The sequence below is a fragment of the Cydia pomonella genome, chromosome 18 (assembly GCF_033807575.1).
Source record: "Cydia pomonella isolate Wapato2018A chromosome 18, ilCydPomo1, whole genome shotgun sequence".
NCBI lineage: Eukaryota > Metazoa > Arthropoda > Insecta > Lepidoptera > Tortricidae > Cydia > Cydia pomonella.
In genome coordinates this window covers 14,106,498-14,683,213 of record NC_084720.1, presented here as the reverse complement: position 1 = coordinate 14,683,213, position 576,716 = coordinate 14,106,498, and the positions used below count along the sequence as shown (strand labels likewise).

The 576,716-nt window shown below is 38.0% G+C and overlaps 22 protein-coding genes, 1 long non-coding RNA gene and 1 other non-coding gene across 36 annotated transcripts in view; 12 read left to right on the top strand and 12 right to left on the bottom strand.

Moving 5' to 3' along the window:
* Positions 1 to 1,252, bottom strand: part of LOC133527874 (uncharacterized protein K02A2.6-like) — a 4,673-nt gene extending 3,421 nt beyond the window's left edge. For both annotated transcript variants that reach the window (XM_061865067.1, XM_061865068.1), the window contains exon 1: positions 1 to 1,252. This exon is cut by the window's left edge and continues 153 nt beyond it. Coding sequence is in view for 1 of the 2 variants with exons in the window: in XM_061865068.1 (XP_061721052.1) it covers positions 1 to 927 (927 nt within the window). In the remaining variant the exon portion in view is untranslated.
* Positions 1,253 to 13,697: 12,445 nt separating this feature from the next.
* Positions 13,698 to 16,469, top strand: LOC133527905 (uncharacterized). Its single transcript, XM_061865100.1, has one exon. The coding sequence runs from the start codon at positions 13,698 to 13,700 to the stop codon at positions 16,467 to 16,469; it is 2,772 nt and encodes a 923-aa protein (XP_061721084.1).
* A 16,215-nt stretch (positions 16,470 to 32,684) lies between these two features.
* Positions 32,685 to 32,757, top strand: Trnaa-agc (transfer RNA alanine (anticodon AGC)). Its single transcript has one exon. It is a non-coding gene; the product is annotated as a tRNA-Ala (tRNA).
* A 63,788-nt stretch (positions 32,758 to 96,545) lies between these two features.
* On the top strand, positions 96,546 to 97,391 carry LOC133527904 (uncharacterized). The gene has a single exon (XM_061865099.1). It carries the CDS (start codon positions 96,546 to 96,548, stop codon positions 97,389 to 97,391), a length of 846 nt encoding a protein of 281 aa, XP_061721083.1.
* A 26,052-nt stretch (positions 97,392 to 123,443) lies between these two features.
* On the bottom strand, positions 123,444 to 127,083 carry LOC133527568 (uncharacterized). The gene is made up of 2 exons (XM_061864625.1): positions 126,794 to 127,083; positions 123,444 to 125,947 (listed from the first exon to the last, which is right to left on the bottom strand). Exons 1-2 carry the CDS (start codon positions 126,939 to 126,941, stop codon positions 125,415 to 125,417), a joined length of 681 nt encoding a protein of 226 aa, XP_061720609.1. The 5' UTR covers positions 126,942 to 127,083; the 3' UTR covers positions 123,444 to 125,414.
* LOC133527581 (uncharacterized) lies at positions 126,211 to 127,169 on the top strand. The gene is made up of 2 exons (XR_009800898.1): positions 126,211 to 126,683; positions 127,020 to 127,169. It is a non-coding gene; the product is annotated as an uncharacterized LOC133527581 (long non-coding RNA).
* A 2,845-nt stretch (positions 127,170 to 130,014) lies between these two features.
* LOC133527903 (protein artichoke-like) lies at positions 130,015 to 134,021 on the bottom strand. Its single transcript, XM_061865097.1, is given in 3 exon segments — positions 130,015 to 130,155; positions 130,158 to 132,136; positions 133,897 to 134,021. Coding segments are annotated over 3 exon segments (2,124 nt in total). The 5' UTR covers positions 133,901 to 134,021.
* A 4,125-nt stretch (positions 134,022 to 138,146) lies between these two features.
* On the bottom strand, positions 138,147 to 158,993 carry LOC133527543 (transitional endoplasmic reticulum ATPase TER94). The gene is made up of 16 exons (XM_061864597.1): positions 158,833 to 158,993; positions 158,446 to 158,551; positions 154,280 to 154,533; positions 153,875 to 154,067; positions 151,744 to 151,954; positions 151,087 to 151,299; positions 149,937 to 150,130; positions 149,078 to 149,242; positions 147,575 to 147,782; positions 146,756 to 146,883; positions 145,376 to 145,541; positions 144,372 to 144,541; positions 143,383 to 143,514; positions 142,618 to 142,772; positions 138,948 to 140,999; positions 138,147 to 138,632 (listed from the first exon to the last, which is right to left on the bottom strand). The coding sequence occupies exons 1-15, from the start codon at positions 158,847 to 158,849 to the stop codon at positions 140,900 to 140,902; spliced, it is 2,412 nt and encodes an 803-aa protein (XP_061720581.1). The 5' UTR covers positions 158,850 to 158,993; the 3' UTR covers positions 138,147 to 138,632; positions 138,948 to 140,899.
* A 243-nt stretch (positions 158,994 to 159,236) lies between these two features.
* Positions 159,237 to 166,475, top strand: LOC133527549 (uncharacterized). Of its 5 annotated transcripts, none has more exons than XM_061864605.1 (8): positions 159,237 to 159,392; positions 159,608 to 159,787; positions 161,361 to 161,443; positions 162,409 to 162,498; positions 162,602 to 163,067; positions 163,487 to 163,623; positions 165,239 to 165,382; positions 166,250 to 166,475. In XM_061864605.1, exons 1-8 carry the CDS (start codon positions 159,299 to 159,301, stop codon positions 166,304 to 166,306), a joined length of 1,251 nt encoding a protein of 416 aa, XP_061720589.1. In that variant the 5' UTR covers positions 159,237 to 159,298; the 3' UTR covers positions 166,307 to 166,475. The 5 variants fall into 5 exon arrangements, with proteins under 5 accessions (XP_061720589.1, XP_061720588.1, XP_061720587.1 ...); XM_061864604.1 differs by having other exon boundaries at positions 161,361 to 161,578; positions 163,490 to 163,623; XM_061864603.1 differs by having other exon boundaries at positions 161,361 to 161,578.
* A 407-nt stretch (positions 166,476 to 166,882) lies between these two features.
* On the bottom strand, positions 166,883 to 169,727 carry LOC133527544 (uncharacterized). Its single transcript, XM_061864598.1, has one exon. The coding sequence runs from the start codon at positions 169,144 to 169,146 to the stop codon at positions 166,957 to 166,959; it is 2,190 nt and encodes a 729-aa protein (XP_061720582.1). The 5' UTR covers positions 169,147 to 169,727; the 3' UTR covers positions 166,883 to 166,956.
* Positions 169,728 to 169,849: 122 nt separating this feature from the next.
* On the bottom strand, positions 169,850 to 182,073 carry LOC133527551 (uncharacterized). The gene is made up of 6 exons (XM_061864608.1): positions 181,707 to 182,073; positions 181,309 to 181,438; positions 180,732 to 181,018; positions 172,231 to 172,406; positions 171,372 to 171,504; positions 169,850 to 170,447 (listed from the first exon to the last, which is right to left on the bottom strand). Exons 1-6 carry the CDS (start codon positions 181,827 to 181,829, stop codon positions 169,920 to 169,922), a joined length of 1,377 nt encoding a protein of 458 aa, XP_061720592.1. The 5' UTR covers positions 181,830 to 182,073; the 3' UTR covers positions 169,850 to 169,919.
* A 3,414-nt stretch (positions 182,074 to 185,487) lies between these two features.
* Positions 185,488 to 191,762, top strand: LOC133527570 (ninjurin-2). 5 transcript variants are annotated; one of them, XM_061864631.1, is made up of 3 exons: positions 185,488 to 185,675; positions 188,300 to 188,476; positions 189,753 to 190,319. In XM_061864631.1, exons 1-3 carry the CDS (start codon positions 185,640 to 185,642, stop codon positions 189,987 to 189,989), a joined length of 450 nt encoding a protein of 149 aa, XP_061720615.1. In that variant the 5' UTR covers positions 185,488 to 185,639; the 3' UTR covers positions 189,990 to 190,319. The 5 variants fall into 5 exon arrangements, with proteins under 5 accessions (XP_061720615.1, XP_061720612.1, XP_061720611.1 ...); XM_061864628.1 differs by lacking the exon at positions 185,488 to 185,675 and adding an exon at positions 185,682 to 187,854 and having other exon boundaries at positions 190,175 to 190,864; XM_061864627.1 differs by lacking the exon at positions 185,488 to 185,675 and adding an exon at positions 185,682 to 187,854.
* A 213-nt stretch (positions 191,763 to 191,975) lies between these two features.
* LOC133527566 (dihydropteridine reductase) lies at positions 191,976 to 193,195 on the top strand. Its single transcript, XM_061864624.1, has one exon. The coding sequence runs from the start codon at positions 192,230 to 192,232 to the stop codon at positions 192,932 to 192,934; it is 705 nt and encodes a 234-aa protein (XP_061720608.1). The 5' UTR covers positions 191,976 to 192,229; the 3' UTR covers positions 192,935 to 193,195.
* Positions 193,196 to 198,319: 5,124 nt separating this feature from the next.
* LOC133527559 (arp2/3 complex-activating protein rickA-like) lies at positions 198,320 to 266,736 on the bottom strand. Its single transcript, XM_061864615.1, has 7 exons — positions 266,591 to 266,736; positions 243,041 to 243,476; positions 216,594 to 216,797; positions 215,649 to 215,820; positions 214,514 to 214,612; positions 204,014 to 204,112; positions 198,320 to 200,738 (listed from the first exon to the last, which is right to left on the bottom strand). The coding sequence occupies exons 2-7, from the start codon at positions 243,243 to 243,245 to the stop codon at positions 200,540 to 200,542; spliced, it is 978 nt and encodes a 325-aa protein (XP_061720599.1). The 5' UTR covers positions 243,246 to 243,476; positions 266,591 to 266,736; the 3' UTR covers positions 198,320 to 200,539.
* An 18,483-nt stretch (positions 266,737 to 285,219) lies between these two features.
* Positions 285,220 to 296,311, bottom strand: LOC133527684 (uncharacterized oxidoreductase YjmC-like). 2 transcript variants are annotated; one of them, XM_061864802.1, is made up of 9 exons: positions 296,234 to 296,311; positions 292,869 to 293,026; positions 291,734 to 291,922; positions 291,019 to 291,134; positions 290,377 to 290,475; positions 289,894 to 289,980; positions 289,019 to 289,127; positions 287,620 to 287,777; positions 285,220 to 286,732 (listed from the first exon to the last, which is right to left on the bottom strand). In XM_061864802.1, the coding sequence occupies exons 2-9, from the start codon at positions 293,017 to 293,019 to the stop codon at positions 286,574 to 286,576; spliced, it is 1,068 nt and encodes a 355-aa protein (XP_061720786.1). In that variant the 5' UTR covers positions 293,020 to 293,026; positions 296,234 to 296,311; the 3' UTR covers positions 285,220 to 286,573. The 2 variants fall into 2 exon arrangements, with proteins under 2 accessions (XP_061720786.1, XP_061720787.1); XM_061864803.1 differs by lacking the exon at positions 296,234 to 296,311 and adding an exon at positions 296,124 to 296,198.
* A 2,181-nt stretch (positions 296,312 to 298,492) lies between these two features.
* Positions 298,493 to 311,739, top strand: LOC133527417 (uncharacterized oxidoreductase YjmC-like). Its single transcript, XM_061864418.1, has 9 exons — positions 298,493 to 298,635; positions 301,898 to 302,061; positions 302,822 to 303,010; positions 307,153 to 307,268; positions 307,899 to 307,997; positions 308,452 to 308,538; positions 308,874 to 308,982; positions 309,864 to 310,024; positions 311,347 to 311,739. Exons 1-9 carry the CDS (start codon positions 298,508 to 298,510, stop codon positions 311,503 to 311,505), a joined length of 1,212 nt encoding a protein of 403 aa, XP_061720402.1. The 5' UTR covers positions 298,493 to 298,507; the 3' UTR covers positions 311,506 to 311,739.
* Positions 311,740 to 317,688: 5,949 nt separating this feature from the next.
* LOC133527546 (probable beta-hexosaminidase fdl) lies at positions 317,689 to 490,409 on the top strand. The gene is made up of 5 exons (XM_061864600.1): positions 317,689 to 318,258; positions 361,514 to 361,555; positions 381,565 to 381,599; positions 481,923 to 482,109; positions 482,612 to 490,409. Exons 4-5 carry the CDS (start codon positions 481,937 to 481,939, stop codon positions 484,353 to 484,355), a joined length of 1,917 nt encoding a protein of 638 aa, XP_061720584.1. The 5' UTR covers positions 317,689 to 318,258; positions 361,514 to 361,555; positions 381,565 to 381,599; positions 481,923 to 481,936; the 3' UTR covers positions 484,356 to 490,409.
* LOC133527571 (uncharacterized) lies at positions 374,564 to 443,759 on the bottom strand. Its single transcript, XM_061864632.1, has 5 exons — positions 443,601 to 443,759; positions 438,301 to 438,655; positions 424,835 to 424,967; positions 379,477 to 379,560; positions 374,564 to 379,327 (listed from the first exon to the last, which is right to left on the bottom strand). Exons 2-5 carry the CDS (start codon positions 438,420 to 438,422, stop codon positions 379,229 to 379,231), a joined length of 438 nt encoding a protein of 145 aa, XP_061720616.1. The 5' UTR covers positions 438,423 to 438,655; positions 443,601 to 443,759; the 3' UTR covers positions 374,564 to 379,228.
* A 339-nt stretch (positions 490,410 to 490,748) lies between the features above and the next one.
* LOC133527538 (repetitive organellar protein-like) lies at positions 490,749 to 509,363 on the bottom strand. Its single transcript, XM_061864586.1, has 16 exons — positions 508,917 to 509,363; positions 508,245 to 508,638; positions 504,987 to 505,154; positions 504,081 to 504,295; positions 503,527 to 503,752; positions 503,096 to 503,193; positions 499,601 to 503,015; positions 497,778 to 499,466; positions 497,258 to 497,422; positions 495,512 to 496,683; positions 494,996 to 495,247; positions 493,983 to 494,079; positions 492,841 to 493,049; positions 492,027 to 492,143; positions 491,711 to 491,821; positions 490,749 to 490,917 (listed from the first exon to the last, which is right to left on the bottom strand). The coding sequence occupies exons 1-16, from the start codon at positions 508,950 to 508,952 to the stop codon at positions 490,870 to 490,872; spliced, it is 8,412 nt and encodes a 2,803-aa protein (XP_061720570.1). The 5' UTR covers positions 508,953 to 509,363; the 3' UTR covers positions 490,749 to 490,869.
* Positions 509,364 to 510,014: 651 nt separating this feature from the next.
* On the bottom strand, positions 510,015 to 511,348 carry LOC133527573 (bis(5'-nucleosyl)-tetraphosphatase [asymmetrical]). Its single transcript, XM_061864633.1, has 3 exons — positions 511,215 to 511,348; positions 510,376 to 510,461; positions 510,015 to 510,273 (listed from the first exon to the last, which is right to left on the bottom strand). Exons 1-3 carry the CDS (start codon positions 511,324 to 511,326, stop codon positions 510,046 to 510,048), a joined length of 426 nt encoding a protein of 141 aa, XP_061720617.1. The 5' UTR covers positions 511,327 to 511,348; the 3' UTR covers positions 510,015 to 510,045.
* A 219-nt stretch (positions 511,349 to 511,567) lies between these two features.
* Positions 511,568 to 543,797, top strand: LOC133527539 (uncharacterized). Of its 2 annotated transcripts, XM_061864588.1 has the most exons (22): positions 511,568 to 511,856; positions 512,135 to 512,264; positions 513,409 to 513,521; positions 515,061 to 515,232; positions 515,430 to 515,552; positions 517,205 to 517,460; positions 519,362 to 519,525; positions 521,789 to 521,973; positions 527,375 to 527,522; positions 528,656 to 528,787; positions 529,879 to 530,015; positions 531,200 to 531,226; positions 534,553 to 534,717; positions 535,373 to 535,592; positions 537,039 to 537,182; positions 538,256 to 539,006; positions 539,829 to 540,109; positions 540,722 to 540,894; positions 541,590 to 541,735; positions 541,853 to 542,069; positions 542,529 to 542,613; positions 543,381 to 543,797. In XM_061864588.1, exons 1-22 carry the CDS (start codon positions 511,759 to 511,761, stop codon positions 543,735 to 543,737), a joined length of 4,224 nt encoding a protein of 1,407 aa, XP_061720572.1. In that variant the 5' UTR covers positions 511,568 to 511,758; the 3' UTR covers positions 543,738 to 543,797. The 2 variants fall into 2 exon arrangements, with proteins under 2 accessions (XP_061720572.1, XP_061720571.1); XM_061864587.1 differs by having other exon boundaries at positions 541,590 to 542,069.
* Positions 543,798 to 544,393: 596 nt separating this feature from the next.
* LOC133527575 (centromere protein X-like) lies at positions 544,394 to 548,144 on the top strand. Its single transcript, XM_061864635.1, has 3 exons — positions 544,394 to 544,586; positions 544,946 to 545,140; positions 545,510 to 548,144. The coding sequence occupies exons 1-3, from the start codon at positions 544,503 to 544,505 to the stop codon at positions 545,525 to 545,527; spliced, it is 297 nt and encodes a 98-aa protein (XP_061720619.1). The 5' UTR covers positions 544,394 to 544,502; the 3' UTR covers positions 545,528 to 548,144.
* A 3,002-nt stretch (positions 548,145 to 551,146) lies between these two features.
* On the bottom strand, positions 551,147 to 557,285 carry LOC133527555 (phosphorylated adapter RNA export protein). The gene is made up of 6 exons (XM_061864612.1): positions 557,119 to 557,285; positions 556,631 to 556,885; positions 555,622 to 555,970; positions 554,291 to 554,382; positions 553,767 to 553,953; positions 551,147 to 552,486 (listed from the first exon to the last, which is right to left on the bottom strand). Exons 1-6 carry the CDS (start codon positions 557,179 to 557,181, stop codon positions 552,263 to 552,265), a joined length of 1,170 nt encoding a protein of 389 aa, XP_061720596.1. The 5' UTR covers positions 557,182 to 557,285; the 3' UTR covers positions 551,147 to 552,262.
* A 241-nt stretch (positions 557,286 to 557,526) lies between these two features.
* Positions 557,527 to 570,800, top strand: LOC133527556 (pentatricopeptide repeat-containing protein 2, mitochondrial-like). Of its 2 annotated transcripts, XR_009800893.1 has the most exons (10): positions 557,527 to 557,723; positions 557,842 to 558,061; positions 559,783 to 559,885; positions 560,660 to 560,854; positions 562,199 to 562,295; positions 562,664 to 562,752; positions 564,826 to 564,939; positions 565,137 to 565,247; positions 567,848 to 569,827; positions 570,410 to 570,800. XR_009800893.1 is itself a non-coding variant. In XM_061864613.1 (9 exons), exons 1-9 carry the CDS (start codon positions 557,633 to 557,635, stop codon positions 567,971 to 567,973), a joined length of 1,146 nt encoding a protein of 381 aa, XP_061720597.1. In that variant the 5' UTR covers positions 557,527 to 557,632; the 3' UTR covers positions 567,974 to 570,800. The 2 variants fall into 2 exon arrangements, 1 of the variants encoding a protein (XP_061720597.1); XM_061864613.1 differs by having other exon boundaries at positions 567,848 to 570,800.
* The last annotated feature ends 5,916 nt before the right edge of the window (positions 570,801 to 576,716 follow it).

Below are 576,716 nucleotides of genomic sequence, written 5' to 3'. Positions count from 1 at the left end.
TTCCGAGCAAAACTTTGTCTTCAGTGTACAATCATTTTTAATGTGGTTATCTTTCCCGCAGCAGAAACACTTACTTTTCATGTTATTAGTATTATTCTTCTTTGGGGGTGCACACCTCTGTCTTGGTGTTCTGGAATTCGGTTTGACATATGAAATATTACTTGTTTCTTCTTCGCCATTAGCTTGCTTATATGCAGACTCCACTGTTTTTGCTAGGTTTATAAGATCTTCTAATTTTGCCTGTGCACTTTGTTTCATCAGTTCAAATTTAATTAGTTTAGAGAACACTCCATCAACAAGTTTTTCTTTAATCTGGTCTTCTTCGTCTTTGAAATGGCATTTGCGAGATAATTTTCGGAGATTTAACACATACTCTTCTATTGTCTCAGTAGGTAGTTGGTTGCGTCGTCTAAACTCGGCTCTGTCTAACAATGGTGTCTTAGTTAGTGTATATTTATCTCGTAGTTTGTCGCATAACTCCTTGTAAGTTAATGTTATTGGTTTTTTTGTCTTACACAGAATTTGTAATGTTTCAAATACATTTGGGGTTAGTTTAGTAATAAGCAATGCCACTTGTTTATCTTCTGGTACATCATTTAAGAGTATTAAAGATTCTAACTGTTGCTCGAAGACCTCCCAGTTGTCTCCGTTAAATGGTTTTATTTCGTAGTTTGTCATGATATTGTGTTTTAAAATTTTTGGTTGGCTTTGCCCTTTATTTTGGTAGTAATCACTTAACAACTTCCGTAACGCGTCGACAGTTGGATTTTGCGGGCACTGTAAACCTTCTTCATTTACTATTTTTATTAAAATGTCTTTTCCACACCGGTAAATATAACTTCTTTTTCCTTGTTTTACCAACGATATTAAGACATCCGCGTCTTCTATCAATTTATTTTCTTTATCACCCGCCTTGACATCTGTCATTACGTTTCATTTCACGTTTGGCCGGTCCCTGAATGTGAGTAATAACGACTTATTAAGGTACCTTGTATTTTGTAGATAACCTCACAGTGAGTTTGCAGCCGCCATTACCATCACATATATTTAAGTAAATAATTTCTTACTTCTGATCGCTTTTGTTCTTGTGGTTAATTTATTTGCTTCGCCGTGCTGTCCGAATGTCCTCGTCGCCACTATTATATCTTGGATTAAAACTACTTAATTTTGTAGATTTATTTTATTGGAACTCAACAATACACAGACACGACACACCGCAGAGAGCCATTCCATTTCACGCATACTACAATTACCAAGCACATATTAACTCGTCGACAATATAAAATAAAAACTGAATGTTACTTTTCCGCCTACTAATAATGAGAATCATATTTATCTCTTTCATTTTGCTTAATAAGCTATAAAATATTAATATAAATATTAAAGGAGAATGGGTAAGTTGTCTTATCGGTGTATACAGTTAAGACATATCTGGAGAAGAAATTTAAATCAGTTTGAGGAGTATAGCCTACAGTTTAATTAATTGCTTCTGTTCTAGGCCACACTCGGTATATTTACAAGTAACATAAATCACAGTCATCCTACCCAATCATCCCAGTTAACTTTACTTCTGTGTGACCTTATTTTAGCTATAAATGTGCTGACACTAATCCAGCTAACAAGAAGCCGCAATCCGTTTGGTTAACTTTGCTCCGTAGCCTCGCTCAACACTTTCCGACCTTGGCTGTTATTACTGTGGCTCAATAAATTCAAACGAGGCAAACGGTCAAGATAGCCGGTTTAACTAGGCACTTTTGGCCCAATATGAACTTAGTCTTATATTTAACATTATATATGTGTAGTCCCTCGTTTCGCTTTTTGAATGTTTATCTCTTTTTTGTATAATATGCCTATGTCTGTTTTTTCCCCAATAAATAAAATAAAATAAAAAGTGAACTCTTAGATTACCTACGCATTGAGTTTTTAAGGTTAATATGCCCAGGCTGTTTTTTCAAGATCCATCTGTCTGTAGAATTCCACAGGCATTTTACTCTAAAAATATTAGTTTTATTTTATTGATATTAATAAGGCCCACGAGAAGTGGAATCTTGAGCGTTGCGAGGGCTTCAAGGCACGAGTATATAGTATATGTTTGAGAGCAGGAAAAAATTATGAGCACGTGTTTTGTTATATAGGCTGAAACTCATTTTTCCCAAAAAAAAATCGATTTTATAATATCTTATCGCTATCGCGAAAAACTTTAGTTTTGAACATAAATGGTTCATATTGTTGAGTTTGGACTTAAGAGACATAAAAAGCATAGAAGGTAGGATTTTTTCTTATGGGTAAGTTTTCCCTTTCACGAAAAAATTATGTTCCGATTATTTGACATGAAATAGAATTTAGAATATTCTAAGTGAAACAGAGGGACTAATTAGGCCATTAAAAACCTGAGGGTTCAGGTAGGAAAAGTGGCTATTCTCACAAAAGCTGGCCACAAGCTCCTTTGCCATGACTGACTGCACCGCCCAGTAGGCGATTGACTCATCATATCCCTACGCCTTTTAATTAAGATAAATATGGTCCATATGTGATTTTATTGGGTAAAGTTAAAGATAGTTTATTATTCCTTTCCCACCTCTACCCGAAATAATTTTAATCCCTCCTAAATTGTAGGATTTACTTTACATTGGATATTTCATACCGTTAGTTACTAACGATATTGATAACCAAATTAGCTTGAACCCGAAATGGTTCAACAATTAAAGTCCGTGACTGTACTAGTGCTCGAGTCAAATATCGTGGTATTTCGGAATATCGTTTCAAAATAAGAATGTCGTTTTAAATTAAGAGTACAACTACTATTACATGGGGCTAGATGTCGGAAGGAAGGAGCCTAAGCGATATCTTACCGAACAAATCATTCTGCCGTTTTTTGCGGGGGGAAACGTGCACACAGTCACACTTCTCACTCACTACATACAAAATCCAATCTGTAATGACGACACAATTACATAGAAAACGACACACGTCAAAGACAAATCTTGCACACCTCGATCTCTTTTTGTGTACGGAACGGACGAATCACAACATGCACCGCCATAGGTACAGTATGCTTTGGCAGAGGGCATACGGATGAGTATGAATGCCATGCGTTGCTCGAAGGGCTAGATTAGTGTAATCTTCAATAATAAGAGGTCCCAGGTGTACTGATTCGCCTAAGATCTCTCTGCACTCGGTATGAATTGGGAATAAAAACACGGCCGTCTGACGAAATGAGAGACCCATGTCACCAGAACTTAATTCTGCGTTGCAAACCAGCATAACCTAAACTCTCGCTCCTTTCTTTTCACATTAACAGTGAAGCAAAATAGGTGTCAATATCGGTTACCACAGGGTTCAAAGTTATTTAGGTAATGGGGTAGCATTTCCTGGTGACGCTTTATTAAAGCTGAATGCATGTGGTGAGTAATTTGTAATATGATATCGCCTTTGATAGGGTTAGTTAGCAAGTTGTTTAATTAAGGTAGTGGGTTTGATGTATGTTAAGCTATTACTCTTGTATACTGCATTAGATTTTGAAGACTATTTTACAGGATCGAGAGGAGACGAGATCGGAATAATTGTTATCAAGGTTTAGAAGGACGATCGTAATATTTAATTTGACCAGTTTATTCAGTGCGGCTTTTAGGTTTTCGGTGTTGTTTCTTTCTACTGTCTATGAGACGCAACTATTAAGACGACCATTATATCAAAAACATTTATAATTCCGTAATTAAAAATATGTTATCACACATGGTCGTAAAAAGTTTTGTTACATTTAGGCGATGCGGTCCGAATCCTAAATTTCGACCTAGGGCTTAATGTATATTTTATTTTCATCACACTGGCTAGGCGATGCAATCCGAAAATCCTAAATTTCGATCTAGGGCTTTAGATAATGTACGTACGAAATTAGGAAGAATTTTTATTTGTTTCCTTTTGTTCTCCTCGCAAGTCTGATGAAAAGCATTGTTTGTGTCACGGCCGGTACTAGAATTAAGAACTCGTCTTAATTAAGCCCTCGGCTTCGGCTTCGGGCTTCAATTCACACTTACTCGTAAAGTCTTGCTTACCGCGCTTAATACATACTATACTGCTCATCTATAATTTCCCAAAATAACACTCAGACAGCACGACAATTTCACCTTACAATACATTGAATGCAGTAAATCAGGTCACTGACCCCTTCGTAAAGAGGTAACTTTTATCCGCATAATGAGTGAATTGTTCTCCAAGCGGGCTGCTTAGCGTATTCATGAGACGGGGTTGCCATCGTTTGCTCTCGCGGCAGTTGACATGTAATGGCGGATTTAATAGGCTTGACATTTTATTTTTCTAGGCGTATGTGCATTGATTTGAGCTTCTAAAACAAGTTTGTTGCAAGTTGTATTATGGTTTTGTAAGGTTTGGAGTCAAATGTTTTTCACCACACCAGCTATTCGGAAAAGAGCTTTTACTTCTCTGCTAGGAAGGATCAAAGTGGCACTTTTCTTCCCTGCTAAGAGGTATCAAAGTAACACTTTTCTAGGACATTTTTTTTTGTTTTGCATTTTTTTTAGTTTAAATAATATTTTCCTCATAGATGATGTGAAAATCAGTATGTATCACATGGTAACAAAATTATTTCCATTTTAGGTGTTAATACTTAAATCTCTCACTACAGTCAGGATTATATATTTGAGTCCCTTGCTACGCTCGAAATTTAATTATAGAAACCTTCCCTTCGTTCAGGATTCAATGCACACCGTCGCACTAAATACGAGTATGTCATTTTGCTCCCTTGTTGCACAATCTACTAATGTCGTTTTCAAATGACAGCGTAACTTTGATCGTATCTCGGCGGTTGTGTCGTTTGACTTTTAAGTCTTAACACATTCACCGCTGAGCTACAGTTATAGCGCTACGTCGTAGCCAATAACATAGGTTTCCCAGTATGTAGAGGAAATGCTTCGTAAGCAAAACGACAACGCTTCGTGATTAGCGCTGAATAGGCGCTGAATAATATCAGATCTTACCTACAAACCCTAAAAACCAACAGGAACTCACTAATAATAACAACTAAGTAGCAAACGCGCTGGAGCGTGCGGGTTGGGTGTCGGGACGTTAAAACCAGTTTTATGTCCGGGAAACTTTTTACCGGATCCCTATAAACTACGATCGCTAGTACCGTGAAAGGGGTATTTTTAGGGTCTGTAGAAACAATTTATTGGAATACAAGTTACTTTTAAGATTTTCTCATATGCAGTTTTTATAGAAAATAACTCGTGTCCCAAGCTCAATACAAGTTGGCTACAAATTACTTTCATATTTTTTTCCTTTTTTTCATACTACGTCGGCGGCAAACCAGCATACAGTCCGCAATGTCCGCATAATGGTAAGCTGTCTCCGTAGCCTATGGACGCCTGCAACTCCAGAGATGTTACAGTATGCGCGTTACCGACCCTAACACTCCGCACCCATGTTGAGCTCTGGCAACCTTACTCACCGGCGGGAACACAAGACTATGAGTAGGGTCTAGTGTTAATTGGCTGCGGTTTTCTGTCCTTATAGGAGAGCTGGGCTCTGCTCTAATTTTAATAAATATATTTTTGTTTATTTATCAAGATTTGACGAGAATATTTTCAAGATAATATGTGTTGTTATAGTTAAATCATTGTGATGGTTGTGTTACTTGAAAAAGAGTGATTTAAAAAATGCACTAAGGATTAGTTTAGGGTTCTTCCTTCAGTTAGCCACACATACCGATCTACCAAACACGTTATCCCATTGTCAGTTGGTACTTGAGTCGGATCACGTGCGTTCCCCTGGGCGAGCGCGAGCACATCCCTGCCTCCGGCGGATATCAGTTACCATGGCAACCAAGCGATTTAGGTTACTATGGTTGCCAGTAGGTATAGTGCTAGTTCACTGCGAAAATTATTCACTTATTATAAGTATGAAATATTAAGTTTGAATATTTTGTATCTAGATACAAGGACAATAAAAGGCAAATAATGAGCATTTTATGAAATAAAAAAACAAGAAAAACTTCCATCATACATCTTATCTTCTTCTTATCTTCTGATTACCGGGGGCCCTTGCGGATACACTTCGACCCATAGGGATCTTTTGTGTAGTTGCCCCCTAAGGAAAGACCCATTAGCTACTCAAGAGCCTTTTTGACCATTTCCATGTGTCGGATGATGGAGCTTATGGGTAGCCTTTTGAATTCCTTTGGTTCCAGATAGCCTGCTCCAAAGTCTTTCATTCTTTGTCTGGCGAGGGCGTGACATTCACACATTAGGTGTGTTACTGTCTCTTCCTCTTCACCACACATTCGACAATCGGTGTTGTCAGAGTGTCCCATCCTGGCCAAAACCCCTTTGACCCCATAATGGCCCGTAAACACCCCTGTTATAATTTGGAGTTGTCTCCTGCTAAGTTTCCATAGCTTTTTGCTCCAACCGGAGTCTACTTCTTGTATGAAGAGCTTTGAGTGCTTTAGACCCGTCAGACTGTCCCATTCTTTTTGGTGTCTCGTCCTAGTGTGGTCTTTAATAGCCGTTATAATGGTTCCCTGTGAGAGCCCCACGAATGGTTCCGGACCTATGTGGTTACTTGCGGATCCGGCTCTGGCAAGTTCATCTGCATTTTCATTGCCTATGAATCCCTCGTGCCCTGGAATCCATACCAGTTACACTCTATTTTGTCTTCCAAGCTCGTTCAGAGCTTGGACACCATTGTACACCAGTCTAGAGTCCACTCTGGGCGCCCTGAGCGCCTTGAGTGCAGCCTGACTGTCACTGAGTATATAGATATTCTTCCCTTGGGTTTGCCTAACTATATTCTCATGCACACAGGCAATTATAGCGTACGTCTCGGCTTGGAAGACAGTAGCGTAATTACCCATGCTTATGCTACAACTAAAGTCATTTGCATAAATGCCTGCCCCCGTACCAGATACTGTCTTGGACCCGTCTGTGTACCATATGATGTCGTTTTCATCCGAATTTGGTGCTTGAAGACCTTCGGTCCATTCAGCCCTTGTTGGAACTTTAACTTCAAAATTCTTACGGAACACAAACTTGGGTTGCATCTTATCGCAGCCCATATTCGTTATCCTTTCCATGAAATTGTCACATTCCATGTTTGTGTGTTTAGTCTTTGGCTTGCTATCGCTCCATAGGCCGGTTAGAGCCAGCCTGTGTAGCGATTTCCGCGCCTCAGATTGTATCACCAGATGTAGCGGCGGGAGGTCTAGCAGTACCTCCATCGCCGCTGTTGGCGTTGTTCTAAACGCCCCGGTAATAGCCATGCATGCTGTTCTCTGTATTTTCATAAGGTTCTCCCTGCATGTGCTCTTTAGTGTCCTTGTCCACCATGCCAGGCATCCGTACAAAATGATAGGTCTTACCATCATGGTATAGATCCATCTTAGTACCTTTGGGTTTAAACCCCATGTTTTCCCATATGCCGTTCTACACATTCCAAACACTCTCAGCGCCTTGGTTGTGGTAAGTTCGACATGCTTCCTCCAGTTCAGTTCTTTATCTAGTGTTACACCTAGATATTTCACTTCATCGGACATTTCCAGTACCCTTCCATAAAGCTTCAGTTGCTCCATGCCATTGAGGGTCTTTTTCCTGGTAAACGGTATTACCACTGTTTTGCCTGGGTTGATAGAGAGTTGATGGCTGTTGCACCATCTCTCCACTTGCTTCAGTGCCGTATTCATGATTCCTGATACTGTTCCCGGGAATTTCCCGTTTACAAGAATCACTAAATCATCTGCATACCCTACCGTGTATGTTGGGCCTTTGTTAAGTTCTTCCACCAGTGAGTTCACTACCAGACTCCAGAGAGTCGGTGACAGAACTCCACCTTGTGGGCAGCCCTTCGTGGCCGTTGCTAATATTTCGTCTCCCATAAGGGAAGATTTCATTAGTCGGCTATTTAGCATGTTACCGATCCATCTGCAGATTGTCGGTTCTATGCCGTGTTTAGATGCTGCGGTATTGATTGCCTGATACGTGGTGCGGTCAAAAGCCCCCTCCACGTCTAGAAAACTGGCCAAGCATAGTTCCTTATTTTCTATTGCCTGTTCCGCTTTGGCTGTCACCAGGTGTAGTGCTGTTTCAGTTGATTTACCTGGCTGATACGCACACTGCAATTGGTGTAGTGGATGTCTCTTAAGAGGACCATCCCTTATGTGTCTGTCTACCAGTTTCTCCAGTGTTTTAAGGAAAAATGATGACAGACTTATCGGCCTGTACGATTTGGCTTCTGTGTAATCTGCCTTGCCTGGTTTAGGCAAGTATGTCACTTTTACCATCCTCCAGACACGTGGCACGTGTCCAAAGGCTATGCACGCTCTGTACAGTCTACCTAAGTGTGGTATTAGTACATTGGCACCTTCTTGTAGTAGTATGGGGTAGATTCCATCTGGCCCCGGGGCTTTGTATGGCTGAAATGTTGATAGTGCCCATTGTATCTTATTGTGATCTACTACTTTTTTAGACGTGTCCCAGTTGTACCTGGTTGTGCTACTGGATTGTTCCATTGCACTGATTGCTACATCGTCCGTTACGCCCTGATGTATTATCGAGCCTGGGAAGTGTGTTGTACACATAACTTTAAGGGTCTCTAACCCCGTTTCAGTCATTCCTCCGTCCCCTCTTCTAATGGAAGTAAGCGGAACTGACTTTGTCGTGGCTAGTGCTTTTGTAAGTCTCATACCTTCCGGTATGGACCTGATTTGATCGCAATGGTTCATCCATGCTTTTCTTTTTGCTTTCCTCACAGCTTTGCTGTATTCTGTGAGTTTTAGCGCGTAATGTTCAAAGTCATTAGTCCTTTTAGCATCGTTGAAGACTGCCCTGGTTTCCTTCCGGAGTTTTGCGATCTCCGGGTTCCACCAAGGCACCCTCTTCGCCAGAATTTTCTTTTCCGGGCAGTTGTTAGACCAGGCTGTATAGACAGCTTGTACTATTTTGTCTGCTTCAAATTCTATGTCAATGATAGAGTTTAGCTTACCTTTCGGCTCTCCTAGTTCCACCTTCAAGTCGCTTTTAAAAGCTAACCAGTCGGTGTTCCTGGGATTCCGTTTACGTATAGTTCCTAATTGAGTTTTAGTCTTATACCTAAAGCATATGTATCTGTGGTCTGATAAAGAGATTTCCCCAGAGACATACCATGAACTAATCTTATTGCTCGCGTTGTTGGACGCTAGCGTTATATCAATAACCTCACCCCGTCTAGCATTAACGAATGTTGGTTCATTGCCTTTATTTAATAATTGTAAGGAAGAGCTTACCAGAAAATCCAGTACCTTCTCCCCTCTTCTGTTGACGTCCGAGCTTCCCCAGATGACATGATGCGCGTTCGCGTCGCAGCCAATGATCAGGTCGGTGTTCGCTTGGCTGCCGTAGTCAGCAAGATCCCGTAGCTGCCCAGTGATCGGATCCGCTGCCTCGTAGGGAAGGTAGGCTGATGAGATGATTAGTGCCTTACCCCCCCCCTTGTTTTGGATCTTGACCGTAGTCAGATCCCTGGAACAGAAAGCATGTAGAAGCATAGCATCAATGCCATTTTTAACATAAATACATGTCCTCATATTACTCTCAGGACAAACATAAAGCAATGTCCCGCCAGTACCGTTTAAGCCTCTTATCTCGCCTTTGTAGATATATGGTTCTTGAATAAGGGCAATATCAAACTTGTCGCTTTTTAACTGCCTAGCCAGAAGGGCGGTGGCTGCTTTATTGTGTTGAAGATTTATTTGTACACACCTTAGACCCTCCATTTCGGCGTTTTACTGTTTGGTGGTGCTGAGATCAGCAGCCACCTCCTGGACCGTGTCGTCGAAGGACATGGGTGACATGGTGCCCTCCAGGTAGAGTTCCGCTAGGCCACGCAAATCCTCTGAGCCCGCCATCGATGAGATCGGTGACGACTCTCGAGCCATGCGCGGTCCGGCATAGTCCTCCCCGAATTGCACCATGCTCCCCGCCTCCTCCAACTGGCCCCCAGCCTCCTCCACAGGTGCGCCACTGGTTAGCAGCGCCTCCTGTTCCGGGCCCCCCCCTGTCGCCACAGCTACCGTAGCCTCTTGGGCTACCTCCCCCCCCTCCCTTGCTTCCCCGCAAGGCTCGACCTCAGCCCCCCCAAGCCCCTGCTCCCTCCCTTCTTCCAGGAGCTTGAAGTGGCTGGTGTCGAGCCCCGAGTGCAGAACATAGTCGGCCTCCTTGATGACGGTGGCCGACACCCGGTCCATCAGTACGATACGCCTGGTGGTCGGCCCCGACCCCACGGTGTCGACTATTTTCCACTCACTTGTGCGCAGTCCGGGGTGTTTCTTCTGCAACACTCTGAGGGCCCTCGCGATGTCCTGACTGCCATCGATCATCGTTCTCCAGGCCATCTTGACCGGTTTCGGCAGATCCTTGGCACTCACGACCTTCAGGCGCAGCCCGGCAATCTCCCCACCTCCGATTACCGTGCTGAGCCATGCCGCGGCATCCCTCCCCTTGCAGGTCACGTGGAGCGCGCCCCCCACGAGGTTGCCTAGCGTGATGTCGGGCATGGGTTCGGCGGCCTCATCAAGAAATAGGAGCAGGGCTCCTATGATGGCCGGCATATGCTCCTGCACCACCTTTACGGCTGGAAAGGCCACTGGGACGATGGCCATCTTCTCGCTCGCTGCAACTTCCGCGAACGACCCCCCCACCCTCGTTCTTTTGGAGTCACCAGCGAGCAGAGACGAGTCGCCACTGGCCCCCAGCGGCCTTTTATTCTGTAGCCTTCCCGCCCCACTTGTGGAGGGTCCGGCTACCGGTTGTGCGTCCACCTTTGCTCGCGCCTTCGCACGCCTCTTCTGCCTCCTGGACATAGCGGCTCCTCCACCCGACTGCATGCCCACGCCCGTAGGCATGGCCGTGCCGTCAAAGGCGCCCGGAGCATTGCCAGCAGGATTTGGAAGCGGTGCTCCCGCTCGCTTCTCGCAGTAGGCCATTGTTCCGCTGCCTACTCCTCCGGCACCTGCGCTAGTCGGTCCCCCTAGGGGAACTTGCTGAACGCATCCGCTTTTCAACCCTTGGGGAAAAGGTCGGGTGGTACCTTTGGAGTGGCCTGCTCCACCATGGCCCCTGGCTTTCGCGCCGTGCGCGTCCTCCGTCCTTGCGGACCTCCACACTCTGTCGCCACCTGCTCTCGCGTTCCTGTCAGGGACAGGCCCACTACCAGCTGGTGCGGCAGCCTTTGCGCTAAGCGCCTTTGCCTCATCCCGTACGGGTCCGGCTTTTCCTCCTGCTTCCGTCGTTTTAGGTAGATTGTTCTCCATAAAACCTCCATTGAAATTTTCAGCAGACTGGCTCCCCACCCTCCCTGGAGCCTCATATTTGGGATGCTTTGACACATCAGGGATACCAGGCTGCTATAGCATCCCAGAGTGCGTTGCCCATGAATCCGCACGGTGCCAAAACCATAGTCAGCTCCACAGCCGACACAGGAATCGTGCTCCGCCGATTACAGACCCCTACACCCCAGGACACTCGCCATGCGGCCATCTGACTGGACACAACAGCCGATTGATCTTGACTGGCTAAGACAAGACCTCCCGTGTGAGATGAATCTAGAGCCAAAGGAACTTCGTCTAACGGGGATAACGACTACAGACCCCCGCTTCGAAAAACCTGCTCCCAGGACCTCCTTCTCCACCCGTACGGGTCCCCGCGCACGGCACAAACACGCGGGTGGCATTCTACCGCTAATCATCCTTCTTTGTGGATGAGAAGCCCGCTGCGACATGCCACGTCATCGCTTACGGCTGATTATACGGGATATGGATCATTATTTGGGGCGCCTCCAACCTTCCCGCCACTGTAGGCTCGCCTCCGTTAAAGAAGACGCTCCTACAGTGGCTTCTCAGTATTGGCACGCAAATAAAGACCCATCTGAGGGATAGGGATAGGTTGGGATTACATGGAGGGTATTCTTTACACTGGTTCACCTACCTGGCCCAGTTGTAGATGGAGTCATGCGGATGACAACACCTACCTCCGAGCCCGATGTTCGATCCGTTGTAAAGCTTACCCCAAGGTGGCCCAACTGGTTGTTTCCGTTCTGCCTGTTTCTACGGTAGAACCAGGCAGTTAACAGGCAGTAACCTCGGGAAGGAGCACAACCAGTTTTGCCTCGAGGTTCTCCGCAACTTGTGCTCCCCCCGAGACCGTTCACCATGCTAACTACCGGACAGGTAGCTACCATAGAGACAGACCCATCGCAAGCAGCGACCGGTCGCAAATTATTCCTTGCACATGGACCCACCTCCGCCCAAAATATAGAACATACATAAAGAAGTAACGTGTCTGCTAGAATTTACTTTCAATAATTGATTGCCTAGGGTCATATAAAATTGGTTTTAAACGGTTTGTTCGCGTTTACTTATGACGTCGTTTTTAGAGGTAGTAGAAGTACTCACTGCATAAAGGAAACAATACCTTGTAAGCAAAATTTTTGTCGCGTTTAAAGCTCCTAATAACTTGATATTGACGAAATAGACCCACTGGACTGTAGCTATTATTTTAAAAGAATGAAGGAAACTTTTGATGTACCGTAAAACCACCCAACTATAGTCCAAAGCTCCCAACTATGGTCCACAAATAAACTAATTTTTTCTCGATCAGGTGTGTATTTTACTATATTTTTGTAGTTCTAAGACAAAGTATGTTTATAAATGGAAGGTAAAACTAGGAGTAAACCACAAGGAACATTGGTATAGATACTTAATTTCCTTTTGAACTTGTGGACCATAGTTGCAGTATTGGACTATAGTTGGGTGGTTTTACGGTATCTTAAAGTTCGAATCAGGCCATACGGCTCATAAAAAATCACTACCAAAATATTATTTAACGTCACAAGTAAAGCTCAGTCCTCAGAGACGAGCACCGCAGAAGTTAGTACTGCTTTAGTATATTTAATTACGTACTTTGAGAGATTCTTGTATCATCTCATAGTGTGCCTCTCGAGAATCGCCGTTATGAAGTTGAAACTTATTTTATTGGATATACGTTTGGCCTCATGAGAGAACTGAATTTTGTCGGGCAATGTAGATCATTTCTCTGAGACTAGTTCACTTAACATTTATCATCATTTTTAGGGTTTCGTCGTCACCTTGAGCCAACCAAAATAAGTTGGCAGTGGTAGAACGGTAAAATAAAACTCCATGATTTTTTTAGGCTACCTCCCATACATTTTTTTTTTTATGGTTTGACCCAGTAGTGTGGAGTATCGTTGGATTAGTCTTTCAAAACGAATAAGGGTCTCCATAAAACATTTTTGGATAAAGTCAAATATTTTCGGAAACAGCTGCTCCGAAAGATAACAATATGCCGCCCCCCACCAAAAAAATAGGGTCAAAAAAAATATGAAAAAATCGTGAAACAAAAGCTTAGTACTTTCAAAGAAAATTATAGCGAACATGATCGGTCCAGTCATTTTTGAGTTATTGCAAAAAAATCTTCTCTTCTTAGTAAAATGAAGTCCAAAACGCTGCGAAGGTACTCCTTTATGCTCGTAACTACCACTTGCATTCTCTACCAGTCAACCAAAATCAAAGGCAAAACAGAAAAGCGTCAAGTTGGGTGTAGTGAGAAATAAACAAAAAACCGTAACTTTTGAGCGAAGTAAAATTTCTAAATAAATAGGTACCATAGTATTGCCGCCCTGCCATCGAGGGGATGGTCCTCATAGCGGAGATCAAACACCGTCAGTATGGAAGTGCACTGTTCGTTAGACCAGGATTAAACATTAGATCTGTATATAAAACTAGTACGAACAACATCGAGATCATCACTGCAGAGCTTAACAATTGCACTATCACATCAGTGTACAAACCACCCAACGAAAAATTTCAGTTCGACAAAACCCTGAACTTTGACTCTCAGCCTACAAGGTTTGTGGTGGGAGATTTCAATAGCCATAGTGAGAGCTGGGATTATAGGGCTGCAGATGAAAATGGAGACCTAGTGGAGGAATGGGCCGACTCGTATGGAATTTCACTGATCCATGACCCTAAGTTGCCATCATCTTTCAACAGCGGCAGATGGAAGAGAGGCTATAACCCCGACCTCATATTCACCAGCGAAAGCGTCTCGAAACAATGTAGAAAGTCAGTATGTGAAGTCATCCCTAAAACTCAACACCGCCCTATAGTATGCAGGACGTACGAAGCAGTTCGACCACGCATAGTTCCATTCAGGAGAAGATACAACTTTGCAAAAGCTAATTGGGAATGCTACTCGAAAGAGCTAGATAACCTTGTGTCACACCTTCCGCCTACTGCCGATAGTTACGAGGAGTTCATTGGATTGGTGAAGTTGGCGTCAAGACGACATATACCACGCGGCTGTAAAACCCAGTATATCCCGGGAATGTCTGACAGCCTCAAAGAACATGCCAATGCGTACTATAACGCATATGCGGTCGATCCGTTTTCCCAGGAAACTATCCTCCAAGGTAATAAATTCATGGATGAGATATCGGAAACCCAAAGGCAAAAATGGAACGAACTAGTGGAAAGTGTCGACATGACCCACAATAGCAAGAAAGCGTGGAACTTTATAAACAAGCTTAGCAGTGACAATAAAAATCACACTTACTTAGCTAACATAACAGCCTACCAGATAGCCCACCAACTTCTACTTAACGGAAAAACGACAGATAAGTGCAAACCACTAAAACTCGCCCGATACTCGCCTGGAAAAGAAAGAAACCATCTAAGAGATCTCTTCTCGATCTCGGAATTAGATGCAAGTATCCAAAAGCTTAAAGCAGGGAAAGCCGCCGGGATTGATGATATAAGAGTGGAACAAATAAAACACTTCGGGCGTGCAACTAAAATGTGGCTACTGAAACTGTTCAATGCTTGTGTGGAGACTACATCTTTCCCGAAGATATGGAGGAAATCCCATGTGAGTGCAATTCTTAAACCTGGTAAAGACCCCGCCGACGTGAAAAGTTACAGACCGATCTCACTTCTTTGCCATACTTTCAAACTCTTTGAACGCCTCATACTTGAACGCATGACAAGAACCCTGGAGGATGCGTTCATAGACCAGCAGGCAGGTTTCAGGGCAGGTAAATCCTGTACTTCGCAAGTCCTCAACCTGACACAGTATATTGAGGACGGGTTCGAGGGGGGAATGGTGACAGGTGCAGTCTTCGTCGACCTCACGGCTGCATATGATACAATAAACCACAGGAGACTAGTATCTAAACTATATCAAATTACAAAAGATTATAAACTCACGCAGGTTATATCTGAACTACTCTCCAACAGGAGGTTCTATGTATCGTTCCAAGGGAAAAAAAGTAGGTGGAGGTCCCTTAAAAATGGTCTTCCCCAGGGTAGCGTGCTGGCACCAGCACTTTTCAATATCTATACGAACGACCAACCGATCTTAGATAACCTACAACATTTCCTCTTTGCCGATGACCTTGCACTCACATCGCAAGAAAAATCCTTCGAGGCAGTGGAGAATCGTCTTGTGGAAGGTTTGGCGAGCTTGTCACTGTATTATAAAGAAAATCAGCTTAAACCGAACCCATCTAAAACACAGGTTTGTGCCTTCCACCTAAGAAACAGCCAGGCCACCAGACAGCTGAATATCGTTTGGGAAGACAGACGGCTAGAACACACTGCCGCCCTTAAATACCTAGGGGTGACGCTGGACCGGTCACTGACCTACAAAGCTCACTGCCTCAACACCAAACAGAAAGTGGCGGCGAGGAACAACATCTTGCGTCGTATCACCGGTACCACATGGGGGGCAACCCCACATACCCTACGCACAACGGCTCTCGCTCTCAGCTTCTCCGCTGCAGAATATGCATGCCCAGTCTGGAAAAATTCTTCACACGCTGCCCAGGTTGACATAGCCCTCAACGAGTCCTGCCGCCTAGTAACCGGTTGTCTAAAACCTACTAAACGTGACCATCTATACCAACTGAGTGGAATTGCACCGCCGGACATACGCAGAGACGTAGCCGGGGCTGTTGAGCGCGGAAAACAACTGCGCGACCTGCGTCACCCCCTGCACAACCACAAACCAGTTACTGCAAGGCTTAAGTCCCGGAAGAGCTTCGTTACAAATTCAGCTCTTCAGCACCAAACTCCCCAGGAGGCTCGCCTAAAATCATGGAACTCACAACTCAACGACACGTCGTTACGCATACCAGCTGCGGAACTCCTGCCTCCAGGGGGAAAGGAAAACTGGGCAGTATGGAAAGCCCTTAACCGACTTCGAACGGGTGTTGGTCGGTCAAAAGATAATCTTCTGAGATGGGGTATTGGCCGACAAGGTGATATTTTCTGCGAGTGTGGAGTCCTCCAAACAACAAAGCACATGATCGAATGTTCCCTGTGCTCAACGATGTGCACTGAGGAAGATCTCCTGAGGGCTACACCCAGAGGGCTAGAAGTGGCAAAGCATTGGAAGACAAGAATTTAATTTAAAAAGTTTGATACCTTTACACGAATAAGAAGAAGAAGACCATAGTATGTTTCACTTTCCTAGCTAACAACGGGTGTAGCCAAGCGTAGCTTACCCGTAAGTCCGTTAGACGATACCACGGAAGCAAAGAACTATAGATCCATCACGTGCTTGCCCACACTCTACAAGCTTCTTACATTTTGAGAGCAAAAATCAACGCGCACATTGTCGTTAACATCATTTTGGCCTCTGCTCATAAACATGATCATTGACAGCAAACGGAGGGGTGGGGGGGATACCCTCTGCCACTTGGACTCGTTACAAGAAGGCCCATGTTTCGAGGCGGGGATAACCGCCCTTGCTCGCAGGACCTTATAAGGATTTAGCGAGAAATATTTCAGGGTGACAGTTTGTGGCTCTGCCTAGCTTTGAATTCCCTCAGCACCCTGCTCAAGCATTCAGGGTTAGGTTTTCGGCTTCCGAGAGAGTGTACTTACTGTACATGGACGCTATTAAAATCCACAGAAATTTTCAGTAACGCCATCTAAATGGAGTTTGGTGTCGATAAGTATGCGGTCATGCATGTACCTACAGCGGGCGAAAACCACAAAGTCATAAAATATTAAATTTAAGATTAATTTCCGTATCTAGTTTGGCGCTAAGCTAGATGTTATTTTCAATACGTAATTTATCAACGCCTATATTAGTTTCATTTAGTAAGTATTTGTTGGCATAGTAATATTTAAATGTTTAAATTGGATTTCATTCCAAACCTTTTATTAAAAATCTACCGCACAACTACCTCAAACTCAGTCTGACAATGAGTAAGACACTGTTTGCAGTCTTTACCTACACATAAAATCTGCCAACGTCGGTCTGCCAACGCGTGCTTTTGTTGAAGCTTCATAAGAAAGCGAAATATGTCGAGTGATCGAGTAATACGTAAGTGACCCATTTTAATATATTGAATACCTATACAAAAACATGTTACTTAATATACTCGTAGATATTAAGAAAAAAAGGTAATCAAAAGTTTTGAATGAAAACATTAACCCATAAAATAAACAATTTATCTTGTAAACAGCCCAGTTAACGGGATGCTCAAGAAAAATCGATTAAAACGTATTATAAAACCGCTTTCTGAGTAATTATGCAGACTTTTTATCTCAACGACGATAGTGCAGCGCGCCTTAATTGCGAAGGCATACATACCAGCTTCCGAGATTTGTAAGCTATCGTGATCTTTAGTTTTAACCTTTTACACGATTTACACTTTATTGAGTGTGTAATTCATCAAATTCCCCCTACATTAAACAAGTTCTGGAAACAAGTTACAATACAGTAAAAACCATCTATTAAAAAAAATCTAAGTGCTCTAAATATTTTTTTTGCATTAGAAAGAACTCCGCAGAAGCAAGCGTGCAGTTTTAACACTTTTAACCAGGCTCTTTAAGAATGGCTCACGCTAGACCGGGCCGGGGCCGGGCCGGAGCTTCCGGCTCTGGTTCATTCCCATCTCTGGCCACTTCTTTCTTATATGACATCTATTTCAGTTTATAGCACATACCAAATTTTTGAAAATGACAAGAAATGCTCAAGATATTTAGATACTCGTACAACAACATTTTTTCATGCTGTTCCCGCAATTTTTATTCATTTTTTATTATATACTTTTCCTAGGAAGATATTATAAGATCTGTATATTTATTTAATTCACAAATAGCTCACAGGCAGGCTATTGGCGTTAATGGAGCCAGACTTTCATAAAAGTAGCCATTACTTCCAATTTAGTCTTCCGTCAAACAATATTAACATCTCACGACAAAAATAGGATGTTATTTCGTTAAAGTCTAAAGAGACAATGACTATTTTTCTTCCGGGGGAGAGCTCTCATTCAATAATAAGCAGATCGTTTTTATACTTTATTGTAACGAAATAAAGTCTATTATTGGTTAGTGAAGTTTTTTGCTGTTAGTATGGTACAGTTGGCCTCAAATGTATCCATACATATCGTGTTTTTGTGGAAGTTATGTGGGTTTAATATAGTACAGCATTTAAAAAAATAAATAAACTGTGATCACTCCAATCTGACCTGATCGAAAGCAAGCAAGGTTAGTATTACTTAATAGTCTAATTAAAAAAAATATATATAGTTTGGTTTGGTATTATACTCCGCGAGCATAAATACCACTAAATTGCAGATGTCTTAAACAGAATAATAGTTAAACTAGAATATTGTAAAGGAATCGTACAGCAGGGAAATTTCACAAAAAGGGCTACTTTGTCGGGGGCGTGGTGCATGATATGGCAACTTGCAGAAATATGTATTGCATACCTGTCGTTCAGTTTAAAGCTGTTACTAAACGTTATCATGCCACAGAAGCCGATATTCTTCTATGCATTATTAGCAGTGTTAATAGTCACGTATCCGACACTTAGGATCGAACTGATCGAATCGATTGCTGTTCAGTTGCTTAGTAATAAAAAAGCGGCCAAGTGCGAGTCGGACTCGCCCATGAAGGGTTCCGTACCATTTATGACGTATAAAAAAAAAGTACTTACTAGATCCCGTTCAACATTTTACCACTTTGGACACACATTTTACCACTTTGGTAGTGTTTCTCGCGCAAACTATTCAGTTTAGAAAAAAATTATATTAGAAACCTAAATATCATTTTTCAAGACCTATCTATAGATACCCCACACGTATGGGTTTGATGAAAAAAAAAAATATATTTTTATTTTATGACTTATTAAAAAAACTTCTTACTAAATCTCGTTCAAACCAATTTTCGGTGGAAGTTTGCATCGTAATGTAAATCATATATATTTTTTAGATTTTTCATTCTTATTCATTTTAGAAGTTACAGGGGGGGGGACACACTTTTTTTCACTTTGGAAGGTTCTCTCGCGCAAACTATTCAGTTTAGAAAAAAATGATATTAGAAACCTCAATATCATTTTTGAAGACCTATCCATAGATACCCCACACATATGGGTTTGAAGAAGAAAAAATTTTTTTTTTAATTTCATGACATATTAAAAAAAAACTACTTACTAGATCTCGTTCAAACCAATTTTCGGTGGAAGTTTACATGGCAATGTATATCATATATTTTTTTAGATTTTTCATTCTGTTATTTTAGAAGTTACGGGGGGGGGGACACACATTTTACCACTTTGGAAGTGTCTCTCGCGCAAACTATTCATTTTAGAAAAAAATGATATTAGAAACCTCGATATCATTTTTGAAGACATATCCATAGATATCCCACACGTATAGGTTTGATGAAAAAAGATTTTTTGAGTTTCAGTTCTAAGTATGGGGAACCCCCAAAATTTATTGTTTTTTTTTTTATATTTTTGTGTGAAAATCTTAATGCGGTTCATAGAATACATCCACTTACTAAGTTTGAACAGAACAGCTCTTATAGTTTCGGAAAAAAGTGGCTGTGACAGAATCGGACAGACAGACGGACATGACGAATCTATAAGGGTTCCGTTTTTTGCCATTTGGCTACGGAACCCTAAAAAGCTCATTGCAACGAATCTAAATTCAAATTCTCGACCGTTTGAAACAAGTCTGAAAATAATGGAGTACCACAGCTTTCTAAGCCAACCGTACTATTTAAAAAGCTCAAAACAACCAAAATTCATTCCCCATCAAGATCCCTGAATATCTCTAACCACTTCCTTAAAATAACAGAACACGAAAACGACTCAGCAATTTACATTTCCAGGCCTTTTACCTCCCTTTCTTGAAATATGAATTTGCGTGGCGTTCGGCTGAATGGGCAAATTTTCTTCTCACTTTGGCCTTTGTTGCTTGAAATATATTTTTTAAATGGCAACATTGGGCCCGGTGGCATTTACGACGGTTTAACGTAGCCCCAATATTTTGACGACTCCTCTAAATGCGGGTATTATGAGTGGTGATTGTGAGTAAGACGTGGTTTTGCTATAATTTAAAGCGATATTGAGTTGTAACTGAAGTAAACAGAGTATGTAAGTAAGTATAGTGCTTACAGCTTACATAGTCTTTGGTACGTGTATCTTCAAATCCCATACGATATTGACAAGGGGCGTAGCCAAGATTAGAGAAAGGAATCTCGATGTCGCGAGATCTCGAAACTGCGTGATCTCAAGCAAATTTTCAAGATTCAATCTCGTTGGCAGAAAATATCGACTTTTGCAATCTTGGTCGCGATCTCGAACTATTTTTGAGTGTCTCTGAATTTTGTTTTTGAGTAATATCTTAGGAAGTGCTACCTACCGTAAGTGATGATGGCGTTCAGCACACTGGATCGGATACAGTGTCCTAAACGCCGATTGGACCCGGGTATGTCCTTAAACTACGTCCAAAAGAGAGGTATGGGCAATGTGAATGTCATCTCGCCTTGTGTGGTAGGGCACAGCACAGCAGATGTCATTCCAGATCTAGAGCAGAGCCCAACTGGGGAAGTACCTCCACCTTACAGAAAACCGCAGCCAAATAACACTTGACCCCCTATAGTGTTGTGTTCCTGCCGGTGAGTAAGGTTGCCAGAGCTCAACGAGGGGGGTGGGGTTAGGGTCGGCAACGCGCATGTAACTCCTCTGGAGTTGCAGGTGTACATAGGCTACGGAGACTGCTTACCATCAGGCAGGCCGTATGCTTGTTTGCCACCGACATAGTATAAAAAAAAAGAGCGCTTTGGCGTGCTATCTGCGAAATAATCGGGCAGACTTAGCGTACCTACCCGCAATTATTTATTTGTATGTTTTATTTTTTTATTTTTTATTTTTATTTATTAAGGTCTACCAACAGTTATTACATCCAATACGTTTACATAACTCAAAAAAAAAGAAACATTCAGTGATGCATAACTAATTATAGGTAAACACAGCATGCAAAAGAAAAAACAATTTCTTACTTAACATAAAGTGAAAGTTACAGGTTAAATAACAAAAATAAATTAAACTTGTTTATACTATGGATTCATATTCAATAATTTTCGGAACCTGAGCAATGAGTCAGAATGAATATCGCAGCAGTGGCTAAGTTTATTGTATAATCTACATAGTCGTGGAATGGGTGAATTAGCGCCTAAGACGGTTTTCCTAAATACCGGAGACAAAAGGTCTATTGTGTTCCTAGGATATCTATATGGGACTCTAAATCTAATTTTGCGCAAAAGTTGTGGACAATCTATATAATTATTTAAAAGTTTATATAAAAATTGAAGATCAAGCATGTCTCTTCGTTTATCAAGATTATTAATTTGGAAGTGTTGTAATCTTACTGAATAAGATGTATATTTGCTAGCTAATGGTGTGCGACTAGATATATGCCAAAGAAATCGTTTCTGAATTCTCTCTATCCTGAGGCAATGAGTTGAATAATGAGGCCGCCATACCGTGCTACAATATTCCAAGATATTACGCACGAAACAGTTATAAAGAAGGATTTTGGTTTTTACTGTTCGAAAATGTTTACCGGTTCTTATAATAAAGCCTAGCATTTTAGAAGACTTCTTAATAATAGCATCGATGTGCGGTACAAAGGTCATCTTTTTGTCAAATATAACTCCCAGGTCTTTGATATGATCAACTTCGTTAAGATGTTCCCCAGCGATGTGGTAGGATGAATCTATATGGTTATAATTTCTAGTAAATTTTATATGTAAACATTTTTTGATGTTCAACTGCATGGCGTTGTCAACGCACCATTGATTCACTCTGTTAAGGTCACTTTGCAACAGATCCACGTCTCCAGGTGTGGTTATTCGCCTAGCAAACTTTAAATCGTCGGCATATAAAAACGGACAAGAATTCACAAAACAATTTTGTATATCGTTTATAAAGATATTAAATAGGATAGGACCAACGTGAGATCCCTGCGGAACTCCTGAACTAATGTCATGCACCTCAGAACGATGTCCATTAACTACAACATAGAAAGCTCTTTTATCCAAATATGATTTAAGCCAGGAGAGAAGAGATCCTGAGTATCCCAACGTGACAAGTTTATGATAAAGTACAGAATGAGAAACGCGATCAAAGGCTTTGCTGAAATCCGTGTATATTACGTCTAATTGCGTGTGATCATCAATGGCCTCCACGACATGTTCGGTAAAAGATATCAAATTAGTACTTGTGGACCTAGCTCTGGTAAACCCGTGCTGGTGATCAGTTATGACTTGCCTAAAATGTAACTCAATGAATGGACATACCAGAGATTCAAAAACTTTTGCAAAAGTTGACAAGATCGAAATTGGTCGGTAATTGGAAACTAGAGTATTATCATCGGATTTATAAATTGGAACCACTTTGGCAAGCTTCCACTCTGTCGGAAATTGGCCAGAATGTAAAGATTGATTATAAATAATCTGTAAAGGCTTTACTAAGCTAGATGCGCATTTGACAATAAAGAGTGGGGGTATCCCATCCGGTCCAGACCCTTTATGGATGTCCAACATTTTTAACTTTTTAAGTATGGAATCACTGTCAATCAATATGGATCCTAAGAACTGTCCAGGATTCGAGTCAGTTACTTCACATGGTATGTCCTCAGTCTGGCAATAAACCGATGAAAACTGCGCAGCAAATAAATTACAAATCTGTGGTCCATTAGATGCAATAGTGATTCCATTTGTCATCGAAGCTGGATATGACCCTGAGCCACCACGTCTATTCTTGACAAAAGACCAAAAATGTTTAGAGTTAACCAACAATTGTTCTTCAAGCTTATCAATATATGAATTGTAACAGTGCACTTTCAATTTGTCAAATCTTTTCTTTAATATGCTGAGGGATATTTCATCTAGAGGATTCTTATACTTTTTATAACGAATCCTGATTTTGTTTTTTTCCTTGAGAATTCTAATCAAGTCTTTAGTAAACCATGTGGGATATTTTTTCTTACGCGATTTATCTACCAAAGGTACAAATAGTATAATTGCTGTTTTAATAACGTCATAGAATTCGCGTACCACTTCGTTTATATCTGATTCATTACTAAGTATTTCATTCCAGTCCTGTGTATCTAAATATTTAATAATATTATCGTAATCGGCTTTATAAAAATTTGGAACAAGATTGTTTTTACGAGGATTGACATAGCTCTTCTGTTTGAACTCCAGTTGGATAATAATGGGTGGATGATAGGGGTCAATTTTACTTAGGATATCTTCAGCTGGAATGACGTCACAGTCAGAAATGGTCGTGAACACTAAGTCTAGAATTTTATTTTGGTTATTGGAAACATGATTATGTTGCTTGAAGTTGTTAAGGTAAGAAAAGTCTATTAATAACTGACCCATGGCTGAGGTTCCGTTAACTTGCGTTATATTACCTTTAGAATAAATTTCAGACCAGTTTATACAACTTAAATTGAAATCACCAATAATACACAACGGATAATTACAATGTTCAAGTTGTTTATTAAAGTTATCAATAAAGTGTTCCAACATTGATCTCTTAACTGGTGACTGTAAATATAAGGCGCAGAAAGCTATAGTACGGCAAGCTGCCCCCCCTGGTAAGTCTAAAGTTATCCACAAATCTTCACAACCACTTTCCCACTTGTTGACGCGTTTAGAGGTGTATTTTTTTAAAACGTCTATTAAAACACCGCCACCTTCTTTCCCATGGCGAAAATGTGCCGACTCCCTATCTCTTCTATAAACTAAATATCTGTCATCGAATAATTCGCTACTAAACACTCCTTCATGTAACCAAGTTTCTGTTAGTACAATTATATCATAATAACAACTACACACATTTCTATAAAATGACTTGGTCTTTGTTTTAAGACCACGTGTGTTTTGATAATAAATTTTTAATGGTGTGAATGTTATAAGATAATAAAAAACAAAGACATGCAAAATTGTAAAACTTAATCTAAAAACTTAAAACAATTTTTAATTTAAATTATTTAAGGATTGAGTGTCCCGTATCAACTTATAGTCCGAATTATCATCCTTTCTCATGTAGATGCGTCCGTAGCGGGTCCAAACATGTTTGTAGTGCAGGTCCTTTGCCTTAAGTCTGACTGCGGCGTGAAGTGTTTTATTTTCATTAGACAGGTGTTCGGTTACATATATTGGCGTTTTCTCTGTAAATCCAATGTGTGCGCTATTCAGTTTGTCATTAGAGTGAGATTTATTGAATTTAATGACGTCCGCCAAGAATTGATCACGAACAGTTTGAGCGTTGAACTGCACTATGATGTTGCGTGGCCGCGGGTTGTTTGGGTTTTTTTTAGCGGTGCGTGTAAAATGTACTATATTTTCGTTTTTTATTTTGCCACTGATCACCGCATTAATGTTAAGCACCAGCTCTTTCAGATTTTCGGTTTTTTTTTTCTGGGACACATTGTATTTCGATATTACAGGCGAGAGCCTGTTGCTCCAAATCGTTTACTTTAAATTTAAGATCTCGCACTGTATTTTTTAATGCGTCATTATCTTTTTTAATACATGCCAAGTTTTCCTTCATTGCGCTGTGGTCCCTAGTTATATCCTCGAATTGCCGGTTCATGAAGTCCATTGAGTCTTTCACGCCTTGTATATCTTCCTTAATGGGACGTAGTTCGCTGGAGATGAATTCCTTCAATTGATTGCTAATTTGCATAAGAAATTTCGACATTTGGGCATTCAGGACGTCTTCGACGACAACCCGGATGTCGTCCTTGGACACTGTATCCCTGGTGCATGCCGGGGGGGAGTCCGTAGCAACTCGTTTGTTTCCTCTGGTAAGAGAGTTCTGACGCACTACGGAGTTATCTTTCCTGCCCTTCCTGCCTTTGTTACAGGTACAGGTGGAGCACGACCAGTCAGCAGGAAGATTTAGCTTTGCCGTGTCCTGATTCAAGGCCGAGGCCAAGCAGGCCAAGTGATAGGCCTGGTCGCACGTTGAGCAGTTAGCAACGTCCTCGTCTGCATTCATATTCTCGCAGCAAACTATCTTAGAGCCTAACATAATGTTTTTTTTAAAGAATAATTGCATAAAATTATAAAATAACAACAGTTTTTGGCGTATATTCCGAGGGTAAACACGACAATCAGTTCACAATATAAGCACTTTAAAACAACAATACACTCGGCGTTCGATAGTCTCCCTCGCGCGAATAATGTCGGAAGCGCCGCAGGATTTGAATACACTTACGCGTTCGTGACAACAACTCCAATAAACTCGAGTTTTCTTCTGTAATTATTCACTTTAATTACTAAATAGTTATTAGCACACATAATAGTTCACTTGATAAACAAGATTATACACAATTCAGGTTCCATAAATCAATATTTCTCATTAAAAACCAAATAATTTGTCCGGGATAATAATAAACGTCCGTGCGCACCGTCGCGTGTCGAGTTTTATCATTTTTTATGAGTTATAGTTGCTAATAGTGCGTTTAATTCATGTGTAGTTTTACTTAATTCTAATTTTAACTGTTATATAAATTCAATCAATTTTGTACAACAAAATATAGCTCAAACTCCACATCGGCGCGAAACACCATCATTTACCGGTACAAAGGCCACCATAAATTGGCGCTGTGACCCGTTTGAAAATGACACGCTGCCTTCATTTAGGCAAGTGCTACGCCGAAATTTCGAATACGAATCAGGGCATCCACGGATATATAGGTAACTTAGTGAGTACATTATGTAGACTACCGATGTGCCGTCAAAATATATCCATAGTTGCAATATTTATGCCATCAAAAATCATAACTTGTAAAAAAAACAAGTCTCGCAACTCAGTAGGGCTAAGATGGTCGGCTCTTTATCATTTGTTACCATGCCTGTCACGTTCTGACAAGTATGTAAGTGCGAAGGTGACGGGCATAGTGACAATCGATAAAAATAGAACCATGCTGCCACTGCAGTTCTTCTACCGTAAAAAGTTGTGAGATTTATTCAGTCCCTACATAAGGGACTTCTGTCTTAAGTTATTACGTAAATAGCTGACGTAACGACATGTTATAGTGACCATATCAATATAAAAAAATAATGTATTCAATAAATAGATTGATTTGGCGGTTCCAGGGCAAACTACCGAATCCGACACAAGACCAGACGATTCAACGGAGCGACGCCGTTTCGTCGCCTAAATTGTGTTTAGTTTTAAGTTCATAAAATGCATTAATATTATATGATAGTCTGGAAGCCTGATCTATGAACCTTGTTGCCTGATTTAAATTTAAAATAAATAAATAAAATGATCATGTCATGCGTCAACTGTTTACATATATATCTGTGAGAGAACAGCATGTTTGCGGGCTTTGAAGACATGCCCACGTGCACACAGTATGCAGAGGCAGTATGTACCTACTATGCACACCGCTAGTACCGATAACGATACAAGCAAAACTAGAGGATATTTGAATTTTGAACGAACGAAGTCGGTGTGTATGATACGCATTTGAACTCAAATCTTGATTGGATACTCTAAGTGTAAGGCCTGAGTGGACACTCGAGTTGGGCGTGCAGCGGGGCGGGGCGTGCGGCGTGCATGTTCAGCAAATTCAAACGTATAGGAGCGGCCTTAGTGCACGCTGCTCACATCACTTATGATCCCGACGCCACGCTGCACGCCCCGCCTAACGCTCCGCTTCAAGCGTCTACTCAGGCCTTACACTAAGTCGCACCAATATTATCAACACGATTTGTTATTAGTAAAAAAATACTACTAAGATGTATTCATATTTTTATTGATAAAGGTAATGATAAAACGTACGTCAATGTTAGGTACATAAAATTGGATTACATTTAACTAAATGTAAATTACATAATAATGATTAAATTATTAATTATTCATGATAAGTAACATAATAGGTATATTATCCATATTTTACAGCAAATCACACGTAGTTTAATTTTGTTACAGTGTAGTGTTGTTTTTGTTACTTACATACAAGTAGTAGCTTTGTTCTATGAAAATTATAAACAACACATATTTATTTAAACAATCTGTTGTAATATTTTCCGTTTAATGCGCTGGTCATAAACCCAAAAAATATTAACGTAAGCTTATTTCAACTTTATTATATCGAACAAAAAAACTTACAATGTCATAATTATTCACTACATCTATACAAACTTCGCTGTAACATGGTTTAATAGGTTTTTTGTAAGAATAGCGGGGGTGGGCTGAAAGCGCAGCTCAATCCTCAATAGATGTAAGCGCCAATGGCAAACATGGCGCTTATGCCATTGGGTTTTAAAGGTATTGTATTGTTAGAACGTGTCACGGAGTTCCGTGGGAAACACAGGCTGTGTGATTGATCGAGCACTGCTATAAGTAAACTATACTAATGTAAAACTGGGAACTAACCCGAATTGAATTTTTACCGGAAAAGGGTGTAGTTTTCATGGTGCATGACTAGACCATGAGGGTTAGAAACAAGAATATACATTTATAATCTACTTAAGTAATCTCATTCTTAATAAGGACAACAGAATATACTTATAATAAAGAAGAGGAATGCTCCAGGGGTGGAAGTGTTAAAGGGCATAACGCCGCGAGTAACTTCGGAGAAAGCGCAGCACACCTCTCGACAGCGGATGAGTGAGCCACTCACGCCGGTGTTGTCCCTGGTCATCTAGCGAGTGACCAGGTCTCTTTCCATTTCTATACAATAGCTCCCAATGCCTGCTGAAACCGTTTTATGGATATCTATTTATGTAACCAAGAATGGATTCCAGTAGGCGTTCTACATGACATCAAGGCTCTCCAAACGGCCTCTACGTGTTGGATCTATATCCCCGCACATGCCTTTATAAATGACCGAGCTTAAAAACTCGAGAGTTTGTAAAATAAAGGAAAAATAGGAAAATTCACAGCTTTGGACAAGACTCGAACTTGTGAACTTTTGGAACACCGGTCCAATCGCTTTTGGTTTATTTTTGTTTTTTCAGCTTTAACAAATTTTAGCAGCTTAGTTACTTAAATAATTATTGTAGAGTCTGTCTAGGACTTATTTTTTGGTACCCGTCTATAAACAAATTACTTGTAGATACTAAAACCTAACTTTTTATCACTTAATAGTGATCTAAATGGTGAAATAAATAAAATAAGTACCTACATACGTACACTAGTACCAACATTACTACTCAAAGTTGTTTGACAAATCCAACTGGGTCATATATTATTGTTTTCTTTAACTGTAGTTAAAAACAAAGACATAGTATAATAGTCCACGAAAGTTCACAATCGAGCGCAATCATTGTCTTTAGTTCCCCAGCAACACTTTAAACTTAGAACACAGCCAATATTGTGGAAGAATGATATTGTTAAAGGTATGTAGTAACATACACCGTATCAGTATTCTCGTCACTTGGCACATTATGATTGCACGCCACGTGCCGGCTCTAGGGATTTGCAGCTAATCTTTTCTAGGAAAGTACTAACTGCAGCGTATCCTATCACGTTCCTAGTAGGTAACAGCTACGTAAAGTCAGCAGTTATGTAGAAATTTTAGAACAAAAAATCCATCTTTAAACTCTAATTTTACATTGAGAGATCGCTGGCCCAAAAATATGATGAAACATTGTTATTCATATTGTTGATCACATGTTAAATATGTTACGTGAATGTATCTTAACCAAAGGTGAATATTTTGTAAATAATACCTTTTATTTCAATTAACTGAAATTAACGTTTATTGCAAACCCGTGGCTCATACAACGATTGTTGTTTTTTTTTTGGTCTCATTTATTTTATAAGCCATACATCATACCGGCTTACGATTATAGTTATTTTTTAAAGACATTTGATAAAATAAGAAGAGCTTAGGAGTGGGACAAGTGTGTAGGTACACATGAGCATACTCGAAGAATAGCCTATGCTCAGCATTGGGCTTAAAAGGCTAATAAGATGATGAAGTAAGACATAATATAATCCAAATATTGTCAACGTATTTTTTGGCCTGTACTATTGGCGAACAATAAAGAATATTTGTGAATTCCAGGTATCCAAGGACATATATTCCGCAATAATCCACAAGAATCGATATTTATTCAAATACTACCGTTTTATTTAATACTCGATATCAAGAAAAATATGCCATGAATGTCTAAATACACAAACTCGGTAAATGCCTATGAGGCTATGTAAAAATATCAAGCGTTCTTAATTGTCATTATACTAACGTTACATACGAACATGGAGAACCGTGAAGGAACAGAGATATGAAAGGAATTTAATAAACCGCTTTATTGGTTACATTTTTAAACCCGAGTTATTCCGCTGTTAACAAAATGAGGTCTTCCATTTTATTCACCGAGTTTTATATAAAATTATTTATTCCAGTGTTATAAGAACATTTTTCTTTTAATTGTAAACTAAATAAAGCTGTTTGAGCTTAATTCTCGCGCCATAACAATCAGCCACACGTTTAAACTACAGCATTAAATATGAACAAAGCAACACTGGGAGACTTTCATAATACAATGGTGTGTAATCTTGTAGGTGCACATGTTTAGGCGCATGGAGTTTATGTACCAGTATAATATGGCCTTATGATTCGATAAAAAATAGCGTAAAACCACCCAACTGTCGTCCAAAAACCAAGGATTGGAACCGGATTTTAAAAAATACCGCTAAATACCGGATTATTTCGGTTTTACTCCGAACTTGATCGTTATCTATTGTGACGTCCCTTTAAAGTTCATTACTAATGCCCGTGGAATCCAGGAAGTTCTATATTCTTTGGGCCATAATGATCTGTACCTCATAGGATTGCAGTACATGCCGCCCTAAGTAGGTACTTTTTGACATTAGTGGTCCACAGGAACAGAGAATGTGCATTGCTTTCTCCTCGGACTCCTGCTAGAACCTGCATGTCGCATCTTGTTTCTTTCCAATTTGCAACATGTTCAACGTTATTCACAAAAGTTATTCAATCAAGTTATGAATCGATGAAATTACTATATATTTTTTGGCAATCATATTACATACATATAATCTAGAAAAGCGAGACGATTTTTCAAAAACTCTGCTGGCTAGACCCGTTGCACCATAGTAATGGCGGTCGACTTCAGCGTCGAGCATGCGTGCTTGAAGCATGCGTTCCGTAGACTGATGTGCCGTCATTTCCAAAATTACGAAAATTTCCCCTTAGAAACATTTCGGAAACTTCTCGTATTTTTATGCCTATGAAGCCGATGGTCCTGGGTTCGAATCCCGGGAAGGATATTTGTTTGAGGATCTTTGTTCTTGAGTCCTAGTGTTTTCTAAGTATTTAAGTATTTATTATTATTTATTTATTTTAAACTTTATTGCACAATAAAAATAAGTACAAATGGCGGACTTAATGGCTCAAGGCATTCTCTACCAGTCAACCATAGGGCAAGACAGAAATTCTCGAATGTGGGTGCAGTGAGAAAAATAATTCAAAAGAAATGACAACTATAAAAGTAATTTTAAAAAACTATTTACAATGTTACACAAATTATATTAGGCACTACATAATATATATAGACATAATGCTATATAAATACCAACCCTTATTGCGACCCTCGCTCTGGTTCTTTCCTGGTCCAGCAGATATCACTGGCCATTCAGCGAGGCAATGCCGCCAGTATTTTTGGCACTTTTGGTCCGGGTGAAAATCAGAGTGGGGGGTAGGTTTCTATTTGTTTATTGCTTTTTGTTATATAGATACTAGGTAGGCCGTTGACTCTAAATCTTATGTATTGAAGTATTTTCGATCACATTGTAATTCGCTTTGGACAACACGATCGAAGTGTCTTTTATGCGTTTTGTCTATAGCTACAAATCTTACAATTGTGGTTTTAATAATTTAAGTAACATCTTGCTACTTCTTTGAATATTTTATTTTATGAATATTATTGTGAATTTATTAAGTGTATTATGATTTAATTAATAAATGATTATCTTAAATACCAACATATATATAAATATAACATAAAATATCAATATACAACATATAATATATAATAACAATATATTATAAAAACTATGCATATGCGCGGAGGAGGACTAACTTACTTGTGTAGCACTCAGCAGGTGCTTGTGAAGCATACGTTATATTTATATTTATATTTATTTATATTTATTTATTAAATACAATGTAAGTTTACAGTGTCAGACCAATTCACTTACATGCTAGGAAAACATAAATTATCAAGAATAATAAATTAATAAAGCTGAATCAAAGACATACCAAAATATAAAAATCATGCGCATAAAAATGTCAAAACTAATTAAAATTGTCATTTTACTTACACTCTAAGAAAACAAGAAAATAAATAAAAATCAAAATCAGGAATATGGTAAAACAATATAAATAAAATAAATTAAATTAAATACGTTATGTTGCTTGGGGCTTGTCTAGTTGTCAGGGAAAGTGCATTCCAGAGACGGATAGCTTGAACAGTAAAGGAAGACGAGATATAACCACTATGGTGAGGAAGTACTGCAAGTTCAAGGGACCGGGAGGAACGAAGTTCACAACCCGGACGGGTAACGAAGTTAAATTTAGACCTAAGGTACTTAGGAGCGGAAGGTTCGAATAAGATAGAAAAAAGAGTGCATAGAATTCTAAGGGACCTGCGCTTGCGTACAGGAAGTCATTTAAGTATTTGTATATTACTTATATAAATATATCGTCTGAATATCCATAATACAAGCCTTCTTGCCTTACCGTGGGACTTAGTCAATTTGTATAAGAATGTCCCTATAGTATTTATTTATTATTTTGTATGTTATGTATAAAATCGAGTTTTCGTTTCCAAAATGAAAGTTTCCTATATTTTCTGTGACATTTTCGCGACATCTCTGAGAAATTCCAATGGGCCGCAAGCGCTCGTTGAGCGATTAGAACAACATCGCTGTTTAGAACGGCCTCGTTACGCAAAATGGCGACGACAATGTCTTTAACTTTTATTTTTTCGCTCTAAAAACGCAGGCTTTAATAATTAGGGCGCCTGAAGAGATGCTGGGGCCTGAAGAGACGTTTATTTTATAATAAATAATATTGGGTAAGGTCTTGGTAAATCAGGTGGCCTAGCGGACTGGCCTACTGGACTAGCGATCCAGTCGTCGTGGGTTCAAGTCCCAGCCAAGACTGATACGAATTAATTTAGTATAGGATAGCGTAGCGTTACTTTGAATTTACTGAACGTTACTCCGGTAGCCGTTTAAGAAGTATAAAACTCTTACGGTATATGTCGCTTGGGCTGCCCTAAGGAATATATGGTGGAAATATTCACTCTGTTGGATAAGGTTTTGGTAGCTCAGGTGGCAGAGCACTGGACTAGCGATCCAGTCGTCGTGGGTTCAAGTCCCACCCAAGACTGATACGAATTAATTTAGTATAGGATAGCGTAGCGTTACTTTGAATTTACTGAACGATACTCCGGTTGCCATTTAAGAAGTATAAAACTCTTACGGTATATGTCGCTTGGGCTGCCCTAAGGAATATATGGTGGAAATATTCACTCTGTTGGATAAGGTTTTGGTAGCTCAGATGGCAGAGCACTGGGGTAGCGATCCAGTGGTCGTGGGTTCAGGTCACACCCAAGACAGTGAATTTTTCCACTTTTAACTTGTTTCTAAGCTTAATAGCATTATTCGCAAACGTGTCTGCTTGATACATACTTACTTTATTTAATACATAATATAGATAATAGAAAAATAATTGTAGAAAACAATTATTTTAGTTCCGCGTGTAAATTTTATAATTTATTAGGGCTGCTCCCATAAAATGTTAATAATAAGCCGACGCCGTAGAAATCTTCACACTCTTTCTCTTTTATTAAATGTTCGATTTACATCTTCTCTTTATCTGTCTGAAAATTTTAAATTTCTGGCCGAAGGCCAATAGAAGGTGATAACCGGCTGCGCTCGAGCGCGAATTTATCACTTGCCATACCCCCCACCCCCCAACCTCCACATAACAATCGTGGATACGGCGAATCTTTCGCCATGCGTGCAGTCAAACTGTAGAATGAGCTGCCTATTCCGCTCAGACAAGCACAATCGGTTGCGTCGCTCAAGGTTAGGTTGAAGAAGCGGTGGTTATCTGAATGCTGAATAATAAAATTTTCCTTTCCTAGTGTTCCTAGTGTATAATTACTAATTATTTTCCACTTTTTTCATCCTTTTTTTAGCTTAATTTCCCTATTACTTTTTTGTGTAATATATGTATGTTTATCCTATAAATTTTGCATGTATTTATATCCTCTACTTTTTGGTACCTTGTTGTACATGTCGCTGCATTTATCACCCTCTTCTCACTCTTTCCTCTCATCTACTCAAAGGTTAACTGGAAGATCCCTTAAAGGGATAAGTTTGCCTTTGTACTTATCTTTTCCTAATTTTATGTTACTTTTATTATGTGTTTTTGTACAATGAAGAGTTTCCTACTACTACTAAAAGGCAAGTAAAAATAATACCTACGTATTTAATAGGCTATCGATGTTATTGTATCTTAAATATAAATGCAACTGTTTTGTTTGTACATATTTATTTAAGATTTTAATTATGTTCATTTGTTGTAGTTAATCAAATATTTTACTTTTTATTATATAAGTATCCAGTATAATGTTGTACTTAGTGAGTTAATCACCTCAACAAATAGGTATTGCAAATCATTCGTTTAGGTATACGTACATAATTCTACTTAATAAATATTAGTTCAAATATTAACGCGCGTTTTACTATTGCGTCGAAACTATCAGTGTGCGCGTCAACTATATTTGCTGAGGCGCACACTGATAGTTTCGACGCAATAGTTAGAAAGCGGTGTGCGTCATTACTAAACCGTCTTCGCAGTAGCCCAAACAGTATTCTAAGCGTGCTGGCGCAGCGCTGGGACTCGCCTTTGTTCGCGCGCTGGGTACGGCTGCACGCGCCGCCGCTCGCCGCACCGCGCCGCTTTTAATTAATGTTGATTATTTTTTTTATTTTTGTTTGTTGTTATAGGTGTCACTAACATAGATTTATAAGTTTTGCTGTGCTATGTACTAACACTAATATGGATTGTATTATTCGAATTAAAAATATTGAATTGAATTGAATTGAATTGAATTAAAACATTTCCCACTGAAATATAGCCACAGTTCTAAGAGTTTCAGTATATTTGCTATTTATTTGATTTTACAACGAGGAGCGTATTCAGAAACATAAAAATGATTACAATTTCATTTAAAGGGTATTTCTTTCGCAAACAATTTTCCTTGTATATTATGACTTATGATGTCTACATTGACTTTTATAAGTCATTACACACTATTACTACTTATAGATACATCAATATGTGCGCATCTATCTACTTTCGAATATTCGTTTGCGCTTAATTGATAGAAAAACTTTGTTTTATACAGATATCATGCAAGAGGCGTTATTTTGGTGTAACATTGATAAAAAATATAACGGAGGCCTTACCTACGCGAAATCGCCTTTCATACAAACGTACAAAATTTCCTCTCTAGACATTAACAGTATTGAAAATATTTTGTCAGAATTTGTTGTATATCAGCTATGCCCGTACGTAATTTATTTAGGAATGTTTACTTATTATAATAGTTAGGAGCATTGAAAAATTTGTATACAATCCGTTTTTCGCTCCTTTACAATAATTAAAATTCGAAAATAGTCAAACGTAGCGGCATAGCTATGGTTAATATACAACAAATTATACAAAATTATTTTCCATTATGTCAATATCGAGAGAGGAAAATGGGGACTACGTTTGTATGGAAAAGCGGCCGTCCCCTTTCCTCTTAACCTTTGGTATGCTTGGGAGCAGATATGATGACCGTTCTGGCCTAGTGGGTAGTGACCCTGCCTATGAAACCGATGGTCCCGGGTTCAAATCCTGGTAAGGGCATTTATTTGTGTGATGAGCACGGATATTTGTTCCTGAGTCTTGGGTGTTTTCTATGTATTTAAGTATTTATATACTATATATATCGTTGTCTGAGTACCCACAACACAAGCCTTCTTGAGCTTACTGTGGGACTTAGTCAATTTGTGTAATAATGTTCTATGATATTTATTTATATTATTATTATTATTTGGAGCCTGTCGTGTCCCACTGCTGGGCAAAGGGCTCCCCCCAATCTCTCCACTGATCTTTGTCCAGTGCTGTGTCTGGCCACTCCTTCAAGAAGGAGTCCAGTTCATCCCGCCATCGCCGGTGAGGTCTGCCAGATCTCCGATTCGAGTTTTCGGGCTCCCAGTCTGTAGTGGTTTTGCCCGACAACTCATTCGGCATTCGACAGACGTGACCAGCCCAATCCCATTTTAGCTTGGCCGCTTTCCGAGCTAGATCGACGGTTTGTGTCTTGGAGCGCAGCGTGGTGTTTTTTACGTGGTGTTTTTCGTGTAGCATGAAGTTGCTATTTAAATGGCAAATTTTTGACAGGAGCATACAAAAGGTTAATACCACTCCACTCATAAGGCTGACTAAAGTATTTCGTGTCTGAATAAACGCCAGAAAATGTCTCCAATTTCACCGTAGCGACTGGAGGCCTGGAATAAATTATGAAGGCCGATCTTACGGAGTAATGAGCCTTTGATTCATTGAGACGACACAAAATAGGTATCTATTTAATATTCAGGATACTCTTTGCCATGCTATGTAAAATCAAATAAGATTCTGTAAATGTTTTTACTTAAAACAGACGTGTTTTAATGACTAATCTTTTTGAGTTTCTATGTCTACGGTTTTTGCAAGTTCTATGGAGTCAGACCAAGATAAGTTGGCAGTGTTTTTGACGGTGTTATTTTAAACGTCAAACTTCTATGAAATTATGACGTTTACTTAACACTTGCACAGGCTGGGCTGTCAAAATTGCTGCCAACTTAGCTTGCTCCTAGCCAAAATGTCTTTACTTAAAGTTTCTTATAGATCGTGTCATTAACCCTTTTCCAGGCATAGTACGATTTATCGACCACATAGGCGCCAATAGAATTTCAACTTAAACATTTCGATTTAAGGATCAAATTAGATTTTAGTTTCGGGGAATGTGACTTGTCTTCAAATGAATCATCAAAGCTGGATTTATTGGAATATATTAGAATTTTTTGGGAAAACCTTGTAGATTGGTGTGAAAAGGGTTAACGAGGACGCGTGCCTTGGTTCGTATTATGATGACATTAAAGGTTAGATATTACAAAGGCCATAGTCGGGTTTCCATATTAAGTCGGCATTCAAGAAAAAACTTCAAAAAATAATAAGTCAAAAACTGTGACTGGGATGTTGATACTTAGCATAAATATCCTTCACCATAAGAGGTACTCACAAAAACCCCTGAGTCAAATTGATTTAAGGGCCGACTTACTACGGAAACCCGACTATGGCCTTTGCGCGTCATCGTGAATGACACGATCTATTTTTGACCTAATAAAGTCCATAAAGTTTTGTATTCATTTGATGTGAAACGACACTTAATTTAAACAATAATGGACGGCCACTAGAGCTCGGAAATCGTAAACAACCAAGTATCTTTCCAAAGATCGAAGTATAATATTTATTGCCGGGTACTGAATTTATCTACATACTTAATTACACCCTCAATAAGGAAAATATCAGGGCAAATTCTATTAGGAATGCATCAACAGACCATCAATTTTTACTCAATCACGTCTCCATTAATTTAAAACAATCGGTAAACCTATTACAAACGTCCTTCCGTAATAGCTCTTAGCACTCGACGCTCGACGGCGCGTCTTATTTAATTAAAGAATAATATACATTAGAATAAATTTTAACAGCCTATGAGCCAGGTTGGTAGATTAGAAGTTGAGATAGGACTTTCCATTGTCAGACATGGAAACTTTAAATTTTGTGATTATAATGTCTCTCGGCACACACAAAAAAGAATCACATTATTTTACAATATTCTAACATTTTTTAAAACGACTGACGCTTGTCCTGTTCTTATTATTTGTTATTATATACGTATCTAGTATGTTTATAACCTGACTGCAGACAGAAAGATGGACGGACAAAGTAACATGATAGTTGGTAATAGAATATGTTCCGATTGTGACAATTGTACTTTATTTGTTATATTGTGCAATAAAGTTTAAATAAATAAATACATGAAAAAATAAGTCACACTTCTTAGTCACGCGAATCAGCGTGGCAATGCGGCGAGCGTGATGGGCACCTTTGTACATGGAAGGGCACTGGCCTAGTTTTCTGACAAGTTTTTTTGTGGCTCTGTTTGGTGTAGTTTTAATATAATTTAGTTTAATAGTTCATTTTAATGTAATTTTGTTGATAAGGTATAAAAAAATATTATAATAACTTTTCCATGTAGGTAACTGAAAATATACTAAGTTCCAATATGGTTACCGACCTATTAGTAACCCGAAATATAGTAACACTTCTACGTTTTACTCTTCGTTGGAAATTATTTAGCTAGCGCAATTTGCACTCTCGCCCTCCGTTTTTGCGGGACGTGACGTAATGAATTTTGTTAATATTAGATTTTTTCTAATGGATAGCTCCATTCCGAACCTTGGGGTTGTTCTAAAAATAGCCAATGAAACAGTTCACCTTTTACCAAACATGATGACTAAGTATTTCTTTTAAAATATGCTATTTTTATTGTGAAATTGTTGATAATAACAGCGTCTGCTGGCGGCTGGAATCGCAAGGATCGCAAAGCTTTCCTTCCTTCTTAAGAAAGGATTTTTGAAATGCGACCCCTAAGGACACCCTTGGGGTTTAATTTTTTTAACATCTACGCAAACGATGACGCAGGTGGAAACTAGTCATAAACATAATTTTAAATATGATTATAAACTAGAGTTTTAGGTTAAAACTATTTTAGAATTCAGTGCTAGTTATAACTTATTTAAATTCCTAGTTTTCACAAAGTTGCTGTGACGGAGAAAAGTTGTGGCTCGCTCGGAGGCGTTGTTTTGAAACTTAATAATTTAGGCAAATGACTATTTCTAGCAAAATACGAGGTTTAATTTAATGTTATACTATCTTGGAAGTAAGTACTGACATAAACAACCGACTTGTTTTATTCTAATGACAGCTGATAGCGATGACTGATGACTCGGCAACTATTGACCACTGGCCCGAATAAGTTGCAAGTGATGGCAAATCAGGTTTTAGGTTACTTTCCGTTCATGTGATAGATATGTATCTAGCCGAGTAGGTAGGTATTAATGTAAAGAAAACACACGCGTTTCGATCGTTTAATACTGTCTGTGTGGGCGGCAGCAACACGCACGCCATCGAACGGTGCATACATGCATACACAGCATCATGTCATCTTGGATATGGTATCAAGGCATTCAATTTGATGTCCTGAACACAAATATATGAGATGACAAGCGTGAAAATGGTGGGGGTAGTTACTATGACGTCCTAAGTTTTTACTTTTAAACACACCATGTGGGGTACCAAATGAAAGGACTTTTGTGAGTAGATTACAAATATATAACATACTGTAACATTTTCACTACTAGGTCTAACAAATTATTAGAAAATGTTGAAAAATTTCACAATCCAGAGATGAATTTGAACTGCTCTAAATTGAAAATGGGTTAAAAGTAAAACCGGCGCCCGCCATTTTCAGTATTTTTATTTAAAATTTAGTTGTATCAAAATAATTCAACTTAAATTGCAACTGTGAGAGTGTAATTAGTTGTTGTGATAATTTTTTGGAATATAAGTCATCGCTGAACGTACTGAATTAACAATGGCATTCAAGTTCAAGTGAAAATTCTTAACTGTAAGGTCTGTAAGTGTAATACTAGCGTAACCAATATTTGTTTTATTGTGATTTATTCGCAAATGTATTAAAAAACGTCGTTCAATGTACAAGTGCAAGTGTCATTATTTACTTGTCCTGTGTGTTATGGAAGGTAAGGAATGAAATCTCCATGTACCAAAAAGTGTCCGTCAAAAAGCCTTAAATAAGTGGCGCCACAATACATAGAATATTTGAAAAAAAAAACAAACCATAGACAGCGCACTTTACTCCATCAATAACGCCTAGGTTCGTAGCTACTCTAGCGCTACTCTGGAGAGTTTTGGAACTATTATTTATAGCTGACAGCTGGACACTTTTACAACAGTTCTGCCTATGGAGATTGCATTTCTTGCCTCTACCTTCCATACTGTGTGTCCCTTGCATTGACATTTATTGTTACGGTAGATGAATCTTATCCAAAGCGATGAATTATTCGAAAAATTATTTAACAACCGCAAAAATATACAACAGACTTTTTTAATAACATCGTTCTCCGCCAAAATAAACATCTTTTTCCTCAGTTAATCAAAAAGCAACGACACGTTCCTACCAAATTAATTCTAATGAATAAATGGATATTTTAATGGCTGACTCCTAACAAAAAGCTGCCGTATTCGCAAAACATAGTATCACCTGACATTTCGTTTCTAGTATAATTAGAACTCGATAAATAAATAAGGCATTAGGGGTTAAAGCGATGTCGTTTATTATTTTATTTTATTTTTATTATTGTATAAGAGGCAAAAGAACAGATGAATAGATTTTGTTTGAAGAAACGTCACTTTTGACACTGACATATCCGATCCATATCGTATCTAATATTTATCTAACCTAATATTTGACATACAGCTCGGCTTTAGAGAATTTATAACTGAAAAAGTTACTGCCTTGGGTAAGACTTCAACTCACGGTCTCTGAATCAATACTCCAGCGTTCTGCCAACTGAGCCACCAAGACCTTATACAGAGCCAGCAAATTTTCCCACCATATGGGTCTAGGGACCCTAGCGACATCTACCGTAAGAACGTTACACTTAAATGCTATGCTTCTGGCTATGGATGAGGTCTTGGTGGCTCAGTTAGCGAGTGCTGGAGTATTGATCCAAAGGCCGTGAGTTCAAGTCTCACCCAAGGCAGTAATTTTTCCACTTTTAAATTTATTCTAAGCTTATCCTTTTGAACGCCACGCCTATCTCACGCGGCGCGTAATCGTGAACCTTATCGGTACGCATGAAGGTTGATATTGGGCTGTAGCCGCGCGCGTCATATGACGTCTTTGACGGTCAAAGGGTTAATAGCATCATTCGCAGACGTTTCTGCTTGTTTAAAATTAATTAAGAAAACGTCGGTAGTATTTCACGTGCAAGTCCTAGAGTCCTAAAGAGCCTGGACCGTCGCAAACCATTCACATTGTGAATAAGCACCTGCACTCCCCAAGGTGCGATTTCAGAGCACAACAGCATTAATGAGAATAATGTTAACGTCCTTATTGCCTTGACGGAAGAGCTGTTTTTGCTTTTCGCGAATGTGATGTGGTTTTTGGTTTTGAATACATAATTGCAGGTGAGTGTTTTGTTTTATTTCTCAGTGTTTTTCTCATAACGGCGACATTATGACTTTTTACATGGGTCCATTTGGGTTTTAAATCGTCGTCATACAATGTGACAGTTTGACATATTTTCAGTTTTATTTACATATTTGTTTTGTGTAATTTTCATTGTTACAGTGATGATGAAATATATTGAATGCTATACAAAATCTAGTTAAATAGATAGAAAATGAGTAATTTATCTCAATAAATTGGACACAAAAAAATAAATGAACTGAAAGTTTCAAGATTTAATTTTTTAATACTTCCAAAATAGAAAAAATGGTACCATTCGATTCCAACAAATCAATTCTATAACAACTACATTATAAACGCAATATTCCACCGCCAAAATAGCAATTTTCTTGTTTTCCATACTTCACCGTGTCACTGACGTGATCGTGACGTCACAATCAGGTACCGTTTAGTAAAGGGCATTTCTTGCGAACATCAAACTTTGATTATCGTTTCTGAATTTTTTATTGCTTTAATGCAATGGGACTCATATAGACATTCGATCCTCAAAATAAAACGGTTTTTACTTTTTTTTTTGTTTGTTGGTAAAAACTAGCCCTGTCAAATCTTTTATAATTTCAAGATTTTCTACACAGTAAAGAACTTGGCACCCATATAGATCTTAATTCTTTTGTCAGCGAGTCAACAACGACACATTTTAATAATGAACTTGGCTCTTATTTCACATTTATGTTTTTGTTGGGATGTGCGCTTGCATTATCGCCCTGCAATCTCTATAATTGACTAAGTTCCAGATAAAATAGTAAGGTATTTTCTTTGATATCAGTATTTTTGTAAAATGTATTTCTACGACATACTAAAAACACATAATAATATCGTCCGACACCAAAAAAAATGTTAAAAATGCGTCGGAACGCCTAATAGGTGTCTCGGGGGCCCACAGAGCGGGCTCCTTCTTTGCTCAGAGGTTGAGTCTGGCGGTGCAAAGAGGTAACGCCGTCAGCGTTTTAGGGTCTATGCCGGAAGCAAGGGATTTGGGGGAGGTATTTTATATTTAGTGGTAGTCGTATTTTTAGTTTAGTTACTTAGGTTTTAAGGTTTAGTTCTAAGTTATTAAATTTATCTTAATTTTGTTTATGCATTTTATGTACTTTTGGTAAATAAAACTTGTCGTTTGTCGATGCAGATTATTTTCTTTTTTGTACTTTCTATGTAAAGTCATGTTAATTTTATTTGATTTGCAATTTAATTTATTTCGTTTACATATAAAGTACAGAATGGTAATGTTTAATTTGTGTAGTTTATTACAGGCCAGAGCCTGACGAGCGGGGCTTAGTTCCCTACTTATTTGGGATCGCGGGGAGGAACAACGATACTTTAAGGTGCGCTGCCGATCGTACTTTTATTTATTTATTTTAACTTTATTGCACAAAACAATCCAATAAAGACAATTGACAAAAGGGCCATTGTACTTATGTTGTACATTGACACTTTTTCATAATTTCTGTTTTGTGATAGAGAAAGAGGCTTAAAATAATCCCAATAGTTCTGTTTAGTAAATAAATACTGTAAATATTCTTAATCACAATAACTTAGTGGTCCTTGATTGTCTTCCGATTTGTATGAAAATAAGGCATTTACCGCTGCATTACCATCTGTTTATATTTTGGTCACCATATTCCTATTATTTGGTTCAGGTACAATTTGGGAATACAATTGTTTACACGAAATCTATCATACTTTTTTCTGGCAATAGATTAATAGTCATGAAAAAGTAGAATAACCCTAATACGTGACAACACGGTAAAGATTGCAGTGTACATGAACTAACATATATATTATATTAACATAGGTACTAATACATATTATACATATATGAGATGATACTGGACAAGTTTTTCGTTTAGCAGATGATTACGGAGCATCAGCTTAAAGTCTTATTGAGGGAGTGCATTTTAAACTCACTAACCACACCACATACCATTGCGTACCACATTTTGAGAGGTTTTGAGAGGTGTGTTAAGAGGAAAGAGGACGGCCTATTCTCCATACAAAGAAGTCCCCATTTTCCTCTCTGGATATTGACATTTTGGAAAATATTTTTCCATTATTTGATGTATATTAACAATAGCTATACTCATACGTCTGACTTTTTTCCATTTTTGTATTTTTATAAAAATTAGGAGCGAAAACAGATTTCATACAAAATTTTAAATGCTTCTAACTCTTACAATAATCAGAAATTCGATAAAAATCTAACGTATGGGCATAGCTGTGGTTGATATGCAACAAATTATGTGAAAATATTTCCAATAAAGTTAATATCTAAAGAGTAACATGAGGACTACGTTTGTATGAAAAGGTGATTGTACGCGGGTCCTCTACTTTCGTCTTAAAAACTTGCAATCGGCAACACACCTTAACCGAGTAATTAAGTCGGCTTCGTTGTGTATTCCCCGGTGCGCGGACTGTTCACTTAATAGCCAATTTTTGGACAACAGAAATATTTCCAAGAAAAATCCAATTTCCAAAGAGCCCTTTAAATTCTAGGCCTATTAAGTTTAAAAAGGTCAGCTGGTGAATGAATTGTTTTTTTTTTTTTACAACATGTAGATTTGTAACTAGGAGTTTTTGGGATTCAGGTGTACTAAGTGGTTTTGCATATTTATTCTAAGCATTCAAAAGCTATAATGTTACATTTTAGATCATGAATCATTTCACAAGTTGTCATTTTATTAGGTTAATTACTTGAATATCAAAAAATAATTTACCTATTTCTACAATGGCTACCTAATTCCTTTTCACTTCTTCTTCTTCTTCCTCGCGTTGTCCCGGCATTTGCCACGGCTCATGGGAGCCTGGGGTCCGCTTGACAACTAAATCCCAAGATTTGGCGTAGGCACTAGTTTTTGCGAAAGCGACTGCCATCTGACCTTCCAACCCAGAGGGTAAACTAGGCCTTGTTGGGATTAGTCCGGTTTCCTCACGATGTTTTCCTTCACCGAAAAGCGACTGGTAAATATCAAATGCACTAATTCCTTTTCACTGACACTAAAAATAATAAAATAACTGTTAGTAACCGAACATTAACATTTTTCGTGCCTTTTCAAAGTGATGTAAATGGCTGGCAAGACATCCAATGATACGTGGTGATCTTAAAATTAAATAACTTACTATACCATACTTAGTTACTAGTTTGGCGCAATGACCCTAAATGAGTCTTGGTCTTCAACACAAGAGCACGCCATTTTTCCCGGTCCTGCGCGGATTCACGGCATTTTTCACTGACGCCGAACTCACGGATATCTGCCTCCAGTCTATCGGCCCACGATACTTAGGATAACCTGCAGGACGGCGTCCAGTCGGACGACCCAAATATGCCCTCTTTACAGCACGATCTTCACCCATTCATTCGAGGTGGCCCAGTCAACGGAGAAGACGTGCTTTGGTCTCACCTACTTATTATATTACATAGTATTATATAGAACATGAGTTCTTCGATTTCAACATTTTTCCGAATCCTCCAACTGCCATCGTCTCTTTTAACGGGTCCCTGAATCTTTTTTAACACCTTACGTTCTGTAATAATATCGTTGTGTAATTAGTATCCGTATTCAAGACATCTTACGTTGTAGTGCTGCGCTCATAAAGTGTTGGTGTCCAAGGTGCTCAGTGACAGACTAACCTACGGATCTATAAAACCGTGATCCACCCCATACTGATGTATGGATGTGAGGCTTGAACGCTAACACTCAAAGAGGAGAACAGCCTTCTACCTAGTCAGAAATAAATAATATATCTTAATATTTGTTGTCGAAATCGAAATATATGTTAGCCAATCAAAACTTTTAGTAGCGTTTCTTCTATATTCCCTCGCCTTCGCTTTATATAAAAAATGTTCTTCAAACGCCCTCTTAAAATATTCACTAAGTTTTCAGACAAAGCAAATACAGTGCGTTATAATATACTAGTCGTTGGCATAAGAAATACAAACTCTCCAAAAGTAAATTATAAGTATCCAAAGTTACTGTATTGACATTTCATTCCAAACTTTCAAGTTTCAAACTTCTTGTACAAGCTAGTCTATTGAAACCGAAATTACCCAGAAATTATACCAAAACGCGACCTTTTTGATATGAATTTTAAAAACTTTTTATTTGGCACAGTTTGTTTTCGCTTCAAATGGATTTTAGATCTTAAGATTAGTTAAACAAAGCCGAGTGTTGTTTGTGAAACCTTAAAGCTATAAGCTTAACTTAAAACGTTGTAAACGCCATAGAGGAACGAAAGAAGTTAAGTCCTTTTCTGAGAGGACTAAGGAAATAACCGGTGATATGCCGTCAGCCATGCTTCGGGCGATTTTTTTTCTTTTAAATGATGATGTAAAGTTATGAATTTATGCTAGTCCCTCGACGTCGTAGCAATTTTCCTGTTCAAGTGTTTGCGCGGCGCAGGGAGGCTTTCAGGGTTTTAGAGATCCGTAGGAACGGTAAACAACGGGAATATTAAAAGGTTCATTGCTTTTACGATAGGCAAGATGTTTTTTTGTGAAATTCATATAACTGGATGGGTATGATTCAACCCTGAAACGAATTTAAATTCTAAAAAATAAACGATTCAAGCATCGTAGCTTCTGTATACTCCTAAAAAATCTGTACAACATAAAAGATGAACACATGATTTTATAGGTTGGTGTCACTTTTCAATAGGTACTAACATCTCATTGTAATAATATAAAGGGGCTAGACAGAATTCACTACCTTTACTAACGACCTATGTACTTATGTTTTTTATTTTTGCGAATTTTTATTAACGTTATTTTTTTTGTTATTTTTATTTACGAGTATATACTACCTTTTTTTAAAGATTTTTAAATACCAAATTTATTTTTGAGGATATTTTATTTGGATGAGATCATCAAAATATTTTTAAATCAACAGTGGTAGCAATAACTTGACGATACCACGGAGTTTCGAAAAGTATTCGATTTAGTAGATTAAAGTTCGGGTTTCGAATATCACTGAGTGGAACACATTTCTTCGTCGTATTCAATAATACGTTTTGAGATATAAATCGTTAATCATTACCAGCTCGTTCCGAATAAGTGCTTGTAAATTATAAATAAAAATGTCTACGGAACCATCTGGCAACAAAAACTCCCGCTTGCCTGGTTTCCATTCGGCTTTTCGACGTGACGTTAAATTCAAAAATATTGTTAACGTCGCCATATTTCTGGACCGTTGTCTCCTCAGATAGTGTTTGCCTTATATCGGACTTATTTTGCCTTATATTGGACTTACTTTGCCTTATATTGGATTTATTTTGTCCAGTGACGGTTAGTGGCTGCTTCTATTTGTTGAAACTCGAAGTATTATCACCGGACTATGGGATTTTTACGATTTTAGACGTTGTAGTGCAGAGGCACTCAAAAATCCGTTGACACATTTTAATGTTTATAATATTTAAAAACTTTTGTGTTTGTGTATCAAAGCTAAAGGAAAATATGTATAAAATATTTTTATTTAAGTATATCACTGTAAGCTCTCTTAACACCAGCCCAGTGGGTCGGCCCAGATACCGCTGGAGCGACAGTGTACAGGCGGATCTGTGCCAACTCAAAGCCGACAACTGGCAGGAAGTGGCACAGGATCGGGACAGATGGCATTCTCTCGTTTTGGAGGCCAAGACCCTCTTTGGATCACTGCGCCACAATAGTTAGTTAGTTAGTTATATCACTGTAAGTGGCGCATACATACAGTATATATCTTTTGCTGTTTACGCCGAGAAATATCAATAAAATAGCTAGAGTCTATTCGGAAAGAGAAGAGTCCTGGAATGTATTGGGTCCCATACACCCATAGACTAATAATAAATATCATCATCATCATCATCATATTATGCTTTTATCGCCCACTGCTGAGCATAGGCCTCTCTTCCAGTACGCCACTTATCCCGGTCCCGAGCCAATCTCATCCAGAAGTGACCCGCAGTCTTCCGAATGTCGTCCACCCAACGAGCCAACGGACGCCAGGCACTCCTTTCGTCTGAAAGCGGCCACCATTCCGTTAGCAATTTGGCCCACCTGCCATCACTCTGCCTGGCAACATGTCCCACCCAGCTCCATTTTAATTTTCACTTTAATAAATACATATTTTGGATTTTATAAATTATCAGTCCCAATTCACTTCATACTCCTACCAAACTTTTTATTAGTCTCGATATTCGATTTTTTTTTCTTATATTGCATGTAAGTGTTTTAACACTGGCAACATCGATAGGTATTAATCAAAAGCCATCGTGCGCCGAATTTTGCAAACGTAAGAGTCAATGACCTTGTAACAATATTTTTACCTGAAATCTAACAATTACTTGTATTAATCTCGTTTCTTAATTCGAATTACTGTTTTCTTCTGATTTTACGAATAACGCAGTTCTAATTGGCCATATTTAGCCCATACATATAACTATAGACAACGCATTGTATAAATGTCACAAGAAAGAAGCCGCGACATTTTTGACCAATTTAGACATATCACCGATCACCGCACACTAAATCGATTTATTTTAATTTGAAAAATTATTTGAATGATATCTTGAATAAAAATAAAACCACCAATTAATTGTTGTGAATATTTTCTCCTGAGACTCATACCGAGAACTAACTTGACTTAACATTTTAATGGAATTTAAACCGCAGTTTTCTTAAAACACCTAACATTTGCATGTCCAATGATAACTTTCACTTGGCCAAGCGAAATTAAATCTTACACCAATGTCATAAAAACGGTGACATGCGCAAGACTTGCTCACTTTTTCTGTACATAGTTCGTGATCTCAGCAACGGCTGGTATTCCGATACCTTTCCAAAGCCAATATCAATATTGCAACACTTTTAAAATGTGGACTTAATGACTCTCGAATTAAGGTTCCTTTTAAAAAAATATATTTAGTTAGATACGAATTTGTGTAAGTAGGTAAGCACACTAGTTGCGCAAGAAATATAAAACTGTTAAGTTATGAATTTAATTAGTGAATTCCCTGGGCATTTTGTTAGCCCTGGTTACTGCTTGGAATTTTTCGTGTGTAGCTCTTTTAAAATATGCTCAGATTTGTATATTTAACAATTCGCAATATCGGTAACTTATTATTTTGAAAGTCTGAATAAGTATTTTATCAATTATATGACCCTACTATACGATTGTAGTGTTTTATTGAGTGGGCTCGGAGAACTAGGTATGGTGCTATTTGGAACTAGGTTGAAGTGAAAACTTCTTTAGCGGCGCTGTGCACTTTTTGTGATGGGGAAAAAATGTTAAACTCGCGACAAGTCACGTGACCGACAGATTGAAAATTCGTAAGACGGACACGTGACCTGATCTAAAAACTGTTACAATGTCATTGAAGCCAGTAGAGTAGAGTCGTTGAAATTATGGATGGAAGATGATTTTTCTGAGATAAACTTTTTAATATTAAATAATTTTAATAGTTCTGAGGTGTTAAGGCGCAGGGTAGGGCAAGGCATTCTCCAGACAAACCTTGTGCAAGTTTTTTTCGTTAGTTTTGACACTATAGCATTTCATTTCATTTTTGGCATGTATATGTATATTGGATATACGCTGAACTTGATGTAGAAATTTGTCTTTATTAAAAAAAAATACAAAAACACCTAAAAAAAATACTACATCAAGCCCTAGCTAACAGAAAAATAAGCATATTTACCAAAAATAATAACTGTAGCGCAAACTTAAACGAAGAAAAACGCGCACAACGTTTGTATGGAAAGAGCTTGCCCTACCCTTCGCCTTAAGTTTTTAATATAATATAGGTAAATTATCATGTTTTTTATAGTGCAATAAATTAATATTTAATTTTACCACATAAATTATAGTAAGTACTTTTATACTGAAAATTAAAGCAATTCTTGCAAAATTATTCCCTAACCATTCCAAAATATCAAAAATGCACAACGTTAATACTCGGCATTCCCGGAGTACAACCCGTTGTTTTATTTTACATGTTCATGTCATCATTTGACGGTCTTTCCACCGCGGTACTACCAGCTGACAGTTTTTTTAATACATAATAGCATCTAAACTATCATCTGACAAAGAATAAATCGAGACGCGATGACTGACGATATATGCTCCTGGCCTACAGTTTAGAACCTCTAGGCTACACGGCCACGGCGGTACCCGTCCCGATTTCTCGAGATAAGCAATCTTTAAAAGACTAGGTGTCTTTTACTAACTCTACTCTAAGGGCAAGCAGTGCCCTTAGAATTAGTCCGCCACTGGAGCACGTAGTCACTTTTTCCTTAGAGTTTGACTTATATGTAGGTATACTTATTTAGCGGACCCTGGCGCTAGGCCGCGAAAACCTTAGGTTCAAGAAGATATGACATATACTTATTTCAGTTTATAATTTGTGACTTACTTACTTAAAAAACAAAATAAAAAATATCTCTTTTGGAAATATAGGATGTGACAAAATAGTGGGGATTCGTTTAAGGTTTAATTCGGTATCGAGTGGGGAATAGAAGAAACATTTTTTTTACGCAAGAAACTTTCGGCTTTTGTATGGAGGGTTGGCCGACTTGGACTACCTGCCCCACAGAAATAAAAAAAAATATGCGTTAGAAATGTTGTTTCTTTTGCTAATCAGAACACGATATCGAATATGACCTTAAACAAATCCCCACTATTTTTGTTACATCTTGAATATCATTTGTAAAAAACCCCAAAAAGGTTGATTGTTCCAGTTACGCAATCGACAATATTTAGTATCAATAAAGAGTGAACATTCAAGTTGAATCCCATAAACCCACAAAAAATCCTTCTACCCTACCCTCTTAATAAAACAAAAGGGTAGGTGACGAAGAAAATTAACAATATTACTCATACAATTAAACCCAACCCTTATAATACTTACGTCTGCTCGCCGAGACCTCGATTTGCGGTCGCAGTAAATATAAAATTTTAATAAATATCGACTTGACAATTATTTTCATACGGCGAACAATAATCGTAACACAAATTTTTATTAAAAGCCATATCTTTCGGGCCAGACGCCGCGTTTCAGATGTGCAAGTTATAAGCGAAAACTCCAGAAAATCAGGCCCTAAAATTCAAACGATCTTTAAAAACCATACATAATATATAAATGCGCCACTCTCATCACAGGACAATTTTATGGATACTAGCTAGTATAAAACTCCAACTACTGGGCACCAAATCTTAAGGGAAACTCCAAACAGCTTGACTAGGAATATTGATTTAAACCGCTTTATTTCACTTTTAGAGACTTGATTTATTATTCAAAGACACTTGATTAAACTTATTAATATACTTTATTGTTTATCTTAAATTGACTTATTTTATAATTACAATAGATAGAATTAACAGCCTATGTTTATTCCGTAAGCAAGTTAGTTCATTGAAAGATCAAGACCGAATGCCCGAGTTTCATTCATTCCCTGCCATCAACCGTTTCCAATATGGTGGGAAAACAGAGCCCCGTGATTGATGGACGGCATCGCGTGATATCGATGACGCCAACTAATCGTTGAGCGACTTTTAAAATATCAACCAATCACTTTAAATCGATGTTATACGACTGTAAACCAGATATATTATGTTATGAAACTTAGGAACCGAGTCAATGGTGGATATAAACTCTAAAGTCAAAGACAATTCACTAAAACTTAAAACTCGATACGTGCAAAGTTGTAATATTAGGACTCGGGAGTCAACCATATTTAATCCTAAATTAAATGAAAAACGCTAAAACTTACCACTTGCCCCACACCCTCTCAGTATATACCTGCAAAGTTTTAATGTTATGACTGAGTCAATGGTGGTCATATTTGGTCTATATTGCTTACCTTTTCCCCAACAATGTAATTAGGTTGTACACTTGTACCCGTTCTACTTTCGCCAAAAAACCTAATTGGCCGGAAATCCCGTGCAGCCCGAGTTTCGTTTCAACCCGGTTCAATTATTAAGTTTTTGTTTTTTGAAGGCTCCGCTGCAGCATAGATTGGTTTTAGCTGTTATATTTTTACGTCTTTTTTAGGGTTCTGTACCAAAAAGGTACAAAAGGAACCCGTATGGTGCAACTCTGTCCGTCCTTCTGTCTGTCACATCGCTAAATATCTCGAGAACCACTTAAGTTATCGATTCGAAATTTAGAATAGTTATGAACAACGCTAACCCAGACACATTGAAAGTATTTTTTGTATTAACTATGGAAAATGCCCAATATGAAGAGGGGGCAAAATTTCTAAGTCTATTGACCAGGTTAAGTGGGGCATCATTTGAAAGAACTTAAATTGTACATTACAATAGTTATTTGTACAAGAAGAGAGCAAAGTTTGATATTTCTTCGAGGCCTTATGTTGAATCCCGTGCAAGCGAAAGATTCTACGAGTATAATAGATGTGAGCAAAATGTGATTCCTCACTGTTTTAAGCAGCAAATTACCCTTATTCCAGCTGCTGACATGAAAAACATGTTTATTTTATTTTTCATAGTGGAAAAAAATGATTTATCAAGGAGGATGTGAACAAAAAGAAACCACCGAAGAGAAATTACGAATTTTTTACATAATAGGTATCTATAAATTTTACCGGAAAAATATAATTAGTGAATAAAGAAATCTTTTTTAAATTAAAAGAGCAATTGTTGAAATCGATTCACATGATACAGAATTAGTTAATCATCATACATCGCGTAAATTAGTTAGTCAATTGGTGATAGATGGCGCTGTAGGTACACAATTTTTTTTGTTATACTTAGTATAGGTACTTCTTATCAAAATTCTTTCGGTATAATTCAAAGTTTGTACGGAACCCTCGGTGCCCAAGTAAAACGAACTCGCACTTGACCGGTTTTTTTATTTAGTTTGACCCTTGTTTGGCGGCTTACTCATGTAAAGTTTCAGTAAAAATAAATACCGGGAAATTGCTTACATAAAACTCGTAAGTTTTCAAACTCAATGACACATAAAAACTCCTGCAGTATCCTGGTGGAATAAGGAAAAATAGCGGTCGAAGAAAATCGTGGTTTCGTAATACCTGAGAATGAACCGAGATTCAAAGTGTAGCCGTCAGCTCTTTGGCGTCGCCAAGGGCAAACAAAAATATCCGGAACTAACTGCTAACCTTTCTGCGTTCTATGTATGTATATATGTATTTATCTTTTTATGTAGTACCCATAGTACAAGCTTTGCTTAGGTCGATCTGTTTAAGATTGCCGCCAAACATTTATTATTATTACAAAATTATACACTCTAGAATATAAGAACAATCCAATCCAATTACAAGAATGTGCCGCCAATATAATGATATAATAACCGGAGCTCATTGCGGTAGGGGCATTGATATTTTTAACCCCCACATTGCTAGGTTTAAGAAATGCTTGGTTGACATCCTTTTCTCCTCCTCTTTCATTGACCGATGACATCAGCTTTGACTCTAAGTTTGTCTCTCTCTCTCTTTATAAAACATGTTACTCTTTTATACGGTAATGTTTAGATACTTTTTTTAATCGGATATTTACAATAACAATATACATAATGGATATATACAGATGATTACTATAACTAGCCTACATCTAAAATAGGCTCTTGAGGCATTGTACCGAGGATGCTGGCGGCATTTCCTCGTTGTATCGCAATACTGATACGTTGTGCGAGGAAGCCGCCAGCTCTTCGGTCACCAGTTACGACAACCAGACGTTTCGCGATTTCTCCAAAAAACTTGTGCGCGCTGGGACCCCAAGGACCTAGAGTTTCAACGCCAAACCTAGATACTTAGTTATTTATTCTCTGATAATTTTCACTGTAGCTCGCTATAATATGGTATTACTTTAATTTGTAACATTTGCGCTTGCTTGTGGAGCATGCTGTGTACGCTTGTTTTGGATCGTGTGCTAGTTTTTAAGCCATGATATGCAATTGTATGTTTCTCATGATATTGTACGATATCTGTATTTAATAAAGTAAAATAAATAAATAAATTATTATTTATTATTTCAACCTTCACTAGTTGAATAGGCTAGGCACCTATAGAAGAAGAAGAAAAATTTCAGTTTCTCATAAAAGAGACACTGAATGACAAAAGAAAACTCTTGTTAAACTCAACACGATATAGATCGTTCTAAGTCATACAGTGATATTAAGGCGAAAGTCCCACGAAGGCAGTACCTATTGCTCATATCGTTTAAAGAAAAAATCCTGAAAATCTTGCATAATGTGAACGTAACAACTGGTAACGTACGTTCCGCGTGAAAACAGCGCCCGAAGGGGGTCAGAAATCTTTGGCTAAGTAAGAATGATCGCCCTCCGCAGAACGATGCCGCGTTCAGGCCTTCAGACTAAAAGGCGAACATAGCGAACTTAACGCTAGAATTTTAACACGCCATGGATTTGGGGCTTGAAGAATTGGGAAAGATTATATCTCGATTAGTATCAGGCACGTAGGCCCTGAAATAGTGTCGCGTCAAGCTTACATAATGGCAATAATGGACGTACTACGTCATGTTTAGTCAAATAAAATGTCAGTACCGGTCCTGTCAACGACTAATTTACGAGCAGTGAAATTTTACTTCCTTGCACTTCTAGTTGTGAGTGAGGAAACTAAACAAATCCCAAACCTTAGTCAACAGCAAGTAATCACCTCTGGATTGGAAGGTCAGACGATATTCGCTTTCCTAAAAACTATTGGTTGTGTCAATTTTTGGGTTGCCGATCGGACAACGCTAGGCGGATGTCATTTGTCGTCAAGCTCACCATACTTATTAACCTATCGAATGAGCTAATGCTTTTACGGATACTGGAAAGCGATATGTAAACATACTACATACCTATACGAGGCCTGGACGTTAGTGAGATGACGATATGAGTTGTGCTGGTGTCCGACTTTATTACCTGCATGTAAATGAGTTTCATATGATTATCCACCTGGTTTCTTGAGCTTAATAGTCGCCTCCAAACCTCTCCTTATAGCGACCCCTTTCCTCACACAAAGTTTACTTTAAGTTCATATTAGCCTCACTGGATCACTGTTCACTCTGAGTACTGATAACGTTGGTCACAATCTACAAGAGACACATCATTATTCTATTAACACCATAAGAACGTCCTTGACTTGATCTAAAAGCAAATATCACTCCGCCGTAGATTTGTTCCACACAACCTCCTTTTTCCTACTGTCGTTCTCATCTACCCTCTCAACTTCAGCCAAAAAACTTTTAACTTAAACGTGACTACTAGCGCCATCTACTCCATGAAGTTAGCAAATATTAGCCGGTTCGCAATACGTTCGCGACATAATTATCAAAACAAGGCCTCATGTCCTTAAGCTCTGTCGAGTCCTGCTTCTATGTGTTATAGATAACGCAAGCTTTGAAATGGCGCTTTATAGGACTTATATTCTAATATAAGGTAGAAAAAGGTAATAAGTACGAGTATATAACTACTTTTGAAGAAGCTCAACTTGAATATCTACACTAAGTGTCTTCAACGCTTCACGACCTAAGCCGTTCTGCACATACACATGTCAACCAAGGGCAGCATTTGCACAGTGCGTTCGGACATTTACGAGTATAAAAAAGTTCGGTTTTGTGACGAGAGAAAGTTGTAAAGGTCGCCGTTGTCGGGTACGACATTGAGGACCATAAAAAAACACGGAACACGGGACCAGAATTTCAACAAACTGCGGGTTGCCTTTAACTCCATCCTCTCCTGTATGTCCGGAACATAATTGTCATAAAAATCATAATAGTACTTAGTAGGTACGAAACTATCGCTGCTTTCACTGAAACACGTCCTACAATTTTCATAGATAAAATAATACAACATTTTACTCTGTTAACCACAACTACAGGGTTTGCAAGCTACTTGACCAAGCACAAGCACTCGACTCGCCCACTCGAAGACACTTACTCACCGGCAAGTAAAGAGTGCATTAAAATGTAAAAGGTTTCTCTGATATAATATTTAAAATCTCACTGGCGCCGGTTTTTACATGAAACATTAATTTTAGTGTCCGACCGAAATTTCGGTTTCGGTTTCGGTTTCGGCCAGTTTCGGCCAAAAAATCAAGTTTCGGCCCGAGTTTCGGTTTCGGCCAAAAACGGCCGAACCCTTCGGCCGCGCCGAAACTTACAACATCGTATCTTCGGGTCGCGCTCGGCTAACGTCGGGTCGCGCTCGGCTAACGTCGGGCGCGCTCGGCACGGCTGGCAATATGGCGTCGCTCGCCTGACTCCGCCGGGAACTACCTAAATCAGTGCGCTTTGCTCGTGTAGACGTGTCAATACGTGTTGTGTTTGTTCCGCCAATAATGGTAAGTAGTTTGATCAAGTATTTTAGTTTGTTTTTGTTGTGAATTCGTCATGTCATAGTTAATATTTAACGCTTTATTTTAATAGTTTGCTAACCTATTGACGAATATATTTAATTTTAAAGGTGTAAGTGTCAAGGTCCGTATCCGCATTGGGCTAGCGTGGGGACTATAGCCCAAGCCCTCTTGCACATGAGAGGAGGCCTGTGCCCAACAGTGGGACGTATATTGGCTGAATTATTATTATTATTTGTATGTCTTTCCATATCTCGGGACCACGGGGTCCCGGACCTTTGGGAGGCATGCGTGGGGCCGAAGCCAACAGCGCAGAGGCCCTTTTAGACAAATTTGATGTTATGTAATACACCAGCTAGAACCCATTCACGGGTACAAATAGATACCCGTAAATCGGTCCCAGCTGGTGTAGGGGCTATTGTAAATAAAGTGGATAAGAGGGCCGGTGTTGAACTTTGGCTGGTCAAAAGATTGGGCTATTGTAAAGAGGTCCGGACACCTGCCATAACAATGCTTAAACACGTTATCGAGGCAGGTGGTGACTTGCCGCTGACTAGATGGGCCCCTGAAACTGCCGTCGTAAAGACGACCAGGAGCAACACCGGTGTGAGCGGCTCAGGGGTGTCGAGAGGTGTGCGCCGCTTTCTACCCAGTGGCTGATAACAGCCACTGTGCCAACTCGCGTCTTATGCATCTTTCACTTCCACCCCCGGAGCATATAGCTCTAACGATTCCCCTCTGGACGGCCAATGAAGGCAAGCCAGAGCTGAGAGTCCTGCGGGTCCCCTTGGGGTCCACTCTGACCGACAAAGACACGCCGGAGACGGAGACCCTGACCGACTCTCGGGAACACTCGGGTCCTTGGGGTCGTTACTCCCCAACAGCTCGCCACAAGCTGCCCTGCGGGCTTATTATTATTATTATTAAGTGCCAAGGTTAAGTACCTGCTTCATTAAAGTTTAAAATTCATCTTAGTTGCGTGTACTATTAATGTAATAATAATAACGATTGTAGGAAGTAGAAACCTGTATATGTCGCCCCCTTACCCCTTATAGGTCGGCGAGATATTAATTTTAGAAAAAAACGGGCATACTAACATTTTTTCGACTTTTTAAGGACTTTTTTTTTATAAAAGGTTCGGTTTCGGTTTCGGTTTCGGCCGAAACTACAATGAAACCGAACCTTCGGTTTCGGTTTCGGTTTCGGCAAAAAAACATGTTTCGGTCGGTCACTAATTAATTTATCCAGCGCTGAGTGGGCAGTGGTTTCATTCTAAATGGCTAGGCTAGAATAGGGAAAATGTATGTAAAGTTATAATATGTGTGCCGAATTTTAAATTAAATCAAAAGGCTAATTTTACTGCTAGCCGCTGCAAAGCTATACATAATTCCAAACTATGTGATGGTCGCGTTTTTTCGTTTAAGAGGGAATGAAAAACCAGAAAATTAGAAAGAAACAAAATATATGGCGCAGCGAGTGACGACGAAAGAAATGGCAATTGTGCGGGTTTTATCTTTATCTCAATTACTCTGGATAGCTATATTAGGTACCGTAAAATGGGGTGAGTAGGGATTATGAGGGCAGTTTGGTTATGAATGGGGTGAGGAGGGATGACAAAGGGGTGAGTTGGTTTTTACAGGCTACTGCTACGTAAATTATATATTCTAATAACAAATCAATAGCTATTATAATGTTCATAATTCCAAAGTGTCGATCCAACCATTTTCAAAACTGATCTTAGTAGGAAATCCCTCACCCCTAATACAGGGAGAGCTGGGATTTCCTACTATTTCGTATTTATCTTTAAAGTTATGAAATGGAACTACACAAAATCATAAAAAAAATCAAATCCTTTTGCCTCATCTACAAATAAAGTTTTATCGAGGTATGTCAGTTTTGTCCCTACTCATCCCATTTTACGGTACTTCTGTTTAAAAAAAGCCTGCCCTCTGGCCGGAAAGCGTCTACTTTAGGCCCGCTGCGACAATAAAGTTGCGCTTTCCAGCTCCATCGAGCAGAAAAATAGTATACACACCTCGGTCACTAAATAAGAAATCAATTTCTTACTTTACTGCCCTAGTATGTAATTTACTACTGCTAGTCAGATTCCTCGTCTATATCACTAGCTCTTTTATACTAAAATTATACTGATATGGTAAACAACTAATATACAACTAAATTAGACATGTTTTCGTGTTTTTTTCTATCGAGACAAATTTGACATTTTAATGCTTTGGTTAGAGTGTGCCCTTGCAAAATAGTATAGTTTCCGTGTGAATTTGTAAATTCTGATATTGATACTACGTGATAATCCATACAAAATGAGAAAACTTTTTTCCACTTGTAAATATTTTCTTTTCTTCATATTTTTAACTATGTTATTAACACAATGAAAAACTAGGTTTATAGGTTTTCCTTTTTTTTTTCAAAATTTGCAATACAAGTTTTTTTTAAAGCGTCTTATAAAACTAGAATATATTATGCTGAAGCGATCGACATCAAAATCAAAGTGATTTTTTAAGATTTTAGTGGAAAACGTTTTCTTCCGAAATGGAATTTCATATAAGAGTACCGTTATTTCGCTAGGATCGCAAAGCTATTCTTCCCTGTTGCCCGAATAAATATCAGCTGTAGCCGTTTAGTATCATCATCATATCTGCTGGAATTCGTTCACTATTGGCCACAGGACTCGCTAAAGTATGTCTACAATAGTTATGCTCTGTCCTAACACGATAAGTGGCGTACATGCAGAAGCATATGCTCCGTAACGGGCGAAAGGAGGCTAAAATTATGACTATGCGAAAAGTGGAAGGTGACATTTACTATGTCATGGGCTATAAAAACACCGTTAAATGGTGCAGCATTCATATTAAAATGCCTTTAGAAGCAAACTCGTTAATACTCCCAATTCCACCTTCCTACCTACATTATTCTTTCGTACAAACACCGGATCACGGAATTGAGGAAAACTGCGAGTTACCGACTTTATCTCAGGAAACGACTGGAAGAAAGGAAAATAATTGTTCAAAAGTACACAAAGTTACAGCTATATACTTAGCTATATTAGGAACTTTGTTGCTTATATAAGGAAACGTAGAAAGTTGGTTAAATGATTTGAAGTTGAATACTTGGTTGTTTCTTTGACCTCGAAGGGCTGTTACTTTTTTTGTTGAGATACGGAATAATTAAAGAGATGACGTACTTGGGTGGACATTTCTCGTGTTAAAAAAAGGTACAAAAGGAACACTTATAGTGCAACTCTGCCTGTCCGTCCGTCCGTCTGTCACATTGGTAAATATCTCGAGAAATACTTAAGCTACTTATCGATTTGAAATTTGGAATAGTTATGAACAACGCTAACCCTGACACATTGAAAGTGTTATTTTTTCTTTTATTTTTACTAAATGCCCAAGAGGGGGTAAAGTATAGTTATTATTAGGTCAAGTGGGATATCGTTACTAAATGCTATGAAATTGAACATTCCGAAACAAGTTGGACCCGGGTACGTCCTTAAACTACGTCCACAAGAGAGGTATGGGCATTGTGAATGCCATCTCGCTCTGTGTGGTAGGGCACAGCACAGCGGATGTCATCCCAGATCTAGAGCAGAGCCCAAAGGTGGAGGTACTTCCCCAGTTGTTTACGTAGTTTAAGGACATACTCGGGTCCCACAACACCAAACATAAACATTAACGGGGGGGGGTTTCACAAAAAATAAAAATAATTCGGCTTTCCATTGTGATTTTCGTTACAATAACAGTCACCTTCACTAGTCCAAAGACCCTCAGACTTTTAATCAAAACGTAAAGCATACTTATCCCTAATTTTCCTTCTCAGTCATACATTTGCAATCCATTAGATATTTAGTCGCAGAAATATTTAAGTAAAATGGCTTTCAAGGAGGCTGATGCTATTTTGACAATTTGATAGAGTTAGACTAAGTTGCCAGCGATTTTGATAGCTCAGCCTGTGCAAGTGTTAAGTAAATGTCATAATTTCGTAGAAGGTTGACGATACCAACGGTATGAAAGATCCAGTGTAAAGTTAGCCCTAAATACCCAGACACAAACTACGAAAAATAGTAGGATTCATTATAGGACGTAACGCACTAAACAAACACCTACATAATATGGGTAAAATGGACAGCCCCATGTGCAGAGCGTGCATGGAAGAAGAGGAAACAGCGAAACATATTCTCCTAGACTGTAAACTGTAAGCAGGTAAAAAGTATACAGGAACAAATACCTAGGGACTCCGTGCACACTAAGGAGGCAGTTAGCAACCTGAATACACTGCTAGGCTTTGTAGAGGAGCTGGGGTGGCTAGAGTAGTGCTAGCTCGTTTTCACGCAAAATAGGCACAATGGTTGTCGATTTGCGGAAAATGCCCAGCATAACTAAGGTGCATTTCTGAGCTCTGTTCAGAGTTCTATGGTTATTCTAGTCCCTTGATCCAAAATAATATGAAAACCGTATCAAATTGTTAAAACAGAAACGGCCTCAAGGTAATTTATATTGCAAGTTGCAACTTACAAGAGGTCTTTGAACGTCTACTGGAGTTATGAAGATATAATTCTCAGAAAATGTTGTATTTCAATGACAGTTTATCATTTTCAATTAGTATACAACCTTGAATCTTAGTCCTTAGTTAATGTTGTATTTTATAAACTACATTTGCAACATTGAAAGTGTCAGGTACTCTTTAATTGGAAAGGGAACAATGTCACGTGACCGCTTCTCCATACATAAAATAAATGTAGTCCCAATTTTTCTCTCTGGATATTAACATCACTTATAGATCCTGTCATTCACGACGACGCGTGCCTTGACTAGTCATGTCACGTTATTAAAGGTTAGAATTGACAAATCTGCGCGTCATCGTGGATGACACGAACTACTTATACTTAAGTACTTAATGGTGAAGCTACTCAAAATAATTCTGGCCGCCGACACGCCAATTGTCTCGATCCTGTGCAATCTCCCAGCAGTTATCGGCTTGGAAATGTACGTCCGCTTCAACAGTATCGCCCCAGCGATACCTGCGGACGTCCCTTGGCCTCCTTCCTTCCGAGCGGCTCCATTATCAGTGTTTTTGCGGAGTCTTAACTTCTCTCCTCACAGGGCTCAGGCCTTTCTGCCACCAGAAGCTTATTTTCTTCTTTTAGTGTTATTAACCAAGTCTCGCATCCTTACATGAGTATCGGCCGTATGACCGGCTTAAATATGGGTATTTTGTGTTCTTCTTACTCAGGAACTTGGACACTAACACTTTACTTAGGGCGGCACTACATCGCAAGACGTCCTGGATCTGGATACGGATCTCAAATTATTAAAATTACTTAAAAACATATTATTACGTAACTTGATGTATATTGACCACACCTAAGCCCCTTCGTTTAATTTTATATTAATTATAATTTATGAGCTTTAAAAATATATATGGAATCAAAATTTGCATTAAATTCCTTTGCCACACTTATGGATAAAATGGAACTCTCTCATCAGTTTTTGAAAATTAAAGGGAACGGTTAAGAGCTGGTGGTGAAACATATTACATGAGTTAATCATTCTTTCTATAGTTGTCCTTTTAATACAATACAATACTCTTTATTGCACACCTCACATAGTCTACAATAAATGTACAGAAACAAACAAAGACAATATTTTATATGTGTATTAGCTATGTTTACTTTTCACCTGTCTTGAGTTTCCTTATAAAAAAATACAGAACCCAGATAACCCAGTCAACAAGGGTTGTTGGCAAGCGCAAATTTAATTATACCTGCTTTCAATGTTTTTAGATTTATGCAGCACTCAAATCATATATTCACTGAATATTACATGAGATTTGTTCCCATGAATTGACTTAATCTTGTTTATTTTTTGGAAAAACATAGTAGACTCCTGGGGATAGATGTACGAGCGTTTGAGGACCTATTCATCTTTTGATGTTTGAGACCTAAATGACTATTCTGATTTAATAAATTGATATAACTTTGATCTTGTTTAGATATAACCTAGACTAGACGATCGTCTTGGTGATTAGAGGGCATCTCTTGATTTCTCATTGACTTTTATTGCACCAATCAGTGTGAGCAATCTTGAAGTCATATCAAAACAAGATCAAAGCTGTACCTAACTAATTGTTAAATCAAAATTGGCTTCCATTTTTGACCAATCACCGTTACGAATGACCTGAATTTGAACTCATATTATACGTAGTCCCTCTCTAACTTATCGGTTCAAGCGAGATGCACTATCAATTGCATTAATATTAGTTAATTTGTAAACCTCGAATGTCGCTTCTTAACGCTGAAAATCTGGAAAGCTGTTTAGAATAATTCAGCTATGAATTTTAAAACATTTCCATTAATTTGACATAACTTGCATTTCACCTTATTCGCAACAATATGCACGGAATGCAATAAGCACGGGAGAGATTAACGGAGGGTAATATAAATAATAAATAAATATTATAGGACATTATCACACAAATTGACTAAGTCCCACAGTAAGCTCAATAAGGCTTGTGTTGAGGGTACTTAGACAACGATATATATAATATATAAATATTTATAAATACTTAAATACATAGAAAACACCCATGACTCAGGAACAAATATCCATGCTCATCACACGATCTGCCCTTACCAGGATTTGAACCCGGGACCATCAGCTTCGTAGGCAGGGCAATATCTAATATTAGATAAGACAAGTATCAATTCAAAATAAGATTTGAAAAGTTTGTAGCCGTTTCTTTGTCCTTGAGAGCGAATACGACTGCAACAAAAAAACAAAACGTGCCTTCATTTTTTTTTTATTCAATAATAGCGTTAATGCAAAAATTAAAGAACTTGATGTCATAGGGCAAAATACGGCCCGCGGGCCATCTTCAGCCTGCGATAGGATATTATCCGGCCCGTCGCCGGTCCTTCGAAATAATTTGTATTTGACCCACGAAATAATAAAAATGCATTTTTGCTGCAATTCTGGCAGTCTGAAATGTCTTAAACTTTCTGGCCCACCATGAAAAAATTTTGCCCACAACTCTCATAGGGCATTGTTTTTCTCCACAGTTCATCCGATATCCGATATCGGATCTGACAATGTCAAAACGCTCTTACGCGTGATGTTTGAAAAGTTGTTTGGAATAAAAATTCAGCTCTGCTCTCAGAAACCTAGATTTATGTGAAGTCTGAAGATAAAAGCAAAGATAACAACGACGTTTAGAAACGAAACTAAACGTAGGAATAAAAAAGATATAACAAAACGAAACTGCAACGTAAGCCCGAAAAATTCCACGATTTTTTTACTGTTTTCGTTTGTTGCTTTTTCTATCAGCCAGTTCTAACATTGTTCAAGACCTAAATTAATAAATTAAATACGACAAAACGAAGCGTAATGGCCAATTTAGTGTATACACTATGCTGTTATACTTCATTCCAGATAACAAATACTTCAGAAAATCACAAAATCAAAGATTTCATTTTTTGTGAATTTGTAGAGGAAGATCACAGTAAACAACTTCGATTTCGATACAAAGTGAACGAATACAAAAGCAAATTGTAAACAGTTACTATTGCTGTAGTTACAATTGGGACGATTTCATTGTTTGTTTTGGCTTCTCTATAGTATTTATTAGGATTGTTGCCGTAACAGCAATTTGATCATGAATTTGATTGATTGATGAGCATCGTCCACGTTATCGCGTTCCATTTGTGCAGTTCAATACTGTAATTAACACGTAAGGCTGTCCTCAAACAGGAAGCGTATTTTAGTAAGAACACTAAGAATCAACAAGTTAGAACTTGTATTAATCAAGAGCATTTTTTCACAATTAACATAAGAAAAAAAAATTGCCGACCCTTATTAAATGCAAGGTGAAATGTAGCGTTTTAACGCATCAACCTGATCCAACATCTGATGAACAAAATTCTGAATAGTAGCCGTCATACATAGACAAAAAGATAACATATATACTTCGAAAAACGACAGTCGGATAAAATAATAAATAAAAAAGCGGCCAAGTGCGAGTCGGACTCGCGCATAAAGGGTTCCGTACCATTTGAGACGTATTAAAAAAAAATCTACTTGCTAGATCTTGTTCAACATTTTACCACTTTGGAAGTGTCTCTCGCGCAAACTATTCAGTTTAGAAAAAATATATATTAGGAACCTAAATATCATTTTTGAAGACCTATCCATAGATACCCCATACCATACCCCACACGTATGGGTTTGATGAAAAAAAAATTTTTTAATTTTATGACGGATTAAAAAAAACTGCTCACTAGATCTCGTTCAAACCAATTTTCGGTGGAAGTTTGCATGGTAATGTATATCATATATTTTTTTTAGATTTTTCATTCTGTTATTTTAGAAGTTCCAGGGGGGGGGGGGGGGCACACATTTTTTCACTTTAGAAGTGTCTCTCGCGCAAACTATTCATTTTAGAAAAAAATGATATTAAAAACCTCAATATCATTTTTGAAGACCTATCCATAGATACCCCACACGTATGGGTTTGATGAAAAAAGATTTTTTGAGTTTCAGTTCTAAGTATGGGGAACCCCCAAAATTTATTGTTTTTTTTTTCTATTTTTGTGTGAACATCTTAATGCGGTTCATAGAATACATCCACTTACTAAGTTTGAACAGTATAAGCTCTTATAGTTTCGGAAAAAAGTGGCTGTGACAGAATCGGACAGACAGACGGACATGACGAATCTATAAGGGTTCCGTTTTTTGCCATTTGGCTACGGAACCCTAAAAAGGCAAATTCTGATACATCACTTTCAGACCGAAGCTTGTTTTCCATCAAATTTATAACGCAATATCATCGATATGAAAACCTTTTGTCCAAAAACTGTGTCAATGTGCGGGCAACATTTTAACATAAGTCATCAAGTGACCCTTCTCCCCAACAGCCTATTGTGTGCCAACATAATTAACTATGTCCGCCTTTGTCTCACGGACAGACGGACAAATGATAAATTGGTTAAAAAAATGTAGGTAACAAAAATACATGCCTTTTTGCAGATGGTTTGGGAAATAATTATCTTTTTCCGGCGTTTCGCTGAAAGCGTAGGCTTTTTGATAAATAGTTCTGTGGATCTAATAACTTTATTTAGTTAAAGGAAAGGCAGACTAAATAATGTTTTTGGCTTTATTCACTTTTTCACAGGATTTTTTTTTTGAGTTTTTTGTGAGACATTTGATGATTTGACCATGCCTTAAATTTTATTTGATTTACAGTCGTTACTCATGCATTTGACTGAATCGCATATTTGTAAGTAAAAGTACTTGTCGTTTGGTCATGGTAAAACTGTAAACAAGTATATAAGTAAGAAAATATTAATAGTACAAATATAACAGGTAGTTTTGTCATTATTAATTTGGTCTGAAAAACGTATACGCGTATGATTACGAATTCGCGTACTCCTAGGACCCCTTCACTTAGGTTTTTATTTTATCATAGGTAAATGAAAACCTGAAAATCCCAAGGACTGTTCACCATATACACAAAAACTAAATCAAAACTATGATAGTTGCATCCAGCTCCCCCAAACCCTCGTCCCGCGCGATTAATACCCGTTTCAGTTAACAACGGTAAAATTGATTTATGTGAAATTTAGCAAAGACGCAAACATTTTTTCCCTAAGAAAATCTAAGGGGTAGAAATAGGTCGGCGAAAATTTTGTACAGGCGGCATAGCACGGTCGTATTTTTATCACCAGTCACCATGCCTCACACGTTCTAACAGGTATGTAAGTGCGATAGTGACGGGTATAGTAACAAGTGATAAAAATGCAACCATACTGCCACCGCGGGATGACTACCTGCAGAAAAAAAGTGTAGGGAAATCAGTTTAGCAGTTGTCTTTCTATGCGAAAAAAGTCGCGGTGAAAGGTTTAAAAATAAAAAAACATAGAACTTGAAGTAGCAAGTATCATAAAAAAAGTATTATGGTCTTGATAAAATCGTAATGCACTAATCACATAAAATATGCGAGCATAACCATAATTTTACTCCGTCAAATTAAAAAAAATGTTTTACGGTCGCTTGCAGTATTAAAATTAATGTTACCTACGTACGTAAATTATGGGGGGATTTTACTGCTAATGGGTTAATAGCAATTAAATTTAGATACTATCATTTTACAAAAAAAAACTCTACAAAATGTTATTTTTTTTAGCAATGATACGTCACGTTTGTTAAAATTATGAATAATATGACGTAATAAAAAAAATGTCATCATATTTTTGGGCCTACCCGTAGAACCTAGCTTACCATCACCCCCGTAAAATAAACAGTAGGGACTAGTATACCGTAGGAGTAGGTAAAATCAATGCGCTTTTATAAGAAAATATCTATACATTTTATTAAAAAATATAAAAACTCAAAAATGCGCGTTTTCCCAGAGATAAGACCTAGCTAGATCGATCTTTAGCAAATTTCATCGAAATCGTTAGAGCCGTTTCCAAGATCCCGGAAATATATTAATATGTATAAAAATAAATAAATACATATATAAGAATTGCTCGTTTAAAGGTATAAGATAAGATATTAGATATCTGTTTACGGTGTCATATTTGGGCAAATGGTCAAAGTTTTAGTGAAAAATCTTATAAACAAGCTAAAATAAACGTTTTGCATTACGAGAAATTACTAGTATAACTTCCCGTAATGCGAAACGTCCAATTACGATTTTAATCCCACCATAAACGAATTCAATTTGAGACAATCCTTTAGTTGATCCCTCCTTCAATCAAAATATCTATCCAAAGGTTCCGCGAAACGACACCATAAAATACTCCCATACCATTGTGTAATGCATAGAGTAACGAACCTTTGCGATAGAGGTGACATTCTTTACAAACTAAAATACAGTCTGTATTTTTGATACGACCGCATAGTCAAAAGGTAGTTAGTTTAGGCTATAATGAACAGACTTTCTTAGGTTTTATAAAAAATGGTCTATTTTTATTTTCTCGCGTAAAATAATTCAGCAAGCAATGTATCACTACTTTGTTTTAACTCAACACGACGCATTTAATGACGCGACGTCTTTTAGAATTGTTTCTAAAAAAAGTCTTTTAGAATTGTTTTACAGCACTAAAACCTACGTCTACTTTAAGTTTTCACTTATATCGAAAATACACACAACTACAACAACACTTAACACACACAACACTATATGGCAACTGCATCAACCTTAGTGCTTATGGAATATGTGTGCGTTCATACCGACAAGTTAATGCAAAATTAGCGTAGTCAGAGGCGAATGAAAATTTTCAAGGATAATTAAAATTTTTGATCAGAAGGTCAGTAAGTTTGTTTTTTTTTTGACAACCTTATATTCTAAATGTATGTACATGTTTCTTTCACGTATTTACATGTTTTTTTATTTTCATTTTAGATTGCCCAAAGCAATATTCTACTCTGAGCTTTCTTGTGGAAAGCGGAAGCGGCTAGTACCTACGACATAAAGATGTTCACAAACGCCACCGCGTCGCTAGCGGTATACCGACTGACTGCTGGAAGAACATTACAAAGATTGGAATGGTGTTCATGAGAAAGTAGATCGATTTGAGCAACAGCATCTGGAAGACCAAGATCCAAGATGCGAAGCATCATATCCGCAAGACACGACCTAAGCCCTCCTACAAGTACACCCGCAACCCGACTACACAACTCCATGGCGCACCGTGTGACCGCATCTTCAATACAAAGTTTGGTTTTGTGCGCCTTAGGGCATTTCATAATCAGGGTAAGAATTATTGATGAAGTATTCATGAGAAAGTAGATCGATTTGAACAGCAGCATCTGGAAGACCAAGATGCTAAGCATCATATCCGCTAGACGCGACCTAAGCCCTCCTACAAGTACACCCGTAACCCGACTGCACAACTCCATTGCGCATTGTGTGACCGCATCTTCAAGACAAAGTTTGGTTTTGCGCGCCTTAGGGCATTTCATAATCCAGATAAGAATTGTTGATGAAGTAGCCATTGCCGGATATGGCAAGGAAGATGACATGTTTCTATACATTTCACTCAACTGTGTTTTACTTCAGAAACTTACTGCCTCGCACAGCTAAACTGTGGAAATTCTGGACCAATATAATCTTCAATCCTCCAAGAAAAAGCCTACTCCCATCTTAAATGCCGCCAACTGTGTCCATGGGTGATGGTAATAGCTTACCATCAGGCAATTCGTCTACTCGTTTGCCTTTTATATCGTATGAAAATACAAAAAGGCTATTGTATTTAGGCTGACATCGACATACATCGCACTTGCTCTATGGTTTAAGAGGAAATACCAGCTAAGCCCCTACTCAGATGAATTAATTAATTAGGAGAATTTTACGTAAATATCTCTGTCGCGATGACGAGGGCGGCTTCTAAAACTAGTGCGATAAGGACAACTGCAGCTTAGGCGAAAACTCCTGTGTAATAATCTCAGAAATCGACGTTTCGTCCTCGACATTTTCCTTCTCCAACACTAAACCAATCGGAACGGAATGAGAAAGAAATTATCTGTGTCGAACGGTTTTGATTTTTGCGTTTATTGATGCGAATTTTGTATGCTAGGCAGACGCCGACGCAGTAAAAACGGCCAAATAAACGCGCCGCAAACAGACGCGGCGCGTTTATTTGGCCGTTTTTACTGGTAATGTTAAATACATATAAAATAAATATTCATCTAGGGCCAAAATCCAGAGAGGAAAATGTCGAGAACGTTTGTATGGAAAAATGACCACAAATGTTTCCTCTTAATAGGTACGTACATACTTCCCTTGGTTGCAGGTATATATATTTTATTACATTTTAATCTGCCTTCATTGTACGGAAGTATTTTTTAGTGCTCAGTGAGGGTAAACCTGTTTTTATTACTGAGATAAGAGTCATTGACGGGGTCCGATAAGTTTAAATGCTCTGGGCAAGCTTTGAGAGGTAATTTTCGGGTTATAATACTTATAATCGTGGTTGTGATGTCGATAGCAGTATGTTTTTAATTTTGGTTTTAAATTATATGTTAAATCTAAATTTGAGCTGTATATTCAGCAAAATTAGAAATAATTGGTATATACTTATTCAGGTTGGTACAAAAATATGTCAGTGTTTTATTTACTGCGACATATTGTTAACACGTTTTTTTAGTTAAATAATTGTACTTAATTTTAAATCTTAAACGACGTAACAAAAAAAATTATGTAAGGTAGAACTTATTTAAAAAAAAATTTTTTTCGTAATTTTAGGTCATGCTGTATATGTAAAATAGAGCTAGTTCCATTAGTGCGTGTTCATTACAAGTCGAAAGCTGAAAGAAAACTTTTAACGAGCTCTAAAAATTTGTGACCTAATTATTTTAAGCAAAACTTAGATAATAGGAGGAGCTAGATAATTCCAATTATCCCCGTTCATTTGTCCCAAAAGTAGGACAAGAGATCAAATTATTATTCGGGAATTCAATATACGAGTAAAGTTTGTTTAATAAAAGAACTAAATGAAGAATTAAATGTCATATCAAGTACTGTTATAACGGTTAAAGACGTTCGCTGTTGTAAGACCATGATTGTAGATATTAAGATGTTAAGTTAAAATAAAGTTGAAATTAGGAAAAATGTTTGGTTGCTTCACTTCAACACGATGATAATCGTTCCATTAACATTTACCGAGTGTGTATGATTGGTCCTGCTCACCTTTCATGAATTACCATGTATAGCTTCTTTGAAAGTACCGCACGGCACCTACTGTATGTTATTTTGTTTTTTTTTTTAATTCCATATGAATTTAAATTGTATTTTTTTTATGTAATGCATGTTTGTTATACATATAATGTTTTGAAAAGATGTGTCCCGCCGAGTTTCTTGCCGGTCCCATTTTGGGACACCCTCCTACAATTTAGGAGGGATTTAAATCTTCTCGGGTCAGAGGCGTTTGGTTAGAGCCGGCGTAGTTTTATTTGACTGTCATAAGCGCATTGTAATATACCTACTTGGAAAATAAAAACTTTATCCTTGATAACAAAAACCTTACAATGATATTCGGAGTTACATGATAACAATTTAAAAAATAAACGCAACAGCACCATAGTAACAACCAAATTATATTTCGTAACGAAATAAAACATTGTTATTTCACAAAAAAAAACATTATTTCGTTTGGAACACAGTCAGCTTAAGCCAGCTTAACATTCAATCGAGATCCCAGTTAACGGATTTATTTTAAGCCAATTAACGGTTTTTTACGTCCCCTAATACCCAGACAAACTGAATGATTAAACGTTTGATGCATTTTCTGTCGGTACCCTTACACTCGGTCGGTCGGTCTTCGGTCTTCGGTCGGTAAACTTGTTAATTAATTCACTAAGTACTCGTATCTTGAACTCGATTCGGATTTGAAAAATTGTTACGGTTTATAACTGATTAAAAAAAACATTTATTGCAAACTACATGGCTCATAATCAGTTTTAAAATGTATTATTTCTAAATAATTTACAATAAATATAAAACTTAAAATGAATACTAAAATAAATAAATCAATAATAAAAAAAACCACCGCCGCGAACATCCCCGAGTAGCGAGGCAGCCCCATCACTGCTCGAAACGCATTTTTAATAGGACCGTGGCGATCGTCTTGATGATGCCACAGCATCTCACGCACGACGTTCACTTCATTTCGCATGCACACATCACGTGAGTGATATTCAAGTTCGCATCAAAATATGATAAAAACCGTAACAAATTATTAAATCAGAATTGGACTCTTATCTATAAAACTCCCGTGAGACTAGAACTAGAAATTATTGAAAATAATGTCATAAAGTAATTGAATGGCGCAGTCGTCTAAGGATTCTTCGGTACAGCCATCGTGATATTCGTGATAGAGTATAATTATAGTCTACCTATTTCTTTAGGTAGTTAAGACAAAAGAGGCGTCGATTCTCCATACAAACGTAGTTCCCATTTTCTTCTCTGAATATTGATATTTTGGAAAATATTTTTAGATAATTTGATGTAAAAACCAACCGTAACCATAACCATAGCTATTATTATAAAAATTAGGAGTGAAATACAGATTTCATAAAAAAAAATTCAATGCTTCTAATTCCTATAACAACTAAAAATTCGAATACAATCGAACTTAGGGGCATAGCTGTGGATGATATACAACAAATTGTGTCAAAATATTTTCAATAATGTTAATATCCAGAGAGGAAAATGAGGACTACGTTTGTATGAAAAGGATTTCGCACGAGTCCTCCACATTCGTCTAAAATAAATGTAAACAATGTGTTTTACATTTTCCTGTACTTAAAACACTTATCAGTTATACAATATGCAAATTGTAACTGTCCACACAGGGCAAAATATCAAATATACTGTTACAGGCTTGCTCGACTGCTCAAGGAGTGTACGGAAGAGTGAGATAAACGTATGAATAAGGATTTGATTATTGTTATAAAATTGCAAATATTGCGATGAACGTGACTCGGATGCCGAAACCTGAGGGCCTACCGCGAAACACGTTTGACGTGTTGCATGTCTGTCGAACTTGTAAATTCGTACGTAAGTGTGACAGGGAGGCAACACGTAAAACATGGTTCGCGGTAGGCCCTCTGATGTTTGATGTTGATCTTTAATTAATTCCTTTGACTCTCAGTCATAAATATAAATATAAAAAAGTAAAATATTAAATAAAAATACCAGTATTGAGGTTTGAAAGGTTTGTTATAATATATCTAAGAACTACAATGTATATGAGGTAAACAATTGTTAATTTTGTCTATCAAGTCCTAAAGGAGCCCACTGATTAACATTCCGCCGAACGGTATCGGCCTGCCAGTTATTCGGAAGTGATAGATTTCTTTCATTGGATTTGCAACACCTACTAACATTGTCTAAATGTATCGAATTCCGCTACCTAAGGTTGTCTGGAAGAGATCGCTTTTTAGCGTTAAACCGCCTTTTGCTTACCTCTACTTCTGATCCTGTTTTCTCTCTGTAATGTTTTTATTGAGGTGTGCAATAAAGAGTATTTGTATTGTATTGTATTGAACCCGGCGAAAGTCAAATTAAACATAGACTAAACTGTACCTTCAGCATGAATGGCTAACAGCAGTTAGGCTTCGAACAGCTTTTGTATTTTAAACCTTAAACCCTACAGAAAAGAGTTCAAACGACTAATACATCATAAATTAAAATCTCGCTGAAAAACATGATTACAGTTAAAAATGGCATTGCCCATCTTTACGTAACACATTTTTCAATTCTGTACCTTAGCGTTCTCACAATAGAGTCCAATTGCTGAAGTAACGTGACGGACGCATCTTTTGACGCATCCGGCGCCGGATAAAGAAGGCAATCAGCCGGCCCGCGATCCGATCCGGCGGTAACGAGCCCGGCTTATTGCTTAGCGATACTAACGACCTTAGCGCTGCACTGCTGGCAGGCGTATTTTGATTTAATCACAAGTTATGAATTAAATCTGGATTAGTTACGGATCTGGGGGCCGATTTTCTCATTTCACGCGCTCGATTTTGTGACTCGCAAATATGTGGAAAACGGCGTAATGCTATATTAAATAATAAAATCGTTTAATTCAGACAAAGTTGATCCATAGCTTGTTAGTTACAGAGTATCTTAATAATGTTAGTTGTACAATATAAAAAATAAGAATAAAATAATAGAAAAAAAACTAGATATATAACACGATATAATAATATGTTTTCAATTGATCGGGGCTATGTTTGAAATACGAGCTATAGAAATTGGGACTGGTATTTAATTAACCACTCGTTTTGAATTCCATTAGTAGAATTGAAATGCCTAGGGAGAACACGACATCGAGAGATCTAAATTAAAAAATCGGCCCCCTGGTCTGTCTACAAGTGGCAAAAGTGACGTTTTTGGTTAAAGAAATGTTGCTTTTGACACTGACAGATCAGATCCATAACTAACCAAATATTCAATATTCTCAATGGCCAACATCTTCGAGCAACACCGGGAAGGGAGACGGCATTCATATTATTCCCCTCTGCCAAAGCATAGGTACAACTGTGCCCATGACGGTGCATGTTGTGACTCGTCCATATACAAAAAGAGATCGAGGTGTGCAAGATTTGTCTTTGACGTGTGTCATTTTCTATGTATTTGTGTCGTCATTACAGATTAGATTTTGTATGTAGTGAGTGAGAAGTGCAACTGTGTGCACGTTTCCCCCCGCAAAAAATGGCAGAATGATTTGTTCGGTATGATATCGCTTAGGCTCCTCCCTTCCGACCTGTCGGAAGCCGGTATTGCTCGAAGGCCAACATAGTGTTCGTCACCGTCAGTAGTGTGTCGTCATCATCGCTAGTATCGCTAATTTCAGTGTCATCATCATCATATCAGCCTTTTATCGCCCACTGCTGAGCATAGGCCTCTCTTCTAGTACGCCACTTATCCCGGTCCCGAGCCAATCTCATCCAGAAAGTGACCCGCAGTCTTCCGAACCTTGGTCTTGCACCTTGGTGCGACGTCAGATCTCGACATTCCTCACTCGGTCTTGAAGTTTGATGCCGAGCATGGCGCGCTCCATGGCTCTCCATGCTCGGCATCAAACTTCAAGACCGAGTGAGGTAATTTCAGTGTAGTTAATGTGTGTGGTTGTCAGTAATTTCAACTTTTTTGGTTTGTTTCTTCATTTAAATTTTAGTATAGTTGTAGTTATGCATGATCTACAACACTTGGTAAACTTGTATGTAAACATACCTTTTAGTTTAAGTCCGTTTACTTTAAGTATGTTTTAGTGAGAGCGTTTAAGGAGGTAAGTGTTCATCTCAATAATATATGTACCTGACAATGTAAACTATTATCTTGTCGCATACCTCTGCTGTTTCCCCTATGAATAAAATAAAATCCTGATCTTTAGCTGTTATTAAAATCAGAATACGTCTGTGGGAATCGAAGCGATGCTTGTAGCTGAACATGAGAATTTTCTGTTTTTCGACGATAACGTTTAATTGTTCTAACACAAATCTACATAGGCTACGGAGACTGCTTACCATCAGGCGGGCCGTAGGCATGTTTGCCACCGACGTAGTATAAAAAAATCTATGAAATTTAGTAACGAATCTTGGAAAACTGTTCAGGACTCCTTCCGAAATTTTAATTCATAATGTTTGGTTAGGTTTAGGTTATTGTATTTATTTGTTTATTTTATTGTAGCCTAACCTATTTTTATTCCTTTGTTTTATATAATTTTTATTTCATTTCTTTAATTTTTTTAGGATACATGTATTTAAATCACTTAACTGAGTGAATCAGTCGTTTTCAAAAGGAAACATCCTTTCAATACGCCACCTTGTTTAACGTTAAGTGATTTTAGTTCAATTAACTGGGTAAAAATTATTTTCGTCGTCTTGTTTTTTTACCCCCAATTAGTTTTTAATTTTTCTCAAGTAAAATATTATCTGCAGCTAAGACATGCAATAGACGACTTTTATTATTTATTTGATAGACGCCACCAATACAAACGTGACAGAATGGTCAGTGGGTCAGAAGAACAACACAACGAAATGAATTTTGACCCAATTCTCAGCCTAAGCATGAAATTTAATGCCGGCATTTAATGAGTAGCCTAGGCGTCTAATAAGCTGGCTAACATTTAACCAGATGGCTGCGACATCGACAACGACTTCTACTGCTATTATATAGTAATATTGTATAATTCCGTCAATAAACGCTTATTACCTAGCAACCTAAAGAGGATCATTGATCATGTAACCACACATTTGACTATTTATACGATCCCACACACAATCGGAATTAAATTCATTAACAGCGAAACCTATAACGATCGTATTTAACCGGGTACAGTCAGCATCAATAGTAGCGGAACAAACAACGCACCAAAAGTATTCCAGGGTGGCAAATACTTTTGGTGCGCAGTATACGCTTAGGTAATCACCTAAGCGTATACTGCGTGTATTTTTTATATAATCACAAAACGAGACATACGTTTTAGTGGTATAAAAATGATTCTGAATTAACCGTTAACGTGTTAACCACAACAGCATATTTAATTTTTGTTTTTTTTTTCTGAGCGTACATCGTGATCACTTGTGACACTTGTCGCGGCATTAATGCGAGGTTTTGAGTTAAAGTAGTGATACTGGTACATTGTTTGCTGAATTATTTTATATGGAAAACTAAAAGTCGTAATTTTTTTATAAAACCCATAAAAATGTGTCAAAGCCTAAACTAGGTACCATTTGATTAGTTGGTCGTATCAAAAATACACGCTGTGTACCTTTACAGTTTCCGTTCAAAGTTATCTTCACTATCTAAGTCAAACAATCAATCAATATTTATTTGCATATAATTATTATATAATCCAAGCAAATACAATTTTTATCGAACAAGTATTCTACATATAGGGTTTTTTTTGTTGAGAGGGTAGAGTATACGACGAGATCGTCCATACAAAAAGAGAAAACGTTTTTCCACTTCTAAATATTTTCCATTTTCCATATTTTTTGGTATGTTATTGACACAATGAAAAACTAGGTTTATAAGTTTTCCTTTTTTTTTCAAACCTTGCAAAACAAAAGAAAAATTAAAGCGAAATCTATAAACCTAGAATATATTATGCTGAGGCGATCGACATCAGAATCAAAGTGATTTGTTAAGATTTATTTAGAAGAAAACGTTCTCTCCCGAAATGGATTTCATAGAAAAATTACCGTTACTATTCTCCCTATATTTATTATTCTAGCTATTAAGATACTTTTGACTCGTTGTCTGATTCGCTACGTTTGACTGTACAATGAATTAATTATTGAACGCTATTGTTGGAATTACAATGTGACTCGTTAGCGTCACGCGAGGGAGGTTAGAGAGGTGTGTCTCTCTTCATTCTATACAAAATAAAGACACGAAAAAACGAAGGTCGTGAGTTCAAACCTCCTTGTTGGCGCTGAAAAGTTGAATCTGGATACAAAACTCAAATAGCAAAAAAAAAAACAAAAATCTATCGTGTGTTGTTACTAGTACAGTTCAGGCTTTGAACTTGTGGTAGTAATGAGTGAGTTGGAATGGAAGAGGGGAAAACTGCAGCGTTCGGGCATTCTCGGCTCCATTCGGCTTAGCTTTTTTTTAGCTACTAGCAATTATTAGGGTTGGCAAAACTTGACGTTCCTTTGCGTTTACAACCACAGATAAGATGACTATAAGAATAACTTGAATTTTGACAACCCTAAATAGCCGAAAGGGATAGTGCTATACACGGTGCGCGAGGAAACGGAAAGATTTTAAACAGTATATTCCGGATCGTATTTAAAGAAAAAAAAAGTCATATAAACTTTTTTAAATTCGCCTTTATAGTTTCAGAGTTAATACCAATTTTAAAGAAATGGTTTTTTAATTATGTTTCAGTGCATAACGCCGTTTTTGATGGCGATGTCGCCACTTTGGGACCTAGTCTAGACGACCTTATTGATAGATACATTAGGTACCGAAGTGATAAGGAACACTTTGAATAGACTAGTTTTTAAGGAAAAAAATGTACCAATTCGTATTAATCCATAAATTCTCCAAGAACATGTACTTACTTTATTATGTACAAAACATACAAAATGTAAAAAAAAAAAAAAAAAAAAAAAAACAATTTTTTTGACGGAATTGATGTAAATTTGTATACGATTTTTTCCTTCTTATGACCTCAGGAATACGTGGTAAAAAAATATTTATTTCCTCGCGAGCACCTTGTATATTACAAAGCGACAACATGATTCATCCCTGAGGGGCTACCGCGAACCACGTTCGACGTGTTGCCTCCCTGTCACACTTACGTAAGAATTTACGAGTGCGACAGAGAGGCAACACGTCGAACGTGGTTCGCGGTAGGCCCTCTGAATCGCTGTCGAACTTCGGTTTTGTAGGAAGTTTCTTTTCCGTACGGTAGTACTATTATTTTATTCTGTGGTTTTGGCTTCAACGATAAACAAATATCCTTTAATGAAGTATTTTAACTTTAGATATTTCATAATAACATCATTTTATAAAAAAAAAAAAAAAAAGCATGTGCTACTATCAATAAATAAGCGTGAACTGTGTCCCCATAATAATTAAAGAGTATTTATTTTATTTTATTACAAGGAGATAAAACAGATGGATACAAGAGAAGAACAATACAGACACTGTATATACGTAACTAGCACAATATAGGTTATGATGTTTCCTTAAACATACCTCACTGAGAACATAACTGTACCCCTAGTGTAAATAAATTCGATTTTGAAACGTGACGTACGCGTTTGCGTTTAGTCTCATTTTGTATTGGATTTAGAAAGAGCGCGCCAAGCGGGACGTTTTGGAAACTCAAAATCCTATACAAAATGAGACTTAACGCAAACGCATTCGTCACGTTATGATGTCGATAAAATTTACACTAGGGATACAGGTATAAGAATATAAACATGCAAAAACTGACATAACTATTTCAACTACAAAATCTATATGCATTTACATTTATTCATAATAATAATGGTATATAATTATTTTTACTACTTATTTTTTTTATTTTGTACAATTTTGGGACAGCAGCATTGAATGAGGCACGGGAGCATGATAATAAATCTACATTAGAGAGTAACTTGTTGACGGTCGCAAATTCTGTGTATATGGCCGCGTTTGCCTGCTCTTAATTTGTATCCCAATATGGCAAATTTTAGCAACATCTATATCAGCGTCATGTTATTTAAAACATGCTCGTCTAATTAAGGGTAAATTTCCCTTTGATCGCTTAGAACAATGCATCACATCCCACCTTGCCGGCTAATTAGGTATTAATCCTTAAATATTCCTTATAAGGATACCCCACGTCACATATTCATCTTTGCCACGTAAAATTAAACCTTATTTCTTAAGTACAAAGTTCAGAATTGAAACGTCGCGTGTACAGTCGCCAATTCGCCATCACATCACATATCGAAGCGGCCGATGTGCTAAAAAAGATCTGAACACACACTAACGCCTTGGCAATAGAGGCTTGTTCAGATATTTGTGAGAACCTTGGCCGCCCCGATATATCTGATCGCGACTGTATCATCCACGTCAAATTTATGTATCCAATTTTGCACCTTACCCCATTGTAATAAGGCGAGATATGCATATATGTGACTTTACAGTGTACTTAACTGTCAGCTTCAGGTAACCGCGCGGCACTTATTAGCTAAAACTGTGACGAGTTGTAACTTGGTAATAGGAGGAGCGATTAGCGGAGAATCTTTTCGTTATTAAAAAATCTAAGGAAAACTTAAGGGTGGGCTTCTGAGGGATTATTATTAAGAAGGCAGTAAATAAATATTTATGTCGATTGGCAGCAAATGGCATATGATATTTAACTAATTAGGATGATTTTTTTCTACGATATTGCATAGTTGTAAACCGTTTTTCCGCCTAAGTGATTTTTCTCTAGTTAAGCATTGCAATCTATGCTTAAAGTTAATTAGGTAATTAAAGCTTACCCCCTGTACCTAATGTATTCATATAAAGAGTTACGAAAAAATCGTTTACAAGAAAAAAAACTAAAATAACCTATCTTTGACACCCGTCCCCAATTTCGCCTTATATTTTTTATATTATGAAAATTACACGTAACCTTATTCCAAATCCTAAATGTTGAATACGCCAATGAATCCCAAAATACAATTTATAGCGGAATTATGTCTTAAATAGTATTCAATCATTCACCTTAGCGAAGTTATGTACTAAAGGCGAATTTAAACTTACGGGGTTTGATAATCGTGATCGCTTTTCGAGCCACTAACACCAGACTCTTAAGTCTTAACCAGTGCGTCTCATCAGCTTGAATAGTCTACCGACTACCGACTGTCAGATCATAAGGCCTACCGCGAATACTAAACTTCGCAAACGGTGGGCATCTGTCTCTGTCACTCTAATTATGCTTTAATTGGTGAAAAAGAGAAAGATGCCCGTAATTTCCGAACTTCGGTGTTCGTGGTAGGCCCTCAGTAAGTGGCTCTTAAGTCCTAATCCGTAAGAGCTCTTTTCGAACGACTTAAAGAAAAAGCGTCTTTGAATAGTTTGAATACAGCATAATCAACGTGCGATAGTTAGAGCAAAAGAATTGAAATGTTAAGACATTGATTTACATTTTCGCTTCTACGTCTTCTTTTAAACTTTTAACATTTTAAAATATCAAGGAGGTCGGAACTGATTTCAAAAAACTGTGGAGCTAAATTGTGGAATTAACTCGTGGCATTACCATACAGATATGACCTTAAAGAAAGGAGCGTACTCCTATCTTAAAGGCCGGCAATTTTTTTAATACTATGTCGGTGGCAAACAAGCATACAGTGGCGGTGCATATATTAAAGCACTTGTAACGCCTATGGTGTTACAGATGTCCATTTGCGACGGTAATAGGGGTATTACTTCAATGTTCTGCCGCCAGAGTGCAGCACTAACACATATTGTAAACCATATTGTAACTTATACATACATAATAAATAATAATAATAATAAATATTAGAGTACATTATTACACAAATCGACTAAGTCCCACAGTAAGCTCAATAAGGCTTGTGGTGAGGGTACTTAGGTACTTAGACAACGATATATATAATATATAAATATTTATAAATACTTAAATACATAGAAAACACCCATGACTCAGGAACAAATATCCATGCCCATCACACGAATAAATGCCCTTACCAGGATTTGAACCCGGGACCATCAGCTTCGTAGGCAGGATCACTACCCACTAGGCCAAACCGGTCATCAAAATACAATGCTAGGCCAAACCGGTCGTCAAAATACAATGCTAGGCCAAACCGGTCGTCAACATACAATGCTAGGCCAAACCGGTCGTCAAAATACAATGCTAGGCCAAACCGGTCGTCAAAATACAATGCTTTAAACAGTTTTTTGATAAATTTTCACTATGCCATTGATGCATCAACGCTGCTCTCTTACTAGTAAGCTCTCTAGGTAGAGTAGGTTCCGGTAGGCAGCAAAACGAGAAAACAGAAAATTTCATTGTTTGCCTCTATCGCTCTAAGCAATGCAAGAGTAATAAAGAGGCAGATAACGAAATTTCTATTTTTGTGTTCCGCGGGTGCCTCAATGTGTGCTAGTTGCGCTAGTATATGGATAGTGATAAAAGGAATATTACGAAGAATTTTGCGTAATATTCCCTATTTCGTACTATCAGGCAAGTCGTCCGCTCATTTGCGTCCTATAGCTATCAGAAAAAAACGTTTCGTATGGTTTTGATCTTCTTTTGATTCGACAAGATTGATTTTGACCTTAAGCTCGTATAACAAAGACCGTAAGAAATTTTTCAATTAAGATCGGTCAAAAAGGTCAAAAAGCTGATCTTAAATTAATTAATTATTAATTGTTCATGCATCTATCTATAAATCTAAGTGTAGGTGCTGTTGTAGTAAACACCCCTATGATGGGACTGGCACCAGTAATGGGATGGTATAGACAGGTCTAAAAGTTCTCAAAGTTTTAATCATGTGTCGAGAGATGGCAGTAAATTTACGTGGCTACAAAGTTTTCTTTGACAATTCAATACACCTATAATTAGTTACTGATTTGAAAAAAAAAGCGTTTTCAATTGAAAAAAAACATGTCAAGATTGTTTTCCTTATTTCTAATGCTAAAATAAGGAACTATAAATACTGCTGCATCTTTTTATATTTCACCATAAATTGCGTTTTCAGTACTGAGCCCTTAATCTCAACACAAAAGGCTTAAGCAACTGGGTCAAGCGATGCTTAATAATTTATTATTTCGTTTCCTTTGTCTTATTACAGTACAATGGCCGAGTAGCTACTAAGCAATTTATGGAATACTCGTTTAAGTGGAAGATAAAGAGTTGTGTTTGAGAGAGATTTGAGAGATAAGGAAACGTACATTCGACATGTTAAATAACGGATTTCTAATTTTCGACATGACCATAGATTATAAATAATAGTTGACATTGCCATTGTATGGACCATGTAACATTTGAGTTATTCAGTTTAACAAAAATATGCCAAATCAGCAAAGTGTTGGAAATATGGGTAGCTTATTGAAACTCCACCTTAGGACAGAAAACCGCAGCCAAATAACACTAGACCCTACTCATAGTGTTGTGTTCCTACCGGTGAGAGAGGTCGGCAACGCGCAAGTAACACCTCGGGAGTTGCAGACGTCCATAGGCTACGGAGACTGCTTACCATCAGGCGGGCCGTATGCTTGTTTTCCACCGACGTAAAAACTCTCTGAAACTGTTCTTTTCAAACTGGTTTGTCAATAAAACAGACAGTTATCACACGCACGCCGCTCCGGTGTGTGAGCGAAACAGCTCTATACACCTGTATAGCGATGTCCTATTCGCACACAGAAGCGGCGCGGCACGTCGGTGCGGATTCACATTCAATAAAGGCCGATTATAGTCACTGACAAAAGCTTTGATAATATTTTTGACCGCATCCAACGAAGAGCGACTCGAATTGTCGGCTGCCAGGCAGTATTTTCAGTACCCCTAGTGTAAATTTATTCGATAGTGTGACGAGACGCACGCGTTTGCGTTAAGTCTCATATTGTATGGGATTTAGAAACAGCGCGCCAAGCGGGACGTTTTGGAAACTCAAAATCCCAAATCAGGTTCAGATCGGCTTGGCTCCTTGGCGCTGCGTATCAATGTAGCCTCGCTCTGTCTTTTTTATCGCATGTATAACGGGGAGTGCTCCGAGGAATTGTTCGGATCAATCCCTGTCGTTTTTTTTCGCCATCGCTCTATTCGCGATTACATTTCCATTTTCACCACTTAGATGGTTGGCAGTCCTCAACTGTGCATTGCTCTAGAACTTCCTGCCTCGCACAGCTTAACAATCGCCTAGGGTATATCAGGACCGATACGACCTTCAAGAAAACAGTGTACCTGCTCTCATCTTAAAGGCAAGCGACGCACTTGCAACCCCTCTGGTGTTGCAGGCGTCCATGAGCGATGATAATTGCTTGCCATCAGGCGATTCGTCTGTTTTTTGCAAGGCAAGACTGAAATCTTCAATTCAAGCCTCATCTCCAATCTATCGTCCTAAAACTTCTGAACAAAAAAAAACAAGAAGATGATCTTATAGAGTGATGTTTTGGTGAGACCGTTACCCTATAATAGGTATCATAAAAAACAACGCAACTTTGATATAAGTATTGCATTGTCATGTTACGCCATTTTCAAAGTCGAATACTGCACAAGGAAAATTGTATTTTCCGATATATCTAGCTTATCTTAAATATATGATAAATCCGTGCTCTATCGTCAATAAGAGGCGTGCTGCAATAGAGGGTCGTGTAAGCCGGATTATTTTGATATTATATTAAGGCAATCGATCCACAAGAGAACAAAGATCGTTGACACGGTCCAGAAAGTTGGCCAGGCTTAAGTGTTATCAGTGCCACGAATGCGGCGACGCCGAAGACACGGCGCAACACACGCTGGCGGTATGCCCGGCATCGTGGCCGTAGTGGGAGGAGACCTTTCCTTGCCAGCGGTGGTGAAAGCCATGCTAGGTGAGGAGAGGCGATGGGAAGCTGCGAGGACGTGATGGCGCAGAAGGAGGCGGCGGAGCGCGACAGGGAGGAAGATCCGGCCTCTCAGCCAATGCGCCGCAAGCGCGTGGGGCGGCGGCGGTTGGCATACGACCGCCGATTACCCCCATAAGGGTACCATGTGGGCGGCAGGCCGTCTGCCGCCTACACAAGGGTCCCTGCGCCGGCGGGCGCGACGTATGATCGACGCGCCCACTGAGGTGAAGGGGTGATCTATTCCCCACTAGTCGAGTTGGAGCCCGGACGTCCGCTGGCGAGGTTGCGGAAGAGTACTTCGGCGTTCCTGGGACTTCGCCCTGTAGCACGGAGTCGGCAACAGGGGTTTTAGTGGGTAAACAATGGATCTCATGAGCCTATATGGGAGTCCCACATAACCATCCCAGGCTGGTCTCCGAAACGCTTTTCCACTCTTATAAAAAAGGCGTAAGTGTTATGGGGCAGTTTTCTACCTAGAACCGAAGGCCGTTGGGGCAGGGGCGATCTCTATCAGAGCAATTTCCATACGAATTCTCTCGTAGAACAGAAAAAAGTTCAATACCTTATGGATTCTACGATGAACTGACGTTCACGCGATGTAGGATATTCGCCGGTCGTAACGGCGCCATCTACCAGGATATTGGGTAAACCAATACGTTAAGCGCTTTATACAACCATTAACAGTAAATTTTAATGTTCCGAATAGACAGCAAATTTTACTGTTGTGAGTAGCTAAAATGTAGTAGCTATTCTTTTATTATTATCGTTTTTTAAATACATGGAAATTTCCAAACAGTTAACGTTACGTTACGTTTGTATTTGATTGTTTTTCAAATATTTGTTGATATTGTATAAAGCAGTTAATCATAATGAAAATCATTTTACTGTGTGCTCGATAGATCATATTTTTTTCAGTGATAAAGAGTTGTAGTATTTATTAATCTAAACGTACCTATGAAAGATGGTGTTCAGCGCCCTTATGAGGCCTTCTTACAGAATAATTATTCCATCTTGAATTTTGTATATTTCGTATATTTTAGGAGTCTAAGAATAAAAAATCCCAAATTGCAGCTCGAAATATCCCTGTGACAAAGACCATTTCTGACCGCTAGACTACGCCTATATATAAATTCGTTGATTTAATATTCATATTATTCAATCTAAAAGCAATGACTTCGTTGCCAATATTACCTATCTATTTTCAATTTTAAATATATCAAATTAGCTACCGATTTATTTACAACTGATAGTGCTCAGTTCCTGGAGTATATTTAAGTATTGTTGAGATTTAAAATTGCCGCATACGATTACATACTGTAAATTAGTTACCAAATTGGTCGCTAGATGTCTCTTTTTAAAATTCAAACTAGATAACGATGTCTTTTCCTTAAGAGCAATTCCTAGCTGAGCAACTTTTCAAATCTCGAATTTTTGAAGCTATGTTTCTGTCGCGCTGCGGTGGGCGGGAGCCGGAGCTATCTAAGTGTGAGTGCGCGCACACAGACGCGAGACTCGTGCGCTCGCTCATTGCGCGCCATTCCGTCGACATCGCCCGCGAGCCGGACGGAATTTATTCTGCGCTGCCCGACGCAAGTTGTTTTTGTTGTTACCACGTAATATTGTTTTTCATTTTTATATTATACTGTATCTATTACACCCTAATACTAAACACCCTATCACCTGTACTAAATGTATTTTACACCTATTATGACGAAATAATAAATGATTGATTGATATTAATTACCATATAGGTAAAAACTGCAAAAAAGAATGATGTCTCAGCTTCGGTTGTCGTCGTACAGTCAAGTGCAAAAATATGTATCGAAAGAATCGTCTCATAAATATGGTACTACGCTCTTATTACACTGGAATAAGATGCTATGGGACATATTTTTGAGTAAGATGTGTACACCCATATTTTTACACTTGACTGTACCTATCCGTATCAGTAAGTTGGGAGTGATCATGGTGTGTTGTGAAATTTTGTAAGTAGGTATAAATATACCTATGGTTAAACTACAATCTATTTAACTTGTAGTACGATGGGGCCAAACTTGGGCCGCCTTATTGAAGAACGTATCGCAATGACAATCTGGGTAAAGTATGTTGGGATAATGCCGGACAATTTTGGGACCAATAGAGAGAACTCGTGAAAAAGTTGCTTCTAATGGAAAGAGAATAAGGTATCACAAAGAAATAGGTCCGGTGTCTACCCTTTTGTATCCGATCTTAACCCTGATACAATAATTGGTAAAATTGTGGCTCTCAAACTTTGATACCTATGTCATAAGGCAATTTGATAAGTAAACAATGTGCTAAGAAACCTCTTATTGTAAGGTTTACCCGAAGTAATAAAAAAAACCCACTAAAATAATAGATACGTTGCGAAGTTTTGACAATTTAAGATTTCGTGAACTATACAGGTTTAGGGAAAGTGTAAATGTATTGTTTATTGAATGGAATGTGCTGGAAGATATTAAGTACTTAAGTAGGAGGGACAAAAATCAAAATAAAAAATAATCGTGCCCAGTCATTTTTAATGAAGGTCGCCAAAAAAATAAGAATCAAACTTAGAAATCAAAAAGACTAAGTAGTTCTTTAAAAAGGTCAAGGTCACTGAGAGCCCATCTTGAAGTATGGAAAATAATTAAAATTGCGATTTTGTTGGTTTAATTTTACAATAGTTGATTTACAATCTTTTTTTTTTGATAAAATGTAAGGATCGTATGTAAAGAGTAAAGTAAATATATCGGAAAAGAGAGCCCTCTTGAAGCATTTTAAGGAAACTAATTTCGAAGCCCTATCTCTATTTTGTATCCGAATGTATGTAAATGTATGTATGCGTGCACATCTACATATGCATCCGTATGTGTAGGTACTTTATTGCGAAAAATTGCTCATTTGCTATCTATTTTACTCGATTTTGTTATAAATTTCAACATGTATCATCATCCCTATACAATATAAATACTCTTTATTGCACACCTCAATAAAAGAAAACAATACAAAAGAAAACATACACATAAGCACAGGTAAACAACATGCGGTCTTATCGCTGAAAGGCAACCTTTGGGTTGCGGAAATTAAAAAAATTACATTGTCAGTAACCGTCGCGCTGGTAGTGGTACTGGATAAAAATAATGGTACGAAAGTGTGATCAAGAAAACAATAAATGTGATAATTAAGGTCAGTAGGTAAATTGAAGAAAATTTAAAGTTTGATAATCACTGCTGTTTTTTAAATAGGTAAAGATCTGATTGTTTCTGGTCCGATCTTTCAAATTACAAAAACAAACACAGTTTCATCACAATACGCAAAATAAATTACAGAGCGAAGATCGGATAGAAGGAAGAATTCGCAAACAACAACATTAAAAAATAAAGCCAAATTAGGGGGAAATGAATGTCCTACGTTCTTCACCCGCATCCGGTATTTACCCAACATACCTTAATCGTTGAACCGCCGCATTTCAAAATGGCCCTTATTTTGATATCGGCTAGCCGTAATGTAATACGGCGGATTATACAATACGACTGCGATACTTATATATAAATCCCCTCGTCAATGTAATTTCATTAAATTTGCTATCTAGTGGCAAACATCAAAGTCTTTTACTTGTGACGCACAAGTGTGAGCAATGTAAAATACTATATTTCTAAAAAAAATTACCTACTACGTAATAAAAGAAAATGTGATTATTAAATTATAATACGAAAGGTGGTCAAATCGCAAAATGCTGTCGTTTTATTTAAAATAATGAAATAATTAGACCAGTTCCGAAAGTACCGGGAAATCCCGGTTCTTTAAAACAGTACCGGTTCTGCAATCCCTAATAAGGATGTTATGCCCATCACTATTCCTTCTGTGTACGTATATTTAGAAACTGTCTCCGCCTCCAATTCGTGCGATAAGGACAACTGCAGCTCGGACCGAAATTCACTTGCAAAAAACTCAAAAATCGAGGTGTCGCTCTCGACTGTTTCCTCCTCCAAAACGCAACTAATCATTATGAAATTTTGGAAATTGCAAGAGGAAGAAATAATCTATGCCGCTATGATTTGATTTTTTGGAAATTTTTTGTCATATTTGTATACTGTGCCTTTTTTTACAGCCAATTCAATTTAGCCGTTTTTGCGATTTTCGAGGCGCTGTATCTTTCTTCAAAATAAAATAATCCAAAAAAGCAAAACATAGCGGCACAGATATTGATGATATTGATCTTATTTGAAAAAATCACTGCTCTAGGTTAAAAATCCAGGGAGGAATCAGTCGAGAGCGTTTGTATGGAAAAATCGCAACTAGGAATTCCTCTTAAACAATCGAGTCAAACAGTTTCCATGGTCAAGTCAGTAACCAAAAACGAAGTGAATGAATGTACCAAAGTAACCAATGGCATTGCATTTTGCGGTTATTCCGAATTGGTATTATAATATTATCTATTCTGAATTGTTATTACAATAACATTGCTTATCTGTCAAGTCAGTTCTCAAGTTTGCAGACGATCTCTTGTTTGGTATTAAAGTTGGATTAAGGTGACGCTAACCTACAATGACATTTAATGTCGGTCCCTTTAATAAGAAATTTAGGATTTTTTTCACACAAATTATGACTTTAATATTATGTATTTATCTTGTGTAAGCGTTGGTGACCTGTAGTTAGTGGGTATGACGTCCGACTTTCAATCCGGAGGTAGCGGGTTCAAATTCTGGCTCGTACCAATGAGTTTTTCGGAAACTTGTAAACGGAATATCATTTGATATTCACCACTAGCTACGAGTATTCGGCGAAGGAAAACATCGTGAGGAAACCTGCGTACATCCACGAAGAAATTCAAATAAATGTGTGACGTCCCCAACCCGCATTGGGCCAGCGTGGAGACCATGTAGCCCAAGCCCTCTCGAACATAAAACTGTGCCCATCAGTGGGACGTATTATTATTTATCTTACATATACACGCTTTCGCACGTTATGAATATAGGGAAGTAAGGAAAGAGGAGTATGAAACAGCATTATCAAGTTCAAAACGTGTCACCTATTGCAGGTTTAAATATTTACTCAAAAAAATATTTCATGCAGTCGCTTAGTATGACCAAATTAAGTGTGATGAAAATACCTTTTCACCACATCAGTTCGTAAAGACTCTCTTTATTCGTCAAAAACGGATGATAAAGACGCATTTTATACATAAGTGTGACAAAGTAATTAGATGCAAATTTTGAGTAGTTTCCTCTTGAATGTTAGCTATTGGTAATTACTTGTAAGTGATGATATTGAAGGATAAATATTTAATAACTTTATTTTGGAATATTTCGCATTCTCGAGTATCAATTTTAAGGGATAAGTTCACATTTAATGTAAGTATTTAATTTACTCTGTAACTGTGTTTCTCGTGTTTTTATTTCTATGTACAGTCAAGTAATTAAATATCAGCACGGATAAAGTACCAAAAAAATTTATCCAGGACCTTATTGCGAATACATTAAGGTAGTGTGTACATGTTTTTGGCGCGTTGTTCGGGTCCATAATTAATACCTTGACTGTACAATAAAGTATATACATACAATTTTTTCCCCAACACAGCAACTTTTTCCCTTATAAAACAAATAACTTTAAACTTTTTTACTATTAAAATGTCCAAAAGATAGAATGGCATGCTTGTATTCATAACCCGCGAACTATGAGTCGATGACGTCACACGAAAAGCAATTTTGGCGGCGACACGACACAGTGCAAGTCACGATGCTGATGATTAGCCATATCGAAGGCATCTCCGAAAACCAGCGTAGGAATATAAAATAATTTAAATATACATAACAGTCGCGTTTTACACTGTGGGCTAGAATAACCCGACAGATATTGACCACGCATTTCTGGTTGGAGCAAAAAATATTAAGTATACGACTTTTTGTTAAATTCCCTTTAAGTTGGTTATGGGAACTATAAGTATATTATGTGATGAATATATAGAGAAGCTGGAGTTCAGCTAACCCGATGAAAAGGTGGATCGATTGCGGTTTCAATTGGTTCGTGTACGTAGTATTTTTTTTTTTTATACTACGTCGGTGGCAAACAAGCATACGGCCCGCCTGATAGTAAGCAGTCTCCGTAGCCTATGTACGCCTGCAACTCCAGAGGAGTTACATGCGCGTTGCCGACCCAAACCCCCCTTGCCCTCGTTGAGCTCTGGCAAGTGGCAACCTTACTCACCGACAGGAACACAACACTATAAGTAGGGTCTAGTGTTATTTGGCTGCGGTTTTCTGTAAGGTGGAGGTACTTCCCCAGTTGGGCTCTGCTCTAGATCTGGAATGACAAACACTGGCTGTGCCCTACGACACAAAGCGAGATGATATTCACAATGCCCATACCTCTCTTTTGGACGTAGTTTAAGGACGTACCCGGGTCCAAAAAATTTATAAAAAAACGGTCCGATTTTGCGATTTTGGTATTAAGAAAAGGTAGATATTTCCTAAGAGGGTCGTATGGATATATCCGAGTTTGAAGTTAAGCCACAAAAGGAAGGAAAAAATTATAAGCTAACGAATGGCAGATGTGCAGAGGTATGGAAAACTGTGGGACCAGTCAGCCAAGAGTTAGAATAGAGGTTGAAAATGCCGATCGAAACTTAAATATGGAAATAGTCACCGATGGAAATACTTACGTGACTTCTCATAGCATTTGTCATCCAACATTTTTTTTCTTTTGGAGTTTGTCAATGTACAGTCACGCTCCGTGATTATTGAGCTATTTCGGATTCTAGCTACATTAGACATTCCATAGCGCAAGTATTGGACAACCAATTTAACTAAGACCCTAAATCGCATAACAATAACGAAGTGTGACGGTACGTTGTCATCTTATTGTTCCCTGTAATTATAAACTAGAAGTCACGTTGAAATAAATGCGAAATGAACTCGCCTAACTTTGCATAAACGAATTAATTAAAATTAAAAACACCTACGCAATAAATTCCTAATTCTTATTAAAAATACCATAACACTCTCGTCGGAACGCCGTTGTTAAAAGTAACGCACGGAGCGTATCAAATTGTTATTTAATTATTTCGGAGAATATTATGCTTGAGAACCAACCAATTCCAGTTGATCCTCCGCACCCCCTTTATTGGTAAAACAATTGTAGAAATCGGGGAAAACGAGAGCACTTTCACAGATCTGTTTAAATTGGTGTATGTTGTTAACCGACCAGTGAACTCTGACCTACCGCGCCCTTCTCCTTACGTAATATAAAACGGGAAAAGAGGAGTAACGAGAGTTTTTGAGAGGTCTTCTTATTCTGGCGGAGTGTTGTGTTTCCTTTTTACATTTCCGCGGCTCGGTGTTTAGATGGTGTAATGGGTGATAGAACTTCACGATGGGCGCATTTACACCGAAAGGGATTGTTGTAAATTAAGTATAATTTATGTTAATTTGTATTGAGTCGTTGTTTGTTGTTTATACGGATGCCGTGCCGTCAGACTGATTTTTGTTTGGAAATCAGCTTCTTGCATTTATATACTGTAAAATAATATCAATATTTCAAATACCCACGGGTTTTGTATTTAACCTACCTGTACCTAAATTCAAAGTGCCTTAGCTATTCTTTTCTTCTTCAACTGTTTTTTTGAATAACCCTCCCTTCATTTGTTCCTAGAGCACGCAACCCCTTTAATGTTTTCTTGATTTACATTTATATTACCTTTACGGTTTACATTTGACTCTAAAGATTTGTCAACACAGTATGTAAATCCTCTTAAGAAGATAATGGTCGACCGTTTCTTCATACAAACGTGTACAACAAATTGTGTAAAAGTATTTTCCACAATGTTAATATCCAGATAGGAAATAGGGGCTTATATTTGTATGGAGAAGCGTTTGTAAACGGTCATCCACTTTCCTCTTAAGCCTATTGGCTAAGTGCGATGTGCGTGATGGTGAAGGATGTGGAACGCACGGTGTGACAAAAATATGAACTTGTATGGAACGACATCTTCATATTAAAGTGATATTCGGATGTCAACTGCAGCTGCATTACTGTTGTGACATTACTGCGGCGGGATTTACGCCAACTCTGTTTTTGATCAAATGAATCACGGACTGAACTTCATACTTAATCACGGTAGTAATGCGTCGATGAACGTCACTCACTTTGTCAAGGAAATTGACATATACATCGGCAAAATCAACGCCGCAGCAGCAATATTGCAACAGTAATGCAACTGTAGTTGACATCAGAATGTGACCTTTATTATACAGGTGTCGACAGTCAGATTCAGATAACTACGTTGACGTCACAGGCATGTGCAGAATTAATAAAAAAACGAGTATAGACAAGCCGTATATGCGAACACTGGATCTTCAAGTGCACATTGATTTAAACCACCACTTCCCATCATGCATGATGGTATCATGTAAGTCATGGTTCAAGTAACATCTTCCTACAAATTAACTAAAATAAAAATAAAAAACTTGAGCGCAACTATAAAAGATCTGATGACCTTGAAACCTGTCTAAGAATCATCGCTAGAAAACCTGATTTCTAATTTAAAAAACGCATCTAATTCGGACCACACTTTTACGGCCCGGCCACGACTTCTCACGGCGGCGGCAGCGGCGGACGGCGGCCATAGGTGGGAACGAAAGGTCGCATCGCTGTGTCTCGCTCCAACCTATGGTCGCCGCTCGCCGCTGCCGCCGCCACGCGATGTCGTGGCCGTGCCGTTAAGAGCTACCTATACAGTGCCACAGCACAGACAGACACGCAGTCAAACAGGGACACACGCAGACATAAATAGACTTCTAAGTTGTAACACCCCTCTTTCTGCGTCAGGGATACAATTATGGCGTTATTCATAAACACGCTACAAACCTCAATTACCTATCAATCATATGTCTTAATCTGTCAATTTGACTATTGAGTTGTAAGAAAGGGATAAAAAATAAATTAACTAGAGTAGAGAGAGTGTGCGGGAATAGAAGAGTCGTTGAATATAAGGAAACCAATACATACTATGACTATGACTCTTCTTTTTCCGCCACACAGACTAATTGAGGCTTGGATGTTTTATGAATAAGAGGGTAAAACTAGGGTTTGCACGACGGATTTAAAATTATGGGGAGATCGGATCCAGATTTCATGCATTTCGGATTCAGATTGCAAACCCTAGGTAAAACTCACATCGGTGTGATAGGCGCCCACTTCATAGGGTGTTGGCATTAGATATTTGAAATGCCACTCATTAGACGTCTTTGTATTCACTACTGTGTAATTTAATCCACCCTGTATTGTTTGTGGCATCTGACGTGGAATACGAGAACAATGTTTTAGTTGGAGATATTGTTGGCTGGTAAAGGCATCAAAATAGTTTTAATTACACTTAAGTACGTATAACATGAAAATGAATAGTAGAGTGGTTTTCGGAATTTTTGGTAGAGATCAAGTACTTTTAGAATGCGCAATTGCACACCCCTCCCAAGAGTACATATGGCATTTCATGAGATGACTATTAATGAAAAACAGAGGCTGGAAAATAAAGGATTTTCCAGCCTCTGTTTTTGCCAGTAGGCATTACTCTGGCACACCCACTTTGTCAGTAGAAAAACGCGGCAAATTTAAAAACGTAGGTGCAAAAGGGAGGCCCCTTAAAAATTTTTGATTTCGCGTCTTTTTCTACTGACAAAGTGGGTGTGTCTAAATATATATGTTACGTTACGGGTAATATTAGAAAGTTAATTAAACTCAGGTTTACCCTGATATAACTAGTATTACCCAAGCCTTTTCGTTTGGGTAAAGTTCGAAAATTTAAACAACATTAATCTGTATTTGGCAGTTACCCGGACACATCTAGGTCTACTCAACACTCGCTGGGTAACAAGGCTCGGAACCGGTTTTTTCTTCATACAAAAAATACCGGTATTATTACGTTCTTTTTCGTTCTTTGGTTTATTATTTCATTTTTAATGGGTTTATCTATTAATGCGAAGTTGTTACCTAAATACGTGATCCAGTCCTACGTAAACAGTATAAAATAATTAAAAATATTGGGCTATTTCGGGATTTAAAAATAAACCGGTTCCGAGCCCTGCTGGGTAAGTTAGGTGTTGCATCATCACTTCTGACATTATGGGTTAACGCCGAATACAAATTAAAGTGGATTAAATTTTCGGGCTTTACCCAAAAGGCTTGGGTAATACTATTTATACCAGAGTAAACTTAAGTTTAATAACCTTCTAACATTACCCGCAACATATATACAAATACGTATATAGTGCTTTTCTCAGATAAATATGCGGAAATGTTGGATAAAGTTTCGTACCCACGCTTTAGAGGAAGTCTGCACTGTGGATTTAGATAATGGTTGTGTTTTAGTACTTCTGTTTTCATTTTATGAATTATTCCGTCGATTTTAATCTAAATCTATATTCCAATAATAGCCCGGTGTGGCGCGTGGACGCGTCAGCCTGGGACAGGTCAGGTGAAATGGCGGAGATGTCCCGTCAGTATAGAGCCGCCGCCAGTGATATAGTCTGTCCGTTTTTCTAAGATAAAGTATGCCATAGTAAATGTATGGCGAACTTGATCTTAGTAATCGGACAGGCTGTACAAATAATTGTAGCAGTTATCTTGGTGCTATCTCTTATTTTACGAACAAGGAAACTGCTCTGTCCCGCTCAGTAAAAAGTGTCCCAATAGAGGATATTTTGTGGTGTTGGTGTTGATGACTTTATTTACAACTACACAAGTTGTGAATCTTGTGTGCCGTTGTTCTGATAACATATATGTTTAATTAATGTGGAGTAGATTGTTTATATTATCTCATTACACCACAGATGTACGAGTAATAACCCCTTCAGGTATTTTCCAATATTAGGTAATTACCAATAATAGTTATCAAGTAATTCGTGCCGTCAGCCAGTGACGGGAGAAATGGCGGAAATGTCCGCGGCGCGCCGCCACCCGATACGCTACAAATAATTCAGGCTGGATTTATAAATATATACGGTATCGCTACGGATCAAACGAATACTTATAGAGGTACCCCATTACTACTATGTATGTTCAGCGATAATGTTTCGGAGAAATTACCAGTGTATTCTTGCTTAACCGTGCTCGGTTACTTAAAAAGTTATGAAAATACATTGAACAAAATGATATTAGGATGGTGCTCATGTACTCGTCCCGTCACGCTCTGGGATTGTTGAGCCATTTAGGTTCCTAGCTAAATTGGTTGTCAATACTTACGTTAAGGAATGTCCAATTTAGCTAATATAGCAATGGTATTAAATTCACGGAGCTAAGTCGTATTATAAAACCGGCACAGGGAACCGGTATTTTGCGCCATGAGTTGTTGTTTTGACAACAAACCATAAATGCGGATCGTGAATCTCGTGACCTAAACGCATAAACGTCGTAAGCGCTGTAAAATTCATGGAATTTTACGGCGCTTACAACGTTTTGGTCGCGTGATACAGGTTGCGATTGTGACAATTTCATTGTTTGGTATGGCTTCTTTATAGTAATATTAATAACTCAATGATCTAAGTACATTAACTGTGTCAAAATTAACCAAACTTCATAAAAGAAACATATTATTACAAAATTCCTCTTTCGACGTCAAAATAGCTATATGTATGAAAACATAAAGTAAAAGTAAAAACATCTTGGATCAAACCAGTGCCATCAAAGTTTAAAAACCAAGTAAGTGAATCTAACTCCTAAGGACAACCAACAGTACTTAACCTTAACTAAGTAAAGAAAAACCGTCCTAATTTGTAAATATCATCGATGTTCTTAAGGGGGAAAAATAGCATTTTAAATGTATCGAAATAACGTTAATTTTTCTATGAAATTCTATTTCGGGAGAAAACGATTTACCTATTCCACGAGTGTGTAATAACCACATTTCGTTTTGAAGCTTACCCTTCACCTGCCGATATGCAGTCGGGATTCCGCACTGCAATTACAGGGCCCTTATTCGACATGCTAAAAGTGACGTTTCGTGTTGATTTCCATTTGATGTGAGAAATATTGTGACTTGTCGAATTGCTATTATCACCACCTGTCAGTGAACAATATCCACACTAGAGGCGGGGCGTTGTACCGGAATAGTTTTTGGAACAGGTTATTTGTAATAGACTACTTTTAGCTTGTCGAGTATTTAAAAGTACGGACTTTGATTTCTGAAATAAAACAAATATGAAACTTTTATCACCTCGTACCTCCATTCTTACCGTTACTTTAGGTAAAATAAAATTTTGTTAACAGATGGTCGTCTGGGTGTCTGTTGTATCTAAAAATAATGTAATAATATATAACAAAAATATGACAATAGATTCATAGCCTTCACTCAAAACGTCACCATATTTCCGACCCTTACCGAAATAATAAGTCGATATTTGTATAAATAATCCTTATTTGTAAGACGCCTAAGCACGGCAAATACGTAAACTGCCTATTGGGGGTCATACTCGTAAAACTGGTATTTTAGACGTACTTTTGGTACGAGTAACAGAGACGTACTTTTGGTACGCAGTCCCAGCTCTAGTCAGGATTCTAGTTGTCAAATATAAGCGTGTCGAATACGTATTAGTTAACTGTCAAATGAAATTAGATCAACGGTAGACTTTTTTGTCGATGGGTATGGCTGCCATGTTTGGATTTATGACATTTAAAAGGGGATCCTAAGGCAGAGAGTAGTTTTACCTGTACGATTTTGATTCTTCTACTGGACGCAAGATGGAGTTAGCTGCCAAATTCCGATCAGGCTGACGCAACTAGGAAGAAAAAAGTTTTGTATGGAATTTGTTTCGCAAATCATTGCCAACGAAGAAAAAGAAAACGTCAGTGCTATTTATTCTGTCAAGTTTACATCAAGTCTACTGTCAGCCTAATTGCTTTGTTTGTTTTGAAGGCTTCAATATTTTGTTCGGGTATTTCGTGTAATTTCTTTATTGTTTAGTGCAAAAATCGAAAATAGTCAACCGTGATCAGAGTAAAGAGCGAGTTTGTTACAATGCCAGCGAGAAAACGGTTTACTAAGTGTGAAATATGTGGCAAGCGAGCCACTCGAGAAAATCACGAAAAAAGGGATTTTATGGCGAAATTTCCCTTGGATGAAGACTGGTAAGTATTGCTTTAGATACTTTTGACCTTATTTTGGGTCAGCAGGCTATAAACACATCGAAAATTAGATATTTTACATTATTTTTCGTTGTGAACTAGGGATGTACTATAACTATCGATAACTGTAGTTTTATTTGTATATCAGTGTAAATAATTAAATTAAATATGTGAAATTTCCTTAGAACTAGCATGCAATATGACCATAATTAATTCGTCGAAGCTTAATAATGCATAAATTATCTATCACTTATGCATTAATGGTCATTAGTTAACATATTTTTTTTATCTAGTGATTATTTAATATATTAACCTAAAATGTAAGAAAATTAATCTCTGTTTTTATGATAAATAAAGAAATATTATAGGACATTATTACACAAACTGACTTAGTACTAAAGTTTGAATGGCATGTGTTGTGGGTACTTAGACAACGATATATATATATATATATATATACCCACAACACATGCCATTCATACTTTAGTACTAAGTCAGTTTGTGCAATAATGTATATATATATATGTACATAGACCTAATTTATAAGTATTTATAAATACATAGAAAATACCCATGTCTCAGGAACAAATATTCATGCTCATCACACTAATAAATGCCCGTTCCAGGATTTGAACCTGGGACCATCGGCTTCATAGGCAGGGTCGCTGCCAACAAGGCCAGACCCGTTCTCATGATTAACAGACATATAAATACATAAAAAGTTAAAGCATTGATAAAGGGTTGTTGATAACTGGATGCCGAAAAACATGATTTATAGATGCATATTAGCGCGAAATAATCAGTTGATCATCTCATTAGCAAACACATGGAATATAAACTGTAGATAAAGTCATGTTTTTCCAAGGCTGTATGTTTTCAGATGCAGGCAGTGGGCCAAATTTGTTGGAAACGAAGACCTGTGTGGGCGTTAAGCCGAATGTTTTATGTATTTCTTAATGATTTTATGTTTATACTCTTTTATATACATTTAGCAATTTTATGTTTTTACAATTTTACAGTCAAATTAATTTTCCAAATTATTTATATCAAATCATTTTTATGTTGTATCCAATGAATTAATTAATTAGCCTAATTAAGTCAGATACCTAATAGCTATTTATAGTCATTTTAATTGTTAATTATTATATCACGTATTTTACCTTTTAACCTATTTACATAAACTGATTTAACTTATTACAATTAATTAATTTATACAAACGATGAACTATGTACAATTAAATCAAAGATCAAATGTTAATGTTACATATTTTGTATGTTGAAGCGGACAAACAAATCCCTTCTTATTAGTAGATAATTTTAACAGCGAGCGCGCGCAACGACTGCATAACTGGGCTCACGGCCGACCGGTTCTCAGCCGGCCGCCCCTGCGCCCGCGCAGTGCTCCGCGAGCCACGCTCGACAGTCCATCAGCCGCCTTGACGCGAAGTGCATGTCGCTGCGCCGCGCAATTGCACTGCAATCACGTTTCCGTGCATTTATCTCGCGCTTTATAGTTTTTAAGTGCCTATCGCTTGCTATTTCTCCTTCTGTATACTACGTAGTCGGATCTATTGCTTACGCATGTGTGTGCTCAAGATTAAAGCTGCAAAACTCATCTAGCTTGTTTGCTTTCTACACCCAGAGCTAGTACCTATCTCAAGTAAGTGAATAAAGTGGTGAAGTACTGCGTTACTACGCATCCCACATTGGTGACCCCCTGTTAAACACCTCAGAATGGCAAGCGGTAGTGGCACTGAACCGGACAAAGAGGTACCGTTACAAAATGGCGCCGAGCAGTTAACGGCCGAATCATTTCGGGTTGGCGTCAAGGTGCCACCGTTTTATCCTGACAAACCTGCGCTATGGTTTGCGCAGCTGGAAGGGCAATTTCGTTTATCTCGAGTAACGACCGACGAGACAAAATTTTATTATGCCATGGCGCAGCTTGAACCTCAATATGCGGCGGAGGTCGAAGATATCATTACATCACCGCCGGAGGAGGACAAATATGGAAAGCTGAAGACGGAGCTGATTAAGCGGCTTTCTGCGTCGCGCGAGAGGAAGGTTCAGCAGGTCCTGAATCTTGAAGAGCTAGGAGACAGGAAACCTTCACAGTTTCTTCGACACCTTCAGCACCTGGCAGGACCTGGACTTCCTGAGGACTTCCTACGTTCCATCTGGGTCAACCGGCTACCACAACGGACGCAGGATATTGTCGCGTCGCAACTAAAATCATCCCTGGAGGACTTGGCGGAGCTCGCCGATCGCCTTCATGACGTTGTCGCGCCCGCCCCGCAGGTGGCAGCAGCAGCGCTACCCTCCACGTCGTCGGAACCCCTGATGCTGCAGATTGCGGAACTGAGCAGGCGGATGCAGGCGCTGGATGCTAAGGTCGGTCGAATGTCCCGGCCCAGAGGAAGGTCATCGAGTCACACCAGGCAGCGTTCAGCGTCCAAGAGGTCCAACTCCAACTACCGGAAGTTCCCTACCTGCTGGTACCATCACAAGTTTGGGGAGCAGGCTAAGAGATGCATCAAGCCTTGTGATTACCAGTCGGGAAATGCATCGGGCAGTCGGTGATGGCGGCGAGCGGCTGCCCTAGCAAAGGTCGCTTATTCATCGTGGACTCTAGGTCAAAGATCACATTCCTCGTGGACACAGGTAGTGATTTGTGTGTTTTTCCGCGTAATTTATTAAAAGAACGCAGACAGCCGACGAACTACAATTTGTGCGCCGCTAACGGCACAGTGATAAACACGTACGGTTACGTGCATCTAGTGCTTAGTATAGGTTTGCGCCGCGACTTTGTCTGGCGATTTGTTGTTGCGGATGTAACAAGGGCGATAATAGGTGTTGACTTTTTAATTCATTACAATCTTATTGTCAATTGCAGGGAACATCGACTCATGGATGGCAATACACTACTTTCGACCGCGGGTTTGCCTGCCCGGCCGTCTGACGACATTGCCTCAATCAAAGTTGTAACTGGTGAGTCTGTTTACCACACTATACTACGTGAATTTCCCGACATCACACGCCCATCTGGCATACACCGCATAATTAAACACAGTACACTACACCATATCCGGACTACACCTGGACCCCCAGTTTTCAGTGCACCTCGTAGGTTGGCTCCTGACAAACTGAAAATCGCCAAGGAGGAGTTCTCTTCTATGCTCGCTAGTGGCATAGCCAGACCCTCCGAGTCCCCTTGGGCTTCTCCACTACACTTGGCCCCTAAAAAGGACAATGGTTGGAGACCCTGCGGCGATTATAGGATGCTGAATGCGCGAACTGTACCTGATAGGTATCCTATTCGCCATATCCAGGATTTTACACAAAGCATCACAGGCTGCCGCGTGTTTTCAACCATTGACCTTGTTAAGGCCTATAACCAGATTCCCGTCAACCCTGAAGACATCCCGAAGACCGCCATAACAACGCCGTTCGGTCTTTTCGAATTTCCGTTCATGACGTTCGGGCTTCGAAATGCCGGGCAGACGTTCCAGCGCTTCGTGGATGAGATGTTGCGGGGACTTGACTTTTGTTACAGCTATCTGGACGACTTCTTAGTCTTCTCGAAGGATGAGAAGACCCATGAAGCCCATCTTCGTCAGCTGTTCACCCGGTTGCAGGAGTATGGCATGGTCATTAACACTGCCAAGTGCGTCTTCGGTGCTGCAGAGGTGACATTCTTAGGTTACCGTATCTCTGCTGAGGGCACCAAGCCCCTCCCTGCCAAGGTCGACGCAATCAAGGACTTCCCTGCACCGAAGAACGTGCGAGAGCTCAGGCGTTTTCTGGGTATGTTGAACTTTTATCGCAGGTTCGTACCCAGTGCTGCTCAGAGTCAGGCTCCTCTGAACGCTCTTTTAGCGGGTTCGGTAAAGGCTTCGCACCCGGTCCACTTTACATCAACAGAGCACGAGGCGTTCGATCGCTGTAAGCAGGACTTGAGCCAGGCTGCTCTTTTGGCTCATCCAGATGCACAGGCGAAGCTCTGCATAGTTACAGATGCATCAGATGTGGCTATGGGCGCGGTTTTACAACAGTTCAACGAGGAGAAGGGCTGGGAGCCGCTAGCATTCTTCTCGCGTAAGCTGAGTCCTGCCCAGCAGAAATACTCGCCGTACGATCGCGAACTCCTTGCGATTTATGAGGCGATCAAGTATTTCCGGCACATGGTCGAAGCCCGCGACTTCACCATCTACACAGACCATAAGCCGTTATGTTTTGCGTTCCATTCTCGTAAGGAGAATTGCTCGCCCAGGCAATTCCGTCACCTGGACTTCATATCGCAGTTCAGCACAGACATCAGGCACATCTCGGGTAAGGACAATGTCGTAGCTGACACTCTCTCTAGGGTCGAGGAGATCACGCCACCAGTAGACGTGAACAGGCTGGCTGCAGCCCAAGGCAACGACCCGGAGTTGGAGCAGCTGCTGAGCGGTGATAACTCGTTACGCCTCGCTAAGGTCCAAGTACCTGGGACAAGTGCTGAGCTGTACTGCGATGAAAGTGGGAGTCCCACAACTGCTAGACCGTACGTTCCAGCAGAATTAAGGCGTCAGGTCTTCGAAAGCCTCCATTCGTTTAGCCATCCAGGTGCGAATGCATCTGCGAAGCTCGTGGCTGACAGGTATGTTTGGCCTGGGGTCAGGAGAGATTGTCGAGAATGGACTCGGAACTGTTTGGCTTGCCAGCGTTCGAAGGTCACTCGACACGTCTCCACACCACTGTCATCATTTGACGTTCCCAAAGGCAGGTTTCTGAACATTCATATCGACCTGATCGGACCGCTTCCACTTTGTCAGGGTTTCAAGTACTGCCTCACCGCCATTGACCGATTTACGCGGTGGCCTGAAGCAATCCCAATACAGGACATGACCGCCGATACCGTTGCACATGCTCTGCTGCATGGCTGGATAGCTCGCTTCGGATGCCCGGTGGATATTGTGACTGACAGAGGTCGACAATTCGAGTCTGCACTTTTTAAGAAGCTGTCCGAGCTGGCAGGGTTTGTACATAAGCGTACCACTGCTTACCACGCTAAGTGTAATGGTATGGTGGAACGGTTCCATCGCCAGCTCAAGGCCGCCATTACGTGTCACGCCGGCACCACCTGGGTTGAATCACTCCCACTGGTGTTATTAGGCGTAAGGAACGCCTTCAAGGAAGACCTCCAAGCCTCTTCTGCGGAGCTCGTCTACGGACAGCCCTTACGTATGCCTGGTGAATTTTTCAACCCAGGGGCTGACCCATTTCCTGATGTGACGGACTACTTGTCTCGGCTTCGCACGTTTACGAAGAACTTGCACCCGACACCAGCTTCCCGTCACGTAAGTCAGCGTCGTACATTCATTTTCAACGACCTAGCAACGTCTTCGCATGTATTTCTGAGAGACGATACTCTTTGCAAGTCGTTGAAGCCAGCTTACACGGGTCCCTATAAGGTCCTTCAGAGAGGTCCAAAAGTGTTCACTCTACTCATTAATGGTAAGTCTGTGACAGTATCTGTAGACCGGATAAAGCCAGCCTACATACTTCACGACACACATACCAATCATACAACACATAAAACACAAACACATAACAACTCCCACAATACAACCACCACTGGTTCAACTTTGAATGGGGAAAATGTCGTCAAACGTACACGTTCAGGACGTGTAGTTCATTTTCCTGACTATTATCGCCCTTAGCCGGTCTCTGGAGGGGGGTGATGTGGGCGTTAAGCCGAATGTTTTATGTATTTCTTAATGATTTTATGTTTATACTCTTTTATATACATTTAGCAATTTTATGTTTTTACAATTTTACAGTCAAATTAATTTTCCAAATTATTTATATCAAATCATTTTTATGTTGTATCCAATGAATTAATTAATTAGCCTAATTAAGTCAGATACCTAATAGCTATTTATAGTCATTTTAATTGTTAATTATTATATCACGTATTTTACCTTTTAACCTATTTACATAAACTGATTTAACTTATTACAATTAATTAATTTATACAAACGATGAACTATGTACAATTAAATCAAAGATCAAATGTTAATGTTACATATTTTGTATGTTGAAGCGGACAAACAAATCCCTTCTTATTAGTAGATAATTTTAACAGCGAGCGCGCGCAACGACTGCATAACTGGGCTCACGGCCGACCGGTTCTCAGCCGGCCGCCCCTGCGCCCGCGCAGTGCTCCGCGAGCCACGCTCGACAGTCCATCAGCCGCCTTGACGCGAAGTGCATGTCGCTGCGCCGCGCAATTGCACTGCAATCACGTTTCCGTGCATTTATCTCGCGCTTTATAGTTTTTAAGTGCCTATCGCTTGCTATTTCTCCTTCTGTATACTACGTAGTCGGATCTATTGCTTACGCATGTGTGTGCTCAAGATTAAAGCTGCAAAACTCATCTAGCTTGTTTGCTTTCTACACCCAGAGCTAGTACCTATCTCAAGTAAGTGAATAAAGTGGTGAAGTACTGCGTTACTACGCATCCCACACCTGATACATCTTCCCATAGAAAAGTTACATTTATTCAAACATGTATGTGCACATCATTATGAAAATCAAGCATTTAATAAAATAAAAAAACACGACTTAAAAACTGTATTAAAATAATTCGGGTCCACATTAAGCCCGACCAGATAGTAGTCCAATTAAGAACTATCCACTTTATAACATGCAACTTAAATGTGGACTCGATGCTAACCTGATTTCGAGTACAAAATTTGTAGACAGGAGCCTATGTTTCAACCCTCCCCATTTTATCGATATCGATAAGAATCGTAAGCGTGTAGCGTACTACACTATTTAAATCGCTTATGTTGCTACTATGGTTCTTTGACAGTTCTTTGTCGTACATTTTGGTAATGATTTGCGAAACAAACTGATTCCACTCGCTAGTATGGAAACGTAGTGATTATATGCTCTTTGACAATGACATGCAGTTGCGTCGATGTAGATCTATCATAAAAACGTACATGTGACGCATGTGACAATTGTCCAGGATGAAAGAAATATCTTGACAATTAACATAAAGCAATACAATACCACAAAATGTCAACAAGAAAACAGATTTATTATAAAAATACAAATTATATACAAAGCTTCATTTTAAAACCAATGGTCGTGGGTTCTAACCCCGGCTCTTAACAATGTGCATCTTGTATAATGTACCGATTGCTTTTCAGTAAAGTAAAATATATTATCATGAGGAAGATGGAGTAGCCCCAATAAGGTATATTTTCCCCTCGGGGTTAGAAGGTCAGATAGTAATGAGACAGGGAGATATAGTGAAGAATGCGGATAAACAAGCATTTATTGTGTTGTTAGGCTAGTTCTTTTTTTCAAAATTTAAAAACGAACGCAACAGCATGCTCAAAGCCCCCTGTGAGTCAGAATCTGTTAAATTCAGGCTTAAGACGAAACAGGAGCTGAGCCCGTACACAAATTTGAGATTTTTAGGTAAAAGGTAAAAAATATCGCCGTCGCGCTGACGAGTGTGGCCCCCGTACCTAGGTACGGAGTACTAGAGACTATCCCTTGTGTGTGTACCAACAAACCAAATTTTAGACAAATATGATACGTCTTCTTCTTCTTTGTCGTTGTACTCTTTGCAGAGCGTCGTGGTCAACTGCTGATATCAGGCGCAGATGTTGCTTGCCGTACGATTTCTCGCCATTTTTTGCGGTTGGGGGCCATTCTGGCAAATGCGTTCAGGGGACCCTTCATGGCAGATTTGATTTGGTCAGTCCATCGCATAGGTGGCCTTTTGCGCGGTCTTTTTCCGTTTGCTCTACCCTGCACCACTAGACGCTCTATGGAGTCGTTGTTCCTCCCCGAGACGTGACCGAAAAAACTGAGTATGCGGGTCTTTACGAGAGTCGAAAGGCGCTGCTTGATACGGAGTTCTTTAAGGATGGAGACATTAGTCCGAAACTCGGTCCAGGATATCCCCAGCATTTTCCTCCAGCACCATATTTCTAGGGCGTCTATCGTCTTCTCCTCTGTCTTTCGGATAGTCCAGGTCTCCGCAGCGTATAAGAATATAGGAAAAACGAGGGCCCGTACAAGCCGAACCTTCGTGGTGTTTGTGACGTTTCGGTGATACGTAGCCTATACGTAAAAACTAGCCAAGACAAATCCTTTATAATTTCAGGATTTTCTACACAGCACAGAACATGGCACCCATATAGATCTCAATTCCGTTGTCGGCGAGTCAACAACGACACATATTCTTAATATTGAACTTAATTGGCTCTCATTTCACATTTATGTTTTAAATTAATTATAGGCATAGACATACCATATCCTATTGTAAGTACAAAGTTTCAGAGCAATCTAGCAAGTCATTTTAAAATGAGAGCGTAACTACATTTGTATGGAGAACCGAATTTGCTGCGGACGCACAATGTAGCATAATCGGATTAGGACCAACCTCGAAATCTCTGTAACAGTCTTGAAATTTATTATGTATATAAATTAAAGGCCCCGTTTTCATGCCCAAACCATTTAACATTTGGGGACCTCGAGGAATCCGAACCATCTTGGAAAATGTGTACCATCAACACAACAGTCAACATTAAAACTTATTAAATTCTACACAAAAAAGTCCTCGATATCTTTGCAGAACAATACATCTTGTTATAGAGAATACTTGCTGAATCTAAGTTTAACGCTTATACACTTCCAGAGGACATTCTCTTAAAAAAGGAAACTCGGAGGAATATGAATTCTATTTTTAACTATACATCTGTACGTGGTCTACCCCAATATTAACATTTTACTCTACTGTGACTAAACCAGAAAGAAGGGTGGTAAGGGTTATGATGATTCAGTACACCCAGTAGCTAGGTATTAGGATACTAGACGGATTTTTTTAAATGACGTATCGTTAGATTCCTCTTGCCATTCACAACCTACTTTTACTTGTTCTATTAAAGAAAAATCAATACAGCCACCTTGAGAGGACTCCGAATATTAAATCATATTTTTTCTTCTAGCGCCTAAACTATTGAGCGGAGTACAGTAAAACAGACATCAGTAGATCCACAGTTAGTATACAAGTGCTATGCAATACAAAGTTACTAAAATTAACGGAAGAAAAAGGTTTAGGGCTAAATAATACGTCATTTAAAAAATCCGTCCTGTATCCTAAGCTACAGGGTGTCCTGAATCCTCAGTACTTATACCCATAACCCTACTTTCTGGTTAAGTTGCAGTCAAGTAAAATATTGATATTGGGGTAGATTATGTACAAATGTATAGTTAAAAGTGGAATTTTTATTCTTCCAAGTTTCCTATTAAGAGAATATCCCATGAAAGGGTATAAGGGCTAAATCTGGGTTTAGCAAGTATTTTTTAAAGCAAGATCATTTTTTTTCGCAAAGATGTCTAAATCTATTTTATGTAGAATTTTATAAGCTTGAATGTTGCCTTACACGATTATTGAATAAAGAACGTAGATTTAGAGTAAAACGCGAATTTCTCCTGGATGGTCCACATTTTCCAAGATGGCTGCGGTTCCTCGAGGTCCCCAAATGTCAAATGGTGTGGGCATGAAAAAGGGGCCTTTAAGGGGCGTATATACATACCAAATTTCATGACTGTTCAGACATTTCGAGTTTGGTCCTAATCCGACTGTGCTAATGCCACTATGTACGTAAACTGTAACTGTACTGCGGACTCAACCTTCACGTTATAATTTTTTAAGAATTAACGTTGACATAGTAACGAAAATAATAAACACGTCAATTGAAGTAAACAATATTATTATATGCAAGAAAATTTTGCAAAATAGGTACATTAATGATTAATATGTAAAACACCATTAATTATTGAATTATAATTATGATTTTGTGTTAAAAAATATGAGACCAATTATACAGCCCGATTACACGGGCTACATATTAAAAATGATTATCATGGAAACAGTAAATATACACAGGTGAACAAAGTTATAGTAAAATAGGTGCATAATTTCAGAGCTTGCCTGGCCCACCTGTACCACCTACCATGACCACGGCCGTCTCCTACTATTATTTTTTTCTAATACCTATGGCCTTACTAGCGAATAGTATTCCATGTTCTTGATCCAGAATTTAAACCCTTAACTACATATTTGTGGCACTTGGGGTTGAATTTGAAACTCTAGGGCACTAGCGTGGCTCTATGAGAGCGCCTTATATAGGCTTCTGGTGACCAGAGGATCAGCATTGTTAACCAGCGCGGAAATGCACCCAGCCTTCTGGGCACCCTACCGAGCGACCAGAATATAGGGCAAATATTTTATGTATAAGTTTTTGACTTAAGTGTTTTTATCATGTTTTATATTTAAACTTACAGATGTCGAACTACCAGCAAAGTTTTTGAAGAGGTGTAGTTTTTATATTTCCTGGTACCAAACTGATACAGGAAATTGGAACATCAGTAAATAATCTACACCGAAGACAATGAAATATAGTCACATAATACTTTAATGTTTTATTTTATTAAAGAAATCGGTAAAAAAATGTGTTAACTGAAAAAGATAAATTTTATTTTATTTGTAGTTGAATAACAAAATATGTATTTAATCTCCTTTTAACATAGGAATTCTCTTTGTGTAGGTACATATAAATAATAGGTACTTAGGTCTTGGTAAGTAATATAGACAGTACAGTAGGTCTTATCTTAATAATTTGAGATCTCATACATGCGTTCCGATATATCTGATGGCGACTGTACATACAATGGGGTCGCGAATACGAGTACAAAGAGCATTAAAATAGTTGTTGATAGACCAAGTGAGCGAGCTACTATGGTACCTATCTTTATATCAATTTTATGCATTATGTAATAGCGCAATACAGAACAATTTTTTGACAAATGTAGTATTATTTTTATAGTAATAAAGGTTATTCATGAACCATCTCGTAATTTAAAAAAAAACGGACTTTATCTCTAAATCATATGCCTTATATTTACAGATGTGTTAGGTTACAACTTGGTTCGTGAATGTGGTTTAGATTTAGAAGCAACTTGAGACTGGGTGCGGAATAAATTGCATCAATTTTTTTTACAATTTTGAGCGTTTATAGGAGAATATGTGGAGCGAGCATTATTCGACGTGTAGGTGTGGGTTCAACAAAAAGATCGCATGTCAATAGTTCTTTATTGTCGTTAAAATTCAATTAGTAATCACCTTTATCGACCATCAACTGTGTGGTCACTTTTTAATTGATTGACGTTGTCAGGTACAGTTTCACTACTCGCCGCCGGATTGTTCATAGCGCATTACTTATCCTATCGAATACAAGATGTCGCTGATTCCTGTAAACTTATGTTAAAAAAAAAAGACGCTTTACTCTATGCCATATATTGTAGGAAAGGAAGGGTATTCCCTGTCGTACGTCAAAAAATCCAAGATGGTGCCCAAGCCCATGGACAATAAAGTCTAGCAATAAAATCAACACTTGTCAAAATTTGACATTAGCAATCCACAGTCAGGTGACAATCAAATCAAACCGAACCACTTCGAGTTCAGAGCCATTTCAAACTATATAGTAGTAATAAACAAAGTTGATTTTTATTTGATTATTTTTTCTATGAATGAGTTTTGATTGTTCCAAATGATAATATCCACAGTTGATAGAATCAACACTTGATACAATCAACATGCGATAGAATCAAGTGTTGATTTGATGTGGACGTGAAATTTGACAGTTGTGCATCTCGAATAAGGCCCCAGGACTGCCTCCAGGGACCTATTCTCTTTAACAATACCCCGCGCAACTAAAGAGACGTAACTAAGTAGACTGTGTTCGTCGTTTGTGCCCTTTTGTCGCGGAGCGGTGACTTTAACAATACCCCGCGCAACTAAAGAGACGTAACTAAGTAGACTGTGTTCGTCGTTTGTGCCCTTTTGTCGCGGAGCGGTGACTTTAACAATACCCCGCGTAACAAAAAAGAAGTAACTAGGTGGACAGTTGGCGTCGCCTACGCCCTTTTGTGGCCAAACGGTGAACGATGCCCATTTTTTCCTCTCAACGTTTCACAACCTGGGGTCAACCGCTTGGTATTTGTCAGTGCGTTTAACTAGCAGGGCTAAATGGTATCACTCGACTTAAAAAAATGAATTGCTGTAGACTAACGCGACGAATCAACTGTTTTTTTCTTAATACTTATGTATATATTTGTGTTTATTCAAGTTCACGTTATGCCCACTAGTTACTACCACTAAAATATTGTAAACAGAGGGCCGATTTTTGACTTTCAACTGCTTGATTTTGTGTTTTACATTCAATACTATCTCCACTACTAGGCATTTAAATTCTACTAACAGAATCGAAAATTAATTAGATACCCAATTTCTATCGCTAGTATTTCGCCGTTTTCCCCAGATTTTCGAATGACGAAATCGAGCGCTCGAAATTCAAAAGTCGGCACCCTAGTCTAAACAGAACAAACATCTTTAAATAACTATCGGTACAAATATGAAATAATCCAACACAAATCAATTTAACAAGCCACGATAGCAAAACTATTAAGAGCTATTTTTAAACAGAAGACACCCATAGTTTACTAAATTACCTGCTGACACGCGCTGGTGACTTGGTGGAAAGTAACTCATCATATTTTACTGGATAAATAAATTAGAATATAAAATAGAAATTGATCCTTCTTCTTTCACTGATATGTGTTAAATATCAAAAAGTGGCATCGTTTCGAGCAATGGCGCCACAAACTTTAGCCGATGCCCGGTAAGATGACCCACTTTTTGATATATAACAAAATTTAAGAGGCTGTCAATACCTAAAGCGCGCACACTGTCTATTTGTATCGGAGCAAGGGAATAATAAGAAAAATATTTAAATAAAAAAAGTGGATTATTAGTGTAATATTTAACTTGACCACGGTTTAGATATAAATGTTTTGAAATTGTGATTTTAATTGCAGACCCATAAGTCAAAACAATAAAGACATAAAACCGTTTAATTGTGATTTTAAGACCAATCTTTGCTATTATTTTCTATCGAGCCGATTTCGTTCAATCGTGTATCGAGTACGACCACGGTCTTTGAAATATAATTAATATGAACATATATTTTTCTTACTTGACTAAAACAAATTGTCTTTCTTAAAAAACTGTTTAAGTAACATCAATTTCAAGGACATTGGGTGTTGACAGTCTCTTAACAAATATGAGTGAAAGAATAAGGATCAAAGCCAAATGGCGTTCTAAAAGTTTTAATCATGGGTCGAAAGATGGCAGTAAATTTACCGTGGCTACAAAATTTTCTTTGACAATCCAACTCTATTTCAAATTCTCTTTGATAAATACTGATATGGCCGACATTATGTTTTTTCCATTTAAAATCAAAAAATAGCTGTCACAATTTGTTCAGTTCAGATCGAAATTTGTATATTAGGCTTCATTTTTTAATTATGATGGGTTAAAGTAAGGTCACAATTTTGTATAAAGTAGACCCGAGAAAATTCTGGGTCATTATTTGCAGGTAACTACCTACCTAAGTTTAACAATACACAACAAATTCCAAATCCGCAAACAGCCAAAGGTCCCGCTGAGCAAACGCACAAGTATTTACCTCCGGCCTTGTTTCAACTGCTGAGCTTCGGAAAATGAGTTTTGCCGAGTAACCGAGCGGAACCGAGGGTTAGCGAGCCAGCGGCATATTTTTAATACTGTTTATCACATGCGCGCTGTCTGTACAGTACCATCCTTTTAACCGATAAGAATCACATAGCCAGCAATACTCAACCTTTTTTTATCAGGGCCAAAAAGACGGTTCTGTCTTGTAGCCCCGGGCCGCAAGATGAATTTGCTTAAGGGGCCCACTGATTACCAGTTCGCTGGACGATATCGGCCTGTCAGTTATTCGCGGTTGTCAGCTTTTGCGACAGGCCGATATCGTCGAACTGGTAATCAGTGCGGCCCTTTAAAGGTGACTTTAGGATAAGAAGGTTATAGAACGTGTCATTCACGAAGACGCGTGCCTTGATTCGTAATGTCATGTTGGACCCGGGTACGTCCTTAAACTACGTCCAAAAGAGAGGTTTGGGCACTGTGAATGTCAACTCGCTTCGTGTGGTAGGGCACAGCCAACACGATCACCACGCGGGCCATCTGTAAAAGCCCGGCGGGGTGCATCACTAAGGATGGTATTCCACTTGTCCAATTCCTTTTTCCAATGTGCATTGCGTCTCACTCCCTCATTAAGCAAAATTTGAGATGCAAATACACATTGGACCAAGAAATTGTATAGGTAGGATACCATCCTAAGCTAAGAACAGTTTTGAATGATTCACGGTTAGTATCAGGAGCTCGACAACAAGACAAATCATGGACCATATCCCGTCGATTGAAGTCATCCTAAGCTAAGTTTAGCTAACAACATTGTACCGACTTGAATATAACAAAGTGAGGGTCTGTCATTATATACGTCATATTTTCATAGAAATTTGATATTAATAATGACATGACCACACTTTATCATTGTAAATACCATGCAGAGCTAAGTTGGCCCCTAATATCTAACTGCTACATGGTGATGAGTTTTAAGAATTTTCAAACATTCCAGGCAACGAATTTGTTTACCATGATGGCAACACTTACGCAAGGTAGTTATAAATTATAAGTAATTCATACTTAGGGAATCTATGACAGGTAGTCTATATAAGAGCCATAACCCTTCAGTCCTCAGTCGAGTAATTAGGATCAACGAGCGACAAATGTAATTTCGGCTCTAAAAGCGAAAATGAAATACGAAATTCGAGTAAAACTGATTTACGGAGTCTTGTTAGTGGGGACCGATTGTGTCGGGTGACCACGCGTTTGGTAACTGGCCAGAACTATTCCGGACGGCCTAACCAAGTGAAAATCGTTTATAACCTCAATAGTGAGTATTACTGCAATATTCTGCCGCCAGAGTGCAGCACTAGCACATATTGCAAATCATAGAGTAACTTATACATACTGTGCCTTAAACAGGTTTTTGAGAAGTTTTCACTACCTATGATATGACATTGATGCAGGTGGCGGTTTGTTTACCGAGAGCCTACCGCGAAACTCGAAAATGGTAATTGCGTTATCTGCCTCTCTATTGCTTGGGTATGCAAGTTTACGAAATTCCGATTTTTGTGTTTCGCGGTAGGCCCTAAGTATGTGATAGTAGCGATCTCTACGTAGAGTTTTGAGTAATTTTCCTTATTGAACGATAAAAATGGTCACGTGACTATACGCTCACGGCAGTCAATGCCGGTTCCTTGCGATACATTTTTACCTTTCAGTTTTGCCGAGAAACAATTGTCATTTTGGCGATCTTCATCTGTATATAGTATATATACTACTCGAAGATTGCGCAGCATTAAATGATAATAATATTAATAAATTCATTTATTTCGACCAACTTAGGATCATATTACATTTAAATTATTATATTAAAACCTAAAATTAAAGTTTAACTTAAACTAAATTACATTAAATCAAATACACTCATATTTTAACCTAATCTAGAGAGGCTTGGACACCAGTACGTGAATCATATGGCAGTGATTCTTCTGACCCTTCTGACAGATCTTAGTATATAGATTAACTTGTTCGGGTTTCCTCTCCCCCCATCTCACTTTGTCAGCCATCGGTTTGACGTTACGGTTACACATATTTACTTTCTCTATATCTAGGTTACATTGTATAAACAGAGGAAAATGATCCGACCACAGTACATCATATTGTATATTAATATTAGTTATACTCTTAGCAGCGTGCTTTGTAGTTAATATGTGATCCAACCACCTTTTAGACCTATTTGCCTCACTAATAAAACTATACGTTCCCGAGTTTAATCTTAATAAGTCGATATCCGCACACGTCCAGTCCTGCTGCAATTATGAGGTGGCCTTTTGCCTATATCTAATACATTTGTGTTGTGTACCTTTACCTTACGTCGGTTTATTTTCTTACAATATAATTTCTATACTGTAATCGCCTGTATAAACGCTAGTCAACTTATGCTGTAATTTCATGAGATTTAGACTTATGGTAAGAGTTAACTTGGTCCGACTCTATGTACCTTTGTAGGTGCATGACAAAGTGTATCATCCATATCATCACGGTTTAAAGTTTATGTTGCATAATTAAATTCCCCATTCTCTCTTGTAATTTCTTGTTCACATTCTATTTTTGAATAACTCTAATTCTGTTTTTGTAGGCTATTATTTACGTGACCGTCCCTACATCAAGCCGTCAGCTTGGTTATCCTACAAGAGTCCACTTTTTATCATTTCTCGGCGAGAAAAAAATGACTCTCATCATTTATTTCGCTGAAATCAAAGTGATATCCGATTAAGTCGGGTGCTCTTTCGTCTCTATTTTCCGGTGCTGTTTCACTTTTCTTATATTATTGGAGAGAAATAAGACATTTGGAACACGAACTTTATTATTGACCTTTTCCTTATGTTTCATTGTGATTCTGTAGTAATAACGACGCATTGTTACTAAGTAGAAAAGAGAAATATAGCTTCTATAAGAATACGGTAGTTCTATGTTATTATATTATTTTCTACTCGTCGAATGTAATGCTTGAATTAAGATTTCGTTTACCAAACTATAATTGCGAACATTTCATGTATATGGGCTCCCAACTCGACTATAAAATTTATTTTGATACGCTGTGCTGTAGTCAACGATAAAAAAAATTGACGAATCTCGTGCCGCCGCGCTCCCATAGAACGGGGGGCGGGCTCGCGCGTTTGACTTTTTGTCTTCTTAGAGTCTTAGATACTTACCAATTTTCATTGCTAATGACTCGTAGAAAAAGTATTGTATACAATAGTGAAATAATCAAGCGTCTCAATCTCATACCTCACTTCGATACTCGACTGAATAGCTCTCTATCATATCACGACTGTATAAAATAAAGACTGTATCGTTTGGCTTATTATAGGCATTTGGATCTTTATTTTAGATTAAACCAGGGATAGACTAGACGACAAATGTCCCACGACACGTGTCGCCAGCGACGTCTGGTGATGTGGCGCGACGTTGCCAGAGAGCCTACCGCGAACTGCGTGCGTGTTGCCTCTCTGTCGCACTTGTGAATTCATAAGTAAGTGTGACAGGGAGGCAACACGTCGAACGTGGTTCGCGGTAGGCCTTCAGACTTCGTATCGTATGTAAGGCGCGCAATGTTGTATCGCCTAGTCTATCCCTGGCTCCAGATTTAGGGTATGGTCAAAATGTCTTGAAATCTGCCATTTTATCTCTAATGTTAGTGATAGGACACTCAAAAACAATATGGTCTATTTACACCACAGAGTTGCACAATTTCCAATACTGTCCTGATTCGGTTTTTAAAGACACCAAACCCTTCGAGGCTCCTCAAACTATACGGCACGGGTCCCAGCAATAAGCCCAAATAAGTCCAAGAATATGACGGATACACTTGTGGTCTCAAGTCGTAATACTGCGGAGGAGTTTTCACACCTTATACTCTGTATCTTTAGGTATTTAAATAAAAGTAAACAAAATTTACCCTCAAATTAGGGTAGACTCCTCAGTTGAGGGTAGACGAAAACATTATCCATTCAGATTTATTGGTTGGTTAAGGTTTTATTTAAATACCTAAAGATACGGAGTCTAGGTTATTGAGACCCTCGAGCTTATAGTAAGTTTCTGAATCATTTTGTTCAGAATCCCTAGTGTAAATTTATTCGATAGCGTGACGTGACGTACGCGTTTGCGTTAAGTCTCATTTTGTATGGGATTTAGAAACGGCGCGCCTAGCGGGACGTTTTGGAAACACAAAATTCCATACAAAATGAGAGTTAACGCAAACGCGTACGTCACGTTTCGCAGTCGAATAAACTTACACTAGGGGTACAGAGCTTATCCAAGATGACAATCGTAGGTACATCGAGCTGCGAAAAGTCACGTTGCTATTTCTATACATTATTTAAGGTTTGATTTCTGTTTTCCTGGCTAGGTCCCAGAGTCTAGTGTTTTACCTAAGCAGGTATTCCTTGAAGTCGGGGTGTTTCCGAGATATTCAGGAAATTGGGTAAGAATAAGAAGTTAAAGTTCACAATCACGTTTTGCATCCTGGGGGTCTAGTCAAGATGCCAATCGTTCCCGCTCCGACAACGAAACGCTTTCTGTCACTCTAACACTCTTACATATAAGTGCGATAGAGAGACGGATAGAGTTTCGTTGTCTTAGCACAAACGCTTGGCATCTTGGCCAAGCACCCTGTTCCCTTTAATCCCTACCAGAAACTGTGCCTGTTGAAGTTTGAAGTTTATTAAAGTATTACACCATGGTAGTAGTATATGATATCAAAGAGAATTTGAAATAGAGGTGAATTGTCAAAAAAAACTTTATTTTTACTGCCATCTTTCGACACATGATTAAAACTTTTATCAAGAATAGGGATCAAAGTCAAATGGCGTTCTAAAAGTTTAAATGTGCCCAAAGATGGCATTAAATTTACTGCGGCTACAAAATTTTCTTTAACAATCCATCTACATTTTAAATTCTCTTTGATGCTATTGACTTAATTTCGAATTTTGGAGCAAATTCTCGAGCAAAGTACGCACTGAAGTAAAGACAATTTACGGCACCCATCTTAGTTTTATCGTAAGCGCTAAGACAACCTACATGTAGTTAGTTATCTAATATCAAGCCCCAAGTGAAAATGCCCTATTTCCATACACACAACTAACATACAAAGTAACTAGTAGGCATGAGTGTTTCCACGGCTGTATTCAAATGAGAAGTTTTCGTTTGGCTCGCATTACTTGCAGAGTTCCCTAAAGTCGGTTTATTGCTTGGCCCAAGGAAGCGGAACAGCTAGTATTTCGCGAACTTCGACAGTTCTTAGAGCAGTAGCAATAAGCGGTTATTATGGCTTTATCATTATACGCTACAATAGCAGTACGGATACAGTGGCGGATTAGCCACGTGGCAAAAGTGGCAAATCTCACGGTCCCCGCGCGTTTGGGGGCCCCGCGCACCAACGCATTGTGACCGTAAATAGTATAGATATTACTACAGAGGCTGAGGAGTAATGGGTTGCCGGCCGAGCGTAGCGAGTCGTATGAAAGCCTACACTGAGCATGGTCCGACATGCCGATTTTTATGTTATTGATGTATAAGATTCGAGTAGGTACACAAGTGATGCTTAATGCTTAAATAATTTATTACTTAAACTTATTTACTTGTATGTTATGAAAAAAACAGTACAGTATATGCCTCGGCGGGAATAACAATTCGTGGATTCGTTTCACTGTTGGACTCAGTTTCTTTTCGTCCGACAAAATTAAAGCAATGTAAAGCTATAAAGGGCCCTTGATAGAATTTGCCACAGGCCCCGCGCTGGCTTAATCCGGTACTATACGGCGACCTGGCCTAATTTACGGGCGAGCAGTACATGCTTGCACCTCATATTATATTTATACAAATCCTTTACGGGATGACGGTATAACTAGAAAATAAATCTCATTATTTTTGTTAAATATTTTTTGATTAGTATTTTTAAGTACCTAGTCTTATATTTAATATGAATTAGATGATATGTTGTCACTTAATCAGTATCAAAGCAGCCATGTGAACACTCACAAAAAAGTTATACAATTTGTACAGCGACAGACGCTAATCCCACCAGATGAACCTTAACAATGGGGTCTAAGATAAAGCTTTTTTTTATTTATTTATTAAAGTTCTATACATTAAATTAATCGCAGAGTTTCTTATTTCTTAACTGCTAAGCCAAAGATAGCTTGTTTACAGCTTAGGTACTGGTTCGGTAATAGCCTACGCGCTGGCCACATTCTAGGCGACAACCACAACCATAGGTTAGAGCGAGACACAGCGATCGGACCTTCCGCTCCCACCTATGGTTGTTGCCTTAGCCTAAGCCAGTCGCGCAATGTCGTAGCCAGGCCGTTTCAGGTACATAGGGCCTACCGCGAACACCGAAGTTCGCAAATTGCGGAGATCTTTCTATTTTACTTCGATTAAGGCGTAATTAAAGTGACAGAGAAAGATGCCCGCAATTTACGAACTACGGTGTTCGCAGTAGACCCTCAGAAACAGTTTGTAACATCTTATCCCTTGCACCAAGCTCCAAGCTAAAGTCGAAAATTGTTCGGTAAAAGCTCGCTCCAAAGGAGCTTTTCCTTTGCCGTTAGCTCACTGAACTTAATCCTTGCCTGAAATTTATTCCCAGCTCAATTAGCGAACTTCCTGAAAACGAAAGAAAACTAATGTTTTGTTCTTAATTTTGAACTGAACTTTATGCATCAAAGTTAATTGCTCCAATTAAGAACTTAGTTGTGCATTTTATAATGAAGTACTCTTTGTTTTTCTCGATTTTATATACTTATATGGTTGTTTAAGCAAGATGGATTGACTGATGTTAGCGCTTAAGAAACTATAAGTAGTTACCGTAATGAAGAATCTGGCAACCAGTCTACGAAGCCCCGAGCAATTTGGGATAACAAACAAATGTAAACCTATCTTGTACCTTTTGTAAGAGTGAACGGCAGTGAGAAATTATAATCATGGGGGTCTTAAATAATGTTGTCCAGGTATTGGTGTCACTTGATTTAAAGTTTTTTTTTTTATTAACTCTATTTATAGAACAGCCCAACACATTTTGGATTTTTTTATTCCATACATTAGCTTTTTTTAAACCCTTTTTTTATTTAGCCTGTAAAAGTGTGCCACTGGGCAAAGGCCTCCCCTCTTTCTCGCCATTTGGTCCTACCCAATGCACACTCCCGCCACTCTTTATACAAAATGCATCAAGGGTTTTAAAACCTATTCTAAATAATTTTCAGCAATGAGTTTTTTTTCTGTAATCTCCGTATATCTAAATTGGGTTTTGAATCATTTTTTGACCATTAAGTAGGTAGGTACAGTCGGCATCAAAAGTAGCGGATGAAACAACGCGCCAAAAGTACTTATCTTATATTCCGTATAACTTTTCCCAATGTAGATAATTTTCTAAAATTCGCGTTCAAAAATATATCTTTTACAGTCTTTGTTGTTCTATATTAAAGAAATCACTTTTTGTTACGCTGTTACAAAATGGTAGATACTTATGAAGCGTTATTTGATCCGCTACTTTTGATGCTGATTGTACCTATTGCATTAGTCTTTTGCAAGTTTTGATGGGCCTCTCCACTAAATTTCTTGTCCTTAGGGACGCTTGCTACGAGGAATAAGAATAAGAATAAGAATAATATTCATTTCAAGAATTTGGCATTACAAGACCAGCAGTACATTGATCCCCACACTAGGCTCAGCCTGTCACGTGGGAATCTCAGAGAAGTATCGAAATGGTGCGGTTCTCATTTTAACAGAATACATTATTGTTAAAGCTAAATTAAATAAGATTTTTTTAATTATATGACTAACTATCAAACTAAGCACAAAAACAGTTAAAAAGGTCTCAGTAAGTTGTATGTAAGTGAAAGTGTTTATGTGAGGGTATGTGTGTATATATGTGAGTATGTATGTATGAATATGTGGAATTTCGTACATTGACCCGCCTGTTGCTATCTCTATTCTACGCGCATAATTATATTGCTGTCCCGCTCGCACAGTGACATTGATTCCCGGCTCCCGCGGCTATAACCGCTATAACCGCGAAAATCGAAGTTCGTCAATTGCGGGCATTTTAATATGTCATTCTCTCTAATTACGTCTTATTGAGAGTAAAGAAGAAAGATTCCAGCAATTTGGGAATTTTAGTTTTCGCGGTAGGCCCCCGGGCGGGTCAGTGTAAGAAATTCTTAATGCTAAGCGTCCTTTCTTTAGCCAGGCAAATGATTTAACCTGTCATAACCATGCGTGATATTAGAAAAATAACAAAAGTAACAGATGCAGCTGAAGTCACATGTAGGCTGAAATAGAGATGGGCGGGCCATATAGTACGAACAACCGACAACAGATGGAGTAAGAAAATTTTACATTGGCACCCACGTGAAGATAAGTAAGCAGCCCATCGCTCGAAGGCTTTTTTTTCGGTGCTCTCACCTTCGGCGAGTTGATGTAATTATGTAAATGAGAAATAAATGCTATAATATAGTATTATTATAACCATGCGTACGATCGTACGGAACACTTGTCACCAGACTCGTCCAGACTTGGCCAATTTTTTCTACCTAATTTCGCCGCAAGCACACGAAGCAAAGTCGATGGGTAATGATTTTGCAGCATGTTCAGATCTTTTTAAGCACCTTGGCAACTTCTATATATCTGATGGCGGCTGTACACTTGGACTCCGAGGTTACTTTATTTAGTTACATTACAAAACCAGAGTGCAGAAACACAACTCAATAGTACGAAATGTGTTCTTGTGTTAACTTCTGCTTTAGTCGAAGTTCTGGACAAAGTAAAGGGAAAAGTTACGCGTCCGTGCGAGTTAGTTACAATGCTGTTAGGTGTTTGAGATCCGGACTTTAAATAGGTTATGGCCAACGTCGCAAATATTTTACAACATGGGAGAGGAAAAATGTACGGTTGAGTTCACAAACATGATTAAGTACAAGCCAACGTTCTAAAATGGTATTTTTTCTACTCGTCGACTGTAATGAATTGAATTAAGATTTCGTATACCAAACTGTAATTGGGTACTTTTCATGTATGGGCTCCCAACTCAACTATAATATTCATTTCGAAACGGTTTAGTCGACTATAATGAAATGGGCCAATCACAGCTCGCCGTGGTCAAGAGAAAGAAACAAAACGATAGTTCAAATTAATTATTAATTTTAGGTTGTATAACTTGTATAGTAGAAACAATTGCTTCATAAGTCATAAACGCACATGTGACACCCTTAATATAGCAACATCCATAGACTACGAAAACCGCTCACCATTGCTTGTTAGTCTCCATATCCATTCTCCATCTCCATATCCACCAAAATCGAGAAAAAACTGTCTAAAAATTGAATTTAGCAAGGAGCAAGTACCAGGGCCTCATGAGTTACGAGAAGGTGTCGTTGACCACCCCGCCCGGTCCCGGCGGCCGGGGCGCGTACTAGTATGAAGGTATCGCGGCTGCTCGCGTATCTAAAATAGCTGTATACTTTTGGCTTGTATACCGGTATGATTTTATTAGTCTAAAGTATTATTTTTATTTCTCGTTAAAAATGTATACAATAGTGATATAATCATAATAGTATTTTATACAATCGTGATATAATAGAGAGCTTTTCAGTCGAGTAACGTGTTTTGGCAACGAAGCTTGCTGAGTCTACGCGATCTGATTAAATATTGTTTTTTAAATTATTTCATTAAGAAATTAGCAATTGTACCTATAGAATTGTACTTAGAGGTCATTTAATTGATTATGCCAAATTTTAGTAATAAAAAATGTTGATTTTGAAATTAAAAAAAAAGACGATTTGTCCCGTATTTTAGCCTCAAATCCCGTATTTTCAATGCAGTTTTCCCGTAAAACCGGAAATTAGATCTGTTCACCCTAGTTGTAGAACCAAAACAGACGCATTTGAGTCCCTCCAGCTGATGTCATAGACCAGGGAGCATTTAAACTTGTAGGTTCCTAGAAGCCAAAAATTTGGGTAAGTAATATTTTCATATTTTTGCGCCATCTATATACTGAAATCGTAATTACATTGAAGCGAACTTCGGAACGTCCTGTCCTATTAACATCACTCTCTCTAGTTACTTCCCGCTTTCAGAGATGGCGATAAGACTCGCTTTTTCCGCAAACAGATTTGGGTGTTGTGATATTTTTTTTTGTCAGATTGCAATAAAATTCGGTGGATAGTGGATACATAGCGTTCCTATTACGTACAGCCGCCATCAGATATATCAAAGCGGCTAAGGTGCTCACAAATATCTGAACACGCAACACTAGAGTGCGTGTTCAGATATTTTTGAGCATCTAGGCCGCTCCGATATATCTGACGGCGACTGTACAATATAAGCGCAATTTCACCGTATGTCAAAAAATCCCTAATTACGAAAACGTATGGTATTTTTATACCTCAACCGCGGCTCATCGGAATATTAGTTTTTTTTTTCAGAACAAGCTTAGATTTCGTATTTATTCCGCCCAGAATGAGCCAACCCAGCCAAATGCATCTAAATGTAACAAAAATAAATTTAGAACAAAACAAAAATTGTCTAATTAACCTTTACAGTACATATGGGGCTACTTTATAGCACTAGTGCGAGAAGTAGCATATTACGTTACTGTGTCGAACATTTAAGAGCCCTTAATCCTTGGAGCGTTCTCCGATTTCACGAAATAACGCTCGATAGATGGCGTTGGCGCTCGGTACGCGAGCGCCGGCAACGCGACGCGCGTTTCAATGCAGACTAGAATAATCTTGATAGTTTTCAATATAATTTCAAGGAACATTAATTTTAGTGTCATATGATATCATATGGGCACTCTTTATTTTATTGTATATGCACAGTAGTTTTTTTTTATGTACACTACTACTAAGTGTACAGACTACAGAGTGTACTATAACCCTTGCTCTTTATTCTGTCTCTTTCACACCAATGGAAAATGAAGAAGTTAGTAAATGACTGCAGGTATAAATAAAGTATATTAGTGCGATAGAGAGACAGATAGCGTTTCGTTGTCGTATCGTAAACGATTGGCATGTTGGCCACACACTTGCTTGGTGCCTAGGCAAAATACCAATCGTTTGCGTATATTAGTGCGATAGAGAGAGAGTAGTGTTTCGTTGTCGTATCGTAAACGATTGGCATGTTGGCTACGCACCCATGATACCTAGCCAAGAAGCCAATCGATTGCGCATATTAGTACGATAGAGAGACAGATAGTGTTTCCTTGTCATATCGTAAATGTTTGGCATGTTGGCTACGCACCCATGCTGCCCAGCCAAGATGCCAATCGTTTGTGCATATTAGTACGAGAGAGAGACAGATAGTGTTTCGTTGTCGTATCGATTGGCATGGTCGATTGGCATACGGTACTAAACTAACTAAAAAGTAGGTATTCTGTGTAAATATTGTTGTAATAGTTAACTGTAGGAATATATGTTTTATGATTTAAATAATATCCTATGTTATGTTGTTATGTTGTGTAAATAATTAGCGTAAGAAATTGCTTTGCATGCCCTTAATGTTGGCGAGATGTGTGTACCTTATTACCTTGTGTAAAACCTTACAACACCTTATGTAACCATGTCTCTGGCAAAATAAATAATTTCATTTCAATTTCATTTCATTTCATGGTGGCTACGCACCCATGCTGCCTAGTCAAGATGCCAATCGTTTGCGCACATTAGTGCTATAGAGTTTCAGTGTTATTTGAAATCACGTAAGGGTTTGTATTATTATTTTTGACTCGAATGAAGTACATCCAGGTTCTTATGATGGAGTCAGGAGTTGGTCACCAGAACTCCTAATCTACTCATTATAATTCCATCGTGCTTGGGCTCAAAAGATTTGCCCTGACGAACACCATCGATCTAGATGAGGTCCAGGGTCTCATGACGGAGTCAGGAGTTGGTCACCAGAACTCCCCAGAACTCCTAATCTACTCATTATAATTCCATCGTATTTGGGCTCAAAAGATTTTCCCTGACGAGTCCCATCGATCTAAATGAAATCCAGGGTCTCATGATGGAGTCAGGAGTTGGTCACCAGAACTCCTAATCTACTCATTATAATTCCATCGTGTTTGGGCTCAAAAGATTTGCCCTGACGAGTACCATCGATCTAGATGAAGTCCAGGGTCTCATGATGGAGTCAGGAGTTGGTTACCATAATTCCTAATCTACTCATCATAACTCCATCGTGTTTGGGCTCAATAGATTTGCCCTCACGAGCACCATCAATCTAGATGATGTTCAGGGTCTCATGATGAAGTCAGGAGTTGGTCACTAGAACTCCTAATCTACTCATTATAATTCCATCGTGTTTGGGCTCAAAAGATTTGTCCTGACGAGTACCATCGATCTAGATGAAGTCCAGGGTCTCATGATGGAGTCAGGAGTTGGTCACCAGAACTCGTAATCTATTTATCATAACTCCATCGTGTTTGGGCTCAATAGATTTACCCCGACAAGCAGGGCTCGTCAGGGCAACTCTATTGAGCCCAAACACGATGGAGTTATGATGAGTAGATTAGGAGTTCTGGTGACCAGCTCCTGACTCCATCATGAGACCCTGGACCTCATCTAGATTGATGGTGCTCGTCAGGGCAACTCTATTGAGCCCAAACACGATGAGGATATGATGAGTAGTTTAGGAGTTCTGATGACCAACTCCTGACTCCATCATGAGACCCTGGACCTCATCTAGATCGATGGTGTTCATCAGGGCAAATCTATTGAGCCCAAACACGATGGAGTTATGATGAGTAGATTAGGAATTCTGGTGACCAACTCCTGACTCCATCATGAGACCCTGAACCTCATTTAGATCGATGGTGCTGGTCAGGGCAAATCTAATGAGCCCAAAAACGATGGAGTTATGATGAGTAGATTAGGAGTTCTGGTGACCAGCTCCTGACTCCATCATGAGACCCTGGACCTCATCTAGATTGACGGTGCTCGTCAGGGCAACTCTATTGAGCCCAAACACGATGGAGTTACGATGAGTAGATTAGGAGTTCTGGTGCCCAGCTCCTGACTCCATCATGAGACCCTGGACCTCATCTAGATTGATGGTGCTCGTCAGGGCAACTCTATTGAGCCCAAACACGATGGAGTTATGATGAGTAGAGTAGGAGTTCTGGTAACCAACTCCTGACTCCATCATGAGACCCTGGACCTCATCTAGATCGATGGTGTTCGTCAGGGCAAATCTTTTGAACCCAAACACGATGGGATTATAATTAGTAGATTAGGAGTTCTGGTGACCAACTCCTGACTCCATCATGAGAACTTGGACTTCATCCGGGTCAAAAATAATAACGCAAACCCTAACGTAATTTCAAGTGAAAATGCGTTTTTCAGAAAATCGCAGCCAAATAACACTAGACCTTACTCATAGTGTTGTGTTCCTGCCGGTGAGTAAGGTTGCCAGAGCTCAACGAGAGGCGGGAGGGGGTTAGGGTCGGCAACGCGCATGTAACTCCTCTGGAGTTGCAGGCGTACATATGCCCGTGGTGAATGTCATCATCGATCCCAGTGCGCCCTCATTAACGGCAAAGAGGGTGAAACGCCGGAGTGGGTTTAGTGGGTAGGGCTAAATTCTCCCCCCCTCTTCCCTGGAGAGGGGAAAGGAGTGGCGAGTCCCACACACCGTGCGTAAATGCATTCCCACTCCGTCAACAAAAAAAAAAAAAAAAAAAAGGCGTACATATGCGGGCCGTATGCTTGTTTGCCACCGACGTAGTATAAAAAAAAAGTAACACTGAAAATCCATCAATAAGCGAGTCTGTTGTTAGGCATACAATGAACTTATATTAAGATTTTCTAATCGCAGTATATAGCACTTCTCGGAACTCCGTAGCTGATTACGAACTCAACGAATGCCTGACAATCGAGCACAGGTCCGTCCTCTAAGCGCGCTCCGCGCGGACTGAGAGCGGGGCGTCGCTGCTGCGTGATTTATACGTGTTTTAAAAAAATATAAATTTACGGCAATGTAGGTCCCATAGTTACGATTTTTTTTTTATAGGTTAACATAAAGTTATAGTTTGCTATAATATTATTTTTAAAGCAAAATATGCGTACAAATTGCGGAAATAAAATATAATAAAACCCTGTTTTCGCCAAAAAAATGAAGAAAACTCGGAAGGTATTTTATCAGTTTTTTCAAATGAATCTTCGATTGTTAATCATTCCAGCCCCTCGTACGAGATATGTTGAATCAAATTGTAGTCATTCATGTACCAAATGATTCTTGTTTATAGCAAAATTGAGAACCGAAACGCCACATCTCACTGCAAAATTTGGAAAAGACTCCCAAAAAACCTCATTAAAAAAGAGGTTTAAAAGAGAAAATGAAAATTAGAACTGTTGGAGCCCCTAGTTTAGGAAACGATTATTTAAGTACGTTATCAGTTTTTTAATAAATACTAATAGTTACGTCGTAATCTTGAATGAAAAAGGAAGCATTTTACAAAATACGCTCGTCTGTAGGAATAAGGACTCTTAAAGGGCCATATGTACTGTAAAATGTTGTACGATACATGTGCGAATAGGTAATTCGCAACTCGTGTCGATTTAAAACACTCCCTTCGGTCGTGTTTTAATTTATCGCCACTCGTTTCGAATTTCCTATTTTTCGCACTTGTATCGTAATGTACTATTTCGACACCGTGTTAAACTAAAGCTGTCACTCGCCGAAGTGTCAAAACTGAAATTGAACTTTATGCATATGCACGTATAGGTCTATGTTGCTCTGTGATCTGAGACGGATTAATCCGTCTCCGGCGCTGGACCTACTTGGTCATTATCAAAGAATATAATACTCACTAGTCATTATAGTCAAAAAGATTAATCAAAAAGTTATATTTATTGCTAAATAACTTTTTCAAAACTTTCTATTTTTAGGGCGTAAGTCTCGTAAATATCCCGTATGATGGGCTTACAAAGATTAAGACGTTTTACACTGCAACATTGTAACACCTTCATAACTTATAAAGACGATAAAAAACACAAATCTTTTTTTGTATATTTCGTCTATTTTATTCAAACATTTTTGTACATTATCAGGCGGAGATTTATGCTAGTATAGGTATATCCATACCAACTGTTAGCAAAATGTTCAAATAACGCTTACAGCGTTGTCAAATAATATAAATAATACATTTACCTGCCAAGCAGATTTCAGTTCTAGCGACCGACCATACGAAAAACTGGCAATCAAAGAAGGGTAGGCAAATTGGCATATGTAACCAATAAGGGCAAGCGGTACGTCACCGGGTAGGTTATTCTAAGTTGTACCACTTTTACTATGGCTGGTAGTCCCAAATATTTGTGTGAAAAAAGTTATCGCCGCAAAAAGTAGTGTTAGTTGAAACGTGACTATAGTACCTACTTATAGTTTTTTTTTCGATACTGTACCTGTGTCGCAGATCATGAAGGTTTTGTTATTGTGAATGATGTTGTGTCACGATATTTTAGTTTTTATTCGTTTTCTTACATTTATTTTTGTCATATTTTTTTTAACAGGGATGTGTCAAGTCTCGCCATAGAAAAAAAATAGAGTATAAAAAAAACCTCTCCGATGGTAGGTCACTTATTCTTATTGCTTCATAGGCCAGTGTCCATACAAATATGCCAATCCTCCTTTGAATCAATGGTATAAGAAAACAGAATTGAAATTCTTTCGTTTTAAAATCGAACGTTACAATACAAGGGCGACTCTGTTCCATTTAGTAATGATTCAAATTTAATTGCAGGTAATTTAGGAGGGCGCTAGAGGTTAATGCAAGTGTAACACTTCATCGCCATCATATCAACCGAAAGACGTTCGACACAGGCGTCAACGAGGATCTCGACAGCGATCGGTCGTACGCTGCCTTCATCCAACGGTTTCCTGCCATCTTGACCAGATCATTAAGCGCCTTATTGGGTGGCTTCTTTGACTGCGTCCTCCAATTCTCACCCACAAGTGCAACCACTCATTAAAGCAAGGACGCTAAGCACGAAGAATTTCTATCTGTTCCTATCTCTATCGCACCTGCGTTATTACATTGCTGTCCCACTCACACAGTGCCATTGGCCGCCGGTATCATCGGCGGGATAGCAATATTATGCACGTGCGATAGAAGTAGGAACAAGCCAATGTCCGTCCTTACTTTACTGTCATTACACTATGTGCTCCAGCGACTATTCTTCAAGCAATATCGACATCCTAGGTGCATGTAACGTTCATAAAATACTTATTCTATTTTACAGTAATTGCAGAAGGAAAATATTATGAATAAATGTCATTTTCTCAAACTTGCTATGAAATGATGACGTGACTTACGTCAAATTAGGTCCGGAAATACTACATATCAGTTGCGATGAGTGAAGATGATATATTATGTAAAGGAATTTCATACTGCCTTACACACCTAGCCTAGGACTGTAAAGCAACCTTCTTTTGTTTTTTAACGTCAAATTGTGACACAACGTCTTGGCATTCAAGCATCAACAAATATAGGTACGGTACGGTGATTTGTTGTGCATATTCGTTGCTAAGCAACGGCGGTGGCGCATCGCGCAGGCGCGCGGACTTACGCGCGTAAGGCACCGCTGGTAGAGTGGCGAGCCGAGTAGGTCGCCACTAAACAAATTGACTACATTTTTTTTTGTTTTACTTGCAAGTTTGAGAAAAGCACTATACAAATCTCGGCGAGAAAAGCCTCAGCCGTCTATATCTAGTTGGCCTGCAACCCTACGTTTCCCGGCCTCTATAGTAATGTACTATTACACGACACGGCATCTTGTCGCTTAGTGACCGATGGTGACCGTAACTTGAAGTAGCTGAAGGTGAAGTCGCATCTCCGAGGCCCTTTTCTCCCAAAGCATCTAATAAAAAGGGTTGGCACCGGAGCGAGGCAGTGGCCAAAAGGCTCCTTAACCCACGCCTAGCTACGCCACTGTTACCGCTTCATTGTTGCACAAATTACTTGTTAAATACATTCACTTGCGCTCGTTTTCCATTTGCTTCAACTCAGCGTTGCCAACCATCGTAGCTATTTGCATTCGCAACATAACTTGATCACGTCTGGGTAGTTTCTTCGCAATTTTCGCCATTGATGCAAAAAAATGGTCCGTCTCATCAAAACTCTCCAAATTAGTATCTTTATTCGGCGTTTCTGTACTTGCTTTCGGCTCAGCGTTTTCCCTTTCTTCTGTTTCTTTATAATAACTGTCATCTTCTAGGTCGACAATGTCATGCTTTTCTGGTTTTACTTCAACAATATCGTCTTCGTCATCATCAAGGTCATCATAATTTTCATAGCTGACCTCGCTTGACGGAGGTTCGGTGACGCTCTGATCAGTACTACTGTCATTGTTGTAATAGTCACCACGATATTCATCCAAGAATGTGAGTAGCTTCGCTCTTTTTAAGCCATTTTTGACGACATCACTACATCTTTTTGGCGCAGGTTTTCCTCTCCGTCTAACGTAGTGTCCTCTCACGTAGCCCCACCTTCTGCAGCAGTCTTCGTCTGTAAAATAAATAAATAAAATCAAAATGTTTTTTGCTTCGACTGGCTATCCTTTATTCAGTTCAGTAAATTCAAGGAGTTTTGACCGAAGGGTGTCAAGTTTCGGCGGTTCCACGGCCGACTCCCTGACACTGCAGGGTTTCGTAATATATCGCAACCATAATGTGATTTGTAGTGTTTAGTTTTAAAATATATTGTTATAAATGTTATAATATGTATGTTCGTTTTAAGGTATATATTGGGCCACTAGCTGCCTGAAATTCATTTCATTTCATAAAAGTCGCTTTGAGGTTCCTGATATGTTTACTTAATATTTTTAAATAATAAGTATATTTTTTACTATATAGTTTTTGAAAGCAATTTATTTACGATTTATTTTAAATATTTTGTTCACCAAGACTTAACGTACACGTACAGTTTTTAATTACTTAATCAAATAACACGGCGGAGTATTGAAAATTCTTTTTATACTCTGGCAAACCCTTTGTCAGTAGAAAAAGGCACGACTTTCAAATTTTCTATGGGAACAACCATTCGCGCTTAAATTTTTAAATTTGCCTTCTTTTTCTAATGACGGAAATGGTTTGCCAAACGACTAACTATGCATATTACATGTACGGTTAAAATTAATAACAGCGCCATCTTTTAAAACACGGCGATACTACTACTATAACTGCCTAGTTACACTCCACTCATACCTATCGGTCACTGATCTGAACGCCTAATCCTACCTATGGTAACTAACGAAAGTGGTAACCTAATTTATTTTCAATTGAAATCATATTTATGCTATATCTCAGCAATATCCAAATAGGTTGAGAAATTTAAATGGTTACGAAAACGTACCTGTTTTGTCCAGAATACTCCCAATTCTTTTCCACACGTCACTTTTCAACGTTACATTTCTGTAGTCGCTGCTTTTAGGATTGTAAAACATATCATATTTTTTAACTAAATTAATGAGTTTAATGTCACTTTCAATTGTCCACGACATGTCACTTAATTTCGTGTTATCATTTAACAACCTTGATTTTAACTTTAGCTTTACATTCCCGTTTGTTTGTTGTTAAAGCGAGAATCCAAAATGGCGGGCAGCGGCTGGAACGAATGCGCGCGCTCCCCGCCATCACGCCGCGTGACGTCACAAGCTTCTGTCAGCTGAGTTGCAAAGCAAAAAAGAAACAGTTTGTTTTATTGTAATCAAAATCATGCCTTTTTACAAGCTTTTATTTAACTTGCCCGGTAACCTGTAGCCCAGTCATTTTACGAACCGGTAGTATGGCGCATTGAAAATAATTTATTAACATGGGCATATTCCCACTGTCCTAGTGGAGTGTAGCATATTTGCTACACTCGCTGAATGATTAAGACGGCACGCGACTCGCATATCGCAGTTAAAGCCTGACCAGTTTTTCATTGGTTGGAACTAAATTTTTCACACTAAACTGAACTGTCACCCTATACATGCGAATAACAGCGGCCGGCCTGTTGACAATGATCATATATTTCTGATCATGCTATACATTGAGGACTACCTATTCAGGGCTATAACCGCGAAAATCGAAGTTCGTCAATTGCGGGCATTTTTCTCTGTCAGCCTAATTACGTCTTAGTGGGAGTAAAAGAGAAAGATCCCCGCAATTTGCGAATTTCGGTTTTCGCGGTAGGGCTCCAGGTTACAACCTGGGATATTACGGAGCTCCGTTTCCGTTAAGTCGGAACTTCCGTTTGGTATTACACATCCGTATAGACCGTTTTACTGTTCACTTTTTCTACAACAGTCCCAATGCCTGCTGCGACCGGTTTATGGGTGTCTATTGTTGCGCCTGTGAACGGGTTCCAGCAGGCGTTCTACATGACATTAAAGCTCTCTAAGGGGCCTTTACATGTTGGATGTTTGTTTACAAATCAAAAGACCGGGATTTATAGGCCCGTGAAATCCAGGGAGATAAATATATTCATATTATAAAATGCCTAACCTAAGACCCAAGATAAATAAATATTATAGGACATTATTACACAAATTGACTAAGCCCTACAGTAAGCTCAAGAAGGCTTGTGTTATGGGTACCCAGACAACGATGTAAACAATAAATAAATACTTAAATACATAGTAAACTAAACACCCAAGACTCAGGAACAAATATCCATGCTCATCACACAAGTACCTTACCGGCATTTGGACATTTTGAACTCAAAACCATCGGCTAGCTTCATATATAGGCAGGGTCTCCCACTAGGCCAAAACGGTTCGGCCGATTCTGGATCCGGTTCCGTTTTCGGTTCTGTTTTCGGTTCCGATCCTGTTTCTGGTTCCGATAAACTAAATTGAAAACATCTGGTTCCGTTTTCGGTTCCGATAAAACCACATCCGTTACATCCGGTTACAACCAATTCGGCCGACCGTTCAAATACCGCAATTTGATGAAAGTCGCATGCGAGTTCTCGCACGATCCAAATGAGCCCATAGCGAGACTACTGTAAGTAAACTGAAAAAACTGTAAGTTGAATATAATATTAGAGTGGCTAACTTTACACAAACTTGGCAGTAAGGGTGCATGGATATCCCGACAATTAATTAAATACAATTTAATAATTAATAAGCTCGGTAGGTAATTGTCGTGTCGTAGCACTTAGCATGAAAACTTAGCGTGAACTCTAAAATGGCGTAAAGTTTGTCATACTACATAAATACTTTGTTTTTTGCCACCAAAAACGGTGTTACACGATAAGATCGATCGATTTTCCATCGAGATACAAACAAATACCTTCTTATATAGGTAATGAAAAATAAAACATATTTTATTGGTATGTAAACATTATAATTTAAGTTTTCTCTTAAAGTACTTACCTAACATTCACATTAAAAATATTATTAATAATATATAAAAAATAATATCTACAACTCACAACTTATATTTTAAAATTATTCCATTTCCATCACATTGGATATTGGTTGTCTGCTGTGCGACAAATGGTTACTATACGCATGTTTATTTCGCAACTTAAAGAAAACGAATATCAGACTTATAACTAGTAGACCAAGGAGTACAGCAAGGCACGTTGCTATGAAATATAATGCAGACCTCAGATCATTCGAGCCTCTATCACTAGCGGTATGAGCTTCAAATTTATTATTTACAACGTTATTCGATTTCCAATCGTCGAACATATTTTTAATGTCATTTTTCATAGATTGTTTTTCTTTCGATAACATTGAAATAATTATTTTCTCTATTTCATCATTGCTTACAGGCGACCTATCAGTTTGAGAATTGATTGCTATAACATTACGAATCTTTATATATTCTTGTATATTTTCTAAAGCCCTGTTAGTGCTATTGTTGATGTTCATTAGTTTTTCAAGGAAAACATTATTTTTGGTTTCACTTTTGTTAAATACTTCTAAAAAATTTTCGATTGAAGTTGACACCTTTTGGAGACCGATTGACTCTAGATCAATTTTAGAATCGTTACGGTTCAAAAACCTTTCCACTGTGACCCGAAATTCCTCCAAAGAACTGGACAACATTGCTGCAAGAGCAGTCTCGTTACTGTTGTCATGAACAAAGTCGTTAAATTTAGTCTTACTTTTACAAGTTATGCCATCAACATTCTCTTTATCATATATTTCATTTTTCGCTTTAACGGACAGTGTTTTCGGAACATCGGTATTCTTTTTCCATTCGGTTAAGCTACTGCAAGGTACAGGGTTACCTCCTATGTAAAGGTCTCTAATATTTGCTTTACTAAACTCTACAAAATCTACATCGTCTATTAGATTATTGTCAACATAAACTATTCGCACAAGAGGTGTGTTGTGAAATATGCTTACACTAAAACTATGCAATGTATTACTTGACAAGTCAAGAGTGTTTAAATTCGCTAGACCATCAAATACACCAAACTTTAGCGAAGATAGGAAGTTATTGCTTAAATTGAGAATGCTCAGGTCTTCATTATCACTGAAAGACCCTGGTTGGATACTAGAAAGCTTATTATTACTGAGATCGATCCATGCAAGTTGGCGTAACTTTTGGAACGATGTCTTGTCAACTGCCCTAATCTTATTTGAAGCCAGATTCAACCGTTCGAGAGAGATAATCTGGTACACTTGGACTGCACTGATATCTGATATTTCGCAAAAAGATAAATCGAGGTTTGTTATTGTAGTATTCGCTATATTCTCGAAACTAAATCTTGTTGTTACGTGATCAAGTAGGACGACAGAGAGTGACTTCAGATTCGAAAATATTGTAGAATTAAACACTACGTCTTTATTGGCAGAAATGTCAAGCTTCAGAAGATTATTTAAATCGCGAAAAGCTTCATTCTCGATGTTAATGAGATTATTACCCTTTAAACTTAATGAACTTAAATTAGTTAGCCCTGAAAACGTTTGATGGGTCACATATTGAAGTTTATTGTATTGTAATTGTAAATCATTCACAAGTTTTATATTTGTGTTATTTATAGAAAATGATTCTATTTGGTTGTAAGATAGATCCAAAATTTCAATAAATCCAGTACCATTAAATGCATTAACATCTAGTACTCTTATCTTACTATGTGTAGAATTAAACGTTTTTAAGGACTCCATTCCATTGAATGCGTTGTTTTGAATCGTGTTTATTTTGGAATTAGTAAAATCGAGTTCTGTAGTTAAAGCTAGCCCGCTGAACATGTGTGGCGGAATAACATCAACAAGAGGATTATTATTTAAATTCAACGACTCGAGGTCCTTCAAATTTTGAAAAGAAAGTATTTCAATATCTTCAATTGCGTTATTAGAAAGATCAACAATTTTTAACGAAGTTAGAGATTGGAACATAGCCTTAGTGATTTTCTTAATTTTATTATTATTGATATAGAAATGGGAAAGATTATTTAGATTAGAAGTATCAAATTCTATGTCTTGTAATTGGTTATAAGAGAGGTCTAGTTCTGTCAATAATTCAAGTTTAGAAAAGGTTGTTTTATGGATTGTGGATATGGAATTTCTACTAAAATTTAAAGATTGAAATTGCCCCTCAAACAATTCCGGACCTAGCTCAGTAACATTAGCACAACTCAAATCTAGTTTGTCGTCACAAATGCCTTGAAAGGTATTTTTGTTCAAAGAACCCGCTATAGGATTATTATGGACTTTAAAATCCTCAATACGCTTTCCTTCAAATGCTCCTGGTTCTATTTTAGAAATTCTATTTGATGATATGTCTAATGATTGTAAGTTAGTGTTATGCTGAAGTATAGGCTTTGTGATTATAATAATTGTGTTATTGCTCAAGTCCAACTCCTTTAATTCAACTAAATGGTCAAACGATGTATCTCCAATACTAATTATACTGTTTGAACTTATATTAAGTTTTTCCAGTTTGGACATTTTGTCAAAATTATTTTCCTCTATTGATGTCAAATAGTTGTGATCTAAAACCAATTCTTTCATAAATTCGAATCTTGCAAAAACGACACCCAATCTAGTTATTTCGTTATCTGAAACGTATAACTTTTGAAGTTGTGTTATGCCTTCAAAAGTAAGTATATCGAAACTTTTGATATAATTGTGAGATAGATCTAAATTAAGTAAATCTGGATACTGTCTGAAGTAATTGTTGGGGATGGATGAAATAGCATTGTAGCTCAAATCGATTACCTGTACCGCGCTGAATCCGGCGCCGGGCGATCTCTCGCCGACTTCTAAATCTGCTATATGATTACAGGACATGTTAAGCAATTTTAGACTGTTAATTTTTGTGAAAGCTTCTAATTTCAAGGATTCTATTGTATTACTAGAGAGATCAATCTCTGTTGCCTTGCGTACGTTATAAATAGCTGATGGGACAGAGTTCATTTTTCCGTTGGTAATCGACAAAGTCAGTATATGGTCTCTGAGTTCATTGACGACGCCGTATGCGTCAAATGAATCTGTCCCATCGATATTTTCTGCTTTAACGTATAGACTGTAGTCGTCATCGGTTCTAACTCTTCGGTAACCGTTGTAGTAGTCGTAGGTCTCATGGCGTCTGCAGGACCAATCTCTTACGTAGGCGATAGCGGAGCCAAAGTCATCGGTACAAGTTAATTCGCCTTCACAAGGTTGCCGTCCCAAGTTGCGCAGCTCGCAAACACCATCCACTTGACTTAGTGCGGCAAATAATGTCAGCAAAATTATCCTTTGGGTATTATAACCTGAAATTAAAATGATTAGGTACAGTTATAGTTCAATTATCTAAATTTTAGTAAAAATAGATTTGACAATTTCGACGAAACTAAGAGATAAGTATGGCTTTTTCATATCCTGATAGCAACTGATAGTTTATATTTTTAAACTGACGCGTAGGACTCTTATCATTTATTATGCCAAAGAATTAACCGTTCTTTGTTTATAGTGTATAGTTTAAACGAGTTTGTATATTTTTCCTGAACAGAAGGGAACATCTGTACCCCTAGTGTAAATTTATTCGATAGCGAAACGTGACGTACGCGTTTGCGTTAAGTCTCATTTTGTATGGGATTTGGAGTTTCCAAAACGTCCCGTTTGGCGCGCTGTTTCTAAATCCCATACAATATGATACTTAACGCAAACGCGTACGTTACGTTTCGTTATCGAATAAATTTACACTAGGGGCTCTGTTATAAGATATCTGGTAAACTAAGTGTACACAAGTAGTCTGGAATGTGACTACCTATAAGTAGGTACATATCTAACTATCCAAGAGGGGCCACAAGGTTTGCCGAATTATCAATGTCAAAGTTCGAGTTATAGTGAAGACGTCTTGGAATATTTATTTTAAATTGTTCTTATTATGTTTGTAAAAAACGAATAAAGTTAAAATATTGAGACAAGTATTCGTTTTCATCACAATCCGTAAATTGTACAATAAATCCGTTCAAAACTAAATGCTTACAGTAAAAAAGTGAAAAAAAAGCGGCCAAGTGCGAGTCGGACTCGCCCATGAAGGGTTCCGTACCATTTATGACGTATTAAAAAAACTACTTACTAGATCTGGTTCAAACCAATTTTCGGTGGAAGTTTGCATGGTAATGTATATCATATATTTTTTTTAGATCTTTCATTCTGTTATTTTAGAAGTTACAGGGGGGGGGGGGGACACATTTTTTCACTTTGGAAGTGTCTCTCGCGCAAACTATTCAGTTTAGAAAAAAATGATATTAGAAACCTAAATATCATTTTTGAAGACCTATCCCTAGATACCCCACACGTATGGGTTTGATGAAAAAAGATTTTTTGAGCTTCAGTTCTAATTATGGGGAACCCCCAAAATTTATTGTTTTTTATTTCTATTTTTGTGTAAACATCTTAATGCGGTTCATAGAATACATCTACTTACCAAGTTTGAACAGTATAGCTCTTATAGTTTCGGAAAAAAGTGGCTGTGACATAATCGGACAGACAGACGGACATGACGAATCTATAAAGGGTTTTTTGCCATTTGGCTACGGAACCCTAAAAAGGTACCTACTTTGAAAGTAAAATGCTCCAGTACAGAAACGTATCAGTTTCTGCACCTTTCATAGAACAAAAACATCCCATTTTCAGAAAATGAGAAATCTAAAATATCTTTTTAAAATTAAGTTATGTATGACTATATTTTGTGACATTTTTAGTATTAAATTTGATCTATGAATTATATTCATTAGTATTATATATGGAATAATATTTACAACATCAATAAATTGCTCTGATAATTAGATTAAGATAATTATATGTAATACTGTCTTACTATTCATAAGTGCTTGTTGCTAGGCCTACATGAATAAAGTATATTTGAATTGAATTGAAGTAGTTAGTTTATTTTCTTAGCGGGCAGTCTCGAACGAGTCGAATTTGATTTTTTTGAGCCGTAAAACAAATTCGGAAAAAGGCCACTTCTCGATATTTCCCTAAACTTCATATGATATCTTACATAAAAGAAAAGAAAGCTTACCCATGTTCACAGCTCCTCATAGGGCAGTTTAACGTCCACAGAACTTTTATCACTTATTTCTATTCACAAATGCTTTGAATTAAATGTGTCGCGGCCGACGGGTCAGCAAACACTGATGGGTGTTGTCTTTATTCGAACGTTTACAATATCCCTCTGTTATCACTTATCATGTAGGTACTTAGTCACAGGAACTCGTGACGGACAAGTAAGGACCCATTTAAATGAAATTAAAATAATACCTACAGTTATCTTTTTTTTCTTTATTCATAAACGACCATTTGTCGGTACCAATGGCGCGTCAAGAATATATTCGTGTTATACCGTAGCAGTTTGGCAAGCTGGCAGGAATCGAGTTCTATGGACACTCTGACGCTGGTCGCATCCCAAACGTTATTAAACATTAAGTTTATGGCAAAAAAAAAAATTTTGTACCTACAAGGTTTTATCGCTGACTATACTTTTCTTTCCTCAGATAATTCTAAAAACCCCAAACAAAATTATGTTTGTGTTAAAACTAATTCGTTTGCGTTGTTTTATAACAGAGTTCCCATACCCACCTCCTGTCTCCGTCATCAAATCAGCTCAATACCATCATAATATTGCAATGTCATCCGATTTACACATGTATGCAAAATTTAAGCTCAATCAGAAATCGGGAAGTGGGTTAAATTTAGCTTCCAAGATTCGGCCCACACTAACATACATACTAACAGGGCAAGTTAAATGAAAGCTTGTACAATAGATGCTAATTACAGGGACTAGGGTAGTTTATTTCTACCTGACCTGTTACTACCACGCTAACAATTTGTCACCTGATATTGACAATTCACCGTACATTGCTGGTCCAATAAGTAAACATTGACGCTGCGACACTGTTACTTAGCGACCCAGAAATGTACACGAAATTGTCAGTTGTCAATTAATTCAATTATCAAGTTCGTGAAATAGGCGCCTGGCTGTAATAAATGTAGTGACTTATTAGAGTACTGCAATGAAAAGTAATTAAAAATACATGCATAATAATCACGGCTAAACTACATAACCGATTTTGATGAAATTTGGCATGTACAAAGCTGAGAAGCAGTTATACATTAAAAGTTTTTTTTAACGAGGAAAAATAACTGAATTAGTAGAACTAGAATAGAATGAGGTATTCATTTTTACGGGGTTTCCCCACTAGCTACCACTAAGTTGTTACCAGTGGTAAAAGGTGGAAAAAAAAATCCCAGTAGTTACCACTGGTAACAACTTGGTGGTAACTAGTAGGAATAACCCATACGCAACTGCGAGTTGAAAGTATGTTTTACGAGGTATGTCCTTAGAACGCTTCAAATAGGCATGAACTCAATAAGACTTAAATAAATAACCTTATCAATAATGAACAATAATTCTTTAAGTCAAATATTTTCATAATTTGTTAATTACCCTGACATTAAGGGAAGTAGGAACAATGAATAATGATTAATGCACGTCATTGTTAGGAAACCAGTGGAAAACATGCTCAGACACTGTTTTTGTTTTCGGTGATCACTTGATCAGTCAGTCAATAGCTCATTTGACTAATGATATATCGAGGATGCTTGCCTTACTCGTATGGGTCTTGTTATTAAGCTAACCTGATTTGACAAATCCGGGCGTCATCGTGGATGACCGAACTAGAATGACCGTAGCTCTCGCAATGGTGAAAATGCCAAAACAGGCGCCAGGTCTTATATTTTATAACCTACATATATAATAGTATGACTTTTAAATGTTTGTATGAAGAGGAATCCCTTGATGTGTTTTATTTTTCTTTGGTTGCAACACTCAATAAGGATATAACCCGTTTATATGTGTATTATTATTCTACCGTTAGGTATTATTATCTTATCAAATGTGGCTATGTTTTATTTTAGCATCACAAAGAACTTCCCGAGTCAAAGTATCTACGAGGTATTCACGTAGTTTTTTAGGGTTCCGTAGTCAACTAGGAACCCTTTAGTTTCGCCATGTCCGTCTGTCTGTCTGTCCGAGGCTTTGCTCCATGGTCGTTAGTGCTAGAAAGCTGAAATTTGGCATGGATATATAAATCAATAAAGCCGACAAAGTCGTACAATAAAATCTAAAAATTTAATTTTTTTTAGGGTGCCTCCCCTACACGTAAAGTGGGGGTGAACATTTTTTGCTTGAACCCTACAGTGTGGGATATCGTTGGAAAGGTCTTTCAAAACTAATAGGGGTCTTCAACAAACATTTCTTGATAAAGTGTGTCCCCCCCCCCTCTAACTTTTGAACCATAGGTCCAAAAAATATGAAAAAAATCTTGGAAGTAGAGCTTAAGAAAGACATTAAATGAAAACTATAGCGGATATGATCAGTTTAGCTGTTTTTGAGTTATCGCAAAAAGTTTCCCCTTCATAGTAAAAAGACGTACACCCACAGTTCATCCCTTGGTTAACAATCTACCATACTTTAAGCTCCAGTTTAGCTTATTGTGACGGAAGAGTAACTATGGAACCCTACTCTGAGCATGGCCCGACATGCTCTTGGCCGGTTTTATTTAATGACATTCTGCTGTAAAGTTCTAAAAATCACAATCTAATTTTACTAAAAAGAGAATATTAAATAATTTAGTCTGACCAAGCTTGGCGTTATTGTAAACCAACGTCAAACTTTTATAAAAATATGACGTTTAACCCTTTGAACGCTTTATATCATAAACACAGACATCACTCAAACGCCAAGCTCCCGGGCGCAAGGGAGCTAATAAAAACTTTACTCGAAAGTGTGAAGGTTACTTTGACAGCTTCCGCCATATACCTATAGGTGTCCTTGGCGTTGTGGGCACGACTAGTAACGACGCCTTTAGGTGTTCTTGGCGTTCAAAACGTTAAAATAACACTTACACAGTCTGGGCTATCAGAATCGCTGCCGAGTCGAGTTAGCTTGGTCTTACTGTATACAATTGTCATGTTTTTTTTTACGAAGGTGATTTTTGACTGTGGTTGATTTTCCTTGGTGGCATCGCTGCAGGCCTTCCCTTCGTGCATTCTACAGTGTAGCCCAAAAATACGTACGTAAAGAATTTTTAGTAATAATTTTTCTTACTTATACCCGTCACACACGGAGCGATATGTAAGATGCCTGGCTATATATTATTATAATTTTGTAACTCATATCATAATCATGTTACGTTTACAATTTAATAAAGTTCTCAGTCTAAAAGTATGTTTATATTTGCATATTTGATCATGTACGATCTAGCTTACATTATGCACTCCCAGCACTTTCACGGCGTCACTCAAAACTACTTGTCAGAAACGTAGGGCGTCTCTGTGTAATAATAAAAGAAAAAACTGCTTTGTAGATTATCATTTTTAATAGAAATATAAATAAATTAACAAAATGGGCGTTTTTTTACTAGTGTGTTGTGTCTTTATTACGGGATTTTTGTGGCTATAGTATACTTTTACACGGACTTTTTGGAAAGTCATACAGGTGAATTAGATACCTATCTCTCCGCATATGTCTGTAGTCTGTAACTACACAAAATACTAAGTATGAGAATAAAAGTAACCACGATAGCTACAATAGCCCTAGGTCATCTTAGAGTGTAATTACGTGGACGCAATGCTATTCTGGGAGCGAAGGGAAAACAGAATGTGCCAGCTGCATATCCTCCCGTGCAGATAGTAAGACTATCGAGGGAAAGGGTAATTTCGGAAACTATGTAGGCCATAGGCTTGCAACCTGTCACTGTTTATAATAACTTAGCTAAAAATAAATGTGGTGTTGAGATAAAACTATTGCACCTTCGATGCTAATAACGCGTATTACAAGCATATATTTCCGAAAATGTTTGATTCATACCTTTTGGATTTCAGATCTGTCATAGGCCGTATATAGGGTTATTTAATTTTGCGAGGAATGCATAATGTAAGCTGTATCGACATTTTGATTAGTAGTACAAATTTCACCCAGTTTATTACGCCATTAGATATCCAAATTGTTTTTTAGGAATGAAAGAAAAAAATCATGCATTTAAGGGTTAAAACTACATTAATTTATCTGACACAAACCGTATTATCTTCAAAATATTCTCATTTCGCTTTGGTACCAAACTTTGAAACTAGGCAAATTCCAGAAGTTTAAAAAATATGATCAGGTATAGTGTTAAAATCTTTCGGGTTCCTCGTGCATATATAGCATGTATATAATAGGCATGGCGTTCAAAGGGTTTTGTTTTAATTATAAAACAATAAAGCACAATATTGGTCTATAAAAATCTTTTATTAAAAAATCACTGCGATATTGTGTAATAGTCGCCTACGCACAGGATCTGCCATACAGTTAACAATTATAATTATACTATATCATTATGATCTTAACGGCTCCGCGAGCCTACATTATTCAAATTACAACTAAACACAAGCGAATCCGAACACAAAGAAATGCTATCAATCGATCGACAAAATAAATACACTTATACCCAATCGGGAATACATATTGGAATTTAATATAGACATTATAGACATTTCCGCAACCCGGGATCCGCTACACCCGTACGGACGTGGTTCACCGATAATCTTAAGTATAAGTCAGTCCTGGAACTGGAGCGCGGGCGGAGCCGGCCTCGTCTCGCTGTGTGTATGTGTGTGTGTGTGTGTGCTGCCGGCCTGGTACGTGTGGGACGCGCCCCGCGCGTGTTTGTTAAGACGCCCCGGGTACTGCAGTCGAAGTCCGAAAAAGGTCGAAACCTGTCAAAAATATTTAAATATAGTACATTATTGCAGAGGCCGGGAAAGGGCTATTCGTAGGATGAGAGGACTAGAAGACGAATCCACGAATAGCTGTTCCTGCCGAGGCATACAATACAAGTAGGAGGAAAAATAATCATGGTGGCTTAGCTGTAGAGGTCGTCGTCCTGCCCCTCCTCCTGGAAGGTGGGCTGGTCGGGTACCGTACACTCACAGACTGTAGTGAGCCGGGGCAGCCGCTGGTGGCTTAGCTGTAGAGGTCGTCGTCCTGCCCCTCCTCCTGGAAGGTGGGCTGGTCGGGTACCGTACACTCACCGACTGTAGTGAGCCGGGGCAGCCGCTGGTGGCTTAGCTGTAGAGGTCGTCGTCCTGCCCCTCCTCCTGGAAGGTGGGCTGGTCGGGTACCGTACACTCACCGACTGTAGTGAGCCGGGGCAGCCGCTGGTGGCTTAGCTGTAGAGGTCGTCGTCCTGCCCCTCCTCCTGGAAGGTGGGCTGGTCGGGTACCGTACACTCACCGACTGTAGTGAGCCGGGGCAGCCGCTGGTGGCTTAGCTGTAGAGGTCGTCGTCCTGCCCCTCCTCCTGGAAGGTGGGCTGGTCGGGTACCGTACACTCACCGACTGTAGTGAGGCGGGGCAGCCGCTGGTGGCTTAGCTGTAGAGGTCGTCGTCCTGCCCCTCCTCCTGGAAGGTGGGCTGGTCGGGTACCGTACACTCACCGACTGTAGTGAGGCGGGGCAGCCGCTGGTGGCTTAGCTGTAGAGGTCGTCGTCCTGCCCCTCCTCCTGGAAGGTGGGCTGGTCGGGTACCGTACACTCACCGACTGTAGTGAGCCGGGGCAGCCGCTGGTGGCTTAGCTGTAGAGGTCGTCGTCCTGCCCCTCCTCCTGGAAGGTGGGCTGGTCGGGTACCGTACACTCACCGACTGTAGTGAGCCGGGGCAGCCGCTGGTGGCTTAGCTGTAGAGGTCGTCGTCCTGCCCCTCCTCCTGGAAGGTGGGCTGGTCGGGTACCGTACACTCACCGACTGTAGTGAGCCGGGGCAGCCGCTGGTGGCTTAGCTGTAGAGGTCGTCGTCCTGCCCCTCCTCCTGGAAGGTGGGCTGGTCGGGTACCGTACACTCACCGACTGTAGTGAGCCGGGGCAGCCGCTGGTGGCTTAGCTGTAGAGGTCGTCGTCCTGCCCCTCCTCCTGGAAGGTGGGCTGGTCGGGTACCGTACACTCACCGACTGTAGTGAGCCGGGGCAGCCGCTGGTGGCTTAGCTGTAGAGGTCGTCGTCCTGCCCCTCCTCCTGGAAGGTGGGCTGGTCGGGTACCGTACACTCACCGACTGTAGTGAGGCGGGGCAGCCGCTGGTGGCTTAGCTGTAGAGGTCGTCGTCCTGCCCCTCCTCCTGGAAGGTGGGCTGGTCGGGTACCGTACACTCACCGACTGTAGTGAGCCGGGGCAGCCGCTGGTGGCTTAGCTGTAGAGGTCGTCGTCCTGCCCCTCCTCCTGGAAGGTGGGCTGGTCGGGTACCGTACACTCACCGACTGTAGTGAGCCGGGGCAGCCGCTGGTGGCTTAGCTGTAGAGGTCGTCGTCCTGCCCCTCCTCCTGGAAGGTGGGCTGGTCGGGTACCGTACACTCACCGACTGTAGTGAGGCGGGGCAGCCGCTGGTGGCTTAGCTGTAGAGGTCGTCGTCCTGCCCCTCCTCCTGGAAGGTGGGCTGGTCGGGTACCGTACACTCACCGACTGTAGTGAGGCGGGGCAGCCGCTGGTGGCTTAGCTGTAGAGGTCGTCGTCCTGCCCCTCCTCCTGGAAGGTGGGCTGGTCGGGTACCGTACACTCACCGACTGTAGTGAGGCGGGGCAGCCGCTGGTGGCTTAGCTGTAGAGGTCGTCGTCCTGCCCCTCCTCCTGGAAGGTGGGCTGGTCGGGTACCGTACACTCACCGACTGTAGTGAGCCGGGGCAGCCGCTGGTGGCTTAGCTGTAGAGGTCGTCGTCCTGCCCCTCCTCCTGGAAGGTGGGCTGGTCGGGTACCGTACACTCACCGACTGTAGTGAGCCGGGGCAGCCGCTGGTGGCTTAGCTGTAGAGGTCGTCGTCCTGCCCCTCCTCCTGGAAGGTGGGCTGGTCGGGTACCGTACACTCACCGACTGTAGTGAGGCGGGGCAGCCGCTGGTGGCTTAGCTGTAGAGGTCGTCGTCCTGCCCCTCCTCCTGGAAGGTGGGCTGGTCGGGTACCGTACACTCACCGACTGTAGTGAGGCGGGGCAGCCGCTGGTGGCTTAGCTGTAGAGGTCGTCGTCCTGCCCCTCCTCCTGGAAGGTGGGCTGGTCGCCGCCCGACGTGCCCGTGCCGCCGCCGGCGCCGGCGCTGGTCGGGAACCTGCACCCACACAACACAACACAACATTAACCACCACTCTTATACTCGTACCGGACTCTCCGCGCTAATCGGGCTGCCAAACTGTATACAGTATCTATGGACGACCCCTAACTGGCGAGTTAATGAACAATAGTATGAGCGTTGCTAAGTGGCGCGGTCGCGTGCACACACCCAAGTGCAGCTGCCCTAGAACTGCTCTCGCCCACGCCTAATAGACGCGGAGCTTTGGTGATGATCCACGTTCATGAACACTTAGGGGCATTTCACGCCAAACGGACAGCGAAAAAAATGTCAGGTCATAGAATTTGGTCATATTTGGAACTACTCAATGTCCTAAAATTATGTATATTTTTATTCGGCACCGTTTCCGGTTTATAAGCATTTAAAAAATGGACAAAATCGGAGAAGTGCATTTTTCAAAAGCTGTTGTTGCTAATATTGAATAAACTGAAAAATAAGTTTAATATTGATTTTTATACGATATTAATTGCTCATTCTCGCAGTCATAATAATTTTTATTTTTTTCGATTTTTTTCATACAAAAAACCGGACATAAAAATTTCAAGTCGAACTTATATAAAGTTCGATATTTTTGTTTTTTTATTTTATTTTTACTTTAAATGTAGCTTGTAGTTCATAAAAAATGAAAGTTTGAGAATGGGATCTGCATTCGTTTTGGAGATACATGAAGTAAAGTGCAAACGTGCCGGTCCGAGGTCGTACTGGCGATTCCTTAGTAACCCAGTAAAATAAAGGTTTTCATCTAGGAAATGGCAAATAATAAGCTGGAAGCTCGTATAACTACACCTTCGTTATGGTGATCTCTAAGTTACGTTAAAAGCCACAGAAAACCTCGTGTTCGCGCCGAAAGTTATTCAAGGTCAAAGATCACAAAAATTGGTTTATCACGACTATCAATCTTTCCATCGCTCCAATGATGATTACATATAAATGAAGATCGTAGAGCATACAATTTATGACAAGTTCCGTTTAAATCCAATAAAATATACACCTTATTCCGATTTCAGTAAACATTGACAATTTTTGCTTTCGTCAATTTGCATACTGTTTTATACATTAGCGATAATTTCATAATTAGTAAATTAAAGCACACAAGTATTTCGCGCTTATTAACTCTTTTCCAGGCCGCACCAATCTACATAGTTTTCCTAAAAAATCCAAATATATTCCAATTAATCCAGCTTTGATGAATTGATGATTCATTTCAAGACACGTAACATTTCCTGAAAGAGTAATCTAATTTGATCCTTAAATCGGAATGCTGAAGTTGAAATTCTAATGGCGCGTATGTGGGCGTATGCCTGGAAAAGAGTTAATAACTTATTTCAAATTTTATTTTTTACATATCCACATAGAACTTCAGATATCCGTATTTTGAATTAAAAACCTTTTTATTTTCTACATCAGTTCAAAATACGATTTGAACACGTACAATCAGCGGCAGCAATATTAGCTAAGCGGACCAGATGTTATATCGTCGTAACAGCAGTCATATTCAAATCATTTTGAACACCTCGCCTGCTTAGATATTTCTGCTGCTAAATGTACTCATTCGTGGAGATTTAAAGATAAGTGTAGAATAAGAAAGCATGATCACCGGAAGTTGGTCCCGAAGCCGCGGGACTGCTGCAGCGTCTGCGCGAACAGCTCGTACTTGCGGATGTCGTTGTCGGACACGGAGCGGCGCGCGAACTTCATCGCCTCCTCGAAGTGCGCGCGCGAGATCTCCGGCACCGGGTCCTCCTCGTCCATCTGCAAGACCAGTTTTTTTATACGTCGGGGGCAAACAAACATACGGCCCGTTTGTTTGTAAGCAGTCTTCTATGCACGCCTGCTACTCCAGAGGAGTTCCATGCGCGTTGCCGACCCTAACACTCCGCACCCTTAATGAGATCTGCCAACTTTACCAGTAGGAACACAACACTATGAGTAGGGTCTAGTGTTATTTGGCTAAGCTAAAATTAACAAATTAATATATGCTTGTTAGCCGTTGTCTGTAGTTTGGTATAGAGTTGAGCTCGAATTTCGCCCGACACAGATAATTCTCATTTTTCTTCTATCAAATATGTTACAAACTTCGGAAGTAAAACACTATCTTGAAACGGCTATGCCACTCTATTGCTTGTACTTATTCTGTAGCGTCAGCTAAGAGGCAATAGTAATCCAGTTTTTAGAAGCAATGTATGTACTACATAACCGATTATATATAGAGGTTTGTAACTACCATAAAAATACATGTTTGATGAATTTAAAGAGAATGATTCAAGGAATAGCCCAGAAAAACATGATTTCAAAAGTGCCATTAATCATTGGACTCAGTAGCTGGCAGAAAGCTGTCATATGCGGTAATGCTGGTACTGACGTCCATGCCGGCCTGCTGCTGCTGGCGGGCGCGCTCGCGCGTGATCTCGGTCTCGATGGCCTGCCGGATGGCCAGCTTGCACGCGCGCTGGCAGATCTCCGTCAGGTCCGCGCCGCTGAAGCCTTGCGTCACCTGTAACACATATATTACTACTTTATGTGACTGCTCTAACCCAAATTGCAGCCAACATTGGGGCATCGTTGCTCTTTTGGCGGAACTCGCGGATATATGGCGGCGTCGCCAAAATATTTTTATCGCTAATTTTAAACAATTCTTGCTATAGTTACTTTAAAAAACAACAAAACAAACTCATTTTATACTTTAAACTAATTAAAAAAGATAAACTGTACGTCAAATGGCGGTAAATGAAAACTCACGTATGTCACGCATTCGTAGTTCTTTTTTATTCAGAGACAAACTAGAGTCACCCCCGACTATTTGCGTATCTTTAGATACAAACTAACATGCGAGATTTGTCAGAATTGTATGCAATTTACATTTCACGTCGAACAAAAAGGCACCCCAACTGATATTACAATAGAGAGCGAAACGTATTGCTTTTTTCAGAGATATTCGAAATTTGAACGTCATTACCAAATCGATTTTGATGTAGTAATGAAGCAATTACAACATTTTTACAGATAAGAAACTTGTTGTAACAAAACAGTTTAGATCTTAATGTTGGTCTTTACGAATTTTTAAGGCACCATAGAAGGTTTATAATATGTGTGTAGATAAACATGTTAACCAACCTCTTGTTTCAGTTTTCAAGACGGCTAAGCCCCAGTAGTTCGTCGAGGAAGTTTAACGAAGGATATTTGCGTGAACTATTGAACGTAGCAATGGACTTGCTCCCTACAACTACTGGCAAGTGAACTAATTTTTCAACTTTATCAGGCTAAAATACCAGTAACTGGGGCGTAATGTGAGTTTGCAATTATGGCGTTTCTACTGTTAAGGTTCTACGTTTTAGGTTACATCATACACACCTTGGCGATGTAGAGCAGGTCCACGTCCCTGGCGATGGGCGACTTGCGCAGGTTGGCGCGCAGGATGGCCTCGCGCGACTTCTCGTCCGGCAGAGGGATGTAGATGAGCTGGTCCAGGCGGCCCGGCCGCAGGATAGCCGGGTCGATGATGTCGGGACGATTCGTCGCGCCTGAAACAGATCGTATATGTTAATAATTTGAATCAGACATCTCCTTTCACACCAGCAACATTCCCATAGTCTGTAATAGATTCACAAACGAACAAGCCGCTGTGCTACCGACTGTTTCAGAGCCATAGTTTCTGACTTGTATTTTAATGTTGCTTTTAGAAAGCAGCCAATGAAATTTACGTCATATTTTCTTACCATTTATGGCATCATAAAGAATGCACTATCCGCCTCAGGCCTATATTTTTAATTCAAGTCAAATATGCATAGAAGACAGATCAACAATTTTGCAATTGGGTCACTGCTTCGGTAGTCAAGCAGGCTATAAAATTAAATACGCGCCACTAGCTAATTTTGCATTTGTAAGTTAATGGTTCTCGTTCATAAAGTTTTATATGGACATATTTTTACTTTACTGATATGTTACTTTTAAGTTCACTTATTGTAAAATAAGTAACTTGGCATAATTAAACATGTAGTAAAACTAACTTTAAGAAAACATTAAAATTGTAAATTAGCTAGTTACTTACACATACATAATTAGTTAAGAATAGAAAAATAGCATTTTAAAATTATATTATAGGTTATTTTTATTTTTAGCGCTGAATATAACTTTGTATGAAAGAGCGAATACCTCCTAGAGGATTCGGCACCTATGACTGTAAACATTTGTTAAAAATAAATAATTAAGATTTTTTTTTAATAAATTGGGTATGCACTTTTGCAGTTAATAGTGCCTATTTGGATACTGGTAAAGTTTGCAAAAATGGCGACGCCAATGAAAGGGCTTAAATATTTGCTAGGATAATATCGGCTAAAAGAATGAGTGGAACTGACCGATGATGAAGACGTTCTTCTTGGCGCCCATGCCGTCCATCTCGGTGAGGATCTGGTTGATGACGCGGTCGGCGGCGCCGCCGGCGTCCGACACGGAGCCGCCGCGCGACTTGGCGATGGAGTCCAGCTCGTCGAAGAACAGCACGCACGGCGACGCCGAGCGGGCCTGCGGACAGCGGACACGGGCGGGGCCGTCACAACAACCGTACAGAAATAACTAAGCATGGAGTGCTCACCCATTCATCACTTTTCTTACCAAAACGCTTATATTTTCGTAGTCGACATCTAGCGTCAAGTAGCGGCTTTATCAGTACTGGTACTTGACAATAGATGACGTGTAATATGAATTATTATGAATATACGAATTAGAATATGGATGTCGCGACGAACGAAAAGTCAAATCAATCAATCAAATATTTATTGATAAAAAACTAATGCTCAACAATTTTTAGTTATATTTTATAACCGCATTAACCGGAACTCTATTTTCAACCCTTGAATCACTCAACTCAGTCGCGACACTCGTTACATCTAGTGAATAGTGAAATGCCGTGGAATGATCCAAATTACAGCATAAATTTAAAACAAAAATGATGCATAATTGTTCATTAAACATTACATACACAATTTTATAGAATAGAATAAGAATAAGAAACTATTTATTGCCACACAAAATACAATGTTTAACTTAAAAAAAAAATAATAGGCATGCGCGGCAAAAGGAACGGACTCAGCATACGCTGCGTCAGCCATTTTATTACAAATTGACTGCGCAGCGCTGATTTTCAGTCCGTCCCCTTCACTGAACCACATTGATATGACATGCGGGTTAATGGATTTTTTGTTTTATTACCAGAGATAGCTTGTGTATACAATTGTAGTACGAAAAAATAAAGAAATTTTTATTACAAGTGAATATTTAATATTTTAATTTGGTATTTACTTGATATTGACAACTGGTTACATTTATAACTCAAGTATTTTACTGAATAGGAAAGATTTTATTCAAACTTGTAATTAAAAATATAACATCCTACACACTTACTGTTGCACACTCTTTGCAGCATCAGGTTTATTTTTCTTATTTGTGTATTATAAATTCAAATTCAAATTGACTTAAAAAGTATTTGTCATTCGGATTACTTCAGGTTACTTTTTTATACTGATTTGGTTGTGTCGTTGATGTGATTTTCTATTTATTGTAAATATTTATTAAAACAATAGCAAAGGTATATTCCTCCCTTTTATTCATACAGTCCACCATACCATACCATCTTTTTTACTTACACAGATCTTTATGGCACGATAAAAATAGAATCAACTTTACACACCTACAGATCTCCTAAAATTAACATAACTAGATACATTTCATGAACTTACCTTGTCAAAGATATCTCGCACATTGGCCTCAGATTCACCGAACCACATAGTGAGCAGCTCTGGGCCTTTCACTGAGATGAAGTTCGCCTGGCATTCATTAGCAATTGCCTTGGCCAGCAAGGTTTTACCTGTAAATACATGATATTACGTATCCAATATATGAACATTTTATAACACCCCAACCAATCTAACTTAATTGCATCTACGAATGCTTGGCATCAAGACTTAATACACTCCCAAATTCCGAAGAAGTCAAGGTGGAAGTAGTCTATTGTTTATGTATGCTCTTATCTTTTTTTATGTATGTTCCCCATTTCGTCGAAGATGAGTTGACTGTTGTCAAACACAGGTGGACTTATGTGGAAAATTATTCTCGTCTAAATGACTATTTATGATATACTTAATTGTCATCAAAGATATGATAATGGGACCTTAGAGAAATCGAGATAACTCTTAGAATGTTACACGAACATTTATAATGACTTAGGTATTTTTACAGTAAACCATGCATTGGCTTTCAGGAACAGGTTGCTGGAATTGCTACTGAAGACCATAAGTGTTAATAATACATTGTTGCTCAGGGATTAAAAGGCATTTTCGCATTAGAGGCGAGTCCTGACGATCCTTGCAAAATTCAAAAATGTATTCTGCAAGTAGGCCTCAAGGGCTTTTTTACAAGTCAATACAACATTTATAGTAACATCATATAGTGACATGAAAAATACATAACATTTATAAATATTGCAAAAGTTCCGAGTCAGAATACGGCTGTTTCCTTCCACCAAGGCATAGATATATAGTTTGTTAAGATAGACTTACCGCAGCCGGGCGGGCCGTAGAACAGCACGCCGCGACTGGGCTGCATGCCGAACTTGAGGAACTTGTCGGGGTGCTCCACGGGGTACTGCACCAGCTCCTGCAGCTCGCGCTTGACGGACTGCAGGCCGCCGATGTCGGTCCACGTCACGTTGGGCACCTCCACCACGGTCTCGCGCAGCGCCGACGGGGACGACTTCGTCATCGCGTACTGCGGACCACTCGATATATCAAAAGGACGGCCCGGAACCCCTACGTATACCCTCTACTACCAAAACTTCATAAACGTCTGCTAAAGTTAACGAGCCGCTAATAATCGTATGTCCCTTTCCGACGTATTGGTAGGATGGAAAGGGACAAACGATTATTAGCAGCTTGTTAACTTTAGTAGAAGTTTATGAATAAGGGGGTAAGTGAATAGAAGAGGTTTTCGCGGTAGTCGCCCAGTACACCAGAGAGCCACTTACGCATTGTCGACCTTTGAAAAACCTGAAGAGTCAATTCTAAAAGGAACCCATAGGAATAATTTCGGGATATTTTATCAATGTTCAGCAGGATCGAGAAGAAAATGAAAACTATCTGCACGTTTTTACTGTAAAAAATTGTATCACTTGCCATAACTTAGTGAACTTTAATAGTGTGAAAGTGACTGATAACATACGAGTCCGCAGCAGGTTCAGACAAATTTCACCTTCCCATACAAACGAGTTTCGCTCTCATTTTAAAACTACGTGGGACTGTAATCAAACTTTGCACATACGGTATATCTATGTCTACAATTATTTTATATAGCTCCAGTTTATAAAACAAACGGAATAGAGCAAAAACAAGTTTTCTATCAAAAACTTAAATTTGCTTTATTTTTTAAACTATGGTATCTGAAGCTACATAGACTAATTACAAGCGTATCTATACCTTGCTCTATTGTTATTGTAAGTACAAAGTTTCAGAGCAATCTAATTTTAAAATGAGAGCGTAACTACGTTTGTATATAGAACCGATCTTGGTGTGAACTCTTAATTAGTAGCAAAAAGTGTCTCTAGTACTATGAGTATTTTCGATTACAAAAAAAAGACTAATTATTGGATGATAAGATGGTAGATGGATAAGATGATAGCCATTATTCTATTTTCTTTACTTTTTCATTTTCTCGTAATGTGAACTCACCCGGAACCCGCTGGTGGCCTAGCGGTAAGAGCGTGCGACTTGCAAACCGGAGGTGGCGGGTTCAAACCCAGCTCGTACCAATGAGTTTTTCGGAACTTATGTACGAAATATCATTTGATATTTACCAGTCGCTTTTCGGTGAAGGAAAACATAGTGAGGAACCCGAACTAATCCCAACCAGGCCTAGTTTACCCCCTGGGATGGATGGTCAGATGACAATCGCTTTCGTAAAAACTAGTGCCTACGCCAAATCTTGGGATTAGTTGTCAAGCGGATCCCAGGCTCCCACGAGTCGTGGCAAAATGCCGGGACAACGCGAGGAAGAAGAAGTGAACTCACCCGGAAGTTATCCATGCTGACGGCCAGCGAGTTGAGCACCTCGGCGTCGATCTGGTCGTCCTCGAGGTCGATGAGGTCCATCTTCTCGCGGATCTGCTGCAGCGCCGCTTCCGAGCACAGAGACGCCAGGTCAGCGCCGACGTGGCCGTGGGATTCGGCGGCGATCTGTCACAAAACAGGACGAGTTAATGCAAAAAGTAATATTAGAAATTAACCATTTGACCGCCAAAGATGTCAATCGACGCGGGCGGCTACAACACAATATCAACCTTGGTACATTCAGACAAAGTTCACGATGTTAAACTACACAAAAAACCACAACACAGAACGACATTGAAATTAATAGTTTACACACAATATTTGACCTCAAGGAACTAAATGTAAAAACTTCTTAGTTTAAGAGGTCCATTTGTTAGTTTTACTCCGACTTAACCTTGATTAATGATTATCTAAAGATTCTAGAAGAAAATACATGTAACAGTAAGTAAGTAGTAAGTTCCATCTCCAAGATTTTGTGAACCATGGCAAGCATCCAAAAGTCCCAAACCTAGATATCAGAAGGGAAAAGAAGTAAGTTTTTGATGTGAGTAGGTAGTGTTATCAGTGAAAAGGATTTTACTCTGTCTAAAGCAGTGGTGGGCAAAGTACGGCCCGCGGGCCAGCTCCGGCCCGCGAAAGGGTTTTATCCGGCCCGACGAAGGTGGTTCGAAATAATTTGTATATGGCCCGAGAAGTAATAAAAATATATTATTGCTGCAATTTTGGCCCTCCTCTGAAATTTAATAAAGTTTCTGGCCCCCCATGAAAAAAGTTTGCCCACCACTGGTCTAAAGCTTCCTGTGTTTAAATTGTGTTCTACCTGTTCTAGATCCACGTCATCTCCCAGCTTCATGTTCTTGGTGTGGATGCGCAGGATCTCGAGGCGGCCGGTGGCGTCGGGGATGCCGATGTCGATCTCGCGGTCGAAGCGGCCGAAGCGGCGCAGCGCCGCGTCGATCGAGTTCGGCCGGTTGGTGGCGGCCATTACGATCACGTGCGACGATTTCTTCATGCCTGGGTGAAGAGAACATCTTAGATGAGATTATAAAGGAGCATAATTGGGTACTTGACACATGTTGAATATTATAGCAAAATTTTGTTAAATGGACAGAAAATGAGACATCCATTATAAAAAAGTGGAATTTAAAAAATTATATTGAGATTATAAAAAAATACAAGGCTCCGAAGTCTCAAAAAAATAAAAAAATTTGTTTCAAAAATAGAAAAGAAAATGGTACCATTCGATTCCTTACATTTTATTGAAAAATAAATTGTAAAACAACTATACACATAAACGCAATATTTCAGGGACAAAATGGCAATTTCCCTGATCTTCCATACATTTAGGACAGACTTATATGATGTGACGTCACATGACCTTATCATTTTGTTAGAGGCGTTTCAATCGTCGAATGCGAGCGTCAGATTTTAACTCTCATTTCTGATATTTGTGATGCTTAAATGCCACGAGTCCCATATAGACATTTGATCCTCAGGAAAATCAAGACCGTTTGACATTATTTACAAAAAACAGTCAAGTAGCCAATTTCGAACTTTAGCTTTTTTCTTAACATTAAACATTCTTTAATTTCGTATTTAAACTAGTTTAACGGCAACGGCTTATTTCTGATAATCTTGAAAAACAAACTTTAATATTACCAAAGACAGTTCCTTTCACCCAATAAGTTCATCATTAAAAACTCAACCTGACTCCTTGATTTCGTTATCATTTATATCGCTCCGTGCATGACTTTAGCGCCGCCCTAGTTGGCAGCTGCTAAATAGTATGAAGATGTCGTCCCACGAAAGTTCATATTATCACCACCTTGTGCGTTGGCGTCGCTTGAATTTCTCCCACCACCAACTTAGCACATAGCCACCTTGAATGTCTTCAGATGTTACCAATATTGTCTTGGGTAGATACATAAGTAGGGAAAGACTGCTTTAGAAGTTGGTTGTAAACCACTTACCGTCCATAAGCGTGAGCAGCTGGCTCACGATCCTGCGTTCCACCTCTCCGTGAGTCTTCTCTCTCTTCGGCGCGATGGCGTCCAACTCGTCAATGAAGATGATGGCAGGCGAATTCTTGTCAGCCTCTTCGAAGGCTTTGCGCAGGTTGGATTCAGACTCGCCGGCAAGCTTCGACATGATTTCGGGACCGTTGATTAGGAAGAAGAAAGCACCTGGAGAGGAAAATTTGATTTTAGAATAAAATACTAAACAGTACTTTATCCTAATAAACAAGAACATATATTCATACACTATTAGATATAGATATAGATTAGTCAGCCGCAATCTCTGAACATAAATAACAACCCTTTCCATACACAATATCGCATAGCAATGAGGGGTTGACAAGCAGCTGAATTCACGGGTTGTCTGACGACATTCTTCACATAGGTATAGTTTTAGAAAATGGAACTGATTTAACTTATTTACGATGGTTTAGTTTGGCAGATATTTAGGGTTCACAAAGGTTTGCAACGCATAAGTGGCTCCTCCGATGTTGCTTGTGTCCATGGGCGGCAATAACTGCTTCCCATCAGGCGGCTCGTCTGCTCGTTTGCTGCCTACTGCATAAAAAAAACGGAGAAAATAAGACGCGTGACCAGTGTAATAGTACTCACCAGTCTCGTTGGCCACAGCGCGGGCGATGAGCGTCTTCCCGGTACCAGGCGGGCCGTACATGAGGATGCCTCGCGGGGGCTTGACGCCGATGGCCTTGAACAGCGAGGGGTGGCGCAGGGGCAGCTCCACCATCTCCTTGATCTGCGCCAGCTGCTTGCGGCAGCCGCCGATGTCGTCGTAGCCGACAGCGTTGAGGGCTTCCTCTTCCTCCTGTCAATTGAAACGTTTATAAATAAATGCCTAGTGGTACACAAATAAACTTAAAGACAATCGGGAGGGCCTCAAAGGAGTCGCTCCATTCACAGATATATACTCTCAGTAAAGTAAAAACAATACCTACTCATAAATGACAGCCCGGCAAGCCAGTTTATCAGTAGAAAAGGTGTAAAAATCAAAATTTAAATTAGACATTTATCTTCCGCGCCTACAATATTCATTATTTGGCGTATTTTTCTACTGGCAAAGTTGTTTGATTTTCCATTAATGGTTTCTTTTTCTTTTAGCACCTTAACCGTTTATAACATAACATAATTCAACGTAAAAGGGATGGGAAGCTATGCTATATTAATTTAATTCCCAGAAATAAACATTGTAGACTCAATAAACTTACGCAATTCTCCAACGTAAAAGGGATGGGAAGCTATGCTATATTAATTTAATTCCCAGAAATAAACATTGTAGACTCAATAAACTTACGCAATTCTCCGAAGTATTAACTTGCGACATTTCGAATCTGAGTGACTGGCACTTGGTGGGCCAAGATTTTTTTTATTTAAAGCAATTCATGAGATTCATCTGCTTAAAAAAAGATATGAAACTTCCACATAGTAACCAACTTCAAATCATTGATAAAAATAATGGAATAAAATTGTATAACATTTGGCTTTTTCTTATGGCATAATTCATAAATGTTTGTCAAATCTAACGTGCTGTTGAACATTATTTGTCCCTATCCGTAATTTTTTAGTTTTTTGAACCCAGTCCACATCTTTTCAAATTAATAACTGTCTCTAAAACCAAACCAAAATTAAATAAACAGTAAATGAGACAGTATAAAGGAATCTTTTATGATGGCCCATCAGATGCAAATACAATTTTAAACAACGACCTCAATGGCTATTATCGACCGCAGAAATATAGGTCGTGATATTTAAGGCACTATTCCCTGTATCAGAAATAGAATACCTACAGAACAGGTCTATGTGTTAACAGCCAAGTTTAGTTCGCAACCTGATGGTTTCATGGCTTTCTTGCGAATAATCAAATCGCCGTGACCGCAATAAAAGCTGCGGTAGATTGTCGTGTAAACGCTAGTTGATTGTTACCGAGTAACAGTTAGTTATTTTTACATGCAGCGGCAATTACTTTATACGCGTTTCGGACTAACTGGAACAATAGCTTGACTGTTAAAAGATTACTTATCCGTTCACTATAGAGCTTGTTACATGGATGGCAGGCATGATGCCGCTGGGCCTTGTGATCGAAGCCGACGTCGGGCCCGATGACTCTTGCGAGGGTCGTTTTCCGTTTCACGAAATGTAAGAACATTGTTAACAATATTTGGTATTTTTGCACTTGAACTATTTTTTTTACACAAACGGAAAACGACCCTTGCAAGATCTTTGGGCCCGACCTCGGAACCGACGTCACCTTCGATCGCAAGGCCCGGCGGGTGTCTGTGAACCTAGCATATCAAGTGTTAGCATCTCAAGTTTTCTTGAGAGTTCTAGTAGCATCCCTAATAGTTCTATAGTTCTCAGGATGGATGTAAGAAGCCCTTATATACTTTATATAGTGATGCATTCAAAATAAAATAAAAAAAACTTTCGTAAATATTTAGGTTTAATGATATTGCACATAATAATCATCAAATTAACGGCAATATTCATCTGTGACTTGACCCAATTGAAGTTTGCGCTACAATGTTGTCTCAATGGAACTTATTTTTGGCTAAATCTTCAAATAATTCTACCTACGCGAAAACGCGGTGTTTACAAGACATGTTCTATACCTGACCTTTGGACAGATGCCGCACAGTCGAATAAACAGACGGGAACAGACGTAAAAAAAAACAAAATCATTCATTGGTTTATTCTATGCATAGAGTAAGAAGTAGATGCCAGCACTTACCTCGCGTTTGATAGGCTCGCCCTCGCAATGTATGACGGTATCTGAAGCCACGATGCAATATGGCGACGGGTCCGTCTCCACGACCTTGAACTCCACGGCGCGCATACCGCCGCGAACCATGAACGTGTCGTCGCGATGGATGGGGCGGTACGCCTCCATAAAGTAGGGCTTCAGGTAGACTTCGAAGAGATTTCTGGGGGAGAGGTTATGGTGAGTATCATTTTTTTTTTGTTACAACTGTTACAAGAAAGCCATGAAAGAAGTCATGCAGCTTTCCGATGCAGTCCGCTCAGTGATCACTCTAACCAACTAAGCTATACTCGACCCTTGGTGAATTCATTATCTAAAATGCGAGAATATGACACACATTCAGAAATTCATATATAGATTGTGTGTAAAACTCACCCAGTCAGTCCCTCGACGGAGTCATCAATAGGCAGTATATGCACCCGCTTGCCGTACTTGACAGACGGGCATGGTGCAATAGACACCACATCTGACAACCTCACACGGAGATTGTTCCGGACCACGCGGTTCATGCGAATCTTCTCATCGGGACAGTTCTCGTCCGACAACACAATACAGACGGTCTCCTTGCGCCGCTTGCCTTTAAGGAGCACGGTGTCACCACGGAACAGTTGGAGCTGTTCCATTTTAGCCTGCCAAGCAATAATATTATTAATTATTATAAGCCCTTAAGGGCTTATTGCACGCCGCGTTTTTTATTCCACGAGGCAGTTCGTCTGTATCACTAAAAACGCGCACTGCAGGCGCGTTAGCAACGAGTCTGTATCGCTACAAACGCGCACTGCAGGTGCGTTAGCAAGGAGTCTGTATCGCTACAAACGCTCACTGCAGGCGCGTTAGCAACGAGTCTGTATCGCTAATACAAACGCGCACTGCAGGCGCGTTAGCAACGAGTCTATACCGCTACAAACGCATGTTGCAGGCGCGTCGGCATCAGAAAAGTCTACAAGCTGCGTCTGACTTGCGTGCGAATTGCGTGCATAGTCCCTAAAGCGGTCGGAGACGAGACTACGACCAATGTGACCTTGCTAGTTTTCGACCATGTAGTAATAGCCCCGACCAAGGTCAGGGTGGGATTGGACCGTCGGGATCTAAATTGGTCACCGTGAATGGGTTACAAGTTTCCAGTTTAGCATGTTCCTTTCCAAATAGCAAAGCAATAAAAATATTGCTTTGATGATAAAAATCATTTGACGTGTATGGTGTTAGTGCCCTGCTTATCGCAAATGCAGTACTTGCATGAAAAAAATCGTTTATGACCTTGTTAAAGGATAACAAGATAAACAATTGCACGAGTTTTCCAATGTGGTTTATGCATTTGCGATAAGCAAGGCAGAATAGTAGTTGACATACTAGCAAAGTTTATCTAGGTTGTTCAATAGGTTGTTGATATCAGGGTCAATCAACTTTTGTAATTGTCATCTAGTAGAAGATAGAGAGAGAAATGAGACGCCCACTGATTACCAGTTCGCCGGACGATATCGGCCTGTCAGTTATTCGCGATTTTCAGCTTTTGCGAATAACTGGCAAGCCGATATCGTCCGGCAAACTGGTAATCAGTGGGCCCCTAAGTGCTTTGCTCCTCTTGAACATTATACTTTTAAGAGTAACTCAAGAGACTATATAATTTTGCGCCTATTATTACTGCCTCTTATTATTATTTTCTTATTTATTTTGCAACTGTTTGCTTACTTTATTCCAATTTTAATTTTAAAAGAAAGGGCCAATGTTAAATTGAAATAGATGTCATATAGGAAAGAAAAAGTGACCAAGGCCTCCAGTACCCTGGGCTGGCATAAAAAACTAGCGTCTTCTGCATTTGCGCTAGACACCATGACCCGGTGGTCATAAAGGCACGCGGCCTAGTGACCCAAGACACGGTATAGGTTGAATATTCTTGAGTATAGCAAATATCTTGGTCTTTTGGTGCCCTTTGGCTTTGGTGTCTTCTATCAGAATCAACTCAGGTGATTCTGGGATAACAAGAGATTTTCATAATAAAAATAATTTGATTTATTTCTTAGTAATAATTTTCGTATATATTTGTAATTACAAATAATGACCTACTTTTTTATGTAGTATTGTTGGCCGGGAAAACGCTAGGTTGAAGAAGAAGAAGACCTACTTTTTAATGTCAAATACCTATAATATAGGTCCTATATGCTGTGCAATGCAGAGTCTCTTGATAACAATAATATAACGTTTAATCGTGTATAAACAATTACACACTTCTTCATAATAGCTTTGTGTTCTAAAACTACATTGTAATATAGGAATGTATAGTGCAACAGTTAGTTACATGGATATAGATAAAAATCTAAAGATCTTCATGAATGTGTTCATATCAGCAAAAAAATTAGGGCAAACATAAATAAAAAATGTCTATTACAGCAATTTGTCAATTAAATGACTGCTAATGAGGTTTGTAACTTCGGCCCCTGAATTTTAAGAATCCTTATTCTTACTTTTACCTGTTGCACAAAATACTAAATTGATATTTAGTCAGTACATGTTTTGTTAGTTGTTAAAATGACATGCTTAAATTATATAGAACTTGGCATGAACATTTACGTAACATATGTCTACATTGGCACGAAATAAGTAATAGTACTACCATACAGAAAATAAACTTCTTTCAAAACTGTAATTTAATAGCGATTCAGGGACGAATCATGCTGTCCCTTTCTTACGTACGGTACTATCCCTTTCGGCTATGTAGGGTTGTCAAAATTCAAGTCATTATCTTATCTGTGGTCGTCCAAGGGACGTCAAGTTGTGCCAACCCTGATAATTCTCCAAGCAATGCTGAGCCCTAAGAAATGTTATACAACGAAAACAGAGTGAGCAGAAGTTTAGTATATAAACTTGGAATGAAGTATGCTAGGAGTAAGAAAAGCTGATCGGATAAGGAACCAGGTGATAAGAAGTAGAACCAAGGTGCACGACATTGTAACAAAAATTAAAAGGCAGAAATGGAAGTGGTCAGGTCATACTAGCAGAGGCATGGACAAATGGAGTAAAAAGGTGATCCAGTGGTACCCAAGAGGCTGTAAAAGAAAAAGAGGAAGGCAGTTCAAACAATGGGATGACGACATCAGGCCTATTGCGGGTGCCACATGGAGCAGGGTTGCCAGAGACAGGAACAAATGGAGAAGACTGGCCTATGCCGACTGGCAAGCGGGCACCCAAAACATTTAATAACACATCAGTGAAGAAGCAAGTAAAGCGTTGTGTCATGTCGTGGCACCCAAACAAGAGGCTATAATAAAAAAATTTAAACTTCCACACTCTCAAATTTCTTTGTATTACAATTTCTAGCAACAAAAACTACCAGACACAATTATTTACTTCAATGTTCACATCAAATTTCATGTTAATTCAGAATATTGTTTTAAAATGAGAGTGCAACTTCAATTGTATTGGTGGTGACAGACTGACAGACACATAAGTGATCCTATATTTTTCCCCTAAAAACCATTTGATACAGCTAATTGTGTAATAATTTGCAAGATTGCACAATTTCTTTTGGTTTTTGCTCATGTTATTGTTATGATGTGTTGTCATTTGTTATAAAAGAATAATTATAGTAAACTCGGGAAGAAACAATTACGCCTTCATTGGAGTAAAAGAGATGAGTTCCCCGCATTTTGCGAATTTCGGTTTTCGCAGTAGTCCCTCAATTGACCAAACTGATCTGAACATAACAATGGATACGAGTTTAAATTTTATTGGACAATTTACACTTTGCTTAAGTCAGACCAAGCTAAGTTGACTGCAATTTCGATAATAATTTTGTCAATGTTTGTCATTTAAAATAGCACTTGCACTATCTGGACTGTCAAAATCGCTGCCAACTTATCTAGGTCTGGCGCTATTTCTGCTGCTGGCTGTACTCTCCAAAATGGGTATGCAATTATTCTAAATAGTAGGCACAAAACATTTCAGTTTTTTTTTCTTTACTAAATATAGTTACTTTAGTTGTAAAACATAGTTCAGCCATCAGCAGCAGTAGCAGTATGGGTACTGCTGATGGCCAAAAAATGTCTAAACCAGTACTTACTTAATTTGAATTGAGTTTTTTGCTATTCAGTGTCTGATTAGAATTTCATCTTGCAAAGTACTTCCTCCACTCCCAAGTGGACTAAGGAAGTAGCAAAAAACTCAATTCAAATTAAGCAAGTACTATTTAGACATTTTCGTTATAGCAACACTCTCAAAGTGGTATGACAGGTAGAAATTTGATAATATTCGACTACTTAGTAAAACTTGGAGATGTGAATGTTTTAAAAATTGTTAGTTCTCAAGTACTGGACATGAAAACAGAGAAAAGAGTTCAGGATGATCATTTATTTGCTCATGGTAACAATTATTAAATGCTACTTTTAATTGACACATATACATCTTAAACCACCAATATTATTCAGGCATCCCATTGGAGACAAATTTATATAGGGTTAGAATTCTTGATTCGTCACTAGACTTTAGGACTAGGAGAATGAATATGATGATGCCTCAAAAACAAAATGGAGACAAAGGAAACTTACCTGTGAGAGGGAGACGACAGAGTTATCATCGCTGGTAGATTCTTCGACAATCAGGCGGTTTGGTCTGTCCTTGCGGCGCAGGATCGCAGTCGACAGATCATCCGGGCTGCAGATAACAACGCCAAGTCAACCCACCGAAAATATAACCCCCACACGGCACAAACATCACCCGAAAATTTGATATTTTTCGCATCAAAACACAAATTTACTACTAGAAATACGATAACACGATGATGAAATTGCAAAATTTGATGCTATGATTTGGTTTTTCATTCAAGTAGACATGATGACAAGCCAATTTTCGAACATCGGTTTCTAGTAGAATCCCGTGGATTTACACAAAAACTACAACGGTATCATGAATTTTAATTATTATTATACACTTACCTCCTATTGTCTGCCATTATTATCACAAATTAAAATTACAATTAGAAAATTTACGAATTATTGGAGACGCCGAAAGATTGAGCTGTGTAATCTCCCCTACTCACTAACGTACGTGACGTTGCCGTATTTCATTTGTTCGTCGATCAGGACAGAATTGCCAGTTTAAAAAAAATGTTGTCTATGAAAGCATGTGCGGCTTCTATACGCTGTTTGGACTACAAAATAACCCTTGATATAAAATAATATTAAAATATTTCATAAATAATATCATAAGTAGCTGAGGAACACACAGCTACTTTTATTTGTAAATCATACATTTATTGTACTTTATTCGTTTAACACGAAACAAATAAAGATACGGCAGTATGGTTTATGGCTCAAGCCAACATGTACAAAAAAATAACAAATGTCATTTCACTTTCTTCAATGATTATGGAGTGTGGAATTAAAAGGAGTGACATCTCTTATGGTAGAACTGTTGCAACTTCAATGTTTTGAATTTGAATCATGGAAACTTGGAATTGGAAACTTACTTGTTACTTGTGAAGTTAACTTTAGACGTAAGAAATTAAATTATTTTAACAAGATTTTTGATGAGGATGGCATTAGATCAGAATTAAAGTCATATATATTCCTCTCATCTCAATTTCACATAACCAGCATTTTGATGTTCTTTGTTTAATTTAAGTACCCTCTTTTTGTCATTTATCAGAACAGATGTTATGTTTGGATCCCGTGGTGTCTTCAAAGTAATTTTGTTATTTTCCACTTTTAGAGAAGATCAGAAAGATGAGACATGAAGAAGAAGTTGTTATATATAATGAACTGACTATACTGGACTACCTTAACGAGGATTGCTGGCGCGCGGTACTGGACTATGTGCCTGTCAAGGACATCATATGCTCCGAGCGAGTCAGTAGCCACTGGCAGAGAATTGTGCTGCTGTATTTGTCACGTAAGAAAAAGATAGGTGTATGGAGGAAACGAGGAAAGAATACCTATCTTCCTATGCCTCCTAAAGCATATTCGGTTTGATAAAATTTTAATCATATTGGATTTTAAGGTTCATTTTGGATTTTTCATTTGTATGGCTTGAAGTTATTACAATCTTACCCCAATGAAACTATTATAAATTTTCTAGCTAGATGAAGACTAACAAATTGATGATTTAGGTACTCGTACCCTTCCACAAATTGGCTTTATGATAATTCTTCATTAATAGTTTCAGCAGGGGCGTAGCTACCGCCGTATCTGCCGTATCAATTATACGGGACCCCCGGGCCACGGGGGCCCCCAACGTTCGTTTTTGTGAGAAATCTTTACCCTTCCTAAGGGCCCCGAAACAAATTTTTATACGGGGCCCCGCCAAGGCACGCTACGCCACTGAGTTTCAGTCCATCAGGTTTATTTTTAGGATCAAATGTATATTAAGGGCCCATTGCTTTAAAGCAATACAAGTCAGAACCTCACTCGCGAAACATTTCTAACAAAACGATAAGCGAAGAACCCATCTAAGTATGGAAAACAAGAAAAAAAAATCAACATGCGTCATCAATCATCATCCCTATTGTTTGGTTAACTCACCTCGTACTCTTTGGCAACCCCACTCGCAATTTAAAATATTAAAACCGAACCGCCATGTAAAAAACAAATTTTTACCTCTTATTAGATATGGGGTTTAGGCTAATGAGTTTGGGGATGCCGTTAAATAGTATCTCCCCAGCAACCTCAATAATTATTTTTATACAGATATTTTTTAGTAAATAAGTAAGTACTAGTAACTCAAATGAGGTTTTTCAAGTTGTACCTATAAGTTTTCTTATGTTTCATTAGTTCTTTTGTAGTAATACTAAAAAATGTATAATTGTTGATGCAATAAAGAATATTTACTTACTGATGCGCATCTATAATTTTTATATATATGTATATGTATGTTATGTACATCATTAAAAAATAATACGCCAAATTGATGTTCATACCATATTTAAGGATGATTTAAGGCATACACTTCTAATTAAAATGCAGTCCATTTATGCAAGAGCCAATTTAAAGGAGAGTGGGCATATTGGCCTATTTGTTCAAAAAGGGCAAGCGGTACGTCACCGGATAGGTTATTCTAAGTTGTAACACTTTTACTATGGCAGTTAGTCGTCCCAAATCTTTGTGTGAAAAAAAAATTATCCCCGCAAAAAGTAGTGTGTGGAAACGTGACTATATTATAGTTCTTTTTCGATAGTTCGATACTAAGTTCCTGTGTCGCAGATAATGAAGGTTTTTTTACTGTCGATTTTTTGTGCACGATATTTTAGTTTTTTATCCGTTTTCTTAATTTTTTTTAAACAGGGATTTATAAGTCACGCCATACAAAAAATTGAGTATATAGAAAAACCTCTCCGGTGGTATCTCGCTTATTTTTATTGGTTCATAGGCCAGTATCCATTCAAATCTGCCCATCCTCCTTTACTTGGTACTCTATACCCTTTTTGATCCGGTCCATCCTGTTCTTATTTTTTTTTTATCTTTTACAGATATGCGTTTTCTTATAACATATAAAGATCACTATCAATGCCTCGGTGTCCCGATGGAAATTCCAAATGTCACTTCTTTTGAGGTGGATATAGATGACTGGCCGTCATTTCTTAGCTGGACTAACAAACTTGGTTCTTCGGTTGTAGGCATTCATTGCACTTGTTTGGAAACTTTGAAAACCATCGGTCTAAATTGTCCAAAATTAGAAGGTTTGGGGGTATGAGCAAATTTTATTTTATTCAGTGTGAAGAATTCATTCACACAAGACGTGTGCTTAAACTGTCCAACTTAGTTTATTAATTCGTGGTCCACTCAATACATTTAAGATTTTGTGGGCAATTCTAAGAAAAATACACCCATTGTTTCGGTACTCCGGCATTCCGGCAATAGTCAGATTTAAATTTATTTTATTAATGTTACATGCTCTTTTCGGAACAGTTTATTTTATATTTTTTAACATTGACAAGTGCATTACAATATAATTTTTCTACTCGTCGACTGTAATGGTTGAATTAAGATTTCGTTATACCAATATAATTGCATACTTTTCATGTATGGGCTCCCAACTCAACTTTAAAATTTCTTTCAATACGCTGTAGTCAACTATAAAAAAAATTGACCAATCACGTGCCACCGCGCCGTCATAGAACGGGGGACGGGCGGGCAGGGGCTCGCGCGTTTATGTCGGTTGTACTACATATTTTCTACTTAGATAGGTACTTACCAATGTCATTACTTATTTAGTTTTTATAGTAAAAACATATTGTTTTTGATGACTCGTAGAAAAAGTATTGTATACAATTAATATAATCAAGCTTTTCAATCTCGTACCTCACTTAGACATTAGACAAGCTTCGTTGCCTACACACGGTACTCCATTGAAAAGCTCTCTATTATATCACAATTGTATAAAATACTTATTGGTTTTATGTAATATTACATTATTCTTTTAATTTCTTGCATGGCTGGCATTCATTACTAATTTGTACAAATAGGTTAATCTGATTATAATATGCATGTTAAAGTATAATTCTGTTTTACTTCCAGTTATTTTACCCTTTAACAGAAAAACTTTTACAAGACGATGAGATCAAAAACTTCAAATTCCTGCGAAAGCTTGGTCTCACATTTATTGATGTAAGTAATTTTTGCAAATTATTATTAGTACCTATAAGACAAAATTATATGAGAATACTTGACTACTACTTTATATTAAAATTAAATGTCTACTCATTTACAGATGTCGGACCAATGTCTAAACCAATTCATAAACTGCACTGTGTTAGAGGAACTCTTCATATGTAATAATGAAAAAATGACTGGTGAATGCTTAAATAATATGCGATTGAGCAACATAAAATCCCTTATACTTGACTATTGCCCCGAACTTAAGTTACGTCACCTGGTGTCGGCCGTTGACCACTTCAATAAGCTGACGAAACTTGTACTCGCCGATCCTACCACTGAAATACATGATAATGCTAATATTTTGGTGGATAAGTTGCCTAATTTGGAATACTTGCACTATGTACAGAGGGATGAAGATCTAGATTTTGCATACCATTCCATCGGCCATTTTTTTAAGTCGGTCTGTGGTCTAGGGAGGTTGAAGCATCTTTATGTGCATGGATTTATAAATGACTATGACTTAGATACTATAACGCGATGCTGTAAGGAGCTCCATTCATTGGAGTTAGAAGAATGTGGTGAGTATTTTTTTTTTTTCAATTTCTATATCTTTTTTTTCCCTGGTAATGTATGTTGGTGGGTACCTTTTGGAATACTAGGTATTCATACAGATTGTAATATAGATACAATTACCTATGTACCTACAGAAACGTAATAGGATTTGCGAATTGCGAAAAAAACATTTTAGAAAGCTGTCTTCAGTTAGATTAATAATTTATTTGGGATTGCTGGAGAGACGAGAAACAAATAAAAAAGCATTGTTCTGCATCACATGTGTGTGGAAATATGATACATTGCAGTCTGAATTACAAAATTGCAATATATTCAAATTCCTGTTTTTCTTTTTTGGAATTCTATGAAGCTATTTTGAGTTTTGGAAACCTAAGCTGGCATCTATAAAAACCTCTGACAGTTGCGTTCCCCATTGTTTGTACAGTAGATGTTACACCAAACGGCCTATGGAGCGCCTGCCAGAATGCCGGGGAGCGCCTGACCACACTCAGCCTGGACGGTTGTGACGAGCTGACAGATGATGCCATCGTAGCCTGTATCCGTTCATGTCCTAACCTCACGGTAATTGAATTGAAATAATTTAATTTACGGTTTTTTTTAAATTGGTCGTCATGGTCATGGCATGTTCACTTTCTAGTTGCAACTTTGTTACATAACAAGTTACTTATCCAAAGTATTCAATCTGCTTACACATAATCGGGGGCACGAGACAGATAAATTTGGGATTGCTGATGAGTTATGAGCATCTGTGAGCTCAGCAACCCCAGCAATTTTCGCTATTCATCTGACAAACGATTTAAGAGGATAGGGGACGATCGATTCTCCATACAAACGTAGTCCTCATAATATATTCAATAATGTTAATATCCAGGAAGCGCCGGTGGCCTAGCGCGGTAAGAGCATGCGACTTGCAATCCGGAGGTCGCGGGTTCAAATCCCGGCTCGTACCAATGAATTTTTCGAAACTTAATGTACGAAATATCATTTGATATTTACCAGTCGCTTTTCGGTGAAGGAAAACATCGTGAGGAAACCGGACTAATCCCAACAAGGCTAGTTTACCCTCTGGTTGGAAGGTCAGATGGCATTAGCTTTCGTAAAAACTAGTACCTACGCCAAATCTTGGGATTAGTTGTCAAGCGGACCCCAGGCTCCCATGAGCCGTGGCAAGATACCGGGATAACGCGAGGAAGAAGAAGTTAATATCCAGGGAGGAAAATGGGGAATACGTTTCTACGGAAAACCGGTTCATACGAGGGGGTCGTCCCCTTTCGTCTTAAGGGCCATTAAAGAATAAGTATTACATATGTACCTACTTAACTTCATTTCAACTGGGGCTCCAGTAGCTTTTTAGCGTCGAGCTGAACTTTGTATCAACATGAAAAAATACCCCAATAAATTTGAAGATAAATTAGTTTGGGGTTTCTCAACTTTTTTTCGTCCAGCCCACTTGGAAAAAAACAATTTCTATGGACCCCCTTTCAATATGAATTTATCATCACTAGAGTCAGACCCAGCTAAGAGAGCAGCGATTTTGATAGCAGGCTGTGGAAGTGTTATTTTAAACGTCAAACTTCTATGAAATTATGCACGTTTAATTAACACTTGCACTGTCTGGGCCATCAAAATCGCTGCCAGCTTAGCTTGGTCTGACTCAAGTGAAGCTTCTGCGACCGCTTAATGCTATTTGGTATTGGGCCAATTACATCCACACTTCCCGATATCGGGCCCGAAGTCAGTCCCGATGACGGGCCTGATAATTGCTTTCCGTTTCACGGAATATTAGCACATCCTTAACAATATTTGAAATGCTAAAAATACTTTGTCACTAATTGCCAAAATGTTCGATATTTTTGCATATGAACCATTTTTTTATATTACAAATATTGTTAACTATGTGCTTATATTTTGTGAAACGGAAAAATACTCTTGCTAGAGTTGCTGGGGCCCGACGTCGGGCCTGATAAAGTATGGATGTAATTAGCACTTATGCCTTACCGCCCTATAAACGGCATGCTCTACTACAGCTACATGTATGATATCTTAACATATATGTAGAGAAACTTCACCACTTATAGCTTAGGTTATAAATAATTCTAGTTCGAAACTCAACCTAATCTTCGTCAAAAAGCTTGTCATGTGAAAAGTTAGCCTAATCAACGTATTGCATTTGCAGTCGCTCAGCGTGCGTAACATCAGGGCGCTAACGCTGAAAGTAATCTCGCGCGCAGAAGCCGCACGGCGCGAGGTACACGCACCGATGCTACTCCGTATCTTTGTACACGGCACCAAGCTGTACACTTTGAACTTCCCTGACAGGGTAAGATAGACTCACATACCATATAGTAATAGTTGCACAATTATAATTTATAATAGTGGGGTAAAACATGGGTAAAACTGGACCTTTCGGGCGCTCTCGATCGGCTCAGCGTTGCTACGAGCAATTGTTAGGGTTGGCAAAGCTTGACGTCCCTTTGCGTGCACAACCACAAATAAAACTTGACTAAGATAATGACTTGAAACTTGATAACCCTAAATAGCCAAATGGGATAGTGCCACCAGGGATCGGAACCGGTTTTTTGGAAAAACTCTGAAATAAACATATATTTCGGTTTATTCTATACTCCAAATATAGGACTCGGTTGTGTTTTTAGATAACAACTTCGTATTATTAGATTGCCCAATTAGGAATGAAATAATTAACAAAGAACGAAAAAATACCGTTTTCGTTCCCATACAAAAAATACCGGTTTCCGATCCCTGAGTGCCACACATTAGAAAGGTACAACATGATTCGTCCCTGATCCGCTGTCAAACTTCGGTATTGTAGGAAGTTTCATATCTGTAGGGCAGTACTATTATCTATTCTGTGGTCTGGCCAACTAATTTTGATAGTAGAAAAAGGCGGCCAATTAGAAAATGTAGGCACGCGACCCGAGCGAGCTAAGCCAAATATAAATTAGCACTAAAGATCACAGAGCAAAGCCTCGGACAGAAAGATACAATGACATGGCGAAGGGACATGGGGTCGGGACTATAAGGGTTCCTAGTTGACTACGGAACCCTAAAAAAGGATTGTTGGATTGGTCTTAACCACCGTACGAAATTACTCTAGCTGTAAAACATTTAAATAAAATACCAACTATAACAATGTTATTAATTAATTTACACAATGTTCTCTGCGCAGGTGGCGTCCGAAAAAGAGATAATAATTGATCACAGTTTACGGGAGAAGTGGTGGTGAAATAATCAAGACACAAACATGTTCAAAAAGAGCTACTGTTATATATCTTATTTTGTATTACAATCTACACACATATATGTATATGTATCATGCTTATAAAAAAACTTTACCTTCTTTCACATATTTATAATATAAATATACTCGTATTTATTAATCTAATAGTTTTTGAACCTGCAGTTTTATTTCACGATAAATACGTATATGTATCATCATATAAATATGTATATGTATCATGCTTATAAAAAAACTTTACCTTCTTTCACATATTTATAATATAAATATACTCGTATTTATTAATCTAATAGTTTTTGAACCTGCAGTTTTATTTCACGATAAATACTTGCCATATCTCCAAGTATATAAAATCGTCAATAATTCAAAATGCTATAAATTAAAGATTTCAAAAAGTAAAAATAGGCCCGTTCATATAACGCCGAGCGTACATACATGTGCAACTGCACCAACGAACCGGCCCACTTCGTAGTGCTCGTCTTTATGAAGTAATATATAAGTCAGTGACTTAGGCGCGTAAAGTTAATACGCAAAGCATTGATGAATTATTTGGAATTCAGTAACTTTCGAAACATGTAATAATCTTTTATTAGATAAATTCAAAACATTTAACGATCGGAAATATAACGTCTTCTCACCTAATCTTGCGACCAAGAACATGTTGGTTTTTTAAAGATTTCTTCTAGTTGCGGCGCGCCTTCTAGCAAATTCCTAAGTGAAAAGGCGCGCGCTGCAGCGAAGATCTGAGGATCCTTATTAGTGTCCGACACAGAACCATCTACCACGGCAAACCGATCTTTCGCCTTACCCTGTGGACTATTCAATATCTCATGGAAAAGCTTATCTAATTCTTCGTCCGAAAAACAAGTGCACAACTTATCGAATTCTTGATCAGAGTATTGTGTACCCACGTTTTTAGTTTTGGATGGGACTTTGGCGAGAGGAGGTGGTGGTTTGCGTTTGCCCTGAGCCTTCCGAACCAGCCTTTTCAGAGTATCGAGGTCGCAAGGCTCGTAGTTGGGCAGGTCAGGTGCATCATAAGGGGACGTAATCCTCATATATGCAGGTAAGTGCTCCTGCAAGTGATGTTTGGCTAGTTTTGCGCATTCACACCTCTTCGGCTTTACGAAGTCCATGTAGCTTTCCCATTTAGGTTCCCGTTCATGTTTTAGTTCCACTTCCCTCGATTTTATCTTGTTACCAGATGGTATAGAATGTATGGAAGGAGTTTTTTTGATAACGTTCTCCGGCTTTGGACTTCTTATTTTAATTGGACTACAGAAACAGTAGGGTAGTCTGCATACGCAACATGCAGTCGGGACTCCTTTCACATTGGGTCGTTCTTTTTGTAAGATTTGCATGAGCGAGCTCTCTAATTGTAACGCTCGCAAATGAGTCAAAGACGTGTATCTAACGGGCACGTCGTAGGTGTAATCGTGATCATCAACAAAATCCGCGTCGTCGCCACGTTCACCTTCCACGAAATCCTTTATTTTAGATGTGAACAGGTTGAAATTGTCGCAAGCGGCGTATATGCATCGTTTATTGATGATTACTACTGGAAACTGCTCAGCGCTCGCCGTGCAATGGACAGGGCAGAGGTCCTTATCAATTTTCGGCTTATATCCTTTCTCGCAGCAGAGATAAAAAGGGTGCGGTCGAGCCACGGGAGTCCATAACTTTTCCATTTCCTCTTCAAACAAACTCTCTGCGCTGGGATTTTGCATGACCTCTTCTAATTGAATCATCATCAGCTTTTCAATATTAATGAAGAACTCTGCATATTCTGGGAGTGAGTTAAGACAGTAAGACACAAAAATTTGAAACTTCTTTACGGTGTGACAAACTTTTTTTTGCCAAATCCTGTCGAATTCTCGTACCTTTTTTTCTTTTGCAGCAGCCAGTGCAATTTTTACATCTTTCATCACTATGTTATCGTCGAGACGTTTGACCTTTTTCTCATGTTTATGTTTGGCACTTTCCATTTCTTTCGCGCACTCCTCTCTTTCCTTGAGTGCAACGTATACTTGACACGCCAAATTCTGACATTCAAGTAGATGTCTCAACTTTTCTATAGCAACGTGTTTCTCAACATTAATATCGTGGATGCGTTTCCAAGTGTCATCATTCGCTTTATTTATCTTTTTTAAAAACTGATCTTTCAGTTCTGACTTTTTCTTTTCAAGTTTTTTAGCGTATCTATCGTAAAGCATAGTCGCCTGTTGTTTCAGAAGACTTTCATAATGCGCTTGCATTTTTTCAAACGCAGCTTCTCGAGTTCTTTTGATTTCTGCTTCAGCCGCTTGGAAAAGCAGTGATTCAATTTTGTTTATGGAAGTGGAATACAGCATAGTGAACTCATGGAACGCCTGTTGAATCATGGCGGTGTTCTTCTTCTCCGCATCTTTGGCTTCATCTTGCCATTGATCTTCGCAGGCTGATTTAATTCTCACTTTCCACTGTTCATCGCTTTTCTCTAAAGCTCGCTTTTTCTCTTTTTCCATGTTTTGGAAATGCTCTTCGTGCATGCGTTCGGCGTAGCCGTCTATGCCAATGTAGCTAAGTTTGGAGAGGTGTTCTTTCCGTATAGGCTTGAGAACATGTCGACTTTTTAAGATCTCATGTGGTGGCATGTACCAGTTTGCTCCACCGCCCTTCATAACTGGTTCTAAGCCGGCAAGAACCTTCAACTTTGGAGTCATTGACTTGAAGTAAACGTTTGCCAAAGGCTCTCCCATCTTTTTCTTTATCTGTGACTGCGTGGGCACCTGCGGCTCTCTTTCGAAGAAGCATTTTCGATAATAGTAGTTCTCGTCGAATTTAAACATTTATAAAATATTGGATAAATAAATAAAATACGTTATTAAAATGACTTATTGATTTGACATTGACACATCAATCTTTCATGTCTTTACGATGTTTACACAAAACTAGAAAATAAAACAATAAATTTTGGGGGTTCCCCATACAAACATACATTAGTATGCGGTTCATAGAATACATCTACTTACCAAGTTTGAACAGTATAGCTCTTATAGTTTCGGAAAAGTGGCGGTGACATAATCGGACAGACAGACTGACATGACGAATCTATAAGGGTTCCGTTTTTTGCCATTTGGCTACGGAACCCTAAAAAGGACATAAGTGAGTAGGTAACAACAGGCGGACTTATCGCTAAAAAGCGATCTCTTCCAGACAACCTTCAGATAGCGATTCAGTGGCTAGAAATGATTAATTATGTATATAATTTTGTTTCTGTTGGGAGAAAAAAATGCCCGATGATGTCCAATATTATTCATAGTCGTCGCCATTATTTTTGTTTCCAAAAATTCATATTGCTGTTTATTCTTATGTTAAAATATAAGGCCAGCCCTTACTCTATGGGCCAGCCTATAAATGAAACAATTTTGGGGTTTCCTTTTTTTAAGCAGAAAAGTTTTACTGGTCTGTCATTCTGCCCTTCACCGATGAACAACAGATTACGATATGGTCGATATGTAAACAGTAATCCTGATAAGCGAAACAACAAAGTCTAAAAGTCAAAAATAAATTTATTCATTAAAAAATTATAAATACACTTAACAATAATCAGTTCGGGTTACTACGTGACTTCACCAACGGCCATCTCCTGAAGCAAACTCATGACGTGGCAGAACCTCTCCTTGATTTCCGTATAAGATCTATGGGGAAGGGACTCCTGTATCCTTCCGAATACCTGTTCTGATCCCGCTTCGCCTTTTAATACTTGCAACATAGTCTTATCTTCATCCCTAGTCCAGTTACTTTTAGTTTCTTTTTTAATTTCAGTCGCTGTGACTTCGATCTTCGCGATTTTCGGCTTGGGGGCCTCTGTGATTACAGTCTTGTCTTTTTTCTCTCTTTTTAACACTTCCTTCTCTTTTTTCTTTACATTCTTTTTCGGGCTTTTAAGTACTTCTTTTTTCGTGTTGTCGTTGACGTCTTTGATGTTCTTGGTGGGTGATTTGGGGGTTTTCTTTTTCTTCTGGGGTTTTGGTTTGGGGTTAGGTTCGTCGGATCGCACCCGATAGGGTTCCTTGCTGTAGGGGTAGGTGACGCAGGCTGCTCGGAGCATCCTGCCGTGTTGGAGGAACACCCGACCGTGGAGGTACTGGAAATAATATACCATTTTATTATGCTTTTCTTCTCTATGAATGCCACTCATTCAGAATTTCAAAACATCTGCAGGACATAGCCAATGTAGAAATTTTATGAATGAGTCCTAAAACGATTTTTTTCCAACTGTCAACTAAATTTTTATACACAATCAGACAATAATAAATCTGACGACCACTTTTGAATATTGACTCTTTAATTAGGACTTGTGGTATATGCTCTATATTGTCGGCTCTACACACTCGTCGCGAGCCCCTTGCCGAAAGTCTCGGCAAAAAACAGAACCCATCGGAGGAGGGCGAGGCGAGGGAACAGTATGTACACACTCGTTCTCAACCTGCCTCGGGGTTTCTCGACGTGTGTACAGCCGACATATATAAGAATCATAGTGTGGAGGAATAATAGAGACATAAGCAAGTATTTCTTTGCCTTGTACCTATATCTCTAGGTTCTCTAGAAGTGCGGTTGTGTGTTGTTCTACCGAAAACCCGTTCAAAAACCTCAACCTCACATCAAAAACATTTACCTATGGGTCAAAATCATAATAGCGGTTAGGAGAAAAACTTGAGTAGTGTAGAACAGTCAAGCAGGTTATTTCCGAATGGTCTGTTATACGAATCTGAACTATTTTGATAAGGCGGTATAATTTTTTTTTTAACGGGCTTGTTGCTTCTTACTCGGAACGAAAGCTGTCCTTTCGGTAGCCAAACAATGCATGAAAGAGATAATGGCTTTGTTTAACAAATTTGGGTCTCTAAGTCACTAAGATGTATTAAAGTCATTTAAACCAAGTATCGAAGTCCCTCCATATTATTTACGTCTCTACCTAAACCTACCGCCACGCCATTGGATTCAACTCCTTCTCAATTTGAGATCCAGCACTGTACACAAATATCTATTATAGTAGGTAAATATTTACCACAGTGTCAAGCCCCTTGCTGTCATCGGGCTGCCTCCGATTGTACTTCTCCTCGGGAAACGTCCACACGTCGTAACCCTTGTCGTCGGTGAGGAAGCTCTCGTGCAACGTGTCCACGCCGGTTTCGTATAAACTGCAACAAAGAATGCTCACATTAGAGCGTTTTCACAATGTCTGATCCGTTGAAGCGTGTTGCACTAGTGTTCTTCCTTACTTCATGCTAGTTTGAAAGAGAACTCTTGGAAAGTGCTTACCAAGTTGGCGGTAAACATGCAGACAGCCCATTTGACAAGCCGTTACTGAAGCCTATAGACGCTAAAAACGCAAGGGGTGTTACGTATTTTACCTTGATTCCGGGTACTCTGTCTTAGGGAGGATAGAAGTCACGTAATTACTATAAAGGGGCCCACTGATTACCAGATCAATTCCGAATAACTGACAGGCCGCCATCATCCGGTGAACTGGTAATCAGCGGGCCCCTTTACACTAACCTATCCAGTGGTCGTTCGTCGGGTAACAGCAACTTGAACATAGCGGCGAGCTTCGAATCCGCTCGCAAGTTCGGCGACACACGGGTATTCAGCTCGGCGCCGGCGCCTCCGACGAGCGCGCTGGTAATGGCGAGAACCTTGCGGAGCACCGTCGTTTGAGGGACAGAGACGACTGGAAAGAGAACATACCTGTCAGGTGGTCGTTCATCGGGAAACAGCGACTTGAACATGGCAGCGAGCTTCGGGTGCGCGCGCAAGTGCGGCGTCACGCGGGTCTTCAGCTCGGCGCCGGCGCCGCCGACGAGTGCGTTCGAAATGGCGCGGAGAACCTTGCGGAGCACCGTCGGTTGGCGAGAAAGAGAACATACCTGTCAGGTGGTCGTTCGTCAGGGAACAGCGACTTGAACATGGCGGCGAGCTTCGGGTGCGCGCGTAAGTGTGGCGTCACGCGGGTCTTCAGTTCGGCGCCGGCGCCGCCGACGAGCGCGCTCGAAATGGCGCGGAGAACCTTGCGGAGCACCGTCGGTTTTCGGGACAGAGACGTCTGGAAAGAAAGAGACAGCATTCGTTTTTATAGTGCATCCATATTTTATGTAGGTGTACTTAGGTACAAACATCTTATTGTTCTGTAAAGCATTAAGGTGCATTTTATACTGGCACCATGTCACTAAGCCGGGGTTAAGCGGTTAACCCGTTAACCCTGCAGTGTCAAATTGCACTGGTAACCGAGGTAACTCCAGGTTTAACCGGTTAAATCTGGGTTAGTGGGATGGTGCAAGTGGCGCTAATAGCATTATTTTTCAAACATGAAATCCCTCAAAATGCGATCCCAGAAAAATGTGTTGCGATCACCTTCTCTGTAGTTTATAGACGGAGACAGTCAGAAAAATATTGCGCAAAAGTAACGAAAACATAGTGCACACGAAATGATTGCTCCGATAAAACAGGATGTCCACTGAGTTATCTAATGCACACCAACATTAACTTTCAACAGTAACAGACGACCAATGCAGAATACATATAATATAATGTATAGCTACCATACTAGGTATAGCTAGATGACATTATTGCATCTATTTTTATACCATCTACACTTCAGCGGTATTCGCATTGGGTGCTCCGAGCGTGACATCGCTATATACATGTCGCTGTCTCGCTTACACACCAGAGCAACGGATCCGCATCGCGTGATAACCGCGTAACCTATTCTAAATTCTTGCCTCCCACAATTAGTTTAGTGATTTTAAGTAGAAAATGGAAATGTCTATGCGGGTTTTCAATACCGGAATCCCGCGATCGCGTTTAGGGCATTTTTTAATACCGGTATTGTTATATGTAATACCGGGATTCCGGTAATTTTAAAAATGTACAGTACAAAGCCTATATATATATAACCACCAACCAAAATGTGCATAACTGGATATGTTTCATACTCTTTCTGAAACTTTGGTTCTAGTTACAGACATAGTCTGATTATAAGCAACGGCATTAGGGCTTCTAAATACCGGACGTCTCGGAATACCGGTATTAATACCGACACTCTCTTCATCAATCCCGGGATCCCGTAATGAATACGAATGTAGATTTTTATAAAAAAACTAGGAATGAAAAGGCCAAATATTACATAAAAAGTCCTAAGTCCTAATAGTTTTAAAGAGGATAATCAAACAATATCGCTATTTGTACGGTTGGCGATAATTTTATCCTACTTTTTAGTGTGTGAGACAATATGAATAGAAGGAGTCCTGGTCCTGATTGTGTCTCCGTATTTAAACAACTCTCTGTAACTCTTCATAAATTTAATTTTAACTCCACCTAAACATACTCTTCTCTTGTTTTTATTCAATTGTTTCCTAGACTCATAGATAACAGAGTAGAAAATAACCTAAAGAGTTTCAGTGTATATAACGTAGTGACAGTCACCAGTCACTTAATTAGGTATTATGTACCAGCTACGGATTTTCAGTTCAACGGAATAACTTATTTAATGTATCTTTAGTACATCACTTACATGTTTATTCTATTAGGTGGTACAAAGCGTGGCAAAGGGTTGGTCTCGGACTGTCTAGAACACAAAATAACTAGTGTAATATTTTGCCTATATCCCTTTTAGTCTACATCGCAAACGGTCTAGAACACAGAATGAATACAATTATTTAGACCTTTATTTATCTACTACTATCTACGGCAAAATATTACACGAGTAATTTTGCGTTCTAGACGGTCCGAGACCAAAGGGTGGCAAAGAAATATCCAGAATAATACAATGCCTTTGCTCGATAAAATTCAAGTTTTGATAAAACAAAAAACGTTGACCGGACTTATTTTATGGATCTAGTTAAATTTTTAAGTAAAATGTTACGGAAAATGCTAATTTGCGGATTGGTACAGTACATAGCGGCCGTTCAAGATTTATGATGCATAATATGTTTTGTCACGCGATCACATAGGTATGTCTTAAAGCTTCAAATGTTTCATAGCTTCAATTTTAGCAAAAATGGTTAAAATACGTAGTCATATTTTACATAAAAAGAAGCTATCGCTTATCTTACATCTTACAGGGAATTTTAAACTCTGTTAATACATTTCCTTGCTCTTTCCCACTGTTTGCCGTATCTGCCAATAATTAAAGAACGAACTATGTACATATCACTACAGAAATATTCGGTGTCAGATATTTATCTCACGCCGATCACCACATACTCAGATATGCATATCAATAATTATTAAATGAGAGTAAGATGCTAGTTTGATGCGATTGGCGTGTAGTGGGCCCCTTAGTGTAGCCGATTAATTTTTAATGTATATAGTATAGATGGTTTGTACTGTACATTTCGCATGTTTTAAAAATTACCGGAATTCCGGTATTACATTTAAGAATACCGGTATTGTGTGTTGACCTAAACACCCAATATCCAAGAATATCAAAGTGACTGTTCTGTGCAGTTGCTCAATCATCATGTATATTTATGCTTCTATATACTTCCTGTATATAAAAGCATAAAAATATCGATGCGATCGGAAAAATCTGAAAAAAAAAACCCTTAATATGGAGGGATATAACTGTTATAAGCTTATAAGGTCGTTATAATTTGAAAGAAACCATATTACCACTGATTATTGGTGGATCTTATTTCTTTGCAATAAGGCTTACAAATAGTCAGCAGTGTGTGCATATAATAAAACAATAGAACAAAAGCACATGTTTATAATTAGATTTATTAGTAGAATGTGATTCGCTCAGCATACAAATAAATATTCTGTACCAACATACACAAACAAACCGATGCAATGGAACATTTGGTGCAAAATGGTAAAAGGTGAGCAGTGAAATAAAAATTTTAAACTAAAGCAGTGATATCATGCTTTAATTTAACCGTTTGACCGCCAAAGGCGTCAACTAACGCGCGATGCTACAGCCCAATTTCAACCTTCCTGCATTCTGACAAGGTTTGACGCGCCGCGCACGAGAGACGTAGCGTTCAAAGGGTTAAATAGAAAATTCGGTCATTTCCATCAACGAAATATGTCATAGTGAATAATTTCAATAATGTGGGTGGCAATGTAATAAATATTAGGGTGGAATGTTTAAAGCAGGTCAAATCAAGTTGGGCTAAAATTTTACAGTTATGCACATTTTGAGAGCAGAATTTAAAAGGCACTTAAATTATTCATGTTATAGGCGGGTCCACACAGAGGCAATTGCCTCGTGCATATGCTCTGTGTGGAACTGTCTATTGATATAAAGAAAACTTTAAGCATATCGTCATTTTAAGATGTATCTTGCCATGCTCACTTAAATACTTCAACAGCCTCCAAGCCCAGTAGGTAGTGACCCTGCCTATGAAGCAGGTCAGGGATCGAATCCTGGTAAGGGCATTTATTTGTGTGTTTATCACAGATATTTGTTCCTGAGTTATGGATGTTTTCTATGTATTTAAGTGGTTTTCAATATATTTCTATTATATGTTGTTGTCTCTATTAAAGGTTGACTGGTAGAGAATGCCTTATGGCATTAAGTCCGCCTTTTGTACTATAAGGTTTTCTTTTGTGCAATAAAGATTAAATAAATATATAAATATGTATATATATATCGTTGTCTAAGAACCGACAACACAAGCCTTATTGAGCTTACTGTGGGACTAGGTCGATTTGTGTAAGATTGTCTTCTGATACTTATTAATTATTTATTATTAATTTATCATTTATTTGTTATTAATTTATTATTTATGTAATATTTATTTATTTATTATTTAATGCAGTTTAAGCTTCTTCCTTGCGTTGTTCCGGCACTTTCTGCTTGGCAACTAAAGTCCGACCGAGATCTCGGTCTCGGTCTCGGCATTCTCGGCCGAAAATCGAGCTGAGATCTCGGTCTCGGCTCTCGGCCAAAATGGGCCGAGATTCCTGCCGAGACCGAGACTAGGCAAGGCAATGAGTTATCATTGGTGAATTTGAATTTTCCGCGCACGAGCGCCGGGATCTAAGTCACCCGTTGGTTGCATCGCCCGGTTGGTGTGACGTTTTTTGTGATTTTGATTGGTTTTGTATCCACATTTTAAGCCAATTACTTATCAAATACTATAACTCTGTATCTTTAGGTATTTAAATAAAAGTAAACAAACAATTTGTAAATTTTCGGGTAGTTATAACATTTATTGGTTAGCACCATAAATACAAAACCGCCTAGATCTGTCACTAAACGACCTGACTTTAACCTACATTATTTGATCATGTAATGTTTCCATCTACCCTAAACTGGCTTAAGGAGCCATTTGAGGGTAGATTTTGTTTACTTTTATTTAAATACCTAAAGATACAGAGTATAAGTGTTGGGATCAGATAGGCGTGGTTGCAAGTAATGACTTGTTCATTTAATTTGGGTCTTTTCGTTTGGGGTTGTTGTTATTGATGATTAAATGAGTGTATATTGTGCTCGGGATGTAACTTAGTTTAACTTGTTGTGAGTGGAAGATGACACTGGATATTTTGATACTAAATGTATCTGTGTAAGGGTCTCCCCAAACTACTCGACGCCGTTTCGGCAAATCGCGTACGGAAAAAGCTTTATGTCAACGCAATAAGAGCGAATAAGTCGTAAATCGGCTCGGCCCACGCGAAACGACGTCTTTCGACGGGAAAACGGCGTTTTGCCGTAAAGCTGTTCGCATTCGTACGACGCTGTTTGCAGCCTACCGCACACGTTCGCATTCATAAATCTCCTTATACCGCCGTACGGTGCCGGAAAGAGTTGAACGGCTCCGATCACGGCCGAGTACCTACGATAAGGACCGGTCAGAGCTGGCGGAAGCCGATCAGCGTCTTCGACGGCCGAACATAGCTGACGACGGCCGAACAGAGCCAATGACGGCCATAATAATCGTAAAACATTTTTGGATCGAGTCTCAAACGAGGATATCGTAAATTAAATTCACCTTCACTTAATCTATATTGCCACAAAGAATTAACCCACGGTCGCCTCCGCTTTTTCTGGTGTAGGTGCTTTTCTCTTCCAACAAGTAGGCTACGATAAAAATGCTGGTAAGCCTTTTTTTCCATGCCCGTCTACGTAAAATATCCATCATCACAGGTTATTATATAATATGTAACAATTACCAAGGAAAATAATCTTACAGGTCTGTTCAATTTCAAACTCAGGTTGTTACTAACAACCAGTCTCCAAAAATGAGATTTACGATTGCCGATCACCCGCTGTCCTACATCTGTTCGTCGGACTCAACGGCTGTACGTGTGCTGTCTGACGTCCCGACGGCAGGACGGAGCACGGGAGAGCCGACCGTCGCTTTACAACTGTTGCGATAGCAAGTCGCAGGCGATCGGGCGTCTCTACGGCCGCAAGGAGGATGAGACTGCTAAACGCAGGTGTCCAACCGCGGAGACGGTCGATCGGCTAAATGCGAATAGTGTGGTGTAAAACACTCGGCGAAAGCCGACTCCGCGTCGACTGGTTTGGGGAGACCCTTAACGGGAAAAAACAAAGCAGTAGGTAAGTACAAAACGACACCTGTGTCGGATTTTTTGGGTTACAATATATACTTAACTCTTTATTTAGATTATTATTATTGTACCTCTTTTTATGCTCATCCGTACTGAAAAAACCAGCCAAGTGCGTGTCGGATCACGCATAATGGAAGGTTCCGTAACTTCACACAATACAAAAAAGTCGTACAAGCAAAAGGGCGTATGTTAGTGGCTCTTTCATCGCTTTAATAAGATCAGTTTTTTTATAACTCTTAAATGGCTTAACCGACCATATTCTAAATAATTTTCCTGAAAAAATATTTTCTTATTAAGCTTTATTATTTAGATATTTTGAAAATGGTTTTGCTCTCCCGGTTCAAAAGTTAGAGGAGATCACACTATTGGAGCAAATATTTCCAAAAATATTGACTTAACAAAAAAAACCTTTTTAGTAATCTTTATATGTATATTTTTATAGACCTAGATATCTAATGATGAGCCACATGAATTATTTTTAACTTTTAATTATATTTGTATGGACTATATATTTGAAAATATATTTTTCATTTTTTTTTCTAAACTAAGAAGCAACTTACATAATACATTTACACCTACGTTCCAAATTTGGTTATAAAATATATCTTATAGTTTATGAGTAAAATGGCTGTGACATACGCACAGACCGACAGACATAAGGATATGACTAAACTATAATTTCAGGTTCCATTTTTGCCATTTTGGCTACGGAACCCTAAAAATACTATTTAATAGCGCTACGAATTGATTACCTATGATAACTTTTTGCTGATAAATCGTCGAATTTCGATTATAAAAACATTTTTAGTGCAAAATTCGTCTTTTCTTTCTATTTTATAAATGTTTGTTTTCGGCCGAGAATCCCATTGAATCTCGGTCTCGGTCTCGGTCTCGGCCAAGACAAAAAAAGCGTTCTCGGTCGGACTTTATTGGCAACTAGTCCCTAGAATAGGTGTAGGCTCTAGCTTTTACGCAAGCGACTGCCATCTGACCTTCTAACCCAGAGGGTAAACTTGACGTTTTGGGATTAGCCCGGTTTCCTCACAATGTTTTTCCTTCACCAAAAAGCGACTGGTAAATAAAGTATTTAAATAAACAAGGAAAACAAGATAATCAGGGCAATATAGAGTTGATTTCTGTTTGCTGATTACCTAACCAGTTATATATATTAAAAAATCAAAAAGGATCATGTTATGCTACTGAGGTCATATCATATGCCATCTCTTTCACTCTTGGTCAGTCTTAACAAGGGTAAAAATAATGGTTGCTGTTAACCACAAAACAAATATGTAATATGAACAAAGTGCAGTTAATGACATGCCTAACATTCCCTTTATGGTTTGTTATTACTAGGAATGGTTGTGTCACTTTACTCACTTTCATTTGGCATATTGAGGAAAGAGATGCAACATGCAAGTTTGGGCTAATTCCATGAAAAATTTATAGAAGTCACAATGTCAAGATATTTGGGGATAAAAAAAAACTTAATGACAGAGATAAATGAGTCATGAGCACTTACATTTGCATCCTGAATAGAACTTACTCAGGATCACTTATTGTTCATGAATTGCCATTGCCATGTTAAAATAGTACATTACGATACAAGTGCGAAAAATAGGAAATTCGAAACGAGTGGCGATAAATTAAAACACGACCGAAGGGAGTGTTTTAAATCGACACGAGTTATGCTACTGAGGTCATTTCATATGCCATCTCTTTCACTCTTGGTCAGTCTTAACAAGGGTAAAAATAATGGTTGCTGTTAACCACAAAACAAATATGTAATATGAACAAAGTGCAGTTAATGTCATGCCTAACATTCCCTTTATGGTTTGTTATTACTAGGAATGGTTGTGTCACTTTACTCACTTTCATTTGGCATATTGAGGAAAGAGATGCAACATGCAAGTTTGGGCTAATTCCATGAAAAATTTATAGAAGTCACAATGTCAAGATATTTGGGGATAAAAAAAAACTTAATGACAGAGATAAATGAGTCATGAGCACTTACATTTGCATCCTGAATAGAACTTACTCAGGATCACTTATTGTTCATGAATTGCCATTGCCATGTTAAAATAGTACATTACGATACAAGTGCGAAAAATAGGAAATTCGAAACGAGTGGCGATAAATTAAAACACGACCGAAGGGAGTGTTTTAAATCGACACGAGTTGCGAATTACCTATTCGCACATGTATCGTACAACGTTTTACAGTACATATGGCCCTTTAAATGTTCGACACAGTAGCATAATATGCTACTTCTCGCACTAGTGCTATAAAGTAGCCCCATATGTACTGTAATAGTACATTACGATACAAGTGCGAAAAATAGGAAATTCGAAACGAGTGGCGATATATTGAAACACGACCGAAGGGAGTGTTTTAAATCGACACGAGTTGCGAATAAACTATTCGCACATGTATCGTGATGTACTATTTTAACATGGCAATGGCAATTCATGAACAATAAGTGATCCTGAGTAAGTGCTATTCAGTTGTATCATACAACGTTTTACAGTACATATGGCCCTTTAAATGTTCGACACAGTAACTTAATATGCTAATTTTCACACTAGTGCGGTAAAGTAGCACCATGTGTACTGTAGATTTACAATTATGCACCTACTAATATTTCCACTGTATTATGGCAAAAAAAAAATTACATAGACAGAATTCAAAGGAGAAATCATGCTTGGCTCTAATATGTCTAACACAGTCAACAGTGAGCTATGGTTGTAGCACTACATCATAGTCAAATAACATAGGTTTTCCAGTATGTAGAGGAAATGTTTTGTTGAGGCATGTCATGATTAGCGCTGAATGGGTTAAGTGATACTATACTTACTTGTAACAACTCTATAAAATTTGTCATCTTCATCAACATTAAATGGTCGGAGAATCTTCCCACTTGCGCTGCTTGACCCGGCTTCAAAAACAATAAGAAGTCCTCTACAAAATCCTTATGCTCTACACCAAATAACTGCTCTATCTTCCTATATAACTCTACTGGAGTCTCCTTGGCAGGGTCGAAAGATTTCAATAGACTTTGGAACTGTACAAACTTATTGGTAGGCACCGACTGGTTCGAAGAAAACCTTGATTGTACTTTTGTGTAATAGGATCTAACTAATGCTGAAATAATACAAAACATGTTAGAAATACATTTTAAAAAATCTGATTATTTCGTTTCTGTGCACATATACATTGTTTTTTAATTTGTTATATTACAAATACATTTAAAAAAAACCAGTGTGTATAGACACCAACCACACTATGAGTATTATGTTACCAAGTTTTGTTTACCTATAAAAATAATGTCTGTTGCCAACTCTTGTGACCTACTTTAATGACACATTTCTTCATCCCTACATTCTTACAGTGTTAAAGCAAAAATATGAGCATAGGAATGCTAAAATATTTACCTGCATCTAATGCATTGGCCTCTGTTCCCTCAAGAGCCTTAGCTGGATTTTTGTTTTTACCCTGATTATCATTTTTGATTTCATTCTGCACAGGCAATGAAGGATTTTGATCAGCTTTTTGAGGAGGTGGCTGAAATATACAAAAAATCCTGAGTTAAACACTGAAATTCATAGACTTTTGTAATGTCATCTTCAGGCTTTAGTGTTTACCAACTTTGTGTGTTATAGATAATAATATAAGGCTGAATATAATACATTCCAGTATAGTTAATATATCTGTAAGGGACCTATTTACACAAGTAAACTTTTAATAAACGTTATTTAATGAGAATGCAACATATACGAATAATACCATGAATACGCAATAGTTCACATGAACGCCTTAATACCTGACTCACCTCTGGGTTTATAGCAATTTTAGGAGCAAAATTCTGAGTGGAAGAACTAGTACTCGGCACAATTTTATTACCAAAAGCATCCTGGCTATCTCTCGTAAACAAAATTGGCATAGAAGGCAGCATCTAGAAAAATATATGGGCTCGTCCCGCTAAAACAATGTTAATGATGGCGAATTCCACTTGGCGATTTAGCTTGTTTCCTTCATTATTTGAGACACAAAACACAAACACTTAAAAAGCGAAACACAGAGCTACACAACGAAGTTAAAATTACGCATGATTAGCGCCGAAAACATAGTAGTTTTGATTTATATTTTTCCAAACAACACGAGAACGAATGGAAACATTTTTTGACAGATCACACTGACGAGTCGACGAGGACGCGCTGTTGTCTACGTTTCATTTTAGCAAGGTTTTGAAATTAATTTAATTGTTATTTACCATGTGGAACATCTGATAAATTCTATACAGAAATAAAGATTATTAAGTAGATTTTTTGTACACATATGTTAGAAAACACAACTCTGTTATAATAAAGTGAAATAAAATAGGGAAATGTATGAGAAACTTCGCGCGAGTTTTTAAAAGTTAAACATACGAATTTTATTGATCCTGTGAAAAACGAGATTAAATAAAATTTATGTAATTTAATTATTCACTCACTTGCTTTTAGTAGCTGTAGTAACGAGAAAATACAAATCAACTCACCTACTCTTAATTTTAACATAAATATACTTTTAAAAGTTTTTTCCTGTTTTCGTCAGCTGATGCTTTATATGTAATAGTTTCTCTTTTGTATTTCATAATTAACAACTAACACAGACATAATTATACATAATATATACAGTTAATTTTATTCTAAATATTACACTGCCTTTAAGTTATCGGTGTGCCTACTTAAGTAATTACTAATTACGTACTTATTCCATTAATTTTAATCCACGGTCGTAAGTAACACTTGGTCATGGTGATGGTGTTTTCATCGAGTCTATTTATTTAGTTATCAAATTCCACGTTACATTCGTGTAGTAAAGTTCCTGATAATTGTTTTTTTTTTTTTTTAAGCATTACTTCACACACAAGTAAGTCAAGTCACTTACTTGTGTTGGTTGGGTTGGTTTAGTTTACAACTCGCACGCTGCGCTGGATTGCACTGTTCAAGTGTTAATTGTAGTGGAATTCATGAATCGCGCTATCAAGATTTTTCTTCTCAATGTTACCATTACCAAGTACATGATAGATGGCGCTGTCCCTTAAACTGCAGTTCATGAAAAGCGTTACCATATGTTTTCTGGCATAATGAGTTCGATTTAAATAAAAAATATACTCCGGCAGTGGCATAGCAACCTTGTCCGTAGAAAAAGGCGACAAATTAAACAAATGTAAACGCGAAGACTTGACTTTCCATAAAAAAAATGAATTTCGTGCCTTTTTCTACTGACAAGTGGTTGTTTCATACTTACGTATTTTTCATCGCAAGTTGCCAGATCTCATAGCGGGGTCTATATGTATTGAAACGCATAACTTTGTTTTGACTATTTTCACTACGCATAACAACGTTTGGCATAACTATTGATCCAAATAAATTGATTATACGCCTAAGCTTAAGACTTATGCACCTAAGTTTGTTTCATCTAAGAGTTGTCCATCCTACGGGTTAAATGTTATAATTGTTTAATGTCGAATCTTTCTATATGCATAATCATAGATGCTAAAGCGCATAGCCTAAATTTTAATATGCTAAAACTTATCATACTAATGTGTACGTACGTTACTATATGTAAGTACTTTTCTGGCAGCAGTTCAGTTCTGTAAGAGTCGCAGTTCTTACCTAACCTAACCCACATTTCTGGTGGCAGCTCGTCTCTGTGAGGGCCGCAGTTCTAACCTAGCCTAACCCACTTTGTAGCAGTTCGTCTTTGTGAGGCTCGCAGGTCTAATCTAACTGAACTCACTTTTCTGGTTGATTGGTTCTGTAAGGGTCACAGTTCTAACCTAACCCACTTCTTAATAAGCAGTTCGGTTCTGTAAAGGTCAGTTTTAACCTAACCTAACCCACTTTTTTGGTATAAGCTCGGTTTTGTGATGGTCGTAGTTCTACCATAACCTAACAAACTTCTGGTAGCAATTCGGTTTTGTAAGGGTCGCAGTTCTAACCAAACTTAACCCGTTTTTCTAGTAGCAGTTCATTTCTGTGAGGATCGCACTTCTAACCTAACCTTATCCACTTTTCTGGTAGCACTTCGTTTCTATGAGGGTTGAGGTATAGTTCTATGTTATAATGTTAGAATTTTCAAAATTAATTAGTAGAAACACCTGTTCTACGTGTTCAATATTATGAACTTTGATGTTAGGAAAATCCGACTTTACATACGGCCAAAGAATAAGTAGTATGGGAATAATATACTTATTAGGGAAACAGATTTTTAGGCGAATCAAAATTATTAGTGTAATGGCTTTTATGCGAAGTAGCGTTATGCCAATCATGTTATGCCATAAATAAATAAATAAATAAATAAATATTATAGGACATTATTACACAAATTGACTAAGTCCCACAGTAAGCTCAATAAGGCTTGTGTTGAGGGTACTTAGACAACGATATATATAATATATAAATATTTATAAATACTTAAATACATAGAAAACACCCATGACTCAGGAACAAATATCCATGCTCATCACACGAATAAATGCCCTTACCAGGATTTGAACCCGGGACCATCGGCTTCGTAGGCAGGGTCACTACCCACTAGGCCAGACCGGTCGTCAAATGCCATGTGTATACATATATGAAAATCAATTTTATGAAAAAGAGGGCACCGCTCAAGGCGGAATTAATTATAATAAAGAAGATTCTACATTTGAATTCGTTGAAGAAATAAAATAAAATAATAACAAAAAAATATATATATAATGTGCAATGTACGGAATTCGTGCTAGAATCAAACCAAGCTAAGTTGGCAGCGATTTTAATAGCACAGACTATGCAAGTGTTGTTTATACGTCATTATTTCATAGACGTTTGACGTTTAAAATAACACTTTCACAGTCTGTGGTATTAAAATCGCTGCCAGCTTAACTTGGTCTGATTCTAGCCATGTTGACGCGTCTCCTATAAAAGTTAGCTTACTTTTTTTTATACTACGTCGGTGGCAAACAAGCATACGGCCTGCCTGATGGTAGCCTATGTACGCCGGCAACTCCAGAGGAGTTACATGCGCGTTGCCGACCCTAACCCCCTCCCACCCTCGTTGAGCTCTGGCAACCTTACTCACCGCCCACCTTACTTTGCCCACCAGCTAATTTAAAGTTTTTTCATTTCATTTTCCCGCTTGATATTCTTTGCTAACGCCTCGAAGCTTGGGTCCCAATCTCTTTTCGGATCAAATGGACCTGTCAATACTGTAAATTCCAGTGATTTGTCGACCGTGTGGCTTAGTGGGTAGTGACCCTGCTTATGAAGCCGATGGTCCCAGGTAAGGGCATTATTTGTGTGATGAATTTTCTATGTATATGAGTATGTATATACATAACGTATGTATACCGTCCCCTAGTACCCATAGTAGAAGCTTTGCTTAGTTTGGGTCTAGGCTCTAGGTTGATCTGTGTAAGATTGTCCCTAAAAATATACGTTAAATTCAAAGTACTTTATATTTGTAAGTAAACACGACCTCGGCGAGTCGCCTGACACTGACATTTACCAATAGCTATCGCCCAACTATAGCCCTCGTAAATCAGACCAACTATATCGCAGAAGAATTATTGTTTGTCCCCGTTGTCTGGATACCGAATCGATTTTACACCATCGCAAGCTTCGGCTTTATACTTCTGCTATGCTAAGGTTCTAAAAATAAAAATAAAAGCGAATAACGTTCGAATATTCTATTTTCAAATGTTTAAAAGTTAACAGGAGTTTAGGGGACTCTTAAAATGGCTTCGATTTTGCCCGCTGGACTGCGTAATGGGGTAAGTTTTCGTCTATCAAGGAACTAATACTATCTTTTTTAGACACGAGTCAAATTTCATGGTAGTCTAATTGTTGAAGGCTTAGTTCTTGTTCAGTGAATTTAAAATTTCGTCACTCACGATTTGTTTCATACGTCGATCGGTACAATCTTCATCAAAAATTATGTCACAGATGCTGGCTCTTGGGATACGCACGCACGCATATTAGAAATTAGAATACGCACTTTAACCTGAGAATAGAGTCTGTTTTCACCTATGTGAGTTGTAATCTCCTTCTTCGTTCCTAACTCCGAAATAGTGAATATGTCTTAACATCATCTTGTTGTTCTTAGCTTTTGAACATTTACAAATTTCAACCTAGACAATAGGTACTCGTGCGCATTCTTGTCCGTAAATACTTACTAGTTACGTATAAAGCCATCGCGCCCATCGCTATCCATAACCTATCTAAAAATATTTATTACTTTTTTAATACCTACATTACCTACATATTTGATTATTAATCAAATTGAAAATTAACAAATTACGCAGTATGGATAATCAGGAAATCCCACGTTTGTTTTAAAATCAAAACTTACTGAATCCGGTCGACAACCATTAGATAATCAAAGTGATAATATAACCCAATTTACTCGCTTATATTATAGTTTGGCAAACCGTTTTCGTCCGTTGCAGTATAAAAAGGAGGCAAATGAAAAAAAATAGGCGCGAGGTGGTGCTCCCATAGTAGATTTGAATTTCGCGCGTTTTTCTACTGACAAAAGTGACTAATCACATGCCATTTTTTGCAACGACTGTAGAAGCCTTTTCGCTACCAACATCAAAAATTTAATCAAGGTCTGCCCAGACGGGGACAACTTTCGCCCAATCTGATTAAATTGCCTGATAACCAGGAGGTGGTGTGGAGCGAAAATGAAATTTACTCGCCGATCTCACTTGATTCGATTTTAGGTTTTTTGACTGATCAAATGGAGATGCGGACGCATGAATGACAATTTTCAAAGCTAGCATGCGCGCTTAGGGGCAATTTTTGTAAATTTGAGCGCGCGAAACTCACCAAAAGTCTAAAATTGGTGATTGACACAGTTATGTGTAGGTAGGTACCTGTGGAGTCACTGTGAACGCTAGATGAGATTGACGCCAATTTTTTTTCCTAATCAAATGGGTCGATTGGATCATTACGTCTGGACTGGCCTTTAGGGAGAAAACATAGTTTGGCAAACCAAATTGTCAGTAGGAAAAGGCGTGTAGCACATGATGAACATGCCTTTTTAGAGAAATTTGTTTTCCATTTAAAAAAGAGTATTGGTCTTGAATTAAATTTTCGCGTCAAAAGCATTGACACGGCTATACTAGTTTCTCCTAGGTACTACTACTTTAAAACATTAGCATACCTACATGTAGCATACATATTTTAATTACCTTGGATATGGAATACGCCATCTGAAATTCTTTAAAGATTGCATTCAAAATTCTGCAATTTAATAAAAAAAAAAGAATTATATTGGCGGATGTTTAAAAAAATGATTGTAACTTTATAAAAGAAAACTATAGTTTCTAAACTTAGTGTGTAATATTTTATTGTATAGCGTGTTTATGTAATAGTTATAGGCTACAACAGTTCCCAGGAAAACATAAATACCTATTTAGCAATATGCATATAAGTTGATATCTTAATCGGTTGAATAGTCTGTCCTCATATTCTATTTTTATTGAAAACGTACCTAAGCGATATGTCTACTTGAGATAAATGAACATATTTGGTCGGGATCGTTCCATATACGTAAGTACGTACTTACGTCTTTAATTAGCTCAGGTTGGTAGATTACACAATGGTTGATTCATCATACCTACGCTCAATATAACACGCTGGTAATTATTTAAAATTCGGTTTCACTACCGCGCTCGAAGGCTTAACTTAAAGGAAATAACGAATTTCCTTCGCTCGGCGAAAAACAATGCCTCAATCAGAACTTAGTGGCCGTCGGAACGTATCCAAGTATCGGTGAATAGTTTGAACAATTGAACATTTATAATTCGAATTCGTGTTTTTAAATTTTTGAAAATGGAACGCAATAAGGATAATACCGATGCTCCGTGCGAACGTGGCGTGGATGTGGACATAGACGAAATGGTAACAAAGGAACAGGATGCGTCTACTGGAGTTCTCAGTGCACAAGTAATTTGAGTAATTCTTTTTGTTACAGTAAGTAGAGAATTATCTTAAGCCATACGATAAATAAATATGACGTGCGTTATGTACAAACTTGTAATGTAAAAGGTTTGGGATTGCTAGCATTTAAGCAGACCATTGTTTTATAACTTCTTTTCTATCCAAAACCTTTTATCAGTTTTATAATTCAAAAAGCTTTTATCTCACTATCATAGTCATTCGCACTTACTCCTACACCCAAGTCGAAATGCCATTGTAACCCTTGTCATAAAGAAATAAGAAGTAAGCATAGAATATTAATAGTAATTCTGATAGTCGATGCTAGTTGTCGACTAAGAAAATACGAGTAACAAGCGTTTTGGTACCAAAACTGATGTACGGAGTAAGCACTCAACATTTTCTTCTTATTAATTCTCTATGCCCTGTTTTATAAAGGAAATACTTTACCCAGGTAAAAGGCCTCGACGCTAACCGCTATGCCACCAAGAAGACCGTGGCACAGGGCATGCTGGACATCGCGCTGCTCACTTCCAATGCGTCGCAGTTGAAGTACGTGCTCCAAGTTGGCCCTAAGCACGAGTTCTACACGTTGCTTGTCGTTCTCATCTCTGTTTCTATAGTGCTGCAGGTAAGCATGTCTGCATAAAGTATGGTTTCCCTAAGGGAGATAAATTTACTAGTATCTTTTTAACAGATAATCAGGTGTAAGTAAATCCTCTCCTCAACTCCAACGCATCTCTGGTGCTGTATGACCTTAGGAGCCGTGATGTGACACGAATGCTACATAACGTATGTGCCTAATACGACTCCTAGAATGTAATACCCTGGAAAGCTCACTCTCCAATGTTAATCGACGCTATACTTGTATTGCGACACAATAACATCCTATTTTTCGACGATAACTTTTAATTGTGTTGGCAAGAATCCTAGGGAGCGATATCATTCCTAACATCTCGGTATCCATCTCAACTCAAGTATGACGTTGATCCACTGAGCAGCGGCGACCACATGTAACATGAATATAACCCTTAGGTATTTTAGTTATTTTATTGAGGTACGATATGGGAGGTATTTGGATTGCACTATCTTAGCTGCATTAAAAAAAATCTGCAGGTAAGAATTCACACATAGATAAGTAAACAAAATCTACTTTACAGGGTAGCATAAGTAAGTACTATACTATCAGATTTTTTAAGGTCCTGCGTATACCTAATGAAAATTGTTCCACCGGCATTGTTGATTTTGAACTGTAGGTAGCAATGGGGCTGGTGCTGCTCTCTCTAAACTTGCTCCGTGACTGTCGTTTCCACGAGCCTCGGCACCGCGTCTCAGCCCAGCGCGTCAACTACGCCACCACCGCCTCCGCTTTTGTGATCACCGTGCTCAATGTGCTTGTGTCGGCCTTTGACTCTTCGCTCGCAAGATACTTGGAGATAGATTATGTAGTTAACTAGGTTGTTACGCAATGCCACATGTTTGCATCGCGTACATAACGAGAAGTCGTACAGCAACCTTTATGAGTTTTACAAACATAATATCTATTGGGAAAAAAATAATGTGTATAAAACTGTTTCTTTCCATTTAAAATTTCAGGGCAAAACTCTGTTCTCCAGACCGTTAATTGCCGACCGAACGTCTCTCGCTATAGATAAAGCATCATGCAGGCACTAGTAATACCTATCCAGTCCTAGACAGCATTTTTTAAATAGTTTGTGTAGCTTAATTCAACGCTGTCTGTATATTTAAACTATTCAAACTATTATATCAAGGTCAGTTTTGATTATAAATTAGGTAGAAAATCAACGGCGAAAATCGATTTCTTTGTAGATGTAGAGCGGAAAATTTACTTATATCTCAGATAGTTACGATAAAAATAAGTTGAACTAGCTAAATGTTTGTTTTAGCTGCTGGTTGGTTTGCTCTTCGTCGTCATCGGCGGCTTGGACCTGAATGATGACGACGACCAACCCTCGGCGGTGATCCTCAATGACGTCATAGTCATTTTTATATTCGTCATTTCGGTGGTCAATATTGTCATTTCGGCGTTTGGTTTAGAATACTCAAACAGCCCTTTGATTTTAGAACGCCTTAATTATATTAATAATGAATATTTAAGGAAAGGAAATGGCACTGTTTCTTGAAAGTTTCCAGTACTTAGTAAATATATTATGTTAATTATGAGTAAGGCCGCAGTTATAGTATTAATCCATAGGGGCTCAAATGTATTTAAGAGATAGGTAATAAGTACTTAGGTAACCTGGAAAAAATACTTACATTTCGTTTATTATATTTCTAGATTTTTCATGAAAATGTTTACTCTATGCAGGCGAGCGCGGGAGTTATGGCAATAATCATATCATTCATGGACAATGAGGGAAGCCACAGAGAGAAGAAGATCGCTGATTGGCTGTATCACGGTTCGGTGGGACTCATGACATGCTCAGTCTTCTGTGACGTAATCAAAATGACGTTCGGCCTTGACCCCGCGCTCTCCACGCAAGATTTCTATGGAAATAGGACAACGAGCATCGTTGATAAGTTCTTGAACATGAAAGCGTAGTATATGCAAAGTGCCAATGCCACTTAATAAATGTAGAAGTTGTAGACTAATTTAGTCGTATTGGTAGAATTGGGTCATATTCATATTAAATGGTCACATTAGTATCGATATGTTTATTTTAGTTGGGGAAACCCTTTTTTTTTTCTTTTAATGATCACTTGTTTGGTCTGCCTATATTCGTATAACTCGGAAACATACACTTTGGCAGTAGAAAAAGGCGCAAAATTCAAATTTTTAATGGGAAGTCATATCTCTTCTCGTTTAATTTTTTTAAATTTTCTACCTTTTTCTCCTTACAAAGTCGGTATACCAGAGTTATATTATTTTACATTTGTTTTTTCTATTTTTCAACTGTTGTTTTCGAGCAAATTTTTATATTTTGTTTTTTTTTTTGTTTTTTTTTAGGTTGTGTCAGCTATCGTGGCGGTAGTTCTTAGCCTTATTTTCAACATAAACCGCGAACATCACCTGCGCAAGGCCAATGCTCTGAACGACACCAGTTTATTATTTAAAATTATAGGAATAACTGTTAATGTAATTATAAGCGTATTCTTTTCAATGGAAATGGACAGCATATTAAAATATAACTCAAGTAACATCACATGTGCAGAATGTTAGAAAATCAGTTTTTTTTGCCTTATTATTAATTATATTTTGTTAATTCTCTCTTCTTCTGCCTCGCGCCTGTGCCCGCTCTGTGTGGACCCGCCTATTAAGTGTAATCATAAGATAATGTAAAGTTAGATTACTCATTCTTAATTTGTCTCATGAGAATGTTTATATTTTATAGCCGGTCAAACAACTTTGTCAGCAGAAAAGGGCGCGAACTTTAAATTTTCTATGCAAAGATAATCCTTCGCGCCTACATCTTTTAAATTTGCCACTTTTTTCTATGAAATTATGACGTTTACTTAACACTTGCATAGGTTAGGCTATCAAAATTGCTGCCAACTTGGTTTGACTGTAAGGATTCAGGTTCATTCATTTACATTAATGTTTAAACTATAAATTATGCATAAAAGCATTATATGAGTACATTTAAAACCTGCACTGTGATATTTTAAGAATTAAAACTCAAGATTTTTAATAATACTCATAACTTGAAATAATAAAAACTTCGTTTGATATTGTTGCTTTTATTTCTACTCTATAATTTCTAGCGCCTAAAATTTTGACACTTCCGCCTATTTTTTCAACAGAACCAATAGTAGCCTAACAAGTAACTTTTCTACCAATCATAATTGAGAATTATACGGATATATTAATACTGCCAACCGCAAGATGATTTCCATATCCGCCCGTTCCGTTTTACGCAGTTTCACAACTAGATGGATGTAGACTTCTTATATTTACCACGAACCATAACGATAAAAAACCATGAACGAAATATCGAAAAAACACAAAAATCCGTACAAAATCAGAGAAACAAGCGAGCAGAGCGAGATGGAGACGTCACATGTTGAGTTGAGTTGACTGTTGACGTGTGACGTCATTTGTTTGTCAGTGTTAGGGAGGCTGGTTTTCTTCTGTCAAATGAAGTAAACTAGATTAACTAGAAGAGCTCGCAACAAGTGAAAATCAATACCTAACTTAAAAGTTAAAATTCAGTAGAAATACAGGTTGCATGATAACTTAATATCTTCCCACAATACTACAGCGATAATAATTATCGAACTGCCCTTCGTAGCGCTCCGCTCATTCGTGCCGTTGCGTTCGGTAAAAAAGTGAGAGGCGAGGTTACCGCAACACAGATAACGAGGTTGCATTCTCGCAAATAACTAATTAGTTGTCCCCGGGCTCCAGTCGCGGTAACACGTCGTAATGGTCAGCGGAAGGATCGTTGTTTACGGCGGCAGAGGCGCGCTCGGCGCGGCGTGCGTGAACCACTTTAAATCTGCAAACTGGTGGGTCGCCAATGTCGATTTGAACCCGAACGAGACTGCTGACGTGAACATTACTGTTCCTAAGGACGCTTCGTGGGTGCAGCAGGAGGAACACGTGGTGACCGAGCTTGCGGCCGCGCTGCAAGGTCAGAAAGTGAATGCGGTTATTTGTGTAGCCGGCGGCTGGGCTGGCGGCAACGCTGCTAAAGAGCTGAGCAAGCAAGCGGACTTGATGTGGCGTCAGTCAGTATGGAGCTCAAGCATTGCTGCTACTCTCGCTGCCAAGTACCTGGCCCCGGGTGGTTTACTTGCCCTTACCGGAGCTAAAGCAGCATTAGATGCTACTCCTGGCATGATTGGCTACGGCATGGCTAAGGCTGCTGTTCATCAGCTCACAAAATCCCTTGGAGCCAAAGATTCAGGTTTACCTGAGAATTCTTTAGCCGTTGCAATCATGCCTATAACACTGGACACCGAGATGAACAGGAAATGGATGCCAAAAGCGGATCATAGCACATGGACCCCGTTGTCATATGTGGCTCAACTGTTTGATAAATGGATTAAGGGAGAAGACAGGCCGCAGAGTGGCAGCTTGGTTGCTCTCGTCACCAAAGCTAATGTTACTGAATTAGTTGTAGAATAATATGTTAGCTCAATGAGATTATGATTAAAACTTATGGAGTCCAGATAAAGTTTAAATGTCTTGCCGTACATAGTATGTGAGGTATTTGTTGCATTTTATTTTTGATGCTATTTAAAATATATTTGAATGTTGTGATTTGTGATGTATACAAAGTAATATTAATATCAGACAATAAGGGGAACAATCTCAATAAGTATCAAATAATGTAACTAATGTGTAGATGAAATATTTATGCATGTATTAAAATAATGTTACAAAATACATTTTTTTTCATTTCCTTTACATTTTGAAGAGAGAAACTATTGGAATAAAATTCTAAATGACTACAAAACCTTGGAATGTTACAAAAAAAAAACCGTTTGAGACTATATTGGCTAATTCATACGAATTATTAAACCTCATTTTCAATAGTTTGATCCAACAACCGGTCTGGCCTTGTGGGTAGTGATCCTACCTATCATACCTATGAAGCCAATGGTCCTGGGTTTGCTCCCAGTAAGGGCAGATGGAGTCATGGGTGTTTTCTATGTATTTAAGTATTTATAAATATTTATATATTATATATATCGTTGTCTAAGTACCCTCAACACAAGCCTTATTGAGCTTACTGTGGGACTTAGTCAATTTGTGTAATAATGTCGTATAATATTTATTTATTATTTATTTATTTATATTAGATAGCTTCTAGAGCCTAAATACACTATTTTCTCTTTACAAGAAATTTTAATCAATATGCAAATTCCGTTTACTGTTTATACTTATGGCATTAGTCTAGGGTAGTGCCATAAGTGTGGGGACTCTGACCGGGACATTTAAAGAAAATCCCGAAATGTGTTGACACTGTTGACGTAAATTCGTAAAACGTGAACGGACAAGTGTCAGCTTACGTCGTTCTATCCACGTACGATTAGCCTAGCTAGTTAGTCGCGTTTATTGTAGGTATATTACTGTTTACCGAGTCCAGCCCTCTATTAAATAACTATCTTATACCTTTAAACGAGCAATTCTTGTATATATATATTTCCGGGATCTCGGAAACGGCTCTAACGATTTTGCTGAAATTTGGTATATGAGGGTTTTTGGGGGTAAACAATCGATCTAGATTAGTCTTATGTTTGGGAAAACGCGTTTTCGAGTTTTCATGCGTTTTTCTTTCGACGCAAAATATGGTCGCTAATTTCGTGTTGCCGGTCACTGTCCGTCTGGTCCAGCGGGTTAAGACGCGGACGGCAAGAAACATCCAGTGTTAAGTAGTAAAAGATTGTCACCTATACACCACCATATTACAATAAATAGTTATAACCGAGCAAAGCTCGGTCGCCCAGGTACTGATTTTTAAACCGGGACAATTCGCTTATCGGCCGGGACGCCGGGACACCATGCTTCAAACCGGGACATGTCCCTGCGTACCGGGACGTATGGCAACCCTACATTAGTCATCAAAAAGTAACAAATATTCTATGGTTACATATTACAAGCATTCTTACTAATTGTATTATCAAAACCTGTGTTGAGTTACGTTTGACTATACGATACATGTAACGATAAAGAGGTCATTGTGGTCTTCACAACATTACAAGTAACAATGATTATAACATTTATAATTTTAACTAAGAAATAATTAAAAGTTTACAAATTGTTGTGATAAAACTTGGGACAAATTCGTACGTAATAGTACCTACGTTTGTCTTCCGTCTCATTTACAATTTGATAATAATAAATACACTAGTACGATTTCCAATAGTACTTAATAGCGTTTTATATTATGTACAGTCAAAGAATTTAATTTCCTACCCATTTCGTACCTTGTCATAGTGACAATAGTATGAGGTCTCTAGCGAGTTTCATGTTGTTTGTCACTGTGACAAGGTACGAAATGGGTAGGAAATTAAATTCCTTGACCGTACATACCTATACATTTTAACTATAAAATTGCGATCCACAAAAGTGTTTGTGTCATTTGTTTGCATTACAATCTATTTCACCATTCAAAACTCAGGTTTTATAATTAATGAGCTTACTCGCAATGACCATCCGATAAAAAAAATGTGATACCTAGTATACCTATTGGTTGAGGTAAACAACGATATGAAATTTTATTGTTTACGTTTCATTTAACTCTTATCTTATTTACGGTTGTAGGCGCATTTGTCCCGATGAGAGCACCTGACTTAAATAAAATCGGATTTTTAGACTGCGTCACCGGTAGAGGAATTTCGCTTTATATTAGTACTAACTTTATGAGGATGACAATAAATGAGGCAGTTCTGTGAACTATGCTTACGCAAAGTTTCCGTTCGGTAAAAACATTCGATCGGTAATTCCCCGCCAGCGTTATGAAGGTATATTTCCTCCTAATCAAAAGATGCAGATACCGATGTATCTACCTCTACATTTGACAGACCTACGTATCTTTAAGTATGATACGTTTCCATGTTCCATGCTTGTCATGGTAGGTACGGCAAAAATTCCTGTAGGGCACGTAGAGGTGGGTAAGGGTGTTCGAATGAAACCAGAAATTTTTTGCGCAACCCGTGTCGAACCGAAGGTTTGGTTTTTCTCTAGTTTTGGCCGAAACATAACTTTTGCCAAAACTTGCCAAAACCGAAATTTTCTCGACTCTTCTTACGATAACCGTCAAACTCCTCACAATAACCAAATTTCTTGTCATTGACATCTGAGGGCCTACCGCGAACCACGTTCGACGTGTTGCCTCCCTGTCACACTTAAGTACGAATATACAAGTGCGACAGAGAGGCAACACGTCGAACGTGATTCGCGGTAGGCCCTCTGGATTCTAGGTATAAGTACTGCAGTAAGTATACTAAACTTATTGTTGAAATAAACACTGGAAAAAAGAGGAATGAAGGTTCAACCAATGCAGTACCACAACAATACTATGAAATTCCACCCTATCTCATATTTTCTTGTAATTTACAGTATTTATGTCCTTTTTACGAAAAATGAATTACGTACGTGATATTTAACGAGACCGAGGTCTTCCTCTCTCCTACGTAAGATTGGGTGAGATTTGCCTCGACCCCATCCCCTTCCTTAATAAGTAAATACCTTTACGTAAATAATGGACGCCCCCTAATTGAACTTACAGTACAAATATAAATAGCACTTTAGTCCTAATATTTCCAATAAACAACACGCAATAGACCCGCATTCGAAGAAGACATCGATTAACTTAGGTAGATCACTTAGGTTTAACTTGTCATTATCTACTTAGTACACCTGCAAGTCTAATAATGATTGCAAAATTCCTAATAAGTCTACCTATGTAATCAATGGATTCGCAGTATTTTACCTAGTGATGGCTGAACGTTGATTACATTTACAATTGAGCCTTAGCCATTACAAATTGAACTGTAAAACGTAACGGACGAACCGTAAACGTTACGGTTCAATTTGTAATGGTTAATGGTCACGTTCGGCCAACACTTCTTCTTCTTCTTCCTCCCGTTGTCCCGGCATTTTGCCACGGCTCATGGGAGCCTGGGGTCCACTTGACAACTAATCCCAAGGTTTGGCGTAGGCACTAGTTTTTACGAAAGCGACTGCCATCTGACCTTCCAACCCAGAGGGTAAACTAGGCCTTGCTGGGATTTGTTCCGGTTTCCTCACGATGTTTTCCTTCACCGAAAAGCGACTGGTAAATATCAAATGATATTTCGTACATAAGTTCCGAAAAACTCATTGGTACAAGCCGGGGTTTGAACCCGCGACCTCCGGATTGCAAGTAGCACGCTCTCAGCGCTAGGCCACCTAAGAGCGACCAAAACTAATTGTACCTAAATAGATTGATAGACCATATGAGTAGTAAGCAGAAAGCTAGGAAAGTAATATAAGTACTACCAAAGATTCGTTGTAAATCTAAGAAAGTTAGAAAAAATCGTACCCCCGACTTTGACAGCTGAAGAAGATGGCGCTGTACGGTGCATGAACGTGTTTTTTGGTAACCTTTCGACAAATAAAGTGACTGAAGATCCGAGAATGTAGAGAGCCATACAACTCAATCTACATTAGCTGTAAAGTTCGAATGCACGATGTCGATCACACACCAAATACAATTAACGAATATTTGCGACGGTACCTAAGAATCAGACTATGCTAAAGTTAGCAGCGATTTAAAAAGCACAGACTGTGCAAGTGTTATTATACGTCATCAATCATTATTTCATAGAAGTTGAAATATTACTTTCACAGTCTCTGGGGGCTTACCGCGAAAATCGAAATTCGCAAATTGCGGGGATCTTTCTCTTTTACTCTTACTAAGACGTAATTAGAGTGATGGAGAAAAATACCCGCAATTGACGAACTTCGATTTTCCCGTTAGGAGCCCTGCTATTAAAATCACTTGCCAACTTAGTTTGTTCTGACTACTTAGCTACTTATAGCACCTACGCATAAAATTTTGGCCATGATTCTATCATGAAACTCATTGTCTATAATCATATTACATTTTTATTTGATGTCGTAACTATAAGTAACCGAGGCACTTTCTCTTTAGCCCGGTTTTTGAAAGTTACACGAGTCGAAAATTGTCGCAGCAATAAACTTTTTACCGCCGTGCAATGGTCTACATCTACCTTCGAGCAACACGTGTTTTAAGCCGGTGTTGCTCGAAGAAATCTACAGTCAAAAGATTTAATTTGTGACCCATTTCGTACCTTGTCACAGTGACAAACAACATGAAAGTCGCTAGAGTTTGTCATGGGCTGTTCGTATCAGATTGTGTTGGAATGATATTTTTCTATTTTAATTTAGTATTTGGGTTACCAATTGAAAGTTTTTAAATAAATACGTTCAATTCGTAATTTCGTACTGCTTTAGTCACAAACAACTAGATTACTCAATTAATTTTTAATAAGCAGAAACGTACCTATGCGAACGATGCTATTAAGCTTGAAATAAATTTAAAAGTGAAAAAAATCATGGCAGTAATTTTTCCACTTTTAAGTTTATTCTAAACTAGATTACTCAACAAAAATATTGATTGAAGTAGCATGTTTCACAATAGCCAGCTAAAAGGCGAAATTGAAAAGTAAAATTCTAAATTGAGCTGAGGTTATGGATAAAAATGTTTCATTGACACTAGTTTGCCATTTATTGTTTGAATACATAAATTATAGATGTGTATCTTACCTTACCTCAGCACCTGTTTCAAGTTACTTCGGTATCAAGAATGGACTGGATTGATGCATAAACAATGTTTTTAGTAGGTAGGTATAGGTACACTATGGTTTTCACTATTTTTCGCACTTGTATCGTAAATAAATATTATATAAGTATATATTTTTAAACACAATCCGGTATTGTTTATGAATAAATACTACGTACCTATTACTAAAATCACCGACTTAAAAAAAACAACAGCAATTTTATAAAAGTATTTAATTGAGTCACTGTCCGACTATAATTATAATACAAAAATATAAATCTAAGAACATATTACAAAATCTTAACTCAATCACATCAAATGACGGCAGGCAAATAAGATATACTTATTAAAAAATGCTCCAATCATATTGTGTGTTACGATTTCACAATATAGTTCGTGTCATCCACGATGACACGCAAATTTGTCAAATCTAACCTTTAATATCATGACATTACAAGTTAAGGCGCGTCTTCGTGAATGACATGATCTATACTCATACGTTCATGTACAAAAAATTAATGCTCCTGTGCAAAAGAAACAGGCAAATGTTCTGTAATGTCGTTCTGACACGGCGAAAAATTAAATATTTAAATTAGAAGGCCCAAGGGGTTAACTGCCATCCATGGCCGTTAATGCCGTTATCAACGAAAACATCTACAAAGGTATAATAAGGGATAACCCTTTGCCTTAGGGCAAAATAAGCTTAAACAACTTGCTTAGTCTAAAGTCTAAACTATGTCGAACTAAACATAAATAATTTAACAATTACAATGAGAATGTGAACATGGTAGAACATGTTTCAAACTTAAAATTAAATTGAGTTGACTATGTCATAAAGGTTTTGTTCCAATACTTCCAATAACAATTCGCAGAATGTGATGTCATGGAATTTGTAGAAAACAGCCTTTAAGATGCAGTTATACTGACGATGGTGTAACTTGCTATAAAGGTGGGGATATCCTTGTTTATTTATCTCTTATTATTTGTGTGGTTATAAATGCTAGCATATACCTGTCTTCATCACATAAAAATATTCTCAGCGGGGCTTTTTTGGATTGGGTTACTTTCAGTGGCGTAGCGTGCCTTGGCGGGGCCCCGTATAAAAATTTGTTTGGGGGCCCTTAGGAAGGGTAAAGATTTCTCACAAAAACGCACGTTGGGGGCCCCCGTGGCCCGGGGGCCCCGTATAATTGATACGGCAGATACGGCGGTAGCTACGCCCCTGGTTACTTTCCTGTCAGACTTATATTCCACCCGTGTAACTGCGCCTTAACGGCAGATATTCAAGGAATAAGTATCAATGTAAAACAATCATCGATGATTTTGCAAATAAATACATTAAAAATTACTTTGAGTAGAAAACGTACATTAAATTTTTATATAGGGAATCGGTGGTTATTACATTATTTTGCGAAAAAGTACGTGCAAACGAAATTGCGTGCAATTGTCTTCATGTGATACAAACTTTAGAAACTAAATTACGAAATATTAAAATTGACAAAGACAAAGGTCTAAAAAAAACTAAAACCACCATTTGACCATTCTCTTGCAGCTAAACTAATCAGATTTTCAATACGTGGAGAAATTAAGACGTTTAAGGGCAAGAGTTTGAACGCGTAAAAGTTTGTATCTATAGACCATTTCACGCACGTTTTCGAAGTATTGAGCAAATTGTGAACCACTGGCACCATCTTCTTAACCAAGAGTGACCGGCAACGCAATACAAGTCAGTGCAGCACTGAAAATACTTTAATATCTTTATACCACGTCGTGGCTAACAACTAAACAAGCGTACGGCCCGCCTGATGGTATGCGGTCACCGTAGCCTATGGATGCCTGCAACTTCAGGGTTAACCATTAGGCCCAAAGTTTAACTATATTTCAACAAATAGTATGTACGAAACCCATTGAAACGCGAATATTAAAATGCTGATAATAAAATGGTCCTGACAAAAGTCGTTAGCTTGACGACTTTTGACTTCCAAAGTGATCATTTACTTAACAAACCCTAACTAATGCATGTAAGTTTCCTTGTTAAGGGTCCGTGGTTTCGCCATGTCCGTCTGTCTGTCTGTCCGTCCGCGGCTTTGATCCTGGCCCTGGATAAACCCTTATTCCGGTGGTATGGTGTTCACTGAAGAATCTAAATCTTAAGAATATTCAAGTCACCATCTTGAAATCAGAAACATCCTACTCATTACGAGTAGATAGCTAGATCTATTTTTAGAACATGTGAATGAAATTACAAATAGGTACCTATTTAAGGGTACATACATTTATTCGAAAATTCAGGCTGCGAAAAGATCTGATTATGTTCAAAAATTACCTACCTACCTGATGGACATTACCTCGTCCTAAAAATAGGATGTTAGGTATACACATCGTTTCAACACTACACTGACAAATTTTCTCAGCGCGTCACCGGTCGAACGATCCCTTTACCGGCCTACAACCGCCCTCACAGTATTCCTCAAGATATCCGTGACCAACTCCGTCGTCCTGATGATCTTGTAGCCGATCTGGTCGATGAGAGTGATGGCTGTCGTGTAGGGCGGCATGATGTCCTTGGTAGGTCGGAGGTTGAAGCGTGTAGGGATGACGTCGGACGCTGCGCCAGCCCAGTACGTTTGCGTCGGTCTGAAATTGAATTGGGAATGTTTTAGTGCTGGAAGTTTATTAAACAAGCATGGATAATATACTATGTAGACCATGCAGGGCGTAGAGAGCGTTTATTCCTGACAAAATAAAAGAGGAAAACGACAAGTAACAAAACATAACATATAAGCCACGAAATGGTACCGACTCAGCATGGCGCTAGCCTGGCTTGTTCCAACGTAATTCTAGCTAAACAAGTCTTATAAGATTTCTTTGTCCAGGAATTTTGCCTAGAAAATTTTTTATTGAAAAGAACTCCGCAGAAGTAAGAATGAGGTTCTAAATCGAACAAAAATAAAATAGTGAGTAATAATTTAATCAGTTTACGTGAGAATTGAGATCATTTTATTATCAATTATACCGGATATAGTAGGTAAGTACCTAATAAATATTGTCATGCTGACTTTTTTTGGACTTCTTTATAATGGTTTAAAAAAAAACCGGACAATATCGGACTTGCCCACCGAGGGTTCCGTACTTTTTAGAATTTGTTGTAATAGCAGCAACATCTGTGAAAATTTCAACTGCGTGTGACAGACGGACAGACAGATGGACAGACGGACGGACAGCCGAGTATTAGTAATAGGGTCCCATTTTACCATTTGGGTACGGAACCCTAAAAACGGGCTACGCTTACTTAGGTGAATTTGACAATAATCAGCAAAAATGAGTAGGTATTAAAATAGATTGTTTAGGTAATTTAGGCTATTCACAGTTTACGTGACTTTTGAAGATGGTTTTTCCACAAATTATAAAATTAAATAGGTTATTTCATCATCCCGTTGGTGTCATTTATGTTTCATAGATAATCTGTTTTAAATTATCCTGTCCTATTTCCTTCTAAACCTGTATAAGACAAAACAAATAAACCGGTCGTTTTACTCGCGCACCGAGGGTTCTGTACAAATTTTAAATTTTCTCGTGTAACTATAAAGGCGAAAGAATTTTGATCAGAACTATACCTATACTAAGTATAGTGTACAGTGCCATCTATCGGCAAATTGTCTAACAAAATTGCGCGATGCAATGCATGTATGTTGGTCTTTCAAGAATAATAATCTATCATGTGAACCGATTTCAAAAACTATTCTTTTATTTGAAAAAAGGTGACAGAAAGATATGGAAGGAAAAGACATGCTGCGCCGACCCCAAATGAATGGGATAAGGTCAAGCGAATGATGAGTTACAATGTAATTCATAAATACATAAATTAAATAATGGTTTAACCCAAAAGAGAAGACGATGCTCGACAAAAAAGGTAGGTATTTATCAAGTGTAATATTTTCCTTATCGTACTTAAATCTTTGGATAGGGGCAATAATAAAAAAACTTGATGAACAGTTTACAAATTGCAATAATAAAATATATTGGACAGTTATAAAAATTCCAGGGGGTCTGTTTGACTCGATAAACAAAGTGACTAGGTGATTTCGCATGCCTACTTTATTACCTACTATCTACTTATCTAAGTTGTGATATCAATGGCGAACTCTTATTTTTGCCGCATCGCCACCTACTGTCCCTTTCGTGACTCTAATAGACCCCCTGATAACTGTCAGATTATTGGCTACCTTCATGCGGATGGGGATATGCATACCTTATGCGAAAATGATGCGAATGGCATACGGTAACTGCCATCCATTTTATATGGTGCATTACAACTGAATTTTTAGTTGTAAGTAAATCTATGTCACAGTTTATAATAACATCTAAAATACTACTGGAGAATACAAAATGCACTTTTTAAGTTTAAATGTACTTTTATTCACTTTTAAATTAATTATTAATTTACAAAGGTGACCGCGGGTAGTGTCGTTGGTTCGGATCGAGAAAGAAGAGAGAGTTGCCACATGCAAATTACACAACTACAAAATATGTTGCTATGTAAAAGATAACTTAAGCTAAGTTTACACGCTATATGTTTTGTATTAAACAACTACTTGTTTTACTATAAAACCGAAATAATTCATGAAAATTACATACATAAATAGTCGCGCGTTTATGTTTTTTCTATGGGAGCGCGGTGGCACGAGATTGCTCATTTTTTTACAGTTGACGGGAGCCCATACATGAAAAGTACGCAATTAGGTATAGTTTGCTATACGAAACCATAATTCAACTATTACCGTTGACGAGTAGAAAAAACTTATAAGTAGGTATACACATGGTGGCAGTTCAGTGAAGTATGAAAAATTTAGTTCCAATGAAATTCCGCAATCAGGCTTCAAGTGCTAGTGTTGTAGTGCCTAGGTTGTTGACTTATAAATTATAAATCTGAAACGATTACTTCACAGCTTACAATCGCATGCCTATTATCCTTGCATACACCATACCGTCATTACATTCGACGTTTAAAAGATGTTCACACAAGAACCTTAATGCATTGTGATAAGACAAAAAATTGGTAAGCAAATATATTTTAAACAGCAAAGGACTCTACTGGACGACATTATAATTGCCATGGAGTTGCCATGTATCATGCATACATAAGTATGGAAACAAGTTCTCACGGCTCCTCGGTTGATATGATACCTTTTCAAAGGTAAGCCTGTATTTACTGCAATGTTACTTTGTTGGCGAAAACTGTGTTGAGTTGCATCAGGTTTCGCGCATGTGCAATAGTGTTATCAAATAGACGTAAAGAAATGTTTACTAGTTTACTTGGGTGCGATTTGTGCTTTACCCGAAGAATATGTTGTGTCATGAGCGCGATTCCGCGAATAAGACGCGAATGTATTCTACGGACGTATTCTATAAAATAATTAAATAACCCGTTTTAAGATGTGAATATACTTGTTTCCTAACATTAGATAAAATTAAGCTAGGTGTTGCTACTTAGAATATAACAGACAATCACACACGATATCTTGTGTAGATTTCAGTCCCAAGTTCAGCAAAAAATAATGATTTCGGAGATGTCCAAACTCAAGAGAACTGTACTAACAGCACAGAAACATGCTTAATTAACTAACTGGTCATTGCAATAAAATTTATATTTACTGTATGCCCGATGGGGGTGTACCATCGTCCATACTGTTGATCGATGATTGGTCAAGAGTATTGTTGCTGGCCAGAGCAGACCGGCTGCGGATGCGGGTGTCGGCTACGAACAAACACGTCATGCAAGCGGTGTGGCGCCCCTCATAAGGATCTGTATATTACAACGTGCATGTCTACCGCATCTATCTATGTGCATCTGTCTATGTGCATCCGCTGTGCACAGGACATAATAAATAATAATTGACAGTGTCAGTTACCTGGTGGTGTAGACCGGGCGCACGGTGGTCGGACGAGTGGTCGGCGCCGGCGCCGGCGCTGGTTGTCCATTCACCGTCAGCTCGCCGTCATCGCCGAACCTGGAATGATGGGAAACACATTTTAGGTAGGTATTCTATTGGTATAGCTATAGACCTGCCTGAATGAAAACAGGTTTACGAACTGGTGTCAGAACGGCGCACACACAGTTAAACCGCCTTTAAACGTCTAATTTATGAATAGTACACCCAATAAAAATAAAACTAAAAATAATATGAATAAGACGATTATGGTTTCATACAACTGTAAATCGATAAAAAGATCAGTGGACTATGTGCGAGAACTATGCAAAGAATCGGATATCGTGGCCTGTCAAGAAACTTGGCTTCTCCCGCACGACCTTGACTTCGTGCACAGCATAGACCCGGACTTCGCGTGTACAGCTACATCATCTGTCGACACGTCGCTCGGTGTGTTGCGGGGCCGGCCATATGGCGGGCTAGCTATATTGTGGAGGAAGTCTAGGTTTCCCAATGTTTCTGTTATTAAGTGTGGAAGTGATAGAATTAATGCTATTCGTATCGTGCTAGGAACGCGTTCAATACTAGTTTTAAATATTTACATGCCTACAGACCATCCGGACCATCTGGAGGAGTTTACTAGTTGTCTCGCGGCCGCAAGCTCAATAATAGAGGAGAGTGATATACAAGTGGCTTTCATACTAGGCGATTTTAACGCACATCCAAGTGCAAACTTTGGTCGGGAGCTCTTTAGTTTCTGCGCGGATGAAAAGTGGTTATGTGCGGATATTGAAAAACTCGGTATAGACTCTGGTTCGTTTACATTCATCAGTGAGGCTAATAATGCCCAAAGATGGCTAGATCACTGCGTCGCTACACAAGCTGCTTGGGACACTATCACGGACGTGAACGTCATTAACGATATATCGTGGTCGGACCACTTTCCGTTACGCGTTGTATGCGATCTGGACCGAGCTCAAGGACAATACGCCGCTAGATGTGATGCCGGGCGGACCGGAGTGCGCTGGGGGATAAGGAATGACCAGCAAATCAGAGACTATCTCTCATTCTGTGATAAATCATTGTCTCAAATAAATGATAGTTTTAAGTGTAATTATTGCGATAACGCACTCGACTGTGATACTTTAAGTACCTGTAGATTTTTAAATGACCACTTTGTTTATATTAATAGTTTGTATTTTAATATTGTATCAATTTTAACAATGGGAGCTAAGAAAACGAAATGTGCTCGTTCAACTAAGAAAAATATTAAAAAAAACGTACCAGGATGGAATTTCCATGTTAAAGAAAGTCATAGTGTTTTTAGACTACATTTTAATTGTTGGCTTGCCGCTGGTAAGCCGTCCACAGGCCAATTGTTTGAAAACATGTGCTCTAGTCGTAGACTATTCAAAAACAAATTAAGATGGTGCCAGAAAAATGAAGAAAAAGTTAAATTAGATATTTTAGCCGCGTCAAGAAATAATAAGAACTTTACTAAATTTTGGAATGAAATTAAGAAGCACAGTTTTAAACCTCAGTTACCAGAAAGCGTGGACGGCGCCCAGCAACAGGCGCAGATAGCCGATATCTTTAGCCAGAGGTTCAAAGTTTCACCAAGACCTGTGCCAGAGTGTGTGCTTAGGAATGCGCGCAATGAAACCGTCACTGCTCAACCACAGCACCCTATTCGTTTCTCTGCTGCAGAAATCGCGAAGGTGGTTAAAAGCATGAAGCGTGGAAAATCGCCAGGCCATGATGACCTTAGCCTTGAGCACATACTCTTTTCAGGTGACGTCATCTATGGGAAACTCTGTGCCTTATTTAACTTATGTTTGCGGTACTCTTATCTTCCCGCTGATATGATACGTACCATTGTCGTCCCGATTGTCAAGAACCGTACAGGGGATTTGTCATCATCGGCTAACTACAGACCAATCTCCCTTGGAACCGTAGTGGGCAAGATATTTGAGCGGTTACTGCAGCCCAGATTGCTTCAGACGTTAAGAATAGACGACGCGCAATTTGGTTTCCGTCCCGGTCTCTCGACCGATTCCGCTATAGTAAGCCTGAAACATGCTGTGGACCATTACGTGAGTAATAATACATCGGTCTACGCATGCTTTCTCGACCTTAGCCGTGCGTTTGACCTTGTGAATTATGAAATTCTGTGGGGTAAAATGCGCGGCGCGGGTGTACCTGAAGACCTGGTACGCGTCTTCGAGTACTGGTACGGAAACCAATTCAACTGTGTGAAATGGGGCGACGCGACATCTAATAGTTACATATTAGAATGCGGGGTACGCCAGGGTGGACTTACTTCTCCGGACCTCTTCAACCTTTACGTCAATGACTTGATGGGGAGGCTGAGGGGCACTGGGATCGGTTGTCACGTGGGTGACGTCTGTGTAAACAGTCTCAGCTACGCTGACGACATGGTGCTGCTCAGCCCCTCCATCAAGGGTCTGAGAAAGCTGGTATCAGTCTGTGAAAATTATGTATGTTCTCACGGGCTGATTTACAACGTAGCTAAGACAGAACTGATGGTTTTTAGGGCTGGAAGGGGTCCGGATAACATACCGGAAGTCAAACTGAATGGAGAGAATTTGCGTATTGTGCAACGGTTCAAATATCTTGGCCATATAATGACGGATGACATGAGAGACGACAGTGACATGGAACGAGAGAGAAGGGCTCTGGCTGTCCGTGGCAACATGATAGCCCGCAGGTTTGCCAGGTGTAGCAGGGGGGTCAAATGTACATTATTTAATGCATATTGTCTCTCCTTCTACACTTGTCAGCTGTGGGTTAGGTACAGCAGGAAATCGTACAGCGCCATCCGTGTGCAGTATAATAATATATTCCGGACACTGATGGGGCTGCCGCGTTCCTGCAGTGCCTCCACCATGTTCGCAGAAGCCAGAATCCCTGACTTCTTCGCGGTGGTACGCGCGCGCATTGCTTCCTTCTGGGAGGGGATGCGCCGCTCGCAAAACACCATCCTCATGTCGGTGTATCGCAACATTACCTGTAATATGTTTAGGCACTGGCTTTCCGTGCACCAAAACGGGAACAAAAAATAGCGTGATACTATTTTAAATGTTCAACTTTTAGTTTATTTTATTATTAAGTATTCTTTTGGCATTGTAATTTGTAAATTTGTAAATGTATTCTGATATGGGTGTACAACTGTACGTGTTGCCTGAAATAAAACTTTATTTATTTTATTTTTATTTATTTTTTATCTTGTTCCGGACATTATTTTAGGATAAGATGGTTGACACTGGATCACTCCATTTCAGAATGCCCATACATAATTTATTCAAGATTTATTACATTATGCTTCAAAATCAAAATTTCTAACCGTTAAGTGACAGTAACGTCTTGAATAAAAAAAATGGAATTGACTCACTCTGCAACAGGTGGTAGTCTACAGTAAATCAACCTGTAGCCTACAGTAGTCTGTAGCCTATCAAAGATGAAAATAGACTATTTTAAATACATTGGTTACCCTGCAATAAATAGGCTTTAGGTTAGGAGCAGTTTTACAACAACCAACAACAAAGATTACTGTGGATTACAGATAAATACGAGCAAATTACACTAGTAAATTGGCAATTTGAACAATTGTTTTTTGGTGACATTGCTTTCGAGTTAGGATGAAGGTAACACTCACGGAACTCTGCAGGCGAGGTTATTCGTTTAATTTTAATGCGTTTTTAATGCTTATGATACTTTTTTTAAGGACTACATGAGTGTGTTCTTTAACAAAGGACCTATAGAGGTTTTTTGCGCGTTTGTGGAGAACCCTTTCCATAAATATTGTAGGCATAATATTTTTTTGTCAGACTCTTCTTCTTTCTCGCGTTGTACCGGCATTTTGCCACGGCTCATGGGAGCCTAGAGTCCGCTTAGCAAGAATTCCCTAGAATTGGCGAAGGCTCTAGTTTTTACAAAAGCGACTGTCATTTGACCTTTCAACCCAGAGGTTAGACTAGGCCTTATTGGGATTAGTACGGTTTCTTCACGATGTTTTCCTTCACCGAAAAGCGACTGGTAAATATCAAATGCTATTTCGTACATAAGTTCCGAAGAACTCATTGGTATGAGCCGGAGTTTGAACCCGCAACCTGAAACTATTGAAAGCCGCACGCTCTTACCGCTAGGCCACCAGCGCCTATCCTATAAGTATTATATTATATTTTTTAATCAGAAAAGATAATACAAATTAGGAATTTTGTTTTGAAGGTAGAAACGGTTTAAAATAATTCTATCGTAATTAGGTACATTACAAAAAACAACCGCCATAAGAATGTTCACCACTGCTTGTCACCAACCTCTTTACGAGTTTATTCTCAGGTAATTAACGTCATTGTACTCATAAATATGTAGCTTCACTGTGGGAAAGCTAAATGAGCTCAATTACTTGACTATGCCTACATCCTTATCTTAAGAGTCCGCAGCAAGCTCGGTTCTCCATACAAACGTAGTTACGCTCTCATTTTTAAACGACTAGTTAGATTGCTCTGAAACTTTGAACTTACACGTACACACTTATGTATATCTATGCTTAATATATATATTATGTAGCCTCTGATACTATAGTTAAAAAAATACAGCGTATTTAAGGTTTTCATACAAAACTTGTCTAATTTGTTTTATAAGCTTGAGCTATAAAAACTAATTACAGGCATAGATACGGGTATACCTCACGTCATTGTATGTGCAAAGTATCATTACAATCCAAGACGTAGTTTAAAAATGAGAACGAAACTCGTTTGTATGGGAAGGTGAAAATCGGCCAAGCTTGCTGCGGACTCTTAAAGATTAATTAGGTAAGATTAGCTCGCCATTGTTTGTTTTTTGAATTGTTCTAATGCCTTATGACTCAAAATCATTATTGTTGTTCTGCAGAAGTGTCGCTAATGAGAGTTTTTTACGGGCATGTTATTATCTCTTCTTGTGAGTAAGAAATTTTGTATTCTGAAATCTCCATTTAATTTAGAAAATTTTGAATAAAAAAGTTAATATAGGTACTATAGGTAGTCTTAAGTTCAAGCTGACGCTCTATAGTCTAAATGAAGACGAAAAAGGACGGAACACGTGACCGCTTTTCCATACAAAAGTAGTCCCCATTTAAATCTCATTTTTTTTACTTATTTTTTAATAGCCCCTCTCGCTTTCCAATCCTCCCTGTGCTGAGCAAGGTCCCGCCAATCCCGCTGAAACGTATCCAAGTCGTCCAGCCATCTCTTCGTCGGTCTGCCTCTGCCACGACTATTTTGGGGATGCCAGCTGGTGGCTATTTTGGCCCATCTGTCATCATTCATCCGGCAGACATGTCCAGCCCAGTCCCACTTTAGCCTGGCAGTCTTCATCCCAACATCGACTACATGGGTTTTGGAGCGAAGCTCTGTGTTCCTCACCCTGTCAGATCTTTGGATACCCAGGATACTCCGCTCCATTGCCCTTTGGCAAACCTTGAGCCGTGATTTTTGCGCCTCAGTTAATGACCAGGTTTGGGCACCATAGGTGAGGATGGGTAAGATGCATATGTCGACGAGCTAAAATAGGTGTTTATAAAAAAGGTCGTGCCACGCACTATTAGGATCGATCAATCATCACTGGCAGGACTAGTATAGCCAATAAGCCTGACATCGTGCTGATAGACGGATCCGAGCGTCGGACTGTTCTCGTCGATGTCACCATCCCCCATGACGAGAATCTCGTGAAAGCCGAGAAGGATAAGTCCAGCAAGTACCTAGACTTGGCTCACGAGATAACCGCTATGTGAGATATTGATTCGATGATCATTGTCCCGATAGTCTTTTCAGCGAACGGTGTCATAGCAAAGAGTCTCGACCAACACCTGTAGAGACTGGCTGGGTGGTTGGATCAAGGGTCAGATGCAGAAGGTGGTAATCCTGGACACGGCGCGTACAGTATACGGCGGTTCCTTAATCTGCGACCCTGATCACCAGCAGCTTGGATGCTGCCTCGGTGCTGGCGGCTAGGTTAGGTTTTTATAATGTGTTTATATATTTTGTATTGTTTGTATGTGTTGTTAATTTGTTATATTTTATATGCTGTAAAAACCCTAATCCAATATGGAGAATGAATAAAGAGATATAATCGAAAAAAGTCAAAGGGTTAATATGGTTAATATTCAATAAATTGTGTAAAAATATTTTGTATAACGTCGATATCTAGGGCGGAAAATTGCGGGATAATGCTCATCCACTATCCTCTTTAGACTCTGGGTAAAAAAATGCAATAAAGGGTCTGTATGTGCGTCCTGTCATGAGAAATATGGATGACAATTAAGCGCTCTTTGAGAGTAGAGTGAGTCAGGCAAATTATTTCAACGGTCAACACTTTACACCGGGTCTCTTTTAGTGAGTTCAATTTAGGCACTGGGGGCCTACCGCGAAAACCCAAAATTCGCTAATTGCGGGGATCTTTCTCTATTACTCTCACGAAGTCGTAATTAGAGTGAAAAATGCCCGCTATTGACGAACTTCGATATTCGCGGTAGGCCCCCTGGATTCGATCCGCACGTCGACGTGCGAGCAGTATGTCGCTATAATACGCGCATAGCGTTGCCTCGCTCAAACAACTAGGCGCCATAGACAACGATTACTTTTTTTAAAAGGCTTTGCGCTCCTGGCGCATTCAACCACACGACAAAGATTACTTATCTGTGGGCCGAATACAGTCATAAAAACAGCGATCTTATGATTATGTCGTTATAAATTTTAAAGCATCGTAAGTCGTAATTGTTCGCCTTTCAAATTGGCCAAAACGCTGGCCAAAACTATTAAAATTTAACGCAACTTAATAATTTCGACAAACTATTCTAGAAAAACAGAAACAAATATAGCAATTAAAAATTTCCCGTAGCGAAAAACAAGTTTGGATCTATTATAATTAGATTTTTACCTAATACATATTTACATAACCATAACCCGTTTAAATCCAAACGGGTTTGGCCTAGGCATATTTTTTTATTTTATAACATAAGTACCATTTTTATAAATCTACGCTGATATATATATACGGAATGGCTTTTTTAACCTTTTCGCCGCCATTGACTTGATATAAAGCCAGTACATTTCGTGCCCCACACGCCACGATTTCATGTCAAGTCGTGGTTTTGGTCTGGTTAGTATACGGGCAATTTTTGACATGACGTTGATGACACTACTACATTTAATTGACGTGGCGGCGAAAACGTTAAACGGGGCACTGGGGCTAGCTTCTGCTGTTACACGAAAATGGTATTAGGAGACCTTCTGTATATTTTTAATTAATAATGAATTATTTAATAATTTTAAATGTCAAAAGTGAAAACTGTGTCGCTGCCTGTAGGTACCTTTTGCTGCAAAATGAAACAAAACAAACAAAAATAAATATTTTAATTCACTCAAATATATTTTTAATATGACGTCATATGGCAAAGGCTCTCTTTCCAGTTTGCACTGTACTCGTTGTTCATCGGTTATTAAGTCATTAAATTATGAAAAGAGCGCGTAACAACAAAGTATTCGCGTGTCTAAATTCCGGTCAAGTCGTAAACACGTGTTTTCACGAATAGTAATTAGATACACTCGTATATGTGATTCGTGTAATTGTGTCTAATGACCTAACTATGCTGCAAGGAACCTAAACTGGCTTCTAATGATTAGTAATGATTAAAACGACTTTGACACACTATTTTTTTGTCAAGTGTCACTTTAAAAGACTTAGTACGAACAAATGAAGTAAAACCATTGCGTAAACAATGATATCCATTAAATCTTCCACATTCTTCGACATAATCTCGTATTACATTAAGACTGCATTCTTTCCTATGCCAGTACTAGTTTTATAATGCAATCCAGATAATATATTATTTAAACTTACGTAATTTTCGCGTCTGCTATAAGTACGGCGCATGATCATTTAAGGGGACTAACTTTGATAGCCATGATATTTGGATTAAAATCACTCGTTATTTTTCATTTCTCAAACGAAATCAAAATACATTGAATTGTAGTTTAAAGCTGACGCGGTGGTGTACCTTTCTCTCGCGTTATTAGGGAACTACTTACTTAGATATAGATATAAATAAATAAATAAAATAAATAAATATTATAGGACATTATTACACAAATTGACAAAGTCCCACAGTAAGCTCAATAAGGCTTGTGTTGAGGGTACTTAGACAACGATATATATATATATATATATATATATATATAGAATATATAAATATTTATAAATACTTAAATACATAGAAAACACCCATGACTCAGGAATGCTCATCACACGAATAAATGCCCTTACTAGGATTTGAACCCGGGACCATCAGCTTCGTAGGCAGGGTCACTGCCCACTAGGCCAAACCGGTCGACAATGATGATTATGATTATTATTTCATGAAATCAAAATAACATATCTCGCACTCGTGTTATTAGGGAACTCACATTGATGGCCACGATTATTATTTGAATTAAAATCACTCGTTATTTTCAATTTTCGAACTAAATCAAAATAACATCCATTTGATTGTAGTTTAAAACTGAAGCAGGAGTGTACCTTGGTCTCGCGTTATCGCTCCAGTCAAGGAGAAAAACTACGCACTGAACCAATTGCATACGCACTACTAACAATAAGTCAGAAAAGGACCTGAAACTAAAACTGTCATATTATAGGTGCTGGAGAGTAGGTACAATTTTACTAGTCTCGAGAATAACACATAAATTTGGGAATTTGCGCAGTAAAGTATCACTTTAGTTATCATATCAATAGTTTGGCCAAAACGAGTCGCCGTGATAAACCGGTTCAAAGGTTCTGCATAACAAATTACGATGAACTTGACTCAAGCGAACTTCATTACTACGAGTAATCAGTTGAGTTTGTTTTTTCTAATTTTATGGTGATTTATGATTGAAGGTATCAATTAATATTGTCAGATATTTGTGGAGATGTGAAAAATTCCACTGTGAGACTCGTTGACATTTTGTTTGATATTTTTAAAGCTTTTGGCGGATTTTTGTCATATCCAAAATGTAACGCACATGCAAGCTAATAAATGCAAACCGTACTAGAAGATGCACGATATTCTCATTGAGAGCGTACGCACCATCGCCAATCTTGACGTTATGGGCACGACAGCTTACGATACTTTTAAAGGTATTCACGCGACGGGATGGGGTCACGGTACTTCAGTGGCTTTTGCTTAAGCCCCTTAGCTCTCCCTAAATCAACTACTGCGATCTTTTCACTGCGTTCTTGGTGTTTAAGGGACACAGCGGTAATACTCAGAGAAACAATACTTTATGCGACTACGCTAGATAATGGCTTCTTAAACTTCAGTGGGTTATTTATTCAATGGACTGTCAAAGCAGGGCTATAAAAACTATATCAGTCTCCGGTTTTGAAGCCGCGCAACTGAAGCACTTGACCAACACGTGGACAGTTATGACGCCTTATCTAATTTTATAGCCCTCGTTATCCTCAATTTACTGATTTAATTAATACCTTAGGTAGGCACCTACTGACGTATAATGTATAATGGAAAAATAACCTAATTCTATCTTAATAAATAATAAATAAATAAATAAAATAAATATTATAGGACATTATTACACAAATTGACTAAGTCCCACAGTAAGCTCAATAAGGCTTGTGTTGAGGGTACTTAGACAACAATATATATAATATATAAATATTTATAAATACTTAAATACATAGAAAACACCCATGACTCAGGAACAAATATCTATGCTCATCACACGAATAAATGCCCTTACCAGGATTTGAACCCGGGACCATCGGCTTCGTAGGCAGGGTCACTGTCCACTAGGCCAAACTGGTCGTCAAATCTTCTATCCAGTTATGCTAGCGCTGTTCTCCAATAGTCTTAAGTATATAACACTGCTAGACAAAGACCTCATCCAAAAAACTCTGCAACGATCGGCTCAACTCGGTAAGATTCTCCCTTCCATCAATTCTCTGCTATACTTATTACCTCTTAATCTAATCATTGGTCTTAATGGTCCTTTTGGAGCCTTAGGTCCTATAAACTTCCTGATGCAGTCTAACCGGTTGTGGCAAAAGAATGGGCTCCAGCGAGTTAAGCCGTGACACAGTATAGGCCGCTGTTCGAATATTATTTAATTGTGATGCGACATTACTGTCGACTGCATTAATGCCTCAAATGTCAAAACTACGGGTGACATCGATTTTGACAGTAATGTCGCTCTGCAATTCTGCTGCAGTCATTCTGGCAGCATAATTTTCGAATTTAATATCAATTTATCAATAACATTATTATAATTTTGTCGGTTCATTACTGAAGCAGTATTGCAGCGCGACATTACTACTAACTTCATGCTGCCGCAAATGTCAATCAATATTGCTGCCTGAATTTTTGAACCTTAGCAGTGATAACCTAGTAATTTGTTTGGGAGTTTCTGTGATGGCGAGATATATACTAACCTATTCAGTATGACTGGCCGTGGCGAAGTGGAGATGGGCGGCTGCGAGCTAGAAGGTGCTGCAGGCGGCAGCGTCGGCGGAGGCAGTGGTGTTGAAGGCCTGGCGAAGGATATTCTCATTAGGTCTATAGAAATACACGTTTTGTACTACATTAGAGACTTCCTGATCTGGCTGTTTGCTAATAACGGCGCATTTGCCAAGTCTGAACTCATTCATTTTTCGTCTTTAGGCTTGCACAATTCTATAGAAGTAATGGGAAGGATGTGGGGAAGATTTGTTTTGACAGATGCTTAGAACTCGGTTCGGCATTTGATATTACTCGTATTTAGCAACATTCTAGCCTCTAAATAGAGTCCCTTTCTAACAAACACAAATGTCAAAATAGCAGACAAGGACCAACGATTATCAACGGTTTGTTCGACTAGACAGACATTTATGAATAACGCCATAGTCTCCAGCTAATGATGTCCTAAAATCACTTTTAATATTTACTAAAGTCCGTTTTTAGGGTTCCGTAGCCAAATGGCAAAAAACGGAACCCTTATAGATTCGTCATGACCGTCTGTCTATCCGTTTATGTCACAGCTTACTTTTTTCCGAAACTATAAGAGCTATACTATTCAAACTTGGTAAGTAGATGTATTCTATGAACCGTATTAAAAATTTTACCCAAAAATAGAAAAAAAAACAATAATTTTCGGGGGTTCCCCATACTTTAAACTGAAATTCAAAAAATATTTTTTCATCAAACCCATACGTGTGGGGTATCTATGGATAGGTCTTCAAAAATGATATTGAGGTTTCTAATATCATTTTTTTCTAAACTGAATAGTTTGCGCGAGAGACACTTCCAAAGTGGTAAAATGTGACCCCCCCCCTGTAACTTCTAAAATAAGAGAATGATAAACCTAAAAATATATATGATATACCATGCAAACTTCCACCGAAAATTGGTTTGAACGAGACCTATTAAGTAGTTTTTTCTAATGCTAAAAAACGAACTTTAGTAATACTCCATTGAGAAAACATGCTCACCTATCCTATATGCGCAAATTTTCAAAGGCGCGTGTGAAGTCCAAAAAGTCCAAACCTATGCACACAAGGTTGGTAATGTGAAAATGATATGTTAACGTACCGATTCAGTATGACAGGTCGTGGAGGCGTGGAGGTCGTCTGTGAGTTTGGTATCACGTTGAGTGGCGGCAATGTTGGTGGAGGTGGTGGTGAGAATGGTCGTCTGGTGGTCTGCGTCGGTGGTGGTGGCGGTGGTGGCGTCGGCAGCGGCGATGAGCCAGGGATCTCGTTGCCTGAGGATTTTAATAATCATTATCCATTATGACTTCAATTTGTCCCTCACAGGTCATCATGCATTGCATGCATCATAAATTTAAACCGCCTATTCTGATCTGATTTAAGTACGTGGCCCATTTACAATCTCGAACTTCGATGAAGTAATGTTTTGAGTATTCACCATGGATTCAAAACAATCCTATCACACACTCACACAAAAAACTATGTATCTTATGTTGTAATAGTCATTTGTCACGTATTAATGATGGGTCTACAATACAGGCCTAAACATGGATAATCAATTATGCCATTACTGTATAAGTAAGCAATATTGGGTAAGTTCGTATATTGTGAACCGAGTGACCTTGAGTTAATGAATTAGGCTCTCGTACGAACATTCATACATTCATACATTCCTTAATACAAGATATGTAATACTGCCAGCTTAATACAAGTACAATAGTACACACCCCGGCCAGTGAATAAGAAACCCTCACATCAGATCACGTTTGTCACTTCGTGTAGCACAGCGGGCTTTCTGGCCGGAGAACAGAAAAAATAACTTCAGTATTTGCAATGCTTGTGGCTCATACGTACGCCGTACAGTCAGCAAAATGGTGTTTAGTATTCAGAAAATATGTATCAATAAGGTGTTTATAATATGGGCCATTACAATTTTAAATAAATGTTACTGTTTCATTCAAGAAAATACCTTGAAAAGTCCTTCTTCTGCAAAACTACAAGGTACTCGGAATCAGTCGATTTACAGTCACATCTAACAAATACTTACTGTTAGGGATATAATTGAAGTGGTCCCTAGTGAGCACCTCCTCGAAGTATCTAGTGAAGTCTCCGGTGGGGTCCCATCGTGAAGCTAGCTTCTGCCATTCCTCAGGATATTCGGCCTTCACTCGCTTGATCACTTTCACTGCTGTTTGCTTCTGGTTTTCCGTGCACCGGACACATTTCGTTCGAAGCGCTTCTGGGAGTATTTCTGGAGACAAAATAGAAGTTAATAAAATGAAGAAAGAAGAGTTATTTCTTAAAATTTTGAAATATTGTACGACGGAGCGCCGCCGGCTGTGTCAAAACTGTTTGTAACCATAATTTATTTTTACAATAAATGTATATATTTATTTGGTTTCAAACTTCGGTTGTGTTCGTACGTCCATCCCTAAGTGTCAGGTTTTTTTAAAGTATCTACTGCTATAACAGTAGCAAACATCCTTTATAAATTCAAACAATCGTTATCATTGAACAGTTATGACCTAGTCAAGTCGAGCTGAGTCCTTGCTATGATCTAAGTCTTTACTTGATCATGCAAACCGCGTCAGAAATTCTTCCTTAATCAACTTAATTCCTCAGCTAACCGCCCCCAAGCAACGGAATAACTCAACACAATATAATTATTCATTTATGTATTATAATGAATAATGTTTTCGACAAGGTTTAATGTTTAAGTAGAAGGATTCGGTTGAGTATAACCCGTTTGGTCTACAGAATGCGAATACTGTTAAGATTGTTAGTAGAAGTGTTTAATGTTTATCTCGTTTTGAGTAGAAATACTCATAATTAATGTAAATATAACAAGTTTCGTGGTATGCTTTTGTGTTATCGTATCCACCATATTGTTTTAAGCCTTACTTTAAATATTTTCAATTAACATTCATTTATTTAGGTCATGTGCGGTATTGCCTGCCAATGTTAGCCGAGACGTTAATGCAAGACCATTAACCATTACGAATTGAACCGTAAACTGTAACCGTCAGTTACGGTTTACGGTTACGGGTTACCGTAAACCGTAACTGACGGTTACAGTTTACGGTTCAATTTGAAATGGTCAGTGGTCTTGCATTAACGTTTCGGCCAACACTACTGCCTGTCTAGATATCTACTAGTGTCAAATGACATCCAAAATTAAATTACCCAATCATTTACAGTCAATATTAAAAATTTACAGTACACTGTTGTATTCAAAACCTAAAATATTTTTAAGTTCTTGAGTATTTAGACACACGCAGATGAACAATTAAATCTCATATAACTCGTATACCTAACAAACTGCACGTAGTAATTAAAACAAATGAGATGATGAAATAATATACTAAAGATGCTTATCATAACTTAGTGTTGCGACCAGAGATTAATTTGCGAGCGTACTCCCGTAATTTATGATCATCTAGTAATTTATAATTGTCATATTACTCTGAATAAACTATTCACTAATAGGCCAATTCTGTTTTAAAAAAATGATATGGTTTTTAGTTTTTATCTTATATAAACTTTGCACTTCACAGCATCACAGCGTGCAGCGAGTGTGCGATCAGCGTGAGCTCCTGACGTTGATTGAAATTCAATTAGGAGTCGTCTCATAAGGCACTTATTGGTGCTTGCGTGATGACTGATGACACGACTCAAGTCGAATAAGAAAATACCAAATCCTTACCAAATTGTTATAGCAGAATCGGCCGTCTAGTTATGTAAGGGCTCGTTGTTGGTCACGGTTACCATACGTGTGTCATGATGTTTTTTTTGTTAATGATTAATTTGTTACAATAGTCAAAGGTCAGGATGGGGCAAGACCACGTGGGTTCAATACATAACAGTAGCAATGACTAATCGCCTCATGACAGAATGATATTCGGACCGTAAGCTTTGCATCATAGGTAACGGAGTCGGAATCACTTTTTTGTAGCTTTTAAGTTTTTTTTTTGTTGGTTGATATATCGTCAACAAGTTGATGAGTTTTTGTTCACTATACTTCATTTGTTTATTTTTTATAATCCGAGCATTTTTTATTTGTTATATGGCTTCGTTGTTTGCAAACCACATGTCTAAATCATCAAATAAAGAGAACATTATCGACTGATTTCTGAAAGGTAGACTATCAAATTGACTGTTTTTGCACACGACCAATATACCAAAACCAGTGTGTTGTTGATTGTTGATCTGTTTTTTTTTTGTATTCATCACAGTTAATTCTGTCTCTAGATCAGAGTTTTTATAAATACATTACTAAGTGTTTTTTATTGTTTTATTTTTATCAATCAATTCACAAATAAGCTTATAGTCTAGACCAAGGCGCTTAAAGGTAAAGTTATTACACATATTACATATTATACATATTATGTTTCTTTGTTTCATTACATTCAGAATAATGTGACACGACTCGTCCTTAACAATTAGTTATAGTAATACTTATATAATTGAACACAACTTACAATACTTTTAATTGGATAATTGTAAGTATTGTACGTAATATAAGTTGTTTATAAAAGAGTACCACTGCATCTTATAATAGAGATGATGCGTTGTAAATAAGTAGGTAATCGGTGTTTTATATTCCATGCTCGTATGTGCTCACACGGCAACGCATGTGGAACATTTCCGAGTGCGCGCGTGCTACGTGCGCACTGATTCAGTTGTTTACATCCATGCTAACACTAAATGGTATTGTTGCCCAAATGCCCACCGCTTACAATACTTTTCATTTCGGTTCGTTTTGGATCATACGTTGACGTTTTTCACATAAAAGTGACTTACAATTGTTTTTTTTACTTGCGGAGTTGATAAAATGACTGCCAGTGATATCAAAATAAACTTGGAAGATCTTGTCTTTAGGAGCAGTGATGTTAGGAATATTCATACAATATTATGCAACTGTTGTATTTTTTTCATGCTGATTTCTAGGCAAAGTTCTCCAAACTAATATTCACTTTGATTTTATTTATCATTTTAGGTGTTTGCTGCTGTCTTTAAAAAAATATTGTGTGCAACGTTACAAAATTACTTAGGTATTAAAATTCTCGGCCCTGTGTCTTTCGTTTTGTAACTTCGGCCCTTCGATTTTAAGAACCCTTATTATGTACCTGTTGCACAAAATACCACAAGTCTCTCTCTTTGATATTTGTAACGGAATACACAATTTCACAGAAAAAACTATGTATTGAAAAGTTTTAGCAAGTATTTTAATAATAGATGCTGTTTACGTAAGTTTCATTCACCATGAAATGGACACTTGACACGCAACGCAGTATACTTATTGTGAATTGCAGAAATGCCTATAATAAAATCGCACTATGCTTTTAAATTACATGTAGGTATTGTTACAAAAACAATTGACAATTAATAAATTCTTCAATCGCTATCTAATCAAGTAAACGTGGAAACAAGTGATTGTGTGAATGTCCATTGTTTGTGTCTATGTCCGTAAGTAACTTAACCATAGATAATAGAAAAAAAACTACTGAATTGTGGCCAAGCGCCCATTTGACATGACAGTGGTTGATATCGTATAAATGAGAGTGTTAAAATTGCAAGAAATCGATGAAATCATGCATACTCATTAAATATGACAAACAAACATCATGGAAGTAGGTACATCAGAAGTGTGTTACAAATTATAAAAATAGGTACCTATTAGAAATTCTCTACTAATGAGTAATGACATAAAAATAACCTTAACAGCACAACTTATTGAACACAAAACCCTATCATGGAATGCATTGTCACATCAATACTGTGGTTACAATAGGTATATGCACGTCGTAGAAAACCGCAAATAGATATTTATTTGTATTTCGTCAGATAAGGTCTCGGGAATAGACCGCAAGTTGTTGAGTATTCACCACGCGTCCTATAATTGTAATTCTTCAAATTATGACTGTATTTGTTGTTTTTATTTTTATTCTATATTATCTATGGCTTTCTAGCCTAGTCAGTAGTGACCCTGGTTACGAAGCAGGAGGTCCCGGTTTCAAATCCTGGTATGGGCATAATTTATCTGTGCCATCTGTGTGTTTATCATCATATATTATTGTTCTTTACAATAGCCTCGACCATTCTGCCAAGAGTGAACGACTGAGGTGAAAAATTTAAATGCTGCATTGGACTGTAGCGAAGAATATTGAAAATAGTCTGTCAAGCCATTTTCGTCAGTAAAAAAGCAGTAAATTTAAAAAAATGTAGACAAGAAGGGGTATCGTCTCATATAAAATTTGAATTTCGAGTCTTTTTCTACTGACAAAGTTGTTAGACCCGCTATAACTGCGATGAAGTAGATGCCCCTCTTACTTCTTCTTCTTTAAGTGGCGTCTCCATCCCGGAGGTTGGCGACCTAATGTCTATATGCCATTCTATCTGAAGTCATGCGAATTAGTTTCTCTGTACTGCCCACGTCCAACCAGTCTCTTATGTTCCTTGTCCATGATATTCTCCTTCTCCCACGTCCTCGTTTCCCTTCAATCTTCCCTTCAATAATTAGTTTTAATAAGTCATATTTTGAGTTTCTATATATATGTCCGAAATATGTAGCTTTCCTTTCTTTAATAGTTGTTACGATGCCCCTCTTAGCAAATGTAAATTCTTACAGGTGTCTTCACGAAACAAGAGCTTTTGTATGACCATCATATGAACTTTCGATGTCAGAACCAACAGAATCAGAAGTCACATTACACAATTAGTCTAGAGTAAGCTATGGTTTGCCCACGTTATGATAATGGTCCTGACTCCTGACGCACGTTATTTTGTCAATCTCTTCCGCGTAGCACAATCTTTGTCTCTCAAAAGAAGCTTACCTTGCGAACTGCCAATTCATTGCATTGCATTCAGCTTGCATCTCTGAGCCAGTCGTATAACTAGACCTAGAGATACCTAACAACTGCGTTATACTGAAGAAGTCTCATCATTGTGAATATTTTAGCATATAAATACATGTTGTAATATAATTAACACCCAAAATAAGCTATCCAGGTGTGGTTGATCGAAAATAAACCGTGATATATGAAGACGAAGTCATCACTAAAATTAACTAAAATGTTAATTATGGACTATATTATTTCTTTATCTATGCACATAATAAACAATAAAAACATAATAATAGTAAGAACTTAAATCTAACGCTGACGTAAATGCGGAATTGATTTATTTAAAATGTCCACCTGTTTTACATTTTTAGAGCTCATCTTATTGTTTATTATAACATGTTCAATAACAAATTCTAGAATTTTCCAACATTACACATACCATATGTTACATATAATAAATACGGCCACATTGATATGATGATAATTCGTGAGAGGATAAATTGAATTAATTTAACTTTGTAAATTTGACTATCTCGGTGTGGAAAAAGGCGCAAAATTCAAATTTTCTTTGGGAAGTTCAGCCTTTGCGCCTCCATTTGGAAAAAAAATCGCCTTTCTCTGCTGACGGTAATGACGTACCTAAACCTATAGCACTCGTATGTTGCAAATGCCTTTTTAGGGTTCCGTAGTCAACTAGGAACCCTTATAGTTTCGCCATGTCCGTCTGTCTGTCTGTCTGTCTGTCCGAGGCTTTGCTCCGTGGTCGTTAGTGCTAGGAGGCTGAAATTTGGCATGGATATATAAATCAATAAAGCCGACAAAGTCATACAATAAAATCTAAAAATTTAATTTTTTTTAAGGTACCTCCCCTACACGTAAAGTGGGGGTCAACTTTTTTTTTTGCTTCAACCCTACAGTGTGGGGTATCGTTGGAAAGGTCTTTCAAAACTAATGGGGGTCTTCAACAAACATTTTTTGATAAAGTGAATATATTCGGAGATAATCGCTCCGAAAGAAAAAAAAATGTGTCCCCCCCTCTAACTTTTGAACCATAGGTCCAAAAAATATGAAAAAAATCGTGGAAGTAGAGCTTAAGAAAGACATTAAATGAAAACTATAGCGGATATGATCAGTTTAGCTGTTTTTGAGTTATCGCAAAAAGTTTCCCCTTCATAGTAAAAAGACGTACACCCACAGTTCATCCCTTGGTTAACAATCTACCATACATTAAGCTCCAGTTTAGCTTATTGTGACGGAAGAGTAACTACGGAACCCTACTCTGAGCATGGCCCGACATGCTCTTGGCCGGTTTTTATTTACTTTTGATTGGAATCGTATTTATATTATCCAAGGTCACACTCAACACAACAAACAACACACAACAGGTGTATCAACACTGTACATTATTATAAAAATCGTAATCGTAAAATCGAATTAATAGAATATAATTAAAACAACGCCTGAGAACAAACCGAGAACCGTATTGTAAAGGTCGTAAAAAAGGCGTCGACCACAGACTATGAAAATTAGAAAAACATTTCTTACGAAAGAGGCAGCATAACTTCCGGGCATTTTTATAACTAGCTGGTTTGAAGACTTTGAAGAAGCCACAACAATATAAAACTGCCAACTTAACAGTGATCTGTCACCGCTCCTATTTCATTACACTTGGGTTTAAAATTGCTTGGTATATAGTAGAAATAGTTTTGTGGTCAGGTAGTTAAAACATTTAAAATACCTCAGTGACCACAGAAGAATAAAATAAACAAAGTGTCGTGTTTACTAGACCACGACGAGGTTGTTTAGTTGTAAGAAAATGTTTTCTTTAAAGATAAAGATAGTTTATTTTTCAAGTAGGCATATTACAATGCGCTAATGAACGTCAAATAAAGCTACGCCGGCTCTTACCCTACAACACTGCCCGAGAAGATTTAATACCTCTTGAATTTAAGGGTTTTAATTTTCCTTTGAAACTTTTGACAGGGCTTCTGAACTTTGGTCATTGTACAAAGCTGAATATATTTTTTCAAAGGCTCGACGATAAAAACATGCAGAAAAAACCTAACGTTTAGAGTAAAATTAGGTATTAAATCTTCTGGATCCTGGAAATACTTTAGTTTTTAAAGATTAATACTAACATTAAATCTTACCATTCTTTCCATTGCGTTGTGTTACGCTATGTGACTTCCTCAATTATTATGTTTTATTGATGTTTAATATGCTTTTATCTCTAATAACGTAATAATATATGGAAACAGAAGTACGTCCGGATTTTTATAGCACGTCAGTAAACAAGCATACGGTCCTTCTGATGGTAGAAGTTTAGCGTAGACTGGTTTCTATCTTAATTTTATATTAAAGGAAAAAATGGAAAAAGTTACGCTTCCGGCAGGACTTGAACCCGCAACCTCCTTATTTTTTCCTTTAATATACAATTTGGAGTATCGCTCGCAGACGTGTCTGCTTGTTAATAAATTACTTTGGTTTCTATCTTATTTTGTGGGGCTCAATTGACTGTTAATATACTGAAATAAATGTCACTGATTGTTGTTTTTTCCCATCTCTCTATTTTTCACTCCTCCTACTTAAGGTGCAGTAAGTTCGTGTTCTTTTCTCACTCTCACTGAGTGTACGCGCGAGCGAGATAGAACTGCGTGCCTCATGCTCATATTTTTTGCATTTTAAAAATAAAAAAGTTATCGCTGAGCTTCCCTCAAGCATAATATTGCTCACTTTAAGAAATGGTTTTCATATGGTTAGTTTTTGTGCAAAATTTATTATAATATTTTAAGGGGCTCCCTGCGGTTTTCATCGAATTATTTCAAGTTTTGAGACGTTACTCTTACATTTGCACTACAGATAGAAATATAAGACAAACGGCTATCGGTTCTTCAATCTTTTATCTCAATTCTTGTCTGCCTTTTGAAAGATATTTTTTCGTAACTTGATTGCTGTGAAGGATCTTACATATAAGAAATCTACATATTTGGGTTGGTCTTTGACGTCTCTAGAAACTGGTCAGATATTTTTGTTTTAAACTAATTAACACAAAGGTTATGGCCAGAAAACCAGTTTTATGGCCTAAAATTGTTCAAATTTGATGCCAAATATCTCGAAGACAATGAACTTTGAGGTAAATAAGCAATTTAATTTGTGTAAATTAAATTAAATATATAAAAAAAATTGTAGCAGTTTTTTGACACCAATACTCTTGTATAATAAAATATTTCCAAAAAGCTTTAGGGATGTACGGGGCTGTTATTATATAAAATGGTCTAGAAACAATTAATTTGTGCTGCTCGATTCTTAGCTTTCACAAGTAAAATTGCACCTATGTACCTAAACTAATTCTACGGATTCCACTTACGAGTTTTTAGTCACTTGCTCGCTATGTAGTTGCTCTTAGTAAACGCTTCAAAATACGGTGTTAGCGCAGTCTGTGGATAAGTGTGAACGTTCCTATATCACGGCGGCCTCAAGATCCGTGTCACACAACGGCGCACGCGCCCAAGGAATGCGATCGGCGAAATCGCAAATACGAGATCCGAGTACATTGTGTGCTAATTGGTTGGAAACCACTGATATTTCGGTTTTGGATATTAAGAAAGCTATTTGGTATGGAGTTGCAAATTATTGTTAGTGGAAATCTGGGTGAAAAAACTATCTACTTTTTAATCTGTATGATGAAAGTCTTATTGACAGAAAATTCTATCCAAATCGTAAATGTATAAGAAGAAAAGGCGCTTTGACCACGTACGTAACTAACAAGAAATCGAAACAAATATCATTATAAAAGTGAGGAAGAAAGTGATATGTGAGGTAGCTCATTGGGGCCATTTTGAACACAGACATAGAGGAACCTATTTTATTTGTAACTATGGCAAACATAAGTGTCATGTCATATTATGTTTCTAGCGTGTTTTATTTATGCCTTTTATTTAACCGTGTTTATTTAACGTATGGTTGTATATGTAATTAGAAAAATACAGGCATCATTAGGTATTGGACTGCGATTTGCAGGGGCATTCCAATATTCAAAATGCAATTTTGATTTTAAAGGATTGTTTTTCGTATTGTCAAAGGGTGGTAGCCTCAATTGAGGAGACGCGATGCAAAATTCTGAAAAAATCAATTGTTTTCTGCTGAAAATAATTCGTAAGACAGACAAGTATTGCATCCATTCTGTAATGAATAAATGTTCGATACAAAAGAAATAGATTCCCGGATTTAGTAAGCACCAGTGATCAAAAATATGTATCTATCTAAACTAGTTGTTATCTATCTGTCACGAATTAATAGGAACGGCGATAGAGAGACAGATAACAAAATCTCGATTTTCGTTTTTCGCGGTACGCTTTCTGGTCTTCTTTACAATTTTTTTGAAGCGAAGTTCCTTATCAGACAGTACGGACTTGGCGGAAGGGGGCTAGGCGAAAAAAAGTGTAAGTTCTTTCTGTGACAAATCATTAAGATTGAGAACGAATGAAAATGAGGAAGAAAATAATGGACTCGGACACGAAAACGAACAATATGAGCATGAACTTCAAAATGAACATGAAACTGATTTCCACATATGATATGTGAAAAGTAGTATGTGTCACATGGTAGCACAATTATTTCCACCTTGGGTTTTAACACTTGAATTCCGTCACGAGTTTCCGTCACGACCCTTTCTTAACTTCGTTCCAACGACACTTACCCATTTTTTTACTATTATCTCCTATTGAGACTTGTGACATAATCGGATAGGAATTGGATTTAGGAACTGTGACTAATACTTCCGAGTGTATTCAATATGTGAGGCAACGGCAACTGGTTCTGCCAGTTGCACAATACACCATATACCGTATAGTACTGATCCGTTACGCATAATAGCCGTAACAGGCATTGGAAATCTCATTCTATTTTTTACTGTATTCTCACGCAATAAGTTCCAATTTCTAATGGCTGTTATATGCGGGATGGGGTATGTGTATGCGTTAATCAGTGACAAATAGATTTTTATCATTTGATCGCAATTTGTCGTGTGTGTAGTGTAGTAGTAGATGTTTCTTGTGGTAGTTGACACTGATATGATTATTATAATTTCTTTGTATCTGGATACTGATAAAATCTTATAACATTGTAATGTAACAAATCAATGTCTTGAACTGTATGCTCTTCATCGGCGGTGGCGTTGAAGTGGGGGCTGCTTATGGCCGCCAGTCTTCTCTCCGCACCTCCCGTGATGAAGTCCCATTTCCCATAAAGTTTTAAGACTTTTAAGTCATAATGTATTGTTTGTCCGCATTTTCGTTAGCCATAATTTGGTTTTTCTCAGAAACGCGTAACTTTTCAGGATTTCCATAAAACAAACCTAACCTAACCTAACCTATCTATAGAATAATCTAAAGAAATTCCTGAAAAGTTTACGGTTTAAGAGTTTTGACTAATGATAATATGACTATCATTACATTATGACTTTCAATAATTATGCGAAAGAAAGGGATCCTCGAGTGACTTTACAGTATAATTAAGGCCAGACTGGGCACATACCTATTGATAAACTTACTTTGCTAAGAGCCACTTGTCGCTGGAATATAGGCAGAAAGAATCATACTGTCTTTTTCTTACGCAGTGGCTTACGTGAGCGAATAATTCGCGATGCGACGCGACGCGGCGCGGCACTGCGCGGGGCGGCGGCCCAACGGCATTCCGAGATTGCCCACGTAGAACACTTCCATAGGTATCAAAGGATTGAATTCACCCACGCCGCGCCGCACCGCGCCGCGCCGTTTCGCGTTTCACGTAAGCCTTACACTGTATAGTATTAATTAACGCCTTAAAACAACGAATACGTTACTGACAAATGATTTAAAAAGGCCTTACAGGTAAATAGATTCTAACTTCAATTTCTTAAATTTATGGCAAATTCAATATTTATGGCAAAAACAGAATTAGGTATATGTCGTGATCCTGATATCACATTCTTCGTAACTTAGCTTGACTAAAGTGTATTTAGACTAGATACTTTAGAGTATAAAATAAACGTGACAGTACATATGGTCCTACTTTTCCGCACTAGTGCGATAATTAGGACATTACGTAACATGTCGAAAATTTAAAGGGCCATATGTACTGTAAAATGTTGTACGGTACATGTGCGAATAGGCAATTCGCAAACTCGTGTCGATTTAAAACACTCCCTTCGGTCGTGTTTTAATTTATCCCCACTCGTTTCGAATTTCCTATTTTTCGCCCTTGTATCGTAATGTACTATTTCATTATTATATATATGGATTAATAATGCTTTTAGATAAAAAAAATACATAGTTTCTTGTTACTGAACAATGCTTATTTAAACAATACAAGTAACACCTTTCTCGAGTTTCATGTGACCAGAATCACCAGAAGATGCCAGAAGTTACGCGGAAATCGTGATAACTCGTATGTAACTATGAATTAACTGTTGATTCCGTAACCTTTTGAGAACTACCAATTAGTTACCTAATACCATGACAGACGGATTGTCACGTGTGATGCATCATTTACATAGACTACCTACCACAGACGCCTCACTATGAAGCCGTTATGAAGAGGAAGAATCGCAATATCTCACACAAATAAACTCTTCGAATATTATGTAAGCATACAATAAAATGTGTAAGACCGTCTTACACATTTTATTGTATGCTTACACTCGTTTGCGAGTTTCTTATAGACGTCATAAAGTTAGGATAATCAAAACCTATTACGCTCCATCCTTACAAGTGAGATACATTTTTTCAGTACTTGAGACACGAATAAGAATAACGCGGTATGTGTAACTTTTATTGTATTGTCCACAGAAGTGACCTTTTTCTGAAATTTGTGACCCAGTTATCTTATACTAGAGGATTGTAATTAAATTATTTAAATGAAAATGTTTTAACTTGTGTTATTTTAAGTAGAAACTCCTATATATATAAATTAAAAACTGAAATAAATGTCATATATGAAAGAAAACGTGATCAAGGCCTTCAGTCCTCAGGGCTGGAATCGAACCAGTGTACTCTGCAATCGCGGCCGAACTTATGTACGATATACTCGTATCGTTTAATATTTACCAGTCGCTTTTCGCCGAAGAAAATCATCGTAAAGACACCGGAATTATTCCAATAAGGTCTAGTTTCCAGTCTGGGTTGGAAGGTCAGATGGCAGACGCTTTCGTAAAAAAAACTAGTGCTTACCTACGCCAATTCTTGGGATTAGTTGCCAAGCGGACCCCAGGCTCCCATGAGCCGTAACAAAAAGGTGGGGCAAAACGACGAAGATCATGATGAAATAATTTGATGTTTAACCACTTATTATTAAAAAGTAGGAAACTATGTTGTAGATTCTTGTGTATGGTTACATGGACATTATGGACAACAATTTTAATTGGCTGATTCTCCATTAGAATAATGATGTCATGTTCGTCATGGCATCGCATTAGTTTTATAGCTTTGAATAATAAGGTCTTGTTTTGATCGTAGATAATTCACTTCTTAATTGTTAGGCTCAGACCAAGACAAATCTGCAACTATTTTGATAGCACGCGCAGTACAGGTGTTATTTACCTATACGTCATAATTTCATAGAAGCTTGGCGTTTAAAATAACACTTGCACTGCGTGTGCTCAAATCGTTGCAGACTTGTCTTGGTCTGACTCTATCGTGTTGTTTGGCTGTGTTACTTTTCTTTGCTTAAATAGGCCCTTTATCAGGCTGACAGTTCAAAATTGACATTCGAATGTCAGTCTTATATGTACAGTCAGATGCAGAGAGAGGTGACCCCCCTGCACCGTTGTCACCGTATGTGGGAGATATATCTCCCTCAGCCTGACAAAGGGTTATGGAAACAGAGTAGAAGAGGACAATGTATGTTGCCAGCAAGCAAATAGGTGTAGGTGGTAATCGGGAATGCACCTATTTTGAATGACCACTGTTATAAGTACCTACTATCAATCACGAAGTGAATTGTTTGCACGAGGAGCGTATACGGCATCTATTTAGGCATAGATCTGTGATTTTCATCATTGCAAAATGATTGTCATGAACTTGTAAATGTTTCTATTTAAGCACCTATTATTATTTTTGATTCTGTTTTCTAAGGTTTATATGATTGTACCTAAATGACACGCATTTTAATTAAGCGCGCACTGATAGGTATAGTAATTTATACTATTTATATTATAAGGTACCATAACTATATTGCCATTTTTAACACACGATGGCCCAGGCCTGAACCAGCGAGATGACCATGTGATGGTTGAGAGCACGCACTATGGAATGGGCCACGTGTTGATGCGTACGCAACCTTTGAGGGCTCCGCTATACGATGGCCCAGCGTAGGCCAGTCCTAGGCACGCATTTATGCGTTAGAGGGAGCAAATAATATTGCTATCTCATTTCACCGCTGCGCCCCTTGGACTGGCCTACGCTGGGCCATCGTGTAGAGGAGTCATGATGTGTGGACGAAAAACCGACATCGTGGCCATCCCATCGCCATCCCGCCGCGCCATAAGACATCTGACACCACTGCCCTATCTACACGCTGGCCCATCTTAGCGGGCCAGTAAGATGGCCCGTCGTGTAGAGGAGCCCGTCTTTTAATTAATTGTTATAAAACGGTTTTTGATATGATATGGATGTAGGTATATGGCTCTTTACAGCTGACGGAATCTATAACAATTTCATAACAAGAAACTAAAATCTTAATTGGGCTCCTTATCTAAGACTCATTCATTGGTAACTACATTTATAAATATATAAATTAGTACCTACTGGTCTAATGAAATACAATATTGATGCTAGCCCTGTGGTACTTGACCTGGTAAGATAGCATAATAATATACCCGCTACATTCCCTTAGGGGCTGTCAAGGTTCAATGTCCTTGAAATGGATGTTACTTTACTTAAGCAGTATTTTAAGAAAACTATTTGTTTTAGTAAAGCAATTTTTTTTAAATATTTATTATATTTCAATGACCGTGGCCGCGAGCATACATGATTGAACGAAATCGGGTCGATAGAAAATAATTGCAAAGATTGGTCTTAAAATCACCATTAAACGGTTCTGTCTTTATTTTTTTGACTTATGAGTCTGCAATTTTAATAAAATCACAATTTCAATGATCCAAATATTTTTAAATACCCAGTTTTCTTATTATTCCTTATTCCCAGTAACATGCAACAGTGCTATCTTATTTACTCCGATACAAATAGACAGTGTGCGCGTTTTAGATATTGAATTGAGAGCCTTTTAAGAGTCACACGTACCCGCTCTCCCACAAAGCCGCTCCCGAACAATCGATAAATAAATTAATATTATAGGACATTATTACAAAAATTGACTAATCCCACAGTAAGCTCAACAAGGCTTGTGTCGATGATACGCTCTCATTTTGAAATAGCATGCTTAAATTACATGACTTTGGCATGAACTACTTATATAACATATCAATGTCTGGTTCTAGTTTTTGTTGTTAAAAAATGTTATAGAGTCAGACCAAACTAATTTGGCAGCGATTTTGACAGCCCAGCCTGTGCAAGTGTTAAGTAAACATGAATCTTGGATTGGGCATGAGAGTGGTGGGCGAAATTGACAGAACGGGATAGTTTTATATATCTTACAGTAGGAGTAGCAGAGAAAGCTCTATTTTTGTTTGGCCTTGTTGTGTCTCACATTTTTTAATTTGTCACTGTAAATTTAGTATGGTTTATGGTGGATAACAAATAACCCGACTAAATCACGTAGGTTGTTTTTGGTATATTGTCAGGAATTTTAAAACGTGTTTTTAATGTTGTCGCATTGCGTATATCATTTCCTCACGGGGGCGGGGCTATAAGATCGTACCATCTATGTAAGTAAACGTCATAAATAATGCTTGTGCACTGTCTGGGCTGTCAAAGTCGCTGCCAACTTATCTTGGTCTGACCCTACAAAGACAAAGTGAGTAGAAGTTATGTATGTAAAATTTCTACTCTTTAATTTCTTTATATTAGGTACAATTACTAGCAACAAAAATATAGTACCATAACTATACCTATCTCTGTTACCTAAATATTCATGTTATTTCAGAATGTTGTTTTAAACGTACTTTTGTGAACATCTGTTATTGGCTTATGTTTTCTGTTCACTGCGCTATGTATTACTTTTTGTATTGTTGTTGGTGCCCAAAAAAAAAACAACTGAGAGCGTATCTTTGATTGTATGGCGGCGGCTAAGTTCTTATGACTCTTAAGCAATAAGTAATTGATCCAACAAGTAGGTTATTAATTGCAAAAAAGTACTCACAGTAGGCTAAACCGCTACTCATTGCTTTTAAAAACGGTACGCACCTTAAATGGCTGATAATGATAATACTCTTTACTAACCATAAATTGACTTTATGGCTTGGCAATAAGGTATATAAAGTGTCAATTAAATGTGAATAGTTACAGTAACAGCTGTATCGAGCTTCGAGCTCCGTTATAATGCCACTGAGGAGTCGTGTGAATAAGGTCCTCGTAACTGTCAAGGTAAGCGGTAAGGTATAGGCACGGTATAGGTAACTAACTTCTGTCTGCGACTTCGTTGGCGTAAAATGATTGTAGTATAAGCACATGACGTGTCGTGATGAGTGGTCGTAGTGCACACGTCATGCGATATTTAGAAATAAACAATACATTTAATTAAAAATACAATAGAAGATCAAGGCTACGACTCGATAAGAGATATTATAATTATACTAGTCTAAATAACGTTAACCGCTAACTTCATTTGGCATTTGTCAGTTAGGTACCTATCCCAAGTATATTATTAGATTTCTTTGTAAATGTCACACGATTCGCTGTATAGTATAAAACCCTGTTTTTTCTAAAATCGTTCAGTATGTTGCCGACTTACGTTGTGTTACTACCCTAACGCCTCACATTTCATGGCGACCCTGCCAGTCGTACTGCTTCTCAGCACTCCTGGTTTTGACCGGTTCCGTGCCAACTAGACCACACCGCGTTCCACGTACCAACGACTTTGTCAATTAACGCAAAAACGGTGCCGGAAACAGTGCGAAAACAACGCAGACTCTTCACTGATTTACATAATATATGTTTATCGCAATAAACTATGTCATTCATTCATTCATTCATAACCTCAACAGTTATGGGAGGACGGAGGACGCACATCTTTAGCCCAGTTCAGACCTCAACCACCCCAATGATGATGATGACTAATAAAAACTATCCTATGTCCTTCCCCGGGCCTCAAACTATCTCCATACCAAATATCATCTAAATCGGTTCAGCAATTTAAGCGTGAAGCGGTAAAAGACAGACAGAGTTTACTTGTGCAGTTGTCAATCTTCAATCTTAGTCGTTTACTTCAATCAAAAAGTAATTATTACTATATGACGTTTCGATCGCATCTGTCATTATTTTACTTTTCGATTGACGTTAATGGTCGACGATTGTCTCTTTAGCTACATCGCACACTGGTCCCACTGGTCGAGAAAAGTAACACTCGATAGAAATTTTGTTAAAAAAAATACTCCTTGCAATTAAAAAAAAAGTGAATTAGCGGTAAAAAAATGGTGTTAGGCTTCGTTTCTGAGAAATAAAGTTGAAGTTTTTTTTTATCCATACATTTTAATTTTCATTATTTTTTGTACCGCTAAAAGTATTTTTTTAATTGCATAGAACATTAATAAGTTGCTTTTCCACAGAACCAAACTTACTTGTTATAAAAGAATCATCGATATTAAATTATGGTTAATTTATATCTTAATAACAGACTGCATCTCTTTGCTTAGTGATTGCAAAATCCTTGACTACAACGATCAATTAGTGCAGTGCTAATTATATTGTCTAGGTAGAATTTTCTTTCGTTTTGCTAGACGGTAATTTCAGGCAGATTTAATCATAGTTACTATATTCTTCCTAGACTGTTAGTTATAATACGACCATGAGAACTAAGTTATTTCATTTTCCTTCACATCTTAGTGGTTAATGCAGCCCAGGCGCTTAAGGCACTTAAATCGAGCAATTTACGAATACACCAGTTTTTATTTTTGGGTCCCAATCCCAACTCGAAGTTGAAACTGTTTTTTTTTGGGGCTATGTATACTCTTAAAGATATTATAATAATAATAATAAAAATCTTTATTGCACACTACATAAAAAACAGATACATTATACTACATTATATTATATTTACTGCTACTAAAAGATTACAAGCCAAGATTTCAACCAACGATCATTCATTTAAAAGTCAGTCGTCATCCAAGCAGCAATACATCAAACTCCTTTTACAATTAGGTATTCAGATCTTTTGAATAAATTATTCATAGTTTAATATTATATAATGCCGTGTAATTACATTCACACCCAGATGTATTTAGCCTTAACTGTATAAATTAGCTGTCTAAGGCTAGCCTAGTTAATAAATGTCAGGCATTCAATAGTCTGATCCGAGCCTTGACCAATTGGAACCGCTTTTGCTCTGACGCGAGTAGAGTTGTGAATGAATGTAACTGATGGTATGTTTAATGTAAACTGACATTTTAGAGTAATGCCCGAACATTTCTAAACTAGGGGAAATGTTTTAGATCACTGTCTTGATTGCAATGTTCTGTATCCGAAATAGCTAGATTTAAAAGATTCGTCGTAGTCTCTAGATATGAGAAAGACTAAAATATTTTTAGATCAGCCGGTTTTATCATTATCTTGAACATCATTACATAGTATAAAACAGAGTTGCTTTCCGCTGTCTGTCCTTGTCTGCTTAGATCTTTAAAAGTACCCAACGGATTTTGATGCATTTTTTTAGTAGATAGAGTAATTCAAGAGGAAGGTTTATATGTATAATATATACCTACTTATATACTTTTTTATAAAACAGACTTGTTTTTAGAACTTTTCAAAATATAACTCTATAAAAGCCATTAGGTAAGTAATTTTTTCAAAATCTCCTGCACCTAGTTCCGGCCTAAACAAGGAGGCACTGGGCGACTGTAAGGTAGGCAACCATAATTGATAAACAAACTATTGATTTCTGTTACAATCCTGAAAATTTGCATGTATAGTACCTACACCTTACAATTTACCCGAATTGACGCGGGTTCAGGGGCTAAGGAAGCGCGAGGTATCGGAGAGTTCGGGAGTAGGTATATAGAGTAAGCGTGGATATATTTCGCTATCTCGAACTTTATTCGCGAACCGAGGGTCTACCGCGAAAATTTAAACTTCTGCATCTCCATCCCTCGAATCGTATATTATTTTATATTTTTGCGGTAAGCCTTCTGTTAGTATATATGCGATAAATTAACCGGACATGTGGAAAGTGACGGACACTCCCACATCCCTAGCTGATGACTTTGGATCGGACATGCTGCGACTAAACAGTTTCGTCACGTAATTAGTGACATCCCTGACGACATGACTGATAATTATTCCGTTTATTGAAGCAAGCAATAACCCTAATGTGTTGTAATTATTTTGGCATTATGAGTCCACAGCGAGCTCGGCCGAATTTCAAGTTCCCATACAAACGGAATTTCGTTCTCTTAATTGTAACTCCCAGGGGTCTAAATCAGCCAGCTAAAAAAAGATGCTTCAAATTCATAAATTTTTTATTATTATTCTGAGCTCCCTAAACGAGCTGCTCTGTTGATCAATATTGAACGGGGTTCTTTTAAATTAGAAAAATATAAAAAAATGCGTAAAGTTTGCTACTTTTTGTGTTATGGACATGGATAAACGCTTTATTCTCCATGTCATGGCTTTACGAAAAAACTAAGCTAAGCTAATTTTATGATAACGGGTTTCCTTGATTATCATCCTATTGTTACGGAATACATCATTTTTCTTTAAATTTTCAGTATAAATCCGCCTATCCGGCCTGACGGATGACTGGCTAACACGATCGCGTTTTCAATTTTTTATTCTATTATAAATCCGCTTAAAGCGTTAAATTAATTCTTGCATCAACTGAGTTTTGTCTGATCTGACGGATAGCTGGCTCGCATGATCGCGTTTATATCGGACATAACGTTTTTAGTTTATCATTAATATAATTTTATTTATATTATAAATCCATCTAAAGTTTTAAATTATTTCTTGTATCTACTGAGCTTTGTCTGACCTGACGAATGGCTGGCTCGCATGATCGCGTGTAGGTACATCAGACATAACGTTTTTAGTTTATCATTCTATTTTAATTCCTCTTAAAGTTTTTGAGTGAATTCTTACAGCAACTGAGTCTTTCCGACCCGACAGATGACTGGCTTGCACGATCGCATATATGTCGGACATAACGTTTTATATAGTCTTACTAACAAGAATGCAAATTGTAATACATACATACTATACAGTTATACAACTGGGACTTATACTTTATGTCGGATATAAACGCGATTGCGCTAGAAAAAAAGACATAGAACCGTTTAATGGTGATTTTAAGATCAATCTTTGCAATTATTTTCTATCGAGCCGATTTTGTTCAATCATGTATCGAGTACGGCCACGGTCTTTGAAACATAATGAATATTTAACATATATTTTTTGCTTTACCAAAACAAATAGTTTTTCTAAAAAAACAGTAACATCAATTTCAAGGTCATTGGGTGATGACAGCCTCTTAAGTTCTCTACAAATACCTATGGTATATTTAGGTATGGTATGTATGTTCATACCGATATTATGTTACCACATGGATAACTTCCGCGAGTACAATGCACATGCCACGTGTACTGGCGGAAGATGCAGCCAGTCCTTAGAAAAACACAGTGCACAGGAAGTAATACTTACGAAGCTTATACAGCCTTTGACCTTGGAGCTTTGAACGTAGAGATCAGTGTTGTCACATACAATTTTGCCGAAGTAGTAGAACAGGGTGCAAAAATAGGTAGAAATGGGTGGTTTTAAAATGAAAAACAGGTAGATGTACCACTCAATAGCAAGTACATTTTTATGATTAAAAATGTGTATAAATTTTTTCAAATTATTTATTAGTCATTAATATTGTGATGTTAGTACACGTGTTTATTAAAGAAATCGAAACAAAAATGAGGATTTCCATTGTTTGTAGGTAATGAATCTGCTTGTATAATCTGTTTCTTTGGCAAGTTTTCATTACATCGAATCTAAATTCGGTAGAAATTAAGTAATGTTCCGTCACATGTATTGAGAATTACTTACAATTGTACCATTTTGAAAAATAGGTAGATTTCAGGCCAAGGGAGGTAGATAGGTAGAACGCAGGCAAAATAGGTAGATCTACCCAAAAGTTGGTAGATGTGACAACACTGGTAGAGATCTTCTTTACTAATTCATTTAAACCATTTAACCGCATACAAAAGAGATTTTGTATTCGTGTTTATATTTACGTTTCTCGTTTCTAGAAACGAAAGCCGCCAGACTCCCATGGCTCGGGCACGTAGTCCGGATGGGTGAGGATCGTGCAGTCTGGAGGGCTTACTCTGGAGTTCCAAATGACCGAAGACCATCTGGACGCCCTAGGTACCGCTGGAGAAATGAAGTGCAAAAAGACCTTAGCGAACTTAGCGCCGTCGACTGGACGGAAACGGTTTTGGACAGAGAAGCAAGGTTTTTGGTGTCGGAGGCCAAGATCCACTTCGGGTCGCTGCGCCACAGCAGTAAGTAAGTTTATATTTACGAAAAGATTTTGGTTTGATTTTGTTTTTTTTTCTTTTAATATATTAAATATGTTATTATTATTGTAAGCCAAAATAACATTAGTCTTCAACGTCAATCTTAAACTTAATATTTATTCTCAAATATTCAACGAAATGTTTTATTATGCAAGAGCGTAAGTTGATAGTTATCTCAAGATTACATGAATATTGAATATCGACGTAGTAATTATTGTAATCTACCGTATAAATAGTAATTATGAGCAAGCTCGGTCTTATTAAGTGGTTAAAATGTAATGTAATATTATGTTATAGGTACCTATCTTACCTATATAAGTAGTATTATACTTAACATAAACGCAGCATAAGGGATGACTCACGTTAGACCGGCCCGGCCCCGGGCCGGGGCGTCCGACACTTTGTTTTCTATAGAAAACATCACCGATCACCCGTCATAGAAAACGAAGTGTCAGACGTCCCGGCCCGGGGCCGGGCCGGTCTAACGTGAGTCATTCTTAAATCCCTACAAGAACATATGTTGTATCTGAAGTAAGCAAAGTATCTAACAATATTCCTAGGTCTACATCTTAGGTAAGTAATTGATTAGTATAAAAATACATCTTAAGTGATTATACTAATGTATAACAAAGTTAAACGTATAAGTGTATTTAGTTGTATATATGTGTATATATTTGTTGTATGTCATATGCCATTGAATGTATATTGTAGGGTAAAATAAATACCTTTTCTATTTTTTATTCCGCCACTTTGTACAGTACGGATGTCTACCATCTCCAATTCTCCCTCAATTGCTCAAAGGTTAATTGGAAGAGATCCCTTAAAGGGATAAGTTCGCCTTTGTACAAATGATAAGTGTTTTATTTCCTGTTTTGTTTTAATTTCTGTACAATTAAGAAAAAAAAATGACATTGAGAAAGTACCTTATAATCGAAGGCAGTTCGATATTGTTGATAAAATGTAAGGCGGACAGATGTCACTAGCGTCGACGTTTGGCAGATCAAATCTATTGTATGGCCATTTAAATGTTAAGCATAATGCTATGCGGTATCTATTCTAAAACCTTGTCATTTGGTGCCATTGAGTATTCATTTGAAATTTAATAGGTATAACTGTATTTGCATGATAGCCTCTCCTACAAAAATAGATAAAATACAGAGGCATTTATTTTGCACAAATACCTAAAGAAAATTAAATAAAAGAATAATTTCTTATCATATCTTGTACCTCAGAAAGAACAAAATTCGAAGAACAATATAATACGAGTATAGCGATATATACCCTACCTAAATATAACTTTTAAGTACCTATATCAAAAATAATAAATAAATCATCCATAACAATACACAAACAATAAAAAAAGAATCAAGTCAAAACAAATGGTTATGTAAGTTTCATTCAAGGTGTTTCCACTTCTCGTGCTCGTACAATTGACATTTAAGTCGCGTGTAAGCGGCATAAAATTGCTTATTATGCTCTAGAGCATAAAGTAAAATCATCTGTTATCACCATTATTAACTTAGCAATAAAGTCTAAAATCTGCCATTGAAACTGCTAGTTCTGCCGACGCGCCCCCGACCGGCGCGCTCCCGAGTCCTGACCCGAGTACGATTTTCTTTAGTCTTGAAAAAATACGGTAAAATAACCTAAAATATTGGTAATTTTTGTATATTTAACTCACAATCGAAGTGAAGAGTACAGTATACAAATAAATATAAATACCCCATATTATCCTCGACTCACTTTATCAGTCGCTTCATGCCCTAGTTGTAAAATTTATTATAGAACTGAATTTGTAACGCTCTGCTTTTTGCTCCGTCTGTTTTGTTTTGAGCGCGTACGCGCGAACTCGTGCTCGGGTCTAGTTCAAATTCAAATAGCATGGTTTTAAATACCACTTATTTTTCCAGTAACATTTAATTTTACTTTATATCCAGTTTGTAGCCATTTATAAAAAAAAATCACTTTATACTTAATTTGGGAATTTTTATGATATTTCTACTTAGAAATCTCTTTCGATCCTAACAGGAGAAAAGTGTCCCAATATTTTTATACATTTTGCGATCTACACATTGCGTTACCGCCATACAAAGCTTATATGAAAAATTTGAACGGAATGGAAATAAAAATCGTGACACAGTTTTTTCTTCCATAAGAATTGAAAGTGTTTGTGATTCTGCGAAGAAATGACATCAACACTCCCGAATAAAAAATAAGTGTAGTGTACTTTAAGGTGTAGTAGGTTCAGCCAATAGAGTATTTGATAAATCGTAGAGCCTCTTTAGATCAGTTTTCTAGTAACTTCATTAATTCGACACCAGATTTCTTTAGTTTTGCTCGATAGAAAAAAATCACGAAAAAGGGCTAAAACGCAGGTGCAAATTTGTAATAATTTTTTCACAAAGTTAAAGATATAGAAATTGCTTTCATATATGCGCAATTTTATGTTTGATCGAACTCATCGATTACTTTTTTTGTTAAAACTTACAAAAAAAAATTTAAACATATCCGCGATCTTGGGCACGCACAGCCGTCTCGCTCACGCTTAGGCTTAGTGAGAGTGAGAGAAAAATCTGAACCCACGGGGCCATAAGAAAACTGCAAATAGGTATTGCAAATAAGTAATTAATATAACTGACTTAGCGAATTTAGTAGGTAACATACATAACATACTTGCTGAACCCAGAGTTGAACTTTAGACTACGTAAAACGCAATCAAGCCGTTTTCGTATAAGTACAAACTCAGTACTTAGATAATATATAGGTAGGTATAGTAAACACCCCTATAATGGAACAGGCACCAATAATGGGATGGTATAGACAAATCCTGTAAAACAAGCATTTACCATCAGTTTTTAAACGCTGACAACATTTTACCATAAACAAGAGTCAAAGAGCTGCTTAAGTTTAAATTTTCATTGACATTTGTTAGTTTGAAAATTAATGACGCCATACATCGCATGACTGGAGCGAAAAACCATAGTTTTAATTAGTTAATAATATTGAAACCAATTGCAGTAGCATTCATTGAATACATAGAAAACATAGAGGAATTGGACATTCAACTTTTAAAGCATAAAGCGGTAGAAATTTTACAGATGTCGGTGAAATATCAAAAATCCTCAAAATTTTCTATTAAATGTCCCATGATTGGTGCCGTTAACATGAATAAGTGGGGAATTAAGTATTGTAGTTATTTAATGTGTTATTTTCGAATAACTATGTTCTATGATATGTTTTTAAATGCATGCTAATTTATTTAAACGTGATTCTTAATACGACCGTTGGCTGAGTGCTTTTATAATTTACCTAACCTTGAAATATCGATAAGGCGTTTTTCTCATTAAAAGCGATTCCGTGTTTTGTAGTTAACAACAATAGCCTGTGCTTTGTCAAATTATGGAAGGTAGAGTTAAGGAACGCAATCTCCATTGGCAGAATTTATGCAAAAGTGTCCAGTGGTCAGCTATAAATAATAGTTCCTAATCTCTCCAGAGTAGCGCTAGAGTAGCTAAGAACTTAGGCGTTATTGACGGAGTGAAGTGCGCTGTCTATGCTTTGATTTTTTTTTTCCAAGTATTCTTGGTATTGTAGCGCTACATATTTAAGGTTTTTTGATGACACTTTTTGGTATATGGAGATTCCATTCCTTATCTCCACCTTCCGTATGTCAAATGATAAAAAGGATGAATTTGGGTGGATCAACTTTTAGAACATTGGTTTCGTGTTCCTAGACTGTCTAGCAAAGAAAAATCGATTTTTCAAAAAGGGACACATCATTTTTGTATGGGGGCAAACTTTTTTCTTCTGCGTTAACGGTAACAAAATGTAACTTTTATCTGACCAAGTTATTCATTTTAAAGAGTTAGTTAATTACTTACGGATCTAATAATACCCGTGTAAACAAAAAAGTAAAAAAATCAACAAAGTTTTTGATAAATAAATTTGCTTTGCTAGGGAGTCTAGGGACACGAAATTTGTGTTCTATAAGTTTCTTGAGTGAATCAATTTGCCTCTATAACTTGGCTATAACTGCAAATATAGAAGTTCGCAAATTGTGGGCATCTTCCTCCGTCACTCTAATTACTTCTTCATTGGAGTAAAAGAGAAAAATCCCCGCAATTTGAGAATTTTGGTTTTCGCGGTATTCCCTGTTCCATGTCTTCATAAGGCTAGGTATATACAAAAAAAACTATGAATAAGTTTAATGGTGTATAATAAGTCGCAGGGAGCTTATAAAATTTGATTATTTCATGAAATGATATTTAAGATTATTGATTAGAATAGGTTTGATTATTTCATGATGTGGCGTACTGATTATTCGACAAATTTAAGGTTTCGCCACCATATACATAATTCGATTCCCGATCGTGGCAAAGTTTTCTTAACACCTAAGAACAATATCAGTTACCGTCTTAATTTGAATACAATATCAGCATCGATGAAGGTATCTATCGGATTGAGAAAATTAATTAATTGGGGTACTAAATAACGATTATACTTAATGGTGTCAAGAGAGAAAATTACATTAATGTGTTTTTTATCAGCATAATGAAAATCGAGGAACAAATTCACAGAAAATTATTGATTGGAAAATTTACGAAATAATACAAAAACAAAATTTATTTGGTAACAAGAAAGTGCAGGTCGTGAGGACTTTAACTGTATTTAATATTGGGCTTTTTTGGTAGGACTCTTAGGGCAGTACTGCCCTGGAGGATACTTAGGTAGGGTCTTACGTGAGCGAATAACTCGCGAAGCGGCGCGGCGCGGCGCTGGTGCATTCAATCCTTTGATACCTATGGAAGTGTCCTACGTGGGTGATCTCCGAATGCTGTCGCGAGTCATCGCTCACGTAAGCCGCTGCGTTAGGGTCTAGGATAAGTCAAAGTCATTGGGCCAGAAATAAATTTTCAGTAAAAAGTAGAAATACAATACAAACCTACATACATACATATAGTACTTAGAATAAGTCATAATTATAAATACTTATAAATAGTTCATAAGATAAGATCGGGTACACAAAAACTGTAAGTGAGTGCAACATTCGCCGATAAACGAAACGAAACGAAATTTAATGTAAATGTATATTGTACCAACTTTTTTGATAAATAAATTTAAAAAGAAAAATGACGAATGACCACTTGACCACTCTGTCTAGTAGAACTAACGATAAAGTTCTGGATCATCATTTCATCAAGCATCGTTATCACCAGCTTCTTGTAGATCATGGACCAGTCCCACAAGAAAATTTTACCCCAAATAAAGTTTTTAATGATCGTTTTTTACCCACGTGGTTCGGCCATGTTTTCAAAACAGCTAGTGACATATTATAAATTAATTTTTAGTTAAGTGTTTCTTAACAACAAAACAGGAAACATAAAGCGACAGGAAATATACGCATTCAAATTCTTCTCAGTAATTAAAACTCTAGTATCAATATCGATTAGCGACTATTTTCATAGTAATAACAATTAAAAAGTAATCTGTCTGGTAACTGGGCTATCCCCAATGGCTCACAAGTTAAACAAAACTGAGCACTTGAATCGTAATGTGTGTTTATTACGATTTAACTTTGTACTTTAGTTTTTGCATAAACGAATAGCTAATGATCGTGTTCGTACGTGAGTTTGTGTTTTTACTGATAAGATCTGTGTACATCATCAACATTAAGTATTTTAACGATTACACGGTGTCAAAGGACGATGTTTGTAACTAATTAGTACTTAATAAAATAATAGCCTGTGTAATATGTCAAAAAACTTGTAATTTTGGGTAATTTAGATAATTCGAGATTGTTAAATATTTACATGTTTTAAAATTATTGTTTATATTTTTATTTTAAAATTAAGTTCTACTTACAATTTTTTTATCATAATAGTTATTTATTATAACTTTAGCTAAATATGTCCACCAACTTACCCTTCAATGTACTGGAAAGCTGAAAGAAATTGCAATCGATCCATTTAATCGTTATGCATGCTGCACATATCGGCTATGACTTACTTTTCAGCGCCTTGCCTTCAGGCGTGCACGGTTTCGTATTGATTAGACAGTCCACGTAGTTCCTCACTAATCTCTTGTTCTCCAAAATAGCATCCACACTCAAATAGTCATATCTCTTATCGTACTTCGGCAAGTCCCTCAAACTGTTTATGTCCTGGGCCGCCACGAACGACACACACGCAAACACGAAAAGCACTGCCCGCATTTTGAAAAACGCCTTACACTTAAATTAAAAATGGAACGCATACCACGCGCAAATGCACTTCGATAAAAAAAAAGAAAATTTGAAAATGGAATCGCGCCCGTTCGACGGAACGCAATAGCCGTCCGCGCGTCGACACCGCGAGTCACTTGAGTTGTGTTGTAATGCGTGCGACGCGCGGTTATAAGTAAACTTGAGGTTGGCCGGTCAACGCTTTCTTCCGCTGCAACTGATCTGAAACAAGATTCAAGGGTAAATGAAGGGAAGTTTTGACGAGGAAGTGTTACAAGATAGCGGCATGTTTACATGGATATGTAAACAAGTTTCCAAATAGCCAAAACTGGTGCCTTTTTTTTAATTGCCAAATACCTACGTAATTACTAAACCATAAATAAGAACAAATATCACATTTTGTACCTACATAACGTTTCTGTTCATTGTGTACTTGTATTTCATTTTAGATTCACTTTTGTCATCAATTAAATATTAGGTAAAAATAATGAAGATAAATTTTCCAGCAGCAGACGTAATGAAAAACACGTCACCTTTTTTCTCATATTATAAGATCATTTATTTATTTGTACACACATACAATACAAAAGATAAATATTATTTTTCACTTCTCTATAAAAATTTAATGTAACTTTATAGACACGAAAAGTTCGCGCCTTTATTATACTTCGTTTTTTTATTGTCGTTCTATGGATAGCTCCCACCCGCAACTTCTGCGTGAATGTCGTTAAAAACATTCAACTCCAGTTTCATCCCATTGAGAGAAAAACTTAAAAAACCCTTTCTTAGTGGAGTTTGATAACGTTTGAAGAACTTTATAGTTATATAATATCAACTGTTGGACTAAAATGTTAACGGAATGGTGGCCGCTTTCAGATGAAAGAAGCCCCTGGCGTCCGTTGACTCGTTGGGTGGACGACATTCGGAAGATTGCGGGTCACTTCTGGATGCGATTAGCTCAGGACCGGGACAAGTGGCGTACTGGAACAGAGGCCTATGCTCAGCAGTGGGCGATAAAGGGCTGATATGATAATGATGATGATGAATATCAATAATCTCTAATAATATCAGTTATGTTTTAAATGTAACTGAACTGGGATTTCCTGTATTTCAGGCGAAAAATACAGCAATTGCAAAAGCCTTTTTTTATACTACGTCGGTGGCAAACAAGCATACGGCCTGCCTGATGGTAAGCAGTATCCGTAGCCTATGTACGCCTGCAACTCCAGAGGAGTTACATGCGCGTTGCCGACCCTAACCCCCTCCCACCCTCGTTGAGCTATCGTTATTTCAAATAGTCACTTATAAACAGATAAATAAGGAAACAACTATTTTTTTTTTATACTACGTTGGTGGCAAACAAGCATACGGCCCGCCTGATGGTAAGCAGTCACCGTAGCCTATGTACGCCTGCAACTCCAGAGGAGTTACATGCACGTTACCGACCCTAAACCCGCCCCCCCCCCTAGTTGAGCTCTGGCAACCTATTAAAAAACATACGACTGCAAAGAAAGATCGCAAGGAGTAATTAGTTCACTGATCTAGTTATGTGTTATATTTACTTTACTTATCTAATATAGACGATTCTACCAAGCATAATTGTATGAACGTTGCGTTGGCTTAAATATTACAATAGCCCCTTCGGTCACCATCTATCACATGCAAAATTTCAAGTTCAATTTCGGTTCTAGTTCTAAACAGTGACACAGAATAAATAATAGTACTGCCGTACAGAAATGACACTTTATACAATGTGTTTGTACACGTATAGTGGAGCCGTTAACCACGTATAGTACGATGAATTTCATCGACAAATCCCCCCTCATACCCTATGTTTTTTTTTTCAACCATTTTTAAAATACAAACACATTGTATAAAATCGAAGTTTCACAGTGATTTAGGGACGAATCATGTTATCCCTTTCTAATGCTTTATCCCTTTCAGTTATTTAGGGTTGTCAAAATTAATGTTATTATCTTATCTATGGTAGTGCACGCAAAGGAACGTCACGTTTTGCCATCCCTAATAATTGCTTGTAGCAATGCTGAGCCGAGAGCGCCCGAAAGGTCCAGTGTCAGTAGTGGCACCCCAGTGGCAGAAACAAAATATCTACCAAAATAAACGCTAAGGTGAAACAGCTAAATATTATTTCTATCAGTGAGGTGAACTAAAAAAAACAGAATCTAACCTAATACGGCCATAATTCGGTTTTATAGGAGCTTTGACACGTATGACCTAAGGTTTTTGTTTAACTTTTTATATAGCCACAAGTAATCATCATTTAGTTACAAAGGTTTGAAATAAATTGCCCAAATAAATAAAAACAAGACGTCAATTTTACACGACTTTACTAATCGTTAAACTCACTTTAGAAACTTTGCAGAGTGGCCCAAAAATACGTTAACAAAGAATGTTTTTGCACATATTTAACAAAAAAAATCAAAGATAATTCAATAAAAAAAAGAATTAAGTATCTTCAAAATATCCTTCTTAAGCTTTGATACTAAAACACAAACGTTTGTGAACAACAAAGCATTTGCAAAAGATGATACACAAATATGAGTATAGCGGCACCCGCGCCTCTGTGCTGCATCTTATTCTTTGAACGTCGAGGCGGTGCAGCGAGACAATTTTTTTACGTACAATCTTTATGAGAGAGGTAAGATAGCGCAGCGCTCAACTCCGTCCAGACGATTAAGGGTATTGGGCCTACCTAGCGTCTTAAGTATCAACATTATGCAGTAGTACCAATGCTTTGCCAAAGTATTTTTTGCGACCCTGTATGAAGTTTTTTTTTTATATTATCAAAAAATTTGTCCGAGAGTATTTATAATTTATTACAAGCTTTTATTTAACTTGCCCTGTTAGTATACAAGTTTGGTAGTAAGTGTGGGACAAATCTTGGAAGCTAAAAACCCACTTCCCGTTTTCCGATTGAGCTGAATATTTGCATACATATGTAAGTTGAGTGACAATGCAATATTATGGTATTATCGAGCTGATTTGATGGAGACGAGGTGGCCATAGCCCAAAGGAACTCTGTGATTAAACAACGCAACTACTTGTGTTTGGGGGTTTTAGAATTGTCTTGATGAGTATTAGTTGCTTGTGGTAAGAAAAGTACAATCAGCGACAAAAGTTTGTACCAAAAATGTTTTTCTTTTTTTGCCAAAAACTTATTTATACAGGGTGACCTTAGCCATTGGACAAACTCTGAAATCCCACGTAGGGCTACTTCTCAGGGATGCTCTGACGATAATATTTTTTTAATTAGAACAAAAGATAAAAAAAAAAAAATTTCGAACAAAAGTTATTTGCAATAATCGACAACAAAAAGAAACACACTGTGTTAATCTTTGGCAGTGTTTTTGACAATTTGTTCGAAATATTTGATAATGATCACATTTTTCAAAAGTCAGAAGCTTATTAGTGTCATAAATAAAAAAGATGATGAAAAAGTTCGAAGGTTCCATACTATTCTTTGAGGATATTGCCTTAGGAGCTACTAACACATACAGGCTGCTCCAAAGTAAAAAATGGTAATTTGCTAATTTCTTCGAAACCGCTACACCGGTTGTTATGAATTATGATACTTTGTACAATTGTTCTAAATACCCTAATGCATATGTACATTTCGGTTTTGTCCAATGGCTAGGGACACACTGTATATTTCTTTGGCTTTTACATACACAGCGACAAACGACATAAATACGACAATCACATTACACCTATGTACACATACGCGTCTAGACTAGGCTAGGCTGTTCTATGAATTATAACTTTCTATCTCCTTACTACTTTTACTTGTGATAGGTATGCAGATTCCTGTCCGTCTAGGTCCGGTATATTTTCTTATACAACGTGTAATTTTGATATAACCGCAAACTATGTAAAACTAGACGTAGGTTTTAGTGCTGTATAACAATTATATAAGGTTTTTTAATTTCGTCTTAATTTAGAACTTAGAACATTAATTTTTATAATTTTTCGGCAATGTATTGAGTACACCACGGTCACTTGTGCCAGTTGAGACGTTTCGTCATCAACACATTGAGTGCCGGGAACCCGCTCGGCGGGCGCTCTGTTCGTAGTCGCTTTCCTCTACAAAGCGGAAAAACGCTAGAATCTGCTACGCGTGTAGTGCTACGAAAACGTTGGCAGTGAATGCGTCCAATGCGAAGTTTTGAGTTAGAACCTTTGTTCTACATTGTTTAGTGATACATTGCTCGCTGAATTATTTTATATGGAAAAATAAAAGGCGTTCATTTTTTACAAAACCTTATGAAAGCCTAAACTAAAAATGCAAGCTGTATAAACATTTCAAAAGAAATTCAATTTTACGATCTTATGGGTATCCGTTATCAGAAGACATAGTAAATATGTGGAAGTCAAAGTGACTTAAGTATGTCATATTGTTTTATACACAAATTTGCTGCTTATTGTTAAAAGAATACATTCTAAAATGGCATATACATTTTAAAGTGCACTTAGGACATTACTGCTCTCAAAATTGTATTCATGTTCTGGGATGGGGTCAATGACCTGAATTCTTCGAATGTTATTGAACTTCAAAAAATGTCCTGGGGCTTACGTGTTTTTGATCACATATGTAAACAAAAACGAGTATATGTTACGCTTTATATGAATTCTTAGGGGCAATTTACTGAGCAATAAAATGCGTGTCCGATGGCAAATAAGGCTCTGCTAACCTGACTATAAAGGAATTGATATATCGAGCTCAAGAGGCTTAAGATTTTTTTCCCGTTTCGACTAAGGACAAAATACTCGAGATTTCTCGAGGCGAGAATTATCAGATGATTTGCTCTGTTTATATTTGAAATTTTCTGACTATACAGTCCCTATCTGATAAAATCTTACGACAACTATACATACTTATGGACGTTAGAGTGTTTCTTCGCTTCTATCAGATGAAAAGCAGAAACTCATAACTTCATAAGTAGGGTCAAGGCAGAAACAGTGGCTTAGGTTGAGTGAGCCACTGTACGCGGCTTTTTTTCTACCGAGCCAATCTTCCCTCCTTGACGCTAACTCTTTATCTTATTTACCTACAAGTTTTACGTTTACAAGTTTTTTATTTAGTTAGGTACCTACTTAACGTGCATTTTTAAGCAGGTAATGTATGTAGATTCGGGGTCGGCGTGTTAAACACACAACAGAACAATATGGCTACTCTTACTTGCCCACTCGTGCTTGTTTATTTACATTTGCATACAAAGCTTTTTACGACTATTTAGCCCATCCATGCGAATCCTTTCTTTAGAAAGTTACCCTACTAGTCATGAGAAGAAATTTGCAGTAATAAAACTCTCTACCAGGATCGTAATATTTGAAATTAAACGGAGAATATAGCGACCATTTTATTCACACTTATTTATTTTTCATCACACTTGCTCGCAAACGGTGTTATTGTATGCCAGTATACTGAGATGGAATGAGCTATATTATGCCCACGGACGTAGTAGATTTTTTTATTTAATACGCCCATGGCCATGTTTTTTTCAAGTAGGTACGAGCTTTTCTTTCATAATACTGTCATTTTTTTTTGTGGAATATGTTTGTAAACATTTCATTTGATTAATTTATTAGCCGTTTAAAATATTTTTAACATTATTCAATCGTGGCTGAATTCCGAATAGGTCTGTGCCTTCGATGCCCAACCTGTCAAAAAGACAATATGGCGGACGAATGTTTGAAATATTTAAGAATTATTTCGCTTACAATTTAGTTTTTTCCTCACAAGTGTGATGAAAATCATGGTGTGTAGCACGGGTGGTACAAGAATTACGAACTCGTGTTATTTTTTGTTTACCGCTGTTAATACACAATGTAGTTACTATTTGACCCACTTAAAAAGGAGAGGAAGACATACATATCCTTTTGTGCATTCGGAGCGATTATCTCCGATAATACTTAAAAACAAAAAATGGTTGTTGAAGACCCATATTCATTTTGAAAGACCTATATAAAAGCACCCCACCCGCCATTGGAACTTTAGGTATGGTATAGGTACCCTATTTTTATACAAACTTTTTCGATTTTACCATTTTGTCGCCGTGGTGAATGATTTATATAGTTACCCATGCCAAATTGCAGCTTTCTAGCACTCACGGTGAGCTAGTCAGACAGACGGACATGGCGAAACTATAAAACCATCCATACATTGCGCTCGGTTAAATGTATGAACTTGAACGGCCTTGAGTTGCCGCTCGCCGCGCCGCAAGCCGGTGACTTGCGACCATGCGTCTCAAAAATTGCAATTTTGTAATGATCCGTCGATTGAGGATGTGCAGTCAGTCGTGGCGTTAATGGCAGGATCAATGGTGGTTGCGTGTTAAGAGCTAATTAATGTCCTCCTCCTATTTAGGGTAATCCTACCTTCCTACCTAGATAGGCAATGTTCTTCGAGTGATATATTTTTGAAGCCTTTGGCCCTCAGCACACGAATCGTAAGCGTAAGCGTATCGTAAAAACGTTACGAGTACGAGACCCGTAGAGTTCTGGGCACCAAGCGTCGCGTAAGCGTAATCGTTTTATAAATGAAATCTAATTAGTTGATATCATGTCATCGCTGGCGTCAGATGTCTTCTCATCAGATGAAGATTTGTTAATGTTTGATTATGTCGGAAGTTTTATTTTTTACGCATGCATTACGCTACGCCTGTCTTAATGACCACAGAAATCTAATACGCTACGCTGCGACGACGCTTGGCTTCGTGTGTGGACTTGTTTGAAGTTGTCCTGCCCGTAGCGCTCCCGTTCTGCGCGCGTATTACGAAACGGTTACACGTCTCTTACGTTTATGCTTTGTGTGTTGAGGGTCTTAGTCTACTTGTAGTAGAGCCGTGAGGGATATGTATTTATTATGTAGAATTGTATAAGTTTAAAGAAATAATTTAAAAAAGAATTAATTTTGATGAATTCTACTATTAAAGACTAAAGGGACAAATGATTTTCATAAGTAGGTATAAAAATAAATACGTTTTTTTTAATCAATCATACTACGTTTAGAGGTTTCTAGAGTCAGACCAAGCTACGTTGGCAGCGATTGTAATATACTGTGCAAGTGTTAAGCAAATGTCATAATTTAATAGATGTTTGACGTTTAAAATAACACTTACGCTGGCTGGGCTATCAAAATCGCTGTCAACTTATCTTGGTCTGTCTTTAATTACACAATCTCAATCTGACTGCTTTTCGACATTAATTATTAATAATATGTCATCGTCTTTTCATCGTAACTCTTTGTTAATTACAGAATAATCTTAAATTAATTTGTTTATTAAGTATTTATATCCAGTTGTTAAATACCTACTTGATGCCTAGACAGTAAACAAACTTAATAGCTCTAAAAATACGTTAATCAGACTGGGGACAAAGATTTGCAAAAAACGTCATAAATAAAAGGTGTGCCCAGACTATAATGGTTCGAGATCCTAATTTGTTGAATACGCGAGAGAGGTCACGTATCTATGTAATGCGCAACAGGAAAGATCTAGAAAATCAGTGAGTTGATACCTATAGAATTTTTTCTAATGGTATAGGAGGCAAACGAGTAAATAAACCACCTAATGGTAAGCGATTATCGTCGCCCTTGGACATCCGCAGCATAAGAGAGCTTCTAAGTGTGTTTTGAAGGTTGGAAGGTCGCATCGGTCTGAGAATACCGGAGCAATAACCTGTGCAAGGCAAGAAGTTTCTGGAGAAACACACAGTTGAGGACTGTCAACCATCTAAGTGGTAAGGATGGAAATGTTATCACGTAGAACGATGGTGGACAGAAGCGGCAGGGATTAATCCTAACAATTCCTCGGAGCATTCCCCGTTATACATGCGATAGAAAATGCAGAGCGAGGCTACATCATTACGCAGTGTCAAAGACTCAAGCCTATCTGAAAAATGCTGGCAGCCGAAAATTTGAGTCGCTCTCCGTTGGATGCGGTCCAGGGGATAAAGCTGGTACTGGCGTGCCCCTGCCCACAGATGAGGACAGTATTCCATATATGGGCAACCCTGCGTCTTATAAAGCTGTAGGCGGTGGGCCGGTGTGAAATACTGTCTCGATCTGTTGAGCACACCGAGCTTTTTAAAGGCTAATTTGACAATGCCCTCTAAATGGCCCTCGCCCAGGTAAACACGCAAACCTGTGTTTTTGTAGGGTTAAAACGGACTAAATTAAGTCGACCCCATTCAGAGACTTCTTTTAGGGAAGTGTCAATTTCAGACACAAGTTTGTTTTGTACCTCAATTACGTTTTAGGTGTAGGGGGCACCACGCGTACCATCATCAACACAGTGAACGCCGATGATTTGCAGCATGTCATTGATATACAGAACAGGTAAGCAAAACAGGAAGATCCGGAAGACGGACCTGTAGTAGCTAGGGAAAATGATATTTTGATCAAAATATACAATATTTTATACCCTGAAACCTGAAATTAGTGTTTAATTAGTATAGTTCGTGACATCCACGATGACGCGTAGATTTGTTAAATCTAACCTTTAATAACATAATAATACGAGTCAAGGCACGCGTTTTTGTGAATGACACGATCTAAATATAAATGTTGTTTATTTTGAGCCATAAACATTTCACATTTAAATGTATGTATTTAAATGCAAATAACATACCAAGATTTTAAATCGAAAACCTGCTTTAAGAATTTTACACATCGAATGGCGCCAAGCTTCTGATTGTTGTAAGATATCTTTTCCTTTAAAGTCAATGATCTTAGTAAAATTATATTACTGATATACATATATTTTTAAATTTTGATCTAAATTCTAATCTCTATAGTTATTTTTCTACATGAGACAGTCACGAAAGATATTATAATACGAGAAGTAGGTCGTATTGAGTGGTACCAAATCCTACTAGTAAGTGTCTAGACATTTTAGTTGTACGTTTCGTATAAAGAGAACTAACTATGTAACTATAGCATTGACACTATAGTTAATGTTTTTAGCATTAGAAAAAAGGCAAGAGATTTTGACGTGTCTATTTATTAAAAAAAACACTTTGGAAAAAAGTCACAGCAAATATGTAACAATTACATAGGTATATATCATTTATGATTATTTCCTTTTTTTGCTTTCATAAGTTATATAAACTACTTTTCAAAAAGCGTTTTCGATAATTTTCATTAAAAACACTTCAAAATTGGTTACTTACCTTTTTTCTAATGCTACAAAAAACGAACTATACCTATTGACCTACGACACGAGTTCAATGATATTAAAAAAAAAATATTATTATAGGGCATTATTACACAAATTGACTAACTCCCACAGTAAGCTCAATAAGACTTGTGTTGAGGGTACATAGACAACGACATACACTCGTACATATAATATATAAATATTTATAAATACTTAAATACATAGAAAACACCCATGACTCAGGAACAAATATCCATGCTCATCACACGAATAAATGCCCTTACCAGGATTTGAAACCGGGACCATCGGCTTCATAGGCAGGGTCACTGTCACTACCCACAAGGCCAGACCGGTCGTCATATAATGCCATTATAACTCCAGATAGGTTATGGGCATTCCAAAGCTGAAGCACTTACCTTGTACAAGTTGTCTTTAGTCGCGCCTAGAAAAGCAAAAAATATGCATATGCTAATGCGCTCCCGCACACCGAAAGAGGAAGATACAAGCTTATGTTTAACAACGAGTAAGTATGACAAAGTATAGTATGGTATGCGAAATTAATATATAAAATAAGATTCATTCGTAGGTCGCAATTTAAAACTACTTACTGTATTTAAGTTTCTGAGGGGTGGAGGTATTATTCCAGCATTTCGTTGCTGCATATTTGAAGCTACCTCGAAATGCAGTAGTACGGTGACGTGGTAATACCAATTCGTTATAAACCGATCCGATGCCATACAAGCTCGACCTAAATATGGAAGAATATAGAAATAAATATGAAAGTATTGTTTGTACTCTGTATGTATGAGTTTAGGTAACCTATCTATAGTTTCATAATATCATTCCACGAGTTGTGTTTTTACAAAAAATAATTGTATGGTGGTAGCTTCTATACCTACTCAATTCAATATCCACAACTAAATTAATTAAATACCTACAGATTGGTAAGTTTATGTTAGTGTCTCATCGGTTTCATGTTTATTTACAGTTTAAGATAAAATCAACCTTCTCGAATGTTTGATCTCATAAAGTCCACTAAGGTTTATTTTAAGGAAACCAGTTCGATCTGCGCACAATAAAAAACATATAATGATCGTAGGACATATTATACTAGCTATACTTAACTGTAACAATATTACGGAAATAAAAAAGAACAGGTTTTAAAGTGATATTTTGTGCATATGGATTTGTGATTGTGGTTCAATAAATATGGGACAAACCTACTTACATTAATCGATCTTCCCCAGAATAAGCTCAATGAGGCTTGTATGTAGGCACACGACAATATACACCGTGGTCCCTTAAAACCTGACAGATTTGATAGGTGTATTCTTGACCGCATTTAGAGACTAAAATGTCATACAAACTTTTCTGAAATCGGTCTTGTTTAAGCGCCATGTAAATTTATGTTCCTTATGATCTCAGGAATACGTGGTTATAATCTGTCGGGTTGTATGGGCCCACCGTGTATATCCACTTTCGACAACTATACAAACCAAGTAGCGTATTGAGTTTAACTGTTAAAGTAGTGACGTTTTCTTTTAAAAATGTTTATTTTTTTTTTTTTTTTATACTACGTCGGTGGCAAACAAGCATACGGCCTACCTGATGGTAAGCAGTCTCCGCAGCCTATGTACACCTGCAACTCCAGAGGAGTTACATGCGCGTTGCCGACCCTAACCCCACCCCCCTCGTTGAGTTTAATTTGATTAATTTAATAGCTGCTTCAAATATTTTTACATAATTTTCAATCGTCGCTGAATGCCGAATAGGTCTATAAGTGTCTCGAATAGGTCTGTGCCTTCGATGCTTAAATTGTCAAGAAATGACCAAATGGCGGACGAATGTTTGATATGTCACCATATTTAAGAATATTTCGCTAAAAATTTAGTTTCTTCTTCGCAAATGTCATGAAAAACATTGTGTGTAACTCCGCGGGTAAGAATATTGGCTGTCGGGAATTACCACCCGTCGTTGTAATTCCCGACAGCCAATATTCGTATTCGTATCGTTGCACTATTGTGATAAAGTAAGTAATTGTCAACCCTGTTTGATAATTAATTGCATCATTTATTACTGGGTTACAACTACTAGGTTAACTAGGTTACCTAAACTCATACATAAGTACAAACAATAATTCCATATTTATTTGTTTCTACCTTCCATACTCTAAAACTTTAGCCACCTTCAGACTTATAACTAGGAAATGCTTATCTGAAACCCGACTGACATCAAAAAGGCCAAATAAAAACAAAATCAACGAAGTATAACAAAATCTCAGCAGATACCTAGCGGAGGCAAACAGCTTTCGATTACCTACGTCTCAAAAACCTGCTCCAAACTCGATCTCTGTTTTTCCCTTTTAGTTATTTTACGTTTCTTGCGGAAAACTAAATTACTTTAAATGTGTTAAGCGATGAATTCGGCTTAGAAGGAAGTGCAAAAAATCTAATTGTTACTGGATTTTCCCACATGATCGATTGTCAAGTTATCAAGCAAATTGCAGCAGGTTTTGGTAAATACTCCATGCTTGCGTCATTTTAGGATTTTGTTAAGTACTAGGCAAGTTAAATAGTGTTTACTAAGTAAGCGAATAAGGGCCACTTTAGCGTACCAGGGCCAACTAACTCTTATACCGTACAGTTTAACCCTGTATAAACGGTTAACTGTCTCTGGAACTTTACTTACTTAACTTCTTGTCTAGTTATGTAGTCAAGTAATGTAACGAAAAAAAAAAACAAAAAAAAACTTTTTTTTTTAAGCGTAACCTATATAGACTACGCTGAAGCGATCGACATCAAAATCAAAGTGATTTGTTAAGATTTAAGGGAAGCTTCGGGCGGCGAAGGAGATAAATTTGTAGACTCCGACTACACTAACTTTGCAAAAACTTGGCAGTAAGAATGCATATCCATGTATTGAATTGAATTGAATTGAATTGTTTATTGCATATCACAAACCAGTTATAAAGGTGGTACATATTATGTAGTAGTTCCATACTTGTAGCACTTAGGCGTAGTACAACTTTAATTGTAAAACTTGTAAAAGGGGAGTGATCCATCCAGCCGGCGTCTGCTATCTACATTTACAGACATATTTTTCTCGCTCTCACATTGGTCGCTGACAATCATATAATTATGTAAGGCAATTATTACGATAATAAATGTTACCTAAGTATATACATGTTATTTGATGACCTGTCTGGCCTAGAGGGTAGTACCCCTGCCTATGAAGCCGATGGTCCCGGGTTCGAATCCCGGTAAGGGCATTTATTTGTATGATGAGCGCGGATATTTGTCCCCGAGTCATGGGTGTTTTCTATGTATATAAGAATTTATTTATGATAAGTATGTACATCGTCGCCTATTACCCATAGTACAAGCATTGCTTAGTTTGGGGTTGGGGCAAGGACTTGGCTCGGTCGATCTGTGTAGAGATTGCCCCCAAATATTTATTTATTTATTCGGCTACTATTACTTAGGTACGGTCACGTCTGAAAATATCGATCCAAAAAAAGTGCATAAAATATGTATACACGACTTAATTGCCCATATAGCCATATACATATTAAGGTAGTGAATACATATTTTTGGCACATTTTTCGTATAGATATTTTCAGACGTGACTGTACATTTAAGAAAGGAACAAGAAGACTGACAGTGCTTACAATATGATTCCTTCAACATTCAGCGCCATCTATTGAACGGAACTTTAATTGGTCTCAGAGGTCTAAGGACTGAGCAACATAGATGAAACTGAGCAGTTGCGCACTGCTTCATAATAACTCAACTCAGGTCGAAGATGATTTTTAGGGTTCCGTACCCAAAGGGTCAAACGGGACCCTATTACTGAGACTCCGCTGTCCGTCCGTCCGTCCGTCTGTCGTCACCAGGCTGTATATCTCATGAACCGTGATAGTTAGCCAGTTGAAATTTCTACAGATTATGTACTTCTGTTGCCACTATAACAACAAATACTAAAAAAACAGAATAAAATAAATATTTCTTTCCAATCTCGAGGTTCTCATGCAATCACCGAAGTTAAGCAACGTCGGGCGGAGTCAATACCTGGATGGGTGACCGTTTTTATAGATAATGGTACGGAACCCTTCCTGTGCACTTGGCCGATTTTTGTATAGACGTGGTCAATCTTCAAAATAATTATAATGATATTTTACAGGTTGTGTTTTATTGCAAAAATATTCAAATTGCGTTGTTTAATATTTACCTATCAACCTACCCAACCTACTTCTTCTATTAATCCACTTGTTCTCATACAGTTGAAGTTCATTGAACCTGTTACACGTACTTATGAGTATCTACCAGCTAAGTCCACTTAAGTACACACTTAAACCAGTATTATGATAAGAAGTGTAATGTAGTGTATTAGTGTAATTTGCGAAATCAGAATAATTGTCTATGATTCACTTCTAATAGCCCTAAGTCCCATATAACCGGTTTCTTATGGAAACTACGAGTTCTTTTTTCGAATTTTATATTCGTACGATAGTTCAATTTTTTATATTCATACTTGTTTTATTTAAATGCCTCAAGGACAAGTTAAAAAAAGTTAAGTTCTGTTGAATAACTTCCATATTCGTTTGTAAAATAAAAACATGACATCAATTCGACGCGCCAGATTTCGTCCTTATTGGGACTGAGCGCAAGTTTAAATATGTCAAAAACGACAAAAAATACAATGCAAGAGTGATTAGAGTCGGACCAACTTAAATGCACAGACTATGCAAAAACAAAGTGTGAAGTGTCATCATGTCCCCTGGCTCGTATGTGTACTTTTTATAACAAGACAATGACGTATATAGACATTGATGACAATGATGTATATAGACATTTTTCATTTAAATTATAACAGATTTAAAAATAGCATACATATATTATGTTTATAGTGATACTGCCATACTTTGTGCGGTGCGGTGTATTCAAATGTCAAAATGAAGTTTAGTTTCGATGGTTGTTTGGTACCAACACGTATTTGGATATGCCATTTTTTCATTGTTTTAGTTAGTTAAGAAATCTAGACTGATAAATTGTTACACAAATTGACTAAGTTCCACGGTAGGCCAAGAAGGCTTTTGTTGTGGGTACTCAGACAACGATATATATAATATACAAATACTTAAATACATAGAAAACATCCATGACTCAGGAACAAATATCTGTGCTCATCACACAAATAAAAGCGCTTACTGGGATTCGAACCCAGGACCATCGGCTTTATAGGCGGACCAGACCGGCCGTCAAAAACTCATCACAAAAGAAATCATCATCATTACTTTAAGTTAATATTCCACGGGCTGTCTCGTAATACTAATAACGCATTTGGTATATCTGATATAAAAGTGGCATGCCAAAATCTGACAGCGAGAGGGAGATTCCAGTCCTCGAGAACCCACCACCATGGTGCGAGGCCCTAGGCAGAGCTACAGGAGGGTTGAATTCGGAAATGACAATGGTTAATTGTTTAGTAACGAACCGAAAGGCCGAAGGGCGATATGCAGGACAGCAGAGCTCAGACACGTACAAAAGGTGACGGATCACAATAATGAGCTTCAAGGCCCTAGGTAGCCGAAGAGCGCGCTCTACGTCAGGCCTAAAGCCCGAAATGTGCAGCCCAACGACAATTGCCGATTTACTGCACAGCCATGATAGGATGACTAAAAAAAACTGCAAACGGCTGAAGGCGCAATACGTCCAAGCGACTTGCTTGGATTCGTGCTGGAACTTTTTTTAAAGGCGTTTAAAGCCTATTTCTGGGAATATTTTTAACTATTTCTCACAGAAAAAGATACTCCTATATCTGAAAATCTTCAGAAAATTCACGTTTGTATGGGACAAAGGTAGATAACTTCATGGAATGCTCCATTTTCTACTAATATTATAAACTGATTTAATAGGATATATGGATGTAAGGTTGATTATAAATAAATTATAATTATATTATAAATATTATAGGACATTATTACACAAATTGATCAAGTCCCACAGCAAACTCAATAAGGCTTGTGTTGAGGGTACTTAGACAACGATATATATATAATATAAATATTTATAAAGACTTAAATACATAGAAAACACCCATGACTCAGGAACAAATATCCATTTATTCGTGTGATGAACATCACACGAATAAATGCCCTTACCAGGATTTGAACCCGGGACCATCAGCTTCGTAGGCAGGGTCACTACCCACTAGGCCAAACGGGTCGTCATTGGATCGTTTATTACACTTCAACTCAACGAACAGACAAATTATGATGTATCAAAATGAACGAAGCTTCCCAAATAGTATTTTTTAACTTAATTCCACTTTCCAATTTCTCTATTATGAAGTTATTTTATCACTAATCTATTTGACCACAGGCCACCGACCGATGGTGTTATATCGGTGGCGGTGATGCAATTATCTGAGCTCCTGCCGTTATCTAATAACCACAGTTCCTAGAACGCCTTATTATTTAAAACTTTCCCTCGATTCGCATAATCGTGTAAAAAGTCTTTATTTGCATAAGTTGAATGGTGGAACAAAGATCGCTGGTAACGTGCGATTATAAACCGAAGGTTGCGGTTCGTACCGTCGTACGTGTATCCCGGTTGTATATGACCCACGCGTTTGTAATGATAAAATTGGCTATATAAATTACCTAAACAAAAAAAACGTGAACTAGTTTGCGCGCCGCATTCGAGTAAGTCCAGAGGGCCAACCGCGAAAATCGATTTTTATTATCTGCTTCTCTAATCCCTCTATCACTCTAAACACACATGTTCGAGCGATAGAGAGGCAGATAACGAAATTTCGGTTTTCGCTGTAGACCCTCAGCACACTGTTTTGGGGGACGAGGACGCCAGTTCTGATTTTATAATTTGATAAGGTTTTAATCTTGTTTTGATACGACCCTGATAGTAGCTGAACTATTTATTTAATCGGATTCGCCCGTGTTTATACGGCTTTAAACCCTTAGCTAAATAGTAAAAATATAAGACATACTTAATAACATAGGACCTACCACCAACCAAATAAATAGGACCACAATGCTGGGTAGCCAAAATATAAGGCGCTAACTACTTTACATTCAAACAATTAAATAGAAATGAAGAAAATGTTCATATATTTTTTATTGTTTTTGTTTACCGAACAAAAAAATGTGCATATAACTGACAAGATGTTTTACCACTTTCAGCTGTCATGTCAACAATTATTTTATTATGTTAGGCGGGTTGCTATTATCAACGTGAAGTGGCTATTTAAGTGTTACTAGGTAAAAGAGGTTCTAGAATCTGTTCAATGAAGTCTAATTTACTTATTTCATCAACAGGATGTTTTTACGTAGCTAATTTATTTCCCAATTTTATTAAAAAAAAAAAAAACATAAAACCTATAGGTAATGTTTCATACTTAAATATACTCCAGGAGTGGCTTCATGGTTCCATTTTTATCGCATGTCACTATGCCCGTCACTTTCGCACTTACATACTTGTTAGAACGTGACAGGCATGGTGACAAATGATAAAGAGCCGACCATATTAGCCCTACAGGAGCCGAGTACTATCACTACTCTCAGCTGTAAAAATATTGGTAGCTAATTTATATATGAAACAGCACTGATTTTGGAGTTAGCCTCATTGTAAAAGTTGCGTAAAAGTATAGTCAGCGTCAAGCATAGTAGCGTATGAAACAACGCACCAAAAGTCTCTCAACACAATAATTACGCTCTAACTATCCCCCCCTCACCCCCCTATTACTTATCATTTAATACTTTTCTAATTAAATATAATTCTACAGTTATTGTCTAAAATTATTTGCTTTGCTCTGCATATAGAGCATGTCTAATCCGTTACTTTTCATGCTGACTGTACCTAGGACCTACATTGACCTCACAAGACCTGTATGTAAAACCTGAAATACCATTTAGGCTTCCTATCTTAAACTTAATCAAATCCTGTTAGGTCACATCATAAGAACATGGCATTTAGGCTTAGCTCGTTCGCCTTGGCTGTGGCAAATCTCCAGCAACGGGCTCGAAACCAGATTCCGTGATTTGCCTCTTCGAGCTGGAATATGTCATTATTAAAATTAACGATACACGTTTTGGACGTAATGTTCAGAATAAATTTATGATTATATGGCTGTTTGTTTTTTGCGTAGTTTAGGTGTATAATACAATAAGCAGCAGAAGTCGCTTAGTCGAAGTATCCAAAATAATCTGAACAAAACGTAATTGTCTAGATACCTTCTGTAGATGCTCTAAAGGCATGAATTAAAAGAGTGAGTGTAGTGTTATAACAACGATGCAACAAATTTAGACGAAGTACTCGGTACATTTTTGTCTTCGAAAACGGACCATATGACTGGTACATGTTACTGATAGTTATCCCTTCTCCATTAAATATATCCTGCCCGCAACTTTGAATATCACCCAACACACAAATTCAGATTAGTCAATAAAAGATTTGATAGGGAGCGTGCATGAACTGTAGGAGGCAGCACAGGAGCCGTCAGATTTTTGGCGCGAGGCGTAAATGTGATGTTTTTTGTTCCGATGTAGCCCACAAGATGGCAGAACCTACTATGCACAAGAAAACACGTGACGTGTACATGTGCATGTTTATGGTTCCGATTCAGGCCACAAGATGGCAGACCCTCCAACGCGCACGGTCCCTATTGGCTAAAGTAAATTCTTGCCCGGCGTTTCAATATTTGACGTTATCAAGATGCGCGCCGTATCTACAGATGTGACTGTAGAACGGTCGCATTTTTATCACTTGACACTATGCTTGTCACGTTCTAATAGGTATGTAAGTGCGAAAGTGACAGGCACAACCAAGTGATAAAAATGTGACCGTGCTACAGTCGCTAAGTCGCTCGCGGCGCAATACACGTGGGGTCATTTTTGAGCTATATCTGCATGGCAGTTGGCACACTGCGTCCGAATCACACGTGCTAGCAGGACGTCGATATAAATACACGCATAGCGTTGTCTCGCTCAAGCTTCGTACCGATGTGCGATACGGACACAGTATGCCATGCCACCTAGTCAAACTTCTATAGTTATTTTCGTTGGTGCGTGCGCGGGGACTATATGCCAATCCATCTTTTGCACGAAAGGAGGCCTGTGTTTAGCAGTGGGACATAGGTATTACCTTCATAGGCTAAATTAATTTTATTAAAAAATACGTAATGGTAGGGATCCCTTTGCCGCGAGTCCGAATCTTATTTGGCCGGTTTTTTGAAGTCCGTCACAATGTCAACAACATAAACTATATCCACTATCTTACGCCACTGCACTTCCTCTCATTGAACTCGAGCCAGTTTCCTCCAACTGACATTATTTTGTACATTTGCTTGCATTGTGCAACTTTATGCCATCCGACCTTGACCTTGATTCATAATTTAGCTTGAATGTCGTGAATTACTGATTTAAAGGAAATAAGACTAAAATGAATTTATAGGTACACAATACGATTTAGATTTACAGGATAACTCATAAATACGTTGACAATAGTATATTGTTAACCAAGGGATGAAAAGCACTCATTTCTGTCGAGGTAGTTTGAAGGCCTCAATCGCAACTTGAAATGTAGAATGCTTTAGTGCATATCACTTTCTGCACACTTCATAGAACAACAATTACCCAATTTTACAGCATGAGACATGAATAAATGTTTATTGGTGCATATTGATGATAAATAAATAAATAAATGAATTAATTAATATAATAAATAAATATTATAGGACATTAGTACACAAATTGACTTAGTCCCACAGTAAGCTCAATAAAGCTTGTGTTGAGGGTATTTAGACAATGATATATATTATATACAAATACTTAAATACATAGAAGACACCCATGACTCAGGAACCAATATGCGTGCTCAACATACGAATAAATGCTCTTACCAGGATTTGGACCCGGGACCATCGGCATAGGCATCTCTAACTCTCTACCCACTAGGTAAGACAGGTCGTTAAAATGTGAATTTTAACAAATATTTACATTTATCTATTTAAAGCTAAAGGAGAATACTATGTAGATTATTTTGTTCTATTTAAATTGCATTTTATTAAAGTCGTAAGTAAAAAAAATATCCAAAAACATTGTTGTTAACACGTTCACTGCGTTACGGGGGTTTTTAAGCCCCGTACGGTATCGTCACTTACTGCGGGGCAGAAAACTACCGTCTACCCGCAGGTGCGGAACCTGTAACTTCGGTATTTTTACGCCTACAATAGACACAAAACACAAATATATCTTTATAATTGAGTTTTAAAATCTAATCAGATGGCATTTAAAAAATGAACGGGGTCTTATGAGCCCCGTACCAACCACAAAGCAAAAATTACCTTCTAATGCGGTACGGGGTCCAAAAAACCCGTATCGTGATTCATTCCCCCGTACGGAGTGTTTACGCTTAGTGCCTCTAGTGCAGTCATTAGTGCAATACGCTATTATCGGTATCGGTAATTATTAATTCAGTGCAACAAGTTCGAGTGCAATGAAGCGATCACGACGCATGTTAGAATTGTCGTATTCCAAAAACTATGAAGAAATACCCACATCGACATCAAGATCACCCCGGAGACAGTCAACATCGTCGCCTTTGTTTCGCAAGATTTTTCAGCGACAAAATAGCCATAATTACGAAAATGTTGTCACTAGCCCCAGTACAGGGCAAAAGCTTCTTAAGATTGTTTTTTTTTTTTTATTATTATTATTATTTTAGTGTGTTATAACGTTTCTAAAGTTACTTAAGAATGTTGTTTTAGTTTTTATTTTATTTTTAGTGTTTATTTACATAACAAAAGTTCAAAAATATATTTCTTTTAAATATCGTTTGTTATCTTTCACATCACTATTAATTTATCGACACTAATACGGCGTATGCGTTACGGGGTTCGATAAACCCCCTATTTTCTTCAACTCTAGTGCGACATGGGGTTAAAGCAACCCCGTATTTTTCTTTTTTCAATAACTTGATAAGTTTTCATCAGATCCAGATACGGGGGCAGAGTAACATAGCAGCATTCATAATCTTCATGCCAATTCAATTGGCAAAAAAAAATGTTACAATAAATATGTTTTGGGGACTTTAGAACATCCTAAATGAAGGTAGGTGTACGGGGCATATTGAAACCCGTAACGCATCATAGTGAAACCCTCTACGGGGTATATTAGGCCTCGTAACGCACTGAAATTCAGGGCATGGTTTCGGATTGCCGCAGCGAACGTGTTAACGGGTTTTTGAGAATTTTAGGCGACCCAGTACTTATAGGGGGTTAGGAGAAGACAGGAAATGTGACATAATGTGACAATGGGAGGGGGCAGTCACAAACTAGTACCCCTAGTGTAAATTTACTCGATGGCGTAACGTGACAGGATCGTCACGCTTATCTGGGACCCCCCCCCCCCCCCCCCTTCGATTCCGTTACGTAACAAGTGCTTTGTAAAAATCTTTAGTTTAATATTCAGAAAAGAAATACAAATCACAAACAACTGCGGCACTTGCAGCACGGCGCTGACTGTTTAATAGTATCTGTGTCTGTCTGTCATTGTCGCGTCGTGCGCTCGATCAAAGAGCATATAATCACTACGTTTTAAGAGACGGGACTTCCATACTAGCGAGTGGAATCCCTTTGTTTCGCAAATCATTACCAAAATGTACGACAAAGAACTGCCAAGGAACCATAGTACCAACATAAGCAATTTAAATAGTGTAGTACGCTACACGCTTGCGTTTCTTATCGATATCGATAAAATGGGGAGGGTTGAAATATAGACTCTTGTCTACAAATTTTGTACTCGAAATCAAGTTAGGATCGAGTCCACATTTAAGTTGTATGTTATATAGTGGATAGTTCTATGAGTGGACTAATACGTGGTCGAGCTTAATGTGGACTCTATTTTTTTTTAGAACACCTTGTTGTTCTTCACCACTAGGAAGGATCAAAGTAGCACTTTTTTCCCCTACTAGGAGGGATCACTTTTTTTCCTCTTTTTGCATACTTCTTAGGTTAAATTATTTAATTTAATTACCATTAATTAAATTTATTATTTATTTATTTATTTGTACCATAATAATTTCCTCATAGGTGATGTGAAAAGCAGTATGTAAATTTATCACGTGGTAGCAAAAATATTTCCACCTTAAGGTGGTATTCCACCTATCCAATTTCTTGGTCCAATGTCATTGCGTCTCACTCTATCATTAATCAAAATGTGAGACGGCGTAGGCGTTAACACTTGAATCCCTCACGACGCTAGGATTCTATTTTAGAATACCTCGTTACACTCAGAATGTAATTATAAAATCCTTCACTATTTTTTTTCTTAATTTTTTTTATTAAAAGCACTATTTTCAAAATGATCTGCAGATACATGTTTCAATAAATGTAACTTTTCTATGGGAAGATGTATCAGGTCTTCGTTCCCAACAAATTTAACCCACTGCCTGCATCTGAAAACATACATTGCCTTGCCTTGGTTATGGACAGTTTATATTCCAAGTGTTTGCAACTGATTATTTAGCGCTAATATGCATCTATAAATCATGTTTTTGTGGCATCCAACAACCCTTTATCAATGCTCTAACTTTTTATGTATTTATATGTCTGTTAATCATGAGAACCGGTCATTGTCCTACTGGGCAGTAACCCTGCCTATGAAGCCGATGGTCCCAGGTTCAAATCCTGGTACGGGCATTTATTTATGTGATGACCATGCATATTTGTTCCTGAGTCATGTGTGTATATATCGTTGTCTAAGTACCCACAACACATGTCTTATTGAGCTTCCTATGGGATTAAGTCAATTTGTGTAATAATGTCGTATAATATTTTTTATTGATCACAAAAAGAGAGATTAATTTACTTACATTTCAGATTAATATATTAAATAATTACTAGATTAAAAAAAATATGTTAAATAATGACCATTAATGCATAGATGATAGATAATTTTCCACTGAAAATCTTCGACGAATTAATTTTGTGTCATATTGCATGCAAGTTCTCAGGAAATTTCACATATTTTATTTAATTACTTAGACTGATATACAAATAAACATACAATTATCGATATTTTTAGTACATCCCTAGTTCACAACTAAAAATAATATAAAATATCAAATTTTCGATGTGTTTAAAGCCTGCTGCACCAAAATAAGGCCAAAAGTATCTAAAGCAATACGTGCCGGTCTTTATCCAAGGGAAATTTCGCCATAAAATCCCTTTTTTCGTGATTTTCTCGAGTGGCTCGCTTGCCACATATTTCACACTTAGTAAACCGTTTTCTCGGTGGCATTGTAACAAACTCGTTCTTTACTCTGATTACGGTTCACTATTTTCGATATTTTCACTAAATAATAAAGAAATTGCACGAAATACCCGAACAAAACATTGAAGCCTTCATAACAAACAAAACAATTAGGCTGACAGTTGACTTGATGTAAACTTGACAGAATAAATAGCACTGACGTTTTATTTTTCTTCGTTGGCAAAGATTTGCGAAACAAGTTCCATACAAAACTTATTTTGTTCCTAGTTGCGTCAGCCTGCGCTCGATGCTGCCAATATTTTCTCAGAGAAATACCGCAAATTAGGGATGTAAAAAACATTTTTTTTTTTATGTATTATTATAAAATCGTGCGTGACGTAACGCAAACCTTGCCCCCTCCCCAACGTAACAGGACCGTAACGATTGGCCTAACCCCCCCCCCCTCCCCTCCCTCCAATTTGCGTTACGTAATTTGTGGACGCCCCCTTATTTGCATAAGATACCGTGCGAACTTTGTTGCCACAATTTCAACCTCAAGTTAACAATCACCTGACCTGCGACCCGTCTTTAGTGTCTCCAACGAATATTAATGACATTATATAAAGACTTTCTCGCCTTCATCCAATCATGTGACAAGCGGACAGTTCTTCCCACAATCAGAAGCAATGAAAACGGTAGAAGCGATTTAGTGCGTAAACCTTATTTCAATGATATACCTAAGGTTCAATTGTCAAATAAATGTTAGTACCATAATGGTTGCAGTGCATATTATGGCGATCAGCGTCGGCAATTGCAAGTGCGTATGGTATGGACACTCCTTAAGGCTGTAGAAGCCGGTGCAACAAATGGCATGCGATTTCAGAAATACTCACCACCATTCCTTCTGAATGCATCCATAAGTGCAATTTTTCGCAAAATTGACATAGATATGAATTATTAGGCATAGTTTTTAAAGATAAATTCACTTATCACTCATTGATCCGTCCATCCGAGGATGCGGATTCCGAGAAACTGCTCTCTAACGACTTTTAATTGTTTACTAATGACAGGTAAAGTGTCATGCGATCATTCAGCCTATCGTTGGACTTCGCTTGGAAACAATAGCGGGCAGAAAGTAGTTAAAAATAACCTCGTCCATTGAGTACTAAAGAAAATTGTAATTACCAATAAAATGGGACTGGGCCGGCCACGTCTACCACATGCTTCCGGAGAGGTGAGCTTAGCATAGCCACCAAGTGGATGCCGGTAGAGGAACGTAGACGGGGCAGGCCCAAACGAAGATGGCGGGATGACCTGGACAGCTTCCTGAACAACTGGCCGGAGGAAACACCAAATCGGGAGTCGAGGAAATCAAGGGGAGAAACCTTTGCCCAGCAGTGGGACACTCAAACAGGCTAACTTTTTTTTCCATTATATCACACGAAAATGTTCACAAGTAAGCTTATTAATTATTGTTCTATTAATCATATAGGTAATTTTATTACCTATAGCTTATAGCTTTATTATTATTTAATGTAAAATTAAATGCCTTAGCTGGCCTTAGCTGGAATGCTGTAAAATTGTATTTCAATAAATATCAATAATTATACTATAGTTACCCACTACTACTATACCTACACAGCGAAAGTGGATTCCTACACATTGCAGTTGGACGGCGCCAGCGCCAAGGACCTTTCTCTTGGAGAAATCCGGCTCGTTTTGAATGACTGCCAACTAAAGGTCTAATCACGCTTACAGTTCTTGCGTTGCGAGCTCTAAAAATGTATTAAGAGGGGGCAGAATCTTGCGCCGAAACTATGAGAATGTGGTCCTTGAAATTTCTGAGGCAATTTTGTAGCTATACACGATTAGGTCCCCATAAAGTAAATAATAACTTTGTTAGTATGTTATGTAAAAAATACATAATATTTTAGCCTCTGTGGACTGAAAATATGACATCTTTCGGATTGAGAGTAATGCCAAAATCTTCCTGATTAGCACCTATTTACTTGGTGTGCGTAGGATAGATAATATTAGGTGGCAACTTTAACCTCTTATTTACAAACACAGTTACGTATGTTTAATACTTGTATAAGTACAACCTACAGAGTATTCACAAGGTGGAATTAAATGTTTTAACTCTCCAAGCAGTCGGCGTAGACATAATTATGAAGATACTCTGATCATTTTGAGTTAATACTTATTATAAAGAAACGTACGAATCTTTGTCATGATAGTCATTAAAAAAATTAAAATAATATTGAATAATAAGTAGTTAAAAGTAAAATAATACCTAAGCAGTAAAACAGAATACATTGAGAATTTCAGATTAACAATGATCAATATTTCGAGGTAAAACCATGATAGGTTTTACCTCGCGAAATATCGCGGGTAGCCCACTTGAACCTAGTTAAGGTAAATCGATGTTGCCATATACGAGTATTTCGGGTGATTACAAATATATGAAAAAGGCGATTTAGTATCAAAACGTTAAAGTTCATGTTCGGAAATTTTTGAGCACCTTGACCGATCCAATAAATCTGATGGCTACTGCTACTGCACTAAGAAGCAATTTCCAAGAAATGTGGACCTGCTGCTGCATACAGCTCATTCATATTCATTCGTAAATTATCTCGTATTAACTACACATTTGCCTCGCGTCACTCGCGTGCTAATTGTAGGCACACCATTGTAGGTAAACACTTTTATTTAGCTTGGCCCCGTATATCCAAACTACGGTAACTTAAGTGAATTCACAATTGGCTTAAGCGCTTATTGGTGATTAAGTCATTTATGCCAACTATCGCATTTTGGAGAAAATCCAAAAACTGTATTGACAAAAAATTATATTTAATCTGGTCACAAAATTTCACGATAATCAGTTAAGAGGAAAGGGGACTGCCGCTTCTCCATACAAACGTAGTCCCCATTTTCCTCTCTGAATATTGACATTATTGGATTTTTACATAATTTGATGCATATTAACCAGCCTATGCCCCTACATTTGAAATTTTAGATTTTTTTATTAATGTAAAAATTAGGAGCGAAAAATGTACAGATTTCATACAAATTTTTAAATGCTCTAAATTCTTATAATAATTAAAAGCTGTGGTTGGTATACAACAAATCATCTTCTTCCTCACCTCATGGGAGCCTGGGGTTCGTTTGACAACTAACCCCCAGAACTGGCGTAGACACTAGTTTTTTCGAAAGCGACTGCCATCTGACCTTCCAACCCAGTGGGTAAACTAGGCCTTATTGGGATTAATCCGGTTTCCTCACGATGTTTTCCTTCATCGAAAAGCGACTGGTAAATATTAATGGTATTTCGTACATAAGTTCCTAAAAACTCATTGGTACGAGACGGGGTTTGAAACTGAACCCGCAACCTCCGGATTGAAAGTCGCACGCTCTTACCGCTAAGCTACCAGCGCTTCATATACAACAAATATTGTCAATAATATTCATATTCAGAGAGGAAAATAACGACTACGTTTGTATGAAAAGACGATTTCGCACGGGTCCTCCACTTTCTTCTCAAGAATAGACCTGTAGAACATCCGGACATACGAAAGCAAAATGCCGGAGTTAAACCGGACCCCTTCGCTAACGCTTCGGTCAATGATACTGACCTGTCAGTGTCAAAAGTGACGTTTTTGGTTGAAGAATTGTCACTTCGACACTGACAGATCAGTATCATATCGGAAACAGATCGAATAACTACAATTCTTTGAAATATTGTTTGAAATACAAACATTTACCAATCTAGTGAAATAAAAAAACCATTTAAATCGCAAAATATTAGACTATTGACATAGGTCTTAGTTGAATTCCATCGGAATCAGGATCATTTATTTTGCTAGAACATTACACACACACACACACACACACAGATGGTACAATTTGTCATGTCAGTAGATAGGTTACATGAATGCATGTTCTGCCTCACTTGGCATGCAACACTAGATAATACATTTATTTTATTTTTTATACTACGTCGGTGGCAAACAAGCATACGGCCTGCCTGATGGTAAGCAGTCTCCGTAGCCTATATACACCTGCAACTCCAGAGGAGTTACATGCGCGTTGCCGACCCTAACCCCACCCCCCTCGTTGAGCTCTGGCAACCTTACTCACCGGCAGGAACACAACACTATGAGTAGGGTCAAGTGTTATTTGGCTGCGGTTTTCTGTAAGGTACATACATTTAGCCTAAGTTGAAGCCATGTTTAAAACACTGTTTAATGTTTGGGATATTTTTGTTAGTACTCGTACAGTCGCCAACAGATATATCGGAGCTGCCAAGGTGCTCATGAATATCTGAACATCACGCACTCTAGCACCGCTATGCACTATGGCCGCTCCGATATAACTGATGGCGACCAGTGTTGGCCGAACGTTGATTAGAATTGAAAATGTTGATTCTAAATAACGTTTGGCCAACACTGATGGCGACTGTACTCACTTTAGTCGAGATTTGTCTGTGACACAGATATACGTAAATACCTAATGAATGTGGAAAACTAACACCACAGGCTTCTTAGAAAATCGATAAATACAGTGTCTGTGTCAAATAATCAAATACTAATGGAGTGGTCCATTAAATCAGAAAAATAAAGAAAATATGTATCTTTTTGAAATATATTATCTCGGTCATGAGAATATCATAATACTCATAATCGTTAATATGCCACAAATTCCTTTTACATAACTAATAGATTTGCTGTGAATTTTCCTTGTATTTCCGAGTCAAGAAATTTATTTATTGTAAGAATCTTCGCTAGCACGAATTGGTCATTAACCAGAAGGAGAATGAGTTGGTGTATCTTATGATTATACTGTACAATACAAAGTATTTTGTTTTTCAGCCCTTACACTTTGCAAATAAACCAATAGCATTGCGTCGGCTAAGAATACGTTTATGCCATATCAATTTTTGAGCAAAATCGTTTTTTTACGGTTCCTAAAATAACACAAAATATGCTATGCTTAGTTAACATTGTTAACGTTATACTACATGGCTACTTGGTGAAAGCCTGACCAATAATATATGATCACCCACCATATTGCGGAATTTCATAAGAACTAAATTTTTCATATAATCTGAACTGTCATCCTATATCCTACAGCGACAGCGCCCTCTTCACAATGATCATATATTTCTGGTCGGGCTTTACATATATGTATACCTCTTAAAGAAGATGTAAATGTGCGCCCGGCGTGCCATTGCCAGTGTGTGCGTGTCATTATAGGTATTTATTTAAAAAAAAACACACATAAAATATGCATGATAGATATCCCGCTTAGTATTAAATTTGCCAAAAGCTTACTTTTAACCCTTAAAGGATGACTCACGCTACACAGTGCCAGGACCGGGCCGGGGCGGACCGGAGCGAGCCGTCACACGGACTTTCAGGAGCGCCACCGTCGCCGGACCGTTCCGGGGCCGGGGCGACCGGGCCATCATCTCTATATTATAGTATCTCTATGCGTTGACACTATCGTTGAGTCTCCGAGCGCGAGACAGGCCGGGCCGGGCTGTCCGAGCTCACCGAGCCGTCCAAATAACGGACTGTTCATGACAAATGTCACAAATGTCAATCATATTGAAAAAATTGGTTCGATGGGAAGCAAGTCGATATAGAAATAAATAATAAAATCAAAATATTGGCCCTGGCTGCCATAATAGCTGATGAAGAGAATACTGCATACTCTGGGCAATTGTGCATTTGGACATTTCGCGGACACTTTCGGAAAAAGGAGAATTACACAACATTATGTGAAGAGCTTTATTTCCACATGACCCGAGACTCTTTCGAAGCCACCGTGTTCTCTGCTTAAGGTAATGGAAATACAATGCGTGTATATTGTCTCAAATAATCATGTGCCGTAGCATATTAAACTATTAAAAGGAAAAGGGATGACCGGTTCTCCATACAAACATAGTCCCCATTTTCCTCTCTGGATATTGATATTCCCTTCGTTCTACATCCAATTTTGTAATAGTACATTACGATACAAGTGCGAAAAATAGGAAATTCGAAACAAGTGGCGATAAATTAAAACACGACCGAAGGGAGTGTTTTAAATCGACACGAGTTGCGAATTACTTATTCGCACATGTATCGTACAACGTTTTACAGTACATGGCTCTTTAAATGTTCGACACAGTAACGTAATATGCTAATTTTCGCACTAGTGCGGTAAAGTAGCAACATATGTACTGTAAAAATATTATCCGTAATGGGAACTACGTTTGTATGGAAAAGCGGTCTCGTTTTGAGGTAGGTAACTAGGCAGATTACTTAGAGATTGACTCATCACAAGCTGCCCTAAGTGCTTCTTAGCGAGTAGACAGGCCTATTGTTTTTCAGTATTATTTTCTTCTATTGAGGTGTGCATTTGTGTTGTATTGCAAAAATATATCCGTTGGGGTTCAGTGATACCCGATAGATATTAACCCTGAATCACAAATGATCATTTTGCTTAATGCCGCGTTTTTGCATTATTTTCTCCATTCAATCCTATCATAGACTTGTTCCGTTTCAGGAATGCATGAAAAACTTAAGTTTAAAAGAGAAGATATTTAAAATGGCTGTAGGAATACCACAACATTTTAAAGTATCGATATAAGATAATCATCTACAAACATTCAGCTACAGAGAAATACGCGTACACCACTAAGAATGTCGGTGGTGCGCTCTCAAAGTAAAAAAAATAACTGTTAAGTTCGGTACACTAAGATAGAATTGTCTAACAAGTACAAAAAATAAACTACTTACTGGCTTACTTACTTCTTGCGAAAAAGGAATTTTTGATCTATAGTACGAGTGGGTTAGGTAGTTGAAATTTACAGTGTGCATTTTATGGTTCCGTAGGCAAAATGGCAAAAACCCTTACAGTTTCGTCATGTCTATCTGTCTGTCTATCTGTCTATCCGTATGTCACAGCTATTTTACTCAAAAACTATAAGATAACCAAAAGGAAAAGTGGAAAGTAGGTATTTTTTATACTACGTTGGTGGCCGGCCTGATGGTAAGCTACTACTTAGTTTAGAAGTTCAAATGTATAAAAATATATTTTTTAGGCACGCCATACATGTAACTAAAAGTGAAAAGGTTATTCAAGTAAAAGAGTATTCAATTTAAGATTTTTTTTTAAGTAAGTGAGATGGCAAAGGAGTCTTGCGTAGCCCGTCATGCTAGCCCGAAATGATATGAACGCTCTGACGTCGGGCTACAGCGGCGGCCTCATATTGAGAAAGTCGGGCGTAGCCCTTGTGCTATGCGTGCTCTAAGGCCGAGGGCCCCCTCATAACAAAAGAATCGGGGGTAGCCTTACGTACCTAAGTAGCTTCCTCATACTAAAAAGTCGTGCAGAAGAAGATAACAATATAATTTTTTCAATATGTCAATTCCAGATTTCCTGTGTTTCTTAAATGTATAGTAACATGGCAGCAGTTTTCATCTTTAGGGTTCCGTACCCAAACGGGACCCTATTACTAAGACTCCGCTGTCCGTCCGTCCGTCCGTCCGTCCGTCTGTCACCAGGCTGTATCTCATGAACCGTGATAGACAGTTGAAATTTCCAAAGATGACGTATTTCTGTTGCCACTATAACAACATAGTATTGTGTTCCTGCCGGTGAGTAAGGTTGCCAGAGCTCAACGAGGGGAAGGAGGGTTGTTAGGCTCGGCAACGCGCATATAATTCCTCTGGAGTTGCAGGCGTACATAGGCTATGGAGACTGCTTACCATCAGGTGGGCCGTATGCTTGTTTGCCACCAACGTAGTATATAAAAAACCAAATACTAAAAAGTACGGAATCACGTTGGGCGAGTCCGACTCGCCCTTGTCCGGTTTTTGTATTTATTCGTAAGCTTGCATTAATTGCCATGGCACTTTAGGCTTAGCTTGCAAGTACAGTCGAGGAAATTGATTCTTTAGCAGTTAACGTGTCACGTTACAATGGACAGCTCTTACCATAAGTATGTACAGCCAAATTTACTTGAACCGCAAGTTGCTAAAGAATCAATTTCCGCCACCGTACTAATAGGATTTTCTTTGCTAATAGGTCTAATAAATAATATGTTGCGGACTCTTTTCTTAAACCTTTTTACTTGTATACTTTTTCCGACATTTGACGCTGTCATGTTATTCAAATAGTAAAATAAATCTGACAAGAGAGAAAATAGTGATCTTATTTACAGAAAGATACTTAATGTATGAAAAAATAAGCAAAAATAAGAATGAATGTTTTGTGAGTGTGAAACAATTTTATTTTCTTTGACAAATAGAGCACTGCATTGCATTAACGATTATTATTATTTCAATTTGTATGTCTTTCCCATCACGGAACAATGGTATTCCGGACCTTTGAGAAGCGTGCGCCGAGCCCTAACCTAACGTAGAGGCCCTTTTGACACGTTCATGAAATATAAGATGTACACCGAGCTGATGCTGCCCTTGCCCATGTCATAGGACGCACGCAGAGGCAGGCCCGACAGGGTGTAAGGACTATTGAGAGTTGTTGGAATCTAAAATAAACTAGGTTATTGTGTGAAAGCTATGGGCTAAACACTGAGCTATGGGATAAAAAACCAGACGCCTGCCTAATAAAACGGTATACAATTTTATTTCCGGCAGACGACACAAAAAGCGACATCTGGGATGGCTCAAGAGTAACACTGGTGTGAGCGGCTCAGGGGTATCGAGAGGCGTGCACCGCTTTCAACCCAGTGGCTGTAACAGCCACTGTGCCAACTCGCGTCTTGCACTTCCACCCTTGGAACTTATAGCTCTAACGACTCCACCCTGGCCGGCCGGCCAAGGCAACCCAGAAGCAGATAATCCTGTAACACCCACCCTCCTTCGAATGACAGAACTCCCTAGGAACACTCGGGTACGTGAGATCGTTACTCCCCAACTGCATGCCACAAGCTGCCCGAAGTTGACTGATCGCACTGGTAAAATCAGCGGGCCATAGATTTATTAGTTTGCAGTTCCTAAAAGCCACTGCTGAAAGGATGTGTAGCTGTCATATACAAAAACAATGGATAGACAGTCTCAAAGGGTATGTCTTATGATAAATAGTTTCATGCCGCAGTAAAATAATGTGATTTGTAGTATTTAGTTTTAAAATATATTTTTATAATGTGTATGCTAATCTTAAGGTATTCATCTATGGGCCGCTAGTTGCCTGAAATAAATTATGATAGATAGACGGATAGATGGGGTGTTCTAAGAGAAAGTCGCTTTGAAAATGCTTTTGTCTTGTATGGCAGCTTCCTCAATCAACTGCGTAAAGCTCGAGAAAATACTGCCAAAAGGCTAGGCTAGATAATAAGTTTTAATAAAAGAAACATGTCTTTATGGGACCCATAACATTGAAGCAATACAAAAGTTAGAAATGAGAGTCAAATCTGACAATCGTTATCTACGCACGAAACGCCCCTTATTAAATGGTACTTGATCGTGACGTCATGATTAAGTTTAATGCGTTTTATTTGCATTGCATTTACAAAAAGAGGAGCTTTCAAGTTTCGAGGATTATGTTTTTAAAATACGTGTATATTACGTAGGTTTGTTTGTATTGATTTTTTGATTCTAGAAATAATAGTTGTATAACCTTAATATGTATGTAGGTAAGTACTAAGTACATAAAAGGTACCGAAATAGGTCAGAAGAGCAGTAAATTCAATATTACTATACAGTATATCCAAAAAGAGCGCTATGATAAGTAAAAGTTCCTTTTTAGGGTTCAGTACCCAAAGGGTAAAACGGGAGCCTATTACTAAGACTCCGCTGTCAGTACGTCTATCCGTCTGTCACCAGGCTGTATCTCGTAAACCGTGATAGTTAGTTGATATTTTCACAGATGATGTATTACTGTTGCCGCAATAACAACAAATACTAAAAACTACGGTACCCTAGATGGGCGAGTCCGGCTCGCATTTGTCTGGTATTATTTAAATATAGGAGGCAAATGAGCAGAGCCCATGAACAGAGGTTGTATCATAGGATAAGTAGATATGTACAAAGAAATGGCACTATGTTAAGTAGATTTTTTTTTTTTTAATATAGGAGGCAAACGAGCAGAGCCCACGAACAGAGCTCGTATCAGAAGATTTATAGAGATGCACAAAGGAATGGCGTTATGTTAAGTAGAAGTATTTTTTTTAATATAGGAGGCAAACGAGCAGAACCCATGAACAGAGCTCATATCATAAGATTTGTAGAGATGTACAAAGGAATGGCGTTATGTTAAGTAGAAGTATTTTTTTAAATACAGGAGGCAAACGAGCAGAGCCCATGAACAGAGGTCGTATCTTAAGATTTGTAGATATGTACATAGAAATGGCGCTATGTTAAGTAGAAGTATTTTTTTAAATATAGGAGGCAAATGAGCAGAGCCCATGAACAGAGGTTGTATCATAGGATAAGTAGATATGTACAAAGAAATGGCACTATGTTAAGTAGAATTTATTTTTTTTAATATAGGAGGCAAACGAGCAGAGCCCACGAACAGAGCTCGTATCAGAAGATTTATAGAGATGTACAAAAGAATGGCGTTATGTTAAGTAGAAGTATTTTTTTTAATATAGGAGGCAAACGAGCAGAACACATGAACAGAGCTCATATCATAAGATTTGTAGAGATGTACAAAGGAATGGCGTTATGTTAAGTAGAAGTATTTTTTTAAATACAGGCGGCAAACGAGCAGAGCCCATGAACAGAGGTTGTATCATAAGATTTGTAGATATGTACATAGAAATGGCGCTATGTTAAGTAGAAGTATTTTTTAAATATAGGAGGCAAATGAGCAGAGCCCATGAACAGAGGTTGTATCATAGGATAAGTAGATATGTACAAAGAAATGGCACTATGTTAAGTAGAATTATTTTTTTTTAAATAGGAGGCAAACGAGCAGAGCCCACGAACAGAGCTCGTATCAGAAGATTTATAGAGATGCACAAAGGAATGGCGTTATGTTAAGTAGAAGTATTTTTTTTAATATAGGAGGCAAACGAGCAGAACCCATGAACAGAGCTCATATCATAAGATTTGTAGAGATGTACAAAGGAATGGCGTTATGTTAAGTAGAAGTATTTTTTTAATATAGGAGGCAAACGAGCAGAACCCATGAACAGAGCTCATATCATAAGATTTGTAGAGATGTACAAAGGAATGACGTTATGTTAAGTAGAAGTATTTTTTTAAATACAGGAGGCAAACGAGCAGAGCCCATGAACAGAGGTCGTATCATAAGATTTGTAGATATGTACATAGAAATGGCGCTATGTTAAGTAGAAGTATTTTTTTAAATATAGGAGGCAAATGAGCAGAGCCCATGAACAGAGGTTGTATCATAGGATAAGTAGATATGTACAAAGAAATGGCACTATGTTAAGTAGAATTTATTTTTTTTAATATAGGAGGCAAACGAGCAGAGCCCACGAACAGAGCTCGTATCAGAAGATTTATAGAGATGTACAAAAGAATGGCGTTATGTTAAGTAGAAGTATTTTTTTTAATATAGGAGGCAAACGAGCAGAACCCATGAACAGAGCTCATATCATAAGATTTGTAGAGATGTACAAAGGAATGGCGTTATGTTAAGTAGAAGTATTTTTTTAAATACAGGAGGCAAACGAGCAGAGCCCATGAACAGAGGTTGTATCATAAGATTTGTAGATATGTACATAGAAATGGCGCTATGTTAAGTAGAAGTATTTTTTAAATATAGGAGGCAAATGAGCAGAGCCCATGAACAGAGGTTGTATCATAGGATAAGTAGATATGTACAAAGAAATGGCACTATGTGAAGTAGATTTTTTTTTTTAATATAGGAGGCAAACGAGCAGAGCACACGAACAGAGCTCGTATCAGAAGATTTATAGAGATGTACAAAGGAATGGCGTTATGTTAAGTAGAAGTATTTTTTTTTAATATAGGAGGCAAACGATCAGAACCCATGAACAGAGCTCATATCATAAGATTTGTAGATATGTACAAAGGAATGGCGTTATGTTAAGTAGAAGTATTTTTTTAAATACAGGAGGCAAACGAGCAGAGCCCATGAACAGAGGTCGTATCTTAAGATTTGTAGATATGTACATAGAAATGGCGCTATGTTAAGTAGAAGTATTTTTTTAAATATAGGAGACATAAGATCAGAGCCCATGAACTGAGCTCGTATCAGAAGATTTATAGAGATGTACAAAGGAATGGCGTTATGTTAAGTCGAAGTATTTTTTTTAAATATAGGAGGCAAACGAGCAGAACCCATGAACAGAGCTCATATCATAAGATTTGTAGAGATGTACAAAGGAATGTATGACCTATTATTCACCTCGTAAATTATTTGCAGGTGACTAAATAAACACCCTGTATATATTTGTTGTTGTATCAACAAATCAAGCATTTACATTAAAAAAGTGAGTGACATTTAATTAAGTGGAACTGCTGATGAAGACCAGACGGAACACCTCAACTACGCGTATTTCACGTTTGGCGATATCTTCTTCGTTGAGATTGTTCTGCAAGTTATTATTTAAGCTTCATTTTAGTCAAGATCTATTTCTGATAATGGATCCCAGGAATAATGGATGAAACTCTTCCAATATTTTACATATAGTATCTTTTTATATTTGCATTTAAACAGTGCTATTTGGTGAAACGTGTTCATGAAGATTAGAATATAATTTCTCCTTGACAAGTATTTTACGAGTTAGGGCTTAGGTATATTATATGAGCTTACCTATGGGCTATTGTTTTTCATTCAATAGTTTACATATGTGAAAGAGAAAGTATAACAATATGCTTGTTAGACTAAAATAGCTTTAGTTTTGTTAATTTCAAAAACTTAGTAGGTGATAATTATAACATAGGTATAGAATCTTCAAAAATAAAACAGTAGATACAAAGCCGGTGTTATTGGCCCGTCTTTATATATAGAAAATCGATGGCATGATTCCTAGGAAGAGATCTTCGTATGTGTTATAGTTTCAAACTTTCCCATACTGAACGATCTAAATAGGCCACCATGTATACCCTACGGAACATTTTATTTCGTTGGAAGAATTTAGGGTGTAGGGGAGAAACTACCCAATTATGAGCTACTTACTGAAAACTATCATTAATAGACAATTGTAAGGATATTTAACATTGCCAAAATAAGGTTAAAGGTGCCCTCTAGTAGTACTTAGTCGATATTGTGATACAATGAATGGTATTATAAACATTTTTCTTTTTTCATATACTATGGACATTCCTCGATGGCACCAAGCTGCAACCGGAAAGCGATGATCACACGGCAAATAAAATCGTGAAGACTGTAGCAGCCACGTCTAAGGAGGATGAATGTATCCACATTCAATATTTTTTATTTATTTTTTGTTTGATATGTAAAAATGCACGTCAATAAGGTGGCAAACTATTATTAACAGAGGCCGGAATTATTGTGGCATTCTTGAACTGTCATAGAGAGTTCTCATTTATCGACTTCGGGTACACATATATCGATACAACGTAGAACACAAAATATTAAAAAGTTATAAAGTTAATGGATATTTGACTGTAAAAGAAGTAACTGCTTTTTTGCATTTCTTTTTACTTATTAAAAAATAGCTCTATAGTTAGGGAGTACAAGTCCAGTAAGGGTTGCTAGATAGCATCTCTCCAGCAACTCTTACTGAGTTTCAACATAATTACTTATATTTTCAAGAAATGAGAGGGGTAAAAAATTATAACTAACCATATTATTCTCAAAATGTTGGATTGTTTTAAGCATGACATCAGTGGAATACATTTTGAGCGCTGGGATTCGGTGGTTAACAGTCATAGTCGGTCTTTCGCATGTATTGCCGTTATTCTTTAAAAACGGATGGGAAAGTTACTTACATTTTATTCACAAGAAATGCAAAGTAATTTAATCTTTAATTTATCACCTAGGAATGTAAAATTAACGACGACGACGACTTGTGATGATTTTGAAGTATATTTTTTGGCGTTGGTGTGGTAATTATACATTAATTCATAACGAGTTCCATTATTCACAACCAGTGGCAGTAAATTAAAACACGATCGAAAGGAGTGTTTTAAATCGAAACGAGTTGCCAATTATCTATTCGCACATATACAACGTTTTACAGTACATATGGCACTTTAAATTTTCGACATAGGCGCGTAAAGTGCTAATTAAAGTAGTACCATATGTACTATAAAAAATGTTGTGTTTCAGTCGTTAGAAAAAATTGTTTAACCCTTTACCAGGCCAAGGGATATATTCCACCCACATCTTATATCGGTTACCGTAGTCAGGTTTTAACTCCAAACCACCTACAAAATATTTTGTCAATCCCTGAAAATATTATTTTATGATCTTCATTCAGAACACGCTTCTAAATTGCGTAATATATCTTCGGCAGCCGTTTAAATTCACTTGAACGCTAATTTCAGTAAACTACGGAGAAATTCGAACACTTTCCATAATTTCTAGGAAACAGAAGTACATAGGTCGAACAATTTTTTGATATTTTGTAGATTTTGAGTGTTGAAAGCTAATGTAATCGTAAACATTGCTAAATATTCATGCATTATTGTGTATGACCAGAATTAGGATGTGGGTTGACATTATCCCATGGCCTTATTAGAGTTTAACTGTGTGGGAGCTATTTTTCCCATGGCCCGGTAAATTGTCTTGTCATGTCATAAAAACTCACGTAAGTAAGTAGTGATTGATATAATGTTTCGTAGGAGATTTAGAGTTAAACCTTGACTATTATAACCGATATAAGATGTGGGTGGAATATATCCCTTGGCCTGATCAAGAATATAATAAGACAAAATCTAGTATGACAGTTCATTACTTAGACAGGCGATGGGATAACCGTAACCCACATTTTTATTTCTGGTTTAAAGGAAGATCTCCGACTTTCATAAATACATTTTTTACAAGGCGTTCAATACGGTTGCAACAACATATAAAGTACGTATTAAGACACGCTGGTTCTTCGGGGCCTGGTAAAGGGTTAACCCTCGTGTCTTCAAACCCCCGAAACGCTCAAGATTTCCACTTCTCTAAAATACATAACTGTTTTAGCCAAAAATATTAACTGTTGAACTATATTGAAGGCCCGGTTCACATTGAGTGGCTGCACCACTGTGCACATACCAAGTTTATTCTAATTGTAACTTTTTTGACCACATTATTTTCAATATTTCTCGATTTTTAGCGAGGTAAAATTTTTTTGATGTCATGTACCAAATAATACAAAAAAGGTACTAAAACTGGGAGTAAGCGTCAGGATGTCAGGACCATGATAGCTATTTGCATGACACTTACGATACTACAATACAGTAAGGGCTATAACCGCGAACCACTTCATTAGTTCATCTATTCGCCTCTCTATCACTGCGCGATCTTTCTTTGTGCGAAAGAGAGGCACATAGGCTTCCCCTTCCCCCTGACGAAATTATGCGTTCCACGTCTTAATCATTAATTTAAGAACAATAAAACATACGAAGAGTATTATTGTATTATTTCAGTAGTTACAGTAATAATAGGCATAAAATAGGGAATATTACGCAAAATTCTGCGTAGAGGGCGTTACTAACGCACACGGGGCCTACCGCGAAATGGAAAATCTAAATTGTGGTTTCTACCTCCATCATTCTTGCATATTCGATAGACAGAGAGGCAGATAGGTAACGAAATTTCGTTTCGCGTTAGACCATCTGTAACCAAAACGCCTTGATGCATCAATGCCATAGTGAAAACTTGTCAAAAAACTGTTTAAGGCATAGTATGCATAAGTTACTCTCAGGTTTATAATACATGCTAGTGCTGCTCTCTACAGCCTGAAAAAATGTATGGCCTATCTATTTCAGGAGAATGCATCGTACGCGAGCAGTTAGCAATAATATCGCCAACGACAGATTGCAAATGAAATATAGGCACCTTTATGAGTAATTCAATAACTGCACTGAAATATGATGTTCGTACTCTCTGCAGGCAGATATACAGAAGATCAGTTGGACTCTAAATTAAGTAAAAGAAATAGTTTCCCGTAATCTACAAATTTATTAACGAGATATTTCATTATATATAACTTCGTACGAAATGAAAAGTAATACGTGGGAATATGAGAAAAAATTAGTATATTTATATTAATTTATAACCTACATGCTCATTAATGAATAATTTTTACAAGCAGTAACATTACTAGATATCTCATTTAATATAATCCGACTAAATTACATTTCCGCAACACCTCCGTATTTCACAAAATAAATCAAGACATTATGCAACTTATATAATTTTGACGTATATATCCGAGTCGCCCGTGTTGCGACCGTTGCGACTTTCATGTAGTAACACCTAACATGGAAAAGTAAATAATAAAGACTGAATCTTCACGGATACCGCGTTGTTCGGGAAATATATATAGGTCAAATAAATACTTAACTAAGTCGCTTGTAATAAACCTTGCGTAGATAGATAGATAGATAGATGTATAAATAGAATACTCTTTATTGGAACACCTCAGTAAAAAGATACAAAAGAAAATAAAAAACAAACAATTGATTAAATGTAGAGGCAGACAACAGGCGGCTACGTAACGACTTATATATACTTATAGTACGTTATTCTTTTGTTATATAATTTATTTCATTGTCAATAATATGATAATCCGACAATATTTACGAAACGGCAGTATTTAGTTCTTAAAGCTCTGCTTCTTCTGAACATTTTTTTATTCCACTTCATTTACTATTAAAATTGGTAACAAATTCTTAGGCAACTTGTCTGGCGCTATCAACTATCTCAAGTAAAATGTGGAGCCAGCGTGACTAAAATAAATATAAGTACTATTTTTTTATTGCTTTCCACAAAACCGGCAATATGTAGAATTGTGTAGCTTTATTTACAGAAATTTGGTTTCATATAGAGATTGGCAGTCATTGTTAATTAACTTCTCTCTGCGCCGAGTAAAATATAACCCGACCAAGTAATGTATTGGCTATACCATCCATATTTAACAAACAAATTTATGACGTTTTGTAACCTTCTTATTTTGGCAAATATATACCGACACATCCAAGCATGCACATTGCGAAGGTGGTATTCTGGTTTTTCATCTTGGTCCAATGTGTATTTGCGTCTGACATTTTGCTTAATGAGAGAGTGAGACGCAATGCACATTGGACAAAGATCTTAGACTAGTGGAATATCACCCGAAAGGAAGAATTGAGTCACCGGGTGGCCCGGAGGCTCCGGGAAGTCCGATTTTCGCTCATAGCATGACCGGCTAGTCTCCGGTCCGAGCCCGCACCGGGCCACTACAGAGCTCCGGTGATGACGTAATGCTTTCCATAGAAAACGAAGCGCCGGAAGCTCCGGCCCGGCCCTGCCCCTGTGTAGCGTGAGTCAACCTTTAATCAATTCACCTTCGGTGGTGATATAAGCGATAAGTTCAACGCCGCACGAGCATGTGCTTATTCCAATTGCTTCACATGCAGAGTCGAAGGCTCAAGTAAAATAAAATAAAATATGTTTGTGCGCCATATATTTCTCATAGTGTTGTGTTCCTGCCGGTGAGGAAAGTTACCAGAGATCAACGAAGGTGCGGAGTGTTAGGTTCTGCATCGCGCATGTAACTCCTCTGGAGTTGCAAGCGTCCATAGGCTACGGAGTTTGCTTACCATCAGGCGGGCCGTATGCTTGTTTGCCACCGACGTAGTATAAACAGTTAAAATAACTATGAGAAAAAATAAAAATAAATCTACTATGGGAAAAATTGTGACTAAACTATGTCAGTCTCAAACAATCGCAATTGGTTGGGAGTCATATTGTTCTAAACTAGCGACATTACACTACATGGCTACTTGTTTACATATGTATACTTCTTAGAGAAAAGGCGAATGTGTGTCCGGCGTGCCGAATGTGTGATGTGAATGTGAATGACACCATTGTAGGTATTTTTTCCAAGAAACACACATAAAATATGGGATCCCTTTGTTTGACATAATTATTGAAAGTCATAATGTAATGTTAGTCATATTATCATTAGTCATAACTCTGAAACCGTTAACTTTTCAGGAATTTCCTTAGATTATCCTATAGATAGGTTAGGTTAGGTTAGGTTTGTTTTATGGCAATCCTGAAAAGTTACGCGTTTCTGAGAAAAACCAAATTATGACTAACGAAAATGCGGACAAACAATACATTATGACTTAAAACTTTATGGGAAACAATAGAGACCCATAAAATATACGTGACAAACTCGCTTAGTATTAAATTTTCCAAAATCTTACTTTTAACCCTTTAAACAGTTCACCTTGTGCTCATTCCAATTGCTTCACATGCTCAGGAGAGTCGCAGGCTCAAGTAAAATATAATAAAATAAGCCCCGATTGCTATTTTGCAGTGATTTTGATGGTTGAAGGAATGTAACTTTTGACATTGACAAATTCGTATCATTCACACTTTATTGCACATAAACAGGTTAACATAAAACAGACAAAACAAAACAAAAAACGTTATGTACATAAAAAGACGAAGTTATCCCTAAAAGGGATCTCTTCTAGCTAACCTTTGAGAAAATCCGAAAGGATCAAACAATAACATCTTATAAGCATTGTTCGAATTGGGCCGCTTGTCTTTCGACAAAGGAAAAGGACTAACTCGCCCCCCCCCCCCCCCCCGCCCCCAAACACTATGACGGCACGTAAAATACTTTTCATTTCTCATGCTCTGTAGTTGTTGCAGAAAATGACACGTTTCTGCTCTAGAGCACTATACTTTCCTAGTACGTTTTTTTTTTTACGATAAGCAATTATAATTTTGGTTTTAATGGATTTGTGATACAATTTCCATTCTGATAATTAACTCCCCATTCCATAAAAAACTATATTTTACCTAAATTGTTAATTGAAAGTATCCTCAAGAAATAGTACTGAAGTTTATACTTAGCCGTGTTTTTTAAATGCACATTTATTTTACTTTCCTCGTATTCGAAATGAAAAGTAACTTAACTCGGGGCAAAGGCACCATTTCATCCCAACAATCTACTATTGTTCACTTCACATCTTTGCTCAAAGGCCCTAGTGCACCCCTGCTCGGCAAGCCGCGGCTCAAAATTTACACTAGACAATGGCTGATTCTTTGCTGCCTTTGATTCTTTTTCTAAAAAATTTCGCCGACCCCTGAGGGTAAAAAATTAAAGCGATCTCCGATGAAAAATAGGTGATAAAATGGGTCTAGAGGTCACGTATACACTGAATCGACCAAGAGCTCGACTCTCTTGTGTTCGTGGAATGGAACACAGTCGCTCAGAATGCGTTGGCGACCGGTTCCGCTGCTCAGTCTATATTTCACGATATTTATGCGCTAAAATTGCCATAAACTCAGTCTTTGCATCAGTATCTACGTGCAACTTTGCACATTCATGAATTAAAGGCACTATTTATTAAAAATATAGCGCCTTAGGCGAGAAGCGCTCTCTACAGGATGTTTAACATTTTTGTTTATAATACAGGAGGCAAACGAGCAGACGGATCACCTGATGGTAAGCGATTACCACCGCCCATGGACACCTGCAACACCAGAGGGGTTGTAAGTGTGTTGCCGGCATTTAAGATGGGAGTACGCTCTTTTCTTGAAGGTTTGAAGGTCGTATCGGTCCGGAAATACCGCAGGCGACAGTTCATTCCACAGTTTAGCTGTGCGAGGCAGGAAGTTTCTGGAGAAACGCACAGTTGAAGACTTCCAACTATCTCAGTGGTGAGGATGGAAATGTGTTCGATTCCCACCGAACGGGCGGAGTCAGCGCGCTTTTCACATTTGTACGGCCGCAGGCCGGTTGGCTCCACGCGGACGCGATCGGCTCTGGACGGACGCCATCGCTTCTGTCATCCATACCTACATAATTTATAAGCACATTGACAATGCGCTCAGGTGCGGCTCGAGCTCCAGCCGGTCGGTGGGAATCGTTTATTAAGGTGCAATATTTCCAGAAAACGGGGTTTAAAAAAGTCACAATATGACTGCCTTAAATTTAATTAGCAATTTTGACTATCCTGAGGCCTTTCTCGAGGGTCTAAATCGATTCGAATTCTGAGCTTTTGACTTCCGCTCGATTGAAGAAAAATACAAAAATAGGCCTAAAGAGCACTTTAGAAATTTTAAACAAATTTTGCACAAAAGCTAAAATTATGAATATTGCCAGTATATAACTATATCTTAGGATAGTTCGAGATATTCCTAAGTCTGTTTAGTATCAATGTCACCTATAAACGAAGATCTAGTTATTCATTCGATAATAAATACAGCACTTAAGGCAATTTAATATCAGCATTTGATCCTGTAAAGTGACCACTGAAGTGAAGATTTTATAAGTTTAAGTACTTATAGTTACTTTGAAAGATGTGTAATTTCTATAATGTTATAATATACAAGGTCTTAACTTGTAGACAGTTTAATAAAAAAAACAAATGAACGATATTATTTATAGCGTAGGTATAATTGTAGCGCCTAAATATATGAAACAAGCAAACGGCCCTATTCGAACTTTAAGATACGTCAAATATTAGGTCTAGCTACTACGGATCGCATGTCAGTGTCAAAAGTCAACTTTTTGTATGAAAAAATGACCACTAATGTTTTCTCTAAAATCATAATAAAACTGTGGAGCTCTTCGGTGGCTAGTGGCTACTAGTGGGCCCCTCGGGATGGATTCATATTTATGATTTGTTTCGACAAGTTTAATTCCTTTGGGACGTTAAGAACAGGCAATAAGATGTGTTTTTTATCACAATAAAACGACTGTAACTAATTGTATACCTAATACAATAAAAAACAATGAGGTTAATTAATTACAAAGTCTGTATAGGTTTAACGCCTAGCCGTTTTGCGAGAGACGCGCAGCTCTCGATCTGTTTGGATTCATAGACAATCGTGCCTCTTTTCTTCGTTTGATCCAAATTAGAACGCTCCTTGTCTCCGGGAGCCAGTACTGGTAGTGAAGGATCAACCTAGAAAAAATAATTTTATAACATAAGGCCCGACAAATTGCTTAAAAATACCTAGGTACTAAAAGATAAATAGTCTAAAACGAGTTGCCATGTTAGTTGACCTAATTTTTTGAGTGACGTGTAAAAAACTGCAAAATTGAAAGGCAATGAATCTATACGGGCAAATACATATAGTACATACCAGATACCAGGTTTTTTTATAATAGTAGAAGGCAAGCAATTACCATCGCCCTGGACACCTGCAACACCAGGGAGGTTGCAAGTGCATTGCCGGCACGTGATACGTTCTTTTATTGAAGATTTGAAGGTCGTATCGGTCCGGAAAAACCGCGGGCTACAGTCATTTCACAGTTTGTGCGAGGTAGAAAGTTTCTGGAGAAAAGCACAAGGAGCATCCATTCGCTATGTGTGAGCTTCAAGGGGGGGAGGGGGTCAAGCCGAATTTCACCAAGTCTCACGTGGGGCAAATACCACGTAATTTTTATCAGACCAAATATAGTGTAAAAAAGAGAATCAGATTAATTTAAAGTAAATCATGTTTCTAGACTAAAATATGCCAAAATTTGTGCCCGTAAGGCCCCGTCTTACGAAGTAATATAAGTCAATAGTACAGACAGCATTAAAAATAGCGGATCAGACTAATCAGGCAAATGTCTCTACCATTCTCTAATAACTTGACAAAAATAGATGTGTCTCACTATGTGGAATAATTAGACTGTTACAGATACATTACTGAACGTAAACTATAGAGATATTTATACTATTTCAGAGTAGCAAATACTTTTGGCGCTTTGTGTCATCCGCTATTGATGCCGACTGTACCTACACTTTAAATACTTAAAAATAAAAAAATAAAGTTTTTCTTTATTAAAAGGAATGAACGTTACCGGTGGCAAATTTCTCCAGTGACTCAGACAGTCCGCGAGGCGGTCTCCGAAGCCGGGAGCGAAAGACCCCGGGTCTACGGCCACGAACATCTGCCCCAAATTAGGCGGGTCTGCAGGGTTGGTGCCACCCCATGGGCGTTCGTGGCTCGCCAGGGCTCCTGAAATATTTTAAGACAACGTTTGAAACTTATCTATAATGACTCATCGCTAGGAATAGTATACTTACTGTTAACCAAGGGATGAAAGGTATTCATGTGTGTCGAGATAGTTAGGCGCTCAACGCAGTGAGAGCATCAATAGTCCGAGAACGAAATTATGCTTTTAACCCAGTTAAACACTAATTTTCATTTCGAATACGAGGAAAGCGTAGCGTAGAAAATAAAAAAAGACCAGCAAATTTCACGTTTCAAATTTTTTTTATAAGGTTATATAAAATATTTAGTTAACAGGATTTAGTGTGAGAGTGTGCAGGAGTTACAACCTAAACTTAGAAATATTATTTTAAACATTCACATTGAAAAAATAAAACGGGAAATGTAATTATTAAAATAGTTGCATTTTATATAGAACAGGAAGGCAAACATTTTGAGCATTTAATCAACTAATTTGTTGTAAATAGCAGTTGATTGTACTGATATCATTTTACTTAATGTCAAAATTCATGCTTAGAAGACATAAATTCTTACGGTTGAGGGTATGGAAGGTAGAGGCAAGGAACAGAAACTCCTTAGGCAGAATTGTTGCAAAAGTGTCCAGCTGTCAGCTATAAATAATAGTTCCAAATCTCTCCAGAGTAGCGCTAGTGTAGCTAAGAACCGAGGCGTTATTGACGGAGTAAAGTGCGCTGTCTAGGATTAGATTTTTTTCTCAAGTATTCTAGGTATTGTAGCGCCACCTATTTATGGTTTTTTGGCGGACACTTTTTGGTATATAGAGATTTTGTTCCTTGCCTCTACCTTCCATAGTTGAGGATTTCGATCAGTACAGTAAAATTGCAGGTGTATTGTTGCCACATTTATAGGGTTCAGATAGGTGATTATTTAAAACTCTTTGAATGCAGGTCGTAATGTTTTTAAATTAAAAATGAAGTCTTCTTTCAGTATATTTTCCTATCTACAGTATTTAAAGCAATTCCCCTCCATGTGGTACGCCGTAGGACGCCCTGTATAGTGTATGAATATTCATAAGATGACTGCTAAGTAGGTATTAGTTGTTTTATGATCCTATAGACAATAGATATGTAGACTTCAACGCCACAGCCCCCCACGCCGCGCCTCAAATTAAGTTGATCAACTTAATTTGAAGCGCGGCGTGGGGGGCTGTGGCTTAATTTAGATATAACTGTCAGTCATTTAATTGACAGATTGAAGTGCTGGAGTAAAAACCAAATATATAATACCTGAAAGTGAGCTGCAGAATACCTCATTCATGGCACTGAGGCAGTATCCTTTGTATCCACTGGTCTCCTCCACGCCACCTAGTGGATATAGGCGGCCTGATTCAAAACCCTGAAAAATCACAGTATAGCTTCATGAGTCGGCTTAGCATAGAAGCGCCGCTCTCAAGGCAGACAGGTCGACGGGTAATCTATCTCGCGCTCGAGATAAAGTTGCGTCGCTGCTGTGCTATTTCAGCCTGATAGGCGTATAATACACGCAGTTATCGCGTGACAGTGATAAGATAAATCGTCCATTGTTTTTTTTTTGTGGTATAAAAAAATACGCGACTAAAGTTTAATTTTGCCCACAGATAGCGTGGGCATTGTTTTTAATACCAATGCACTTCGCAGATAGCTAGAACATACTACATGCTACCAACACGATTTGAAGAAGAAGAAGAAGAAAATTTTATTTAAAAACGCTTAATTCAAACTGAAACTACTAATTTTATGGTATAATTAACCGTTACTGATTGTTTCGGCAAAATGCTACCTACTAGCTAGATCAGCTCGAAGACCTACAAAAATAGCGAATATTACGCGAAATTCCGCGTAGGGGGCGCCACTACCACAATCCATCACAATCTGAGGGTCTACCGTGAAACAAGAAAATCGATATGTCGTTATCTAACCTCTCTATCACTCTTGCATATTCGAGCGATGAAGGTAACTAAATTTCGATTTTCGCGTTTCCCGGTAGGCTCTTTGTAAACAAACCGCCTTGATGCATCAATGTCATATTTTATTATTTGTAAAAACATATCACCCTATTATAATACCCCCTATTAAATTATTTTTTTTCTTGTTATTAAGGGAAAATAATGTGTATGACTTACCACATTAGGATCGTGTGTCATTTTCCCGTTCTGATCCATTGCCCAGCCGTCAGGCAACGGTTTTCCTTCGTGTATCTTCATTTCTACCTGAAAATTGGATGATGCAAAATTTTTGAGAAAATAATTCTACTGTAGACAGTACCTACACGGGACAGTCACATACCTATAGTACATATATTCGTGTTGTAAAATTCTATTACCTACCACTTACAAAATACTACTAACTATACATTCAGAAAATAATTCAAATTCATAAATTCTCATCATTCGAGTTACTCGCAAATATATATGTCGTTATCTCCAATTATTTACCCAACACACCTTACATAGAAACGTAGGTACCTACAACTACAACCCGTACTTCCTCAGTACAATCTTAACCCTTCCGAACTCAGTACACGCCTGTGTGTCACACTCTTCCACTTCTTTAGCTCAAATATGCACGTAGCTCGTACTCGGACTAAATATAAAATTCCAAACTACCTTGCCCATGGCAACAGCTGTTGTAGACAAGTCAACAAGTATGGAGTCCCCACCGCTGGCCGACGCTGCCATCGCTATTGGGTTTGTGCCGAGAGCGCCCTGGAATTACGAACAAGTTAGGTATATCATTTTCTCCGTCAGAGCCTGGCAAAGGTGTGGTAAAGACGACAATAAAATACCATCCCCTCATTTATTAAACTTAGCAAACCTCTTAAATTTTGTCACCTTTTGAAAAACCCAAACGTCAAATTGTTGGATAGATATGATGGTCTAGGTCCGGGTCGCGGCATCTGAGACTTTATTTTCTATAGAAAGCATCACCTGATCACCGATCAGCCATCATAGCAAACGAATTGTCGGATGCCCCGACCCGGGCCGTTCTAACATGAGTCATCCTTTATTACCCCCTGTTCAAATCTAAAGTACTCCTAAAGAACCTTGACTGAGCCCTATAAAGTTACTTCATTCTTATAGGCATCTGAGTTTAGTGAGGTCTTTGATGGTCGAAAGCCTCCAAAATGGTTACGTAGAGTACATCCAAAGTTCCTTGCAGATTCGTCTCTTATCCTTCTTGCAAGCTCATCAGTATTAACATCAGTCTGAAAAATACTTTTTATAATAATTATGAGAATTTCGACATACGTCTTTCGCCCTCGTAGGCACTAGGAGAGGAGACGAGTTGGTGAAAGCCATACCAATCAAGCCTTCCTTCTCTGCTCTTTGAGCCCACCAACCAGCCATACCGAAGTGGGTAGATCCTGAAATGCCAAATGAAAGAATATCCAGATTGCTTAGATGATTATCAATAAGGGATCAAAGTATTCCCAGTTTATGCTGTAAAATGTTAGAAGCGTAATTTGTTTATTTAGTACAATTCCCACTGAATGGGCGGAGTGGGACCGCATTTCACGTTCGTATGGCCGCAAGCCGGTGGGCTCCTCACGGACGGTTCCGTGTGGACTCTATCGCTTCTGCCATACATTATGCGCTCCGGCGGTCGGTGGGAATCGTACTTTACTGCTACCTCGTTGTACAACCGTACTCCTGTTTCTCTCGTCCATGAGAAGAGGCCTGTGCCCAAAGAGATTCCCTGAGTTCGTAAATTGAAACTATATAAAATAAAACTGCCTCCTAGTTAACAGAATCTACATATACCTACGTAAAAAAATCTTCGTCGAATTGTTTCCTAAATCTCACATTTAAAAGAATAAAAACACAGCCTTACGTATAGGTAACGTTAATGTCATATCTATATCCTCTTTGTTGTCTACTACCCACAATACACGTCTTATTGACCTTTCTGTAGGACTGTTGATATTTAAAAGAAAATGACATATAATATTTATTTATTATTTACCTTTAGTAGCTACCCATCCTATTCCAGTTTCCTTAGCCTTCTTGATAGCCAGGTCCATGCTGAAGTTGCCAACAATAGCTCCGAGTGCATTGCCACCGTCCACCCACGCTGTGGAACCATTTTCTTTTAGAACTACTGGCTTCCCTTTTGGGTTAATAGCTCCGGACTTTAGATCGTCGATGTAGAATTCTGGAAGATATTAATTATAAAAGGTAAGGCTTTTCGTCATTGTAGCTTATTCTTGCTAATTATCTAGTGTTATTTGCAGAGAAAATTAATTTTGAGGTGCCATGGGCAGTTTTATAACGCCTGAACTGTTTGAAAGAAAGTTTCACTTGATATTTACCTTTGCAGATTACACTGACTGAAAAACGAGAGAAATCAACTATGGCAGCTTCGGTAAAATTTAAGAACTGATGACATTGTCCGATGACTCTCAGGGAATTCATCACATTGAGCCCGGCAGCATGCTCCTTAGCCTTAGCCTTAACACTGCTTCCAGTATCTGAAGCATGAACGCCGACTTACCTATGCAGCCCATGATGGTAATGACCCCTGAATGCTTGCTCGCCTTCATCTTCAGCGTTCTTCTAACTTGGAGAAAATTTCTCATGGTCTTTTAATCTAACCTCAAACATAATTACTTCCCTACCAAGCTACAAGTACAAGATCATGGCTTTAAGGGGAAAGGAGCCTTCTCCATACAAACACAGTCCCCATTTTCCTCTCTGGAAATTGATATTGTGGAAAATATTTTTACATAATTTAATGTATATTAACCATACCATATAGATATGCTAAGAGAGTTTGACTTTTTTCTATTTTTTGATTATTATAATTTGAAGCGGAAAACAGATTTCATACAAGTTCTTAATGCTCCTAACTCTTATAATAATTAAATATTCGAAAAAAAACATACGTAGAGGCATAGCTGTGGTTGATATACAACAAATTGTGTCAAAATATTTTCAATAATGTGAATATCCAGAGAGGAAAATGACGAATACATTTTTATGAAAATGCGATTTCGCACGGGTCCGCCACTTTCGTCATAATACCTCATGGTGTCCACTTGTAAAAGTAAAGCTGCATGCTTCCTTGTCTTCCACGCACACAGGTATAATTAATGGCTTACCAAGTCTATTCAGTCCATGGCTGTAATGTCCCGTAAAGTCCGCCTGTAGCAACAAAGCTGTATGCTCCCTTGCCTCGTTCTCCAGCACTCCCGTAGCTTGGAAGCACTCTCGCATAAACCTTGATACCTCCTCGATGCGTACCTCGGGCATGATTGTGCTGAAATCGGAGAAAATTAAGGTTATATACAAGTCGGTGATCTAAGTAGCGGTTACTATAAAGATAGAGGATGTTTGAGAATGATCTCACCTTCCATTGTATGTATTTCGAATTTAAGACAAATTGAAAATTTTATCCCATCAAAAACAATACTTGTCAAAAAAACCAAGTCTCGCAACTCAGTTGTTCTGCGGTAAAAAGTTGTGAGATCCATGTAATACCAAGTCGGTTATTAATTTATTCAGTCTCTACTTAAGCGACTTTCTGTCTTAATACGTCCAGTCTCTAAGACCACGATCGTGGTCCATAACAATTGAAAATCAATTGTGTCTGGAATCTCCGTACTCGAAGCATTAAGTTGTTACGTAATAATTAACAGCATCTTATAGTGACGCATATCAATATTAAAATTCTTTAATGTTTTATATAAATATATTGAGACTTGGCCATCGCACTAAATAATTGAATTTACATGTGTTTTCAGGCGATTGAATTTACACGTGTTTTCAGGCGATGGCCAAGTCTCAATATATTTATATAAAACATTAAAGAATTTTAATATTGATATGCGTTACTATAAGATGCTGTTAATTATTACGTAACAACTTAATGCTTCGAGTACGGAGATTCCAGACACAATTGATTTTCAATTGTTATGGACCACGATCGTGGTCTTAGAGACTGGACGTATTAAGACAGAAAGTCGCTTAAGTAGAGACTGAATAAATTAATAACCGACTTGGTATTTACATGGATCTCACAACTTTTTACCGCAGAACAACTGAGTTGCGAGACTTGGTTTTTTTGACAAGTATTGTTTTTGATGGGATCTCATTTCTTTTTGTATTTTGTAGACAGTTCTACTTTTTTCCTTTTCGGTACCTTCTACTTATTGTATATATATGTATATCTACCAGCAACGAATTTTCTTAAAGCCCTCTCTCTGACTTATGAACTTTTTTTCATGACGGGAATACCCATTTTTTGCTCGATTTGGCAGGGGCACTACCATGCGCCTATATTTATATGGGACTAGCTTAAACCCGCGGCTTCGCACGCAATAATAATAACTGCCGTAAAACATAAATAAAACATCGTTACGAATAAAGCCAATATTGAAAAATTTAACTGAAGACTTGGCTGTATGGGCTTAATTTTTTTTGCGGTCTTTTCTAGATTTTTTAGTTTTTCCTTGATTCATACACCAAACACTACTTATATTCCAAATTTGAAGCTTCTAGGTCTGCTAGAAGTGCCTTAGAATTTTGATGATCGGTGAGTCAGTGAGTGACAAAATTAAGAAATTTGACCCGTTATAATTCTTAAAATACTGGTTCAAATTGAATGAAATTTGAAATATACCGTGTCTTTACAATGCCTGCATGGTTACTGAAAATTTCAGTCTTCTAGTTTTATCCACAACGAAGTTACAGGGGGTCGAAAATGGTCTGAATTGCTTCGAGAAAAGGATGGTACGGCCGTGATGCTTTTTTGCTCGACTTGGTGGGGGCACTGCCGTGCCCCCAGATTCAAAAAGTAAAGTTTATGGGCACCAGACGACATATATCACATATTACAGTTGTTTGCTATTGCACACTACTGTAATCAGTCAATAAGAAAATTAAAATTAGGGGAATACTATAACTTTAGATCCATTATATTGGATCTTTTGTAATTATTCTGCATTACATTATATTATTTCTAAATTATGAACATGAAATGTAACGGCATGAAATGTACGGGTCCTGATTATGAGGATATGGGAGCTGAGATTTAAATATTTTAGATGAATATGTCCGTCTTGCTAACGGTAGCGGCTCCTAAAACTACTACGATAAGGACAACGCCAGATTCGGCGACAAATCCTGCGTAAAATTCTCAAAAAACAATGTTTCGTACTCGAGCGTTTCCTCCTCCAAAACTTAACCAAATGTAACAAAATTTTGGTTTGTTTTTAGGCTAATTGATGTCGATGCTAAGGCCGTTTTGCGAATATTTGAAGTGCACTAGCGCTTTAAGAAACAAAAATATAAAAAAAAGTAAAACAGTCCAACACAGATATTAATAATAAGAATCTGTGTTGAGAAAATCATTGCTCTGGCTTCAAAAACCATGGACGAAACAGTCGAGTAATACGTTCGTATGGAGAAATAACCACTCTTGTTGCCTTTAACTTAAATAATATTCAAAGTAAAAAAAATTGGGCAAAACCGGTTTTTTTACTATCATCTTCATATTTACAAAGTACTTATTTCAAATGTTGTACTAGTTTAGTTTTAGTAGCAAATTAGCGTTTTCATAATAAAATCGCCCTGTCGTAAGGAAGTATCGTATTCTTACCACGATAATCTCCCTTTGCACTGTGGGTTGGGAATTCGATACTAGAGGAAAGGAAAGTAGGTAGACAGTATGTCATAATTAATTTAATCATGTCAGTTTCTACACTTCGTTACATTGAAATAGTTTTTTCACCTCAGCAGCTTGAACAAGCCTACTTTCATCACTCCAGGGGGCAGGGAGTGAGACAAAGTAGCTTTTTAATTTAGTGAAGGCCATGAATACAGGAATAAAAACTTTACTTGATGTTGAATTTTTTTAACCTTTAATATGTTCTCACTATTGAGGTGAAAAGTTGTATTTATCACACGAGAGTAAAGTTATTGTACATCTCGTGTTTTTGAGTCCCTCGCAAGAAAAACTAACTTTCCTCTCTTGTTGCACAAATAACTATTTTTCACTACATCAACGAAACGAAAATGCTAAATATGAAATACCCAAAAAAAAAAACAAATCAAATCCAAATGAACGTAATAAATAAATATCTTTCAAAATCATCATTTAAAAGTCAATTCTACCAGTTAACATAAGGAAACAAATCAATATTTGCATCAGATTACTTTACCCTACATGTGGATAAAATGCAACTTTCTCATTTGTTTTTGAACAATCAAGAGGGCCTTTATCTTTTGGTGTGGTGGAAATAAATTAATCCAGCGAATAAGAGTACAGCCAGTCATTAATAAGCGGTGTAACTGCTAAAACATGAAATAAACAGTTACTTTTGTAGAAGAATAAACCTATACAAATAAATACCTACTCGTATATGAGGTAGTATAATTTGTTATTATGCGACGTCAGTTTATTCACTTTGTGGCTAGACTAGGCACATATACGTTTATTTAGTTATCACAATAATTTAGTACTTACATGTACACTGTTGGTCTTATTGTGATCGTGACGCTACTAACTTAAATATTATGAAATGCCTGTCTCTACATCTTTAATCGTAGTTTATAAATACATATAATATAATATACGTACTTAACATTATCTTGATGTAGTTAACTGTAAACTAATGGTATTTGTACAGTTGGGGACAATTGCAAGTATACGATATCTAAAAAATACCAAATTTTAATGATAGCTAACGCTGATGGTTTTTTCAAGCCGAGACATTTCGATTTCGATTTCAAGTTTCGATTGTAAATCATTTTTCGTGATACATCCGCATGATTCGCTTCTCGCCAAAATTACGTTTGTAGTATTAGGAAATGCTTTTTCATAAGTGCCAAGATTTAAAAAAAAATCAGTTCTACCTAGATTTAAAAAAAATTACGGCTGATATGTATTTGCTATCAGACATTCACTTTTAATACCTTTAAGTATCTTTTTTAGGGTTCCGTAGCCAAATGGCATAAAACGGAACCCTTATAGTTTCGCCATGTCCGTCTGTCTGTCTGTCTGTCTGTCTGTCCGAGGCTTTGCTCCGTGGTCGTTAGTGCTAGAAAGCTGAAATTTGGCATGGATATATAAATCAATAAAGTCGACAAAGTCGTACAATAAAATCTAAAAATTTAATTTTTTTAGGGTACCTCCCCTACACGTAAAGTGGGGGTGAACATTTTTTTTTGCTTCAACCCTACAGTGTGGGATATCGTTGGAAAGGTCTTTCAAAACTAATAGGGGTTTTCAACAAACATTTCTTGATAAAGTGAATATATTCGGAGATAATTGCTCCGAAAGAAAAAAAAATGTGTCCCCCCCCCTCTAACTTTTGAACCATAAGTTCAAAAAATATTAAAAAAATCTTGGCAGTAGAGCTTAAGAAAGACATTAAATGAAAACTATAGCGGATATGATCAGTTTACCTGTTTTTGAGTTATCGCAAAAAGTTTCCCCTTCATAGTAAAAAGACTTACTTTAATTAGGTACTGATTATGCAAATTTGCCTATTTGTTTTACTCGGGTGAAAGGTACCGTTTCATCATACTTTAAGCTCCAGTTTAGCTTATTGTGACGGAAGAGTAACTACGGAACCCTACACTGAGCGTGGCCCGACATGCTCTTGGCCGGTTTTTTTATTGATAAGCATTATAAGATTAACAGATGATTGAATCTTGAGACATATTATACTATTTAAGAAGTCAACGCAGACGCATTGACTATACCTACTTTGAAATTTAGAATAACCTTGACAGCATATTAAGTGAGACCAAGTACCTATATCGTCTCCGTTGGCTGGGCCACCTCGAAAGAATGGGTGGAGATCGTGCTGTAAAGAGGGCATGTTTGAGCCGACCGACTGGACGCCGTCCTGTAGGTCATCCTGCTGCTGTCATGCAATTAAGGGCCACTTGCACCATCCAGATTTGTCGGACTGATTAACGTCAATCTGCAGCGTGGTATGAAACTTCCAATACAATAAAATTTAGCGAACTCTTTAACGGTGACAGACGGTTTGGTGCAAACGACCCTAGGTAATTTCATTACAAAACAAATTAATAGCTTGGGTAGTACCTACTTAAATTTGTCACCTTGTTTCAACATTATATACCTACGATAAATCACGCTAAGAATAAAACATTAAGATACGAGTATATATTTAATAATATAACAAACAATAACAATCCATGTGTTATCTGTTAACGGCTATTAAACAATACATGTAGCAAATAATGTACACATAATATACGTCATATTTTTTGCGGGTTTATTTAAACATTATTATACAAACATGAAAATACAAATGGCGGAATTAATGCCATTATCTACTAGTTTACCATGGGCTAAACCGAAGGATTTAGTTGGTGCAGGGTCAAACAGAATAAATTAGTCAATGCATATTAGACCTATAGATGATTAAGAAATGTACCTATTTCATAAAGGGGAAAAAAAGGAATTCGTGATTTTTTTAAATGCAAAGTAAAAGTTTACGGCAAGAGGTGGCGTGGAAAGTAAAAAAAAAACTGTCTTGTTTCATAAATTACTGAACTAAGCTAGAGTTACTACAAAAATCAATAGCCGGTCACCTGGCTAAGTTTCTTTAATTTAGTGTAATTTCGATTGATATCATTAAGGCTTAATTTATTGTAACTTTTCCATACAAAGACAAAGCCTAACTAAGTTGGAGATCATACCAGACCGTACCAGACTGGTGGACTGATATGAATGCCCTTTGAGTATATCCATACTATATCATATATGATGTTAATATCATTCACATTCACTTCACTCATTCATCAGTTAGCAGCGCATCGTCGAACGGACCGCTCGCGTCATTTGTTATTGCATAAGTTTATTTGTTTTGACGCAGCTGTCAACCGAGTTAGGTGAGTTTTTGAATCGGTTTAAACTGTAAATTAATCTGTTATGTATACTGTTGTAATAAGGTGCGTTTTCGTGTGTCGTTCTATAATTAATGCACCAAGCCAAGGTGACATTTGTATGCGTATTGGTTTTGTTGTCATAACAAATTTTGTTTTAACCTATTCGCGAAGTTTATTTTAACTGTTTGCCCTATTGATAAAATATATTGTGTTTGATGTTTTAATTTTGAATAACAAATTATTTACCTACGATACAAAAACGTGATCTTCGTATCTCCAATGAGTCTAATCTTATGAGATAAGGAAAACTGTAGATTACTTACTCAAATGATAGAATCTGGTTTAACTCTAACTAACCTCTCAACTTAGGAGGTCCCATTAAAAAAGCGACATTTTATTATGACATAAAGCGTATTACCTATCCCCCTAAAACCCCCACATTCTATTTTGAACTTTTATTGAATAACAAAGAGTTCGTAATTCAAAAACAAAACAACTGCTTCTGGGTCTTAGCAGGCTATCACAGATTTCAGACCCAAAAGGTTTTTTTTGTGAAGATTAAACAATAAATCACATATTAGTCATTCGCTAGAACTATTCATTCTGTTAGTATACCTACAAATATAGTCGGTGTCCTATTTCGATATACTTGGAGCTTAGGAATAAGTAGTAGGTATTCAGTGCCTATATTGTAATGTTAGCACAAATAACCAATGTAAACATACCTAAACAATGCAATGCGTCAACAATGCCAGTTTTCTCCTACATCTATTTTGCTAGTTTTCTCTATATAAATGGGCTTTTTCTTCCCTGCTAGGAGGGATCAAAGTGTCACTTTTATGTTCTAGGACATTTTATTGCCAGTAGGTATAAAATATTAAAACAATGAAATCAATATAGTCATAATCGATTACAATTTCTTGATAATCGATTACGTGCATAGTATTTTTCTAACTTAAATAATATTTGGTCATAATTGTAAAAGCGTACTTATTTAAAATCTATTAATTGCTTATTTTAAATAAGTAAATTAATAAAATCGTGTAAAATTATATATGTTTTAGTAAAAAAAGTAATAATATAATTGTAATAACTTCATTATTATTTTGACATTATAGGTCTCCTCAAACGCGGGCATACTTGTCTATGAAAGTAAAAAAAAAGTTAATATTTAAAAAGTTTTGTACAAATATTTCAATAAAGTAAAAATACGGTTTTGTATTCTGTATTTTGTGAATACTTAGGTTAAATCAAATTAAATCAAAGCGTTACGTTATAATAATGAATATAAGTGACATCAGTCTTCATAGTGCACTTCCGAAGCTTTTGGTTCAAAGGGTAAGAGCTAATTAGTTACCAGAAAAATCTACAAAAATAATACACTTGATTTTAATTTTATCATTTTAGGTGTTTGCTGTTGTCTTAGAAAATATATTACATTCCACGGTACATACGAGCTATACTTTTAATTTGTTAGTAGGTAGGTACCTAATGTAGTGATGCTTAAAATAAATAATGTTGCTAATATATGTAATTTCGTCATAGGGGATGTGAAAAACAACATATGTCACATGGTATCAAAATTCCTACCTTGAATAGAATAGAAGACACGAATATTTTTTTTTATTCATACCAATTTTTTGTATAGCCTAGGTACAGTCAACCAATTTGAATTCTAGGCTACTATAGAACCTTGTCGCTTTAACTACTCTATACATGACATGCATCACTCAATAAGCGCTGTCGTCGAAGTCATTATGACATGGTTCTATAGTGGCCTAGTAATCAAATTGGTTGACCGTACATTATATAAGTGCACATGTATGTATTTAACAATTATAAATCATATATAACAATCATAAGTAATATATAAGCAAAGGGTTAGATAATACATAGGTAGGGTAGAAAAGGGGTTTCAATCGATGTGTGGAAGGGCGGCACCGTCGTCGAACCCAAGCCACCTGGCAGTGGACTTAAACCGGTGGCGTGTGCCTCGGATACACATGCTGGTGGCACGTATAACAGCGATACTGATCCTGCATCTCAGCCAGAATAGAAGAAGCCTTTAATCAAAAACGCATAATTTAAATTTGGCCTTGGGCGTTAACATTTGAATTCCTTACTACGCTCAGGTTTTTGGATTCAATTCAATTTATTTTCAGAACACGTGTACGTTCCATAGCATAGTTAGTATCAAAATACTTTTAAGCTACTGTTCGTATTCAGGATTCCTTTGCTTCATTTAGGATTCAATGTACACTCACGCAGTAAATGTATCATTTTGCTCCCTTGTCACAATCCTATTCCTTATTATGTTGTTCCTAGGATCTAACGCCCCCTTTTCATTGCTCTTGATTGGATTACGTCATTATCAATTACTAAACGAGTCACATGTACAGCACATTAAACTTATATGTACCTAAATAGTATTAAACTCTTTTGAATCTAACCACACAAATCAATAGAAGTGGTATCCTACAAAACAGGCGGTGTTATACGATTGTCGACTTTGTAAGTAGTTAAGTTAAAGTAAAGTAGTAGAAGGTAAATATTAGGATGGCATGAATGACAAACAATGTATTCAGTTAGGTTTTGGACTAAGTTACCTAATCGATGTCGCGGTTGGATACAACATTCAGTAGGCGTTTCGCGGGTTTGTTTCTAGGTCTGAGAAAGTTTGTGCAGTGTAACCGAACGCGAGCGTGTATATTTTATTTTATTTAGTTTTATTCAATGACCAAAGCAAAATCCAAAAATGCACTAGGAGAAACCTACGTTTTCATACAAAAAAACACTGGACGAAACCGACATTTTCATCCAAAGTGTACAAAGAGCATCCATAACAAACATCCTCCAATAACATATACCTACTACTTAGCATAACTTGTCAAAATTCACGCGACTTTATATATACATCAAGCTCGATTTGATATATGGAATCGCCAATCCAGTAAAACGTGCCAGATGTTTTGAGCGCAAACGGGGGTTCAATTAGCTTCGGAATCTTCGGATCTCGTGCGCGAATTAACGAATTAACCTCTAGGCAGAGTAGGCAACTGCTTAGAGCTCCAGCATCGGCTAGGGATCCCACGCGGCACAATAAGATTGATATATTTCATAGCCGATGGACATGCGAAAAGGAGGGTGTCTGATTGCATTACCTTAGGACCCCGACATGGTTCATCCGGCCCTACCTACTGTTAGTTCAACGAGGTAAAATAGAGGTAGTACAAATATTTTACTAATGGACGTTCCATTCTTTCAGAATATTCTCAACCATGGGTAAAGTAGCAACAGCAGATGCCATGCGGTTCATGACAGAGTGTCTGAAAGCGGTAGGGACAGCAGCAAAGGCAGCGGAACAACAAGCAGAGCTACTGTTGCAGGCAGACCGGCTAGGACACCCTAGCCATGGCATGAACAGACTTGGTAAGAAAGAATCTCCTCAACATTCAGAATGGCTGAAAGCAGTAGGTATTGTAGCTAAGGTGGCAGAACAACAAGCAGAATTTCTGCTGTAGACAAAGCGGTTTGCAAACCCCAGCCATCAGCCATGGCATGAACAAACATACTAGGTAAGATAAAGAGTGACTGAAAGCGGTAGGGATGGCTAAGGCGATGAAACAGCAAGCAATAGACCAACTGCTGCATCACCTCAGTTGCTTCCGGCTTGGACATCGTAGCCATGGTACACACACGACATGACACGGTTATAATCTTTTTATGGTGAAATGCTAAGATTTTTGGTATTTTCGAGACAGTTTCTTCGTAAAATCCTTTAAACGTTTAGTATATACATACAACTATAATGTAGGTGCATATGATTAGTGCCATCATAGCTACACGAAATCAAAAAGCGCTGGAAATTGTATTTTATCTGTTTCATTTTCAAACGCAGTTTAAAACATTAGCTACAAATATAAATAATGAAGTACGTTTTGTAGAAACATTCAATTAAATACCTACTTGCATTCAATTTGAAGGCGTTAATTCAATTCCATTGAATTCACATTCTTATCAGTAAAAATAAGTCACTTGCATTACATATTAAAGGCTGATTTTTGCAGACACTTGTCAATAAGGAAAATTTTAAAATAAGGTAGATATTTTTCCAGATAAGTATATTATTAAATCAACATGTTTTTATTTGATGTTTTCCTGTTGTAAATGCACGCATTGACCTTTCCAGAATTCTACATCAACGACATTCTAAGCGGTGCCTGCAAGCCAAACAACCAGCCAAAAGTGTTGAAAGAGAACGCTTCCACGGCCCTGGTAGACGCTGACAATACTCTTGGTGCGGTCGCTAGCCATTTTGCGATGGACATTGCTATTAAGAAAGCAAAGGAGACTGGAGTTGGTTGGGTTACTGTTAAAGGTAAGAACAAAAAAACTACTCCTCACTCCAATCATCACTTGACCAGAGGGCCTTCAGTGACGGCCTTGGCTATAGCGATAGGTCCGTAGGTTTCAATTTATTTCATTTCAAATAGATACAAACTATTTTCGGTACAAATATCTGGCGGCCCTGCCCATAGATGCGCTTAAGTCTGTTCTAGAGCATGGTTTTTGAGAGATTCGCTATTTCGAGATACCTCTCCAAGAAATCAATAACCGGCCAAGAGCATGTCGGGCCACGCTCAGTGTAGGGTTCCGTAGTTACTCTTCCGTCACAATAAGCTAAACTGGAGCTTAAAGTATAGTAAATTGTTAACCAAGGGATGAAACGGTACCTTTCACCCGAGTTAAACAAATAGGTAAATTTGCATAATCAGTACCTAATTAAAGTAAGTCTTTTTACTATGAAGGGAAAACTTTTTGCGATAACTCAAAAACAGCTAAACTGATCATGTCCGCTATAGTTTTCATTTAATGTCTTTCTTAAGCTCTACTTCCACGATTTTTTTCATATTTTTTGGACCTATGGTTCAAAAGTTAGAGGGGGGGACACATTTTTTTTTTCTTTCGGAGCGATTATCTCCGAATATATTCACTTTATCAAAAAATGTTTCTTCAAAACCCCTATTAGTTTTGAAAGACCTTTCCAATGATACCCCACACTCTAGGGTTGAAGCAAAAAAAAAAATTCACCCCCACTCTACGTGTGGGGGAGGTAAGGTGACTGTGGGCAAGACCGGCATACTTTATTTATTTTTTACTTTGGAGTATTCTAGCTCCGTTAATTATTCACTTACGTGACCGCTTGTAATCACATACGATGAAGAATTTCATGAATAATAGTTAAGCTATAGTGACAGATCATTTTAATCATAAATTAAGCAAAAACAATAGTATTTTTAAAAATTCGGCGAGCAGACGGACTTCCCATGTAGTTTAAGGTAAGTCCGTCTAGTAACGATATCAGCCATACTATGGGTGCTTATGTGTTCGTATTCGAATCCTTACAAAGAATGAAACAAGACAATGAAAAGTGTACTCTAAACTTGTTAATATAGGGTTTAGATTCGAAATAAACACAATTTTTCTTATTAAAAGGTAAAGGCATATATTACGAAAATGGGGTGGTAAACCTTTTTTGGAAAATAATTATACGTACTTATTTTTTGAACTTCTCAAATAAAATACCAATAGTCATTTTAAATTTACTCGTTTTTAGGGTTCCGTAGCCAAATGGCAAAAAACGGAACCCTTATAGATTCGTCATGTCCGTCTGTCTGTCCGATTCTGTCACAGCCACTTTTTTCCGAAACTATAAGAGCTGTACTGTTCAAACTTGGTAAGTAGATGTATTCTATGAACCGCATTAGGATGTTTACACAAAAATAGAAAAAAAACAATAAATTTTGGGGGTTCCCCATACTTAGAACTGAAACTCAAAAAATCTTTTTTCATCAAACCCATACGTGTGGGGTATCTATGGATAGGTCTTCAAAAATGATATTGAGGTTTCTAATATCATTTTTTTCTAAAATGAATAGTTTGCGCGAGAGACACTTCCAAAGTGGTAAAATGTGTGTCCCCCCCCCCCGTAACTTCTAAAATAACAGAATGAAAAATCTAAAAAAAATATATGATATACATTGCCATGTAAACTTCCACCGAAAATTGGTTTGAACGAGATCTAGTAAGTAGTTTTTTTTTAATACGTCATGAAATTAAAAAAAAAAAAAAAATTTTCATCATACCCATACGTGTGGGGTATCTATGGATAGGTCTTCAAAAATGATATTAATGTTTCTAATATCATTTTTTTCTAAACTGAATAGTTTGCGCGAGAGAACCTTCCAAAGTGAAAAAAAGTGTGTCCCCCCCCCAGTAACTTCTAAAATAACAGAATGAAAAATCTAAAAAAAATATATGATATACATTGCCATGTAAACTTCCACCGAAAATTGGTTTGAACGAGATCTAGTAAGTAGTTTTTTTTTTAATACGTCATGAAATTAAAAAAAAAAAAATTTTTTCATCATACCCATACGTGTGGGGTATCTATGGATAGGTCTTCAAAAATGATATTAATGTTTCTAATATCATTTTTTTCTAAACTGAATAGTTTGCGCGAGAGAACCTTCCAAAGTGAAAAAAAGTGTGTCCCCCCCCCTGTAACTTCTAAAATAACAGAATGAAAAATCTAAAAAAAATATATGATATACATTACCATGCAAACTTCCACCGAAAATTGTTTTGAACGAGATCTAGTGAGTAGTTTTTTTTTTAATACGTCATAAAATTTAAAAAAAAATTTTTTCATCAAACATATACGTGTAAGGTATGTATGGATAGGTCTTCAAAAATGATATTTAGGTTCCTAATATCATTTTTTTCTAAACTGAATAGTTTGCGCGAGAGACACTTCCAAAGTGGTAAAATGTGTGTCCAAAGTGGTAAAATGTTGAACAAGATCTAGTAAGAAGATTTTTTTTTAATACGTCTTAAATTGTACGGAACCCTTCATGCGCGAGTCCGACTCGCACTTGGCCGCTTTTTTTTAAATTTACGGAGATCAAAGAGGGTTACATAAATAAACTCATAGTAGTAGCAATTTTAAACTACGAACACCGTTTAAGTTTAAATCAAATAGTGATTGGCAAATCAAACTCCATAACACAAGTAGGTACCCTACATACGCAAATTTTCAGGATAAGTAAGGCGAAGAACCCACGTCACATAGCGGCGTGGCACGCGCGGTACAGCGTTGGCGTGGCGCGTAACCGTGTATCACGGTGTAGGCAAAACGCCTAAACCACGATAAGTACAATAAATGTTCCGAAATAAAAAATACGTACGGACTGATATGGCTGCAATGATTTTAATCTTCAAAACTGTCAAGAAAATATGACTACAGCCGTATTCTAAAATTCAAGAAGAGTAAAAAGGGTAATAATATGTGTCATAGGTATAATAATATAACATATGAAGGCGATGTTCATGGGTTCGAATCCCGGTAGGGGTATTTGCTTGTATAATCTACACAGATATTTGTTCCTCCAGTCATGTTTGTTTTTGATGTATTTATCTATATAAGTTTGTATATGTCGTCGCCTACCACCAATAGTAAAAGCTAAGCTATGCTTAGTTTGCGAACAATATTTAATTATTTATTTGTATTTTCTTATTTGTATTTTCGGTTACATAGTGCTGAGGATGAAGAACACATTTCTTTAGTAGGTAGTTTCGAGATTAAAATTGTTAATAAACACAAAACACAAACACCATGCGCAATGTCGTAAAAATGCGTATCTGTAGTAACCTTATAAAATCTTAATAAATAATATTGAAGCCATTTAACAGTTGGTAACCTCTGACTCAAGGAAAGTCCGGCATATGACGGACTTGCCTGGTGCATAGTAGACGGACTTTCCAACTTAGCAAAATTTTAATGTGATGAATGATGGAACGTATAATTACCAAACTAAGCCAATATCTGATAATTTAAACACATAATAAAGATTACCGGGTCTTATATTACTTACGTAGTCAATTTCTGGTGCAAAATCTTGTCACAAACTATTTTTAACAATTTTATTTGCAGAGACTGTCGCACTATCACTTCGAGTTCCATACACGTAATGACTTGTTTACGCGGATTGCTCTGAAGTTCGTTGTCACAGCGCCATCTGTTTTAGAGTGAGGGAACTAGGGCGAAAAACTGACTTATAAACTTGACGCCAAAGCGGCAAACGCTTTCTAATTCAAAAGTTATAATGTGTTGACGGACTTGCCTTATAGACGGTCTTGCCCACAGTGACATTACCCTAAAAAAAAATTTTTTTATATTTTATTGTACGACTTTGTCGTTTTTATTGATTTATATATCCATGCCGAATTTTAGCTTTCTAGCACTAACGACCACAGAGCAAAGCCTCGGACAGACAGACAGACAGACAGACAGACGGACATGGCGAAACTATAAGGGTTCCTAGTTGACTACGGAACCCTAAAAATGGTCCTCGCTCCGTGTTATCTTGGATTTTTCTGGTATTTGGTGTGCAACCAATTACCTAGTAAATTTCAGGGAGTAGGTATTCAAAAATAAGCATTACCTAACTATCCTTCCAGGGTCTAACCACAATGGCATGGCAGGGTTTTGGGCCAAAAAGGCATCAGATAAAGGACTCATCGGCATGGCTTTCACCAACACCTCACCTTTACTCGCACCTACTAGAAGTAAAAAGGTATGTACACTCAAAGCAATGAAAATGGGTCACTTACACCATCTGAATGTCAATGTAAATGTTATCTTAATGTCAAAAAGACATAAGTGTCTTGAACTCGATCACTTATTTCTAGTGTGTGATCGAAACCGGATTTTTGCCGAAACCAGAAAAAAACCGAAGGTTTCAGCGCGGCCGGAAGCTTCGACAGTTTTTTAGACGATTATTTTATTGTTTCTGTTTGGCACTATGGTTGACTGCATTTTGGCATTATGTCCGTCATTTTTACACAATTGTGTTTCTTTCTGCAATAAAGTAAATAAACCGAACCTTCGGCCGAAACATGATTTTTATGCCGAAACCTACCGAAACCTAAACTTCGGTCGGACAACTAATTCTAACGGATCCTAATTTCTTTAGTACCAGTTTTTATTCAATCAAGTGACAATTTAGTCCCGTTGGCAACTCACTCACTCAACTCAGCGGTTATTTTTGGAAGCAATTAGCGACAAAAAATCGCATTAGTAATTTCTTTATTAGTATCGTACACACCTACTCCCACCAATATGCCGTAGCTCGCCACTTTGGCGCTCAAACAGTATTGTAATATTTAAGAGATTTTCTTAGTCTTACTTTTTTATTTAATTTCAGGCAGCATTAGGAACGAATCCGCTTTCAGTCGTTGCTCCAGGATCTAACGGGGAGACCCTATACGTCGATATGGCCACAACTGCAGTTGCTGTTGGAAAGGTAAATATAAATAGTTAATAATTTAGTCTGCCATAATCTACTATTTTTATTTATTTGTGTCTGTGAGTAAGTAGCTAGAGATAAATGTCAGCGTACTCGTTTAAACAAACAAGATTGTTAATCTCATCGTTAAACAGACGTTTGCAAGACTCAAACTCCCGACTCCAACTATTTACGTCAGACAAGTTATTATTCTATTTTTTTAAAGATAAAAACAGTCAATATTTATAATAACTTATCGTCCTTTTAAATATATAAACTTTTATAATTGTTATCAACCGACATAGTAATGTACACAATCAGGAATATATTGAGTAAAATAAAGGTTATTAAAACATTTGTACAGTAGGGTTCAAAGGTGCATGGACAATTAAGTTACGAATTCATTCATAAATTATGCAAATTTGAACCTGATGGGTATTTACGACATTATTGAATAAGTACCTGTTTTCAGATTGAAATTCAGCGACGAAAAGGTGAACCCATTCCAAGCGGCTGGGCGCAAGGTCCAGACGGCAAGGAAACTACTGACGCCAACTTGGTACGTATTTGGAGCTACAAATAAATGGCTCGTACATGAATGAGCTATAGATTTTTTTTTTATGTTTTAATAATTTTCATAAGTAAATTAAGGAAGATGAAGTCCTGCACTTGTTTTTTAGTTTTTTCTCACTTACACCATAAGGTTTTCTTTTTGTATTACCTATAGATTGATGAATAATGTTGAATACTCAGCCTGCAAAAACTGCTAAAATCATATCCTTTTAGATACTGAAACAATCCATTTGTTAGTTTACCTTCTTCGTGGTCTAACCTTACAACCTGTTCACCTGATATTTTCAACAAAGCTTCTTACCTCTACATATATACCTGCAGGCGTTCGAAACTGGCTGCTTGATGCCGCTAGGAGGACAGGAACATACGTCTGGTTATAAAGGATATGGTCTGGCAGCTATAGTGGAGCTCTTTTGTGGAATCAGCTCAGGTACTGTACCTGTAATTTAATTGTAATGTTAGATTAGAAAACCGTCAAAATGATATCTATTTAAACTGGTGAGATAAATATACACCATTATATAATTTTTTTACTGAAGTCGCTACTAAATCCCGTTTTAGAGATAATTGGGAACATTTTATTCATACAAAAAACAGTTTCTCACCCTAAATGCGATTTCTACTAAAATTCCCATTTCTACTTCTTCTTCCTCGCGTTGTCCCGGCATTTTGCCACGGCTCATGGGAGCCTGGGGTCCGCTTGACAACTAATCCCAAGATTTGGCGTAGGCACTAGTTTTTACGAAAGCGACTGCCATCTGAAACCCAGAGGGTAAACTAGGACTTGTTGGGATTAGTCTGGTTTCCTCACGATGTTTTCCTTCACCGAAAAGCTACTGGTAATTATCAATTCATATTTTGTACGTAAGTTCCAAAAAGCTCATTGGTACGAGCCGGAGTTTGAACCCGCGACCTCTGGATTGCATGTCGCACGCTCTTAAATTACCGCTAGGCCACCAGTGCTTCATCAAGATTCCCAGTTAATTCCTTAGCTTGGTAGGTTCATCCTTTTTTGTCGTCGTTCGTCCTCTTCGTTTCGATGCCGGGGCGAGAACTTAGATTTTGATCATTTCATGAAATATCATTTTAGTATTGATCACTTCATGATCTGGTTATGTATGTTTCATGATGTGGCCATCAGATCATTTCATGAAATGATTGCAACATCATGAAATAAGCAATTCTGAGAGCTGACCACGACACCGACACTGTAACACTGTCCCCTGAATAATTACCAAGTGTAATTTTATAATTATCCTTAGAAAACCTGAGAAAGGAAAGTTATGTAGGCTTTTCTTCTTTTTATTCTAGGATCTAAATACGGCCACCACATCCGCTCATGGTCCCACAGCGGCGACGGTGGCCCCGCCAACCTTGGGCACTGCTTCGTGGCCGTGGACCCAGAATGTTTCGCCCCAGGCTTTGGAGACCGTCTCGCTGAGAGTATGAACCACTGGAGGCATTTGGAACCGGTGAGTCATACATCCTGCTTTGCTATGTTAGACCACTGACATTAGGAACTTGTAACGGTGTACCCTGAAAGATTGGCCCGATGCTTGGAGACCGCCTTGCTAAGAGCATGGATCACTTCAGACACTTGGAACGGATGAGGCATGTCATCCATGGCCTGTAGTGACAGTAGACCGTCAACCTCGGGCAATGTTAGGTGAGCCAGAATGCTTCGTCCGTGGCTTCGGAGACGAGAGACCCTCAGCTTCATTCCGTCAACCCCAGAACACATCGCAGCATTGAAGCATGGACAACTATCTAGAGATAGGCCTGAGTGTGGTTCATTTGATTTAAACACGCAACCTTCTGGAACACTGGTTCAGTCCCTCTAAGGGCTTCGTCTAAGGATATGACGATGTCGAAGCCTTAACTGAAAACGAATAAAATTAAGACTTTCTGCAATTAAATGCTCCCATTTATAATCGGAGGTATATAAGTTGACTGTAACCACACATGATATTATAACATTACTGACCTAATTGTAGGTTGTAACATAGGAACTAATTTATCGCTGAGACTCATTCAAGGTTACGATAATAGGCTATTGTCTCTTCTTTGTTTAATAACATTGTGTTAAACAAACGAGTGAGAAACAAAACATGTTGTTTTGGTGACGTGATGACCAGACAAGTGATGTCGCTACGATGCGCTTAAGGACCATTGATTACGAATTAACTAGAAATGAGGACAAACGCGCAAAGTTTAACGCAGATGGCGCTGTAATCGTTTAAAACATGTATTTAGATAATTATGCCAGATCTAAGGAAATATAAACTATAGAGTACACAGATTTTTTTTGGTTCCATGAAAAATATGGAATGGAAGGAAAGATTTCACAATGACATTCAAAAATTGCAATCGTCTCTGAGTAAAGATTAGGTATTTTTTATATTCATATAGGGCGTTATTCATTAATGGTCTGTCAAAACTAAGAAACCTTTGATAGTCATTTGTCCCTATCTGTCATTTTGACATTTCCGCTAGAAAGGGATAAAAATTAATAGAGGTTTGTAAGAGTTTGCAAACTTTTATGAATAAGGGGGTCAGACTTCACCGGGTGCAAAGTCAATACAAATGTTTCCTTTATTGTATATTGCTGGGCGCCGCTTGGAATTCAATTCGGAAGGATCTTTTATTGCCACTACATACATACAAGCGGCAGGCTGTAATAAGACGTATGTTAACGTTTTCAAATACCGACTTACCGGGAAAGAAAACGATTTACCCTTTGGAAACCATTTTTAATTGTTCTCCAGATCTTACATTATTTTATGTATTCTTCTAGACGGACCCCACCCTGCCAGTCCTAGCACCAGGAGACAAAGAACGCGCAGCGGCGAAAGCCTGCGACGAAAATGGAACCGTGTCTTATGTGCAGCAGCAACTGGCAGCTAGTGAAGCACTGGCTAAGAAGCTTAAAGTCACGCCTATGAAAGTGCTTTAACGATACCCTTACTGACGAGCCTCAACATCTATTTGCCTCTTTGTCACTCGAATATGCAAGAGCGATGGAGATTGACGTATACTTTCTTAAAATGTCGGTTTTCACGGTCGCGGTCGGCAAAAAACTCAAAAAAGCGGATGGCAATCGACCTTGAGATTATCGTTACTCGTTTCTCGCTGACCTATCTACATTCCTTCCTTCTTTTCCTTTTGCCTTTTTCCCATTATTTGGGGCTGGCTTGTCACATGGCGCCATCTAGTGGTGCTAGCGTAATAACTTCGTTGTTTCTTTTTATTTCTCTTAGTGTTATATTTTTTTTTAGAAATATGAAACATGATTTAATTTAATTAGTTTAGTTACAAATATAAATAGTTGTATTTCAGCATTTTTTTCTGGATATTGTGTCGTTAGGTAATGAAACCTACATGTTTTAAAAGGTAGCACAATTTGAATGACAACACACAGTTCTGGCTGAAAAGAGCACTAAATTTGAAATGTAGGGAAAAAAAAGAAGGAGAAGAAAAGACGGCATTGGTTTGTGTCAGAATACTGATTGTTACAAAAATTAAAATAGATATTTATAAAACTCAGCGTGGAGATTTATTGTCGCCATACGAGTATATAGTTCCGGAGATTCAGATTTTGGTTTCTGGATTTTAATAGGTCGAGGCAAATGTTGCTTTCCTTTGCCAAGTTGCTGAGGAAAGAGGAGCGTGCCCTTGAGCGTGGCAGGCTGATGTAAGAGACGGGTCTTCTCTTCGTCCAGTTCGGGACGCCTTCACGGCCATTGTTACGAGTTCCAACCCAAATGCTATTTTTGACTGCAGCAGACTTTTCTGTCGTCTGTCTTGTTCGTCAGGCGGAATGCAGAGGAGTTAATTCGGAGGAATAAACATCGTCTGTGGCAGCAGGTATGTGTTGGCCCTTTGAAAACCTTTGAAAACCTTAGGAAATCCTTTGGAAACCCTTAGAAAATCCTTAGGTAGCCCTTAAGAAGCTCATAGTTTACTTGTAGAACAAGTTTTGTCATTGTCATAGATCGGTAACCTTTTGCTTTTGTCACATTTATAATGAATAATTTTAATATCATAATCAAGGTTTACTGAGGTCTGATGGACAGTGTTGCTTGCTAAATTTAATGCTTAGGTGTAACTTTTCATATAATAATTACCAGAATAAAATTTAATTAAACAACTTGTTTGTTGGTGATTTATCCTATAGTGTAAGAATACAGATATTAATGAACCAACAGCTCTACCGTTAGCAGTCTGAGCTAGAAGTTGAATTTTTAGGGTATGTAGGAGTTTTGAAAGAAGAAATAAAACAACTATCAAGTGAACTCTTGTGTTTTCTTTCCTTTACTACATCCCTAGGTATTATGTAACCAGCCGGGTACATTTCATAGATTTACAGGTTACAGGCTCTCCTCGTTCTCATGCGCCAGGACCGTATCCTGTGTTGTCTGTGAGTTTAAATGGGCTCGATACCTCCTCCAAGTCCTCTTTTGGTCTCCTGGCGGGCCAGCGCCTTTATCACGACATGGTCACCGTCGTGTCTCATAATATGCTCATTTGCCCATACTACCTCAGCGTCTGTTCGGTGAGTTTGTCAGATGGGCGCTATTTAGAAACTTCTTCTGATGCAATCTTACAACTTACACCCGCAGTCAGTCTCAGCATCATCATTTCGATGGTATGAACTTTCTGTTCGTGCACCAATTTCAGCGCCCAGCACTGCCGGTTTATCTACATTCTACATTATAAAAGTAGATTAAGATAATATATTTATTAATTATTAAGGTAATTTTGTTTAATACTCTAATGTTATGTTATGAAGAATTATATAAGTATATTGAATTGGACCAATAAAAGAATAATATCACTGTGTAATGGTGTTTTAATTTCTAAAATATTTTTTTTTATATTTCGTAAATAATTGTACATTATTATTCTTTAAAAAACCGTCATTCACGCACCGATTTGAAATGTTCATTTTATTTCTCACGGTATATGTTTCATTGGTAATAAATAATAATAGGCTGCGAAACATGCATATATCTTGCATCAAGGCGATTTTAGAGCCGGATCAAGCTGCATGGCATGTGCCGTGACAAAGTGTGGAAATATCATTGATCGATTTAAAACTTAATATTAATACGCGATTAAGTCCCGTTTGTGTTAGATGATAATCATCATTGATGTCTAATTTTTGTGATAATAGGGTGTTTATAATGTCACTTCCCTTATTTTGTCGTATTCAAATCGGTGCAAAGGTAGGCAATGGGTTCTGTACAACATTGCAGCCTAAAGCAGAGACGCTTTCCAGATAGATTTTCGTACACTGACCAGCCTGTTGCTATCTCTTTTGCACGCGTATAATTATATTGCTGTCCCGCCCATGATGCCGGTTGTCAGTGTCACTGTGCGAGTTTGACAGCAATATACCTAATTGTGCGCGTGCAACAGAGATAACAACAGGCGGATAGATGTACGAAAATCTATCTGGGAATCGTCTTTTCTTTAGGCTGGCTTATTTTCCTGCCTCTCCTTATAGTAATGTCTATAACATCTTATTGTTACATCATTGAATTGAGTGTTGGTAAACCTATAGTTTTCTATAAAGGAATTGTACCTACTTACTCGTATCTGTATTAATAGAAGACCATAATGCTAAAACCACAAACAGACAATAAAGTTACGCAACCAGTGCCATTGCGTCGCGGGCATGCATTGCGAGTAAAACAAGGACCATGTCTAATCGGGACAGACCAAAATATCGCTACTCATTCATCAATCTCTGCAACTTGGCAATCTAGCTACGAATATTGTTTATTTGTACTCGAGTAAGTATTTACTGATGGTCAAATTAATTTGTGTAGGTACCTATCTAATAAGTAATAAGTCACTTAGCAGTTTGTCAGTGTCAGTGGCTCGACTTGACCAAACATTTTCACACCAATCAGCCCAAAGAAGTCCATTGAGGTGTCTGAGGTACATAAGGCTACCCCAATGATCGACACAATTGTGGATTCCTCATTCAGCGACCGTCGTCGGTCCATCTATATGTTAACGGCACCAATCATGGGACATTTAAGAGAAAATAATGAGTATTTCTGATAATTTACCGACATCTGTAAAATTTCTACTGCTTTATGCTTTAAAGGTTAAATATCCAATTAGTCCTTTATGGTCTCTATTTATTTAATTAAAGCGACGGCAGTTGGGTTTCATTTCAATATTATTAACCAATTAAAACTATGGTTTTTTGTTCCAGCCATGGAATGTATGGCGCCCTTAATTTTCAAATTAACAAATAACAATGATAAATTAAACTTAAGCAGCTCTTTGGCTCTTGTTTATGGTAAAATGTTGGCACCGATTTAGAACTGATGGTAAATACTTGTATTACAGGATTTATTTATACCATCGCATTACTGGTACCTGTTACATTATAGGGTTGTTTACATAGGAGCTAATAACACAAAGATGCTCCTCGGATCATGCTGTACCTTCCTGTCCACATATCGCATCGTCCTTAACCTTAATTCTGCGTAGTTCTTTCTTAACTTGACGAAGTAAATAGCCCGTAGTGGAAAAGGTAGAATTAAATGTCGCCTCATTGTTGGTGTAATCAAGTAGCTGATAAGATAACACTGATGTTCTCGTGGACCAGCAAGTGAAAGCATTTGTCACAATCACATAAAAACTTGAAGGCAGTTTTGCCTGCAATATCTACGGAATTCCAAACTTGGAAGAATAGCCCTTATGGTGGGAGTAAACTAACGTGGCCGTCTTCTTTTAGCATATATAGCATCCGCATTAGTGTGATAACCGGGGATCATTCGTATCCACACATATTATCAATATCATTGCTACAAATGCATAATTTTGAGCATCAAGCTAGTGGGGCTTCATCATTAACGGAGTGGCGTATTACCTAGACGGGAAGACTGTTTGGCCGCTTGGATACTTCCGTTGTTTTCACCGGACAACGGACCGTGTAAGCCGACTAAGTAATTTTTTTTTGTGGCTTACGACAGCTACACCCAAGAAGACATCGTCGCGTTAAGATACGTTTCCACGTGTGGGGGTGTTTGGATTGTCGTGCCTGAGCTTGCAAGAGCTTGTTGTGATCCGGACCGGTGTCGGTTTCTGGATACAGATCAAAACTGAGCTAGTTGAGAATCTTTGTCTCAAGACTACAATACTCTTGAGTGGTAAACCACAAATGAAGTTTGTACTGACTTGGACCTTGTGGACGCCTGCCAAGTCTCGGCAGGCATGTAAACGTAGCAATAACTCGGACAATTGTCCGGTGAAAACAGTAGAACAAAACGCCTTCTATTATATCTATAGCAATTTACTTTGTGATAATACATGGTACCTACGTCAGCATCAAAAGTAGCGGATCAAACAAGGTGTCAAAAGTATCTACACTATCTATCTGTAACAGCTTAATAAAATGTGATGGTTCTATATGTAGAATAAATTAAGACGGTAAAATATACACTTTTGAACGTAAATTTTAGGGATTTATCTATATTTGGAAAAAATATCCGGAATATCAGATACTTTTGGCGCGTTGTTTCATCCGCTACTATTGATGCTGACTGTACATAAAAAAAATTGCTAGGTACGACAGTGTGTTCTAGTTTACATTGTCATTAAAAACCAACACAATGTCATTGACATTTAAATATTAATTAAACTGTGGTCGTGATAAAAGATAAGCCGCGGACCGTTAGGCACGAACCAGCTGCTTGCTTTTTAATATACCCAGCAGCGGAACTGATTGTTGTCATTTCACACTAGAAATACCTAGGTATCATTAATATCATTTTTGGTACAAGCTTTTATCGCTGACTGTAGATATACTTTTTTTCCATAGGCAACTAATACTCATCGAGACAATTCTAAAAACCCCAAACACAATTAGGTTGCGTTGTTTTATCACAGAGTTCCTATGGCTACCTCCTGTCTCCATCATCAAATTAGCTTGATATTGCATTGTCACCCGACTTACATATGTATGCAAATTTTCAGCTTCATCGCAAAGCGGGAAGTGGGCCAAATTTAACTTGCATTTGGAACCACTACGGGGCCTTAAATTTCACAGGCATTTTCCTCAGAAACCATAAATGTACGTGTTTTTGTGAGGCGGTTTTTGGGAAGCCTAGCGTTAAGAGCGTGCGACTTGCAATCCGGAGGTCGTGGCTTCAAACCCCGGCTCGTACCAATGAGCTTTTCTGAACTTATGTACGAAATAACATTTGATATTTACCAGTCGCTTTTCGGTGAAGGAAAACATCGTGACTTCGCGAGGGAACCGGTCTAATCCCCATAAGGCCTAGTTTACCCTGTGGGTTGGTAGGTCAGATAGCAGTCGCTTTCGTAAAAACTAGTGCCTACGCCAATTCTCGGGATTAGTTGCCAAGCAAACCCCAGGCTCCCATGAGTCGTGGCAAAATGCCGGGACAACGCCAAGAAGAAGAAGTATTTTGTGAGGCGCCTTTTTTTTAATTTATTTATTGAGAAGTTCTACAGCGTTTACAATGAATAATATACAAAAAACATGAGTACTTATAAGCATAGCCAATAACAGAACTCCCTGGAATTTACACAAATAAAATATCATCTGTGGGTAGACTTGTGATTTGTGCTGTACAAGAATTGTAAATATAAATTAAAGTGTACATCTTTAAGATACAAAGAAAATAATATAAGAAAAAAAAATAGTTACTGAAACCTGGGACTTAACGATTACTGAGAGCCTACCGATAACATCGAAAATCGTTATCTGCCTCTCTGTCGCCCATGCATATTTTATTCGAGCGAGAGAGGCTGATAACGTTTTTCGATTTTTCGATGTTGACGGTAAACCCTCTGCCTCCCAATTAACAGTCCTACGGAAATTGCCTATGATGTATTTACTTATGGTTATAAATTTAAGTGCTTGTGTATGTGTAGGTATTTAGAAAACTACTATTTACGTTACGCAAGTGGGAAGCTACTGTAGTTATATTTATATGAACAATGTACGAAGTTTAGTACCTACTACCTACCTAAAAGTTTAAAAATTAAGTGTTCGCGCTCACTCGATAACTAATTTCATTCGGTCGTTTGCAATTTTATGATTGCGTTGATTGCGATTTGTGAATGCGAGCTGTGCGAGCGATTCAACTCGGGCAACTCGGCGCATCGGCTGTCATTCAGAGTCAGTCGCCGCATAGCACCTCGACTCGCCCGAACTTTGCTCTGCGCTCCTCTCACTCTGCGCGGCACGACTGCGCGGTAGCATAATTTTTTAAATGTATACCGATAACCGTGTGACTAATTTATTTATTTTAAAGTAAATTAATTAATTTTAAAATAGGATCTCTATTTTACATATTTTTTATCAGTACGTTTGCCACTTTCCTTCACTTTCTCTGCGTTGACGTTGTTTACGCGTGAGTCAGGTTAACTTTGCTGTCAGTGATTCGTATTGTTGTTTTGACATTTGGTGTTATCTCACGGTAATCGTACTGTTTTGACTTAATATCGTAAATTAATAATAAAATCGTAGGCAGCGAAGGATTGGTGTGTGTAGTGATTTTAAGTGGGTTTAGAGATGCGAGGAACAAAGTGATATTCTTTATGTGATCTGGTTTTGGCGACTGTGGTCTTGATAACGCCAGTTTAGACTGCAATGTTTTGTGCTTGTGATTTTTAAAGGATTTATTTTTACTGGGAATTGAATAAGTCGACAGATCAGGTGAGTCGCTATATATTTTTGGACTTTGTGTTTTTATTTTATTATCATATGTCAATTTAAAAATGTTCGTGCTTAGGACGTTAAGACACAAATATCTAAATCCTTAGCTTATGTTCGTTTTTATAGGCTTTGCCAAATAGCAATTGGTCTTATACTCTATTATTTTTGTTTGTTTTTAGACTAGTCCCTATACCTGAAAGTCCTATCCCAGTCCTGTAGGATAAACCAGACAACACCCATAAGAACATAGTAATAGGAACCAATGGGAAAGTTCAATGAAGACACAAAAGCAGTTTGCAGTATGAAGAAGTCAAGGAACATGACCTTAATTTTATCATTATTGATAAAATAATTAATTATATTTCTTGTTTTCCTTAAACAAAATGTATTGTAGGTACTTTCTACTATTTTTCCTGTTATTTTTTCTGTTACCTATCTAAACTAATTCCATTCATAAATTTAGGTATTCATGTATAACATTATAAAAATCATGCAAAATATCACAATTTGCCTAGTCAAAAATTAGGGATACTTATTCCTAATTGGTTATATATTTATTATTCCTATGTAAGTAGTTTTTTGCTGAAACTATATCCTACTGTTGTGAGGTCATGATATTGAAGTCTAACTTAACTTAATCACAAGAACAGATACAATTTCTAACTTAACTTAATCCTGCTAAATATATATAAAGTTTGATCAGGGACTGTCTCCGTTCAAATGTAGATAGAGAGATTCATAATTACATACTAGGTCTTAGGCGAGTACTAAAAGAAAGGGATGAGTATAGTTTTGTTTCTTCTTGTTTACTGAAAAATTGGATTAGCCAGACTATAGTGAACAGTGTTACTTAAGTGCATAAATATACTTTAGTGTCATAAAATTCTTACATTTAATGATGTAATGTTATAGCTAATTTAATGACATGCCAGATCATAAGAATAAAATAATAAACAACTTATGATCAGGTGTGACTAATATGCAAACACTAGCTAATTCATAGAAGTAATACTCAATCCCTATACCTAGTACTTGTGTCTTATTTATATTGCATATATTGACACCATTATGGTAAACTTCATGAGTGTGTAAAATAATTTTTTTTAAATCATATAAAATAAATAGCAGTTACTTTTATGAGAACTTGTCTATGCTTGAAAGGGATGAAACAGTAGAAAGGTAGATATTAATTTTAAATTGACAACACTCCCAAAAATATTACCGTGGTCAATGCTTCTATAGCAGAATGTATATATATTTGTTATAAGCCATAAAAAGAAGAATAATTATTGCAATTTATCTGTATTATGGCAAATTCATCCTGGTAATTTCAGCATAGATTCATGTCATGATTCATGCACATATAGTTATTTACCTGTTATCAGTTATATCACAGAGATCCATGTCATTTCAGTGTGAATGAGTATAATAACATGTATGTGAATATACATTTTCCTCATATATGGCCTGTGAATGAATTTTGTATTATTATTTCTGTGATATAAAAAAGTAATTCCCTCTCATAACCATTAGGTTTGAAATAAAATAATCTAGGTAATAAAAGTACTTTGATCATACAAATACTAAAGTGACGTTATTGTTTGGTTACATATACAAAGATAGTTTCTTAGAAAATTTAACATTGGCCTGACTCAGTAATTAAACAAAACATTGTTTATGTATCTGTAAAAAAACCTGTTTTGTTAAAAACACTTGACCTTCGTTAGACATTAGTTAACCATACTAAACAATGATGTTATAGTAGGAGAAGCTATGAGAAATATGTCTGTCATCTGTTATTGATTTGTGATAAGAAATAAATGATAGAAAATATTCATATTGACACATTGCCAATATATCTTAGACCATTATCAGAAATTAAATTTCATTTCAATACATGGGTATTATCTGTGTCACATTTCAGTTTATATAAGTAGTAAAGGACTAATCTTATACTGTAATAGACTGCTATAAAACTTAAACCTGTCCACACTGTTAACTTCTCTATTTTTAATTATGGCTTCAGTCCAGTGGGACTATTTCGACAGTATCTAGGTCTTAGGAACTTTAAACATGACTAAAATTGTATGGTTAGTACAAGACAGTGTACAGTGATTTTATCAGCTCTTGTAAAGAGACAGCTGGACTTTACAAGGAGCACATGGACTACCGGCCGTTGACTCCATAATGGTGGTTTCAAGATTAATTCTCCATTCACTGCACACAACCACATTATTTTACTGTATAATAAGCTATCAATAAAATAAATATTATACAACATTATTACACAAATTGACTAAGTCCGATGGTAAGCTCAATAAGGCTTGTGTTGAGGGTCCTTAGAGAACTACATAGAAAACACCCATGACTCAGGAACAAATATCCATGCTCATCACACAAATAAATGCCCTTACCAGGATTTGAACCCGGGACCATCAGGTTCGTAGGCAGGTTCACTACCCACTAGGCCAAACCGGCTGTCAAACAATATCTATATCAATATTACACTTTAAACAATATTAATGAGCAAAAAACAAAGCAATTAATCACGAGGCATGGCTATCAATATGGTGCTCGAACTGGAAGTCCACACTGTTAACTGATTAGTCATACAGGGACTGACAGGGAACCAGCAATCCGACACTTCAAATTTTATTCAAGAAGATAAGGGTAGGAAGCCGATTTTTTAATGTGGCAACACTGGTGGCTGCACAGTGTTGCTGTATTAGAAGATTGGTGCCCTACTCTTATTAAATAAATAAATAAATATTATTTTGGATAAAAGTGTTTGGTTGCTGGTTCCCTGTCGGTAACTGGTGTGACTATGTACATAAAGCCTACCAATGGTCAGTCAAGAGTGTCCGTATAAGTGTTAAAAGTCACATTTATTAAAATAATAGCCACGCTACTCCGCTACAATTACTCTAGTGCCAATAATTATGTTTTATTGTTTGTTTTATGTTCCCTGTACAGTTACATCATAGTTTATCTGAGCTAGAATGGCAGCTGCATTTATCAAGTGTTTATCAGGCAATGTGTCCGCTACTGAGTTGATTAGGTTTATCATTCGGCCACTGGATGGGCATGTGGCCTGGATTTTAGGTTTTATTATTCAATTTGAGAATGTTATTATTTTGTCATATTTTCTTGAAAGTAAATAAAAATTAAATGGTTAGGAATGCTAAACCTATATTGGGTGGTAGCATTATGGTAGTCAGATAGGTATTCTGTTTTTGTTGATTTTATTGTCGCACAGCTATTCAAACAAAAAGATATATAATATATAAGAGTATCGAGTAATCGATTTTGATGAAATTTGGCACGTAGAGTGGATTACAGCCCTGGCGGGAAATGTAGGATAAGATAACTACGTACCTACTTTATTTCCGGAAATTCACCGCACCGGAAATGTACACAGTTGCCATTGTATATGTTTTTTTTTTTAACAATTATGGCCTGGACGCGAGTCCTTTAAGCCAGTGTATATGTCTATATCGTTGATTTATTCTTTATAGAATGCTCGAAAAAATCTTAACATGTACTGTAAAGGCCGTGCTACATGGCGACTAACAAAGCTTCCGACGGGTCAAGATCCAATTTGGTAGCAAATTCACTGTCTAGACGGTTGGAAATCAGCAAGGTCACTTTGGCCGGAAGCTTTGACAGCCGTGTAGAAGGGGCTTAACGCTTTGACAGTCGCGTTCAAACTCAAACTTTTATTCATCAAATGTCGTTTCATTACATACAATTGCAAATATCAGTCGGATACCTATTTGTGAGACCTTGTTTTCTTCGATTTATATTTAAAGAGTGATGGCGTCAGTAGGTACCAAAATAAAGATTCGAGTGTATCAAATAATTTTATAACAGGGAACAGTATAAAAATAGCATGTTAATAGACCGAGCTTTAATCGAACTACACTTTTATTGCTACTAATGGCTTACGACCCAATATAGTAGATGTTCAAAATGGTCGCACGCGCCGGCACCAAATACACTCAAGAGCTGTAAAAACAGGTCAATATGTATGAAAATGCTTATGTAAAGTGATCGTATTTCATTGCTTTTGATTGTACGATCGACGCCCGCGCATCCTGATAGTACTTCCTATACATACAGTACAGCTGTATCTAATGATATCTGTTCCGCATTGGCCAAGTATTGGCCAGGTACGGGAGAACTAATAACGATAATTGCGATCGACATGGCGAAAAAGTTTCGTGGGCTCAATATTTTAAACGCCGTAGTTCTTGGGGGGTTGCAACGCCGGGCCTGTGTTAACCTGGCATACATCTAGATCAGGGTTCCTAGGTAGTACCTATACCCTATAAGACTGACTAGGCCTTCTTAGGTCTAACCGCGAAAATCGAAATTTCGTTATCTGCCTTTCCATCGCTCTTGCTTAGTCAGCGATAGGGGCAAATAGACGAACGAACGTACGAAGTGGAATAGCCAAGTAGATCCTCTTGTAAAGTAAATTTACGTGTATCATAGCCGCCTTAGCCTGTCTGCCTGTCTGTCGCGCACACAGGCAATAAAAAAGGACATCAGAGCGTCATTATTAACGGGCAACCTCCACGATATTCGTAAGAATACTATCTAGAGGGGAACTGGGCTATATTGGGATTAGTCACGTTTCCTCAAGATGATTTCATTAATTGAATCGCAAATACTTATCAAATATAAGAAAGCCTATTGTTAGAATCCATATAAACCAGTTACATCATTTATTTAAATAAATAAAGTATGATTGTTCATTGATCACGCGATTGTATTCAAATTTACAAAACACAAAAACCTACAATCAACTTTAATTCCATTCCAATTAAAAAAAGCAATGTCGTCTGTTAACTTTATCGGAATAAACCGAAGTTAAGTAAACAAGTTGTTAGTTTTACAATACCTACTCGAACGTTCTCTGGGGAAATTACCCTTGGTACTAGTATATCATGTTATTTATAAGAAATCCGAGGATTCGAGTCTGAGGAAGCGGGAGAGCGTGCGCTGCAAGGGTTCCTCCTTATGTAGCTTCCTCGGACCTGGTTTTTAAGAGAATGTCAGTGCCGGATTAACCATTAAGCAAAATAAGCACTTGCTTAGGGCACCACGTCTAGGGGGGCACCAAAATCGTGGGAAAAAAAAAACGGGTAGTTTGTACATGAAACTTTGTACGTCGTGTATAGGGCACGTAAGTGCGTCTCCAACGCAGGCCTTTGCCCCTACGAGGGCCCATTCCATCAGGCTTGGATTATGCTTTTATGCTATTTTTTCATCATACTTTACCTATTGGTTCGTGGTTGATTTTTGATTTCCGGCATTCTGCAAATCTGTCAGCCTTTGGGCCAAAGGGCCTTACACACAACGTAGAGCTCAGTTTTAGAAATCTACTCGTCTTCAACCCTACGTGGAGCTTGTTCTTCAGCCTTCAGTGTCGAATTTAATAGTAGATCTACACTTTTGTCTTAATTTATAATTATGTCGTGTCCGAATTTCGCTCTGTTGCAACTCGGCCTTCGGCTTTGCACCGAAGTCTTAACTTAACAGATTTTCGAGGATCGGAATTTGTCACTCATGCTGCCCGAGCTCTTGCACACCAGATTGGTTTGCGACGTATTGCACACGGCCAAGCTCGTGCGAACTAATTGTCAAAGTTTTATTATAAAAAACTGATGACGGAATCAAAGGCTAAAGTGCAGGTTCGGGGCCCCTCGAAGGTCGAAAACCAAAAGCATACGGTTTTATTTGAACCAAAGGTTTCCTTTAGCAGAATTAATATTTGGTTTCCTAAGATGTGATTAAAAAGTGATGCCACCCAGATTTTTGATTCAGGTTTATTTTAGCTTCGGCGAAGTCGGTCAGTCGGAGGTCAATAACTGTTTAAGTTTAGATTCTAAGTTACGTTTGTTCTCATTGTCGACAAAATCTAAAATATAGATCATACCACATTTCATTCAAATAGGTGCAGCGGTTATTGATTCCCCACATAAACTTCCACCCTCCTTTACACATCCTTAGCGATGATTTTTTTAGATTAAAACTATGCTGTCCTTTCTTGGGACTAAACTAACCATCTTTATACCAAATTTCAACTAAATTGGTTCAGCGGTTGAAGCGTGAAGAGGAATATAAAAAAAAATGAAAATTTTACATGTTTCTACTTCGGAATGGTGTCAATGTGATACCATACTCGTAAATGAGTTCGGCATACCCGATTTATACGAAAACGATACCAAACATAGCCTACTAGCTTAACTGATGTAGATATCAAGGTACGAGTAAAGTTGAGAGCCCACCCCCTCCTCTATAAATGTACACTACAAAACTTGGTGGCTCCACTTTTTTACTAAATCAACCCTTGGGTCCTAACTCCTAGGGGCCAATCCTGCCAAAGAAATTCTTCGGTTCGAAACGCCTATTTCATCGGCTGCAACTAACTCTAATCAAGTGCCCTTTTGAGCGAGGCCAAATGCCGAGCAGCAGGAGAGCCATAATAAAATTGGTTCGATTTCGTTAGGTCTTATTCATACTCGGCTTTTTACTTTATGTAAAAGTTAGCCTTAAGCCAAATGTGTCCAGATCCAAATCCAGGCTTTAGTCTCTCGTGGCTGGGCATTATGCCATGTTTACAATTCGCCATTGGTTTTTTTTATAGCGCGCCGCCATAAGACTCCCCGGGCGTCTAACCTTATGAGGACCTCAGCCTTCGGCCTCATTCACACAATTTGTCAATTCCAAGTTCTGCTTTCTTGCAGCGTGGCCTTTGGCCTCATACGTAAAAGCGCCGATCGGACCGCGCTTTCAGCCTTATGAAGATTATTAATTTAGCTTTCGACTTAGTTTTTTAAGACACTTGGCCATAGATTCTTGCCAGAGTTCGGCCCTGCTGAAGCTCGACCTTTGGCCTCACATGAATGCGCTTCTCAGAAAAGCTCTCTTTTCAACCCTGTGTGGAGCTCGACCTTAGTCCTCGCTTACACTGGCTATTTTTTCAGTCACAAAACCCAGCTCTCTCGCAACTCCGCCTTTAGGTCTTGCTCGGAAGCGCCAAGTGGGCACTCCGGATCTTCAACATTATGAGTATGGCCGTTGGATTCGTTTTTTTACTATTTCCACCATTGGTTCAATTCCAAGCACTGCTATCCTGCAGTTCGGCCTTCGGCCTCGCACGATTGCCCGCCACGGTAGAAACAACTGAGTGTCAACCGTGAACCACGTTCGACGTGTTGTCTCCCTGTCGCACATACGAATTTACAATTGCCTCTGGGCCTCAGTCCTTATGTAACTTTCGGGTTACTTTTGGTCATGTTACTTCTAGGGTTTATTTGTGAAGTGAACCAAAGCAGGTTTTAATCACATAGTTAGCCGGGAAGGCAAGTACACAATCATAGATATAGGTAATTTCAGTCATTTAGTTCACGCATGCTTTGATAAAGGTGACATTAGGATGGCGACTGCACCAGCATTACTGTTGCAACGTTACTGCTGCAGCACTGTCAATTTCCTTGATAAAATAAGTAATGGATTGAAAATACAAATTGCAGCAGTAATGCGACCAAGAACGTCACTTAGTTTACCAAAAAAAAATCAATGTTGTCAATATAGGCAAAGGGGGCACCAAGATCTATAAATGCTTAGGGCATCAAAATTTCTTAATCCGGCACTGGAGAATGTAAATATAGGTACCTTACGCTCGGACCCTCCGGCTGTGGAATGAGCTCCATGCCCAGGTCTTCTCGAGGGACACAGTATGGAGTTCTTCAAAAACGGAGTGTACAGGTTAGGCTGCTTTCCCTCAAAGCTAAACTACATACCCTCCATCTTAACGCTCTTCCAGTTGTGTTCTAAATGAGTCAAGCTTAATAGTAATAGCTATCTGATATCAAGATTTGGTTAAGCAGCAGTTTTACCGGTGATATAACTTGGATGGGAATAGTACATTACGATACAAGTGCGAAAAATAGGAAATTCGAAACGAGTGGCGATAAATTAAAACACGACCGAAGGGAGTGTTTTAAATCGACACGAGTTGCGAATTACCTATTCGCACATGTATCGTACAACGTTTTACAGTACATATGGCCCTTTAAATGTTCGACACAGTAACGTAATATGCTACTTCTCGCACTAGTGCTATAAAGTAGCCCCATATGTACTGTAAAGTATATATTATAGGTCATGATGGGATTAGGCTGATTTTCTCCGGATGTTTTTCTTTACGGTAGCACTAACTTTACAAATAAATAGCAAGTGATTTATTTTGTTTGAGGAGATAAACTTTGAAACCGGATCCTGGACTTCAAAGCAGTAGCTGGTGCAACCTCGATAAACGCTTCGACGAGAGATCAAATGAAATCTACATTACACATAAAGAAACTGAAGATATTAATAAATATGAAAATGCTAAAACGGCAACGGGTGTGCCAATACTAACGGGGCATACTTGCGAGCCTAAACAATACAGACATGATATGACGCTAAAAACGCCCATAATAATGTAGAATCCACAATTCCACATACCTGACACGCACTGGAAAGAATGGGACTTGACATTTTAATTTGTTATCTACTATGGTTGTGTTAGAATGGAACCATGAGAAGCAGATATACTCGTAGTTTAAAAACTTAAGGATTGCCCTTTGTCTTTGCATGAACAATATTGAAATACATCACACTAACTTACTTCTGCTCGAGAATGGCTATTTCTGTAGTAAAATCCAGCCCTTTTTATCCCCTTCAAGGTTTTTTTTTTTCATTTTTTAAGGAGCTTTTTCGTTAAGAGGCTGTCAATACCTAAAGCGCGCACACTGTCTATTTGTATCGGAGTAAATGAGATAGCACTGTCGCATGTTACTGGGCCTAGGCAAGGGAATAATAAGAAAAATATTTAATAAAAAAAAGTGGATTATTAGTGTAACTCAACCACGGTTTAGATATAAATGTTTTGAAATTGTGATTTTAATTGCAGACCCATAAGTCAAAACAATAAAGACATAGAACCGTTTAATTGTGATTTTAAGACCAATCTTTGCAATTATTTTGCAAATTACAACCACGGTCTTAGAAATATAATTAATATGAACATATATTTTTCTTACTTGACTAAAACAAATAGTCTTTCTTCAAAAACTGTTTAAGTAACATCAATTTCAAGGACATTGGGTGTTGACAGCCTCTTAACGGAATATGTCGCCAAGTTAAAAGAAGACTTAATTAACAGAGTTAATATATATAATAAACTTAATTAAATCACACTTGTCTGTCCTTAAGACCACACTTAACAATGTTTACTAATTTTTTCCCTTCGACCACCTCTGACATAGGATACAGATAAGTATTGCACAATCCAGTGGAACTGTCATTAAAAAGACGTCGCCCGGGTCCCTCATTTCGGGCACATTCCATTAAAATATGATACGCATCTTCGACACGATTGCATAAGGTGCATAATTCTGAGTTGACTTTACGCATAAGGTACGCGAACTTATTCAAAATATTCAATGGAATGTGTCCGGATCGTAAAGTTTGATTATCGTTAAAAAACCCTATCCTATGATACCGGGACTTAAACTATCTCTACCAGCAATTTGCGTGAAGAGGTAACAGACAGATACATGAAAAGTTATTCGTATTTATTTAGATCGTGTCATTCACGAAGACGCGTGCCTTGACTCGTAACTCGTAATGTTATGTTATCAAAGGTTAGATTTGACAATCTGAGAGTCATCGTCATCGTGAATGACACGAACTATAATAAGTAAGTATTAGTAAAGCGATCTAAGTAATAGCAAGCAACATTCTAATACAAGCAAACAACAACACGTAGGTACTAGCAAGACTTTAATAGTGTCTACTTATCACCTTTACATGTCTTACAGACTGTTTACACTCCTCATTATTTTAATAAGTAGTTCTTTTTTCGATAGATAACAAAGTTATTTAACCAGTTTTTATTGTTCTGACTGGAATTCTGTACACCAAGTGAATATAAGTAGAACTTGTTTTTTACAATATATTACGTTACAGATAAAACATTAAACAGCTAATCAAATGTTTTTATCATTAACATTGCCTTCTAGTCATTAAAGTCGTTGAGCCATTGCATTCATGGAGTATAAAATTGTTATATGTTGATTAGACGTTAACAATAAACCTCGTCGAGCTACGTCAAGGGTTATTTTATAACTTGATAAGCGACATACATGTAACATATAATACTAACTGCATGATTCTTTAGCCTTCCATATGAGTGTGGTGGTCAAAATCGAGGGTCTAAATCTAGGTTGTCCTAGAAAAATCGTACTCGAAAAAAAATGCAAAACGAAGATTAAGAAATTGGGTCGACCAACTGGACGCTGTCCTGTTGATCATCCTAAATACCGTTGGGCGGATAGAGTGGAGACAGACCTCCGTGAGCTCGGCGTCGGGAAAAGCTGGCGTGAATTCGCTCAGGACCGAGCAAAGTGTTGGAGGCCAAGATTCATTTTGGATCATCGCGCTAGCCAAATAGTTACAAATTCGGTCAGCGTTCTTATCATACACAGACAAGACGAGAAGTTAACTTACAATTGGTAGACCTTGTTTCCGTTAAGTAAGGTTTACAAATCAGTTAACAAGCCCATTAAAGAGAAGAATCACCGAAAGAAACAAAAACAATATTCTACAAACAAAGATAAATGCAAAGGCATCTAATGTTTCCGTAAAGTGTATAGTAATGCGCAGGGCACACAATACTAAAGGATGTGACATCTTACATGTAACTTTATATCATTACAAGTTCAGTGTGCACGCGCCAGTTAATGCTGGGAGCTGGATCAGCTGGATCCGATCCACAAAATCGTTAAAAATAAACATTTCTATATATTAACGTCACAAAAAAATGCCGAACTCATTGAGTATTTCTAAAAATACCTAACTGAACTTAAGTAATAAAGAAATAAAGTTTGATCGATATCCTAAAACCAATTTTGTTGTTCGCAAGTCCCAATTTCTGTGTAAGTAGTAACAAAATTGATTGTTACCGGCAAGTATGCACACATTTCTTTCGCTGATCTTGTTTCCGGTTTTCCCACATGTTGTGTTGACAATTCATTCGATACAATACTGCATGTATGATATTACACACTACGCTATTATCGCGTTGGAAAATCGTTAGGATTTGCAGATTGTGTGATGTTTATTCCTTTTAAATTTGTTGTTGCGTTGTTATAGTCGTTGCGATACTGGCTTACTGAGACGTTGTGCCAACTGTTTAAGAGCTTACCAAGCACCAAGCCCAAGTGTGATTACTTATTTTAGTTATTTTCTATATAAAATATAAGTACACCAATTTCATTAACAGTCACACGAACCTAGCCACGTCCGTACGGTGTACAATCGAAGTTATGCTCACCTTTAAAACGACATTCTAAAATAACATGAAACTCGTTTTCGTTTGGAAAAAAGCGAGAATTTTTGTATGCAAAACCTCTACGCGCTCTAATTTCTTATAAGGAGAAGAAGTATGAACAAGAACCGCATACGCACGTTCGTGGCATATTCGCTAGATCTGGAGGCATACCTAGGGTTGCAAATAGAAAAAAAAAAAACAAAATATTTTTTTTTCTTTATGAAAATAAACCTGGCACCATTATTTTTTTTCTAAATAAGGTTTTTTTTAGATGAACAAATAATAGAGATGAACAAATTTACTCTAAAAGTATACTTAAAAAAACATACAAATAAAAAGCATCCTCTAACTCGTCGCCAGCAGGCAGTGTTCCCAGCAGGCTGGCTGCATTTCCCCGTTGAATTGCGATGCTAATTCTTTGGGCAAAATACTGACCAGCCCTTTGGTCACCCGTGGCATCTAGACGTCCAAAGGGCCGCATCGCACGCATCGGACGCATCGCACGCAACGGACAGCCTTTAAAAGATTTACAAATACAATCCATTTATAAAATTTATTTTTTACTTTGAATAAATATTTTGAGGACATTACATATTTTATGAAGAAAGACGAGTGTTGGTAAATGCAGTATTGCAGATGGGAGGTCCTGGCCCAGCAGTGGGACACTCTGAATACACTCCCAAAGGTAAAGAAAAGGTTTCGTAAAAACTTTTGTGGTTAGCATAAAAAACCGTTTCCAGTTATTCGTTATCAAGTTTGCTTATCGACTCGCTGAAATAAGTTAGAAACCGATTGCGCTAAAAAACCATAATACAAGTCATAAAAATATTGTTAGCAATGTTGTTACTTGTTACTTAAAGTCTGACAAGCCATTTCTGGGAGTAGAAAAAAGCGGCAAATTAAAAAACGTAGACGCCAAGGTTTTAACGACTCGAGAGTTATAGATACTTAAATAAATATTATCGGACATTATTACACAAATTGACTAAGTCCCACAGTAAGCTCAATAAGGCTTGTGTTGTAGGTACCTAGAAAACGATATATATATATATATATATAATTATAAATACTTAAATACATAGAAAACACCCATGACCCAGAAAAAATATCTCTGTTCATCACACAAATATATGCTCTTACCAGGATTTGAACCTGGGACCGTCAGCTTCATAGGCAGGGTCACTACCCACTAGGCCAGACCGGTCGTCAAATAATAGAAGATAATTTGAATTTCGCGCCTTTTCTACTGTCAAAGTTGTTTGACAGACTATACACGTTTCGCTATCGAATAAATTTACACTAGGGGTTCAGTAATAATGTTTAAATAAGTAAGACATATTTACCAGTCGCTTTTCGGTGAAGGAAAACATCGTGAGGAAACCGGACTAATCCCAATAAGGCCTAGTTTACCCTCTGGGTTGGAAGGTCAAATGGCAGTCGCTTTCGTAAAAACTAGTGCCTACGTCAATTCTCGGGATTAGTTGCCAAGCGGACCCCAAGCTCCCATGAGCCATGGCAAAATGCCGGGACAACGCGAGGAAGAAGAGGCTGGTTACAGTTTGCTATAGTTTCAAACAAATACAAGGCAAGCCCGGGCCGAAACAAAGACCCAAGTAATTTACACAAAATTTAGCATAATATAAAATCAAATTGAGTAGTTACCAGTAATCTGACTGGAAATGTCAAGAGTCATATTTAAAAAAAAACATCGTATTTTACTTGCGTAAATTCTGAAAAGTAAAATCGACATACATAAGAGAAATTGTATATTTCCATACTTTGCTGGAACGTTGCCCATTTCTGACAATGGCTTCTCTAAACTCATTTTAGCTATACTCTGACAGTCACGCCTGAAAATGTCGATACGGACAAAGTGCCAAAAATATGTATACACGGCCTTATTGCTCATATAGTATTAAGGTAGTGTACACATATTTTTGGCACTTTGTCGTCCGTCCGTATCTATATCTTCAGACATGTCCGTACCTGTTAGGTACCCCATTGAGAGGCCTTCTGATTGCTTTTCTATTTTCGCAAAATTCGAGAAAGCTAGTAGCGCATGTTGTGTTGCTTCTTACGTACTCTCGGCCCGATTCGAAGAATGAGATACGATAACGATAAATTCTCATTTAGATATCGTTTGTATGTCGTATAATTGACAGAAGCAGCTCGATTCGGGCAACCAATGTCACTTTGACGTTAGAAATATCGTAGATAGATCTTATTGGGATCACAGCGGAATCGAAATAAACGTAAATTTTGAGATGTCGTTTAGTTCTATAACTAAACGACATCTCAAAATTGGCTGAGGACCGCTTCGACCACGATCCTATTTCGTCACTTTTTTAAATCATCCCCAATGCCATGTCGTCAACATACAATTCCTAAATCGTCACCTTCCTAACTCGTCCACATTACTATTTGACTAAGGTCTGTTTTTTTATTCCGTAGACTAAAATGACGTTTCATATGTAAGACATGACATTTCTTAGTACCACATGAAATGTCACTTTAGTCTACGGAATAAAAAAACAGAATATACAGCCCCAGATCGTCTACATTCCTATTTTGGCTACGGTGCCAGCTCGTCAACATTATTGTACCATCCATTATCCTGAATGCCTTCTTTAAATACGACAAAATCGCCACTTTTTATTTATAGTTATAGGTACTTTTGCATTGCCTTTCTTCCTACTGAAATGTTTTGTTGGCCTGTCATTTTGACCTTCACCAACGCCAGCACTGTTGACCATATAGTAATCACAGGAATATGGACGAATTAGCACTGTAGATCATATAGGAATCAGGACAAGATAGAAAAGTGACGATATAGGAATGATGACGAATCAGAACAGTGGACCATATGACAATAATGACAAATTAGGAAGGTGACGAAATAGGATTTTGGACGAAGCGGTCCTGAGCCTCAAAATTTACGTTTATTCTATCTATCGTCTATTATATCTTTCCAATATCTTAAACGTGTCTTAATCATTCTTCGAATCGGGCCGTCTATAGCTTTTCATGTCTCTAAAAGAGTCTGAAAAATAACGTATCGGAGATTCTATTTTTTGTTGAAAGAATCTACCGATAGGAACAAAAATAACTAACTGGGAGCCTGGCCAAGATGACCATCGCTTGCGTTACGACAACGAAACGCTTTGTGTCTCTCTATCACTCTTCCACATTAGTGCGACAGTGACAGTTGCGTTTCATACGCCACGGAGCGTAGACGATTGGCCTGTCGGCTACGCACCGTGGGGGCCTAGCTTAGAGACAATCGTTTGACAGAAAACGCCAATCGAGACTTAAACAATGCTATTACTTTTATAGATCGTGTCATTCACGAAGACGCGTGCCTGTCATCGTGATACAATGTTTATTTTACTTATGAATACCAGAAATATAGAGAGAGATAATAAAGAAATTGTTCTTATTTTTAAACATATCTAAAAATGTGTCTATCGCAAGTTTATTTCGTTATCTTTATTTTCGACTAACGGCCCAAAACATCGGAAATAAAGGTAACCGACAAACGACCCAAAACGTCGGATATAAAGCTAACCGACGAACGACTCAAAACGTAGTAAATAAAGGTAACAGACGAACGAACCAAAACGTCGGAAATAAAGGAAACCGACGAACGACCCAAAACGTCGGAAATAAAGGTAACCAACTAACGAGCCAAAACGTCGGAAATAAAGGTAACCGACGAACGACCCAAAACTGCCAAAACGTCGGAAATAAAGGAAACAAAATAATTTTGCGATAGACCGACCCGGTTTTAAATGTTTTAAAATGTGTTCAAAACGCGAAAGTTTTAAATATTAAACTTTGTTCTATTAGGGAACATGGGGTGTTGTAGTATACATTAGCATAGAATGAAACTCTGTAGCCCGTCTCGTGGCGTAACCCTTCATAATGCTGTATCTGTGTAATCAGTGACTGATGACCATTAAGAACGAACATAACTGTTCCATTTCTGTTAACACATGTCGTAAAAGTGTTGTAATCTTAACGAGGTCATTAAAAACCAAACAAAGAACTAAATTACAAACAAAGGCTTTCTAAATTGACTGACTTTTGTTTATTGTCGATTGTCGTACGACAATGGTTATATATTTAGGTATGATGACATCAAGCGCTCTTTATGTTGTACGAATTCATCAAATTGGGTGTCTTGTTTAAATTGGGTGCAATCGGGCTTACATATTTTAACATGAGTCTTATGATCAGGGCCCGTACTTTTCATGCCGTTGACGCAAAAATAACGCAAATTAACATACATGGAGTTTTTTTACAACACTACAAATTTAGATAACTTACATATTAACGAGTATCAAAATAAATACTTGTTACGTGAATAAAAGTTTGTTATGCTTTTAAAAACAAAAATGTTACTATTTAATTAATTAATAATCTATTATTTATTTGAGTGACAATAAGATGAAAGTCAATCTAAAAAATCAGTTAAACGAGTTTCTGTACTGATTGTCAAGTATATGTATCAGTTAGCTAACAAATGATTAATAATTATAAAAATACAAAATCAATCAATCATACTCATCAAAAAAATAGCAAATAATAATCATACTCATACTACTTATACTCAAAATAGAATTAAATCATTCTCTATGTGGTGTGACGTCATTCTTCTGTCAACGACATGAAATGTACGGGCCTTGCTTATCATCATAACTTGAAACAAAGTACACAGAATAAAGTCACAGACGGAGCGATAACATACCAAAATATATCTTATAGCTAGGCATCTTACGATATCTTATAGCAAGGAAACGTAAGATACCTTGCGATATGTAGCTCGGTATATTAGGATATATTTTGGTATATTTCGTCACTCTCACAATGTAGGTGCTAGCCAGACAGCGATATATATTTTGGTATCGTTGGCGTGTGTGGTGCTTATCTGTAACATAAGATATATAGGTACTTCGGTATAATATATTACGGTATACGGTATATTAATTTATAGACGAGCTTAATACATTTTGAATGAGCCATTTGAAATGAGAAAAATAAATAGAGTACTTTTAAGCTTGCTTTTGCATAGACTTGAACTGAACAAAATCAGTGAGTGTAAACGCAATATTTTCATATAAATTTTACATAACCAAACTTTTTGATTGGAAATGCCGAGCAGAGTTAGGTGGAGCGGATTCTAGAGAACTAAATTTTGTTACTTATAACTAGAACTCAGCAGTCCCCTACCTACCCTATTTAGGTCACTAGCATATTTTTACGTAGGTATATTAAATTACACTCATAATCGTCGTACGTAATACGCATTAGTTGTTATCCTTCTATACAGGATGCATTGTACAATGCATTGCTTCGCTGCGCCTGATCACAACTACGGACAGAAGACTCATCTCCGCCCTTTTTCTGTCAACTCTAAAACATCATAACAGTAGCTAGTATTTTCTGTATATAAGACTTCTTAGAACTGGTCGAATCTTGTTTGTAATTACGTGTAATTGAGACGTTGATTAGACGCTCTCGAACTACGGCGGTGTCAGTCATCATGTGTCGGGTCACGAATGAGATAATTTATGAGACAAGGTTGCGGTGTCTAATTTCATGTATTGTAAACATATAACTTATAATACATATTGACTTTTCTATGTCGACATTTGTGTGGTTACTGCTGTAAGGCCAATCCCGTCGGAAAAAGTAAAACGTAAGATAAAGCAAGTCGCGCAGCTCAAAAAGTTCTCTAAAAGTAGGTATGTATAACCAAGTCAGTTGGTTTATTCTTTACGTCTATCCTATCTATGACTTCTATAAGTGAGAGCATCTGTCCAACAACCTCTTAAGTTTATGTTTAGATTTTTTCTTGTAAACCACTTAAAAGTGAAAGAATATATAAAAACAATAATAGGAGAATATTTTATTATCCTATTGCTACAGAGTTAATTATGTTTGATGGACACAATAAATAGATAAAAATGTTCATTTGCTGATAATGGTATTTGATTGTAAACCAGCACAATACTGGCCACGGTACATTGCTTTGTATCAAAAACGTGAATGTTGAAGGTCAAAATCAAATTCTTCGTAATTTAGCGTAACATGCGTTTCCGTTTATATTTTTTACCAAAAAGTATTGTTAGATAGGTAAAAAATATCAATTATTTTACTCTGCTAAGCCAGCTTTCAGCAAATTTGAAAAATGTAGGCGCGAAGTGACGATTTCCCATACAAATTTTGAATTTCGCGCCTCTTTCTATACTGACAATAATGGCTTTCCATTGTATTTACATTATACGCTTTTCAAACAAGATTCGCTAACGTTCGTTATTTTGATAGCCCAGTCTGTGCAAGTGTTAAGTAAACGTCATAATTTCATAGAAGTTTGACGTTAAAAATAACACTTTCACTTCACTATCTGGGCTATCAAAATCGCTGCCAACTTATCTTGGTCTGACTCTACCTAAATTTAATGTATTTTTTTTAAAACGATAGATTTTTTCCTTTTTCAAACATCCCTTCACAAGATACGAGTAATTTGAAGTACTTAACTAAGAAATTAGTGATTTTAGGCGTAGCAATCGAATGTCTAATGAAAATATACGATAAGTAATAAAGTCAGATCATAATATTAATAATTATCTATTTACCTACTCCTAGTCGTATCCGTATTTTACTTGAGTAACTCAACCAACGCCATCTGTGATGTGAAGCCTAGACTAAGAAGCTGGTGCAACACCCTGTTCAGGGGTGAAACGTTTATACATAAAACAGGGTACCTGTATAGAAAACAGTACCGTGCGAGTGTAACAGGTGGCGCTGTTCATAAAGTTTTCGTTTTATTGTTTATTGAAAGATTAATTCGCATTTCGTTGGTTTGAACTTTCCAAGCTTTTATTATCGGATTTCTAAAGCAAATATATTATACTCTGAATAAAGTTCTGAAAATAAAGCACTTACGCTCATAGATCAAATGTAGATAGATATGATCAGGCAAAAGTTACCAATCAAATAATATCCATGTTTTCTATTTATCCTAATTATCCAATTAAAAAGTCAAATTGGTAGAGAAATAATGACAACCGTTTCATTTAACAATTTTCTTTATATTCTGGTACCAGACAGTCCAGACACACCACCTTTAACTTTTTTTATTGGTGAAAGTCCTTTCTACCTTCACCTTACTACCACGCTTCTCCTTTGTACCTTTTCTTTAAAAAGGGATCACGTCTAAGCAGATGTCATTTTCGTTATTCTTCAATTTAGGGGTAGGAATGAAAATGTGATCATTTATGAAGCTGACATAAAATGAAAATTCTGATTAAAGCCCAAATGGTAATTATCATCAACGCGATGATCTGATGTGATAAATAAAACCCTTATGGTAATTTGACCCCTGACACTTGACCCTAATAGGTCTGATTACCCTCGCGTCGCCGTTCCCGTCGTAATTACTTCATTTCCGATGTTTCGAATTGGCACGGCTGCATTGATCAACTGATTACGAGTATGTTTAATGAGAAACTCAGTATGGCCGTGCAATAAATGCTGGTAGTAGGGTGACCAGATCTGATTTCCGGTTTTACGGGACAACTGCATTGAAAATACGGGATTCGACACGTTGTTTTTTATTATGATCAACATTCCTTTTTTTATTACTACAATTTGGCATAATCAATTAAATAACCTATACAATATCTTTTCTTTATCTAAATAATGAAATACTTAAAAAAACAACAATAATTATTATAAACACATTTTTTTTTATATTACTTATCTGGAAAAGAAAATGTGAAATAGGTATTTTTATCAGCAAATACCATTAAAACATAAAATTACGGCACCCTGTACTGTCTCGTATTGGGTTCGCAAAATTACGGGACAATTAATAATTCGTGCCTGAAATACGGAACAATCCGTAAAATACATCTTGTCACCCTGGCTGGTAGTCTTAACTATAGACAACACTGTATGAACTAAATGAAATTTATATATAACCTAGTATATTTAATCTGCTTTCTTTTGATACCCAATACGCCTATTTGGAATGCATAGTTTGGGTGCAATATGTAGTATGTTTGCGACGAGGTGGGGGCCATTTTAATGACGTCATCACGCTTAAGCAGATAGCCTGTGGCACTGTCTCCCGGCAGTTTGTGGGGTCCTAGTACCAACAACGTACTAAAAATTGGTAGAGGTTGGCGGCTCTGGACTATCTCTTCGACCGTTTCCCGTAAGGTACATGACTAGTAGAGCTAATATTAGGTTAACTTCTTGCCTAGGACTGGTGGAGTGAAAATTTCACCTGATATTAGACTACATATATTTGACGATCTGTCTGGCCTAGTTAGTAGTGACCCTGCCTATGAAGCCGATGGCCCCGGGCGGGTTCAAATCCTGGTAAGGGAATTTATTTGTGCGATGAGCACGGATATTTTTTCCGGACTCATGGGCGTTTTCTATGTATTTATAATTATATTATATATATATCGTTGTCTAAGTAATACCCACAACACAAGCCTTATTATTGAGCTTACCGTGGGACTTAGTAAATTTGTGTAATAATGGCCTGTAATATTCATTTACAGGCCGGTTGTAATGTTTGGATTGGAACTATATGTCAACTGTCATGTGATTCCTTTTTGACCAAGCGACAGCGTTTCAGCTTGGTCAAAAATGACTGCGTCTGGCAGTCCGGATGTTCTCCTCTTCAGGTCAAATTTTGTAAGTAGATACCTACTATATGAATAAGTAAATAGTTTTTGTTGTCCATTCAGTTTTTAGATAATTTTCAAAATCGCGGAGAAATAGGTCCCCACCCCCTATTTCTCCGCTCCATAGAACTTAAGTGGCTTACATTCAGGAGGGGGAGCTTAGCCTTTTAAATATATGGTTGGACCACGATTTGTTACGTTCATCATCATCAAAGTAACATCTACAGTCTTTCAGTTCTTTTACAGTCTATCGTAATTCGCAACTGACTTTTACCACTAATTCCGTTTATAAACGCCAAAGCAATTGAGAAAACTAGAGAGAGCAAACGAGGCACTTCGGCTCCTAAACAGTTAACAGCATTCCCATGTTGCCGGTTTTAATGAGAATTGTGGACGGTCTCCTAAAACTCGCCGCCGCAAATTATAAAACTACGCGAATAGCTGGCAACATTGGAGGATAGCACAGTGTTGCCAATTTGGAAAAAGGACGTTTCTATTTAAATCTGAACCGTGGCAATGTTCGAGGTTCGAGCATGCAGATTATAGAGAAGTGGCAGTAAAGTGAACAGGTCTGTGCTGCCATTTTAACTGGACTTTTTTTTTAAATGTTATAGTATAGTCAGCAAACGAGCCACCTGGTCGGTGCCACTAAGCGTTGCCGACCCTTGAGAACCCTTTAAATACCCACTTCTTGAAGAATGTCCTCCATGTCGTAGCGCAAAGGAAACACCTCAATAGGGTTGGATGAGTTGTCATTCCACATTCTGCTCGTTCTAGGAAAAAACGTGCGAGATCCTCGCTCATTCTTGGTGTGCAATGTATCTACGAAGTGAGGATGAACTTTGCTCCTTTGGCGGGAGGTGCGGTGATAAAAACGTGACGATGGCACCAATCCAAAAAGTTCTTCAGAGCATTTGAAACATTTCAGAGCTATCGGCATACCTGTATTAGTGACCTTAAGTACCTTAGATTGACTGTCGTTTTCGACCGTTTCAGGCAACAGATTACTTTTAGGATTGCAGATTTGACTGTTGAAGGTCGGATATTAGTGTAACCGAGTCCTAATCCTAACTTTGAAGTTTGAAGCTTGTGAAAATTACATAATATAAACTACACAGCGTACTATCCTGTTGGCTACGTAATCTCATGGGTATACTAAATACAATTTAAATTGTAACTTACGACTATTTTTTACAATTTTTACATATAATTTTAAAAGCAAGTCTCCCTTCCTAAAGAGGGATTAGTCAAGTATAATGTGCAAATTAATCTATGAAACTAGCGCGTTCCCGAGGTTCGTAGGCTAATTAAATTAGCGCTTAATGAGGAGTAGTGCATGCCGGGCGCTAAGCTAGCAAATCTCACTTACAACTCGGGAAAAGGATTTGAATAAAATAATTCTGTGCTAAATGCTTCTAGAAATAGAAATAAGACTTCTAAGTTCTGAGATGAAAGATACGTGCGTTAGGGGAACGGTTATTTGAGCAAGCGTTTAACCTATAGAACCGTCGACACTTTTACTTGTACCATTGATATTTTGTAAAATAACACCCTGATCAAAACTAATTCAATGTATTCGTTAAATCTCAGCAAGTCGGTGTCGCCGCACATCAAAAAATATTCAGGAGTTGATTTTACAATATGTCAATGGTGTCTACAAGTGGAGATATCATTTCGTATTCGTATTAGGAATTATTTTGACGTTGTGGTTTTCTAATACTCACTTTCGTATAATAAATGAATTGTATTTCTCAACTTATATAAAAAGAAAAAATAATTTAATATATCGTATTCAATGTACGAAATGGAGCATTAAAGGCGTAAGGGCGAAGGGCCTCTTGACATTATATAACCATCAGCGTTTTGCAAACACGAAAACATCTTCAGCAGCAACGCTTCAAGCCGCATTGGTGGTGTATGAAACTCATGTAACTTATTCAATAATTCTTACTTATAAAACCGCGTCAGGAACGACACTGACACGAATAGGAGCAATAAAACTTCAATTTGTCACTTTAGCCGGGTTTTTGGGATTTTATCTCAGTCAATACTTCTTCACGCTTAGATAGGTAAACGTTTTAGCAAGAAGACGGTAGACATGTCTATTAACTTCCCCAAATTAAGATTCAATGCTATCCTAAAGTACATAACTCATTTAAATATTCCGCATACTAAGCAATACACGCCATGTTTTTACTAATCGTCTTTGCTGCAATATATTTGAATAATGGAGCAAGTTCGTCAACTCCTCGCCTAAGTCTCGCTAAGTACTAGTATTCAAATTATTCAGATGTGCTCTGGAATTAAGGTTATAACCACGATTACAGGCTAAAGACAAAAGGACTGTAAAGTAGTTATATGTGTTTCTTTTTATTAGTGAAACAGAAAATCTATCATTTATTAGACGTGAAATTTTACAAGGAAGTTATGGACTTGTGTGAGATTTGTGTTGGTCAAAAAGTAGATTCAGGTAGTTGTGGTGTCTAAATAAATGTCAACATATGCACAGGCAACACTGCAATGGTCACATAGTGTTGTGTTCCTGCCGGTGAGTAAGGTCGCCAGAGCTCAACGAGGTTGCGAAGAGTTAGGGTCGGCAACCTCTGGAGTTGCTGATAAACATAGGCTACGGAGACTGCTTACCATCAGGCGGGCCGTATGCTTGTTTGAATTCGACGTAGTATAAAATTTTTTTTTTGACAGTTACTGCAGTATAGAGATTTCAGCACGGCAGAACTGCCTTACGATCAAACGTGTTTTTGGATTAGTGCCATCAACACCTGATGCCTGACGGTTAACCTTGGTAGTTAAGGTTAACCAGGACATATCATTGATTCATGGTGGCGGTCACGGTGTTTAAGGTACAAGAGGTTAATTCTAGCAAAGATTAATTATATCCATAAATCTAATAGATATCATTTATTTTTTAAAACAGGAATTTGAAACCAGACATAAATTAATAATTATTATATTTATTAATTGTTAATTATTATTATTATTATTATTTATTTGTTGTAAAGTCATGTACATAATAAATCAGGATGTTATACCATAAAATACAAGTAAGACCATGACACCCTGTAAGGGCACACAACATTAACTTAAAACTAAACAAAACAAGTCTTCTCATTTAAACATGACAATTAATATTACAAAAAAAAAAAAAAAACATGTTATAAACTATCGTCATTAAGAAAATCCTTAACCGAATAATAACATTTATCAATTAATAATTTTTCTAATTTATTTTTAAACACTGTGTTTCGAGTTTCTAGCTTAATATTATTGGGAATTTTATTTGTTATTAAAATACATTTATATTGGGGACTATTTTTACACATCTCTAGGTTAGTCTTTGGTAATAGTAGTTTATTTCTATACTGCGTTCTCGTGTTTTCCTTGTCTTGTTTTAATGTGAAAAAATTTGAATGTTCCCGAACAAAAAGTGCAGCCTGTAATATATAAATACAAGGCAAGGTTAATAACCTATATTGAATAAAGTATGGGCGGCAACTGTTTGGGATACGCACATTAGCTAAGATACGAACACATTTCTTTTGCATCACAAACAGCTGGTCGGCCTCGGTGCTGTCCCCGATTATATTGTATACGTGTCTAAGACAAATTCAGGTTTGTAGAAGGCGCTCTACGGCTTTGTGCGCTTAGCAATCCAGTGAGAACAGAGAACAAGGACAGATATTAAATTTAATTTATTGTGGTAGATATCCTCACCAATAAATTAGTTTTTCGATTGAAATTGGCTATTTCGCTTAATTACTATTGAAAGGAATTGAATTCCAATTAAAAGCGGCCATAATTATGAATTATTTGGCAAAATTAAACACATTAAGCCTGATAAAAGCATTGCGACCGCAGACGCAACATAGCGATTGAGATTCAATGAGATCAACAAGCGTGTGGAATCCACGAATAGGTTAGAGGGTCTATAAATAAATAATAAATAAATAAATATTATACGACATTATTACACAAATTGACTAAGTTCCACAGTAAGCTCAATAAGGCTTGTGTTGAGGGTACTTAGACAACGATATATATAATATATAAATATTTATAAATACTTAAATACATAGAAAACACCCATGACTCAGGAACAAATGGGAGGGAACATCGATAATCGAAATTTTGGTGTCCGCTCTCTCTCTACTATCGTTCTTACATGTTCGACGAAAGAGAAGCAGTTAATAAAATATTGATGTTCGTGGTAGGCTCTCAGATCAGTCATGGTAGACTGCACATTTTGCGACTTGGACATTCTGATATGCATTATAAATGCTTTCAGACAGAAATGACGTAGGTCTATTTGTTTTACGTCGAAGCAGTGTTCCCAGATAGGTCAGGTAAAGTCTATCGAACTTTTCTGACTTCTCATGACGTCATCGCTGCCTACACAAGTCAGGAGTCACCAAATATTTTAAGAAATTCAGAAGAGGTTGAGAAAACGGAGTTTATAAAAAGTCGTTGCGCTTTTTTGTGTAGGAAGGAATACGGCTGCCAAAAATTTAATTAAAAATCTTGAGGCCTTTCTCGAGGGACTGTACCGATTCGAATCTTAAGTTTTTGACAATCGCTCGATGGAAAAAATCACGAACATAGGTCTAAAATGCACTTTAAAATTTTGTAACAAATTATGCACAAAAGCTAAAATATGAAACATTGGTTCTAAAAATCGGCAATATCTTACGCTTACGCGCAGTGAGAGTGAGAGAAGAACACTTGCTGGGCCTTAATTGAATTGAAAGTGTAGATTGCATGCATACATTACATTAAGGTAGAAGTACTAGTGCTCGACGCTGCACTAGTACTCGACATGGGCACTTATGTCAAAGTGACAAGGATTAAGTTCGAATACAGAAAAATCTTCGTTGTTCAAATTTAACCTATATTTCCATGAAAGAAAGTGCCCATGTCGGTGACTAGTGCAGCGTCGAGCACTAGTACTTCTACCTTATATGTTCCCCAAAGCGTGTTCCGACTCTAGCGACTTCGCTGTCACTTGTCATGAGACATTTTTTCCAGTAAAGACAAAAAACTCTGTAAAATTTGTATGTATGTATTTCATAAGTACCTACCTAAATAGACAAACTTTTTGAAATAAATATCTAACTAATACATACTTTATTCATTAAAGTAGCATTTTAAGGAATTCACAGCAATATTAGAGCATGTCGGTTTGTCTTGTTTACGGATGCTAATAAAATTGTCATAAATACCCCTCAGGATATTTAACGTCGCAAACCAATAAATGCTATTTGATCTGTCATATTTGCCTTAGCCCCCGGATATTGCAGACGTAATAAAATCTGAGAAGTTAATCTGTATAGATCGTGTCATTCACGAAGACGCATGCCTTGACTCGCATTGTCAGGTAATTAAAGGTTAGATTTGACAAATCTGCGCGTCATCGTGGATGACACGAACTGTGGTCGCATAAACTATTCAATATAAAAAAGTACATGTTAAGTTAATTAAATTGTTTTGATGTCGTCGTAAATGACAGTATGAGAGGGAAATTAAATGACATCTAGTCACCCTTTTTAGGGTTCCGTAGTAAAATGTAGCGGAAACCTTATAATTTCGTCTCGGGGATAAAATAAATGGAAATGATTTATATGAAACGGCTATTCCCATTTGTGCCCGGCGGGGACAACACCGTGGGAATACACCGTGTGGTGGTCAAAAATTGTGGGTTAAAGCTCGGTTATGCCGTATAGAGGAGAAAAAATCGTTAACGAAAAAGTGAAAAAATCACAAAAAATTCGGTCGAAATAAAATATTCTATTGTATATTCGCCTATACGACTGTTGACTCTACGTTTGTACTTGGAACATCTGTGTCTATTTCTTGTATTATTAAACACGGTTTATTATTAACACCATTGTTTGGATCTTAGCTAGAGAAGCTAATTGGGTAGTCAATATTTGGAAGCGCATGTTTACGCATTATACGGTGACAAAATATTAATCATCATTGATAATCTCATTGGAATTCGAAACACAAACATCATAATACAGATCAAACAAAACAACTACCTATTACGTACAGGTTGATTTTGTTATATAAAAGGTAATCGCGGTCCATATCCCGGTCGATTTAAGTCTAGTGAAACTCATCCGGCCGTCAACACATGGAGCGTAAGCGTAAGCGTATCGTAAAAACGTTACGAGTACGAGACGCCTAGAGTTCTGGGCACCAAGCGTCGCGTAAGCGTAATCGTATTATAATCATGACGTCTCTGGCGTCAGATGTCTTCGGCGGATGTATCGACGATGTTACTGTCTTGTCAGATGAAGATTTATCGTTTGATAATGTCAGAAATTTTGTTTTTTACGCCTGTATTACGCTACGCCTGTCGCGATGACGAGAGAAATCTCATACGATACGATGTGCGGAATTATTTGAACTTGTACGTGCTCATTCTACACGTGTATGTGTGTTAAAAACTGCTACGTGTGTGTGTTTGTGTAATGTTCACCTCTTAGGGTATGGTCACTAGACATACGAGTAAGTATAACAAAACCACTATATAGTAAACATATAAACTCGTATTCATTGTTATTCCTTTAGCAAAACATATTCTGCTCTCCGCTCCCTTACATGGGGCTGATCAGAAAGATATTGGGTAACCTGCCTTAACATCGCCCTCTCTTTTCACTTTGACTGGATGGATGGTGAGAAAAAAAATGGTGGCCGACATTGAGTAGCCCACCCGTATTATTGGCCGACCGTGGACGGACGATCAGATTAAGTTCGCAGGGTACCGTCGAATAACAACGCGAACGTAGTCGTTGTGGAGATTCTAGAGGAAAGTTTTTGGGCAGTTTGGGCGAAATACGCGCAAAACCTACCGACTGCGCCAATGTTGAATATCTAAACTAAATTAAAGACCGAACTATATTTTACCTTTTATATTTTTATACCTATTTGTAGTAAAATATATACTCAAGGTTAACAAATAACTTTAAAACAAATAAAATAAAACGGTTCAGTTCTAATGTGCAAACGATTAGGTATAAATCCTTAGTTTTCGCTCGAGAACCTCGAGTTAAGTACGAGTATCTCTGATTTGTACCGGAAATAACCATCTAAACTGGCGTTTAACGTTTAATTAGCCATAAATATAGTTTCGCTTATTTGCCTTACATCCGACGTCGAGACGATTTAACGGGCCGATTTAGGTATTCCGAGATTTAAGTGACTGGATAACGTGTAGGTAAGGATCGGTTACGATAATGATACTCCCGTTCAGGCTAATTTAAATGTGCCTCATGATCTTAATGATACTCAGCTTGAATCAGGCATAGATGTGGGTTATTTACTTTAAACAAACCTTAATTTTAAGTCTGTCTACGTCAGACAGACTTTTAATTTTATTCGCCATTCAAATTTAAAGTAGGACTTTCCTTATTCATAAAACTTCACAAACTGCAAATTAGTTAGTTAATTTATCTTTTATCCCTTTTTTACAAACGTTTAATAGCTAATTGATGCTTGTAGTGTGTTTATTAACACTTTCAGGGCCAAGCACCCTATATCCGATGCAAAATGAACCCACCTAGCAGGTTCTTGGCAGTGAATGTGTTAAGAATGCCAATTAACGAGACACCCAACCCAACTACAACAAGTGAGACAATGTTATTAGTTCGCGCCGCCGCGCGGAAGGGTCGTGAAAAATGGCGCACACGTCGCGCCGCGGCGTCATTTGTCACGTCGCCATTGTACGGGTTAACGACGTTATTGTTATGGAATTAGTTGGACCTAGCTACCCTTTACTAGGTTTTCTGTTTTATTGGTTGGTTGTCATTTTTAGTTGACTTTGGGAGAGATATGGATTAAAGCAGTGTGTTTATTGTATGTCAAAAACAATCTTAATCTGGTCGCCTGCGTCCAGTCTGCGGTCTTATAGATTTCTAATTTGATTGCATTTATTATAACGCACCGCACGGCGTATTTAGGCGTTCTTGACGTTAGGAGGATTAAAAATTATTGTTTTTATCTTTTAACTCTTTAGCATTTCCCTTCTAGGATCAAACTTCCTAGGTTTCTTCTACCTAAATCTGCGTTGGACTTCATTATAGTCATGTAGACAGAATATTCCGGGGTAACGGCTAAATCGTCTAGGCTGGCCGGAGGTGGCGGAAATTAGCGAAACTTTTAATGGCTAATTAGCGCTCCGCGGGTTATTTCCGGTTCCCGCCGTGTTTCGTTCCTGAGATAAACTGATTTATCTATGTGTTAATTTATTTCTTGGATACGCGTTTAGTTAGGTTCTTAAAATGTACCAATAGGTACGTTGTGGAAGATAATCTGGTATATTTCACTCAATATATAATACCTACTTACAAAACTGCGAATGAGCATAAACCCCTATTCTTTTTTTTCATTGGTGTTGGATGTATCCTTCATCCAATCTGTCGGTCATCGTTTCACAAGTGTCACATTCCCTTTACTTTTTCCATGTCCTGCTTCTCTAAAATATCTTAAATAAGATTTTTTTGTCTAGTCTACTTCATAGTAAGTGAGGACAGGGCCTAAAGATTCTACTTATTTAATGGATAGGGACAAACGATAACCAACGGTTTGCTAGACTTGACACATGTTTATGAATATTAACGTGATAAGTCGCACAATTTTCACGCAGATCTTATTTTATCGACGACGATAAACATCTTGGCGTACAAGTATTCACTCTCTGAAAACCAACAATTCTATACTGATATCCAGGATTATAAAGGGCAAATAATTTCATATTTGTATTCAGAGGATTGAGATTACCGCAATATGTTAGATCGACTACTTATAATGAGGTTAAAGTTACTTTTTTTCATGGTTCTACTACCCAATGATTTAAATATATCTTAAATCGCATTTTTTTCTGATTCTGAATATCACTTTAGATTCGTAACCGGAATTCATATTTCTACTACCTACAACATGACTGACGGCAATATTACCATTCAATAAAATTAATTTAGCCTATAGACACGAACGAATTTCAAAAGCGCAATAACCCTCGACTCGGCACTTGACTATTTTGATCGCGGGTTGAAAATGTATATTTATATCTCAGCATTTATAAAATGCGAGTAATATGTTGAATGTATTTCCCAGTCTATTCATTTCAATGAATTACCTATGGAGTATCGAAGGATCGTTCAGGGACAGCCAATTACTCTCTACACACAAGTCGTGTATAGGGACTTCAACTGAATAATGGCTTGATTTTTGAATTTAATCTTAAAGGGCCACTTACGTTTCCACATCTACCCTTGAGAACGCAGCCCTCGCGAATCCACTCTGGACGACCACCGGCTAGGCAAGTCAGAGGCAGAGCAACTTGTACCACCTAACCTCCTTTCGGCCGACAGATCTCTCCTTCTAGTCGCATAACAACTTTTGTCATATTTTTAATTGTCATAACACTTTATGCATAAAGAGTAAAGTTATGTCATAATTTTTATAGCCATTCATTTAATTCGCATAACATTTTAGGTTGGTTTCGTTAGGTATGCACATAAAATATATAACAACTGCCATGTATTATGTCATCAAATATTATGGCTAAAAATTTATGACACAATACGTATAATATGACTTGTCATTTGTGAGCGCAATGATGATTATGACAGAGGTTGTTATGCGTATCAAAGATATGACTTAAACTTGAATGCAACAAAACAGAAATAATACTAATTTGATTACATACGTGTATAAGCAGAGCAACGCATCTACGAGTATATTTATATTGCCTCGGTATTGTATCAACATCAAATATTTGTGTCTGAATAGAACTCGATCTGCTGAAATGTCTTAACATAGGAGAAAGCCGCTGGGAATTGGGTTTTATGGCGGTTTGGCCACCGGGTGGTTGTAGCTAAAATGGACACGCCATGAATTTATAGCAACTCGCATGCACTCCGCCCATAAATGTTCAACTAAGTTAAGATAACTTTAGCTGGGAGTTTAAAGTAATACACTATTTCATGTATTTTTTGTAGATGGCGCGCGCAGAAGACAAAGCTCATGGTAGGTACACTGGTACATACCTATTTCCCGCTCGCACAACGGAGGGGCGTGAGGATTCGCACCCAATAAACGGACCGCCTTAACCTAACTATGTTCATAAAATCTCACCTTTAGATACTTCTAAGTTAAAATTCGTTTTGAAACATACGTTTTTGTTAGGAAGAAACATATTTGAACAACATATTTAAATTATCAGAAGCATTTTAAGTTTAATGAATAAGGAATAGTATTTGTTGTCATAAACCCCAATCTTTGCATACCTATAGCCAGAGACGGACTAGCATTTTCAAAACTCGCGCAATGGCCCTCGACGTCCGTGCTGATTTGAGCAGCGTCGTGGAGAGCTGCGCAGACTGATTCAAACACAAAATAGAAAATATGCATTTTTGAACTATTTGATCAAATCAGAACATTGAAGTTTTCTCGAAATAAGTGTTTAGAAGAGTTGTATTAAAATATAATTCTATATTTACTGGTTTCCGACCATGAAATATTAGAGGCAATGTGATAAACTTACGAAATTTACCCACACTTGCCGTCTTCTCCCCGTCGCTAGTCGAATAAAGCCGAAATTAAATGATATATATTTTGCGTGATAATAGATTACAACTACATCTTTCCTCGCAAGCGCAGACTATACAGAATACAGGCATAGCCAGTGCCATTTATTACCGACCTAACCACTCACATTTATTCATACTATCGGCGCGCCTGCCTTATTCCCAATGCTGGCGTTTATGCAGACGAATTGACGAGTTCTAGACCAAACGAGTGCGACGTCTGCGCATGAAGATAACCACCTCAAATCATTGGCCTGCAAATGGCATATCTATATTTTTAATTCGTCGTTAGTTCATGTTTGTTCAGTAGGTCAAATTGTTAGGACCCAAACCTAAAATCAAATTTTAAACAAAGTGGTATGACGTGTTCTCGAGATTCGGAATAACTGAGCGAGTAACTACCTAATAACTCAAACTTTATGAATCTGAATCTTTTTTGTACCATTTGGCGTTGCACCTCTAGGTCCATGGGGTCCCAGCGCCCACTAGTTTTTTGGAGAAATCGCGAAACGTCTGGTTGACGTAACTGGTGACCGAAAGCTGGCGGCTTCCTCGCACAACGTATCAGTATTGCGATACAACGAGGAAATGCCGCCAGCATCCTTGGTACAATGCCTCAAGGGCCTATTTTAGATATAAGCTAGTTATAGTAATCATCTGTATATATCCATTATCTGAATTAGATGAAACGTTCGGACTTCACAATCAGTTTAGAGTTATTAGTTGAGTTTTTTTGGAGTGACTAGAAAGGACTTGATTCCTGTTATATGCATAAGTATAACCTATGTTCAGTATAACCTAAGTATAATCAATGTATTTGAATAAATTTCTATCATCAGTTTCTAACAGCTTATTTCAACATAACGTAACGGATTCCCAAAACTCGAATCTTAACCAACTCCAAATTAAAGAGCACAATTAACCTGCCTGTGCCTTCAACTGGTTCGTGCTATGTAAGCGGTTACAACAAGTCCTGATGTATGCCGCCGCTTTAATTGAATGCACTTGACGCGAGTTTGGGATGCGCCCGTGGCCAGTATTGGCTTTTGTACAAGCATAAGATTCCAGCTATGCGCGCTTTGAATGATTTTATGCTTGTAGACAAGTGGGGTTTAGCGACATTCTATGGTATCCCTTGGAATTCTTCAAACCACATTGAACTTGAAGATTCCCCAAACCATCTTATATAATAAAGCATTTGCACATTAGTAGGACGTATATGGTGTTGTTTGTATTAATCCTATGGGATAGGACAATAACAATTCACTCGATGAGCTCTGTAAACATACAGCTACGCAGTTTAATATGCCTTGAATTGTGTTACTCTACGTGTTACATTAGTTACCTCAAATGTGTGGATGTCTGACATTGCCGACGTTGCTTGAGAGGAATTTCTCACTGGATTACTGCTGTGCAGTCGATTTGGGGAACACTATGGAATGCACTGGATAAATATAGGTATCCGTGGCTCTTACACGGGCCCTTATGCGTTCATAAGCATGGGGGTTTTTCGTTGGCCTGTCAAGCATCGAACAAAGGCTTAACTGCGTTTATCTGCTGGGGCCTGGGGTCCTAAAGGACATGACCAGACTTTGGATTTCAAACAGATGACCGATACTCAATCACATTTTGAACTACATGATAGTTTCAAGGAGTGATGAAAAATTATGCAATATTAGTGTAGTCTCAAGTTTTATTTTTGTAGTAATTTCGTATGAAGTAGTAATTTCTAGTAAAATAGTAGAATAAATAGTTGTAGAAAAGTTTCACCGAAATAAACCCAGTCACCAAGACGACGAAATTTTCAAGTGTTTCATCCTTGTATTTGAAATTTGATCTCTTTTAAATTACTTTGTACATAGCACAGTAGTGATAAATTAAATGCGACTTGAAATTTCATCGCCAGAACACATAGAAATAGCTTTGCGTACGTACGTTACGTAACCGCGGTACGGACCGCTTGGTCAGGACATCGTGGCATTAAATAATGTGAGCTCATTTTAAACTATTCTAGTGAACTTTGTATTTTAATGGCGTTTGTGGTAGCTACGTAAAGATCCTGAGTAATTGAATTTTCGAACTGGTTGTTATAATCGGAGGTTAACTGCATTTTTTTTACACACCAAGGTTTCAATCAAGCGTTTACAAGAGGCCACCGTAGACGCTTTAAAGGTGACATTCGGATGAAAACTGCAGCTGCATTACTGTTGCAATATTACTGCTACGGTCTTGACGCGGGCGCTATACCTGTCAATTTCCTTGATAAAATGAGTGACGGATTGAATCGTGACAGCAGCGTGACAGTGATGCGGCGACAAACGTCAGCCATTGCATATACGTTTAGGACGTAGAAACTTCAGTACCATCACTCAAATGAAGTTTATTTAGATATCGTTTTCTTAATGACTAAGACAGATTCAAGTACCTACTGGAGTAGAAAAAATAAATATAGAAGCCATAACAGATTTGTATTACAATTTGTAACAGGAGATGTTATTGACGTTTCGCAGATAAGATTACATTGTATGAACATATACCAATATTATTTTTCACCCAGCTTATAAACCTGCAAGATTTTTCTCTAAGCATGTTTCAGGTAAAATACCGTCTTGGTTAGCCGTGGGAGCAAAAAGGCGCGTCTGGCGTGCAGGGCGCTCATGCGGTCCTTAAGCCTTCTCGGGCAGGACTATCCCGAGGAATACAAACGGTTTACTTAAGACTCTATGCGGTTGTCGGCAGACACACAATAAATTTTTGGTACTTAGTTTACATTTTTTTTACTCTACCAATCCAATACCGCTAAAATGTACAAGTAATGCTCAAGCAGACGACAAAAAGCTTGGTTGTGAACTTGAATCCAGTTATGGTCGAAAAAATAAGGAGGAAAATGTGTGTGATCTTTTGGGGTCTCCCTCGCAATCCCTAATAACTTTTATCCCAAAATCACTTGCTATTACTAACTGTTTAGCTCTATTGACAATAGCGTTCATTCTCAGTCATAACACACATTTGCGACCTAATGATTGTCCTAAAACTCATTGACCCTAAAGGCTCTTCGCTATGTGCACGACTGTCACGCACCCTAGCAGCCGCAAATCTAGGGGAAAAAGTCAATTCACTACAACTTATAAAACTACTCCAAAACTAAGAAAAACGGCCAAGTGCGAGTCGGATTCGCGCACGAAGGGTACCGTACCATTATTTATAAAAACGGCAAAAAATTATGTTTGTTGTATGGGAGCTCCCCTTAAATATTTATTTTATTTTATTTTTAGTATTTGTTGTTATAGCGGCAACAGAAATACATAATCTGTAGAAATTTTAATTCGCTAACTATCACGGTTCATGAGATACAGCCTGGTGACAGACGGACGGACGGACAGCGAAATCTCAGCTAAAAACTATACTGAACGGATTTTCATACGACTTTCATCTATCAATAGAGTGATTCTTGAGGAAGGTTTAGGTATATAACTTGATAAGGTTTTGTGTAAATTGGTTGAAATATAACGATGTTGTCGGAAAAAAAACACTGGCTAGGAGCTTTAATCGAAAACGCTGCCTAATCCGTTTGAGCTATAACAACACAATATATGGTGGGGTTATCCCTCTTTCATGGGTCTACAAAAAAGTCCGTGATATTGAATATCTATCTTTTAAGGATAACTATATAATAATATAATACCCATTCTTAACTTCTAGAAAAACATTACATAGTATGTGGCATTTGCAAAGCTATTTACACGGGTATAATATTAATAATTATCAAATTAAATACGTTAGTTATATTAAGCATTTCATACAAATTACAATGGTCCCTTACACCATACAATTTAAATGAATATTTCAGGAGTAATCGTAAATTAATATACGAAATTAATATATAATTAATATATAACTTATACGAAATGTTAAAGACGCTATCCGCAGTTAGTTCTAATTTTTACCACCTTGTGCGCTGGAATCGCTTTACTTACCCCCACCAAGCACTTCGCACGGTCCCAATGTATCAATAATCCTAATTTTACTAGCCATAACATCAGCTTTAACTGTATCTGGTGATCAATTAAGTACCAGCAAAAAGTGACTTAGATAATATCACTTAATATAGACATTTTCTCTTAATACTGCGTCTTTCAGGAATACGAACAGAAGAAACGTGACTTAAATAGGTTATGTTAGAACCTAGACATAAAGTTGGGTTAAGTTAGGTACCTCCACAAAAACAAACTATTGCCAGCAAAGTCTTAACTTACTCTCAGAACCTAGGCCTAGCTAATAGTTAATCGCATCTAAATGGCAAAACTGTCCCACCCGTAATAAAACGTATTTCTAAACGAAAAACAAATATTTAAAAGTAAATGACATTTTTTTCTTAATATTCGTTTGTATGGTAGAGCGGCATGGCATGTTGAGGGTTGTTGCCATCCTCGCCTTAATTCCTGGAGGAAGGCTTAAGTTGCGCGTACACATGTACGTACAAACTAACATCAAGATATTCACGAGGTTCAAGACTTATTTATACACGGAATATTGCAGTCTGTTGGGCGCAGGTCTTTATAAAGGAAACGCCAACATAAAATTTAATTTTAGACTATGTTTCCACTTCGTAATGATCTGAACCCTTAGTGTAAATTTATTCGATAGCGTTAGCTCATTAGCTCAAAATCCCATACAAAATGAGACTAAACACAAACGCGTACGTCACGTTTCGCTATCGAATAAATTTACACTAAGGGTACAGATGATACGAACAAGGCAAAGGTTATCGTTAAACTGAAACCTAGTTTGTCACTCCTCCTACATATGTATGTATCTACATGTACGGTGTCGTAAAATGTCTTATAAAAACCATTTCATAATTTCTCTGTTTTTATTATTACGGTATTTTGTACAGCAGATACATAATAAGAGGTTTTAAAATTCAAAGGCAGAAGTTACAAGACGAGTGCTTACATGTTATTTTAATATTAGCTCTTATTAATCAGTGCTTTCTTAATTGTACTTTTCAATTTATCAGAATTGTTTTCTAAGTTTTCTAATACTTACTTACTTATTTACTTATTTGGATAAGTCTTTTCAATTCATTGGTAAAAAGCAGTGCGTTACGCCTACGATACCACTTAGTCTATTTTCGCATAACAAGACGACAAAAACCGACGCAAGTTTCTCAGACGTCTAACAACCCTTTACTTAGGTTAATGCCATTGTTCCATTGTAAAGGTTCAAAGGACATCTTAGCTTTGACGTAAACGTATTTATAATAAGCTAGGTTACACGTTTGACGCGTTGCTGCAGTGTCGCATTCTGTGGGCGAATATAAGCGTGAATACGTGTAGCGGGCAAAGCTTCTTGTTCAACGTAGCGTTTTCCCGGCGTTTTAGCGTTCACTTTCCTACTCAATCTTCTCCACTTAGGCATCCTTCCTTAGGTATGAGAGAACATGTCGAGCGTTTTCGACTTAAAATGCGTGAGTGACCCGTTTTAACATATTTAATATATGAGATTGTTCTCTTCCATATCCGCTATCACGTCCAGCCAGTGCTTCTTAGGCCTACGCGTGATCTAGGGCTTTGGACAGTGAGGTCGAGGCATCTATTTCCTATGTCTACGGGCTTGCGGCTTGTAGGTGCGGGCAAAGATTGAGAAGTAAAATTTGTAGACTGTAGAAGTTTCTACCGTTTAACTGAGCCGGTTGGTAAGAAGTTACCTATATATATAATAAATATAAATTAATTAATTAATAGGTCATTGTTACACAAATTGACTGAGAGTCCCATAGTAATCTCAATAAGGCTTGTGTTGTGGGTACTTAGACAATGATATATATACTATATGAATACATAGAAAACACCCATGACTCAGGAACAGATATCTATGCTCATCACACAAATAAATGCCCTTACCAGGATTTGAACCCGGGACCATCGGCTTCATAGGCAGGGTTAATACTAAGCCAGACAGGTCAGATCAGGTATTATAGATATGGTCAACTATAAATTGGTTGAAGGCTTGGTTGCATGAAGCTGTGTACTAGATCAGGGGTTGGAAAACTTGAGAAGAGTCAACCGAAGTAAAAATCACCAGGAAGTTCAGAGAGCCGCAAATGCTATTTTCAGTGGTGTGAAAACTCCCAAAAGTTAATTTAATGGGTGATTTAAAGATCCGCAATTGTACCTGCAAAGAGCTGCATGAGACCCGCCTATTGTTTACAGCACGTTGATTTTAGTCCCAAAATAGGACATATAAGCGTAGATATACTAAAAATATAACCTACTAAGTTATCGATAAACTTTTTATATTCCAAATCAGCCAAATGCCAGAAGGCCGCGGTCCACCACCGCCCCGGGCTTATTGGCAATTTTCTATGTGGATGCTGCACAATGGAGCCATGCGTGGAATGCCGGTTAATGGATGATCCGATCGAGCCGTGCTTTGTAAACTTACGACTATTTTATCTTCATACTTATAAATCACATTCCTCTGTTGTTTATGTATTGAGTTATTACCTGGAGTTAAGCTTTTGGGCGCATTTAGCTAACTTATATCTTATATCTTGATAGTCACGCCTCGTGATTAATTCCTTTGATTTTTGCTCATTAATATTGTTTAAAGTATAATATCGCTAGCTTATTATACAGTAAACTAATGTAGTAGTGTGCAGTAAATGGAGAATAAACCTTGCGCGTTTAACCACCATTTTGGAGTCAACGGCTGGAAGTCTACGTGCTACTTGTAAAGTCCAACTATCGCTTTAAAAGAGCTGATAAAATCACCGATGACTGTCTTGTACTAACCGTACCATTTTAGTCGTATGTAAAGCTCCTAATCCTTGATGGTGGTGAAATAGTCCCACTGAACTGAAGCCATAATTTTAAAAGAATGAATTAATAAATAGCTAACGTAGAAGGTTATACAAAGGTAAGGTACCCATTACTTCCAAATTATTTGCCCGGTATGAAATGAAGCCTTCCAAGCGTTGCAGTATTTTGTAAAATGTTACTCACTTAAAAATTTACATAAAAGTCAAAGTCTACTGCCAATATGGCTACCACCAGTTTGACATTGACAATTTGACATATTCGCTAGCGTGTGCGTAACTTACTTTCTGTGCATCTAACTCGTAGTCGTATATTAGTGCGAGGGAGATGTATAGAAAGTAGTTACGCAGACGTTTGCTAATATATCAGTTTGATACTGCCAAGACCGTCGTGGTAAGGATTGCTTTTTTTATTATGTCATTTATACAAACCAAGTAGAACAAATGAGTTTTACTTTTAAAAAAATACTGACGTTTGTTATGTAATATTTTTAGTTATCTGTTTAAAATATTTTTACATAATTTTCAATCGTGGCTGAATGCCGAATAGGTTTGTGCCTTCGATATCTAACTTGTCAAGAAATTACAAAATGGCGGAAAAATGTTTGATATGTCACAGTATTTCTATTTAAGAATTATTTCGCTTACATTTAGTTTTTTCTTCGCATCTTCGCAAATCCCGGGGTAAGAATATAGTAACGCGCGTCTAAACTAAAACGACCCTTATGTTACGGCACCAATCAGATTTAAGAGAAAATTTGGAGTATTTTTGATATTTCACCGACACCTGTAAAATTTCTACCGCTTTATGCTTTAAAAGTCGAATGTCCAATTCGTCCTGTATGTTTTCTATGTATTTAATGAAAGCTACTGCAATTGGTTTCAATATTATTAACCAATTAAAACAGTGGTTTTTTGCTCCAGTCCATGTATGGCGCCATACATTTTCAAACTAACAAATATCAATGAAACATTAAACATACGCAGCTCTTTGGCTCTTGTTTATGGTAAAATGTTGCCAGCGTTAAAAAATTGATGGTAAATACTTGTTTTACAGGATTTGTCTATACCATCCCATTAGTGGTGCCTGATCCATTATAGGGGTGTTTACTATAAGTAAAAAAGAAACCTATTTCCATCCAAGAAAGAATCTACGTGTCTTGAACGTTGCGAGCACGTCCCAGCGAAGAATTTAGCACAACTGTCACTTAAGAAAAGTGAACTGCAATAAATTCCATGCGAGACGGGGAAAGTGCATCGTTCTCACGCGACGACGGAAGAAAACCGTTGACATTTTATCAATAAACTTGATGCATGCAGTTTTTTGTATCCGAAAGCGATTTGTATATTGTGTCATCAGTTCTCCAGCGCTGATAGTCGCCAGCATCCTGCTGAGATTAGACCATTGCGTAGCACTTTCTTCTGTTTTTCCGTTTTGTATAATTTTCTTCTCTGTGTTTGTGCTTGAGAATAAATTATTTGTTATTGTCCAAACTGATGGGACCTACACACGCGTCAATGTGACCACCAAATAACTTTTAACAAAAAAGAACCGACTTGACAAAACAGAATTCATCGTATTATGGTCTTCATCTGCGTTTCACTGCACGGAAAAAAATGCTTGGTGTGCTTAAATATAGTTGAATAATTCCAAGGTCCCATCATCAAATCTTGATCTAAAAACTATGTCACGTGAAACCCTTTCAAACAAAAAAAAACCATCGGCCGAGCTGTCTTCGAATGTGAACCTCCTTTTTCGAAATGCTGGTTGGTTGGTTGGTAGTTTGGTTGGTCGGCCATCACTTAAGCACTATGTATAGTTGTTGCATAAATCTGTTTGATAAAATGTACCTGTACAATGTAAATGTACTGTGTAATGTAGCTGCAGAGATAACTGCCCCCCCCCCCTGCATGGGGGACGCTACAATACTAAGCACTACACTAAAAAACAAGGGAAGCGTTTCATTCAAAATTACTCGGTTTTAAGAATGAAGTGACTTAAAGTCACCTACATATTAAAAAACAGAGTGCTCGACATCTTCGTCGATCGATAGCATATGTTGTACGAGTATATAGATATAAGTTTACATTCAAAGTATGGATGACAACCGCAGACTCGTGTGAGCCAGCAGGTGTGATAACTGCCTAGTGCCGTGTTAGCTATGAAATCCTCTTTTTGCTATTGGAGAATTCTGCATAGCATAGCTTATAAAATATTTGAACATTTATCTATTAAACTGCAATTTCCCGCGGATTTGTCCGCGTAGAACTCGATATATATCATTCTATATAAGTATGTCATTCTTGTTCAAACTTTCACCCACCATTTCAGAGAATGATTTCCAAGATGAAAAGAGTCTTTAATTTTTATTATCTGTCCTGAGTTTAATTTATATCCATTTAGATATCGATGGAGTAACAAACACACATACATACAATAAACAAAAAAAAAGTGCTATGGGAACTGTGAATGTCATCTCGCTTTGTGTGGTAGGGCACAGCACACCGGATGCCATTCCAGATCTAGAGCAGAGCCCAACTGGGGAAGTACCTCCACCTTACAGAAAACCGCAGTCAAATAACACTAGACCCTATTCATAGTGTTGTGTTCCTGCCGGTAAGGTAAGGTAAGGTTGCCACAGCTCAACGAGGGTGCGGAATGTTAGGGTCGGCAACGCGCATATAACTCCTCTGGAGTTGCAGGCGTACATAGGCTACGAAGACTGCTTACCATCAGGCGGGCCGTATGCTTGTATGCCACCGACGTAGAATTAAAAAAAACTTGTAAAAAAAGTTTGCTTTCCTCAAGCTCTATCACAATATTTCCTTCTAAATCCTCTTTTTCCATGCCAGCCTTGCTTTTATTACAATATTGTCGGAAAAACACTCAATAGGACATTGCACTGCCATTACCATGAGTGTATATAAATAATGCACACCCTTATCCACTTCCTTGATAAAGCGTTATATCGAGGAATGAAAAAATAATACCTACACTTTAAGACACATATTTTCGCCTCTAGAGGTTTTAAGTCAAATAAATAACACTGTGCAAAGTGAAACATTGGGTCAAAAGTCATACTTGTATTTAATTTGTTTGTTCTTTAGAAATGTATTTAAAATAAATTAATCACACCATGCACGAAATAAAGCAACACAATATTAATAGAGAAATGTAGACTAAATGAAGTTAATTTTAGACACTATTTCTATTTTATAATTCTTATAGAACTATAAGGAGTAGGTAATTCGACCGTGACGTCGTTTGCTAGTGTTAATATAGTAGCAAATCGTTTTGACATTTCGAAAAAAGAAACTGATTTGACTAGTAGTCAAATACCATATTAATATACAAATACGTTTGACTTTTAATAGATCAGTAAATGGAAATCGCAGGTATTATAAATTAGAAATGTATTTCCTGATAACCGTACCTTAATTGCTCAAGTGCATCACAATCTTCCGAAATATCAACCAAGCGATGAAGAAATATTTGTTCTGAGAAGTTACGAAGCCTATTTTAGAGATAGGACAAAGACGACAACATTATTTCTTAATAGTCAAGTGAAGCAGTGAAGACTTTAAGCCATAAAATAGACGTATAATTTGCTAGGTAATGGGCATTAACAATGGCTTCCACTGTACGACAGTTGCCATAATGGATCACGGGACGCAACTCCGCTGTGTTTCTTTGTTCCAACAAGTTTACAATCCTAAATAAATTGCTATGTTTTTAGGGTTCCGTAGTCAACAACTGTGAGGTTTCGCCATGTGCGTGTGTCTGTTTGTCCCTCTGCGGCGTTGCTCCGCGATCTAGAAAGCAATCATGCCGACAAAGTGGTTAAATACACTTAAAGTGGGGATGAAATTATTTTCGTTTCAACCCTATGGCGTAGAGTGTCGGCGGGTACCTAGGTTTATACGGATAGGGGTCATCAACGAAAAAAAATTGATAAAGTGAATATTTTCGGAACTATCGCTCCATAAGAAAAAATAATTTAAATTTAAAACCCTAACGCTGAGCATGCAGACCGACATGCTCTTGGCCGATTTTTAGAGTTGGAATCGGTATATCTTACTTACTGCTGCGGTGCAGGGACTTGAAGCCGATCTTGGCCTCCGATACCAAAGACCGCCATGCTCCTCTGCCCAGTCGACGGCGCCGAGTTCGCTAAGGTAAGGTTTTTTTGCACTTCGTCTCTCCAGCGGTACCTAGGGCGTCCAGATGGTCTTGGCCACAAAAGGACGCGCTACTGGTAGCGGTGAGGAAGATCAACCGCATAATCCTAGAATCAGTATATCTACGAACCTTTATTTAGAGCAATGATTTTATCCTTGTGCATAACATTTTGTGCTTAAAATAACCAATTGTATTATAATAAGTAATTGTGGTGGTAATAAACACTTTATGGTACAAAAACACCAAATAAAATTAACTTACAATTAGGAAAAGCTAAGGACAAAGGTGAACAATTAAGAGATACCTTCCAGTTAACCTTTGAGTAAATGAGAGGAGAGGGTGACAATTCAGCAACATGTACCAGAAAGTAGAGGATATAAATACATACAAAATTTATAGGATAATCATACATATATTACACTAAAAACCAACACAATTACAATTTACAATTGTGGCAATGGTTTGCGTGTTTGTATTTGACATTTATCGGATGTGCATGTAAACCGCATAAAGGTTCAAATCTACTAAAGCTGTAGCTAGTAGATACTAGGTAGAAATTTGAGAGTGATTCTGCCTACTGCGACGGCGGTTAGTATCTTAAGCGTACCAGCTTCAAACAATCATTTTTCCACACGAGTATCTACAGTAGGTACAAAAAGATTTTAATAGAGAGGTATAGTCTAAGAAAAAAAAATGTGTCCCTTAGTTTGAAATCCAAACAGATTAATAATCAGCTCCATATAATATATGGAGCTGTACAGCGCCTTCTTGTTTACCTGTCAAATTTGAAGTACGAAATTGTCTTACATTTTACACATCTTAATCAATATAATATATTTAATGAGTTTTTAAAATATTATCTTTATAATGATATATTATTATCTTTGGTAGGAATAACAAACTCCTCTCGGGGCGAAGCTGCGATAAAATTCCTAAATAATTGAAACATTAACAAAATTTCACCTTAAAAAAATCTCGACACTCAATGAGAAAGAAAAAAATGGTTTCTCATAAATTGTGCAGTGTTGCCATCATTCAGGCTCCGGCATAATTTCGGTTAATGACCGCCGGGCTTTCTTATTGGTCTTTGTTCATTCGCGACTGACAGAGATAAATAGATCGGCCACTTTCATGTCGATGGAAAAATATGACGCTGACAATTTGAAATGGACGGACGCAAGATTTCGATTGTATGTATGATATATTGCAAAGGCTTCTTCTTAAATTAAATAATAAAGAAATTCTCCGTTTTTAGTACCTTGACCTATTTGCAAATTTTTTTTTTGGAATTTTCAATAAAATACGTAGAACGTTGGTAGTGTCGGTACTCATAAAGTTTTAGTCCAGAGTACGTAGCCAACGTGTAAATCGTTAACGCTCCGTAGCGAACGAAACGCAACTGCATGTCACTGTCGCACTAATATGGAAGAGTGATAGAGATAGATGACTACGCCACGGAGCGTTAACTATTGGCATGTTGGCTAAGCACCCAGTACTTAGTAACAAAACAAAATTCGCCAAGTTGTATAATATACTAACAGTTTGATTCTTTTGTTCCAGATTATACATAATTGGGATGCGCTGCTTTAATTATAAGTAGAAGTAAGTATATTCTATTTACACCATAATAACTACAACATATGAAACAGGGTGGTCTAAGAAAATATTTCGACTTTACCGGACACCCCTTAAATATGTCCCAAAATGACTCACAAAGGGGTTCTTTGGGAAATAGTAAGATGTTCAAATTCATCTTTACGTCATTAAAATAACCTTGCAATGCTGATTTGTTTGCAATGCTTGCAATGCTTGGCTGTTACTGCTTTGCAAGCAGCAACATCCATTAGCCATTAGAGCTTCCAAGACCAGACTAGTTAACCAAATGTGGCATGTACTTTCAAAAGGCTTTATCTTGTGACGACACTAACTCCAAATTCAACTTTAACACGCTACTAATAAGGTTCATTTGAACGTAAGCCTAGTACTGATATAAGACATCGCCTGTTTTGAGAAACATCGTTTCCAAACAGCCTATACTCACGACACTGACTCCAAATTAAATTCTAAAGTGCTTGTAATTAAGTTCAATGTCAACATGAGCTCAAGTTGATATAAGGCTTTTGGAGTATTCACCTGCTTGTTAAGGTAACTAGCTTGGTGCTAACTTGCCAACGCAACAAGGAGCCGAGAGTGGAAAGGACGTGGCGATGGCTGTGCGACCGTACAAATATTGAGGAAACTATATATTCTGGTATTTACAATACTTCAGAACTTAAAAAAAAAAATGATCCATGGCATTCGAAGTGCTGGTAGTCGTGTGGATAACTGGATATCACGTCCGACTTTCAATACGGAGGCCGCAGGTGAACTCCTAGCTCGTTCATGCGAATGAGTTTTTCGTAATTTATGTACGGTTATCATTTTATCTATTAGAAGAAATTCAAAGGTGTATTTATGCGAAGTCTCCAACCAGCATCAGGCCAGCGTGGGGACTATAGCCCAAGCTCTCTCTCGCATGAGAGGAGGCCAGTGGGGCGTGTATACTTGTATAGGCTGAATTAATAATGTTCTATGGCCACCGTATTAGTATAAATTACTTTAACTACTTATACGTATTTAAAAAAAAAGTGTTTGTTTCGGACCATTAAAAATCCATAGCAATTTTAGTAAAAAATCTTAATATCTATCTTATTATCTACGTTAATCAACTACAAACTAACCTAACCTAACCATGAGGCTTTGCCCTATTTATCCCTCCCAATCACCACACCGACTCAGTAATAAATAATATAATATTAAATTAATTATAATATAATATTATAGTTTTTGCACTTCGGTTTAATGTGAGAAATCGCAACTTACCTGCTAAAATGTAATGACAATTTTGTACTTATTTAAAATACCTAAAATACAATAGTATATTCTGGAATTATGTTTAGATTACTGTTCGTTATGTGCTTGTCATTTTAAGCGTATCTATTATGCTATTAACTGAAAATAAAGTAAATTTAAATTGGTTTACGACAACCGACCGTTAGAAATTTCGACGCGCTGTGCCGTACATAGCATAATAAAGGTCGCTTTCGACATGGCTAATTTAGGTTGCTGAATGAAAATTGAAAATAATATTAAAATATATGTGTGAAGGCATTACATGTAAACTATTAGCGTTAGTTAAATTGACATTGATATGCATAAAAAATACATTTTAATGAAGTGTTAGCATAAAGTCATGGTATTTAGAGAGTAAAACAATCTACTACTTATAATATTATTATTAGAGTCCGATTAAAGTTTTGGTTTCGGCATAAAAATCACATTTCGGCCAAAAAACTGCCGATCTTTTCTGCCGCTCCGAAATTGTGTTTTTGGTAACGTCGGGCCGCAGGTTCGGTAAAAAATCCGATTTCGGTTGAATTTTTTTTTTGCCCAGTTTAAATATACATAGTAGGTATGCCTTGAATCTGCCCATTGAAACATTTTAAAAATGTCCTCTTTTCAATCTGTGCTGTTACCTCCGACGGCGCCATTTTAAAAATAGATAAAAACCTGTAACGAAGCTAACCAGCCTCTTCGCTTCGCAGCTAATTTCAGTAAGAGATTTAATTAACGGCGCTTTTCATGCTTTCTGAAGAGAATATAGTTTGCTGGCTCGAGCGGCTTGCGTCAACGAAGTGCAGTCTGTCAACAAAACTATCTGCCGCATTTTAATAACTTTACAAATATAAATATGTCTACAGTTCACTTTTAAAACTATCTATTACATCCTTATTGTTTTACATAATACTATTTTTAAAAGTATTCGAGAATGGCAGCTTTTGACGCGTAGTTCTATCCGCTACTTATCAATGCTGACGCTGATTGCCGTTCAACAGGTTTTTACTGCATATTCATATTGCGTTTTAGTACCTATTCAATTTGACACTGCATAAAAGATCGGCCACACCGCTGCTCTAAAACAGTTGACGCATCGCGCAGCAAAATTGACAAAAAAGGAACTTATGAGGCAAGTCATTGCGTACAGTGAGCTGAGAAATTATGAATGAATCAAGGCTCGGAACAGGTTTAAAATACCGGTAAATATCGATTTGTTTCGATTTTCCTCCGAACTTTTATAAGAACGCGAACGTTTTAAGAACTTTATTGTAACCTAAAAAACCGGTTTGTTCGACGAATGACGCAACGGCCGGTCGGCCTGGTGTGTCACGTAAACATAGACACCGACATAGGCAGAAACCGATTTTTATTGTTCAAAACCGGATTTGTCAAGAACTGTTCTCATTAGAACCGGTTTAAAAATAACGGGCTTTCGAGCGAAAGCGAAATTAAAAGGTTTTGCGCGAAGTAAGTATATGATGACGGTTTGGAAGTTTAACCGGTTTCCGAGCCTTGGAATGAATTAATAATGGTAATGAGTATTAAACCAATGGCAACTGGCAGGGCCTACTAATTCCCACATTTTGTACACTATCAACTAGACATGCGCGAAACAGTGCTTCAAAAAGTAATGCTATATCACATCACTTTTTCGAAAACGTAATGTTACACTGAGATATCACATCACTTATCACTCGAAACGAAACATTTACCCGAACGAATACAGCGCGCGGGCGCGCGCGTGATGGCAACATCACACTCATCACAGTCATCACAGTACTAACTACATTACGCAGCGAGTGTTAGGACTCTAGGGCGTATCATATCGGCGCGTCGATCTATTACGCATTGCGTTTTGTCACCGCCATGTGATAGATCGTTTTTGTTAATGTTTTTATTTTTATAGTCGTAAAATATGCATCATAGATAAAAAAGAAAAGAAAATATCTGTTAATTAATGAGATAACGCCATCGAGAGTCACGTAGTAGTATTTTTATTTGGGTATATCAATAAAATTATGATATGATACTGATACGAGAATGTACTGTAAACACTAGCTCACTATTAAATTAAAGATAAATAAGTAACTTCACTCGTGCTTAATTTAGTTTGCCGCGAAAGTCAACCAAACCAAACATTTCACAACAATAATAAACAGTAAATACGTTTTTGTTCGTCAAATTCAAACTCGCAAGCGAATTATCATTTAGCCGCATCCTTATAGGTAAAATACTAAAAACATTATAAGCTCTATGTTAACGCATTACAGTTTTAAATCGATTGCAGGTGCAAAAATCCGTTATCGTATCAATTTAATGAAATTTGCAATAACTCAAATGCGACTGCTACCGACCGGCCGAGCGGACCGATCCGAAGTGTTCCGAAAGCATTCCGGAATGAGAGCGAGCGAGCAGTGAGTGCGGGTGCGAGCGGGATAGCAAAGTAATGATAGCATGGCAAACAAACATCACACATCACACCATCACGTCTCATTGCTCATTATACATTACGCGGTTTCTACTTGAACGGACCTTTCGTACCGACTACCGGCGCGTCAATCTATATTGATGCTTTACGAGTTTACGCGCGCTTCGGCCAGTCATATGCTCGAGTTATGTTTGAAGTAATGCTTGGTTTCTCGGAGTGATGCGTAATGCAACATTACGCGTTTGAGTGATATCTCGTTTGTGATGTTACGCGCATTACTTACACATGTCTACTATCAACGTCACAAGCGTGAATGTTTGCCTGGTCCGGTTAGCATTAACTACTAGTGGGCCGATACGGGTATAATGGATTAGACCTATTTTGTAGTATACTAGTACTAGGTATTACTAACTGAAATTCTATTGTACTCGTATCTCGACGGTTCACTATTTCTTGTTGTTGTATCTGTCTTATCAGCCAGGGAAAAATAGTAGCATACATTTTATATCACGATTTACTAACATGCTCCCTAGATGACCCATGATACAAAATAGCTCAAAACTACGACAAAAACAGCTAAGTAATCAAACTATTTTTTTTACTTGACTTGATATATTTATGAAATTAAAAGGAACCATTAAATTGACAGGGTTTGAAATGGTCAATTTAATGTTTCATCATTTGATTTGCTAATACTCTGAATTCCTTTCCGACCTATCGATATAACTGTTGTTAGTGGTTTTACTTACACTTAACCTAGAAATATATTCGTTCGATAAAGCCGATCTTTTACAAAGTGATCTCTTTCACAACAATAATCTAATGAGAAATTGATACCGCAATGTATGGAAACTACTAATGTGTAAGAATGGAATAATCTAATACAAATTTCTTTCAGTATTAAATTAATATTACTTAAGAATGGTTTCACATCCGATGTAAACGTGTCACCTAGATTTAGCAAGTGAAGATGGCTCGAACTCGGAAGTCTCGCGGGGGTTCGATGGAGCACCCTGAGGGCTCGCGACTGCCTCTTGAGCATCCATTGTGCCGATATTACCGGCATCAGGTGAAGTGGAAATATAGCTATGTACGTATTTAGATATTATTTAGTAAAGATTTAAAAAGACAACTGTTATTAAGCACCCCTATGATACAGACTTAGATATAGTAAACAAACAGTGGTAGGCGTGTACAGTCGCCATCAGATATATCGGAGCGGCCAAGGTGCTCACAAATATCTGAACACCCCTCTATTGTCAAAGCGTTAGAGTGCGTGTGCAGATATTTTTGAGCACCTCGGCCGCTCCGATATATCTGATGGCGACTCTACTTCATAAGGTTACCGCATTATCGTAAACATTTTGTACCTACTTTAAACTTTAAACTACATACTTTTAATAACTCTGGCACAGCCAGTGTGTCAGTAGAAAAAGGCGGCAAACTAAAAAATATAGGGGCGAAGGGTTGGTCGCCCATAGACAATTGGAATTTCGCGCCTTTTTTTACAGACAAGTCGGATTTATTTCAGTATAAGCGGCTCCATAATGTTACATAAATACTCTTGCATCAATCATATTAATTTAACACATTATTTACTTGATCGCGTATTATTTGCAAACTTTAAGATTACCTCCGACGTTTCGAGGACGGTGATCCCTCGTGGTCTCCGATAACAGGCTAAAGTTGACCCACTCACTTATTTACTATTTAATACAAGTACAAAAAATTTACGCCAAAAGTCTTGCTTTAAAAAATCCAATATAATTATTAGTTGGTTGATCCTGATATGTTATGGTTTTTACAATTTATCTATGTAATAAAAGCCAAACCACTACTCAAATTTTATTTCTTGAAATCCCCCAGAGGCACGTACCTCCCAAGTTTACTCTGTCAGCAGCAAGAATAAGGAATGACATCGAATCAAATGGCCACCTCAGCAATGCTTTTAGCACTTTCCTATTTGTTCAATTTCAAATCCTATTTTCACAAGCACTGGTTTGAATTCCACAAAGCAAGCCATTTTCGATCCGACTATGTCATTTTACAGTTTTTGAATTGCGAGATGCATTTAGAATGCAACGTGACTTGATACAGTCGCTATCAGATATATCAGAGCGGCCATGGTGTTCACATATATCTGAACAAAGCCTCTATTATCAAGACTTTAAACTTTAAAGTGCATGTTCAGATCTTTTTGAGCACTTGGGCCGTTACGATATATCTGATGGCGATTATTTCGCTCGCACGGATATCTTTGAGAGGTAATTTCTAAATAAAAAGAATTGTGGCTCGTATATTAATTTAGTTTGACAGGTTTTTGTATTTCAAGTTTCAAGCTACCAATTGTTCATTGGCTATAGGAAAAATGTGTTTTTACTACGCAAATGTAAGTAATTTTTCCACAATTAGAAGCTTTACGACGACCGGCGGTTTTTTTAGAAATACTAGAAACGCAAATAAGGTTAGGTGGGGTACAAGATAAACTACGGGACAAGAAGAACACTTGTAAAAATAAACAGTTTGAAATACGAAAAGATATTAGATACTAAATTAATTAATAATACTAAAAATAAAGCTAAAGCATAAATAAAATAAACTTAAAAATACTTCATTGCAAATGAGATCTAGAATAATCCCTGGCATCGTTGAATTACAATTCATTATACAGGATACTGAGAGAGTCAAACTAAATAAAACTATATAGGTATAAGTACATTAACCTCTATCAGGTATATCGTACAGTCGAGTTCATAAATATGTATACATTATACATACACTCGATCCTTTGCAATAAGGTAAACATATTTATGAACTCGACTGTACAGTACATTAATAGGACCACACCTCTATGGCCTGTTTAAAACTGAACCCGTAGAATCGTAGATAAACAACGCAACGGGGAACATTAATCGTTTCGCGCTAGTATAATTAATTAGTTTTGCGTTAAATCGAAGCATTACATAATAATTTATTTCCACTCCATTACTCTACAAGTAAACAGTTTTCCAAACGGCAGTTAGCGTTCTCTGTGCTATTTAGCAACCCTATTCTACATAGCGATTAAATTTATTTAATTTCCAAGTGAAATTGACATGTTTTAATTACCTGGGTGCCTGGCAAAAATTACAATCGGTGATAGAAATAGCAATAGAAACTTATAAATTGTATGAAAATAATCAGGTTACATTTCGTAGCTTCTGTTATCCCAATACTTTTTAGGGTTCCGTACCCAAAGGGTGAAACGGGACCCTATTACTAAGACTCCGCTGTCCGTCCGTCCATCTGTCACCAGGCTGTATCTGATCTCATGAACCGTAATAGCTAGACGGTTGGAATTTTCACAGATGACGTGTTTCTGTTGCCGCTATAACAAAAAATACTAAAAGTACGGAACCCTCGGTGGGCGAGTCCGACTCGCACTTGTCCGGTTTTTTTACTTTTTGTTTGGCGATTGTCACTTGGCTAGGCCCCCTTTTACTTTTACCAAGTGGTTATTTTCCTCTTGCTTAGGTTTTTGACCAACAGCTTATTTAACTACGTGCACACCTGTAGCGCTCGTTGTTAAAACTTCAAGGTAGGTACCCTGTTTACACGTTTCGTATACCGGGTAAAACTTTACCCAAACATTTACTTGTGTTGTACACGTTTACCCTCAAGGCTATTTTATTTTAAGTTGTACCATTGCCCACACAGTTAACTGTTCTTCGATGGACCTTATTACAAAAGGCATTAGGTCCACTGATGGACAGGAGTGTTGCTATTTGTACACTCCACTATTTTTTAATTTAGAAAGGTTTATGTCATTATATATTACTACTTTGAATCACGAGCTCTTTTGATCCCACTAAGAGATAAAAAGTGTTCCCAAAATTTGTAAAGGTACATTTTTCCTTTCTTCCATCTTCATCTGTCACCGTCATACAAAGTGAAAAATGGTAACGGAATGGAAATAAAAATCTTACTAATATGTGTCGGAATTTCTCGGTTTTCCTGGCCACGTGACATTCCTTCGCTTTTATACTTCGCAGGTTACTTCTAATTAGTTTATGGCTTCATCAAAATGTGTAACAATCAATAATTGAAGAACAAAGTAGGTAGTCGCTTCTCGCCTCATTGCTTAGCTTGGCTTTAATAATACAGTACCCATACCAAGAGTTTGCCGCGGCAGTAATCGCTAGCGTCTGCGTAACTTACTTTGTATACATCTCGCTCGCACCAATATGCCAGTACGAGCGAGATGCATAGAAAGTAAGTTAGTCGGACGCTAACGTTTACGGCCGCGGTAATTTCATGGTAAGAATACAGATTAATCAAGATACCTTTCTTAATTTATTATTTTACTATACCTATTTGAAACACAGAGCCGTAAATTTTGCGCTAGGCAGTAAAATTGTCTTTGCGAATCCATCTACACGTTTAGGGGAAGTAAGTAGAGTAAGTCCTACACATTAGTCAGGGACTTTCAAAGTCTGTCTGGGTATGCCTTTTGACTGGGTTTCTGGTATTCCTATTAACAGCAATGTCCAGCAAATATAAGCAATGTCCTTACCACAAGCAAACTTGCGATCAAGATGTTTCATTGACGCAACAGCTGGCTATAAAATAGTACGCGTATAATTGGCTCGAGAAATCGAGACGTCCCAGATGATGTCGTTAACTTACTATACTTACTATGGCAAATGCCAAGCTTGATGTAGGCGTATGTATATCTATACCTATATGTATTACCAACTGAGAAACCTAGAAATCACGAACGATAGTTATTTGGTCGTCATTGATATAAACAAAATTACAAATAACACGACTCATTAATGGTAAACAGACGGAGCACTTTTCAGTAGAGGAAATATATGTAAATCAAAATTCACGTTGCGCTTTGCGCTGCCTACAATTGCCTTTAAGGGGCCCACGATATCGGCCTGTCAGTTATTTGCAAAAGCTGACAATCGCGAATAACTGACAGGCCGATATCGTCCGGCGAACTGATAATCAATGGGCCCCTTTACCTTAGTCCCGAGAATGACAATTTTCCCTGTGGGCGAAACCATAAACAAAAGAAATACGCATATAATTGTACCTCGATAGACCGAGTTCCGAATGTAATCTTGCTAATGGTCAAGTCATTCACGCAAAGGCATCCCGCAAAAGCCCCATAAATATAACTAAAGCTGTTCAAGCGATAGACTCGTTGGTATTGCAAATAAATCCCATTGATGCACCCAAATGCATTAGTAAATCAAACTGCCTCATCTGTAATACTTCAACAAAACCAAAATAATGTAAGCGTACTGCGGCTTCAAGATACATAAGCCATTTCGAATTTAAGCTGGTATTGTAAACTAGGATACCGTTTGCGGATGGAATATTCTGTGCGTCCAGTTATTATTTTTATGTTTTCTTCCTCATCATCATCAGGCCTTGTACATCTTTACAGATGATTTAAGCACCATCTATGATCTAACGACAGCGTCGCTCGTGGCTATATAACCCGTTTCATGAACGGCATACTCACCCACATTTATGACTAGTAAAATGAGGCGCACCGAGGCGACCCTCATCGCGCATGTGTTTTATTGCCCATTCTCGGGCTTAGTCTTGAAACCAGGACGGCCAGGACCTATCATTGGTTTGTTGCTATTTCTTCCCATGAGTCACAGTTGATATTAAACGCAACCATGTCGCGCTTTACGCAGTCCCACGTTCCGCTTGCCTAATGCAGTTTTTCTCAGCATGGTCTGTCTGGGCAAACGATCACTGTCCATGTGCTGCACATGCCGTAGCCACCGCAAGCGCCTCTGTTTGAGCAGCGCGTTAATACTAGGAAGCTGAGTAATCTCCAGCACATTTTCGTTAGTAAACTTGTTTATCCATGTTTTACCTTTATATGTTAAGGGGGTACTTAAAGTCCACAATTTGCGGTAGTACGCCGTCACTACTGTCGACTCTTCTTCTTCTTCTTAATCGTTTCACTGTTGACAGAGTGGTCGTGGTCATCATCGGATGGGGACGCGTGCTTCACAACACGCCGCCATTCTTCTCTGCTGGCTGCCTTCCTGGCACATTTGTGAGTCAACCCATCCACTGCAGTTGCATCGACAGTAATGACGCGCTGCAGTACTGCAGCAGTAATGCTGGTGCTGTCTGCACCCAAAAGTGGATGTAATATGTAATTTTTATGGCTTTTCCTATTCGGACTCCCTTGATATGAGACTGAAAAATTGTCGATTTCTATATTCAAAATGAAAAACACCATATCATGTCAATCTAATAAACTTCTACCATTAGCCAAAATTTACTTACCTACAAAATATTATTATAACTTATAAAGGTTGCTCTCCAACATTTTTCTTTCATTCAGTCACAGAAAATTTAATTTGTAAAGGTATTGCGTTATTAATTCCCCTAAACGGAATTCTTTTTAATAAAATCTGGGTCACCTGATACTCGGGACAGTCAAGGATTGATCATGAATTGAATGGATCCTTGCTATTTAGGCCCTCAGCACACGGAGCGCACGTCAGCGTATCGTAAAAACGTTACGAGTACGAGACGCGTAGAGTTCTGGGCACCAAGCGTCGCGTAAGCGTAATCGTGTTATAAGTGAAATCCTATTAGTTGAAAACATGGCGTCTCTGGCGTCAAGGATGTCAGTAATAAATCAAACAGTTATATTTATCTACTCCTTTATTTCATTAATTTTGGTTAATTTATCGCCAGTTAAAAATACAATTCCGCCTAATTAGGTATATACATATTTAAATACTTGCAACTAACACTTTAAAAATTAATTGACCCGTCATGGAGTTTGTATTTGGAACACATAAGTACATTTAGATTATGAAACTGTGGAATGTTAAAATTAAAGATAAAACATTGATATTTTATAAAATAGTGCAAAAAGAAAACTCTCCATCGTTTCATGCTATACCAAAAAATACATGGTGGGACATTTTATGAAAAACATACGAATTATACATTCTTATTCTAAAGTAATAAGCATTTTTATTAAACATTACAAAATTAATATTAATAACAAGAATGTGCTGGTCATCATTACGATCTATACTAATCTTATTCTAGTCATAAGACAGTGTTATATTCTAAAGCCTAGCCTAAACTTCTAAAACCTTTAGAACTCCGTTAGTAATGTCCAAACAAGTGAAGTAAACATGGGCATTTGAATATAATTACATTTAAGCTAACGGAGGTCTAAAGTAGGATCTCAAAGAAAAAGAACAAAAAAAAAACATTCAATACTTACTTGTGAAACGGTTAAAGGCCTGTGCATACCGGATGCGTGTTCGTAGACGTGCACGTGCTTGTAATATACAAGTCCTTATTCGAGCCGGCACACCAATTGCGTAACGTGTGCGTGCACGGCTCCAATATTATAGCGCAGCCGGTGTGCTCTGGTCTTAATATGGCTTGTATTAGGAATAGGTTAAAAACAATCTGCGCCTTAACTATATTATATTGTTTGACTCAAAAGTATGTATTTTTGAGTGATGACATATTTTTGAAACAATGACAAATTAATCTACATATATGTACGGCAATATGATGTATAAAAAATGTTATAAAGTATAAAAATTATATGTTTTAAATAAATAAATAAGTATATAAGACATTCTTACACAGATTGACTAAGTCCCACAGTAAGCTCAAGAAGGCTTGTGTTGTGGGTACTTAGAGAACGATATATAATATACAAATACTTAATAAATACATAGAAAACACCCATGACTCAAGAACAAATATTTGTGTGCATCACACGAATATATGTCCTTACCGGGATTTAAACCCAAGACCATCGGATTCATAGGCAGGGTCCCACTAGTCCAGAACGGTTGTAAAATTAAACATAAATAAGTTTAACGCGATCATTAGGTACCTAACCAAGTTTACATTAAAGCAATATATGTATATAATTTTGCTTATTTATTTTATTAAATCTAAGTATTATTTAGGTACTTAAAACCATATCTAATAAAAGATTCAAATGAATGGCATACTTCGGTCCACAAACAAGGAGTGTTCAACGAGAGATAAGATTCAAGACACTTCGGACAGTTCGACTCTGGGGGACTGTTCTTATAGCTTTGCTAAAACTCTACAACCCAAAACGAATGTTTCAAGACGGTGCCGTGTACCGAATTTTATCAAAAGCGATTCTGAAAATGTGTATAGGAGAGAAGAAAATTATTTTACTAATATTCCAATACAGAACACACGACAGGTTTCCGTTTTCATTTCGCAGATATAATTATACTTTGACTTGGCGACGCTATATTTTATGCAGGTATCGCAACTATAGGTTTTCCATATAACATAAATGTATATAATTATACCATTGGCATATTATGATCCTTCCGTTATCATCGAAGAGAAAATACAATCTGACGATATCGTATGTTTTCTTTATTTCTTTCATATCTCCTATACTTAATTTTAAGTTAAAAAGAATTACTTTGGCGTTAAAGAGTATAGGGAAATTGTGCTAATTGTTTGTATTAATCTGTGTTTACTGGTGAGAAGAATAACAGCTGTTGGACCTCCGAATAATAATAAATACATGTTAATACTGGAGAACACTTATGATAGATGCGATTATTTTTTAACGCTACGCGACTGAAGAATAGACTGTCATTATCACGCAAACACTTAGATAACTGCGACCTCCATGCGCAGGTGCCAGGGTAAATGTAACCACAGGAACGCCAAAGTAATTCCTGATAAACAGTGAACACCGTTAATTGCCAATCAAAAACCAGTCTTAACAAGCTTTCAATTGATTACTACACGTTGATTGGGTCATGTAACAATGTACTCAACGTAATCTTAATTGCAGACAGTGATAATAGAGTTGGTTGGTTGGTTGGTGGTTGGTGGTTGGTGGTTGGTTGGTTGGTTGGTTGGCCTTCGAGTCATTTGAGTCCTTCAGACTCTAGCAACTCAATATACGGACTTCTAGACTCGTCATTGCTTAGTTTTTTTTTGAAGTATGGTTCTCCAGTCATTATGGTTTATAGAGGCTTGAGTCTTCTGAAGACACACACTCAAGTTCATTTCTAGAAAATATTCAAACATTTCACGTTTATATGTTGCATTATCTTCGCTGACCATCCATAGCTTGGATATAATTATATGATTTCAACAGTGACGTTTTGTAACTTTTATTAAGAACCACTAAAATTGTTAGAGGACTCGTTACAGGACCCGAAATATTTCGACGAACGTGTCTTCAAAAAGGATTGACAATTAAAAATTCTCTGAACTCACCAAAAGGCGGACCGCGGTTTGAATCCGCACTCCAAATTAATTTTTTGGCTTATTTAATAAATTCAAGTAGATTTAAACGGACCGCGATGGTCTTTTTATTTAGAAACCGGACCTCAGAAGAAACTAGTGGAGACCCCGGCTCTAAAGTATTTTAACCACAGAGTCACGTCAGGGCCTTTTATGGCTTGAGAGTAAGGAATCGGTACGACACTATAATATTCCGTACGCATGCCTTGACACGTAATGTCATGTCATTAAAGGTTAGATTTGACAAAACTGCGCGTCATCGTGGATGACACGAACTATATGCCACTTATGTATGAAGCACCCAGTAATAAATACTGCATACTACACCTAAAGATTTACTGCATGTACCAGATGAGTTAAGTCTAAGGCAATTTCGTGGTTCGAATTTGATAGCTACACGAGATGGCGCTGTACGGCTCAGTACATTATGCGGTAAGCCTAGTTGTCAAAAATTTCCATTTTGACAAATCAGTGACCACAAAATATACGGCACAGCACAGTGCCATCTGGTTCTGTTGCCTCTATGAGGCACATCTTTTCTTAGACTTTACTTCTCTACTACCATCAATAACTCTTTGCTGCACCGATTGCGTCTAAATCTGAATCATGTGTCTGAACTGAGTTCTTCAAATTAAGACTCGTATGCCTCGAGTTTTCACCGACACTAGGCACTTTATATACTCGTACCGTACGACCTATATCCTTCTAGAAACTATTCACGCCGGGACGCCGCAGACAAAGGCACGGGAATATTATGAAGGCCCCTCACAATTTATTGTTAGGCTTAAACGCTGAGCTCACGTCAGAACTTTTTAGTGTATGGTAATCCGCGTTTAGTTGGAGTTTTGCTTGTTTGTAATTTCAGGATTTTACGAAATTAGGATATGTAAACCGGCAATCAAAAAATAGGATCAGGTGGGGAGCTCCAGGACAAGAGAAAACCTCGGAGTTTTCATACTGATCTGGCGCGGCCCGATTCGAACAATGCTATATAAGATATCACAGCAATACGATACCGATCTGTCAGTGTCTAAAGTGACGTAAACTTTACGTCACTTAAGACAGTAACAGATCCGTATCGTATCGCTATGACATCTTATAAGCATTGTTCGAATTGGGTCCCAGACAAAATAAGTTTTCTTACCTGACCTTAAGAGTCACACGAATCTAACCGCCACCATACAACCGAAGGTACGCCCTCATTTTATGCTTAAATAACATGATTCTCGTTTTAAAACTGCAAAGAATTTTGATTGTAATGAAACTGCAAAGTTTACAATACACACATTGTATATAAAGTTTGTATACAATGACATGAGGTATATCTATGCCTGTAATCAGTTTATAAAGCTCCAGCTTATAAAACAAACGAAATAGCGCAAAAACAAGTTTTGTATGAAAAGTCGCTGTATTTTTTGTAAAATTTTGTACAAAATTTTCTAGCAAGTAGTTTCAAAATGAGAGCGTAACAACGTTTGTATGGAAAACCGAGCTTGCTGGGGACCCTTCATATTTTTCTGTAGTTAAGATAAGTAAATTCTTGAAATATGATATAACCAAACCATACTCGGTATAATTTGTAATTGAAGCGATTCCGTGTATTATGCTCCGAAAACAAAATGGCACATGAACAGTTAAACTACATTGTTTATTTTATACAATCTCTATTTTCAATGTAGACCACGGTTTATATTTAAGGTCAGTAAACAAATATTGAAAAATAAACCAGCGTTAAACTACGATAATATGACATTTTGACCGAGCTAGTGGAAAGCAATGTATTTGTTTCGCAATGCATTCTCGTAAAATTTTGTACATATATTTTTTTCGATTATGTTTTTAGAATTATGCTAAAATAGTGGAACCATACATGTATTGAGTTTCAAGCTATGCAAAGACAGACTCGTGAGAGGAGATAACCTAGTCTTATTTTCCCAAGTCTTGTTTTATCCCAAATGGTGCTCCTATATTGGCTGTTACTCGTATATATAGATAGATAGATAGATAAAATCTTTATTCAACCACAACTTACATGCTTTCTGACACAAACAAATAACAAGAGACAAAAAGAAAATTGACAACAGAAAGAAAAAGTAACATACAATTTAACACTAATATCAATAACAATGTATTACGTGTCTTATTTTTAGATTAGTAGAGGGTCACGTGTTATGGTAAAGTAAAGAATAGGCGCTGACTCAGCATAAATGCTGCGGAGACCACAGCGCTGATCTTCCGTCAGAACCTTAAAACCTACACTAATTAACGACCAGGGATAATTAAGATATAATGTTATACAACATCGTATGACAGGGACATCGTGATAGTAATTTATTATGGTGTCCCTGTCACACGATGTTATATAACATGTTATAACAGCCAATGTGGGAGCACCAAAAGTCCCGATCCCAACCTAATAACACATTCCCGTAATTGTATTTAAAATACCTTCCATTCTCGTCGTATCGCATATATGAAATGCGGATCGTGAGGTTATTCTTAAGCAGCTAGGATTTGTGTTCGGAAGAAAGGTGGCTTTATTCCAATAGACGTCTAGCAGATGTGAGTCGAATGCACAGACTAATCATTTATTTTCACACTTTCAGCTACCGACTTTATTTTTTTGTGCTTGTCTTTATTTAAACATCGGTTACCGTAAACTTGCTCAACAGTGTATATGTCGTGGCCAGATCTTTGAATTGATCATTACATAAAATAATTGGTAGGCCACAACATGAGATAAACTAACCAAACTTAACCTAACCTTATAATTAGGTGATAAATTTTATTCTAAGATATATATAAGATAGATATATCATGAAATGATAAAAATCTATGATTTGGTCACGACATCTACATTATTCGCTGTCTTAACACATTCACCGCTGAGCTACGGTCGTAACGCTACGTCGTAGCAGATAACATGGATTTCCCGGTATTTAGCGAAAATGCTTCGTATGAAAATGGGTAAAAAAAAATGGCATTATTCTAAGTCTCTATGTGACAGTCACCTTAGAGGTTGTTACACTTTCTTAAATTTAGTAACTGACGATAGGGACAGGACAGAAGCTGCAATACGTCAAACACGATGCAGATATTTCCCACAGATGTGTCCCTGTCGTCAATTCAGATTCATCTGCATTCGGTAAGTTGGAATCACATCCCTAGAAGTCTTATCACGATTTGAGGATTGCTGTTGAGTGCACGCGACTGACGCGACATAGTCTGACACTTAGCCGTGATGAATCGATAGTGTAGCGCGCTATCGATTAGCGTAGGTACGAAGTTCTAGACTAGCGATTTAATTTTAGTCATGATTTGGTATCGTTGGGCAATGTTGAGGAATTTCACAGTCAGACTGACTGATATTACGCCCACGTCTCGGCTCGCTCCCGACTCCGACGCTCGACGCTGACACCGACCGCCACATATTGGCAAAAACTAATTTATGGCAACCGGCGTCAACTTGGAGCATTCGTTCCGTGTTCCTCGGGTTGACGTTCGAGTCATCTGTGTTCAGTAAACAGTTGGAATAACAGCACTGAAGTCTTATCACGATTTGAGGATTGCCGTTGACGCCGAGTGCACGCGACATAGTCTGACACTTAGCCGTGATGAATCGATAGCGTAGCGCGATATCGACTACCGTAATAGGTACGAGGATTTAGGCTGCTCTGCAACGATTTTAATTTTTATCAAGATTTCGTGTCTTTGATAGAGCAAAGACTAGAAATCATCGCCACATTCACCACTCACTTTTGCAATTATAAGAAAATAATTGTGTTAAACATTATCGTAATTATTTTCAAAGGTACGATGTCAGATAACTTATAATTACTTTTCATGTGTTCATGACGTGGGTTCATTATTCATTGATTGCGTAACTCAGGAAGAACTCAGGTATAATAACGCTCGTCTATTGATGCGGAACTAATGTGTGATTTTGGGACCGAATCAAAAAAAACTGATACACTATACGCGAGTCTATGATTGCTTTGGCGCAATCATAACATACATTAGCATCGCTATGGCTTCGGTGGGGCATTCCAGAAAAGTATCGGGTACGTCACACTATTTTATTAACACTTCTGATAAAGCTAAGAAATAAAAACCTAATATTTGGCTTGATAACATTTGATTTCTGCAGGTTATTAAAGTAGCTACCATACACGTCACGTCACCGACAAATTAGACCTTTTTGTGGAATGCCCCTGTTGCCGTTGGTTAAAGGCGCTGTTATTTTCTATGTTGAACATGCGTCACGCGGCTGCAGGCCATCACTAATTTTTTGGGATCTCACTCGTGTTCGTTGGGGTTACACTGACGCGGCAACTGGTGTCTTTCAACGGGGTTTACACCTACAAGGCTATATTGTCTTATATACTATACATAAGTACAGCGCGCTACCTTTTCTTGCGTGTGACGATTACTCGGACGCTATACTGTTTTCTAACATAAGAGTTAACTTGGTATGAAGCCAGCCCGTTGTCTGTTGTATTCTACACAAACTGTACATAACTCCATACAGCACTATAAGAGGCTCAGTGCCCTGAATCTCATAAGCGCATGTGCCGCGACACCCTGAGAACTACCCATCTCTTTTTAACTATATTACTTAGAAAGAGTGCTACTGGATGGGTGCTGGTGGGGTTCACTCGGGATTATAACTTAGTGTCTTTTAGCATCACGGCAGCTTCGTATGACGGTAGCCCGCTGTCGCAGCGCGGCTTGCAGTGGCTACAGGGCTCTGTTGTCACCTCCTGTAAAAATAAACCTTATTTACTGTGCGATAAAGTATGATATTCAGCTGTCTTGTTTTGAGCTTTCTGTACACCTACAACCTACCTGATCTTCAAAAGAAAACATGTTGGTAACTCAAATAATTCTAATGACATATTTTGTAACGTACCTGTAACGAACAGTCCTTCGGTTCGGCAGGGCAGTCGACCACGGTGTCGTAGGCGGGGGGAGGACCAGGAGGGGGATCCACGACCTGCGAACAGAAATACTCCGCATTACAACCTGTAGCGTCGTTACTATCGAAGGTACGAAAGTCGGTCTGAAAGTTATTCGCTACTCCAGCTCAATTAGGAAATTGACAGTGACACAACGCCTGCGGCAATCCCATAACAGCTTTTCTTGCCATCCGAGTGTCACCTTATAACTTGAGTAACGGTTAGTATGCTAAAAAATTGCGCGAGAATACTGTTAACCTTTAAACCGCTTTGATTTTTCATCGAGCGTGCTCGTGACGCCGCCGTTGCGATGTTACACGAAGTTTTGTCTTATTTATCAGACTACGGCGGTTAAAAGGTTAAGGGTGTCATGAACCCTGCGCCAAAACCTCGCTACGGTATAATCCAAGTTTGGGCCTCTTTTTAAAACGACAATAACATGAGACTTGGCATAAACATCTACTTATGTACGGTATTAGTATTTGTTGCTAAAAATTGCGTTATTCGTTCTAGAGTCAGACCTAGACAAGCTAGCAGCGATTTTGATAGCTCAGGCGGGGCACGTGTTAAGTAAACTTCTTAATTTCATAGTAGCTTGACGTTTAAAATAACACGTGCCCCATCTGGGCTATAAAATCGCTGCCAACTTAGCTTGGTCTGACTCTATTTTCTTTCTATTACAATTCTTAGAAAGGAAAATTAGTACTAGACATAGATATGTTATTTGAATGGCCATGTTAAGTTTCATGTAATTTCAGCAACTCGTTTTAAAATGAGAGCGTAACTCCGATTGCTTATTATTTATTAATTTATAAGTATTTACTGAAACTGAAACCAGATACCGGGGCAATTTACGTATTTCCATAATAATTATTCCATGTAATCATTATAATTGTGAGATCTACAGTTACAAAGCAATTATCACCGGTCCCGTACCCCTCCTGCAGAGGTTTAAACAAATATAACCCTTTCACTATTTATTTTGCGGTTAAAATAAATTTGACTTTTCCGCATAATTAACCTTTGTAATTAATCAATGTGAATTTCGCTTTGTTATTAATTTTACTATGAAAACAGTGCGTACTTAATTGAACGCTAGGACCCTTGAAACCTATTGTTTTAGGTCAGATTTCCTTAAACATCAGTGGAACCTCGATAGCACGAATCTCAAAGGAAACGTCTAAAACTTCATGTTAACGAAGTTTAATCTTATGGAGGTCAGGAGAGGTTTTTATGGATTCTGGTTCGTCTTCAAGAGGTTTCGGTTCGTTTCATATAAACTAATTGAAAAATCGTATTACAGGGATTATTACACAAACACGTGTATTACCAATATTATTATTCTTCTTAATAAATTCGAGCTATATGTGAAGAAACAATACGTCACTGTTTTCGAGATATAGAGGTCAACTTAAAGATTTCGTGTTATAAAGGTAAAAAAAAATACTGAATTCCCATCAAGGGTAAATATTCGTTACTTCGCCATAACGAGGTTAAATATTTCGAGTTGTTGAAGTATTCAGCTTTGAAGAGAAGGGAATAACGTCTTATTTCGTGGTAACTAGGATTGCGTCTTACGGAGGTTCGAGTTATCGATGTTTCACTGTAACTAACTAACAATGTATTTGGGCTACGAAAGCTTTGCTTTGATAATTGTAGTTAGATTTGGGATATTTATAGGTAAGGTACCCTTCGTTGCTATTTTCTTAAGCTGCGATGTGATACAATAATATGGCTAATAGTACAAGTGCAAACCGATGTCCATGTGCCAGATGCCAGATAATTTCATGAAATGATCCATTAAAGAATTGATCACTCCATCATATGGTTAGGTCAGGTTTGACTTTTTCGTGATATAGCCAACATGAAATGATTGCTAATTCTCATTGAAATTATCAATTTAGAGGGGGTCGAAATACCCTGAATGGCTTCGGGAAAACGGGGTACGGCAGTTTTTTGTTTGCTTGACTAGACAGGGTCAGTGTCTGCCCCCCGATGTCGTAGCTACTTTCTTTTGATGCATAATTATCTTATTGTTTCAGATGCTGTTGAGGAATCGGAGTTGCATTGTGTAATGGTAAGTTACGAACATTTTAGGACTGCTATTAAGAGGCCAAGGGTGTTGCCAAGGGGGGGGGGGGGGGGGCAACCGACCTTAAGTTTGCATATGAATATGACCGCTCTAATTTATACTCTGTATCTTTAGGTATTTCAATAAAAGCTAACAAAATCTACCCTCAAATGGCTTCTTAAGCAACATAACATGATCAAATAATGTAGGTTAAATCATCAGAGATCAGGTCGTTCATAGTAACAGATCCAGGCGGTTTTGTATTTGGTTGGTTAACCAATGTTACAAAGTTATAACTACCTGAAAATTTACAATTTTTATTTTTATTTAAATACCTATAGATACAAAGTATAGGTAACTGGATATAAGATAAGATAAGAATAAGAATAATTTATTGCCACATATACAGAAAAATAGAGTTACATAATAGAATCCCTCTACCTCTAATACCTCTGTCTTCATGTATTATGTATGGCTCTCTATAAATGTTATTTTGAGGTTGTGCAATAAAGAGTATTTATATTGTATTGTATATTTTTTTTAAAGAAGATACAGCGATACAGATCAAAGGGTTTATATTTGTAATGGGCAAAGTGTTCCAGTCCCAGCGCTTGCCGGGCTGACATGCCCGGTGCTGGTTTTCAGACCGGTCCCAGACTAGGACGGTGAAATACAATGAAAATTATAATACTTTTGTGCTCATAATTAGTGCTTATAATATGCAAAGGTAATTTTTTCTTAGAAATAAAAGAAAAACTGAAAAATCCACTGTGTTGGGCAACTCGCGACTCCGGAATACTATATAGAGTTTAAGGAATTTAACACACGGTAGATATCGCTAAGGCGCATATGAAGGATATGGTGGAAGTATTCGCTATCAACGGGTAAGTTTCGGTAGCTCACTTGGTACAACGGCGGGTTTGTGTCCCGAAGATCGATGCTTAGGGGCATTACACAAAAATGTCGCTTACATAACGCTTTTGCCTTGAATGGCAGCTACCTTTATCAAATCCGTAAAGCTTGAGGCCATACTGCCAATTTGTTAGACAATACATGAAATATTACCAGACCCAATATCGTTTTCTCAGCATTTTCTGAAGTATTAGAAGAATTGCGTTACGTAGGCGAGATTTTTGTGGATTATGTTCCCTTGATACAAAGTAAATTAGGTAATCTATTTCCTCAACATTTCATATCACAGTATATAGGTAGTTTGATAACGGCTAACTAATCAAGCACAACTCAAACAGCCGCAGTAAAAAATATTGGTATACGTACGACATTTATGAGACCATTATAGCTATAGTGGGTGTTTAAACAGCATGTCACGTGAAGTTAACGTCACTATAAAATTGATTTATTACCTATTCAACGATACGACGAATGTTCTTAATTTATTTTACCAATGAAAGTTGTTTCGAAATATGGCATTGAGGAATTTAAGACTCCTGCGGCTCCTGCCAAAGTCAAGATCCCGTTATCTTCTGGATCCTGGGATAGACTAAGGACACGAACTATTTGGCCCAACCTTGCACAGTGAGCTGCGAAATTGCATGGAGAAATAATGAATGAATTCATTGATAAAGTCGCTATGCACCTTTACGGCTGATGGTACATAACTTTATCCTTACTACGACTGCCTAAGCAGTGTCATACTGACATATTCTCTGACGTCTGCGTCTGACGTCTGTGTCTGAAAAGTAAGTTACGCTCACGATAGGGAATATGTCAATATACGCTAGGATCCCCTAGACCCATATGGTGGAAAATTTGCTGCCTATGGCTGAGGTCTTGGTGACTCAGATGGCAGAGCGCTGGAGTATCGATCCAGAGGCCGTGAGTTCAAGTCTCACCCAAGACAGTAATTTTTCCACTTTTAAATTTATTCTAAGCTTAATATGTCAATGTCAAACTGTTGGTAGCCATACTTATGTGATAACTCTGGTTATCAAAAGTTAATGTTTGACAACTCAATACCACGAAACAAAGCAATAGAACGCACGTGGAACATCTCTCTAGCAATTTCTACTGATTTCCATTATAGGTATTTACTTTTTCGCAGTGCGGGATTGCCAGAGAGCATGACGTTCATAACTCTCCGTTAACAGTAAGAACTGTTACATTATGGACTTCAGTAATTACAACATATTTACAGATAAGAAATTTGTTATAATAAAACAGTTTATCGTAATGTTGGCTATTATTTACAGATTTTGACGCCATCATAGATTGTTTATGATATGGGTGTAGATAAAGTAGTTTTATTAAATATCTCGAATCGAATACATCCCATACTGGTACATATTCCATAACGGTAGGATATCTCAGTTCCTTAAAGTCGTATGTCAATGTGGTGTTTGTTTGAAAAGGTAACCTTTATGACTCAAGGTCGCGTTTAAATTACACTGTTGAGTTAAAAATAGGTACCTACCTAATCTAGTTTATTTTTACTTATGATTATGACCTATCAAGGTTTTATTTACCTAAACTAAAAACCTGCAGTAATTCTGCATGAGCATATTTCAAATTACGTAATTCATAACAGGTGAAAATAAAAGAATTGAAACCAATTTTATGTGGGCTTATTTCAAATCAACTTGAAATACAAATTTGTAACGTCTATAAGTCAACTGCCTACGTGAGATTCGCCGACACAAAGTCTATTTCACAAACAATAATTTCATTTACTGTACCTACACGTCATATTTTAAATCGGGATGTAACCCCATATTTGCTAATTGGGTCATTTTCTGCACACTCTACAAAACTCTCAACTGTGTAATATAGTAAAGTTCAATTTATATACGTTTTGAAATACGTACAGTTAACCCGACTGATAAAAAAAATACTTAATTTATTTATAAAATATAACATTGTTAATATAATTTATCTAAACTAACTTATTAAAACGCATAAAATACAAAAAAATATATAACTAAAGTAAAGAAACATATCTAAATACATACATTTACAAATAAAAAATGGGGGCTAGCTCGTCGCCCGATGGTAGGGTGCCCAGAAGGCTGGTGGCATTACCGCGCTGTATGGCGATGCCAATTCGCAGGGCAAGGAAAGAACCACAACCCTCAAAAAATATAGGGTCACGTACACGTATGACAAAAATCTGAAAAAACGTTAAAATCGTCAAGTTTTGATGACTTTATCTTCAAATGACTTCGAATAGAAAAATTCACAGCTTCAAGATGGATCAAATTCCCGACCTTCTGAAACACCTTTGTAGGTAGTTGGAGTAGTTGGCCTAGGCTAAGAAGATGTACGAGTAGATGCTACATAGCCAATGTATCGTTTCTATCCATCGATTTTCAACCCAGGCATTGAATAATCGAATTAAGCAAGCATTCGATTCCACTTCGATTCGACCGTATAACGGTATCGTATCGAACAAGAGTCGAGCAATACTTTACCCTTACCATGAGTTTTCTTGGCCGTATCATTAAGTATTCTTGGTTTTTTTAGCTGTAAAAATAATTAAAGACTGGTGTCTAAATCAGGTGTTTTATATGGTATGGTACATTTTCGAAGTAAAATAGGTAATCCTATTTCATTACTACAGTAATAGTATAACGGAACCGCAGTATAAGAAGTGGCCGTTGAATATACTTACTGCTTCGAAATGCACGTTAATGCGGAAAAAAACTCGTGAACTTTCATGGGACGATATTTTCATAATATTTGACAGCTGTCAACTGTCAATTTAGTCATAATTTGGCCCATAATGTGGAGGGTAGAGGTAAGAAGAAGTAGAAGAACAATCTTTGTGTATGAAGTGTCCATCAAAAAACCTTAAATAGGTGGCGCCGTAATATATCACAACAAATTCCCAGACTTTTATAAAAAAAAAAACTTACTGACAGCATACTTCACTCCGTCAATAATGTCCAAGTTCATTATCAAGTCCTTGTGCTAACCTAGCGCCACCGCAGAGATTTTGAACCATTATTTACAGCTGCCAGCTAGACACTTTAGTTCTCCCATAAGAGATTGTTCTCCTTACCTGGCAGGGCGGGACCTCAATCATACACAGAGCGAATAGCGACTGCGTAAACTCTTTCCTAGTGCACCTACTTTGGAGTCAGAAAAAGTTTTATATACAAAGCCTCTCCGCTCGATTTTCTTTATATTACAATTTTTAGCAACATGAAATAATCCCAGACATAGATATATGTAGGTAAGTTACTTGAATGTTCTTGCTATATTTCATGTTATTTCATCATGTTGTTTTAAAATGAGAATGTGATTTCGATTGTAAGGGGGCGAGTTTTTCGCGGTGAGTGCCGTGCATTGGTGCACTAGGAACGAACACCCCTGCACACTCATGGTACGGGCACTTGACTCTGGCAGCGACGGCTACCACGGCACATTGCTTCGGCTAGAAATTGAACCGGGGAATTTAAATGATTAGACGTGTGCATTGCAGCGATTTGCCCCTTTCACCTCTGCATCGTTGCTCTGCAAATACACCTATGTTAAAGAAATACCTAGGTAAACGTAAGTACTTTTCATTTTATTTTATACTACGTTGGTGGCAAACAAGCATACGGCCCGCCTGATGGTAAGCAGGCTCCGTAGCCTATGTGCGCCTGCAACTCCAGGGGAGATACATGCGCGTTGCCGACTCTAACACCCGTCCCTCCCTTCGTTGAGCTCTGGCAACCTTACTCACCGGCAGGAACACAACACTATGAGTAGGGTCTAGTGTTATTTGGCTGCGGTTTTCTGTAAGGTGGAGGTACTTCCCCAGTTGGGCTCTGCTCTGATCTGGAATGACATCCGCTGTGCTGTGCCCTACCACACAAAGCGAAATGACATTCACAATGCCCATACCTCTCTTGTGGACGTAGTTTAAGGACGTACCCTGGTCCAAAAACTAATGTTTAGAAAAGCTATAACGATATACCTCCTACGTATAATGAGGGAAGTGCAAAATCAGAATTTTGTAGGAGAGCGGCTCAAAGGTACAACGAAACGTAACTTCCTTATATGTTATCTTTTCAAGTGGCATATGTCGTTTTGAGTTATTGGAATTTTGATATTATTTACTTAATCAAATTTCACATTTAAATGACATAATCGGTCGGGAGTCTGACGACCTACCATTCCAAGGGTTAATGTAGTTCCATAAAATTTTGGATTTTTTCTGGCGAAATCTCAAGGATGTCTGCATTCATGGAATTTTAAAATGTATTGCAGTTTATGATATACTTAACAGTATAAATACACTCCAGTGTGAATTTAAAGCGGAGCCAACAAGCACTTGATCCAGTATACGTGAAAATTTTACAATTTTTACGATAAAACTTGATTCAAAGTAGAATTGTATGTTACCTAATTATCAAAACATTAAAAAATTATCAAATGATTCAAATTGAACTTGTTTTTTTTTCCCACGCCAACCCAGTGAGTAGAGTGAGTATCATTATGTCACACTTTTTTTATCCTCCTCCGCGTTAATTGTACCGCGTATTGTGGTGCAAGTGACTAGCCTCTGTAAGTATACACAGTTCGAGTATATAAGATTATGTTAGTAATATCCATATACGACACTTTATTTTCAAAACGAATACGAAATTCAGCATGAAATTTCAGTGGAAGGTAAATAAATATTGGTATTTTAATCATTAATATGTAAAAAAACGTAAAATCATAAAATTGTCACTTGCCTCAGTATGCTTAGGAGGTATTTTTATACATTTTGATTGACTCCTCAATTATTGTATAGTATAAAAAAATAATTGTTAGTAGGAAGGAAACATAAATTGAACTGTATAGATCTGGTAATATTTTTAGCATTAGAAAAAAATATCGAGGAAATGATTTAAAAAAACAGGAGGCCTAATCCGATAGTTATTTCTTGTTTTGAATTTAAGTGGTCAGATCCAGATCACTGTTTAGTGTAACTAAAGCACCAAACATGTAACATGGGAAGTAAGTACTTATAAATATTAATGACTATCTAAATTTAGACCAATCTGGTATTAAGTCAGATGCACCATCACTGGCAAGTTGTATTGTATGACATAAGAGACTTGAGAGTTGTGTGCAATGAACCGATTTGCAGGTTCAAACACATGCGCGTGTTACTGAAGCGAGAGCATTTAACGACAGGGCTTTTCGTAGGACCTTTTCGTTCGTATTCCGTAGCCAAATGGCAAAAAACGGAACCCTTATAGATTCGTCATATCCGTCTGTCTGTCCGATTATGTCACAGCCACTTTTTTCCGAAACTATAAGAGCTATACTGTTCAAACTTGGTAAGTAGATGTATTCTATGAACCGCATTAAGATGTTTACACAAAAATAGAAAAAAAACAATAAATTTTGGGGGTTCCCCATACTTAGAACTGAAACTCAAAAAATCTTTTTTCATCAAACCCATAGGTGTGGGGTATCTATGGATAGGTCTTTAAAAATGATATTGAGGTTTCTAATATCATTTTTTTCTAAACTGAATAGTTTGCGCGAGAGACTCTTCCAAAGTGGTAAAATGTGTCCCCCCCCCCCCCCCCCCGTAACTTCTAAAATAACAGAATGAAAAATCTAAAAAAAATATATGATATACATTCCCATGCAAACTTCCACCGAAAATTGGTTTGAACGAGGTCTAGTAAGTAGTTTTTTTTAATACTTCATAAAATTTAAAAAAAAAAAAAATTTCATCAAATCCATACGTGTGGCGTATCTAGGGATAGGTCTTCAAAAATGATATTTAGGCTTCTCATATCATTTTTTTCTAAACTGAATAGTTTGCGCGAGAGACACTTCCAAAGTGAAGAAATGTGTCCCCCCCCCCGTAACTTCTAAAATAACAGAATGAAAAATAAAAAAAAAATATATGATATACATTTCCATGCAAACTTCCACCGAAAATTGGTTTGAACGAGATCTAGCAAGTAGTTTTTTTTAATACTTCATAAAACTTTTAAAAAATTTTTTCATCAAACCCATACGTGTGGGGTATCTATGGATAGGTCTTCAAAAATGATATTTAGGTTTCTAATATCATTTTTTCTAAACTGAATAGTTTGCGCGAGAGACACTTCCAAAGTAAAAAAATGTGTCCCCCCCCCCCCCCCTGTAACTTCTAAAATAACAGAATGAAAAATCTAAAAAAAATATATGATATACATTACCATGCAAACTTCCACCGAAAATTGGTTTGAACCAGATCTAGTAAGTAGTTTTTTTAATACGTCATAATTGGTACGGAACCCTTCATGAACGAGTCCGACTCGCACTTGGCCGCTTTTTTTTTCTTGGCTTGAGTATACCATGATATATGTTTGGAACATACAATAATAGGTATTATGCTCCAATGCTCACGATTTGGTGGAGTCAGTTACGTCTGTTTATTTGTTAATATTTTAGTTAAATGCAAAACTACGTTGTGTTTTATTCCTTGTTTTTTTTTATGTTACTGACATATTTAAGACAGTTTTGACTAAATTAATAATGTCCTTTATAATTAAAAGAAAAGGAAGTGTACGACCAATTCCCCATACACACGTGTTCCCTCCAATTTTCTTCCCCTTCGGCCGCGTACGCAACCAGAGCTTCGTAACCAGATGCGATCGAAAACTATTTCTGCCTTGTACGAAACCGGTTGCGATCAAAAACTAATTCCGTCTTACTAGTTATCAGTTACGATCGAACACTTTTCTTTGTTGTACGAAACCTTTCGACCGTTGATAAAGTCAGCTAAGATTATATTTATACACCTTGTTATACAGTATAAGTACTGTACACGTTATATATCTAGTTATTTAATCGTATGGCATAAATATAAAAATAGGCAATTATTTACATTAAAATTAAGTAATTTAAACGTCAACGTTCAGGATGCCGATCCAAGCAGCTGCGTCGGGTGTGAGATGCAGCAGATCCTCTGGTGGCCCCTGGTAGGAATACAGGGGGCAGCGCTGGATAATGTGTTCCATGGTTTGGTCCTCCTCGCCGCAATCACACAGAGCCGAGTCCCTCCACCCCCACCTGTGCAAAAAGTAGTTGCATCGGCCATGTCCCGTTCTTAGTCTATTGAGCCGACACCATTGTTTTCTCGGGAGGTCAAACCCTGGGAGTCGACGTGTAGGGTTTTCAATTCTTGAGTTTGCATTGGCGGCGGCCCATTCATTTTCCCAAGCCTCTGAAATGTTAAAACTTGTGAGGTTCTGGGTATATGCGGGTTTTCTGGACTTCAGACGCTGGTGAGGTGGGTTACAGAAATCTCTATGAATGGGTAAGGAGCCAGTTGAGATGATCTTCTCTGTTTCCCTCCTCAATGCATGCTTCCTACGCAGATGTGGGGGGGCTATGTGGCACAGAGTTGGCAGCCAGTATGTGGGGGTAGATTTGATGGTTCCAGTTATGCATCGCATAGTGTCATTGAGTTTAGTATCCACCTTAGCTACGTGTGCGCTTTCCAACCACACGGGAGCACAGTACTCTGCAAGATGTGCCACACAGTCTGTGTATCATGTTATTCCGCGAAGCAAGCTTAAGTGATAGCTTGGTGAGGTGCTCCCTATACGTGAGGGATCTATCAAGGGTGACTCCTAGGTATTTGGGGCAATTGTTGTACCTGAGCTTTTCTCCGTTGAAGTAAACAGTTGGTTGATAGTTCGCCATTTGGTTGCTAAGGTGAAAACATGATACCTCTGTCTTGCTTATGCTGGGTATTAGGCGCCAGAACTTAAAATATTCTGCCAGCTTTGTAAGGTCCGAAGTTAGAGCATTTTCTCCCGCTGAGAAAGATTTGGTTTGTACGACCAGGGCTATATCGTCGGCATATATGAACTTTGTTGCCTCCGTTGGTGGTAGGTCGTGGATGTAAAGATTGAAGAGTTTCGGCGCCAATACTGATCCTTGAGGTAGGCCGTTATTCAGCTTCCGTCTTTTACTTTTTGAGCTTCCCAGGAAAACTTCAAATTCCCGCTCGCTCAACATGCTATTTATAAGATCCGCCACCTCTCTACTCGGAATCGCGCTGAAAACTTTGCTCATGAGACCATGTTTCCACACCGTGTCGTAAGCAGCAGTTAAGTCAATGAAAACTGCTGTAGACTTAAGCGCTTTTTGGTATCCAGTTTCGATGTGGGTCGTGAGGGCTAGGACTTGGTCCGTGCAACTTCTTCCAGGTCGAAATCCAGCTTGTTCAGGAGGGGTGATAGCTTCTATGAACGGTTCAATCCTTGTCAAGAGAACACGTTCAAGGAGCTTAAGTGTACAGCTGAGAAGAGCTATTGGCCGATAACTATCCGGTTGATTTTCTGGCTTTCCCGGCTTAAGGACTGCAACCACTTTCGCCAGTTTAAACTCCTTAGGAAGTCGGTTGTGTTTGAGAATGAAAGAGAATAGCGTCGTTAACCAGTTCACTGCAACAGGACCCATGTGCCGAAAGAAATCGTTATAGATGTTATCAGGGCCTGCAGCTTTGTTAGTTTTTAGGGACTATATATCTAGTCAAAAATCAGAACACAAAAATTGTACCAGTTGATAATATTCAAATACTTTGTTGGCAAATACAATGTAACCTTGTTCCTTAAAAGACACTGGCTTAAGAGACATGGAGCACTGACATTCAGGATAAGAAATTATAATGAGTATCATGACAAAATAGTTGAAAAAAAAAACCTATAGCTAGATGGCCCAGACATTGGTTTCGTATAAGAACGAGAAGTGTTCGATCGTAACTGGTTACGGGTAAGACGAAATTAGTTTTTGATCGCAACCGGTTTCGTACAAGGCAGAAATAGTTTTCGATCGCATCTGGTTACGAAGCTCTGGTTGCGTACGCGGCCGAAGGGTTTTCTTCTCTGAATATTTACATTATAGAAAATATTTTTACACCATTTGATGTATATTCCATAGGTATCTATTCCCCTTCGTTAGTTTTTTTCAATTAGTATTACATAGATATATATTACATTTTGACGATCTGTCTGGCCTAGTGACCCTGCCTGTGAAGCCGATGGTCCCGAGTTTAAAATGTTTAAATCCTGGTAAGGGCATTTATTCGTGTGATGAGCACGTATATTTGTTTTTGAGTCATGTGTGTTTTCCATCTATTTAACCATTTATAAATCTTTATGTATATATCTCGTATATATCGTTGCCTAAGTACCACAACACAAGCCTTATTGAGCTTACTGTGGGACTTAGTCAATTTGTGTTATAGATAATATCCTGTAATATTTATTTATTATTATTATTTATTACAAGTTACGACAGAACAAAAATTTACCAACCATTTTCGGAAGCTCCTATCATACAAGTTATAAAAAACCTAACTTAACTTTTATAAAACTATGGGCAACTTAATATTCAAGAGATATAATGAAAACCATTTTCCAAATACTGCGCACCAATTCTCTGTATTTTACTGCCAAATAAGCTATTTACCCTTAGCTGCATGAGTTCGGCACTCGGCAGCCGATTGATCGACACAATTAGGCAACTAAAACTAAACCGACCAGCAACAAGTCGAATTCAACTGTTCGGCTTCGGCTCAATTCTGGTAGAGCATTCTATTCATTCTTATTGATGCCCGAGTGCGGGCGAGTACAGTTCTAGCAGTATGAGTATTACAATTTTGACTACATATAATAAATATTACTCAATTTATATGAAATTCGGTAAGGAGATAGTTTGAGGCCCGGGGAAGGACATATGATAGTTTTAGTTACACGAAGTCGCGGGCAGAAGCAACTTTGTAATAATTACAAACCTACACAAATTTATAGGTACTTATAGGTGTACTGTTAGACTAGGCGGTTGGTAAGAAGTTAATATGATCAGCTACGGAATGGTTGAAGTCTTCGCTGCATAAAACTTTGTATTTTACTTTTATGTTAGTAAGCAAAAATTAAAAATGTATATTCAATATATTACAAAGGGGTCACTCACGTATTTGTAATATATTTAATATGCCCCGTTTGTAACATACTCGTATTTAAAATGTCTCTTCCGTAAGACAGGAAGTTTTGTGAATAAAGTAAAAATGTAATGTAAGTATACAGTGTGCCAATTCAATACGGGCGAATATTTAGAAGGTCGTTAGCAAAGGACCTAAGAAGATTTAGATTTATCTATTTCATAATATGAAATTACAATGTACAGTAAATTATTTGGTCGTCAAAAAATATTGATTATATACAATTATAAAATGTCTAGAAATATATCAAAATCAATACTTATAAATTCTTCACAACGTCAAATAGAAGTATACATATTGAGATAAATTTTGCTTAGAAATAATCGGCCCGCAATGTAAAGCAACACACAAGTTACGAGATACGAGCTTTTTTAAAGTAATTGTCAACGCTTGTTGGCATCCCGCCCGCATCCCGTTATGTCATGTCATGTTATGTTTCGTAAGGTTTGCTCGGTAAATTCTCAAAAAATAATTACGGGGTCATAATTAAGTGTAACTTAATCCTCTTCTTGACAAAACTAAAAAATATCGTGCATTCAAGCTTCACTTGTGTCTGATTTAGCAAATAAATCTCTTAGAAAAAAAAATACTAAAAGAGGATATAGATAATGTATCTTTTGAGATGACCAAGAAAAGGAGAAAAAACTAATTTAATGATCACGCGGATAAATTCTACGTATATCTGGTTTCTTTTATCGCCCGCATTGGATTCACACACTGTAGGTATAAATTACTTTTAGTCCTAACTTAACTACTTTGTAACTACCAGAAAATCTCCGCGCAATTACTTTAACAACGAATCAATTAAATTAATAATTAATTTTCCCACTGCAAAAGTAAATACGGAAATATAACAATACCGCGAAGCATATAAAACTCGATACAGGCTTCCCCTCATTACGCGACATCCTCAGGAGATGCTGGAGATGTTGACGCTTCGATATCCGCCAAAGGGAGTCGTTTTCCTGTAGTACCAACCTACAACTACACATGACATTTTACCGTGTAATTTTAGAAACCAATTTATTATGTAAATAATATGTATGTATAGATGTAAAAGATAAACTACCCGCCAATTTTTGGGGCATTTTTCATTTCTGATAAAGCTCAGAAACCGATATTTTGGCATGACGACGTGATAAGGTTCCAATTGTCCACCGATTTTCGTGAGTTTTTGTGAGCAGGTTCAATAATAAAATAGAGTTTTTGGCGATTCAGGTTATTTCTTTTTTAAATAGCGGACCCATACATTTACTCAGTTTTAAAAGCTTCCAAGACTGAACGGTATAAAATACATAATTTTGCAGGTTATGGAATGTTATATGGAAAGGTTATATTTGTGGAATGCCCCTTTTCCTGCAGACAGAGCAGAGGCAAATCTATTTAGTTCCCGTCCGAAGTGAATAATTGGGGAGCCACCTTACTTTTTTAAGTACTTTTTCAAACAATCAATCACATTTTTACTTACGAAAACTAAACCCGTAACTTTAGTAGCTTAGCATTTTCATAATCTAAAATCACATGGTATCAGATATTAGATATGACGCTTTGCTGTAAGTACATTGACAACCTGCATCACAGGCGGGACAATAATTATGCGCGTGCAATAAAGATAGCAACAGGCGGGTCACTGTAGAAAAATCTATCTGGAAAACGTCTCTTTATGCATAATCGGAGAGTAGGTATATTGGTTTGTACAAGCGATCAATTTGCCCGAACTCTGCCCTCTGCCAACAATTGCAATGCTAATTCTGAATCGCTGAAAATGGCCTTAAGTCGTTCGTACGATTAGAGCATTTGAATCGTTCTTCACTAGGATCCTAGGATTCTAACATTTTGGCCAGCCCCATTGTTCGCGGGCAAAGTTGCAAGTGTTGTGATTGGCAATTTCGTGGTTGCGGTGCTTATGGTAACCGTTTATGTATCTTTCGATTTTAACAAACGATCCAACTTTGCTGTAGTTTTAGGAACATTTACAAAAATTGTTTTTTGTTAAAAGAGTGTAGAAGTATTCAGTTTGAGGTGTAAAGCCCATGCATTTGAAGCTCCAAAATCAAACGAGTATTGATAGGAATCTATCAATTTTTTTTTAATTGTACCCCTTTTTAGGGTTCCGTAGCCAAATGGCAAAAAACGGAACCCTTATAGATTTGTCATGTCCGTCTGTCTGTCCGATTATGTCACAGCCACTTTTTTCCGAAACTATAAGAGCTATACTGTTCAAACTTGGTAAGTAGATGTATTCTATGAACCGCATTAAGATGTTTACACAAAAATAGAAAAAAAAACAATAAATTTTGGGGGTTCCCCATACTTAGAACTGAAACTCAAAAAATGTTTTTCATCAAACCCATACGTGTGGGGTATCTATGGATAGGTCTTTAAAAATGATATTGAGGTTTCTAATATCATTTTTTTCTAAACTGAATAGTTTGCGCGAGAGACACTTCCAAAGTGGAAAAATGTGTGTCCCCCCCCCCCCCCCGTAACTTCTAAAATAACAGAATGAAAAATCTAAAAAAAATATATGATATACATTGCCATGCAAACTTCCACCGAAAATTGGTTTGAACGAGATCTAGTAAGTAGTTTTTTTAATACGTCATAAAATTAAAAAAAAAAAAAAAATTCCATCAAACCCATACGTGTGTGGTATCTACGGATAGGTCTTCAAAAATGATATTTAGGTTTCTAATATCATTTTTTTCTAAACTGAATTGTTTGCGCGAGAGACACTTCCAAAGTGAAAAAAAGTGTGTCCCCCCCCCCCTGTAACTTCTAAAATAACAGAATGAAAAATCTAAAAAAAAAATATGATATACATTACCATGCAAACTTCCACCGAAAATTGGTTTGAACCAGATCTAGTAAGTAGTTTTTTTAATACGTCATAAATGGTACGGAACCCTTCATGGGCGAGTCCGACTCGCACTTGGCCGCTTTTTAACAATACGGTTGCCAAAAATTTAATTTACAGTACCTATGGCGCTACTTTACCGCACTAGTGCGATAATTAGCACATTACGTAACTATGTCGAAAATTTAAAAATGTACTGTAAAACGTTGTACGATATATGAGTCGTCGTGTCGATTTAAAACACTCCCTTCGGTCGTGTTTTAATTTATCGCCACTCGTTTTGGATTTCCTATTTTTCGCACTTGTATCGTAATGTACTATAGCAATCTTGAGATTTTTCTCTAAGTACTTCAGGATTCGAATCGTCTTTTTTTTGACTGTCGTTCGATAGAAAAATTACAAACAGGTCTAAAGTGCACTTTAAAAATGTGTAACAATTTATGCTCAAAAGCTAAAATATATAATAGTGCGTCGAAAAATGCGGAACTTTATTTTTGAGTGAATTTATCGATCATTTTCTTTTTCGTTAAAATTTACAACAAATTAAAATACAAAAACACATCCATCTCGCTCACGTTTACGCTCAGTGAGAGTAGAACACGAACCTAAGGGGCCTTAACAACACCCCTCTTTGTGCGTTGGGAGTTAAAATGCTACCAATCAAAGTCTCAAATAAATGGTGTCTCTCTAAATCTCTCAACGTTTTACATTGACTTGACCATCGTTGTAAATCTCGCAGTTGAAACCTTTTTATTTCCTGGCGTAATATTGTACTACACGTAGGAGAGTAAACCAGTGACAGCTAAACGAGCCTGTCACGGGTCGCACGACCCTCGCGTCACTCCGTACCGTCACGGGTGACGTGACAGCACTGGATACGATTTATATCGAAAATAGTTTGGGTCTCGTAACCCCTTACGAGCATCACCGTCTGAAGCCACTATACTGTAAATAAAGGTATGAAGGCTCAAGCTTCCGCGCTTACAATTTTAGAATAGGTGTAAATGGTTGGTCAGACATTTCATACATATTATTGGACAGTCGTAAAATCGATCTCAATTGACGGATGCAAGCAAGCCAAGAGTGAAAAAGGTTGAACCAAACAAATCTGACGGCATTCAGTGGCATCCCAGTTGAAGGAATCGTGATTCAAACACGCAGCTCGAGACGGAACGCGATAGTGGCGCATATTGACCCTGGTACCATCATCGCTCGTCTCCTTTGTTTATTTCTTATTGAACCCTGTACCCCGTAGGAACCCAGGGTAGTCGGTAACATCTCTCACAAAATTGCCCGTGTATGGCACGTTATCATTAAAACAGCACGATTATTACATCCTGATCCAGGTACAACATCGGAATCACTTATTCGGTGAAAGCAATTACCGTAACGCGATTTTTATTGGAACCGCGGCGATTACACGGGCCCCGGGAGAGTTGGGAGCGTTGGCCAGATGGGTTTGCGTTGGGAAACGTGAAATCATTGGTTATGCTAGAAAATGTTGAAGAAACCCTGATTCACCTCGTATAGCAACCGTATTATATCGCTGGTTCAAAAGTGCATTTTTTTGCGCGAGAAGTGGTGTAGATCAATCGCTCTTTTTAAGCAGAAGAACGAAACAATAGGCATAATTGTTAACAAACAAGCTTGCTCGAATATATGAAATTTCCTTCGATGCGTTAACCCCTGGTACACATTTTTGTACATTCCACAATCAATGAACTTTCATTGTTCAACTAGGTAAAGGTTCCAAATTTAAAAACTAAATTACTGCCTATGTGTTTTTGGGTTCTTGAAGCCTGCCAAATCGGGGTAAGAAAAAAACGAAACAATAATGAAAATAAATGCACACTTTGCATATGATTTACATGTTAAGTTCTCAGACTCTAGTTCTGTTGAACAAACTAATTGGTCATACTCGCAGCAGTAGTAGCATCGAAACACTTGCGATAGCCGACGGCCACTGTTTGTTTACGGACACTAAAACTATTGCCACTTTACCGGCGTAGTATGGATGGCAAACTGCACTACTAAGTTGCATCCTACAACATTGTTACGGTTTTAAACTGGTTTTGACACGACATTGTATAAATATATATGCAGTTATGTATTTATAAGTATGTATTAATATTTTTATGGATAAATATGTAGTTGTTTAGTATATCTATATATGCCTTTGCACCTAATGCATCGTATATCGTATAGTTATGTTTAGTTATGTTTCTAGGGTTATTAATCTTAGTTTGACCACCATTTCGTATGTATCTCTCTCAGTTGCTTAAAGGTTAGCTGGAAGAGATCCCTTAAGGGGATAAGTTCGCCTTTGTACAGATTTACTGTATTCTCTTCTCACGCACGACTTTATTTCGCATGCACCAATCAGCGCAAGCGATCTTCAAGGTCGAATCAAAAGATCAAAACCATGACAAGTTGTTCAATCGGGGACCAGCCCATGTTCACATGTAAAACTCAATTATAATATGTAAATATATTTGCAAGACCACAAGTGTACCTAATGTTAAATACTAACGCTGCGGGAAACAGGATACTCCTATCGGTCATTAAATAAATAAAAATTACGCATAAATCTATCTTACAGATACAAATATATTTTTTAATTTAACCTTTTTTCTAGTGCATTACTCAGCTTAATCGAGAGTTTCTTAAATGTTGTATATAGAAATCCGGCACAACATTTCAGCTGAGGCACAACCCTAAATTGGCTTAGAGCACTAGCTTAAACTCTTTTGGGGGCTCAGAAAAACGTAAACTCCAACTTTAGCCACACTACGCCCTAACTTTTAGAATAATTCCGAAAAAGCCGCGTTTTGGAAAACATTCGCTGAAGCCCGGTTTTAGATAGGTAGCGACATTTGGCCAGTGTTTGTCAAACTTTATTCCAAATGCTGCACACAGATGAGAATAGCAGAATACTCTCGTCTGTTTTTATTACTTCTTACGCCATTGTGGTAATGATACTACATGCAAATTATGATATGTATGTAGTATGGTTCGCCGTAACCTGTAATAGTTTCGAATTTCTTACAATGGTGATGGTGCATTACTCTTGCTCATCCTCTATATGATTGTAGCTAGATAAAAAAAACTAACATATTTATATTTGTACGAGGTTTTAGCAGATATAAGCCCAAATCAAAACTTCTACTTTCGGGGACGTATGTGAAGAAGGACTGTGTGTTTATGACCAAACATCTAATTGTCAAATCTAGTCTAACTTTTTGATCGCCACATGCGCAGCGCGATTGTGAACCATGTCGCAATGCACGAGGGTTGATATTGGACTGTAGCCGCGGTCAAAGCGTTGACGTCTTTGGCGGTCAAAGGGTTAATGATGTACGCTTTAAGCTCTGTAAGCTACAACAGAAAAACCTAGTGTTATGTAAGATTAAAGTTACAAATAAAACGAAGAAAAGATGGCGAAAAGTGGAATTGTCGTGTTGCTGAAAATAAATTTAAAATGAAAGCCGTAAAAGATATGTTTTAGCTCTGGATACGATACTAGCATAAAATATTTTCTTTATAAGCCCACCCGCTTATTTATAAAACATAACAAATTAACAAACATGTAAAAATTTTAAATCTTTGGCTAAGGCTTCACTTTGAAGTATGCACAATGGCGATTTTTAACATCTCGCGTAGGTATTTGGGTATAGGATTATGATTATTCCATGTTCAAAGAAAACTTAAAAGTTGCTGTTAAATCTAATCGTAATATACTATATATCTATCGTAATGACTAGAATTAAACAGCAATTGTTAGAAGCAGTGTTTTAAATTTATCAAATCCAAACTATGCCTTTCGAAATAAAATATAATTCCTGACGATTTCTACTCCTCACATATATGGCAAAACCCCTAAGATTTTAACGTTAGCAGAGGTCGAGGTGTCACAATAGAGTTGACAGCTAACAGTTAACGCTAACAGATTGTATTGGCAGAGCTCAGTTCTCTCGCAGTCTATTTCGGGATCCGACTGCGCCAATTAAGCGATACTCGTAAACTAGCTTTGTTGCTAACTAGCTCGCATTATTAATGAACTTTAATGCTGATCTTACTGTTTATTTCGAGATCCTGGTCGACAAAGTCTGTATATAGCTCAAGCACTTACGGTCTATGAAAAAGTCAGTTTAGTTCAGTATTTAGTTCTTATAGCATCTATCCATTGGGACAGTTTTGGCAGTGTCAAGGTTGTGGGATGCAGAAGTTCGAATGCAGGTTTGATCTAGTATACGTGTAGATCGCTTGATCGACAGAAAAAATCTAAACTTCTATAGAGATAAAAAACGAAAAAATAGGGGTCTACATAAACCATAAGCCAATTGCCAATATTTTTTTTACTTAAGGGAAAGTTTGAGCATACAAACACGAACAAGTGTTCGAAAGGGGAAGCTTGATATTGGAATCTTTTATAAACTTACGAAAAACATAAACAAAGGGAGTGTTAATCAAAGTTAGGATATGATTTATATGAGTAGGACATTGTAGCCAGGAAGAAAATCATAAAACTGGCATGAGTATTGAGACAGTTAAAGAAAATGTGATCAGGGTTGCCTTTCACAAAATGAATAATCTAGTATATGGGTTTTAGCTAGCCAAGCAGAAGAGGAAGTGGCCGAGTCGGAGACGAATAATAGAGGAGGTTACCGATTTGTGAATCTTATGGAATTTGGAAAACCAAGGTCTGACAAGAATATTAGGTTGAATACTGTAATAGCGGTAGCCAGTAGATAGGCTAATAATCATGCACTCTTCAGTCCACTGTCTGACAAGATCTGCTTTAGCAGAGTTACGAAGGTCCTGCATATAGCACTTGGGGTTAAAGGAAGAGCAACCGATTGAAATTACCTGTTTAACTCAGGCATCTGCCTGCTCATGACCATCAATTTCAACATGACTAGGGATCCAAGCAAGAACCACCACTTACCCAAGTAGACATCATTGGTATAGGAACTGTCTAGTCTTAAAAAGATTATCCTTGGAGCGAAGTGGAAACTTATGTAAATCTTGAAAGCAGCTAAGGGAATTATGGAAGCGGAGCGTGAATCTCGAGATCTAAACGCGTAAGCGCCATGAATTTCCCGGCGCTTGCGACGTTTTGGTCGCATGGTACAGATTGGAATTGCGACAATTTCATTGTTTGGTATGGCTTAGAAATAGAAATAATAACTCAATGTATCAAGCGCAGATAACACTTTGACCATAGGTAGACAGATCTGACAAAAAACTGTGCGTATATTTAATGTGGTGTGCTAATCGCACAATCGTTCTGCAGGTATATTTATCGCCAGACCTCTCGCTATACACTATAATAGCGGCGATGCTGGGTAGCGAGAGGAATTGGGAAGCGGTGGCCTCCTCCTGCGAAGAAGTCATGTTGCAGAAGAAGGCGGAGAGGGAGCGAGAAACGTCTACTGACGCGCTTCTTCTCCGTCGCAGGCGGCAGGGTCAAAAGCGGAGAGCGCATGCTCGCCTCGAGCCCTAGCAGGGCCAGCGGGTACCGGACCCGCATTGCACGGTCCCATAGACGTCGTCGGGGGGCGGGGGATCAAGCGTTTCTGATCCCCCCTTCATTAAGAGGGTGCCGTGACGTTAAGCCGGGGCTGTCGGAGGGCGCCGTTGTAAATGTCATCGATCCCAGTGCGCCCTCTCGAACGGCAAAGAGGGTGAAACGCCGGAGTAGGCTTAGTGGGTAGGGTCAAGTTCTCCCCCCCTCTTGCCAGGAAAGGGGAAAGGAGTGGCGAGTCCCACACACCGTGCGTAAATGCATTCCCACTCTGTCAATAAAAAAGGTATATTTATCGCCGATTCGCCGTATCCTTTCTCTCCGTACCAGTCTAGCCAAGGGTGTAGCCAAGCAACGAAGAATACATAAGTATTTAATAAGGCATAATCTCGCATAAGTATCTGACTTCATTTATCGGGATTTCCCCAGTTGACAATAATAGGTACTATGGCCGCGGGCAGCGGGCCCCGAGGGAGTTTCGACTATTCTTTGATTCTAATAATAGAACTGAGAAAGTTCGATTCAACTGTCATTTTTTATGTTTCACCACATTTAGTTTTACTATAAGTGAAAGTTAAGCAGTAAAAGTATGTGTTACATTTTACTATTTAACTAGAAACTTGAGCGGGAACAATGTTTATTTATTATTTTTATATTTCGGGCGCAGTTATAGAATATAATTTATTTTCTCCACAGTTTGTTTATATTTATATTTGTTAGAGGTAGAGCGAAAATATTTTTCATGGATTTGAAAAGTTATTTCTCTGAAATTCGTTGGGAGCACTATGCCAGCAGGCGGTCTTTACTCCAGCAGTGGAAACCTCGTAAAATGCCGGGTTGGACGTATGTAATGACTCGTAGCGCGTATGTTTGTATCAAACAACATAAATCTTACCATTTCAATGCTATATGACCCTGAGTTTAATCGACATCCAAAAAGTCTTTTTTTTCTATTTGAAAGTTTGAATCTAACAATAGCATCCCGTATTTGTTAGAACTTCTTAAGCGTACAGGGCCCTTACTATGAGCTTTTCAGCTACCTACCTACGTGCTTAAATAACTTAGATATTAGGTAGAGGCTACATAATGTAACAAAATTGACTATGTATAGAAAATCTAGAAACATTGAGTGTAGTTAACGGCGTCAAAAATAGACCATTGCAATGTTCTACTGCATTTTTAATTGCTTCCTAAATTACCGCCAGCCACCGTCAAAAAAGCTTGATTTGGCGCGCCTAAGTTCTATTCGTTTTGCTTCGCGGCCTAACGCCATTACAGCCTGAACGGCTCAGTTCCGGGCAGGCTGGTAAAAATCGCATTAGCCCTAACTGGCTTAGCCGCGATTAGCGGCCGTTTCGCTTTTCCTACAAAATCGATTTGTTGCAGTAAGCGACTGAAGATGATCGATTAAAATAATGTATTGTGCATTTGATGTTATTCTTCACCTTTTATAAAAAGGGCTTCCATCAAATATACAGAAGGCACGGTCGTGCCCCCGCCAAGACGAGCAAAGCGAAGCGCAAGGGCGGACTTAATGCCTTAAGGCATTCATATTCCATATTCATATTCATTTATTCTTAAAATTAAAATTTACATGTCTTTGGTGTAATATTAATAAGTGTGTAAGTGTGTGTGTTGGTGTGTGTAGGTATTCTCTACCTATTTTATTTCTCCGTCGTTTTTTTGAACCTTCATAACTTGGGTTTGGTGGCTTGGCCGTTTCGTCACTACAAGAAGTATTATTTTATAAAAAATAATGAATAGTGAATCAATTTTTCACCTTACGCCCATGTGACGGTAGCGAAACGGCCAAGCCATATATTTTGACTAAGGCATCGAGTTTGTGAAGTTAGGGCTTGTAGAGTTAGAAGCTTGGCTCTACAAGAGATCTTATAACTTTTTAACAGTGCAAGACTTATTGTTTCGTCCTGGCAACATTTTACATGAAAATGTTTTTGGTGGGATGATGAGTTCGCCAACGTAAAAAGTATGCTAGCAGAGCATGACGTTGTTTGCTTTTAACAAAGTGATAGCTGGAAGGCCACGAAGCATTGCCGGGTGTTAACTAAAGAATGGTTAAATTTGTTTCGAGACTAATTCTTCGTTAGCTGCATACTTCCACGTTAGTTAATAAGCTATCAATAATGCACTTTATACAAGAGTACTGAGCTAAACTCAAAAAATATTCGATTTTGAAGTTCAACTTGGAATTTAAATGATGTTCTTCAGTATGGATATGATGGTCGTACTTGTCCACGTGACAACCATGTGACAACGTGGTAATAACAGTGTCAGTCTCTTTCGATCACGTGGTGTTAAAAAGTAAAAAATTTTTGATCGCGTAGATAAAACCATCTATAATACGCCATCTATAATGCTTTAACAATTGGCTACTTGACAGTTTTTTGTAAATAATGTCAATCGATCTTGATTTTCCTGAGGATCAAATGTCTATATAGGACTCATGGCATTTAAGCAACACAAAGTTCAGAAATGAGAGATAGTGTGACGCTCCCACTCGACGATTGAAACGCCTCTAACAAAATGATAATGTAATATGACATCACATTACATTAGTCTGTCCTAAATGTATGGAAGATCAAGAAAATTGCTATTTTGACCGTGAAATACTGCGTATATGTACTTGTCATACATTTTTTTTCAATAACATTTAAGGAATCGAATGGTATTATTTTCATTTTTATATTTGAAAGTTAAAAAATTTCTTTTATTTTTGAGATTTTGAAGCGTTGAATTTTTTTATTACATATGTTTTTTTTAAATTCGACTTTTTTATAATTAATAGCCCATTTTCTATCCATTTAGCTAAATTTTGTTATAATATTCAACATGTGTCAAGTAATACCCAATTGCAAGCCCCAACTTAATATGCGCTTGTTTGCTACTGATTCCACATATAAAGGTACACATAAATTACCACAAATGAACACATTCATAATCGTAATCATAAATAAGTAAATAACACAATCCCCTTAATTACGAACTCGTGAACAAGCATTGTAAGTTGAAATACGAATAGTAACACTTGTTTCTCGTTTGTCTTAGCGATTATTCCGGGTGACGGGGAACCAGTGGTCCGCTGAAAAAAGACTAGCATGTGGAAAATCGGGTGCCAAACATATAATGATCAGGAATTCTCTTCTGCTTAGTAAATTACTATACGTATGGTTAAGTTACTGCAAGGAACGGATATTTATTGGGAAATCACGTATTTTCGTCAAGAAAGACCAGGGGTGTTATTGATAGGTCAAATATGAGCTTTATTTCATTGAAGTAACGTGAAAAATCCTTTAAATATGTGTGATGTCACGTTACAATCCGTTGCGTCACGTGGGACAGGATAAATGACGTCACGTAGGCTATCTACTTGCCTCTCCATACGAGTGTTAAGCAGGTATATTTAAGTGTGCCTATTGCCTTACCGATATGTTTTCGCCTACAAATCAAAACATTCTAAACCAATTGCAATTTTAATCTGTCAAAATAAAGATGGCATGGATTGATGGCATCGAATAGAGGGCCCTGAGCGGTTTAGAACAATTATTTATTTCTTTATATTATTCCATATGAAGTCTATCACAACCGAGGCAGAGTCAAAGCTTAGAAGAAATTGTTATTTAGGTATATACTTTGCGTTTTATTTTTACTTACTTTGCATTTTTTTTCTACCATTGCCAATTCGTGTATTGTATCATGTATTATTTTAATGTTTGGCCAAATACTTCTTGCAAGATATATCTATAACGATCTTAATATAATTATATAATCTTTTGAAGACATTAGTCAAGCCTATTAGGGCACGAATTACAAATCAAATCGTTCAGTTCCGGCAATAGGTCAATGCCGTTCATCGGCCCGTTTGGCTATATTTAGAGGGTCCTTGGGTCAAACACGCCATTGTGGCCTTTGCCTAAAGGGCTTTATTTACCTGAAGCGGTAAGGGCGTTGCGAGGATAAAGTTTACGTCATTGTTGTCTTGTGTTTGTATATGTTGGTATATTTTTTTTTAAGCGGCAGTGTTGTCTCTATCGATAAAAGCGTCATATTACTCGTACAGTCACCATCAAAAGTAGCGGATGAAACAACGCGTCAAAGTATTGGATATTCCAGATAACTTTTCCAAATATAGATAAATTTCTAAAATTCGCGCTCAAAAGTATATCTTTTAAAGACATCACTTTTTGTTAAGCTGTTATAGAATGGTAGATACTTATGAAACGTTATTTGACCCGCTACTTTTGATGCTGACTGTACCTGTAACCGTAACCGGCCAGTTTACGGTTCAATTTGTAATGGTTAATTTTCAATATGGTAAATTCTAATTAAAGTTCGGCCAACACTGATTCGTACAGTCGACGTGTGCGACGAAGATATGTTTACACATTGGAACCTTGTTCCTTTGTACGTAATAAAAGGTAAACATATAATCCTATTTTTGTGTTTATGTACATAGGATGTGATAAATATTGTAATTGTTTAGTGTTAGTATACGTAAGGATGTCTGTTTTAAGTTCCGATTACAACGCTGTCGTAAAATTACTGTCTGAACTCCTAGTGGGAATTGTGTTAGGATGTAGGCTAAATTTATCATTTTAGAATCTTATCCGTGTAAAAGTTGACAAAAATAAGAGGGAAGTATATCACATGATCGTGTATAGGTACAAAAAAAGGTAACGTTTTCCACTTCTAAATATTTTACATTGTCCATAATTTTTTAGTATGTTATTGACACAATAAAAAATTAGGATTTATAGGTTTTCCTTATTTTTCACAATTTGCAATACAAAAACAATATATATTTTTGTTTTTTTTAAGTGAAATCTATCAACCTAGAATATTTATGCCAAACGATCGACATCAAAAAAGTGATTTGTCAAGATTTAAATAGTTACTGAATAACGTTTTCTCCCGAAATAGAAAAAGTACCGTTATTTCGCTAGGATCACAAAGCTATTCTTTCCTCTTTAAAGCCATTTTGGAAAGTTTCCCATAGGAAGTTTTGAGAAATTGGATTTTTCAAGGCATTATACAGTAAGAACTTCTTTAAAAAAATTAGGTACCAGTTTCTAAAATTTTGTAACGCGCATATCTTTGGTGTTGCCGATGTCCATAGCATGTGAAAACCACTTAATATCAGGCGCTCCGTATATTTGTTTGCCACCGATGTGTAATTACCAGCTCATTTCTTCTAAACTGACCTATTCGTGTTATCTCGTCAGTCATGCAGTCAATGATGAGCAACTCAAAGGGCGAGCATTCGCCTCGACGCCTCTTTGAGACCGGGCTGATTAAATGAGTCTACGACATACTTTCAAGAGAGTGAAGAGAGACAGTTATCCTATAAGGGTAGTTGACTGATAATTCTTTTTTTTTTATACTACGTCGGTAGCAAACAAGCATACGGCCCGCCTGATGGTAAGCAGTCTCTGTAGCCTATGTACGCCTGCAACTCCAGAGGAGTTACATGTGCGTTGCCGACCCTAACCCTCCCTCCCCTCGTTGAGCTCTGGCAACCTTACTCACCAGAAGGAACACAACACTACGAATAGGGTCTAGTGTTATTTGGCTGCGGTTTTCTGTAAGGTGGAGGTACTTCCCCAGTTGGGCTCTGCTCTAGATCTGGAATGACATCCGCTGCGCTGTGCCCTACCACACAAAGCGAGATGACATTCACAATGCCCATACCTCTCTTTTGGACGTAGTTTAAGGACGTACCCGGGTCCGGGTCGGGTTCAATTTAGCTAATTGGAAATAATACATGTAAGATGCCTAAAGGGGCTTAGTAGCCATGGCGATGACGATAATTGTCTGTAATCTTCAGGTGGCAACTAAAACTCAGTAATAACTACCTCAAATTGAGAGCCACAGTGAATTGTATTAACAAAACAAGGTTGATTTTTGTTAAATTATTTTTATGGAATTATTGAGTTCTGGTTGTCTCCTGGCGTAATAACGTAGGTATCTATGCTACCGATATATTTATCCATCGTGTATTGTACAGGTATAATTCATACAGATATCTAACCTCAATGTTCGCTAGCCTAAAACCAAGATACGGCCCGATTCGAACTTTGAGATACGTCAAACATTTCCTAAAGATAGGTATGATATGGATATGTCAGTTTCAAAGGTGACGTTGTTTTTGTTGTTTACTTTTAACATTGACATATCTAATCCATATAGTATCTTTTGCAAATGTTTGACGTATCTTAAAGTAAGACTGCGGCCGATAGCCAACATTGGCATATGTAAATGTGACGTCATTTAGTTGCAGCAAAAAAATATACCTAACGATACGATTAGAATATGAATTTTATGCCTTTTTTTCTTTATTCGAACTAAAACCCTTATTTCTGTAAGATGGGTTTGGTTTGAGGCTGGATTTTTGCTTGTTTCCCTTTGGCAATGACACCGAAGACTGTCTTTACCCGCGGTAATGCGTTTAACGGGGCTGTTCTGTCTCCCACCCCGCCCCTCCCCTCGGCCATTTGCTGCGGTCGGGCGCAATAAGGCCGGCGATCAGAGGTTTTCCTAGCTAGATCATCGGCTTCGTGGGTAATGACAGTCTTCGGTGTCATTGTTTTTTTTTAAATGGTATTAGTCGATCCGGTTTGTTTTGAGGATTAAATGTCTACATATATGGAACCCATTGTATTAAAACAATGCAAAATTTTGAAACGACAGTCTAACAATCGTACACAACGCACAAAACACCCCTTACAAACGATACGTGCTCTTGGCGATCACAATCACGAAGTCGTCTTAAAATATGGAAAACAAGAAATTTACTAATTTGGCAAAATATTGCGTTATTATGTCTGATGAAACGTAAAGTTTTCCTTTACAATTAAATGTAAAGGATAACTTGCAGTGGTCATAAAATCCATAACATAGCTACATGTAGTGCCACAAACTAAGAATCAGTGTATAAGAAAACAACCTATGATTACCAAAATTAAGCATACATGTTATATTTCGGATCGCTAGGGCTCAATTTACGCGTCATACGCCTCGCTTCACCATCTTAATCCAAAGCCACGCTTTGCGATTAGTGAACAGAAAAATAAAACAACAATTGTTATTTTCTTTCTAAAAGCCGAGCGTGCCCGATCGTTCGAGTGAACCTCCTGATCTAAGTCAAGCATATAGCCTTGCCCTTTACTTTTATTATGGCATTATATCTGCCCCTGGCACTCAATATTAGGTACTCTACCTGATGAATATTCAAATGGAATTTCTAAATTCATTGTTTCAAGGGTTTTTCGTGATTAGGGATTTTAATCTGTTAATGTAATGTAGTTAGGTGGAATATTCATGCTGCGTGACCTTTGTTGCTACGCTGTGACCAATCGATAGAAGAAAGTTAGTGAATGAACGGCGCGAGGTCTGAGCATCAACTGGGGGTGCGTAAAATTTTTATCATAGTAAGAAGACCAATCCCGATTTCGTGATTCCTCGGGCCAGTTATTATAAGGAAGGTGTCCAGGTCATCCCGCCATCTCCGTCTGGGCCTGCCCCGCTCACGCCCCTCTGCAGGCATCCACTTGGTGGCTAGGCTAGCCCACCTATCCGGATGCATGCGGTAGACGTGACCGGCCCAATCCCATTTGAATCGTGGCAATTAAGGGGCCTCTTCCCTTCTCATAAATCTAAAACGCCCCTCAAGTTCACTCAAGTTCTCTGTGATGATGACTCAATGAAGTGAATATTATATATCTTTAGGGTTCCGTGCCCAAAGGGTAAAAACGGGGCCCTATTACAAGACTCCACTGTCCGTCTGTTTGTCTGTCTGTCACCAGGCTGTATCTCATGAATCGTGATAGACAGTTAAAATTTTCACAGATGATGTATTTCTGTTGCCGCTATAACAACAAATACTAAAATCGGAAGATATTTAAGTTGAGCTCCCATACAACAAGCGTGTTTTTTTTTTGTGTAATGGTACGGAACCCTTCCTGCGCGAGTCCGACTTGCACTTGGCCGGTTTTTAAGCTTATGTATAAGTATGTATGTATACTTTATTGTGCATAGAAATAAACACACGAGAAACACAGTTGCAGAGTAAACTAAATACAACAAAGGCGACCTTATCCCTGTATGGCATCTCTTCCAGTTAATTTATCGCGAGGTCTACAGCTCATAGAGCCACTAGTTTATTTTCTTTCTTTAAACATGTTTCTTAAGGGTCTAAATCTCGTGTATCTTCCTGATGTTGTGGACCCTCTTACCACCGACCTCGCGCTTTCCCGACATTTTTATCCCGACAACTTACTTTAAAGAATACCGATAGTGGCTAAGCACAGTAAGTTTTTTCTTTCAGTGCAAAACTTCTCCTTTTTAGGGTTCCGTAGCCAAATGGCATAAAACGGAACCCTTATAGTTTCGCCATGTCCGTCTGTCTGTCTGTCTGTCTGTCCGAGGCTTTGCTCCGTGGTCGTTAGTGCTAGAAAGCTGAAATTTGGCATAGATATATAAATCAATAAAGCCGAGAAAGTCGTACGATAAAATCTAAAAATTTTTTTTTTTTTAGGGTACCTCCCCTACACGTAAAGTGGGGGTGAATTTTTTTTTACACTTCAACCCTAGAGTGTGGGGTATCGTTGGAAAGGTCTTTCAAAAATAATAGGGGTTTTCAAGAAACATTTTTTGATAAAGTGAATATATTCGGAGATAATCGCTCCGAAAGAAAAAAAAAATGTGTCCCCCCCCTCTAACTTTTGAACCATAGGTCCAAAAAATATAACAAAAATCGTGGAAGTAGAGCTTAAGAAAGACATTAAATGAAAACTATAGCGGACATGATCAGTTTAGCTGTTTTTGAGTTATCGCAAAAAGTTTTCCCTTCATAGTAAAAAGACTTATTTTAATTAGGTACCGTAAAACCACCCAACTATAGTCCAAAGCACCCAACTATGGTCCACAAATAAACTCAATTTTTCTCGTTCAGGTGTGTATTCTACTATATTTTTGTAGTTCTAAGGCAAATACAACAAATAAATAATAATAATAATGCCGCCAGCATCCTTGGTACAATGCCTCAAGGGCCTATTTTAGATATAAGCTAGTTATAGTAATCATCTGTATATATCCATTATGTATATTGTTATTGTCAATAAAATTTACCCCTTAAAAAAAAAAATAATAATAATAATAATAATAATAAGAAAAATGACCGCTGACAATGACAGACGTGTCTAGCGAAATTTCTCACTATTTAAATTAATTTTGTATTATATTTACCGCCGATTTAGCCTATTTTTAACAGTTTTTGTGTATTTTTACTGCTGCTAAAATGTGTACCATCAAATATATAAATCAAGACGAATTGTGCAAGAATTATATACACATACGAATGAAACTGTCAAATGGCGACTTATAATTATATTTAGTGAGAATGATCACGAGATCACGGGCAAAAGCGGTACGAAGCGCACGACCACCACCTCCGCCCGCCTCGTCCAGCTCCTCGCCTTCGTCGTCAGGCGACGAATATGCTACTGCGCCTGACGCGAACACCAGCGAGTCGAGCAGCGACGAGTGCGGGCCGCCGCCGCCGCCGCCACGACCACCTGCGCGACGAGGGCGGCCACCGCTGCCGGCACGCTTGGGGCCTGCGGGACATCCTGCCCCGCCCACGGCTCCCGCTGCCGGTGGTATAGTGACACGCATGCGATGGACTCAAACAATGAATGAGAACGTCATGCGCGCCTATTATGGGGCTACAGAGGGGGAAACCATGCTGTCCGCGTATCGCTCAAGACTACTGCCTCTGTTTCAGGCTCTTGAACCCACCATCACCGTGTCGGAACAGCGATTATCGGATCAGGTGCGTGTCATTCAGCGGCTAAAGCGGTTGGATGACGCGACACTTGATCGGCTTCGCCAGGAGGCTCTCTCTGCTCGCGCGGACTTCACCTCTGTGCGGGATCTGCCCGCCACGTCGCCGGATCCGGTGCCTGCACCCGACCTGGCATCGGGGGCGCCGCGGGTTGATTTCAGTACCGATGAGGGGGACTTTGCGAGTCAGAGCGTGAGTACATCTGCCAATGAGCAATTGAGGAGGACTTTGGAAGAGGCGATTACGCAGTATCGCACCACAACCAACTCTAGGCCACGATTACCACGTCTGCCTATGAATAGACGCAATCTAGCGCTAATGGGAGCCCTAAACGCTTTACTAGAGCCACATTTACGGACTAGTAAAGATTTAGATGATACGCACTCGATCATGTACTGCGGTGCCATCGCGGCGTGCCGTGTTGCTCGAGTCAAGTTCCCGGACGCTGAACGTGCACCTAGGACCGCCGGAGGTGTCCCTGCATGGCAAGCACGGATCGAGCGACGTATCAGCTCGTTTAGGACTCTCATTGCAAAGCTGACCTGCTTCAGGGGGGGCAACAATCGCCCCCGAGTAATGCGCTTTGTGAACCAGGCGTTCGCGGGGACGGATATCAGGCCCCGTGACTACATGGCCAATGTCACGGAGCGCATCGACTTTCTGAAGCAGAAAGTCTATGCATGGGCTAACCGTATTCGCCGCTACAGAGAGCGTGTGGATCGATTCCAGCAGAATCGTCTTTTTCAGAGTGACCAAAGGAAGGTGTTCCGGAAGTGGGAGGAAACCAACCCTCGTGCGTCCGATACGCAGCCGCCGGATGCTACTGCCATGACTGACTTTTGGCGTAGCATCTGGTCGGTGCCTGTCGGACACACCGAGGGGAGTTGGATGAGTGTTGTCGAGCGTGAGTGCGAGTCCATCGAACCTATGGGGGCAGTCACCATCAGCCCCGATGACGTAAGTTGTGCCATTCGCACGGCCCAGAACTGGAAAAGCCCTGGGCCGGATGGATTGCACAACTTCTGGCTAAAATGGTTTCGATGCTCGCACTCGCGCTTGGCAGCACAATTTCAACAAGCCCTCGAGCTTGGTTCTCTCCCATCTTCCTTAACAACTGGTGTCACCTTCCTGCTCTATAAGTCCGGTAGTACCACGGAAGCGAAGAACTACAGACCCATCACGTGCTTGCCTACACTTTACAAGCTCCTTACATCCATTTTGAGATCAAAAATCAACGCGCATGTTGTCGCTAATAACATTTTGGCCACTGCTCAAAATGGATGTAGGGTTGGGTCCCGTGGTACTAAAGAGCTCCTCCTCATAGACATGACCATCTGCCAACAAATCCGTCGGAACAGGGGGGCCCTCTCTGCCGCTTGGATTGACTACAAGAAGGCCTATGATTCGGTGCCTCACTCATGGCTGGGGAGGGTCTTAGAGCTGTATAAAGTTGATACAGCTTTAAGAACCTTTCTAAGCGCGTGTATGAGGCAGTGGACCACAGTCCTTCGTCAACCAGGAGGCGGGGATGACCGCCCTGGCCCGCAGGATTTTATAAGGATTGAGCGAGGAATATTCCAGGGTGATAGTCTGAGTCCCCTGTGGTTCTGCCTAGCTCTGAATCCCCTCAGCACCCTGCTGAAGGATTTGGGACTAGGTTGCCGGCTTCGGAGAGAGGGTGAAGTCATTTCTCACCTTCTTTACATGGATGACCTCAAATTATTTGCACCAAATAGCCAAGATTTGTTGGAGCTACTGAAAACCACCGAAGTCTTCAGTAATGCCATCAACATGGAGTTTGGTGTCGATAAATGTGCGGTTATGCATGTACAGCGGGGGAAGGTTGTAAATTCAACAAATTTACAACTTTCTGAGACAATGTCTTTCAGATCTATCTCTGAATCAGAAACCTACAAATACCTTGGTATGTCACAGTCGTTGGGTATTGAGGACGAGGGTATTAGACAGTCGGTGAAGGAGCGCTTTTTCAGTCGGCTCACAAAAGTTCTTAACAGTCTTTTGTCAGGAGGCAACAAAGTGCGCGCCTTCAACGCCTGGGTAATGCCCCTACTCACATACTCCTTTGGCATACTAAGGTGGACTCAGACCGAGCTGGATGCCCTGGATCGGAGGGTCCGACTACTGCTCACCACACACCGTATGCTACACCCACGCTCGTCTGTTATGAGATTGTACATCCCACGGAAGTGTGGAGGTCGAGGCTTCCTAAACGCCAAAGATCTCCACAACCGCGAGGTGTGCAATCTCAGGGATTATTTCCTTAACAACGAGTATGGGATGCATCGTGATGTGGTGGCAGTAGACAGGAACCTCACGCCGCTCTCCTTGGCAAACGAGAACTGGCGCAAACCTGTGGTACTAAGTACTGCGGATCGCAAGGCGGCATGGGAGAGTAAGGTGCTACACGGGCGGTTCTACAAGGCCCTCACGGGACCTGACGTGGACCTGCTCGCGTCGGTGAACTGGTTACGATTCGGGGACCTCTTCGGAGAAACCGAGGGTTTTGCCTGTGCAATTGCGGACGAAGTTATGATGACGAACAACTATCGGAAATATATCCTGAGGGACGGTACGGTCGACATTTGTCGGGCATGCCGCCGTCCCGGAGAGTCACTCAGGCATATCATCTCCGGTTGTTCTCATCTTGCTAACGGCGAGTACTTGCACAGACATAATCTCGTAGCTAGAATTATTCACCAGCAACTTGCTCTTCTATACTGCCTTGTGGACCGCGAAGTACCGTACTACAAGTACTCACCTGCGCCAGTTCTCGAAAATGGTCGTGCCACGCTTTATTGGGATCGATCTATTATCACTGACAGGACTATTGTAGCCAATAAGCCTGACATCGTGATAATAGATCGATCGCAACGCCGGGCCGTGCTCGTCGATATCACCATCCCCCATGATGAGAATCTCGTGAAAGCTGAGAAGGACAAGTCCAGCAAGTACCTAGACTTGGCCCACGAGATAACCGCCATGTGGGATGTTGATTCGACGATCATTGTCCCAATAGTCGTTTCAGCGAACGGTCTCATAGCGAAGAGTCTCGACCAACACCTTGAGAGACTCTCGCTAGGTGGTTGGATCAAGGGTCAGATGCAGAAGGCGGTGATCTTGGACACGGCGCGGATAGTCCGACGGTTCCTCTCTCTGCGGCCCTGACCACCGGCAGCTTGGGCCCTGCCCCGCTGCTGGCGGCACCCTAGGTTAGGTTTTTTATAATGTGTTTGTATCTTTTGTATTGTTTTTGAAGTGTTTTTATATTTTACTTTTATATTCATATTATAAATGACCTAGCCTAAGACGAAAAATAAATAAAGGAGATAATAATAATAATAATAAACCCGCGGGGGCAGCTTGTGGCGAGCTGACGGTGAGTGGCGACACCGCGGACCCCTATTCCAGAGGGTCCTTTTATTTGGCCCTCGCCTCTGCGCTTGCCTTCACCGGCCGGCCAGAGTGGAGTCGCAAGAGCGGGACCTATGCTCCAGGTTGGAAGTGTAAAATGTCATAACGCCGGCGGCCTGCTGAACGGATTACCGGGATCTGGCTGCCGCAGACTCACCTCTCGACAACCTCACAGCCGCTCCAAAGTGTTGCCCTATTGTCGCACTGTGCGTGCGGCCGTTGTGGGGCCCACTCAATGAGTTGGCGAGTCACCACCTGTCTTAAACAATTCCGAGACTGATTGTCACGGCAGGTGTCCGTTAGTCTCCTCCTATAGCCCATTATCCAGTCCATCCAACTTTCAAATCAATAGCCTTATGACCTTAGATCCCATCGCAGCACAAAAGTGCTGCACTGCAATAGTCTTTGCACCTGGCGGGGACCATCTCCGGATGTATCATGTTGTGCGCTCGGGGATGGTATCCGCCACGTGTATCCCTTGCTTTTAGATTAATTTGTCTTAAAGGGCCTCTGCGCTGTTGGCTTCGGCTCCACGCATGCCTCCCAAAGGTCCGGGACCCCATGGTCCCGAGATATGGTAAGACAGACAAATAATAATAATAATAATAAAAAGTACGTTTATAAATGGAAGGTAAAACTAGGAGTAAACCAAACGGAACATTGGTATAGATACTTAATTTCCTTTCGAACTTGTGGACCATAGTTGTAGTATCGGACTATAGTTGTGTAGTTTTACGGTACTGATTATGCAAATTTGCCTATTTGTTTAACTCAGGTGAAAGGTACCGTTTCATCCCTTGGTTAACAATTTACTATACTTTAAGCTCGAGTTTAGCTTATTGACGGAAGAGTAACTACGGAACCCTACACTGAGCGTGGCCCGACATGCTCTTGGCCGGTTATTTAATTTATCTGTCACATTGCATACGTCGGTACGAATAAGACCACATCTGGAAAGTATAACTTTCTTACAGAGCTCTGTTTTCATACATATAATGCAAACAAGTTATACACTTCTACTTTGACCAGATGGCATCTAGTTTGAAAACAAGAACAAGACAAAAACTTGTTGTTGACTACGCGAGCAGGGATGCATAATTCTGGCGTTAATTAGGTTTCCGGTTTTCTGCTTTATTTTGGCATTTTCGAGTAGATGATGAGCAAAAAGTAAACGCAGAATATAACAAGTTATTCTGTCCCTCTTATACATATCATTCATATTATATAGATAGTTTAAATCATAAGCTTATCAGTATAATCTATGTGTATTAATGTGTCGTTCACGAAGACGCGTGCATTAACTCGTATTTTCATGTTAGTAAAGGTTAGATTTGACAAATCTGCGCGTCATCGTGGATGGCACGAACTACAACTGAACCGCGTAAATAAGTTCAAAATAATGTTAATAGTGGCAGAAATGTAGACTTCGCAAGTCCACATAGATACGCCATTTTGGAAAAAACTGTGCCTATAATAGTGCATTACGATACAAGTGCGAAAAAAATTAGAAATGACCTATTCGCACGTTTTACAGTACCTAAACATAGCCCTTTAAATGTTTGACATAGTAGTAAAGTAGCATCATATGTGGAAGAGAACAGCCAGACAGACGTACGAAAGCATTTTGTCCAAGCTGAAACGGAGACGCTTCGCGCTCGCTCGGTCAATACATGAGTCTATCTGACTTTTGGCCCGATCCGAAACTGATGTTTTTCTTTGAAGAAACGTCACTTTTGATACTGGCATATCCGATCCATATCGTATTTTACGAATCTTAAAGTTTATCGGGCCGTATCCTTTGCTATTACATTGCTTAAAATGAAACGATTTTGATGAAATTTTGCATGTTGAAATCTTAAGCCTAGTTGAAAAAGTCTACTTTATTCCCTTGGGGGAGGAAGAGGAAATATCACAATCCTAACACCATACAGAATATCAACATATATAATAATCTTTCTATTAATGACCTGTCCCAAAAGTTGTCAGTCCCAATCCTAATCCCGTTGACCTTTGCATTTGTTAAATTCAAATTTTGATAGTCCATTATCCTATCCTACAAGGTTGCCTTTGACATTTAAGAGTCCTTATTCCTACAGACGAGCGTATTTTGTAAAATGCTTCCTTTTTCATTCAAGATTACGACGTAACTATTAGTATTTATTCAAAAACTGATAACGTACTTAAATAATCGTTTCCTAAACTAGGGGCTCCAACAGTTCAAATTTTCATTTTCTCTTTTAAACCTCTTTTTTAATGAGGTTTTTTGGGAGTCTTTTCCAAATTTTGCAGTGAGATGTGGCGTTTCGGTTCTCAATTTTGCTATAAACAAGAATCATTTGGTACATGAATGACTACAATTTGATTCAACATATCTCGTACGAGGGGCTGGAATGATTAACAATCGAAGATTCATTTGAAAAAACTGATAAAATACCTTCCGAGTTTTCTTCATTTTTTTGGCGAAAACAGGGTTTTATTATATTTTATTTCCGCAAATTGTACGCATATTTTGCTTTAAAAATAATATTATAGCAAACTGTAACTTTATGTTAACCTATAAAAAAAAAATCGTAACTATGGGACCTACATTGCCGTAAATTTATATTTTTTTAAAACACGTATAAATCACGCAGCAGCGACGCCCCGCTCTCAGTCCGCGCGGAGCGCGCTTAGAGGACGGACCTGTGCTCGATTGTCAGGCATTCGTTGCGATCGTAATCAGCTACGGAGTTCCGAGAAGTGCTATATACTGCGATTAGAAAATCTTAATAAAAGTTCATTTTTTACAGTATGCCTAACAGACTCGCTTATTGATGGATTTTCAGTGTTACTTTTTTTTTAATACTAAGTCGGTGGCAAACAAGCATACGGCCCGCATATGTACGCCTGCAACTCCAGAGGAGTTACATGCGCGTTGCCGACCCTAACCCCCTCCCACCCCTCGTTGAGCTCTGGCAACCTTACTCACCGGCAGGAACACAACACTATGAGTAAGGTCTAGTGTTATTTGGCTGCGATTTTCTGAAAAACGCATTTTCACTTGAAATTACGTTAGGGTTTGCATTATCATTTTTGACCCGGATGAAGTCCTGCAAGTTCTCATGATGGAGTCAGGAGTTGGTCACTAGAACTCCTAATCTACTAATTATAATCCCATCGTGTTTGGGCTCAAAAGATTTGCCCTGACGAACACCATCGATCTAGATGAGGTCCAGGGTCTCATGATGGAGTCAGGAGTTGGTCACTAGAACTCCTAATCTACTCATTATAATTCCATCGTGTTTGGGCTCAACAGAGTTGCCCTGATGAGCACCTTCAATCTAGATGAGGTCCAGGGTCTCATGATGGAGTCAGGAGCTGGTCACCAGAACTCCTAATCTACTCATCATAACTCCATCGTGTTTGGGTTCAATAGAGTTGCCCTGACGAGCACCATCAATCTAGATGAGGTCCAGGGTCTCATGATGGAGTCAGGAGCTGGTCACCAGATCTCCTAATCTACTCATCATAACTCCATCGTGTTTGGGCTCAATAGATTTGCCCTGATGAACACCATCGATCTAGATGAGGCCCAGGGTCTCATGATGGAGTCAGGAGTTGGTCACCAGAACTCCTAAACTACTCATCATAACCTCATCGTGTTCGGGCTCAATAGATTTGCCCTGACGAGCATCATCAATTTAGATAAAGTCCAGGGTCTCATGATGGAGTCAGGAGTTGGTCACTAGAACTCCTAATCTACTCGTTATAATTCCAACGTGTTTGGGCTCAAAAGATTTGCCCTGATGAGCACCATCGATCTAGATGAGGTCCAGGGTCTCATGATGGAGTCAGGAGTTGGTCACCAGAACTCCTACTCTACTCATCATAACTCCATCGTGTTTGGGCTCAATAGAGTTGCCCGGACGAGCATCTTCAATCTAGATGAGGTCCAGGGTCTCATGATGGAGTCAGGAGCTGGTCACCAGAACTCCTAATCTACTCATCATAACTCCATCGTGTTTGGGTTCAATAGAGTTGCCCTGACGAGCACCATCGATCTAGATGAGGCCCAGGGTCTCATGATGGAGTCAGGAGTTGGTCACTAGAACTCCTAATCTACTCATTATAATTCCAACGTGTCTGGGCTCAAAAGATTTGCCCTGATGAGCACCATCGATCTAGATGAGGTCCAGGGTCGCATGATGGAGTCAGGAGTTGGTCACCAGAACTCCTAATCTACTCATCATAACTCCATCGTGTTTGGGCTCAATAGATTTGCCCTGATGAACACCATCGATCTAGATGAGGTCCAGGGTCTCATGATGGAGTCAGGAGTTGGTCACCAGAACTCCTAAACTACTCATCATAACCTCATCGTGTTTGGGCTTAATAGATTTGCCCTGACGAGCATCATCAATCTAGATAAAGTCCAGGGTCTCATGATGGAGTCAGGAGTTGGTCACTAGAACTCCTAATCTACTCATTATAATTCCAACGTGTTTGGGCTCAAAAGATTTGCCCTGACGAGCACCATCGATCTAGATGAGGTCCAGGGTCTCATGATGGAATCAGGAGTTGGTCACCAGAACTCCTAATCTACTCATCATAACTCCATCGTGTATGGGCTCAATAGAGTTGCCCTGACGAGCACCATCAATCTAGATCAGGTCCAGGGTCTCATGATGGACTCAGGAGTTGATCACCAGAACTCCTAGTCTATTCATCATAACTCCATCGTGTTTTGGCTCAAAAGATTTGCCCTGACGAGTACCATCGATCTAGATTAAGTCGAGGGTCTCATGATGGACTCAGTAATTGGTCACCAGAACTCCTAATCTATTCATCATAATGGTAATTTGATGGTGCTTGTCGGAGTAAATCTATTGAGCCCAAACACGATGGAGTTATGATAAATAGATTACGAGTTCTGGTGACCAACTCCTGACTCCATCATGAGACCCTGGACTTCATCTAGATCGATGGTACTCGTCAGGGCAAATCTTTTGAGCCCAAACACGATGGAATTATAATGAGTAGATTAGGAGTTCTAGTGACCAACTCCTGACTCCATCATGAGACCCTGAACATCATCTAGATTGATGGTGCTCGTGAGGGCAAATCTATTGAGCCCAAATACGATGGAGTTATGATGAGTAGATTAGGAATTATGGTGACCAACTCCTGACTCCATCATGAGACCCTGGACTTCATCTAGATCGATGGTACTCGTCAGGGCAAATCTTTTGAGCCCAAACACGATGGAATTATAATGAGTAGATTAGGAGTTCTGGTGACCAACTCCTGACTCCATCATGAGACCCTGGACTTCATCTAGATCGATGGTACTCGTCAGGGCAAATCTTTGAGCCCAAACACGATGGAATTATAATGAGTAGATTAGGAGTTCTAGTGACCAACTCCTGACTCCATCATGAGACCCTGAACATCATCTAGATTGATGGTGCTCGTGAGGGCAAATCTATTGAGCCCAAACACGATGGAGTTATGATGAGTAGATTAGGAATTATGGTGACCAACTCCTGACTCCATCATGAGACCCTGGACTTCATCTAGATCGATGGTACTCGTCAGGGCAAATCTTTTGAGCCCAAACACGATGGAATTATAATAAGTAGATTAGGAGTTCTGGTGACCAACTCCTGACTCCATCATGATACCCTGGACTTCATTTAGATCGATGGTACTCGTCAGGGCAAATCTATTGAGCTCGAATACGATGGAATTATAATGAGTAGATTAGGAGTTCTAGTGACCTACTCCTGACTCCATCATGAGACCCTGGACTTCATCTAGATTTATGGTGCTCATCAGGGTAAATCTATTGAGCCCAAACTCGGTGGAGTTATGATGAGTAGATTAGGAGTTCTGGGGAGTTCTGGTGACCAACTCCTGACTCCGTCATGAGACCCTGGACCTCATCTAGATCGATGGTGTTCGTCAGGGCAAATCTTTTGAGCCCAAGCACGATGGAATTATAATGAGTAGATTAGGAGTTCTGGTGACCAACTCCTGACTCCATCATAAGAACCTGGATGGACTTCATTCGGGTCAAAAATAATAATACAAACCCTAACGTGATTTCAAATAACACTGAAACTCTATAGCACTAATGTGCGCAAACGATTGGCATCTTGACTACGCAGCATGGGTGCGTAGCCACCATGCCAATCGATACGACAACGAAACACTATCTGTCTCTCTCTCGTACTAATATGCACAAACGATTGGCATCTTGGCTGGGCAGCATGGGTGCGTAGCCAACATGCCAAACGTTTACGATACGACAAGGAAACACTATCTGTCTCTCTATCGCACTAATATGCGCAATCGATTGGCTTCTTGGCTAGGTATCATGGGTGCGTAGCCAACATGCCAATCGTTTACGATACGACAACGAAACACTACTCTCTCTCTATCGCACTAATATACGCAAACGATTGGTATTTTGGCTAGGCACTAAGCAAGTGTGTGGCCAACATGCCAATCGTTTACGATACGACAACGAAACACTATCTGTCTCTCTATCGCACTAATATACTTTATTTATACCTGCAGTCATTTAGTAACTTCTTCATTTTCCATTGGTGTGAAAGAGACAGAATAAAGAGCAAGGGTTATAGTACACTCTGTAGTCTGTACACTTAGTAGTAGTGTACATAAAAAAAAAAAACTACTGTGCATATACAATAAAATAAAGAGTGCCCATATGATATCATATGACACTAAAATTAATGTTGCTTGAAATTATATTGAAAACTATCAAGATTATTCTAGTCTGCATTGAAACGCGCGTCGCGTTGCCGGCGCTCGCGTACCGAGCGCCAACGCCATCTATCGAGCGTTATTTCGTGAAATCGGAGAACGCTCCAAGGATTAAGGGCTCTTAAAGGCAATCCAGAACCCACTGCAGTCCCTCGCCTGACGCATTTGCATAAAGGGCAACTTAATTGTTACATCGCATTTGCTAATGGGCTGGTGATCTGATATGAATAGGTACGACGTACAACTATTTAGAATAGGAATGTTGACATGAATCGCGAAATAAAATGTTATATTTGTACCATAGCAGGGAATATTTGAATGTTGAAAATCATATTTTGTAAGTGTAAATCTGCATAATAAATTAATTCGAAGAAACGTGACTACAAACGCCAATCAGAGCGCGTTACGTCACATTGTGAATCCACACGCTAGCACTTCACGTCTGTATTTGACAGATATTCGTATTGCATGTCCTTCCTTTGACATACAAAACAAAAGGGATACTTACGTCTAATATGAATACTCGTAGGTACCACTATGTAGAATTAGAAATATCAGAATCAGAATTCATAACAGTAAAGGTATTGATTCGTTATGTACGTATTGTACAAGAATAAAATGATGATAACAGAAATTTCATAACGTGTTAATATTTAATATTTTTAAGAGATAACATTGAGTAATGTTAAGTTTTTACCTCTTAGAAGAAAACGTAAGTATTTTAGCGTAATTTATGGCATGTACTAGTGTACTGCAGTCAGTAGCGGTTAATGAGCAATGATACGAGTAGTAGTCAAAAAGTCTAGTCTTAAAGATAATATATTCATAAATAGGTTTTGTAAATTCGCATTTAAGGATTTTATTCATAACGACAAAATACATAAACGAGCTTGTGAAAGAGACATTAGAATTGCTTTCATTGAGTAAATATTTATAAAATAAATATTAGAAATTTGTAATTCAATCACAAATTCCTGATTATAAAGATTAGATACTTTATAATCAGGAATTTACTAGGTACCTACCTGGTTACCTACTTTAGTAGGTAATCACAATAATTGTTTAAACTAGTTGTTTAAGTGAGTACGTATTTGTTTGTTTCTGGATGATATTAGTTTCCGCAAACATTGACTTGCCCCAATTTCGAACTGAGAAATGTGTATTGTTTGACTAGTGCAATAATAGTTGTTTTGGAAACACTTACGTGACCCAATTTGAATTATGATTGCACTGTTGTAGCCATAAGTTTTAAAAATTATATTTGGCGTTGTATTTATAATATATAATATATGTACATACATGAGTGTTGCCGTTATGAAGTACCTTTAATTAAATAGATATCATATTCATTAACATTTGTCTCAACAAAAAATAGTTCATGTGGTAGCAAACTTTTTATTATACCATACGTACCATGATTATTTGGTTTAGAATGTTTATTTAGCTCTTTTATTAAGGCAACAAACATTTTAATACTCTAATCTCATAGGTGGCCTCAAAAATAAAAATATTTGCAGAAATCGTGAAGCGTCTGGTTGACGTAATAAGTGATCTAAGATCTGGCGGCTTCCTCGCACAACGTATCAGCATTGCGATAAAACGAGAAAATGCCGCCAGGATCCTTGGTACAATGCCTCAAGAGTTAATTTTAGATTTAAGCTTGTTATTAATTTAGTTTAGTATTTTTACAGTTACTGTAATGCCTCTGTATATACCTACTATGTAAATAAATGCATATGAATGAAACTTTATGATTAAGATATCTACTTTCGAAACTTCGACTATAAGATAAGGCTGGGCCAAATATTTGCCCAACAAAGTTTGACCCTCCGCCAAACCGCGAATGTTCAAACATTCCCAAGTGCCCAAGCGTTATGTAAGTTATTTAACTTCCCACTGAGGTCGCTTATCTGAAAACTGTTCCCGAAATTCAGTTTCTATTTCCGTTCCGAGACGGCGGGGCGTTACTTAATAAAGAAATTCCTACGTGGCGCGGTGCAAGCGACGTTGAGGGTTGCTAAATCTGTCTACCTACCTGGAAAATATTTTTAGATTATTTATTTACGTCAAATTTCTCCTTATTTTGTACTCGACTACGGAAAGTCTCGTTATAGTTTGGTATCTGTGGCCTACCGCGAAAACCGAATTTCGCAAATTGCGGGGATCTTTCTCTTTTACTCTCACTAAGACGTAATTAGAGTGACAGAGAAAAATGCCCGCAATTGACGAACTTCGATTTTCGCGGTTGTAGCCCTGGTTACGAGATATTTTGAATGTACGAGTATATTCATTACGGCAAAATTGGCGTGACATGTATCTCGATTCTTCATTGTTTGTTCTGCTTTCTATTCGCAAGAGGTACGAAACTTGTAAGAAGTAACTAACATTACGTGAATTATAGGCAAGGCAACTGCTGATCACTGCTACCAAAAATTACCTCTAGTCATTTTAACTGTTTTCTTTTTAATAAGTCTCCTCTTATTACCTTTACGCTGATGACCTTCAAATATACTCTCAGGGCTCTGTTGCCGATCTACCACAGACTATCTGCGCCATGAACACTGACTTGGAGAGCATCTTAGATTGGAGTAAGCGTTACGGTCTCAAGGTAAACCCTACTAAAACTCAGGTTATGGTAGTAGGTAGCTCAAAGCTTACTGCCCGGATTGATTTTGGCTCTCTACCTGCCATTGTGTTTGACGGTATTCAGATTCCCTTCTCTCTCCAGGTAAGGAATCTCGGTGTCATGATGGACCAGAGTCTCTCTTGAGCACCTCAGGTGAGTGAGGTTAGTAGGAGGATGTTTGCTGCAATTGCATCGCTCCGCAGACTTCGAAATTTCTTGCCTTACGCCACTAAAATTGCGCTAGCTCAATCTCTCTTACTGCCCATATTAGATTATGCTGACATTTGCTATCTTGACCTTACGCAGGATCAGCTGAATAAGCTTGAGCGCCTCCAGAATCTCTGTATAAGGTTTATATTTGGCTTGCGCAAATATGACCATGTGTCTCAGTTTCGTTCTCAGCTCAAGTGGCTTCCTATTCGTCTTCGCCGTGACTCTCATGTTCTTGCCCTCCTTTATGGCATTCTCTTTAACCCCGCTACACCACCTTATCTCAAAGAGCGTTTCAAGTATCTCTCTTCTATCAGATGTTCTCAGACTCATATTCTTGCTCCTCCCTTATCTACTTCAAAATTTTATAATAGCTCTTTTACCTTCCGGGCTGTTCGGTTATGGAATGCTCTGCCAGTAGAATTAAGATTAGCTAAATCTCTCCCCATTTTCAAAAATCAGCTGAAACTATACTTTCTATCTCTACCTTAAGTTGCCATTTATATATTGTATATGTGTAAGTGTAAATATATATATATATATATATATATATATATATATATATATATATATATATTGTATTATATTATATTGTATATTTATTAGTATATTAGGTATTGTTTTAATACTTATATAAGTAGTATGTGTGTTTGTATTTAATTGTCTCCATATTTAGCTCCTTGCACTACCTGTTGACTTTTGTATGAATTCGAAATTTCCTGCTACCTAAAGGTTGTCTGGAAGAGATCGCTTTTTAGCGATAAGACCGCCTGTTGTTACCTGGTTCTATTTTCCTTTAAAAATCATTTGTAGTTTTACATGTATGTAAAATGTATAATTGTTGGTGCAATAAAGTATATTTACTTACTTACTTACTTATTACGACAAGTGAGTATAAAAATTCGCAACGATGTGTTTGAACATAAATATCCTATAAAATCAACAGAATTTTAGTCAAGCGCTGCGCCGCCGCGCCGGTACACGCTCTGTAGGTATATTTTTACTCCATGTTTTAAGTACCTGGTTAAGCCTGCTGTCTCCGCTGACAGTGTAGACGCCGCTGACTTCGGATACGTCTTCAGGCTTGTTCGACGACGGGGAACGTCGCCAGCAAGCGGCGCACACCGCCACTAGCACCCCACATAACGTCGCACTGTAAACAAAACACCTCTTCAGATATAATATTATTTTAGTGTAAAAAAAATGTATGTCAGAATCAAAAATACTTATTGATTTTTTTAGTGCTGTGTACATATTGGTCATTAAACAAACATTGATGAAGTAATAGCGTGTCAAAGTTCCGCATGCGATCCGTGTTAAAAAGTGTGGCGCGGCTTGGCGTCATAAACCCCACTCCTATAACTTTGACGTCATTCTGATATATTTTGAAACCTCATACGCAATAAAGCATGGAGCGATATAAGCTCTGTTCCACCACATATTACAGCCGTAACAGCTATCGAAAACTCGTTCAACTTTTTACCGTAGGTATCTTTGCTTGAAAAAATCCAAATTAAAATGTATTTGCAATGGCTGTTTATATGCGTGGCGGGGCAGACCTTTGATTGGTGGCTGTGTTTTTATTTAGATTTAGAAAAATGCACGTTCACAATTAAGTAGCAGGTACCTAGACATATTTACGATTATAAATTAAATATGTAGGACATCATCAATATGAACTAATTAAACTATTGAACCATAATAACTCCAACCACCGAATTAACTTAATTTATTTAATTAAACTGTTGGGGCTTAAACGGGGATTAACGCTCAAGTCCAGGTTGGTAATTAACAGTTTTGGGGCCTTTGAACTTGGACCTTCGGCAAGTACCGTAGGGCGATCGTAGTTAACCCAAGTTTCCGCCCAACCAGGTGATAAGTAGTTTAGACTATAGGTAGGTTATCATTGACTTCAGACAGACAGACATTGAGTTGGACCCGGGTACGTCCTTAAACTACGTCCACAAGAGAGGTATGGACATTGTGAATGTCATCTCGCTCTGTGTGGTAGGGCACAGCACAGCGGATGTCATTCCAGATCTAGAGCAGAGCCCAACTGGGGAAGTACCTCCACCTTACAGAAAATCGCAGCCAAATAACACTAGACCCTACTCATAGTGTTGTGTTCCTGCCGGTGCCGGGTGGGAGGGGGTTAGGGTCGGCAACGCGCATGTATCTCCTCTGGAGTTGCAGGCGTACATAGGCTACGGATACTGCTTACCATCAGGCGGGCCGTATGCTTGTTTGCCACCGACGTAGTATAAAAAAAAAGACAAATGAGTATACAAAAGTAATTTCCCGTTTGTGAAAACATTGCTGGAGACTGAGTTGACTAGAAATATAGATCGTGTCATTCACGACGACGCGTGCCTTGACTCGTATCCTAGTGTTATTAAAGGTTAGATTTGATAAATCTGCGCGTCATCGTGTAAGACACGAACTATAGTTGAACTTCTATTAGAAGTATTAGAACAAATTAAATTATTTTCAGAAAATATTTTAATTTTTTTTTTTTTTCAAGTAGAAAAACTACTAATATATAAATTATAAACTGAAATATACGTCATATACCAAGAAAAAGTGACCAAGGACTCCAGTGCCCCAGGCTGGAATCGAACTAGCGTCCTCTGCAATCGCGGCACTAGCTCGGTATCACCTGAGTTAATCCAGTTAGAAGGTCGAACCATACTGTTCTACCTTAGGAATGGCTAGGGGGCGCCATAAGCCTTGTGACCCCGGTGGCCGAGTGGCTCAAGCACCTGCCGCGATAGCAGAGGATGCTGGTTCGATTCCAGCCTAGGGCACTAGAGGCCTTGGTCACTTTTTCTTAGTATATGACATTTATTTCAGTTTATAGTTGATGTTTCCTGCAACTATGCACTCTGCAGCATTGCAATCCTTTCCTGTCGACATCCTTAAGAACTTATTGTTATCCAAACACATACTACTACCACTAGCGCACAGTTTTATTAGTTTCTTAACTAACGAAGAGTGAGTTCAGTGACATTACTAATATTTATTTTCAAGACAACACATTCGCACAATCTCATCAAGTTTGCATAAACCCAAACGGACATCTCGAACATGATCATAAGTACTGCCACTCGGTTACGAAATACCTTCATAAAAGGTAAAGGTCCTGGTGAATCAATACGCTCGACCTTTCACGGAATTAATATTATTTTTTATTGATTCCCTTATGTCTAGTTTGCACGTTGCTATCTGCGCACACGTACAAACTAATCCTTATTGCAGGCGAACTAGTAATACTGGGACTTACATTTCAAATAGTGATAACTCTAATTCGTGATATTGTGGTTTGCGTTTGTTGAACACACTGATTTTCTATGTTTGCATTTATACTCTGGCAGAGCGACCTTGCGACAAGTTAGATTTCAGTATATAACGTAAATTTTCCGTGTGGGATTCTGTGTCCTTCTAAAAGGTTACGATTTAAAACAAATTGCCAATATTCAGCGTCGCAGTTTTTCTTCTAAAGATCCATTCCAGTTTTTCGAAATGTCGTCAGTTGTATAGGAGACACTCGTTTTGCGAGCGGAGAGGGCAACTGACTGGTCGAATTGTTACGTCTGAATCTTTCTCTCATCTACTCGCTGTATGTATACTGAGGCATTTTCTCCTTCACCTCGCACGATCTTTGTGTTTTGTGAAATCATGTCGTTTCAGGCGAATTGTGCCAATATTTTGGACGTTATCTTCTATTGGGTTGGGATGTGACTGTTTGTAACTGTTTTACATATATCTATATGTGCCTTATCATTGAGCATCCATAATAAAGTGCCACTCCAAAACTCCCGAGGGGTTAGATCCGAAGATATCCGCCTTAACCTCGTTTAAAAGCATTTTTATCTCGCCTCGTAACCTAAGATAAGATGCCTCCGATTTTATATCTATGCCGCGTTTTAATGTCGTTCCGTCGTTTAAGCGAATGGCTCGTGTTTACTCAGTTTAATAAACGTTTTTTTCATAAATATACCCAAAATACATGACCTTTTGACCGTCACATGTCACGAGGTTGACTTACTGTATATGACGTATATGAGTAAATTAATAGTGGCGTAGATAATTACGCCTATCGATATTAAAAATATTAAGTAAATGCGTGTGAATTCTAAAAATGATTTTGTGTTCAAAGTCAAAATTAATTGCTTTCGATTATAAATAATTATATCTATTATTGCATATACTTGTGCTTTACATATGAATTTTAAATGTCCTTTTTACAGACACATGCCTCAGACCATTCGCTAACACAATAAGAAACTAAAATCAGAACTAGGTACTATCATAAATACTAGAGCCTAATAATATGGATTACTTTAAAGTGTATGGTCTAGAACAGAGGTCGGCAAACCGCGGCTCGCAAGCCACTCAAAATATTAACACTTGGAGTTTCCAGATCAAACAAAACAGCGTTTGCGGCCCTTTCAGGTTCCATATCTATTGATTTCTTCTGCGGTTGGCTCTTCTTCCCCTTTCTTCTTTTTATTTCCCTTTTGTTTTTCTGCGACGCACACAGCGTTTTTTATATGTATGGAACAGTCTTTCAATTTATTTTTTCCTTGTACTTCTATTTTGTAAAAATACGTATTTCTCTTGTTTGATTTTGTATTATCTGTTTTTTTTTGTCATTTTATTATTTGTATTTTCTATGTGTATTGTGGCAAACAAATAAACGGAATATATAGATATTCCGTTTATTTGTTTGCCACTATCTTCTCAAAAGTTTGGCGACCCCTGGTCTACAATTTTATGTATATTTAAGGTAGGTATAATTAAAGTAGGCAAAATGTTAACTATATTTTTCTTTTACAGGTACGTACGTCATCACACTTCAACATCAGTTGTGATAAAATATAGTCACCTAATAATATTGTAAGTATACTTTTAATGTATTCAAGCTCATTCTAGTTTTCGCGGTATATTTGAACAGGGCCTAATATTGAATCCCCAACGTCCATAGTATTGACACAATTTATCTATAGTATTATTAGTATTGGCATTCACCGCCAATGGACCAATTAACTTTTATCTCGAGTTTCTATAATCCATGCTTGTGGTACTATTCTAAATCACAGTGTTAAGCTATAATACCTGCTAATATCCGGCCGCGATAATATCGTAAATTTCAAGTCCCATTGCACTATTTTTGGAGATGAATACCGAAATAAAACGAATCATATATATACGGTATAAATTATCTGTGATAATTTCATTTTCATCGTTTTCATTTAGGCGTGTTTGCGTGATAGAGGAACAAATATTCTGGAAAATATCCAAACCCAAATAATACAACAAATGTTCACATTTATAGTATTAGTGGGATTATAAGTACATTTTCACCACACCAACTGGTAAAGGCCTTCTTGATTGTTCAAAAACTAATGAGAAAGTTGCATTTTATCCACAAGTGCGGCAAAGTAATCAGATGCAAATTTTGAGTTGCTTCCTTTTTAAACGGTTTTATTTAGCTCACCCCGTTTGTTGACTTTAAAATGGTGATTTGATACATTTTTTGTGACGTTCATTTGGATTTTATTGGTAATTCATAGTTAGTACGTATTTTACTCGCGTTGGTGTGGTGAAAACTCGCTACGCTCGTGGTTCAATTTGAATATTTCGCTTGCTTGGGTATCAATATTAGCACGAGCGGTTAAACAATAACTATGCCCCCTTGTAAAGCAAGGTTTAGTTATTTATATATATAAATGCGGAAAAGTTATACCTTTATGTCCTTATCACTCCAGTTATCGACGTTAATAGTTCATTTTAAATTATGTGTATTTTTTACTTATAGGCCAATTCCAAAAATATAACGTGATACTGATTTGATTCCAAACTCCATTAGAGAACCTGCTGAATGGCGCATTATGTCAACCTTCAACCAAAAACGTCACTTATCAGTATCATATCAGTATCATGTTGGAATCCGGTTTAATAACTAAAACTCGAAGTGGCCTGTTAACTCTTCACAGTCGAGTCGTAGCACGTTGAATCTACGTCGTAGCGCTACGAGTATCTATTCGACTATTTTAGTGGCCGCATGATGCGTTTTTACTTAATTACTGCAGATAAAATAGAGTACAGCGTATATTTTCGTTATTGAGGTACTCTCACAATATCGTAATATTCAAATAACAATAATACCATTAAAATGTTGATAACGATATTAAAATTACAATAATACTATTGACTTAAACGTATGACAGGTAAAACGTTTTCATTCTGTGCCTCCTTACTCATTCAGAGTGCAATCATTCAATTTAACGTAGGTATTTAAAGACTTATCCTCATTGAATAAGGTTGAATTTCAAATGCCAGTAGACGTGACTATTCGACTAGCCAGCAAACACATTAAATAATATGTAGATGGTTTCGTTTAAACTTAAGCCATTTCACCCGTCACAAAGTAACTCATATCTTCAGTTCACTGAAAACCGTTGAATTACTGTTCGACGGTAACTTTCAGTAGCTCGTACTCTTGTGTTTTTACTAATGTAACGTCGACTTTATTTTCACGCATTAAAGTTTAATTTAGTATAAAAGGGATAACGTTATAAGAGGTTTTATTTTAGTCTAGCTTACTTATTTGAAAGTCGATGAGATGCATTTGTAAATTGTCCTCATTTTGTTCTCGTCATATTTTGAGAGACTGTTTTAGAATTTATGGACTTTCTGTTCTGAACTGCTAGTCTGTGTGTATAGTTTCAATGGGAAGGTCTTATTGCTGGGGAGTAAAGTTTATTATCGAATGTTTACGTTGTTAAACTTGCAATATAAAATTGAAACAGATGTTATGATAATGTTGCCTACATTATCATAAGTACCAACTTCTAGATGTTTATTTCAATTTCTAGTAGAGAATTTAACTTTATCCAAAAAAATAATTTAATAGCAGACTGATGATATGATAATGTCAACAATGCACATTGAAGAGAGTAAGCAACGAACTAAAATATAATATAGAAGTCTGAGCGACCCAACTGTACTGCGCGTAGCTTGGCAACGTCAAATATTGTGGGTAATGCCGCGCAAGATGTTTAACATATATCATCGGCGAAAGGAAAGCCCACAGACTGCGCTGGTTAGGTCACCTACACAGAATGGGAGAGGATCGGGCTGTGTAGAGGGCGTTCTTGGGACGACGGACTGGTAGCCGTCGGCCCATTCCCAGCGATACCTGGGCTGACCCATTGAATGGCAGGAAGCTCAAAAAGGCCTGTTGAAGGTACTTAGACAACGATATATATATATATATATATATATATATATATATATATATAATACAGGGTGGGCAAATAAGAGTGATACACTTTGTTTTTAAAATTAATTATATTAAGTGCAAAATTTATTAAATATTATTTCATAAATATATTATTCAGGGTTGGCAATTGTATACGCATGATAATTTCTGCCAAATGTCTACCTCTACCATCAAGTAATTTTTTCACAAATATTTGTGTTGGCATATTTCTGTGGGGCTATCTAAAATGACGTGTCTATTCTAACAAGCTGATACAATTTAAACAGTTAAAACCGACTATCCGATATAAATTTACTAATACAACGCTGAAATCGTGCAAAAATATGCTGAAAATTGCGATGATAAGAGCTTACATTTGCCTGCTGTTAAAGGTGGACGGTATGTCAGTCATTACGTTCCATGTATTTGCCAACCCTGAAAAATATATTTTTTAAACTATACTCATTACATTTTGAACTTAATATTCTTAAAATTTAAAAACTAATTGTATGTTGGCCCACCCTGTATATAAATATTTATAAATACTTAATACATAGAAAACACTCATGACTCGGGAACAAATATCCGTGCTCATCACACGAATAAATGTCCTTACCAGGAATTGGATCAGGGACCATCGGATTTAGATATTGGCTTTGGGCGAAGTGCATGGTGAAGGAACTAAAAGCGATGAACTACACAATCAATTGTGAATCCGAAAACGTATAATAAAGGGAAGTGGCCCAAAATAGCAGTCTGTCGCGACCCGCCTGACCTATCACTGCGGGAACAACAGCTGTCAGGAGCCGCCACGATTACTGTAATGGCGCCGTATACGGCTGTTATACTTATTAGGATGTTAACGGGCCTGCTAAATGTTGTCTTATAACATAGGTAAACAACTTTACAAAATACCTAGCTATAAATAAATTGCGTTTACAACTTTTTTTTATAGTCTATTTTGTGTCCCACTGATGGGCAAAGGCCTCCTCTTTCTTCCGCCACTCATCACGGTTGGTGCATGCTCCCGCCAGTTGCTGCAAAATGCGCCGATGTCGTCCCCATCTCTTTTTAGGGTTCCGGATCACAAAGGTACAAAAGGAACCATTACGGTGAGACTCTGTCCGTCCGTCTGTCACAGCGCTAAATATCTCGAGAACCACTTAAGCTATCGATTTTAAATTTCAAATAGTTATGAACAACGTTAACCCAGACACAATGTAATTTTTTTTTAAATTACTATGGAAAATGCCGCATATTATGGTCTGCCTCTGCCCCGGCAGTCCTGCGGCGTCCATTCGGTAGCCAATTTATCCGCAACTATTCTACAAAATAATGAGCCCGCAAAACTTGCATCTTATTACAAATTTCGAATTTAAAACGTCTACCCAAACACTTCACATACAATTAAGAGGGCATGAGCTATTATGGCCTATAAAACCGAGGAACGTATTAAATTAAAGTTATCAGTGGCCAGTCAAATGTAAGCACTTAGTAAAGGACACGAAATAACTAATGCAAATGCGGCAATCAACCTTCCACGCCCATATTTTTGTAGACTTTATCATAAAGGTCATATCTAAAACAATGCGTTTTACCTTGTGTCATAATATTGTGTACAGTGGCCAACACATGTATCGGAGCGGCCAAGGTGCTTAAAAATATCTGAATAGTAGAAGCTTATTTTAGGCATTATTGAACACATTGGCCGCTTCGGTATATCTGATGATATATATAAATCACAAAAACTTAAGCAGAGGCATTTAAAATTATGTTATTTAGAGACATCGTCGGTTGACTAGACTACGTTGATAATCGAAGGTTTATAGCGATGAAGTTGACGGCATTCCATTAAATACTTATAAACCGCACCCACAATATTAACAAATTAATAATGTAAGGATATAAATAATTAAAAACATCATTATTGTTGAGTAGTGGGATGTGAGATGTGATGTCCGTAAGATGCGACCCAAGCTCGACTCTTATTTACACCTACATACCTATACCTATACTCGTATACTTTAAACTCCTATAAGTACAACTAACTAATAAATTCATAAACGAAACTGTCACATTTAATTTTACGTTTAATAACCATTTTTAGGGTAAGAAACTGTAGGTGGATAGCTACCTTATTAGGTGCACTATTGTGTTAATGGACCACTCGCAAAGCTATAGGACATAGATATAGTATATACATTTACTAGAAGTACCTGTGTACCTAAAAGGGCCGATAATAGCCATCGACACAAATCGCTCTGACGGTCAATTTTACACGCCATTCATATTGTTACAAAACTGATGGAAGTGTCACGTGATTATCAATACATGTCTGTCAGGATGTACCGGCCGGAGGTTTGGTTTTGGCCAAAAAATTGCCGAAACTTTCGGCCGCGCCGACACTGTATTATAAAAAAAGTCATTTATTGTCGCAACACATTAGTATATGCAGCAACGGATAAGCAAACAAAAAAAGACACACAAGGACAATAGGTACAGTATGATGTAAGTCCAATAGGGTTGTTGACTGTATTACGGAATATATATATATATTACATCGTGCATGGTTAGCACAAAAATGATTATCGGTAGTGTCCGACAGAAGTTTCGGTATCGGCATAAAAATCATATTTCGGCTGAAGTTTCGATTTGGGTCGGACACTAAAAAACAGATTGACAAAACTTCTGTCAATTATTCTGTGAGAAAACAATCCGAAGAGTCAACAATTAGAGCAATGCCCTAAATTCGCTTTGTAGGCCTAGTGGGAAGTTAGTTTGCTAACTATGAGGGTTGCTAACACTAAACACTACAGATTACCCATATCATGGTAAAGAGACAATCTTACTGTCCTGAATGTCAACTATTAGTGTGATTCCCTAGATTAGTTATGTAGTTAGCCATAGTGGAAAGTTAGATGCTAACTATTAGGGTTGCCAAATCTATTAAAAATTGTAAAATGACGTCTCAACACAACAGTTTCAGTTACTCTGTGGCGATCTGATCTGTCAGCAACTAGTATGATGTCCAAGATTTAAAAAGTTTTTGTTGCTCACTTTCTAGTCGCTGACTTGATGTACAACGAATTTAGTGCCAACTTGTTTATACCTGACTTAGCAATCCCAAGTCTTCGCTATTGCACAAGCACGACGTACAACAGCGTTAAATGGGTTATGCATTTCTGCAGAACACTGCTGGCGAATCGGTAAATTAATTGTGTACAGGATTTCATTCCATGACATTTAATATCACGGCCATGTGACAACCCTAGAGGTCTAAGAGGCTAGACATCCGTCTCGTCGCGTTGATATGAAACGAGAAAGGTATTTCATATGATGTAACCCAGAAAACATGACCTTTGGAAGAGATTATTGTTTGAATTGGCTTGGTGTCAATTTTTTTTAAGGTGTCAGTCGATCCTGATACTGAGAGTCAACGGATGTGTAATTGTGTATAATCAAGTAATCAATCATAAAATAAGCCCATTTTTCATTGAAATGTAGGAATTTGAATTTAATATTTGTAACATAAAATAAAACTATCAACTCCGTAACTGTGAGGCTTAGTAATTTTCATTTAATTTTATTTACATTTACTTTTTTACGATGGACCCGCAAACTCAGTCTCGTATACCTATAGGAAAAAGTACGTAATAGAATAGGGCAATTTAAACTAATTCCTATTTTTTTTTTAATTTAATGTTGTTTTTTTTAATTTATTAAAAAAAATACTTATGATTATATACATACAAAAGCTTCGCCAAACTGAAGACAGTTTGTTGGCGAATAGTGCGCTCTCAATTAGGGGTCATCCATTAATTACATCACACGTGGGGTGGGAGGGGGTCAAGAAAATGTGACATGTTGTGACAAGGGGAGGGAGGAGTGACAAACTTTGTGACGTCACTTTAATTTAAGCACCAGTAACCGAAGATTTATTTTAAGATTTTTATTCGCTGCACAGTTAAATAAGAAGTTATTGGAACGATATTATTTTTATTCGTTTAAGTTTTCTTTCCTAATCAGTTTTGGGTTATAAAATTTCTAATATTTATTTAATCAAATATATTTTGATAAAATATTAATTATATTTGCCGATTTCGTTGAAAACAAAATTGCCACAAATGTGACGTCACACCAGGGGGGAGGGGTTTGCTAAATGTGACCATGTGTGACAAGGAGGGGGGGAGGGATCAAAAAACCTAGAAAATCGTGTGATGTAATTAATGGATGACCCCTTATTATTATAAGTAGTTGTCTGTCTCGAACACATATCTTGTATGTGACAGCCCTGGAGAGCCGGACGTCGCGTTAATTCGACACATGAAAAGCAATTTGCGGGCCGCTCATCCCCGACGCGGCCGGGAATGTTCACGTAAGAAACGGAAGTTTGCAGGACACTTTCATTGATTATTTAAGGAGGGAAATTAAACAGGGTAGGATGTAATGAGTGGTTTACATGCTTTAGGGGCAGATGGGTGCCTTGTTATCGTTAATGATCTTAAACGCATGTAGGGTTGTGTCGGATTTTCTTTTAAATATTAAAAGAAAATTGTGAGGTTTTAGTTGGAAATAATGAATTCTCCAAAAAAAGCCAAGTTAGTCATACAATATATTTTTTTCAGCGTTCAGTCATACTTAATAAGGTAAATATGTATCTTCTACTATGACGAAAACTAGACAGGATTACTCCTGCGCACGCACTGGTCCAGTTAAGATAATGTCGTATCGCGGTAGATTAAGAATGTAGGTATTACGGTAGCACCACTGTAGGTATATAAGCACTAGTTACTACGGAATAAATTATTAGTCTAAGTCTACCCGTCAACGGTAACCTATTACTCAACCTGCCCCTGACCCTAAATAGGACATATATACTGAACGACTTTTAGGTACAACGGGAGCAACCCCTGAGATGGCGATTTTTTTCTTGTATTTATGTATGGTTTCAAGTCATACCTTCTTTGTATTTCCTTTACGCTCTTGAAGGTCACTAGTTCACAATGTCCGTCACTCTTTTCGTCCGTCTCTCCCTTATCTCATTAAATCGGTGCGACCTCGCTGTAAACACCAGGAAATAAACATGAGTACTGCTTTTAGCTGAACAAGGTGAAAATTTACACTAAAAAACCATGTAGCTTACGCCCAATAGAAAAGAAGGCTGGAAAGTTTTTAGTTCCTTGTGGAAAAAAGTGAACAGTGACAGTAAATTCCATATCAGTTAAGTCCTTTTTAGATAGCGATATTGTAACTTTCCCGCGATTTACGTCAACGTGCGCCTTGGCCTACCTGCGGTCACGAATGACCTGATAACCTGACGTATAAACGACCTTAGGCTATCAATTTTAAAGACGTTTGAGTACCTACACGTGTCGGGACCCTGAAATTTATGTGATGCTTATACCGGTGTTAACCCTTTGATGCGTATGGCGGGATGTAGAAGCAAAACGCTACGAATAGTTTTATTATAGCGGGTAATGCTACGAGTTGTGGCGTAGTACTCGTAGCACACCTGCGTTGTAACAGTTAATTCTCGTAGATACCTATTTTTTGAAGCCACCAATATATAAATAAACTAATATATTCACAAGTAGGTATATTATGTACACGTCGTCGGCGATGGCGGGATAACTTGGACTCCTTTTTGAGAGGCCAGATATAGCACTAAACAGAGACGAATGGAAAAACCGCCTTGGCTCGTCTCAATCGTTTTTTGTCAAGTTCTTAAATTCGTCCCGTTCTGCATTCGTCAGCCATTCTTCATTCGTTACTTTCACCTCACGTCACCATAAAGAGGGGGGAGGCTTTTGCCCAGCAGTGGGACACAGCGGGCTCTGAATAATAATAATTATTATTAATATGTACATATATATAAGAAAGAAGACAGAAAATGCGACCAAGCCCTTCAGTGGCCGATACCACTCAATTTTAATAAATTCGGACATGAAACAGTAAATCGAACAAAAATGTTTGTCACCACCTATTCCCTCTCAAGCGTTGGGTATGCCACTAGACAATTGTACTTTGTTTAATTGAAAGAATAACAATGTAAGAAATCCTTAGTCGTCGAAATGTCATTCGTCAAAATCTTATTTGACAATTTTTAACAATGATTTTCTTGATATTTCTACTGGACTTAATGGTAACTTATTACATAAATCCTTTCCCAATACCAAGTTGACTTTCTTCTTTGTTGTAAATCTCCGTCTTGCTACCCTTTTGAGGAATTCATCGCGCTATAAAACTGTAACGAGTCTGACCAGTCGTTTTCAGAGACGAGATTTAGAAAACTCACTTTAACAAGGTTGTAACCACCTATGACATTTATAGTCACATACATCCTTCTTGCAATGTGCTTTTCTTTTACTTTTAGTACTCAAAAGTCGTATACGTGTATGGCGCTCATAGTGAGATACGTCCTTTTATGAATTATAAAGGTCCACAGATGACCTATGTTAGGAAATCTTGTTATCATAAAATGGTTACGAGGTGCTCACACTTTACTGACCGTCTTGGGACTTTGTTCAACTTATGGTTTTAAATTGAGGTTCATGTCTGTTATTATGTTATTAGACTTGTAAGGTGTCGGCTAGATACGTTTTATGGGAACTTTATTCCCTGCTGTTGGTTGATGTTTGTCGGTCTATCAATCTATCATGAAATTATTGACTTTAATACCCCTTTCTTCACTGTGGTAAGTTCTTGTAATCTTGAACTTTACGAAATTTACGGTCTGTTTCACAAAGTTTGAGTAAAGTATTGGATAGCTAATTAACAAAGATATTAACTGCCAGATAAAACTTCCTGGAAAACTAAGCACTTTATCTACCAGTTAAGCTTATTTGAAGATTGCGAATCGAAATAGACCCTTCGGGAGAAATAATTTGCAAGCTTACAACCTACTAATTGTAAGAAAGATAAATGAGTTTGTAGTCAACCCCAAAGGCATTTTTAGAAATTGAAACAGGATGCCGTGGAAAAAGAACAGGCTGTTTTTCAAATACTAACCTGATAAAAAGTATGATGACATTATAATGCAGCACCTTATGGGTGTGGTTATAGTGGCGAGCGTGTGAGCAGACAGAAGATAAATATTCCCTAATGTAGGAACTAATTATTGTAAAATTTACTTAGGAGCTCGTAGTAAACCGGAAAGGCAGTCAGTCAGTTTCAACAAAAAAATACCTCTATGGGAACGCAGAAAGTATTTTCACTTACTAACCTGACAAAGAGTATGTTGACATTGTAATGCGCAGTCTCCGTCTGCAGCACTTCGTGGCTATGGTTATAGTGGCGCGCGTGCGAGGCCGCGGCCACGGCGGCGAGGCGCTGCGAGCTGCCCATGGCCCAGCCGAGCGGGCTGCGCTGCGCGACGGCGCCCGCGCACCCCACCCAGATCCACCGCCGCCAGCAAGCCACAGCCTAACCTCAAACTTTTCTTCTTCCAAATTATCGGGCATCTATTTCTACCGGCCAGGATTATCACGGAAACTTTTTTTCTGAAGTTGTAGGACTTTTAAAGATTTATGTTATCAGTTCTTTGACCGGTTGGCTTAGCGATGAATGCGAAGGCACATCTGTAACAAAATTGTGGATGAATACTACTGTAAGGAGTGCGAAAAAAGTTTGGTTTTAATTTGAGGATTTAAAAAAAGCATGTATAAATCTTTCTTTTCTTTCTAATAGAACCGTGACCTATATTGAAGGCAACGTTTTTATAAATGGGTGTTGATATGACGAATGATTGTTGAATGGTTGTGTTGACGACCGGTCTGGCCTAGTGGGAAATGGCCCTGGCTATGAAGCCCGGAAGAAGTATGAAGCACGGATATTTGTTCCTGAGTTATGAGTGTTTTCTATGTATTTAAGTATTATATATTTTTATTACCTACCTTACCTACAACACAAGCCTTATTGAGTTTACTGTGGGACTTAGTTAATTTGTGTAATAATGTCCTATAATATTTATTTATTATAAAATAATGTCATTAAAAACCAAAGTGTATATACGTTGGTGAATGTCATCCAAACGTGAAATGTAACAGAATTATAAATATCATCAGTTGCCATTAAAGCGTCTTAAACACAGCTCCTGAAGTAAAATAAACGGCTGGAATTGGCGTCGTTGTCTTGTATAATAATTACGCATTCAGTTACTTAACTTCAATTAGGAACGTTTAATTTTAGTCAAAATGCGTTCGGTCTTCCGACGAATTGAGAGTATTCCAATGTTGAATGGTACGTGATCCAACTGAGAAGTTTGGCCCGATATCTACATATGGACTAGATGTTTGTTGTAGAGTTTTTTTAATAAATATATAGAGTCAGACCACGCTAAGTTTTCATGCCAAGAGCTACGTCAAATATGGAGCTTAGAGCTGTGTGCATTCTTACTGCCAAGTTTGGACAAAGTTAGCGTGGTCGGAATCTAATTGATTCTAGTACCATTAGGTATATGCATTATGCATTAGCATACTAAATCCATATTCAATTTATAAAATTAAATAAATAACACAATCGTTAAAGTTTGCACAAGTTAAATAGGAACAAGTCGTATGGGTTTTATATAATTAATACCAATGAGACAGGTTCAGGGTCAGTTTATAATAAAATAACTCGAGGGGTAAAGATATGGTTATTAAGGAAATATTTAAAGCAATACCACTATCTGTACTCTGTTTACTCTATTTTTAATTTTGCTATCGTGTTATGTTTACTATTTTCTTTTAGTGCCGTAGTGCAATAACAATATTTCTATTTTTTTTAAGAGGCATTTGAGTCGTATGTCCATACAATTCGCTATTCGATGATTCAAGTCGCCCGCTACAATATTTCAAATTGTGGGGGCTAATTCTCGCCCCAAACAACTTCCAATTACAATTACAAAACATTTCTGTCAGAAGCAAATTTTGGGCGCCGAATGCTTATTAATTTCGATTGTTTACCGAGATTATTAATCGGAATATTGCGAAGAAACAGGGGAGGAAACTTCAAGAAAAGTAAACGTCGATATCTGACAGTTCATATAGCATTGTAAAGACATAAGATCTACCATGGTTAGTCATGGAATCACTAGAATTGCCGTAAGCGCTAGTTTTTACGAGAGCGATTGCCATCTGACCTTCCAACCCAGAGGGTAAACTAGGCCTTATTGGGATTAGTCCGGTTTCCTCACGATATTTTCCTACACCGAAAAGCGACTGGTAAATATCAAATGATATTTCATACATAACTTCCGAAAAACTCATTGGTACGAGCCGGGGGTTAAACCCGCGACCTCCGGATTTGGGCCACCAGGGCTCCGTTATCAGGAAAATAATATATCAAATATTTGTTCCTGAGTTATGAATTTTATTCTATGAATCGGAGTAAGGTTCGGTGAGACAAGAGAAACTATGGTTCAAAAGAAATTTGTAGGGAAAGTAAACTGTCAGAGACACTTAAAGATATTAATAATTTAATTTAATGATAATACTAAAAATAATGCATAAATAAAATTAACTTACAATATTAACGGTTTCTCTTACCCCGAGCAAATAAACTATGTCTCACTTATCCCACCTGACCTTATGTATTTTTGAATCCAAGTAGGTGTAACTCGCCTAGTACTCCTAGGGCTTACAACCTTTCTTTGTTTGAAGCTTGTGGTTTATGTAAGATTGTACAAACAGCTCCGCTTTTAAATGCCTATCGGTGGACCTTATGCCTTTTGTAATAAGGTCCACCAGTGTGGGCGATGGTACAAGTATGTTTTTTATGTTTTATTTTTAATCTTTTCAATTTGAAATGAGATAGAAAATACAGATACAATCAGTTTCAATACAATAAGTTTCTGTACATTTTGACACGTTTATACACGGAGCACGGTTAAAAAAAAGTGTATAGGTACACATTTATCATCGTAACCGTACATTGTAACATAACAAAGTAACATGGCTGAGTGCCTGTTGGAACCACTATCTATAAAAGTTATCGTTTACGCGTGGTCTCATTTACATACAGGTTTTAGCGATATTTTGTCCTTGCAATGGAGAACCCGATATCTACTTTAAACGTGTACCTAGAATTTACTTCATTATTTTCAGGTAAATATTTGAATTGTGTAATTTCTTAGAATTTCGCCATTCTTGAAATTGTACTAAGAATGAATGTCCTTTTTAGGGTTCCGTACCCAAAGGGTATAACGGGACCCTATTACTAAGACTCCGCTGTCCATCCGTCTGTCTGTCTGTCCGTCCGTCTGTCACCAGGCTGTATGTCATGGACCGTGATAGCTCGACAGTTGAAATTTTCACAGATGTATTTCTGTTGCCGCTATAACAACAAATACTGAAAAGTATGGAACGCTCGGTGGGCGAGTCCGACTCACACTTGTCCGGTTTCTTTTTGGCTTCACCAATAGTAGCGGATGAAGCAACGCGCCAAATGTATCTGATATTCGGAATAACTTTTCCAAATAAGGATACATCTCTAAAATTCACGTTCAAAAGTGTTTATTTTACAGTCTTAATTGTTATATATATATAGAATAATCACTTTTTATTAAGTTGTTACTTAATGGTAGATACTTCTGACGCGTTGTTTCATCCGTTCATTTTGATGATTGACATCTGCATTTACAATTTATAGTTTGTACTACGAATTGTAAGTATTGGGTACCATTCTATATTATGAACAAATGTAGTTAAACCAGTACCTATTCCTCACTCAACGAATTAATATTGCAACACACTTAAGCAATACTGTGTCAACCTTCGTGATCGCTATTTTGAGATAATCGCGTTTGAATATTTTTAAGCATTTTTTAAGGGACGTTAGTTTTCTAAACATACAATGTACAATGCTAAATACCAACAAACTATACCGTCTAACCACTTTGTTTTTACAAAATATGCGAATTTTGTTATTGTGAAATTCGGAAACGCCAATATCATCTGAAAAAATGTTTCAAGTCTCCTGACTTATTTTCACTGCGCATTCTACAGTAACTAATTACATTGCTTAAACTAATTATATTTGTCGGTAGACGGATATAATAAACATCAGAAATATAATATAGGAAAAACTTCGTTATAAGTCTAATTCCATGGGGTCCCAGCGCGCACAAGTTTTTTGCAGAAATCGCGAAGCATCTGGTTGACGTAACTTGGTGACCGAAGAACTGGGGACTGCCTCGCACAACGTTATCAGCATTGCGATAAATCGAGGAAATGCCGCCAGCATCCTTGGTACAATGGCTAAAGGGCCTATTTTAGATTTATGTACTTAAGCTAGTTATTAATAGTAATACCTGTGCATATATCTATTATATAAATCAAATATATATATTAAAAGAAACATTTAGGAAAAATATTTAAATAATTTATCATAGTTAAGTATCGTTACCTCAAATATTAAATACACATATAAGGATACATTAATATAGGATTATATATAATATAGGATTAGGACTTAATACGTCGCAACAATGATGTTATACATATATCAATAAAAGGCGGCAGCTTGACGCTGTACTAACAGCTTTTGAACCTATTGTACAGTTTATAACCCGAAATATTGAACCCGTTAAAATATGTTATATTCAAAGAAACCCTTAACAAAGTAAATTAAGATGGCGTAACATAAAATTATTTTTATTTGCATTTAGTTACTAGCATGCCCTGTAAACTATTTAAGTTTTATTGAAGAGTTGACCTTTTGGTTCAGGCATGACATATTTTTGCTTAATTAACTTGATGATACTTATTAAATAATAATTTAAATGAAATGATGTGGTTCAATTCCATGTTGTTGAGACTTGAGACAATATTGCAAAAACCTTTAAATTAGATAGAAAATTTGTAACAATCCTTTTCCTATAATTTCAGCAGTAAGAAATGTAATCAGTTTCACAGTTTTGCTTAACTGCATCCGTCTACTAAGTACCTCCCATGCCACGAACGAACTGCGCAAAGAAATATTTTTATTTATATATTCATTATTAAGTTTTTAAATGTTCAAATATAAAATCTGTCAAACAACTTTGTCTGTAGAATAAGGCGAGAAATTTAAATTTCCCATAGAAAATTTGAATTTCGCGACTTATTCTAACCCTTCGCGTCTACATTTTTTAAATTTGCCGTACTTATTTTTCTACTGACTGAAATGGCTAGACTACTATAAGTTATTAAATTACTATTAATAGTTTAGTATAGAATTAATATTGAAGATTAGCAAATAATCATTATTTACTTATTGCATATTACTAGGTAACTGATGAAATATTATTCAAATAAACAACACAAAATTATAAAATATAACAAATGAAATATGTATAAGAATTAAATAAATAAATACGCATTGTATTAAAAATTGATATTCTATATAGAGAAGATTTTTTAATTTGATAGTGTATTGTTTGCTGTATAACACTATTCGCTTGCCTTTCTTAATAAATCAAGATTTTCTATACGTCACCGTCATAATGGGTTAACTTAGTATTATTTAAATATAGTAAAACCAAAACAATACTCCCAAACTAACCAAACTTTCGTCCACGCGAAGCTCCCACACCTTTCACTGTTTGCAACACTCAAAACGCGCGAATACTTCTACTTTAAAAATTTAAAAAGTAACTTTCCGATCGTTCCAAACGATATCGCAAAAGTTTTCGGTCGGTCCGAACACACGCGACGCGCACAGCCGAGAGGGCGCGAACGAATGACGGTTGAGGGTAAACCGCCCTCCAATACCTGGATTGGTGGAACGTTTGACCCAACGTTTGCAAGGAATTTCGAGTTATTTGCGATGTAGACGGCCTTAAATAGAACGTGTGTAGATGGTCGCAGTTATTTATAGATAGCCGCATATTTTAGTGGTATATTGCCTATGACGTAGGTTTGAAATATATCATATGTAATTTATGTTATGATGTTGTAATATCTGACTTGATTGACTTAAGTATATTAAGGAAAGACTAGGTCAATTTGCTAGAAGTATTTTTGCAACAAGCATAAAATGCAACTCTGTTTACTTAGCTTGTCCTTCAAGTCGTTATCAATCCATTCCGAGTCAGTGTTATCTTTGAATTTATATTACTTTTTCAGAGTCACATTCACGTTCAGTAAGTGCGGTAGTGTTTTATGGTGAACTAAACTACAATATTTCGTAAGACGTCAGTTAAATGCGTTTCAAAATGCTGGTTTACAATAAGTTCGTATTCATAACACCGGCGTTCACCGTATTCGACATTTAAAAGTCGTCAATAGTTTGATTTGGGAATTCCAAGTTTAAATTAGGAATGTGACGTGATTGTTGACAAAGTTGAGTAAGTGCGTCCAGCATTGGCGTATTGGCGATTATTGGCGCTACATGTCGCCAATGTAGGAGTTTCGCTTCCCGACACTCCTCCGAGCGGTCGTCCCGTCTCGCCGGAGGTAAGCATTATTATTATTACTTGCCTACTCTTTTTTCTAAAAGGACTTAAGTTTATATTGAATCGATATGCACTGACGCTCTTTTATTCTCGTTATAAGCGCAGAAGTTTCTTCAGAATTTATTACGTAAGCCCTTTTAGAATAAACTGATTTCTTAGTGACTTCGTAGACTCTTTGTGAACCGTAAGAGCATGGTAGTAGATATTTTTGATCTGTATTATTTGAAACTCATAACACTTGTACAGTGTGAAACTTACTATGCATCTCGCTCGTACTGGCATATTAGTGCGAACGAGATGTATAGAAAGTAAATTATGTACACGTTAGCGTATATATTATGTCATGTTGACACTGTCAGTGACTCGTGGTACGGGTATTGGTATAATTTTTGAAAATTGTAAAGTTTACCTATTATTATACTTGTATAAGTACGTCAATGTTTGCTGGTGAAACAACGGAGTGAGTATGTTTGAAATATTTATTTAAAAGTGATCGTCTTCTTAATTACACCACTATACATATTTATATGGGCGGCCAAGGTGTTCACAAATATCCGAACAAAGCCTTTATTATCATAACGTTAATGTGCTTGCACCTTGGACGCTCCGATATATCAGATAATACTATTTGACATCAAAATGATATCTAGGTGACGTCATTTAGTTAGGAATCATTCGCGCGTGCATTTCGCTCGCAGGAGTCGCAGGTACTTGTCCGTATAGGTGTACATACATGATTGTGCGCGAGCGACGTACGGGCGAATGAGAACAAAATGACATAATATAGATATCATTTGGTTGTCAAAATGATCTAATATAGATATCAATGGTTGTCAAAATGATCTAATTTAAATATCATTTGGTTGTCAAAATGATCTAATATAGATATCATTTGGTTGTCAAAATGATCTAATTTAAATATCATTTGGTTGTCAAAATGATCTAATTCAGATATAATTTTGTTGTGTTGTCTTGTGCTGTTCGCGACTACGGCGTCGGTTAATTACTGTGAACGCGAACGATCAACAACAGCTGTGTTTGAAGGCTCGACGTATTCGCGGCGCACTTGGATAGTGCTTGTTTTAGATTTATTAAATTATATTTTACAGTATGTAGTTTGAGCTTAGAAACAAATTAAAAGTGGAAAAATTCACTGTCTTGGTTGGCACTTGAACCCACGACCGCTGCATCGCTAGGCCATCTTACCCAATATAGCGAATATTTCCACTCTAGCTCTAGAGGCTTTAGCGACACATATCGACCGTAAGACCCATTATTGTACTTCTTAAACGGCTGCCGAAGTTCCAATTCATATTGGAAATTCACCAGTAACAATGCGCTATACCATCTTCTCTCAGCTTTTGTTCGTGGCTCAGATGGCAGAGCACTGGGCTAGCGATCCAGTATCCGTGGGTTCAAGTTCCATGCACCCAAGACAGTGAGTTTTTCCACTTATTTTTTTTTTTCCAAGTTTTTTGCAACTTTGGAGACATTTCGGCTTCATACAAAATTAATTTAGTATGTAGTTTGATTTGTTTTTGAGCTTAAACTCATATAAAGGAAGATTTATTATACCGAAAGGTCGGTTTCGGCATAAAAGTCATGTTTCGCCTGAACGTTCGATTACTATAATAAGCAAAATGAACCGTCGGTTTCAGCAAATAATCCGGTTTCGGTTGGACGTCATTTCTTCACATGGCCATGCTTGGTCCTCGTTCCTCCTCCTCGTTTTGTAATACATTGAAATGGCAACTCGATAATCCGGCACTTCGATGGTCCGGTATACCCTGTAATCCAGCACTAAAATTGGGGTACAAATGATCATTCTATGTCCTAATTTACTATGTACGCTAACATTATCGCACTGCAATCACTTTATAAATGGCTAAGTTCCAGATAACAGTACAACTTTCTTTGAATTTAGTATTTTAGTAAAATGTATTTCTACGATATGCTAAAATACATTCAAATAATAAGCGGATTTGCTGTAACTTCCAGTAATTCGAATGTTCCAGTAATCCGGCTCTCTTGTGCCAGCATTAGTGCCGGATTAGTGACATTGTACTGTATCTATAACCACCAATTTTATTAATAGTACATTTCGATTCTAGTGCGGTTTGTGTATCGTATATTTAAATTGTATGTTAATATCGAATGTTGCCTTTGGAAACTTAAATCATTCTTGCAGTAAGAAAAACGCCTCTGCTTTGACTGGCGTTTCGGCAGCTATTCCGTTCCATTCAGACAACTTATTGAGAACGGTTTTTCAATATTTAATATTAAAAGATAAACGTGTTATTGATGTGGTAAGTAATAAAATATGAAATATGCTTATATTTATTATTTTTACATTAATAGTAGGTATTTATGTTGATTACGACTTTTAAAGGAAACTAACATTATCACACATCAATAAGTAGTCTTGAATTGGAACAAGTGGAAAAGTAAAAAGCACTAGTTCGCAAAATCCAACTTTCCGCACGCTAAACAGCTACGTAAAGTAGCACTTGTTGAGCAACTGTATTAAAATAGTACATTACGATACAAGTGCGAAAAATAGGAAATTCGAAACGAGTGGCGATAAATTAAAACACGACCGAAGGGAGTGTTTTAAATCGACACGAGTTGCGAATTACCTATTCGCACATGTATCGTACAACGTTTTACAGTACATATGGCCCTTTAAATGTTCGACACAGTAACGTAATATGCTACTTCTCGCACTAGTGCTATAAAGTAGCCCCATATGTACTGTAAAATATATTTCGGAATGTTTACGGATACGGAATTTTGCCAAGTAGAACTACAAAATACAATACATTTAAATTTAGCTCTTGCCAATGACTTTTTCGGAACTTATGTACTGAATATCAATTGATATTTTATCAGTAACTTTTCGGTGAAGGAAAACAACTTGGGGAAGCCTGCATACATCGACGAAGAAATTCAAAGGTGTATGTGTAGCCCCACACCGCATTGGGCTAGCGTGGGGACTAGCCCAAGCCGTCTCGCGCATGACAGGAGGCCTGTGCCCAGCAGTGGGACGTAGATAGGCAGTTTTTTTATCAAAGTCGTGATATCGTTTAGATTAGTAATACAACGCTTGAGGACTTGTATACAAATAATGTGGTTCATGTGATATCAGTGAAAAAGACAGCCAACGGCCGATAACAGCAGTTGCAAAGCTTATCGTAAACCGATTTTAGTTTATAGGTATTTGCTGTAAATTGATTGATTGATAAATATTATAGTATTATGTATTGACGTTGAATGTTATCATGCCTTAAATTTTACTGAGTAATTAATAAAAATAAATTGATAATAAATATTTGGGGACGATCTTACACAGATCGATCTAGTCCCAAACTAAGCAAAGGGCACTAGGTGACGATATACATACGTATAAAGATAAATAGTATAAATACCCCCTTCATCCTCGCGTTGTCCCGGCATTTTGCCACGGCTCATGGGAGCCTGGGGTCCGCTTGACAACTAATCCCAAGATTTGGCGTAGGCACTAATTTTTACGAAAGCGACTGCCATCTGCCCTTCCAACCCAGAGGGTAAACTAGGCCTTGTTGGGATTAGTCCGGTTTCCTCACGATGTTTTCCTTCACCGAAAAGCGGCTGGTAAATATCAAATGATATTTCGTACATAAGTTCCGAAAAACTCATTGGTACGAGCCGGGGTTTGAACCCGCGACCTCCGGATTGCAAGTCGCACGCTCTTACCGCTAGGCCACCAGCGCTAAATAGTATAAATACATTCAATACATACTTATATTACATAGAAAATACCCATATCATATTTTGTAGAAACTAGATAGGGTACTTAAGTAAGATTATGTATAGTCTGTGCGGAAAGAGAAGAGTCGTGGAATGTATGCGACCCAATACATTCCAAGACTCTTCCCTTTCCGAACAGACTAATGAATTTTAATGCATTTTCATAGTCTCAAAGCCTGTTTAAAAAAAAAAAGTGAGACGTACTGAATGAGCTTCCACAATACATATAAAGATCCCGCACACGAGCTAATCAGCAGACGACGCGCGACGTCTTAATTGAAACCTCGTGTGATACTAATAGTGGTGTGCACTACGATATTTCCGACTTGGAAAGTTATTTTCAATGGACCTAACTTAAACTTAACTTTTCAAAAGACCTCAAGATTACTCATTAAATTTTTAGTGACCCAATTGTGATTTTATACAAGCACTACGATTTTTTATAACTCTGCTTTCTCAATCTACTGCACCTTATCGTGTGCATTGGTAATGGATCTGTAAATAAAGATGAATCTCAAAGCAAGCCTAGAGCTCTCGTAAAAGTGCCGAGACAACAGAACCGAGTATGCGCATGAGTCGCCTGTTGCCCACTTTAGTTTATTAGCTTAAGCTACTATCCGACTTTCCCGACATATAAAAGCAAAAACTTGTTATTATCGGACACCGAAACAGCTATTTTTCCAAACTTAAGGTTTTCCCGGCGCCTAACAGAGATGTATATTAGCCGCAGCACATCACTAGTTACACGCTTTATGTGCTCTTTACGTGCAATCAGTAATAGACTAGAGCGAGGGTTGCGTAGGCTTGAATGCATTGATTTTTATCTCATGAACGATTTAAAAAAATAAATATACCTATAGTAACATATTATATAATCTATACTAATACACTTTGTCGTTTGTTTCTGACTAATGTTTGTATTACAAATACATAGAATGACACACCTGCATTTTTCTAACTAGGCGACGTAAGTATCTCTTATATGCTATGTGTACGTAGTATATAGGAGATACTTATATCTTGATACTAATATACACAGCATGCATGAATGTAGTATAAGTATAATGGTAGCTGAAAATGTGGGTCTGAAGTTTAAAAGTTGCGTATCTAACCATTTATTTACAAATTAAAGCAAGAAATATTACTTTGCTAATCCGCGAGAAAATAACGTGTTAGTCAATCAGTGCTAACCCGTTATACTTACTTGCGTATTTTTACATGCAATTAATGTTCCCACCCTCCCACCGCGAAAATAAATAAAACAACCCACCACCAAAAGTACAAAACTCGACACGTGTTTCGCCTCTCTACGAGGCATCCTCAGGAGATGCTGGAGATGTTGACGGTCTGACACCCGACAACATTAATCATTTATTTACAAGCTTTTATTAATCATTTATTTACAAGCTTTTATTGAACTTGCATAGTTTGAATGATTATACACCGTGGGCCAATTAAACCCGACAGATTTCAAAGGTGTTTTCTTGACCGCATTTAGAGACTAAAATGTCATACATTGTTTTCTGAAATCGGTCTTGTTTTAGAGATAATGACAATTTCTGTAAAAATTTGTTTCTTTTATAACTCAGTCAAAAACGCCTTTTTAGCTGTGACGCTGCCACTATGTGACTTGGTTTAGACATACCTACTGACAGATGTTAAAGTTTTAAAGTAAACTCGCAATTTTCGTCTGTAAATAAAAAAAAACTTTACTTATTCGTTGTAATGATTTTTTTTTTCACCAAGGTGTAAAAATAAATAACGTGTCGTGTGCAGAAAACGCAAAAGGATTTTTTTTTTTCGGCAAAAAAAAAACTTTTTTTGGTGAATTTGGCCAAAACTCGTATAACATTTTTTGCTCCTTATGACCTCAGGAATGCGTGGTTAAAATCTGTCGGGTTTAATTGGCCCACGGTGTATGTATGTATGTTCGGGTCCAATCTTGCAAGCTTAATTAGACCCATTTCTTATTCGATTGAGCTGAAACTTCCCTTACATATGTAAGTTGGGTGACACAGGAATATTATGGTACCATCGAGCTGATCTGATGATGGACACAGGATACTCTGTCATAAAACAACGCAACCTGGGAGATGCGTAGTGTGTGTGTGGAACCTGTGTTTGGGATTGTTACCATTGTCTCGATGAGTATGTTGAAAAAAAAAGTAGACTTTTTTTTACTATGTAGTTCATACTCATTTTTTATTACTCTCGCGTACACATATGTCTTGACTGTAAGAAAAGATCCCTTCCTTATCATAACATGAAAGACGGATGGTAAAAATCCGCTTAACCTACAATGTGTCGCCATTCTTCATCGCTCCGTGACGTTGCACGTTCCCCTGTCATCTGTCAACTATACACGTTTTGACCCGACTAGATAACATACAATGGGCTCTTATGTGTCCTCTGTAGTGGCTATGAACAGGTTTACACCTTTACAAAAATACCTTTTAAACATCGCTTAAGATGAGGTTCGCTCAGAGTTTATTATAGTATTGAGTGGTAAACGACAGTATATTTTGTTATTAATATTAATCGTATATCATGCATAATGTAGAACAATGGGAGTCCAGCTTTGAGGTCGTTAAGCCAGGATCAGATATATCGAAGCGGCCAAGGTGCTCATAAATATTTAAACACGCCTCTATTGTCAAGGCGGTAGAGTGCCTGATCCGATATTTATGAGCACCTTGGACGCTCCGATATATCTGAAGGCGACTGTAACCAATTCAGGCGTGACTGAGTGCAAATCTAGCTGGTCAAGAATACGAGTTTAAGGGACAGCGTTGGAAATTATGATCGGTGGTCTGCTTTTCTTCACCGCACAAACAAAGTTGAGGATCCTTCCAACCCCATTTGTGGGTAAGAGAATTGCAGCAGCCGTGCAAAGTTCTCAGCCTATTTAGGTTGCACCAAAGTTTGCAGGGCAGGTCAAACCCTCTTGGTTTTAAAAACTAAAATATATTTTGTGTTTGTCTGACACGCACTTGGCCGGTTTTTTTCTGTCGATGCAAAGTAATCAACTAGTATATCGAGTCCCACACAAATTGTACTTATAAGTAAAAGATTCTCTCGAAATTGAAGATTTATTGTAAACCTATATATTCCTCGGTTGATAAACAACGAAGCTTTGGTAAAACGAGGCTTGCTTGCGCGACTTGCCAATATCAATATTGCATTCTTTGGTGTCAAGTTCTATTTGTCATTCGATTTACCGCGCATTTTGTTGTTTGGGTCAAAATTATTTACGTTATCGTATTTTTGTCCCTAAAAATAGTGACGGAGTGGAGCTTTTTGTATGAGATGAAATTAACTTATTATTTTTTCTCATTTGAAATATATAATCTATAGCTATAAAGACATTTTTTTATTTATTCAATAAGAAGACACAAATATAGACAGACATGTGACAGAAAGGTCAGAAACAAGACAACGAAAATATTTTATAAATATAAAAAAAAAAAAAAAAATGTAAAAAAAAGTAAATTTTTAAAGACAATTTTTATCTTTGTTATCAATTCTCGAGTAATTGTGGAAAATTATCTGTGATATTTATGCTTCAAATTTATGCCCTAATTCATAAGCTATCGAATGATTTTTTATGTGCGATAGGTAAATGGACAGATAATGGTACATTAATCGAGTGCAGTAGTGTTTGGCACCATAAAACTTTGAAAGGGTGCATTTTTAAAATGGTTGAGAAAAAACATAGGTATGGTAGGTGATTTGTCGATTAAATTTATCGTACTATACGTGGTTAACGGCTCGACTATACGTGGACAAACACTTATAAAAAGGCACTTTTCCCTTTCCGACATCCGATATCGGGTAGGACATTGTAAAACGCTCTTACATTTTCTCTCCTATGGCTCAAGCCTGCTGTATTACATCCGTCTCGCCGACAGAAAGAGATGTGAAGGAAACACTAGATGTTATTGTATATACTCGTGCGTAATTTTCATACGGCATGCTTTTACTGAACTATCCCTCCGATGCGCTGTTCAGATCCATCATAACGCCTTCCAAAGAATAAAGGATGTAAACGCCATTGTTGTTGTCATCGCTTAACTAAGCAATCGCCTCAAAACCCATGTATTTCCAAGTTTAGTATTTAGGTTTTGTGGACGACCGCTTTTTCATACAAATATGGTCCCCATTTTCCTACCTGGATATTGATAGTAATAAAAAATATTTTTACACAATTTGTTGTATAAAAATCGCACCTGACGAGTCCCACGAAGTAGGTGAGTGTCGCAATTTTGCAGTCTCTATCGCTATTTCTTCAAATTATCATCCTGTGGCGGTTACAGGCGAAAGCTCGTTCAGTGATAGAAATTAAGATTCAGAAGGTATTTTTACATTAGCACTGTTGTTTTTTTGTCTATACATATTTAGTCGTCGTTATTGCATGCGTATAGGCTCTACAGAGTCCCACGAGATAAGTATCAGGATGAAAGAGGGAATGGCGGTTCCAGACGAACGCTCGCTCACTGATAGAAATAACGATTCAGGAGCTGTGTGATAAGATAAGCTGTTTTGTAAATAAAGCTATGGATGTTTACGTTTCATTAGCGGCTGAAATGAGACGCGAGTACGATCCGAGTTTTTGCCGGATTAAACGGTGCTTTCAGCTTGTATTTGACTTAAGTTTGCGTGTTTGAGGCAAGTACGTATTCAGGTGCTCGAACGGCGTTTTAACTACTGGCTTCTAAAAGCAAGTATACTATCCTCCTGCGCTGGCATGCATGGTGACAAATGATAAAGAGCCGACCAGCCCTACTGAGACCCATAAGCAGTTGTTTTATTTTTGAATTTGGAACCTATACCGTCCAGAATAGATTATGGAATATGTAAAAAAAGTGTACGCAGGGTTTTAGAAGGCTATAGAGTTGCCAAACGCGCGCTTTTGAGAGACAGAACATATGCAATGCTACGAAATTAAAAACACGTTTTAATATTTCAAACAACGTACCAAAATCAACCTACGTAATTTAGCCGGGTTCGATATTGCCTACCAAGCTTTGGTGAAAGTACAATAAGGTGTTTATCGTTTTGACGTGGTACTTTGGACTTTTTAGAAGTACGTAAATAATTAAAGTGAGACTATGACCTGCGAGTATGACAAGGACGAACAATAATTGAACTATTGTTACTACGTATATAACCGGCACAGAGAACCAAAATTTTGCGCCGTGAGTTGTTTTTTGACAACAAACTGAATCTGAGTGTGAATCTCGCGACCTAAACGCGTACGCGCCATGAACTTTACGGCGCTTACGACGCTCGCGTCACTCGCGTGATACAATCGAGCTCATAAATATGTATACATTTCTTCACCTTAGTCCACTGCAATAAGGTAAAAAAACGTATACATATTTATGAACTCGACTATACAGAATACGATTGCGACAATTTTATTATTTGGTAATTGGTATAAAATCTCAATATATTCCTAATGCACTAGCTAAACGCAGCCGCTCCTTCGGACTTGGCTAGTATTCGAAGGCTTTTTCAAAATCACCAATAGCACCGCATAAATACATATTTATATCGCGGCAAATTAGAGGCACCTACATTGAAAACCATTTCTTCAATTTTGCAAAATCACTCGACTCTCATCGACCTCCATACTACCAACAAACACTTTCTGCACTTAACCCTTTCAGTCCTTGGAATTATATCAGTTTACTACAAATCGAAGCTTTTTATTTGAGTATGAAGCGCTGGCGGCCTAGCGGTAAGTGCGTACGACTTGCAACCCGGAGGACGCGGGTTCAAACCCCGGCTCATAGCAATGAGTTTTCCGGAATATATGTATGAAAACAACTTATAAATTCCGCAACAAGCTTCGTCAAACACACCTATAATCTAATGCCCATCCCCACTCTGCAACAAGCCCGGCCCAAAAGTAAAAAATACAAAGTAAAGTAAGTGTATGAAATATCATTTGATATTTACCAGTCGCTTTTCGGAGAAGGAAAACATTGTGAGGAAACCTGATTAATCCTAATAACTACCTGTTATTAACTAGGCTACCCTCTGGGTTGGAAAGTCAGATGGCAGTCGCTTTTGTAAAAACTAGTGCCTACGCCAATTCTTGGGAATTTGCCAAGCGGACCCCAGGCTCCCATGAGCCTTGGCAAAAATGCCGAGATAACGCGAGGAAGATAATGAAGCTTTTTATTTGAGTCGTCAAGATCCTGACCTGCCCGGCGGCTACATTCTCACTTGTTAGTTTTAAGCGCGCGCCGGAACGCGGATCGGCGTACGAGGAAACTATTTGAAAATAAAACCGGCCAAGTGCGAGTCGGACTCGCACAGGAAGGCTTCCGTACCATTATCTATAAAACGGTCACCCATCCAAGTATTAACCCCGCCCGACGTTGCTTAACTTCGGTGATTGGATGAGAACCTCGAGATTGGAAAGAAATATTTATTTTATTCGGTTTTTAGTATTTGTTGTTATAGCGGCAACAGAAATACATAATCTGTAGAAATTTCAACTGGCTAACTATCACGGTTCATGAGATACAGCCTGGTGACAGACGGAAGGACGGACAGCGGAGTCTCAGTAATAGAGTCCCGGTTGACCCTTTGGGTACGGAAACCTAAAAATAATCACGGCATATGAGAGGTTAAATCCTCTCTAAATTAAATTTGCAACTATAAGGTCTATGACTTTCTAAAGTTCATTACACGAGCTAGCAATTACTATTCCTAGGAGCATTCACACCTCAACTACATTGACAGTTAGGAAGTATTCATTATAAAGTTTTAAATGGACAGCCTTTCAAACATGGCGTGCATATGGCTGCAGATTAGTTAATGCCGTAGTAGACACATCAACTTGTTTGCCAAAACACGTTTACCGTTGAACAAAAAAATACCTTTTCGCCACGTACCAGCTCGTAAAGGCTCTCTCGATTGTTTAAATACTGATGAGAAAGTTGTATTTTATCTACTAGAGTGGCAAAGTAATTTTGAGTCGTTTCCTTATGTAGGCTGGTAGAATTTGACTTATAATAATAAATATTTAATAACCGTTCATTTTGATCTCATTTTGTTTGCATTGGTGCGGTGAACAATTTTCGCGGGCAGGTTTGTATAGTTTTTGGCTCTCATGCTTCCTTCCCTCGCCTGGGGACAACAACATGCCGAATCAAAAGAAGAAAAGCAATGTTTCCCTGCGATCTTAACCAGATTAAGCTACACGTCAATTAATCTTTACCGAAAACAGAATTATAGCATGCTCGTGATAGAGCGAAATAATACTGCCATGGGGCTGCGCATGCGGTAAAGGGTTTAAAAGATAATAACATAAGTTTAATTTACGTATAAACTTATTACATAATTATTACAGGAGCCTCGTCTGCCAACGAAACCACTCTATGGTTTGGCAGAAGAATATTGTAAATAGTTGTAAGGCATGAAACGTGAATGAACTTTTTTTATATATATTATTAAGCAACTAGACCTTTTAATGAGTATACACTCGGCTCACGTATCGTATAAAAAGCGTGTATAAATAATAACAGTAGGAAATTTAGTTCGATGATTATCCATCGCACCACAAAGCAAACTAATCTTAGAATCACGCTTTTTTTGGCCGTGGCATATCTCTTATACGTATCATTAACCTGCGACTGGGCGTTGACTCGTGTAACGAGACACAAATGATCATTTATTTACAAGTGTTCACGCCTTCGGGTACCGATAGAGAAGGTGACAATTTGTCTACTGTTTATTATAGTCTACTACTGTTGGCTGTATGTGTATAGATATGTGGATAAAAACTATAACTGTGAGCCAGCCATACCTACTTATAATTAATTAGTATATTAGATAGATAGATAGATAAAAACTTTATTCGTTTCCACAAGATATATGGTATGTTATATTATTATAAGAATTGTATCAAGTGTCTAGTTTTGTCAATAATTTTCATTATCTTTAAACCAAACATAAGATAGCCCTAAAAGCAAGTATAACCAGGGTAGCCACAAGTAACATTACTGTCACTTCAACGAGTCGAATAGCTACATTTTTATGTAAGCTAACATTTGAAATTGAAAAAACAGATTTTCATCATTTCTTGCGCACAAATACATGAATGCGTTTACTCGGTAACTAACCAATTTCTATGCTCGGGGTCAGTTATATCTACAGCTTATCGTACATCAAATGAAGATCATATTCAAAAACAACCTAATTTTTAACACATTCACTGCCGTATAGAGCTGCGCGCTACGAGCGTAACAGATAGCACTGCTTTTCCCGTTTCCGTAGCGAAAAGTGCCTACGCATACGCATACACAGAGAACCCGCCTAGCGGGTCGCTGGCAGTGTGTTAAGGGCGGTTTCAGACTAGCGTTTTATACGAGCGTGTATTTATTTATGTAGGGAAAATAACACGCGCATAAGCTCTTACCGCTGAAATGACCGTATACGCGCGTAAAAATACGCTCTGAAACCACCCTAACCCTCTCGTCGCGTTAGACCGAAGCTGAAACACACCGAAGCTGTTAGGCCATTTTTACGATACATAAATCATACCTTACGTTTAGGAGCTACGGTATGCGTGCTACGTCGGTCGTAGCGTAGGTGTGCAGCCTACACTGTATAATTCGTATCATCCACGATGACGAACAGATTGTCAAATCTAACCTTTAATAACATGACTATACGAGTCAAGGCACGCGTCGTCGTGAATGACACGACCTATAAATGAACACCGTTACCGGGAGCCCGAATTAGATTAACAATTTGTTACGGTTTATAGTAAACACCCCTATAATGGAACAGACACCAGGAATGCGTTCTTTTTTTCCCTATTATTGTATTTTTTTAATTTTTGACTTTCTGACATTACCTAGGTTGTCCTAGCTGTATTATTTATCGATCGTGAAAGTACTCAACGTGCTGAAATTAGATAAGCCGGTGGGAATCGAGTTCTTTGAACGATCCGCCACTGTTAAATACATAAAGGACGAATTGGATATTCAACTTTTCAAGCATAAAGCGGTAGAAATTTTACAGATGTCGGTGAAAATTCAAAAATACTCCACTCTTAAATGTCCCATGATTGGTGCCGTTAACATAGATCTCATTTTGCATGCGAAATGTCGTGTGTGAGATACTCGCCAATCATATCAAAAGCGGTTCAAAACAATATCAAATTGTTCAATTGGAATCGACTTCACCTGCAGCTTCGTCATCTAAATCATTTTATTTGTTATAAAAACTTATTTCAGACTAGGCAATAAGCAATAACTGAACGCTAAAATTTGATTTGCAGAATTATTGGATGGAAATAAGATAAAACAGTAGGAATGAAATATCCGCCATAATATTGGATTCTACCGAAGTGCGTGAATAAATGATCGAATCAATCTTCAGGGACTAATATTTGTCACAAAAAATATGTACCCGACTTTATTCGCAATAAACAAAAATCTTCGAATTTCCATACAAATTCTATGATTCCATTTTGTGACCATCATTTCAAATGTAAAAATGCAAGTAAGCAGCCGGAATAAAAACATGTCTATAATAGGTAATATAGGTCAAATATTGTGCTGGATGGATGGCCATATTGTGCTAATTTTAACTAGCTCCTTAGGCGTCATAAATCGCTCGGGAAAACCAATATCTTTTATGTGGACAATAAAAATTTTTTCTAAGACTCATACAAACTTGAAAAAGTAGGTTTTAACATGACCCTACTCATAGTATTGTGTTCTTGAGCAAGGTTGCCAGAGCTCAACGAAGGTGCGGAGTGTTAGGGTTGGCAATACGCATGTAACTCCTTTGGAGTTGCAGGCGTCCATAGGCTACGGAGACTGCTTACCATCAGGCGTATTTGCCACCAGCTTGTTTGCCACCGACGTAGTATATAAAGTACGACAATTATGACCAAGAAAAGTCGTAAGCTTATCCTTAGATTTCAAATACTCGTACAGTGGATGTACTCGTAGCAAGTTTCAGTTAACATTGAATAATTGTTTAACTCGTCACATTATGTCGTCCAGCGGTTTATGACAATTACCATCACTTTTTTAATAAAGGGCCTAAGTACGATACTTGTACGGTCACGTCTGAAAATATCAATACGGACAAAGTGCCAAAAACATATATACAGTATATGGGCAATAAGGTCATGTATACATATTTTTGGCACTTTTTTCGTACCTATATTTTCAGACGTGACTGTACTAAGGCGTGCCCTTTTGATTGCGTAGCGGGTCCCCTCGTTAAACTAAGTTAAATTGAACTACTATGCTATATTCTCTTGTTTAGAGCTAGTTCAGGAGTTTTAGGCCGTTGTAAGCTGTCGAATACGAGTTTACACGCCTCGGCTTGCATGCACTCAGTTTACAATTCGAATTTAATTTAAATATTTATTTTAAATTAATGTATCGCGTTACTTCATATACTCGTATGGCAACAGTCTATGATTGATAGAGTGCAGAGCAATAAATATTAGTGCATAATGTATATAATATTAAGATTGCATGTATATCTCTATATAAGTGAATTGAAATATTCGTGTAGAGAAATACATCCTTAAACCATAAACCATAACTATATCTAAATAAAATAATAAAATATATTCATCAAAACTTGTACATTATTAATATTCATTTTACGATCACGCGGGTCACATGTTGAGCAACACTTTGCACAAAACACACGCATACATGTCATTGTATTATTCGCTCAAAAAACAAACAGGTATATACCTATTCGTATTAAAGTACATAAGTCGGTAACTACATTAGTGGCTCTCTGTGCTATAGACCTCGCGAGCACAATTTTTTACTTAAAAAATGTATGGCTCCGCAATTTGGAAAAAAATCCAAGAACTGAAACGACAAAAAAAACAGTGGACCTGCTCACAAACTTTTACGAGAATCGGTTGAAAATTGTGACCTGTAGAGGAGAACATCCGGACATACGAAAGCAGATTGCCCGAGTCAAAACGGCTCGGTCAAGTAACTACTTGACTACTACGGCTTATAGTACACGCAAGATAACTATCTTACGTGTACTATACGCCGTAGTAGTCATCTGTTTGCGTCTGTCTGTTTGTGTGACAAAGCTTGTAACGCATTTTTTGCATTTAAAGGGATAATTTAATAACATAATATGTAATTACATTAATTTAATTTCATTTATGTGTCAAACTTGGAATTCCCGATGTACCTAATTGCAGTAGGTACACAATGTTTCCACAAACGACTATACCACAATATCCTACCATTTATCAGACATGTAAATGCTTAGAGCTGCGTAGTGTGATATTGAAGTGTGAAATACATTTACCGATTGGTCAGCAGAGTAGCTACTACGTAATGCCAGTTTTAAAGTTGATTTAGTGCGGCGCATTACGTGTTAAAAGGTTTTTGACAGCACCTCCATCTATGGACAAGTGTATACGATGCTGTTACTTCTATTTTAAGGATAATATTATTAATTTGCGATGAAAATTGTTTTAAGTAACATTTGCATTGCTGCTTTCTCGTAAATTTATTAAACATATTAATGTTTGAGATTACTATGTCAACATAAATTAATATTTGTTGTGTTTCTTATTATCAATAATGGTTGATATAGCCTGTTCGTGTATGTTTTCAGTTTCGAAACGATTAAAACAGAATATACATGACACGGAAGCAAAAGAACACAACATGTGGCTAACTATTGAAGTGATCGCTGTGTTTGAATTATAAATGTATGTGCTGTCACACCGGTTGGGCCACGTGGCCCACTGGTGGGAACAACCTTATCTAAAGGTCCTATGTCCAACATAATTACGTATTACGTCTTACTATATAGAATCAAAGGAATTTGATCCTTGCGATAGCAGCAAAACAAGTACAGCAAAAATCTAAATAAGATAGTATATGTTCATCTCCATCGCTCTTGCGTTATTCGAATGACAGGGACGCAGTAAATTTTACGAATTTCGATGTTGTCATGTTTAAAAATGTAATGTACGTATTGTGTGGAAAGTTCAAATTCCTTTTAGTCTAGTATAAAGCGGGCTGCTCTAGCCGCTTGATGTGAGTCGTAATAAACCTAAGGGACTATTCATACAGCTTGTTTCAACAAGATAAGGTCTATTTTAGATTAAAAATATAGGCTTATGTGCCATTTAGTCTATGTCAATAAAAGCTGTTACTTAATGCGTTTTATGCTAGTAACGCTTTAATGACAACATTTCACTATAAGGCACTTAGTGCCTTCATGGATAAACTGCATTAATTAGAACGTGACGTCTTTTTTGACATAGTTTCCGACTTCGCAGCAATATCGATTATTGGCTGCGGAAATAAAGTACTGTAAAAGTTTAAATATGAATAAGTTACCATTTAAAGTTACCCGGTTAACTGGGTCACCTTTTTCTTTCTACGTTACTGGGTTTATTTTTAGGGTTCCGTACCCGAAGAGTGTACGAACTACGAAACAAGTTGCGACTAGCTGATAATTTTTTATTGTAGTAAATTGTCAGTTTTCAATTATGTAGGCGACATATAACAATAGGTATGGTAATGTAAATCCTGAGGGATGAAAGTCATGTGACGATAAAGGTATTACGAAAGAATGTGGAGGGAAGTAACAGGAAAGGAAAACCGAAGAAAAAGTGGATGGACTGTGGGAGAGATGATTTCAATCGGGACACATCTAGATGCTGAGATGACGGGCGACAGAGAAGTTTGGAAGATAAAGCCATGCTGCGAAGATAAATCTTGGGGTAAAATAATATTTCTACTGACGAGACACTTGTACTTGGAGTGGCAGTTGTACCTATATTGTACTATGTCGAGTTACTGTCAGTTTTTTTAAATTAACAATCCCTGAAGGTGTGGGTGGTGCGTGGTGAATATAAAAGGTACAAAAGACACAACAGTACAACGACCTTTGAAGCTTTGAACCCGGTACAGACGTAGTTATTTAAAGCCCGTTGACTCTGAATACATTGGAAGGGGCCATGACGGGCCCCTGGGGGAAGCCTCACTGTAAACTAATATACCATTTCTGACAGTACCTGCCAAGTCGCGACACATATCTAAATATCACAGATCTACAATGTGCGTGTTTTCAGAGAAAAGTGTTCCATTTACTTTTTATTGAAAAACCTACAACTTTTGGGTTATTTTTCAATAATATGTTATGGGTAATACTCGGCGATATGTATATAATACGAGTATAAAGTTTTATATAAATGGGTACTTATATACCTAGAAAACGTCCATAAACAAATATACAAATATTTGTGATAAACACATAAATTCCTTTACCAGGATTCCAACCCAGGACCTCCTGCTTCATAGGTAAGTATATTTTAACATAAAGAGTATGATAAACAACTGCAAAATTTTATAGAATTAAAAGCATACCTTATTACATTAAGCTCATAAAGTTGAATTAAGTCGTTTTCTGTGACTCCGGCTTTCCTACTTAATTTTGACTAAATGCCACAGCCGTCCAGCCCTTCATTTTTTTATGAATGTCATTACGGAGTTACCACATACCCATTCCGTAAGTACTTGCGCTGAATTAGTAATAGTTGTAAAGTAAGGTCATAGGCTAATTAACTAATTATAATACGGCTTTGCGTAAATTGACCGAAGCCATAGTATCTACTCTAAGTCTTCAAACCGATCTACTTAAATATTGTATAACGAGCGGCAAATAAATGTGTCTCGTAAGTACCTACATGTCATTAGGTACTTAATCTACTTCCAGTCCAATATATTGAAGAAACTTCTTAAGGTGGAGGTTCCACTTGTCAGAATATTACTTCGTAATATATAGTTAAAATTATATGTTAATGGCACCAGTCATGGGACATTGAAGAGAAAATTTGGAGTATTTTGATATTTTCTCGGCATCTGTAAAATTTCTACCACTTTATGCGTTAAAAGTTGAATGTCGTATTCGTTTTTTATGTTTTCAATGTATTTATGATGAAATATTGTTTTTATGATGAAAGATACTGTAAATGGTTTCAATATGATTACCGAATAAAAACTATGTTTTTTTTTGCTCCAGTCATGGGATGTATGATGCCATTAATTTTCAAATAAAGAAAAATCAATGAAACATCATGGTAAAATGTTGCCTGTGTTAAAAAACTGATGATAAATACTTATTTTACAGGATTTGTCTATACCATCCTATTGTGCCTGTTCCATTCTATAATGGATCAGGGTGTTTACTATATATGGTTTTACTCATACCTATTGATCCACGTATCCATTTTTTAAACGAATCTCTATACGATCTTGTGGCCAGCCGCGGATAGTTCTCACAAAAAAACGATTATAGTATTACCACTGCACGATTTTCACGTAGATTTTATAATACAATTTTGGTACCATGTTTCAACTTTTTCATCTCTGAGCGACTTTTCGTGTTCAACATATAAGGGAAACTAATAACTTAAACTAACTTCTCACGGCAAAGAAAACTTATAACAAACCTCTGTCGGGTGCCGAAAACTTGAGTGAAATAATTGACTCGAAATACTTCACCTTTACTAAAGGAAACTTGAAGTGTCTTTCATGTGTGTGTAAAAAAACTACATAATGCTCCAGACGAATCTATAAATGTGAGAAGTGCAAGAATGAGCATTCACAAACAAGGCTCGGAACCGGTTTTAAAAATAGCGGTAAATACCGGTTTATTTCGGTTTTACTTCGAACGTTCTTATGAGAACGCGAACGTTTAAAGAACTTTATTTAGACGAGCAAAGAGACGGTCGGCCTGGTGGGGTGCCACGTAAACAAAGACGACATAAAATAAAAAATAAAATTTGTTTATTTTGAAAAACTTACATCCTATATTAGTACTTATATAAAAACACTTATAACTATTAACTACTTACTACATAAACATCCCTGCGTGCAGAGATAACCACGGGGCAAGTTAGGTTATTTAGCCCTGCCTATCACCACCTCAACCCAGTACTATGTGAGGCGGCAATTTGCACGTTCGGACAAAGTCGTCAGGAGGCTGTTGCTACTGCCACGCACGTGCTTCCTAAAACAGTATACACACACAATAAGAAACCGGATTTTATTGTTCTACACCGGTTAATCTGACAAAACCTTTATAGAAATATTCTCCTGAAAACCGGTTTAAAAATAACGGCTTACGAACAAACCAAAGGTTAAAAGGTTTTGTGCCAAGTACATAATATAACGGTTTGGAAATTTAACCTGTTTCCGAGCCTTGTTCGCGAACACCAAATATAGAGTGGCAATATTCGTAGTTACCTTTTATACCTACATGTGTTTAACTTGATTGCGTTAATACGAGTATAGGTTTAAATTACCTCAGTTGTCAATCTTAGGGTCAAACATCTCGCTTAAATGTGGTACACATTTATAAGCGAGATGTTTAAGTATTGAATCCAATTTCGTTGTCTCTATAAGAATTACCTAAATCAAATCCAATACGTTTAATCATACAACAGCCAAAGAACATAAAGATACTAAATACTCTCAGAAAAACACGTATTAAATTATATAGGAAATGTCCGATCAAGGTGTTTATACATATGTGCAAATGCAAAACTTAATCCTCTTTATTATATCTGGTGGTGTCTTCGTAAACACCCGTGTAAGTGTGATTACTTACGGCAAATGTGATGAGATTCAGATAAAGGCAACAGAGCGAAACAGAAATCTGATTTTAATATAGATAGAGATATTTAGCACAGTGAGTCCATTATACTTAGGCGTAGGTAAGGCGCGAGAAATCGCGATAGAAGTAAAGAAATTATATTATCATGATATAGTGTGTACCATGCATTATTATATCTTCTTAGCCTAGTTGGTACCTACTGTTAGCAGTCCTACCCGTCTACGAAGTTGATGGTTGGAATGCCGGTACGGGCATTTATTTGTGTGTTTATTAGACACTGCTTAAGGAGAAAACTTTGTTCCTGAGCTGTGGCTAGTTTCTATTTAAGTATTTAGTTAACCTACCTACAACACAACTACTACGGGACTAGTAGGTCGGTTTGTATAAGATTGTCCAATAATATTGTATTATTTAAAATCATTTCGAACTTGGGGTCCGCAACTTAATGAGGTTGGACGAAAAATTTTTGCTGCCGTGGGATCGCTTAGGCGTCTCCGCAACTTTTTACCGCTTGCCACTAAAATTGCGCTGGCGCAATCACTTCTTCTTCCTATTCTAGACTATGCTGACATATCTTATCTCGATCTTACAGAAGAGCAATTAAACAAGCTTGAACGTCTTCAAAATGTGTGCATTCGTTTCATTTTTGGGCTACGGAAATTTGACCATGTCTCCAGCTTTCGGTCACAGCTCAAGTGGTTACCGATACGTTTTCGACGTAATACGCATATCCTTTCTCTTCTCTACAGTACCTTATTTATTCCTAATACTCCTGGTTACCTTAAAAAGCGGTTTAGTTTTCTTTCGTCTGTTAGGTGTTCTCAAAATCTTCTTCTTGCTCCCCCTCGGTCATCTAGTAAGTTCTACATCAAATCCTTCACTTTCCAGTCTGTAAGAATGTGGAATGCTTTGCCCATTGATATAAAACGAGCTCAATCCTTAACCATTTTTAAAAAACGTCTTAAAGAGCATTATTTATCACTTTCTTAGTCCTGGTCATTAAATTCTCCTTTATTTTCTCTACCTGGTTGTTACTTCACTCCCTAGAATGCTTAATATTTATTTATGTAGGTTTATGTAGTGTATTATTGTAATTTAAATAATTTATGTAGTTTATGTAGTGTATGTTTTATTGTTTGTAGTTTATAATTTAAAATTAACATATTATAAGTATACTTGTTTTATTGTTGTTTTGCACTGCCCAATAGCCTATTTCTTGCCACCGGTTCGCTATCTGAAGGTTGTCTGGAAGAGATCGCTTTATAGCGATAAGTCCGCCTGTTGTTACCTACTAATTTAAGTCCTGTATTGTTTGTATTACGAGTTTTTCTTTAGTAGTGCACAATAAAGAATTTTATTATTATTATTATTTGTATGTCTCTTACAAATTCTCGGGACCATGTGGTCCCGGGCATTTTGAAGGCGTGCGTGGGGCCGAAGCCAACACGTAGAGGCCCCTTGTAATAAGACAATTTACTCTAAAAGTAATTTGACACCAACCGACGATTATCCCTGTTCACACTATAGCAGTGCACCCAAGGACAAGCCCCGGTTAGTGTAGGACTATTGTAAAAAAAAAGGGTACCAAAATAAACCGGGCTATTGGGTTGAGTTGCAAGTGGACTGGTAACCGAGACTATGGAGAATACTATGGCACCTGCCCTGATCATATGTTTTTAAAAACACGACAAAATGGGCAGGTGGTGACTCGCCAACTCACAATATGGGTCCCCGAAAACGGCCGCTCGCACAGAGCGACAAGGGGACAACATTGCGTGAGCGGCTCAGGGTGTGGAGAGGTGTGCGCCGCTTTCTACCCAGTGGCTGTCAGCAGCCACTGTGCCAACTCGCGTCTTATGCAAATTTCACTTCCACCCTGCGAGCATATAGCTCTGACACCCCACTCTGGACGGCCGGTAAAGGCAAGCCAGAGGTGAGAGTCCTGCGGCCCCTGCTCAGTGTTCACTCCAGCCGGCCAATCAAGGCAAGCCGGAGAGAGGGACCTGGCCGACTCTCGGGGGTATGGGACCCAAGGGACGTCACTTCCCATTCAGCTCGCCACAAGCTGCCCTGGGGGCTTATTATTATTATTATTATTCGAATGCCCATAAATCTAAAAGTGTTGGGTTAACTTTTATCTTGAGGCTTAAAGATTGTAATAACACTAATAACTGGCATGAATGCTGTCAAATCAATAGTGACAGTTATATTCAATCAAAAATGTCGCTGTTGACAGATCATATTAAAACCAGTTATTACAATCAGAATAAGTTTTCTCGCAATTTAATATAGTACATACCTACTTTGATATTTGGGACACAGTATCAAACTCAAAGGGGTTATTTTACCTATTTCAGTTTTTCTCCAAGTATTCGAAACTACTTTATACTTAGTTCAACATAGAGAACTGAAAATGTATTAATTAAACTTAACAGTCCCAATCTAATTTAAGTTTCAAACCGATGAATTGAAGTTCTTCGGTACTTGTCATACATTTTTAATGCCATCTGGCGACGTTTTAGCGACTTGTAGCGCTGAAAGTAAAGCTGAGATCTCGTCTTCTTTTTCTTATATTTTTCTGGTAATATCGGCTCAGGACCGTTTCGTCCACAATCATTTCGTCACCTTCTTAATTTCTCATTATTGTCATATGGTCTACTGTTCTGATTCGTTAACATTCGTACATCGTCACTTTCCTATCTTGTCCACAATCCTATATGGTCTACAGTGCTGAGTCGTACACATTCTTATATGATCCCCGGTGCCGGCATTGGTAGTGATCAAAATGAACGGCCAACCAAACTTTTCCGTTGGAATAAAGCAATGCAAAAGTAAATGAAAAGTGCCGATGTTGTCTTATTTATAGAAGGCAGTCAGGATAATGGGTGGTACAATAATGTTGACGAGCTGACATCACTATGGTCACAATAGGAATTTAGACGATCTGGGACTGTTGTCAAAATAGTAATGTGAACGAGTTAGGAAGGTGACGATTTAGGAATTGTATGCTGACGACTTGGTATTGAGGATGATTTAAAAAGGTGACGAAATAAGATTGTGGACGAAGTGGTCTTGATTCCCAATATCTTTGGTAACAATTTCAATAGAAACATTTTTTGACGATCGGTTTGGCCTAGTGGGTAGTGACCCTGCCTACGAAGCTGATGGTCCCGGGTTCAAATCCTGGTAAGGGCATGTATTTGTGTGATGAGCATGAATATTTGTTCCTGAGTCATGGGTGTTTTCTATATATTTAAGTTTTTATAATTTTTTTTTTTTTTTTTTTTTCTAGCCTATCTTGTGTCCCACTGCTGGGCAAAGGCCTCCCCTTTTTTCCGCCACTCATCACGGTTTGAAGTATGTTCCCGCCAGTCTCTGCAAAAAGCGTCGAGGTCATCCCGCCATCTCTTTTTTGGTCTGCCTCTGCCCCGGCTAATCTGCGGTATCCATTCGGTAGCCAATTTGGCCCACCGATCCGGGTGCATACGGCAGACGTGTCCTGCCCAACCCCACTTAAGCTTAGCGGCCTTAACACCCACATCTATAATACCAGTTCTGGAGCGCAGTTCGGTGTTCCTAACTCGATCGGTTCTCCGAACTCCTAGTATGCTGCGCTCCATTGCTCGCTGGCAAATCTTGAGTCGGGACTTCTGGGCTTCCGTTAATGACCAAGATTGGGCGCCGTAGGTTAGGATAGGCAGGATACACATGTCGACGAGTTTGCGCTTTAGTGTCAGTGGAAGGTTGCCCTTCATTAGTGCCTTCATGGACCAGAAGCTCTTCCAGGCATTTTCGATGCGTCGGTCGATTTCTTTAGACTGCCTGTCATCGAAGGATGCTATCTGGCCCAAGTATATGTATTCGTCGACATATTGGATATCCTGCCCATCAACCTTGACTCCACGTTTCGCGCCATTGGTCATTAACTGGGTTTTGGCCCTGTTCATTTCGAGTCCGACTTCAAGACTTGCCGTGCTAAGGTCTTGTAGCATTTGTTCTAGATGGGGTGCAGTGTGGGAGAACAAAACTATGTCGTCGGCAAAACGCAGGTTAGTTAACCTTTTGCCGTCGACGTCAATGCCCATTCTTTCCCACTTGGTCGCTAGCTTTTGGAAAATCTGTTGTAAGCACGAGGTGAACAATTTCGGAGATAGCGGGTCGCCTTGCTTGACTCCCTTTTCAATGCGAATTTTAGGGCCAGGAACATGTAATTTAATGCTTGCTGTGCTTTACCGATAAATGGTTCCAACGAGTTCAACATATGCATTGTCGATACGTTGCTCACGCATTGCGGAGAATACAGCAGAATGCTTGACACTGTCAAACGCTTTGCTGTAATCTACGAAAGCCAGGTATAGTGGTATTTTGAACTCGTTAGACTTTTCCATTATTTGATTTATGCTGTGAAGGTGATCTGTAGTGGAAAAACTTGGACGGAAACCGGCTTGTTCTGGGGGCTGGTGTTTATCAAGCAGGGGGGCTATTCTATTTTCGATAACTTTAATAAATAATTAATAAATGTGAGATATTAGGCTGATAGGTCTATAATTTCCAATGTCTGATTTGTCACCTTTCTTATGAAGGAGAATTATATTTGAGTGGCAAAAATCTTTATATATTTTATATATCATTGTCTAAGTACCCTCAACACAAGCCTTATTGAGCTTACTCTGGGACTTGGTCAGTTGTGTCCTATAATATTTATTTATTTATTATGGCTCGAATTTAAGTATCAATAGATCTCACGCAGTCAATAGTGTCAAATGCTATTAAAGTATTAATAAACACATCTAGCCTTCACTTGCATCTAAATAGACCTACTGCAGAATGCAATTCATATTCATCTAGGTCAACAGTCAACACCGCCGTTTCACGAAAGTTTAAATTTTACAATACTCGTTGTCTTCTCATTCATATGATATTTACCAGTTGCTTGGTGAACAAAAATGGGGTAGGGAAATTTGCTCATGCATTCGATGCGACGAAATTTAAAGTTTTGTGACCAATCCACAATGGGTTATCGTTATGACTACCGTAAACCGCGCAACTACTAGTCCATTGTAATGTGGTGAATAAACGAATATTTGCTTAAATCTTATATATCTTGGTTTATGTGTGACATTTATTTGAATTAATTAGTTCTGAGTACATAGTTTCATAAATAGTGAAAAGCATCCAGAAAATGCTAAGAAAAACATTGATATTGGTACGTAATTAAGAGCCTTGTCACATTACCGATTTGCAGGAGCGTTAAAAGCGAGGAAGCGCGTAGCGAGTTCGCCGCGGGCGCGCAACGGTTTCGCCGCAAGCGCGTTACGATCGCGCCGCAAGCACGTCATCGGATTTGCTGCGTACAGATACAGATACTTTTTTTTTTTTTTTTTTTTCTTTTAGATACAGGGAATTTTGAAAAAATATAAGCCATTTCGTGGTAAAATCGTTGCCCGCTCGCGGCGAGATCGTTACCCGCTCGCGGCGAAATCGTTGCACGCTCGACTCGCTTTCAACTCTCTTAAGATAAGAGGCTCTAGTCTGAACTTCGTTGTAGCAAAATTTTACGCGGTTATCGTGCTGATGCGACTTCGCACGTCGCTCCGATGTGTGAGCGTTATACCGCGTAGCCGCGTGCCAATCCGCATCCAATGTGAAGACGACCTTAAAACTACTGTTCCGGCCACTATTCAAATGTTTACTTTATTTGTTTAAAGTGTTTAATTTAACGACCTTGTGAGCACATAGGACCACAAATTAACACATTAAACTCCGTCCCTCCTCAACTTCGTCTTAAACAGTAAATAAATGATAGTTAGTCTATCGATTATTTCACACGTACCTTACCCACAGAAACCGACATTTCTACCACGAGGGCCATTCCGTAACAACAAATCGACGACTATTGTCTTCCATACTCAATGTTGGACAAACATTGGCGAGGAACAACTAACCAGTAGCACTGAAATTTGGTGATTTTAGTTAAGCACACTAGCATAGATTAGTTATGAGTTGAAAGTATAACTCAATGCATAATTTTGTTATTAATTCATAATTTTGTTATTAACTATTTTCCTGAAGGAAAACTATGTATTGTATTTTAATGTAACGTAAGCGCTACTGCGTGTTTCCAGATTGCAATCTATCGAGCATTACTGTGTTTGTAAGAGACGGCGCGAGTTCCAAATTTATTTTGCTAACGCGCTAGCCTCTCTTCGTCAAGCAAATTATTTTGAACTTAATAACACTGCAGCGATGGTAAAGGGGCAATTTAAAACTGCATTCAGGTGGCGACTGCAGCAGTGTTACTGTTGCAAAGTTTACACTGTTACAGCTTTAATACGGTACTTAATGTCACTGCCAATTTTCTTGATAAAATGAGTGACAGCTTGAATATTCTAATCGCGGCAGGAATGCGGCATCAACAGTAACGCAATTTATCAAGGATATTTTCACAATCTTCGCTCGTGTCAACGATCCAGCAATATTGTTGCAATAGCAACACTGCTGCAATTTCCATCCGAATGTAGACCAAAGATTAACGCCATTTTACAAGCTTTTATTTGACTTGCAATGTACTAGTATGACGTATGTAGTAGTTGTAGTGTCAAATATTACATGCTTAATTAGACCCACGTCCCATTATTCCATTGAAAAAACGAATATTATGGTATCATCGAGCTGATTTGAGGATGGACGCAGGAGGTGACCATAAGAAATCGGTGATAAAACAACGCGACCAAATTGTGCTTGGGTTTTTTAAGTGTCTCGATGAGTATTCGTTGCCCATAGAAAGAAGAAAATTACAGTCAGCAATAAAAGCTTGTATCAAAAATGTTTTTTGTCAGAAAACTTATTTAATTGAATCTGTTATTAATTTAAGTATGTCATAGAATCGCCCACTTACCTATACCATGCCGCATAAATATTGCAGCATCACGTCACTGGCTGGGAACTTGCCAGCTGTGCATACTTTATAGGGCCCTGCTAACTTTCCAGCTCAGCCAGGTATTCAAGAATGAGGCATAAACTTCTTTGTTATACCTGTTGTAAATTTTTGCCTTTGTTAGATTGTATGTTCCTTAGGAGAGCAGAACATGTTAGGTGCGAACACTAGGTATTCATACACAAGTAAGGATAATTAGTTTTTACCTGAACAAATCGGAATATCTAAATTTATCCCGTTACTTTCGTCAGCTTATACGTGCAACTAAGGTCCCATTCTGAGCAGGTGAGCTGAGGTCTGAGCACAAACCGCAGATCCTTTAGAGTACTCTTTTATAGGTATGTTGGCCCAGGCCATGCAGCAAATGCATAAATATTACAGATACAAATTGAAAGTTTGATTTGCCTGTAGCATTCTGACTGGAGAGTTGTAAAATTGTAGGGCAAGCGTCTGCAGTGAGGACTCCATTCCAGTAATCAAATTCAATAGCACTACGTACGGAAAATTATCCTTTTAAACCGCATAATGGTCATATTATATTCCCATTATTCAGATCGTGCTGGCCCTTAGCAAAGATATCGTTTGCGCTCGCACCGTCCTATTCCTAAAGCAGCAAAGTATATTTTAGTTTGTTTTCCACAGTTTTAAATTTGTCGAGTGCATTGGAGGGTCGGCGATCAAATATGCAAGTTCGCAGTCGCGAACCCACTTAAACCAATTGCAAAGGTTGAACCGAACGGTATCTTGCTGCTGAATATGGATCCGTCGTATTAATGCTTGCCAAGATTTAATAGAAGTCGCGTAAAGGAAAAATTGCATTATGCATGTGAGAATTTTATGTTGCTTGTTAGCTGTCTGTATTGATTGAAAGAAGTCGTTATAATTCCTTGGGATGTTTCAATATGAAATAGAATCATTTATTTCTTGTTAAAATAAGACGTTTTACGGTGTTGCCTGGGGTTTTATTGATTTTGCCATAACGTCATTTCAAGATTTTTACCGTATAATAAGATCGTTTAGAATCTCAATTATCTTATCATATAACTAAGCTATCTATATTATTTTCCGTAGATACTACAATTGACGGTCTGTTTGTAATTTTTTGCAATTTTAAGTAAAAATAACATTTGTAATTTTCGATTTTAAAAAAATCGAGTCTAATCGATAGATAACCTATCACCGCAGTTTTTTTGCGTCGTAACACGGTGAAACTTCTTCAAAGCAAAATTAGTTTTTTCAATATTCTTAGTTATTGTATCATCAGCTTCCAAAAAGTAGCCTTAGTTCTTTTCCGCAGTAGCATCAAAAAAATATCTAGGAACTCTTAACTCCAACTCCAATACAACATGATTGTATTGTTAATATTCGGGGGCTATATAATTCTTGTCTCATTTCTGTCTTGTTGTCATTATAACACCTAATAAGCACCGAGCTTATTACTCATCAAGATTTAGCAGGACCCCTCCATCACTCTGAGCACAACATGTAATAACCACGCGATAATTTCTCATAAGCGCGACATCTGAATAAATTGGTGGTCCTAATGAAAGCTATGTCTGCCTCATCTTGAGACTTGGAGGTCAATTCTGTTTTCACAATTTGAGAAAAGTTCCATCTTATTTTGATACGCCCTTGAGACAACGAGCGCCGCTGCTACACTAATCAGCATGTGCCGCTGTCGCTGAGCTCCTCACGAATCTGGAGTCGTCTCATAAGCATACCCCGAAGACGGGGGCAATTTAGGGTTTGAAAATAGTGCAAAGGCAAATGAAAGTTGAAAATCAAGCAGATATGTGTGCAAAATTGCAAATTAAATAATAATATGTTAAGTAATAATGCCGACATATCTGAAATCAGAAATCATCGCATTTATTCGTGATAAACTATAACATACAAAAGTATAGTATAACGAAAGAAAGAAACAGAATAAATAAATAGTTTACCACGAAATGGTCCCGCCTCAGCATAAATGCTAACCCAAAAGTCAGCGCTGATCTTCCGGCTAGACCATTTGTGGGTCACGAACGCAGCTTTACGACACGGCATAAAATCTTGGTTTTCAACTTTTATTTGCCTTTAGACTATTATCAAACCTAAATTGCCCCCGTCTATCCCAGGTATGCTCATAAAGCAAGTGTTGGTGTGCGTGAGATGCCTAATGACTTGAGTCAAGGTAGTATCAAAATATAATTAAAATGTTTTCAAATTGTTAAAATAGAATTCGCCTCCGGACTGATAAAACGTTCAGACTCGTTCTCGTCTTTCTCTTTAAGAAACTGTAGTTTTGTTCAAAGTTTAGTATGCGCTTGCTTTCCTATTTTAGCAGCAGCGAAATAAGTAAATAAATAAAATAAATAATAAATAAATATTATAGGACATTATTACACAAATTGACTAAGTCCCACAGTAAGCTCAATAAGGCTTGTGTTGAGGGTACTTAGACAACGATATATATAATATATAAATATTTATAAATACTTAAATACATAGAAAACACCCATGACTCAGGAACAAATATCCATGCTCATCACACGAATACATGCCCTTACCAGGATTTGAACCCGGGACCATCAGCTTCGTAGGCAGGGTCACTACCCACTAGGCCAGACCGGTCGTCGGTATGGAAGACATCTTTGATTGTCTAGGTATTTATGATTTAAATTCTAAGGTGGTATAAGGAAAGGATAAGCGTAAAAGACGGGAAAGGTCAAGTGAGAAGGCGTATCAATCAACCAAGATAAAAAATATATGAAATCAATTTGCAGGAACTAGTGCAAAATGGGGTGTTACGAGGGAAATCGTATTAAACGCGTTCAACCGTAGTATTTTCTATTCTATACACTTAATAAGCAATATTTAAGTAAGTACTACATTTGAGACATTTATTTGAGGCATTCGTAAAATGTAAACCAATCTTCTCTTAAAAAAAGACTTAGAAACGTTATGTATTACGTTTCTAAGTCTTTTTTTTTATTCACCAACTTACATTAATAGTTGAACCACACATGCAAGTTATGGGTTACATACATACTTAAAACTAATTAGACTAAGCTTATCACTAGATTTAATTAACATGAATAGTTGTGAGTGTAGATATTGACTCTAGGTAGCGCGCTGCTGTGGCTAGGAATCTCGGTTCTGTTTGTGAGAATATGTCAAGAGTAGGATTATGGAAAACAATATCATTAATATGGTTGAGTGCAACATATAGAGGACTAATGACTAATGTCATTGTGCTGGTATTGGGAATTACGAACAGAGGTGTAATTCGTGGCCGGAGAGTAGCTCTAACAATTGGTAATGGTACCTTAAAATGCACATATCGCAGTAGCAATGGATTAAATATTAATCCACGTATTAACCTAAAATAGTTATTTTCGATACAAGTGCGAAAAATAGGAAATTCGTAACGAGTGGCGATAAATTAAAACACGACTGAAGGGAGGAGAGGAGGAAGAGAGAGAAAGAATCTACACGAGTTGCGAATTTATTTGCCGTGGCGAATGCTTTAGCAACTCAAAAACATCTGTACACCAAATTATTTCTAACAACCAAACAATTTTTTTATATTGAAAACTGTATTTACATGTGTTAGCGTAATTATAAAACTGTATCACCTTTTCCAACTGTTTACATACTTATACAGTAGGTATGTTGATACAGTATGCTAGTTTAACGACAAAAGAATGCTGTGAAGATCTCAACCAATTTTTCACTGAAAGAAAGATATTTCTGCAGCTGACTGGCGAAAAAACAAACAGATTACCTAACGAGCATTGCAATCAATTCCCAAGTTCGGAAATAAAATTAAAAGGTTCTCCCAAACGCTTTCAGTGGCACAGTAATAAAGCGAAGACGAAGTGACCTAAAAGCTAGCTTTTAGCTCGTCTCACTTTACAAATAGATTGCCGATGCCCGGTATAGAGTAAAAACACACCGATATTAGGAGAGATAGGTAAAGAGAGACTTCATTGTTATCTAAGAATAAAATAATCGTCGTCACATAATATACGAGTATGTACATTTCATTAATAAGCTTTGAGCAAATGTAAAAAGTCGATTCTATCTTTTCGATAATACTTAGGTACTATGTATTTTGAGAACACTAGAAATGTCTTTACTCTAAAACATGTAAGCGTACTTCAACGTGTCAGCGCACTTAGAAAACAATTATCTAAATGCAACGTGCGGTTATTTTAACGCATATCATTTTGTAGCGTATGATGCTTTTATATATTCTATCTGTTTGCTTACCTAAAACTATAGTCAAAGATATAGGAAATAAAGGTTACCAAATTATGTTTCTAGAAATAGTTTATTCGGGGCAAAAATATACAGATAAAAAGAGGTACAAAAAGAAACGTATACATAACATTAGAACGTATAATATTACATTACATGACACATAGTAGCCACGAAATGGTCCCGACTCAGCATGGTGCTAGCCTGGATGGGCCAACGCTGATCTTCCGCCGGGGGCTCCGACCGGAGTATACAGACTCTTTTAATAATAAATGCTAATAATATTGACATTGCTGATGATTTGTCAAGCTTTGCTAATTATTTCAATAGTATTCACAGATAAATAGTATAAGTAAATAAAAGTATGACCACTTCGTCCTGAGGCGCATATGCACAGTGTGCATGCATTGCACTCGCATAGCAACCAACGTAATGGCATGCGGTGACGAAAAAGAGGAATTCTACTTCAATATAGTTGACGACCGGTCTGGCTTAGTGGTTTTGCCTATGAAGCCGATGGTCCCGGGCTCAAATCCCAGTAAGAGCACTTATTTGTGTGATGAGCACGGATATTTGTTTTCTATGTATTTATAATATTTATTCATATATCTTTATATATAACTGGTCTAACGCGATACACGATTAACGTGATTTGGATATCGGGTAGTTTAGTGTTGTTTACCAATATCTTCATTGACATTTTGCTGAGACGTCGGACTTTCGTGACCACAACCTGGGTGAAACGTCAGAGAAAAAAATAATGGAATTTAATGACATTAAATATGCGTACCAACCGCGATAGTTTAAAGTGTTATGTATATCTTTGTCTGTGTTGTGGGTACCTGCCCACAACACAAGCTTTATTGAGCTTACTGTGGAACTTAATCAATGTGTGTAATAATATCCTATAATATTGATTTATTTATTTTGTTCATCCTAGGGATTGCAATCCGGTCCGGCGGATCCGGTAATCCGGCCGGATCCGGCACTTTTCAGGAGCTACCGGATCCGGTAAAAATCACCGGATCCGGACCGGATCCGGTAAAATAAGAAAACGCTTAAATACAGCACGCGCTGTGCATTTCAGATGAGGAAAAGGCAACGGATACAAGGTATGAAGTTTAACAGAACCAAAAACGAATGAAAAAGTTTAAATTTAGTAAGATAAAAATATATTTATTATGACGATGACTGGGAACAGAAGAGGACTTCTTCTTCTTTCATATTGGTGGCACGATATGACGATTACATAAATACTGTATTAGAAGGAAAAATGAAAGGATGGAGATGCCATGGAAGGCATTTGTAATTTATGCTAAAGACAAGGTTAATGACGTGTCATAATGTTGTGATAGGAGATTAAAAGTAAACAAATGAGCAGGATTAAGTCGGCGGTACTCAACCGACTACAGTTGGGCTCATCAATATGTGTGAATGAAAAATATATGATAATATTGATAATGAAATAATAGTAAGCGTAGGAGTTGAAAATAGAATTCCGGTTACTCTTGTTTGCCGCGCTATCTATTGTCGAGTAGCAGTACTGAGAGTTTCGCTACTTGATGCTAGATGTCGACTACGAAAATAATAAGCGTTTTGGTACCAAAACTGATGTATGGAGTGAGCACTCTATGTTCTTCTTATTTCTCTATGCTAGAATGGATGTCAATGTTAGAGTTTGTGAGGAAAGAGAAGATTCGTGGAATGTATGGGGCCCAATACATTCCACGACTCTTCTCTTTCCGAACAGACTATACAAAGAATTCAATCAAAGAACAGTTACGATAACTTGTCCTTTCAAGGAGCTCCAATTCCCACCCCACATCCCATCATCAGGCTTTGCAAACTAATCAAATTTATAATTGTAAACGAAAATTTGACCACTTTTAAATGGTTAAATATAATAAATTACCGATTTCAAATTTTATTTTTAAAGTGATATTGAGATTGTGACACTTTTTACTACCAAGTTCTATTTTATTGTTAAGAAGTTATTTATTAACTTCAAATTATAGATTTAGGAATACGTATTACGCAAAAAACTAGAAAAATATGTCATGTAATTAACTTTTATATCCCTATGCCAAACCGGATCCGGTCCGGCCGGATCCGGCCGGACTACGGCCAAAATCCGGCCGGATCCGGCCGGATTGAAAACCAATCCGGTTTGCAATCCCTAGTTCATCCTGGCACCGATAGAAGTGACTCCATTGCCTTTTGTTAATTTATTTTGTAATTATAAAAACCATTTACTGTATTCTCTCTTATTTCCAGCTCCGATCTTCATTTGTGGGCCGAAAATAGATTGAAATTAAATACTTAATGAACACGCCAAGATTCGGATAGACACTTGTTTAACCTTTTCCTAACAAGTTTTATTCTATCTTTGTTAGTCTACCTACATGTTATTTTTGTGCTAGACGTTGTGGGATCGGTCTACAAGTCATGTGTGACTTATGGATTAAGAATAGAGGTATAAATTAGGTCATATGTATCTACATAGAATAGATAGATAGATAGAATACTCTTTATTGGCACACCTCAGTAAACAGATACAAGAAAAATAAACAATTGATTAAATGTAGAGGCAGACAACAGGCAGTCTTATCGCTAAGCGATCTCTTCCAGGCAACCTTTGGGTAGCGGGTAGAATTTATGTCATATATGTATAGATTTTTAAAGATAATGTGTAGCCGGGTAACTAGAGCGGTAAATGAAAGCTAAGTTCTTATAGTAATACAATATAATAGTAATAGTTATTTGTGTTACAAGGGGGCAAAGTTGTTGTTTAACCGCTCGTGCTAATATTGATACCCGAGCAAGCGAAGGAATGGAATATTGAGCGTTGCGAGGGTTTCAAGGCACGAGGGTTAAACAAACTTTGCCTCCGAGTGAAACACAAATTTTTTCACCACACCAAGGAAAATACTAACTATGAAATACCAAAATAATCAATCCAAATCAAATCCAATTGAACTAAATAAAAAAAATTTCATTCAAAATCATAATTTAAAAGTAAATTCCACCAGCTAACCTAACATAAGGAAACAACTCAAAATTTGCATCGGATTACTTTGCCCCACATGTGGATAAAATGCAACTTTCTCATTAGTTTTTGAACAATCAAGAGGGCCTTTACCAGTTGGTGTGGTGAAAAAATATTTACAATAAAATAAACTAATATGCGTCAGTAGGTGAGTGTATATAAGTAAAAGATAGTCACTAGCCTTAAGTTTCGCGATCCTGGCGAAATAATGGTACTTTTTCTATGAAATTCCATTTCCGCAGAAAACGTTTTCCACTAACTAAAACTTAACAAATCACTTTGATTTTGATGTCAATCGCTTCAGTATAATATATTCTTGGTTTATAAAAAAATTGTATTGGAAATTAAAAAAAAAAAGAATACCTATAAACCTCGTTTTTCATTGTGTCAATAACGTAATTCATGGAGAATGGAATTATTTAGAAGTGGAAAAACCTTTTCTCCTTTTGTATGGACAATTAGTCCGAATATATCACGTGGTATATTCCCTCTAACGTCCGTTGATCCATAGATTCTTGAGGTAACTCAGGTATGTTTGACGACGTGCGCTCACCAAGACACATTCAGATAAAAACTTCATTCAGCAGCAATAATCAGGTAAATAAGTAGCGTTAGAAAAAACAAAAGACGCGCGGAAAGGCGTATATATTTTTACCACCGGCGTCTATTTTTTTTGGCGTGCGGTGGCTGCACTATGCAGGTTTTCCATGTTACAAACGTATTGGATAAATAGAACAATGGACAGTTCAGTTTCAATACGTCATTTTAGACGACTACGACTCTGGTACATTTATATATCCCTGTTTTTGTTATTTAAGTCTCAAGTACTGAAAAAATGTATCCCCTCTGTAAGGGCCCTGTGTAAAAAATTGATTCCCTTAATTTTGCCATCTATGGGTATGTAGTAGACCCATGTAAGTCAACACGTTTAGGACGCCGTCCTAATTTTTGACAGCCATTCAGCCATGTTTAGTACGTCAGCTCTATTCCTGGGAATAAGATTAAACATGGCAACTATTGGAACAGTTTACAGCACTGGGACATTTAGGTTACTAAGTACACACACATACTGATCGACATACGAGTAACATGGTGCAGAGAAAAATGTTATCTTACAAAACTTCATACAATCAGCACACAGACTACACAGACACCGCATAATGAAGCGTTTACTACACATAAGTTCAATTTTACTCGTAAAATTCTATGATTGAAGCAGCACTACTGAGCTGTATTCTACACCATGGTATACTATTATACATCTTTAAAGCTTAATTTGTGTAATTATTTTTAATTTACATGAGTATAATTATTATGTAAGTATATGTTATGTATTATACTGGAGGCCGATTTTTAATTTATTTTCGAAACTAACTTACTTTCAGATTGAAAAAACTGTGGAAAACGGCGAATGATATTTGAAATACGAGCGATAGAAATTGGGAATCTAGTGGTATTGAATTGGCCACACGTTATCAATTCTATTAGTAGAATTTAAATGCCTAGTAGTAGAGAGATTTACACGAAATCTAGTCTCAAATTCAAAAATCGTGAGCTCAACTGAAATAAGCAGTTGCGGTCCCATACTAAATTTGTACGGGAGTGCTCAAACAGGGTGTTTTAGTCACCTTCAATAATTTACGGGGTGAATATATAGGTCATACTAAGCATCTTTTACTACGGGACCAACCCAGCAGTCGCGAAAAAAATAAGCTGTATCATATATATTTTAGCTGTCTGACCTTGACATTTTCTATTGGAGAGTACTTTTTTTTCGCGATTTCGGGGTTGGTCCCATAGTAAAAGTTGCTAAATATGAGAATATGACCTATAAATTCAGCCCATAAATTATTTATTTATTTATCGTATGGCTTCGTTACATGTCACTGGATATAAAGTGGTAGAGTGTATAAATTATAGTAAGTAACAACTTAAAATTTAAAATTTCGCCCTACTCAGGTAAGCTTACCTTACCAAGCTACCGCTTCTTCAGCCAGGATATTGAAGTCGTTCACGCCCATAAATTATTGCCTATCTATAGGTGGTGACCTCGCGGTTGGCCTATGTGCTCCGTCTAGTAGTTGATATGGTCTGTGAGTCAGCATCACTATAGCCTTCGATTTCAAATAGTGATATATCACTACAGTTTGCGGTCAAAAGTATCTGACACAGTCTAGTTGTCCTAAATATATACACATGTTTCTTAATGTTAAGCCTTTAGAAAATGGTATGGCTTTTGGGCGCATAGTCTGATACGTTAGTCTTTGTACTGTACTATGTTTACTCGTAATAGTCATTGGAAATTAGATTCCGTTTGATCCATCTATATTGTTTTTCCGATTGGACAGTGGTGTTACTCGAATGCTTTTGTTTCGGTTAGCAAACAAATAGAGCGTGAGTGAGTAACGATGCCAATTTCGGAGTTGACATTCCATTTAGGCTTGGATTTAGTTGATCGACCGAAGCGGGATTGGGATGAATTAATTACATTCATGAATGTAATTAAATATGTTACTTATATGTATTTTTAAACTAAATTGAGTTTTTTTGTTCCTAGCGTTTATCTCGGCTCATGGGAGTCTGGGGTCCGCTTGGCAACTAATCTCGAGAATTGGCGTAGGCACTAGTTTTTACGAAAGAAACTGCCATCTGACCTTTCAACCCAGAGGGGCCTGCCTTTCAACCCAGGGACACTAGGCTTTATAAGGGATCAGTCCGGTTTTCTCGCGATGTTTTCCTTCACCGAAAAGTCCATATGCCATATGTCCATCAAATGATATATCGTACATAAATTCCGAGACACTCATTTTTACGAGCCGGGGTTTGAAATTCGCACGCTCTTACCGCTAGGCTACCAACACATTTGAAAATTTATTTTAAAGAAATATTACTCTGTGAAGGCAAGTACTTCCACCTTACAGAAAACCGCAGCCAAAAACACTAGACCCTAATCATAGTGTCCGCACTACACACCTAACACTCCGACCTTAGGGTCGGCAACGCGCATGTAAATCCTCCAGAGTTGCAGGCGTATTTAGGTTACGGAGATACGGTATGCTTGTTTGCCACCGACGTAGTATATATATATATATGTTTCGGGATTGTGCTAGATGGTTCAATGTTCAGACATTGAACCATCTAGCACCGCCTAGGCCAATTCAATTTTACATTCCGATGTCAAAATGATGCCATTTTATTATCATTTACCCGTGCGTCTCAATCTCGCTAATACGTGAATGAACAAGCTCGAGCAAAATTTACACGCGAATGATAACAAATGACATTATTTTAATATCGGAATGTATCTTCTTCTAACTGGGCTCCTGGTTTTTTGTAGAAGAGGCTTTAATTTCATTAAATAAAGGTATGAGTAAATACTCAGTAATGTTTTTACATTACACTACGCGACGCAGAAAATGTCCCACATATCACATCACAAGATCAAAGAGTTTAATTTAATTTTCTTCTGTTGTGCACAACACATGTGTGTGCACACACAACACAAGGATCGTATTCTATATTTTGAATTATTATGGCAAAATTAACATACAGTAGGCCGTAGTCCGCTAATGTCTTTATCTGCCTCTCTATCGCTCGAATATGTAAAAGCGATAGAGGTAAATAAAAAAAATATTTTTAGTTTTTCGCAATAAGCTCTGAACCTAAACCGAGCAAGCACGTCGGTGATGTGTATCCCCTTTCCTTCCCTGTCGTGATCACTGCTCTACATTTCCCATTGTATACACGTTTTCTATCTCTTTCCAGACGCAGCTCTGAAGATGACGTGGGACACGATGAGCCTGCTGGGGGTGGGGCGGCACTTCGCCGGCGTGGGGCGGCTGCGGCGCGCGCTGTTGCTGCTCGCTGCCGCCGCTTGCACTGCCGCTGCCCTGCTCTATTGGCGGCAGCAGAGTGATGAGAACACGCATAGGCCGCTGCATTCTACGTACACGTCAGTATTATCATTATATATTTTAATATCTGAATAGAGCTAGGTTACCACCGTGGAATTTCATTTTACGAACATATTGAAAGATAACCAGCCAAGGAAAATTTTAACTACTTATACAGTAGTTTGTCCACATTATCAAGCACATGCGCCTTGTGTGTTGACGATGAGAAATACCCAGTTGTAACAGCCAGCTTTTAGAAATTACATTAAATAGCAGCACATGTCGGGTTCGGACCACTCGGACGGTTGTCAATATGGATTGTGATAATGTAGAGAAACGCAATAGAGAGTACTCTCTGTGGAGTTGTGCCTGGAGACCGAAGTCCACTGAGAGTTGTTCAGAAAAAAACAGAATTATTATATGTATTTTGAGAGCTGTGACTGTGCCTACACGGTGAAAATTTTGGTAGTTGGACTCAGTAATTTTACTATAAATTTAAAGATCTGCAAACATTTGATTTATTTGGCAGGTATGTATTTATTATTGTTGTTCAATTTTCAGAGGCGGCGAACCACAATGGAGTTGGATCTGCAGAAACGACCGATGCGAGCGCTTACAGGCATCAGAGACGACCACGCTACAATCGCTAGTAACATGCAACATGCTCTGCGCGTCAACACAACTGTGGCCACAACCCACCGGGCCAGTCAGCCTGGCGACAGGCGCTGTTCCTGTCCGTGCTGACTCCTTCTCACTTCATGTAGTTGCATCCCCATCGCCTGACGTCACCGATCATTTAAGCGACGCGTTCGCGTTAACAAAGGAGGATATGAGAAATCTTGAGCGAAGCGTCAGTAGCTCGCGTCGAGACGATGTTGGTACACCGCGAACAGTACGCGTAAGAGTCTTCGTCAATGGCTCCGGGGACCCACGACTTCGATTAGACACTGACGAAAGCTACAAGCTTTCTTTAGGCTTTGATAGACAAGAACTTGTGGCTAATATCACAGCGCAGTCCTTCTGCGGCGCACGACACGGCTTCGAAACGCTTTCGCAACTAGTCTGGGCAGACCCTTACGCCGGATCACTACTTATATTGACAGCAGCTGTAATAGATGATGCACCAAGGTTTAAATTTAGAGGATTTTTGTTAGATACTGCTCGAAACTTTTTTCCTGTGAGTGAGCTGCTTCGCACAATCGATGCTATGGGCGCAAATAAGCTGAATACTTTCCACTGGCACGCTAGTGATTCGCAAGCGTTTCCACTCCAACTTGAAAGTGCGCCTCAACTGGCAGCGCACGGCGCATACGGTGCAGGAGCGATATATACCACTGATGAGATACGAGCGGTAGTTCGGCGGGCGCGCCTACGCGGTATAAGAGTTTTATTAGAAGTTGACACCCCAGCGCATGTGGGACGAGCCTGGAGTTGGGGTACCAGCGCTGGACTCGGCCAGCTCGCATATTGTGTTGAAGCCGAACCGTGGAGCGTGTACTGCGGAGAACCGCCGTGCGGTCAGCTGAACCCTAAAAACCCACACGTTTATGCCTTACTGGAGAAGATTTATGCAGAAATTATCACATTAACTGGGGTGGATGATATCTTCCATCTTGGTGGAGATGAGGTGTCAGAACGCTGCTGGTCGCAGCACTTCAACGACTCAGACCCAATGGAATTATGGCTTGAGTTCACCCGACGAGCTTACCGAGCGCTGGAGAAAGCCAACAGAGGCAAAGCACCAGAATTGACCTTGCTATGGTCTTCTCGGCTTACACGCTCACCTTATTTAGAACGGCTAGACTCGAAGCGTATCGGCGTGCAAGTGTGGGGAGCGTCGCGATGGCCCGAATCCCGTGCGGTGTTAGATGCAGGTTTCCGCTCAGTTATATCGCACGTGGACGCATGGTACTTGGACTGCGGATTCGGATCTTGGCGAGACAGTTCGGACGGCCATTGTGGGCCGTACCGTTCGTGGCAGCAGGTGTACGAGCACCGGCCGTGGATAGAGGAGGGCGGAGGGGGAGGGGTGTCTAGTGCCGGCGAGCAGGTGCTGCCGTGGCGGATAGAGGGCGGGGCGGCGTGTCAATGGACTGAGCAACTGGGACCAGGCGGCTTAGACCCGCGAGTGTGGCCGAGAACGTCGGCGCTAGCTGAGCGACTGTGGTCAGATCGCGGCGCGGGAGCAGAAGCAGATGTATACCTACGTTTAGACACGCAGCGCTCGCGCATGGTGGCTCGGGGAGTGAACGCGGCGCCGCTGTGGCCTCGCTGGTGTACCCAGAACCCTCACGCGTGCCTCTAGCTAGTGCCGACGTACGACTATTGCGATATCTTAGTCAATGCCTCGACTATTCCGTTGTTATATCTACCCGACGATGCCACAAACAGTTCGACTATAACTTTAACGCCATCGATGGCTTAGGAAATCATGTAAACTGACTTATACAGACACGATCAGGTTAAATGTTATGTTTCGTTTTAATATACAATCAAGATAGAATTTTGGTTATGATGAAATCTGCAGGTTAGAGTTCAGCGAGGCCGCTTTTTGTACATAATAATCTTAGGATAAGTAGATAACCTTAGCAATATAGTTACATAATCAAATAGGTAGGTAAATAATCGTTGAAAGTTAGATCTTTGTATTGGTGTTAAATAAAAGTTGATACGTTAATGTCGCTTAACAAATGGTACATATTTTGCATTTAACTAAGTTTGCCTCGGCATGGAATTTTTATACAAACCTGAGGCAAACTTATGTTAAATGAAAACATTCTAATGAAATACACCGTGGCAATTTAATATCTATACAGCTAGGTTAGATGTTGTAAGGGAGCTTCCAGCAATGCTAGGTTTGCCTAGTAAGTCCAGAACCAACTTGGAAAATCAAACCTCAGAACTTGATATTGCCAAAACGGAGATTTTTAGAGTAGAGTTACCATTAATAATGAAACCGTGGAGATAGTATGGATAGTATTCCTTGGATATACTACGACGGTTGACCTTGTTGCTTTTATAATTGACTAGGCAAACTTTGAGGTGCCGTAACTTCAGATTTTGCCTACAACATCATATGAGGTTAGTTGGGGAAATTGCATCCATAGGTGCAACAACGTCTACTAGATACATCCGTAAATAAAGGGTTAACCCTTTGACCGCCAAAGACGTCGACAATCACGCGCAACTACAGTCCAATTTCAACCTTCGTGCATAACGACAAGGTTCACAGTGACGCGCCGCACACGATAATCGGTGCGTTCAAGCAGGTTAAAGCCTCTTTCACGCGGGTCTTCTATTTGCACCTTTGGGAGAAATTGCCCCTGCTGGTCATATTTATAACAATCTTATTAAGCTATTGAAAATAAGCTTTGAGCCAAGATGTGTATTCAAACTGCCAACTCGTACCTACTCATTAGATTATGGCTTTAGATGGTGTAAGAATCGTTGTCAATTTATACGTCACACGGGTGGAACAGTCGACGTCAAATGTGTTCACGTTTTCGGACCTTAAACTATTCAACTCTTAGCATCACATACGAGTAAGTCCTATCACACAATTATGATCGAAAATGATACGTTTCTATCGATGATAACTAATTTTGACGATTACTGTAGCTTAGACGATGGGTTCGAAACAGAAGCACCTTTATGATCTGTGATAGATAGGAACAAAATGTGTTTCTAAATCTAATCTAAAATCTAAAAAGTAATCCCTTAGAGTGGCAGGCCGTCGACTCCCGACCGATTATGTCATTTAAATTTCAAATTTGATTAATTTAAATAAAATAAAAATTCCAATAACTCAAAAACGACACATGCCACTTGAAGAGATAAATTTAATGTTCTGTGTACAAAGTAAATCTGTGTAAGTATAATGTCGTCGTATTTTCTATGTACAGTAGGTAAGCATCACAAGTAACGGATCAGAATACGCGTCTAAATTATTCTCTGATACCTAAACAAAAATATGTATGCCTCTATATGTACCTAGATATAACATATAACATTTGGAAAATAATTCCAGAGGGGCAGATGCATTTGGAGCTTTGTTTCACCGCTACTTTTGATGCTGACTGTACTAGTAATACGAATACGTAATACTGTACTAGTAATACGAATACGTAATACTGTACTAGTAATACGGATACGTAATACTGTACTAGTAATACGAATACGTAATACTGTACTAGTAATACGAATACGTAATACTGTACTAGTAATACGGATACGTAATACTGTACTAGTAATACGAATACGTAATACTGTACTAGCAATACGGATACGTAATACTGTACTAGTAATACGAATACGTAATACTGTACTAGTAATACGAATACGTAATACTGTACTAGTAATACGATTAAGACTTGGGGTCTGAGGCGTAAAAAACATTTGATAAAATATACACTATAACAAGAGAGTTAACATTAGCCAAAACTGCATATTTGTGTGTTCTCATAATAACATAAATTATCGGTAGGTACCTCTTTCTGTTAATAATTTATACCATGTACAAAACTAGAGTAGCTATTTAAATAAACTGAAGCGTTTAATGGGTGTTACCTGAAGTAAATATTTTGTTATTAATAATTTAAAACCATATTCTAAGGTGGAATTTAGTTACTTAGGGGATTTTCTAAAATATTGATATTGTATTCATCAAATGGATTAAATAGTTTTTTGGATGAAATCTCATTTCATTATCCAAAATTGGGAAATCATAATTTATATTTCTTCTTGGCATTACTTCGGTTATTGGTCTTTTAATACAATGCTTTATTTTATGTTGGACATATTTTGTTTAAGATCACGTATGGAAATATTATATTTAATTAAGAGGTGTTGTGTTTCTCGAAATATACGCGGTCAAAGTGGCTAGATCGATTTGTATCAAATGTATTGTTGCCAAGTTTTCATTGTTACGTTAGCATTCTCTCCGTCGAGAACTCCATAAGGGAGGTAGAGCTTCTTTATCTTAAGGATTTAGGAAAAAACGTACTAAATCTCCTTAAGCGTTTTACTTTCCTTACTTAATTCAGTAACTGACGACAGGGACGCAGCTATACGTTGTATTACTGTGTCCCTGTCATCAGTTACTGAATTGAGTAAGGCGTGTGAAAGCGCTTGAATGTTGTCTTTTTATGAAAGACAAAAAAACCTTCCTTAACGAATTCTTGGTAGCGAAAGTGTCAAAAATAACCCCTTTAACAAAATGCGAAATATGACAGCAAAAATCACAATTTTAGGCTTTACTGTTGGCACCTATTAATGAAGAGAATAAGACTACCGGTTAAATTATTCTTTGTATTTACCTGTGGTTGATAAGCTTGTTTCTTAAGAAACTATTGAATGTTCACAAAAAGTTACTTAGTTAATACTTTTATATTTCTGGATTATTTGAGAATGTCTAGAGCCAGACCAAGTTAAACTCTACACAGACTGTCGTCATGACAAAGTGTGACAGTGTCAACATAAACGTCAAATTTCCAAAAAAATATGTCGTTTATTATGGCATTCCACATTTTACCACGCCTTATACTCTGTTTGTGTTATTTAGGTATTTAAATAAAAGTAAACAAAATCTACCATCAAATGGCTCCTTAAGCCACGTGAGGGTAGATGGAAACATTACATGATCAAATAATGTAGGTTAAAGTCAGATCGTTCAGTGACAGATCCAGGCGGTTTTGTATTTGGTTGGTGGACAATAATTGTTATGTCTACCCGAAAAGGTACAAATTGTTTGTTTACTTTTTTAAATACCTAAGGATACAGGGTATAGTTGGTGTCGAGTTAGCTCAGCCTGACTTAATAAAAAGTTATTATAGAAATATTCTTTATAGGTATCATTTATCATAATAATTTGCTGCTAAAATTAATAAGCGTATCTTAGCTTAGCTTATTTTTTTGTACGTGTACATAATGTTTACTAATTAGGTATATTGTTTTGTTAATACGGTGTAGTGAATGTAGTTGAGTGAAATAGAACATGTTAATTTACTTGTGGCCCATCGTTTACTTTAGGTATGGTAGCTAATAAATAACATGCATCCCTTTCTAAGTGCATTGTATGGGTAAGAGAGACAGGGAGGATTGTTACCTACAAAACATGAGAATGTGTGGTTTTGAAATTACCATAGAGTTTTTATACTTATAATAAAGTGTCAAACTTTTACACTACATGGCAGCCCATGACATGCTGCATTGAACACAAGAACAGGCGTTAAATAAATCTTTTTTATGTGTATTTTGCGTTCTAAAGCTATCGTTTTTTCCAAATAAAACAGAGATATAATTAAAATAAATTCGATTACAGACATATCCTGTAAAATGGATCCATTGATTTGTATAAATTGGCTGAGTATATAGAAAGCCATACAGATTTTGTTTGACTTAAGGACTACATTTTACAAGTACACTTGGTAATGAAACAGACGTCAGGTCAATGCGGCCAAATTTTGTTTCAAACAATCGATAAGGAGCGATTGCTTTTAGTTCTAGCGGTCAAAAGCCCCTAGTGTTCTGTACGGAATTTCCCGCTGACATATGTATATGGCCGCATTAACTGTGGAAGGTAGAGGACTCTACCCTTCATAGCATTGACTTAACTCTTCATAATTGACGCCCCGATCATTGACATTTATAAATTACGTACTTCTTTTCACAGAGTGAGGTTTTTTTTTACTTTACTACCTATCCTCTTTGACATCTAATGATTAGTAAGACGATGAAAAATATAAATAATAATTGTATATACTCACTAGGAAATCACGCCTAACATACAAATGGCCACGTTTATACTGTATAGATCTAATGAATGAGTTACAATGACATGAAATCTTATCACAATTAGCTAAGAATAGGATTAAGTAGGTAAATAAATGTAGACAACCAACCAATCAATTCTCAGGGCCTTGACTTGGCAGGATGGTATCGGTACAACATTAGTACAGTCCGCATCAATATTAGCGCATAAAACAACTCGTTTAACTCAGGTATTAGTTGGATATGCCATCCGCTATTAGTTTAACAAATACAGCTATATTTCTACGGTTCGCGGTCAAAAGTATCGGTCACGTTCTATTTGAGAGGTAGATATTTTTGACGCCGCTATGCGCTACGGCTGATGCTTACTGATCTGGCCTAGTCAAGATGACAATCGAAACTAAATCGACCATAGACATCGTGAGGAAACCGGACTAATCCCAACAAGGCCTAGTTTACCCTCTGGGTTGGAAGGTCAGATGGCAGTCGCTTTCGTAAAAACTAGTGCCTACGCCATATCTTGGGATTAGATGTCAAGCGGACCCCAGGCAAAATGCCGGGACAACGCGAGGAAGAAGATTGTCATATTGGCTAGGTCCCCTAATTGGTGCACCGCTCTTGGGCCTCACTGCGTATGGATACTGTACTGACAAGTCAGAAGGGCCTTATACTGTTGTGGGATTATGAAAATCATATATATTATGTTGTTTTGGCGTTACGCTAGCTGAAGTCGCATTGCACAAACTTTTGCATTAATGTATAATTATTATTGTTGAATATTATTTTTGTTAATGTAGCCAGAGACAAGAAATAATAAAGATGCCATCATCATTCCGTAATTCCGTATCACATTGGCGTGGCCAATAGATGACGCTACTCAAAATACTGAATGATTATGTAAGCGGAAAGCAAAGAGCATATAATCACTAGCGGAAAGCTCTCACATGCCAATCACCCACGATTAAACAAAGACAGAAATTCAGAACAATATTAACATTTGTGGTTACAATAATTTCGCTGTATTACGAGTCATATGCGTACCTAACTCATACGAGCTGAATTTATTAGTAAATCTATTTCCGTACGGAAAAATATATGGTCAATTTAGTGAGTGACATTCAGACTCTGAAATTCTGATGAATTCAGCTCGTATGTGGCGCGCCTTAGTATTCCTTAGTAGGGAATCTTTATCTGTGGTTGCACTAGCTCATATTAAAAGGTAGACAGGACAAGTGTTATTATTTCTGTCTCTGGTTTAATGCTCTATTATTTTTCTCAGATGACTATTTATTTTATTTCCCGTCAATCATACATTTCCCTATATTTTAATTAGCCTTACCGTGCCCGTGTCTAATTATGTAGCAATAATATCATATGGGCGTACCTATTTATTTTTGCGAATAGGTTCTTTTGTAAATGAATAAGATGAGATTATTTTATTTATTTTGAAGTAGTTTCGTAATTTTACATCTATTTACCTAATTTATGGATGTGATCAATGAACAGGCACAATTTTGTACATTTGTATGTAATGTTTGGTGCTAAAGTGATTTTTGTGGTGTACTTCAATGAAATAAAAATTAAAAATTAAGTATTTTTTTTTCAATTAACCAACATCTTTAATACCTACAAGCAAATATAACCTTATTAAAATCCTGAAGGCACTTATAACACCGCACGCCTCTATGCTTGCTCTACGCCTATACAGGTCATGACGGTTAAAAGTATTCCTATGTCCACTTGCAACATTCCACTTACCCGGGGTGAACCGGTTAAACCTGGAGTTACCATGGTTACCAGTACAATTTGACACTTGGTTAACAGTTTAACCCCTTAACTGCGGGTCAGTGGGATAGTGTCAGTGGACCTTAGTATCATACTTCAAAGGGTTAAAAGTTCAGAAGACTTGTACAAGAATAAAAACAGTGGGTTAGAAATGTCAATAATTTAATAAAATTGCATTATAATCATATAATTATTAATAACCGACATTATATTAATCACCAACATTAATAGGCACTGGTTATAAAAACACAAATCACAGTAAGTAATCATTTCTTTCTGAAAATATTACTAAATCTTCGACTGCGAGGCGTCACCTGAAAAAAGAAATATTCAATGCAGTTTTGGTTTATTACTTTAAAACAACAACAAACAAACAATATCGCTGTAAGCTAAAAATTGGTTTTAATAGCAATGTCAAGTTATTTTTTTTATTTAGTTCAGGAGATGGAAAACTTAAGTGTGCGTGAACTGCGCACTTGCACAGGAGTTATACCTACTCTGGCTAACCAACATTGTCAGTAGAAAATGGAAATTCAAAATGTGTATGGGAGATTATTCCTTAGCGCCTACATTTAAAAAAATGTGGCACTTTTCTAGTTGTGGTGGCAGACTCCCCAACACGCACGTATTGAAATGAGACCTCTTCTGACATGGAACAGATAAAGTAAGAACCAGCATCAGAAACAGGTAATATCGAGAGCAACGAAACGAACAAACGAACGACGTGTTGCCTCCCTGTCACACTTACGTACGAATTTACAAGTGCGACAGAGGCAACACGTCGAACGTGGTTCGCGGTAGGCCCTCAGATGTGGTCAAGGAATTCGTTTTTTGTACCATTTAAGTGACAGTGATAAGGTACGAACTGGTGCAAAAATCAAAATCCCTTAATTGTTCAGCGGTAGAGACTAGAGTGGCGGGCCAGCAAAAGGGTTTTTAAACCATTTCCGGGTCCGGGGCCAGTTCTCCGTTTAATTTATTATGGCATAACATAAACGCACTACAAGTTTCAATTCAATCGAGTGTCTTAAGCTGTATTCATAAGAAAATGATAAATTGTTGCTTGTAAAGTTTTCTGAATAAAAAGGGTTAGTTATTAGTTGTTACCACATCAGTATCGTTTCTGTTGGACCGGAACAGCGAGCGGATCCGCGACGGCGTGCTCGTCTTGCGGCCCGGGTCCGCCTCCACTCGCAGGGACTCGCGGAGCTCACAATCCTGAAAATATGATAAGTATTATAAATAGACAATCGCGTGTAAACTGTCGCGTGTTACTGCCTCAAGCCTTTGACCACCATAGACGTCAACTGCCCAATATCAACTTTCGTGCATTCTAACAAGGTTGACAATGACGCGCCCCACACGATAAGCGTGGTGTTTACATGACTAAGAGGCTGGACAAGACATACGTGAACAAGCATACCGTGGCGGAGAGGCGGCCGGCCTGCTTGCTGGGCGTGGGCGGGCCGGGCTTCTTGTACGCGGTGATGCCCACCTCCTTTCTTTGCTGTCGGCCCAGGGAGAAGCTTGTACTGGCACACTGGAAAGTTAATTTCACAAATAAAAATTGTTTGCAGGGTCTATGTGAATTCCGTTCCGTCATCTAGGTTCCACCAAAAGAGAATTGATTGTAATAGAGATTTACCTCTCTAAACTGAATTTTAAATTAATATGAGAAATATATTATATTTTGATGTGCTCAAGATTTTGTACGTTTCTTAAGCATCATTTTTGTATGAAATTCACGTGCATTTCGTATCGCGTGAGTACAAAATTTTATTTATTTATTTATTTAATCTTTATTGCACAATACATGAAGGTACAAATGGCGGACTTAATGCCCTAAGGCATAAACAATTAAAATTTTCTGGCTCGTTTAGTAGATATAGTATTTATGGGAAAACTCGAGAGGAGGTTGCTAGGAGGATACTCTACAGCAACCCCAAATACTTTTGGCTTTTACTCCTAATCTGTTCAGGTACTATTTTTTTGTAAGTAAGTACAAATTGAGTACCTACCTATTGTGTACTAAATCCTCATATAATAAAAAATGCCAAAATGCAGTGTGGGGTTGCTGCAGAGCATAACGTCAATATAAACCTTCGTATTATGTTCATAGAGGGTCTCTAAATCGACCAGATATTTAAAAATTCACATTGTAAGTCTTACGTTATAGATTAGTAATTTATGCAGTTAGATTAGTTGCAATCTGACCAATAAAGGTAAAACCAAAATACCTTAATATCCTCCTCGTCGAGCGCGGGCGCGAACTGCATCTCGGCGGGGTAGGAGCTCTTGAGGTGCGGCGGCACGAGCGAGTTGCGGCGCTGCAGCTCGGACAGGCGCCGGCCCGCCAGCGAGGCGCGCGGCGTGCCCGCCAGCTCCTTCAGGAAGCGGTTGTCGAACACCTCGCCTTCCTCGTCCGACATGTGCAGGCCGCGGGCCTCTATAAGAGGCGTACGTTACTAATGGCTTTTATGGAGTTCAAACGAGCTTAGAATATATATCCTTTTTTGTTTTATTTTTCAGTTCACATCTACACGTCCCCGATCTAAGGTGTGGAGGTGGCGCTGCCATGGAGCCGCGGCGACACCCGCACCCATTCGCACTCGCCGGGGTGATAATGCACCTACTTACGGAGCACTTATGTTACTGAACGATTTATACGTGCAGGTTGCCGATACAGATATATTTCACGGTAGTATGGGTGTTTTCATGAGGCGTGTTAAACTGTATCTTGACAATAGCATTGCAATAAAGTAGGTAATTATTTAAATGAAATTTGACACACACTCTGTATACATACAATTTATAGAGTTAGAATATGAAATAAGGCTTAATTTATAGTTTAATATAGTACTGTAAACTTGCATATATTATTCAATAAATAAATAAATAAAAATATTTCGATGAATGGTGTAAAAAACAATATCATATTAATTTATCTATAATATATATATAATTAAAATACAAAATTCTTTATTTCATAAAAGCGTCCATAGTTATGATGCAGGGGATGGGGCCTCACTTAAATAGCACTAAAATAGGGTTGTTTTTACTCAAATAGTACCGATTATATAATATATTTATTTTGTCTTCTTGTTCATCACATCGACGGAAAGCCATACGTCAAAAATTATAAAAATAAGTAACATAATTTCTACATGAATAAATGAAAATAATTTTTCAACATCATCATTCTCTCCTCGCCGTATTCTACGCCAGCAACTCCGTAAATTATTATTCTTCGGACTTTGTTAAACCCGGGTATGACTCGTTCAACCAAACTTCTTCTTAAAGAGGCGGTTACACGACATAAGAAGAAGGCGATGTATATACGCTATCTAATAAAAAAAACTCAACGTGTTATGCATCATACCTGTTTTCTTATTGTGTACAGGAAGAGATCTCAGAGAATGTGTATCTGATGGTCGTCCAAACATTTCTTGACCATGCCCATGGCTATGTAGTCCGGACTGCAAAGAAACACAAAATATAAGTATATTAACTTCTTCAATACAAAAGAAAATTCACTTATATCAATACAAAATATTGAAGAGAATTTGGATTAACCTAAAGACGGAATAACGTATTCACGACCATTTGTTGCCATCAAATAAAATAATAATATCATATGAGATATAACAATGTGGCGGCCCCTTGAAAAATATGCTCTGCGAGGCTCTTGTAAACATTTGATCGGATTGATGCGAGGCCCCGGGCGACTGCCCTGCTCGCCACCCCCTAAGGCCGCCACTGTTAATAACATACTTGGGCCAGTTAGTCTCTTTCAGCAACAGGCAAGACAACGAAATCGAGCGCCGTGTCGAAAACTCCAGGAAGAAGGGTAGCCTTCCATTGTCACTGAAACGAAAGCTCGTCGACATGTGTATCCTGCCCGTCCTAACCTACGGTGCTCAAACATGGTCACTCACAGAGAGTCAGAAGTCCAAGTTGAAGGCTTGCCAACGGGCTAATGAGCGCAGCATTTTAGGTGTGAAGAAGACCGATCGTATCCGGAACACCACGCTGCGCGCGAGAACCCGCACTGCTGACGTGGGCGCGAAGACTCAAATGGAACTGGGCCTGTCACATCAGCCGCATGCATCCAGACAGATGGGCTAGTGCAGTTACCAAATGGGCGCAAATACCATTAGGGCGCGGACGCGACAGGCCCAGACGGAGACGGGACGACCTAGATATCTTTCTCAACGTCTGGCCGGAAGAGGCAACTAAATCGGGAGTTGTGGAAGACTAGGGGAGAGGCCTTTGCCCAGCAGTGGGACACCGTAATACGATAGTAAAAAAAAGAGATACAACAACCATATCATCAGACCGTATAAAAGAGGATAGAATGGCACCAACAAATTGTACATAACTGTAGGTACTCACCGAATGCACATGCTGCAACGACATAAGCGATCCCGATTGCTTCTTCCTCAGCCAATCAGCTTCCTCCTGCTTCACCAAAAACTTCTCTCCCACACTCCACAATTCCGTTGTCAACGCCCGAATATGCTCCTCATACGCTTTACTCGACTCTGCCATTTTCTCTTTACATTTCACTAATTCTCTCTCCAATATCGCTATTTCGTCCGCTTGCTTCTGCTTCAGTCTACCCATCTCTTCATGGAACAGCTCTTTCTGAAAATTAAAAACACTTTATCGCATGAAGGTTTAGTGTGACAAGCATGCAAGCACATGCATCAAAAAAGAGTATTACCTTGTTTCCACGCTTCAAGCAACTACACTACAACACAGGAAATAAAACAAAACCTTCAACAAATAATTTATTAAACATAAAACAAGCAAAAACAAACAAGCCAGACTTCATGATTCCGCATGTAGATAGAACCACCACACTACCTGATAGCCTAATATGATTAACACAACGGGGGCGATACTGACCATTTTAGCCTTCATTCTGTTGAGTTTGTCCTCGTATTCGGCGCGGACTTCCATTATGGTGACCTCTTGGGCGCTCCTTGCGCCCTCTCCTTTCTGCGCTCTGCCAATTTCTATCAGAAGCTTTTGGAAGGAGTTTTCTAACTCACTCAACTGCACTTCCACGGCTGCATTCTGATAGTTATTGGTGGAAAGCGAGGCCTGTTCTAAGTCGCTAGTAAATGCTTGCTTTATTTTCTCCGCAGACAGCATTCTGCTGACGCTACGGTCGACCCAGCGCTCCAAATTCATTGCACACTCTGAAAGATCCTGCATCACCGCGGCGTATCCGCGTTCTAATTTACACATAGTAGCTTCCGTTATTCGCCCATCTAAACTTAATATATCCCGTCTTACTGTCCTCTGTAGAGACACAATCTTAGACAACTTCTGATTATAAACTTCCTTCACTGTAGTAAACGTTCTGAAACTAACGGACATCTCCGTTAGAAACTTCTTCATGTTAATTATTTCCGATTCATTTATTCTATTAACTTCTGACAGACGGTCTCGGTCTTTTTGCAGCGCCATCTGCTTCTCTGAACATCGTTTCAGATGTCTATCAGTAGTTTCGAGGAAATTTTCTAAATCCTCCATTGTTACGGAGCCGATGCTTCGCCGAAGTTCGTCGCCGTTGGAGTTCTGGTTACCGAAATTGGTTAATTCCTTTAATACTGCGCTTGACTTAATTTCTACAATCCTTTTCAGTATCATGGCTTGGTATTTCGCTGATAGTTTGATGATTTGACTGGCGCGGTTTTCAGTAGCGCTCATTTTCGCAACTTGCCGCTTCAACTCGGTGATCTCTTCATTCTTCTGATGAACTATTTTCTTCAGCTGCGAGGACAGTTCTTGACAAGTGTCCTTACTGACCTCTAACTCTTTAGTGATATCAATTAGCTTGAGCCCGGACTCGGCCATCATGGATTTGATGTAAGAGATTTCTATCTGCATGGAGGTTATTTTTCGATTCTTGTCCTGAATTATCTTTTCTAAGTCTGATATGGTTTTGAGACTTTCCATGGAAGAGTGAGCAAGATCAGATGTTGTGGTATCTACCTGATGCATGCCTTGGATTTCCTTTTCCCAGCTGCTATATTTAGTTACAGTTATTTTTTCTTGTGATGCTGCGGCCACTGAAAGTACACATCAGTTAATTTATTAATTAATTATTACTACCACTATTATCAGTAACTTAGTTATAGTTTTTTTAAGCTGAATCTTTTACAGAGGTGTGCCAATAGAATATTCTATCTACCTATACGTAGGTCACTAGATAAGTTCTGCAATAAACTAACATAATAATAATAAGTAAATTTAAAAAGAATGTAAACGTTTTCCAGCCAATCATTGTCTTCGGAAATGTAGTTTTAAAAAGTATATGTGATAGGCCACCTGTTTGGTTCATATTTGTCTATTGCAAAACTTATCTAGTGACCGTATGTAATTAGTGGGTGTTGTAGTATTTTATTAGTGTTAACATCTTAAATCACAGCAACAAAGGTAAGTAATGTTTCTGATTATTAGTGATATAACAGTTATTGATATAATAGTTTTTTTTTTATTAAAAAAGAATATCGGATATATTCCCTTACAATAGCAAAGTCATAGCAAATGGTAATTGAAGAGAGCAAGAGATTACTTCATTCATATTTAATATTCATCTAAATGATATTTTTATAATTGTCATTTGAACCAGTGTTTACTTACGCATCTCCTTTTGAGCTGCCTTTAGGGCTTCAAGCTCCTTGAAAAGCATTGTTTTCTCTTGTTCAAGCATTTCAACCTTTAGAGCATCAGCCTTCATTTGTTCCTTCAGTTCTGTTTCTTGTTTTTCCAAAGTTTGTATTTTTTCTTCGTGTTCCTTTTTAAAGCCTGAAACCAATTCATATAAAGTTTAATGTCACAAGGGATAGATGGGTGGATCAACTACTTCTTGTTATTCTGTCCCATCAACCAGGGGACAATAGTAGCATAGTTTGTTGAATAGCCAATTTGTAACGATATCTATCATATCTATTGACATGCTTGGTAGATGGGCCTGGATGAAAATGGCTTACAAGTACCACAAAATGCATGGTGGAATTGAATGCCATAATAAATCAAGATTTAAAAAGACCCAGGAGAACGTGACCATAATAGGTGACAAGAAAAAGTCGATTCACCCCAATCAATAGAATAATAGTGCATGTTGAGAACTGAGTATTAGAAAACACAAATGCTTACTTACATGCGTATGTTTGTGTCCCTATCAGTTCCTCTATCTTCTTGGTCATCGTAGCCTTTTCTTCTTCAAGCTTTTTAACCCTTAGAATATTTTCCCGCAATTTCTCGTTCAATTCAGATTTCTCCTTCACCCACAATAGTGCTCTTTCTTCGCGGTCTTTGATTTCTCCACTTCCAACGGTCTTCAGTGTTTCCATCTCCTTTAATAACATTTCTTTTTCCTCTTGCAATTTTTCTGCATTCAGAACACTATCCTGTATTTGCTCCTTCATATCGTTCATCAGTTTGTTCAATATAAGCATATTTTCTTCATAAACCTTGGCCTCATCACTTTGCGTAACTTTAACTAGTTCAAGCTCCTTCAACAATGCAGTTTTTTCATCATCAAGTTTCTCAATTTTAACATTGTTCTCTTGTATTTGGACCTTCAATTCATTAGTTTGTTTCTCCAATGTCAGTGTGTTATCTTTATGTTTCTGCGCCTCATTTTTTTGTAGAGTCTTCAATGCTTCCATTTCCTTTAACAACATCGCTTTCTCATCTTCAAGGTGCTCAACCTTTACGATCAATGCTTGTATTTGTTCATCTAATTCCATCTTCTGTTTCTCCCAGGTCAGCTTATTATCTTCATAATTATTTGCGGCTTCACTTTGAACTGTTTTCAGGTCTTCTACCTCCTTTAACAATAACACCTTTTCTTGTTCAAGTTTATTAATATTGAGTGTAATTTCTTCACGAGACTTTCTCTCTTCCTGAAAATCTTCCATTTCCTTCAACAACATAGCTTTTTCATTTTCTAGCTGTTCGACCTTTACAACATTGGTTTGAATTTTCTCATTTAAGTCCGTCTTCTCTTTCTCCCATGTAACTGTCTTCTCTTCATGATTTCTAATCTCTCCCATTTGAGCCGCCTTCATTAGTTGAACCTCATTTATTAGTGACGCTTTCTCATCTTCGAGTTTGTCGATAGTAAGACTGTTGGCCTGAATTTGTGCTTTCAATTCATTAGTCTGTTTTTCCAACACGAGCATTTTTTCTTCATGATTTTTAGACTCACCCATATGTGTTTCTTTAAGCTTTTCATTTACAGCTAATAATTTACTTTTTTCGCCTTCAAGCTTTTCCACGATTAGAACTTTAGCTTGCACCTGTTCTTCCAATTCAATTTTCAGTTTTTCCCACATAATTGTCCTTTCTTCATGCCTCTCCGCCTCTCCACCCTGTATTTCTTTAAGCTTTTCAATTTCATTCGTCAATTTAGTTTTTTCATCTTCAGCATTTTCCGTTTTGATAATATAAGCCTGCACCTGTTCATCTAATTCAATTTTCTGTTTTTCCCACATAATTGTATTTTCTTCATGATTTTTTGTTTCCTTCATTAGAGCCGCTTTAAGTGCGTCTACCTCGTTTAATAAAAATATTTTCTCATCTTCAAGTTTCTTTACCTCTACAATATTCACCTGAATTTTGTTGTCCATTTCTATCTTCTGTTTCTCCAATATTATTATTTTTTCTTCAAGAACTTTTGCCTCGCCAGTTTGAATCTCCTTAATAACTTCAATTTCCTTTACCAACATAGACTTCTCTTCTTCAAGTTTTTCTACCTTTTTACTAACAGAATGTATTTGTTCTTTCATCTCATTTTTCTGTTCCTCCCATTCTAGTGTCTTTTCTTCATAATCTTTCATCAGAACTGAAATAAAGCAGCTAAATGTTAGAATTACACTAAACAACCCGAAGAATTATAAAATACTATCAAATAATGGATACTGGAACAACCATAATTATATGCATGGTAAGTAACAAAAGGTAAAAAAAATAACTTACTCTTTGCTGCATTGAGCTCCTCAGTTAACGATAGCTTTGATGACTTTAGCTCAGAGACTTCGTCCAGCAGTTTTATTTTGTACTCGATTTCATTTTGCAATTGCATTTGCAAGGATTTTATAGATGCATTACGCTCATCAATTTTATGACTGAGTTTTTCTTGCTCTTTCTGATAGACGTCGTTAAGAAATTCAATTTCTTTCTGTTTTTCTTTTATTATACCATCACGATGTCTACATTTTTCTTCCAGGTTTGAGATCAAAGTGCTTAAATTTTCTTTTTCCTTGTTTAATTTCTCTGTTAATCCATCCTTTTCCAGGATTTGTTTTTTTAACTCTTGAATCTCATACAACTTTTGCTGCAGATCAGTTTCAATGGATTTTTTATGTTCATTCATTGAGGACAGTTGATGATTGCATGTATTGGATAGTTCATCCCTCAATTCCTTTTCCCGTCTTAAATCTGACTGTATCACTTCGATCAATTCACTCTTCTGAATAATATTGTTTTGTAGTTCTACTAACTCGTTATTCCGGTTCAAGACTTTTTCATTTAGTTTCATTATGCGATTATCGAAATCTTCTTTCAGCTTTAACTGTGCATATTTTTCAGCATCCAGCTCTATTTTGAGATTCTTAATGATATTTTCTGATTTATCTCGCTCAGCTGAAAATTGCTGATACTGGGTCTGTATTTCTTGTAGCGTTAGTCTTGAATTTTCTTCTAAATCGTTAATTGCTTGTGACTTTTCCACTGCCTCATTATTTAACCTGCCGATTTCCTGATTAAGCGACTGAACCTCTTTGCTGTTGTCTTCAATAATCTTTTGACATCTTTCTTCAAGGCTTGATACGCACGCAGTTAAGTGTTTTACTTCTTGGTCCAGTTTCTCAACAAAGGTATCCTTTTCTTGCAATTGCGTTTGAAATTGTTCTTTTAAACTTAACTGGGCTTGTTTTTCAGCTTCGAGTTCTTTATTAAGGTTTTTAATTATGATTTCCGATTGATCCGTTTGTTCTGCAAGTTTCTGTTGCAGTGTATATTTTTCTTGTTCTTTTTCTTCAAGGGCTAATTTTGAACTCTCTTCTTTCTCTTTCACAGATTCTGATAATTCATTTATTTTATAGTTTAAAAAGGCGATGTCTTGGTCGCAAGCTTTTTTATTGTTGTTTGCTTCCAAAATCTCGATTTGAAGAATTTTGTTCTTTATTTGTATTTTTTTTATTTCCTCCTCAAATTGTTGTTGAATAGATTGCATTTCTTGTTCTTTTGTATTAAGCGTTTGTTTTGATCTTTCCTCTAGATTTTTTATTGTTTGTGTCATTTCTACTATCCTAATATTTAGTTCAACAGTATCTTGTTCACATTGAGTTTTTAAGTTATTTTGTTCTCTTAGCTCCTCTTGAAGTTCTGTAATCAAGTCATTAGTTTTCTCAGTTTCAATCGCATATTGCTGCTGCAACAACTTAATTTCTTGTTCTTTTTCTTCTATCACAAGTTTTAAACTTTCCTCAATATTCCTCATTGTTTGCGAAATCTCAACTATTTTATTGTTTAGTCCTACGATTTCTTGCTCGCTGCGGAATTTCAAGCTCTTTTGCTCCCTTAGCTCTTCTTGAAGTTCAAGATATTTTTCCTTCTCATTAGAATATAACTGTTGCAATTCCAGGATAACTTGTTCCTTTGTTTCTAGTGTTTGTTTAGAATTTTCTTCTATAGTTTTTGATTGTTCTGACATATCCACTATCTTTCGGTTTAATTCAACGATATCTTGCTCGTAGCGTGTTTTTAAGTTAATTTGTCCTTTCAACTCTTCCTGGAGTTCCGTAACCAAGTTATTAGATTTCTCCGACTCCTCTAAATATTGCTGCTTAAGTGTATAAATTGCTTGTTCGTTTTCTTCCAGTAGGTGCTTCAACTTTTCTTCTGCCGTGTTTATTGTTTGTTTCATTTCAATTATTTCATTGTTCAACATTACAATTTCTTGCTCACATTGTGTTTTTAAGATATTTTCCTCCTTTAACTGTTCTTGGAGATCTTTGATCAGGTTACTCGATTTCTGCGTCTCATCTGATAATTTCTGCTGTATTATTTGCATTGCTTCTTTCTTTTCTTCTAGTAAATGATTTGAATTTTCTTCCAACTCCTTTATTTTCTGTGTCATATCAACAATTTTACTATTCAATTCTACGATATCTTCCTCGCAGCGTGTTTTTAAGTTAATTTGTTCTTTCACCTCTTCCTGGAGTTCCGTAACCAAGTTATTAGATTTCTCCGCCTCTTCAAAATAATGCTGCTGTAGTGTATGAATTGCTTGTTCCTTTTCCTCTAGTAGGTGCTTCGAGTTTACTTCTGCCGTGTTTATTGTCTGTTTCATTTCAATTATTTCATTGTTCAACATTACAATTTCTTCCTCACATTGAGTTTTTAAGATATTTTGCTCCTTTAACTGTTCTTGGAGGTTTTTGATCAGGTTACTCGTTTTATGCGTCTCGTCTGATAATTTCTGCTGCATTGTTTGGATTGCTTCTTTCTTTTCTTCTAGTAGATGTTTTGAATTTTCTTCTACGTCCTTTATTTTCTGTGACATATTAACAATTTTACTATTTAATTCTACGATATCTTCCTCGCAGCGTGTTTTTAAGTTTATTTGTTCTTGTAACTCTGTTTGGAGTTTTTTGATTAAATTACTGGATTTCTGCGTCTCATCTGACAGTTGCTGCTTAAGTGTATGTATAACTTGTTCTTTTTCTTCTAGTTGACGTTTTGATTTTTCCTCTGTATCCTTTAAATTCTGCGAAATTTCAACTATTATATTGTTCAGTACAACAATATCTTGTTCGAATTGTGTTTTCAAACATTTTTGTTCTTCCATCTCTGCTTGAAGATTTGTAATGGTATTACTAGCTTTCTCGGTTTCTTCTGTGAATGTCTGTTGCAGAATACTTATTTCTTGTTCTTTTTCTGCCAATACATGTTTTGAGCTTTTCTCTACATCGTTTAATGTCTGCAAGATATCAACTATTCTATTGTTTAATTGTAAGATTTCTTCATCACATTGCTTTTTCAATTTATTTTGTTTTTCAATATCTTTCTGAAGGCTTTTAATCTCTTTGTCTAATCTTTCAGTTTCATTTGCAAATTGCTCCTGCAATAAGTGTAATTCTTGAACTTTCTGTTCTAGTTCTTGTTGTGAATTTTCTTCTAGGTATTTTATTTGTTGTGACATATCTAATAACTGTTTGTTTAATTGGTCAATTTCTCGTTCGCTTTTACGCTTCAAATTATTTTTTTCCTCGATCTCTTCATTGACCCGTTGTTTTAGATTATTAATATTTCCGTCTTTTTCAGTTAAAACAGCCTCAAGAGCCATCTTTTCTGATTCAAAGTTCTGATTGGCTTTGGTGAGTTGCTCCTGTAAAAAAGTGTAATGATTAGCCTCTAGGAAGTACATTACCAAATAAAGTAAAAAAAAATGTTCAACTCGAAATATACCTGCAAACTCTGAATTTGATGCTTCAAAACTTCAATCTTCGCCCTTTCTTCCCCTAGCTGCACCTCAATTACATTCGCACAAACTTCATTACACACAGCTGGAATAAATAGAAAGTAAATTCAACATTTAGTATTTTATAATGTTAAAAGTTGTTTATTCAAGCAAAACAAACTACGCATAGAGTATTACTTACTAGCAATTAAGTCAAATCTTAACTATGTAAATGTCACTTATATAATACTACATATTATGTAGTAATGAGGTCATTATATATTATTAACATGGAACAGACAGGCTACTGACAAACGGAATTGGAATAAGATGGGGGAGGCCTTTGCCCAACAATGGGATTCTTTGTAATACCTTTGTATTACTAGGCTAAATCAATAAATAATAATGAGGTCATTATACATGTAGTAAATCAACTCACATAAATTACTAAGCGACTGTATACTAGTATCAGGGTCATCACACTCCAGCATACTAGAGTCCAATCCATTATTGCGATTATGTTGCCTCAGCTCGGAGACTAGGTCCCTCAGAGTCGCTACGGTGCGACGTTCGGCGTCCAACTGGTCGGCCAGCTGACCGGCCTTGTCAGCTTCTTGCTGGCTGAGAAACAGCCATTTGTCCCGTTCTTGCTTTAAGTCAGTAACCTAGAATAAAAAAAATACTCAGTCAGTAACTTAGAAAAGAGATAGATGTGTTTTTTTTTTAACAATTATGGCCTGGATGCAAAGATAGATGTGGACTTGAGACGTTTTTTGTAGTTAAACTTAAGCCTATAAAATTTAGGATTTTTAGGAAGAGCATCTGAATATTTAGGCGGCGTGTCCACCAGAGATCTACGAGGATGCGGAGCAAGGGAGATGTTTGTTAAGAACCAATAGAATCTCAGGATGTAGAGCGAGGATAGATATAAATAAATCAATATTATAAGACATTTGTATCCAGTAGGCAGTAATAATTTAAGTTTAAACAAACCTTCTGTTTATAAGTATCCCGTTCTTGCTGAACATCCTCCAACTGGCTAAGGGTGTCTTCCAATCGCGTCTCTAAGTCCTGTAGCTGCCGCTGCAGTCGCGCTATGAATTCATCTGCTCGGGCTTCCCTGTGGGACTCTCGCTTCTCGCCGCAGCATAGCGATATCCTTGCTTTGAGGTTCACTATGTCGAGCTTGTATTGCTCTTTTATTTTTGCTAAAATTACGAAAAATTAAGAATTTCTTAAAGATTTGACGATGAAAATTTATAATTAATAGAATTTTTTATTGCTACTAAAATCATAAATTCAATTAATCACACACTTCTGCAATTTAACAAAAAATAAAGGAATACATAATAAATCGGTCAAATAACTTAAGATAATAAAATTAAAACTAAGCCTACAATAACCCCTCCTGAATTGTACCCGGCTTAAAGATCCCCATTATTCCCAGTGCGTATTCCAATGAACTGCAATGGAGACTTACTGAACCCAGAACTTACACTTGCTTGTTAGGTGCATATTAAAAAGAAAATACATTATAGCTTTGGTTTTATAAGATAACTCAGACCCAACATGTTTCTCGAGTTTCAAATTGGGTGATCACAGAACTCCGCAGGCGCGGCGGTGACAATGGTTTGATGCAACCAGAATCCATAATCAAGGCTTGTGGCCTTGTAGGTAAGTAACTAATTACCTATGCTACATGCTATCATACTTACTAGGTCATAAGTAACTACAGTTATTCGTATGGCACTGAAGACAAACACTTATCCAGTTTCTCCAACTTCAAGTTAGTCCTAGATTTTTCCCGTACTGCAAGCGGAGTATTTTCCTGTACTGCAAGCGGAGTTCTATTTGCTTCTCCACAATCTCCACCATACCCAACTCTGGTTGAATACTTACTAAGTTTCTCCAACTTCAAGTTAGTCCTAGATAGCTCCTCTTGCAAGTAATTACGGTCGAAACGCTCAGCGTCTAATGCGGCCTGGAGTCTTCGCACTTCGCTGTGCAGAGAACGAAGTGCGGGTGGCGTCTCTGCCACCTTGGCTGAAGCATCTGGCCCGCACGCCTCTGGAAATAATTAAACCATATGAATGTCAATTTTTAATGGTGTAGAGGTGCCTCGGCCGACGGCGCGCGCGTTTTCCTCCCCTAAACGCGCCGCCTCGGCCGAGGCACGGCCGGTTTGTGCGCGAGGAAGTTGCCTCGCGCGTATGCTCGCTCTGTGCGGACCTGCCTAATCTCGACATTAAACAGATACAAACGTATCAAAAATTAGCTTGAACGCTTATTTAACAACTACAGTTAACTTTGAGTTAAGGGTACTCTGTGAATATGGCAATTTGATAATTGACTTTTTCCAATTCTATCACATCTTGATTTTCAATATTTGTTTCTGAGTGTAGATCTTTCCTTCCTAATCCTATTTGCGATATAATATAGCATGTATATACAGGATGTAATTTTAGTCACCTGCAATATTTTACATTAATTTTGTATATTATTATTATTTTTATTTTACTATTTATTTATTCATAAAACAATATTTACATTGTGTTTGAATTTTGAATTATAATTATTATAAAACTACTTAAAACTACATGAACAAAAACAACAAACATGCAACTAATATTAAAATTAAAACATAAAAACACGAAAAGTAACAAAATGGGAATTAGGATTTAATTTAATTAGGATTTATTCACCCCGTATATATGTTTCAAACGTTTATTTTACCCTTTCGCGCCAAACATAACAATAGGCATTAAGGTGCGGGTTTGACCCAGACAACTCGGAAACCGGCTTTCTAAAAATAGCCGCACCTTTTTCAAACTCCTGCTCAGATGACATCATTGGTTCACGCAATAAATGACAGGAAATTATTTAAATTTAACGGAATTTAACCGAATGTTACGATTAACACGTAACTACGAAATGAGCAGTACGTACCTATAGTATTCACGTGTTTGGCAAATGCGGCTATAATATATGTATATAGTACCGTAGCCTACGGACGCATACAACTCTAAGGGTTTACATGCGCCTTGCTGACCCTTTAAAATCCGGTAGAGTCAGACCACGCTAAGTTTTCATGCCAAGTGCTGTGTCAAGTATGGCACTTATAGGGTGGATCCCTTTGTTTGACATAATTATTGACAGTCATAATGTAATGATTGTCGGATTATCATTAGTCATAATTCTGAAACCGTTACGTTTTCAGGATTTTCGTAAGGTTATCATATAGATAGGTTTGGTTAGGTTTGTTTCATGGAAATCCTGAAAAGTTACGCGAAAAACCAAATTACTCATAATTTGGTTACGAAAATGTGGACAAACAATACATTATGACTATATGTACGTGTCCCGTTTTTGCTCTCACACAAGCTTGCTGAAGAATGCAATATATGTATGCATTTGAACCCCCTCGTAATGCCATTACTACCCTAATTAACTACAGATTCTAATCACTCCTTTTTTGGGTTTATTTCAATCTCTTTGACAAAAGAGAGCGTCTCGTGGGCGTTCGCAGGTGGAATTCTCTTTGAAACCGCTCATTTAGGTTCCAGGACATAAGGATGAACGCTCTGGCGACGGAAAGCGGTATGAGAAACAGCCGGAGCATCATAATAAAAATTAAATATAAAATGTTAAAACTTGAATAGACCTTTGAAACCTTCATTTCTCGACCTCTACCACCAAACTAGATAAACATGTTTAGGAGAACTCCTCTAGTACAGTCCCGTTAATATTTTCTTTCTATAAATAGGAAAGGGACAGGCTTTCTAAATACGAAAGGGACTAATGCTTACGTCACGGCCCAGATGGCAACGACCAGACAGCTGGTATGGAAGTAGCACCTGCCATTTTGGCCACCCTTGTTATTGAACCGGAACATGTGGCGATTTTTTTTGCATCCGCGGCGGCGCGTGTCATTGGCGTGTTTGCGATAATCGATTTTATTGCTTAGGCAATATAGATTGTATTAAGTCGTGTTTAGGATTTAGTTTTTTTTTTTTAAATAACAGATGACTTAGTGTGCTTAACTCTTATAATAGACAGCCACAAATCAATATTTGATCGATCTTACTTAAATTTGTTATTAAAATTTGGACTATGGTAAAACTCACCATGGTATATTTTTCTTTGATTTAACTGTTATTTTTATAGCCAGTTTGATCACCTGTGAAGCGACTAAGGGCTAATTTATTAATGCCAGGTTAATTATTTCTAGTTTGTGATTAACAGATGACTTCTTTATACTTAAATTTGATTTTCAACCTTAACGCTATCAGAATTAAGTTGATATTTGAAACAATATTTTGAATATATGCAGCCCAATATTCTTGTAACATACCTATGTTCCCATACCATCCCTATGTTATCATTTTACCATACCTATGTTGCATGCTTTCCAAATGTTCAGAACACAGGAAAAACATGTGTACAAGGTACCTACCTTGTACACATGTAAAGCAAGCGCAGAACCAAAACCAAGACACTTTTACATGTCCATTTTTACAAACAATAAAAATTACAAAAAACAATTACAAATATGGAATCGATGAAATAATAAATAATGATATCAATGAAATAATGAGATGTAAAGGGTACAACGAGCAGATGCTGACCTGTGTCATGGGATGCTTGCAAGGCAGCACCAATAAGAGTGTAAGGTCTATTGAGAGTTTATGGAATCTAACATGGATTAGGCTATGAGGTGAAAGCGAGGACTAAATACTGGGCTATAGGATACAAAACCAGATACCTGCCTAATAAAACTATATGCAATTTTATTCCTGGCAGATAGTGGCTCACCCCCTCAGATGTTCATCCAAAAAAAAAGCTCTTGTATGGCCCAAAGGCTACTCCATTACAAATTATTATTATTATAGTAAAAAAACATGAACAGTGAATCACACACAAATTTATCAAAGGTGATTTCACAAAAAACATTAAATAAATATTATAGGAAGTTATTACACAAATTGGCTAAGTCCCACAGCAAGATCAATAAGGCTTGTGTTGTGGGGACTTAGACAACCGACATATATAATATATTAAAAACATTCAAGCTCTTCAAATACCAGGAAGTGATTAAAAATTAGCTTACAAGCATAACAAAAGTTTATTATGGAAATAGCTTTAGAAAATAGGAATTACCTGTAATAGCTGTCTCAACATCTGCATACAAAATTGGAGAACAATCCATTAGGCACTTGCTAAATTTCATTATGATCTCCTGGTCTCCAGCACTAAGCTTGCTACACATGGCCCTTTTAATATCAGCATTTTTAGAGTTCACACAGATAAAATATAACAATAGGGAAGCTACTATGTAAATTTCTTCCTCGCATGTGGCCTCCAGAGTGCCATTTTCAAATTTGAATCCCGGATATTTTTCAACAATAAAATCTTGGATTGTATTTGCTTCGAACTTGGAAGACTTTGAATCATCTAATCTGATACTTTCGTGTATGTGTGTGAATATGTTGAGTAGATTTTCAGGAGTTATATTTTGCTGTTTTTTTTCGTTTTCATTTGTGTAACAGTTAATCTGAAAATTAAGATTGTACATTTTAGTTTTAAGTCCCTCATCCAAACATTAGGTATCTTGTAACTGAAGTAAAATAAGCCCACGGGTATAGCTTCGAAAAACGGTTATATATTTGGAAGCTTGATCTTTAATGTATATAATTTGTTCTGACCCTTCAGTATGAAGGATTATGTATTACGAAGATATCTAAAGCTTGTAAAAATCGTTGCAATCAACCTGAAATTACATCAGAGTTTAAAGAAAAACATATTAGTTTTAAAACCGTTGATTAGACTTACCCAATTTGTGAGAATAGTTTTCCATTTTAGAATCATGGTGGACACAATTTTAATTTATATTTTAACATTAATACACTTTAACACTAACTTTACATGGAAACGAGTTTCCCTTCTTAATTATTACAAAGATAAAACTAAACAAACAATTTATAACATCCTAACAACAATCCACTCTTTAAAATCTTGTTATTCACCGTTGGAATTTGAATTGCTTTGCTATTGTTTTTCAATTGACAGTTTTAACCACAGATAACTTCAAAGTTATGAAACCATAGACAAATACAAATGTTTTAAGCCTGCTTACATGCGTGCCGGCAAGCGTCAGGGACGTAGTTATGCGTTAGAGGGAGCAAGCGATTTTGCTATCCCATTTTACCGCATAGCTTGATCCCTGACGCTTGCCAAGCAAGTCTCGGTATGCATGTAAATCAGGCTTTATTTTTCAACACTACATGTCGCGTGTGCTTGCGACAATTTTTATAACTCTACATAATCGAGAAAAAAAGAATCGCGGTACAAATAACACGCGTATACTGCTTGCGTTGCGCAAGTAGTTCACGCCCGGGGCCTACTACCAAAATTTAAAAAGTTATTTGCCTCTCTGACGCACAAATTATCAAGAGCGATACAGAGGCAGACAACGTTTTTCGATGTTGGCGGTAGGCCCTCACCTCAGTCACATGCACAATTTACAAACACCCGTAATAATTGGTGCATGTCGCATGCGCCTCAACATGCGCAAACGTGCGCTATGTGCTAAGGTTATTATTTATTTTGTTTTATTTTATACCAAATATATTTACCTTCTTTTATATTATTTGCTTTTGTTGAATACACGACAAAATGAGAGCCTGCCACCAACATCAAAAATTGTTATCTACGTCTATGACCCTCGCACATTCGACCGACAACGAGGCACATAACTTTATTAAATTTTTCAGTGTTGGCGGTAAGCCCTCTTGATTTTTATAAACTAGTATGTGCGGAATGAGGCCCAATACATTCCACGATTTTTCTCTAATGAGGAAATTCTGCTGTCTACCAAAAATATGATGTATATTATATACATACAATTTTGAAACAATAAATATACACAAATATTAGGGAACAATATTTATTCAACAAAATATTACAGTAATTTCTTAGCATGCTCATTGAATTCCACAAGAAGTTGTTTCATATCGTCAAATCCAGATATTTCCTGGGCTTGTTCCAGCGGTAGCCACTTCAGTTGTTGGTGTTCATCTGAGAGAGTAACCGGTTGTTCTGGATTTTTTAACTTGGCCAACCAATACACCACTACTTTAGGTTTTCCCTTTACTTGGTAGTTCAGTGTCTTTGAAATATCCTTATACACCTGAAACATAAGCAATGTTGTTATTAAAAAATATTCAGTAAAAGATGGCATTTATTTTTAAAAATGCTATAGATGTAGGTGGACTTAATATTATTTACTTACTAGTAGTTCATTTTCTGATAACCCTGCTTCTTCTTTTGTCTCCCTTAACGCAGTTATCCAATCAGATTCGCCTGGGTCAACATGACCTATAATAAAAAAATAATTGGTGTTAACTGGTAAGTATATCAAGAATGAATACTCATCTTTACTGCAAGATTATGAGTTTGCGGCACTTGCAGTGGAGACAATGGGACTTTGGTTGGCGGACATGAAAATCTTCAGGGCCCCTGTCAGCACGGCCGGTCGATGCCACTGAAGACCATAGGGCGGGCGCTTACCTATCCCAGCGTATATCCCTGGTAATACAGAGGTAACGCGGCCAGCGTTATGGGATCTATGCCGCAGGCGGAAGCTTTAGAAGGGGTATTTTTTTTATAATTTATTTATTAATTAGTATATTTTTTAGTTCAAGTTTTATTTAGTATTAGTTGAAATTTTAAGTAGTTTTATTTTACGGCTAGTTTAGTTTTAATTTTATACCTAGTAAATTGTACTTACCAATAAATAATTAATATTTGTGTAAGAACAAATGGGATATAACTTTGAATAAGACATAATAAATGAAACAACATGTAATAAGTGATGTTGTGAAGTAATGCGCCTGTTGTATGCTGATTAGAAAGAATGCTACTCAAACTGTTATGTACCCAAGTCCGAGTTCACTGTTTGTATAAAAAAATAATATTAAGTTATATATATTTCTCATGTAAATGTAATTTCTTATGACAAATAAATGTCTTTAAACTGAACATTGTAAAGAAATGCACATAAAGATAATGTACAAATACAGAACTTAATTTAATTAAAACTGTGCAAAGTGCCTTTCAACTTCGTTGTACCTTTTGGAGGAGTCCAATGGTGTTCTCCATAAGATGTTTGTAATAATAGAAATTGGACCGCTTGATTTATATTTCTGAAGATAACCAAACCGGCCGCACGAGTCGGCGACATGATTTTAATCAATTTTTTTAACTTATTACATTTATATATTTTCAATTGCAAAAATGCAATGCTACCTCTCAACTTCACTGACGTTTATGAAGCATTTTTCAAACTTATTTAACCATAATAAAATATATATATCAATGTTGTATTGTATAAACTTGATAGTGAATAGCTCTTACATAGGATACTGGCAACATCATGGAGTATATAGTTTTCATTCCTCCATCAATCCATTTCATTCATCATTCGTCAACTCAACTGTCAAGTCAGAACTGTCAAATTTATTCGACGATATGTTATGACTTTGAAACGTTAATGCGAGATTTTTTAAAGTTTTTCCCTGTTTTACAGTATATAAAGCGTTACATGACACGTTTTATCATTATGTAAATGTGAATAAAACGTGGACGACCCTTACCAGGGCTATTCTCAATCACAATGGAGCCGGAGCCAGGCACCAGCAAGAATTCTTCGCCGGCAAGTCCGAGCCTTAATATTTCTAAATCTAGACTTACCAGGGCAAGGAAACGAAGACGGTAAGTAAGCTTTAAGTTGCCTATAGCACTAAGTTTAGCTGTAAGCTTGATAAGAAGGATTAAGACATCAGTTATGTTGTCGTGATTTGGTTGACTGGCCTCTTTGCCAAACTGCAAACTGTATCTGTAAAATAAATCGATAAGGATATGTAGTATGACTTGCTTTTGTATATTAAGCTCTTGTAGCTTTAATAATCCTAATATACTGCCATGTAGAATGGTAATTAAAGTGCTACAAGTTTAAATAGTTTTACTTAAATCTATGTTTTTTTTCTTAGTGTATCTAGTGACAGCAGTTCGGACACCGACCCTGTGCTCCCGGAGAACCTTCTAGAGGTAGAAAAGAATCTTCATGCTTCTGCTATGAAAAATAATCTGGATGATGTCAGTGTAAAGAAGATTTTAAAGGTAAGCATATAAATAGGTATATTCAAAACATTGATAAACCTAACTACCAAATTCAAAGTTACCAGACTTTTTGTTAAAACCAAAGACTGGTTTTGCTTTAGGTTCAGAGGAAACCGATCCTTTGGCCAAAACATGATTTTATGCCTGCCGTAACTGAGACTGAAAATTTTGTCAGACACTACTTAATATATAATTAAGCACTTACTTGTATGTGGATATGGTTCTAATAAATATTTTAGTAATATAAATGGATTTTACAATAAAATAACAATTCAAAATTACAACAAAAATGTACTTAAACAAACACTTCCCTGTGGTCTCATGATCAATGTGCACACAATGCTTGCAGCATTTTCATGCTTGATTAGCGTGGCCAGCCTTTGCACTAGGAATTACTTGGAGCGGGGGTCCTCCCCATTCTGTCCGACTAGCTCGCGTGTAAAATGCTTCAAGTCAGCTCCCCAGCATCCCACCATGCCATGGGCAAATAGGAGCATATTTTTGCCTCTTTTACGCTGCTTACATTTCGGCTGTCGCTCCTGCTGTGCAAGAGGAAAGGCTGATGTTTTGTAATATATGCAATTTGTAAACTTTCTATTTGTAAAGCAGGCAGGCAGTTGTAATTACCTGTAAATCCGGAATCCAGAGTCATCTTAAGAAAGTTTTCAGTGTTGAGTAGAATTTGCATTGTTTTTGTCTAAGTTATTCTTAAATTCATTGACACTTTGGGCTAATACTATGTCCTCTGGGAGTTTGTTCCAAGCTTTACCACTCTTTTGCTTATGAAGTGTTTATGAGGATTATTGTTGGACCTGCGAGACACCAACCTCTCATCCGACAACCATCATCCGGTCCTCTTGACCTCTCAGGTGGCTGTTTTTATTATTTTAGTATTTTATTAAAATCTTTGAGTTTCAGGTCATAGTTAACTTTTCAAGCTAAATATTATATTCAGATTAAGTAATGTTATGTCATGGATATTATAATGAAGATATATATTTTTTTAATATATGTATATCTATAAAATTAAGTATATTTTTAAAACTAGTTTGAAAATGGTTTTTTTTTTTCACACATAATTTTTGTGATTTGAATAAAGTTTGTTTGTAGGTTTAATTTTACATTGGGCATTTCTTTGTTTTAGACTGTAGTTACAAACGATCATGTGCTGGCACTGGTGAAGCTTCAAGAAGAAGAAGAAAACATGGAAGCCCACTCAGATACTCCCAAGCCGAAGCTTACTAGGTCTAAGGCTAAGTGAGTAGTTATTTTATATTTCTTTTGTATAAGTATTGGCATGGTGAGTAGTTATTTTATATTTCTTTTGTATAAGTATTGGCATGGTGAGTAGTTATTTTATATTTCTTTTGTATAAGTATTGGCATGGTTAAGACATAAAAGCTGCATGAGAGATATACTCCAAGCCGCCAAAAAGCTCAAATGGGAGTGGAGTGGGTCGGGCACATAATAAGATACAATGACAACAGATGGACCACGACTTCCTGGTACCTGTACCTGAGAAACACAAACATTACAAGGGCTCAGAAACGACCGAGGACTCGATGACGTGACAGCTGGCTGACTTCGCGGGATTAACATGGAACAGACAGGCTACTGACAAACGGAATTCGAATAAGATGGGGGAGGCCTTTGCCCAACAATGGGATTCTTTGTAATACCTTTGTATTACTAAGCTAAATCTAAGAAGGCTTTTCATCTGTGTGAGATGTTTTAAGCAACCTGGGAACGACACTTGTGTACGTGGCTGTATAGCCCTATGCGAGAGAGGATCCCACGTCCACACACGCGGCAGGTGTATGCTTCCCACAGGGTTGGAGGCCTGCTCATGGCATGCTTTGTCCTTTACCCTTTTAAGCTGCATTGTCCTACTTTTATGACTTTAACATGACAAAACTTACTCAAATAAAGGTCAAGGTCAAATTTTAAAGCTTCAGCAGTTAATAAGATACAGTAATTATGTTGTCCTAATTTTTCAACACCGCACACTAGGGACTTGTCCCAAAGAAATGTTGAAAAATATTGGTTATTTTGAGGTTAATTATTAGCAGACTATCAGCCATGGCACAAATACTTTAGAATCTTCAGATACAGTCTGTCAGTAATATTTGACACCACATAAGTACTTTAAATATAAGACCAAACTTTCACAATAATGTAACCAGTTAGAAACTGATTGCGATTGAGTTTGGCAGTTTATGTACGAGTATTATGTGGATTGTGTTGTGTGCTCCACAAGAGTCAAAACTACCGAGTTGGTTTTCATGAAAATATGTTGAATTTCAATGGCACTGGTGGGTGACATCGGCCACGTTAAAAAGCAAGGAGGGCTAACGCTTATAATTTCGCCTTTCTTTCAAAATGTCTAATTCATAGTATTTTTGGGGGTTTACAAGTTTTTGTATCGCGAATTTTAAGCCCTTATTCGTATTAATTGTGGTTATTTTTTTCTATTTTTGATTATTCATGGTAAACATTAGATCCAATAAACATTAGTGGTTTTAAAAAAGTGCCAACTAAAATTTTTGCAAAATTAAACAGGTTCCAAAAACGGTAAATTTAGATATTAAAATGTGTATATTAGAACGTATTATTATTTTTTAAACATAGCAGAATTTTGAGAGCTGTTGTGTGTTGTTTGAACCTGGACCACCACAAAAGCACAAAACAGTAGCCCTCATTTTCAAAAAATTCGTAGTCTGGTTATACTTGGCTTGTTCTTTCTATAAAATTAATAAACTGTTGGTTACGAGCTTATAAAAACCTCAATTTTTCTAGAGAGCTGCGGAAAGTGTCCCCAAAAACAGCCTGGAACCTTGAGAACCTAGAGCTAACACCAATCAAGCATATACCAGTAAAGACCCGGCCGGAGGTCACGGCACTGATCGCCCAGGAGCTGCCGGAAGACGAGGATGATGAAGAGTATGACCCCAGGGCGGATGATGTACCGGTAAGTCAGATATTACGCTGCTAAACCCGCTTACGGCGTTTATCTTAGGAATAAAAGAATCTGACAAGGGCGTCACCAAGGGACTGCATGGGGGGCAGCTGCCCCTTCCCGAGGCCAGTGACATCAACTGCAAATCATCAATTAACCGAACGTGGTTGAAGGCCTTTAAACCATAATCCTTGTTTATTTTTTCTCAGAGTGATGATGACCAAACTCTGGAGTCGTGCAGCGACCTGGACTCGCAGCCCCGCACGCCGGCCACGCCGCGCCGTACCGCCAGTCCCAGGATCGTTAAAGATGGACCCTTTAAAGTACCACAGGTATGCCGTACTTTAATTAATTTTTCCTACTCCTCTACTGTTAACTGTCATTTATGCATTCATTAACACGAATATAAGAACATACATAAAAGATTTCAAGAAAAGTCTATATTGTCTATTCCTCATAAAAGCTCTTGTGCTTTTATAAGCTATAATGTTACTGCGATTAATGGCTACCAACCTAACAAAACCAAAACGAATACAGTTTTAAACTAAGTGCATTGCTGCCAACTTACAAAATATTCATTTGGTTGCATAGTAAAAATAATTACTTCATAAGTCAGAAACACGCATGTGACACCCGTAATATAGCAACACCCATAGACTACGAAGACCGCTTAGCGTTGCTTGTTAGTCTCCGTAGGCTACGGTGGCCAAAATTGAGAAAAAACTGTCCAAAAAATTAATTTATCAAGTAGCAAGTACCAGGGCCTCATGAGTTACGAGGAGGTGTCGCCGACCGGCCGGCCGCGGCCCGGGGCGAGCCGGGCGCGTAACAAGGTATGCTCGCGCGTCTTGGCTATATACTTTTGCTGTAATTTGTTTACCTAAATTAAGATTTATTTTTGTTGACTCGTAGGAAAAATATTGTATGCAACGTTGTATAAGTAGGTCAAAAAACTCTCGTGGCGTATTCCTTTACAATGTTCGCCTACGCCTTCGGCTCCGGCTCACATTGTAACTCACGCCACTCGCCTTTTTTGACCCTTCTTATACAACTGTTGCATAAAATACTATTAATTTAACCCCTCGAGATTCGCGAACGCGATATCGCGTTGGCAGAAAGCTAAGTTCCATGATATCTCACACGAAATTTGATGCAAAATGTATTAGTCCATACACTGCACTCGAGGAGGCATTTTGCGGGCACGTCAGTTAGTAACGTTTGCAAATAAATCAATATATTCTGACAGCTCAAAAAATTATCACAGTCAAGAAAAAAGAATCCAAATTTTATTCTGAGTATTCTAACTTTAAAACTTCAAAGTTGTAAGCTGTGAGTTAAGTTGTTAATTGACTATGTTGTAATTTACTAGGTCCCAACCCTTTCTCAATTTGTAAACACAAGAATTGTGACCAAATATTGTTATTTTTCTTTTTCATTTCAGGCGTACGATATATCATTTGATATTTACCAGTCGCTTATCTACGAACATCGTGAGGAAACCGGACTAATCCCAATAAGGCCTAGTTTACCTTCTGTGTTGAAGTAAGGTCCGGTGGGAGTCGCTTTTATAAAAACTGGTGCCTATGCTAATTCTTGAGATTAGTTCCCAATCGGTCTGCTACTGGCAAAAAGCCGGGAAGCTAGGAAAATGATGATTTTAATATCGGTCTTGAATGAATTATTACCATGAATTATTCTTATGTTACCATTTATTCACAATGAATATATGGTAACATAAGATCTTAATTTATATATATTGCTTCCCATTATACATTCAGTCAATATACACATGTGAAAATAACTGTCAGTGATATATAATCATTCGAATAGGTGTCCTAATTGACAATCGTGCGACCAATTAGGACACTCATTCGAGTTCAATATGTTTGATCGCGCGAGTAAAATTCTCGCGAATTTGCGACCATCGCGTAGTCGCGTTGTATTAGGACGACGCCTCAGTCATGTAAAATTAGAGATCTTTCAGGAGATTTCAACGCCCCGCCGCAAACTGGACACGGACGAAGAGGCCACCATCGCGCTCCGCACGCGCTCCAAGCTGTCCCTGTCGGCCGTGCCCATCGACCACATCGAGGGCTCGTTCGTGCCGCCCGACGAGCCGCCCACGCCGGCCGCCGACGACGTGTGGACCGAGTTCCTGCACATATGCCTCAACCCCGACACCGAGGCGCAGGATGACGACGACGACCCCGAGTACAACGTGGCCCAGGATCCTGATGCACGTTAGTTTTTAGCTAAAAACTTTTTAGAACAGAGGATGAAGTATTGACCTGAAGCAAAATGCTACGGGTACGTCCTTAAACTACGTCCAAAAGTAAGGTATGGGCATTGTGAATGTCATCTCGCTTTGTGTGGTAGGGCACAGCACAGCGGATGTCATTCCAGATCTAGAGCAGATCCCAACTGGGGAAGTACCTCCACCTTACAGAAAACCGCAGCCAAATAGCACTAGACCCTACTCATAGTGTTGTGTTCCTGCCGGTGAGTTAGGTTAGCAGAGCTCAACGAGGGGGGGGGCGGAATGCTAGGGTCCGCAACGCGCATGTTGTCGCGCTCTGGAGTTATAGGCTACGGAGACTGCTTACCACCAGGCGGGCCGTATGCTTGTTTGCCACCAACGTAATATAAAAAAAAAAGTTAGATGTCAAATCATTACCTTACTTATCCTAGTATATTTAATCGTACAGAAACAGAGAAATCTTAAATCTAACTCCAGAGAATCAATCCACTTGAGAGCTTCGTCGTTTAGTTTTATCATATCTTCCGGGGGGCCTCCAGTATACTTGTCCTATAATGTAAAAAACACTTCTCGAAGACATTTTTTTTTTTTTTTAATATAGGACATTATTACAAAAATTGACCAAGTCCCACAGTAAGCTCAATAAGGCTTGTGTTGAGGGTACTTAGACAACGATATATATAATATATAAATATTTATAAATACTTAAATACATAGAAAACACCCATGACTCAGGAACAAATATCCATGCTCATCACACAAATAAATGCCCTTACCAGGATTTGAATCCGGGACCATCAGCTTCGTAGGCAGCCTAGGCAGGGTCACTACCCACAAGGCCAAACCGGTCGGTCAAACATTATTTCTGGAATTCCACAATGATCACTTAAAATGTTGTTATATACTTAAAGAAACTCACAAAGTATTGAAATAAACCAAATAATCACTGAAAAATATCATTTCTTATAATATTTTCATCAATAATCGCAGTAACAAACGGATTATCTGACATTGCGACGTCTACATTGTCTCTAAATCGTATTGTTGGAACATCACGTTTGTTTACATGATAAGACACGTAAAGATCACACTTTACATTGTGCGGAAACTCTGACGGTCAAAATTTGACTTTAAATTTGGCCTACTTTTTTTTTTTTCTTATTTTTCTCTTCTACATGCCACACACATGCTCTTAGCCACATGCGACATAAGTTCGTTAATAATTTAGCCTAAGAGATGTCACATTCATATCTGCATAAAAACGAATCTGATGATACCTTTATCACCAGACTTAAGCCAATAGTTTCAACTAAACTAAACACCTCCCCGCGTCTCCCTCATACTTCCAATTCTGCCGCTGGACACACCATTACACATACATCGAATTATAAATGTGCCTTTAAGTAGTATTTTATACAATCGTGATATAATAGAGGGCTTTTTAGTCGAGTATCGTGTTTAGGTAACTTAGCTGAGTTGCCTAAGTAAGGCATGAGATTGAAAAACTTGATTATATCACTATTGTATATAATACGAGTCATCCAAAATTATCCTTTTTTTACTATAAAATCTTAATAATTAAAGAAAATTGGTAAGTATCTCAGTAGACAACAATGTAGTACAAAAGACATACTCGTGACTATTTGGTCCTACTCGGCGCCCGTTTAGTCTTTTCTATGGGAGCGCGGCGGCACGTGATTGGTAAATTTTTTTATAGTTGACTACAGCGTATCGAAATTAATATTATAGTTGAGTTGGGAGCCCATACATGAAAAGTACGCAGTTATAGTTTGGTATACGCAATCTTAATTCAACCATTATAGTCGAAGAGTAGAAAAAAAGATCGATTCAGTCTAATGACCGTTCGGGCGTCAAAAATTTCAGATGATGAAGACGAGGAAGGCCTAGAAAACATAATGAAGATATCGAAGAAGGAATTGAACGATCTAGTCACTGAACTATTCAGCGTGATGCCGGAAGGCTTGGGCGATGAACTCGGAGGTAAACTCACGAGCGAGACAGGGAAGAATAAAGGGAAAGAACAAAATGTGAGTACACTTTAACATAAATGTTTTTTAGTTTTTTACACAAGTGCACCCCATCCTAAAGAAACCCTCGGTTCGATTTCGAAACCTAATCTCAAGAATTGGCGGTGACATTATTATTTACGACAGAGCTATCATCTGACTTTATACTATAATATAATAATATTAATAATATACGATTCCGTTGAATAGGGAGTGTAGGCTGATGTTTGTCTGACATGGCACGTTACGTATAAAGGCCAGGCCACACCGGTTGCGTGTGCGTAGACGTGCACGTGCGCGTGCGCGTCCCGTTGCGTTGTAAACTAAGAATTCTCATAAGATATGACACACCGCTTGCGTGACGTGCGCGTGACGTACGCGTGCGCGTGAGCTGCACGCATTGCAGCTCCGACGAGACAAACCGGCTGCGTGCTGCGTGCACGCATGCACGCAGCGGAGCGGCAACGTCGCTTCGTTGCGATTAAGAAAGAATGGTCGCATTAAGAATGTTTGCAGTGCAAAACCTTCGTCGCCGATCAAAATATCTTTTTCCATTGATTTCGTGAACTCACACCCTTTTAGATTTCGCAGGAGTATTTTGTGATAAAAAGTAAGAGGAGTGCTTCCTCTTCATCCGACTAACTACTATCGAATATTGTTAGTTGTCTAGAGGCTAGGGCATCATAGTACGCAAATGGCGCCGGATCTGCACGCAGAGCTGCAGCGTGCGCTTGCGTGACGTGTACAGCACCCTGCGTGGCGTGCGCTGCGTGACGTGCGCGTTACCCGGTGTGACAGGGGTGCTGTGCACGTCTACGCTTACGTCGACGCACACGTGCTGCGCACGCAAGCGCTGTGGCTCGGCCTTAAATAGCCGTACATTTGGCGTGCCCCTCCCTCACAAAAATCGGCAGACTGTTTTGTACAGAAAATTACAGACAAGGCGTCTCCGGTTGGTTAAATGCTCTAAGAGCAAAGCAAAGAAGCTTAAAGCTTCTTTTTTTAGACCAAATCGCAATAGACCGAAACAGAATATTCGGCAAAACAAATATGAAGGTTTCAGTATTAATTTGCAGCTATTATTTTGATTCGTCCCATTGTCGTCAAAACGACCGTTCGCGAATGGGAACTCAATCTTCTGAAACTTGTGTGGTAGCGGATGTCATTCCTGATTTAGTCTGTATCTTTAGGTTTTTAAAAAAAGGTAAATAAAATCTACCCTCAAATGGCTCCTTAAGGCAGTTGAAGGTAGATGAAAACATTACATGATCAAATAATGTAGGTTTAAAGTCAGGTTGTTCAGTGACAGATCCAGGCGGTTTTGTATTTGGTTGGTTAACCAATAAATATTAAAACTACCCGAAAATGTACAAATTGTTTGTTTACCTTTTTTTAAATACCTAAAGATACAGACTATAGAGCGGAGCCCAACTGGGGAAGTATCTCCACCTTACAGAAAACCGCAGACAAATAACACTAGACCCTACTCTTAGTGTTGTGTTCCTGCCGGTGAATAAGGTTGCCAGAGCTCAATCAGGGGGTGGGGGGGGGGGGGATGCTAGGGTCGGCTACGCGCATGTATCTCCTTGGGAGTTGCAGGCGTACACACTGAAAAAAATAGATAGCCGAACTGGTTTTGTAACTTTACTAAATAACTAAACTACGGTTATAAGAAAATAAACTTTGCATAAATTTACAAACTTATTTTGTAGTGTATACCCAGTACCTGAACACTGATAGCCAAACACGGTTTTGTAACATATAACACATATATGTCTGTATCCTTATTGGAGCTATAATTTTATTTCATTAGTATTGTTATTATTTTCATTTTTATTATTTTATTTTGACGATCATGATAGAAATTCTTATATTTTTGACATCAATGCAAATTTATTATGTAATTGTCTTTCATGAAATAAATCATCTAATCTAATCTAATCTAATCTAATCATAGTTCGCGAGTCCCAATTTTTGTGTAAACAGCAACCAAAATTTTGTTACAGTTATGCAAACATTTCTTTCAGTGCACAGGCTACGGAGACTGCTTACCATCAGGCGGGTCGTATGCTTGTTTGCCACCGACGTAGTATAAAAAAAAAAAACTGGTTACTGGTAACAGTGTTATAAATCGTGTCATTCACGACGACGCGTGCCTTGACTCGTATTGTCATGTTATTAAAGGTTAGATTTGACAAATCTGCGCGTCAACGTCGCTGACACGAACTATAATTAGCTACTAAATAAATTGTATAAATTGAAAGCTCTTATTTCTTGTTTTTAGCAATCATCAACTAGTTGTAAACAGGAACCGTCATCCGAGGAAGAAACGCCGCAAACCGCGGCCCAGATCCAAACGAGAGGGAAAGAGAAGCGGCTATCCATAGGAAAGAGCGAGGTGCTCACTGATAGTGAATGCCAGGAGAGTGATAAGGAAAATAAAGTGAAGGACCAAGTTCCTCGGCCCCCGTAAGTATATGTATTTATTAGTAAATTATTAATGATTGAGCCTATATACGTTCCACTGCTCGGCACAAGACTCCTCTCATGCGCGAGAGGGCTTGGGCTATAATTTTCGCTTGTATAGGCAAGTTTTCTCACGATGTCTTCCTTCACCGAAATAAATATAAAAGTAGCATGTAACAATAACTACTCAAACCTCTTTGAACACTGTAAGGTTCTTCCCGTACAAAATATAGTTAAATTGTCCATTCTTAAAGAAGAACACCTACACATAGATAAATTAAATGAATATCACAGAAACAATAGATTAAGAAGTATCCCTAATGCACCTAGATTCATACTACCATCATATAATAATGTCTACGGAATGAGAACTAATAATTTCATACTTACGAAAATAATAAATAGCCTTCCGAAACACATACAAGATTTATACCTATCTTAAAAAAGTTAAACATTATTTCATATCAAATAATTACGACTATATTTTGTAAACATATATTTGCTTTGTTATATAAATTCGTTTAATAAGTCCGAACCCTTGCTGTAATTAAGCCATTCATGACTTTAGCAGTAAGTAAACATGGAACTCTGCGAATCTTCTTTAAAACTAATTGGAACTTTAATTAATAAAAAATAAAAAATATATTATTTGATATTTTCCACTAGTTTAGTTCCGAGAAATTCATTGGTATGCGAGTTTCGGAACTCTGCGTAGGGGGCGCCACTACCACGATCCATCACAATCTGAGGGTCTACCGCTAAACAAGAAAATCGAAATTTCGTTATCTAACCTCTCTATCACTTGCGTATTCGAGCGATAAAGAGGCAGATAACTACATTTCGACTTTCGCGTTTCCCGGTAGGCCCCCTGTAAACAAACCGCCTTGATGCATCAATGTCATATTTTATTATCTGTGAAAATTTTGCAAAAAACAGTTTAAGGCACCATGGCAACGGAACAATATGCCTGAATTATAAACTTGTGTATATTTATTGTTTAAACAAACAAATAAATAACATCGCCTGCAGATCTATTTACGCTGATCGCAATAGACAAGCCGCATTAAAATTTTGTCTCTGCGGAGACCGCAGCGCAGGCCTGAGGCGCCCGCGAGGGGCGCACATAGTCGCCTTGACGTCTGACGTTGTCATTACAATGAAAATATTTATATTTTGCAATGCAATTTTTCTTGAAAATAATTTGTATAATTCATTTTAGAGTACGTGCAGTGACAGTGTTTTTATATATATTCCTAGTCCAGAGTCTATTACGCTATCCTCAGACAAAGCTGTGCAAACATAGTCAACGTTAAATATTTGGTGTGATCGTGGGTGATAGTTTGTTTTAGTATAAGTCTCTCTTTTAAGGTATTTTATTTAGTTATACATGTAATTGTAATACGTTTTTCTGTTGACCTACTGTTACCCGTTATCCGCAATGGACTGTTGTGTATGCAATAGAAGTTTCACAACAGCAAAAGGCCTCCATATACACCAATCTCGCATCCATCACGCCCGCATATGCCCTGTTTCCTCCATTTCGAGTCCCCGGGACAACAATTTGTCAACGCCACCATCATACTCTGCCATTCCACTTGAAACTCTTCTCGGGCAGCTTAAAGCATCAACTCCGTTAGTTAAACGCATACCGCGTGGTGCTAGGTCCGTAGTGGCTGAAGCTCTGACCACAGCTGTAGACAATTGTGTACGTAACAACAACTTAGATTCATGGCAAAACTTACTAACGTTTTCATTTAAAATTCTACACGTGTCCGATGGTGGTGATGACACTATTTCCCTAACAAGAAAAATTAAAAATAATATTTTAGAGCCCAGTTTGCCTACAGCGATAAGGTCATCTCGATCTCAAGGCAAAAAATATAATTTATTTAGAAAGGTGGAAGAGAAGTTACACGACGGGGATCTTAAAGGAGCCTCGCGACTTCTTTTCTCCAGTGACACTCTCGCGCCCGATACACCGGAGACCGCGGCTGCGTTGCAAGCCAAACATCCCCCTGGCCCTACCACCCCCGCTTTTGTAGACCCTCCATCAGACGCTTCAGCCTGTCTGCGCGCGACAGAGGAAGTCGTAATATCAGCCCTCGCATCCTTCCCAAGAGGATCGGCGTCGGGCTTGGACGGCATCTCTCCTCAGCATCTTGTTGACCTCACCAGTCATGGTACAGGTGTGGCTGGCGAGCATCTCACCACGAGCATCACAAAACTGGTCAACCTTATGCTGATGGGAGATGTTTGCCAAGACGTGACGCCGGTCATATATGGGGCCAATCTTATTGCCCTTACGAAAAAGGATGCGGGGGTACGCCCTATCGCTGTTGGCTCGACCCTTAGACGTTTGGCTGCAAAAGTCTGTGTTCGGCTAACGCGTTCTAAATTGCAAACACTTTTTGAACCCGTCCAGGTCGGTTTTGGTACCCGCGGAGGCTGCGAGGCAGCAATTCATGCTGTGCGAACCTTTGTTCACAGTGACATGTGCGAGGTGCTTTTAAAATTGGATGTTAAGAACGCATTCAATTCTGTGAATAGGGACACCCTGCTGAACGAAATAAAAATTCATGTCCCAGAAATCTACAATTTTCTTCTCCAGTGTTACCATTCTCCCTCAAAATTAATTCACAAAAACAATCAGATTCTTTCGGCCGTAGGTTGTCAGTAGGGTGATCCTCTTGGGCCAGCGATATTTAGTTTGGCTATTAATTCGATAATACATAATCTAAATTCAAAATTAAACATATGGTATCTTGATGATGGGACAATAGGCGGAGATTCACAAACTGTCTTGGCGGATCTAATCAAAATTAAAAATCAGTTTAAAGATATTGGACTAGAACTAAATTTTAATAAATCCGAGTTGTACATTTCAGAGAAGATGGACCCGCTCGCCGTGTCACAAACCATTCAAAACTTCAACAATATTGCATTGAACATCAAAATCGCTTCTAAAGACAGCCTGCACATATTAGGATCGCCTATCTTTGACGAGGCCATCCCACCTCTCCTCAATAAGTCAATTTCAAAATTCACGACTCATTCGGACCGCCTAGTCAAAATTAATAGTCACTGTGCCCTATTCATTTTAAAATTCTGCTTGCTAGTTCCAAAATTTACATATCTACTGCGCTGCTGTCCCATTTGGAAATTCCCGAATTTGACCAGCACAATAGACTCCATCCTAAAGTCACAAATTGAATCCGTTCTTAACGTTAATTTTAGCGAGCAGGCCTGGACTCAAGCTTGTCTACCAGTAAGGTTCGGCGGCTTGGGAACCCGTAATATTTCTGGTGTCGCTTTGCCGGCTTTCCTGTCCTCCATCCACAGCACGTCTGATCTCGCAGGTAAAATCCTTAAAGCCCCAACGGCTACAAACTGCGAGATTGCGTGCTTGGATGGGGCCACGAATGCTTGGCTAGCTGGACCAAGTCCAAATTTTCCTCCCAGACCTAAAAAACAACGGGCTTGGGACACGATAATCTCCGTTTCCACCCAAAATTCCCTTATAGCCACATCTTCAGGTAAGGACCTCGCGAGACTCTTGGCAGCATCAAAACCGGAATCAGGTCACTGGCTTCACGCCTATCCCTCGCCCAACGCGGGTACTTTAATCGACCCTAGTACTCTGCGCATAGCTGTCGGTCTCCGTCTCGGAATCCCTATCTGCGCAGACCACAACTGTGCTTCTTGTGGGGCCCCAGTGGACCGGTTTGGTCATCACGGCCTTTCCTGCTCCTCGGGGGCCGGCCGCCTGTCTCGTCACTCCGCTCTCAACGACATCCTTAGAAGGGCTCTCATCAGCGCCGGTGTCCCCGCAGCTCTGGAGCCCCAGATCGTGCGGGACGATGGCAAGCGCCCAGACGGGATGTCGTTGATCCCTTGGAAGATGGGCCGTGCGCTGGTGTGGGACGCTACCTGCGCCGACACGTTGGCGGCGTCCTACATTTCAGCGACCAGCAGACATGCCGGGGCAGCGGCAGACACCCGAGAGCGACACAAGGCCAACAAATATAGCTGTCTCGGCGCCAACTACGAGTTCGTAGCCTTTGGAGTCGAGACACTCGGGCCGTGGGGCAAAAGTGCGCGTGGGCTCCACAAGGAGCTCGGGAAACGATTAAGGGAGGCAACAGGAGACCCTCGTGCAGGCAGCTTTCTCGCGCAAAGACTCGCTATTGCGATACAGCGCGGGAATGCTGCCTGTGTGATGGGCACTCTGCCAAGAGGCCAAGGGTTGGAGTGTACATTTTAGTTATTTTACTTTTTGAGTTAGGTTTAGTTATATTAGTTTATTTTATAAGTAGTTATAATTCTTGTAACTTACATTTAATTTGTATATACATTATTTATTAATAAATTTAATTACAGTTTAAGGCACAATACGTATAAGTTACTCTATGGTTTACGATAGATGCTAGTGCTGCACTCTGGCGGCAGCTCATTGCAGTAATTCTCCCTATTGGATGGTTATTTTTTTACAAAGATAAATCGTAGTGTTTTTAATCCTTTTTTAATAAAACCCTCTTGGTAAGAAAAAAACGTTGCATACAATACTTTTACTATGAGTCAACAAAAATAATACTATAAACTAGTAGAAACATATAGGTAAACAAACCAAAAGTAAACAGCTAAAATACAAGAGCATACGTTCTTACGCGCCCTCCCGGCTGGTCACCTCGTAACTCATGAGGCCCTGGTACTTGCTCCATGCTAAATTAAATTTTTAGACAGTTTTTTCTCGATTTTGGCCACAGTAGCCTATAGAGATCAGGTCTTCAGGAGGTCCATTGGCATAACGCGTTATGGGACACTCCTCGATAATGTGCTGGATTGTTTGGGCAGCCTCTCCACAATTGCAGGCCGGGGATTCCACCCATCCACACCGGTGTTTGTAATGAGCACAGCGGCCGTGGCCAGTGCGAAGTCTGTTCAAGTTACACCAGTGCCGTCTTGGTAGGTCAGACCCTTTAATAATGGTACCTGGAATGATCCCAGAGCCCAACTTTCCCGCCATCAATGAGTTCCACGACTGTGTCCACTCACGCTTCAGGTTGAAGCAACTGACGAGAAGACCTTTAGAGATACTGTAGGAAGCATTCCTAGATCTTAAAGACCATCATACCAATACGTCGGAAAGGGACAAACGACTTGTCAACTTTAGTAGACATTTATGAATAAGGGGGTAAAAGCGGGCAATGTACATCCCACATAAAATTTTAGACTTGGCCCACCAGTCAGGGTCAGGTTTTTTAAAAATAATTTTATTCTCATAAGACACGGTACATAGATCCTACATCAAAATAGTACTGCCAAACTGCGAGGCAGTTTGATGGCAGTTAGTTTCGCTCTTGATATCCATTTGTACTCAACTATAATAACTTTCTTGTCACCTCAGGCCTCCAACGGAAGTAACCATATCAGTGGTGGAGAACGGTCTGAACGCGGTCCCGGGCGCCGCCGGCCCGTCCGTGCCGCCGCCGCCGCTGCAGAGCCTGCTCGTCAGCACCCAGACCGTCGTCGTGCAAGTCGAACAGGGCGTCAAGGTAACATACATATACTATGACTATTTACCAACTAGAATAACAATAACTGTAGAAACTGTAAGGTGCAGCACGGGAGACGTCAGATTTTTGGCGGGAGGTGTAAATAGTTTATGTTTCCAATGTAGCCCACAAGATGGTAGAACTTACTATGAACTTCAAAACGTACGAGAACGGTAGATGGCAGCACTTGCTTTGGCGTAAAGTGTCAATGTACATGTTTGTTTCCGATTCAGGCCACGTGTGATATCGCTATTTCAAATAAGCAGGCGTCTATATATACTTATTCAATTCCATATTACTCTCTAACCGCTCTCTGAATTTGATTGTGTTTTATATACGTACAGGTGGAAGCACATTGCGAGCACTATCCTTGGGCAGTACTTTCATCATTGAGTAGGCAGCCATAAGCTAGAACTGAAAATGCACCCGCCAACCAGACGTCAGGATGGCGGGCGTCATTTATTTCTTAAATATCTCTGGAGTTTAAAGAGCACATTACTCCAATTTTGGCGCACTAACTCCTGACGTTGATGTACACCTGCCATCCGGACACTCGCAAAGCTTCGGGCAGGGTATATTTATGGAGAAGGGATAGCTGTCAGAGTAATATCTGGACTGTTTTTGGAAGCCATGTTTATACCGAGAGCTTAGTCTGTACACAGTGTGTCCTTAGCCATTGGACAAACCCTGAAATCCCACATAGGGTTACTTCTGGGGAATGCTCTAACGTTAATATTCAATTAAGATATGGCAGGGTAAGACTATTCGGAAGACTGCGGGTCACTTCTGGATGAGACTGGCTCGGGACCGGGATAAGTGGCGTACTAGAAGAGAGGCCTATGCTCAGCAGTGGGCGATAAAAGGCTGATATGATGATGATGATGAAGAAGACTCACCGGGACAAAATAAACACTTGTATGGAATCCTCACACTGTTTGTCTTGCTCTGAGCAAAATAAACTATGTTCGTCTTACCCCACTTTACCTTAAAACAAAAGATAAAAAAATCAAATGTCAAACAAAAGTTATTTCCAATAATTGACTACAAAAAAAACATACTGTATTAATGTGTTTTTGACAATTTGAATTCGAAAATGATGACATTTGTCAATGAAATTTAAATATATGTTCCAGGTATTACCCGAACAACTAGAGATATACCGACAGCAGCTGCGACAGCACGTGCAGATTTGCGCCTCCAATTTCCTACAGCTGTTCGTGCACCCCGTGCACTGGGCGCTCGCACCCACTTATAAAGAAAATTTGGTAAGTTGTATGAGAGCTTTTAATATTATTTTTCTACTCGTCAATTCTAATGATTGAATGAAGATTTCGTATACCAAACTATAATCTATAATTGCGTACTTTTCATGCAACTGTGATACACTTTTTTTTTCACTCCCAACTCAACTATAATATTCTTTTCGATACGCTGTAGTCAATTATAAAAAATGACGTGCCGCCGCGCTTCCATAGAAAAGACTAAACGGATAAGTCGCGCGTTTATGTCTTTTGTACTATATTTTTGTCTACTGAGATACTTACCAATTTTCATTAATTATTTAGGTTTTATAGTTAAAATGTATTATTTTATATGACTCATAGAAAAAGTATTGTATACAATAGTGATAAAATCAAGCTTTTCAATCTCGTACCTTATTTAGGCAACTCAGCAAGCTTCGTTGAAACGTCGTTCACAGTACTCGACTGAAAAGCTCTCTATTATATACCGATGGTATGAAAATATATTTTTTGACTGTTAAAGAAAAAAGTGTTCTGGAGTGTACATATAACTTAATCTGTTTCAAAGGATATCCCACTTGACCCAGTCAATAGACCTGAAAATTGTCTGACCGAACCGATTGTATGACTGATAAGTGATAACCGAAACTATAATACTTACTAGAAAGTACTATGCGTCAAAATGGTCTAAAAACCAACAGTTGAGAATTAGATCATAAGATAGGTATTTCTATGTACTTCATTTCGTTCTATGGGCACATAGCGGAATTGTGTTGCAGAACTGAGATATTTGTATTTTAGTCAACATTTCATCACCCTTATTACCTAGGCAATAGAGTCCACCGCTGGGCGAGCGCGGCGAATGGTTTGCCGCTCTCGCAGCGGTGCGCGAACATCTACCCAGCAGCAATTAATTGACTTACTTGGACTCTATTGCCTAGGTAACAAGGGTGATGACATTTTGAGTAAAATATAGATACCTCAGTTCTGCAGTGGAATTCCGCTTGGTGACCATAGAACGAAATGAAGTACCCATCTCATGACCAAATTCTCATTTCTGTTGGTTTTTGGACCAGGCTCCATACAAAGTCCCCATGGTCCTTTATGTTCACCAGGAAACATTTTATAAATTGGTGGAGGACAACCCGGATTCCGTGGCAAACGTCTGCAATCTGAAGCCCGCCTTAGACTTAGTCCGAAGCTGGGAGACGTCCGTCTCAGCGGACACTCCGGAAAACATGGAAATGATTGCGTAAGTCCATACCTTTAGTTTCATGGCTATATATTGATTTGTATGTAATAATAATAATCGGCAAACGAAGCAGTTACTTTTGCCCAGGAACATAAGCAACATTGGAGCAGTCACTTCCCGCGCAAGCTTGGCCGATTTTCACCATCCCAAACACGTTCTCATTATAAAACTACGTGTGGGATTGTAATGAAACTTTGCACATACAATGACAAGAGGGCTAGGGCTGAAATCAGTTTATATTGCTCCACCTTATAAAATAAACGAAATAGAACAAAAACAAGTGTTGTATGAAAATCTTAAATTCTCTGTATTTTTTTAACTATGGTATCTGAAGCTACATAAACTAATTGTAGCCCTAGATATATCTTATCCTATTGTAAGTACAAAGTTTCAACTTTTGTATGGAGAATCGAGCTTGCTCCAAATACCGGGTTCTTGAAGAACGCCATGTCGTAGCGCAAAGGAAATAGCTCGGAAGGTAACTCATCCCACATCCTGCACGCTCTGGGAAGAAACGAGCGAGATGCCCGCTTGTTCTTAGTGTGCCATGTATCTAAGAAGTGGGGATGAGCTTTGCTCCTTTGGCTGGAGCGGGAGGTGCGGTGATAAATAAATAAATAAAACAAATGGAACTAATTCAAAAAGTTCTTCGAAGAATTCTCCATTATACAGACGGTAGAACATGTATTCCCCGAAGTGTGGCCAATATGTGCAGTCTGAAGCCCGCCGTGAGTCAAAAGCTATAGTCTGTATCTTTAGGTATTTAAAAAAAGGTAAACAAACAATTTGTACATTTTCGGGTAGTTTTAATATTTATTGGTTAACCAACCAAATACAAAACCGCCTGGATCTGTCACTGAACGACCTGACTTTAAACCTACATTATTTGATCATGTAATGTTTTCATCTACCCTCAACTGCCTTAAGGAGCCATTTGAGGGTAGAATTTGTTTACCTTTTTTTAAATACCTAAAGATACAGACAGATATCTGTCTCAGCTGACACTCTGGAAAACAAGGAGATGGTTGAGTTATTTTTTTCAACAAATAATAGAATTTTCAACTTTACTTATTGAGTCCTCACTTAGGCTTTGGCACATAATCGCAAATTACAATTATCGTGTGAACAACGATATAAAGGAACAAACGTAATTGTACTAAAACAAAATCTTATTTCCATTTCAGATTCGTTCAGAAGGAGATAGAAAGATCGTAAGTCTATATCTATAAAAAAAACATATTCGAGTTGTTGAGAATGTCGTTTGAAGCAGCGATTGATAATAAACATAGATGTCGAACTAGCTCCGAAAAATGACCCCACACACATTGTGCCGAAGCGGGCGGGGCGTCAATTTTGTGCCGCGGAGCTATTTAGTTCGCAAATGGCGGCCCGTTGTGACAGTCATAGTAAGAAGTATTCAAATTATATCTTTAACGAAAGAATTATGCCTTATTGTGCGGATAAATGATGTGCTAGTCGTTCCAACAAACACTGGGAAAAATATGGGATTACTTTTCACGTATAGTTTAGCTAGGATCATATTAATTTGATTTCTCTTGATCACAACCGGCTTTATATGGGGATGGTGTTATGCATTTTAAACAACCATTGATATTAAGAAACTTTCATTTTTAATTTGTTCAGGTTGTTATTTTAATAATTTAAATTTGTGATAGTAAATACGAGTCGCCGTTGTAGGTGGAGGTTTTTAGGGTTCCGTAGCCAAATGGCAAAAAACGGAACCCTTATAGATTCGTCATGTCCGTCTGTCTGTTCGATTTTTATGTGTACTTTCTTAGTAAGTCCCGGTATCTGGCTGCTATTTATAACTTTTCTTTAAGTTCGCGGACGGCTGGACCGATTTGGCTAATTTTGGTATTGGAATATTTCTAGGTCCAGGGAAGGTTTGAACGCTGAAAAATTATGGAAAGAATTTCGAGGAAAATAGTAAAAACAATAATGCTATCTTTCTCAAACTTTTAATGAAATGTTCACATGACTTACTTCAAATTAGGTTCGGAAATACTACATATCAGGTGCGATGAGTGAAGATGATATGTAAAGGAATTTCATACAGCCTTACACACCTAGGCCTGTAAGGCAACCTTCTTTTGTTTTTAAACGTCAAATTATGGCATTCAACCAAAAAAACCTATAAGCAAAATTCTGCCATTAAGTTTTTTTTTCTTTTTTTGTCTTGTTCGTGTTTTTTTTTTCTTTTTTGTGTTTGTTAAATATTGTTTCAGGGTTTCAAAGGGGAACAAAAATTTCATTATTTTTGCGCTACAACGTACGGTTTAGGAGATACAGCCCCATAATTTTTTTTTTCAGTCATGCAGAAATCTTTATAGGGCTGTATCTCCTAAACTGTGCGTCGTAGCGTAAAAATAATCAAATTTTTGTTCCCCCGTCGGTGACCCGAAAGTCATGATAACAATCATCATCATCATCCTATTTTTTTTAATTATTTCATTGCAAGTTTGAGAAAAGCACTACATATACAAATCTCGGCGAGAAACAGGGGGGTTGCCAGCCGCATATCCCTATTCGACCTCGCTACGCTCGGCCGTCTATATCTACTTGGCCTGCAACCCTTCGTTTCCTGTCCTATGACGACGTGTTCAATACGAATTTCTGCATGTTTGCTCTGATCAAGATGAAAATCGATTACTGAGGATCCTAGAGTCCTTTACAATGAATAAGAGGTCAAAATTAGACCAACGCCCGCCATCTTGGATTTCTGCATTTTGGCTCTGATCGAGATGAAAATCGATATCTAAGGATCCCAGCTACCCTTCATTATGATTCTGAGGTCAAATTTGGCAAAAACGCCCGACATCTTAAATTTCTCCGTGTTTGCTTTTATATGACCGGTTTTTTCCGGTTTTTTTGACGACCGGTTTGGCCTAGTGGGTAGTGACCCTGCCTACGAAGCTGATGGTCCCGGGTTCAAATCCTGGTAAGGGCATGTATTCGTGTGATGAGCATGGATATTTGTTCCTGAGTCATGGGTGTTTTCTATGTATTTAAGTATTTATATATTATATATATCGTTGTCTAAGTACCCTCAACACAAGCCTTATTGAGCTTACTGTGGGACTTAGTCAATTTGTGTAATAATGTCCTATAATATTTATTTATTTATTTATTTATATGATGAATGATGATCATGATAAGAGCAAAAATATCGCCATATTCAAGATATCGGGCGTTTCATTCAAAATGGAGGGTGCTTTTACCAAATATGACTTCAGAATCATAATGAAGGGCCGCTCGGGTCCTCAGATATGGATTTTCACCTTGATCGGATGAAAAATTCTAAAATTCAACTCGCGGCATTTTTTTTATTTTGATCTCAAATTCGTAAATAAAAGGCCTCTCGGATCCTCAGATATCGGTTTTCATCTTGATCAGAGTAAAATCCAAAATTCCAATTTACATTCATTTACATCTGACATATTTCTGTGCCACCTAACTAAACGTCGCAGATGCCCTATAAGATGAACGACACAATGTATTAATTGGTTCGAAGGCTTAATTGCCTTTAAACACGTGCAATAAACGAACAAATAATAAGCCTTTAAAATAAAATAATAAATTATCATACAAAAATATTGCATTTAAAACTAGTCTACATATTTTGCATGAAACTGTCTACCTAGAGCTGCGCTACAGCCAATCACAGCGCCTCATTTTATAATAGACCAATCGTAGTTCGGGTGGTTTAAATTGGCTAATCATGATCAAATGAAGTTTCGTCGAAGAAAACTAGACCTGAACTTTGACGAGTTGCAATTGGTCCGTTATTATTATTGCGTGTTTTAATAGTGGGGCCACTTTTACGCTGATATTTTGTTTGACTTTAGTATCTTCTATGTTTTTTTCGTTCGCTGGTTTGAAGACATATTTACGTAACTAAATATACTACATGGAACAGTTCAGTTCAGTCACCATTCATCAATCAACAACATAATTTAATATGGTATCTTGTGGCGGTGGCCTAAGCGGGAAGAGCGTGCGACTTGCAATGCGGAGTTCGCGGGTTCAAATCCTGGCTCGTACCATCGAGTTTTTCGGTACTTATGTACGAATATCATTTGATATTTACCTTTTCGATGGAGGAAAACATCGCGAGGAAACCGGGCTAATCCTAAAAAGGCCTAATTAATGGCATTCGCGTTCGTAAAAACTAGTGCCTACGCCAAATCTTGGGATTAGTTGCCAAGCGGACCCACGGCTCCCATGAGCCGTTGCAAAAATACCGGGACCACGCGGGGAATAAGATATGGAGGACGTCTATAAACTATATAACTATTTAAAAATGGGTTATTCCCACTAGTTACGAGTACCACCAATTTATTACCAGTGGTAACTACTGGGATTTTTTTCCCGCCTTTTACCTCTGGTAAAAAAAACCCACTAGTTACCACCAAACGTGGGAATTTTTTTCCCAGTAGTTACCACCAAAATTTTGTTAGAGTTAGTGAGAATAACTAATAAGAAATAATAAAATAAATAAAAATATTTTTTTTTTCAGTCGTCGCCGTGCCGCCCAGAACAATTTATACGTTGGCGATTTCCCCAAAACGTTCATGAACGTCGTGTCCAACAGCCCCGTGTTCCTGTACCCTCACCTGTTGCCGCCCATGCCCTTCCGTTCGGACGTCTTCAGGAAGTTCGGGTATCTGCGCTGCGAGGACGAGTAAGTTGGAGACAACCTTAAACAAAAAAAAAAAACCGGCCAAGTGCGTGTCGTATTCGCGCCTCGAGGGTTCTGTAATCAAAGCTTTTACATTTTTTGTTGAAACCAACTCGTGCTTGACGTTTTTTATAGGTTGTCCTCTAACTATAGTTAAATAACTGTTGTATGATTTTTTTTCAAGATTTTATGCCACAAGGTGCGGAGAGTTACCTGCCTTAAAATTATTAGTAATGATATTTGAAATGCTTACAATAATAAATTCATTTAATACGTCACACGATATAGTTTGCAGAATTTTTCATTTTCGTATTCACCCTCCAAAATTGGCCTCCGTGTGCGATATTTTTAATTATTTACGCTAGATATACGTCATCAGTAGAGTTATTTCGGATTCAATTTGATAAAATTGTCTGTAATGGTCCTTAGACCATGACTCCTTAGACTCTGTTTCTTAAGACAGAGTGATCCTATAAAGATTGTTTTTCCTTTTGACGTAGGGAACCCAAAAATAATGATATATTTTCCAGCGCATGTACAGTCAACAAAACTATTAGCTTGCATATAAAAAATTATGCGGGTTGCTATGGTAGTAAGTTTTGCTGGCTGCACACTTGCACAGATTATTTTTACAGCATATTTTTAACATTTTTTGCAGACTGCTAGCCCTTGGCCTCGACCAATTCTGGCAGTACGTAGAAGACAACCCCGACTTATTCAACCTCCAACCGACTAACTCTGTGCACCGCGCCGGCCTCATCGCCACGCTGCAACTAGTCTGCAAGCACATGTTCCCGTGGATCAAGCCCAAGGGGCTGCTGGCTCACATACGACATGTCAGGCAGTTTAGGAAGGATAACAAGGACAATCCCATCATTGTAAGTATATCTGTGGACATTTTGTTGACTCACTGACGATCATCAATATTATTAAGTCCTTCCTGAAGTCGAAGAAAGCTGAAATTTGGTACACACGACGGGCCTTGCATATAAATAACAACAATAATCAGAAATGTGTATTTTAAAAAGGGGGTTATGTTCTTTTATCGTTATAAGTATATCTATACTATAAAAATATAATATGTATAAAAATATTATTTTATCATTGTAAGTATATCTGTGAACAGCATTTTGCCATATCAAAATATTGAAACGGATTACTCACGTATTTTGTAATCGTTGTTTGCTCATACTTATATTTAGCTGCATAACGAGAAACTTCTTCAATACACGTTGGCGGACCGACACAATCTGCGGCCTGCAGCTCTTCGCGACCGATGACTCGGTCTGTGTCTCGCGGAAGTTTTTGTTATTAAAATAATTTTGCCACTTACTCACTAGTGATTATCAATATTATTAGGTCCTCAAGTCGCAGAAAGCTGATATTTAGTATGCAGACTAGGATTTGCATACAAATAACAATAAAAACCATGAATGTTCTAATTTTAACCTAACCCCGAAATTGATTGATTGATTTCTGTTAGAGAAACATGAATTCCTCAATATTCTGACGGTAATAAATAGCAAGAATAACAAAGACAATCCTAACAGATGACACAGAACCATAACCAAAAATTCACTGTTTGAAGTGACAAGACTTTTTGATTGTTCATGTGTGAACATATGTGTGAAAAGGGCAACACAGGAACTCCCTTTTTATGTACCACGAAGTATAGTTGAAGTTTTCGATTTAGGCTACAAGGTGGCAGACCGTCCAACACGGATAATAACATGGATAGATAGATAGATAAATCATTTATTTGGCAGCTGCAAAACACACACAATATAAAGTTTAAATCATCACAAAGAACACAAATTATTACAGGAACAAAATAAAAATGGCACAAAAGAAAATTGAGAAAACAAAATAGGAATAATTAATAAACAATAAAATAAAATAAAAGTACCTACCTACATACTGTGTGCGTTGCAGCAGGACAAAAGGGTCACGGCTCAGTGATACTCTTCACTCTTTCGAGTAAAGCACTGGTTTTCTGCCGGAACCCAGGTCACAACAGATGTATAAAATGAGGGTATGTGTGTGTTACATGTTTTAATTAATAAATAAAATTTTCAGTCTAAAAATCAAGATTTGGCTAACTCTGCTACGTGTTTTTCAAACCTTAACTGGTTGTCCATTATTATACCAAGATTTCTAGCCTCTTCTACTCGCTCTATCAATGAGCCTCTAATATTTAGTTGAGGCTCCTTGACATGGCTCCTTGTACTGTATGTCATATAATGACATAGAATTAAAACGCTGTCAGTGTTCTTTTTTTTTCAATCTTTTTAAATCAATTTACGAATCAAGATACAAATTTCCAGAAATTCTTTGAAACCCGAGAGGTGACGCCGGTGAAACACACGCTGCTACCGTTCAGCGCGAGCCTGACGCTGTACGAACAACCAGAAAACGAAATGCCGAGGATCTGGGTCCGGCATCTCGCGAAAAGCAGCAAGCGGTTCATGGTACGTTTGTGTCATGTACCAAAACGATTTACTTCTATCTCGTAGCTTGAATAACTGCCGCGTCTGACCGTGTGAAGGCGCCTGTAGACATAGATTAATATGTCATTGCTGTAGCCTGTTTGTATTGATGTTTTCTTAGTCGAGATATGCTTTGAAATAGTAACATTAATAAATTTTCATTAGAGATGCAACGAATAGTTTAGTTAGCTTGGCCGAATACCGAATATTCGGCGGAGCCACCGGCCGAATAGCCGAATATTCGGCTAGAAGTTCTACCTAAAATGAAGTAAATTCGAACGCGCACGTGTGTGCACTTTGCAAGTTGCAACTTATTTCTCACTGTAGGCAGTCTTTGATAGAAATTGCGTTTATTCTGCACGCAGTGTGTATTGAATTGCGGACATTGCAGTGCGTTAGATTTCGTTGTGTGTGTAAAAAAATTATTATTTTTCTCATGTTTTTGTACTATCTATGAATATAAAGGTAGTCTGAAAGATTTACCTATTGATTACTTGTAGTTTGTTACTTTTTTTTACCCCTCGTTTGCCGTTATCTACCTGTTAACGTACTATTCGGTATTCGGCCGAATACTATGCCACTATTCGGTATTCGGCCGAATATAGAATAATGGCCGATTCGTTGCATCTCTAATTTTCATACAGCTTCCCGTCCGCTAACATTGTACATCAATTTACATCATCATTATTGGCCTTATTTGAGTCTGTAATAAAGATCTTATACAATGTTTGCTACAACAAGGCAAACATTTCCTAGTACACTGAAGGAAAACTAAAGTCCGTCTAAGCTAACTACACAGATTTTGAGGTGACAAAGTATGGAAGTGCTACTATGAATTTCGTATTTTGTTAAGATTTTTGTATGTATTTGATAGTAAAAACTCTGTCACTGCGCAGTCTGTGTAGAATTAGCTTTTTTTATGATATAGGAGGCAAATAAGCAGACGGATCACCTGATGGTCAGCGATTACTGCCGCTCATGGAGACCCGCAACACCAGAGGGATTGTAAGTGCTGGCCTTCAAGATGAGAATCCGACTGCATTTAATTTTTCCAGGATGCCAAATACCGCCGCACGACCTTCCTCCACCACTTCGGGCAGGCCCCCGCCGGCGTGCCCGTGCGGCCCGGCGCCGCCGCCGCCGCGCCGCCCAAGCCGCCGCTCCCCATCGCCTTCACCAGGCAGTACTCCACCTGCCGCCCCTCCGACCTGCCCAAACACGCCCACAACCCCCAGGACAGATACGACATCCAGCTAGCCCCCCCACAGGATACCGCGACTCTAACCCCGGTAGCGACAACGACCGAAACGTTCCAAATAGTCAACTACAGCGTCGTCAACACTCCTAGCGGGGCTTTCTTAATACCTGTAACCGTGGCAACCACCGTCACCGACAGTGCGACGACTCCTATTTGTTCCTCGGAAGTGAACGAGACGTCACAGACGAAAAGACTCTCTGTGTCTATACCGATTAATCCAGTTAACAAAAACGTCACTAACGAAATATCTATTGGTGATCATTGTCTTTGCTGTGTTAAATTAAGGAGGATTAGTAAACTAAAACAGACTTTAATAACGGATTTTTTAAACGTACCAAAGAAGCGGCCGAGTTGTCCGTGTAAAGAGAAGAAAAGTACGAAATACCCGAGAGCTACAAAGAAGTTGAGGTTGCTGGTGAATAGTTATAAGGCGAAGTACTCCCTGGCGTGGAGCGCGTTGGATAGTCAGGTGAAAATGCTGAAGAAAAGCTTGAGTTTTAAGACTCAGAAACCGATGGTGCCTGTGCAGTATAACTTGGAGGAGATAGGTAAGTTTTTCACATTTTTATGGTCGTTTTTTTTACCATTTTTTAGGAATTAAGAAATCCGTCATCCAAGCCTTGCTTGCGCCTAATAGTTTCTCTATTAGGCTAAAAATAAACTTAGAAAGAAATAAGATACGTTGGCAAGTGGGTTAAGTAAACTTTATTAGCTTTATATGTAGCTAAGGCTATAATCCAACAACAAGAGCGCCATCAACTTGAGTTCTCAAACTCCATGGTCCGAATTTCTTTGACTTTCCAAATTATCTACAATTATCTAAATTATTATGTAAGACTAACTTTAAGCTTGTCATTAAATAATTAGTGCTTCTGCCCGCTAGTACTACGGCTGTTTTTATTTTCGTCTACAAAGAACAGTCATATTTGCCTAGATATGTATAAAATTATGCAGACATGCCACTGTGTAACCGTAATAGCTGAGGGATCAGATCGCCATTTATCTATTGTTTTACCATTCCCTTTTACTTGTTCCTTTTGTTTGTTTGTTGTTATAACCCTTTGGTCTAATAATAAGTATTAAGGTTTGTTTTTTTATCCTATAGCCCAGTATTTAGTCCATAGCTTTCACCTAATAGCCCAGTTCATTTTAGATTAGAATAGTCGTTACACCCTAGTGCTGTCTCTGCGTGCGTCCCGTGACACGAGCGGACAGCATCCGCTCGGTGTACCCCTTACATTTCATTAAAGTGTCAGAAAGGCTTCTACGTGTTGACTTCGGCTCCGCGTGCGCCTCCCAAAGGTCCGGAAGCCATTGTTCCGTGATGCGAAAAGTATTAAGATTTTACTATATTAAATTTAACTTTTCAGCTGCCGTGACATCATTCCAACTCAAACTAACCATGCGCTCCAACGTAGCGCGCAGCGTATGGGTTAAAAAGCGTATCTACTCCACCATCGCCCAATTTAACCCTGACACTGACAACATCTACACGTTCATGAAAAATATAGAGAAAATTCTAGATACGGAGGGAGTGGATGTTTATAAGGAGTTTTTGGGCTTTTTGACGATGGAGCAGGCGGATAAGATCGGGAATTATGCGGATTATTTTAACCAAGAGTGCCTAACGGGGTTGATGAAGAAGGTTGAGGTAACTATTAACAGGGTTATATGTAAAAATACATTTTTAACCGCTACAAACGTCAAGATTATCAATAACCCATATGAATTAGTTGATTATCGAGTAACTTGACCAATACATGGTGTTTTTTCCGCTAATTTCGAGGGTATATTTCTGAGCTTAAATTAAGTAACTTCCTAAAAGGAACCGGTATACTAATTAAGTCTAGTTTGGAGATAATCAATGATTTATTTTTATCTGATAAGGCCCCTACGAGAGGGTACCTTAGGGCCTGTTTACATATTGATTAGTGGTAGTGGCGCTCCCTACGCAGAGTTTCGCGTATTATTCCATAATATCTGGGAAACCGAACTTTGCTCGGAAAACATATAAAATAGATCGATTTTCGCCCCCGAAAACCTCCATATAGAAAATTTCATCGAAATCGTTAGAGCTGTTTCCGAGATCCCCGAAATATATATATATATATAAATATACAAGAATTGCTCGTTTAATACCTTTAGGTATAAGATAAGATTAGCCAATATGGAATAATACGCGATATAACATATACTTTTAGTTCGAAAGAAATATTTACTGTACAAAAGGTATATTCGAATTTTTTATATATATTTATTTCAGGAGCTAGTAGAATGCAGAAAGCGCAAATACGAAATCCTACACTGCGTGTACAACACGCTAGTGGTCCAACGTTGGAACGCGTGCGACATTTGCTCCCGCATCCTCGACTCGTGTGACGGGTACCCGTCACTGGCAGAATACGTGTTCTCGCTGTTCCCGCACACCAACCCGATGTGAGTACCCGACCAACCCGTGTACACCGGTGGACCACACAACTTTAGTGCACGCATTTAGTTAGCATATCGTCGCGCTTACCTTGTCACAAAAAATATTATTTAATGTGTTAATATTAATACAACTTTACAAGTAACTCTGTGACAAAGAGAATTTGAAATATAGGTGGATTGTCAAAGAAAATTTTGTAGCCACAATAAATTTACTGCCATCTTTCGAAACATGATTAAATCTTTTAGAACGCCATTTGACTTTGATCCTTATTCTTTCATTGATATGTGTTAAATTTGTTAATTATCAAAACCATCTTACCGGGCATCGGCTAAAAGTTTTAATCATGTGTCGAAAATGGCAGTAAATTTACTGTGGCTACAAAGTTTTCTTTGACAATCCACCTCTATTTCAAATTCTCTTCGCTCTGTAAGCTGTAGAGTTCGCGAATGACTCCACCATTAAAAAAAATATAAAAACTGTATCTTGAAATGAATAATGTCATGGGAATCTGTTGAGACATGTTACTTGTAAAGGAGAACAGCCGGGATGACACACATACAAAACAGATATTTTTGCCCAAGCTTAATCGGAGACCTTCGCTTCGCTCGGTCAATTAACTGTAACGTTTTTTCAACTGTTGATATTTTACTATAGCAACTGGCAAAATTTATTAAAATCAATGTTATATATTTTTTTGCAGACTTGACCCAAAGGATCAGAATAAAGTACCGATCCGTGAAGAAAACAAAAACACACCAGCGCCGAGTGCTCGAATATTAATAAATTCAGCTCAAATAAATAATAAAAAGGATACAGGCCCTACAGTCGAATTAAATATAGGGAAAGGTACTGTCCCTGAACAGAGTAGTAGAATTCTACGATCTAGGAACAATAAGGCGAAAAACAGTACTGGCCCACAATCTAAACACGTAGAGAAAAATGCTGTAGTGTCATTACTTTCAGATGAAGAAGACAGGGCAGTTGAACACACAGATAACGTACAGAATAGCACACCACAAACCGTAGACAATATAGAGGCACAAAGGACAGATAGTATAGAGCACAAACTAGAGCAACGTACAGATAATATGGAGGTGGACAATGATAACACAGAGAATGTAGAAGAGTCTGTGCGCGACGAGTCACAAGCGATGGACTATGAAGCTGATCATTCGGCCAGGTATTTGAAAAAATATTATAATCAATATTATTATATTACATTATTACACAAATTGACTAAGTCCCACAGTAAGCTCAATAAGGCTTGTGTTGAGGGTACTTACACAACGATATATATAATATATAAATACTGAAATACATAGAAAACACCCATGACACAGGAACAAATATCCATGCTCATCACACGAATAAATGCCCTTACCAGGATTTGAACCCGGGACCATCGGCTTCATAGGCAGGGTCACTACCCACTAGGCCAGACCGGTCGTCCGTATTAAAGTATCTTAAAAAGTCTAAATTAATCAAAAAGGTATTACAGGATCAAATAATAAATGGGTCTAAAATTGGCCATTAATATATTTAGTTTTGTTCATTTAATTTGTACTCACTTCAGTATAAACTTGCTATTCTTTTCCTAAGTTTTTATTGATTTTACCATAATTATATATTTATTTTCCAGTGATGACGACTCAAGAAATAATAGTTTAATAATTAATGAAAATCCAGAAGAATTAAACGAAACACAAGACAGTATTATTAAAACGGTAAGTACTTACATTGAAATATTTATTAAAACGTCTGCATTGACGATGTGCCCACGTGGTAGCTCTGGACATAGGTAATGTTATTTAACGGTCGTCAAATATTATCAACGTCTGGTTTCACATAAATTCACAATTTTGTCACCTCCATATTAACTTGTGTCATATTTCAATCACACTTCTTTATAAGAAAAAGTTGTTTACAAAACACGGACTGTAAAATGTATCTAAAGGCATTGTAATAAGGTTCAATTTCGTGAGTTACATGAGGGTTGTTTAAAGTTGCTTCTATCTTCCACTATAAATATCTTGCTTGGCACAGGCAATAATACGCAAGATACGAAGTTCTAAATCAAATTGTAAAACGGGACGGGACCCTATTACTAAGACTCCCCTGTCCGTCTGTCTGTCAGCAGGCTGTATCTCATGAACCGTGATATTTTCACAGCTGATTTATTTCTGTTGCCGATATAACCACAAATACTAAAAAAGTACGGAACCCTCGATGTGCGAGTCCGACTCGCACTTGTCCGGTTTTTCTCGTCACACCCTTCGAGCCACATCACACTAGCGTCTCTCGGGCTTTGGCGTCTAGTCGACAAATGGCTGCCGCTCGACGCAACGTTGGCGCAACTGCGCAGCAACGCCATTTTCCATAGCGCTGACTAGACACCGACGCTCAAAAGACGCCTGTGTGGGGTGGCGCTTAATAGTAGGGTTGTTTAATTTTTAGAATTTATATTTAAAAATTCTTATTTTATCTATTTCAGGAGGAACCTGTATCAGAGAACATAATAGAGACACCACAGCCCACCATGACCAAAAACGAATTCCAAGATTACTCCGAATCCGACATGTCTATGATGATCATGTCAGAGGACGAACACTCAATCAAAAAAGAGGCCCCTGAGTGGAAGAGAGATGAAGATAAAACACTTCTAGAAGTATTGAAGCAGAGCTTGACCCCAGAAGAAATGAAGGATAAAACTATTCTGGAAATAATTGAGCAGAAAAAGGTTCTGCAGCTAGCCTCAGAGAGCCTACCTGAAAAATCCTTGGATGATGTTAGGGAACGAATATTGTATTTGTTAGAGTTTTTAGTGCTTAATGAATCGATGATAAGTTGATAAGCTAACAGTAATTTAAGATTATTTATGACCATGTAATTATACTGCTATAAGTATTGATTGGTATTGTTTTATTTATATGAAACTGAAAGTTTTTTTGGAAAGGTTTAAAATTAAATTCCAAAGTTAAAAATTTCCGTAGCTGGATCCAAGGAGTGAAGTATAATAAGTATATCATTAATTATAATAATGAATGAGTAGCTGCTTGTGCAGGATAACCAAAGGATAACAATCAAAACTAGGGATAATTGCACACGGCGCTTATTCAGGACTTCTACTCACAAATAATTATTCATGCTCTTAAGAACTATATCCTTGAGAGGGCTACCTGTGTGAGCTAAAGTATGTCTAGTTAAATGTATTAGCTATGTAACACAGGTGTATCATATCGTACTTCTAACTGGAGCAAGAGGTGTATCCGCATTCCGGTGTAAGCTGTTTGCGAGGATTACAAGTTGGGTACATGCGCAGGTAATTCAAATCGCACTATTATTTACACCGCTCCTTACTATTACTTGCCTACGATACAAATATTGAAACATACGTAAGTTACCCAATATGCATATGTTATATGCGGCGTGTGCAAATATTAAATCTGTAATGGAATTTCTGTATAGTACGAGTTTCTGAACGCATCAAAAATGTCAATGTCAAATCAATCCGTCAAATTGAATCCGATTACGATTAGATTAGATTGCTGCATTCAGTTGCGTTTATATATTTAACGCAATTTTTGTGGCAAGTAAATAATAAAGAAGGTGTGCCATGGCTCGAAACAGCAATGAAAACAAAGACGACAACATTGATCCAGCTTCCGTAGCTTCTAACGTCAAGAACACCTTGAAACAGGTAGATATTATTGACAAAACACCATAACTATAACATAAAGTATTGAAAACTCGTAATTCTCGGTTCAATGAATCTTGTTATGAATCAGAAACCGTTCATGTGTTATAAATGCAATACCAAGTTTAGATATAAATGCCATACTAAGTGCCTATCAGCGATTCTACTTTTGTCAAATACGCGTACTAAGTATATATCGTAACTTTATATACGGCTGATATTTAGTTCCAAACCTACCTTACCTTATGAACCTACTTGTAAAACTAACAATGTATGTTGTAGTCTATCCATGTAGCTAGTACAGAAATTAACTTTTGATTCTAGAATTTTAAATAATCACATCTATTTTTTTTTATAAATAGGATGTTATTAAGGAGCTACTGAATAGCTCTTTCGAAGACAACAAGACGAAGCTGGGCAATGATGCATTGTCTCTGGTTGTGGAAGTTGCCAAATGCCTGGTTACGGAGACTTGTCTCCGTGCCTCGAGCCAGGCACTGCGAGAGTCCTGTGATAAAGTTGACATAGAGCATGTTGAGAAATGCCTGCCACAGCTGGTAAGACACGATTTGACTGTCAGCCAAATAGTAGGAGGAAATTATTTATTTATTTCATCCTTATTGTGTAGCAAAACAAAGACATAATGCCACAAAATAATCTCTACCAGTCAAGCATCAGGTCAAACATATGTATAAGAATTTTGTAAAAGATGCAAGTTGAGCTTGAATAAGAACTTAGTCTGAGCTTTCTTTATGTCTGATGGGAGAGAACTCCATAGAGAAAATGTCCAACTTGAAATAAAGGTCTTTTTATCCCAAATATTTATTTATAACTATTTTTCTGTACATATTATTACCTAAAATACCTTAACTTGCTGTAGGTACTTGCAGACATTTTTTTTTAAACTATGTGTTTTCATTTTTCAGATGTTGGACTTCCCATAAGCCTGCAACCCTCAAAGAAACTTCCAACCTAATTTTCAGTTGTGACTCAAGTATTGAGGCCTTATCAAGATAATAATTTATAATCACTGCAACTTCCGATCTGCGATCTGACTGATTCACAAAAGGGTATACTCCAAACATGCCCTCATATTTTACTAACTTATCAATTTTATTGAGTATATTGCTTAGTAATGAAGCTCTCTAAGGGTCTGTTTCACAAAGTCTGAGGAAGGTATTGGATAGCTAACTAACAAATAAATAAAACTTCATGCAAAGCTTAGCACTTTATATACCAGTTAAGCTTATTTGAAGATTGTGAAATGCCAACAATGACTTCATTCATCATGTAAGTGGCAAGTAGCTTGTTCACGACTTGGACATTGTGAAACTGACTCTTACACTATGAAAAGAATCTATTATGGTTGACATCAAACAAAGTTAAAGTTTGAAATTGATTAGCAACCATAAACAGAAAAGGTATGGCTCTCTTTAGCTTAAAGTCTAGTCACGCGATAAAGACTACCCACCTCTTTCTAATTAGATCTTTAAGAAAGGGATGAATCATTGACTCTTAACTTGCGTCATCATTATGGTTATTATTCTCCCAACCGAGTTGTCTTCAAAACTTCACTCTGAATTTAGAAAATAGTTAAGTCTGTCTTAAGCGTAAGTGGTATTTACCAAAAACTCACTATTTATTAGGATTCCAGATTTCTTTGCTTAAAAATCCTCTAGCTGCTTGTTGCTTTTAAGTTAGATGTGTTCATTTACCATACTAAATATAAATTTACTTGGATACTGCCTGTCTTACCCTATTGTACAGCATAGTCTCATGTGAGCGTTTCTTTTTTTGTGCCACTTTTTTATGTGACCTTTTTTGCCACTTGTGTTATTTCTAGTCAGGATCGCGAGCCCTTTTTATCCGTATAGGAGAAAAACGTGGCCCAGAATTTCCATGCATTTTTCAAACTTTCCTTTTTGTTACCGCCATACGAAGTATATGCGGAAATGGTAACACAATAGGAAAAAACTCTGGGACATTTTTCTTCCCATTAGGATCGAGCTCGATTCTAAGTAGAAAAGAAAAACAAAATTTATGAAAGTGGCATTTTTTTAAGAAACTCTCATGTAATCTATTGTTAACAAGTGGAAGATATAATACTAGTACATTTCGCTTGTGAGAAGTTTCATAGTATTTATAATGTATACTTACCTAATAACAATACATTCCAAGCTTTAAAGTTCAGTCTAGTGCTCCCATTGGCCATTTAAAAATAAAATATGAAGATATTTAGATGTAATGGAATTTAAAAAGCAATAAACAGTGTCTATTATGTATAATTCAGTCTTTTGTTTCTACCATCGATCATACTATTAATTCGACTACTAAACCACTTAAATAAGTGCAAAAAATTATAGGTAGTGTAGTTTAGACGGGAATTATTTTTGTCAGAAAAATATTTTTGATACTAGCTTTTATCGCTGACTGTACTTTTCTTTCACCAGGCTATTAATACTCATAATAACCCAAACACAATAAGGTTACGTCGTTTTATTACAGAGTTCCTATGGCCACCTTCCAGGGTCATGTCATAATTATATTGCATTGTCATTCAACTTACATATGTATGCAAAGTTTTAGCTTCATCGGAAACCGGGAAGGGGGTCAAATTTAACTTGCGAGTTTTGTCCCATCAGTACAGATCTCATATATTGCAAGTTAAATAAGCTTGTAAAAAGTGGATGGTGCTATAGTGCACTGTGTATATTAAGGTAACTAGTTTGTCAAGGGCGAATTTCCCTTAGAGACATGGACGCCATTAACCTTTTGACCGCCACCGTCGGCTATGGCCGACATCTGAAAGACTTGCCAAGGACGCCAACGACGGCTACAGCCGACAGTTTCGCCAATGCAATGGGGGACTAACGCGGGACTCCGTAAAGTTCAATTTCGTTTAAATAATTGTGATCGCCTGCGTCCGGGGCACGGCATATTCCTTCGCCGTCTGCCGTTCAAGGGGTTAAAGAAGCTATGGCCCGGGAGATGTAATCCGAATCTCACGGCTATAAGGCGGTAAACATGTATGGTATATCCATTGATAAACGAGTAAACGACATGCCAAACCCTTCTGCGGCTGTAGCACGGTCGTATTTTTATCACTTGTCACTATGCCTGTCACTTTCGCACTTACGTACTTGTTAGAACGTGACAGGCATAATGACAAGTTATAAAAATGATACAGCCCCTGGGTCCATTGAGTGTAATTTATGAAGGAAAAATAGACATTATTTTTCATATAAAATTTATTATGTAAAGTAGGTCTGTTCTATGCATGTTCCTACTCACTTCACAATGTCCGTAAACACATTTTAGATCCGGTGACACGTTCGGCATACAACTAAGAGGAAAGTAGTGCATACATAATATACATATTCTAATTAATTACATAAATATCTATTTCGAGGCATTTCGGAACTAGGTTATTGTCTAACGCTACGAGTGGAACTTTAATTAATTTTCGTTATAAAAAATAATTTTAGACAGATATTGACTTCTTAAACATTTGACCATACAATTTGTAGCTTACTTTATACATTAAATTTGTTATTATATTTGGCAGTTGCTTGTATTTATAATAGCCCCTTTTTATATTGAAACGTACCAGAATATAGAGGTATCGCGTCCGCGGAACTCCAGGGATTAGAGTTAGACCAAATAAGTTGCAAGTGTTATTTTAAACGACAAACTTTTATGAAATTATGACGTTTACTTAACACTTAAAATCGCTGCCAACTTAGCTTGGTCTGAGTCTAACCCTTTTCCAGGCCGCACCAATTTAATAAGTTTTCATGATCCAAATATATTCCATTCATTCTGCTTTGACGATTCATATGACGAAAAGTCATATTCTCCGAAATTGCAATCCAATTTGAACCTTAGATCGGAATGCTCAAGTCGAAACTCTATTGGCGCGTATGTGGTCTGTAAATCGTACTATGCTTGTAAAAGGGCGAAGGCTCGGTTCCAAAATTTATCGACCTGGCCTGAAGTTATCGATAACTTTTTGAAACCGATCCCATGTGATATCGCTTCGGAATAAAAGTTACCTTTAAGGGCCACTCCACACTAGCGTCTTCTCGGTCTTGTCAGCGTTTGCGACTAGTCAGCGCTATGGAAAATTGTTGCGCCGCGTCGAGCAGCAGCCATAGAGTTGACTCGACGCCGACGACGGGTGGCTTTAAGTCCCACGGATGCGTTACACGAAATGTATGAAAAGTAAAAAGCCCCTGGAACTGGTTTTTGACATTTCTAAGCGCCCAAACTCGAGGTGTCGTTACCGTGCCCCCAGCGCCAACGCTTATTAGTACATTAAGATACAAGTACGAATTACCTATTAGCACGTGTATTGTACGTTTTACAGTACCTACATATAACCCTTTAGATTTTCGACATATGCGCGTATAGTGAGTTAGCGCACTAGGTCGGTAAAGTAGCACCATATGTACTGTAAAATTATAAACGTCACGGCATACGCTGTCAAAGTAAGATTATAATACCAAAATTTCAACCCTTGGTCGTAAGTGTGTAGTATTTTATTTATAATTTCTGGTCAAATGGTTGGCGATACTGTTCTACATATTTTACTGTTCCTTTCCTCAAGGAATCTCCAAACACAATTAAATTTGAGATTTGCTTAAGAATTAAGAATTCAGCATTGATTACAAAATCAAGACCAAGCTTAAAAAGTCAATTCGTCGCCTTCAATTCCTAATTTTGAGATCAATATCAATTTATAAAAACCTACAATATTTTCCTTCGTGTCAGTGTTGAACCTCTCCTTTGGTTTCAGATAGGTAAGGTAAGGGACTTTTATCAATATATACAATCCTACTTTTGTATCAGTTTGATGTCAATAGGCGGGTCCACACAGAGCGAGCATACGCACGAGGCAATTTCTCGGCCGAGGCACATCAACACTGACCGTTTTGTGCTCGAGGCAATTGCCGCAATTGAGGCAATTGTGCTCGCTGTGTTGACCCGCCTAATTACAATTGACGTAATCCTAATTATAAATATTCATGGTCAGTTCACCGAATAATCAAATATTTACTAACAACTCTTGACACAATTTAGATACCTCCCTTAGTTTTACAGCGCCAGGAACAAATATTTTTTCACAACACCAACTGGTAAAGGCCATCTTGATTGTTCAAAAACATTACCCTCCTCCCTTTTGCAGTCGGGTAAAAACTAATGAGAAAGTAGCATTTTACCCACATGTAGGGTAATCAGATGCAAATTTTGAGTTGTTGCCTTATGTTAGCTGGTAGAATTGACTTTTAAATGATATATTTTTTATTACGCTCATTTGGATTTGATTTGGTTTGGTTATTTCAGAGTTAGTATTTTCCTCGCGTTGGTGTGGTGAAAAATGTTGTGTTTTACTCGGTGGCAAAATTTGTTTAACCCTAGTGCCTTGAAACCCTCGCAACGCTCAAGATTCCACTTCTCGCACCACTCGCTACGCTCGTGGTTCAATTTTGCAATCTTTCGCTTGCTCGGGTATCAATATTAGCACAAGCGGTTAAACAACTTTGTCCCCTTGTAAAACAAATAACATTACTTGACATTAGATATTTAACTTATGGTCGATTAGCAATGACAAATAAAATAAAGCATCATTGTCGGTACTAAAGTATTAATAAAATCAGCACCAAAGGTTTTCTCTAAAGTCAAATAGCTAAACCAATAGGAATAGGAAATATAAACAAAAACTTTGACAACGATGTCATTTGGTAAGAGTGAGTTTCTCAAACCATGTGGCTAATCTAATAATTAAGTAGGCGTAAGTAAAGGTATGTTTTAACCTTTGGACAAAACGTTATTTTTTTATTGGTACTGCACTGACCTTAATATACATCTTAAACTAAATAACGGAACGGGCACCAGTCACAAATTCACCATTATTAATAATCAAACAACATCTCAATTCACTTAAAAAAACTATAAATAGTTTTTGTCATTAACCCTTTAAAAAACCAGGCCGGGTATTCCCGTCAAAAATCGTGTCTTTTTGTCGTTTAAGCAAAGAGAATTTGAAATAGAGGTGGATTGTCAAAGAATTGTAGCCACAGCAAATTTACTGCCGTCTTTCGACGCATCATTTGAATTTAATCCTTATTCTTTCACTGATATGTGTTGAATTTGTTAAATATCATCATCGCCATCTTACCGGGCATCGGCTAAAGCTAGGTTATGTGGCCATCGCTGGAAACGATGCCGCCTTTGGTCTTTGATCAATTAGATGGCGCCACTTTTTGACATTTAAAAAAAATTAACACATCAGTGAAAGAAGGATCAAAGTCAAATGGCGTTCTAAAAGTTTTAATCATGTGTCGAAAGATGGCAGTAAATTTGCTGTGGATACAATTCTTTGACAATCCACCTCTATTTCAAATTCTCTAAAACACATTTTTATTTCAAATAATTTCTTGGCATGCAGATAGAAATCTATTTTAAGCTAAAACATGTACCTATTAGATATTAGGTATATTGACTGATTGTTTTAAAAAGGTTCACTTAATATATTCAAAGTTGCTTCAATGAAACAAGTGATATACACAGCCCCACAAATTCAAATTATTTGCCAGCGCGGTATATTGTTTTTTACATTTATTTATTATATTGGGACGATTCTCGCATAAATTGTCAATCTCAATGTACTGCGCCAGTCACGACACGTTGTCGTTAAAGAAAATCCAGATAGTACTCAGAATAGCCATTTTTACAACATCCTCCAACCCGCTGGCCGGCCTAGATTCCTACACAGGCGCCTATTATTAGGAAGGCGGAAAATCGTGCAGAATGGAGAGGCTTGGTGCACAAAATAACGACATCATGTGGTCGCGACCCTGTCATGAAGAAACGGGAAAGAACTTGGACCACGAGTTGGCAAACGCGGCTCTTTGGACTTGAAATTCAGGCTCTACAAGGCACCAATTAACACTTACATTAGACCAGTCAAATCAACTTTTGTGGCTCTATGACATGTCTAAAACTGAAATCATTAGTGTACTGTGGTTCGCTCTTCATCAAAAATTTGTCGACCCCTGACTATTCTCGTGCCACCCACCATACCAAAGTCTAGCTAAGGAAGTTTGAATCTAGTTGTATTCAATCCGAATTTCATTTGATCGAAAATTTTACGGGATAAATGAAATGCTACTTTGTGCTACCAAATAATAAATGTGCGATTTCGAAACAGTGGACTGTAAATTTTGGGGGGATTCAATCGAAATTAAATATTACAATAATGCAATTATACAAAATAATGCTTTAATTGCTTTGAAATTCAGATTTTAGGCACTAACTTGGGTTTAGAGGGGTCGTCAGCTCCTCTTTTAGGCGGCGAGGGCCCGGAGGTTGTTTTTAATGAAGGTCGACATTCCATCTAAACGGAGTGTACATTCTATTTTTTTATCAAGTCAGGCCTCACAGTACACTCCACTTAATCTTATTAAAAATACTCTCGAGAACCGCCCCAGGCCAACATTTTTAAAACATCCATATTATCATTACACAAAATTTCCAAGTAATCATCATCATCGAAGGTCTACAAACCTCGTTCGGTCCGGTCGGGTCGCGGGAAGGGGGCGACGGCCGTAGGAACATTCGAATTGATCACTTTTATGAAGACAACTTATTAACACGAGAATCGTCCCGGACCAACTTTTTTAGAACATATCCATATCATCGTTACACATAACCTCCAAGTAATCGTCATCATCGTAGTTGTGCAGGCCGCGCTCGGTCCGGGCGGGCCGGGCGGGCGCGTCGGGCGCGTCGGTGTCGGAGGAGCCGTCGCGCGCGTCCGTGGCGGGCGACGGCGGCGGGTTGGAGCCCGCCGGCGTCGGCGCCGCCGCCTCGCCGCGGGACAGCAGCGTGGGCAGCTCGGATTCTGGAAATAAACGTATTCATATTAAAAACTAAGCTTTTTAAAGATGCTTCCAAAACAGTCGACTGACTGACAAGGTTGAAATCTCAGGAATACTATAAGGAGAAATCGTTTTAAATCGACGAACTGTAGAAATCGGATTAGTGCACGATACTTTCTGCAAGACAGCGATTCAGGGACGAATCATGTCCTGCCTTTCTTTTTGCTTTCAACTATTTAGCGTTGTCAAGTTTGCGCACTGCCCACGTCAAGCCACGCCACAGACTATAAAATATTAGACTAAACGACACACATTATCTTATCTGTGGTTATGACGCAAAGCAACTTCAGGGTTTACCAAACCCTAATAATTGCTCGCAGCAACGCTGAGCCGAACGGCGACGAGAAGGCCCGAAATCATCCCACTGCTACTGCTCAAAACTGACCCCACGTGTATCGTGTATTGCGCCGCGAGCGACTCGACTGTACGAGTGCTGCGCGTAGATTGTCAACGTCAAATAGGAACCGTGCGCGTTGGAGTCTGCCATCTTGTGGTCCGAATCGGAACCATAAACATGTACATTTACAAGTCACGTGTTTTCTTGTGCATAGTAGGTTCTGCCATCTTGTGGGCTACATCGGAACAATAAACATCACATTTACGCCTCGCGCCAAAAATATGACGGCTCCTGTGCTGCCTCCTACAGTTCATGCACGCTCCCTATATTGTAGTGCCGCGCAAGATCTTTGACATGTACCCGTACTTAAGACTATGGAAGGTGAAGGTAAGGAATGGAATCTCCATGTACCAAAAAGTGTCATAAAACAGGTGGCGCTACAATACCTAGAATACTTGAACAAACAAATCAAATCATAGACAGCGCACTTCACTCCGTCAATAACACCTAGGTTCTTAGCTACTCCAGCGCTACTCTGGAGAGATTTGGAACTATTATTTATAGCTGACAGCTGGACATTTGCAACAGTTCTACCATAAGAGATTTCACTCCTTTTAATTCCACACTCCATACTTAAGACTTTTATATTACCCAATCAAAACTATTATGGCGTTATTCATGAACGCGTTACTAGTCTGAATTAGCTATGAATCGTTTGTCTTTATCTGTTATGTATTTGTAAGAAAGGGATAAAACATAATTTAACTAAATCAGGCCCGTTAAGTATTATGAATAATGAGGTTAGTATTTAATATACATATGAATTATCTAGAGGAATTGAGTTCTAGAGATGAACATAGGCGATCAGTATGAAATTAAATATTCCCGTTAAGTGTTTTCGCTCACCTGTGAGACTCTGTTTCAGCTGCTCCATGACCTTCTGGCGACTCTTCGCCCGAGCCCGCTTAATACGCCGCGCGGTTTCTTTGCGCTCCTCGTTGAAGATCTGGTTGATCATCTCCTGCGAGATCTCATCGTCCCGCTTCAGGAGGAAGAAGTAGATGCCGCCGGGGGTCCGTCGACGGGTCCCGTTCTACATTGTATAATGAAAAAGTTAATTTTAAAGTAATTGATGGAACGAGCCGCGAAAAAAAAAAAACGTTTTATTATTGAATTACGCGCCCATTTTGCTAAATGTGTTCGTATTTAGGAGGAAACAAAAAATAAAAGGTTTAACAAGATAACAACTTTATTGTAAAAGTATTGTTTTAGGGTTTTACTTGTTACGATAAAAAAAAAAATAGGCGGGTCCACACAGACTGAGCATACGCGCGGCAATTTCCTCAAGCGTACGCTCGCTCTGTGTGGGCTCGCCTATTTAATTGACAAATAGAAATGCTGGAGTAGAAAAATGTGAATTTTTATCGTACCATGACCAGCATGCCTCCATCAGCCTCAACCCTTTGTGTCTCCTTGTATATTTCTATAGCCTTACTTGCGCCTAGTACCTGTACAATCCTACCTGAAAACACAAATAATTGACCAAGTGTTAGTGAAGTCTCAGTTTTAGCTTGGGCAAAATTTGCGTTCGTATGTCCATATGTTCTCCTCTACAGGTTGCTATTCTCAACCGATTTTTGTGAGCAGGTTCGATGTTTAAATAGACTTCTTTGTTGATTTAGTTATTGGAAAATTTCCAAAATGGCGGAGCCTTACATTTATTCAGTTTTAAGTTATGCTTGCGAGGTCTACAGCTCACAGAGCCACTAGTAATAATTAGTGCTAGATTAAGACATTTTGATGCCCTGGGAATTTTTAGATCATAGATAGATAGATAAAATCTTTATTCAACCACAACTTACATGCTTTGTGACACAAACAAATAACAAGAGAAAAAGAAAAAGTAACATACAATTTGACACTAATATCAATAACAATGTATTACGTGTCTTATTTTTAGATTAGTAGAGATATTAGTAGAGGGTCACGTGTTGTGGTAAAGAATAGGCGCTGACTCAGCATAAATGCTGCAGAGACCACAGCGCTGATCTTCCGTCAGAACCTTAAAACCTACACTAATAAACGACCAGTGCAGCGCTAGTCAATGTACTTATATGTATAAATATATATGGGTTCAAATCCTGGTAAGGGCATTTATTCGTGTGATGAGCATGGATATTTGTTCCTGAGTCATGGGTGTTTTCTATGTATTTAAGTATTTATACATATTTATATATTATATATATTGTTGTCTAAGTACCCTCAATACAAGCCTTATTGAGCTTACTGTGGGACTTAGTCAATTTGTGTAATAATAATGTCCTATAATATTTATTTATTTTTATTTATATGCATATTACATATATTTGTACTGTAAGTATAGTGTATAGTGACTCTTCCCTCTCTTAGGGGTTATCCATCAGGTTCTGAGATTATGTTGCCTTTTAATTTTATGAATTTGCTTACTGGTGTACCCTTTATGCCTAACCTATTACAACATGCCGTTATAAACCTTATCGGAATATACCAAGGTTGACATTACACTGTAACCGGACAAAGACTTCTGTTTATAGGGTTCAGATATCAATCTTATTTTAGTTGATCACTTTTAATTATTCAAACTTTATTGCAAAAAGATATACAATTATGTACAAATGGCGGACTTAATGCCAAAAGACAAAAACGCATCACAAGAATAAACATTTAATACATTTTATACTTGTTCCCTTTTTACATTTGGAATAAATGAAAACTAACTTACCTACTAAGTCCTTCTTCTCTTCCTGCAACTTGTCAGCAATTTCCAAAGCAATTACATCTATAGGATCCTCTGAAGTCGCCACCAAATCATCTACTACCCTAGGCTGCTGCTTACTACTATGATCTTCATTCATTGCCCTTTTACCGAGCCGTAGTTTCACATTAGACCTGTCTGAATGTCTCCGTTTCTTTGACGTATTATCATCCTCCAAGTTATTGCTAGTGAATACATTTTTAGGAATATAGCTATCGTCTAATCTATACTTAATAGTATAATCATAAGATTCAACACCATATCTGCTTTTCTTTGTGACATCGCAGCTGACCATGTCTTCTGTTAGTAAGTCTTCCTGTAATAACAGAAAAAGTAATTAAGGTAGGGATAACATTTAAATTACAAATACATATGCTACGGAATTTGCATGCCTATTAATTTTTTCATTTAAATATAAAAGGATTTGTGATGTATGTGCAATACATCACAAATCCTTTTAATTCTAAAAAACCCCGTTTGCTTAACTTATCAGGTTTAACAGCAGAGTCAGTTATTCATAAGTTTCATGCTATACAGTGAAATCTCGATAATCTGGCACTTCAATGGACCGGCACACCCAATAATCCGGCACTAAAATAGGAGAGCAAGCATTGTGCAAGTGATAATTCTATGTCCAAACTATGTGCTCTTACATTATAACTCTTTGAGTTCCTTTAAAAATGCCTAAAATCCAGATAACAGTACAATTTTCTTTGAATTTAGTATTTCAGCATAGTGTATTGCTATGACATACTAAAAAACACATCAAAATAATATGTAAATTAGCTCTAACTTCCAGTAATCCAGTTGTCTTGTGCCAGCATTAGTGTTAGATTAGTGAAATTGTACTGTTTTTGGTTTATGTAGCTATCTAGCTTGTGTAATTGTGTGAGAACCAGTTATAATTGTCACAAAATGTTTTTAATTTGTATATAAGTATTAAAAAAAATTAAGTCATACAGGGTATCTAAATTACCTGCAATGCTTTGCACCAAACATTATATTTGTCTTTTTTGTCCGGCTGCGACTGCTGCGGGCGTTTCGGCCTCAGTTTCGTGCGCTTCGGTCGGCGCCGCGGCTCCTCCTCCGAGTCCGACCCTGAGGATTCCTGCGCCGAACCCTCGTCGCTAATCTCGTCCTGGATCTGCATGTTCACCAGCGACGGCGGATTGAACGCTTCTGGCCGCGCCAGCGGTATATACGTGCCCTCTTCCACATCTGAATCCTCCAACTACAACGAAAAATGGGACGCGTAAATCTAAAAGTACGCCCAAACGTCAAAGCAACAAAGTACTACGTTTCACCGCGTGAATTACATTGAATATGCATATAAATCATCCTTATGGCTATTTAGAAGACAGAGAATGACATAATTTAGTCAGCTAATACCTTTTAAGCGTAAAATATACAGGAAATAGGGTGATAAATGCTAGCAAAAAGTATGCGTAAAAGAAGACTTCTAACCTCTCCTTCTTCACGTTCATGAGACACCTCGACGTCTAGCTCGCCTTCGGTGGTCGACATCATGATCCAGCGAAGATAATAAGTGGGAATAAAGAAGGAACATTAAAGTATTTTAACAAAATACAACAATTCCGCCTTTTAGCACTTACTACTCCTGTCATTGATTATAGACAAGATAGACGTAGGCAAATGTCATGTTAGTGAAGGTGTTTACGAAGAATGCCACTCGTTTCTTCAAAACATTTTTTTTGTAACTACCAACCTTTGCTACAGCTAGCAGGCCTATAAAATGAGATTTTAGCACCAAAATCACTGTCATAAGACAACACAACAACACACACACAGGTGTGATACGAGACAACATAAAATTTAATATTCTGACTTATTTTTTTACTGGCTGATAAATTTGTGTTGAAGGTTTGCGGCACCGTCGACGTTAAAAAAAAGAAATGTCAAGTCTTTTCTAACCTTAAAGTCTAAACATTCGTAATCTTATTAAAATTGTAAAGTTAAAATGTCTCAGTTAATAAATACTTTCTTAAGGAATCCTGTCCTAAAGAGTGTAAGATTACATGTGCCATGTCGGATGATTCAGTTAACTCCAGGTAGAATTAGGCTGATTCAGTGAAATATTCATTAATCCATTCTATTTCAAATCTAAAATACTTTTCTTTGGAAGCTTACGACTTGTTTCATGTATTTAACTGCTTACTCCTTTGCTAGTTCAGCAACTGTACGCGCCTGCAGCCCTGGGAATCGATGGCTATCTTCACGCGAGGAGGAGAATCAAGGAACAATTCGCAAACTTTACCGACAAATTCAGGACAAAGATGACTGAATTTGTGGGTGACTCCAAGAACATGGTGTTCACAGAGGATCTGAAGAATATGGTGCACATTGCTGAGCCTTCAGATTTGGAATTGTGTCTTAAAATGGTTAAAAAGTAAGCCATCTATAAAGTAAGGTATAATATTATACCTGTTATGTTGCTTTAGATTTTTGTAGTTGTTACATGTGTTTGTTTGTTTAGTTGTTACAACCGGTGGTGGCCGAGTGGATATGACGTCCAACTTTCAATCCGGAGGTCGCGGGTTCAAATCCTGGCTCATACCAATGAGTTTTTCGGAACTTATGTATGAAATAGCTTTTTGGTGAAGGAAAACATCGTGAGGAAACCTGCATACATCTGTGAAGAAATTCAAAGGTGTATGCGAAGTCCCCAATCCGCTTTGGGCTAGCGTGGGGACTATAGCCCGAGCCCTCTCGGGTATGCGAGGAGGCCTGTACCCAGCAGTGGGACGTATATAGGCTGAATTATTATTATTTGTATCTCCGTTACAAACTCGGGTTTTTAAGCCTGGTCATTTATAAGGCGTGCGTGGGGATATAGATCCAACACGTAGAGGCCGTTTCGAGAACTTTGATGTCATGTAGAACACCTGCTGGAACCCATTCATGTGTACACAAATAGATACCCATAAACCGGTTTCAGCGGGCATTGGAGGCTATTGCAGAAAAATGGAAAGAGTCCTGGTCTATGGTTTGAATTTGGGTGGAAAATAAGACTGGGCTATTACTAAGAGTTCCGGACACCTGCAATAACATTGTGATATACAGTGTTATCAAGGCAGGCGGTGACTCGCCACTCGCTAGTTGGGCACCTGATGCGCCATCGTAAAGACGGCCAGGCGCAACACCGGCGTGAGCGGCTCAGGGGTGTCGAGAGGTGTGCTGCGCTTTCTCCGAAGTTACTCACGGCGTTATGCCCTTTAACACTTCCACCTCTGGAGCATATAGCTCTAACGTCTGCCCTCTGGCCCGCCGCCCAATTAAGGCAAGCCAGAGCTGAGAGTCCTATGGGTCCCCTTGGGTTTTATTATTATTTGTATGTCTCTTACAAATTCTCGGGACCATGGGGTCCCGGGCATTTGGAAGGCGTGCGTGGGGCCGAAGCCAACACGTAGATGCCCCTTGTAATAAGACGATTTACTCTAAAAGTAATGTGACACCAACCGACGATTATCCCTGTTCACACTATAGCAGTGCACCCACGGACAAGCCCCGGTTAGTGTAGGACTATTGTAAGAAAAAGCTATAAAAAGAAACCGGGCTATTGGGTTGAGTTGCTAGTGGACTGGTAACCGAGACTATGGAGGTGACTATGGCACCTGCCCTGATCATATGTTAAAAAACACGAAAAATGGACAGGTGGTGACTCGCCAACTCACAATATGGATCCCCGAAAACGGCCGCTCGCACAGAGCGACAAGGGGACAACATTGCGTGAGCGGCTCAGAGTGTGGAGAGGTGTGCGCCGCTTTCTACCAACTGCTGCTTTCTACTGTGCCAACTCGCGTCTTATGCATATTTCACTTCCACCCTGCGAGCATATAGCTCTGACACCCCACTCTGGACGGCTGGCAAAGGCAAGCCAGAGGTGAAAGTCCTGCGGCCCCTGCTCAATGTTCACTCCAGCCGGCCAATGAAGGCAAGCCGGAGAGAGGGGCCTGACCGACTCTCGGGGGTATGGGACCCAAGGGACGTCACTTCCCATTCAGCTCGCCACAAGCTGCCCTGGGGGCTTATTATTATTATTATTACATTTGTTTGTATCTCAAAGGTTAACCTTTAAATGTTAACATTTAATCTTGTTTTTATTTTCAGATTCAACACACAAAGTTCAGAGTATCGATTTGGATCCTTTGTGTTTGGACCAGTAGTAATGAGAATGTTTCATTTTTTGGATGCACCTAATGAAGCTTTAAAGGTGAAAATGTATTATTTATTTTATTAATGACTTACAATCTCAAAAGGAGACTTATAGGGACCGTGCGCGTTGGAGGGTCTGCCATCTTGTGGCCTGAATCGGAACCATAAACATGTACATTTACACGTCACGTGTTTTCTTGTGCATAGTAGGTTCTGCCATCTTGTGGGCTACATCGGAACAATAAACATCACATTTATGCCTCGCGCCAAAAATCTGACAGCTCCTGTGCTGCCTCCTACAGTTCATGCACGCTCCCTATAGAGAGCCAACTAGTTAGAATGGGAGAAGTTTTTTCTATGTTGGTTGTATGTTAACATGTATTGTTAACAAAACTAGTGCCTACGCCAAATCTTGGGATTAGTTGTCAAGCGGACCCCAGGCTCCCATGAGCCGTAGCAAAATGCCGGGACAACGCGAGGAAGAAGAAGAGGTTGTATGTTAACATTATAGAAAAGCATTTTACCTGAAACATAATTTGGCTTTTAGCTAGAAAGATGCTAATTTAATGTCCTAGCTCACGAAGCAGGAGGGCCTGGGTTGAAATTGTGGTGAGGGCATATTATTTTGTGTTAAAATGTTACCTTCAAACCCCCCACTCCCCAGGGCCTAAGGGCTACGACCAGGGACTTTATGTTCACCTCCTAACTAATCCAAAAAAAATATGAAGTCAAAAATTGAGTACCATGCATTTCCCTCTATAACTTTTTTTATGCATTTATCTGACCTAAAATGAAATCTTACTTTTTTTTAAAATCTACTTTATAATTTCAGTGTTTTGAAGACCCAGAAAATGGTGATTTCTTTGACCAACTAGTGACATACCAGATATTGCTGGACCTCCTGTACAGTCACCAGATGTACGATGACATGTTCAGGGTGTTTGAGAGAGTGAAAGATCGCCAGATCAACATGTCCAAGTATCCAAAATATCCAGTAGTTTTAATACTTGCAGCTTGTTATAAACAGGTTAGTATTTTGTTAATTGAATGAACTTTGGAAGTATCTTACTTTGTTATAATTAAAGTATACTAAAACAGTTTAAAATGATCAAGCATAATACATGCATTTTTCTTAAATTAAAAACACTCCTAAATAACAGACCATGTTTTTAGTTTGATCTGTTAAATATTTAAGTGACTTTTGACTATCCTCATAAATTACATTATTTTTTAATTGAAAGCACTCCTTAAAAAAAATCCATGTTTTTTGCGTGGTTCATTAAAAAAGTTTATTACGTGACTTAATTACATAATTCTAAGCCATGCGGCTTCGTCCATAAGTTTTGGACTCTGACTGTACAGTGGACTCAGCACAATAAAGCATGCAAAAATATCTGACACAATCTTAACCTGAGCTATATGGCTATCACAATATTTTTGTGCGGTTCGTTGTTGGTCTGTGTCTGTGTGACACTATTTCTGGTGACTGTAGGTACATACATACAATGCTAAAGTCAAAATTAGTCTGAAAAGGATGATGTCACCTGGTCCCTCAAGGTTAACCCTTTAACGGTCGCCGTGTGGTGCCGGCGTTTATAATAGCACCACCCCATCTCGTCCCGTGGGTGTCGTAAAAGGCGACTAAGGGAAAACCGACGGACGGGCAGCAGCGTCCGTTGAGTGCATCTATGTATTTCTACTGCGGTCCCTCCAACCTAAACCAATTATGACAACATAAAAATCAAAAACTACAACTCAAACCAATCATAAACCATACTTCAAACCAATTATAAACCATATTTAAACAACATTTAACTCTTCAAAAATCACACATTAACAACCAACAGCAAAATCACGCATCAAATCTCAACCTGGGCCCATGGCCGCCCGTACTCAATGCGGGGACCATGGGTCCATATTAGCTCAACCAAAACAACAACGCCGGGTCTTCAATTCGTGCATCAGCATTGCTCTCTGCCTGATGATGATGCCGGACCCGGCATCGTATAAACAAACATAACTTTCGCATATGTCACCTCGGACACAGGGTCGCCCGTATCAGTAGCGAGGGCCCTGTGTCTTCAACTGACACAGCAAACCTTTAAAAAAAAACCTTTTAACGGGCAAACTTTGATTTTATATGGCAAAAATGACCACCCTATTATGATAATTATTTTAAACTTCATATCAAAACGACAGGGTTCAATATTCCGAAATTTCTGATACTACTTTTACAGGGTTACCGTTACAGGGTTAAATTGATAACTTAGATGGGGCCTAAAGTCCACCAATTTCCTTTTCGTATTTTGTGAATTTTAGTATAATGCCTTATTATTTATTTGAAGACAAGTAATTTAGTTTTATGTTACAGAATACACCGCAAAGTATGGAATATGCGTCAAAGTTATGGTCAGAGATGAGCAAAACAGGCACTATTCCACTAAGAAGAGCATGCACATTCTTTGCTGGTATGTCGCCCTATTTATTTCTGTCATTGTTACAGTCAGACTAAGCTAACTTAACTCTGCGTGGCAAAAAAAAAACAATGTACTTAAACGATTTGTTGAACCTCCCACCAACCAACTGATCAAGATAGACGGCTAAAAGTGGTTAAGGTCGACTCCACGGGGTAGTAAGATACCATTCATCTTAATCTGACCTAGAGTAAAGCGAGAAGCTTAATAAGGCTGAGGGAAGGCTAGGAATTATGATGTTTATGAAACTTTGTCAAAGTCGGTGAAAAGTTAGCTTAGACAGACTATTGTTTCTTTCCTTCTGTATTTTTTTTGTTTCGTTTCTTTCCTTTGCATTATAAGGTGAAATCTCCTTGTTTCAGCACTAGCCCTTAAGCAGGGCGCCCCCCACATAGCACTAGAGTCGATATCGTCACAGAAACAACATTATGTCACAATACGAAACATCAAGGTGAGTTGCCCTAACCTCGTAAGGCACAATAATAGGCGGGTCCACACAGAGCGAGCATACGCGTGAGGCAATTTCCTCGCGCACAAAACGGCCAGTGTAGACCTGCCTCGGCCGAGGCGGCGCGCTCGGGCGAGGAAAACGCACGCGCCTCCTCGATCGAGGCACGTCTACACTGGCCGTTTTGTGCGCGTATGCTCGCTCTGTGTGGGCCCGCCTGTTCATTACAATAAAAGAGAATTTTAAATAGAGGTGGATTGTCAAAGTAAACTTTGTAGTTACAGTAAATTTACTGCCATCTTTCGACACATTATTAAAACTTAGAATGCCATTTGATTTTGATGTTTATTCTTTCACGGATATGTTTTGAATTTGTTAAATATCAAAAAGTGGCGCCATCTCATAGAGCATAGGCCAAAGGCATGGCGGCATCGTTTCGAGCGATCTATGACAATCCAGCTCTATTTCAAAATCTCTTTGATTACGATGCACACTTCGTTTCAATGTAATTGGAACCTTCATAACCAGTTCGACGACCAGTTTGGCCTAGTGGGTAGTGACCCTGCCTATGAAGCTGATGGTCCCGGGTTCAAATCCTGGTAAGGGCATTTATTTCGTGTGATGAGCGCGGATATTTGTTCCTGAGTCGTGGGTGTTTTCTATGTATTTAAGTATTTATAAATATTTATATATAATATATATCGTTGTCTAAGTACCTTCAACACAAGCCTTATTGAGCTTACTGTGAGACTTAGTCAATTTGTGTAATAATGTCCTACTTATAATATTTATTATTATTATTATTATTTATAACTCAAATATAACGGCATTTTTTTTGTTTCATTGCTTTCTGAAACTAAATTCATCCCAATTAATATGCATCAAGTTCAAACTAAAAATAGGTTTTTTTTTTATGGCGACCCTATAAAAACCTAAATTATAAGGAGTATAAGTAGAATATTTGTTTTTTCGGAATTATAAGCAATATGAACCGCTGATCTCTAGGCCATCTTAGATAATAGTGCCCTAAAAAGTTAATAATGTAATAACCGATTATTATTCAATGTTCACAAACAGAATACAGATAGCTATAAATATAGATTAAGACCAGTCATCCACTTGATGGCCTCGTGGCTAAGGGTGATCAGGTCTTCAGGAGGTCCACCGGCATAGCGCGTTATAGGGAAATCCTCGATAATATGCTGGACTGTTTGTGGAGCTGCACCACAGATGCTAGATACCACCCGTCCACAGTGGTGTGTTAAAAACCGTTAAAAATTCATGTTTATGTGACTGCTACATACTAAAAGGTATTAAAATACACGACTGTGGGTTTAAGAAACGAACAAAGTGAGTTTCTTAAAAGGATCACACGATTGTTTTAATGCCTAATCATGTACAGTTAAATACACTATTTTATCGACACACATATTACAAACTTTCTATGATATATTTACTAACCCAAAGTACAGCCAACGTTGGGGCATCGTTGCTCTCTCGGCGGAATGTGGTGGCGTCACCGAAATATTTTTATCGTTCATTTTTCACGAAACTTTTAGTATAGTTACTTTAAAAACAACAAAACAAATTCATTTTATACTTAAAACGAATAAATTATAAACTGTTCGTCAAATGGCGGTAAATGAAAACTTTTTTACGCATGTCGCGCATCCGTACTTTTTTTAATTCAGAGGCAAACTAGAATCGGGGGTCTATTTCCGTATCATTCGATACAAACTAACATGCGAGATTTGTCAAAATTGTATGCAATTGACATTTCATTTCGAACAAAAAGGCATCTCGACTAAAGAATAGAGGTCAAATCGAATAGCTTTTTTTCAGAGATGCTTCAAATTTGAATGTCATTACCAAATCGATTTTCATGTAGTTATGACGCAATTGCAACATTATCACAGATAAGAAGTTTGTTGTAACAAAACAGTTTATCTTTATGTTGGTCATTATTTACGGATTTTGAACTCATCATAGAGAGTTTATGATATGTGTGTAGATAAATACATAAAGGCTACAAATGGTGTTTTATGCGCTCGTATGTATAATCAAGTATTTTCACAGGCGACAGCGTTAGCGGCCATGGGCAGAGTGGACGACACGTTACCGGTGCTTCGAACTGTATTGGACATCGATTCGCCGCAGCAGAAAGACAAACACACGTTCTTTGAAGAAACTGTGAGTGTTGTACCTCTCGCATCAAATGATAGCTCATTTTTATACATGTATGAAGTACTCCTCACGTAAATTAAAAAGTAAAAAGCCACGCGATGGCCATATCTTTTATAGCAAGTTTCGTGCAGTGCGCCGTATCTTTTGTCGCTTTCTAATTACCTGAATTGGCGCCCCCTCTTAACTTGTGTCGTAATTTCTAGATATTAAAAGTAAAGGAGGCAGTGGAGAAGAGCGAGAATAAGGACTTGAAGAAGGAGTTCGATGATATTCACAAAGCGTTGGTAGATCGACAGTTAATAGATTCTAAACAGGTATGTGTATTTAAAGTATTTTTAATGTTATTTAAGTAAAGATATATACATAATTCATTGTACAATCAGCATTAATAGTAGCGGATCAAAGAAAATTTAGTATAGAGGCGTATTGGCAAAGTAAATTCTGCAGTCAACTGAGTTTACTGCCATCTCGACACAGGACTAAAACTCTTAGAATGACATATGGCTATTTGACCCATGTTCTTTCACTGATATGCAGGGCCCGTACATTTCATGCCGTTGATTGAAAAATGACGTCACGCTAAATAGAGTATGATTCCAATTAGTCTTTTCGCAATAATAAATAGGCGGGTCCACACAGAGCGAGCGAGTGAGCACGTACGTGCGAAGCAATTTCCTCACGCACAAACCGGCCAGTGTAGACATGCCTCGGCCCAGGCGGCGCGTACGCGGCCGTACTGTGCGTGAGGAAATTGCCTCGCGCGTATGCTCGCTCTGTGTGGACCCGGCTAATAATTTTTCAACCTCTTTAGATAACTGATATATGTAGATACTTGACAATCGGCACAGAAAAGTCTAACTATAACTTTCATCTTACTTTCATGTAACAAAATAATACATTGTTAGTTTATTAAATAATACATATTTTCGATTTTTAACAGTGTAATTTTTACGCGTCAATATGTTAGCTAACAAAATTTGTAGTGGTATAAAAGGGTCCATATTGGTTCATATACAATTTATTATTCGAATATTTTTAATGATACCGCTTTGTAGTCATAATCATCGTTTCTCCGAAAATTGTTTCTCATATATTTTTTTAATGGTTTGTTATACTACTACCTACATTATTCATAACGATACATATTCCGTTTTTTTTTTACTCATAATGTTATTACTGAGAATGTATTGGTGCTCATAATGTTATTTGTATGAATTTCTTTATTTATAAACTTATTTCATACAATTGTTTGATCAGATGTTATATTAAAATATAACATATATATATTATTATATATATTATTTAGAAGTTATAGTAGTCAAAACGAGGACTAGCATAATATCGCCCACCTTTCTGGCAGGATTTCGGTTCTGCGAGGGTCGCAGTTCTAACCTAACCTAACCCACCTTTCTGGCAGGATTTCGGTTCTGCGAGGGTCGCAATTCTAACCTAACCTAACCCACCTTTCTGGCAGGATTTCGGTTCTGTGAGGGTCGCAATTCTAACCTATCCTAACCCACCTTTCTAGTAGGATTACGGTTCTGCGAGGGTCGCAGTTCTAACCTAACCTAACCCACCTTTCTGGCAGGATTTCGGTTCTGTGAGGGTCGCAGTTCTAACCTAACCTAACCCACCTTTGTGACAGGATTTTCCAATAATTTTTGTTTAAAATTAAAATTAATAATGATCATTACTATGTAAAATTTTATGAAAAACATTTTCGAAGATTCCATAATCGAATTTCCAATTTTATTACTTTAAATCGATATTCGAACAATAATATATGCATCAATTTTAGCAATAGAGATATTTATGAGGAATGACATTATGAATATAATAAATTCGAAGTTACAATCATTATTGTTTAAAATAACTACGTGTAATGATCATTAGAATGTAAAATTTTATGAGAAACATTTTCGGAGTTTCAATAATCGAATTTGCAATTTTATATGAGCTTTGGCGCACCCGGTATAAAAAACTGCCTGTATGTGAAATTACGTAATTTTTCGACGGCAGAAATTGGCGTCAAGTAGACAAGTTTTTTTGTAAATAATGTCTATCGATCTGGATTTTCCTGAGGATCAAATGCCTATATATTACTTATGGCATTTAAGCAACACAAAGATCAAAAATGAGAGTCTGACGTCACATTAAATTACGTTCTCCAATTCTTTCTCAAGTACTCAAAGGTTAACTGGATGAGATCCCGGAAAGGGATAAGTTCGCCTTTGTACAAATGATGTGTGGTTTTTCCTGTTTTATGTTTCTTTTTGTATAATAAAGTATTTTACTACTACTACTACCACATTAGTCTGTCCTAAATGTATGGAAGGTCAAGAAAATTGCTATTTTGACCCTGAAATATTGCGTTCAGGTATATATTTGTCATATAATTTATTTTTTAATAAAATGTAAGGAATCGAATCGGTAAATGGCACCTTTATGAAAGTATTTTTTTTTTCTTTGAGACTAGCCTTGTATTTTTTTATAATCTCAATATGTGTTTGTAAAATCCATTTTTTATAATGGATGGCTCATTATCTATCCATGTAGCAAAATTTTGTTATAATAATCAACATTTGTCAAGGTTGGGTTCTTGTTATAATAATTAACATGTGTCAAGGTTGGGTTCTTGTTATAATATAATAATCAATATGTGTCAAGGTTGGGTTCTTGTTATAATAATCAACATGTGTCAAGGTTGGGTTCTTGTTATAATATAATAATCAACATGTGTCAAGGTTGGGTTCTTGTTATAATATAATAATCAACATGTGTCAAGGTTGGGTTCTTGTTATAATATAATAATCAACATGTGTCAAGGCGGGGTGAATGTATGAAATTCTTCGTGTTTAGAGTCCTTATTACCTTGTTTGTTTTTGTTAGTTATCGTAACATATATCTCTTTTAGACGCTGGACATGCTGCTGAACGCCGAGATCACAGCGGCGAAGAAGACCGACGGGCCTGGCAGCGGTATGCCTTCATACAAAAAGCCACATATGCCCTATGGACTTAGGCAGAAGAGGCGTAGCTAATGTAATAGTTGATATTATTAGATATGGGTTCATCTTCTTGTCTGGCACATCTTTACAGTTAGGTCGATATTTGAACGGATTATTTCGTTGTGACTGTTCTCAAATAATTTCAATAGTAGATGGATTGGCGATTACATTAAAAGCAGTTACTTGCAACACATAGCTCACATTTAAAAAAATTGTATTGGAGTATCGTAACCCAAAATGGCGTAAACACCAATCTGTCCATTTTTTAATATGCAGTCTATGTTCGAGTCCATATATTTCGTCAGGTGACAACAAAAATACAGTAATTACTACCAAAACTTCAGAGCCATAGTGAACCGTACTAGCAACATGATAAGAATGAATTTTGTTTAATTATTTTTATGTAATTAGTGAGTTTTGGATGTTTGGATTTTGTATTTGTAATGCCTACGCCAATTCTTGGGATTAGTTGCCAAGCGGCTCCTATGAGTCGTGGCAAAAATGCCGGGACAACGCGAGGAAGATGATGATGATGGATATTTGGGTCTCATTGTTTCCCATAAAGTTTTAAGTCATAATGTATTGCTAGTCCGCATTTTCGTTAGTCAAAATTTGGTTTTTCTTAGAAACGCGTATTTTTTCAGGATTGCCATAAAACAAACCTAACCTATCTATAGAATAACCTAACGAAAATCCTGAAAAGTTAACGATTTCAGAGTTATGACTAATGATAATCTGACTATCATTAATTTCAATAATTATACCAAACCAAGGAATCTGTGGATATTTACATTTGTTAAATTCTGTAATATTGGTCATTATGCAACATAATGTAATTTGTGAGTGTTTTTATTTCTGGAGATAACTGCCAAAAAGTATTTTCCATCGTACTTTTGTGATTGCATTGCATAATGGGTGATATTGGGGTCGTGACTCATGACCGTGAATGTCAAAAATGTTTTATATTGTCATACTATACTAATTCCCCCATGGGACACAAAATTCCCCCATTTTCACAAAATCGCTAAATAAAATCTAATAGGGAGTATTACTGCAATGTTCTGCCGCCAGAGTGCAGCACTAGCGCCTTTCGTAAACCATAGGCTTATACATACTGTGCTTTAAACTGTTTTTGACAAGTTTTCACAGATAATAAAACATGACATTGATGCATCAAGGCGGTTTGTTAACAAAGGGCCTATCAGGAAACGCGAAAATCGAAATTTAGTTATCTGCCTCTTCATCGCTCGAATATGCAAGAGCGATAGAGAGGTAAGATAACGAAATTACGATTTTCTTGTTTCGCGGTAGATCCTCAGATTGTGATGGATTGTGGTAGTGGCGCCCCCTATGCAGAGTTGCCCCCCTGAGCAGAGCAAGCAGAGACACTTCGAGGGCCCGAAGTAGACGAAATGTATGGGCCCAGGGGTATATTTTTTTCACGATTTTCATATTGGTCCCATGAGAAATCTTGTTCAGTATGACCATCTTAATGCGATTTTGACATTCGTGATCACCTCCCTATAATCACCCAGTGTAAACAATCAGTGGATTATTTTTTATTTGTAGTAATCATAACTTACATAAACCTGTAAAAAATTGCAAATTGTAGGTACTTTTTCAAATGGCCGAGGCGAACTTTGAGGTTAGAATAAAGCGAGATATAGAGGCCAATTTAAACTAACATTGTGACATCAAAATGAAGCATGCATTTCGCTTGTAGGGTCATGTGTTAGACAGTGGCTCATTGGAAAATTATGATAACATAATGGCTATATTTTATCAGTCCGCAACTTTTAGAAAGCTCTCGGTACGCGAACACAAACGAGCCTATCGGTTGGCTTACACATCCCAAAGTGTTTTCGTCAGGAGGACTGTTTTGTTTCGGTGGTGTCGTCAAGCTCACCATACTTATTAACCTATCGAATGAGCTAATGCTTTTACGGATACTGGAAAGCGATATGTAAACATACTACATACCTATACGAGGCCTGGACGTTAGTGAGATGACGATATGAGTTGTGCTGGTGTCCGACTTTATTACCTACATGTAAATGAGTTTCACATGATTATCCACCTGGTTTCTTGAGCTTAATAGCCGCCTCCAAACCTCCCCTTATAGCGACCCCTTTCCTCACACAAAATTTACCTTAAGTTCATATTAGCCTCACTGGATCACTGTTCACTCTGAGTACTGATAACGTTGGTCACAATCTACAAGAGACACATCATTATTCTAATAACACCATAAGAACGTCCTTGACTTGATCTAAAATCAAATATCACTCCGCCGTAGATTTTTTCGCACACAACCTCCTTTTTCCTACTGTCGTTCTCATCTACCCTCTCAACTTCAGCCAAAAAATCCCAATTACCTAGAAGCGGTTATTTAACATATACGTGACTACTAGCGCCATCTACTCCATGACGTTGGCAAATATTAGCCGGTTCGCAATACGTTCGCGACAGGTGGTTCAAATTAGTGATTGAAAGCGAGTTTAATTTTGTTCTAGCTACTAATCCGTTATTAATATCTATATGCTCACTGTATTTTCGACATAATATGCCAATTATCGCACTAGTGATGTAATGTGACAATTTATGCACTAGTGCGGTAAAGTAGCACCATAGGTACTGTAATAGTACATTACGATACAATCGCGAAAAATACTAAATTCGAAACGAGTGGCGATAAACGGCCCATCGAAAAAAAGTGAGCCACTGTTGACTACATGACCCTACTTGTCGGTACGCACGGGTGACTAACATCATTTAGATATCATTTTAATGTCATGATGTAAATTTGAATCGGCCTCTTATAAAAGTAAACAAGACCTATAACAAAAACACAAGTCCATGTAAGTAATGTTATAGTAGGTATCTATATAAAAATAGTTATAAAAAATAACAATAAATTGATAAATAAAACACACTTTTTATTTTCTCTTTTCTACCATAGCTACTCTACTACTCTGCTGGGGCGTATTTTAACATTTGGCGCCCTGGGCCGCCCCATATATAATAAGCGCAAATGCATTTTTCGGCATCTTCTGGAAAAGTGGGGCTTGCGTCGCCCTCCGCAGCCTGCCGACCTGGGCCATGGCCCCCTTGGCCCTAGGGTAAATATGCCCCCACTACTACTCTGTAAAAGGAGAAATGAGAAAGTAATAAGACAAAAAGTAGACATTAATCAGCAATGGCACCCGCATCGCAGATTGATATTGTTACTGCAGAGGTCAGAATACTCAGAATAGATCCGCTAAATACATACAGGGTGATTTCGGGGTCGTAGACCAAGAGAATAAGACATCATACAGAATTCAAAGATGAACCTAATGATGTTGCTAATTATTTATTATCACCAATAATGATGATTATTTTTCAGATGAAAAGTAGAAAAAACATCTCGTCTCATATCACAAACATATAAATAAAAAAAATAAAAAAACATTTTTGCATACAATTTGGTCACCCTACTCAATGTGACGTCTTGTCGCTTTTCATACAGCGGATGTCAAAAGTCTATGACCATGGTGACCATGATTTCTTAGTATAAGATTAATTTTACTTGAAAAATAAGAAAAATTAAGAAGCCGTTATCGATTTTAGTCGCAAAAATGACAAAAATCGATAACGGCCACTTAATTTTTCTTCTTATTTACCATAAGGTCAAGGGGGCCATGGCCCGGGGCGGCAGATCTATCGATTTAGTCGATGAAATTGTACACCTTTGGTTAACTATTATAAATAACAAGTACTGGTTTCTATTAGCACGTCTTGTTATCTTTCATTTTAGTAAATCATTTTTTTTAAGCATTTTCACTTGATTAGTAATTATATTTTTTCTGATGGACGTTTAGGTAAACGCGCGTAAAGCACTGATTTTAAAGCTCTTATTTGTAAATTTTGGACTGCTAAAAATGGTAATTTTGTATTACACATATCTTGTACTTCAACTTTAAGAAACTGCATTTTTGTTATCATAAATTTGAAGTAGTGTTAATGAAAGTTAGACGAAATCAATTTTCTCCAGAAATTACATCAAAACAAGTGACAATTTCTCTGAAAATCAACTTAATTTCAACGTAATTTTGATACTTAAACGATCTACAACATTTGCTGAAACTGTTCGTATACATCATTTTGTATAATTTACTACCATAATTTTTTGATGATTTTTTAAAAACTGTCCCTTCTCGTCACATATTACCGGGGACGCACGCTTGCGACCTCATTATTAAAAGGCAAGATGAGAAGACGTGCTAATAGAAACCAATACTTGTTATTTATATATTACGTAACAAAAGGTGTACAATTTCAACGACTAAATCTATCAATTTTAATTTTTTTCTCTAAAGTCTATGCGATAATTTTGCCTTTTGACTTTGCAGGTAGACTATAAAAACCTTATAAAAATGCTACATTTACCTTACACACTTAGACTTGTTTCACATGAACAGTATTTGTTCTCGTAATTCCTGACAATGCAACTTTGTCTAGCTCTGATTAAAGGAACATAGATTGAACGCCTCCCTAATTCTAAATGTTTGCATGATCTTATCCGATGCATTTTATACTTCAAAATCCGACCTTGCCTCCATTGAAATAAGGTTAACTTTTCTTCGAAGTGCTTGGATAAACTTGCAAATGCTATTCCTATGTTATCTCCGTAGCTCTGCGTGCTCAGTGGTCATTAGGGTCTTATAAATACAGTGAGTTCAATGAGAAGAGACTGCAAAAGCCTGGCGGATAAGACTTTCTCGTCGTTGTTTGTATAGAAAATGTAAGAAGTATATAGGAGTTTGGTCGTAAGTGCTAGTTATTTTAAGGTGCATTTTATTTGAAAGCGGTAAGAATAATAGTTTCAGGCGGCTATTGTTGCACTGATAAGGGAATGATAGAGACGTTTTACTGACATAGCTGTTTGTTAAAATCATAGACCAAGTTTTATGTGGCTAAAATAAAATGAATATAAATATTTGGGGACAATCTTATACAAATCGACCTAGCCCCAAACTAAGCAAAGCTTGTACTATGGGTACCTTTATCTTCCAAGCTTGCTTGTATTAAAAATTAAATTAACATTTTGTAGGATGCCACCGATCTATCCTTCTTCAAACGATACTCGTTGGAGGTCTTGTTCTTTTTAGAAGAAAATAATAATGTAAACGTCATGTCATCTTCAAGTCAGTGCCCATCAGCGCCATGCTGTCTGTCGTCCGTATTTTAAATAAATCATTATTTTTTTTGTAAATATGTGATATTTAATAATCCGAACACCGCGAGTGACCGCTTTAATGACTCGGATGCAAACAGAAATCGAATATCTACAAATGAATTCGTCATTTAAGAGGGACGTATACCTTGATCGCGTCAATACTAAAAGAGAAAAAAAAAATCCACTTCTAAATATTTTCCATTCTCCATGATTTTTCAGTATGTTATTGACACAATCGAAACCTAGGCTTTCCTTTTTTTTTCAAAATTTACAATTAAACAAAATATATTAAATAAAGCGAAACCTATAAACCTAGAATATATGTTGAAGCGATCGACATCAAACTTAAAGTGATTTGTTAAGCTTTAGTTAGTGGAAACCGTTTTTTCCCGAAATGGAATTTCATAGAAAAATTACTTATTAATTATTTATTAAATTAATTATTATTATTCAAAAAGCTATTCTTCCTTCTTAAATGGTACTTTTTGATAAACTGTCTCAATTCAATGGACCGAAATTCAATGCGATAGTGACACTTAGGTGCAATTCAATGTATGGATACTGTGTTGGACTGAGAAACTAGAAAGTATTATTCGAAGAGAACTGTTGAGATATTGAGGTAAGAAAATTAGCTTTCTTTAGTATTAAGTTACCGTTGATGGGTAAACTTAGACTAATTTATTCCGTATAATTACGTGCTTATATATCTTAACGGCACCAATTATGGGACATTTAAGAGAAACGTTGGAGTATTTTTGGTATTTCACCGACACCTGTAAAATTTCTACCGCTTTATGCATTAAAAGTTGAATGTCCTACTCGTTCTATGTATTTAAAGAAAGATGCTGTAATTGGTTTCACTATTATTAACAAATTAAAACTATGTTTTTTTGCTCCAGTCATGCGATTTATAAGGCCCTTAAATCTTCAAACTAACAAATATCAATGAAAAAACATGAGTAGCTATATTGCTCTTGGATGGTAAATACTTATTTTACAGGATCTGTCTATACCATCCCATTACTGGTGCCAGTCCCACCATAGGGGTGTTTACAATAGAGTTGTGTGATCGTATTACTACATTGTTAGCCTACGATATGCAAATATTATCTTAACAAGAGTTAGTGCGTGCACTAACTTGTGCCGTGCTTATCGTCACGCGCTGATAATATTCTACTGACCGGCACACCTTGTTTCCTTGTATTTTATACCTACTTAATAGGGTCTATGCTCGTAGCGCTACGTCGTAGCCCGTAGCGGAGTTGGGCCGACCTTTATTATCCTCCTAAGGCCCAGCCATACGAATGTAAAATACAAAATTTGCCACTGTAAGTTGAACCTATAGTGCAGGGAATACAGTTGTTTTTATTTGTTTGAAGTTTGAACGAAACAAAAGATATGCAACTCTGTTCCAATTAAACATGATTTAAATTTCATCGAACTGAATATGTCCTATAGGTAGGACCATATTAGGCCTTACGAGGTTGTTGTGTTTTTTTGGATTTGGATAAGTTTGGCTTGTTACAAGAGCTCCTTGTTCATTCGAAAAAAAAAACAGTAATTTTCCGTTGAATTACGAAACTACCGTAGTATGGTAAAAAAACTAGAACATATTACGTTGTTGTAATCCAAATGATTTTTTTAGGACATACGGTAAAATTGCGTTTTCCTATATTCTCTGCAGTAGGGAACCTACCTATCCACCAAATTTTATAGCATCTGACGAAAAAAAATCGACAGTAAAAAAAAATGGCCCAGTTTTTATAGCGAAAATGCTTCGGAGAAGCGTAACGTCAATTTGTCGTCATTAGCGCAGAATGGATTATAAAGAAGATGAGCAGTTTTGATTTCTTCATAGTGATAGTGGTGGTAATTGCTATAACTGTTCTTAATTTTAAGTATCTACGTCATACGGTCTCTGAGAAAAACGCATTTAACCGATTTGCAAGAGCAAAGTGATTCCACAAGAGCTCCGTCAACAAAGTTTTGTACGGAGGTCTAAAAATGTACTGTATTGCGATGTAGGTCGGATCTGTGTTTAAATGTGCGTTCAAAATGCATGGTATAATCCAATGTATTTAATTACTCCTGCATGTTTAAATACATAACTGCCTTACAAACAACAGCCACACGCTGTCATTATATGGGATGCACATCGCTATTTACTTTCAGCGCACGGGCATACCATATTTCCGGAATCACATGTCTCAATTTACATAGAATATAAGAGCAACCATGGTCGGACGAGTGAAAGTGCATATTTGTAAACAGACCAAATAAAGATACGATGTTGCGAACGTAAGTCATTCTTGAGACTTTTTAAACACATAATGCAATAAGCGACACAAAATTCCTTTTAAGATAGGCTCTTTGGTTAGACGAGGGTGTGCGGACGTCCTCATAATAGCAACTAGAAGTTTTACTGTAAAAGGTACTGAAGAGCGAGGAAAGGAAGGAAGTACTTGGGGCGCGAAATGACCAACGACCGGTATATAGCGAAGCTAGTTTATTACTGAGGTGGGGGGCGGCGCGGGCGCATACACGTCAAGTTGTTTGTTGAGAATGGGATGAAAAAAGAAAAGCATTCATTGTTAGTCTGTAATTAATTACCCATACTATACAATGATTACCAAATTATATAACATAAAAGTAGAGTGGGAGAAACTCCTCGTGACCCTCAAGAAAGCCCTCAAACAAAATAAAATATTATTAGGTACTTATACTACGGTTTGGTCCATACAAATACATATATCCAAATATTAATTAGTTGTAAAATAATTCAATATCAAACGGCTTCGACATGAAATAAGCTTTAAAAACGGCAAATAAAGTTTAGATATTTTAGCCTGCAACGGTAATATTTGTAGATTTTACAAGCTGCGCCAGGCCACGGTGACCCATAGCTAAGGTCATGTCAATAGCTTCTAACATATATATTTATATATATATTTGATAATGATATTTTTGAAATGTGGTATTATCTGTTTGATTGCAACGCGGTTGTATCTGGAATTTCAATATATTTAGTAGGTATATGGCACTCATAATCATACAAACTGGCAACCAGGCGGTTCTTTATTGTTATAAGTACGATAAATAAATCATACCCCGGCCAGACGGGGGCAATTTAGGGTTTGACAATAGTGCAAAGGCAAATGAAAGTTGTAAATCAAGCAGATATGTCAGCAAATTAAATAAAAAATAATAAGTTAAATAATAATGCAGACATATGCTGCTTGATTTTAAACTTTCATTTGCCTTAGCATTATTATGATAATATCAAACCTAAATTGCCCCCGTCTGTCCGGGGTGTGCTAATAATAAACCAAAATTGAATATTCTAGACCCTGTTTTCATTAAAAAAGTCGTGTTTATATTTTTTATTCTAACATATGTACTTTATAAAAATTGGTTGTCAGCTCAAATGATACTTACAATATTATGTTTCGTTTATGTTTAAATCAAAATTTATTCAGGACTCGCATGCTAGTCACCGGCCTTGCGGAACTGTTTGATCAGGACGCATAAGCTGAGTCGCTGGCCCTGAATGGGTTAATA

Excerpts from the sequence above, each read along its gene's own strand:
- LOC133527905 (XM_061865100.1), top strand. The coding sequence starts at position 13,698 with ATGGTCCTCATAGCGGAGATCAAACACCGTCAGTATGGAAGTGCACTG.
- LOC133527904 (XM_061865099.1), top strand. The coding sequence starts at position 96,546 with ATGGCAAGCGGTAGTGGCACTGAACCGGACAAAGAGGTACCGTTACAA.
- LOC133527568 (XM_061864625.1), bottom strand. The coding sequence starts at position 126,941 with ATGTCGTGGACAATTGAAAGTGACATTAAACTCATTAATTTAGTTAAA. Across the intron at positions 125,948-126,793 it reads GAGTATTCTGGACAAAACAG|ACGAAGACTGCTGCAGAAGG; the intron begins GTACGTTTTCGT and ends TTTATTTTACAG.
- LOC133527543 (XM_061864597.1), bottom strand. Across the intron at positions 146,884-147,574 it reads CTACGGCCCGCCCGGCTGCG|GTAAAACCTTGCTGGCCAAG; the intron begins GTAAGTCTATCT and ends ATGTATTTACAG. Across the intron at positions 141,000-142,617 it reads GGCTTCGGGACCAACTTCCG|GTTCCCGACCAGCGCCGGCG; the intron begins GTGATCATGCTT and ends GTGTGGGTGCAG.
- LOC133527549 (XM_061864603.1), top strand. The coding sequence starts at position 159,299 with ATGGTAGAACTGTTGCAACTTCAATGTTTTGAATTTGAATCATGGAAA. Across the intron at positions 161,579-162,408 it reads CAAAATTAGAAGGTTTGGGG|TTATTTTACCCTTTAACAGA; the intron begins GTATGAGCAAAT and ends TTTTACTTCCAG. Across the intron at positions 163,068-163,486 it reads ATTGGAGTTAGAAGAATGTG|TAGATGTTACACCAAACGGC; the intron begins GTGAGTATTTTT and ends TTGTTTGTACAG.
- LOC133527544 (XM_061864598.1), bottom strand. The coding sequence starts at position 169,146 with ATGTTTAAATTCGACGAGAACTACTATTATCGAAAATGCTTCTTCGAA.
- LOC133527551 (XM_061864608.1), bottom strand. The coding sequence starts at position 181,829 with ATGCTGCCTTCTATGCCAATTTTGTTTACGAGAGATAGCCAGGATGCT. Across the intron at positions 172,407-180,731 it reads ATTTTATAGAGTTGTTACAA|ACGTCTCTGTCCCGAAAACC; the intron begins GTAAGTATAGTA and ends CTTTCTTTCCAG. Across the intron at positions 171,505-172,230 it reads GACGAACGACCACCTGACAG|TTTATACGAAACCGGCGTGG; the intron begins GTATGTTCTCTT and ends TCTTTGTTGCAG.
- LOC133527570 (XM_061864627.1), top strand. The coding sequence starts at position 187,741 with ATGGAACGCAATAAGGATAATACCGATGCTCCGTGCGAACGTGGCGTG. Across the intron at positions 187,855-188,299 it reads CTGGAGTTCTCAGTGCACAA|GTAAAAGGCCTCGACGCTAA; the intron begins GTAATTTGAGTA and ends TACTTTACCCAG. Across the intron at positions 188,477-189,752 it reads CTGTTTCTATAGTGCTGCAG|CTGCTGGTTGGTTTGCTCTT; the intron begins GTAAGCATGTCT and ends TGTTTGTTTTAG.
- LOC133527566 (XM_061864624.1), top strand. The coding sequence starts at position 192,230 with ATGGTCAGCGGAAGGATCGTTGTTTACGGCGGCAGAGGCGCGCTCGGC.
- LOC133527559 (XM_061864615.1), bottom strand. The coding sequence starts at position 243,245 with ATGCGGGCAGTGCTTTTCGTGTTTGCGTGTGTGTCGTTCGTGGCGGCC. Across the intron at positions 216,798-243,040 it reads TGAAGGCAAGGCGCTGAAAA|AAATACTCCCAGAAGCGCTT; the intron begins GTAAGTCATAGC and ends TTTTGTCTCCAG. Across the intron at positions 200,739-204,013 it reads CGCCCGGTCTACACCACCAG|ACCGACGCAAACGTACTGGG; the intron begins GTAACTGACACT and ends ATTCAATTTCAG.
- LOC133527684 (XM_061864802.1), bottom strand. The coding sequence starts at position 293,019 with ATGCCCGAGGTACGCATCGAGGAGGTATCAAGGTTTATGCGAGAGTGC. Across the intron at positions 291,923-292,868 it reads CCATGGACTGAATAGACTTG|AATTCTACATCGACGATCTA; the intron begins GTAAGCCATTAA and ends AATATCTTCCAG. Across the intron at positions 287,778-289,018 it reads ATTCTGCAGCTCACTTTCAG|GAGCCCTGGCGAGCCACGAA; the intron begins GTATTATATATT and ends AAAATATTTCAG.
- LOC133527417 (XM_061864418.1), top strand. The coding sequence starts at position 298,508 with ATGATGTTAATATCATTCACATTCACTTCACTCATTCATCAGTTAGCA. Across the intron at positions 302,062-302,821 it reads CCATGGCATGAACAGACTTG|AATTCTACATCAACGACATT; the intron begins GTAAGAAAGAAT and ends TGACCTTTCCAG. Across the intron at positions 307,269-307,898 it reads CACCTACTAGAAGTAAAAAG|GCAGCATTAGGAACGAATCC; the intron begins GTATGTACACTC and ends ATTTAATTTCAG.
- LOC133527571 (XM_061864632.1), bottom strand. The coding sequence starts at position 438,422 with ATGGGCAGCTCGCAGCGCCTCGCCGCCGTGGCCGCGGCCTCGCACGCG. Across the intron at positions 424,968-438,300 it reads GTCAACATACTCTTTGTCAG|TGCGACGTTATGTGGGGTGC; the intron begins GTTAGTAAGTGA and ends TTTTGTTTACAG. Across the intron at positions 379,561-424,834 it reads GAGACAGCAGGCTTAACCAG|GTCGTGGATCCCCCTCCTGG; the intron begins GTACTTAAAACA and ends TTCTGTTCGCAG.
- LOC133527546 (XM_061864600.1), top strand. The coding sequence starts at position 481,937 with ATGACGTGGGACACGATGAGCCTGCTGGGGGTGGGGCGGCACTTCGCC. Across the intron at positions 482,110-482,611 it reads CCGCTGCATTCTACGTACAC|AGGCGGCGAACCACAATGGA; the intron begins GTCAGTATTATC and ends TTCAATTTTCAG.
- LOC133527538 (XM_061864586.1), bottom strand. The coding sequence starts at position 508,952 with ATGATTCTAAAATGGAAAACTATTCTCACAAATTGG. Across the intron at positions 496,684-497,257 it reads GGCAGCTCAAAAGGAGATGC|TGGCCGCAGCATCACAAGAA; the intron begins GTAAGTAAACAC and ends GTGTACTTTCAG. Across the intron at positions 493,050-493,982 it reads TGTACACAATAAGAAAACAG|AGGCCCGCGGCCTGCACATG; the intron begins GTATGATGCATA and ends CGCCTCTTATAG.
- LOC133527573 (XM_061864633.1), bottom strand. The coding sequence starts at position 511,326 with ATGTCGCCGACTCGTGCGGCCGGTTTGGTTATCTTCAGAAATATAAAT. Across the intron at positions 510,462-511,214 it reads CCATTGGACTCCTCCAAAAG|GTCATGTTGACCCAGGCGAA; the intron begins GTACAACGAAGT and ends TTTTTATTATAG. Across the intron at positions 510,274-510,375 it reads TATCAGAAAATGAACTACTA|GTGTATAAGGATATTTCAAA; the intron begins GTAAGTAAATAA and ends CTTATGTTTCAG.
- LOC133527539 (XM_061864587.1), top strand. The coding sequence starts at position 511,759 with ATGGAGCCGGAGCCAGGCACCAGCAAGAATTCTTCGCCGGCAAGTCCG. Across the intron at positions 511,857-512,134 it reads AGGGCAAGGAAACGAAGACG|TGTATCTAGTGACAGCAGTT; the intron begins GTAAGTAAGCTT and ends TTTTTTTCTTAG. Across the intron at positions 519,526-521,788 it reads ATAAAGGGAAAGAACAAAAT|CAATCATCAACTAGTTGTAA; the intron begins GTGAGTACACTT and ends TCTTGTTTTTAG.
- LOC133527575 (XM_061864635.1), top strand. The coding sequence starts at position 544,503 with ATGGCTCGAAACAGCAATGAAAACAAAGACGACAACATTGATCCAGCT. Across the intron at positions 544,587-544,945 it reads TCAAGAACACCTTGAAACAG|GATGTTATTAAGGAGCTACT; the intron begins GTAGATATTATT and ends TTTTATAAATAG.
- LOC133527555 (XM_061864612.1), bottom strand. The coding sequence starts at position 557,181 with ATGATGTCGACCACCGAAGGCGAGCTAGACGTCGAGGTGTCTCATGAA. Across the intron at positions 555,971-556,630 it reads TTTGGTGCAAAGCATTGCAG|GAAGACTTACTAACAGAAGA; the intron begins GTAATTTAGATA and ends CTGTTATTACAG. Across the intron at positions 553,954-554,290 it reads ATGGAGGCATGCTGGTCATG|AACGGGACCCGTCGACGGAC; the intron begins GTACGATAAAAA and ends TATACAATGTAG.
- LOC133527556 (XM_061864613.1), top strand. The coding sequence starts at position 557,633 with ATGTCTCAGTTAATAAATACTTTCTTAAGGAATCCTGTCCTAAAGAGT. Across the intron at positions 558,062-559,782 it reads TGTCTTAAAATGGTTAAAAA|ATTCAACACACAAAGTTCAG; the intron begins GTAAGCCATCTA and ends TTTTATTTTCAG. Across the intron at positions 565,248-567,847 it reads AGTTAATAGATTCTAAACAG|ACGCTGGACATGCTGCTGAA; the intron begins GTATGTGTATTT and ends TATCTCTTTTAG.